This window comes from Hippopotamus amphibius, chromosome 3, assembly GCF_030028045.1.
Source record: "Hippopotamus amphibius kiboko isolate mHipAmp2 chromosome 3, mHipAmp2.hap2, whole genome shotgun sequence".
In the NCBI taxonomy this organism is placed as follows: domain Eukaryota; kingdom Metazoa; phylum Chordata; class Mammalia; order Artiodactyla; family Hippopotamidae; genus Hippopotamus; species Hippopotamus amphibius.
This window is the reverse complement of record NC_080188.1, coordinates 131211319-131772413: the sequence shown is the minus strand read 5'-3', so window position 1 is coordinate 131772413 and position 561095 is coordinate 131211319. Positions and strand designations below refer to the sequence as shown.

At 56.3% G+C, this 561095-nt stretch overlaps 7 protein-coding genes and 1 long non-coding RNA gene across 13 annotated transcripts in view; 5 read left to right on the top strand and 3 right to left on the bottom strand.

Moving 5' to 3' along the window:
• The window catches only part of TH (tyrosine hydroxylase), a 6939-nt gene extending 3193 nt beyond the window's left edge, over positions 1 to 3746 (bottom strand). The window contains exons 1-6 of one of the 2 annotated variants that reach the window (XM_057728002.1): positions 3645 to 3746; positions 2011 to 2226; positions 1080 to 1254; positions 715 to 803; positions 415 to 482; positions 46 to 96 (exon numbers count right to left, since the gene is read on the bottom strand). In XM_057728002.1, coding sequence (XP_057583985.1) covers positions 46 to 96; positions 415 to 482; positions 715 to 803; positions 1080 to 1254; positions 2011 to 2226; positions 3645 to 3746 — 701 coding nt within the window. The remainder of the gene's footprint in view (positions 1 to 45; positions 97 to 414; positions 483 to 714; positions 804 to 1079; positions 1255 to 2010; positions 2227 to 3644) is intronic. The other variant, XM_057728003.1, reaches the window with a different exon arrangement.
• Positions 3747 to 67716: 63970 nt separating this feature from the next.
• ASCL2 (achaete-scute family bHLH transcription factor 2) lies at positions 67717 to 69971 on the bottom strand. Its single transcript, XM_057727989.1, has 2 exons — positions 68719 to 69971; positions 67717 to 68109 (listed from the first exon to the last, which is right to left on the bottom strand). Exon 1 carries the CDS (start codon positions 69315 to 69317, stop codon positions 68736 to 68738), a length of 582 nt encoding a protein of 193 aa, XP_057583972.1. The 5' UTR covers positions 69318 to 69971; the 3' UTR covers positions 67717 to 68109; positions 68719 to 68735.
• A 1240-nt stretch (positions 69972 to 71211) lies between these two features.
• Positions 71212 to 93058, top strand: LOC130847913 (uncharacterized). 2 transcript variants are annotated; one of them, XR_009052501.1, is made up of 5 exons: positions 71212 to 71970; positions 72445 to 72775; positions 76036 to 76123; positions 76632 to 76745; positions 91725 to 93058. It is a non-coding gene; the product is annotated as an uncharacterized LOC130847913 (long non-coding RNA). The 2 variants fall into 2 exon arrangements; XR_009052502.1 differs by lacking the exon at positions 91725 to 93058 and adding an exon at positions 77189 to 77876.
• An 8257-nt stretch (positions 93059 to 101315) lies between these two features.
• TSPAN32 (tetraspanin 32) lies at positions 101316 to 115814 on the top strand. The gene is made up of 9 exons (XM_057728468.1): positions 101316 to 101381; positions 102061 to 102175; positions 102938 to 103035; positions 106597 to 106671; positions 112298 to 112402; positions 112852 to 112938; positions 114575 to 114658; positions 114893 to 114963; positions 115500 to 115814. The coding sequence occupies exons 1-9, from the start codon at positions 101316 to 101318 to the stop codon at positions 115681 to 115683; spliced, it is 885 nt and encodes a 294-aa protein (XP_057584451.1). The 3' UTR covers positions 115684 to 115814.
• A 32059-nt stretch (positions 115815 to 147873) lies between these two features.
• CD81 (CD81 molecule) lies at positions 147874 to 166011 on the top strand. Its single transcript, XM_057727792.1, has 8 exons — positions 147874 to 148159; positions 158915 to 159029; positions 162645 to 162742; positions 163533 to 163607; positions 163878 to 163982; positions 164695 to 164796; positions 165260 to 165346; positions 165427 to 166011. The coding sequence occupies exons 1-8, from the start codon at positions 148094 to 148096 to the stop codon at positions 165487 to 165489; spliced, it is 711 nt and encodes a 236-aa protein (XP_057583775.1). The 5' UTR covers positions 147874 to 148093; the 3' UTR covers positions 165490 to 166011.
• Positions 166012 to 167594: 1583 nt separating this feature from the next.
• Positions 167595 to 170912, top strand: TSSC4 (tumor suppressing subtransferable candidate 4). Of its 3 annotated transcripts, none has more exons than XM_057725534.1 (3): positions 167595 to 167675; positions 169419 to 169513; positions 169642 to 170912. In XM_057725534.1, the coding sequence occupies exon 3, from the start codon at positions 169692 to 169694 to the stop codon at positions 170667 to 170669; it is 978 nt and encodes a 325-aa protein (XP_057581517.1). In that variant the 5' UTR covers positions 167595 to 167675; positions 169419 to 169513; positions 169642 to 169691; the 3' UTR covers positions 170670 to 170912. The 3 variants fall into 3 exon arrangements, with proteins under 3 accessions (XP_057581517.1, XP_057581516.1, XP_057581518.1); XM_057725533.1 differs by having other exon boundaries at positions 167642 to 167686; positions 169640 to 170912; XM_057725535.1 differs by lacking the exon at positions 167595 to 167675 and adding an exon at positions 167696 to 167868 and having other exon boundaries at positions 169640 to 170912.
• Positions 170913 to 172200: 1288 nt separating this feature from the next.
• Positions 172201 to 191277, bottom strand: TRPM5 (transient receptor potential cation channel subfamily M member 5). Its single transcript, XM_057727186.1, has 27 exons — positions 190830 to 191277; positions 190295 to 190416; positions 189250 to 189375; positions 187501 to 187724; positions 187182 to 187275; positions 186549 to 186729; positions 185778 to 185944; positions 184801 to 184984; positions 183594 to 183658; positions 183295 to 183486; positions 182920 to 183022; positions 181671 to 181789; positions 180851 to 181381; positions 180646 to 180769; positions 180176 to 180321; positions 179632 to 179744; positions 179286 to 179378; positions 178913 to 179171; positions 178654 to 178772; positions 178337 to 178469; positions 178080 to 178254; positions 174756 to 174909; positions 174167 to 174348; positions 173848 to 173980; positions 173082 to 173154; positions 172687 to 172753; positions 172201 to 172307 (listed from the first exon to the last, which is right to left on the bottom strand). The coding sequence occupies exons 1-27, from the start codon at positions 191275 to 191277 to the stop codon at positions 172201 to 172203; spliced, it is 4434 nt and encodes a 1477-aa protein (XP_057583169.1).
• An 11381-nt stretch (positions 191278 to 202658) lies between these two features.
• Positions 202659 to 544897, top strand: KCNQ1 (potassium voltage-gated channel subfamily Q member 1). 2 transcript variants are annotated; one of them, XM_057726789.1, is made up of 16 exons: positions 202659 to 203038; positions 255857 to 255947; positions 293813 to 293939; positions 294430 to 294508; positions 294776 to 294872; positions 295381 to 295521; positions 304002 to 304112; positions 305068 to 305163; positions 307349 to 307471; positions 308434 to 308578; positions 361463 to 361583; positions 469498 to 469573; positions 474675 to 474769; positions 475491 to 475537; positions 476388 to 476449; positions 543590 to 543948. In XM_057726789.1, exons 1-16 carry the CDS (start codon positions 202659 to 202661, stop codon positions 543818 to 543820), a joined length of 2022 nt encoding a protein of 673 aa, XP_057582772.1. In that variant the 3' UTR covers positions 543821 to 543948. The 2 variants fall into 2 exon arrangements, with proteins under 2 accessions (XP_057582772.1, XP_057582773.1); XM_057726790.1 differs by lacking the exons at positions 293813 to 293939; positions 294430 to 294508; positions 294776 to 294872; ... (1 more) ...; positions 304002 to 304112; positions 475491 to 475537 and having other exon boundaries at positions 543590 to 544897.
• Positions 544898 to 561095: the final 16198 nt, after the last annotated feature.

Sequence of the window (561095 nt, the reverse complement as noted above, 5' to 3'; positions counted from 1 at the left end):
CTCATCCCCACCCGCCCCTCCCCAGCCGCCGCCTAGGGGCCTCACCAGGTGGCAGTCTCCTCGGCCGTGTATTCCACGTGGGGAATAGGGTCTCCTCTGGGGAGGGGGTCAGCAGTCAGTCCAGGCCCCCTTGGGGAGGACGTGTGGGATGTGGGTGGACAGGAGGTGCCTGAGCTGAGTGCCCTACAGGCTGTGTGGCCACAGCAAGTAGCTTAACTGCTCTGTGCCTCAGTTCCCTCAGATGTGACCTGGCGACCAAGACTCGGTGACCGTGGTGACAGTGAAGATGATGGCACTGGTGACAAAGACGTCCCTCCCCACCCCACCCCACCCCCCGCCCAGGTCTAGTGTGAGGCTAAGGATGGGGTCTGGGTCTCAGAGAATGAGGTCCCCAGGGTGGGGGGGGGTCCTTACTGCTTGTACTGGAAGGCGATCTCTGCAATCACCTTCCTGCGCTGGCGGTACACCTGGTCCGAGAAGCCCTGACGGCAGAGTGGACGCCGTCGGAGGCTGCCCCGCCCTGACCATCAGCCCTCCCCACCCGCAGCCCAGATGTGGCTCTGACACCGGCAGGCACCAGGCAGCTGCACCCAGCCAGGCCGCAGGATCCACCAGGACCCGGGCAGCAGACAGACACTCCGTCCGCACCCACCATCCCGACCATGAGTACGGGGACAGGTCAGGACCAGGGGGCCTGGGGAGGCACCAGCTCACCGGATGGTCCATGTCCAGGTCAGGATCAAACTTAGTGACCAGGTGGTGGCACTTGTCCAGCTCGGAAACTTTCCTTGGGAACCAGAGGACTTCACGGAGGACGGAAGGTAGAAGGACTGGAGTGAGTGTTGGGCCCGTGGGAGGAGGGTCCCCCCCCCGGAAGCGGCCTCCCAGCCAAGGTGGGGGGTCCAGAGGAGACCCAAGCCCAGACATAGATGAGGAGAAGGATGGAGGAGGGCCGGAGCCAGCAGGGAGGGAGCCCCCAGGCCATACACGTGGTCACTGGGGTTCTCCTGTGGGATCCCACGCACCCCAATATCTCAAGGTCATGTGGTCACACTCAAGGGCAGAGGGGCCAGCCTCACCCTTGTTCTCCCCGACGCCCCGCACGTCTTCGGCCACGCGGCGCAGGGAGCTGAGCAGGGCGGGCAGGGCGGCACTGGGCACCTCGCAGCGCACAAAGTACTCCAGGTGTGGGCCCCCTGCCCGCAGCTTCTGGGCCGGCCGGGTCTCCAGGTGGTGGATCTGGGCTTCAAATGTCTTAAGAGCAAAAGCAAGAAGAAGGAGGGTGGGAGAGAGAGAGAGACAGAGATGGAGACGGACAGAGAGGGAGGTGAGGGAGCTGGGAGCAGGTGCCGGGGTTCGGCCTGCCCTGCGCCGCCCTGGATGCCCGTCCCTAGCTAGCAGCACACCGACGGCTTTCCAGACTCAGGGCTGATGCTGGCAGGTTTTGGCTGGGAGACGGGGTTTTGCCTAGTTTGTCTAACAGGGGTTGTCTCAGGGTCCCCCCAACCCAGCGTTCTGGGCGGGGCCTTCTTTGTGTCCCTCGGCCACCCCCAGGCAGCCTGACTGCCATCCCTGGTGGCCCACAGCTGGGGGTGGGCCCTGACCCTGCCGTAGCCGGGTCAGGAGGCTCAGGCCCCCTCCAAGTGACACTGAGTGCGGGGTGCGGGCGGTGGCTGGCTGGAAGGCTCTGTTCCCCCAGCCCCCATCACCCAGCCACAGGGACCCTCGGTCTCCACGGCCCTCGGGCCACATGGCCAGCGCGGGAGCTGGAGCAGAGTGGCTGTAATGTCGTTTGGGTGCCTGAGCTGGGAGCCAGCAGGTATCGCCATCAGCTGTCACACAGAGCCCTGCCCCCCCCCCACCAGTGTGAGGCGGTGGGCACCAGGTGGGCACCAGGTGGGCACCAGGTGGGCTGGGGGCCAGGCTCAGCATGCTCCCTAGAGCAGGCAGGTGAGGTGAGGGGCTGTGGCCCCCTCCCCACATGGCGCCAGACCCCTGCTGCCCCCTCACCTCAAACGCCTTCACGGCCCGGGACAGCGCGGGGGGCTTGGCAGCCCGCAGGGTGAAGAGCAGGGCCAGCGCGGCCTTCCCGTCCCGCTCCTCCAGGGCCCCGGCCCCCAGGGCCTCCTCAGGCTCCGTGGCCGCGGCCGCGGCAGCCTCCGCCTTCTCCCGCTCCTTGCGTGCGTCCTGGATGAGGCTCTGCCGTCTCCCCACGAAACGCGGGGACTGTGGGGACAGACACGCCCGCTGCCCCCGCTCTCGGCCGGACCTACGGAACCTGGGGCCCTGCTCCAGCATCGCGCCTGCCAGTGGGTGTCAGGGGAGAGGCTGCAGCGGCAGCGGGGGTGGCCCGGGGCAGACGCTGCGTGGCCTGCGCCCCAGGCCCCATCTAACAGGGCCAGGGGACAGGAGGGGGTGACTCGGGAGCTGCCCCGCTTCTCCTGGGCTGGGCAGGGCCAGGGGACAAGGGGTCCGGCCACCTGGGAGGGAGCTGCCCACCTGGTCCCGGGGACCCCACTCCAGCCCCATGGAATGACCTCTCCTCACGGCCCCACCCCCAGCCCTGCCTCCCTGCACAGGGGCCGTGGCCACACGTTGTCCACAGACTGTCCCCGAGACCATGAGCCCCCAGGGGCAGTGTGTCGCACCTCCCTCCGCCGTCTGAGCAGAGGAGACGCCCCCTGCCTGGGGCTCATCACTGGCAGCTGAACTTCCAAGAAGGTTCTGGTGCTCTCGGGTCTTGGAACACGGTGGGGGGTAGGTGGGGAGCCCTCCCCGGATCTCCCACTTGACTGCCAGTGGGGTGTGGACAGAGCCAGGGGCCTCCATGGGGGCACCCCCCTGGGAGCCTGGGGGGCACTTTCTACCCCTCAGCCGGTCCCCTGAGATGCTGCCTGCAAAGTAAATTTCTAGAACCCAACCCATGTTTTCTTTAAATCTCCATAACAGGAGTGATTTTAAACGTGCAGGGAGCGGATTATTCCGGGCCATCCCTGAGGCGAACGGGAGACCCCTCCAGTTATCCAGTCTCACAGAGCGGGTGGCCCAGTGGGTCTTCCCAGCACAGCCTCCCTTGAACTCAGGGGCTCCCAAGTGGTGGGCCAGGACTTGGGGGCCACCCCTGGTAGTCAGGGAGGCCCAGGTTTGCTGGGCAGGGAAGCAGGGGAGCTGGGTTTCAAGACAGGAGATCCCACATGGGACACGGAATGCATGGCAGGGGGAAGGGTGAATGATGGATGGACAGGTCGTTGGCTGGCTGGCTGGCTGGCTGGATGGCTGGCTGGCTGGCTGGATGGATGGTGGATGGACAGGCAGATGGGTGGGTGATGGATGGGAATGGTCCCGGAGGTCCAACCTCCCGTCAGCACAGCAGAACTGAGGCCTGCACTACCTTTGCCCAGCACCCCCTTTGCCCAGCACCCCCCACCATGAGCTGCTGCAGGTCCTGGGACACTGTCGCACACACACTGGGTCCAGCAGGACCCACCCACAGACATTCAAACCCCCGGCACAGGGGTTGCCCGTGGAGTCCGGGCAGGGGAGTGCTCGCGGCCAGGCCAGGGTGCAGGGCATCCGTGTGGACCCTGAGCCTGGGGCCGCCCACCAGCCTTCAGAGGACACCCCTGGGCTTCGGGGGCACCAGCCTGCCCTCTTACCATGATGGCCTCGGCCTGCTTGGCGTCCAGCTCGGAGACGGCCCTGCGGAAGCCCTTGGCCTGCGGCGAGGCGGCGCTGGGGGTGGGCATGGTGCTGGCGGGGTCCGGGCTCCGTCTCCACAGCCCTCTTCCAGGCGGCCTCTTATAGGCCAAGCTGACGTCAAAGCCCCTCTGGGTCCCCCACCTCCCACCTCCCACCTCCTCCGCATGCCCCTCCTGCTGCCGCCGCCTGAGGGAGGCAGGCTGGGCGAGGAGCGCGGAGACGCGGGAGAAAGGGCTCTGTCCCATTAAATCTAATTGCATCCACTGTCGCAGGCACCCAGGCAGGCGTCTGGCCCTTCCTCTGAATCATCTGGGCTCCGGCAGGCGTGCTCTGCAGGGCTGGGCACAGCCGGGCCCCCCAGCCCACATCCGAGCGGGCTGACGGGTGGGCACGTGGGGAGGTGGTGTTCCAGACACCCCACGGCATCCGTTACACCAAACCCTGAGCTTTGGTGGCCACTGGTCCAGGAATCCAGGCTCAGACCTCCGATGGCGGGAGGCAATTTGCTTTTCCAGAAGGCTCTTCGTATCACCAAATTTCCCAACAGGGTCCCAAGGCGTGTTCCCATTAGAAGCCCTCAGCGGGAATGTCATCTGCCCTCCCCCAGCCCCCTGTGCCTGGAACCCCAGGCGTGTCCAGTGGGGCCCAGAATGTTCCAGAAGTTCCCATCCTTCAGTGTGGAAGAGGATGAGGGATGCCGGGGTCGGGGAAGCCTCTAACACGTGTCCCACTCGCTCCTGCAGCCCAACCCCAGCCCCCCAGCGTTCCCCCAAGACGCTCTCACCACTTCTCCCTGGGGTGTCACCACCTCGGGGACATGCCCATCCCTGAGCACCAAGGGCCAGTGCCCACCCCTTCTTTGGGGGTCCCCGGCACCACGGGGCTCCCGGGACAACCTCAGCTCAGAGTTCCTCCTGAGTTCTGTGCACAACATCCCTCGGGTGGCGCCTGCCACCCAACCCCGGAGACCAGGGGACCGGAGGGGACCCCTCCTCGGCGCCAGGCAGGCGTGAGTCCTGCCATGTCTAACCTGCCGCCTGACCCGCCCCCACGTTCGGGCACAGCTTTGGGAAAGGAATGAGGACACTGGCTGTGAGGCCCCCAGCAGCTCCGGGCCCCTTTGGGGAAGGGAACTCTTGGAAGAGGAGACTCCCTGTGCCTCCAGGCATCGTGGGGTCAGCAGGCTGACCTAGGCCAGGGCCCCCAGGAAACAGTGATGTGGAGAAAGGAAGTGTGCCTGACGTGGCAACCACTGGAGGTGGGCTTTCTTGTGTCCAACAGCCCAGGGCGACTTACTGGACACAGCAGGAGCCGGCAGCCCTGGCCTCCCCCTTCCCCACTTCCGCAGGTCCATCCCTGGCTGGTCAATGTGTTGTCTCAGTTCACCTCTCCGGCACCCCTCAGGCCCTAAAGAAGTACCCACACTTCATCACAGTGGCCAGCCGCACCCCTTTCCTCCCAGACCTTCCTCAAACGTGGTCTGACCGTGCCATCCCCTTGCTCCACAATCCTCTATGGCTCCCCATTGCCCTCTGAAAGCAGCCTGGGTGACCCCCCTCACCCATCCCTGTGGATCTCATCCCCCAATTATCCCCATTTCCTGCTCCAGGAGGGTTTGAGCTCCGTGACACGCAGTTTGAAATACCATTTCTTACCCTTTTCTTCTCCTGGTGAACTCCTATGCATCCCACAAAACCAGCTCAGCTACCATTCCCTCTGTAATGCCTACCCTTTCTTGCCCCTGATATTAACCTCCCCCTCCTCTGCTCTCTGAGGGCAGGAACCCTGCTGGCTTGGCCCAGAGCCCTTGTCCCCGTCCCTGGCGCAGGCCCTGGCCCATCTCATATCTTAGACTCTGGGCTCCCAGAGATCATGTCTCAGTGGCCCCAGTCCCCAGGGCCCAGCCCAGAGGAGGGTCCACAGGGCTGTGTGCCCCAAAGGATGCTAAAAGGTTCTGTTGAAGACCCCAGCGGGAAAGGTGGGGCTGGCTCTGCTTTCATGGGCCGACGTGGAGGGTGGTGGGCTTCCACTGCCCTAGGCCACCGTGCCTGAGTCCCTGATGGTCCCCAGGGGTGGTCCGGGCGCCACGCCCAGCATCAGGCCTGCCGCAGCTCTGGACAGACTCCCTGTTCCCCCAGAAGCCCCCCAGGGCTCTCATGTGTCCCCTCCTGGGAGGGCTCCTGGAGACCCCTCGGTGACCTGGGTTCAGCCCTGCAGTGGCAGCTCGTGTACTCAGAGGGGGCCCCGAGCAGGGAGTGACACATCCACTAAATACCGCACAGGAGGGGCCTCCACTGCCGGGTGTGGATTTAACCTTTTGGCAAATGTCTCTGCTGATACAAATAATATTTTTAATCCCTTTTCCTCCCTGAGCTGGTGCCTGCGTGGAAGCTGTGTGGACCTGGCTTCCTGAGTCTGCCCTGGGGCCAGGCGACCCCCAAGCGAGGCCAGTGCGGAGGGTGGGAAGCTGGTGGACTCGCTTCAGGGGCCAGCGTGGCCCCTCTGGTCCCCAGTCCACACCTGACCACGCGTCCATCTGCGCATCCGTCCTGGGAAGCCTTTCCCACACATCTGCCCCTCCAGGGCTGGCAGAACTGGGCCCGACTCTGGGGCCCCCAGAGCAGAGAAGTGCTCCCTTTTCCTTTAGCCCCGCCCTTACTGTGTGCTGCACCCTCCTCCTCCCAAATGGTGAGGGGACCCGGGGTCCCCCAGGCCTGCCCCCGCCAACATATTCTGTCCTGGTTCTGCACCCTGGTCTCCTTCCCACCAAGCATCCTCTCCAGCCTGGGCCACCCAGGTGATCACAGTGTTTGCCTTCAGATAGGCCTTCATAGACCCATTCTGCAGATGGGAAGACTGAGGTGAGTGATAAGCCCAGGTTTCCCATCTCCTCTTTCTTTTTTTTTTTAAGAACTTTTATTGAGATACAATTGACATACAATAAACTGCATGTATTTAAAGTGTACAATTTTGTACAATTTTTTCTTATTAGTAATGTATATATGGCAATCCCAATCTCCCATTTCATCCCATCACAACCCCCCTCCCTCTGCTTTCCTCACTTGGTGTCCATATGTTTGTTCTCTACATCTGTGTCTCTGTTTCTGGACATGGCTCTTTCAAGGACCCAGTGGTGTCCATCCCCGGGCGCTCAGGGGCCCAGGCCCCAAGGGGAGAAATCATAACGGACCCATGCTGGGCAGGCAGACACCCCCTGGAGGGTGGGGCTGGAAGGGGCTCCACGGGGGAAGGTCAGGCGCGAGAGAGCCTGCGGCCTGGACGCAATCCACGGGGGAGAAGGGGCCGCGCACTGCGGGCCGGGCTTGGGGGAGAATCAGGAGGCGGGGCCAGGCGTGGAGGTGAGAGAAGCAGGGATGCAGCACAAGGCCAGGGCTCTGACAGCCCCTGCCATCCTTCCACCTGCTCCGGGCCTCGGCCCTCACCACCCGCACCCCTCCCCCGGGCAGCCCCCTCCCCTACCGTCATGCTGAGTAATTACAGACGCCTTGCCAGGCAATTAGGAGGTGCTGAGCTGCAGTGTTTTCTCTCTCAACAAGCGAGGCCCCCAGAGGACGTAATCGCCCATAATGACAGGTGCCCGCTCCTGGCATGGGGCCGGGCCTGGCGTGGGGTGGGGCAGCATGTGCCACCTTCAACCCCCAGCTTCATGACCGCAGGGCCATTCCAAGGCCTTGGGCAGCTCCCCAGGTGCTGGCCTCGCCCGTCGTGGGACCCCCAGGCCCTGCCCTCTTCCTCAAACCCTCTGAAGAGGGTCGCTGAGCGGGGCCTGCGTCCCACCCCTCCTGCCCGGGGCAGCTACGCAGGCCCCACAGAGAACAATACACACCCAGGGGGTCAGGGACAGAGGCCCTGCCTGGGCCGCGGCCCCCAGCCTCCCGCGGCCTGGACCCCAGGCCTCTTCCCGTCAGACCCACGTCTGGGGACAGGCAGGGAGAAAACCGCCCACCTCCCCCCAGACTGGGAGAAGAAGATTCGTGATGTCCTGACACACGGGCCTGTCAGAGCTGAAATGTCAGAGCAATTAGCCCTGATGGGGACATTGAGGGAGGAGTGGGAAGAGCCGGGCGGGAGCCGGCCGCCACACCGGTCGATCCGAAGCGCTCAGGAATAATTGGGCGTTTGGAAGTCGGGAGAGAGCCCAGCCAAGCGGGCCACACGTCCCCTGCCCCCTCAGAGAGCGCTCAACCCACCCTCACCCCACCTGGGCCCTCCTGGCTCCCTTCCCCTGCCAGGCCCTCAGGCCTGGTGGCCGCCCCTCCTCCTCCAGGCAGACTTCTTTCTTGCCCCCTCTCTGAGCTCCCTTCCCGTCAGCCCTGTCTCCTCATGGGTGGAACCTGCCTTCGCAGGAGGCTGAGCCCTGGGCTCGGTGCTGGAGACACCTTTGGGGGACAGGCAGGGGTCCTGGCTTAGGCCCCTGTGCTCCAGACTCCACTTTCCCCTCCACACAGTGGGTGCGTGGGTGTCTCAGCACCAGGCGTTGGTGCTCTTGCCCTGCACCTTCCCGAGGGTCCCCATCCTAGGATCCTCGCACGTACAGATCTGTCCAGCGCCCGGCACTGCGGTGCAGAGACGGAAGATGGGGTGAGACCAGTAGCCGGGATGTTGCCGCCAGGTTCGGGACCTGCGATAGGGAGCTGTACCTGCAGCTGTACTGGTCTGCGCATTTGTGGACCTGTGCCTGAGAACGTGTATGTACGCAGGTGCTTGTGCAAGTGTGTGTGGGTGAGCGTGTGCACGTGGTGTGCAGCTCAGGCTTAGAAGGCCTCGCCAGCCATAGTCGGCAGTACACAGGGTGAGCCCTGGCTCCGTGTCCCTCCAGACCCTCACACGAGGTCACAGCCAAGGCCTCAGGTTCCTGCCAGGTGCTCTTGGCTCCTGGGGGTCCCTCTCCAGACCCCTCTGCCTCGCCCCCACGCCAGTGAGTCAGCCTGCCCACGGCCCCTACCCACCACCCCCTCCCCTGGCCCTTTCTGTCCTCTGACAAATTAGCTGGAGAAAAGCAATAAGAGCCACATTCAGTTCTCATTAGTCACTCCCGGGCAGCCCGCGGCAGCTGTGCTTTGACGGCAATCAGGTCTAATTGCAAGCCCAGTGTCCCTCCGGCCCTGGTGCCACGGGCCCGGGTCCCAGTCACCTGCCCCTGCGGCTGCTCGGGGCACCCAGGCCCTTGGTGGCGAGAGGCTGTCTCATCTCGTGTCTCCACTCACCCCCGAGCCTCCCTCACATCCTGGCGGGGAGCCTGGCTTTCGACACCTGCCTCTCCCCTCATTGTGGCCCTGGGCTGCGTTAGTAGAAGACTAGTGGCCAAAATACGGGAGGGGACAGCCTTCCTCTGCTTGATGTGGCCAGACCACACCAACTGAACCTCTCAGCTGAACATCTGGGCAGCCAGGGCCCCCGGCTCCACTCCACCCGGCTCTTCCAGGTGCCCCGTGTCGCTGGGCCCTCCCTGCCTCCTGGGAGCGCCAAGCAGGGCCACCCCCCATGCCCCCATGCCCCCATGCCCCCAGGCAGCCTCCGCAGAGCTTCCTGCAGCCAGGCTGGGATTGGGAGCTGCCTGGGCCCGAGGCCCTCTCCGTGTCTGATCCCATCCCGTCCTCCCCTCCCGTACAGCCTCACCTTCGTTCCTCCCAGGGTGGGGAGGGCAGAGCAGCCCCCTCCCAGTCATCCTGCTTCAGTGAGGCTCCGGGAGCCGCCCTGAGGTCCCACCTTGCCGCCCCCCACTGACATTCTCTGGGCACAACGGCCGTGGCGACGCCCACCACCTGGCAGAACAGGAAGTGCTCATCCCACAGGAGACGGGTAAGGAACGTGGCCGGACCCAGCATGGCCTAAACGTCTGTATTTTCCCTTTATCTGACCTCCCGAGACATGTTTTGCTCCCTCTGGCTCTGGGAGCCCAGAGCTGGTACCAGACACAGTGCAGACCTGCAGGCGGAGAAACTGAGGCAGAGGGGGTGTGGCCAGCTGGGTCTCCAAGCTGACAGCACCGCACTTGGCGCAGGGCAGGGCCTCGTGTACCAGTGGGGAGCCCAAGGCTCAGAGAGAAAGCCTGTGTACACACTGCCCAGGGAGAGGGGCTGGGGTGGGGGCCTCACTGGTTCCTCAATGCCTAGCCTCCCCGCTGGGGTCTTCAGCGGGCAGCTTTCTCCCTGGGGCTGCCTGCCACCCCCCACCCCACCCCAGGCTCCTGGTCTGGACCCAGATGTGTGTCCCCCACTCCGTCTAAGCTCCGCCTCTCCCGCAGCTGGCATCCTCTCCCAGGAACCAGCGGGGCTGAAAGAAGGGACCCGGCAATCCTCTGAGCCTCTGCGCAGGTGCCAGCCGGGGTCTCGGGTGGGAGGGGGCGACTGGCACAATCCTTCCAGGTGCCTTTAGCTAATCCCGGGCTCAGAGGAGCCCCCGCCCCCAGCTGACATTTCCAGGCCGCACGCCGCTGACCTGGCTGGCTGTGATATTTAGACAGGGCTTATTTGCAATTACTTATTTTTGATGACTTTGGGGCCCGGGATGAGCCTGGTTGAGACCGAGCTGGCCCACCTTGATCTCAAGCTTGTGTTTTATAACATAAACGTGTCCGGGCTGAGCCGGCTCCCTCCTGCATGGGCCAAGCACCCCCTCCACCCTGGCAGACAGAGCCCAAAGCCCATGTTTTCCAGGAACATCACATGGGCCCTGGGCCTCCACACCAGGGGCGGGTCCCATGGAGACTCCAAAAGCCAAGGCTGTCCCTGCATCCCCCCCTGGCACCCAGGGGAGGGCCAGCAAAGGGCGGGGGGGTGGGGGGCAGGAAGACCACTGCTCTCATTCATTCGTTCCCTCCATCATTCACTTGCCCGACAAGCCTTTGAACCAGGGCCCCTTCCCTTCAGGGGTCTCCTCGCTGGTCAGGGGAGTTCCATGGAGGGTCCGCAGAAGGCAGCTGCGAACCTTCCGGGGCCTCCAGACCCCCAGGCTGAGTCCTGAATGGGGAGTGGGGATCACTCGAGGGCCCTGGCCCCCACCCAGTGTGGCCGGGGGGTAGGAGGAGGGAGGGAGACCCCACCACTCTCCGGGGAGACCGTGGTCAGGGGTCGCACCGCTGGGGTGGGGTGGGGTGGGGGTGGGAGAGAGGAGGTCATGGTGCAGGGAAGAGCTACATCAGACTCCATGTTAGATGTGTTTATTTACATTAACCTTCTATTGCTTTTGCTACAAGTTTAGAATGTTGCTTTATAGCCTGAAATATACAGGATCGCCCATTCTCAAACCTCTGATCTTTAAAGGTATAACACTTTTCCATTCATTAAAGCTGCAGAACAAAGAATAACCTTTGCCTTGTTGGAGGTTTACAGGAACACGGTGACCTGATCTGCGTGGATAGCTGCCAGAACAAAGGATTCTGGCACCAGGAAATCGCAATAACCAACAACACCCCCTTCCTTTTTTAGTATGAAAGAAGCCCGAATTCTAACTCAGGCAAGATGGTTTTTTGACAGACATGAGTCTGCCATCTTCTCAGTCTGCCGTCTTTTCCGAATAATGTCGTAGTTCCTTGCCTCGACACCTCATCTCCAATTCATTGGCCAGTTGTGCGGGGAGCAGAGCCAGTTTGGACTCAGTAACAGCAGGACCTTGGGGGCACCCCCCTCACCCCAGGTTTCTGGGAGAGATTTCCAAATTCTTGAAAGTTCCCCAGATTTCAGAGCCTCGGAAAGTCCTGGAGGGGGGCAGGGTTCCTCTGGGCCCTTCTGTCTGGCTGGCTGCTTCCCTGGGCCATGAGGAGCCTCGGGAAACCGAGGCTGGGAGGGGCCCTGTCAACCCCCCAAGAGCCCCGAGAAGCCAGGTGAGCCCCTCATCTGCCCAGCCAGGCTCAAGCGGGCAGGGGCTGTGCAGATCCCGGTCCCTGGCGGCCTCTGCGGGCCGGGCGTCCCTGCTCTCTGCGTCGAGGGTCCCAGCCCCATCCAGACAAAGCCTCCCCCCGCCCCACCCCCAGAGACCAGACCTGTGCCGTGGACGACCATACTGGGCTGGGGGGCCTACGGCGGTGGGGGGCCCTCTGCACAGCTGCCCTTGGAGGGGGAACTGGAGAGGGCGGCCAGGCTGCAGGGGCAGGTTCGGAGGCCTCTGTCCTAGCACAGGGCACGCTACCCTCGGGCCCTCACCTTCCCCAGACGAAGGGATGCGCCTGGACCCCGCGGCCACTCCAGCTCTCACTGCAGCTGTGACTTCACTGTTTCTTCATGCGACAAATTAGCGTACGTCTGGGTCTTCCCACCTGGAGGGTGGTCTCGGGCGTCCCCAGCCCCTTGGTCTCCCCAGCGCCTGCACAGAGGGCCCCACACTTCTGTTAAATGGAGGAACAATGAGAGAATTCTGGGGGGCAATCAGGCTCCAGATGGCAGGGTGGGGGCTGGGGCCCCCACACCAGCTGGGGAACTGTTGGCCCGTGAACCCCCACCCTTCCTGCCTGTAGCAAGTTCCCCGCAGCTGCCCCGCGGGGGCCCCACCCGTCCCTGCCCTTTCTCGACACCCCACACCCATCCCCTCCTCCCCTGGGGCGGGGGTTCTCCTCAGGGCCCTCAGGATGTCTGCAGTGGCCACAGCGCCCCTCCCCGCCCCCCAGCCTCCATCCCAACTGCCCTTTATCTTCTTGTGGGTTTTTTCTTTTTTTCAAATAATTATTTATTTATTTAAAGTGTAAAATACACATACAATAAAAGGTACCATCTAAACCGTGTTTAGTGCACCGCTCAGTGGCTTTAAGTACATTCACACTGTCATACAACAATCACCTCCATCCACCTTCAGAGCTTTCTGTCTTCCCAAACGGACACTCTGTCCCCATTAAATACTCCCTCCCTCCCCGCCCCCAGCCCCCGGCCCCACCATCCTGCTTCCTGTCCTATGGTTGTGACACCTCCAGGGCCCTCCGGTGAGCGGAAGCAGACAGGATTTGTCCTTCTGTGTCTGGATGCGTGCACGGAGTGTAACGTCCTCCAGGGTCCTCCACGTTGTAACCGGTGTCAGGATTTCCTTCCTTTTGAAGGCTGAGTGACGTTCCACTGTGTGGATGGACTGCGTTCTGTGGACACGTCACGTGCTGATGGAGACGTGGGTGGCTTCCACCTTCGGCTGCTGTGATTACAGGTCGCAAGGGTCTCGTTGAGACCGGCCGTCACTTCTTTGGAGAACATACCCAGAGGCAGGAATGGCAGAATCACACACGATTCTCGGTTTAACATGCCGTGCAGCACCCTCCACCCTGCTCTCCACCGTGGCCGCACCGTCTCACATCCCCGCCAACAGTGCGCAAGCCTCCAACGTCCCCACGCCTGTGTCATCGTTTTTAATTTGAATGATACAAGCAACAGACTCTCCTTCAAACACACGCACACGTGCGCACATGCACACAGACACACGCAGAAATAAAAGGCCTCCTTCCGGTGGAGGCCCTCCCACTCCCCGAGCCGGGAGGCGAGCCTTGCTGGAGAAGCGACACCTGGGCCTGAGGTGCCTGTGCTTTAGGGCTTTATTAGGAAGTCCTGGTGCCTTCCAGAGGGGCGGCCCCAGGAAACCCCGCCCTCGTCACCTCTCCTCTGCTTCCCAAGTCTGCACCAACGCTTGCTAGAATCAAACGTTTGTGTTTCTTCTGTGTTTTGCCCATGGAGTGGGTGTGAGATGGACCTGCCCTGGCGCTTCACCCCAGGGCCCAGGGCGCCCCCTTTCCCGTGCTTCCTGCCACATCCTCTTCCTCTGAGAGTGGGCCCTTCTCCGGTTGCCCCCCACCCCCCGCCTACCCCTGGCTCCCCTTTGGCCCTTTGGCTGTTCACAAGGAGATGGAGGAGGGTTCACAGGCTCTGGACACGAATGCTTTTCTGCAGGAAATCTCTCCCCAGCCCCTGGCCTGCTCCGTACGTGGTTGATGTAGCCTCTTGGCACCAGAAGGGTTTGGCTTTGATGTGACCCCGGTGGGGTCAAGAGGGTCAACTTTTCCCTTCACGCTCTTCACAGTCTGGGTCTTGTCTGAAAACACCACCCCAAGCGGAGCAGGGACCCCTCAAGAGGGAGATGCAGCCCCTCCAGAGAATTTATCGCCTTCACGGTCAGGAGAACAACTCCAGGCACTCCGCTGCTTTTCTTTTACAAACCGCAGGTGGGATCTGCTGGTCTGGAGTGCGGTGGGGGCGACGGCACACGGGGGCATGACCTCCGGGGCAGATGCTGACCATCAAAAGGGTTAGGGGGTCACAAAAGGCAGAGTGACAAGTGTTGAGATACACCAGGTGCCCCTGAAGATGGAGCGGCAGGGCCTGTGCCCCACCTTCTGGGGGGGACAGCCATTCCACCCCCTCTGTAACGTGAGAAGCCCTCACACTGTCTGGGGGCTTGTTGAGGGAGGAGGCCGGGCAGGGGCTTGGACTGGCCGAGTAATGACTGCTTCCCCGAGCACATCAGAGCCGGTCCAGGAGAACAGGCCGCAGAAATTCAATCCACCTTCCAATCACCCTGGGAAGTGGGGGATTAGGGATGGAGCCTGGAAGGGGGCGTGGGGGGGCCGCGGAGAGCACAGGCAAGGTGGCCTGGGGTGTGCAGGATTGGATTTCGGGGTTCAGGTGGGGGGCGGCAGGAATGTGACTGATCCCCTCTGGAAGGAAGTCTTTCCCTCCGGCTTCAGCCCCGTGGGTGTCCCGAGAGAGCTGGAGCTCCCAAGCCTGCCCCGTCATCCGCCAAGCCGTGATGGGGGCGGGGGGGGGGGGGCCGGGTCCCCACCGCCTGGGTCTGCTCTTCCTCTGTGCCCAGATGGGGGGCCTCTCAGAGACAGCGCCCTGGCTCCCCCTTGCCTGGCCCCACCTCACGCCCAGGCGGGGTCCCAATGCTTGGAGCTCATGTCTCCCACCGAGTGGGCCCCCGTCCCCTGCTTCAGCACACTTGGCTTTGGGGTGTCTCTCCTTCTCCACATGCCCGTTACAAACAAAGGTCACGGTCTGGGCAGGCCATGTTCCGGGTCTGTGAGACCCCCGGGTGGGTCAGGACCCCCAAGACGCGTCTGGAGTCCTCTCAGCTCCCCCCAGCCACCCCCGTCTCTCTTCTGACACCCCCATCTCTCTTCGCTTCAGTGACTTCACCAAAATACGTCTCCTCAGTCACCCAGGCACCGTCGGTGGCTCCCAGTGCCTGCCCACGACAACGTGACCTCATCACCATGCCAACCTAGACCCCCCAGGCTGGCCCAGAGCCGCCCCCCATGCCTGCATCCCCCCACCCATCCTCAGAGCTCAGAGGAGGGGCCTCCCTTGACCCCCTAAACAAAATGTCCAGATGTTTTTGGACATCAGTAAGAATGGACATTGACTCTGACCTACTTCAGGTGCACCGAGGGGGGAGTGTGCGGGGGGGCTTGTTTTATAAGCAACCCCTCAGAAAGGCCTTCTCAGCCACCGCTGCTGGGGCTCGGGGGCGGGGGGGAGAGGCACTGCCTAGACTGGGACCACTTTGGCAGTATTTCTCCAAATTATCAATGACCCAGCAGTTCCACCCAGATTGGTCCTCTGGGAAAAGTCACTGCAACTCCAGCTAGAAAAGCAAAAGATTCCAGTCCCCTCAAGTCCCCTGCTAGAGGCTGCTTAAATGGGGGTGGCCTCTGAGGCTGCAGAGGAAGAGACGGTGTGGGCTGACCTGGCAACTGGCCTGCAGGTCAGCGCTGGAGGGGACGCTGGGGCCAGGCTGGGAGGGCCTGCTCTAGTGATAAGCTCCTGAGAAGATTAACACTGACGTACGGAAGAGGACATGCGCGTGTGCACACGGGCGCCTGAGGGTCCTTCTGCACGGACTGTGGGGGGAGGACCTGACAGGTGTTGTCCGGGGATGGGGAGGGGCCTCCTCCACTGGAACCCTGTTCTGGATTCTGTGAGGCGCCTGGATACCCTATTCCAACATAAAAAGGGGAAAGAGGGCTTTAGAAGAGGCCCGCAGCAAGCCCGTCTGCAGGGAGGAGCTGACTTCCCTTTCACTTTCCCTGGCTCATTTGGAGCATTCAAAGCAGCAGGAGGGCTGAGTCAGGGTCCCTCTCTCGGCCACACTCCCAGGAGGCCGGCCCTCCACGGGGCCACAGAGACGTGAGCCTGGGGGCCCTTCCTCCCTTCCTGCCAGGCCCAGATGTCATGGAGACGGGGCGGGGGGTGGGGGGTGGTGCTGTGGAGCCAGGGATGCCGGACCCCTGCAGCCCCATCTCCCTCTGCCAGGGAAATGCCCCATCTGGGAGCACAGGCCCCCCAGACCCGCCCTCCCGGATGGTGGAGTGGGGGCCCAGGGCAGGGGGCCCTAGTGACAGAGCCCCAGTCCGGCTCCCCAGGGGCAAGGTGACAGAGGCCCTCCCTGCCTCCTCTCGGGGACACTGTCTGGGGACACAGATGGAGGCAGGGAGGGAAGGGTGGACCCTTGCCCCAGTTCAGGGAGGCTGGCAGCCCAGCCTCCGGGGACCAAGTGCCATCTGATCTGATTAGGGCTTCAAACCCCTGCCAGGGCGGGCACAGCCCAGGGCTTGGTGAGCAGGGCAGAAAGCACTGTTGCCCCAGCCGGTCAGGCTCGGTTTCTATTTATTTCCTCTCCATTAAAAGTGTCGGGACCATTTATCGATTTTCTAAGCGCTGACGTGCTGTCTCCCGTTACACAGCAAAGTGAGCAAAATTAGAGCCAATAGCGGCCGGGGCTGAGCCCCCACGTAGTGGCCCTCGGACCTGGGCTCTGCGCCCGGCTCCGAGCATCTTCTCTGGAGAGTCTTCAGGGTAATCTGCCTGCAGGATGCACAGGGCATCACACCTGCCGTCATCCGGCTGCACGTTCGAATTGGTCCAGCGTCTCCACAAACCCCCCAAAGGACAGAGGGAGAGGCCCTCGCGACCGCTGCCTGGAAGGTGAGGGGCTGATTTCAGCAGATTTGGAAATCGTTCATTTGTCTCCCATGACGCACGGGAATCCAGTATCTACGGAAACAGCCGCATGAACAGTCAGGCCAGGCTCCCCTTTATCTGTCCAGAATCAGCGCTGGGGCCACATGGAGCCCAGTCTGCTGAGTTCTCCCACGCACTGCAGGGAATCATTGCAGAAACATAGAAATCCGGTCCCCCGGCCAGCGGTGCCCCCTCTGTGCCAAGAAAGCCCAGAGCACCTCACCTGGACTGCCTGGGTGGGACGGAGCTGTACGCACGGGGGCTGGGGTTGGGGTGGGGGGAGAGGAGGGTCCTGCCCGTGCTGCACTGTGGTCTCCAGAACTCTGGGAACCCACCCCCAGGCTGCTGTGGAGGGGCACCGGGGCCTGGGGGCTGCAGCAGAAGAGGGACCTGGTTCCCCACCTCCACCCCCACCCCACATCCCTTTAGCCTGTTGAAATTTTCACCAGGACACGATGACACCCCTTAGAAGTCCGGTGGATGGGGATGTTTGGGGCTCTATGTTTGTTTCCAAGAAACAGTTTTAACTGGATATATATATATAGTTTTATATATATAACTATAACTATAGATGTATAACTATATATACATATATAGTTTTTCCTGCTAGTAAACATAACCCGTGCTTATTAGAAACACTGAAAGGTACAGAAATGCATGAAAGAGAAAATAGCAGATGCCTCTAATACAGACAAATGTGTACGGCCCCCAGGGGTGTTTCATATTGATGCCTGTGTGCAGTGGGCAGGGACCCTTCCTGGTGGGAGAGACCGCAGTTCGGGACGTCACTGTTTCCCCGCGGAGAGGGGACGCTGGGCCTCAGATCCTCCCGTGCTTCTTATTCCTTATTCTTCAAGGCAGGAGGCTCAGCCGCAAGGCTCAGCGGATGCTGGTGTGGACTGTGTCTGTGAGCCGGGGGCTTGGCAATAACCCCCAGCGTGGAGGACCCTTGATGGGGGCAGTGTGATCTCTCAGAGCGAATGCCACCTGCGCCCCGGGCCGCCCCCTCCAGGCTGGGACCCGGCCCCCTCTCCACAGCCGGAGCAGCAAGAAGGCCCGCTGGAGGCCAGGGCTCCTCTCATCTGGGCCCCCATCCTCCACCCCAAGGAGGCAGTTTCCACTGCAGGGAGGAGGGAGCAGTGGCCGGAGCCCCGGGCATCTGTGGGGATGCAGTGAATGGCCCAGCCCACTCCTGTTGAAGGCCCCTGCTGGGTGGGGGTTCCTGCCCAGGCCTGTCCCTACCTCCCACTCTACCGGCCACTGCCCACAGGAGCAAGAAGGTCAGGCGCGTGCAAACGCACCCCTGCTTGAGGAGAGGAGGGGCATCCCGCCAAGCCCTCTGGGCAAGCCGGGTGCATGGGGAGTTGTTGCAGGCAGGCACTCCCCTCCCCCTCCCTCTCCACTTCCCGCAAGGCCAGCCACAGCCCTGCCCACTGAGGGTGAGCCGGGAGGCTCAGAAAGGCGGTCCTGAGCTCGCCTGCTGCTGGCATGGGGTGTGGGGCCATGTCCGATGCTGCCTGCTGTGGAGGGAGAGTCAGGGGGCCGTAGATGGTCCCGCTCCCAGGTATGGATGGGGTCGGCCTGATGCCACTCGGGAAAGGAGACCCCGTGCGGCTGCTCCCCGGTGGGCCTCGGGGTCCCCATCTGTACAGGGGTCCTGACACCAATGCTGAGGGCTGCAGTGGGAGTGGGCAGGGGACAGGGTGGCACCCTGAGCCTGCTCTTGGGGCCTGGTGGCCTTACCCACCCCCGCTGTCCTCTTGCTACAGGCACGTGGCACTCTAACCCGATCTGAGTCCTGACCTTGCCTGCGGGCACCTCGGAGCCGCTCTGCCCCTCCTGCCCCTCCACCCGCTGGCCCTGGTTTGTGTCATCCTGACAGGTGACACCGGCTCCTCCACCAGGAGTCGCAGGTGGGGGGAGCGGGGGAAATGGGAGGGCCCGTGGGGGTGGGGGTTAGGCGCGGTGAGGAGTAGGAATGGGGTGGGGGCGGACGGCAGCCGGGAGCTGGGGGCGCAGGGCAGGGGCACAAGCACACCCCCGCTGGCAGGCGCCCAGCTCCTGCCACAGACAGCCTCAGATTCCTTGAGCCCCACCCGGGGAAGCAGGGCGAGAGCCCACCCCGGAGGCCTCTCCCTCCAGCGCAGCCCCTGCCCAAGCCCGTCCAAGGCAAAGGACGTGCCCCAGGCCACATGGCTGGTGACCCTGGGGACCTCAGCCCAGTGCTCCTCCCCCTGACCAAACGGTGTGTCAGGAGCCTGGACCCTGCGCCCAAGCCCTGCCACACTCTTCGTGGACTGCGTGCGCGTGTGTGCGTGCGTGTGTGTGCGTGTGTGTGCCTGCTGAGAGTGACGACAGTGGCTGCAAGGGGGACAGAGCCTGCCCTGGGGAGGGGCAGGGACAGCAGATGGGGGGCCACCCAGGTCTGTCGCCCTCCAGTGAGGGGCTTGTCCATGGGGGGGGTGTCCGCGTGGAGGGCATGCGTGTGTGGGGGTGTCCGTGGGGGTGTGCGAGGGTGTGTGTGGTGGGCTGTGTCCGTGGGGGGCACATGTGGGTGGTCCTGGGGGATGACGTGTGTGCATTTGCGTCTGCAGGGCTGAGCCGGTGTGGGCGTGTTTCTGGGAGAGCGTGGGGGCACGTGCGTACACACACACTGGGTGAGGGCATGGAGGGGGTACTTGGCCCCTCCCAATGCCCCCCGGTCCATGCCCAGAGCTGGTCCTTGGACCCCAGAACCTTACACTCAGGGCCCACTGCCCCCTCCCTGGCAACTGAGCACTCCGGGGCCCAGGCTCCGGCCACATGTCCCACCCGTGTGCAAGCTTGGGGGGCGGCGCACGCCTGGCCACCTCTGCCGGGCCGTGGAGAGTCCCTGGGCTCCGTGCGCCAGCAGCCGCCCTGGAGGTCCAGCTCTTTCCAGGGGTTGCCTGTGGGCTGGTGCCCCCACGTGGCCATCTGTGGGTTTGCCTCCCTCTAGGCTCCCCCACTGGGTGGGGGGATGGTGTCTGGGCAGGAAGCAGGACGCAGCACCACCCCCTTGGGGTCCGGCAGGCAGCGGGGGTTCAGGTGAGCCCTGCAGGGCTGGCTGGCTGGCTATGGAGGAATGTCTGGGCTCCTCAGGGCTGCGGACATTGGGCTGAATTTTGGGCGGGGCAGACAATCCCCAGTTCCCAGATCCCAGGCCTGGAGGCAGGGTTTGTAGTCCTTCCGGGGTCCCGGACCCTCCCCCGACATTGAGGGTCCGTGGGTGGCACTTTCCAGGATGGGGTCAGCAGCACAGGTCAGAATGCCAAAGGTGTCCATACCAGCCCCAGATGCCCAGGAAGGGGCGAGGGACCACAGGGGCCTGCGAAGCCCCCCACCCCAGCTCTCACCCAAGGACCCACCCACAGCCCCACCAGCCAAGCAGCAGCTGTTCCAGACCCGACCAAAGGCAGGCCCTGGGAGGGCTGCCCACTTGCCCTCCCCCGACCCGGGCAGCTCCAGATGCATCTGTGGGTCCCTCCATCAGCTGGGGGCTCTGTTGTCATCACCCCCACTTGACAGATGAGAAAATGGGGGCCCAGAGGGGCAGTGAGTGAAGGTGGGACCCAGGCCTTCGGACCCCACTGGACAAGGGCTCCTCTGCCACCTCGGGGAGGGGACATCGAGGGAGAAGGTGTCCTGCCTCGGGGGGTGGGGGGCGTCCATCCTCATATCTAGGTGGGCGTCCATCCTCCTATCCAGGCGGGTGAGGCCACAGGGGGCATGTGCCCTCCCGGCTCACATGGGGCGGGGGCTGGGCTGGGGGCTGAGGCTGGTCCGGCAGAGGGGGGCCATCTGTGTCCTGCTGCTACAGCCCAGCCAGCTTGGGGTCCAGCCACCACCACTGTCCCCACCTGAAACCCTCAGGGTGGCAGAGGACCACTCACTCTGGACAGGAGGCTTCTATCTGTAGGAGGGGGGCTCCCAGGGCAGCAGGAATATGGCTGTGTGGGCTCCTCAGTCCCCCGTCTGTCTGTCTCTCACATTCACACACACACACACACACACACACACACACACAATTAGGGAGGGAGGGACCAGGGCTGCAGACAGGACCACGGGGACTGCCCTGCAGTGTGGTCAGGTGGCCACACGGTGGAGGCCTGGCCCCATTTTTGGAGCTGGTGTGGCCCAGAGCACAGGGATCAGGCTAGGCTTCCTGGGTGATGGGACAGGGATGGGAAGGGTCAGAGGTCAACAGGTGCTGTGGCGGGGGGAGTAGGACCTGGTGGGGGGAGGTGTGGGGCCCAGGCAAGGCCATGGTGCTCAGAGCCCCCTCCCTCCGTGTGCAGGACCAGCCACAGGCCAACAGCGCCAGGCAGGGCACACGGGGCCTGAGAGCCCTCCAGGGCTCCCACAGGTGGGGGCTCCCCAAACCCCCTCCCCAGTGCCCCACAGCTCTGCATCTCCACTGCTGCCACGAGGACACGGGGACTTCCAACCAGCACACACCCGCGTGCACACACCTGCAGGCGCACCTGCGCACACACGCACGCAGACACACGCACTGGCCCTTCACGCACCTGGAGGGGAGCATTGGGGGAGGGGCAGGTGTGGTGTTGGGGGGTGGCTGGTGACAAGGCCCCCTGTTCACCAGGCCCCAGCACTGGGGCGACACAGGCCAGGGCACTGGCTTCCCTGGCCACTCGGCGGGTTTCACGCCCTCTGCAGGCGGCAATGCCGGTTTCAGAGGCCCGATGTGGCCAGGCCACCCTCATGCCCCCCCGTCCCCCCCAGCAGTGTCTCCGTCACCTCACCCCACACACCCAGCCCCACGCAGGCCCCCCTCGGCTCTCCTTTGTCCCAGGGCAAAGCCGTGTTCAGGGGACACTGGGGGCCCCATAACTGCTCACAGCGGGGGTATTGGGAGAAAGCATACCCTGTCTTCCAAGGTGGCCTCGGGCCCAGGGTGCTTCCATGGGGGCCCAGAGGGCTGGCAGGTGGCACTTCCTGGGGGCGCCCACAGCCGACGGGGGGTGGTGGGCTCAGGCCTGGCCCGTCCCCATCTGGGAACAAGGAGGGGCCCTCCCTAGAGGCAGCTCCCCAATAGAAGCCACACTGCTCTTTACAACAGCTCCGGGGGGAAGGTGACCCGTGCTTCAGGGTCCTGGGGTCTGGGCCTGCCATGAAGCCATCCTCAGCCCAGTCCCACGCCATCCAGTCCTGGGTGGACAGAGGACAAAGCCATCCTGGTCCAGAACCTCTCGCCTCTAGCACCCACCCCGGGGGGGCAACATCCCCCTTGCATTCGGAGCTGGGTTCTGCCAGCCCCAAAGTCACCCGCCCCTGCAGGGTCCCCTCCTGATGTCCAGGGCTGACCCAGAGCTGTCTCCATAGACACACCCAGCCCAGGACCCCAGCCACACCTGGAGGCAGGACCTGGCCACCTCAGCCCGGCCTGTCTCCCTGGGGCAGCCGGACCGCCACAGACAGGCAGCCTGGGGGACCGTGGGCGTGAGTGGCCACTGCAGCTGGCCAAGGTACGGCCCTCAGGGCCTGCACAGCCAGACAGATGCCACTCAGGGCTGGGAGAATGGGACACAGCCCGGCCCTGGGGGCTCCCACCTGGGAGTGAGGGGAGACCTCTCAGGAGCTCAGATCTTTGCTCACAGGCCTGCAGGAGCCCGGGTGAGAGGGCAGGAGGGCCGGGCAGTTGGTGGAGCCCAGAGCAGCGAGGCCCAGGGAGACCCCAAGGGCCGTGCACAGCCCCTGCCCTGAACACCTGGTCCTTCCTGCAGGTGGCCCCCCTCCCCATGAGGCCTCACTGACCACACCCCCTGCCCCACGTCCACCCAGGGCTCGTGCGAAGGGAGGCCATGGGGGTTGTCCAGGACGGGCCAATGAACACACGCGTGGATGCCTGGGGGCTCCCCGCACCCTACAGTCAGGATCTCCAATGTCAGGGCCCCCTTCCCTCCTCAGCCCGGGCCCTCCTAAGACTGGGGCCTCTGGGTGGAGGCCCCGGCCAGCCAGGTCCCCTCGTGGCCATCACCACCTCCAGCGAAGAGACTGGCCCCTGGCCCTGGATGGCAGCAGGAGCTCCCACAGGGGAGGCTGCTGCCTGGGCCGAGGCGGGCCATCAGGCAGCTCCTCCAGGCCGGGGGCCCAACAGACCCCTGGGCCATTTCTGCATAGGCTGTGCAGCCAACTGGGGCGGACTGTCCACTCCTCCAGCCACTGCGGGGCCAGCCGGCAAGCTGGGGGGTGACTCCAGTCCCAGTCACCCCAGGGCTTCTCTGAGAGGCTCACACCCCGCACCCCGAGGCAGCCCCCACCCCGCCCGCCCCCTGCCCCGGTGCCCGGCTGGGGAGCGTCTGGCCTGGGGTCTGCCCCCTGCACCCACACTGCCTCCTGACGGCCTCTCCACACCCCTCTTCCTCCCATCCTCCCCACACATCTGACCACCCGTCCCGCACATGCTTGGCGCCCGCCTGTCCCCCCGCCTTGGTCACGCACGAGAAGCCCTCACACAATGGACAGGGACCACCCACGTGCAAAACAAAGGTGGCATCACGGCTGACCTACAACCCCGAACCAGCCAGTCCCCTGGGAAGCTTTCAAAGCAACTGGATTCATACAAGAGTCCAGTCGCTTTCCAATGCTTTCGTTCATCAGCAGAGGTTTCCTGGGAGCCGGCTCTGTACTGCGCCTCTTAGGGCTTCCAGAGACGTGTGGACTCTGCCCCCAAAGAGAAGACAGATCTAGTGAGGAGTAGGTTGTGTTTTAACTCATGTCCACTGGCTCAGTAAAAGGGGTGAGCTTTAATGGATAGGTGGATGGATAATAGATAAATGCACAGATAGATCCATGGATGTAAAGAGGGAGGGAGAGAGGGAGGGAGGGATGATGGATGGATGACGGATGGAGAGATGGACAGATGAGTGGGTGAGTGGATGGATGGGTGAATGAGTAGATGCGTGGACGGATGAGTTAATAGAAGGATGGATGGTGGATGGATGGATACGTGGATGAAGAAGCCTAGAAGACAGATCTGCATCATGTTCACCGCCCTCTAAATCTACATTCAGAGGCCCAACTCCAGCTTCCTACGCTCCAAGATAGACTCTTGCAAACTGGCCTAACAAGCCTCCAGTTCGCTAAAACTCAGTCCTTCCCAAAGTCAGACTTGCTGGAGACTCAGTGTAACCGTCAAAGCCCTGGTGACCTAGGTCCTCCCAGCCAGGGCATGGAGGCTGCACAGCGCTGACCCCTGTCACCCGCAGAGGCCTCAGCTGGCCTCCTGCACGCTGGGCTAAGGTTACATGGATAGACGGACGGGTCAGAGACGGTGCACACACCTGCACGGGTCCCCCTGAAGGGACTCTCAAGACCCCTGGAGGATGCCAGAAGCTGCCTGCTGGCCATGCCCCCTGTCTTCTAGGCCCGCTGAAAGCTCACCCCCTTCCAGGAAGCCTTCTCTGAACCAGGGACCTCCCCCATCCCATTCCCCCATGGGAGTCACTGAGAGCCGCCGGGTTCTGTCCTGCGCACCGAACAGACTCGGCCCTAAGCAGGGGGCGGGGTCTCTGGGCAGGTGGGAGGCTTGAGACCAGACTCCCCACCTCCCATAGACCTGCATCTGCCTGACAGCCCTGAGCAAAGGCCCCTCCAGACCCCTCCCTCCAGACCAGCCCGTCCAGAGCTCAGAGAGACTTGGAGAGAGTCGCCCTGGGAGCCACAGAGATGGCAGGGCAGATCCGCCCCACCCCGGCCCGTGCCTGCGAGTGCCTCCAGGGGAGGGGTCCTCCACTGGGGCCCCGGCACGCAGGCCCATGGCCACCCCACAGGGGTGAGGGCATGGGGAGGGGGGTGCTAGGGGGTCCAGCTCCCGGGGCTTTGACAGCTGGTCTCAGCCTCTCCCCAGCAGAGTTTAGCGCTCCCCCTCCCTCAGGGAGGTTTGTGATCCAGTGTCTTAACCTGCCGGTCCTGTTTAGAAGGAGGAGCCGGGGGCTCAGGCGTTGGTTGGGAGGGAGGTGAAGCGTGCAGGAAGTGTGGCGGTGGCGGCCCGTTTGCGTGTGCGGGAGCCGATACACGTGTCCAAACATGTGGCTGCACCTGAGGCCCGGACACGAACATGGGTGCACATGCATGTCCGTAGCGCCCAGGCGTGTGCTGTGCGTGTCAGTGGGCGGGTGCACACGTGCACGCGCCCCTCCCTGCGCCATCGGCACACGAACGTGTCCTACGGAGACCCCAGGCCTGCAGAGCAACCGCCTGGCTGCCCGAGGTTCCAGGACCCAGTGGGTCCGCCACCGACTGGCCCTCCCCGAGGGGACAGGGAAGACCCAAGGGCCTGGGAGAGGCTCCACTTGAGGGGAGAGGGCATCCAGGCGCCCTTGTGGCCTCCACCTTGAGCTTTGGGGTGCCCCCCCCAAGGGCAGGGTCTGTCCTGCTTCCCCAGAGGCCCCAACACAGCCCCTCCCTGTGCAGAGGCCCCACCCTCCTAGGGGGTCTCCTGAGGGTCTAGGAGCCCCAGGAAGTGAGGAAGGGGGTGGTGTTCTGCAGAGACCAAAAGGCACAGGCCCCAGGCCAGGAGACCCCGCCAGACATCAGCCCAGAGTAGGCGGGGTCACTGCGCTGTGGGGTCCAAGGTGGCCGTCGAGGCCTGTGATGGCCTTGCTGAGCCTGCTTCAGCATCACGGCATCTGGGAAGGCCCACGGGGAACTGCTCACCCCGTCCTGGTGGCCACGGGAGTCCCAGGAGGGAATCCGAGCCCGTGTGCATCCCTGTGGGGACGGCCTCCTGCACGCTCCCCTCAGCCGGCGGCTGGCCTCCCGCCTGGGCCCGGGCACCTGTGTGGGCAGCGGTGGCCTCCGCATGGCCAAACTCACCCGGAAATCTCTGCCATCCAAAACCATAAAGAGGCCGCTGCCTTTCTGATTCTGCGATTTTATAGCAAAATGCAAAGATAAGTCAGCTTTGATTCCGGCTGCATTTTATGATGTTATGTTCTTCCTCGCGCTCTCGTTCGGGGGAACAAACGGGTTTATGACCGGGCTCCCCATCTCTTTGGCAGCTGCAGGTGGGGTGGCGGGCGGCCGCTCTGATAAGACTGTTCCTGCCCCTCCTGCACGCCGTCGGGGCACTGGGGGGCGGGGGGGCCTGGAGCCTCTCCGGCTGGCTCCTCCTGCCTGCTGGCACCGGAAGCCCCAGGGCAGCCACCACCATCCTGTCCTCCCCCCGCCCCCTCAGTACCAGGATTGCTGTGGGGTGATGCTCGGGGGCTGAAGACAGACTCCGTCAAAAGTCAGCCTCGACCGAGGTTTCTCCAGCCCGGAGACCACCTAGGTGAGCAGGCTCTGACCCAGCCTGGAAGCCGCACGCCTCCCTAGAGACCTGGGTGAACTCCGTGCCTCCCAGGTTCTGCTGTGGGGGGGCCACAGGGCAGTGCCAGCTTCAAAGGGGCCGGAGGAAGCCTTGGGCCCTGCCCCTGCCAGTCTGGGGACATCAAAGGGCCCGGCAGAGGAGCAAGGAGCCACCTAGCACTCTGTCTCCAGAGGGAATGGCTGGCCGCTGAGCCTTACCTTGGGGCCAGAGGAAGGCCCCCACGGTGACCCCAGGGCACCTGGACCCCACCCTAAGGCACCGCCTCTGGGGCCTCTTGGAAGCACCTTCAGGGTGGGTGCACATTCCTCAAGACCAGGGCCTTCTCCCAACTTGAGGAGGTGGTGTGTAGCCTCCTGGGGGCTGGGATACAACCCCAGGCCGCCTCGTGACTACCCAAGTTTTTTTTCTTTTTCTCTTCAAGAACTTTTATTGAGATACAATTGACATACAATAAACTGCATATATTTAAAGTGTACAATTTGATTTTTTTTCTTATTAGTATTGTATATATGGCAATCCCAACCTGCCAGTTCATCCCCCCCGCCCCCCGACCACTTTCCCCACTTGGTGTCCACATGTTTGTTCTCTACATCTGTGTCTCTATTTCTGCCTTGCAAACCGGTTGATCCGCATCATTTTTCTATATTCCGCATATATGTGTTAATATACGATATTTGTTTTTCTCTTTCTGATTCACGTCACTCTGTATGACAGTCTCTAGGTCCATCCATGTCTCTACAAATGTCCCAGTTGCGTTCCTTTTTACGGCTGAGTAATATTCCATTGTATATATGTGCCACATCTTCTTTATCCGTTCATCTGTTGATGGACATTTAGGTTGCTTCCACGTCCTGGCTATTGTACATAGTGCTGCGATGAACGTTGGATGACCACCCAGTTTTGACCAGGACCAAGATGCTTCTGGAAATGAAGGGAGCTTCCATCCCCAGGATGATGGGCCGGGGACCGGGAAGCCCAGCTTGGGTGGTGGGGCCAGGCAGTGGGGCCGGAGCACTTGTGGCATCCCCACAGTGGGGGGCCAACCGCACCCACAGCTGAGCCCCGCACCCAGCCAAGGCCATCTGTCCTCCAGCCCCCAGGATGCTGCTTTCCTCCGGGCGGGGCTGAAGGCTGTGAGACTGGCCTGGCCATCACTCCATCTCTGCCGCCCACCCTCCTCCAGATCTGGAACTCCCCGGGCTGGGGGTGGGGGATGAAGCAATGAGTTGATGGGGGCAGGAGCTACTGTGCGGTGTGCAAACCCAGCCAGCCGGTGGCCCTGGGCGGGGGGCGGGGGGAGAGGCTGGAAAGAAGGGTGGGCTGGGTGCCTAAGAGCTCCCTCCCTGTGAGCCAACCAGGTCCTCACCTCCCACTGCCCTGGTGGCAGAGGGGTCAGAACAGGGTCCAACACTGTCCTCCTGGTTCCCCTCTCAATGCCCTTTGGACTCACGGGATCTGAGGACCAGAACATGGCCCATTCTCAGGGCCCCCCCATAAAGGGTGCAGGAGGCCCTCGAGCCTTCCCGACTCCATTCCTAAAATAGCTGATGGAATTCCAGGTGGGGGTGGGGCCCTTCAGCTTCAGAGATTCTAGAAGATTCCAGGGCAGGGCCAGTTGGGCCCGGGGCAGGGATCCCGATGTGGGGGCTCCCCTGGGTGGGTGTGTCTGCAGAGGGTTCCCCTCCTCCACAGGATGCCGGAGCCGGGGACAGTGAAGACCAATTGCTGTTGGCATCTGGGCAGTGCTGCCCAACATGGGCTGTCCTGGGGGCCAGCGCTCACTGTGAGTCTCCCGCCTCCTGCCTCCCCCGCAGCTGGCACCGAGGTGTCCAGCAACAGACCCCTCTGTCGTTCTGTGATCCCTGTCCCTGACCCAGGGGGCCAGGGCTGGACTGGAACAGGAACAGACCCGGGACCAGCATCGTAGGAAGAGTAAGCAAGGTGGGGTCTCCATCTCCACAGCCAGGGGCGCCAGCCCCTTTCCCCGTGGAGGAGACCCAGGCAGACACTGGCCAGGCTGTGCCACAAGGGGTCGGCAGGGGTCAGGCTCCACCTCTAGGGACATCTGAGGCCAAAGGAGCAGGCAGAGCACTGGGTGTGGGAGGGCCCGGGGCGGGGTGGCTGGGAGAAGGGTCTCACACGGGGCACCGCTCACTGCCCCTGCCGCTTTTGCCCGTTTACTCTCTGAGGTCAGGCCTCGTCAAGACACTGCCATTGGCCGGGCGGCAGTCACGGCATGGCAGCCACTCACCACCTAGCAGCTCAGCCATGTCTCCTGGTGGGTGAACCCTCCAAGAAACCGTCTGCTGGCACCTGCTGGCGAGGTCCAGAAAGCAGCAGAGCGGGCAAGACCCCAGGTCCTCCAGGGGAGCAGCGTCAGGCCAAGGGGCCCGAGGAGGACCAGCCCCGCCATTGGCACTTGGGGGCCAAAGGGAATCAGGAGATGTGGACCTCGATGCGGGAATGGCCACCAGCTTCCTTTGCTGGCGTTTTTCGTTCTCCGAGTGCGCACAAAAATGACGCAATCAACGAGCGTGAAGCAAAAGTCCGAGCAGCCAGGAAGCACCATCTCACAGCTCAGTTTTCATTTCTTTACTCATAGTGATGACAAAATCCCGCTGCAACTTGACCCGGGATTTGACCATGTGGTGCTGACCCCCGTCTGTCACGTGCACGCCACGGGCTATTTCATTTCCTCCTCACCACCTTGGAAGGTATCCCCACTTTCCAGAGGAGAGCACGGAGGCTGGGCAGGGTGACCTCCTGGGGGTCACGGGGCTGGTGTGGGGCAGAGATGGGCTGGGGGCTGCAGGCCTTCCTCCGTCACACGGGCAGGCAGGGCCCACATGTCAGATGCTCCATCTGACTTCTCTCTGCTGCCGGACCCCAGGGGCTTTGAACAGGAGCAGGCGCGGAGTTACTACCGCCCTCCGTGCAGGCCTCCGGGTTCAGCGGGGCTGCTCCCCCCGGGGTCCCTGTGTGCGGCGGGTGGTGGTGGAGCTCTCTCACCTCCAAGCCCTCCCCGCTTGGGGGTCTGGCGGGTGATGCGGGCTTTGGCTGGGACCTCAGCGCGGCTGTTGGCTGGCACACCTACATGTGGATCCCCTGTCGCCGGGGTTCCTCCCAGCATGGTGGCTGGTCCCCAAGGGCGTGTGGGCTCCCCCTGAACCAGGGATGCTGAGCACCTGCTGTGCGCTGGGCCTGCTCGAGGTGAGCAGACATGCAGCTACCTTCTGGTGCAGGAAACCAGCCAATGAATGAATGAATATCTTCTGGAGATGTCAAATGCTGGCCCTGGAGAAAACTCCATCTGGGCTGTGGGGACAGAGCTCCGAGCCTGTGAGGCACTGCCTTTAGGTGAGAGGCCCTCAGGAAGCCTCTCTGAGAAGCTGCGGGGATGAGTGTCTGCTCCAGGCATTTCCCTGCAGAGGAAGCATCACGTGCAAAAGGCCCTGAGGCCGGAGTGTGTGCTGTGTTAATGGAACAGGAGGAAGAGTGGTTGCTGGGGGCAAGGGGGTGGGGGAGGGGTGGGAGAGCAGAGGGGAGGGGAACTGGGCCAGACCACGGAGGGGAGAGCCATGAGGACCATGTCCACCGCCCCCAGGGAATGCAAGGGCCACACGGGGTCAGAGCCTCTCAGCACTGTTTGCAGAGCCTGTTAAAACGCAGATCCCGCCCCACTCTTGACCAAGGGGCTGTGGCAAGGCCTGGGGATGTGCATTTCACGCTCCCGGGACCGTCTCTGGAGCCCCCAGGTGGGCAGGCCCAATGAGCCCGAGGCCTGAGAATCTCGGAAGGCCCGGGGAGAGTGTGGGCAGGGCCCAGTGTGGGGCCCTTCCCACGGGAGCCCGTCATGAGCCGGGGGGCAAGCTGGTTGCCAAGCCGGAGACGGGGCCACTCCTCAGACCTGTGAGCGGTCCTGACAGGAGCAGGCGGCTGCGTGTCCACACGCCAAGCCTGGCCAGCCCCACATTCCAGAAATAACCTGTCCTGCTCCCAGCACCGCAGCTTGAGGCCAGGCCGCGGCGTGTCCCAACCTGTCCGTCTGGAGCGGCGTCAGGCCGCCTTCACTCCTGGCCTGGCACGGCCCGGCCCTTTCTCTTCCCGGGACAGAGGCCAGGAGCCCGCCCCACGGACGGCAAGGGGCCAGTAAGACAGCAGGAGGGACGGACAGGCGGCAGGTGGCCGGAGGCAGGGGCCAAGACCCGGGAGAGAAGGGGGGGGCTGGAAAGGCCAGGGACGGTGGGGACAGAAGCACCCACCAGGGACGGGAGAGGACAGCAGAGCCCAGAAAACTCTGGAAAAGTGAGCAAGACACAGGCAGGCCTGGGAGGGTCCAGGGAAAGACCAAGGGGGCGTCCGTGGGGTGGAGAGAACAGGGCAGAGCCTCCAGCCCCGAGGGACGGGGCCCCAGAGGGCAGCGGGTCAGACCCAGACAATTCAGGATGGTCAGAGGCACACGGTACCGCCCAGGGTTGGGACGCGGGCAGCCGGCCGCCAGCTCGGGGCCCGGCAGGGACGACAGGACTCAGGCGTCCGCAGAGGGAGGGGCAGGGGCAGCGCAGCTCAGCGGGGGCTCCCACCTCAAGGCGCAGGGCCCCACTCAGGAGATTAAGAGGAAGGGAGGGGCCGGGGGAGTTGGAGGGCATGGCCGTCCCTCTCCCCAGGGCTTGGCGGCACGTCTTCCCAACCCGGGCAGGGGCCACGGCCTGGCCAGGGCCTAGAGTGACGAGTGTGGCCAGTGGCCGTGGGTGAAGTGGGGCAGGGGCCCCACTGGGCCCTCTCTGATCTCCGGCCCCCCGTCCTCCCCTCCCCGGCCAACCTGCAGGCTTGGACCTGCCTCCCTCCCCTCCCATCCATGGCTCCTCCCAGGTGACCATTAAGTCCTGCCCTCCCCGGAAGGCGGGCTCCAGCCTCCGAGGTCACACGCTCCCAAGGACCAGGAGTCCACGACCTGGAGGCCACCCTGACCCACACAGTCCTGCTGACGGAGCCCAAACGTGGGACACCCTCCTAGAGTCCCCAGTGTGGCAGGCACGGCCCCGTGCAGCCTCAAGGACAGGGTCGCCTCTCTCTGTCTGACCCACTCCAGCCTGAGGGCCTCCCCTGTTCTGTCCCATCCCCAAGACCACGGGTGTCTGAGGGTCCCGAGCTTGGAACAAGGGGCTTCCTGCACCTGGAGAGAGGTTTCCTGGGGACAGAGGGGGTGGACATTGTGAGCAGAGGTGAGGGGTGTCAGGGCCTGGCCCCTCAAACCAACCCCTCCAGCGAGGGCACCAGACCCCAGCCCAGGCACCTGCCAAGGGGGACGTGGTCACGCCCGGCTCTCCCTGCGCCCGCCCTCTGCTCACACAGGTGCCTTGGAGACCCCATGGGCACAGCCCTGACCGATCCTACTTGCAGTGGTCAGTGCCCCCCCCCCGACTGGCTCCCGGGTCCCTGTCCTGGGACTTACTTCTAACCAATAGGATGCGGCAGAGGTGACCACGTGGCCTCCAAGATTAGGTCACAAAGGGCTCCGGCTCAGGCCGTCTCAGTCCTTTGCTCTCCCTAAGGAAAGCCAGGCAGGGGCTGCCCCCAGAGAGGCCCTCAGGGTGAGGACCTGAAGGCAGCCAGCAGCCTGCAGTGTGTGGGGGTCACGTCCGGAACGCCCGGGGCCATCAGAGAATGGAGGCAGCCCTGCCCCGGGGGTCCCAGCCAGGCAGACCCGCCACAGCCGAGCCCGCGCAGGAAAGCCCTGGTGGCAGAGAAGTCTTGACTCAGCCCACTTTATGAACAGGGGGTTGGGCTCAGAGAGGTGGGGATGTCCGACCCCCTTGCTAACGTGCACATACTTGCCTTCCATGCCCTGCCGTGTGGACCCAGGCCACCAGCACAGACTCAGGCCTCACGGTTTCCCCTACAGTCCATTCTGGAGGAGTTTGGGGCCGCCTGTTTCTGGGAGGTCAGGGAAGGCTTCCTGGAGGAAGGGGTCCCAGAGGTCCAGGTGGGAGGGGAGGTGAGAGGGTGTTCCAAGCGGGATGTGACCCCAAGGGCTCCCCAGTCCACCCAGCAAGGACCCTCCTGTGGTGGGAGGTCTCCACCTGCCTCCCAGGGAAGGGGACAGAGGGAGAGTCATCGGCCGGACAGCTGGGTCCCTTCTGCAAGTGCTGAGTTGTGACCCCAAGGAAGGGACCAATGGAGCACCTACAGCAGGGGCGCGGCTGCAGGAAACTGCTGACCTGGGCCTGGACACGGGTGCCCCCGGGTGTGGTGCGTCACAGGCTGAGGGACCCGTGGGGCCAGGATGGTGGGGAGCACGTACAGGGGAACAGGCGTGAGGGGGCCGCCCGCCCGCAGGGCTCCCCGGGCCCGAGCCACCGGCCTGCTGTGCTCACAGGGAGGGCGGGACCCTGACCCCAAGCCCACTTTCATTTCACAGCCCGGCCCCAGCCACTCTCCCAGCCTGCTCTCGAGGGCGTGGCTGGGCAGCGAGGGCCAGGCCCCATCTGTCCAGACTTGGGTCCCTGCAGGACGGTGGGTCCACCCTAGGAGGACAGGACGGCAGAGGGGCGGGCACATGGTCCGTCGTCTGCAGCAGCTCCACGTGGGGCAGAACTGGGCAGCACGGCAGTGCTGGAAGTAGACAGGCAGGGGTGCCCAGCAAAGACCCTGGGTGGCCCGCGGACCCCAGGCAACCTTGCCCACAGGCCCAGCACCTAGCACTGGTTTCCGGCAGAGTGTCAGCTAGGCCGCCTCCAAAGGTGCTGGCCCGGTTGCAGCACCCTGGCTGCGGCTGGGCTTCCCCTGACCCCTGTGCCCAGGGCCCTGCAGTGCAGGTCCAGGGCTCAGCTGTGGCTCAGCGTGGGGGCCAGGGGCCAGGACAAGGGCCCAGGCAGCCCTGTGAGAGGGTGACACTTGGGGACAGAGCCCCCAGCCTGCACACGCCTGACCGGGTGACGACTCGCTTCACCAAAGGCGTCCTTACTTAAAAAGGACCCGCTCAGAGGGGCTGTGTCCACACAGGCCAGCAGCCAGCCCTGCCCCAAGGGCCTGTCCAGCCACTGGCCAGCCAGCCTCCAGGCAGCCCTCGGGGATGGACACACTCCGGAGACGCCAGCGGCCCAGCCTGTGCGGACGGCAGACCTTGGCGGGCGGGCTGCCGGCCGGGAAGTTTGTGGCCGCCTTGGGGAGCCCCCAGCCCAGCAGCTGGCCCAGGCCCTGCACCTGTCTCTGTGTTTGCACAAATCCCTTCCCTAATAGACTTAATCACGGGGCTTTGATGACTGTGCCAGGGACCCGTGCGTGCAGGCCTCCCTGGCCGGGAGGAACAAACACACCATTGTCTCCAGCCCCACTGCCTCTGGCCTGTTAATGGGTAAACGGGGGGAAGAACGGCCCCTGCCTGAGGCCGGGGTGGGGAGCCTCCGGGTATGGCCAGGGCGCACCAGCCCCCATCCCACTGGGCGCTGCCCTCCTTCACTGGGGCCCCCAGCGGGCAAAGAGCGTTTGCTTCTCCCCTGTTCAGAACCCGCCTCCAGCACCCTGAAGCCGGGACACGGGCCCAGGGGACAACAAGGCAGCCACTCCGACACCCCCACAGTGGGGCCGGCAGACCCCACTCACCGCTCACCCCCAGGCTCAGGGGACAGAAGGAGACACGTGAGCAAACCTTACTCACTGCGGGCGGGAGTGGAAAATGGTGCAAAATGGGGCAGTTCCTTGAAAGTTAAACAGAGTCACCACATGACCCGGCAACTTCACTCGGAGGTGCAGACCCGTGAGAATCGAAAGCCAGGTCTCAAAGACACACTTGCTCACCCACATTCACAGCAGCCGAGGGGCATGCAATCCGGTCTCCACCTGGGGAGGAGCAGATAAAAACGTGGTCCAGCCGTGCAATGCAGTCTCATTCAGCCTCAAAGAGGAAGGAGACATACACGACATCGTAGATGAACCCGGACAACATCACGCAGAGGGAAGGAAACGGGCACAAAAGACCACAAGAGTGACTTGGTTTACATGAAACGTCTGGAACAGAAAACTCGTAGATAGGGTCTGGGGACCGGAATCGGGAGCAAGTGCTTATGGGTGTAGAGTTGCCTTTTGGGTGATAGAAACATCCCTGAGCAAGACACAGGTGACGGCTGCACACTGCTGAGAATGTACTAAATGCTGCTGAATCGTGCCCTTTCAAAGAGTTCTTTTTTTTTTTTTTAAGAGTTCATTTTTATGTTAGGTGAATTTCACCTCAATTTAAAAAAAAAAATGCTGAGATAGATGCACAGACAGCAGGTTCCAAAGCGTGGGAAACCCCGAGAGGCTCGTGGTGGGTGGCACAGACCCCGTGCCGGGCAGCCTGGCTCAGACCCAAGCTCTCCCTGTTATTGGCTGTGACCACGGACAGGGGACCTGGCCTCCCTGGTCCTGGGTCTCCCTGGCTGTGGATCTGGGCCTCCCCAGACGGTTGGGAGCATAAGTCAGCCGCGACTCCTGTTCCCTTATCCTTTTCCACCAAAGACCTACTGTGCTCCAGCCAGTCCCCAGGATGCAGGGGTGAACAGCTCTGAGGGCACAGCTGCCCCATCCCCGGGAGCCAGCCTGGCCCCACGCTCCCCTCCCTGGCCCCCAGCCCATCGATCCATCAACCCACCGAGCCGCGGGACTTAGCTTGGTGTTGGGGTGGTGCCCCTGCCCCACTCCAACCCCGCCTCCCGCTGACCTCACCGCCCACGGGAGCAAAGATGTTCCTGGCGGGGCTGCCTCACCCTCTGCAGCCTCCCCTGGCCTCCCGGCTCCCCTTCCCTGGGGGACCCCACCCCGGACAGGACCTCACATCCCTCCTGACTATTCAAATCCCCCTCAACTGGACCCCAGTCTGCAGGATTTTTTAAAAATTAATAAACTTTTTGTTTGTTTTTGTTTTTGTTAATAGCCTTTTCTTTAAGAGCCGTTTTAGGTTTACAGAAAATTGAGCAAAAAAGCGCAGAGTTCCCACATGCCGCCCTCATTCCCAAACAGTTCCCCTGTGATTGGCATTTTGCATGGGTGGATACGTCTATGACAGCTGATGAACCAACAGTGATACAGAAAACAATGTTTATTGCCGTAGAATATACCAAACATAGAATTTACCGTCTTAACCATTTTTACGTGTACAAGGGCTTTAAGGGCACTCACAGTGCTGTGCGACCATCCCCTCCATCTGCCTCCAGAAATTCTTCCTCTTCCCAAATGGATACTCTGTCCCCACTAAACGCCCCATCCCCTCCCCAAGCCCCCGGCCCTACCACCCACTTCCTGTCTCTATGGATGTGATGCCTCCAGGGACCTCCTGTGGGTGGCATCTTACAGGACTTGTCCTCCTATGTCTGGCTTATTCCACGGAGCATAGTGTCCCCAAGGTTCATCCACGGTGTGCCGTGTGTCAGAATTCCCCTCCTTTTTAAGGCCGAATAATATTCCACTGTATGACGGATCACAATTTTGTTTACTCACACTAGTCAATTACTAACGGAAGCCCACAGCTGGCGTCGGGGGATCACTCCCAGGTGGTACGTTCTATGGGTTTGGACAAACGTATAAGACCTGTATCCACATTTTCATATCACGTGCCGTGTTTCACTGCCCTAAAAGCCCTCTGCACTCCGCCTTTCTTCCCTGGTCTTTCACCGTCTGCCTAGCTCTGCGGATGTCACAGCGTTGGAAACAGTCTTTGCCTCCTCAGGTGGGCCGCTCTCACCAGTGGTGAGCATTTACATTTCCTGTGTGACTTTTTCTGAACCCGCAGCTCCTTTCTTTTGGACACGCTCAGTCCTCTCCCATCAGAAAGACCCCCTGCCCCGAAGCTTGCCCCTAAAACCCCCACCAACCTCTTCACCACCTGCTGTGGTCTCCCTCCCACCCACTCTCGGCCCCTCCAGGCTGGAGTCACCTCTGCAAACCTGCCAGGCCTCACGCACCTGCCTGTGCTTAGAGGCCCGCGGGGCCTGCCAGGCCGAATGGGTGGCACACGCCAATCCCAGCCCCTCTCCGTCCCCTGAAGGACGTGCCGCACCCTGGCCGAATCACCCTTCTCCAGCGCCACTCCCTTGGCCACCCAGCTAGGCCCTATGCCCCTGGTCCTCACTCGTAGTTCACACGCAGGCCTGGCACTGCTCGGGCATGGGGGGACGTCAGGGATGAAGCAGACCATGTCCCGGCCACAGTGAGGCCCCCATCCACCCCGTGGGGAGGAAGCAGAAGACACACAAGTGGGTAAATAATGTGGGTGTTCACGATTCCAAGCAAAAGTAGCAGACGGATTCCCACAACCACGGACGGCGCAGGAAGACCCCGAGGGCCCTTGACTGTGGGGGGAGGGGTGCCAGGAGTAGGTTCCCAACAGGTTCTTTTTTTAGGGGGGGTTTGTTTTTTATTTTGGCGGCGTTTGGTCTTTGTGGCTGCACGTGGGCTTTCTCTAGTTGCGGTGAGTAGGGGCTTCTCTTGTGTGGAGCACAGGCTCTAGGCATGCAGACTTCAGTAGTTGTGGCACATGAGCTCAACAGCTGTGGTTTGTGGGCTTAGTTGTGAGATCTTCCCAGACCGGGGATTGAACCCGTGTCTCCTGCATCACCAGGTGGATTTTTAACCACCGCACCACCAGGGAAGTCCCCCAACAGGTTAGTTTTGAGCAGCACATTGACCTGCAGGTGGACGGGCCGGGGAGCCATGGTGGGTGAACCCTGCTCGGGGAGAAGCTGGAGCTGGAGACAGACGGCGGGGGTGCTGCCTGTGAGGCGCTCGGAAGCCGCGGGACGGGACGTACACACCTGGGATGGGCGCCCACACAGGAGGCCCGGCCCCTCCACCCCAAGAGGCGGGCGCTGAAGCACGGCCTTCCACACAGTGCGGGGTGCGTTCACGATGTCCGCGTCCCGCTGTGGACCCCGAGCCCTGCTCACTGATCCCCGCCGTCCCAGCACAGAGAGCAGGTGCTCCATCAATGCCGCAAGGCCGCTGGATGTGGCTGGACTCAGTGCTCTCTGGATGCCTCCCTGGAGGAGGAAGGGGGGCAGGAGCCTCCCCACATGAAACACTTTGGGGTGGCAGCCACCGTGGTCCCATTCACCGACGACAACACCCGGCTGGGAGGGGCGGGACCTGGCCCGAGGGTAAGCTGACAGCCAGCTGGGGCTCAGGCCAGGTGTCTGTCTGAACCTGCACGGCACCTGGTTCAGCTTTGCCCGGACCCCGCCTGGTCAAGCCCAGGGTGGACGGCCTCTGGGGAACTCTGAGGGCGGAGGGCTTGGGCAGGCAGGGCCTCCTGGGACTGGGGGGCGGATTTTGAGCTGCCTCCTCTCTCCCCACTTCCCTCCAAGCCCCCAGTAAGCAGACAGGACACAGGCATGTGTGCGTGTGCATGTGTGTGGTTACAACCACCCTGGCACCCAGAGTGACCCACCGGGAGACGGAGGCTGGGCACGGTCGGCCCCCTTGCCAGGCTCCCCGCCCCCAGCTCCCGGGGGCACTGGCACCTGCTGGCACACACGGGCACACACAGCATGCAGAGACACGTGCCCAGCCCCGGCAGGGGCACACGCACACGCACCCACACCTGCGGCCGCACCCGCCAGGACCCACCCTCTGCCCCCGCCCGCCCGCCAGCAGCGACAACCACCCAGACGCCTGGGCACACGTCCTCAGCCGTGTCCACCCAGGCCGGCAGGTTCAGACAGACGCTGCGCACTTCAAAGCCCGAGGCAGCCGGCATGCTGGAGTCCGGCCTGCCGGGACAGGGAGTCCTCAGACAGACGTGCAGACTCACACGCCCCTGCCCGCCTCGCGCACTCAGGAGGGGCCCCAGAGCTCCAGGCTGCTGGGCCTCCGGGGTCCAGAGCAGCCTCCCTGACAGCCCGGCCCTCCTGTAGGCTCACCTTGACTCTGGCACCTGGAAACCCCCGCCCCGCACCCATCCCCTAGCCACCGAGGTTGGCAGCTAGCTCTTCCCAGCCTCCCCCTCCAGTGAACTGTCCCCAGGCACCGGGAGGCCATGCCCACCCCCCAGGGGCAGCCCAGCCAGGCAGGAACCCCCAGGGGTAGGAAGGACGTCAGCCTCAATTCCACTCTGGTGCACTTAAGTCCCAGGGCTCCTGTGGGAGACCCCTCTTTGCTTCTCTGTTTTCTCGGCCCTCCCCTTCTCACAGGGGCACCCCCTCCCACAAATCCCGAAGAGAATTGCAGCCTGTACCTCTGGGGGTGGGCCAGAGAGGCATTGGGAAGACAACTGTGAGCCAGGGGCTCAGCCGTGAGGTCCCCAACAGGCCGGACAAGGAGGGAGCCTGGCAGGTGGGCTGGAGGCCAAGCCCCCTGCAGGCTGGGTGCCTGTGCTACACCCCGCGCTGCACAGAGCTGGTGGGCGCCCCAAGCCGGGGCCCAGTCTGCAGCACCTGAGAGCCACAGGGAAAGCTGACCCAAAGACAGTGGAGCAGGTGGCTGGCTCATATCCACAGATCTGAAATTCACAGTCGAACGTGAGCTTCCCAGGGCCTCCCGGCAGCAGCTGCTGCCACCAGGCCACCACTTACGTGCTTAAACAGGAGAGGAAGGCCACATGACCCGGGGGAGAGGTCATCCTCCCCAGGGCAGTCATGACCTTGACCGGTTCCCAGACAGAGCCAGTTCTCCGACCCAGACATCAGCAGGGGAGAAGCTGAGTCCCCACGGGAGGACCTACAACACGACCAAGTGCATCCAGGGGTGGTTCCCTTGGTCCCCCCCGCCTGAGACCTACAACCGCTGGGTCAGATTGTCTCCACAGGGGCACAAGAGACCCGGTCTCTGCGGGGCTGCTGCATGCGGGGTCTGCGTTCCCGCTGATGCCAAGGCATCAGCCCCAAGAGAAGCAGCACATGGCGCAGGCAGCAACTGCCCCGCCCAGGTCTGTCTCCCATGGGCGTTCTGTGTCCACGGGCACTTCCTGCTGAATAATCACCATGGACCAGCTTGGCAGCCGCAGGCCCGCTCGTGACCTCCTGGCCTTTCATAGCAGGCAAGAGCCAGCGGAGTCCCCAGACTGTCCCTCCCCACCCCCCGCCCCAAATCCAAGAGGGCCTTCATCCACCTCTGGCCAAGATGGAGAAATGGAACTGGATTTCCCCATCACATGAAAAAATAAGCCAAAAACATGAGCAAAATTTATGAAACAATGGTTTTCAAGACACTGGACACCAAGCAACGAGAGACAGTGATCCCCAAGTCATGGGGAACAGACAAAGTGACCCTGCAACTCCCCACCCCCACCCCACTCACTGCCTTGAGAGAGCATCCAGGCCACAGCACAGGGGGGATCAGGCGGGGCCCTGAGTAGGGAAGATAGAACTGGGGGTCTGGGGAGACCAAGCCGGCTTGGGTTTGCAGGACAGAGGAGGGAGAGCTGTATCCACAGAGAGCCCCAGAGAGCTGCAGAGGGCCCCTCAAATATGCAGCAGAGAACTGACAGCATAGGCTGGAAGGAAACGGCCCAAGGCTGGGGCAAGAACCACCCAAGGGGATCCAGGCAACAGGCTCCACTGCCCACTCAGAGCAAGAACTGTGCCTGTGCCCACCAGCCGGGCCCGAGAGCCCCGCGATCCACGGGGCACCGGGCAGAGCACAGGGTCTGGCCTCCACGGTGGGGAAAAACCAGCCCCAGCGGGAGCATGGCCCACACCTTCCTAACACATAGTGGCAGCACGGCCTGGAGGGGACGAACCATTCCCGAGTAACAGAACTGCATCCAGGAGTCAAGCACGGCGGTCATAGACTCCAAAGACCCCCAGCATCCAACACGGCGAAACTCACACCAACCACAAGGATGAGCGGCTGGGAGGCGTCCCGGGCAGCAGGAGCAGAGGACCCGTAGGGAGGGGGTGGACGCAGCTGCCAGAGCCCTCCAGCGGCTGGAGTCAGCAGGCGGGGACCATGAAACGGCGATCGGTCATCACGAATGCGTCGCGCAAACAGCTGAAGACTCGGAAGCCACACACACAGGACCAGTGCAACCTTCAGACGTCCGCGCGACTGGGACGGAGGTGAAAACACACTGGCCGTGATCCCTGGAGATGGCCCAGGAGAAAACATTCCAAATGAGAGAGGGAAAAAAGAATTTGAGCCTAGGGAAAGCGTTCCAGTGGGACAACCTCAGGTGGCCTCGAATACATGTAGTCAGAACCCCCAGAGGAGGGATGGGAGGGAAAAATATTTGGAAAAACAATGGATTTCTGTTTTCAACTCTAGCACATAAAGCGCTCTTATCCTTCCACAAGAAAAAGCCAAACCAAGTGAAAAATCATTAACTGTTCCCGGATTCATCAAAGCCCTGAGGTCACCGGCCTCTCTCCTGAAGTCAGGGTGAGTCACAGCTGAGATCTGCTTCCCGGGGACAGAGGCCATGAGGCAGAAACACTCATGTGTTCGCGTTGACCAGCTGCCAGAGGCTGAGCATGGAAGATGGGGTGAGTGACAGTCTCCTGGGGACACAGTCTGAGGCCCCCGAACTTCTGTGGGATTCCACCAGGCTCCTTGGGAAGAGCTCAGAAAGATCCGCCTTTGGCTCTGATGGCGAGGTGGGGGTGGAGAGAAGAGTCATGGCTGAGAAATGCACGCAGAGCCTCCTTCACGACAGGCCAGGCCGGCTCTCCAGAGGAAGGTCTGAACCAGAGCCCATCCCATCTGGAAAGGGCATTTCCCCAACGCCACACAGGACGCCACACTGACAAAAAAGCTTTTGAGCTAAAGAAATGGAGAATCAGTGTGTACATGGGATTGAAGACTCCACCCCCGTTCTCCCCCACTTAATATTCAGATTGAATACGTCCTAACCAAAATCCAGCAAGATATTTTGTATCAACAAATTGATCCTAAGGTTCCTATGGGGAGGCAAAGGACCGAGAAAGCCAACACAATCCTGAAGAACAACGTCGAGGAGTTCATACTACCTGGTTTCAAAACTTCCTATAGACCAGGTGATCTAGACAGCACAGTATGGGTAAAAGAACAGACACAGAACAAGACCAGAAATAGACCAGCACATAGACAGTAACCGCTCTTCTCCAAAGAAACAAAGGCAACTCGTGGAGAAAGTATAGTCATTTCAACAATACCTACAGGAATACCTGAACAGGCATACGGAAAAAAAAAAAAAAAGGACCTAGACACAGATTTTACACCCTAAAACATTAACCCCAAACACATCATAGACCTAAATGTAAAAAGCAAAATTATAAAATTTCTTGAAGAAAACATGTGAAAAAATCTACGTGACTCGAGTTTGGTGCTGAGTTTTTAACCACGACATCCATAGCACAGTCTATGAAACAAAAAACTGGTAAGTCGGACTTTGTTACAATTTAAAAATTTTGCTCTGTGAAAGACACTGTCAAGAAAATGAAAAGCCAAGCCACAAATTGGGAGAAAATATTTTCAAAACACATATTTGATGAAAGACTTGTATCCAAACTTTACAAAGGAACTCTCAAGCGTCAACAACAGTAAAACAAACCACCCGATTAAAAAAATGAGAAAATATATAAACACTATTTTTCGTTTCATCAAAGTGATAGAGATGACAAGTAAGTGTATGAAAGGATACTTCATATCCTTTGTTACTAAGGAATTAAAAACTAGAACAACAACGAGATGCCACTATGCACCTATTAGAATGGCTGAAACAAAACAAAACTGAGAACACGGACACCAACGCAAGGACACAAAGCAACAGGAACTCTCATTTGTTGCTGGTGGGAATGCAAAATGGCACAACGACGTTGGAAGACAGCTTGGTGGTTTCTTATAAAACTAAACACGCTCCCATCATGTGATCCCGTGCTTATACTCCTAGGTACCCACAGAAAACCTGCAAATATTTATAGTGGCTTTATTCATAGCCACCGAAAAACTGGAGGTGACCAGGAAGTCCTTCACTAGGTGATGGATAAAGAAACTGTGGCTCACTCATACCATGGAATATTATTCAGTGATCAACAGAAATGATCTATCAAGCCTTGAAGAGACATGCATGTTGCTAAGGGAAAGAAGTCACTATGTACAGTATGATTACAATTCTGTGACATTCTGGAGAAGGCAAAGTTCTTGAGACTGTGGAAAGATCAGTGGTTGCCAGGGGTTAATGGGGAAGGAGGGATGAACAGGCAGAGCACAAAGGATTTTTTAGGGCAGCGAAACTGTTACTAAGGATATTGCAATGGTGAATACAAGACATTAAGCATTTATCCAAATTCCTAAACTTTTACAGCACGAAGAATAAACCATAACATATGCAAATTTTAAATAAATGATTTACGAGGTCAAGAGATAACAGAATGGAATGTAGAATGCAACAAGATGATTGAAATGTATTACAAATATAGGGCACAACTTCACTGAAGGGTACTGAAGAATAAAGGGCTGACCTCAGTGATCTGGGGAGTGAGTGGAATTTGTTAGACTGTACCTGAACACGGCAGTCTAGTTGATAAAGTTGTTTCTCCCAGGGGGGTGGGTTCCCAATTCTGATACCTCCACACATGTACAGTGTAATTGAACAGGTAAGGAAATGGAGGTGGATAGTGGGAGCCAGGTTTCTGATTGTTGGAGAAGAAACAGATAAGCAAGGAGAGGAGGCTGGAGTCATCTGTGTGGTCATAGAGTTGGATAAATCACCATGAATCCATATTCACCTTAACATATAGGTGGTTACATACAGAAACATTTATGGCTATGTGTGGACACCCCAGTTAGTACACACACATATATCTCCTTGCTCTGTCAGCAGACAGCCTACAGGTAATGATATCCCAGCAGCAATAAGCACACCCAGGACCCAGATCGTGGTTTCCAACATCATTCCCCAATAAAAGGAACCTTAGAAAGATGACTGATTCTAGGACAGAGCCAGGAAACATAAAAGATAATCCTGGAGCATCTCGTAGTGCCAGGAAGTAAGAAAGCGCCCAGAAGAAGAAATCCAGCAAAAAATTATATAAAGTAATATTGGATGATAGCCCAAATGATAAAATAATTTTCCATCAGTCCAAACTGATACAAGTAAATGACTGAATAAAACAAACAGGGGCGAATAGACAAATTTCCTTGCAGAAGAATTTCAAATAATTTATGTAGCTACTCCATCTTTAAGAAAGTGGGGAATAACCCCCCCCCCCCCCCCACTCCTCAGGGTGGGCTGCACAGTGACTTCCTTCAAAGAGTGTAATGTTGAAAGGGAGAAAAAAATAGTACCTCCACAGTGGCAGAATCTAACACTATCCCAAGCCAGGTGATCAAGGTTAATGTCAACTGTGATAAGTCATGTTGAGAGCATGTACCCCGGAGAGGGTGTGATGAGAAGGGCACCGTACCTCTGTGGTCTTTCCCCCCAAAACCCATAAACCCAAATCTCATAACCATGAGAAAACCATCAAACGAAACCCAAATTGAGGAACATTTTAAAGAATACCTGACCAATACTCCTCAAAACTGTCAAGGTCATCAAAAGAAAACAAGGTCTGAGAAACTCACAGCCGAAAGAATCCTGAGGAGACGTCATGACTACATGTGATATGGTGACCTGGCAGGGATCCTGGAAGAGGAAAAGGACATTAGGGGAAAACTAAAGCAATCTGAGACAAGTATAGGTTTTAGTTAACAATAATGTAACCAAACTGGTTCATTAATTGTGACAAATGTACCACACCAAATGTAAGATGCTAATCACCGGGTAAGCTGGATGTGGGGTGTACAAGAACTTTCTGACTTCTGTCTGAACTCTCAGTTCACAATAATTCTGTAAATCCAAATTGTTCTATAAGTCGAAAGTTTGTTAAAACTATAATAATGGCCCAAATTTTCCAAATTTGAGGAAACTCATGAATCCACAGATTCAAGAATCTTAATGAACCCCAGCACAAGAATGACTAAGAAAACTGCACCAAAGCAGATCACAGTCAAATTTCTCAAAATCAGTATTAAAGAAAAACCTTAAAATACGCCAGAGGCAAAAAGCACACATTTTGTAGAGTGGAAAGAAGATAAGTGTGACTGGGATTTCTTATCAGAAACAATGCAAGAGATAAAACAGTGCAACAGGATTGAAAGGAAAAGACACTATCACCTAGAATTCCATATTCAATGAAAATATCTTTCCAAAAACTTCCAGCAGACCTTCACTACAAAAAATGTTAAAGGACATTCTTCAGACAGAAGAAAAGTGATACCTAGTAAACACATGGATCTACTCAAAGTAACGAAGAACACAAAAGTGGTAATTATGTAAGTAAATACGTACTTTTTTCTTATTACTTAAATATCTTTAAGATATAACTGCAGCTGGGATAGATGTGTCATAATAATGTAAGATGTTAAGAACATAGGAATATATGGGAACTCTGTGCTGACTCTGAAAATTTTTTAAAAATCTAAAACTTCTCTAGAATAAAAATTCTGTTTACAATTTGACTACTTAAATGAAATTAACAACTGTAGCGTGTGGGAGTTATAGCATGTAAAAGTGAAATGTAGAACAATGGTAGTGTAAAGGTGAGGAGGGGGAGAAGGAAATATACAATTGTGAGGTTCTTATACTATGTGGGGTGTGATCTAATATCACTTGAAGGTGTCTGTAATGAGATAAACATATACACGAGACATCCTGAAACAATCACAAAAATAGCAAAACACATGACCACAGATAATACGCCAACAAAGAAAATAAATAACACCATGAAAAACACTCAAATCAAAGATGGAACAAATAAAAACAAATTGTAAGGGACTTCCCTGGTGGTCCAGTGGTTAGGACTCTGAGACTTCACTGCAGAGGGCATGAGTTTTATCCCTGGTCGGGGAACTAAGATCCCACATGCCACACAGCATGGCTGAAACAAAAAAAAAGAAAAAAGAAAAAAAGGAAACAAAATTGTAAGATAATGAATTTAACTCCAAGCATATCAATAATCACATTAAATATAAATGGTCTAAATACCCACATTAACAGGTAGCCATTATTGGATTGAATAAAAAAGCAAGACCCAACTACATGCTGCCTACCCCCAAAAATGCACTTTTTTATACATAAAGAAACAAAAAGGTTAAGAGTTACAGGATGAAAAAGTACAAGCCAAACTACCACTAATCAAAAGAAAACTGGGACAGCACTAGTAACATGAGGGAGGTAATAAGAGTATAGAATATTATCAGGGATAAAGAGGGTCATCTCATATCAATAAAAGGGTCAGTTCTCAAGAGGACGTAACAGTCCTAAAGGTTTGTGCACCTAATAATAGACCTTCGAACAGATGAAGGAAAACTGATCAAATTACAAGGAGAGACAGACAAATTCCTGTTGTGGTAGGAGATTCAATACCCTGCTTTCAACAGTAGGCAGAAGTATACAGAAAACTGATAAGGATACAGGGATTTGAACAAAATATTTGGCTGACTTGACTTGGTTGACACTAATAGAACACTCCACTTGAGGATAGCAGAATAGCATTCTTTTTTTCAATTTTTAAAATTAAAGTATAATTGATTAACAGGGTTGTGTTAGTTTCAGGTGTACTGCAAAGCGATTGTTATATATATATTTTATATATACGAGGGTAAGTCAAAAATTATCTGCACTCTGGCTATAGAATTTATAGAAGTCTTAATATAACTGGAGTGCAGAAAATTTTTGACTCACCCTCGTATATAATTATATATAATACAATTATATATATGTGATTCAGTTATATATATTACATATATAATATATTATATATGACATATATTAAAATATTTATATATGCTTTTTACAATCTTTTACATTATAGGATATTACAAGATATTGACTATAGTTCCCTGCCCTACACAGTTGGTCCTTGTTGTTTATTTTATATATAGTAGTGTATATCTATTAATCCCAAACTCCTAATTTATCCCTTAAGCATTCTTTTCAAGTGCACAGGACCCATTTACCAAGATAGACCATATTATGGTCATAAAATGAGTCCCAATAAATTGAAAAGCATTCAAGTCATACAAAGTATGTTTTCTGACCACAAAGAAAATTAAATTAGAAATTAAATTAAAACCAAAGGAAGCAGAAAGAAGGAAATGATGAAAAGCAGAGTAAATCAATGAAAGAAAAAAGTCAATAAAATCAAAAGCTGGTTGTTTGAGAAAAATGAAGAAAATTGATAAACCTGTAACCATATTCATCAGAGGAAAAAAGGAGAGAACACAAAAATTGACAATTTCAGGAAAGAAGAGACATTACAGATTCTACAGATATTCAAGGGTAAGGGACTGTTATGAACAACTTCATGACAATAAGTTCAACAGCTTAGAAGAACTCGACAAATTCCTTGAAAGACACAAACTACCAAAGCTTATACTAGAAAAACGGAATAGCCTGAATATCCCTATATGTATATTTTAAAATCCAATTTGCAGTAAAAATTCTATTCTACAAGAAAACTCCAGGCATAGATGATGAATTCTACCAAATATTTAAAGAAGAAATTATACCAGTTCCACACAAATTCTTCCCAAAAATCTAAGGGGAAGAAATATGTTCCAGTTCACACTATGAGATCAGCATTACCCTGGTTTAATATATTAAAAGGCAGGACTTCCCTGGTGGTGCAGTGGTTAAGAATCCACCTGCCAGTGCAGGGGACACTGGTTTAAGCTCCGTTCCACATACCACAGAGCAACTAAGCCCATGCGCCACAACTACTGAGCCCACGTGCTGCAACTACTGAGCCTGTGCTCTAGAGCCTGTGAGCTGCAACTGCTGAGCCCGGGGGCCTAGAGCCTGTGCTCCACAACAAGAGAAGCGACCACAGTGGGCAACTAGAGAAAGCCCACGCATGCACAGCAACAAAGACCCAATGCAGCTGAGTAATTAATTAATTAATTTTAAAAATAACAATGATAAAAAAGTTTTAAAGGCCAGTATGTCATGGTCACATGGGGCTCAGGAATGCAAGGTTGATTTAACATTTGAAAATCAATTAATGTATTTTTCCATATTAACTCACTAAAAAGAAAAAATATATTATCATCTCTATATATGCTGAAAAAGTATTTAATGACATATTAATAGCCATTCCTGATAAAAGCTCTCAGATTCAATGCAATCTCAACTACCAGCCTGCAACCTTTTGGTAGAAAATGACAAGCTGATTTTTTAAATTCATATGGAAATTTAAGGGACCTATAATAGCCAAAACATCTTCGAAAAAGAGCAACAAACTTGGAAGAGTAACACCGTCTGATTTCAAGACTGACTATAAAAGCTACAATAATCAACAAGGGGTGGTACTGGCATAGGATAGAGGGATAAATCCGTGGAACAGACCAGAGAATAAACACACAGACCCACACACACGAGGACACTATTTTTGACAAAGGGGTAAAGGTGATTAAAGGAGGAAGCATGGTCTTTTCAACAATGGCACCGGGACAACTGGCTAGCCACGTGCAGATATTTAAAAGAGAAAGAATTTTGGCCCATACCTCATACCATCTGCAAAAATTAACTCGAAATGAATTGGAGACTTAATATAAAACCTAAAACTATAAAACATCTAGAAGAACACAAAGGAGAAAATCTCTATGAACTTGGGTTAGGCACCAAAAGAATATGTTTTGGTGTTGAACACCAAAAGCAACTTCATAAAAGAAAAAAAATGGATAAATTGGATTTCATCAAAAATTTAAACTTCTGCTCTTTGAAAGGTGGTGTTAAGAGAGTTGGAACACAAACCACAGATTGACAGAAAATACTTGTAAATCATATTCTGACAAAGGACATGTATTCAGAATATACACGGAACTCTCAAAAATCAGTAATAAGAAAACAGACAACCCTGTAAAACAGAGCAAAAAAACTGAAAAACACACTTGGCTAAAAAGATGGTAAATAAGTCCATGAAAACATGCTCCACATCATTAAGCATTAGAAAAACACAAATTAAAATTATGAACTACCACTACACAGCTATTAGAAAGACTAACTTTTTTTAAATAAATTTATTTATTTATTGGCTACATTGCATTTTTTTAAACTAATTTATTTATTTATTGGCTGTGTTGGGTCTTCGTTGCTGCACACGGGCTTTCTCTAGTTGTGGTGAGTGGGGGCTATTCTTTGTTGTGGTGCGTGGGCTCCTCGTTGCCGTGGCTTCTCTTCTTGTGGGGCACCGGCTCTAGGTGCGTGGGCTTCAGTATTTGCGGTATGTGGGCTCAACAGTTGTGGCTCGGGGGCTCTAGAGCACAGGCTCAATACTTGTGGCGCAAGGGCTTAGTTGCTCCGTGGCATGTGGGATCTTCCTGGAGCAGGGATCAAACCCATGCTCCCTGCACTGGCAGGCAGATTCTTAACCACTGCACCACCTAGGAAGCCCTAGAATGGCTAAAATTTTTAAAAACTGAGTATACCAAGTTTTGGTGAGAATATGAGAAATTAGATTCTCACACTCTCCTGGTGGGAATGGAAAATGGTACAATCACTTTGGAAAACAGTTGGGCCATCTCTTAAAAGTTAAACAGACATCTACCATGGGATGCAGACATTCCACTCACAGGTATTTATTCAAGAGAAATGGAAGTATCCACACAAAGACATGTAGGTGAACCTTTATAGCACTGTTTGTAGCCCAAATTGAAACAACACAAATGATCTTTAACAGGAGAAAGTCTAAACAAAACAGCCGTTCATATTAATCATGGGTAAAGATGCACAACCTGTGGCTGCATGGAACAGCACTGAAGAATCTCAAAATAAGTACGCAGGGCGGGGGCGGGGGTTAGGGTGGGATGAACTGGGAGATTGAGATTGCCATATATACATTACGAATAAGAAAAAAATATCAAATTGTACACTTTAAATATATGCAGTTTATTGTATATCAATTGTATCTCAAAAAAAACTCTTTTAAAAAAAGATTAGGGACTTCCTAGGTGGTGCAGTGGTTAAGAATCCACCTGCCAATGCAGGGGACACAGGTTCAATCCCTGCCCCAGGAAGATACCACATGCCACCGAGCAACTAAGCCCGTGTGCCACGGCTATTGAGCCTGTGCTCTAGAGCCCGTGAGCCACAACTATTGAGCCCATGCGCCGCAACTACTGAAGCCCACACGCCTAGAGCCCGTGCTCCACAACAAGAGAAACCACCACAATGAGGAGCCCATGCACCACAACGAAGAGTAGCTCCCACTCACCGCAACTAGAGAAAGCCCGTGTGCAGCAACAAAGACCCAACACAGCCAATAAATAAATAAATTTATTTAAAAAAAAGATTAAACATAACCTTTAAAAAAATATGCAGGGTGAAGAAGCCTGACAAAAGAATACACGCTCCAGGGTTCCATGGACGTGAAGCTCTAGAGAATGAAAACTCACCTACAGCGACAGAAAGCAGGTCAGTGGTCACAAGGGTGTGGAGAAAAGGGAACCCTCACACGCTGTTGGTGGGCATGGAAACTGGTGCAGCAACGTTGGAGAGCAGTATCGAGGTTCTTCAAAAAATTAAAAATAGAACTACCATATGATCCTGCAATCCCGCTCCTGGGCATATATCTAAAAAGAAAACAAAACACAAAAAACCCATGGATTCGAAAAGATACATGCACCCCAGTGTTCCTAGCAGCACTATGTACAATAGTCACAAAATGGAAACAACCTAAGCGTCACATCTTCTTCAGCCATTCATCTGTTGAGATATATACATACACACATACGTACACAATAGACTACTACTCAGCCATCTAAAAAATGAAATTTTGCCATTTGCAGCAACATGGGTGGACTCGGAGGGCATCATGCTTAATGAAATAAGCAGGCAGAGAAAGACAAATACCGTAGAATATCACTTATGTGTGGAATCTAAAAAATAAAACAAACAGGTACATGCAACAAAAAAGAGGCAGACTCACATGTACAGAGAACAAGCTGGTGGTTACCAGTGGGGAGAGAGAGGGGGGAGGGAAAATACAGGGTAGGAGATTCAGAGGCACAAAGTATTATGTATAAAATAAGCTACAAGGATACAGTGTACAACACGGGAAAGAAAGCCAGTGTTTTATAAAAACTATAGATGGAATATGACCTTTAAAAATTGGGAATCACTGCACTGTACACCTGTAACTTATATAATGTTGTACATGAACTATGCTTCAGTTTTAAAAAGTTAGAAAAAAAAGGAAGCAAATGAGTGATTACCTAAGGTCTGGGGAGAGGGGCTAGAGAAAGGGGGTACAGAAGGCATAGAGAAACCTTAGAAGTGAGGAGTACACACACCCTTTTGAACATGGAAATGGTTTCACTGTTGTACACGTAGCTCAAGACTTACCAGACTGTACCCTTCAACTGTGCTCAGGCTATTATATGCCAATCATATTGCAATAAAGCTATGAAAGGTATAATTTCCCAGGGGAAATGGCAGAGACTAATGACACCTTCAAAGACGTAACGCCGGGTAGCACTCCCCATCCTATCTCTGCTCATGTCACCCCTCCGGCCTCTCCAGTGACTGGTTGAGCCATGGCGGGAGACTGTGGACACCTCACACTTAACCAAGTAGGGAGCAGCTCCAAGCCCAGGTGTGGGGGGCCCTCCCCATATTGGACTAACAGAGCCTCGGGTGTGTGGCATATAGATGTTGTTGAATTCTTTTCAATCCCCATCAGGAAAGAGTCTCAGAAGCAGTTTGCACTCACATGGGACAGACAGCAGCATATATTCCTGGTCTTACCCAGGAATGTGTTAATTCTGGGGCTTTCTGTCACAATACGGTCCAAAGGGGAAAGGGCCTCTGGACATTGCACAGGCAGTCAGTCTAGTTCACTATACGGAGGACGTCGTGTTAATCGGGTATAAGAAGGGGCAAGTACTCTGGATGCCCCGAGGAAGACACTGGAACCCTGCGAGATGGGAGATGCACTCTACAAAGATTTAGGGATCTAATTCGTTGCATCATCTTTGCCACAAAATCTGGCAAATTCCCCGGCATGAGGGGGGTCTGCAATGGAGAAAGACCCTGTACGTGCAGAACCCCTGTCTCCTATGAGAGACACAGCACAAACCCTCTGGTTCTGGAGCGAGCCTGAGCAGAGAACCAGTTAGAAGGGGGCCCCTGGCAGAGACACAGAATGCAGCCACAGATGTCGAGTGGCCACATGGTTATAAACACCCACGATGAGCTGGCTTCTGTTGGACCCACCAAGTTGTAAGATCAGGCCAGCTGGGCAGTAATCTACCAGGAAGTGAAGAGCTATGTCTGGGATTGGGTCCAAGCAGAGGACACAGGAAGGCCACATAAACAAGGAGCCCAACCCCCATGCCATCCACCAAAGTTGCATTCAGGTCACACCCCCGGTCCTCTAGGGTGGTGCCCTAAGATCCGGTGATAGGGGAGGGAAAACCTGAGCGTGATTCCTTGACAGCTTAGCAAGGTGTGTGAGTGGACGCCCAGGTGGGCTGTTCATGCACCGCTGCCCTCCCAGGGGCGCGACGGTTGTGGGCTAAAGGGCAGTTATGGGGGAAAACCTTCCTGGTGGGCAGAGCTTCGAGTGCTGTACCAGGTCGTCGGCTCTGAGTGGAGAGAGACGCAAACTTGTGATTCCGTATATAGCAGCTTTAGGCTGTTGGTCTAAAGGTCCCGTTTCCCAGAGGGGCAATGTCTCCACCAGGGGACATTATAAAACCTAAAGGAAGAGCTGCTTCCTGGTCACAGGGGCTCCTGGGCCAGCAGACCTGCAAGGGTGACGGCCCTGAGCGTCACAAGGAGGTAGGGTGCTGTTATCCCATGGGGGCGAGAGGGGGTGTGTTAGGAGCTCACGGGACCCATTGGGGGCATTCTTGGAGCCCCCACACCCACATTTTACTGCAAATGCACAAACCCGACAGGCTGGCATGATAAGTCATTATCCCAGGGGGCAGGCCGCCTAGAAGGGGTGGCGGAGGAGGGAAAGGATAGGATGGGTGGCATAAGGTACTCCCAGGAGACTCACAAACCTGACAGCTCCCCCCGCCACCGCTGGCCTGACTGACCCCTGGGCTGTCGGAAAGGCCCCATTTGTCAAACTAAACCTCCCAGTCTGCCTGCACTTCCAGGAATGGTCCCTGGGGACTACGGGCCCCAGATAGCATCGGATAGCCTCCCAGAAATAGGCATAAGAGGGAGGGGCCAGGCTGGGGGGCATCCAAGGAGCAGTAGAACTCCAGACCCCCAGACCACCCCAAGCTCCCCACTTAGGACGTGCCCCTGGCAGTTCCAGAGCCTCTAAGCTGAGAACACGTCCTGGACATGGCTTGACCGCAACGTAACAGAGTATCTGGGGCTAAGAGCCCACCCCTTGGGTCCCTGGTTGCCCACTTTGTGCAAAGGGCCAAGGATGGGTGTGTGCCCCTCAGGAGGGCGTGGCGAGGGGCTTGTGAGTCTCCTCAGAAGCAGAAGTAAGAGACTTCCAGCTTCCACCTGGGACGTAGAAGCTGGAAAGAGCACCCCTCCCTCCACAATGATGAAAGCAAGAAGCACCAAATAACCTGAAATTTACAGCGTCCCTGGAAACCGTTGGAGAGCTGGGGCCACAGGGTCCCTGTAGATGCACCTGTGAGGAGAGATGGGTGTCAGCACCTGCTGACCTGGGAGAAGCATCGGCTAAAAGTCTCCAGGAATTCGTGGGGGCTGAGCGAGGGCTCAGGAGCGGATACAGAAGCCTTAGAGCTGCAGATATAAGGGAAATGGACCCCTTTCGCAGGTCCCTGTGGACCTTGGGGACACTCACAGAGACGAGCAAGATTCCCACGAACGCACACCTTGTGTGCGGGCCTGGGGCAGTGGCACAGCAGACACCACACAGAAGGCACAAAAGCCCCCCAGGCTACACTCCCCCATCTCCCCTGTGGGGCACGAGTCTTGAGTTGCCAGGGCAAGTGCAAAACACAGTGTCACACTCAGAGCCCTGGTGAAAACCCACTGCAGCTAGGGAAAGAGTCATAGGGACCCTACACCCCCTGGCAGAGAGGTGAGACACATACGGCCCTGATTACAGCTGCGGGTGGGGTCAGAGCCCTGAGAAGGCTACACCCACAAGACATAGGGTTAATCAGAAAAACAAAGAACAGTCCCAGCCCCGCCACCAGGCTGACAAGTAATGGGTGATTTGGAATATCACTGGGGAAGTTCTGGGAGTGTAGAAGGGCACACCACCTGAGGCACAGCTCAACTTAATACTTGAGACTGGAGGTGGATCTGACACTGGGAAAAACTATTTCCACACTAAACACAAGGTGATACTAGAGGAATCTGATGTGGGTAGTGGTCTGAGGGTAACCATGGCAAAGAAAAAGCCAAACCCAGCTCCATTCTCACCTAAATTGACTGCAAACCCCACACTAAAAGAACAACAAAAAGAAGGACATCCTCATTTCCAGGCATAAAACTATTTACCCCAGTCTCTGCGATCCTCCACAAGATGTCTGGATTTTAAGAAGAATCACGAGACTATTAAAACAAAAAGGCAAGAAAAAACAACACACGTCAAGACAAAGCCATCAGAACAACTAGACTCAGATGTGGTTATGGACGTCAGGACTGTTAGGATGTTTTAAGTAACTGTGATAAATATATTAAAGATTCTAATGGGAAGGAGGGCAACGTGAAAGATCAGATCGATTTCAGCAAAGAGACGGGAAGGCGAAGGAAAAGTCAAATGAAAACTAGAATGAAAAACACCATGACAAAGATGGGTTCATCATCAGTAGAGCTGACACAACCAAGGAAAGAATCACTGAACCCGAAGACGGAGCCAGAGGAAATACCCTAACTGAAATGTAAGGAAGAAAAATAATGAAAGGAGGAAAAAAGCAGAACAAAGCATCCATACACTGCGGGGTAACGTCGAAGGATACAGCACAGGCATAGTTAGAATCTCAGAGAGAGAAGACAGGAAGAACAGTGCAGAAGAAATAACTGGAGACCTAACAGATGAGAATTTCACAGAATTATTGATAAACAACAAACCACACATCCAAGAACGTGGAGAACACCAAGTAAGGCAAATACCATAAAAAAGAACCCAAAGTATACAGTATTCAGATGCTGAAAACCCACGACAAAAAAGGAAATCTTGAAAGTAGCCAGAAAATGAAGGTAACTTCCATTCAGAGGAGAAAGACAGAACTCACAGCATACTTCTTATCAGAAACCAAGTACACTAGGGCTGAAATGGGAGGGAAAAAACCTCTCGACCCAGAATTCTACACCCATTGCAATTATCTTTCAGAAAATGAAGAGAAGTATAGTCTTTAAAGAAAAGTAAAAACTGGAGAATTGATTGCTGGAAAATCTTCATTGTAAGAAATGTTAAAGGACGTTCTTTGGGCAGAAGGAGCATCATGCCAGGTAGAAACTCAGAGCTACACAAATGAAGAGCACTGGAAATGGCAAAGAAAGGTAAAAATAAAATTCATTCTTCCTCAGTTTAATTGCTCTAAAAGATAACTGACCATCTAAAGAAAAAAAATAGTGGTAATGTAGTGTATGTTTATAGCATAGTGTAAGATATGTTTATGGCAACAATAGCAGAAATAAGGGAAGAATTGAGAATATACAGTTGTAAATTCTCACGGGTCACATAGAGCAATGTGATATTATTTGGTACATGTTGACTGGTGAAAGATGTGTATCATAAAACCTAGAACAATTGTTAATTTTTTAAAAAAGAAATTTAGACAATAAGGCAATAGTGCAGATAAAATAGAGTACTAACAAATAGTCAGTTAATCCAAAAGAGGGCAGAAAAAGGGGAAAATGAGGGAGGGAAAAGGGGGAAAGACAAATAACAGATGGAACAAATAGCAAAGCACTAATGAGATTGTAAAGTTTAATCCCAACATATAATTAATCCCATTCAATGTAAACAATTTCAACACACCAATTAAAAGAGACTGTCAAATTGAATAAACCAAGCAAGAGTCAACTAGATGCTGCCCATGAGAAATCTGCTTTGTGTAAAGACATGAGTAGGTTTAGAGTAGAAAGATGGGGGAAACGTGTCGTACAAACACTTGTCAAAATGAAGCTGGTGTGCCTATATCCATCTCAGACCAAGTAGACTTCAGACTTCAGAAGGAGAAACACTGCAAAGGATGACAGATATCACACAGTGATAAAGGGATCAGTTTTCCAAGAAGAGAGGACAATCCTGCACGTGCAGCCTCCAAACAACAGAGGCTCAAAATACAGGATTTGGACTTCCCTGGTTGCACAGTGGTTAAGAATCCGCCTGCCAATGCAGGGGACATGGGTTCAATCCCTGGCCCAGGAAGATCCCACATGCTGCGGAGCAGCTAAGCCCATGTGCCACAACTACTGAAGCCCACACGCCTAGAGCCCATGCTCCACAACAAGAGAAGCCACCGCACAACTAGACAAAGCCTGCATGCAGCAATGAAGACCCAACACAGCTAAATAAATAAATAAATAAATAAATAAATAAATAAATAAATAAAATTAAAATAAAGGATTCAAAAACTAACAAAACAAAACTCAATGTTCAATCACAATTTTTAAAAAGTTCTCAGAGAAGCAGGAATATATGAGAACTTCCTTAACCTAATAAAAGACATCTTCAAAAAAAGAAAGCAAATATACTAAATGGAAAAAGACTGAATGCTTTCCCCAAGATTGGGAAGAAGACCTGCCTATCCTCTCCCACTGCTCCCATCCAGTGTTTTACTGGAGGCCTAGCCAGTGTAACAAGACAAGAAAAAGAAACAAATGGCGCACAGATTGGAAAGGAAAAAACAAAACCATCTCTATTCACAATGACATGAATGTTTATATAGAAAATTCACCCCCAAAAAACTACAGAAAACTAGAACTCATAAGAGAGTTTAGCAATATCTCAGTATAAAGTCAACATACAAAACTAACTCTATTTCTGTATATTAGCAATGAACAATTCAAATTCTAAATTTTAAAAAGTAGCTCCACCTACAATAGCATCCCAAAAAGGAAACACTTGGGTATAAATATATAACTAAAACTGTGTAGATTCTGTGTGCTGAAGACTATAAAACACTAATGGAAGCACTCAAACACCTGAATAAATGGAAAGATATTCTACGTCCATGGATTGGATGATTCAATATTGTTAAGATGTCAACTCTCCCCAAATTGATCTAAAGATTCATACACCCAATCATTTCTCCAGGAGATTTTTTTGTAGATAGCAATAAGTTGATTCTAAAATTCACATGGAAATGCAAATAAACTAGGATAGTTAAAACAATTTATAAGAAGAAGAACAAAGTTGGAGGACTCTACCTGATTTCACTTCACTCTATATTTATTATTTGCTGATTTTACTAAAAGCTACAGTAATCAAGACAGTGTATTTCTAGGAATAGGGAAAGCTCATAGATCAATGGCCCGGAATAGAAAGCCCAGAAACAGACCCACACAAATGCAGTCAACTGAGTTTTGGCCAAGATGCAGAGGCAATTCAATGAAGTATAGTCTTTTCAACAAATGATACTGGATCAATTGCACATCCAGGTGCAAAAAATGAAACTTGGCACACACATCTCACACCTTATATGAAAGGTAACGCAAAATAAATCACATTCCTTTATGTAAATATAAAGTTATAAAACATCTAGAAGAAAACATGGGAGAAAATCCCATGGATAGCCAAGCACTACTGACATTTGGGGTCAGATAATTGTTTGTTGTGGGGGCTTGTCTTGTGGTCTCAGATATTTAGCCAAATATCTGACAATGTGACAACCAAAAAACCCCCCAAGGGGCAAAAGGGCCCCTAGTTGAGAACCACTGGGTTAGGCAAAGAGATCTCAGACATGACACCATAAAAGAAAAAGAAAAGAAAAAAAACAAAAAACTGATATATTGGATTTTGTTAAATTTAAAACTTATCCTCTGCAAAAGGCAATGTTAAGACATTAAAAGGCAAATGGCAGAAGTGGGAGAAAATACTTGCAAATCACACATCAGATACAGAACTTATACCCAGAATATACAAAGAATTCTCAAAGCTCAATGATAAGAAAACAAACCAATTTAAAAATCAGCAATGGGACTTCCCTGGTGGGGCAGTGGTTAAGAATCCGCCTGTCAATGCAGGGGACATGGGTTTGAACCCTGGTCCAGGAGGATCCCACATGCCATGGAGCAACTAAGTCTGTGCGCCACAACCACAGAGCCTGAGCTCTAGAGGCTGCGAGCCACAACTACTGAAGCCCACATGCCTAGAGCCCATGCACCACAACAAGAGAAGCCACCACAATGAGAAGCCCACGCACCACAGCGAAGAGAAGCCCCTGCTCACTGCAACTAGAGAAAGCTCGCGTGCAGCAACGAAGACCCAACACAGCCAATAAATAAGTAAACATTGTGCAGATATACAATGGCCAAAAATCACATGAAAAGGCCCTCAGCACCATCAGTCATTGGGGAAATGCAAATTAAAGTCAGGAGGACACCAGGATGTGCCTACTGCAAAGACTAAGAATAAAACAAAACAATAGAAGCAGACAGAAAGGACCCTCCCAGTGCTGGCGAGGGTGGGGCGGGTGGTGGGGCCCCACACGGCTGGAGGGGGCGAGGTAGGGCTGGGGCAGCACGTCTGTGCTCCTGGGCTTCTGCACGGCTGGAGGAAGGTTGAGTGGGGGGCACGGAGAGGGCAGAGGCAGCCTCGGGGTGCCAGGCTTCCTCGCCAAGCCCAAGGAGGGGGCCCCTGCCGGCACAGCCTGACAGCAGCCAGGCCACGCCTGCTCCAGGTACGCATCTCTTTGTGTCTGTGTGTGTATATGTGTGTGTCTCTGTCTGTGTGTGTCTCTGTCTGTGTGTCTCTGTGTATGTACGTATATGCCTGTGTCTGTGTTTGTGTGTACATGCGCATGTGTGTGTAATGTGTGTGTGTGTGTACACATCTGTCTGTGTCTGAGTGTGTGCCTGCGTGCATATGTGCATGATGTGCATGTCTTTGTGTGCTCCTCTGTGTGTGTGTGTGTGCGTGTGTGTGTGTGTGCAGGGGAGGGAGGGCAGGAGGGCTGAGGCTGGGTGGAGGCCGCAGTCTCGAGCCTTCAGATGAAGTGGCCCATGAAGAAAAAGCTGGAATCCACCCCCGGAGGAGGCAGCCCTGCCCAGAACAGGTTGGACCTGACGGAGCACCGCACGCCCGGCTGCCCTAGGGCGGGTGGGGGCTGGGGCAGGGAGGAGAGGCAGGGATGGAGGCCGTGGGGAGCCCCATCTGCCTGAAGCTCCCCTGTTCCCCCATCCCCACCTCCGGGAAGCCCTCGCTGCCCACCCCGCCCACAGGGCTGCCCCCTTGGCCGACCTTTGACTCTCATGTCAGGTCACCTCCCAGCACCCACAGAGCTTTGGAGAGGCTGGGAACCCAGGTATCCAAGAGGAGAGGGTCCCAGAGACCCTCGTCCACCCACCTCCCTTCCAGGTGCCCACAGCTGGAGACTGAGGACCGGGTGGTGGACCTGCCTAAGAAGGGAGGGTCCTCACCTCCCCCTCGACCCCCCAACCTGACCCAGCCCAGCCCAGGCCCAGCACCATGCAGGGGTTCAGACCTCAGGCAGTGGGCTGGTTTCTTTTTCATTTAAAATTGGTGCACCTATTAATTTTAATGACATGCTGCCGGCCCCCTTCCAGAAAGCATGTGAGGAGAGGAAGCAGAAAAGGGCCTCCCTGAACATCCTGCAGGACAGAGATGAGGATGCTGACCCCATGGGGCGCAGAGAGAAGCCCAGTGTCCTCCCAGCATACCTGCACACAGACCTCAGCCCCAGCCCCCAGCCCCAGCCCCACAGACGGAGGGCAAGGCCGGCGTCTCTCGGTCAGCACAGCCCACAGGCCCTTGGGCGGCCACACGACACAGATGCAGGTGATGCTGAGGGCTGGCCTGGCCCCTCCTGGCCGCGAGCACAGGACACACGTGAGCTCACACGCGCCAAGACACAGGCATGCCCCGTCCCTCTCCTTTCGGGCCACAGAGGCAGCCGGGAGGGTGCGGGCTGTGCTACAGGGAGGCCGGCAGAGCTGGGGCACCAGCGCCCTGGGCAGCCCGGCCCCGATGGGAGATGTGGGTCTGCGACCTGCCCCTCCGCATTCCCCTGCCGGGGGGCTCATCCCTCCCGTCCACCCCGCCCCCCTGCCGGACCCACCCAGCTTCTGCCCAGCCTCTTGGCCTCTCTCGCAGGGGTCCTCGGGCCTCATGGCCCCTTCACTCCCCTTCCTCAGTGAGGAGGCCTCAGGAGCCCCTGCAGGGCAGCCGCTCTGGGAGCAGAAGCCTGCTGGCCGCTTGGCTCGAAAGGTTGAAAGGCTGAGGTCCTAACTCCCAGCCCGCAGCTGCTGAACGCCCAACGCCCTTCCCTTCTCTGAAATCCCCCCACTTTTGCCCTCCTAAGGTTCTGGCTGAGCCCCAGGGCTCCCCACACCCCAAGGAGGGGGGGTCAGGAGCCAAACGGCGTGGCCCCGGGGGCAGGGAGCACACACAGGGCGCGGGATAAGTGGGGGCCCACTCAGCTCCCCCTGCAGGCTGCCTGCTCCCACCCCATCCACCTCTCTCCCTGACTCCCAGATGGAGCTGAGACGAGGCCCTTGCTGGCCCTGCCCACTGAGACAGGGCAAGGCAGCCCCGGAAGGCTTCCTGGAGGGCTCTGGAGGAGAGGTCCTGTCCCAGCTGAGGAGCAGTGGATGCTAAGGGGGTGACCACCGGGGCAGCCTGCTGTGGGAAGGACAAGCCACCCCGGCCAGCCCCACTCCCCCGAGCAGAGCCGCCCAGTATGTCCCCTCCTTGGTAACAGCTCTGGACCCAGACAGCCCTGGCTGGACTCTCAGCCCTGGAAACTCATCCCACATCCGAGTCTCAGTTTCCACGTCTGTAAAATGGGCACAACACGCCAGAATGAGCTGAGCAACGCGGGACACAGCCCAGGGCCGGGCTCCGCCACCAGGGGCAGTCAGAGGGCGCTGGAGGGGCAGGGCACATGCTAACCACACTAGCACACACACACTGTCATCCACCTTGGCCACGGGCTCCCACCTACCCCGAAAAAGATGCCCGCCCTCCGCTGAGGGACCACTCCACACCACCACCGGGTGGAGCTGGGCCCCACATGCCCAAGCTCCTGTGCATCCCAACCCCAGTGCCAACAGGGAAGTGACCCCCAGCCTGCCAGCTCTGCCCACAGAACCTGGGCTCTGGCCTGCGGCAGAAGGACCCCGGACCCCTCCCTCCCCTGGCCGCTGCAGGAGGGTGTGGGCAGCACAGAGACCCGCTGGGGGAGAGGCCTGTCAGGGCTGGGGGTGGGGAGGGGATGGTCAGGAAGAGGCCACGGCCCCCCCCCCCAACCCCCAGGAGGCCTTGCAGGGGGTGCGGGGCGGGGGGGAAGGGTTAAGGAGGGTGAACAGCTCAGATCTCCCCAAACCTACGGAGGGAGCCAGGCTGTGCCTGCTGCAGCCCCGCCCCCTTCCAATCCCACAAAAGGCATTCAAATGAGAGACAAATGTTTGAGCTGAAGATAAAGCCCAGCCCAGCCTCTTGGGGCAGGGGCAGCAGAGCTGCTCCCAGGCCCTCATTTGGGTATTAATTGGACTTCGTTTAGAGATTTGCATCCTTATGGATGCAGGCAATGGCTGGCCGCTGGGGGCCAGGCCTGAATGGGGCCCCAGGGCTTGTAGGCAAATACCAGGTGGGCGGTGGGGGGGGGGGGGAGGAGGACTCCGGAGCCCTAGATGGCGGCCAGCACCTCCTATCAGGTACCAGGTATCAGTAATATCAGGTACCAACCTAAACTGGGGGGAGGCCACTCAGGTGGGGCCTGGGCTGTGCCGCGCAACTCGGAACCTGGGGCTGGCCTGTACCTCACACGGAACCGTGGGGGGACAAGCCAGGGGAAGAAAGTGTCCTGATGACACCAGCTGGCCCCTGACACAGGCTACATCACCCCACCAAGGGGACAGCTGTCAGGACCCATGTCACAGGTCGTGGACACTCAGGGACCCTCCCTGGGAAGGCCTGGAGCCTGTCCCACCCTCCTCTGGGCTCGCTGGGGCCCCAGGAGGAGAGGCAGCTTGTCCAAGGTCACCCAGACCTCCCTGTCCTCAGCAGCACCCACTGTCCGGACTGGCCTGTGCCTCTCACCCAGCTGGCTCCACTCTGCAGCCGGGGCCCGGAGAGGACAGTGCTTAACCCGAGGGATGAGGCCGTGGCAGTGGAGAACGTGCAGGTGGGGTTCTGCGGGGAGGCAGAGGGCAGTGCCCCTGGGGGCTGGGGTTACTGGAAAGCTCTGTCTGTTACAGGCTGAACTCTGTCCCCTAAATCCCTATGCTGAAGCCCTGACCCCAGGACCTCAGAATGTGGCTGTATTTGGAGCTGGGCCTTTAAAGAGGTGATTAAAGTAAAATGCAGTCACTAGGATGGGCCCTCGTCCCGTAGGACTGGTGTCCTTATAAGAAGAAGAGGTCAGGACACAGACACACAGAGGGACAACTCTGTGAGGACACAGGGAGGAGACTGCCGTCTCCACGCCGAGGAGAGAGGCCTCAGGAGGACCCAGCCCTGCCCACACCTGGATCTCAGATTCCAGCCTCCAGGACTGGCGACAATGAATGTCTGGTGTTTGAGCCGCCTGGGCTGTGGTGTTGGTTACAGCAGCCCTGGCTGACGAGGGCACTGCCTCCCCAGCTGTGCCTTAGCTCTGGGGCCTGGTTTTCCCGATCACTGTGGAGAAGGGGTCTTGCTGCAGGCAGGTGGGCAGACAAGACCTGGCTTGCAGCCCCCACTCTCCCCGGGCTTGTGGCAGGGAGGCCCGTGGCCGGGCACGTGGCGGTCAGGGTGTGCAGAGCCGACACCACTCCGGCTTCTCCCTCACTTCGGTGTGTGGCCTTGGGCAGGGGCTGCTCTGGGGGTGCTGACGGGGTGACCCCCCCAGCAGGCTCCTCCCTGCCTCTGAGACGCTGGAGGTTCAGAGCTATGGTGACAAAGGCCCACTTCAACGTGTAAGAGGGGGCTGCGGTCCCAGGCTCAGCAGGGGGCACTGCTGGGGGCAAGGTGGCCGGGCTACGGGAGCTCCCTGTGGCATCTGAGACAAATGCCTCCCCTGGCCCCCACCCCACTCCAGCTGATAGATCTGCCCCATTAATCACAGCCAGCAGCTGGGGGTGGGGGTGGGGCCGGAGGGGTCCTGGGTGGCAGGAGGCAGGAGGCCACAGCTCACAGACGCACCCCTGTCCATCTGCACCAGCCCTGGCCGAGGGGAAGACAGAGGAGGGGGCAGAGCGCCTGGCCCCCAGTCCAGCTCCTCAAGAGCCCCCCAGAGCCCACCCAGGCCTCTGCCCCCGCCCCTTCATCACGCGCGCCTCCCAAGGTTCCCCCCAGTTGGAGGACGGGCGAGTCCAGAGGCCTGAGCTGGCATCCTGGCTCCTGTCTCTGTCCCCAGTTGCAGACAAGACCCACCATGGCAGTGTTCCCAGCAGAAGCACGGCAACCACGGTGCCCCTCCAGGCGGGTGTGGGGAGCCCAGGGGAGGCAGAAGCGGGGAGCTGTAGCAGCGGCTTCAGCTGCACTGCCAGCTCAGAACCCCGGCACCTCTGGGTTCCTGTGGGTCTCGGGCAGGTCACTGAGCCTCCCTGGGCCTATAAGTGGGGGCGAGACCCCTCGAGGGGGCTGGCAGGATGAGAACCTCCCGGGGGACCTGCCCGCACCGTCACCCCAAAGAGCTCAAGGCTGACTCACAGCCCTCCGGCTTGGGACAGCAGTGTACAGGCGCTGAGCAGGCACCCGGCCCACTCCCCATTTTTATGCAGCAAAGACTGAGGGTGTGACCTTGTCCTCTGGCCACCCGCCCAGTGCACCCCCCCCCCAGACAGCCACCCACCCCAACTGTCACACTGGGAAAGGATCCATGAGCCCTGCCGGACCCTTCCTTTAGAGACCTAGAGGGAACTAGGGCAGGGGAGGAAGGCAGGGCTGGCCCAGGAGATGAATGTGGGAGTAGACACAGCCCCTGCCCTCCCACCGGGAGCCAGCCACCTGCCTGTCCCCCTCCCAAGCCCCTTCGGCCATAAAGGACGGCTCCCTCACCTTCTGGTGAGGACTCAAGTGTCAGTGTCATTGAGGAAGGGCCTGCGTGGCCCCTGTCCTGCCCTCAAGGCCCATCTACCCCCGTCTCTGCAGGAAAGGAAGGTGAGCGCATGGACCCTGGGGCTGATGCCCTGTCCCTTCCGTGGTGAAGAGGGGCGGACTCGCTCCGCTCCCGCTCTGGGGATCCTTTTCGTGGAGCAGAATAAGGTGATGCGCTTCCTGATGGCCGCCTCCCCACATGACCCCCCCCCCACCCAAGCCAGGGTCGGGGGTCGGGCTGCACCAGGGCCGGCTTCCCAGGCATTGGAGCTCGGCAGACACACAGGCCCTGTGTTTGCCAGTGAAGGCTGATGCGCCCCTGGAGGAAGCGCGTGCGCAGAAGAGATGTGCGCCACGTGCGAGTCCGCCCAGCTGCAAACCAGCACGCGTGGACCCGCAACGTGGGAGCCCAGGGAGACGCAAGGCCTGCGTGTTGCACCCTCCACTCCGCCGGCGGGGCGCCCACAGGCCCCAGAGCCACGATCTCACTCCAACCAGAACTTCCTCAGCCGTAAGTTGAAGGTCAGCCGTAAGTTGAAGGGAACGGGCGCAGGTAGAATAAACATACCAAGGAGGGAAATAAAAACAGCATTGAAAAAAATAAAAATGAAAATCAATAAAATAAGATATAAAATAAAATAAGCTAGTTTTGTGCGGCATCTCTGCTATTCCAATAACAAATACATGCAAGTGCAAATTGCAAAATACCAAATGTCGTCGTTTTGGTGATTCTGCGTAGCAGTTAACGCTCTTATCTCTGCATTTAAGACTGGCATCACACAGTATAAAAATTCATGTTAATAGCTTAAAATGTTAATTTTTCTTTCCTTAGAATGGCATTAAAGAGAAAGTTTAAAACACCACACGTCAAGACATAGACCATGGAAAAAAAGGGAAAAGCTTTCTATTTCAGCACCTTTAAACATCACTTTTTCCCCATTTTTGAGCAAGGGTTCCTGGTTGTCTTCTGGCCCTGCAAGTGGCCCCGCAGATGAGGAGGCTGGCCCTGGGTGGGGAGGAGATGCCCTGTGGATTCATTTGCTTCCCGAGCGCCGTGCCAGGTGCCCAGGAGGCTTCAGAGACAGACTGACAGGCGAGCTGCAAGACCCCACCACCTCCCCACCCCACCCCCACTGCCCCCTGCAACCTCCATTTCAGGGACATGGCTTGGAGAGGCTGAGTGACCTGGACAACACCCCAGGACCCCTACTGTTTCCCCCAGAACTGGTGTGTCCACTAAGGGCCGGACAGCACCTGTGTCCCCCCTAAGGCACAAGCTTCTTGAAGGCAGGGTCCCCTTGGGCACTGATGCACCTGGAGTACAGAGAGGGTGCCCGATAAAGTGACCCCAGTGAGCGGGTGTGGGACTCAGGGACCAGATAAAGCAGGCCTAAACGTGGGGACCCGTGCTCGGCCCAGCCTCCAAGAGATCTGTCCCATGTCAGCAGGGCCCCCCATGTAGGGGGCCCCCGGGACACATCGTTCTCTGATTGGGTGAGTTTCAGCCACAGAGACACTCCTGGGACAGCAGGTTCCTTGGGGCACCTGCTACCATGAACAGACAAGACAACATACTTATCCCCAGTAGAAAAGCACCCCCAGAGTGTCCCCTGGGGCTCTGGACATCCAGACTGTGCTACCGCCCCCACCCACCCCAGCCCTGCCTGGTCCAGACTCGGTGTAAAGATTCCCCTGGCCCCACCCAGGTTTACCCCAAGGCTGAAGCACTATCCTCCCACCCCCACCACCGCACCACAGGTGAGGTTCCCAGGGGTCCCTGATCTAACTCCACCACCCAGCCCCTGGTCTCCTTCTGTCTGCAATTGGCTTCCAACCTCCAGGCGGGGGCAAGGCTGGATCACAGCCTCCCAGGAGAGCCTTGCTGCCCCACCACAGAGCTGAGGACGGGCTGGCCACCTGGCCGGTAGGGACCCATGCAGATGTGCTGACCTAGGACACTGGAATGGCTCAGATGTCCTCTCCAGGACAGCCCCAGGCAGCCCCACCCTCCTGGAAGGGGACCATTGCAAGGACTTAGGAATGAAGCCATCCCAGGTTTGAATCCCAAGTCCCATCACCTTCAAGCTCTGTGACCTCAGACACCTAATCTCTCAGAGCTGCCCTTTCCGATTCTGTAAAATTGCCCAGTGAATTTTACAGCAGCACCGGTAAACGATGACGGGTGGGGGGGGCACTTTCTAACTAGGGCGAGTGAGCAGCCAGTGTGCCCAGGTGACACACCTGTCAACCTGCCTGATCAAACACAGCCCTTTCTTCTCTCAAAAACGAACCCACTCAGACAGTCTGATCCGGTAACTGCATGTGCGTCCTCACGGGATGCAGTACCAGGGACACGGCACCACCTCTGAAGTGTAGGGACCAAAAACCAAACCAGAATGTGAGCACACATCTGCTTCTAACACACCCCCTTCCATTATGGAAGATACATGGACGGACACTCAACAATAATACCCAGGGTGGTGCCGTCAGCAACGCCCAGAACATGGGTGACCTTGCTTCCTCGGGCAGGGGACCGGGGAATGGATGCTCACAAGAGACTTCACCTCCAATGTGGACCTGCACTAGGTCCTCATTCTATAAAACCAGCTGTGAAACACGGAAGAATCAGAGGGCTGTGCCACTGGCTGGATGTTTGATGACATGGAAGAGCTGTTGTTCATTTTGGCGGGGAGTGTGGTATTGGGGTTTCCCTCGGAGGCTCACGTGGAGAATTTAGGGGTGAAACCACATGATGCCTGAAATCTGCTTCAGAACTGCGTGGGGGTGGGAGTGGTGGGCTGGATGGGCAGGCGAGGCCCCGTGTCAATAGTTTTTGGTGCTGGTGACGGGGGCGTCTCAGAGGCTTCGCCCAGGTCTGGCATGTCCATCCTTGACGCGGACGGGATGCTGTATGCCTGACTCAACGATGCCACTTGTGGGTTAGAGCCTGTGCGCCCTGCTGGAACATGGGCTCCCTGAGGGCACGGCGCATCCTCAGTGCCTGGTACAGAGAAGATGCCCAACAGAAGTTCTGGAACTTCTGCACGTGTTTAGAAGCTTCCATAATAAAAAACAGGAACACAAAAATGGCAGCTCTCATCCTTTGTGGAGCTTTCTCGCTGGCCCCAGCTCCCCTCGCCGCTCCTCCCACGCTTTCCTCCCCCACACCCAAGTGTGGTCCCACCCTGCTTGCCACCATTCTGTGTCCTGCAGGCCACAGGCCTTTTCCTGCGCTCAAGATAAGGAGTCCCGGGAAGCCCAGAGCCCGTGGCTCAGTGAGGTCACTGACCGTGGTGTGGATCCCTGGGAGAAGGCTGCAGGGTGGCCCTTGCCGGGTGGCCCTGTCACAGGCCTTCTTCTGTCTCTTGGATGAGGCTGGGTCACTGGGCCCTGCAGCCCCCAGCCACAGCTGCTCTGCTGACCCCAGCCCAAGCCTGAGCCTCATCAGACCCACCGACCCTGTTGCCATGGTTACCCAGGAGACATCTGCTCTGCCAGCACCAGCCGCCCCACCTCCCAGGGTTCCAACGGCTTTGACCCAACCACTCCCTGCCGGAGGAAGGGGTGCACTCAGCATCCTCAGGCCGCCTGGGGGTGGTCCCTGTAGCCCCACACCCATCCCTGCAATAAAAGGGAGCTTTGGGCACAGCGAGACTTCAAAGCTGCCGAGGCCCCGGTCAAAGGTAGAGCTGAGTAATCACCCGCGGGCCCTCTGGTCTTGGGGAGCCTGGGGGGGGGGGGCCCTCCTGTTCCTTTCAAGGGAGGCCCTCACAGCCCCCACCCACAAACAGGTGGGCAGGGCCCAGGCGTTTGCAGCCTGCAGGGCACACAGGGCCTGGGAGCCACAAGCGCGGCAGCTGGGGGCCGAGTGCGGGGTGCTGGACACTGCCAGACACCTCTCCTAACTCCTCTGCGACCGCAGGTCACCCCCACCTGCAGGCTGAGCGACGTGCCCAGGGTCACCCGGGGCATGGAGATCTGAACCCAGCAGCCTGGACCCTGAGACAGAGGGTAGCCTTGGTCAGACCACCTCAGGCCCAGCCCTACACTGGGCATTTGCCCCAGATGCCCGCGCCAGCCAGCAGCCTACAGACCTCAGCTTCCCAGCTGTGACACAGCCCTGCCTGGACCACCCGCAAGCCTGCTGCCACCTGCCAGGAACCCCCAGCCCCACACGGTGCCTGTGAATTGCTCTGGCATTGGTGACCAGGTTGGACTCCCAGACTGCACTCCTCCCCACCGGCCCTCCCTACAGGGGAGAGGGTGGAGTCCAGAAAGAAGCAAGCACAGAGGTGGGGGTCTAAGTCACCACCCTCACACCCATACCAGGCCCTCGCCTGGGAAATGGGGGGCCTTGGGGTGTGGAGTGGGCATCCCCGACACCACTGATATACAGCAGCGATTTACTTATAAAATCCACCTTCCTACAACAGGTTTTCTGACACAGGTCTCTCCCAAGCTGGCAGCGCTGCAAGGGGACACCCACCAGGGACCCTGCCCCTCAAGGGTTGTGGCATGTCCAGATCTCCATCAGGTTAAAAAATTCCAGGAAGAGGGAGTGGGCGGGAGTAGACAATCTTTATTGTGTTCCAAATCTAAGGATTCTTTGTACAAAAATAAGTGTTCACACTACCAGTGTCCCTGGGCAGTTCAAGTTCATGCGTAAAAAATAAATGATATGTGTCGTCATAAAATCCTGTCCCCTTCAAACCTCCAAGTGTTGGCGCCTCAGCCCCTTTCCAGTGGCAGGCCTCTGGGAGCAGGGGGTCCGAGGAAGCTGCCGCCCGGATGCGGTCTGGCTGGACCGCTTCCACACTGGCCCTTGGTCAGGCTGCACGGCCGGGGAGCGTCGGCGGGATCCCCGGCTCGTGGGTGGCTTGGCCCGCGGGACGACGGGGACGAAGGCGCGAGCCGTTCCAAGGCGCTGGCTCCCAAGTGGTGGGCGCGCTCGCAGCCGCTGGGAGAGAAGGGGGGACAGGCGCGCGCGTTAGTGGGGGATCTAGCCCAGGAGACCCCGCCCAGCCCGGCCCTGCCCCCACCTCCCACAAGCGGAGTCGGCAGTTTCGTTTGCTCGGTGAATTTTGGAGCTCGGGTCCGTGGGTGCCTCGGCTTCGGCGCGCGGCCCGAGCCAGGGCGCGGGGAGGGGCGGGGCGGGGCGGGGCTGGGCGGGCGCTCGGAGCCGCAGTGAGTCAGGGCTCCGCACCCTGCCGACTCATTTCTGCCACCAGGCCGGGCGCGCAATTTGCAATGCAAAGTCACTCCGCCTCCAAGCGCCCTAATCTGCCCCGGGATCCGCGAGCACTTGGGGCCTCACCCGCCCGAGGGCCTCCCCCCTCCGTCTCCGCGCTCCCCCTTCGGCGGCGGAGCAGCGAGAGGAAGTTTTGCAATCCCGGACAAACAAACGCCGGTCTTGCACAGGCTTGAAAAAGTTTGGGGGAAATGAAGAGTGAGCGAAATCCAGGCCATCGCCCGGGCCTGGCGCTGGGCTCCGCGGGCTCTCAGGGGCGCGCGCCGCGAGGCTATTCGCTCCACAGCGCCTCCCTCTTCCGGGCCTCTCCGCGCTTACCTCGCGGGGCCGGGTGCTCAGTAGCCCCCTAACCAGCTGGAGAAGTCGAGCAGCTCGCGCTCCGCGGGGCTCAGCGCGCCCTCACAGCCGCTGTCGTCCGACGAGTAAGCGGAGCGCGGGGAGCCGGGCTCCGAGCTGTGCCCGCGGCCCGGGGAAGACGAGGCGCAGGAGGGCGAGGCGGCGTCGACGGGGGTCCCGGGTGGCCCGCGGGGCAGGGGGTGGCGCGCGGCTGGCGCCAGCAGCCCCCCGGCCAGCGCGGCGCGCACGGCATCGTGCTCAGCCAGCAGGCGCTGCAGCGCGCGGATGTACTCCACCGCCGAGCGCAGCGTCTCCACCTTGCTCAGCTTCTTGCTGGCGCCGCCGTGAGGCACGTGCTGCCGCAGCGCCTGGAACCCCAAGTTCACCAGCTTCACGCGGTTGCGCTCGCGCTCATTGCGCCGCGCCACGGCCGCCGCTCCACTCCCGGTCTCCACCGAGCCTGGCCGCCGCCGGCGGCTGCAGCGCAGCAGCTCTGGGGACTCCGCTCGCCGCCGAGCGGGGCAGCAGCCCGAGACGCCAGGCGCAGGGGGCGCGGGCCGGGGGAGCGCGCCGCTGTCCATCGCGCCCGCATCCACTCGTCCCGCGCCTCCTCCGAGTCCCTGCGCGCCGCAGGACGGTGTGGGGCGAGTAGCCGAGGGCGGAGGAACGACGGTCAAGCCTCAACAACCATCCGGCACTGCGCTGCCCAGGGTACGTGGTCCCAGGTCGTCTGGGGTCCCGGGACAGCCAGGCGCAGGAGGCCGAGAGGTGGCGGGGAGTGCGCACCGGGGAGCGTGGGGCGCTCGTGACTCGCGCGTGCTGTCGGACGCTCCCCAGGTCTTCCCCGCGCGGCGCAGGCGGCTCGTTTTTAAATGTATAGATAACCCTCCTCCGCGCCGCCGCCGCCTCCTTTCTCACGCCCTCCTTCCCTTGCCTCGCCCTCCCGCCACGCTTCGCCCAACCCCTGGCGCACACAGCCTGCAGAGACCAAGTCGTGAGCGCGACCGCACCCCGTCCCCCGGGCGCGGTCCGCAGGTCCCCAGTGGGTCTTGGCTCCCAGCAGGTGCCCAGTGCGCCCCCCAAGATGCAGTACGCAGGTCCCGTGTGCGCACCGCCCCCCAAGCTGCTGTCCGCAGGTCCCTGTTGCGATCCCCGCCGCGCACGCCTTTAGGGGTAGGGCAGGTCTAAGGCCACTGCGCAGCCATCCGCGAGGCGCGTGAGACCCCCGGGGGCCGCACGCGCCGAGCAACCTGCACCGCGCTCCGCCCCCTGCGGCTGAGGGGTGGGGGGCGGGGTCTCAGTCAGAGGCGGGCCGCCCAGGCGGCCAATCGCGGCGGGCGCGGCCCACGGCCGGCCCCTGGGAGGAAGCGTGGCCGCCTGGCGCGTGGCTCCCGCAAGCGTCTCTAACAAAGCTCGGCGCCCGCCCCGCCAGGCCAGGCTCGGCCTGGCCCGGCCCGGCCCGGGCCCTCCTAGCGACCAGGGTGGGCGCGCACTCCCACGCGCACCTGCTCCTGGCCGGGCGCCCACCTGTTTATTACTCCACCGGGCATGCGAGAGGGCTTCGCAGCCCTCTGGGCAGGGCGAGGCTTGAGAGGTGGTGGGGACGAGGCGCGCTTGGGTGGGGGGGTTCAGGTTCCTGGGACGTTCTCCCGCGCACTCTGCCTGTGGTTGCTGTGTGCTCCGGGGCCTTCGGGAGCCTTGAAGCGGAGGGCCTGGAGGTTTGCACGGACCGCTTCGGTGGTGGTCGGCCTGCCTCTCCCTGTCCCCCGTCCCTGTAGCTTCCTCCGTTTTCCATATTTCCCCCCAGTCCTCCTTCCTTCCTTGAGCAGTTCCCTGCACCGCTCACCCGTGGATGTCCACCCGCCTTCGTGGCCCTTTTTCCTCAATCATCCCTACAGTCCCAGCCACCTACCCCCGCACTGAGATTGGCGGGCAGGGGAAGGTCGCTGCGGCCTCAGCCTTCCCAGAGCCTCCCAAGGGAGGTGAGGCATCGAGAGACTTCCTCCCTGATCGATGGGGGTACGTGCCGAGGTTTTAGGGGGCAGGGACTTTGGAAGGGTGCAGAATGCAGCGTTAATGGGAGAGGGCTGTCCTGCCCCTTGGCCTGGGAAGGCCAGCCAAGTGGCTGTGCTCTTAGGAGGCCATAGCCAGCAGGTTTTTCCCGAAAAGTGACCAGACCCTCCTGGGTCAGGACCTCTGGGGATGCAGGGGGGGTTGGGGAGGATGGGCCCAGCTGCCTGGAGCAGACTTACTGTTCTGGCTGCGGGAGACCCAGGGGCCCTCCCCAAGTAGTCCGCAGGGCACACAGGCAAGGATTTACTGCCCACCTCGTGGTGCCCATCGGCTCCTGTTACCCTGCAGGATCCTCCTGGTAAGTCTGCTTAGCTTTCCTGCTTTAGGAAGTGACCTGGAGGCCAGCACTTGCCAAGAGCCAGGTGGGTGTGGGCCCCCGTTTGTCTTAGGAGGAAGCTGACTCAGAAAGGACATGGAATGTGTTCACAGTCACACCTCTGGCCAATGGAGCAGTCCAGGTAGGAACTGGGTCCCTGACTGAGTCCTGGTGGCCTGACCTTCTTCAGAGGGGAAGGCCTGGCTCACCTCTGCAGCATCTCTCTGGTTGGAGCCCGCCCCCTCCATCCCTCAGGGCTATTTGGCAAACCCCAGCCAGACGCCTGTTCTTCCTTCCCTGCCTGTGCGGAGGGTGCCGGGAAAAATCCCGGATTCCTGCACACAGGGCCCTGCCTGAATGTCCACTGGACCTCCAGGCCCTGGACAGCATTGGGTGCCGCCTCTGCGTCATCCGCCATCTCCTGGCTTTGCCTCCTCCCATCTGTCCACTGCCCCGAAGCAGGAGGGACGTTACCGGGGCAGGTCGGATCATGCCTTGGCCCCGGGGATTAAGCCAGAGCCCCTCTGCACAACGGCTGCCCCGCTGGCCTCCTGCTCAGCTTTGACGATACACCACCTGGAGCCCTGCCCTGAGCCCTCCGCTCTGTGCTCCACACAGCATGTCACTCCTCACACCTGGGCATCTGCCGGAGGGCTCTGCACGGGCAGAAACGTGCCCTTCTCTGTGTCCACAGGACAGTACCCGTGCCCATGCCATGTGTGACGCTGCTTTACTGAGGAGACCTCATGTCCAGCACAGAGGATCAGAAGGAGGCGGCAGCGTCCAGGCCCAGCTCTGCCACTGACCCTGAGGGTTCCTGGCAGCCCCGTGGCCTGCTGCCCAAGGTGGGTGTGCCAGCCCCGCACCAGGGGTGACCAACTCTGAGCTGAGCACTCGCCAACTCTGAAATCACCTGGGCTCCACGGGACTGGGGTGAAGACCCCAGAAGCTTGGGACACCCTGGGGACACACAAGGTCCAGAACGTGCTCTTCAGAAAGGCTCTGGGACCCCCTTCTTGGAGAAACGGAGTTGTCTGGACCCTCTGGGGCCTCCCCCATGGCGGGAATGGACCAGGCAGGCGCCGGGCGAGCTCCATGCCCAGACGAGGGTAAGTGGGGCCAACTGCCATTTGGCTTGGACTGGCCTCCTCACTCTCTCTGCCCGCAGCCCAAGGCCTCTGCCCACCTCACTGTCCGCCCCCTCCAGGGCCTTCCTAATTGCATTCTCTGGGTCAGGTCATAGGTGGCAGGTGGGGAGCCCAGTTGGGCTGGGCCGCCACCTTCTCCAGGCCCACAGGGAGTCCCACCTGTGTGCCTAGGTCGTTCTGGAGCCTGGAGCCTTCTGGAATCCAGCTGTGGGAAATGAAGTGCTCGCGGACATCAATCTTCAGATGCACTGATGACTAGTCGGGGCTCTCCAGGGAAACAGACAAACAGAATGTGTAGAAAGAGACTCGTTATAGGAACCAGCTCACGTGACCGTGGAGGCTGGGAAGCCCCGTGTCTGCTGTCTGCAGGCTGCAGACCCAGGAAGCCTATTTGCTGGTGGAATCCAGTCCAAGTCTGGAGGCCTGAGAACCTGGGGAGCTGGTGGTGTAAATGCCGGTCCAGGGGTCGGAGATGATGAGGTGGACTGCCCGGCTCAAGCAGGTGAGTGGGAAGAGAAAAGGCAGATTCCTCCCCCCACATCTTTTGTTCTATTCAAGCTCTCGGCCAACTGGGTGATGCTCATCCACAGCGGGAGAGCATCTATTTTACTGAGTCCACCAATTCTAATGCTAACCTCATCCAGAAACACCCCCGACACACCCAGAAATCAAATTTAATCAGGACGCCCATGGCCTGATCCAGTTGATACACGTCCACCCCTTCCAACTCGGCACCAGTACCCACTTCCTCAAACCGTAGCTGATCTCCAAAAGAAAACAACACAAAGGCCATGATTCTGCCTCACATGGTACAACTATCCTGTCTACAACGGAAAACACACAAACCCCTTCCTCAGAAGAGGAGGTGAAGGCCCGCCCTCTCCTCAGGGCTGACGTCCCACAGCTTAAATGCTATGGCGTAAATTCCCAGGGTTAAGTGCTGTGATGCAAAGTCAGTTCATCTAATGTGACATGGCAAGGGGAGAAGAGAGGAAAGAAACAAAGACACACACACACTTATGTAACCAAGCAGGACCCAATGAGGCCTTCCCTCCATGTCCTCTGCCTGCCTTTTGTCTGTAGAAAAATTTTAGTCAAGGAATAGATTTAATCAGAGAAATGAGAAAATGCAGAAAGAAAACAGTTGAGCAAGACAAAATAATAATACTTTAGCCATTAGACAAAGTCAAGAACCTTTAGTTCCTCCTCAGGGTTATAGATCATAGAGCCACATCCTTGAGCTGTTTTGCAGATGTTGAAACCCCCACCAGATGGAGGAAGTCAACTGCCTGCTGACCGCCAGCACACAGACCCCAGACCAGTTGGAACCAGAGGGTTGACGATGTTGACTCCCAATTACCCCACCACCAGCCAATCAGAAGAATGTCTACCAGCTTATCACACACCCCACAACACTCCCTCCCTCACATTGTCTTTAAAAACCTTCCCCTGAAAGCCTTTGGGGAGTGTGGGCCTTTTAAGCACTAGCTGCCTGGACTCCTTGCTTGGTGCCTGCGATAAATGCTGCGCTTTCCTTCACCAGGACCTGGTGTCAGTAGATTGGCTTTACTGCACCCAGGTGAGCAGACCCAAGTTTGGTTCCATAACACTTATAGCATTAGGAGGAAGTAAATATGACAATGACCATCCTGGTTTCTGTAACTGGCCTTGAGGTTGTAGCTGGTATTTATAACTACCTTCTCCCACCACCTGCTCCGTATTCCCTGTCCCTTCAGCACGCTCCTCAGCTGGTGGCTGTTCTGTACCTGGCGGTCAACCCAAACCTTCATTCCTAAAGGGTCTGGGTCATCAGTGGTCCTGCCTGGATGGGGCCGTTGTCATTTTCCTTTGGCCTCAGTCCCAGGGCACAGTAACACTAAGAGATGCCCTAAGGGATCTCCTGCATCCCACGTGCACTTTCTCACCTCCAGTGTGGTGGGAGCAGCAGCCCGATTTCCCCTGGCGGGTCATGGTCAGTCACGCGGCCAATGCAAGCAAGTCTCTTCTTTGCCTGTTGATGTGGAGACACGAGGAGCCCAAGTGGCCAGTGAGTCTTTACTTCCAGTTCAGTGGAATCATTGCTGTGTCTCCTGGTAGAAGCATCCCTCCCTCTGGAACTAAGACCTCTAAGCCAAGAGCACAAGGTCTCAGGAACAGGAAGTAAAACTTCTGCTGGTGGGTCACTAGGGCAGTAGTCAGGGGTGCCACTGCCATTTCCACCCCTTGATTCCTGGACACAGGCGTCTTGGCTGTGAAACAGCGCCGTATAGTGGACACTGTCTCAGTGCATATACAGCTTCCTGGAGAACCCTGCCCAGCCCTGCAGGGTATGGCCACCTTGCTGGTGCTATAACTGAGGCTGTTCCACCGTTCTGCCAAGCCAGCTGCTTCAGGATAGTGGGAAACACAGTAAGACCAGTGAATTCCACAGGCAGAGGCCCCTTGCCACACTTCCTTTTCTGCAAAGAGAGTTCCCTGACCAGAAGCAGTGCCATGTGGAATACCATGAGGGTGCATAAGGCATTCTCTAAGTCCACGGATGGTGGATTTACAGTTTTGGCACAAGTATTGGATGCAAAGAAGGCAAATCCATATCCAGTGTAAGTGTCTATTCCAGTAAGGAAAAACACTGCCCCTTCCACGATGGAAGCAGTCCTGTTACTGAACCAAACTTGGGTCCACTGGCCTGTGCACAGTAAAGCCAATCTACTGACAGCGGGTCCTGGTGAAGGAAAGTGCAGTGTTTATCGCAGGTGTCAGGCAAGAAGTCCAGGTAGCTGGTGCTCAAAAGGCCCGAATGCCTCAGAGACTTTCAGGGAAAGGACTTTAAAGACAGGGTGAAGGAGGGGGTGTTAAGGGGAGTGTGGTCAGTTCATGGACATTCTTTTGATTGGTTGGTGCTTAGGTAATTAGGAGTCAATGTCGTCAGCCTCTGGTTCCAGCTGGTCTGGGATCTATGTGCTGGTGGGCAGCGTAAACTTCTTCCACCTGGTGGGGGTTCCAGTATTTGCAAAACAGCTCAAGGGACACGGCTCAGAATATTATCTGTAGCCCTTGAGGAGGAACTAAAGGTCCTTGACTTTCATGGCTAAACTATGATTATTTTGTCTTCTTTGATTGTTTTCCTTTCTTACTGCATTTTCTCCCTTCTCTGATTAAGTTTACTCTTTGGAACTCAGGGAAGGTCTAGGAGGCTAAAGTTTCTCTATTGACAAGAAGCAGGTGGAGGACAAGGTGGGGTGGGGGGGTCTGTTCTGGGAAGGCACCGTGGGGTCCTGCTTGGTTACGTGCTGGTGTAATTAACCAGCCACTGGGTAGCTGGCTGGTCACCCTGCTGGGTGGTGCCGTATCGGGGGTCCTGTGTTGGTCTCTGCTGCTGGCAGGTTGGGTGCTCAGCCTTGGCGAGTGGAGCCCATGTTGCTGGATGCACACATCACCTCAATCCCTGCCACCACAGCCACTTTGTTCATAAGCCCATTGGGCAATGACAGGGTGATGGGAAAGAGGCTGACCGGGGTCCACAGGACAGGTCTCCTATCCACTCAATTATAAAACCTTCTGCTTAGCTCACCCTTTGGTGAGTGTTCACATGGGACACAGATACTTTCAGGATTCTTGCCCATGCACATCCCTCTTCCCAAAATTTCCTTGTCACCAACTTTCTAATCATGTTGATTCCAATCTCTGACCACCTAGCCAAACCACTGGCCACAGCCCACGGATCCAGTTATAATCACTTATCTGGCCATTTTGCCTTCCAAGCAACGTACAGGACCAGGTGCACTGCCCGAAGCTCTGCCCACCAGGAGGATCGCCCTTCACCTTGTCCTTGAGGGATGTCCCACCACTGGTGAGTGGAGCCTGCTTATCATGCAGGACCATCTGTAAACCAGACCAAGTCACCTCTTCCTCTGTCAGTGGATCCTAGGAAACTCCCCCCAAGACCATAGGTTCAGGCCGGGAGAGAGAAGGCAGTGTAGCAGGGGTGGGGGCCGTGGGCACTTGGGCCACTTCTTCAAGCAACTTACTTGTGCCTTCAGGGCTTGCACAGGCAGGCTCACCTATATACCACTTCCATTGGATGGTGGAGTGTCTCTCTGCACACCCAGCTTTATGGCTCCGTGGGTCAGATAAAGATGACACCCAGTTCGTGATAGGCAGGTCACATGGTAACTTGGCGACCCATGATTAGTTGTTCAGTCTCTGCTGAGGCTAGCAGCAGGCCCAGAGCTGTTTCTCAGGAGGAGAGAAGTCATCTGGGGTGGATGGCAGGGTCTTGCTCCAAAATCCTAAGGGCCTGCCCTGTGATTCACCTCGAGGGGCTGCCAAAGACTCAAAGAGCATCCCTTTCTGCCCAGACACTTCAGGCACCGCTGGACCTGATGGATCACGTGGCCACAGGGCAGACCAGCCTGGACCCACTGCAGAGCCTTCTCCTGTGTGGGCCCAGCCCCAAACCAGCATTTGTCCAGGTCAGTCAGTCAACAGGCCGGAGTAACACACCCAAATGAGGACTGTGTTGTCTCCAGAATCCAAAAAGTCCCGCTAGCATTAGCCCAATTTTTTGGTTGCAGGAGGGGCCAGATGCAACAATCTATCCTTCACCTTAGAAGGGATATCTTGCCAGTTTACTGGACCCCCTAGAACTTTCGCTGAGATAGATGGCCCCTGAATTTTTGTTGGATTTTTTTTCCTACCCTCTGACATGCAAATATCATACCAATAAGTCTGGAGTAGTTGCTGCTTTTGCTCAGTAGGTCCAATCAGTATAATGTCATCAGTGAAGTGGCCCAGTGTGATGTCTTGTGGAAGGGAAAGGTGACCAAGGTCGTTGTGAATTCAACTGTGACTGAGGGCTGGAGAGCTGACTTACCCCTGGGGTAGGACAGTGAAGTGTACTGCTTGGCCTTGCCAGGTAAAAGCAAATGGCTTCTGCTGGGCCTCATGGACAGGGATGGAGAAGAAGGCATCTGTCAAATCAAGAGTTGCATGCTGAGTACCAGGGGATGTGTGACTTTGCTCAAGCAATGAAACTACATCCAGTACAGCAGCTACAGTTGGAGTCACCACCTCTTTAAGCTTATGAGAATCCACTGTCACTGTCCAAGACCCACCTGTCTTCTGCACAGGCCAAATAGAATGGGGATGTGGTGGAATTACCTCCCCTTCATCCTTCAAGTCCTAGATGGAGGCACTAATCTCTGCAATCCAATCAGAAATGCTGGTTGTTTTACCATCTTCCTTGCTAGAGGCAGTTCTAGTGGCTTCCACTTGGCCTTTCCCACCATTAATAGCCCTCCCTCTGTGGGTCAGGGAACCAGTGTGGGGACTCTGCCAACTGCTGAGGATTCTATTCCAGTTATGCCTTCTAGTGGGCCCGCTTGTGGGCGGGCCTGAGCTGGACCTGCCCCGACCCTCTGACCTCCAGGGCCCCTATCTGACTTGGGGGCCATGGGGAAGTTTGGGTTCTCCTGCAATTAGTGTCAGTTTAGAGCCCATGTCCAGGAGTCCCTGGAAAGTCTTTTTATTTCCCCTTCCCCAGACAGAGCGCTGTCACCTGTGAGTGGCTGCAGGTCCTCTGGGGAAGGCTGGGAGAAAGATTGGCGGCACCTATTTCCAGTGGTGTCCTGGTCCTTCCTCAAGGGGACCCAGCCTCCCCTTTCTTCAAGGGTTCTGGGTCTGAAAACCGGCTCAAGTCTGGGGACTGATTGAGCAGCCATGGCCCTCTGTTTTCACGATTCGGGTTAGACATTTGTTCACTGGACCTAGGACTTCTCCCTCGTCCTGATGGAGTAAGAGTCCAGCAGGCTTCCTGCCCAGCTCACATCTAGGAAAACGAGGGTCAACCAGCCGAGGCCATGGGTCAGCGTGATTCTGACTATTCTAACCACTACCTCAGCCCTGCCAACCATTCTCATCACCATGCCCACCTTGCCTTTGGCAGTGAGTGCCTCCACTTGGCCCCAGCCACCCCAGGATCCAGTGACCTCACTCACTTAGGTTTGCTAGTTCAGTGACTGCAGCTCCCACCAAGAGGTCTGGACAGCAGAGAAGGGGGCCCTCTGAGGATGCGGTCTGAAGGGATGCCGGCCCCGCCCCCCCCCCCAAGGATGTGCTCCCCACAGTCATGGTGAGAGGGTTTTCTGCACCCTCCTGGGAGGGTGAGCAGGTCTTACACAGCAAATGCACTTCGACATCCTGTATCCCTGAGCCTTTGACCAAGGGAGGTAGGCCATCTCCTTTTCACCCATGATGGGCCATCTTTTAGTCCCTGTTTCAGCCAAGCAGCCAACTGACTGTGAGAGCCCTCCCTCACCCCCAGAGCTGCAACATGAGATCCAGAATCCGTGCTCAGAGGGCTCATGTCAATAAATCTGGTCCGGCCAATCTCATCTTCCTTCCTCCCGTATCCCACACCTTCAGTTTCCATCTCGCACGTTCCCTCAGCTTCTGCCCGTATAAATTAGAAAACTCAACTCGTTTCTCTGGAATGCAGCACCCCTCATCATGAGTCGCACTTTGTACCTTATGTTTGAGGACCTGCTGGGACTTGAGTCTAGTTATGGGTCTAGAAGCAAAGAGGTGGTGAGGGTGGGTCCTGAGGAGAAGCAGCAGTGTTTTCCATGGCACTGCCTCTGGGGGCTGTAAGCATCTCCCCAGATGGAGGTGGAAAGGCTCCTACCTGTTAGAAGTGGGGAGACCTTTTCCACTGGCAGAGAGGACTCATCAGAATTTAAGGGCTCAGTTTGCCCCGCCTCCTTCGGAGTCTTCCCACACATCCTCACTGCAACACAGTCTCCCAGTCCTTCTGCTTTAACCACAGACACCCTGTGAGACTGGGAGTTCAATCTAGGTTGTGAGTCAGGATGAGATTCTGCATTTGGTTGTCAGTAACCTCAGCCTTGCAGTGGCAGGAGATGAGGCTTTCCTCGGGTCACACACAGAAGCTCTTAGGCTACTTATGGGGCACTTGAGCTGGGAATCTGAAACCCCGAACTCACTCTTTTCTTGAACCACTGTGTCCAGAAACACCAGGAACCACTAGCCAATGTCATCGTACTCTTCAGTTTCCCAAAGACGTCCAGAAGTATCCTATGCAGAGTACATCCTATACAGGGTAATGCAACTCCGTGCTTCATTTAAGTGGTTGATGGGGAGGCTGCAGATACTTGGGGTCTCTCTCTTGCCAGGTCCCGCCATGGACTGTCAGTGCTTCCTCTCTGGCTGAAAATAGAGTCCTTGGCATCTTAAAATCCCATCGAATTAGAAAGCTGATTCCAGAAACGTGGAACCAATTCAGAAAAGTCATTCTTAACATTCTTCACCCTCTGGAACCACATTCAGTACCAAAATCTGTATTAGTGGGGATTTTCCAGAGAAAGAGAGCCACTGAGAGATAGAGATTTATGTTGGTAACTTGGCTCACGCAATTATGGGGGCTAAGAAGTCCTTTCATCTGCTGTCTGCAAGAACGCGACCCAGGAAAGCTGCTGGTGTGATTCAGTCCAAGTCCAAAGGCCTTGGACCGCCAAGGGCAGAAGGTCAATGTCCAGCTCAGGCAACCAGGAAGGAAGCAGAGAATTCCTCCTTTCTCCCCCTTGTGTTCTATTCAGGCCTCGCTGGACGGGATGGTGCCCACCCACACCGGGAGGCCACTTGCTCTCCGGCATCCATGATTCAATGCTAATCTCACCTGGAAACCTCCTCCCAGATACCCCAGGATCGTGACCTGGTGGTCAGTCACTTTGACTGAAAGTTAACCATCCCAGCAGTGAGAACAAATTCAAAGCCTGCTCTGGAGAGAAGAGCATGGTGTTCCTGTCTGGAGGGGCGGTGTGTGTGTGTTGTGGGGGGGGGGGGGGGGGGGGTGCCAGGCCCTTCCCACCTCCAGGGCTGTGAGGTCCCCATGGAAACATGTGTTGGAGGAGCCCCAGGCCACCCAGGAGGAAGAGAATGTGTAACTTTGAATTATCTAATAGCCACATTAAGAAAAAGAAAGAAAGAGGAACATGAGAAATGCATTTTAATGATATATCCAAATTAATAGCATTTCAACATGTAATCATATAAAAATGATTAAGGAGATAGTTCACAATTTCTTTTCATACTAAGTTTTTAAAAGCAGGCTTGGTTTAAGTTTTTTAAATCAGCCCTTTTAGGGCTTCTGTGGCTGTGACCCTGGGGGCCGGTTGAGCCCCCTGGAAAGCAGCCACCCAGCCCACTGGTAGGGGAGAGCCTTCCCCTTCACCAAGTCTACCTCGTGCTCTCATGAACAGAAACAGGCAGGTATTAGACCTAGAGTAAAGTGCAATGCAGTCATGCCAGGACAAACCCTCCACACCACACTTTCTAACCACAATGCAATAACTAGGAAGAAAATATCCCAAGTGTGGTCACTAGCAGGGCAAAATGAAAACAGAAAGCCTCTAAATAAATCTCAGGATAAAGAAGAAATCTAAACAGCAGTATAGACTTTTTGAAGATAGTTATGAGAACAATTTCTATAAAAACCTTACTCCAGAACAATCGTATAGCTTTCCGTGGATTTCCTAGTAGTCAAGAGACGTTGGGTAAGAACGGACAAAGTGTTCAACTCAAGAATGTCAGGAAAAGAAAAATCCAAAAGAAATGTAAAAGAAGGAATGGGGTAATTAATGGTGGTAAGGGAAGAAATTAACAAGACAGAAAACAGTCAATGGCTTAGTCAATAAAATGAAAAAACTGATTTTTTAAAAGACCAACAAAGTAGGCAAATCTAATCAAAATAAATAGAAGACACATTTCTTAAAATAATGCAAATATGAAAGGTGACATAAACACATGTATGAAAAAGATTAAAAATTAAAGATTTCCATTTCTGACCAAAATGGAGTAAGAGAAACAGATTTTACCCTCACCCTCCCCTTAAACAATAAAAGAAGGACCAAATTCAAGACCGTGGACAGCAGACAACAAATAACAGTGGCCCTTGAGAGATGATACACATATTGGGGGAGGGGGGCTGCAGCTGCCCTGCTTCTGCCCTGGCAGAGCACCAGGCTGAGATGCAGAAGAGGTACTAGGCAGAGCCCAGTGGGGTTTCAGTTGAGGAGGCAGAGCATGGAGCCCAAGGAGGCTGAGGCAGCTGGAGTTCTCAGGTCAGAGAGCCAGAGAGGAGAGGGCTCCCCAGAGGTCTGCAGAAAGTCCCCCTCAAGCCAGCAGAGTACTGGCCAGAGCATACAGGTGAGGAAACTACCAGATGTGGGGCAAGAATTGCCCTAAAGGAGTAGAGGACAGTGCTGTTCTCCCTCAGGTTGGAATGAGGCTGCTCCGTCAGCCAGCATGGAAAACCTTGTAACTCATGGGGCAAGCGGTAGAGTTCAGAGTAGTCTCTTGCCTTACCAATGGGGGCAATTTTCCCTAGACTGAGCACTGCTTCAGGCCTGGCTGACCCGAAAGACTCAAGGTGTTTCCAACTACCTCAACTATATCCCAGTACAAAGCTAAAAAATAGGAAAACAGAAATATCTAGCAGTGAAAAAGATAAAAGTTTCAATATCTAATATCTAATCACAAACGCCATGCATGAAAAAAAATCAGGAAAATATGACACATAATGAAGAGATAAATAAATAAATACCCAGGACTGATAAAGATATTAACAAGGGCAAGGAAGTGAACAGATCAGGATATTAAAACAGTAATTATGACTGTATTTCATAAAGTTGAAAAGTTGAGACATGAAAGATATGAAGAAAAGACCAGATTGAACTCCCACAATGTCTGAAATGCACTGCATTGTATTAACAACACATTACATGTTACAAAAGAAAAAATTAATGAACTTGAAGACATAGACATATATGATACCTAAAATTAACCATAAAGGGAAAAGAGATTTGTTTAAGAATATAAAGTGCACCAAAGAGCACTGCACAACTCCAAGTGGTCTAATAAACACGTAACTGAAGTCTCTGAATAAAAGGAGATAAAGGAGGGGACAGAAAAGTGACTAAAAATTTTCTAAATTTCATGAAAGTTACAAACGCACAGATCCAAGAAGCTCAACAAACCCTAAAAACAAGGAACATGAAGAAAACAATACTAAGACACAGCATAATCTATGGTTCAAAGCTATAGTAAAGAAAAAGTAAAGTTTAAGCATTCAGAGGAAAAAGATACATAGGTACAGAGGAATATGGTACCTACAAACATGTTAAAATAAGGACAATACAGATTTCTCATTGGTAACAATGCAAGAAGATGATGAAGTATAATTTTTAAAGTACTGAGAGAAAAAAATCTGTCAATTTAGGATTGTATACCCAGTGAAAGTACCTTGCAAGAGTTAAGAGATTTAAAGATATTTTTCAGGCATTCAAAACCTGAAACAATTCATCACCAGCAGACTAGCACTACAAAATATTAAAAAACATCTTTCAGGCAAATGGAAAATTGTATGAGATAGAATTATAGATGTACACAAAAGAATACCAGAAGTGGTAACTGAATAAATATATTTAAATTGTTGTTATTACTTAAATATTTTAAAAAGATAAGTCATAATTTAAACAACATAATAACAACTTACTGTGGGGTTGTGAGCATGTAGAAGTAAATTACATAACAACAATAGTACAAAGGCCAGGAGAGAGGAATGAAAGTAACTTTTGTAAAGTTCTTATACTACTTGTAAGTCATATAATATCACTTGAAGGCAGACTATAAATTTAAGATGTAAAATATAAACCCCAAAGCAACTAACAAAATAAGAAAACCAAGAGTTATAGTTAATAAGCCAATAAAGGAACTAATGACATCATTAAAAATTACAATACTTAATTAATTTTTTAAATCCAGGGAAAAAAGGAACAAACAGAAGATGACTAAATAGGAAACAAAGAGTAAGATGACAGACCTAACCAAATCAATTATCACATTAAGTGTAAATGGTCTAAATACCCCAATTAAAAGGCAGATGTCATATTGGACAAACAAAAAAACAAAAAACCAAGATCTAACTCTACACTGCCTTTTAGAAGCACAATCAAATATAAAGACACAAATATGTTAAAAGTAAAACAATACTCAGACAGGAAGTGGTTAAAGAGGCCTCGATTATCCTGGTAGTCAAGTCCAAGGCTAAGTCTAAGGTGAAGTGACTGAGGCACTTGCTTCAGACAGTAAATTTAAGGATGTGCCCCCAAAAGACTCATCAATCAAGATAAATAATATCAATGCAGTATTTTTAAATACACATTTATGTAAAAATATTCCATGAAAACAAAAATATAAGTTTTAAATGAAGATGGGATTAATAATGGTATTGTGTCATGCCAAGCTTTACTGGGGCCTGAGGCAAAGGGAAAAAATTAGCCCTGTGGGAATCCTTGACCTGGAGGCATCCAGCTAAATCATGCCCAGTTTCCTGGCCCACAGACAACTGTAAGATAAAATACTTTTTTTTTATCATTTTAAGCCACTAAGTTTTGGGGTATTTGTTATGCAATAATAAATAATTAGTACAGATTTCAAAGGATATCTGTATCAAAACTAATCAAAAGAAACCTGGAGTCACAAACATTAAGAAAAAAGAAAAATCTCTAAAAAGCAAACAAACAAACAAACAAAAAACCAACATTACACCTCAAGGAACTAGAAAAAGAAAAACTAAGCCCAAAGTTAGCAAAAGGAATGAAATAGTAAAGATTAGAGCAGAAATAAATGGAATAGAGAACAGGAAAACAATAGAAAAGATTAACAAAACTAAGAGTTTGTTCTTTGAAAATATAAAGAAAATTAACAAATGTTTAGCTAGAGTAACCAAGAGAAAAAAAAAAAAAACAGGATTCAAATAAATAAAATTACAAATGAAAGGGGAGACATTATAGCTAACACCACAGAAACACAAAGGATTATAAGAGACTACTATAAATAGTTATTCACCAACAAATTGGACAACCTACAAGAAATGGATAAATTCCTAGAAGCATACAACTTACTGAGACAAAATCATGAAGAAATAGAAAATCTTAACAAATGAGTAAGGAGATTGAATCACTAATCAAAAACATCTCAATAAAGGATCAGATGAATTCAGACCATCAGAATTCACTGATGAATTCTACTAAACATTTAAAGAAAAATTAATGCCAGTCTTTCTCAAAATTTTCCAGAAATTGAAGAGAAGGGAATACTTCCAAACTCATTTTACAAGATCAACATTACCCTGATACCAAAGCCAGATAAGGACACTACAAGAAAAGAAAACTATAGACCAGTATCCCTGATGAATATACAGGCAAAAATTCTCAACAAAATACTAGCAAACCAAATTCAACAGCACATTAAAAGGATAATACACTATGATCAAATGGGATTCACCCCTGGGATGCAAGGATGGTTCAACATACACAAATCAATCAATGTGATACAATGCATTAATAGAATGAAAGATAAAACTCATATGTTCAGGCTTCCTATGTGGCACAGTGGTTGAGAATCCAAGTGCCAATGCAGGGGAGACAGGTTCGAGCCCTGCTCCAGGAAGATCCCACATGCCACAGAGCAACTAAGCCCGTGAGCCACAACTATTGAGCCCATGTGCCTCAACTACTGAAACCCATGTGCCTAGAGCCCATGCTCCTCAACAAGAGAAGCCACAGCAATGAGGAACCTGCACACCACAACAAAAGTAGCCCCCCACTCACCGCAATTAGAAAAAGCCTGTGTGCAGCAACAAATACCCAACATAGCCATCAATCAGTCGATCAATCAATCATATGTTCATCTCAATAGATGCAGAAAAAGCACTTGACAAAATTCAACATCCTTCCACGATAAAAACTCTTGACAAAGTGGGTATAGAAGGAACACACCTCAACATAATAAAGGCCATATATGACAATCCCATGGCTACCACCACACTCAATGATGGAAAGCTGAAAGCTTTTCCTCTAAGATGAGGAAAAAGACAAGGGTGCGCACTGTCACCACTCCTATTCAACAAAGTACTGAAAGTCCTAACCAGAACAATCAGACAAGAAAAAGAAATAAAAGACATCCAAATCAGAAAGGAAGAAGTAAAACTGTCTCTTTTTGAAGATGACATGATCTTATATGTAGAAAACCCTAAAGATTCCACACAAAAAAAAACCTGTTACTACTCATCAACGAATTCAGTAAAGTTGCAGGATACAAAATCAACAAGCAAAAATCAGTTCTGTTTCTATACACAAATAACAGACTATCTGAAAAAAGAAATGAAGCAAACAATCCCATTTACAATAGCATCAAATACAAGAAAATACTTAGGAATAAGTTTGGCCAAAGAGGTGAAAGATTTGTACACTGAAAACTATAAGACATTAATGAAAAAATGGAGGAAGACACAAATAAATGGAAAGATAGCCCATGTTCATGGATAGGAAAATTAATACTGTTAAAATGTCTATACTACCCAAAGCCATCTATATATTCTATGCAATCCCTATCAAAATTCCAATGGCATTTTTACAGAAGTAGAAAAATATTCTAAAATTCTTAGGGAACCACAGAAGACCCCAAATAGCCAAAGCAACATTGAGAAAGAAGAACAAAGCTGGAGGCATTACACTTCCTGATTTCAAACTATACTACAAAACTATAGTGATTAAAACTGTACAACATTGGCATAAAAACAGACTCACAGACCAATGGAGCAGAATCAAGAGTGCCATATAAATGCATGCATATAAATAATATTTGACAAAGGATCCAAGCATACTCAATGGAGAAAAGGTAATCTCTTCAATAAATGGTGTTGAGAAAACTGGACAGCCACATGCAAATGAATGAAACTGGAACCCTACCTCAGACCATTCACAAAAATTAACTCAAAATGGATTAAAGACTTAAATGTAATATTTGAAACCATAAAACTCCTAGAAGAAGATAAAGGTGGTAAGCTCCTTAACATTAGTCATGGAAATGATTTTTGGGGGAATGAAACCAAAATCATAAGCAACAAAAGGAAAAATAAGCAAATGGGACCGCATCTAACTAAAAGGCTTCTGCACAGTGAAAGAAACAATCAAGAAAATGAAAAGGCAACCTATAGAATGGGAGAAAATATTTGCAAACCATGTATCTGGTAAGGGGTTAATATACAAAAGATATAAAGAACTCATAAAACTCAATAGCAAACAAAACCCCAAAAAAATCCAATTGAAAAATGAGCAAAGGTCCTGCACAGACATCTTTCCAAGGAAGACATGCAGATGGACAACAGGCCCATGAAAAGATGCTCAGCACCGCTAATCATCAGGGAAATGCAAATCAAAACCACAATGAGAGGGACTTCCCTGGAGGTCCAGTGGTTAAGACTCTGCACTCCCAATGCAGGGGGCCTGGGTTCTATCCCTGGTTGGGGAACCAGATCCCACATGCACACCACATCTAAGATCCAGCACAGCCAAAACAAATACATAAATATTTTTAAAAAAGAAAAGATTAAAAAAAACCCACAATGAGCTATCACCTAGCACCTGTCAGAATGGCCATCATCAAAAAGACAACAGAGACATCATAGGTGGTGCAGTGGTTAAGAATCCGCCTGCCAATGCAGGAGACACAGGTTTGATCCCTGGTCCAGGAAGATCCCACATGCCGCAGAGCAGCTAAGCCCATGTGCCACAACTATTGAGCCTGTGCTGTAGAGCCCGTGAGCCACAACTACTGAAGCCCACGCACCTAGAGCCCATGCTCCGCAACGAGAGGCCACTGCAATGAGGAGCCCACACACCACAACAAAGAGTAGCCCCTGCTCACAAGTAGAGAAAGCCCGTGTGCAGCAATGAAGACCCAACACAGCCAATAAAATTAATTAATCAATTAATTAATTAATGTAAAAACAACAAGAGATAACAAGTGCTGGTGAGGATGTAGAGGAAAGGGAACCTTGTTCACTGTTGGTGGGAGTGTAAATTGGTGCAGCCACTATGGAAAACAGTATGGAGGGTCCTCAAAAAATTAAAAATAGATTTACTATATGATCTAGCAATCCCATTTCTGGGTATATATCTGAAGGATATAAAATCACTCTCTCTCTCTTTTTTTTTTATTAATTTATTATTTATTTTATATTTGGCTGCATTGAGACTTCACCGCTGTGCCCAGACTTTCTATAGTTGAGGAGAACTGGGGCTACTTTTCATTGTAGTGCATGGGCTTCTCAGTGCGGTAGCACCTCTTGTTGCAGAGCACGGGCTCTAGGAGTGTGGGTTTCAGTAGCTGCAGCATGTGGGCTCAGTAGTTGTGGCTTGCAGGCTCTAGAGCACAGGCTCAGTAGTTGTGGCACACAGGCTTAGTTGTCCCATAGCATGTGGGATCTTCCTGGACCAGGGCTCAAACCTGTGTCCCCTGCATTGGCAGGCGGATTCTTAACCACTGCAACAAAGCCCCAATGCAGCCATAAATAAATAAATAAATAAATAAATAAATAAACAAACAAACAAATCTTTTTTTTCTAAAAAAAAGAATATTACCATGGATAAAGAAGGTCATTTCACAATAATTAAGGGGTCAATTAAGGAGATGAGAATCCTAAATGTTAATGCATTAAGCAAAACCTAATTGATCCAGAGGAGACAGAGATAAATCTGCTATTATAGTTGGAGACTTCAACACTCCTCCCTTCATACCTGGTGGAGCATATAGACAGAAAATCCAAAAATACATAGAAAAGGTAAATAACACTATCAACCAACTTGACCTAATTGACATTGATAGAAAATTCCACGCAGTAGCAGAAAAATATACATTGTTTTTTAGATGCACATGAAATAGTTACCAAATTAAACTATCTTATGGGCCATCAAACAGGTCTTGATAAATGTAAAAGGATTCTAGTTATACAAAGTATACTGTCTACCCATAATGGAATTAAATTGGACAAATACTTAGACTAATAATACATCTTATTATATCTGGAAAGTCTCCAAACACTTGGAAGTAAAAAATAGATCTAAACAGTCCATGATTCAAAAATAATTCAGAATAGAAATTAGATGCTACTTTGAACTGAATAAACATGAAAACATAATACTTCAAAATCTGTGGAATGCGGTACTCAGAGGAAAATTTAAAGTGCCAACATGCATTAAAGCTGAATAAATCCCTGACTTCAGCTTCCTTAAGTAACTAGAAAAAGAAGAGCGAAGTACCCAACTCAAGTAAAAGAAATGTAAAAAACAAGAATCACAGCATAATCAGTGAAACTGAGAGCAGAAAACCATAGAGAAATCAATGAATCAAAAGCTGGTTCTTTGCAAAGGCCATTGAAATCAACAGAAGCCAAAATTATGAAGAAAAAAAGAAAAGACATGAATTACCAATGTCAGGAATGAGTTAAGGGACATCAATACAGATTGTATAGGTATTAAAAGAATAATAAGGGAATGTTGTGAACTTTATATTAACAAAGTCATCAGTGTAGGTCAAATAGGTGAAATTCCTTAAGAGACACAAACTACCAAAACTCATTCAAGAAGAAATAACCAGGACGTCCCTGGTGGTCCAGTGGTTACAGATCCGCCTTCCAATGCAGAGGACACGGGTTTGATCCCTGGTCAGGGAACTAAGATCCCACATGCCTCAGGGCAACAAAACCTGCGTGCTGCAACTAGAAAACCTTCATGCCACAACTACAGAGCCCATGCGCTTGGGAGCCTGTGTGCCATGACTAGAGAGAAGCCTGCACACTGCAACAAAGATTCCACGTGTTGCAACTAAGACCTGACACAGCCATAAGTAAATAAATATTGTTTTAAAAAAGAATAACCAAAATAGTGTCATATCTATTTAATAAATTAAATTTGTAGCAAAACAAACAAACAAAAACTTTCTATTTTTTCTTCTCCAGGCCTAGATAGAACAACTGGTGAATTTTTTCAAATATTTAAGGAAGAAATAAAACCAATTCTGCCTAAACTCATCAAGAACAATCAAAAAGGATGAAATACTTCCCAACTCTTTCTATGAAATCAGAGTTAGCTTGATACCAAAGCCAGACAAACACAACACAAGGAAAGAAAACTACAGATATTCCCCATAACATAGAGTCAAAAATTCTAAAGAAAAGCTTAGCAAGTCAAATCCAGCAACACAAGTGGGATTTATTCTAGAAATGCAAGTTGGTTCAACATTTTAAAAAATCAACTCAATTAATTGACCATATTAAGTTTTAAAATAAAGGGCATATCATTATTTCAATAGATGCAGGAAAAAAAAAACATTTGACAAAATCCAATTGCCATTTACAATTTTAAAAATCCCAGCAAACTAGGAATCATAGGAAACTTTCTCAGCCTAATAAAGGGCCTCAAACTTAATGGTAGAAACCCGGCTGATTTCTCTCTAAGATCGGAACAAGACAAGGATGTCTCTTTTCAAGACTTCTAGCTAGGGACTTCCCTGGTGGCACAGGGGTTAAGAATCCACCTGCCCAGAAATAGAGACACAGATGTAGAGAACAAACATGTGGACACCAAGTGGGGAAAATGGGGAGGGTTGGGGTGGGATGAATTGGGAGATTGGCATTGCCATATATACATTTCTAATAGGAAAAAAATCAAATTTTACACCTTAAATATATGCAGTTTATTGTATGTCAATTACACCTCAATAAAAGTTCTTTAAAAAAGAGAATCCGCCTGCCAATGCAGGGGACGTGGGTTCAAGCCCTGGTCTGGGAAGATCCCACATGCCACAGAGCAACTAAGCCCGTGCACCACAACTACTGAGCCCGCATGCTGCAACAACTGAAGCCCACGTGCCTAGAGCACGTGCCTAGAGCCCGTGCTCCGCCATAAGAGAAGCCGCTGCAATGAGAAGCCCGCGCACCACAACAAAGAGTAGCCCCCACTCACCATAACTAGAGAAAGCCCATGCCCAGCAACTAAGATCCAACATAGCCAAAAAATTTAGTTTTCTTAAAAAAAAAAAAAAAAAAAAAAGACCTCTAGCTAACATTGCTCTGGAAGTTTTAGCTAGTGCAATATGACAAGAAAAAGAAACCAAAGACATTCAGACTGGAAAGTAAGAGCAAAATATTCTTATTCCTAGAAAACACGATCATCTGTGAAGAAAATCTGACCAAATCTACAAAAACAATACTCTAATTAAAGTGTGTTTAGTGAGGTTGCAAAACACAAGACCAGTACAGAAAATCAATGGCATTTCTATGTACCAGCAAAGAACAACTGGAAAAAGAGCTTTAAATTGCCCTTTATAATAACATCAATAATATTACATAGTTAATTATAAACATGGTAAAAGATGTGCAAGACCTGTACGCTGAAAACTACAAAATGTTGGTGAGAGACATTGAAGAACTAACAGATGGAGAGGAACATGATATTCAGGAACTGAAAGATGCAATAGTAAAATATTAATCTCCCCCAAGTTGATCTATAGATTCAACACAATCTGAATCAAAATCCCAGCAGATTTTTTGTGGAAATTGGCAAACTGACTTTTAAAAATCCATGTGTTCTTTATGACTCATATAAATTTATTTTCATGCTTCAATTGATATATTTTTTTAATCTGTGAATGTTTGGAAGTTATCAGATTAGGATGGAACACATCGTAATTTTTACCATTAGAATTAGTGAAAATTTTTTCTTTTCATGGCTTTTCACATCCCAGAAGAGCTCTCACGAGCAAATTAATATTTTTTCAGCATGGAATAAATGCACACAAGAGTCCGTCTCCAAGTCCTCTCCTCTCTGTCTTTAGTCTAACTTTGTCCCGGTGACAATCCCATGTGGTTTGGGGTTTTCATATTAGGCTCCATCACGTGTCAACATCAGACAGGACAAGACCCTCTATCTTGTCCTTTTTATTCAAAACCGATCTACCTCCTCATGGACCTTTATACCTCAATATCAGCATCAGAGAAAGTGCATTGAGCATCCCAATGTGAATTGGGCTGAGATGTGAATGGGGTGGCACTGGATATCTCGGTTAATTTCGGGAGGTTGACATCTTTGTCGCATTGAGGCGTTCCTACATGAAACATCCGTCTGTGCATTCCCAGTGACCTCTACCAGGGTCCTTATTTGAGTCTGGAATGTACCACAGGGAGGCCTGGCATTTTTCTCTTCTGTTAATTTCTAGATGCTCTCAGTTTTGTTACAGGCATGGGTGGCGTCTTCATGTTGCTGTATTTTCTCACTGGGGATTACAGGGATGGAGAGCAGATACCTAGTCTCTCCCACTTTCATGTCTCTCGCAGCGTCTCCCAGGATTTCTCTTATTGTTTGAGAACTTTGTTGGCAAAGTGAATGTTACTTTGGGAAATGTGCTAAATATTCTGAAGCTTGGTGTCTCTGAAAGTGTTTTTGGTTTGCTTTCACATTTAAATAATAATGATACCCTAGAAAGTCCTCTGTGCAGCAAAGTTATGTATCCTCTGTTTTTCCCGAATACAGCCTTGTCTCCTGGTACCCAGCACAGCCCTTGAGAAGAACGACGTGACTCTCATCCTTTCAGGCAGTCTGTGGGTTACTCTGGAACATTCCGGAACTTTAGTCTTTGTGAGTGGTGCTGCGATGGGTCTGGTTTCTTGCTTTTCTCTCCTGTTCGGCCCCTGAGAGCTTTTTCTCATGTTTCTTTCCTTCTGAGGTACTTAATTAGGTTACTTTTTCAAATATCTCGTCCTGCTTCTCTTTCCCTCCGTGACTCCTCTTACCCGATCAACCTGTGTACGCGTTTCTCCCCAACGCTCAGCGTCCCCCTTCTGTTTTCTATCCATTATTCTTCCTGAATCGTCCTGAATTCCTCCACTTGGTACTCCATGTTGCAGCACCACAGTTACGATTTGTGTAGGTGCAAACCACCAATTGGCGCTAAAGCAGTGAGGAAACGTTTGAGGAGTAACAGGATATTTACACAGTTTCAAACTTCCTCCCCACAAAACATCCATTACAAAGGGCAAAATATTAATTTTACCCTGTACAGTAACTGGAAGCCTGCTTCGTACACCATCAAGCAAGTGCTCAAAGTCAGAATCTCCAGGTCGTCCTCTCTTAGCTGTGATGGAGTCACCAGGACCCTGTTCGCCACAGAGCAGGGCACAACCTGCGGCACTGTGGTGTTCCAACCCAGACCACAGGACTGAGGGATCTGCGAAGGAAAGGAAAGAGCCGGGGGACCCCATGACTCTCCAGCTGAGCCCAAGGGCTCACGAAGTTGGGGAGGCAGAGATCAGAGTTCAGGGAGCTTGAGGCAAGTAGAATTTGCAGGCACATCCGTAGAGGGAGGGAAAGGGGGAGACAGAGAGAGACACATCGCAAACACACGCATGCACGCACGAGCGCGCACACACACACACACACACTGGCTCGCCGCGGCCTGTAGTGCACCTGGAAGTCTATCACACTTGCTGAACTTTCCTCAGATCCGTTCATCTCTCCAGGTTCTAGGATTTCTCCAGGGTTGATTCTGCGGGTCCCCATGTAGCGACCAGTTCCTGCGTTGGGATGGTCACTCCGCCTCCCTCTGCAGGGGCAAGTGGACATGGGGGCAGGACCTGTGGGTCCCGCTGACGGACGTTGTGGTCAGACGAGCGAGGCTGTAGGCTGCCGGCCACGAAGGAGAGAAGAGCAGTCAGTCATATGAAGTATTCTGGACGTTCTGCAAAGAAGCCAGACACAAAAGGGCACATCCCGTATGAGTCATCAAACATGTCAAATACCGTATGAGAGGATCGAGTGCCGTCTGATTCCATCCACAGGAGGTCCCTGGAGGAGTCAGATTCAGAGAGACAGACAGTAGATGGTGGGGCTGGGGCTGGGGGAGGGGAGGGGAGGGGAGTGAGTGTTCCATGGGGACAGAGTGACCATTTGGGAAGGTGAGAAAAGTCCGAAGGCAGAGGGTGTGGTGGTTGCCCGACAGGGTGATTACACGTCATGCCGCGGAGCTGAGCACCCGGGGTTGTGACGGTGAATGTTATGTCCTCTGTGCCACACCACAGTCTTAAAAAGGCAGAAGCTCTCTGGAGAAGCCATGGCACATGATGCTCAGGGATGGGGATGGGGAAGTCACAGCTGATTCAGTTCTGCCCGGCGCAGGGCAGGAGGCTGGCCGCAGGGGGCGGGCAGGGGAGGACTCAGGGGAAGGCGCGGGCTCCCTCTTGGACACGTGGAGCTTGGGATATCTGAGAAACACCCACATAGAAGCAAAGTGGGGGTGGGGGAGGCAGGAGAGTTCCCTGCATCCAGTGACGCTGAATCCACAGGAACGGATGAAACCACCCAAGGAGCTGGAGCGAGAAGAGAAAGGATCCAGCCCCGAGGAGCCCCGAGAGTTCAGCAAGCGCGAGAGAGGAGAAGGGGCACTGACGTCAGTGCCACAGAAACTGAGGGAATGGAGCAGTGATGCCCAGTGACAACGCCCCCCTCCCAGGGTCCACAGTGGGGTGGGCTGGGCTGCCCTGCGAGGGCGGCGGCGAGGATGGAACCCTGTCTCTGGGTTTGGGAGCACAGAGGTCATGGGTGGGGGGAGGGGCGCAGCCCGACAGGAGGCTCCCAACTGCATCCTCGCACCAACAGGGCCCCCAGAACTGACCTGGAATCTGGATGCGACCCCCATGACCACGGTGCGGTAAATCAGGGCCCGAGCAGCCCTTGACTCTGCCTCCTGGAGCCTGGCCTAGAGCTGAAGGAGGGGACCGACCAGGCTGCCTCTTGCCTCCCCGGGAGCCAGTGCTCCCAGAGGACACCGGGGTTCGCTGAGCAAACTTCTGAGTGTACGGAGAAAATGGTCCCACGTCCTCTTCCACCTTCCATGGCTCACATGGGTCACACCACCCAGACCAACCTGGAACCCGGCAGGGAGGGTGGTTCTGGGAAATACACTTGCGGTTCTGCTCAAGTGGTGCCCTGCCAGTCCACCATGGTCCACCCTCCTCCCCTTGGCATCCCCAGGCAACTCTTCTCTTACAAAAACACAGTGTCACTGAGATGAACTCACACACCATGAAATTCACTCTCTTAGTTACCAGTCAGTGGCTGTCAGCATCTTCTCAGGGTCCTGCGACCACCAGTACCATCTAAGGGGTGGGGGGTGGGATGGGTAGATAACTTTGATAACTTTGTCATCCCCCGAAAAGGACCCCGGCACCCATTAGCCCCTCCCCAGCCCCTCCTGGCCACGACTTCACCTTCTGTCCCTGGATTTGCGTATTCTGGATTTTTCATACAAACGGAGTCATACAAAACCCCACACACCTTTCTTGATTGTTCTTAACTTCCAAATAAAGGCAAATAAAGACAAAGTAATGCTTCTGATGAGGTGCGACTACACCTGTACAACCAAAAGCACGCTCCCCTCCCCACCACAGGAAGGAGGTCCCTTTATCCACCACGGGGTGGTGTCCACTCCTCTTCTGGCCGAGTCACATTCCCACCCTGACATCCTGTGATTTGCCTGCTGAGACAGAGTGATGGGACATGAACTGGTCACGTCCCCCCACGCTCTGTGCCCAGCCACGTGGCTGCAGCTGGCCTCCATCACCACCATCCTCCACGCCCCCCCCCCACATCCTCTTCACCTCCACAGGCATCTCGGCCGATGGTGGCTCCTCGCCTCGTGGTGGGTCCAGGCCCCATTCCTGAGAGGTCTGGGCTAGTGGCTGTAACTCCCCGTTGATTTCCATCACAGGACCAGAGCCTCCCCATTCCAGGGCACCACCTGCCTTCCAGACGGGCCCCACCTCATCCCCACCGTGGAGTAACTGCCGGTTCCCACCGGATGGGACAGGTCACCCCAGCCTTATCGTCTCCCCTCTTTGCCTGTTGATTCTCCGGCACAAGGACCTCAAGGTGGCCCGGGTTTAAAGGATTCCCCGTGTGTCCCCGGTGGGAGCCCTCCTCCCTGGGGAACTCGAACTCCTAGACCACGAAAACCTAGAGCTGTGGGGACAGGAAGCAAAGACTGCACTGGGGAGCGTTTCATTAGGGTCAGACAGGTCATCCCCGTTTCTCCCTCGTGATTCCCAGAACCGCAAATCCGAGCCGAGAGAGGAACCGCTGATTCTGAGCGTCCCAGCCCCGCACCGCGTGCCCGCCAGCGGGCGCCACAGACGCATCTTCGAAAGGCCATCGTGCTGCCCCGTCAGGCCCGCTGCCGCAGGGTGACGGGGCACATGGTGAGGCCTGCGAGTCTGCGAGCCTGGGCCCACCGCCCCCAGACCCCGCTGCTGGGAAACGGGCTGCCTCCTGGAAGAACCGCTCCACCAGCCCCGTGACGGTGGGTCAGGCATCCCATCGGGCACAGACGCGCGTGGGCAGGAAAGCGCGTCCACGCTCGGAGCATCTATTCTAGTGGATCCAAGCGGTGCCCTTCCCATGGGGGAGGCAGCTGCCTTACCCACGCCCCCGTGACGCTGGTGCACCCTCTGGACCATATCTGGGTGTCAGTGTCCGTCTCTGCTGTCGCCGGGCAGGCTGTTCGCGGACGGACCTGGGGAGGGGAGCCGTGTGCTGAGCCCGCCCATCACCTCCACTGCCGCGGCCACGCGCCCTTTGGGCGGTGACAGAGCTGGGGGAGGCCAGCAGTCCGCCTGGTCACTGAGACCCTCTCAGGTTGCGGTGGCAGCTCAGCGTTCACACGGCCCCCAAACGCCTCCACGCTCCGTGCCCTGTGGGAAGACTAACCACACCCCTCTTCCCCAGACCTCCTGCCACCAACTTTCTAATTGTGCCCCTTCTGCGTCCCTGACCGTGTAGCCAAACTGTGAGCAGCTATGAGTAGTGTAGACCTGTAACTCCGACCTCTCCTTCCAGGCAAAGTCAAGTGAAGAGGCCCTGCTTGAATTCCTGGCCTGGCCCGGATGGGAGCACCTCCCCTCACCCCTGTCCTCAGCAGGGCTGGAGCTCCGGGGCTGTCCACCTTCAGGCACTGCCCCTACATGGCAGAGAACCACGGGCAAGCTAGACCCAGGCTTTTCCTTCCTTGATCACTGGGTCACAGGGAAGGTCCCACGACGCCAGAGGCGACCCTGCAGGGGGTGGGCACGATAGGCTTTCCAGCCACTTCTTCACGTGACCTACTTGTGCCGTCCGCACCTGCTCTGAGCCCACAGAGTATGCACCCCTTCTCCAGTGGTGGAACACAGCTGTGTATGCCCAACTTCATGGCGTAAAACTGTGTAAGCCCAGCTGCACGGCTGGTCTCCTTGGTGGGTCAGACGACACCCATTCTTGACGGACAATGCAGGTCCTGTGGTAACTTGGTGGCCCGTGGTCACACATGAGTCTCCACTACGGCCCAGCAGCAAGCCGAGATCTGTTTCTCCAAAGGAGAGTTCCCCTCAGCAGATGGCGGGGCTTTGCTCCCATCCTAAGGGCGCTGGGCTGTGATTTACCAGCAGGAGCTGCCAACGGCTCCAAACAGCATCTTCATCTGCCACAGGCCCCTTGGCTCCCCAGATCTGCTCATTATACATATAAGGCCCTGGGGGCACCGCAGCTGGCACGGCAGGCTGGACCTGTCGCGGAGGCGTCTCTCACTCTGGGCCACACTCAAAATGGACAGCTTTCCTGGTCACTCGATGAATGCGTCTCACGTCTGTGCTGCCTCCGGAATGTGAAGAGGCCGCTGGGCATCAGGCATCCTCTGAAGCAGCAGGAAGGGCTGGATGTGGATCTCAGCACGCCCCAGACACGCCCCGGACCACGGGACCCCAGAGGGTCACCAGGGCGGCAGGTGCCCGCTTCTCCCCTGGGGCATTGATTTGCCACCGCCGGCTCGGCCCGTGCGAACACGGGCTCTGAGTAATCACGGCTTCCTGCCCACCAGGCCCAGCCGGCACGAGGTCATCAAGGCAATGGACCAGCATGACGTCCTGTGGAGGGGAAAGCTGACCAAGAGCCCGGGGCTTGTACAGTTGACCAGACATACACGACCGGGAAGAGACACCTCCCCGCCCACCCAGGCTCAGGAGACGCTGCCCAGGGCGGATGTGTCTGGGCAGCTGGGACACTGTCAGAATCAGGGCAAAGGGCAAGGAGGAAGCCAGAGACTGAATTCGGGTCTCCTCCTGGCCCTCAGCCCCACCCGAGGAGGGTGACCCAGCCAGCAGAGCCCCACTCACAGGGCTGCGGGGAGGTGAGGTGCTCACAGGCGGCCCTGGGTGGGAGGGGCCGAGGGTCTCCACTGATGGGGGAGAAGGGGAACCTGTCCCCGGCCTCCCTCTGGGTGGCTGTTACGAAGCAGGGAGGAGGCTGCCACCTCCCGGCCCAGGGGAAGTAGCCTCGCTGTAGGAGGGGCCTGCTTCATGGCCAGCACCCCTCCCGGATTCCCAGAGGCCATGGCCCAGGTAGATGGAGGTGGAGGCAGCCAGCAGAGAGCAGGCGGGAGCAAGTGCACAGTGAGTGAATCAGCAGCTGCAGGAAAGGGTGTGGCGGGGGGGGGGGGGATGAAAGGTGGGGGGAACAGAGCAGGTAGGCAAGGGATAGGTGGGCAGGTGAGCAGGTGGGCAAGTGAGCAGGTAAGCAGGGGGACAGGTGAGCCGGTGGGCAGTGAGTAGATGGGTAGGTGGACAGGTGGGCAGGGGGACAGGTGGGTAAGTGAATAGGTGGGCAGGTGGGCAGGTAAGCAGGGAGACAGGTGAGTAGGTGGGCAGATGGAAAGGTGGTCAGGAAGACAGGTGTGTAAGTGAACAGGTGGGCAGGTGAGCACCTGGGTAGGTGAGCAAGTGGGCAGGGAGATAGGTGGGCTGGAGGACAGGTGGGCAGGAGGATAGGTGTGTAGGTGGACAGGTGGGCAGGAGGATAGGTGTGTAGGTGGACAGGTGGGCAGGGGGACAGGTGGGCAGGTGGGCAGGGGGACAGGTGGGCAGGTGGGCAGGGGGACAGGTGACATCACTAAGTAAGTGAACATCTCAGTGACACGCAGTTAATGGAGTGGGGCCTGGGAAAGCGCGGAGCCAAGGGTTCACGACCCAGCAAGTGGGCGGGCAGAGGCAGCTCCGTACTGCGTGCGCCCCTGTGTCTCCGCGCTGCATGCGCCCCTCTGTGTCTCCGCGCTGCGAGCGCCCCTCCGTGTCGCAAGGCTGGGGTGGCCGCTAAAACCATGTTTTTAAATAAAATGTATCTGAGAGCAGTTCTGGATTTACAGAAGAGGGTTGCAAAGACAGTGCAGTGAGTTCCCCTACACTACCCACCCCCGCTGTCCCTAATATCAGCATCTGACATTTGTCACAAAGATGCAGTCAATAGGGACCCATCATTATTGACGGAAGCTCACACTTTATTCCGGTTTCTTTCGTCTTTACCTGCTTCCCTTTTTCTGCCCTGGGACCCCCCCCAGGATCCCACACACATTTGGTCCTCACGTCTCCTTGGGCTGCTCTGGGCTGTGACAGTTTTGATGACCTTGACAGGGTTGAGGAGGACTGTCAGGTGCATAGCAGGACGCCCCTCTGTTGGGGTTTGTCTGGTGTTTGTGTCTCGATTAGACTAGGCTGTGGGTTTGGGCAGGAAGACCGCAGGCGTGAAGTGCCCGCCCATCTCATCCCGTCAGGGCACCTGCCCTCAACACAACTTACCCCCGTGATGCTGCCTGAGCTCACCTGGCCGAGGTGTGCTTGTCAGAACCAGAAGGGGGGCCGGAAGGAGGTCGCTATGTGCAGCCACATCTGACGGCTGGGAGTCCGGCTCCCCTCCCTGACGGGGAAGGACCCGCACACGTTATTTGGAATTCTCCTGCCTCGGCTATTTCCCTTCTCCCCCAGTGGTTTCTTCTGTCCTTTACTTGGACCAGCGTGCATTCGTGGGTGTTTGTTTAATATCGTGGGTTGCATCCAATGTGTTATTTATTCTGTTGCTCAAACCTTCCCAGCCTTGGCCACTGGCAGCTCTGTCGGTTGGTTCCCCTGACAAAATAGTTTTCTATTAACCAAGAAATTATTAGATGAGGGCGGAGAAGGGGCAGGAAAAAGGAGGTCGCTGGCCGGCAAAGAACATTACACAGACGCACGTGGGTGGGCACATATACACAGGCAGACATGCGCACGCCCTCGCAGACGTGCACACGCATCTTCCGTGGACACAGAGACAGGAGGCGGCTCACAGCGGGGCCTGTGCTGGGTGGGGGGTCTGTCCCCTGGCCCTCCTCCTCTGGACGGAAGCTACTGCTTTAGGCCCCCTTCTGGATCCCACAGGCAAGTGCTGCCCTCAGGGGTGGCAGAGCGGACGGGCGAGTGGTTGAGGGTCAGGCACCCGGGCAGGGCCAGCGGTTTTCCCTCCGGATGCCACTTCCTCCCGCAGACAGGCTGTTGAAGTGGGAGGGTGTGGCTCAGCCACGGAAAGGGGTGCCCTGGGGCAAGTGTGAAAGGCACCCAACACGGGCCAGGCTTCCTGCCTGGCCAGTAGGCACAGGGCAAGGGGGCCGAGTCAGAGACCTGGTCTTTAGGGTTTCTGACCCCAGCTCAGACCCCACCAGGCCGGTCATCAGGGAAGCCTCGTTTCCTGCCCACAGAGGGGTCTGGTGCCGCTTTGGCAAAACACAGCGAGGTTGCCTATGCCAAGTGCCTGGCACAGGTTAGGTGGGGGGGGGGGGGGGGTAGGTCAAGAAGCCAGGCCCAGCCCTGCTCCAAAAAATGTTCCCCAAAGTCAGAGAAAGACAGTTCCAGAAGTGAGGCAGGCACAGTGGCCAGCAGCTCCTCTCTGCCCGAGGGAGGGTCCAGGCGGCCAGCACCCCAGCCCACAGCCCTGACGCCCCCAGATCCAGGACTTTCCCTCTCACTGCCTCAACTCGGGCCACACCTGGGTTCCCCCTGGGAGCAGCCCACAGGCCAAGACATCGGGGATGCCCTCCTGCCCCTGCAGACCCAGGGTGGGGATTCCTGGGGGCTGTGGGGAACGCGGGGACACTGAGATGGATGAGGGATCCTGGCTGCCCCCTGCCCTCAGAGGGAGAGGAAGGAGGTGGCGGAGCTGCTGGCCAGCACACAGCCCCATTCTGCCAGCTTCTAGAAGGCCCCGGCATCACCACGCCCATGTCCATCTGGGGAACTCGTTCTCCCCGGCTGAGGTCCCGGGTGTCCAGAGGACCCCCATTATGAGACGTAGAAGGGGGGCAATTCCAGCATGCTAGGTGAGCCGTGCACAGGCAGCCCACCCTGGTCAGCCCTGGAGGACTGCAGCAGGGGCCGCAGCGGTTCTGGCTGGCCCAGACGGGGCCCAGACGGGGCCCAGACAGGACCCAGACGGGTGGCTTCGCTGCATGTCCCCTCCAGGCCCACACTGGGTCCAGCGGCCCACTTAGCACAGCCCCACATTCATTTGAGTTTGCAGCCCTGCCCTGTCCCCAGGTTCACATCGTTTGGTCTGATTACAGAATCGTGTTTTGACAAAGCCTCAGCGTGGGTACCAGTGAGGGCCCCTGCCCCCGCTTGCGTCCTCAAGACGGCTCTGCTCCAAATTACTCATTTGTACCGCTGAGGCATCAAAAATCAAGTTGCCTTTTCAAAAATTTTGATGTCACAGAACATTTCGAAAGATGTTTCGTAAGACAATGCTTCGATAAGAACATCCGGATCAGACCCTTTCTCCCAAAGTCCTCCAGGGACGATGGCCCCAGGCAGGACGCACAGGAGGTCCAGCCTCTGCTCGCACACTCCTGAGACAGAACGCCACCCAGGCGCCCTCTCCCACTCGCCCACCTCCTCCCAGGGTCCTCTGCAGCCACACCAGGAACAAGGCTTCAGGAGAGGCCTCATTCATCTGCAAGTGTCTGGGTGTCTTGGACCCAGGGTGGGGGCGGCAGTGGGGCAGAAGCTGGCCTCGCTACCCCTCTCCTTTCTGCCTGCCCTTCTTCTGGGACACCCAGAGGCTCAGCTCCCGGGTGTGCTGACCGACAGACGGACGGGGGACCAACGTAACCCAGCTCCTGGGCAGGCAGCTGCAGCCTGAGGTCCACGCCCAGCCGGAAACCACAGTGGGAGGGGAGGGCAGGGGAGGTGGGGAGGAGGAGGGGAGGGGAGAGCAGAGGAGAGGAGAGCAGAGGAGACCTCCATGGGGCCTTGGCGTCGAGTCAGGGTGGCCAAATGCCAGCTGCTGGTCACCAGCCTCTTTGTCTTGGTAACAGGCAGGCGGGCAGGAGGCCGGTGGGGTGGGGGGCTGGGCTGTGTTCCTGGACCTCCAGAACTGTGGTTGCCCCCCCGACCCACACACACACACCAGAGCCCTGCCGCCCCATGGACAGGCACTGGGGGTCCGGGTGGCGGACTCCTGGCAGCAGAAGGATGCCCCGTGAGCAGTGTCTGTCCTCCTGCCGGGCGGCACGGGGTCTAGAGAAGGCCCGAGGGCCTTGGGTGGCTGGGGAACTGGGGTGGGAGGGAGCGCTCTGCGGGGCAGTGGGGTGGGGCCTGGCCTCCTGCCCTGGAAGGTGCTCTCATAGGAGTAGGGGGGTGAGGGGGGCTGAGAGGGGCTGGGGTGGATCCATCCCCCGCACCACAAATGGGATGACCTGAGGTTCTGAGCCCGTGGACAAGCTGAACTGTGGGTGCGTGTGCTGAGGGGGGAGGGGGGATGTGAGTGTGTGTGTGTGTGTGTGTCTGTGTGAGTGTGTGGTGGGGTGTCTGTGTGTGTGTTGGGGGGCTGTCTGGGGCAAAGGCCTCCCTGAGACCGCCCCCAGAAACACCCAGGGGCCCCACAGCTGATGCGGTCTCGTGTGAGGCCCGGAAGCCGGAGGGAGGCTGGCTGGGGCCTGGGGGAGTGCCCAGCCCACCCCCACGTGCTGGGTCTGCCCTGCCCCCAGCTCCTGGGCCTCGCTATGGCCACCGTGGCAGCGCTCACCTATTTCGGGCCCCACTTTACTGTCATCGGCCACGCATCCTCCGAGAGGACCGCCTACGAGGCCTTGCACCTCTGGGGTAAGTGAGGCTGCGGGCGGGGGCTTCAGGTGCAGAGGTGGCTGGGGAGGAGCCCTGGGCTGGGGTGTGGTCCCCCAGGTGGAGCCGGTAGGGGCAGGTAGTGGGGTCCGAGGCAGAAAGGGCCACCCTGGAGTCCCAGCTCCCCTGGGCAGAGCCCGGGGTCTGACTAGGTCTCACGCCCTGGGACCCTGGGGACAGCGTGGGTGTGTTGGCTGGTATCTGGACCCTGTCCTCTGTGTCCAGGAAGGGGTGCTCACCCACGATGAGGCCTTGAGCAGCTCACAGAGGTGGCCTCCTGTCCCCTCACCCTGACCCTGGAGGCCTGGCAGTGGCGGCTAAGGAGGGTGGGCGTGGGGGAAGCCGAGGCTCGTGGGGTCGGGGTTGGTGGTCCCAACCTCAGGCCTCCTGGTGGCCCTAGGCCCCATGTTTTTACCCTGAGCCCCGAACCCCAGACTCCCTGGAGCAGGAAGCCTGGGGCCTGGCCTGGACTGATAAGATTACAGCCACCTGTCAGTAGGGTCTGGGGGCAGGGATGTGGCTTCTAAGATAGTCCGGGGGGCGGGGGGCAGGGGGGGCAGGAAGCAGAGGTGGTGGGACAGGGCCAGCGTGGAGGTGGGGTGGGTGGTGGGAGACCCTGTCAGAGCTCCCCGAAGTCCAGCACGCCACCCCCTGAGCTGACTCTCAGGATGGATTTCAGACCCTGGCCCTGGGCACACAGGACCCCTGCCCTGGGCACCCTGACCCTCCTCTCCCCACTCCCAGCCTTCTCTGCAGGAATCATCCTGGCCGGGCTCCTGACCCTGGGGGCTGTGCTGAGCGCTGCAGCCACTGTGAGAGAGGCCGGGGGCCTCATGGCTGGGGTGAGTTCCCTGTGTCCCCAGCTCCCTGAGATGGGATCTGGCAGGGCTGTGAGCCCAGGGAGGCTGCTTCTCCCCTATGTCCCAACAGAAACCGAGGCCCCAGGGATGTGGGCCAGCCAGGGCCCCACCACATGGGACAGCCAGGACCCCTCCACCCGGGACAGCCAGGGCCCCTCCGCACAGGACAGCCAGGACCTCTCCACCAGGGCCCTATCTCACCCCCGTCATCCATGGGGGTCTGGAAAGGCAGAGCTGGCCCTCCCAGGCCTAGGCGCTCTTTCAAAGGCCCAGGGAGGGTCTGGTTTTAGGACACTGGAGGGTCTGGTTCTAGGACCCTGGAGGCTCTGGGAACGAGATTTGGGTGAATCCCATCCCCTCCAAGGAGGCCAGGCCGGATCAATCACCTGTAGGTTGGGACTGGGCAGTGGCCCCTGGGCAGCCTGCAGCCCGGACTCCTCCTGAGCGGCACATCCTCCTTTGCAGCTACCAGCGGTGGGATCTCCCTGCCCACCAGGGCCCGTAAGCCCTGGTCTCACCCACAGCAGTGACCCTTTGTGGTCCCCGTACCTTCTCCTCCATGTGGCCCTATCTTACTCCCTGTGCCTTCCTGCTGCTCCACCTGCTGGCGCCGCCTCCCCAAGGACCATGGGCTCAAGCCCCTCCTCTCACCTGAACTGAAGCCTCATTCCTGGCCGGTGCCCTGTGCTGTCACCTGCACCCCCAGCCACCACCCGATGCACAGTGCCCCCCACCCAGAGCCTTCTCAGGCTCCCCGAGGCGCTTAGAACCAAGTCCAGCCTCCCTGTGCCTCCACGGGTCCCTCCGGCCTCCCACTTCCCTGCCTCCAGCCCTCTGCTCTTGTGACCCCACCCCTACCCTGAGAGTGGTTCCGGGGGCTGGCACCCCCTGGGAGCCCGTGCCTGGGGCCGTGTTTCCCCGGTGGCCTCTGAGGCCGCCAGCCCTGTGCTCCCTGAGGGCAGCCTTCTAGGTCCCCAGGGCCAGCGGGGTTCTCAGACCAGCCTGTGTCAGCAAACGTTCATTGAATGCCTCCTGGGTTGTAAACATCTCCAAGGGCAGGCACAGAGTCACCTCCTGGAGCCGGGCCCCGGGCCCTGGCTGTGCCTGGAGAGTAGAGGGGCATCTGGCAGCCCGAGCCCTAACCAGGACCCCGCAGGAGCGTGGGCAGAACGAAGAACCAGGCCCACGCCATCTGGCTGGGCACGGGAGGGCGGGCAGCCCCAGTGGTGGCTGACCAGGCAGGTGGACTGCCCCGCGCAGAGAGGAGCCCTAAGTCGTGGGGCCTTCCAGAGGGGCTCCCGGCTGGAGGTCAAGGCTGCCGGCAGGGCCAGACCCAGGGGTCCAGACTAGGGCCTCTGGAGAGGCCGGCGCGGAGGCTGCAGCACCCGCCACCAGGGGGTGCCACGGGGCCGGGCACAAGGCTGAGGCGGGAAGATGCCAAAGGCTCCCATTCCCAAGGTTCCTGGCTCCTCTGGCCAGCCCAGGCCTGTTCTTGGCCCAGTTGGTCACCGGGGCCTTTCTCAGCTCTGCGCCCTGATCTGGGAGCACCAGGGTCTCAGCTCTGCACCCCTGCCCATCACGCAGGTCGGGCCCCGGGGCCGGCCGCCTGCTGCACCCCAAGCTCCCGCCCTGGGCCCCCCGCCTGGACGGCAAGGCCAGCACGGCCCCGCGGGGGCTGGGAGACCTCACTCCCGTGCCCGCCCCACTGAGCAGCGGGCATGCGTGTGTCTGCATCTCCGTGTTCGTGTTGTGTCTGGCATGTGTCTGTGTGTGTCTGGCGTGTGTGAGCTCAGGTGGAGGACCAGGGAGCAAAGATCTCCCCCATCCTGACGCTCCCCTACCCACGCCTGCCCCCACCTCCCCGGCCTCCTCCTGAACCAGCCTCACACACAGGAAACGAGAGGCTCACAGGCTGAGAGCAGGGCTGGCAGCCGCGCCAGGGGAGCCATTTTGATTTGTCTGTATGTTTTTGTTTAGCATCAGGAGAGAGAAAGCAGCGGGGATGGGGCCTGGGCACAGCCAGCGCCTCAGCCCCGTGGAGGGCCCGGGGAGCCAGGCGGACCCATCCGCGGCCCAGGACCCTCCGTGCAGGGCGGACGGGCCGCGGGGTGGGGGCAGAGATGCTCACTCGCTCTCCCAAGGAATGAGACGGTTCCTGGAAAAGGCTGGTCCCCTGAGCTGGCTCCGGCCCCCGGCCTGGGAGGCAGTGCTGAGCAATGGCTTCCAGATGGGGAAGGTGGCCCTCAGCCAGCGGGGAGGGGAGGCTGGGGGGAGGCGGGGGGAGAGGAAGGAGGAGGCAGCTCAGGGCCGGCCTGAGACGGAGGCCTTGTGGACTCCTGGGCAGGCAGAAGGGAACATGGGGTGAAGGCCCTGGGCTGCCCGCCCCTGAGTAGGGCCGGAGGTCCCTGTGCCTGCACCGCGTCTGGGGGCTGGTGAGGGGCCCCCTCTTTCCCGGAGCCTGGTGGAACCCCTGCCCCCCAACCCCGGAGTGGACTGTTTCCTCAACGCCATCCAGCCCCAGCAGTGTCCGTGTGTCCATCTCCATTCTGTTGGTCATAGACTCCCCAGGTGTCACCCTGAGTGAGGCCCCTGGGTTGGGAGAGCCTGGCCACAGCCTGCCCCAGGCTGCAGGCAGCCAGGGCTGGTGGGGGGGGGGGGTGACACCAGGCCTCCGGAGCCACAGGCTGTGTGGCCAGCAGGTGGATTGACTGTGCAGAGCTCCAGGAGGAGCCTCAGCCCGAGCCCCATGTCAGCAAATCACCAGCACAAAGTGACAAGCTGCCTTCTCGGTGGGGGATGTCCCCAGGGCAGCACATGGGCCGGGGTTCCTAGTCTGGGGTGACCCTCTGAAACGACCCGCAAAAGAGCACTGGGGGTATGTGTGCATTTTCGGGGGACGGGCCATGATGTCCATCAGCTTCAGAACCCCCGTGAGAGAAAGACATGCCACCAGAGCCCTGGAGCCTGGGGGTGGCAGGAGGTGGGGACGGCTGGGCCACAGGGACCAAGCAGGGCAGGAACAAGGGGGAGCTTCTCTGATGGGAGTCACCCCATCGAGGGGTGTCCACCTGGCCACGGTCTCTCAGCCAGAACCCTGGCTCCCAAACCCCCGGAGGCATGTTTCAGAAAACAAAGCAAAACCCGCCGTCCCTTCTCGAAAATGCCCTCCCTGTCCACCGACACCCAGCACCCCCCGAGCCACCCCTCCTGCCCAGACCACCTAGAAAGGGGACGTTTCTTCTCCCAGATCTGAATCTCTGGCTCGGGGAAGGCCCTGCCCGGCCCTTCTGGGCTCAGTGCCCTTCCGGACAGCAGCCGCAGAGGGCAGGGTGGCCCTCACCCAAGGACTGCCTCCTGCCTCCCTGGGGCAGGGGGTGTGGCACTGCCACTGGGGCCCCTGGGAGCCAGCACCAGCGGCAGGGGACTCCCAAGCAGTGTGTGCCTGGGAACCAGGGCGCCCGCCGCCCAAGGTCTCCCCCTCGGGCACGGGGGAGCCGCCAAGCCACCACAGCACCTGGACTAACGGCCCCTCCTCTGCCCCAGGCCTTCGTGTGCTTTGCCCTGGTGTTCTGTGCCCTGGTGCAGGTGGCCTTCTGGAGATTCCACAACCCCACCCAGGTGAGCGCCCCTCCCCGCCTCCAGCCTCCATCCCCATCCCGTGCTCCTTCCACCTGCCAGTCACCAGGGGAGACAGGGCAGGTGTGAGGGGACCACTGCGGGGACATTCTCCGCCTAGAGGTTCTGTGGGAGAGCAGAGACCAGAGGGCCGGTCCTCTCCTGGCCTGAGGGCAGTGGCTCCCGGGGGAAGGAGGAGAAGCAAGTACAGGCCTCGGACTCCCCCTTCTCACTAAGGACGCCCTGGGCCCAGAAGGTGGCACCTGGTGAGTCGGGGGAGGGGAGCAAGAAGCAGGGGGAGGGCGGCTCTCCAGCTGGCCTGAGGGGTTGACTAGTGAGGGTTGGATCCAAAAAATGCACTGGGGGGCTGCTCTCCTGATGGGGCCCGGCCAGGCAGGGAGACAGGCCTTGTCCAGGGGTGGGGACCGCAGGACCGTGGATGGGGTGTCCAGGCCTCACCCACAGGACGACAGCATCCTTCAGTCCAGGACCTCACCTGCCTGGAGGTGGGGCTGCCCAGGGGATCCCACACCTTCCACGTTCACTGTGGGCTTTTCCCAGGGCCATTCATGTTGGTGGTGACCGTGGTTACAGTGGGTGTGGGTCCCCAGAGCCCAGGCTCCTTCGTTTCTTCCTTCCTTTGCCCGTCCATCCACGCCCCCATCCTCTGGGTTGCTGCTGGTTCAGCAAGGCTCTGGGGCAGCTCAGGGCTGGGAGGCAGGGAGGCCCCGGCTCTGGGATACCTCCGTCACCCAAGGCCCCAGGCCCCAGAGAGCAGGCCTCAAAGCCTGCAGGCCACGGGTCTAGGGTGGGTGCTGGCCTTTCCCAAGGGACACCGGGGGCGAGGGCAGCCTGGCCCTCCAGAAATTCTGTGTGAACTCTGAGTCCTGAGACAGAACTGAGAGCTGCCTGGGAAATGGCGCTGGCCAAGTTCCTGAGCAGAGCTGATCCCTTCCAGACCAGGGCTGGGGGTCAAGTCCAGACGCCTCTGGCCTGGCAGTGGAAATGTGTACCCAAGAGGTGCAGAGAGAGGGGGGCAGCGGCCCCAGACGGGCTCGCACGTAGGGGCCAGGGATTGGTGCGGGCCAGGAGGGGCCACAGTTGGCTGAGGAGGGGACCCCAGTGACTGCCGTTGGCCGGTACCAGGCCAGGGCACACAGCAAGGCTGGCCGACGCCCGTGTCCCCCAGTGCCCTGTGCCCATGGCTCCTGACAGGATCACACGTCTTTCCCCAGATGAGCTGTGAGCCTTCAGGGCAGCCCCCGGTGCCCTTCCCAAAGGGCCCTCTGGCCCCCGTCTGCTTCGCAGCGCCTGTCCCGGGCCTCAGGCCCCTGGCGCTCCCTGGCTGAGAGGCCACAGCCTGCAGACATGCAGGGGGCGGCCTCCCCCTGGTCCCCAGCAGTGGACACAACCCAGGCAGCAAAATAGCAGAACCAGGGCCCCAGCCTTCACCTGTGAGAGCCCAGCCCCAGGCGAGACCCCAAGGCAGCCCCAGAGAAGCTGCGGGGGCCAGCGGGTGGGGCCCCCGAGAGGGACGCGAGAGTCCAGCCCCACAGGCCCCAGCCGGCCAGACTCTCTGTGTCCTGAGCAATCCTTTCTCCTCTCACTGGGCCTCCGTTTTCCCATGCACTCTGTGAAGACCAGCCCAGGGAAACCAAGGCGGGTCCAGCTAGAGTCTACTCAGTTTCCGGGCCAAACCCTGTGCAAGCAGGTGGCCAGCGATGATTTTTTGCCTGTGTATCAGCAGTGCCAGTGGCCCCGGCCCCTGTGTTGCCCGGGCCCCCCCGAGATGTTCATGTTAGATGCAGAGAGCAGCCAGGTAGGAGGCCAAGCTCGTGCTGTGTGCTTTCAGGTGTGTGGTTACCCACTCTGGTCCTGTCCTTCTTTACCTGCCCGAATGAGCCTAGTTTCTGCTCCCTTCTGCCCCAGTGCTCCTTGGAGTTGATGAGGCCATTGCCAGACCTTCCAGGGTGGCCATCTCCTTGGTCTGCAGTTGGAGGGGCTCTGGCCCATGGGGGTGGGGGGAAGGTGAGGTCACCCTGGCAGGGCAGGACGGGTCCACCACCCAGGGCTCTTTGCCCTGAGTCAATGCCTCTTTTCCCTTCCCTGCCCAGGGGTCACCCCAACTGTCCACCACAACCCTGGCATCATCTAGGGTTCCCTACCTGTGACCAGATGGGAAACGGGCACTTCCTCCGGCTCTTGGAGGGATCGGAGCCTGGCAAGGTAGCCTCGGCTCCCAGGGACCAAGAAGTGCTGGGCCTCACGTTTCCCATCCACCGAGGAGCCCAGGCGAGGTCTGGGTCACCGCGTGGGTGGTCCCGGCCAAGACAGCTGCCAGGGTGCCCTGGGCCCCGTGCAGCTCTCCTGGGGGCGGCTGCAGCCCATCCCCTCTGTTCTGACACTGTGTGTTTACGGCTCTGAGCCCAGGATTTGCGGTTCTTCAGGGGAGGGGCCGTACAGGGGCAACAGGCACACTCCCAGTGGGGTCCCCGCTCCAGGAAGGGGAGGGGGCGGAAGCAGACGGCTCCCAGCTGGGCCTCTCCCCTGCCACCATCCCCGACAGAAATCATCCTGGTCTGGTCCACGCTGCTTCCGGCCTTCAGGGTCCAGTTCTCAGGGCTCTGCCTGACCCCACGTGAGGTGCCCTGGGTGGGGCAGCTCTGGCTTCGAAGTCTAGGGTGAGTTTGCCTTCCTGGGCCTATTTCCTCACCTGTAAAAGGAGAGTGAAGACCCCGATGAAGAGGCTGCTGAGAGGCAGGAATGAACCAGGGGGACCCAACTGCACCCCCTCAGCCCAGGTCTGTCCTCCATCACAGGGGCCAGTGCAGAGCTGGGCACAGGCTAGGGGGCGGGCCCCAAGCAGCAGGGCAGGCGGAGCTGCCCATCCTGTGCCCCCCACCCTGGGAACCTGGGCAGGTGCCTTGGTGTCAGGGCCAACCCCAGCCGGACAGATCCCAGCCGAGGCTCCTTCCTTCCAGGAGGTCCTCCTGGAGGCCCAGGCAGCAGAGAAGCACAAAGGGCCAAGCTGTTTGCTCCAGGGGGTCTCTTCACCCCCATTTCTCCCCCTGCACCTCCCCCGAGTGACCCCTGAGATATCCTGACACACGGGGTCAAGATGGCTAGTCTAGGACAACCCTACAGATGAGAGACCTAGGGTGGGAGGTGAACAGGAACTGGTCATGACTTCTGGTGGCCCAGAAGTGAGTGAGGCCCTGGGGGGCAGGAGAGGCACCCTCCCCACTGTCCCCACCGCCCATTCCCCCCACCCCGGGTGGGCGCTCACTCCCTCAGGCCCTGGTAGGCGCCCTGAAGCTGGGAGGGCCGGGATGCGGGGACAGGGCAGCCGTGCTGGGAATACAGAGCGTGAGCGCTATGAATTAGCTCCCATGGAGCCTGAAAGCCACTCTGCCACCGCGCCCTGTCCCAGACGGGCCTTCAAGGCAATGAATTGCCGGGCTCCACTTAATAATTCAGGCACGGATTAAATACAGCAGTGCCAGGAGCCCCAGAAAGGCTGCCTATCCTCCCGGTCCCCGCCCCTCACGACAACCCCCCTCCCCCAGTGTCCTGGCCACCAGAGCCAGCCCTCAGGCACAAGGGGCTGGTCTGCAGACCACCTGCAGTTCCCACGGCACCCCTCCCCCCAGGCAGGTTGAGCAGACACTGGGGAGGCGGAGGTCAATGGCAGGGCTGGGAGGGGTCCGGGTCGTGGGGAGCTGGTCTGGCAGGGACGCCCCAGGTATCTGGTTTATATCAGCAGCCCAGAAATCCCCGTCCTGAGGGGCACCCCCTAGAGCCCCAGAAGATGGGGTTTAAGATCGGGCCACCCTGGCAGGGAGCACCCAGGTATCAGGGCCCAAGGGCCTCGAGACCACCCAGCCCACCCCCAGTTTTCTCATGGAGAAGCACGGCCCCCAAACTTGGTGATGGGGAGCAGAGGTAGAGCACCCCCCACGCTCCCAGGCCTTGAGAGAATCAGCCTGCCCCCCCCCCCGCCCCCTCACACCAGGCCCAGGGGTCTTGGGCAGGGGCGTGGCTTTGCCGGGCATGCTTCTTCATCTGAAGGAGAAGCTTGCAGCCACGCTTCTGGGGTCCTGCGGCGGGTTTGTTCCTCCTGCTATTACAATAATGACACGTCCAGAGGGGCCAGGGTCTCCCCAGGCCCTAGTGGAGGGTGGGGGTAGAAACTTGCAGGTGGTCTGAGCTGGCCTCCTTGTCTCGGCTCCCTGCACCACTGACCCCAGGCCGCCTCCTCTAGCCCCCCAGTCCCCACCAGGAGCCCCTCCCACGAGGACGCAGGACAGCTGGGCAGGTCTCCACCCCCATGTCACTCGAGGAAATGAAGGCCAAGAGAGGGCCCCTGGCCAGGCCTCCTGCAGTGGTGGCCGGACTGGCGCCTGGCCCAGAGCCCAGGATGCTGCTCACCTCCCCCCGGGTCGGGGACAAAGCGGTTGACTGACTCTCAGAGTGAGGTCTCCCCCAGGAGGCTTATGAGCTCTGAGGGCCATGTGTGGGGTGGAGATCCGTGTGGTTCCTACTGGGGCACCGGGGCTCTGGACAGCACTGGGCGAGGCCACCCCCTGCCCTCCTGCCCCCCGGGGACAGGTCCCCCAGGCTGGGAGTGGGGAAGCTGCCCTTCCTTTCTGGAGGGTGGGGGTGAGTGGCCAGAGCAGGGCACCCCTGAGCGCCATCAGCCTGTCCTGGCTGTCAGCACAGCATGGGGGTGGGAATGGAAGGGAGGCAGGGCTCAGGGTCTCTGAGGTGGGAAAGGAGGCATCAGAGGGCAGGGGAGTTCAGAGGCCTTGCCTGTGCCGGGAGGCCAGCAACCCCAGTACAGTCACAGAAGCCTTCCTGGAGGAGGCAAGGTTCCAGTTTGTCTCTGATGAAATAACTTGGCAAAGGGAGGGCACTTCAGTCTGGGGACACCATGAGCAGAGGCACAGAACGGGATGCAGAGCTGGGCAGAAGGGATGAGGTCTGGGGGTGCTGGGGTGTGGCGTGAAGGCAGAGCCGGCCGGGCCCCTGCTGCTACCCTCCTTCTCCATCATCTGCCCCCAAGAAGTCTTGTTTGCCCCAGGTGCCTGCAGCCAGCTCTGGAACACAGGCACTGCCTGGAGCCCAGCTGCCTGGGCTTTCTGGAATGTACCAGATGGTTCTGGGGAAGGACCTGGAGCATCACTGGGGAGCTGAGCTCTAGGCAAGAGGCCCCTCCTGGCCGTGTCCCCTCAGGGCCCACCTTGGCTTTCCCTCCCCACTGCCCATTTCCAGATCAACAGAGCCAGGTGGACACTTCGGTCAGGCCCTCCCCACACTGTAAGACCACAGTTGGGGGCCGGTGGCCGAGCTCAGGCCTCTAGTTTATCCCACAGGACCCCCCCCCAGGGGCAAGAGTGGCATTAAAGGCCATTCTTGGCGGAGGTCCCCACTATTGAAGTATGGGGACCCCCGTGACCGGCTGCCAGGGGACCCAGTCTCTGCACCCAGGGAGCTCCGCCCAGAAGAAGGAGGAGGAGGGGGCCATTTGAACATGACTCAGTTCCCCGTGGGCCAGGCCCCGCCTTCGTGGGCTCTGTTCAGGGGAAGGACTTCACCAGCGCAGGGACCTTCCCGGGATGCTCTCGTGCAGGTGGAGGACTCCGTGTTGGACACCTACGACCAGGTGTACGAGCAGGCGGTGAGAAGCTCTTCCGGGGGAATCTGGCGGCAGGAGCTGGCGGCCATCCAGGACACCGTGAGTGTGGAGGGGGGCCCCTCCTGGGCAGCTCTGGGCTGGGCAGCCTCCCCACGTGGGCACAGGGAGCCCCCCAGAGCCAGCCGGCTGGGGGCTAGGTGCTGAGCACGAGGTCCCAGGGCACAGGTCATTGATGCCCATGGGTGGGGGCCGAACTCCTGTCCTCTGTCTGCCCCGGAAGGGCTGGCAGGGCCCAGAGCAAAATGCAAGACCCCTCGTCCAGACATGATGAAGCATTTCGGGATGGTGATGGCACAGCAGGGCCCCGGTGACTACTGGCCAGTCTGCCCGGAGCCTAGCGTCCCCCACAGAGCCAACAGCCTGGCCCTGAGCCCCAGTCCTGGCCTCTGGGCTGGGGGCGGTAGGGCTTCGTACCTCAGTTTCCCCATCTGTCCGACAGGGATCCTGGGGTTCTGAGATCAAACCGCCCCCCTCTTCTGTTCCTGCAGTTTCGGTGCTGCGGCAAGAGCTCCCCCCTTGGGCTCCCCGGGGGCGCGGAGGCTGACCTGTGTCAGGGGGAGGAGGCGGCCAGACAGGTGAGGGGGAGGGGCCTGCCGAGATGGGGTGGGGCTCAGCCCCAGAGCAAGGCCAGTCCCCCCCTTGGCCCCCCAGACCCTGGGGGGCTTCACGGGGCGCAGCCGGGAGGCTTGGGGTGCTGGGCTGGGCTGGGGGGCTTGACTAACGCAGTCCCTGGTCCTCTCCAGGCCCCAGTCATTCCTTCACTCCTTCACGAGGCTCCCAGCTTGGGGGCCCCCACAGCCAGGTGCAGTGCAGGCACTGAGACACCCCCCAGCCCGGCCACAGGAAGCCTCCATAAGGGCGGGGGGTGGGTGGGAGAAAACAGGGGTGAATGTGGTACGGAGGGCCCGCAGCGCAGGCGGGGTCCGCTCTGCCTGCATCCGGGTGGGGGGGGCAGGCGTTCCAAGGACCCCCGAAGGCCAGAAGGGCATTTCCTGGAGGGTCAGCCTGGGCCAGAGTCTGGCCACAAGGGCTTCAGCGACAGTGAGACAGAGGCAGGGACCCTCTTCTTCCCAATGACATTGGCCTTCCCCTCCCCCAACCCTGCCTCCCTGGCTCCCCTCCCCCACTGCCCAGGAAGCAAACTCACCCCTATCTCTGGCAAGAGGCTCCTGGCCACCCTCCAAGAAACAGACAGGAGGATGCAAATGGCTCAAGGCCCAGCCAGGGACGGAGCCAACACAGCGCCCTAGGCCCTCGTGCTGGGAGGGGCGAAGGCAGAGGAGGGCCCAGCATGCAGGGCACCCAGAGGTGTGGGGAGGCCTGTTCCCGCCACCCAGGGAGAGGCCTCAGGTCTGCGAAGTGGGCATGAAGGATGCTTCCTGTACCTTCTGGCGGGGCGGGGGCCACAGGGAAACTGTAAAGGCCTTGTTGGCAGGGCCACCTGGGGGAGGGGGCAGGGGGAGGGAGGGGGCTGGGGGAGGGGGTGGGACGGTGGGACGGTGTCCTGGCTGGTGGTCTGCCCAGGGCTGCCTTCCAAGTGGAAATGCGACCACGCTGGGGGCCAGACCCTGTCAGGAGAATTCATGGACAGATGGACAGACAGTCAGACACCAAGCCAGCCTCCTCTCCCAGCAATCCCGGCCTTCAGAACCGAACCCTGCATGTCCCACCACACATCCTCCCCCAGCCTGCCCCCAAACGCCAAGTCCTTCCCCAAAACGAAATGCCACCACCTGAGTGTTGCAGAGTCCGGACCGGCACCTCCCTTGCCCTTGGAGACAGACAGCATCTGTGAATGCCACGTCCTGTCGAGGCCGTTGGAGGTTCAGGGTGGAGCTGGGACAGCCCAAGCACCCCCATGCACCTCCCCTGTGCCCCACCCTGGGTGGGGTGCTGGGACCCAGAGTAGCTGAGACCCAGCCTGCCCCAGGGGGGCCAGACACGGGGCCCAACACAGGCAGCTGAGGGGACGTGGAGGAAGGGACCCACTGGATCCCCAGGGTCCCCGCAGAGGCAGGCTGCGCCCTGCTTGTTTTTGCCTGTTTGCGATGTCTGTCCCCAGAGCTGGGGGCAGCTGTGCCTGGGATGTGCCGCCCCCAATTTCCCATCTTCCTGGCATTCGCCCCAGGTGGGCGCTGCAGCTCCGCGCCCGGGCGGAGGCACCGTGCCCTGGGTGGGGGTGGTCGGGCCCACGTGCTGCCGTCTGTGCAGGACTGCCTGCAGGGGATCCGGAACTTCCTGGGGATGCACGGGAACATCGCCTCCACCCTGATCAGCCTGGGCCTCGCCTCCACGGTACCCTCTCACCCCGCACCCCCACACAGAAAGGAGGGCAGGCTGCTTAGCCCCAGGCCGAGCTCGGGTCCAGGGGGCCAGCAGGGCTCTCCCTGCGCGGGGAGCGGGATGGAGCAGGCCTGGGGGTGAGGGGCCCTCCCTGACACCCCGCCCTGCACAGCCCAGTGGCCTCCTCGGGGAGGGGATTTGAGCCCCTCCCTGGCGCTGCTGGTGCAGGTGCCTCCGCCTCCCCAGGTGTACTCGCTGCTGCTCAGCGCCTTCCTCTGGTTCTCCATCCGCTCAGGCAGATACACGCTAAGCCCACGGTAGGCCCGCCCGCCCTGCCCCATCTCCCCCAGGGGGCCCTACAGCCTTGCAGGTGGAGGCGGGCAGGCAGGGAGCGCCCCCCCCCGCCCTGCCCCCGTCCACACTCCCAAGACGTCCGCCCCTGCCCAGCGGGTGAGACCCCTGGATCAAGGCTGAGGCCGATTCTCTAGGGGAGGTGCTTGGAGGGAGGCTGGGCCCATGGAGAGAGGGGCAGCATGCACTCCACCTGGGGCCCCCATCCCGGCTGAGACCTGGCCTCACAGCTGCCGACTCCACCAACATGGAGAGATGGTGCTTCTGGGACCCCCAGTACAGCCCCCGGCCAGGGCCACTGACCTGGGGAACCCCAGGGCGCCCGTGAACAAGGAGCAGAGAGGACCCAGTCCCAGTGGCCGAGCAGCCCCCACACCACCCCCGCCGCTCGGTGCTCGCACCGTCCCTGCCTGCCATGCCCTCCACTCCCTGACTCAGCCACTCTGCCCTGGCCACCTGCCCAGGCATCCTCGAACGGCCTCACAGTCCCTCTGCCCCTCAGGGCCCGTGGCTGCCAGCCCCAGGAGCCCGGCTTCTTCAGACGCTGCCAGGAGGGGCCCGCACCTCATCCCCCGTCCGAAGCAGTTGCTCTTGGGGGCCGTCTGGGTCACGTTCCACTGCTCCAGGACACCCACCCACCTGCCCACAGGAGCAACAGAGATGCTCCAGCCTCAGCCCGCACGTGACCCTTCCCCGGAGGGGATGAGCTGTTTGCCTCCACGCAGTGGTGGGACGGGGCGGGAGGTGACCCAGCCAGACTAGCAGCCTCCATGTAAGCAGATGGGGGACCAGGGTTCACGCGCAGACTCCGGGGACAGGCTGGGAGGTGAATGAGGGCAGAGCAGGCGGAGGGCAGCTTGGCTGGGCCTGGCTGTGAGTCTCACAGGGTCAAATCCAGGGGTGGGCCGGGCTGGGCTCCCCCTGCAAACTCTGGGGAGGACCCACTCCAGGCTCGGTCAGGCTGTTGGCAGAGTTCGGTTCTGTGGGGCTGTAGGACTGAGGGCCCTTCCTTGCCATGTCCCCTCCTCCTCACCCACCCCTCCATCCTCACGTCAGCACGACAGGTGGGCTCCTGCTCCCGCTGAGAATTCCTCGGATCCTCCTGCCGGCTGGAGGACCGACCATCTGCTCTCACAGGCTCAGGTGGTTACACGAGGGCCACCCAGATAACCTCCGTGTCGTAGGAGAAGTCACTTTTGCGGTGACACTGTGTTCACGGGTTCTGATGGATGCATCTGAGAAAGCCCGCCTGCCGCAGCCTCTCCCATCGGCCACCCAACCGCCTGGCTCACGAGTTCTCTCTGACGAACTGTCCCTGACGATTTGCATCCTTCGCTCAAAACGCAAAGTCCTGGGTGGGACGCCAGACTGGCCCAGCCTTGGCCGAGGCCCCAGTGTAGCCGACAAAGGAGAAGGAAATGTCGGGCCCTCTGAGCTTCCAGAGGGTGCTCGGCCCTGCCCCCACCGAAACCAACAAAGCAAGTGCCTCCCCAGGAAGAAGCAGCCGTCTGTGATGGGCAGCTCAAAGGGACAAAGTGACCAAAGCCCACTAGAGTCCACCCCTGGTGTTTCCAATCACACCACTCTGTCTTCCCACACTCACACCTCCCCAAACAAGACGGCGCCCACCCAGGAAAGAGCAAATGGCCCTCCTACACCTGAAGGTGCACAGGCCTTGCCCCCACATCTCACAGGGCGGGAGTCGCACGGTTCTGCGTTAGGTAACGGTGCAGGGTGTCCAGGGGTGTGCACTTCTCTCCTGGTTCCTTTCTCATCTTACAAAATAAACTTCAAAGAAAGCACCAGCTAAATTCCTCTGTACAGCAGAGGTGGAAAGAAAGGGGAATGTAGTTAAATTCTATAGAAATGTACACGACACCGCAGGATAAGGGACTTGGCCGGAAGCTGTAGATGAGCGCTCCTTCCCGCGGTGGCCGCGAGGCTGTGACCGACCGCCAGGCTCGCCTGTCCCACCACCCCGTCCAAGTCCTCTCGTGGGTCCGAGTGCTTCCCCCGCTGGGTGAGCCCCACTCTCCGTGGGGGAGGGGCGGGAGCTGGGAAGGAGGGTCTCCATCCTGTGGTCACCTCTGCCACTGACTCCCATCACCAGATGTGCAGGGTGAGGAGAGACCCAGGGGACCCTCAGCCCACCCACACTCAGGAGCAGCGCCCAGTCTCCTCTTGACAGGACCACCTAGCCATCACCGTGGCCCCCTCTGTGGCCTCTTAACCCAGTGGCAGAGGAGCCCCGAGTGGGCCAGGTGGGACCCCTCCCACCCCAGCTTCCAACTCGAGGATACTATTGTTTCATTCAAAGCATTCCTTTTCTGGTTACTAAAATCGCCAAACCAGGAAAGCGGGGACCAACAGGACCGAGAGAAAAATGTTTGCAAATGGCTCAGAGGTTCTAATCACATGAAGTGTGGCCTCACCCCCACTCCCACCCTCCCCCCTGACTCCCGAGCATCCTGATTTGGGGGAAACAGCACCGTTGACTCGTGTCCTGCAGGACACAGCACCAGTGCCACCACACTGTCCCCGGCCGTGGTCCTAAACGATGCCCAAGGCTAAGCCACTGTCCCACAGGGTCAGCTCCTTTGAGGAGCACGTTCATGTGGCCCCAGGTAAGCCCACGGGCACCTCCCGTTGCCTTGTTCCCTTGGCTGTAAAGTCAGGTCCTCGGCCAGAAACAATGATACGTGAGGAACCAGGACAGCAAGTAAGGCTTTAAGTAAATAAATAAGGAGAGTGCTGGTGCAGGCAGGGGCGCAGAGCCAAACCCAGGACGAGGCTGTGTCCCGTGGGAGCAATCGCTACCCTCCCCACCGAGGGAGCGCCCGTGGTGTTTACCATTGTGTCACCATGACCGGCCGGGTGCCCGGATGGGACGGTACTTCTGGGGGAGTCTGGGGGGCGGGGCGTGTTTCCAGGTGAGATCAGCATTGAATCGTGGACGCAGGAGAGCATGTGGCCTCCCCACCCCCTACCATGTGGCAGGGCACCATCTGGTCCCCCGAGGCCTGAATCAAACATGGAGGGGGAGGGAGAACATGCCCTTTTCTGGCCCCACCCCTTCAGCTAGGACAGCTCCCGTCACCTCCTCCTTCCCTCTGACTGGGGTTTATACGATCTGCTCCCCTGGGTCTCAGGCCTCCAGACTCAGACTGGATGATGTCACCAAGCTGGCCTTCCGGGGCGGCCAGTGTGCGGACGGCAGGTCATTTCCCAGCCCCCATAACCACGAGAGCCAGTTCCTCATAACCATCTCCTTTTATAGAGAGGCAGATAGGTAGGTAAATAAACCAATGATGGATGGATGGGTGGATGGGTGGCTGGATGGATATAGAACCAGATCTCCCACTGGTGCAGTTTCTCTGGAGAATCCTGACCAATACAGGGTTCAAAGTCAGCAAACCTGCTACAGGTGGCAGATTGGTCTCCCGTGAAGACACTGCATTGCAGTGCAGAGTTGGACGCAGCTGTAACAAACTGGGCATCCGGCTGTAGGGGTGTCCAGGTGAGGCTCAGGGGATGACCCCGTAGGCGGCTCCCCTTCCTACCCTCTGTCTGCTTTTCACGAGGTCACCGGGCAGTGCAGGGGTGGCTGGGGAAGAGGTTACCTGCCTTCCTTGGGGTTCTAGGAACCTTACAAGAGTCCAGACACCCAACCTCACTGGGCGATGAGGAGGTGCTAGGCCTGCCCAGCTACGTGTGTGACCCAGTGGACAGATGACACCCACTCCAGGACGGCAGTTCAGGTCACCCTGCTGCCCCACAGACAGGGGTCAACCTCTCCTCCCAGCCCAGCTGAGTTGCAAAGGGAGGTGAGGTCCTTGCAAAGAGCGTGGCTGTGTCCCCATGTGGGACTAGCCCTGAGACTGAGGTTCTCCATCTCAGCTTCCACAGCCACCGTGGGGTCCCCGGGTCACAAGGACCAAGACGTATGGCCACCGGGGCACCTCCCCTGGCTCCACATGTCACTCAGAGCCCTCAACCCGACATGCCAGCTGGATGCAGGTGAAAGCAAAGCAGACGCCCAAAAGGTGGGCTTCCTCCACCTGTGCACAAGTGACTAAGGCTACAGGGGGGACACACCTGTGTCCACTGGACCCAAGGACTTGTGTTTTCACAGGGTTTACTCTCACTCTGCCATGCGTGGTTTTCACAGAAGCCACCTGCCATCCATCCTCCAGATCTCATCAGCACAGCGTCTGGGGGGCGGGGGTGGACACATGGTCAAGTTCCCTGTGGACTCAGCTGTGGCTGAGACTCCGAGTGTCCATGTGGTTCCTGCCTTTCCAGGTGAAAGCAAACGGCCTCTGGTTTTCTGCATCTCTGGACAGACCTGAAAATACAAAAACAAAACCAGGTATTCACGGGCCTACCAGTCGCGTCCGGGGGGAGTGGGGGTTGCATCCGTTTGCGTCCAGTAAGAACACCTGAAGCTAGGGCTGTGCTTATGTCACCTGACTTCAAGACCCACCCCCACCCTCAGCCGCATGGGGTGCTGCTGTCAAGCTGAGGACCTGATCCTGGGTTCCCTCCGGGGTGTGGGGTGGGGAGCTGGGGGTGCTGAGTCGCGCAGTCGCTGAATCACTGCACGGGCCCTGCCTCGGGGACATCGCCCAGCGATTCTCCAACTGCTTGGTCCAGTTTCAGCGCTCACAGCAGCGCACATGTGCTCTTACCCGCAAATTCAAAACTTCTGTCCATCTAGTAGGTGTTAAGTGGTATCACGTTATCACATTATGGCTCTAACTTCCTGTTTTTCTGATTATCGGCCATTTCTGTCTCCTATTCTGCCAAATATCTGTTCATGTCTTTTGCCCATTTTTTTATTGGATCCTATGTCTCTTTCTTCTGACGCACGGGGAAGTTTTTACGTCTTACTGGGTAGAAATCGTTTGTTACTTACATGTATTGTAAATATGGTTTCGTATTTGTGACTTGACTTTCACTTTCTTTGTAGTGACTTCTGTGAACAATTGTTCTTTGTTTTTTACCTTTCAATGAAAACTTTAATACAGAAAAGAAGTAGAAAGAGTAATACACTGAACATGCGTACATCCACTGGGACGCCTAATTTTACGTGTCAACTTGGCTGAGCCTTGGTGCCCAGCTGTTTGGTCAAACGAACAGCTAGATGTTGCCCTGAAGGCATTTTTAGACAAGATTAAGATTTAAATCAGTGGGATGAACTGGGAGATTGGGATTGCCATATATACATTACTAATAAGAAAAAAAAATCAAATTGCACACTTTATATGCAGTTTATTGTATGTCAATTATAGCTCACTAAAAGTTCTTAAAAATAAAAAAAAAGAAAACAAACAAACAAAAGATTTAAATCAGTAAATTTGGAATAAAGCAGGTCACCTGCCATCTGGTGGGTGGGCCTCACCCAATCAGTCGAAGGCCTTAAGAGCAAAGACTGAAGTTTCCCAGAAAAGAAGGATTTCAACCTCAAGACTGCAACACAGGGAGCCTGCCTGGGTTCCTGCCTGCTGACCTGCCCAAGGAGTTCAGATGTGCCCCCGCCCCAGCCACAACTGCGTGGACCAGTTCCTTAGAATAAATATCTCATTTTTTCTCTCTCTCTGTCTCTGTCTCTTTATATACAGATATACATACACACACATATATTTACTTTAAGATATATGTACACGTAAGATTCTTAAAGTCAATTCCATACCTCACGACACTTCAGGCAGACACTGAATAGATAAGTAGTTTAGCATTCATCTCCCAAAACGGAAGACATTCCCCAGCAGAGCCACAATCCCTTTGTCATGTAGCTAAGTTAACGATAATTCCCTAATAGCATTGAAAACAGAATCCATATTCCATTTCCACCATGTCCCCCAGTGCTTTTTTAAAAATTAATTATTTATTTTTATGTATTGGCTGTGCTGGGTCTTCATTGCTACATGTGTGCTTTCTCTAGTTGTGGTGAGAGAGGGCTACTCTTCATTGTGGTGCGTGGGCTTCTTGGTGTGGTGGCTTCTCTTGTTGTGGAGCGCTGGCTCTAGGCACGTGGGCTTCAGTAGTTGTGGCATGTGGCCTCAGTAGTTGTGGCTCACAGGCTTAGTTGCCCCATGGCATGTGGGATCTTCCCAGACCAGGGGTTGAACCCGTGTTCCCTGCATTGGCAGGCGGATTTTTAACTACTGCGCCACCAGGGAAGTCCCCCATTAGCTTTTATTGCTGGTTTGTTCAGGCCGAGCATCCCTGAAGCCCCCCGCTTGTCTCTTCAGTCTTTTCTAACTCACACCCACCCCCAGCATTTTTCCCCATGCCACTAACTCATTTCCAGAGCCCGGGTCAGGTGCCCAAAGGTCCCAGGTTCTGGAGGTGACATCTTCATGGAGCCATTTTAGGTGCTCCCCTCTCCCCTGTTTTTCAGTAACGGGAGGTCAGCACTAAAGGCCTGGTTGGATTGCAGCTCAAGTGCTTTGGCAGGAACCCTGCACCGGTGCAGCATGGTACTCCTTGCTGCCCATGCCCGGGAGCGTGGTGCCTGCTTGTCCCACATTAGCGAGGCTAAGTTTGATGACCAGGGACACCAGATATTTCCACTGGAACGTTATGGCTCTGGACGTCCTGGTGATATCGTCCCAGCAAGCATCTTCCTCCTGGTGGCAGTGTCTGTGGACCATCCTTGCCTGAGCTGGCTATTTCACCAGGTGTGGCGAGGTGGTAATTCACTGATTGTGAGAGGCAGCATCGAAATTAGCCCCAGACTATGTGGTATCCGTCCACCTACTCAAATCTGCTGCTGTTTGCAAAGAACCCATATATCCTAACACAGAGGAGCAGGTGTGGGTGCATCAATAAAACTTTATTTATATTTGACTAGTGGGTCCTGGTTTGCTGACCACTGACTTACACAGCACCATTTTCACATAAAATACAAATGTCGTAGTATAACATGTTAGTGTAAAACTTCATTACTTACTACTGACCAGTAAAAATTCAATAGTTAGAGCTTCACATGCATTCATTCTTTTCTATTAAATAAGAGATTACATTTGACTTAATGAACATTTATTGAAGTTTAAGTTTTAACACACACACATAGTAGCCCCAGAGACCCCTTCTTCCTGCTAGCCATGCCCCTCCCCCACTCCGTGCAACCCTGTTGTCTAGAGTGCGGGTTTGATTTAGCGAGTGACTTACTTCTGACACCTGAATGAGGTAAAAGTGATGAGGTGTCATCCGAGACCAGACCCAGCTTCTGTCCTCTTACCCTCTTTCGGTGGCTCTGCTGGGAGCGGCGGCCGTATCGAGGGCTGCCCTATAGAGAAGGGCGGCCTCCAGCCAGGAGCCTGCGAGGATGAATCCTGCCCACACCAGTGACTGAGCTTGGGTGCAGATGTGCCCTGTCGTGCCTTCAGATGAGACTGCAGCCCAGCCTCTGAGGGTCGCCTTGTGGGACACCATGCACTGGGTCCTGGGGCTTGTCCCGTGAGAGACCGTGGGCCAGGGGACTTAGCATTAAGCCACGCGTGGGCTCCCGACCCGCAGAAACTGAGAATTCTATTCTATTTGACTTTATTTTATTTTATTTCATTTTATTATTTCCAAGCTGCTCGGCTTGTGGGATCTTAGTTCCCCAACCAGGGACTGAACGTGGGCCCTCAGCAGTGAAAGTGCAGAGTCCTAACCACTGGACCACCAGGGAATTCCCATAAATGTTTGTTATTTTAAACGACTACATTTGGGGCTAATTGGTTACACAGCCACAGTAGCTAATGTGCTGATTTTGCCATTCCTTCTGGGTCCCTTGGATGGCCCTTCTTTGGAAAGGCACGCATTCCCTCATCAACTGAGACTTACCCGGGAACTTGGGAGATTCTTAACTTTATTTCTTCTTGAGTCAGTTTGGTCCATTCATAATTTTCTATCAGTGTTTTTGTTCCATCAAAATTTTCAAATTTCATGGCCTACAACTTTTTTGTGGCACTCTATTTTGAAATAATTATAGGTGGACTTCCCTAGTGGTGCAGTGGTTAAGAATCCGCCTGCCAATGCAGGGGACATGGGTTCAACCCCTGGTCCGGGAAGATCCCACATGCCACGGAGTAACTAAACCCATGTGCCACAACTACTGAGCCCACATGCTGCAACTACTGAAGCCTGTGTGCCTAGAGCCCGTGCTCCGCAACAAGAGAAGCCACCGCGCTGAGAATCCTGTGCACCTCAACTAAGAATAGCTCCAGCTCGCCACAACTAGAGGAAGCCCGCGCGCAGCAAAGACCCAACGCAGCCAAAAAAAAATGAATAAATAAATACATAATTATAGGTTTATAGGACGTTGCAAAGAAACATACAGGGCGATCCCATGCACCCATCACCCCTCCTCCAGGAAGCCTGATGGGAGAATCTGCTGTCTCAGCTTCCCCGCATGGGTTTTAATCAAAACATAACTAACTAACGAGAAAATGTGGAGAGGGACAGGCAGAGTCAAGGGACTCCTCCTAGCAGGACAGAAATCCTCAGATCCTTATTAAGAAATGGATTAATAAAAGGGACATTGATGGGGCAAAGCACAGGTCTTAATACAGCTCTCTCAAGGGTGGGTGGGCAGGCCAAAGGGGCCCCTGCTGGTCCCCCAACATTAACGGGCCCCCAACCAGTCTGGTCTGTTTCCCCCAGTTTGAAGGAACACAAGTAGCAGGAAGGCAGAGGTGGCGATGAGAAAGCATACGTGGACTCTCCCAGGGACATGACTCACATGAAAGTTGAGGGACTTCCCTGGTGGCGCAGTGGATAAGACTCCACGCTCCCAATGCAGGGGGCCTTGATCAGGGAAATAGATCCCACATGCATGCCACAACTGAGAGTTTGCATGCCACAACTAAGGAGCCCACCTGCTATAACTAAGGAGCCCGTGAGCCACAAGTAAGGAGCCCACCTGCCACAACTAAGACCTGGAGCAACCAAATCAGCAAATAAATATTTTTAAAAAAAGACAAAAGTTGACACTATTTACAATAGCCAGGACATGGAAGCAACCTAAATGCCCGTCAACAGAAGAATGGGTAAAGAAGACGTGGTACATTTATACAATGGAATATTACTCAGCCACAAAAGAAGAATGAAATAAAGCCATTTGCAGCAACACGGATGGACCTAGAGATGATCATACCAAGTGACGTGAGTCAGAATGAGAAAGACAAATCCCATATGACATCACTTATATGTGGAATCTAAAAAAAATGGTACAAATGAACTTATTTACAAAACAGAAACAGAGTCACAGATGTAGAAAACAAACTTATGGTTACCAGGGGGTAAGGGGGGGAGGGATAAACTGGGAGATTGGGGTTGACATATACACACTACTATATATACAATAGATAACTAATAAGGGCTTACCATATAGCACAGGGATGTCTACTCAATACTACGTAATGATCTATATGGGTAAAGAATCTAAAAAAGAGTGGATATGTGGAGATGTGTAACTGATTCACTTTGCTGTACAGCAGAAACTAACACAACATTGTAAAGCAACTATAATTTAAAAAAAAAGATAAAAGTCAGCAAAAGGGTCCCTGGGCTCCACCCCCAGATGGGGACTCAGAGTCCCGTGCACAGCGTGGGCGCCAGGGTCCGGGGTGGAGAGACACGGGCCAGGATTCCTGATGCAGAGCCCTGCGCAAGGTGGTACCAACACCGGCTGCTGAAGTCAACATTCGGAACGACAGGATGGGGAGGGTACAGGGGCACAGGAGACGGTGGGATGATGGCGGTGGGGACATTTGAACAGGCTTTCCATAAAGAAGTTGTGCCTCCTTTCCCGAATGTTTTATGACACGGATATTATGTCACAGTGGGGGATGTGTCCCCTGCCTAGTACTGTGAAACCAAATCCTGTAGACGGAATCCTGGTGGAGGCCACCGCGAGGAATGTCAGGGTCGATGGAATTAAGGTCAAAGTTTGGAGGAGCGATGGGATGTTTGAACAGGCTTTACTGGGCCTCCTCCACCTGATTGCACTGAGGGGATGGACGTGGTGTCTGATGGGGGGCATTTCTCCTGCCTGAGCTAGTAAAACGGGTGTGTGACTTCACCCTTCAAGCTGTGTTCACCAGACATGCTAAATGGAAGCCAGTAAGGTGGCCTGAGCCACGCAGTGGGGAGTAGAGGCTGGGGCGCTGGGCGGGCAGGTCTTTGTGCAATGGCCCTGCGTGGGTCCTGGACGGGGGCTCAGGGCAGAAGCCTGTGGGCACCTCCCAGCGATGACCACTGGCACTTCGGACAAGAGAACTTCCAGTTGGGTGGACTCATTACCTTGTTATCAGACACCCACTGGAGCTACGAGCCCCGCGGTCGAAGGACATAAAATAATTCTGAAACATGAAATACTCGTAACGTCCTGGATGATGCGGGGAAATGCTCTCACAGGGGTGGCAGCGCCCAGAAGAGCCCCACCATGACAGGAAGTGCTTTACACCAGGTCGTGCTGCCTGGGAAACACCAGGGGAGACCCACCTGGGCGGGCACCCTCTTCTCCGTCAGGACTGGCTCCCCCCAGGACCGACCTCGTGAGGAGCTGCTGGACTCTGCTGTCACCTGGACGAGGCCCGGCAAACAGCTCTCAACTTACCGACCAAGAGCTGCTGGGTGTGCGGACGGCAGCAGCATCCTGTTTGGAAGGCCCACCCTCTGGCCGAGGAGGGTACCCACAGCTCAGCCTGGCGTCGCGCAGGCGTGCGTGTGCTGTCCTAGCAGCAGGGGGAGGACTGAATGGTGGGAAAAGTCCCAATGTTTGGGTTTTTACTGATACGTGGGCATTGGCCAACGAGGTGGCCATGTAGTCAGGCGGGAGGGTGTGGAAACCTGGCCAACTGCAGGGATGCCCATGCAGGACGCGGCCCCATGGAAATCTCCACAGGAATCTGGGGGGTGCGTTCAGGTAGGCACATTGGTGCCCTTCAGGAGGGCCCCCTTGCAGGGTCAGAATAAGACTGGAATCGGCTAGCAGGTCCCCCGTGTGCTCACCTGACGTGCACCTGGGTCCATGAGGCAATGCAGGGGTGGGTGGGGCCCCCACCCTCAGAGGCACAACACGGCAGAAAGAGCGGTCCTGCCACCGCCAGAGGCCGAGGCGGCCGGTGACCGTGTGGCTGGTTCCCAGGGTGGGGATGGGGGGAGGCCTGATGGAGGTCGGCAGGCGAGACTGAGGCTGGGCGCCAGGGGTCTGCAAAGGGGCCCCGACAGGGACAGACGCTCGCCCTGGATGGGGCCTGGCTGACCCAGGTGCAGGCGCTCAGAGCCATAAGAAATCGGAACGGAAACATCCCATCCATGTGGGTGGCCAACTGCCACTTCTTCACAATGAGGAACTCACTTTGAGGCCCCGAATGCCCAGCATGGGCAGAGCTACCCTCCTCAGAGCACGGGATGGAGGGAGGAGGGGTCCTGCCAGCTGCTGAGAAACAAGGTCAAGGGTGTCCACTCTGCATGGGTGGGCGGGTGGGCGGGGTGACCCCACTGGACAGATGCTTCTGTTTTCCTGGTGGATCTGGGGCAGTGGGGGTGGGAAGGATGCTGGTGTGATTGTGTAATTCCTGCTGGGCCGGTGGGGGTGCACATTTTTCTTCCTTTCCCGTATCACCTCGATTTTTTTCCCTACATGATGCAAGCGTGACAAGACCGGGTCTGCAACTACCGGTGGCAGAGCAGGGGTGATCTTACGCAAGAAGCTGTAATTGTGGGGTTTGTTTGTTTTATTTATTTAACTTTATTTTTTTAATTGGCTGCATTGGGTCTTTGTTGCTGTGAGCAGGCATTCTCTAGCTGCGGCGAGTGGGGGCTACTCTTTGACGTGGTGCGCGGGCTTCTTATTGTGGTGGCTTCTCTTGTTGCAGAGCACGGGCCTAAAGGCATGTGGGCTCAGTAGTTGTGGCTCACAGGCTCTAGAGCGCAGGCTCAGTAGTTGTGGGTTTAGCTGCTCTGCCGCATGTGGGATCTTCCCTGACCAAGGCTTGGACCCACATCCCCTACCTTGGCAGGCGGATTCTTAACCACTGTGCCACCAGAGAAGCCCTGCGACTGTGTTTTTAAACCTGAGGTCAGAATTCCTGAAGAGGCCAGTAGAGCCAGCGCCCCATTCGGCACACCTGGGGCTGACCACGGGCGCCACTGTGTGGCCTGGGGGCCGGATAGCCCACCAGCTCTGCACCTGCGTGGAACGGGAGTGGACTGAGGGCAGGACCCGAGGGACCTGCATCCTGGCCTGAAATCTAGGCCAGCTCGTCTGGGTACCAGGGGAGAGAGGGGAAACAGCAGCTGAGGGTAAAGGGATCAATCATTGGTTATGTGACATCAGGAGGAATCTCGGTACTCCACCACACCTGAGAGAGGCCCGGAGCAAGACAGTGGTGGTCCTTAACGCGGGCTCCACACCAGAGGCTGAAAGGTGAGGCCGTGGGGCCAAGGCCGCTCCTGTTTTGGAAGCAGACCAGATTGGATGGAACCTGCAGTGCTGAGGGGCCTCACCCTGGGGGACAATCCCACCTGACGTGACAAAGGACCGGGCTGATTCTAGCAATGGGCCAATGTCTTTCAACTTTTATGATCGCTTTGCTGTAAGGGACGCAGTCAGAGACCAGACGGTGGCCTGTGATACAAGAAAAAATAAATATCTGGTCTTTGTCCTGGGTCCTGGCACAGTTTCTAAACCCTCGGCATCTCTGGAGTCACACGCGTCCTTTGTGAGCTGGTGAGATGACGGGTGTCTGGGGGCCCCTCCATCACTTCAGGATGGGCTCTCGTCTCCAAAAAGACCAGGTGTGATTAGAGGGCTGGAACAGTCAGCTCCACCCCTTGACCTCCGGGGAGAGGAGAGTGGCCGGAGGCTGAGTTAGTCACCATGACCTTGATTTAATCAGCCGGGCCGGTGACTGGAACCTCCGCAAAAGCCCCAAACTGACCAGGTTTGGTTGGTGGACAGCGGAGGTGCCGGGAAGGCAGAGCACCCAGGAGGGCACGGAAGATCCATGGGCCCTCCACACCCCTCCCCCTCCCCACCCTGGCCGGAGCATCACTTCCACCTGGCTTCCTGAGTTGTTTCTTTTATAATAAACAGGTGAGGGATTCCCTGGTGGCGCAGTGGTTAAGCCTCTGTGCTCCCAAGGCAGGGGGCTTGGGTTTGATCCCTGGTCAGGGACCTAGATCCCACATGCATGCCGCAACTAAGAGTTGTTCACATGCCACAGCTATGCAACCCGCCTGCCACAACTAAGACCCGGCGTAACCACATAGATACTTAAAAATAATAATAAAAATAAACAGGTGATAGTAAAATAAGTACTTTCCTGAGTTCTGTGAGCTGTTCTAGGAAATTATCAAACCTCAGGAGGGGTGGTGGGAACTCCGGAGTCACAGCTGGTCAGTCAGAAGTAGGGGTGGCGCTGGACTTGGGGTTGGCTGGGGGGCCGTCTTGTGAGCCCTTAACCTGGGGGTCTGATGCTAACTCCAGGCCGGTGGTGTCAGAATAGACTTGGAGCCCAGACGCGTGTCCAGAGACTCAGAGAATTGGATGTGGGTGTTGGGAAACACCCCAAGGGGCTAGGATAAAAAACGTTGCTACAGACATCTGCGTACAGTTTTTTGAGTGGACATAAATTTTCATTTCTTTTGGAGAAAGGCCCAAGTGTGTAATTGCTGGGTTGTATGGTAGTTGTATGCTTAGTTTTACTGAAGAAAAAAAAACAACCTACCAACGTAATTAAATACTCTATTTTTAACCTCCTGCTGAATCGATAGGTAGGTCCCTTTTTACTTTTTGCTCTCATCTTTGGCTGTTTTTGTCCTTTCGTGATCCAATCTGCCAGACTTTGTTCATTTCATGCATCTTTTCAGGGAAGCTTCTGGCTGTGGACCCTTTCTCCTGTATCCCCCTCCCGTCCCCATTTCATTATTTTCTGCTCTTCCTATGTAGGTATTTTTAACTTCCCACCACGATCTCCTCCTTTGGCCTCTCATCGTTTGGGGTAAATGTTTTAAATTGCCTTGTGCCTGACTTCTGGCCTTCTGAGTCCTCGGCATTCTTGGAGACGGTCTCGTGGCCGAGAGTGGAGGGACCGGCCCCACGTCCACTGTTCTCAGAGCGTCCCAGCGAGGCTGGCCCAGCTCTGCTTGGTCCTTGGCCTGTCCTGACCATGTGACCATGAGTGTCCCCTCCCCCCCTCCCCCAGAGTCAGCCGAGGACACTCACCCCACAGCAGGCTCCTGAGACGGGCCCTGGTGCCCCCGGCCACATTCCTGCCACATTATCTGGTCCCACGGCTGCCCTTCTAACGGTCGCAGGCCTCCCAGGCCTTCCTCGTGACTCTCCCCGCCACCCTCCCCCCGCAGAAGGGCTTCTTGCAGATTCTCCAGGGGTTGTGGCCAGACGGCGCCCAGCGCCTCTGCTTGGCACCCATCCCCGGAGCCTTCGTGGGGTGGCCAGGCCTCTTCCTTCCCCGTCTGGGTGTGTGCCGGCCACCAGCTCCCAGGGGCTCCCTGGCAGGTGACATGCCCTGTGCTGGCGGCAGCCCACTGCTTGGCCTGGGGCACTGCTGCTGTCCTGTCACCTGCATATTGACACACTTCTGTACGTGTGAAAACATTTCACAGTTTCACAAATATAGGACCCTACGGCGGAGGCCCGGCCGTGCCCCGGGGATGGTAGGGGTTCCCAAAGTCACACGGCAACCCCCACCCCAGCGGCACCCAGGCCATCCTTCCTGTCACACGGGGGCTGCCGTGCTCAACAGCAGGAGGGGGACCCCCCTCCCTCCCCGTCTGCAGCGCTCGCTCCCGGGGGGGCAGGGCAGTGGGGGGTGGAAAGGCTGACATCCACTGTCGGGGTGTGGCGCTGGGGGTCCTGGCCGGTGGCATTGACCCCACCAGGGGTTCTCCAGCCCCGCAGTCCTCATGGCTGACAGCCCTTGTTCCTGCAGGCACCGGCCCACAGAGTCCTGGGCGCCTCTCCAGATGGGTCAGGGTGACCGGGGAAGACAAACACTCTGACTCTCAGACCAGAAGGGACTGTAAGACCTCATCAGGCGGGAGGGTGAGATGTGGCCACCGGTGGTTTCTGTCCCCCTGGCCTGAGGAAACAGAAAGCCCCCAATCCAGGGGACAAACGTAGCAAGGGAGGCCCCCCAGGTCCTGGTCCCAGGCCGGAGGCTCTGCGAGGCCTCAGAAGCAGAAGTCACACAGCAGCCCTCGAGGCCAGACCCCGGGGGTCCATCTGTCCGCGTGGCTGGCAGTGTCTGCCTTACCTTTGCCGGGAGCTGGGAGACCCCACGGGAGGAACACGGGTGCTCACCCTCCCCCACTGGCTGTTGGGCACCTCTGGGCAGCTCTGGTGATGGCGAGGACGGGGCTCGGTAGGACCTTTGTCTGGGAGGACACATGTCCAGGGGGTCGAGAGCCTTGCTGGGCCAGATCTGCTGAGTCCCCAGGAGCGCGAGTCTGCTCGGCAGGCCCCCAGTCCCACAGCAAGCGTCCATGCAGGGACCCCGTGTCTCCCACCTGTAGCTTCAGGGCTCCCCCACCCCAACCTAGGGCCAAGGCCCTTCCAGGCTGCGAGGATCTGAATTCAAAGATGCCGGAGGCGGGTGGAAGGCTCCGGGCAGCACCAAAGAACAGCTACTGGGCTGCTTGGGATGAGAGCCCAGGATCTGCTGGCTGAGCCTTGGTCCCGGCCTCAGCCCCAGAGCCGGAGGCTCCCGCAAAGCCGGGGTTTGGGTCCCGCAAGGGCCCTCTGGTGTCCAAGTGTCGGTAGCCTCTGTCTGGGCTGCGAGCTCCCTCTAAGGTCCAACGCCCGGCCTGGGGGTCCCTTCACAGCCTCCCATTGAGGGGTGTCCCAGGGTTCCCCAGGGTCAGGCCTGACCCCCCACACCAGCTGCAGCACCAGCACTGGAGGCCACAGTCAGTCACTCCCCTGTGCCCTTGGCAGGGGCCTCATCTGTCCACTGGACCAAAACCCAATGACCCTGCCCCAGGGCCCAGGGCACAGCTCGGGGCTGGCAACACCGGTGGTGATGGGGGAAGACCCGCCATGACCCCTGATGGGGCCGGCCCTCCCTCCCCTGGCACTGCGACCCCAGGGGCCTCAGTCCCGCCAGCCTAGCTGGAGATGGAGGGGGGCCACCAGCCGGTGTCACACACACCGAGAGTCGCTAACACACCCGTGGCGCGCACACGGGGCAGCTGCCGTCACTCCGCTGCGCCCAGACGGCCCCTGCCAGGGCTCTTGGGCTCGGACACGCTGGACCCTCCCGCTGACCGTTTGCCTCCCTTGCCCCAGCTCAGGCGTTGTTCTGGGCCTGTGTCCCCAGCTCCGAACCAGCTGCAGCAGCAGCCGGCCTTGCAACTTTGCCAAGTTCTGAATTCCTGGACCTGTGAGTGTATTCACTTTCATTTCTGCTCACAGAGTGGGCCTTCCTCTCCACCTCACTTCCTCCTGGTACACCCAAGGCCAACGGCACCCAACACACGCACAGCACACTCGCACACACACAGTGCACACTTGCACACATGCACACACAGCACACTTGCACACACGCACAGCATTCTGGTTTCCACTTCTGCCCCAGCTGCGGGCTCTGGCCCCTCGCAGCCTACCTGCCAAGAGACCACAGGTGTCTTTATCAGCATCACGTGGGCCATCATTCCAGCTCTGCTATCAGCTCTCACAGCCTCTGGGACCGAGCAGGACCCTATTCTGAGAATAGGACTCCCCCCTCCATGTCCTCTGCCTGCCTTCTGTCTGTAGAAAAACTTCAGTCAAAGAACAAATTTAGGGGACTTCCCTGTGGCACAGTGGGTAAGAATCCACCTGCCAACACAGGGACACGGGTGTGAGCCCTGGTCCGGGAAGGTCCCACATGCCACGGAGCAACTAAGCCCATGTGCTACCGAGCCTGTGCTCTAGGGCCCGCGAGCCACAACTTCTGAGCCTGCGTGCCAAGAGCCCGTGCTCTGCAACAAGAGAAAGCACCACAATGAGAAGCCCGTGAACCACAATGAAGAGTAGCCCCTGCTCGCTGCAACTAGAGGAATCCTGTGCACAGCAACGAAGACCCAATGTAGCCAAAAAAAAAAAAAAAAAAAAAATGGATAAATTTAACTAGAGAAGTGAGAAAATGCAGAAAAAAAGAAAAAGTCAAACGAAATAAAATAATAGTAGTTTAGCCATTAAACAAAGTCAAGGACCTTTAGTTCCTCCTCAAGGGCTATAGATTACATTCTGAGCCCTGTTCCTTGAGCTGTTTGGCAGATACTGAAACCCCCACCAGGGGGAGGAAGTGGCCCAAGCACATAGACCCCAGACCAGTTGGAACCAGAAGGTTGATGATGTTGACTCCCGATTACCTCACCACCAACCAATCAGAAGAATTGCACCAGCTGATCACATACTCCATAACCCCCCTCCCTCACCCTGTCTTTAAAAACCTTTAAAATCCTTCCCCTGTAAGTCTCTGGGGGTGTTCGGGCACTAGCTGCCTGGACTCCTTGCTTGGCGCCTGCAATAAATGCCGTCCTTTCCTTCACCAGGACCCGGTGTCAGTAGGTTGGCTTTACTGCAGGGGCGAGCAGACCCAAGTGCAGAGTTCAGTTCGGTAACACCAGTAGCCTGTCTGCTAAGCCAATGCCACATCATTTCCGGTCTAGGGCTTATTTGTTACCACAGCATCACCTGGTCTATCCTGACTAATACAGAAAAAGGTTCTGTATGGAAGCAGGGTGCTTCCATAACAAAACATCTCAATCAACAAACACGTGCCTAAGTCACCGTGACGCTGGGCAGCACGCTTCACAGCACACAAGGTGGGGCTCAGTTTGCCTGGTCTCGCTGGCCTAGCTGCTGTGTCAGGGTGTTGGCTGCTGTCCCCAGACCTTGGCTGGCTCCACACCACCTGTGTCTCTTCCTCGAGGAGGCTGGCCAGGGTGTGCTGTCTTCACAAGAATCAACTGAGTCATATGACTAAGACCAGTGCCAAGGGGCAAAGCTCCCCAGCCATCGTGGCAGGGCACCTCCAAGTCCCATAGCAAAAGCGTGGGCACTGGAAAGGTGAGGCCTGGGGACATGGACACAACTTGTCAACTTTAAAGTCAAAAGCTGCAGGACCAGGAGGTGGCACACCCCGACCTGATGTGTCGCCTCCTGGAGATTCAGACCTGGAGGTGCACGCCGGAGCCAGAGGGCTTTGGGGAGGCAGAGGATGTGTTCTGTGTGTGAGGAGAAAAAGTTGTCTGGTGAGCAGAGGGGCCGTGGTGGAGGAGGTAATACTATGTGCTGGGCACACAGAAGGACTGCATTTCCCAGCCTCCCCTAGACCAGCGTGGTCACCCAGGGTCACGTGACTGCATTCTGCCCAGTGGGATTCGAGGGGAAGTGAAACAAGCTACTTCTCACCCTCCTTTCAAGGTGGCCTTGGAGGCCACAAGTTTCCAGAAACAGAAGATGGGGAAGAGGTACGCAACCCACATGAGACTGCATGTGGGTGGAAAGACAACCCCTGAGATTTCCGGGTGTGTTTGTTACTGCAACAGAGTCTAGTTTCAGACTGCGGTGGCTGGAACAGGGTAGACGTGCAGGTCCGCAGTCCCCACTGCAGGACTCCTGATTCAGGAACGCTGGGGTGTGGCCAGCCATCCTGTCCTAACAAGGCTCCCCAGGAGTGCAGTGTCCTTCCGACTGAAAGGAGTCACAGACTCTGAAACGGCAGGACCCTGTGGGGCTCCTTGGCAGGAAGCTTTGCAAACAGTTGCTAATCAGGGAAGGGAGGGGGATGCAGAGACAAGGGAGGAATAGCCAGGAAACAACAGTGCAGCCTTGGGGCAGGGTCCTGGTTCTCCCTCAAGGGATACACACAACATCTTTGAGCTCCTTACAGAACTAAGACCCCAAACAAATGGAAGACGTTAGCGGTTCTTCATTCCAGAGAAGCTTATCAGGAGACCACCTGAGGCCAGATTAAAGGAGTGCAGGCCTTGCACACACCCTGACTCTTATCAGCAACCCCCCCCCCCACCACCGCTCTTGAGCCATTGCTATAAAACTCCTCACCAAATCCACCAGGGTTGGGACACATGGTTTTTCAGGGCAGGAGACCACTGTGTCCCCCTTTGTCTGGCAAAGCAATAAAGCTATTCTTTTTTACTTCACCCAAAACTCTGTCTCAGACTTCCCTGGTGGTGCAGTGATTAAGAATCTGCCTGCCAATGCAGGGGACATGGGTTCGATCCCTGGTCTGGGAAGATCCCACATGCCCCAGAGCAACTAAGCCTGTGTGCCACAACTACTGAGCCCATGAGCCACAACTACTGAAGCCTGAGCACCTAGATAAGCCACCTCACTGAGAAGCCCATGCACTGCAACTTAGAGTAGCCCCCGCTTGCTGCAACTAAAGAAAGCCCGTGCGCAGCAACAAAGACCCAACACAGCCAAAATCATAATAATAATAAATAAATAAATAAATAAATTTTAAAAACTATTTTTAAAAAAGAAACTTTTATATTAAAAAAAAAAGGAAAACTCTGTCTCTGAGATTTGATTTGAATTCACTGCACAGAGGCCACGTTTTCGGCATCAACACAAGCAAGGGCGCGATTAGTGTGGAGGACGGGTGTTCTAGGCTGCTGGCTAAGACATGAAGACAGGAACGGCAGGAAAATAGGTGCGCGTGACAAAGCAGGTGTGAAATAAACACAGGGTGAGCTGGAAGGATGGACGTGGGGAGCCTGGGATCTTCAGACTCAGAGGTGAGGCAGTTCCCAGGCTGATGCTATCCGAGGGGTGACAATGGGCTCACAGGTGGAGTGATGGTCACCAGAGATGGGAGGTCAGGGGTGTTGAGTGCGTTGCCCCACCTGGGATGGACACAGGGCTGGGCTGGAGAGGAGGACCGTGAGCTGGTCCCTTCCAGGTCCAGCACACCTGTCTCCATAGATGGAGATGCTGTCCCCTGCTGATGTCAGGCTCTTGGAACAATTCCAAAGACACGAATATTCATCAGGGTCCCCAGAGAAACAGAACCAACAGACTCTGTGTGTACACAGAAGGAGAGTGATTACCAGGAACTGACATGCCAACAGGGAGGTGGCGAAGTCCCAGCACCTAGAGTCCAAGCAGGAGAACCGGGAGAGGTGACGGTGTCAGTTCTAGTCCAAAAGACAGCGGCTCGAGATCAGAGAAGGGCCCACATTTCAGTCTGGATCTGAAGGCAGGAAAAGGCTGTGTCCCAGCTCCTCCGTCAGACCCCTCCCTCTCACCGGGCCTTTCCTTCCATTCGGGCCTTCACCTGCTTGGACAAGGCCCACCGTGCCATGCTGGGGAGGGCCATCTGCTTTATCCAGCCTACACATTCCAACGCTAAGCTCCTCCAGAAACACGGACACACCCAGGATAAGGTCTGGCCAAACGTCTGCGGCCCCCCGTGGCCCAGTCAGGTTGACACACACGATGAAGCCCCTCATGTGGCTTCTGTCCTTGTAATGGTGTGGAATTCCACCCCACCTCCCCCTTTGGGACCACAGCTGTCACAAGCCCTGAGCTGGTTCAGATGTGACAGGGACAGGGAGCAGAGGGGGCTGGGAGAGGCCGTAGGAGTCGGGTCCTGAGCAGGGAAGGAAAACCAAGTTGAATAAGTGTGTGGATACTGAACACGCCCCTGTGACATGGGATTTAACCCCCCACAAGGCTCCTGGAAGACAGCACTACATCATGGCTAGATTGGCCCTTGGATGCCTGGGGGCAAAAAAGAACCAAATCTAAGTGTCCAGGGCTGTGTAACAAAACACCAGGGCCTGGGCGAAGTGGACAACAGAGGTTTATTCTCTCACAGCCTGGAGGCTGGAAGTCCAAGGTCAAGATGTGGGCTTGGCTGGTTCCTCCGAGGGCTGTGAGGGAGAATCTGGCCCAGGCCTCTCTCCAGCTCCTGGCGGTTTGTTGGCGATCAGTGGGGTTCCCTGGCTTGGAGAAGCATCAGCCCGGCCTCCGCCTTCATCTTCACGGGCCTTCTTCCTGTGTCTGTGTCCAGTCTCCCCGTGACCTTCCCTTATCAGAACACTCGTCCCTGGATTTAGGATGCACTCTGAATGCAGGGTGAGCTCTTCTTGAGCTCAGTGACTTAATTCCCTCTGCAAAGGCCCTATTTCCAAATACGGTCACACTCTGAGGTGCTGGGGATAGGATGTCAACATACAAATTTGTCAGGGACACAGTTCAGCCCATAACATCACCCTCCTATCGTGGAACCAGACAAGCAGGGGTGACGGTGGGGGGGAGGGGGGGCTAGCTGGAGGGGGAGTGGGTGGACGTGGCCCGTGGCTTGAGTTGATAGCTCGCGGAGGGTCAGCAGCATTAAGAAGTACAGGTGCGCCATCAAGAGGCCAGCCCCGGGCCGCCCAGCCCAGGGGCCCCTGCACAGCCTCTGGAGAAGCAGGACCAAGGCCCTTCCTTATGCATAGATGTCCTCGTCCTGTCCCTCTCAATCTTGGAGCCGGGGGCCCCCCGCAAAGGATCAGGGTCTGGCCAGCATTCTTTGACCTGGTCAAGGGCGAGAAGGATAACAGCCTATGAGCCATTGGGTGTTCGTCTCTGGCATCTGAGCAGGAAGCGTGGGGAAAGCTCAACGGTTAGAAGCAAAAGAACCGGAGACACTTTAAGGTGGGCGCCGGCTCTGCACGGGCTCCTGGGGCCGAGGGGCCATGCTCCCCCGGGAGAAGGAGGGGGCCACTGCGTCCTGGGCTTCTGGAGTCTGTCCTGGGTGCCGCCCGCCCTGTGCCTGAGATTGGAGGTCTGTCCCTGTAACCACGTGGTCCTCCCAGCTCCCTCACCACCAAAATCAGGTTTCCTGGTGATCTGCAGGAAACATTTGGGGAGACGTCCCTGGTGGCACAATGGATAAGACTCTGCACTCCCAATGCAGGGGGCCTGGGTTCAATCCCTGGTCAGGGAACTAGATCCCACATGCTGGCTGCAACCAGGAGTTTGCATGCCACAACTAAGGAGCCCGCCTGCCCTGCCACAACTAACACCCAGCGCAACCAAATAAATATTTTAAAAAATACAAAAACAAAACAAAATACCACTAAAAAACTGTCAGCAAAATAATCAGATGGATTGACTCCTACTTAAGTGCAAAATAATAGAAACATATTGAATTAAAAACATTTTGGAGATAATAAAATAAACATGGAGAGAGGGCTTGGGAACCCCGGGGGTGGGGTGCAGGCAGGACATCACCCGGGGAGGATGAAAACCTCCACAGAGGACCCGGAGCAGGAGCCGGGGGACAGGGGAGCCCCAGGGAGCCCCCCCACACCTGGCCTCCCCAGAGTGTCAGCCTTGGGGGCAGCATCTATGCCCGATCTGGGCCCTGCTGCATCCTGGGGCAGGAGGGCGTGACACTGGGTACCTGACCTCCTACAGCGCTGGGCACCCGCTTCCCTCAGACCCCGTCCCGGGCCACATGCCCCTCCTGCTCCCTCTGCCCCACAGAGCCCGCAGGCTCGGGGGGCGGGGGGGGGGTTGGGGGAGCCGTCTTCTCCCCCAGGCGTGGCCCATCTCCGGGCTGAGCCTGGGTGGCTCACTTCTGGGCACAGCGGGGAGGGGCACAGCCTCCGCTTCCCCCAGCCCTGAGCTCAAGGGTCCAGAGCCCTTCCCACCGCCCACCCCACCTGAGCGCTGGGTCAGCTGGGCTCCTCGCTCTGCCCGCCTGGGGCCAAGGCTCCAAGTCCCCATGGGAGCTGGCTGAGGGGGGTCCCTGTTCCAGCGGCCCCGAGACTTGGGAGTTCCTGCGATCGCTGTGACCGGGGCTTGTGCTGTGAGGGGGGCCGGTGGGGGGTGCGTGAGCTCAGAGGTTGGGAGGGGAGGAGGGGCAGCAAGAGCATGGGGGCCTGGAAGAGACGCGAGAGGCCCAGAAGGCGAGCGGGGCAGAGTCCGGAAGCCAGAGACCCACTGCCCGGGGCAGTTTCAGCGAGACCTGCAAAGCCGAGAGCTCAGCCTGCACTGGACCCACGTGCTGCCCAGACCCCCATGGCCAGCGGGAGCGGGGGCGCTGCTGACCAGGGCCCCAGTTCTAAGGGGGACTTACAGCAGCACGTGGCCCAAGTGGGTGGTGGGGACTGGGCCCCAGGAAGTCCCCAAGGAGAAGGGCTGCAGGACTCAGTGCTCCCATCTGCCCGCCTGGCCAGCTGAGCATGTTGTTTGAGGTCGAAGGTCACCTGGCTGCACCCAGACCCTGGGATCAGCTCAGGTACAGCACCTCAGGCTGGGCCAGTGCCCCCAGTCCCCTGCCTCTCCGCCCCCCGACCCCCACCCACCTTTCCAGAGCCTCTGGTGTATTCCGGGGAGAGGGATGGACAGAGGGGAGGGGGAGCCCCATCTCACCTCCCAGCTGAGGCCCCATCTGACCCCCATCCCCCCAGACTCAGCCGTCTCCCCGCTCCCCTGCACTTGTGCCCCCTCGGGAAATGGCCCCTCCACTCCCACAGGGCAGCCAAACCTGGTGCACCCGCGGCGCCCCCTCCAGCAAGCCCCCTGGCCTGTTCCCACATGGTCAGGCGGTCACTCCATCCTGCCTCCTCATCACCCACCTGGGCCCCTGGACGACCCCCCCCCCCCACACACACACCTTGAATCCATCCTCAGAGGGGCCACCAAAGGCGTCCAAACACCTAGAGAGCACTGCGCCTCCTCTAAGACCTCCCTGGAACCCCACTGCCAGAGGTCAGATAGCGGCTGCTTGGGGGGGCCTTCGAGACCCCAGAACCTTTCCCTGCCCTCCGCCCCTCATCCGCTGCTGCCCTCCCACCTCCATTTGCTGGTCTCGATTTTAAATTTTCTCTCCTGGTTATTTGATTATTTGGTATTGATTTGGAAACCAGCGCTGAGTCCTTTGGTGAAGCGGCGAGAGTAGGCAGTATTGATCGCTATTCATTTTCCTTAATCGTAAGAATGGAAACCTTATCACCCCCCATCACCACGGTTTGCATACAGAGGACCCTGCCCCCACCCCCCAGCCTCCGTCTCCATCAGCACGACCCCGCCTGGTCCACAGCCTCGGGACTCTGGGCCCCGCTCCGGAGAGACCCATCAGCTCCTCAACGGGAAGCACCAGTGGTTTAAATCTCCGACTCCACTCTCTGCTGTGTCCACCAAACAGGATTCTTGTAGCCTGGGTGCTCCCAGTCCCAGTGTTCAAAGATCCCCTTTTGACCAAACTGCCCATTCTCAGCAGACCCAAGCTGACCCCCACTCCAGACACAGCATCGTTGTGATGTGGGCCCTCCCCGCACACGTGGGAGCCATACTGGACAGTGAATTGTGAGTTTCTTTCCGGGCGCCGTCCGTTTCTCCCTCGGGTCTCAGCAGGGCAGCCGGGACTTGGGGTGCCTCTCTGTGGTCCTAACCATGTTGACATAAACAAGGCTATGGTATCAGAGCTTGTTTGGGGGAGAAAGACCTCTGGCTGGAGGCCTGGACCCCCAGGGGCAAGTTTAAGGGGGCCCCCTGACTCCCTCAGCCTGAGCCTCCCCCAGCCTGAGCCTCCCCCCGCAAGCCGGACAGGGACTGTCTCTGTTCTTCTCTCCAGGGGGGCCTCCTCCAGCTCCCCTGGGCTAAGATTTCCATCCTTCCCAGGGGTCCTGTGGCTAAGCGGTAACAGGATGCTGGGCCAGTGACCAGGAGGAGCCCCTGTAAATAGCGAGCTCACGTGGTAGTGCAGCTCTAGGGGTCCCACGGCCAGTGGGGGGTGGGGGTGGGGCGGCTCTGATGTCCATCGTGGTCCTCGGAGCCCCACCAGCCTCAGTGCGGCTGCGGTCACAGCCTCCAGGCCTCTTTCCCTGCTGGCACCTGGGCCCTCTCACCCTTCCTCACACCCAGAGCAAGACTGAAGGGAGGCCCATGGACCCCCGAAGTTCCTGGCCAGGCCCTGCACCATCAAACTGCCCCAGAGGGACACATTCCACACCTTGGGGATCTCCTAAGAGACATCTCACTGTGCCCTGAATCACGCCCGATCCCTCCCTGCACGAATCCCAAACCATCCCTCGCTCTCTGGTGGTGGATCTGTCCTCCCTCCTTGACCCCTAAGAGGCAGGGAGGGCCCCCCTGGCCTGCGACCCCTTGTCTATCTCTGCCCCTTATCCTGCATGGTCAGCACGGGCCTGGACTCCTGCAGTTACTGACCCCTTGGCCACCCCACCTTCCAAAACACAACTGCCGGCCCCCAGGATCCCCTGGCCTCCCACTGCCCCCAGAATACCCCAGACCCCAGCCCTCCCCTCCCCCAGCTCAGTCCCCTGTTGAACTGGGGTCTCTGCGCTTCCCCGGGCCAGGAGGCCCCCAGAGGGCTTGTCCTGTCCCAGCACCTCGGCCACTTCTGAGCTCCCATCACTACCCCCGATTCTCTAATATACGAAGTGGGAGCTTCATGAGGGCAGGGCCCCCGGGGGAGAGCCGACCGAGGAGGTCAGTGGAGATAACCCTACCCTGCGCTCTGGAGAGGGGGCGCCTCTCACACCCGCTGCCGTGCCTTCAGCATCCCCATTTTAGACCCAAGGACCGAGAGGCTGACTATGCGAAGGACGAGGACAGACCACACAGGACAGCAAATTCTGACCCACGTGAGACGTCCAGGAAGACCAACCACAATCTCTGGGGCAACTGGCCCAGAGGGTGAGGCCACGGCCGGGACCACCAGCTTCCCTATTCTTGCTGCCAACCCAGGAACACCCAGAGAAAGCCCAATATGCTCCCAAACCACTCCTGCACGCCGCTGGGCTGCTTAGCCGACGCCAGCTGCCCCAGGGCTGTGGCCGCCCATCAGAAAGCAGTGAAGCTTCCCTTCTCTCTCACCTTTATTGAGATGTGATTCACATACCATCGAATTCACTCATTTAAAAGGTACAGTTCAGGGGTTTTTATAGGCGCACAGGGCTGAGACACCATCAGCACTACCTAATTTAACACTGCAGCCCCCCAAGAAGAGACCCCACGGGAACCATCAGCAGTCACTCCCTCTGCGCCCCCAGCTCCAGGCAGCCACTCATCTGCGTTCTGTCGGTGGACTGACCTGTTCTGGACAGTTCCTGTAAGCGGAAGCATATAGCACGTGGCTTCTGGGACTGGTTTCGTTCACACAGCATCATGGTTTCAGGGTCGTCACCTCAGAGCCTGTGTCGGTGCTTCCTTCCTTTTTACGGCTGAATAATATTTCACAGTACGGCTACTCCATATTTTGCGTATCTATTAATTCGCCAATGGGCACGTGGGTTGTTTCTACCCATTAGCTGCTGCAAACAGTGCTGGACACATTTCTGGACGGATGTGTGGTTTCGTTTCTCTCAGGAAAGTACCCTGGAGGCATTGCCGAGTGATGTGGTAACTCCATTTAGCTTTTTGAGGAACTGCCGGCCTCTTCTCCAAAATGACTGCACTTTACATCCCCACCAGCCACGTCTGAGGGCTCCAGCCTCTCCACATCCTTACAAACACTTGTCATTTTCTGTCTTTTTTTGTGACAGCCATTCCAGTGGCTGTGAAGTGAACTCACGGTGGTTTGGATTTGCATTTCCCTTGATGATTAGTGATGTTGAGATCTTTCCATGTGCTTATTGGCCACTCTCTACTTTCTTTGGAAAATGTTTATTCAGGAAATTCCCTGGTAAACCAGTGGTTAGGACTCTGCACTTTCACTGCCGAGGGCATGGGTTCAATCCCTAGTCCAGGAACTAAGATCCTGGAAGCGGCGGCCAAAAAAAAGAAAAAAAAGTTTATTTAGAGCCTGTGTCCACTTTTAAGTTGGGTTGTTTGCCCTTCTGTTGTTGTTAAGAGCTCTTTACCTGTTCTGGATATTAGTCTCTTCTGGGATATCTGATTTGTAAATATCGTCTACAATTTGTAAATATCGTAACTGTTTCATGGGCTGTCTCTCCACTTTCTCCATATCTGTTTCATTTAGGGGGGTGGCAGATCTTCGTCTTTGCCAATAGTTTATTTAACACGGGTTCACTGTGGGAGTTATAATAACATCACAACCATACAATAAGCCAATAAAGAAATATCTTACTATAAACAAATGATAGATTAATTACTCCATTGTTCCAGCCAGGAGGAGCTAAAAGGAATAAAGTCCATGTTCAGTTGAGATGTACCTTTTGTACAAAGTTTTTTTTGGTTTTTGTTTAGCTTTTTTTTCTTATATGTATTTATTTGACTGCACCGGGTCTTAGTTGCAGCCCAGGGAATCTTCGTTGTGGCATGCGGGAACTTTTATCTGCAGCATGCATGAGGGATCTAGTTCCCTGAACCAGGTATTGAACCCGGGCCCCTGCATTGGGAGCGCGGAGTCTTGGCCACTGAACCACCAGGGAAGTCCCCTGTACAAAGTTTTGGTTTCTCCAGAGAGCAGATGTCCAGCTGCTAGCATAAAAATAAAAGTCCCTCATTGCTAGAGCACGTTGCTAGGGAACCATGATGCTGGTGTTGGCCGGCAGGCTGATCTCCTTGGAGAGAGGACTGCACATTTGTCACCACTGCTCAAAAAGGAGTCACCTTTACCACAGCGGCAGCTAATGCCCCAAGGGCTCCAGACAGCTGGGTCAGCAGTCTCGCCCAATCTTGGTATTTACAGCCCTAGTGTCCAGGCACCAGAGTTGCTTCTTCACACATTCTTATTGATAAGCCCTGGGAGCCCTGAGCATCTGAGCTCCGATAATACAATCACATCCCGATATAGCTCATTCTTATATCAAAACAACTTTACTTCTTTGTTTGCTATTTTTAATTTTTATTACATATTGGAGTATAGTTGACTAACAATGTTGTGTTCGTTTCAGGTGTACAGCACAGTGATTCAGTTATACGTCTACATCTATCTATTCTTTTTCAGATTCTTTTCCATTATAGCTTATTACAGGGTACTGAGTAGAGTTCCCTGTGCTGTACAGGAGGTCCTTGTTGGTTATCTATCTTACATATACTAGTGTGTGTATGTTAATCCCAGCCTCCTAATTTATCCCTCCTCCCCAAAACAACTTTACTTCTAAACACAACTTCTCTTCTTTTTTGTCTTTGCCATAATCAAGTGGATTAAAACAACTACACTTAAATCTTCAACAGGTGGATCTGAAATCATATCAAATCAATACACAATATCCTTTGACACAGGAGAGTTTAAAATTTTGACCAAGTTCAATTTACCTAGTTTTTTCTTTTTGGCCACGCTGTACGGCTTGTGGGGTCTTAGTTCTCCCATCAAGGATTGAAGCTGGGATACTGCAATGAAAGCACTGAGTACTGACCACTGCACCAGCAGGGAACTCCCTACCTATTTTTTCCTTACTACACTCGTGCTTTTGGGGTCGTATATAAGAAACCATTGTTGGGACTTCCCTGGCGATCGGGAGGACAGGTTTGATCCCTGGTCGGGGACCTAAGATACCGCATGCCATATGGCCGGAAAGGAAAGGAAAGGAAAGGAAAGGAAAGGAAAGGAAAGGAAAGGAAAGGAAAAGGAAAGGAAAGGAAAGGAAAGGAAAGGAAAGGAAAGGAAAGGAAAGGAAAGGAAAGGAAAGGAAAGAAAGGAAAAGGAAAGGAAAGGAAAGGAAAGGAAAGGAAAGGAAACCATTGTGTAACACAAGGTCACGGAGATTTATGCTTTTCTTGAAGAGTTTTATCGTTTCAGCTCTTATCCTGAGGTCTATGATCCATTTTGGGTTAATGTGTGTGTGTGGCGTGAGGTAGGGACCCAACTCCATTCTTTTGCCTGTGGATACCCTGCTGTCCCAGCACCGCTTGTTGAAAAGACTATTCTTTTCCTCAGGGAAGGGTCTCTGCATCCTTGTAGAAACCAATGGACCCTGAACGTGAGGGTTTATTTCTGGACTCCCAATTCGATTCCATTGATCTCTTTGTCCTTACACCAATGCCACACTGCCTTGATCTCTGCAGCTTTGCAGTAAGTTTGAATCAGGACGTGGGAATCCAACAACTTTCTTCTTATTTTTCAAGGCTGTTTTGGCTATTCTGGGGCCCTTGCATCCCCATATAAATTTTAGGATCAGAGAGTAAAAGGCCAGCTGGGATTTTGATAGGGATTTCACTGAAGCTGTAGATCAACTGGGGGATTATTGGCATCATAACCATATTAAGTCTTCTGATCCGTGAACACCACATATCACTTAGATCTCCTTTAATTCCTTTTGCCAACATTTTGTAGTTTTCAGTGTACAAGTCTTAGACTTCTTTTGCTCCATTTATTCCTAGGTATTTTGTTTGTTTGCTGCTGTTACACATGGGATCGTCTTCTTAATTCCACATCTGGATCGCTCATTGCTAGGGTATAGAAATGAAATTGATTCTTGTATATGGGTCTTGTGTTCTGCCAATTGCTGAACACATTTATTAGTTTTAATTTCATGTGTGTGGATTTCTCAGGATTTTCCATACACTACCTCATGCCATTTGCAGAGAGAGAGTTCATGCCTTCCCTTCCAATGTGGGTGCCTTTTTATTCCTTCCTCTTAAATGCTCTGGCCAGAATCTCCAGGCCAATGTTGAATAAAAGTGGCAGGAGTCTGCACCCACATGGATGGACCAAGAGACACTCATACTGAGCAAAGTAAGTCAGACGGAGAAAGACAAACACCGTATGAGATGACTTACATGTGGAATCTAAAATATGACACAGATGAACTCACCTTCGAAACAGAGACAGACTCACAGACACAGAGAACAGACTTGTGGTTGCCAAGGGGTAGGCCAAGTGGGGGAAGGATGAAGTGGGAGGTTGGGGTCAGCAGATGCAAACTAGTATATATAGAATGGATAAACAATAAGGTCCTACCGTACAGCCCAGGGAGCTATATTCAATATCCTGTGATAAATCATGGTGGAAAAGAATATGAAAAAGAATGTATACATGTAACTGACTCACTTTGCTGTACAGCTGAAATTAACACAAAGAAAGTTTGGGATCCCTGTCTTGTTCCTGATCTGGGGTGGGACGCTTTCAGACTTTTACCACTAGGTGTGGTGTCAGCTGTGGCCATTTGCAGATGCCCCTTATTGAATGGGGGACATTCCCTTCTATTTTGAGTCTGTCGAGTTGTTTTCACTGTGAAAGAATGTTGCATTTTGTCAAATGCTCTTCCTACGTCTATAGAGATGATCATCTAACTTCTGTCCTTTATTCTGTGAATATGGTGTAGTACATTTTTCAGATATTAAACTCTTCCCTTTTTTTCGTTTTTGTTTTTTTGGTTTTTGTGTTTTTAATATAAACCTGTCTGCCTCGGGGAAGGCCTCTGAGTCCCTGACAAATGCACTGAGGGTGGCTGACTGCACTGCACACAGCAGGCTCTGCAGATACAGTCTGTTTGTCTCATTTAGGTGGTCTTTGTTTATTTCCACAGGAAATGAAGGCAAAGAGGCGGGGTTCAGTGATTGCTCCCCTCCCCCCGGACAAAACGAGTGCCCCAGGAGAGCAGTGAGTCACCAGCTTCGGGCAGAGAAGCCTCTCCTTCTAACAAGCTTAAAGGAGGCCCTGGCCTCCTGCCTCCCACGGGCCAGGCCTTGCTGCGAGGGCCTGGGCCTGCGGTCGCCTTCCACTGCAGATGGGGACATGGAGGAACCAGCCCGAAGTCACCAGGAGGCGAAGACTCAGGCCAAACCCAGCTGGGCAGCAAAGACTGCTGGTCCTGCCAGCTGCCGGCTGTACCCCCATCAGCTCCCTTCCTAGGGCGGTCAGGGCTGCCGAGCAGGGGAAGCACAGGGAGGGGGGACTCCTATCCCAGACATGGCAAGCCCCACCCCACCCTCATTCTCTAATACAGCCCATCTGGGAGCTCGTCCATGTGTCCTGGAGCTAGGACCGGAGCTCTGCGATCCAGCCCACAACAGGAGCCTCCCCCCAGATGTGCTCCCGGCCCCCAGTTGCACAGGCAAACACGTCATGTCACCGTGTCACCGCTGCCTGTGATGGTCACTATTTTGTCAACATGACTGGCCCCGGGTGCCCAGATGAGACAGCACTTCTGGGGGAGTCTGGTGGGTGTTTCCAGGTGAGATCAGTATTGAACCCTGGATACAGGAGAGCAGGCAGCTCCCCTCCCCCCACTGTGTGGGAGGGCACCACCTGGTCCTGGGAGGCCTGAATAGAACAGGAGGGGGGAGAACATGCCATTTTCTGGCCCCACCCCTTCAGCTGGGACGCTCATGTCACCTCCTCCTGCCCTCAGACAGGGGTTTACACCATCCGCTCCCCAGGTCTCAGGCCTGCAGACTCAGACTGGATGATGTCACCAAGCTGGCCTTCGGGGGGCCGCCAGTGTGCGGACGACGGGTCATTCCCAGCCCCCATAACCAGAGGAGCCAGGCCTGAGGCTCCCCTGCAGAAACCCTCCAGTCACTCCCACCGCGGCCAGAATCCAGTGTGGCCCCACTCTAGCCTTTGGGCCCAAGAGCCAGCCCACCTGGCCCCTGACCTCAGACCTCACAGTCCAGCCCTCCTCCCACATCCCTCTGCTCTCACCCCCACCAGCTTCCTTTCCCTTCCTCCAACCTCCCCCCCCCCCCTCCGCTGCCTGGAATGCTCCCCCAGCACTCTGCAGGGAGGCTCCATCACTGACTCCTGCCAGGGCCCACGTGAGCAGTGCCCCCCCCAGACTCTGTCAAACATCCTCAGAACCCCCTCCCCTCTGGCACTGGCATGATCATCATGGGGTGACATCTGTCACCCTCACCAGGGCCTAAGGTCCGCAAGCGAAGGGGTCCTGGCCGTCCAGCGCCTCACTGCCAGAGCCTGGACTATCACTGGGCACACAGCTGGTGCTCACTAAATGCAGGACTTAAGAAGAGGACAGGACAAGCTGGCCGGCTTTGACGCACCAACCCCACATGTGCTCGTGGCTCTTACACAAGCATGACGCCAAAACAAACTTTAAAATAAGCCACCAAGAAAACTACAAAACTAGCCGAGTCCCCATGCGTACGACGGGGCTGCTCTGTCTCATACGGTAGCCACTGGCTACCCACGGCGGTTGAAATTTAAACCACTGTACAATGAACAAAATGAAAACTTCAGTCCCCAGCGGTGGCACTGGCCACGTTCCGAGTGGTCAGCAGTCACTCGTGCCACGGTTACTGCCGAAGCAGAGCTCCCATCTCTCCAGCTGCGTGTCACCCTGCCGTCCCCTGGGGAGAGAGCTTCACGAGTCACCTCTCTGCCTCCTCTTTAGCCCGGGTGGTGAGGGCAGTGTGGCCCTCAGGAGACTGCAAGAGGGTGGGGCTGGCCCCCTGGGGTCCTGGCACCACCAGGGTGTGCATGAAATACACAATGCCTGGAAGTTCTATAGGCGGCTTGGGCCTCTTGGACACAGCACTGGCCTAAGGGACACCCTCTCTGTGGCCTTTCCAGCACAGACTCCCCTAACAGGCTCAGGGATAACCGGTTCCATGGACAAGGGCCTGGCGGCCTACACTCGCCTTCCAGGGTCTTCAAGCCAGGGCCTCATCACCCTCCACCCCGGGTTCCTGTCCCAGGAGCGCTGTGAACAAAGCGCGCTGCTGTCTGGGCACAGCTGTCTTTAGTGCGTCACCTCCTCCAGGCGGCCTCCTAGGACAGTCCCAGGCGCCCTCCTAGGCCGGGGTGCTGACTGCACCAGGTCTGACACCCCGAAGTGTGTGCGCGAAGTAGGGGGAAGAGGCGCGCAACCCCTGCCCCGAGACCGGGCTGGGGGGCTGGGGCAGCGGCCGCGCCGCACTCCCGAGGCGGGGGCGGGGCTCGGGGCGGAGCCTGTGGGGGCGTGGCCTCGGCGCCCTATAAGCTATGGAGCGGGGCGCGCGCACCCGGCCACAGAGCGAGCGCGCAGCGGCGGCGGAAACCCAGGCGCGTCCCGGCCAGGCCTCCCGCGCCCTCAGTCCGCGCTCCTCCGCGCCCCGCGTCCGCGCGCCCCGGCCGCCCGCCAGACCCCCCGCCAGGCCCCCCGGCCCAGCGCCCGCCAGGTCCCCCGGCCCCCGGCCCCGCGCCCGCCGCCCAGCACCGGCCCGCGCCCCGCAGGCCGCCCGCCGCCCGCGCCGCCATGGGGGTGGAGGGCTGCACCAAGTGCATTAAGTACCTGCTCTTCGTCTTCAATTTCGTCTTCTGGGTGAGCCTGGGCCCGGGGGCGGCGGGTGGGGGGCGGGCGCTTCCGGAGCCCGGCAGGCCGCGCGCCCCGCTAGGCCCCGCCACGGGGGCGCATCCGGGCCGCCGAGTTGCGGGGCCACCTGTGTGCGCTGGGCGCGTGGGGCGGGGGGCGTTTCTAGGCCGGCCGGTCGCCACGGTGGGGGTCGTCCGGGGCCGCCCCGCCCCTCGACGGCGGGGCGGGGGGTGGGCCCCGGCACGTTTGGACCCAGAGCCCCGCGGCCGGGCCGGGCCGTTAGGGGACCTGAGGTCTCTTCCCGTTTGGTGATGGTGGTGGCGAGGGGGGTGCGCGCTCCGGACCCAGTGCCCGGCCGTCGCTCGGCCCTCCCGGCCAGTTTCTGGACCACCCTGCTCCGCCGGGACCGAGGGGCTCGAGGGCGGGGCTCCAGACGCCCCGCCCCCATGAGCTCATCGGGGCCACCGCCCCTAGATGGGCGGCCCAGTGCGGGGAGCGGCGCACACTCTGCTGGAGTCTTGGGGACCGTCCGCCGCACCGTGGGGCCAGCCCAGTTTACCCTCCTGCCTGTGGTCGCCACCCTGGGGGTCGTATGGGGGTCCGAGCCGGGGCAATGTGCAGACAGGAAGCGCTCTGGGCCCCGGTGGCCCGCGTGCTGGGGTGCCTGCACCGTGGTGCCCCCACCGCCCAGTTTGTGGGGCCCCATCCTCCTCCCCTCCTCACCCAGACTGAGATTCCAGCCCGTCCTCGCCCTGGGGCGCCCTGGAGGCTGCAAGGGGCGAGGGGCTGGGCGAGTGTTCTGAGTTGGCCCAGGCAGGGGGCCTGGAAAGCTAGGGTCTCTGGGCTCCGGGGGTGCTGGAGCTGGGTGGATGCGCAGATCTGGGCTTGGGCAGCCGCTTTGGAAAGAGCTGCCCACTGGTTGGACGTCTCGGGGTGCAGGAGGGTGTCCTGGGGTCTCTGGGCGGCTGGCCTGATTTGTGTTTCCTGATCAGTCTTAACTGCTGGCCAGTCACTGATGAAGCTTTGGCTTTTGTTTCCATTTCCTGTCAGTGTTGGGGTTAGGGGGGTGGAGATCTCCTTCTGGCCTGGAGGGACCAGGCATGGATGTGGGGAGCCCCTCTCACAGCTGTGCCCTGCCTCCCCCCGCGGTCCCCAGTGCAGGGACTCAGGCCCCCTCCCGCCCCTCTTTGCGTCTCCGACACCTTAGGCTGCTCACCGCTTGTCACGGAGGACCAGGACAACGGCTGGTGGATGCTTTATTTCTCAAGTTGACGCGGGAGGGTGAACTTTTAAAATGGCTCCTGGGAAAGTGTGTGGGCCTGGGGACATCTGTTTGCAATCTGGACGGCCAAGGGTCTCAGGGCGGACCTCGGGGCACTGAGGTGTTTGGCGTGGGGAGGGCAGAGACTGGACTTGGAGTGGGGGTGTCCCGTCCTACTTGCAGGGGCACCGGTGGGGGCTTGTAGCCAGCAGCCTCTGCCCAGGGGTCGGAGCAGTGAGGCTGTCAGGATGAACTGGGATGGGCCGGCCCCTGAGACTGTCCTAACCAGCAGAGTCTCGGAGGGCCCTGGGGGGAAGGGAACTCAGCAGGAGGGGATTCTTGACTGAGTGTTGGGGCTGGGTAAGTCCCTCCCACCTGCACAGCCTGGGAGGTCTCCAGGGCAGGCTCCCCCCACCCCCAGCTCAGCCTGGGTGCGTCTGGTAATTTCCCAGGCTGCCGTGGTGGAGGCCTGACACATCTCGCCTTGGGCCACTCTTTATTCAGGCTTAAGGAATTGTTTCCGAGGCCTCTCCCCTTCCCTCCCTCCCTGGGCGTGCCCAGCGGAGCTTTGAGACCCGCTTGCTTCCAGTGGCAGTGAGACCCCACCCACTCATGCTGGGCTACCCCCTGCGGTGGGATGCCGGGCAGAGCCAGGAGGGGGCGGGGCCTCCGCCCAGCTGGAGCCCTTCTCTGTGCACCCTGCCCCCACCCCCATCCCCCCCCCAGCATCCCTTGGCCGAGAGCATGGTGCCAGGGGCTTGGACCCGAGTGGAGTTCCCCTTCCTGGCTTGCTCCCCTCTGAAGTGGGGGTCCCATCTCCTGGGTTGTTGTCAGACTCGTTCAGGAAATGGGTGTTGGGTCTGGTGGCTGGCAGGGAAGACCACTCTCCTTGGCTGGTGTAGGCATGCTTGGGGAAGGGGCTTGGGTGCCTGGAAGGGCCCAGCGGTGGGGGGGGAGGGAGGGGGGGGTCCTGGTGCCCAGCCCCCCCCCCTGCACTGTGCACCTGGCCACAGCGCAGGAAGGGGGTGCTGGGAGTGGGCGCTGGGCCAAGAGCTAGAACACGGGTGTCTGGGTCTGGATCTGGGCACTTCGAAAAGTTTTGTTTCAGAGAGTAATGCCCTCCCCTGTGGGAGGCAGCATCAGAGGCGGCGGGGGCGGGGTGGGGGGGTTGCTGCCCAGAAAGGAGACTGTGTTGATGCTCTAGCAGGGGCCTGGGATTCCTGCCCCACGGGGCGGGACCAGAAGCTTCCTGGCGAGGTGCTGGGCCTCAAGGCCCTGCTGCTGGAGCAGGGCTTCCGCCCCTGCTTCCCTGCTCACCCCACTCGAGTGGGCAACCCGGAGGGAGCAAGTGCCCTTTGTGAGCCCTGCTTGCCTTATCTGTGAGATGGGTGGGAGCACAGCCTCTGCTGTGTGCCCTGGGACGGGCAGCTCCTGCAGCCAAGGGCAGTCAGGGCTTCCTTCCAGAGGCCGGGCTGGGAGCGGGGCTGATGAGAAGCCTCCTTAACTGACTTTTAATTCTGCTTCCAGACAGCACAGGACTGTCCATCACTTAGCGGTTCTGTCGCCTGCCCTCTAGGAGATGGGATGTGACCCAGGCGGGCTTGGGCCAGGGGCGGGTTTCAGTGGGAGGGCGAGTGGGCTCTCCAGTGCCCCTGGGCGTCTGGCTGCTGAGCTTTGGGGAAACGGCTATTGGGCTGGGCCAGGCGGAGAAGAGGAAGTCTGTGGTCTGTGCCCGGGACTGGCTGGCCCTAGGCAGAGTGTCTGGGCATCAAGGGGTGCATGGCTGGAGCCAGAGGTGGGGAGCCTGGGGCCCTGGCTGGCTCTGCTCCAGTGCCGACATGGTGTCCACCCCCATCCCCCGCCCAGCCCATGGAGCCTCCAGAAATTCCCATCTCACACTGCTTTGAAGTCCAGACAGGGAGACGGGGCCCCCTCCCAAATAATCTACCCCCACGCCTTCTTTTCAGCACCTGAAATCCCATGACAGGGAAGAGCCTGGGCCACGAAATCAATAAGGTTTAGAGTCCAGGCCCCTGTGGGAGGGGCGGACATCACCTTTGCACTGGGGCAGTGTTTTGGAGAGGGCCCCAGGTAGGGGTGGGGGAGAAGTGCGGGGGGCCTGGGCTGGGCCTGCAGCAGGGGCTGGGGGATTTTCCACCTTGGAGGCAGCGCTGCCCCATGGCCGGGACCCCTCACACTGCACGGAGCACCAAGCTGACTTCACATGGGCCCTTTCCATGCAGCCTGCAGGTGCAGTTTGACCCAGCACGCCTGCTTCCAGAGCCTCTGGACTTCAGTGCCCCCCAACCCCCACACACGCTTTGTACTGTGGGGCCTAAGCCCCTCCTCCTGATGACACAGCAGGGGCTGCTTCCCACAGGAGTACCTGGGGGCTCCTGGTGGGCCCCCAGATGCTGGGGGAGTCCATGCAGGCGGGCAGGGGCCTGGCCTCAGGAGCGGCCGATCCGCTGGCCATGGGTCTCGCTTCCCAGGCTGGCCGCCAGCACATGGCCGCAGCAGTGCCTGTTGGGGGCAGCTGCCCTCCCTGGGTGTGCTGGGCTCAGTGGGCAGGGAGGCATCTTAGAGCTGGGGCTCGGAGGGTGGTGCCTGGTCCCTTAAGTGCCTCAAATTGGTGGTGAGGATGCTGTGGGCAGGGGGGTCGAGCGCCTAGGCATAGAGTCTGAGTACCGCAGAGGCCCGGGGAGCAGGCAGCCCCCGGCACTCTTCCTTGAAGCTGTGCCCCTTCTAACTTTGGAAAGTTGGTGCTCCCTCGGCCCGCAGTTGCTTGGGTAATGGGATGATTGTGGAGAAGGTGAAGAGTGGGAAGCAGGACCTTGCAGAGCGGGTGAGTGGGGGGTGGCCCCCTGGCATCCAGAGCTGCCACATAGGAATCTTCTGTACCGAGTGCTGCACCCCGGTCGGCCTGGGTCATAACTCTTCCTCGGGGAAGGCTGACAGCGCCCTGTAAGCTGCCTTCCTCATCCGTCCCCTGCGGGTGGGTGTCGAGTGTGGTTCTGCGCTGCAGCCACCGCCTGCTCCTGGCAGCGGATGTGCAGGTTCAGGCCGTGCCCCCTGGGCTGCAGGGTGCCCTGGGCGCTGCAGGGGAGCAGGAAGGGGGACTCTGGGCCGTCCGCCTCTCCGTCTCCGGTCCCGGTGCTGGAGGCCTGAGCCCAGAGCCGGATGGCGTGGTCTCGGGTGCACGCCAGGTGGGGAAGCACCCCCTGCAGTCCTCCCCGCCCAGGGCTCACGGGAGCCTGCCCCTCACATGGCCGCGCGCACTCTGCTCCCCACCCCAGGGGCTCGGCTCCCACCCGCCTTCTGGACGGACCGCCTTCCGCTCTGTCCCCAAGGTGGCAGCTCCAGTGCACGTGAAGTCGCACTCCCCTGTGCCAGGCGGGCACTAGGCTGAGCTGCCCCCTTGGCCTCCAGCCGAGGCTCACGGGGCGATGAGGAAATGGAGGTTCCAAGTGCCCACGTGAGGAAGTGGTGGAGGCAGGCTGGAAACCAGGGCTGCTCCTTCAACCCCGTGGTTCCGGCCGGCGTGGCTCCAGGCGGCGGCCAGGGCATCCCCCAGGGCGGGTGGCCATGCCCATGGTTGCGGGGGTTGCGGGGAGCGGGTGCTGACCAGAGACATCCTGACCTGCCCGGGCCCCTCTGCTCACCTCTGGCCCCCTGCCTGGGCCCCCCCACCTCCCATCTCCCTCCCCAGTGGGTGCCCGGCCCACCCAGATCCTCCTTGTGTGCGACGCCCTGCAGCCCCACGAGTGCCCTTCTCTGGCAGGTCACTGGGACATCCGTGTCCCCCTGCCCCTCTCTGCAGGGGCCAAGGGGGCAGAGGAACATCCCACAGGAAGGGCCCTTTCAGCCAGTGGCGTGGGTTTGGGGCCGGGGAGCAGGCCACTTCCTGACTTCCCCACCTGCAGTGGGTGAAAGGCTCAGGGACTAGCCCCAGGGATTCCCCAGGCCCGCCCGTCTGTGCCCCAAGACGTGGCAGGGGGTTCTTGGTCAGCACCCGCCCCCCCCCCCCCCCCCCCGCCCCCAGCGGGAAGGGGCTCCTGCATCCCTCAGCTGGCGGGGCCCAGGAGGGCCAGTGTCCTCCCCCGCCCCCACGCCTATTTTTAGAGGCCAGTCCAGGCAGCTTCCTGAGGTCGAGGGACCTGGAGAGGGGTTTCCGTTTCCTGGCTGAGGCAAGGGTCCTTGCTCCTCTCTCCATACTTCCTTCCTGCATTGAGCTGGGTGGCTCTGTTCCCAGAGGGCATGACGGGGCCCTAGGGTCACTGCCCACCCCCCAGGAAGGCTGAATCGGGCCCCTTGTCACCCTGTTCTCGTGGTGGGTGGAGATGGAGGGTCAACCTGCAGAGACCCAGGTCCCCGCCCAGCCTGAGGGTGGTGCCCTCTGCCCCCACTGACCCTCCGCCTCCCATTCTCAAAGGGTCTTTGCTGTGCCTCTTCCCTCTGACTTATCTGTGTCTGCAAGGGCATTTCCTGCCTTACTTCCTGCCTGTGGCCTTCAGAGCCCTCCTGGGGAGGGTATCCAGGCCCCCAGGCCCTCCCAGTTGCCAAGCCACATGGGCACCCACGGCACATTTTCCCAACAAAAGTGTGCCCCCCTCCAGGTGGTGGATTAGGGAACAGAGCAGCTCAGAGCCAAGGCGCTTCCCGGTCAAGGCCATGGCGGAGCTGCCCTCTCTGACAGCGTCTGTCTCGGAGAGCATCGCCACTGCTAATTAAAGGAGCACGCGGGTGCACGTGTGCCCCTGTCACTCCTGGAATGTGTGGGCAGGACTTGGGGTGACCACTGAGCCAGCGCGTGGGGGTGGGGAGGGATGGAAGACGGATTCCTGCTCCACCACTGCCCAGGGCCTGGCAGAGGGTGGGGCAGTGGGAGGGGAGAGGGGGAGGGCCTGCCTGGGCAGTGCCCGCTCCTGCTCCCTTTCAGCTGCTTCTTGGAAACACAGACAGGCCGGGCAGGAACCCAGTGTCCTTGGCAGCCTCCCCTTTTTCGCTGACGCTGTTATTTATTAATTCTCAGAAGGGAGGAAGAAAGAAACAGAAACTGAATCTTTCATAGGATTACAAACAGTCCGTGCCGTCCCCTGGTGTGGAACCCTCTAGTAATCCCAACAGGCTGCTTTCTGAGCTGCTCCCCAGCCCCACCCTGGCAAGAGCATCTCAGGATGCTGGAGCCGCTCCGGAGGCAGGAGCTGCTCCGGAGGCAGGAGCAGGTGGCAGCGGGAGATGGGTGATTGAAGATGTGTCCACCTCTGCCACTGGGCAGCCTGCCTGGAGACTCCTGAGGGTGGGTGGTCACAGTGACCACCAGTGCAGTGGAGCGCTGATGTGTGTACAGTGGCCTCACCTGAGCCTCTCAGTACGTCAGCTTTTGTAGCTTTAGTTCCTCATCGCACACACGAGGTTATCGGAGGCATGGAGATGCCGAGGGGGGTCCCAGATGGCCCAGCAGCCAGAGGCCCTGGGGCATCCTTGGCCACCACACTCTGATTCCCACCCAATGCGAGGACTGTGTGCTTTCCATGAACTCTGGACTCCGCTTTATAGCAGGCGTAAGTGTTCCTTAGTCATCCAGTCCCTTTTTTGACCCTAAAACCTCAGTTTTGTGGACAAAACTTCAATGTTTCCAGACGCTTGCTGCTAGCTGCTGGAAGCTTGGGGGTCCTCACCTTGGTGGACAGTTGGCATGAAGACAGCAGGCTGGATCCTTTGAGACCAGGAGAAACGTGTACCCCTAAAGGCCTTGCTGCTTAGAAGATTAGTCGTGGGGGCGGTTTTTAAACAGCTTTGTCTGACGTGGCGTCAGCTGCACGTTTAAAACGTATGACTGGGTAGGTTTTCACATGAGGCGCCGATGAGACCATGACTGCTACCAGGAGAGTGGACGCGTCCATCACCCCAGAAGTGTCCCCAGGGCCTTGGGATCCCTGCTCCCCTGCTCCCCATCCCAGGACAGTGTTGGCCTGTCATGTGATCATCCCGTGATCGGCATTTCTTGTACTGTTTCGTTTTTTTTATTTTTTATAAATTTATTTATTTATTTAATTGGCTGTGTTGGGTCTTCGTTGCTGCACATGGGCTTTCTCTAGTTGCAGCGAGAGGGGGCTACTCTTCGTTGTGGCGTGTAGGCTTCTCATTGCGGTGGCCTTTCTTGTTGCAGAGCACGGGCTCTAGGCACGTGGGCTTCAGTAGTTGTGGCACGCAGGCTCTAGAGCACAGGCTCAATAGTTGTGGCGCACAGGCTTAGTTGCTCTGCAGCATGTGGTATCTTCCTGGGGCAGGGCTCAAACTCGTGTCCCCTGCCTTAGCAGGCAGATTCTTACCCACTGCGCCACCTAGGAAGTCCTCTTGTACTGTTTTACAAACAGAATCGGAAGGTGGTGGTTCTTCCTCTTGGTCTGGTTCTAACGGTCAGCAGAATTACCCGGAGATTCACCTGGGGGGTTATGTCCACGGTTCCTGTAGTTTCTTTCTTTGCTCTGCTGGTGGGTATCCACCCGCTCACCGCTTGAAGGTCATCGAGTTGTCCATGTTTTGGGGGTGTTACCAGGAAAGCTGCTGGCACGTTTGTGTGGGCACGCGCTTCCACCCCCCTGGGGCAGGACTGGGGTGGGGGGGCAGGGGCTGGGCACATGGGGGGTGGGGAACCTCCTGAGGACCCGAGCTCTGCCTTGTGGGTCCCCGCTGCTCCGCACCCTCGCCAGCACTAGGGCTGGCGGTCTTTCACTACAGCCGAGTGCATACGTGCGCGGTAGTTTAATTTGCATCTCCCAGTGGCCGATGACTTTGTGCGTCATTCCATGTGTTTATTTGCTGTGTGCATGTCTTCTTTGGTGAAGTGTCTGTTCAAATTTTTATTGTCGCCCATTTTTTAAAAATCAGGTTGTTTGTTTCCTTGTTGTTAAGAGTTTTGCAAGTTCTTTATGAGTTTTGGATGCAGGTCCTTTGTTGGCCGTTTGCAGGCTCCAGCCTGTGGCTTATCTTTTGAAGACAGGCTTCTTTCAGACTTCCCTGCCTCTGGGACCCCTGTCCTGCCATCCTCTGCAGGGCGCCCCTCCCTGCAGAGACACGGTCCCACCCCACCCTCTGCCCTTTCTCATGGCCTGGGGGGGAGTTGGGGGGGTTTCACAGTGCTGCCTTTGCCCTTCCTCTGTAGGTGACCTTAGGTGAATGTCCATCCCCCCCGCCCCCTTACACTGGGGGTGGTCACTGCCACCATTGCCTTCATCCAGGCCCACCCTAGCGGGTCTGTGGGAGCAGGTCAGCACCAGGCTCTTCCCTGCCTGTTGGTGGGACTGGCTTCCCTGTTCACCCTTCAGGAGGGTGGTCTGGGGCCACAGGGGAGACTGGAGGCCACTGCCCCCCCCTCTGCCCCCGCCCCCTGCACATCCTGGAGAGGTGGGCACATTCCTGCCACCCCACCATTAGCATCAGGGTGGTGAGCTAAGCATTGCCCTCACTGCGTTTCCGTCAGGACCAGGTGCCCCAGATGGGCTTGTCCCCTTGGCTCCTGGGGTGAGGGGCTGCACGGGGAAGATGGGGGTGGTCCCGGCCCAGCCAGGAGGGCGAGGGCGCCACTCCGTGCTCAGCTTTCCTTACCGATGGGGACACTGAGGCTGAGTCAGGGCGTGGGGCGTGGGGCCAGGCCTCTGTGACTACAAAGGGAGGCCTGGGACAGGGCTCCCCCTGCCCCGCCCCCTCCACCCTGGAACGTCTCACAAAGCGGTCTCTGGACCACAGTTTCAAAACAGAATAAGTGGCGGTTTGTAGCCAGAGTTACCACAGCAACCCTCAGCCTCACCACCACCTCCCCTGGAGCCGCAGATGGCAGCCAGCTCGGAGGAGCCAGGAGCGGGAGGACTCCCTCCGGATCCCGCCTGCCCCCCCCCCCCGCCCCGCCCTGCTCCGCGCACCTCCCTGGGCCTCACGCCTTCTCGTGGGTGTGACGGGCCACAGGACGCCAGGAGCTCGGCATTGCCCTTCCAGGGGTGCGCAGGGCCAGGTGCCCTGGGAGGGACCCTGCCGGTCCCTGCACGTGCGCGGGGAAGGGGGAGAGCAGGCGTCCTGCCCGGCGGGGGTGGGGGCGTGGGGTGGGGAAGTCCCTAGTTGAAAGTTTGGAAGAGGGGGGCGGAGAGGGTGCCGTCCCGCTCTGGCGGGCGGTGCCGACAGCATCCCCCCCGGGGGAGCCCACCTGCTGCCAGGCGCCAACGGTCCCCAACCGGCCCCACCAGCCTTATCGCTGTCTGCAGAGCTCCTGCCAGCGCCCTAGTGCCATCTGCCTGGAGATCCCTGGAGATGCTCAGGGCTTTCCTTGGGGCAGCCCGTGGTGCTGGGGCCTCGAGTCTCACACGCTCTACTGAGCGTGTCCCCCTGGCCCGCCAGTGTCTTGGGGCCCTGCTCCCTGGCCAGAGCCTTGGGGGCAGGCACAGGACCATCCAGGTGGTTTTCTTGGGGCCCGTATTTTGGTTTCTCTTTGCCATTGGACACGTAGCTGACAGTCTGTGTAGGAGCTGGTGTTTGTAGCTTTGGGGACAGTTACTGCCTCGGGGGGCAGCCCAGGCGCTTTCCTGGGTGGGTCAGATGCTTCAGGCCTGGGCCTGGTCTGGCTCACCCTTGGGGCAGACCCCACCCACCACTGCTCGCAGGAGATGAGTCAGCCAGAAGCCCCTGCCCCCCATGCCAGGCTCTGAGCGGAGCCCCCTTTCCCCGCCTGCTGCTCAGCGCAGCCTCCCCTCGCGGTTTCTCTGGTGAGCACAGCGAACTTCCTTCCTCTCCCGGCAGTTTCCCTTCTCCGCAGACAGCAGGGATTTATCCACAAACCGCCGGCCCTGTGGCTTCCTGGATGCCACCAGCCCCAGAAGCCTTTGCTCCGTAATTCCTCTGCCGGCCGCAGTGGCGTCCAATGGCCACCCCTCTCCTTGTCCTGGCAACAAAGACTTGGAGTCCCGGACGAGCCTGGAACTCTTGGGGCAGTGTCACCTCTCTTGCAGGAGGGCCCAGCGCTCCCTGGGGTGCTTGGGGTCTGGTGTGGCCTGCGGCCAGATTTAGCAAATAAAATACAGGATGTCAGACTTCTGCTTCAGGTCAACAGTGAATGCTTGTTTGGCACATGTGTTCCGTGCAGTGTTTGGGACACACTTACACTAAAGACGTATTTGCTTCTGTCTCAGTGCAGGTTATCCTGCATCTTACGTGACAGCCTGTCCTGGAGTCTCACTCCAGTGGTGCTGGTGGGGGTGTCGGGGACCAGCCACGTGGTCCTCCATACCCAGGCCCCCCTGGGGCATCTTGAAAACCAAGGCAGCAAAGCAGACATTTGGAGCCAAGGGGCGGCCCAGACCCCAGGGGCCAGGGAGCCCCATCTGGAGGGAAGCCCTTGACCTTGACCCAGTGGACGGGAGGGTCTGGCACCCACCTCTCTCTGCGTGTCTGGTGTGCTGGGTTCACGCGCACTGGGCCGCAAGTGACGCTGTGCCCTGTTCTCTCCCCAGCTGGCCGGAGGCGTGATCCTGGGCGTGGCCCTGTGGCTCCGCCATGACCCGCAGACCACCAACCTCCTCTATCTGGAGCTCGGAGACAGGCCCGCACCCAACACCTTCTACGTAGGTGAGTGACACGGCACAGGCTGGGGGCCGGCAACAGCGAGCCCCTGGGTTGTGTGGTCGTAATAAGCTCAGCGAGGCCGCAGACAGGCGGTCAGGGAGGGCTTCCAGGAGGAGGCAGGGGCTGAGCCGGCTCAGTGGGACCTGCTTCTCACTGAGGCAGGGAGGAGGCCAGCCAGGAAGGGCTCTCGGCACCAGAGAGCAGGTGGGGTTATGTCAGCCTGGGGGCCTCGCGGGCCCGGGTGAGGCTTCAGGGCCGGGGTCCCTCCGGAGTTGGTCCGGTGCCTGGCTGGGCTGGGGGTGCTCGCAGGGAACGTTGGAACCGGGAGGGGTGTGTGGCTTGCGGGGACCCCACCCGATCGCCTCTGGAGGGTAGGAGCAGGAGAGCGGCAGCTGGGCAGGGGCGGGGGCGCTGCATCATGTGGTGGGTATTTCAGGGGCAGCTTCCCGGGAGGGTGGGGCTGGATGCCCGGGCTGCACACTGGCAGCTGAGGCAGCTGGAGCCTGGAGCCCCAGGGATGGAGCCTCGGGAGGGGGGCCGGCGTGACTCAGCCCCACGGCCACACCCAGCCGCCTTATTAGGCTGTGCGTCTGCCTCCTGGGCACCAGCTGAGGCCCCTTCAGGGCGGCCGTCAGGCTGGGGGGCAGGTGGGGGGATTGGGCCAAGAGCAGGGGTGGGGCCAGGTGGGGTGCTGGTGGTGGGGGGTGGGGAGGAGAAGGAGGGAAGAAGAGGTGCCTCCTGCTTTGCACAGCAGCCCTCCTCCTTCCCGCAGGGACCCCACACCCCCAACCAGGGAAGGTGGGGCTTGGCCTTTGTGGAGCTCTGGGAGTGTTTGCCGAGATGCTTCTGTCCTTTAAAGGACTCACTCCTGGGCCAGCCCTCTCGCCCGCACAGGCCCAGCAGCAGGGCAGGGAGCCTCCAGGGCTCAGGGCTCACGGTGGGGCCGGCAGCCACCCCCTGGCCTGGTGCCTGTCCTCTGTCCTGTGTGGACCCTGGAAGGGGGCCACTCGGGGCCCGCCCACACTTGAGATACGTGCTCGGCTGCTGAAGTGGGGGCGGCTCCATACCCTCACCATCCCACCCGGGGCGCCCCGGGGCCGTGGGGGTGCCTGTCCCCTCCCTGCCGGTGGTCCTCTCAGGGCCGTATGCTGAGAGGGCTGGATTCCAGGGTGCATCGCCAGGCGGTGGAGAGGCGAGCCTGTGGCCCTGGCGGTGGGCTCCTGGGGCCAGCCGTCTCTGGGGAGGGTCCCCTAGGCCCCGCCCTGGGCTCTGGGGCCCCTCCCAGCCTTGAGTCTCAGGAGGAGAGGGTACGTCCGCCCGCCCCTAGAGTGCACCAAGGGACCTTGACCTGGGGCCCCCGCACACGTGCCAGGCACCCTCAGAACAAGGCAGTCAGCTTTGCCCACACGTCTGAGGACGCAGGAGTGTTCTCTGGGCCCTCACGGGGTGTTTTTCCCCTGGGGGGCTCCTCCCAGGCCTCTCCTTCCCCAAGGGTCTGAGCCAGCACGTTCCCAGGCCTTCTGTCCAAGTGTAGGAGGGGCTTCTGCTGCCTCTGCGTCCCCCTCTCCAGGCCTTGGGTGCTGTGGGTGTGGGCTCTGCCCCAGGGCGAGCGATTTGGGGAGGGGTCCCTCCCCTGGGGATGGGGCCACCAGCCTCATGGCTGGGGCGGCTCCTGTTCTCAGCCCAGCGTCTGGCCCTGCAGGTGGGAGAGGAGCTGAAGACTCCCCTGCTTCAGGCCAGGAAGGGACGACAGTGGCCACGGGCTGCAGACGTGGGAGGGCCCCACGCCGTCCCTCCGGGGACACCGTCGGGGGCAGGCACACTGAGGTCTGGGGGAGACCTTGGCAGAAGAATGGAGGCAGCGCAGCTCTGCCCGGGCTCCGGTGGAGAAGTGGGCCCACGGGAGAGGCTCGCGGGGGGCCAGGCTGGCGTTGGAGCAGGTGTCCCCGCAGTCTACTCACCGGGTGCCACACGTCGCCTGGGCCTGACACTGGCCTCCCCTGGCTCTGGAGGATCCTGCCCTTGGGGAGGCAGTGCCGGCTGCTGGACCACCCGGCAGGCTGGGGACCAGCCCCTGGACCTTCTGCTGTGTCCCCATGGGTGGGGGCCTCTCAGATCCCTCTGGCCCCAGAGGCCCTGTCCCCCCAGGGCCAGCCTCCTGGAGCCCCTTGCTGGGTCTGCTGCAGACTGGGCCTGCCAGGGAGGTGGGGGAGCAGGTGCCGGTCCCGAAGAGCTCTTTGTCCAATGCCAGGAAGCGGGGGCGGGTTAGCTGGGCTCTCTCAGCACCCTGGGCGACGCTGCAGGGCCCAGGAGGGTCCCGGACCTCCATGGCCAGAGCCAGGCCCACAGGCTCTAGGTGGAAGCCTGGCCCTGTCGGTGGGGGTGGGGTGGGGGTGGGCTGTGGGTCAGGCCCCCACCTCTGGGTCTCCCAGCCTCTCGCAGGACCCTCCAGAGCCCGGAACGCCAGGATGCCCCCCCTGGCTCCCTGTGCCATCTCGCTGAACCTCAGGTAGTGATGCAGGGACGGGGTCTCAGGACCTGAGCAGAGGACACCTGGCTGAAGGGTGCTGTGCCCAAGTGAGGCTTCCCCTTGGCCAGGCCCACCCAGTGCCGCCCAGAGGCTCCGTCTGGCCGTGGGGAGGCCCCGGGCCTTTCCTGAGCCCAGCAGTGGGTCCTGGCCCCCAGGCTCCTTCTCCAAGGCTGGCCAGACAGGGGCGACGGGCCCTTGGCACCAGAGCCCTGGGACCTGTTGTCCTAGCTCTGTGGAGGGGGCTTGGGCTGCCTGCCCACTGCGTAACCATGGCGACTGGGGGGTGGGCCGGGTCTGCTGGAAGGACTAGAGTTGTGGGAGGTCCTTGGAGAGACATGGTTGGTGTTTCAAGGAGTGCGGGCCCCATCTGGGTGGGTTGTGGACGCAGAGAAGGGCCGCATGGCCAGTAGTGGGTGCTGGGCTGGCCAGGGGGCAGATTGACCCTGTGTGCCATCCTCAAGCTGTCCTGGCCACCAGGCCGCCTCATCCAGCTGGCTCCAGCCCCCAGGGTCAGGGCCTCCAGCCAGTTAGAGCCCCCTCCAAGCAAAGTAGCCAGACTCAACCCCCCACCTAAGAGGGCACAAATGATGTGGGGTCCCAGACCCCTGGGCTCACCTCCACCCCACTCCCCGGGGCCAGTCTCTGGGCCTCTGCACCAAGACAGGGTGATCCTCCATGGCCCCTCCAAGTCCCAGAGGCTTGCGGGAACCAGAGTGGGTATGGGTTGTGGCATCGCGCTGAGTTCTCTGAACACGCACCATGGGCCAATCGGTCCTGGCCTCTCCGATGCCAGCCTCCCTCCACGTCACAGAAGGGAAACCGAGGCCTGGAGCGGTGCCCACATGGCCCCGCCGGACTGCCAAGACCTCGCGGCTCCTCTCCAAGCCACCGGGCATCTGACCTCTTCCCAGCAGCACTGGCGTCAGCACTTGGGGTTCCCTCAGAGTCCTGGGCAGTGGTGTGTGTGCAGCCAGGGAGGAGAGCTTCTGGGGGGAGCTGCAGCCTCTGGGACATGAGGGCACTGGGGTGTCTGTCCTGCCTCCCTGGGATGGCAGGGCAGTGAGCGTGTCCGTCTTTCTTCCCTGCAGGCATCTACATCCTCATTGCCGTGGGTGCCGTGATGATGTTTGTTGGGTTTCTGGGATGCTACGGGGCCATCCAGGAGTCCCAGTGCTTGCTGGGGACGGTAAGGTCCTGGGCCGGTGAGGGTGGACGTGGGGGCTGCAGGGCTGGCCAGCAGGCAGGGCCAGGAGCTCTGGTGGAGGCAGTACGTGTTTGGTCCCCGATGTGGAGCTGGTACCCTACCCCCCCCCCCACCAGTCTGGCCCTGTGGACCTCCCCCAGAATGCCACTTCCGGTTTCCCCAATCGGGTCTCAGATGCCACCGTGGTGGACTGCTGTTATGTCTAGTTTTTGGTCTAGTTCCTATGAAGTTCCAAAGTTGCTTTTTCTTTTCCCTTCTTATTAAAAAAGCCGCAGATGTAATAGGGAGTAAGTCCCAGGCTCAGCCCCAGGGCCAGCCTCAGGTGTCCCCGGGCACGTCACCTACCAACGGGAAGCAGAGGCCTGGCTGTGCTGCCTGGTACCTGGTGTCTGGGAGGCATGGGCTGCGGGAGTCAGTGCCGGTGTCTCTGGTGGGGGAAACCCAGGCACACCATGGTGACCCCTTCCCATGGGCTCTGCCTCGCTGCCCTTTCCGACCCACCCGGAATCAACCTTGTCCCCCCCATGCCCCATCCTGCAGAGCCTGCTCCCTCGGGGACGTTGAGGACAGACATTGACGTTTCGCTGTGGGCGCGTCCTAGACTCTGCTCCTCAGCTCGGGTCTCGGATGGGTGGATACCTCTGACCACTCCACACATGCCTGCTGGTCGCTGGGGCACACGAGCCCCGCGCTGCTCTGTGGCCTCAGGAAGTCCCGGGCCCTCTCTGGCCTGCTCTAACCTCCTCTCTCTGCCCTCCCCTCCTCTCTGCAGTTCTTCACCTGCCTGGTGATCCTCTTTGCCTGTGAAGTGGCTGCTGGCATCTGGGGTTTTGTCAACAAGGACCAGGTAAGCCAGTGTCTGTGGGGGAGGGGCTTCAGCTGTGGAGGGTGGGTCAGATTGCGGGGTGCTTTGGGAGGGCTCTTCCTGGTAGGAAGGCCACAGAGGGCTTTCTGGAAGAGGCAGCACAGTGGCTGAGTGGAAGGCAGGGTCATCTTCTCTAGGGCTCGGGGCAGGTAGGTCTGTCCTGGGAGAGAGACCTTCCAGGAGAGCCAAGTGAGGGCGTGTCCCAGGGTGGGGGGGACAGCCCTGCTGTGCTGTGACCGCCTCCCTCCCCAGATCGCCAAGGACGTGAAGCAGTTCTATGACCAGGCCTTGCAGCAGGCCATCATGGACGATGACGCCAACAATGCCAAGGCCGTGGTGAAGACCTTCCATGAGACGGTATGGGGGGGCCTGGGGGAGAGGCAGGGGCGGGGGGAGGGCATCCAGGAGGTCTGGGAGGACCAGGGGAGAGGTGAGGCAGGGGGATGGCATCCAAGGGGGCCTGTGGGGGACCAGGGGAGAGGCGGGGGCTGGGGAAGCCGTCCAAGGGAGAGGCGGGGGCCAGGGCATGGCGTCCAGGGGACCTGTGGGGACCAGGGGAGAGGCAGGGGCTGGGGAAGGCGTCTGGGGGCCTCGGTTATCAGGGGAGAGGTGGGGGCGGGGGGAGGGCATCCAGGGGAGCTGCAGGGACCAGGGGAGAGGCGGGGCTGGGGGATGGCATCCAAGGGGGCCTGTGGGGGACCAGGGGAGAGGTGGGGGCCGAAGGAGGGCGTCCGGGGGCTGGAGGGACCAGGGGAGAGGCAGGGGTCGGGGCTTTTGATCTCTCAGTGAGACCTCAGCCAGGAGCAGGGGTGGGAGGCACATGGGGACATTGAAGCCCCACTCCCTCTGGGACTTGGGGAGATTCTGCGGGACGTGGGGGTCCCCAATGGAACTAGATGGGCCAGGCCAGTGGGGTGCAGGGGTCTCTGAGCAGCACAGCTGAGTGGGAGAAGTGGGGCCTTGGAGGGGACTGTCCCAGCCCCCACACCCGGCCAGGCAGCTCCTGGGGCCTCTGTAGCCTGTGGGGTGAGTGCCCAGGGCTGACAGCGGGCGCCCTCCCTCTCTGCAGCTTCAGTGCTGTGGCTCCAGCGCGATGACCACGGTGACCACCTCTGTGTTCAAGAACAGCCTGTGTCCCTCGGGCAGCAACGTCGTCAGCAACTTGTTAAAGGTGTGTGGTGATGGGCGTGGCCTGCCTGCTCCCCCATGCTGCTGCCACCCCCCCACCCTACCCCTGTGGGTCCTGGGTGGTAGCCACAGCAAGGGCGCGGCCATCCTGGGCGGGGCTGGGGCTGGAGTTGGGGCTGCTCTGCCAGGGGCGGGGGAAGGGGGGGCTGGGCCCACAGGGAGGCGTAGCTCCGGCGCAGGTGCCTCGCCCTGGCCTCCTGGGTCCGCCCTGTCCTGGCGGAGCTTCGCGATCCCCTAGTGTGAGAGGGCGCGTGCGGCACTCTCGCCGCTTCCCTGCTTGTTCAAAACGGATGTGAGTTAAAACCCGGCAGAGACCGGGCCCTGTTCCCGCCTCCTCCGGGGGGTCCGGGGCTGTGCACCTGGGTGCGCCTCTGCGATGCCCCTGAGCCGCTGCCGGGCGGGGAGCTGCGGGCGGGCGCCTCTGACTGCCCCCGGCCGGCCCGCAGGAGGACTGCCACAGCAAGATCGACGAGCTCTTCTCGGGGAAGCTGTATCTCATCGGCATCGCCGCCATCGTGGTGGCCGTGATCATGGTGAGCCGGGCGGGCGGGCATCGGCTCGGGACCCCCCACGGTCTCTGGGTGCTGACCGACCCCGCGTCCCCCCCCCGCAGATCTTCGAGATGATCCTGAGCATGGTGCTGTGCTGCGGCATCCGGAACAGCTCGGTGTACTGAGGCCGAGGCCGTGGGGACCCCTGCGGGGCCCCGAGAGTGACCCGGACACTTCTGAGAAGGGGCCGTCACCACCTGTGTATATATGATAACCTCCTGGTATCACTGCTACACTTATCAGCCTTTTTACTTTTGAGGTTCTGTTCTTGTCCTGAAGTCTCCTGTTACTTTTGGGGCTGACGTCACCTGTAGGTGGCATGTGAGTGGGCCTTTGGGGACTGCAGGGCAGGGCCCCCCCTGCTTCTGGGGCTGCTTGGGGGCTCTGCTTGCTCAGCCGGGCCCTCTCCTGGGGGCCACGAAGGGCCCTCCGGCCGAGCTGCGCCCTCCCACCCACCCGTCCCCGTGGGCGCCGCACGTGCAACCTTTTTTAATCCTTGTTCCTTCCCGGCCACCTGTCTCTAGAGCCGGGTCTATGAGCAGCCTTACGCCTTCAGTGCACCTCTCCTTTCTAACGCGTCACCTTCAATTGTAATTACATCTTGAAAGTCATTCAATAAAGAAGGAAAAACCAGGCATGCTAACAAACGGGCCAGCAGCCCCTTCCTGTGCCCGCGGCATCCAAGACCAGGGGCAGCCCGAGGGGCCGGGGAGCCTGGCGCAGGCGGGATGTAGCTCCTGGACCTTGCTGGGCCCAGGGTGTGCTGCCAACCCTCCTGGTGGGTGTCTGTGGGGCCCCCGGGGAGGACTCCATGGAGGGAGTGCCCCCCCCTTGTTGGGACTTGTGCTGCCTGCAGGCGCCTCTGCCTAGCCCTCCTGCCCCCATTCCTTGTGCGCTGCTGTCCAGAGGGGCCGACACGGGGCAGGCGGGGAGGCCCGAGAACGTGGTGCAGGATGTTGTGGGGCCCCTGTAAGACTTCTCCTTTCTGAGGGCCAGCTCCCCCAGAGGACGCACACACTGCTCCCTCCCAAGGGTCTGAGGATCTCTTCCCTGACCTTCTAGTTGCTTGTAAGTGTCCCGGCAGGGGGCTGGGTGGCCACATGTTTCAGGGGCTGGAGGGGAAAGCCGCAGCCACTGTCTGGGGGAGCCCACCTGGCCCAGCACCGTGGACTGAGGCCTCCGCCACCCCTTGAGTGGGCTGTTGTCCCCACCGGGAATGCTGGGTGATGTCACCATGAGCTGCGTGCAGGCAGATATATTAAATCGACCTCTTGTGGCTGCAAGTCCCTGGCTGGGATGCGTGTGCCGAGGGCTCCCTGCGGAGGCTGGTTTTGGAAACCCCAGACGTGCACTGGCGGGGGAGGGGGGGGTCACAATGCAGGCTGGGTGGAAGAAGCGGGTGGCCCGAGAAGCCTGCTCCTTCTCACTTCTCCCTGTGCTGCGAGATCCTGGGGACACCCTGGCTGAGGCCGCGTGTCACCTCTACGAGCCGCAATGTGAACCGGCGCCCGGGGTGGCCTGGACCCCTGGTCCCTGCAGGGGGGCAACCTCAGGGGTGAGGCTGCGCGTGAGGACGGGCCCTGTGTCCTCTCTGGGTCCCCGGGGCTGGGCCGCAGCCTGGCCTGAGCCCTGGGTTGCCGGGGTGCAGCCCTAGGCGAGAGGCGAGGGGCGAGGGGCCGGCGGGGAAGGGGCGCCGCCGCCTGGGCCCCGGGGCCGAGGGCAGACCAGTATCTGCCCTGCGCTCCGGCTCAGAAATGACCGGCCCGGCCAGCGGCCAGCGGCAGGCGCGGCAAGGGCGCCTCACCCAGGCTGGCTGCCGCGCGGCGGGGCGGGCCCGGCCCGGCCGGAGCTTGGGATGAACGCGCAGCCTGGGACACGCCCCGCTGCCCGGCTCCCGAGACCCACGATGGCTTCGCCAACCCCTCCAGGCCAGGACCGGAAGTGCCCGGGTACGGCGCCGTGCACATCGATGCACTTCCGGTCCCCGCGGCTTCCGGCCAGGGGCGCTGAGGCCCCGGGAACGCGGCGCCGGCCGTTAGCCCTCGGGCATTCTGGGAGTCGTAGTCCTACCTCCCAGCCTTCCTCTTTTCCGAAGTCAATTTCGGTCTCTTCGCGAATGAGAGCCACCGTTTCCGGAAGCGTATGCGCAGAGACCACACTCCCGATAGGCCTCGGGAGTAGCGGCCCCGTGCCTTGTGGGAGATGTAGTTTGTCAGGCGCGGAGGCCGCGGCGGTCGGCCGACCGAGGACTCGCTCTCCCAGAAGGCCGAGCGCAGCGCCAAGATGGAGGTAGCCAGGCCGCGGTGGGCCGGTAGGTTTGTGGTGAGGAGGACGGCGCGGCGGGCTGGTTGGGCTTCGGGAGGCTGCTGTCCGCAGTCTGCTCCCCCGAGCAGGGAAACCTTCGTGAGGCCCGGAGCCTTGACCCCAGGACTCAAGCTCCCGACAGGGAGAGCCTGCCGGGCACGGGCCGCGGGCTTGGGCGCGTGGAGCGAAGAAAGTTGAAGGTCTGCTTCCCAGGGGAGAGACAAGCGGCCCGGACCTTAGTGCTCCCTGCCCAGGCCCTCGTCTCCCCGGGCCCGCGGTGCTCCCTGTCCGGACCCTCGGTGCTCCCTGCCCGGACCCCCACCTTCCCCGGAACCCGGTGCTCCCTGCCCAGACCCCGCCTCGCCGGACGCCGATGCTCCCTCCCAGGACCTTGGTGCTCACTCCCCGGATCGCGGTGCTCCCTGCCCCGACCTCGCCTCCCCGGACCTCGGTGCTCCCTGGGACTTCAGCCTCCCTGGACCCCAGTGCTCCCTGCCTAGATCCCTCCTCCCCGGACCACGGTGTTCCCTGGGACCCCGGCCTCCCCGGATCCCGGCGCTCCCTGCCGCAACCCCGGCCTCCCGGCTCTCGGTGCTCCCTGGAACCCCGGCCTCCCCAGACCCCGGTTCTCCCTGCCCAGACCCCGCCTCCCCGGCCCCTGGCCCTGAGAACACCCCGCCTCCGAGCTCCCAGGCGCAGCCTGGACTCAGCCATGCCCGGCACTGAGATCAGGAAGCTCTCGGGGAGCTCAGAGACGCAGACCCCACATCCCAATCTTGGGGTGCGATCCCCACCTCCTCCCGGCGTGTCCTGCTCATCACGGGCGTCCCCGCGACTCCAGGGGATGGGGGTGCAAATTTAGGAAGCTGGAGTCCGGTTGCAACTCCAGCTTTGCTGCAGTGTGCTGTATGATGGGCAGATGCTCTCCCCGCTCTGGTCCTGCCAGGTGTAAGACACTATTGGCGTTTGCTTTGTGTCCCTTTTCCCGGAGTTGTTCCTTCATTTTGGGAGTCATGCAAGGCCCAGAGGAATGGAGATCTCACCTGTGCTTGACCGGGTACAGGGCCCTCCGAGCCACTCCTGGTCCGCCTGGCTGGGTCCTTGGTGGGCACAGGAGCAAGGGGTCACCCTGGGCGAGGGAGGCTTGGTGGGAAGAGGGAGTGGTGGACAGGGGGCTGTGTGGAGGGTGAGGTTCAGCTCTCTGAGCCTGGAAACAGGCTTCGGGTGCTGTGACGCTGGAACACTGAACAGATGTTGGCTGCACTTCTGCTCACCTGGGGCGGGGAGGGGTGTGCAGGGCCTCTCAGGAGGAACGCCCTGGAGGCTACCCCGGGGGCCATGGGGCTGGCCTCTGCCGAGAGCTTGAGCCTCAGATGCCAAGGACTTGGCCGCAGCCTCCTCTGGAGCTGCCCGGTCCTCTCACAGCGGTCAGGAGCACACCTCGTCCTCTCGGAGCAGGCACTGCCACGTACCGAACTTGGCCGAGAGGGAGTGCAGAGCAGAGGTGCCCTGGGCCCTGGGTTCGCACCCTGGCTGGTGGCTCTCTATGCGACCACCCTCAGCAGGCCTCCTAGTGCTCCAGTCAGACGGGGCTGGAGAGGGTGGGATGAGGCAACGTGTCAGAAGGACTAGCCCCCGGGCCTGGCTGTGTCGGGGGCTCTGTAAGCGCAGGCCCACTCCCGGGGTGGTGGTCCTGCTCCTGTATGTCCTCCAGCCCGTCTCATGGCTGGCTCTCCCTCCCTGCCCTCAGCCAGCCGCTGAGCCACTGCGCAGAGCTGTGCCCGCCGGGGAAATTTGGCACTCGGAACCTCGCCCCTCCAGCACAGGTGCCCTGCCGACGGGGAGGTAAGAGGAGGGCTCTCGGGGTGGGGGTGCCTTGGCCTTCCTCCTGGGACACAGCTCTTCCGGCTGATCTGCCTGGGGGCGGTAGGTCTGCAGGAGGGACTCCTTCTGAGCTTGTGTTGTCCCCAGAGACAGACCCCCTGGGCTGTTTCGGTGCGGGTGTGACGTGGCTCGGGGACGCATGGCAGAGGCAGGGGACGGCCAGCACTCCCTGGGCTCGGAGGGCGACATTCTGCCTCCCGACACCGCCTCCATCAGCGACTCGGACTCTGACCCCAGCCTGCCTGATGGTGCTGAGGTGGAAGCCCTGTCCCCAGGGGGGCCACCTGGGGAGGCCTCCGGGGATTCGGGCCCCGATGAGCCCCCCCCGCCCCCCAGGAGCCTCCCCACAGCGGCAGTGCAGCCCTTCCACCTGAGAGGCGCGGGCCCCACCTTCTCTCAGCGCAGCCATGACATCTTCGACGGCCTGGAGGGGGCAGCCAGGCGGGCCCCACCCTCTGCAGCCCCACCCAGCCCTGGTGACCACGGGGGCCCTGGGCAGCTGCTGACCCTATCCAGCCAGCCTCCAGCTGGGGGCCCAAGCAGGGCCGCTCAGAATCCTGCTGCCCTGAGGGTGCCCCCCATCCCTGACTACGTGGCCCACCCCGAGCGCTGGACCAAGTACAGCCTGGAAGACGTGGCCGAGGCCAGCGAGCAGAGCAACCAGGCCGCTGCCCTGGCCTTCCTGGGCCCCCAGAGCCTGGCTGCCCCTGACCACTACGTGCCCTCCTTCAACCAGGACCCCTCCAGCAGCGGGGAGGGCCGGGTCATCTTCACGAAACCGGTCCGAGCTGGCGAGGCTCGGCCTGAGAGGAGGAGGGTCCTGAGGAAGGCAGGGGAGCTGGGTAGAGGCCCCCCCGGGACCCCAGGAGTGGTGGGGGGCGAGGGCCCTGTGGAGTTGGCCCACTTGGCCAGGCCTGGGAGCCCCGAGGCCGAGGAATGGAGCAGCCCCCGGAGGGGCCTGCAGGAGGCAGGTGTGCCCAAGGGGGAGGCCCATGCTGGGTCCCAGGCTGGCCCCCCGCCCGTGGAGACTGTGGGCTTCCACAGCAGCAAGAAGCGGAGCAGGGACCACTTCCGGAGCAAGGGCGGCAGCCCCGAGGCCCCAGGCGCAGAGGTCTGAGTGGGGAGGCCTCCTGGCCGCCTCCCTGCCCCGGCTGCACCGGAGGGACTGCCACCGCTGACCCCTGGGGTGGCTTCAGGGGTGGAGCAGGCTCTGGGAGGCACCAGCAGGGAAGGGAGCCTGCAGGCTGCCTGTAGGTGGCACCAGTGGCCAGGGCAGTGGTCTCAGAGCAGAGACCTTGCTGAGGGTGTGGACCAGGGGATGGTGGAAGCTGGGGATAATAAAGGCTCTGGTGTTCCTCAAGTCCGTGTCTCTGTGTCAGCCATCCCCCCCACCCAGGAACTCTGGCCAGGGTCCTCGCGCCTTTCCAGCCACCCCATCACCCTCTTCCCGCATTGGAGCCTCCCAGCTTAGGGCGGGTGGGGGAGGGCTCAGAAAGTTTAAAAATCAAGCCTGTGACCCTCAGTGGCAGGTCTTCCCACATGGGCTGAGGTGACGCCCCACCGTCCCCCAGTTCAGAGCAAGAGGTGGGGACCCCAGGCCAGTCTAGGGGTGGGCTCACAGCTGCTGGTGTGCAGCCCCTGCCTCCGACAGGCCTGCAGACCCCAGGGCTGGGGGCCAGGGGTTGATGTAACCGGTCTGAAGAGGCCAGAGCCCGAGCGGGAAAGTGGCCAGCTGGGCGGGCGCCCTCTCCAGCCGTGGCCAAGCTCACCCTCGACTCTGTCCTACCCAGGCTCTGTGTAAAGATGACCAGTGTCCCGGGACAGTGTCACCAGGACCACTGGGCTGCTGTGCAGGGCAATGAGAACGGTCCCCAGAGGGTGCTGGGGAGGCAGAGGGAGCCAGCACAGCCTGCCATGCGGCTGAGCCCCGGGCCTGGCCCTGCTCTGCTGCCCCTACCCCAGGTCTCGAGGTCCCCAAGGGAAAGAGAGACTGGCCTGCTGGCCACTCACCTTAGCTGGGGCAAGTGCAGGAGCCCAGACCCCATCCCACAAGGCAGGAAACGCCTCCCTCCCATGTGCTTTACTGAACGCCAGACACTTCCCAGCCACTCCTGGGGTCCACTCTGACTTGGGGCTGCAGCCTAAGGTGTGGGTGTGCTTTCCAGGCTCTATTTAAGATAAAGGAGCTTTGCGGGTGGGGGCAGGTCCTCTTGGGGAGGTGACCCGCAGCCACTGCCCAGGCTGGACAGCCCAGCACTCACTGTGCGAGCTGTCAGGGGCGTTGTGAGTTAGAGGACAGAAATTCCAAATGCGAGTGTTTCACAAAAAGACCAGTCTCTTGGCAGGTGGCACAGGTTGGGCGTGGACCCCAAGGCAGCTGTCCCCCAGTGGGAGGTGCCCCCCGCAGGGCGCTTAGCCAGTGTCTGCTCTCCTGTTCCTGGCTGGTTGGTTCTGGACGGGGTGCCGGGACTCTGCCTGTTAGGAAGGGCCCAGGACACCCCGGGAAGGGCAAGGAGTGGTTCCTTTTGATGAAGCCACCAGCCACATCCTGCTGGGGGGCTCTGCTGGAGGTGGGGGGAGGCTGGCATGTCCATGGGGCCTGGCGCTCTGCAAGAGGTGGGCCCCGCGTGCTGATGGTCCAAAGCAGCTCAGGCGTTGGAGGGCGGCTGGCCAGCCTCTGTGTGCTCCCGGCTGCACAGGCCCCCTCCGTGGTCAGCAGAGGCCTGTGGGTTCCCACCACCGAAGTTCTCGGAGTCTGGTGGGGAAGGGAGGCCCCTCAGCTGCTGGGCGCCCACTGGGGCAGCCCCAGGAAGGGAGAGATGGCTCCGGTCAGGTGCAGGGGGTGGGAGCAGCCCAGTGGGGCTAGGCCGAGGCTTGGGAGCCTGAGTGGCCACGCCCCCACACCCTGGCTGAGTTGGTGGGCTCCGTCAGAGGGCCCTACCCGCCCTAAAGACTCTGGCCAGCCAAGGGCCATCAGAGAGCTGGGCCTGTCCCCTCCCAGGACAGGTGGGAAGTGGAGGCCTAGGGTGAGCAGGGGACAGCACAGCCCGAGGCCCTCGCTCTGCCTCCAGGTCAGAGGGCTGGCCATGGGCTGCACGTGCCCACCCGGGACGCGTGGGGACGGTCACACTTACTCCAGTAGGTGCTGCTGTGGGCCAGCGTGTTAGCCACGGAGGAGAGGAGCACCGTGCAGTGGTTGACCTAGAGGAGGGGGCGTGTGCTGGGAGCTCCAGGGCCAGGCCCCGCGTCCACGTCCCTCCCTGCCGGATCCCCCGCTGCCCGGGGACCCCCTTCTGATGGCTGTCACTCGGTGGGGGGGGGAGAAGGGGAAGATTCTAGTGTGGTATGTGGGGAGTGGACAATGAGGGGTCTTAAATGCAGGACCCCCTGGGGAGAGTGGCAGGGTCTCCCCCTCAGGGTGGGGCGCATGCAAGTACCCAAGCCCCAGGCCCTCCCTGCCCTGCCCTGCCCGCTGAGCCCGTGTGCCAGGCCTCGCTGGGAGAGAAGGGCACCCAATGCGCCTGCCCACCTGAGACTCCAGACGCTTGACCCGCCTCTCCTGTTCTCTCAGGCCCCCAAGGTACTTGGCTACAAAGTCCACCCTGCGGCAGGAGGAGGGGGAAGCAGGCCGCTGATGGCAGGGGTGGCAGGGGGCTCCCAGATGGGGGAAACTTGCCGTCCTCCCTGTCCTGTTGCCCAGGCCCTTCGGGTGGGTTTGGGGGTCACTGAGCCTCTGGGGGTGCCTGAGGTCAGGGTGCTCTGGCCCCTCGGACCTGGGTGCAGAGCACGCTGCATCCTCCCTGTGGGCGCGGGGCGGGGCGGGGCCGTCCCCATCTGCAGGCAGGACCAGGCACGTGGGTCTGAGGGGGGGCTGGGGACCCCAGAGCAGAGGGGACATCATGAGTGTTGGCCCCACCCCCCCAAAGCGGGGCCGGCAAGGCCCCAGCAGAGGCCTGTCCAGGGTTGGGAGGCTGCATGCTGGACCCAGCCACGTCCCTGCCACTCTCAGCCTGTTTCCCCAGCTCAGACCCTGTGACGTGAGAGGCACCTCCAGCCTGAAGGCCGCCTGATGCCTAACAGTGGTCCTGGTGAAGATCTCACAGCCCCAGCCCCAGCGAGTGAGGTCTGGCCCTTCACAGGCTCCGCCGGCACCCCTCCTTTCCTGCAGCTGCAGGAACACGGCCAGCGCGCCAGGCAGGGGCCCTTGACCCTGTAGGCAGCCCTGTGGCCTCAGCGCCCCAGGCCCTGCCACGCCCGCCCAGGTGGGGGCCGGGGGAGGGGGGAGGTCCCCGCACCTGTGGGCCGTCCTCCGCAGCAGCTCCTCCCCGCTGTCCTTCCTCCGCTTCTCCAGCTGGCTCAGGAAGTTCTCCTTCTGCACCGCCTCCCAGGTGACCATCTTCTGGTCCAGGGGCTCTGGCAGGTCCCTCTCTGGGAAGGGCGGGCGGCCTCAGGGGCAGCGCCCAGGCCAGGAGGCCCAGAGCCAGGCAGGAGGAGCCCACCCCCAGGGTCACTGCAGACACGGCCAGGACCCGCTGCCCAGGTCCCCCCTGCCCCCCCGCCCTGCCCCGCCCCGCCCCTCGCGGTCCTGGGCAGCGGGTCCAGCCCGGGCCTCACCCAGGCGCGCCCGCTTCTGCGGGGCCTCCTTCTGGAAGAGCCTCTTGAGCACCAGGCTCAGGTGGCTGAGGAGGATGAAGGGCGGGGCCAGGGCGGGCCGCTCCTGGTACTCCACGATGAGGTGGTAGCGCTGGAACTTCCAGAAGGTGTCCGCGTTGCCCTGCACCACCTGGAACGTGTAGCTGCGGACGCACGAGGGCGGCAGTGGGCACACGGCCCAGCTCCCTGCCCCGTTCCTGGAACGCCGAGGGGCTCCCACCCTCTCTTCCCCTCCTCTGGAGTTTTCCACTGCCCCCTCTGCTGCAGCCTTCGCAGACCCAGGCCCTACTCGCTGGGGGGTGGGGGCTTGGGGAAGCAGCGTTCCCCTACCCACATACACACACCTGCCACGCCCTGTGCCACCTCCTAGGTGCCCCGACCCCAGGCCCAGCCCGAAGGGGAGCTACTGTTTCAGGGTGATACCCCATATCCAGGCGCCTCCTGAGGGCAGAGGTGACTGCAGCCTGAGGTCTGAAGGGCCGGGCAGGCCTGGCCCAGGGGTGCTGGGACTAAGGGCCCTCATGGGCAGCGCGAGGGGGCTGGCGGGCACCTGAACATGGCGATGAGAAGGTTCATGAGCAGCACGTTGGTGACCAGCAGGAAGGTGACTAGCAGGAGGATGACCAGCCAGTTGGCGTAGAGGTTGGGGCAGGAGGGCGCGTCCTCCAGCAGCAGGGGGTGCACGGAGCAGTTCACACGGGCTTCTGAAAGGGGGGCGGGCATGTGGGGTGGGGCGGGGTTGAGCCGCCAACGCCCTTGGGAATTGAGAGCATCCTCCCGCTGTCCAGGCCGCCCTGGGCTGGAGGGCCCTGGCTAGGCAGCCAGCTCTTGTGCTTTCCTGGGGATCACCTGGGCTGTAGGGCTCAGAGCCCCTGTCGTGGGTCACCCCAGTCCCAGGCGGTCGGCCTGGCGGTGCTGGCCCCACTTCCTCACCTCTGCTGGGCCGAGGTCACAGCCAGACCACAGGCGCTGGAGGCAGAGCCAAGGCCACGTGGAGGACCCCGGTTTCTGCTGGTTACTGCATGGGCCCCCACCCTGCTTCTCCCTGCACCGAAGGCTCTGCTCCAGGCCAGTCTGGGGAGAGCTGGCCTCAGCCAGCGGAGATGGAGTCTCTCCTGCAGGACTTCTCAGGGCCTTTATGGCTCTACTGCCTATCACGGGACTCTGAGCTGGGGGGCAGATCTGTGCCATTTCCAAAGCCTCTGGAGGCAGAACGCCCTTGACACTGACCACTGGGGGCACGGGGATGAGCCAACCTGAAGAGGGCTCTCTGCGTGGGGAAGCAAGTGCCCTGGGAGCGGGCTGAACGCCACGCCCTGGACTGGGATGCCCTGGGGGGGTCAGCATCCCTGAAGCGCCCGAGGAGCCTAGCTCCAGCCCCTGCCCTGCCTGCCTCTACCCCTGCAGGGCCAGCCTGGACCCCACCCCACCCCAGGAGGTGGGGGGAAGGTGCAGAGGAAGCTGGGGGGGAGTGTGCAGGTGCAGGGGCCCCGAGTGCTGGGGCGTCTCCCCATCAAGAGGGCTTGTAGCTCCAGGTGGTGACCTCCACAGGCCCTGTGTGTGTGTGTGTGTGTGCGTGTGTGTGTGTGTGTGTACCCGGGCACAGGCCTGCATGTAGGCCTGTGTTTCTGTGACTGCCCCTGCCAGTCTGTGCTGTGACTGAGTCGGGGGCCACTGGGGGTCCCTGTCTCTCTGTGTGTGCTCTGTCCCCACCTCCGTGCTTGCGTGTCGGGCTGGCAGGGCCTGTTTCCGTGTGTGCGTGTCCCCCTCATGGGGGTGAGTCCCCCATGAGCGAGTTACTGTGATGGGGGTTGGGGGGATCCCGCGTGAGTTCCCTCCCCAGCTGTCCCCTCCCACCTGGGGCTGATCACGGAGCCTCCTCTCTTCCCCGGCACCCTGAGAGGTGTGCCAGGGCCAGGTCTGGAAAGCATGTCCGTGAAGCTGTAAATCTGTCTGATGGAAGCGGCTCCGTGGTGATGAGACCCCTGTGTCTCCCCCTTGACTCAAAGGTGCCACCGACCAGGCTGGGACATGGGTTGTCCTTGTCTGTGGCCTCCAGAGCCCGGAGACAGGGCTCTACCCTGGACACTCAGCCCCCGGCCCCCTTGGGTACGTGTACGGTAGGGATGGCAGGGCGGCCACCCGGGACCCCACCCAGAACCGAGGCTGGGGGTGCCTTCCCTCTCGGCCCATAAGTGAGTGAATCACTCTTGGCCCGTACCGCCGTGGGCTCACGGGGAGGCCTGGGTGGGTGGGGGTTACCCTGAGAGACGGGGAGGGAAAGGGAGCTGCCAGGACCCTCGGTGCTGGCCCAGGCCCAGCCCTGATCGCGGACTTTCCACTGTGGGACTCGGCCTGGCAGCCATGGCGGCACTTTAGGCCGGACCCCCTGGGAATCTGCATCTCTCCGTCCTGCCCAGGTGGCCCTGGGCTCCTGGGACCCTGGACCCTAACAGAGTTCCCTTGTGCCAGTGTGCGGCCATCGGGGCAGGAGCGACCCCCACCCCTGCCCGTTCCTGGCAGCACCCACCACACTCCCCTCCTCCCGAGGGGCCCCTGGGACTGGAGCACTGTTTGGGGTCATGGCTGCATCCCCCAGCAGGGGCCATATGGTGAGGGTGGGAGGTCTGGAGGGCAGGCAGGGCCTCATTAAACGAATGGCCTGGAAACTAGTGCCCACAAATGAGCAAACACGAAACCCAGTGCCGGGGTGGGTAGGGGGCTAAGAAAACAGCCGAGGAAATGAGCCTGCGGGAACCTAATTAGGGGGCAGCTCCCATGACGGTGCAGCCCCCCCACCCTGGTGGCCTGTTTGCTTCAGTCACGTCCTCATCCCATTGAGAAATATTTACCAGGCCGTGGGCCGCTGACCTTGCCTCATTAACTGCAGTGACGCGCCCAGGCCTCAGGGACGGTGTCCCCGTGATCGCCCCATGAGCCCCAGTGGCCTCCCTCTGACGCCAGCCTGAGCAAACGATCCCTCCACCCCCACTCTTTGCACCAGGAGTGCCCGGCAGGGCTGGTACCCTGCGCCCTCACCCTGGCCCCCTGGCTGCTGCCCACACCCCCTCGTCCTGACTGAATCCCAGCCACCCCAGGGCCCGCACAGGCGTCCCCAACCGCAGCCCAGGGCTCCCCGAGCCCCCACGGCTGAGCCACTCTGCCCCCTACACTGTGCTGACTTGTCTTGGGAAGTTCTTGGAGCCTCCTGCTGCCCCAGTCCCCCGTACAGGGAGACAGGCCCCATGGAGACACCCCTCAGACAGACCACACACCCCCGGCAGGTCAGGCACACACGGGTGGGTCCCCAGAAGCGAGGATGCTGTCAGGAGCGGCTTCCTAGCCAAGGGCCTTTCCAGCAGGTGATCCCAGGCTGTGTGCGGGGTGGGGTGGATGGGGGCTGACAGGAGACCTACTGCCCAGTGGGGACATGTTGGGTGGTGGGGGGGGCAGCTGGAGGGCCCAGACCCCCGGTGACCTGCAGTGCCTACCCGTCCCCCCACCCCACAAGGCTCCCCCCACCCCGCCCAGGCTGCCCTCTCTGCCTGCAGCCCCCGCTCCGTCTCCAGCCTGAGGCCCGAGGTTGGGGCCTCCGCAGCTGACATGCATCAGCCTGGAGCTGTCCCTGCTGGACATGACCCTGTGCGGGTGTGCGAGGCCTGGGGGCCAGCCTCGGGGACCCCTGCTCTCAGCCACTCCAGGCCGGGGTCTCCTATGACCCCCAAATGCCCCTCTCAAGGGCCACATGTCCAGGGTCTAACCAAAGGAAAGTTCACAACTGGACTCGGTTACACCCCGGGGTGGAGTCCTACGCAGAGCTGGCTCAGAGGAGCCCCCACCCCACTCCAGTCCCACCCCCGGGCCGCTCACTGACCATCGATCTCGTCCAGCGGGATCTGCCCGAAGATCTGCAGGTACGGCCGGTAGAGCACGCGGCGGAAGATCCACTCCAGGCGGCCGTCGTGAGGGTGCAGCAGTGCCTGGGTGGTCACGCCGTAGGCCACGAGCCACACGCTCAGGAAGAAGAGGAAGAAAAAGACGTCCTTCATCTCCACGGGGAGGGGTGGGGGGAGAGGAGCGTCAGCACCCGCCTGGGGGCCATGGCCTCCCCGCCCCCCGGGCAGAGCCCACCATCCGCTCCACAATGATGATCTTGGGACCCAGCTGCCTGTGGACGGCGAAGATGTGGATAAGCCGCAGCGTGAACACCATGAAGTCGATGGCGAGGGTCGCGCGGCCGGCCTCAAACACCGAGGGCAGCATCCTGGGGGCAGCGGGAGGGCAGGCTGGGCGGCTGCCAGTGCCCAGAGAAAGCGGGGGCTTCCCTCGGGACACAGCGCGGGACACACACGCGCGGGCTTTCCGGGGCCTGAGCGGACCCTTCCTGAAGGAGCCCCGCCCACCAGCCCACCGGGACTGCCCCTGCCGGGCCTCTGGGCCCCGCAGACCTGCAGGTGACACCAACGAGAAACAGGAAGATGGCCACCATGTCACACTTGTTCCAGTTGTCCTCCACATAGAGCGTGAACTTCTTCACCAGGTGCGTGTCCTCGTCTGTGAAGAAGCCCTGGCAGGCGGCAGACAGCCCGGTGACAGCTGCCCCCGCCTGGCTGGGGGCAGCCCTGCCCGGGCCAGGATGTGGCCGGCGGGAACCGGGGCTCTGTCTGGGGCGGCGCCGGGGCTCAGAGGGCCGGGCCTACCACTGACCTGCCGGATCTCCTCCAGCACCAGCGTGAAGACCCAGAAGTACAGCGTGACCTCAGCCCCCGATGGCCCCTGCGGAGGGGGCCTGAAGTCCACCAGCAGGACGTAGGTGAACAGGAAGAGGAACGCAAAGTACATGACCACGTTCCCCAGAAACACGGTCACGGGCGCCCCCCAGAACTTCCGCCAGCGCGTGAGCAGGAAGGCGGCCCGTGGGCCTCGGCGGCTCTCAGTCCTCGACGCCACGGCCAGTTCCTCCGCCCTGCACCACAGAGGGGTCCACGGCCAGCAGTGAGACGGGTGGCTGAGGCCCGGAGCTCGCCTCTGCCCATGGAGGCCAGCCTCCCCGCCGCTGGCCCCCCTGCTGAGACCTCACCGGCCGCCTGGGCCACAGAGCAGGGTCTTCTCCGTGTCCAGGCTGTCCAGCTCCTGCAGGTCCTCCGGGCCTGTCCTCAGTGGGGCCTCCTCACTGGGAGCACAGAGGACCCTCAGGGACGTGGGAAGGGCACCCAGAGGCACCCGCTTGGCCCCGGGCTCCCAGCCAGCAAAGGAAGTGCTGGACACACTCAGACAGGACACGGGTAGGGGGCGCACACGCGGGGCCCACATGGATGCTGGATGCGGGGGGTGGGGGGTACTGAGGACATGCCACCACCCGCACCAGCAAAACCCAGGGACCCCCAGCCGCTCTGGCAAGCCGGCTGCTGCCTGTCCTGACGGACCTGAAGGTGATGAGGTTGGTGTAGACGAGGGCCGGGCAGAAGAAGGTGCCCAGCAGCCGCAGGATGGATGTGCCCAAGGCCATGTCCCCCCACCAGATCTTGGTCAGGAAGGCCTGAAGTAAAGGCACAGTTGCTGCCCCACCCCCGTGATGCCCGCAGCAGGCCTGCCTGTCACGGTTCAGCTGAAGCATCGCCCCTCCCAGCCCTGGCTCCCGGAGCCCCCTGGAGCCTCCATCCTATTGGGAGGGAAGACCCTTCAATGGGGGAGGCCAGGCTTGCAGGTCCGGGGGGACTGCGCTGAGGAAGTGGCATTTCTGCTGAGACCAGAGGTGGAGAAAGGGCTGGACAAAAGGGCTGGACGCGGGGCGAGGGGCCAGCAGAGGGAGCTGGGCGGGCAGCTTTCAGGAGGAAGCCCTCTCCCGTCCCCCCACCCCCATGGCCGGGACACAGGCTGGGGGAGGGGCGTGAGGGAGGTCAGCTGGGGCACCTCCCGCCTGCCCAGCCCCTGGCCGCACAGCCACCCCCTCCCCGGCCCGGGGCTCACCTGCACCCCGTCGTGGGCAAAGAAGGTCTTGGTGTCGGCCTCGGTGGCCAGGTGCAGACAGGTGGTCCTGCTCCAGCAGCGGTTCCGGCGCACCAGCAGGGCGAAGGCCCGCTCCTCGCTGTTGCGGTAGCACTCGGAGAAGAGGTCTGCCCGAGGGCACGGCCACTGCCGTGACGCCCAGGCCGGGTTGCCTGCCTCCCTCCTCTGGCCCGAGCTGGGCCCTGCAGGATGGGCCCTCTGCCCTGCGCCCACCTCCCCGGGGGCCGGTGAGGCCTGGGGTGGGGGGCACGTGGGTGCTGCCCGACCCCGCCTGGCCTCCCTCTACCTGAGTGTCCCTGCCCAGCCGGCCTGGGGTGTGGAGCTGCATCCTCCTCGCGTGTACCGGTCTGTCCCCTCCACTGGGATGTAGGGAGGAGCCCAGGGGCCCCAGGGGCACAGGCCACCCCGCCTCCACTGCCCCCGTCGCTCACCCAGGGCCAGCTGCTCATACTTGGCGTCGCGAAGGGCACGGCGCGCCTGGGCCTCCGTCTCCAGGTGGGACATCTCTTTGACGATCTTGCAGGCCGCCAGGGCTGCTGCCACCCCCTCCTGGCCCTGGGAGGCCAGGTCTGAGGATGTGGCCAGCTCCCCCGCCCCCTGGGAACCCCCCTAGGCGCCCCTCCCTGGAAGCCTCACCATGGCCCAGAAGTAGGTGGCCATCTCGTGGTGGTTCTGCAGCACCGCCCAGAGGAACAGGTCCCGCCAGGGCTTCTCGCTCCTCTGGTTCATGTCCAGCAGCGCCTTCTGGCCCGTGGGCCGCCGGGCCGGGCCCCGCTCCTGGAGGATGGGGGTGTCAGCCCACAGCCGTGACCCTGCCCAGCCCCGCCACCGCCCAGCGCTCACCGCCTGGTAGAGGCCGCGGCAGGCGTCGTGCAGGAAGTCCTTGAGCACCCGCGACACCTCATGCAGGGAGAAGGCGGGCGACCCCGTGGGCGGCTCCCGGGCCTGCTGGGTGCCCAGCCCAGCCAGTGTCAGGCGGCCCTCCTCGTGCTTGCGCTGCAGCAGGTCGAAGAGCAGGCTCTTGGGGGGCGCTGAGCGGTAGAGCTGTTGCAGCCGCCCGTAGGTTAGGAAGTCCGCCACGTCGGCGCCGTTGTCCACAAAGAGGCGCACAAACTCGGGCTTGTTGCTCACCAGTGCGTCCATCATCACCTCCTCCAGGTCGCGGGACTGGGTGGAGGGGAAGGGGGGCCGGTGGGGAGGGGCAGGGGACCCTCAGCAAGACCCCCAGCTCCTGGGCAGCCCGCCTGTCCTGCTGTGCCCAGGCAGCCCACACCCACCACAGTTCAGCCCATCTCGCCTGGGGGGCCGAAGAGTGAGGCGGCAACGGGAGATGCCCTGGCCACCACCACCCCCCCGGCCCCCAGGGCAACAGCTGGGCCAGAATGGACCCGGACACCCCCTGCCCCCAGCCCCTCAACAGGTCCCCGCCTGGTGCCGGCCAGAGGCAGGGCAGCACCTTCCACTCCACGTCCCCGTTGAAGATCTCACTCTTGGCGATGTCCACACGGTCCCAGGCCACGGCCAGCTTCAGCTCGTCCAGGTAGTCCTGTGCGTCCTGACTGTGGCTCTTGCAGGCTGCGGATGGAGTGGGTGGGGGGTGAGGGTGAACCTAGGCGCTGGCAGAGCCGGTGGGCACAAGGTCCCTCGAGGTGGGTCTCCTCAATGCACGGCCACAGGAACAGTGCCCTGCTTCACACCACACCCTCTAGATCCACAAGACATCGCAAGACCCCCAGGAGCCAATGCTGGGAGCGCCAGGACCCCGGGGGCCCAAGGGGTGAGTGGCATGGGGGCTGCCGGCGGCCTGTCTGGAGGAGCCTCCCCTCCCTCCAGGGTGTCCCCGGCCCCACCCCACACAGCCCCTCCCTGCCTGGGGCTGTGTCCCCCGCCAGTGGTCAGCCCCTCGACACGTGTGTATGTCCTATAAGAAGCACATGGAGTGACAGTCAGAAAATGGACACACCCTGAGTGTCTATCAACAGAGGACAGGGAAACAAAACGTGTCATGTTACTCCGCCCTGAAGAGGAGAGGAGCCCTGACACAGGCCACAACGTGGACGGCCCCCAAAACATCATACTCTGTGGAAGAGACACCAACGGCCATGCAGTGTGTGACCCCACTCATAGGAAATGCCCCAAATAAGCAAAGCTTCAGAGATGGCAGATTCGTGGTTGCAGGGGCTGGGGGAATGGGGTGACTAGCAGGGGTCTTCTGCATGGTGGAAATGTTCTGGAATTAGTAGTGACGGTGCACGACCTTGTGAAAACACTGAAACCTCCTGAATTCGCTGAACACTTCAGTTTTTTAAATTGTGATAAAATATAGCTAACAGAAAACTTGCCAAAGACAGAAGTTTTCATGGATTTCTGTGTCATCCTTGCACCCAGGCCTTGGCCGGCTCTGTGTTCCTCCGGTTTTGTTACATGTGCTGCCGCCGAAGTGAGCAGTGACTGGTACACATGCTCACATGCTAGCACACGACGCTTACATGTCCACACACACACACACGCAGCTGAGCGCAGCCGTCCCAGACGTCCTGGCCGTGGACAGCCCCTGGGCGGCAGCCCCGCCCTCGGCACAGGCCCCTGGAGGCCGAAACCCAGGAGGGTGCGGGGGTGGGAGTCACCCCTCTCCAGGCTGGTCGGCCATCTGCCTCTGTCCGGTGCCCTCCACGGGCCTCCCAGCGGGGGCAGCCAGGCCTCACCTTTCACCAGCGCCTTGAGGATGACCGTGTCCAGTTCCTCGGAGCCCTCCTGCTCGAAGTCATGCACGGTGAGCAGGTGCGGGTGGGAGGTGATGTTCTGCAGCTGGGGACACCCGGACAAAGGCTCCCAGGTGGTCCCTCGGGCAGGGCACGCTGTGTGTGACCCCACATCCCTCAGGGAGAATCCCAGTCCACTGCCCACTGGACCCGGGGCCACCCTACCCGCAGACTGAGGCGCCACCGCCAGGGTGAGCGTGGGACGGGGTGGAGGGCTTTGCAGCCAGAGGACCAGGCACAGACATGCACTGCAGGGGGCGGGGTCCAGGCAGGGACCCTCGCTCGGCCCTCCTGACGGCAACCTTGGGCGGCTCATACCAGTTCTGTCCAGTGCACGACGTCCTCCCAGGAGAAGTGCTCACCGGGGAACTTCTCTCTAAACTGCTTCTCGGCCACTTGGGGCACCAGGAGGTGGGGCTGGTTCACCAGGGCAGCGATCACATCGGCGATGCCCCCAGAGCCCGCCAGGATCAGCCACGGGGCAGCATGCTCCACGGCCCTGGATATCCTCTGAGTGGGGTGGGGAGGGACAGCGGGCCAGGTCAGCTCTGGGCGCCGCCCCTGCCCTGGCGGGGGGCTCTGCAGGAGCCCCCACCCCACCCCGACCCCCCGCCTACCTCCAGGGTGCTGGGGTCACCGTTGACCAGCAGACAGAGGACGGGGATCTCGATGCTGCTGGTGCCTGCGGACAGGGCACAAGGTCGACCCAGGTGCCCAGGCGAGCGGAGGGCCAGGGACCTGCCGCGTGGGGAGAACACCACGGCCTCCGACCATCCACCTGACACGTTTTCCGGGCAGGCTCCAGCCAAGAGGTTTTTCTAGAGAAGTGTGGGATCCAAGCTGCCCCGTCACCCGGGGACACGGATGCTAGGCCCACACCCCACTGTCCGAGGAGGCCGCTTCGGTGGCTATTTAAATCTCAAGTTGAACATTCAGTCCCTGGCTGCACCAGCCACATTCCAAGGGCCTGGCCTCTCTCCCCATCAGGGCAGAAAGCTCTGTTGACCACCTGCCAGGTCATCTAAGGCCCTTGGAGCACATTGAAGAGGTAAAGGAGGGGCGCTGGTCAGTTTCTCCCCCCAAAATCCAGAAATGAGACTTTTGAATGTGAAGCCCTGAGAAGCCTGGACTTGCTGGGTAGGCTATGTGGGAGGAGTCCAAACTGCCAGGAGGACGCAGGGCAGGCAGGATCGTCCGCTCCCCCGAGAAGGGTTCCCTCTAACTCCCAAGGAGCCAGTTGAATGAATGTGGAGGGTATCAGGGTGCGTGGGCTGCCAGGCTCCAGGAACCCAGGGCTCAGCACGGCACCCACATGGGATGGTGTAAACACAGCTTCAGTTGTGCTTTCGTTAAAGAGTGCTCCGTTCACAAATATTTCACATTTCTCATGAATACTGTAAGCACCTGCATATCTTGGTTATAAATATGAGCCGTGCACCAGTATTCGCAAATCCGCTTTTGAACCCGCTGCTGGCTGTGGCACCGCCCGTTGTCCAGGCAACACGGCCCCCTGGTGGCAGCTTACCTCTGGCTGCCGGTGGAGGGAAATCGGCCCCTTGAAACTTGCAAATCTCATTTTCTTTCCAAAGCCCCGAGTCCACAGCATGTCACCGCCTGGCAGGGCTACTCTCTGCAGCTGCATCCCCTGGTCACTCTGGCCAGCAGCTCCCCCTCCCAGCGCCCCCCCCACCAGGGGCCTGGGTCTCAACAGCCTGACGTGCTTGGTGCCCTCGGCCTGGAATGCCCTTCCCTGCCCACCCTGGTGGTCCTTCCAAGCCCTGCCTTGTCCCCTGGCAGCCTCCCTGGGTGGCAGGTGGGCCTCACCTCCGTAGCCGGTCCTCTGCTCCGAGATGTGCTTCTCTAGCCGCAGCCGCAGCTCCGTGGGCTCTTCACCCTTCCCGGGGGGCGCCGGCTCCACCAGGATGAAGTGTGAGTGGTTCTTGTCCAGGGAGCAGAGGGGGCCCTGGGTGCCACCGTTGTCCGTGGGGTAGTGGACAGGGCTGTTCTCCTGGGCCCCCCACGTGCACTGTGAGGCCTAGGCAAGCCTTCTGTCCAGGCCTCCCGCTGCCCAGAGGGAGGGAGGGCTGGCTGCTGTTTTGGGGGGCCCAGGGGGAGGCAAGGGAGGGAACCCTCTAGACAGAACCCAGTGCCACGGGGAGCTCTACTCACAGGGCTGCCAGGGCCTCCTCTGGACCAGCCTCAGACCCCTCCCCCAGGGTGGGAGCAGAGGCTGCTCGCCCAGGGTCACCCAAGCTGGTAGGGCGGTGGTCAAGTCGGGCATTTGGGCACCGATCTGGGCAGGGTCCTTGATCCCAGGCCCCCACCCCGAGTCTGTGCCTGCTGGGAGCCTGGCAGCCCCCTCCCCACGCTGTTCCCTGGGCGATGCTGCCACCTGCTGGCCGCATGCTGGGCGCGCAGCTCCCCCTCCTGCCTGTCTCCTTCATCCTCCCAGGTCCTGCCCTCCCCTGCCTGCCCTCCCCTGCCTGACCTTTCCCACTGCCCTCCTCCCTCCTGCCCTCCCCGCTCCCGGCTCTGAGTCCTGTCTTCCCACTGCCTCAGTGCTGCAGAGAAGCCTGGCTTCCCCCAGGGCCCGAGAGCCCCCGCGAGCAGGAGCTGGTCTGTCCACTGTTGGCCTGACACGTGGGGGGGACTCAGGCACAGATGGCGGCATGCGGTCAGCCTGCAAGGCTGCCTTGGTGGCCTCCATAGGGCATGCCCTCCTGCCCTGGGGTGGCTGCTGCTCAGGGCCCTCCCAGGCCCACCGTGTCCCGAGGCCACAGTGCCCCGAGCCGGACACTCACCTGGGCATCGTCCAGAAGCTGACGGTGCAGCACGCGGCCCAGTGAGGCGATGCCAATGGCCACCACACGGGCCTTGGTGGACGTGCTGGCCAGCGAGTGGTCGCGCACAGCCTGCCCGACGTGCCGGGCGAGGCCCACGCAAAGGGCGCTGGTCAGGATCCAGGCTCCTGCGGGCACGGGCATCACTGTGCCTGCCTGGCAGCCCCAGGGCCTCCCACCGCCTCCAGCCAGGCACCCTCCCACCTGCTGGGAGCCGCCCCCAGCCGCCGTCTGTGCAGAGCAGGCCCCGACACTGTCCCGCGGCCTGTGCGGGACTCGAATCAGGAAGCCTTTCCAGATGGCAAAGACCTCAGCCCAGGAGTGCACAGACAGGGCCTTTATCTTTTCCACAATCATCTCTGGGTTGAAGGAGACCAGAGGCCCCACAGTGGTGCCTGGGTTTTCTGAAGGCCCAGCCGGCCCCAAAACAGAGCCCGGTAGTTTGGCTCTGACCCCAGCGACTGGCCGGCCAGATAGCTGCCCCGAGGGAGGCGGAGGGGGCAGCGGAGTGTGGACATTGTCACCCCCCCACCGGGTGTCTCGCTGAGGCCTGTGGGCCCCACGTGTGGCCAGGCCCTCCTGAGGGAGGCTCTGGGCCTGGGGACCCTCAGCCCCTCTGCTGCGTCCCTGGGAGCTGCTCCCACCACCGCGGCGGCACCGGCACCGGCACCGTGGAGGGCGGGCGCCGGCGGGGGTCAGCAGGCTGCGCGGGGGGCCTGGCCGGGGCCTCACCTGTGCTCTGAGCCGCCTTCACCAGCCCCTTGCGAAGCACATCCCGCAGCCAGGGCTTCAGGGCGAAAGGCCGCTCCTCGCCCACCAGCGACACCACCAGGTTGGGGGCCGGCAGGTGCCACTCGGCCAGCAGGAGGTTGAAGAGCACAGACGGGGCCACGCCGCTGGGCACCTTCACGAACTGCAGGGCAGGGGGTGGGTGGTACTGGGCACAGGGAGCTGGTGACAGGGGTGCGGGGTAGGGGGCCCTGGGCACAAAGGCGGGCTGGGCTCCAGGGGACGCAGGGCAGGGCCGCAGCCGGGGGCAGGGCCGCAGCCGTAGCCAGGGCTCCCAGTCCCTGTCTCCACCTGCTGTGTGACCTGGGCGTCCCCAGCCCATCGGTGAGAGGCCGAGGCCAGAGAGAGGAGGGGCCTGGGCACGCTGTGCACGGGGGTAGGAGGCAGGGGCTGGAGAGCCCTGCCAGCCCGGGAACTGTCCCCGCCTGGGGGCTCCGGACAGCCCCCACCCCGCCAGTGGCGTGAGAGAGAAGCCCGGGAAAGGGTGGGCGCTGGGGCTCCGGGAGCAGGGGGGGATGTGGGGCGGAGGCGGCCAGTCCCCGGGGCGGGGGATGGGGGCGGCGGGCAGCCTCTCACCTTGCCTCGCTTCTTCCCACACCCTCCAAACTCGATCTCGCCCCGGCACAGGCCCGGGCCCTGTCTGTCGCCGGCACCCTGCATGGGGCCCTCTCTGCAGGGACAGAGCCCACTCCTGAGGGCGTGAGAGGCAAGCCCTGCCCCCTCCCGCCAGAGACCGGGGCTGCCTTCACCAGGGAAGAAGCCCCTCTCCCCAGCCCACCGTCTGCCCCGGTGCCCTTCCCACCGGCCGGCCCTCCTGAAGCCCCACCGTCTGACCCGTCTGCATCGCCCTCTTCGCCCTCCACTCCCGCCCCCCAACCCTGACGCTCCTACTCACCCCTCCCTGGGCGCCACGAGCTGGCCGCGCCCGTCCCTGCTTCTGCCGAGGCTTTGGCGGGGGGGGTCCTGGAAGCCCCAAAAGACAGCGGAGGTCTTGCAGCCCACCTGTCCCTCACCCCCGTCAGCCAGGGCACGGATGGGACCCTGGGTGTGCCTGGTGCCCGGGCAGGGGGTGGGGGCGCAGCAGGTGAGCAGGTGAGGCCTGTGTACATGGCTCAGGAGCTGGGGGTGGGGGGGAACCGAGGAGGGAGACACATCCCTCCTTGCCCAGGTGGGCCCAGGAGGCCCAGGGAGAGAAGGTTCTAGCCACATGCCCCCACCCTTCCCACCACCCAGGGACTTTCCCACCAAGCCCTCAGCCCTGGCCCAGCGCTGCCCACATGCCCGGTGGGGTCGGCACGTTAGCAGACACTCAGGGGCTGTGCCGGGGTCCCGGGAACGGCCAGAGTGATAGGGACCTGGGTCCCATCGGCCGGCCTGGCAGCAAGCACCCCCGTGCCTCCTGGACCCACTGCTGACGGCTACCAGCCAGGGCCCAGCGCGGCCCCCACCACCCGGCCACAGCCCCCCACAGCCCCCCACAGCCCCCCACAGCCTGTCTCCAGTGGTTTCCTCTGCAAACTCAGTGGGCGGAGCACGCCCGCCCTGCCCCCACCCTCTCAGAACCTGGGGCCGGAACACAAGAGGAGCAAAGGTCTTTTCAGAGCCAGTGGGACCCTAGGTCCCAGGAGACCCGAGAGGTCCACTCTGTGAAGCTCTGTCTCCCCGGCTGTCCTGCCCACCGTGAGTGTCGGCCGTGCCCCCTTCCGCAGGAGTGTTTTCCCAGCTCCTCCGGGGTCAGCTCCACCCGCCCTCTCCCCCAGGAGGTGCCCCGGGCAAGGCACAGCCGGGACCGTACCCTTTGTGAGAGGAGAATTAATCACTCGGTAAAATGCCCATTCTCAAGGCCAGGCCAGCCCTTTGTCCCTTAAAGAGGGGCCACCTGTGTACACAGCAGGGGGTGGCAAGGGGGCACCTGCAGGCACGACATGGTCCTCCCTCCACGTCCCCCAGATGGTGTGTCCAAGCCCTAGTGCCTGTGCTAGCGAAGATGCCTTTTGTGGAGACAAGCTCTTTGCAGATGTGATCAGTTAAGAGGCCATTAGGATGGGCCCTGGTCCAGTGACCGGAGGGTCCTTATACAAAGAGTGAAGAAACCAAGTGAAGACGGAGACAGAGACTGGGGGGAGGCGGCCACAGCCCAGGGGCGCCTGGACCCCCAGAAGCCGGAAGAGGCAGGAAGGGCCCTCCCCTGGAGCTGCTGGAGGGAGCGCGGCTGCGCAACCTTGATCAGGGATGCTGGCTCCAGAGCAGGGAATCGATCCCCTTGGGTCCAGGCTGCCCATCTGTGGGACTTTGTTACAGCTGCCCGGGGCACTGGTACAGCCTGTATCTTGTCCCGCCCCCGCCCTCCACACCCAGGCCTGGCCCCAGACACGAGCCTCCAGTATTGAAAACCAATGATCACCCGCTCAGAAAGGCCATATTCAAATCCCACCCCTCTGCGCACCCTGCCCTGGGGTGGGAAGCGGGAGGATTTGCATCTGACCGCACCCCCAGGGCTGGGCCTCGTGCTCCTGGTACCAAGCGCCTGTGAGGCCCTGCCCTGTCGAGGCACGGAGAGCGTGGGGGACCTGCACGCAACCGCACAGCCCCGGGGGGAGACTAGACCTGGCCTGGGCTTGGGCACGGGCCAACGTTCACCCACCTCGGCGCCGCCGCCCTCTGGGTTGTCACTGCAGGAGTGTCCCAGGGTGGCCATAACGAATGACCACCAACCGGGAATCTTGAAACAAGAGGGGTTGATCCTCCTGTGGTTCTGGAGGCCAGACATCTGCAATCCAGGTGTGGGCGCGCCACACTCCCTCCAGAGGCTCCAGGAGAGGGGCCTTACCGCCTCTTCCAGCTTCTGGGGCTCCAGGCGTCCCTGGGCTTGTGGCCGCCTCCCTCCAGCCTCTGCCTCCACCCTCACGTCCCTGTCCAAGTCTCTCTCTCCTTATAAGGACGCTGGTCATTGGATGAGGGCCCGCCCCCCTGCTCCACTATGATCTCATCGTAACTAATTGCTTCTGCAAAGCCCCTCTTTCCAAGTAAGGTCACATTCTGAGGTTCTGTGTGAATATGAATTTGGGGGGACACGCTTCAACCCCAAAGTACAGGCTGCGAAGTGGGGAGTATTTGTACCATGCAGGGAGGGTGGGGCTGAGCAGGGCTTGAGGGGGGTGGCCACGCTCCCGCCAGGGCCTGTCATCCCTCCCCACACAGTGGGATGCACCGCCACCCCAGGGTGTGTGGGGCCTGGGTGGCTCTGATGTGCTTATAGTCCGTGAGCCTCGGGCATCCCCACTGGGGGTGGGGGGACCTGGAGGGGACAGGAGGGGTGGTCCCTGCCTCGGGAGTGGGTGCTGGGGGGCCTTCCCTCCCCCGGCCCACATCGCCCTTTCCTCGGCGGGTGAGGGCAGGTGGTTCTCGACGTCCCTGGGGCCACAACCAGGACTCCTCACCCCTCGGAGGCCTGGGCCCGGCCCCTGGCTTCCCAGCCCTGGGGGTCAAGGGGGAGTTGGGGTCCTGTGCCAAGTGCCCGGGTGGCACCACGCCAGACACCAGGCAAATGGGGCCACCAAGTGGGAAGGACATGCAAACGGCACATTTGCATGAGCAGGTGTCCAGGTCTTTGACGCCCCTGTTCCTGGAGGGGGCAGGGGAGTCTGGGGGGCTGGGGGTCCTGTGTCACCCCTGCTGGAATCCCGCACCCCCATGGCCGACAGGGAGAATGGAGGCAAGACCTCCAGCCCCAGCAGCAGAGGCACCGGGGGCTCTTGCTTGGCAGGGGATGGGGCAGACGGCCACGCCTGGTCAGAGGCCACCAGGGGAACTGCCCCCGTGAGGGCAGAACTGGGCAGCCAGGCCCCGGGTGTCCCAGCCCAGCCCTTCGCCGGGCTGTGTCCCTGCACAAGCCCCTGGCCCACTCAGCCCCGCTCATCCTGCCTGAGATGGGAGGTCGGCAGTGAGGAGAAGGCACCCAGGGGCCCCACGCTCAGCCAGGCAGTGGTCAGCGCTGCGGGCCCTTGGCCCCCAGTGAGGACGCGGGTCTCCCTGGGCCGGGAGTGGAGGGCATGGCTTGGAGGGGGGGCAGTGAGGGGGTACAGCCGCCCATGTGCTACAAGCCCCCCACCTGGACAGGGGCTGGCTCGGAGCCCCAGCTCCCTGAGTCGAGCTCCCCAGGGCCGTGGGGCCGCCCCTTCTGCCCAGACCCACCCCAAGCCCCTTCCCAAGTGCCCCCCTCACCCGCAGAGGGACGGTCCCCCTGCAGCCCCAGGAAGGCGGGACTCTTCCCAGGGTCCAGAGGAGGACACGGAGGCGAGAGCCAGGCTGTGGCTGGGGAGGAGGGCGCCCCACTCCCGCTCCCACCTGGGGGCGGGCGGCCTGGGGCTCCTACCTGCCGGCTTTCTCCCTGGGGCCCAGACATGCAGCTGCTGTCCAGGAGCAGTGAAGGTGCCCACAGCCTGGCACCCGCAAGCCCGCACGCCCGGCTCTCCTCCTCCCCACCCACCACACCTGGCACCTGGGCAGCCAATGCTGTGACCAGGAATGGGTGCCACCCATTGGCCCCACCCAGCCCACAGTCCTGCTCCAGCCAAAGCCACCGGGTACGAGGGCCAGACTTCCCCGGCCTGATGGGCCCAGTGACCCCCTTGGGCAGGACCAGCCTCCCGGTGCCAAGGGGCGGCCTCATGTCGGGGTGGCGGCCCGCACTCCCACCGTGGGTTGTGCCACCTTGTCTCAGCTTCCCACCAGGCCTCAGTCTATCTCTCTGGTAAATGGGAGTGGCCAACCCCGGGGCTGTGGCCCAGCCGTCCGTGGAGGACCTGCGAGCGGAGACTGCCCCCCACCCCAGGGTCCCACAGAGCGGAGAGGCAACGGCACCCGGGTGCACTGTCCTGGAGGGCGGCACGGCTGGGCCAGGAGTCAGGCCGTCAGCACCACAGGCTCTGCACAGACACTGTCCCTCCAACCCTGGAGCCCCACACCCTGCAAATCCTTTGGGCTCCTTAACCCTGGGCCTCAGTTTCTGTAAAAAAAGGGGATCTAAGTTGCCCGGCTTCTGGGAGCTTGCGGGTAACACACGAGAACAGATGACAGTTCTGTGTGCCCCTTCCCCAGAGACCCCGGGACCCCCTCCCAGGGACCCCTCATCCTCTGAGCTCCAGGATGGGTGGGAGACCCCGTCCAGGCCCCGCGCGCTAAGACCCCTGGTGGCCTCTCCTGTCTGGCCCTTTGGCCACCAGGGGGTGCCCCAGGACCACAGGCTCAGCTGGGGCTGGTGGAGGTGGTCTGGCCTCTGGAGGCCGCTCTGCCCCTGGACACCAGGGCTCCGTCTTGGGCTGGGCACGACCCAGAGCTGGGCCTGGAGCCCACCCAGAGAGGAGAGGGGTTGTCTGAGGATTCCGCTGGAAAGACTGGATTCCAGGTAAGTGGGCTCCAAGGCAGGGACCCCACAAGTCTTCAGGGCCTGAGACCCTGTGGACCAGATTCCAAGGGGGAGACACCAATCTCAGGGTTCCTGGACAGAGCCAGACCCAGACCCAGGCCTGGCAAGGCGGTGGGACTCGGCCAGGCCCCAACTCCAAAAGACCAGCCTGGGGCCTGGCCCCGCCTTGGGTCCTGCCAATGTGAGGGGTATATGGAGAGTGAGGGGGTCTCCCCAGACCCTCTGAGCCTGGGGGGCAGGAGGCACACGGTCCTTGCCCTCCTTGCATCCTCTGTTCCAGTCCTGTTCTCTACCTCTGCCTCTTGGACACCTTCCTCTGGCCCCTGCCAGCCCAGCACCAGGCTGTGCTCCTTCCCTGCCCACAACCCTCCATGGCTCCCTATTACTCCAGCAATAACACCCAACCAGGAGCCCGCAGCCCTGTCCCATCCCGCCCACCTCTCCAGCCACCTGGCCTGCCCCTTGCTCCCTTGCCCAGCCTCAGAGCCTCCCCTTCTGCCCCCACCATCCCCTTCGTTCCCCCACCCCCACCCTCTCTGCCACATCAGCTCATGGGCCTCCCCAGGGCCTCTCTCTCCATGTTACCCGGCATCACTTTTCAGGGAGTCTGACCCTCTGAAGGGACCTTTCCTTCACTCGTGTGCTGTCCGCTTCCTGCCTGGGACTGTTGGCCACTGAGCCTCCTGGGCCCAGAACCGGAACTGGGGGGAGGATACACGGTGGGCGGGTGGGCAAGGGGGTGCAGACCTGCACCTTTGGGAGCCGCCGCGGGGGAGCCGCTGCGTGGGAGCCTTGGGACCAAGGGGCTGTAGCCAGCTGGGCACCACTCAGGAAGGGGCATCGCTGCAGAGAGGAGGCACCCAGGTGCCGTCTGCTCTCACTGATGCTGTCAGGATGCCCGAGGCCTGTGCTCCTGCCCTGTTTTCACCTGCCTCCGTCCCCTTTGCTACAACTGGCCCCGGGCGGCACCTCTCAGGACAGGATTGAGTTCACATGACACTTCCTTCGGGGGAGAGGCCACACCTGGCAGAGAGAGCACCAGCCCCCAGGCCTCTGTCCCTGGGACAGCGGGTCGCGCTCCGAAGCAGGCTGACCACAGAGACCCACCTGTCTTCTGCCCCCGGCTGAGGCCTGGGGAGGAGGGACACACACATACACCTGCCCCCCCCCACCCTGCCCCCGGACAGAGGGCCAGCTTCCCCACCCCCACCCCATGCAGGCTGAGTGCCACAAGGGGCTTAATTTGCAGGGAGAATCAGTGCCCTGAGCCACCTCTGGTCTTTGTCTGCCTGGGTTGGAAGCCACGACCCTGAGAGGGGCCCGACTGGCCCTGAGTCGCCCTGCTGGCCAGGGGGCCCACGCCAACCCAGTACCTCCCTCATGTCTTCATGAGGTCTGGACTCGAGCCCTCGGACAGGAAGGCCCTTGCCCTGGTCCTTGGGGGGGGCACCACCTCTGGTCACTCCTGGTTGGAGAGGGCAGGGCAGGCTCTGCAGGACAGGCCACTGTCCGCCGCCTTTGGGCTGACCTGAGCATCCACGGTGAAGGCTGAGAGCCTGGTGGGCCACCCCACTTAAGGGTCCTCCACACTAAGCAGCCCAGACTCGCCACCCACCTTGCTGACTCCCCCCCACTCCCAGGTCTTCTGTAGCCACCCCCACCTGCCCGGACTCAGCGGATCTGCAGGCCCTCCTTCCCGTGAGGATGCCCTGGCCTTGACGCTGCACCTCACAGCCCTCATCCGCCCTCAGCCGTGGCCAGCGCCCTCTCCCTGAAGTGGCCACCAGATCTTCTCAGCCCAGGGTCCTGAATCTGGCAGATGAATCCTTGTCTGTGGCCCCTAGCCCCAAGTGCAGGACTGGGAAGGGGAAGGACGGGGGCAGGGGAGGCCCCCAGCCCCACGGGCAGCGCCTGCAGCCGGCCACCTCCCTGCCGGGTGCCAGTCCTCCATCCGTCCTGGGAGGGGCATCCACCCATCACAGGCGCAGGGAGAGAGGCCAGAGCGGCCCAGCAGGGGCTGAGCCAGGACTCGGCACACACGGCCACCAGCCCAGGCTCACCCCGCTCCCGCCCCCCGTCCTGTGCCTGGAGTCTTCTGGAGCCCTAGGAAGGAGACACCGCCACCCGCTTCCCTCCTCCCCTTGGTGCTTGGCGGTACATGCAGACCTGCAAATACAGGAGAGCCTCCTGTCCCTCCCCCCAGCCCCCCACCCCGCCACCCCGTCACCCTAGGAGCAACAGTCCAATCCGGGCACCGAGAGCAGTTACTGCCGTGGAGTGCTGGGTGGGCTGGCGGCCTGTGTGAGGGGGGCAGGGCGGCCCACGCTGAGCCCCTGGACAGCTGTGTGGGTCCAGGTCCCTTGTGAATTCGGGACAATGACCACACCGCTTTGTGGGGCCTGTGGGGGAGGGAGAGCACTCAGAGCAGAGCAGGGCGTAGAGCTCTCGGCGAGCATCCCTTGCAAGGACCAGTGAGTGTGTGTATGTTCGTGTGTGAGTGTACACAGTGTGTGCGAGTGTGAGGATATCCCGTGTGTGTCTGTGTGTGAGTGTACACAGCGTGTGCGAGTGTGCGAATATCCCCTGTGTGTGTGTATGTTCGTGTGTGAGTGTACACAGTGTGTGCGAGTGTGAGGATATCCCGTGTGTGTCTGTGTGTGAGTGTACACAGCGTGTGCGAGTGTGCGAATATCCCCTGTGTGTGTGTATGTTCGTGTGTGAGTATATACAGCGTGTGCGAGTGTGAGGATATCCTGTGTGTGTCTGTGTGTGAGTGTACACAGCGTGTGCGAGTGTGCGGATGTCTCACGTGGTGTGTGTGTGCACTGTGTGTGTGTGCATGCATGCGTGCACACGTCTGTGTGGACACAGGCTCTTGCCTTGCAGGTGCAGCTGGAGCGCCAGCGTGGGGCATCAGGCCGGGGGACCACAGCCCCACCAGCCCTCAGCTGCCCCTCTGTCCCCTTCTTCCCATCCCCCAAGGAGGCCGAGAAAGCGATTCTCCCCTCCTGGGGGTCAGTTAAGGCCTCTGTGGACCCCCACCCCGTTCTCCCAAGCCCACTGTCCCTCCGCCTTGTCCTCAACTGTCCTGTCACTTGCCAGCTTGTCCAGTCACTCAGCACGGGTTTACTGAGCAACCCCCAGGCGCCAGCACTGTGCTGGGGGTCAGGCGACACGCACATAAGAAAGAAAGTAAGAAGCAAATTTAAAAAAACCAAACTATTAAAATGGCTGTGGAAACAAACATACGGACAGCAAGGCGGGGAAGTGGCAGGGGGAGGTTCTGGGGGCAATGAATTGGGAGACTGGAATTGCCATATATGCATTATGAATAAGAAAAAAAAAAGTCAAATTGTACACTTCAAATATATGCAGTTTATTGTATGTCAATTATATCTCAATAAAAGCCCTTAAAAGTAAAATAAAAGACAAACTTCTTTTTTTTAATGGAGAAAAATAAAGCAGGTGAGAACCTGCATGGAGGATGGATGGATGGATGGGGATTTATTTTTAAATGGTCAGGGGGTATCTCATTGGGAAGGTAACATTAGTGCAAATAATTGAAGGAAGGGTGGTTCATCTTCCCATCAACATTCACCTACCCACCCCCATCCCTCCACCCATCCATTCACCCGTCTGTCCATCCTTCCATCCACCCACCCATCCATTTGTTCATCCCTCCAACCTGTCCATCCCACCCTCCCTCCATCTGCCCGTCAGTCCATCCATCCATCCATCCATCCATCCATCCATCCATCCATCTCTCCATCCCTCTGTCCATCCATCCTGTCCATCCCACCCTCCCTCCATTCATCCATCCATCTTCCCTCCATCCATCTGTCCATCCATCCATCCATTCATTCATGCATCCATCCATCACTCCATCTATCCATCCATCCATCCATCTATCCATCCATCCATCCATCCATTCCTCCATCCATTCATCCTGTCCATCCATCTATCCCTCCATCAATCTATCCATCCGTCCATCCATCTATTCCTCCATTTGTCCATCGCTCCCTCCCTCCATCCCTCCATCAATCCATCCATCCTTCCATCCATCTGTCCATCTATCCACCCATCCTTCCTTCCATCCGCCCATCCCTCCGTCCATCCGCCCATCCCTCCACGCATCCACGCCTCACTCCAGTCACCCACTCACCCTTTGTTAATGTCTCCTGGGTACCTGCTCTCAGAGATGAGTGAGTCAGCTCGGCCCTCAGGGGCCCACATGTGGGGGTGGGGGCAGGGCAGTTATGGGGAGGGGAGGAGGTGGCGGCTGGGCGAGGCACTCCACCACACGGCATGTGGGGTCCTCATGTGGCTTCTCCCCTTGTCTGTGTGTCTCACAGGAAAGCTCACCATCCCCCGTGGGCAGGGCCCTGTCTTCTGCTCCTCTGGCCTCCCCCACACCATGCCCAAGCAAGGCTGGGAACTCAGTAGGCACCCCATAAATACTAGCAGGCTGACTGAGTCATGCCGGCCTCTTCCTCCTCCGCTCACCCCTGTTTTGCTCTTCGCCCTTCACCCTGGTCGCCCTGCCTCCCTCCCACCCTGGCCTGACCCGCTCACCTGCCGCCTCCAAGTCCACTCTCGGCTCAGGCTGTGCGTGGGCTCTGGTTCTGCGGGGTGAACGGGGTAGCTTCAGAGAGTCAACCCTGTCACCTGAAGAACCAGGTCAGCAGCACCAGCAAGGTGGACGAGGACCCTGGCCAGGAAATGGCTACCACAGCCTCAGTGGACCAAGGACAGGCCACCTGGCCCAGGTCTCACGCCTCTCTTCTCCCAGTGGCCGGGGACACCCACCTGACTCTCTAGCAAGGAAAGGCCTAATGGTTATCAGATGCCCCTGGGACCCTGGGGTGCACGGCAGACTGCTGACCCCAAGGGGTCAGCTGAGAGCTGTGGGCGGTGGGCAGGTGCCCTGGGAGGGTGGGGAGGTCTCAAGACTTGGTGACCAGAGTTGGGGCATGTCAGGCCCTGGCCCTCGCTGTCCATGCTACGTGGGGTGGGCACGTGTCCCTGAGGGTCCCACGAGGCTTGGAAGGTCCCTGACTTCACACCATCAGGTCACACAGGAAGCCAAAAGATCAGGGTGAGCGTCTAAGGGTGCACATTTTAGGGGTGATTTCACCAAAGAGGGCCCCAGACCGTGGCTGTGCATCCTTACAACAGTTGGACGGGCAGTCTACAATAAACTCAGGTCAGTTTATAAACTCAGGTCAGTTTCGTAAGTGGTCGGTCCAAATGCCCAGTAAAGGTATTACGAGGTGGCCTGGCCAGCTAGAAGCTGGCCCCAAACCCCAAACCTGACTTTTCTGCCCAGCGTGAGTGCTCCTCAGGGCTCCTGCGAGGGTGAGCCTGCCAGCCTCCAGCTGCCCTGGTCCCTGGTCACTGGGCTTTGGATTCTTGGACGGGTCCCTAAGATGTCCTCTTGGAAGGGAAGGGAGAGCCTCAGGGGCTGGTGGAAGGGGACCTCAGGGTGCTCGCAGCTCTGGCCACAATGCCCTTCACTGAAGCTGACCACCCCTGCCCTGCTGCCCCGGCACAAAGCACGAGCCAGGGGCCCCAAACTTTTGCGACTGTTTTGCTTAATTTGGCGGCCAGGCATTGAGCCCCGGAAAGCGTCCAGAAGGGCTTTCTGTCAGTTGGGCCAGCCCTGATGGCTATCTGGAAGTTTGTGAGAACAGGGGGCATGCGGCCAGCTCGGGTGATGTCAGATGACCTAACAGATTGAAGACAACATGCGGACAGTGCCCTGCTTCCCCGCCGGGCTGGCAGGACCTGGATCCTGGGCTGGGGGGTGGGGTGCGTGTGGGGGTGAGGCTCTGCGGGAAGGAGCTGGACAGCTGGGGCGGTGGCATGGCCCCTGGGGGGGTGGCTGCCTGCCCCCGACTCTGGCCCCCGCTGACCTCTCTTCTGAGAGCCCTGCTGCCAGCACCCCAGGTCCCTGCGCTCTAAGGCTGCCCTTAGGAGCGGGGATGGCGTGTCCCCTTTCCCTGTGTGGTCACAAAAGCGCTCGCGTGCCCACACACATGGACCATAAACTGCCACACACACGTGTGTACCGCACCCTCCGCAACGTGCCCACACACCATACGGTGCACACACGTGCACCTGCACACGTGCGCCCAGAGCGGTGCCCCACTGAGCGGACTCGGGGTCCTCAGCGTCCCCTGCCCGAGAGGGAGGGAGAGGAGGTCGCTAAGATGCAGTGTCCTGGGGGGTGGGCCCCGCCACAGCACACATTACCGCCTCCCCCCCAGTCCGCCCTGCCCTCCTCCCCCAGTTTCCTTCATTTCACTCGCCCCCCTGCTGACCCCGGGCCCCAGGAAGCCTGGCTTCGCGCGCACGGCTCTATGGCCAGGGCGGAGCGGTGCCCGGTACACGGCAGGCGCTCAGGAGACTCGCGTAGGGAACGGTGAGCGGGCGACTCAGCCGTGGAGCTGGAGGGGACGCCGGCCAGGCAGCCTCTGGAGACACAGCCCGTCCTGGATGCTGACGTCGCGGTGGCCACCTGCGCCTCCTCCGCCAGCCTCAGTTTCCCCGTGTTCACGACGACCTCTGGGCTCCTCCCACGGCTGGCCCGGCATGGGTCTGGGGGTGCTGAGGGGTCTTGGCAAAGTGCTGCTGAAGGGAAGGTGAGTGTGGTGTTTCCATAATGTTCTGAGGCCGGGAGACAGCCCACGGGCCTGAGAAGCGGGGAGGGGGCCTCCCTGAGCACGCATGGCCAGGTACGTCCATCCACCTGAGTGTCCAGGACCCGGGATGTGACAGGAGCTTCCAGAGTGACCAAGGAGCAGGTCCTGGGGAGGGAGGGGGCTTTCCTAGGTGGGGGGGGGGCACCCTGGAGGGCAGCTGGGGAGCTAGTGACTTGGTCAGGCCCACTGCCCATCTTTGAGCAGGCCCAGCTCGTGCTTCCCGCTCCTGTGGGCAGGCCCTGCCCTGCGCCCTGCCCAACCCCTCTATCCACCCCCTCCCCCGCTGCCAGCCCTCCGTACTCACCCTGGGCCCTTCCTCACCTGAGCCCCAGCCCCACTTTGCCACACCTGGCTTCACTACCCCCCACCCAGCCCTTCCGTCCTTCCCCAGCCCTTCCGTCCTCCCCAAGGCCCCACACCAGCTGCTCTGAGCTTTCAGGGAACTTGCAGAGACCCCTTGTTGTCCAGCCTCCCATTCACCCCAGCATCCCTATATCGTGGCCAGGACCCCCAGAGCCGGCTCCTGAACAGCTCAGCCCCCCAAACCCCAGTTGCTTGGGCAGGTACTTACTATAATTTTTAAAATACAGAAACTTACACAAAAGTAAAGCGCACAGTATCAAGACTGTATCCACCAGCCGGCTCAACAATGACCGACTCGGAGCAGGTGGGTTTAATCTCCACCCGGGTCACCGCCCCTCCCTCCTGATGACTTCCAAGCACTTAATTCCCCGACATCACATCGTCCACGTGGAGGCACTTCAGTACACACCTGCGGCACGTGTGCCCTCTCGTGACCCTGAAGTTCAGTGCCTTATAGGGAAGGCAGGACAAATGCCTGATCCTGTCCCTTTTTAATTTATTTTACCCCTTTTCATAATAATGAGCCCTAGCCTCCAACAAAGGGCCAGTGAAGATCTTTTAGTACCATTTTGAATGAATAGATATTTAAAATATTTGATATATTTTAATCCATACTTCTTTTGGATGTGCCAACTTTCCAGCAGACGGAGCTGGAAAGTAGTCTTGCTTTAAGGAAACAGCTGCGGAGTTTATGCTAATATTTCCAATTCAAATTTAAGGGTCGGTTTGCACGTCTTTGACTTTGTGTATCTCTTTTCTCTTGTCCTGAAAATCCTAGTTCCTAAGGAATTTAACATGAGACATGCACGACATATATTACACGTCGATATCATTTCAAAGCAGCAATACCGATATCAATACCAGTGATGTGACTCTTTGGGTTCCTTCTGTCCTCTGAGCGTTAGTGATAATATTGATAACATTGTGTACTGCACCGTCGCACGATTCAGCTAATTGAGGGACATTCTGGCTGGTACTAGTCTTTTGCTAATACAAACAATGTCGCAACAAATAGCCTATGTGTATATTGTTTTCTATTTTTCCCACGTCTCTCTGTGCCAGTTCCTAGAAGTGGAACTAACTAGCCGGGCTGAATGATACGAGCGCTTTTCCTCATGCCACCAGGATCCCCTTCCCACTGATGGCTGATGACAAGCCAAGGGCACCTGCTTTCCCTTGGCCCCGCCCACAGACCCTGTGGTCCAACGTCTGGATTTTCGCCAATCAGATAGGGGAGCAATGGTCTCTCAGTGTACTTTCAAGTTTGCATTTTTCTTCTTACGAGTGACGTTGAGCATGTTTCATAAGCGCAAAGCTCGTGAGCCCCTTTTCCTGTGAGCTGTTCACATCTTTCACCTGCTTGTCCCCGGGGCTGTCTATCATTTTCTTCTCAGTTTTAGATGTTCTTTATGTACCAGTGCTATTAATCCTTGGCCTGTGCTTCAAATTCCAAATTCTTGTTCCAGTTTGTCACTTGTCGGTTTTGCTTTTGTGTTTGTTTGCTTTTGGCTGCGTTGGGTCTTCATTGCTGTGTGTGGGCTTTCTCTAGCTGTGGCGAGCGGGGGCTGCTCTTTGTTGCAGTGCGCACGGCTCTCAGTGTCTTGGCTTCTCTTGCTGCAGAGCACGGGCTCTAGGCGCACGGGCTCAGACATTATGGTGCACGGGCTCAGTTACTCCACTGTATGTGGAATCTTCCAGGACCAGAGATCGAATCCATGTCCCCTGCATTGGCAGGCGGGTTCTTAACCACTGAGCCGTCAGGGAAGTCCTGATTTGCTTTGTTGACTTCAGTTATTGTCTCTGGATTTCAGCCACAGTTGGAGATGTTTTCCCTACTTAGAGTTTGTTGAGGAGCTCACCCACACATTCCCACAGAACCTACATGGCTTCATTTCAACTTTTACATCAAAGGCTCTGATCCATTCGAAACGTATTCTTGTGTGCTATGTGTAAGATGAATCAAGTCTATCTTTTTTTCTTTCTCTTTCACTCTCCAGTTGTGCCAACACTGCCTATTTAAGTTCATCTTCCTCCTGCTGATTGGGGTGTGGATGTGCCTTCATTCGGAAAGTGTCGACTGAATGCCTGCAGGTGTCCTGGCTGTCCCGGGCCCTGTGGAGGCAGACTCCTCGCCTTCTTCAGGCTCTCTGCCCATTTTGTATCCTAAGTGATGCAATTCCGAGCAAGGTTCCATTGCCTCAGCTGCCCTGAGTCTCCAAGGTGCCCGGCACAGGTTGGGACCCACTTCATTCATTCTTTCTGCAAACATAAACTGTGCCGGCTGTGTGCAGAGGTGTGGAGAGTCAGGGGCGAAGGGCCAAGCCGTACTCGGTTCAACAACAAGAGCTGACTTTCTGATGGGGGAGTACATGAAATAAATCAGCCCAGGGTGCTCAGTCAACACCTGGGACGTGTCTCCTAGGTTATGGGCCCCTGATGTTGTGGGTGCCATCCCTCTGCCCAGGGCGATGTTCTGAGAGAGGCCAGGTTTTTCCTGCTTGACACCCTTTCTCCACCCTGATGTCATGTCATTGTGCAGGGACCCAAATGCCAGCGCAGGGTAGGGGACCTGTGCAATCCTCCTGACCCTATCACCTACCTCTACATCACCCCCACCTGGAGAAACCTACAGAGAGCAGCAGCAGCCCTGTCCAGAGGGAAGAAGGACAAGAAATCCATTCTCTGAAGCCTCTCCCCTGACCTGCCCAGGCAGCCTCGCCTGCCCGGCCCCTGTCCAGACCCGAGAGGCGTGGCCTCCGGGGAGCCCCCGGCATCCTCCCCACGCACACGGCTCCCCACTGGGCTATTCCTGACCAGCGATGGCCCCCTCTGACCTCCAGAGTCGGACGGCCCGATGGGCACGGACCCGACCACATTCTCTGCCCAAAGCGGGCACTCCAGCGCTCGGGCACCCAGAGGGAGCTCAGAGTGTTCATGGCGCTAACTGCCACCCTCCTGGTGTGCCCCTCCTTCCCACTTCCCCCCACCCCCCCGGGGAGTGACTCAGAGCTGGTGAAGTGGGTGTCTGTGCCCCACTTCTTCGTCCTCCTGCTCTGGCAGTTCGTGGTCCCTGCACCTGCTGACCCCACGTCTTCCTTCCCGGCTCGGCTGGAGGCTTCTTGCAGGCCTAGCAGGTGGGCTTGGCAAGGGCGAGCACGGGGGCGCAGGTGGGACAGAGCGAGGAGCGCGGAATGGGGCGGGCCGAGCAGGTGGGGAGGGCGGGGCCGAGCAGGTGAATGCTAAAGGGGTGGACCCAACAGGTGGGCGCAGACGGGGAACGGGCCGATCGAGCCGCTGAGCGCAGTCGGGCGAGGGCTCCAGCACCCAGTGCGCCAAGGTTGCTTGGGGGCGGGGCGTCCGGCCCGGGGCGGGGCTCGCCAGCCCCCGGGGCCCGCCCGCGGCCACCGCCCCCTCCCGGCCCCGCCCCCACGGCCTGGCTGGGCGGGCAGCCGCCCCGCGGCGGGGCTGGCAGCAGCGGCCGCCCGCACTGCGCCAGGGCGCCCGCCTTCGCCGCAGCTCCTCGTGCCGCCGCCTGGCCGACCCCGCGGGCCCTGCCCGGCCATGGCAGCGGCCACCTCCCCTCCCAGGGCCGAGAGGAAGCGCTGGGGCGGGGGCCGCCTGCCGGGCGCCCGGCGGGGCAGCGCAGGCCTGGCCAAGAAGTGCCCCTTCTCGCTGGAGCTGGCCGAGGGCGGCCCGGCGGGCGGCGCGCTCTACGCGCCCATCGCCCCGCCCGGCGTCCCGGGGCCCGCGCCCCCCGCCGCGCCCGCCGCGCCCCCAGCCGCCGCCGACCTTGGCCCGCGGCCGCCGGTGAGCCTCGACCCGCGCGTCTCCATCTACAGCGCGCGCCGCCCGCTGCTGGCGCGCACCCACATCCAGGGCCGCGTCTACAACTTCCTCGAGCGCCCCACCGGCTGGAAGTGCTTCGTCTACCACTTCGCCGTGTGAGTATCGCCGCCGGCCGGCCCGGGGGGCTTTCCGCGGGGCTGGGGAGGGCGTGGGGAGGGAGTGCTGTCCCCGTGCCACCTGCTGCCGGCCGGACCTTATCGGAGCGGGGACTCAGATCCGCCAGGAGGGAAGGAGGGGGTTAATGGGAAAAACAGAAACAGCCGGGAGCTTGTCTGTTGAAGTTCAGGGACAAGTGGGTCTGACCCTGTGCGGATGGGAAGCTCCCCGCTGGCACTGCCCAGACGTGTGTGGGGGAACCAGCTGGGAGGAGTGCCCTGCCCAAAGCTGGTCTGCTCCTCCCTGGAGGGATGGTCTAGGTGTTAATCCTTCTGAGAGAGGACCTGGGCAGGGGAGAATTCCCCGGGGGGCCGGCTGGGAGGCAAGTGGGGGCAGGGCCCGTGCCCCTTCTGGCGCCACAGCATCTTAGACCCTTCCCATCCAGGCAGGCCGTGGGGGGGGTCTCCCCCAGGCCAGCAGAGCAGGGCTGCCCCACAGGGTGGCAGGCCTCTGTGGTGTGGCCTGGGGTGTCAGCATGGCCGTGAGGAGTGCCTATGGCCTCACATGAACCCAGCCAGGCTCCTGAAAACCTGGGTTGAAGCAGAACAACCTGGAGGGGACACTGGGGGGAGGGAGGAGGGAGCCACTGATTCCACCAGTCAATCAGAGGAAGCCATGTGCCAGGCAAAAGCGGGGCCCTGTCGGCGGCACCTGGCCCCACTGCTCCCCAGGTGGTTCTGATTCCCGCCTGCTGTGCCTGCGTGCCTGTGTGGGGCAGGGCAGCTTGCTCAGGGACAGGGCACGTGGAGCCCTCCCCCACCGCTCTGGCCCTACTTCCCGGCTGCCTAGCCGGTGGCCTCCTGGTGTGGTGCCCGCCTATGGCCTCTGAGCCTCTGCGTGGCCATCCCCAGGCTGACCGCGGAGGCTGCTCGGGGGGCTCCCTCTGGCTTCCCGTTGGAAGGGGCAGCTGCTCGTCCCTGCCACCCTGGCAGGCCGGGGGCTGGGAGAGACCTGGCTGGGAGGGGTGTCCAGGACTCTCTTTTGCCCCACTGGTAACCGCCCCCCAAGCCCAGGGAGCAGAGGTGCTGGCTTGGAGCACTGGCTCTGCAGGTGCAGCGAGGTGGGGCGGCACGGCCTCAGTTCCTCACCTTTGCTCCTCTGAGCGCAGGTAGTACTAGGGTTGCGGAGGGGCAGGCCTTCCACAGCAGGAGGACAGGTGTTGGGGACAGTGTCCTCAAGCCTCTTCCCCACTCCCCCAGGCCCCTGTTTCCCAAGGCGTCAGAGGGAAACTAGCCGTGGCCGTGGCCAGTCTGCAGGAGAGGACGGCCTTGTCTGTGGCTGCAGCAGCAGTGCTTGTCTTGGGGTTTGGGGGAATGTTTGAGTGCAGTGACCCCGAGGGATCCCGCCCTGGTCTGACCTGGCTACATGAGCACCCAGCCAACAGCAGGCTCATGGGTGCTGCTGTGCACCTAGGCTGCCTGCCCCCCAGCCCTCGCCTGCTGAACCCCAAGCTCCCTGAGGTGAGGGACGGACCCCACAGCTGGTCCTGGAGCAGACCCCACCCAGCCACTGTTCTGTCCTGGGACCCTGGGTGCCAGGTCCAGGAAGAGACGGGGAGGCACGGGCAAAGAATTGCCAGGAGGTGCGGCAGTGCCTCCGCACCCCCGGAGGGCCGCCAAGGCGAAGGGCCTGCAGACACCCCACTGTCCGCCTCCTGGGAATGCAGGCCCAAGGGTGCACGCATCGCCTGGGCTCCCTGGCTGCTGTGGTGGCTTGTGGAGGAAGAGGGCTCGCCGCACCCCAGAGGAAGTCTCTGCTTACACTTGTGTTTTCTTCCTGATTCTGATTGTTTAGCTCTCGGAAGTTTGCTCAGCAGGGTCTGCCTTTCCCAGCCTCCCCAGGAGCTGTAGGGCAGGGGTGGCTTCTGGGGACAGTGGCCGAGTGGCTTCCCCTTGCGGGGAGGAGCTGGGAAAGGGAGGCCCCTAAGTGTGGCTTGGTGGCCTTGGGTCAGTCTTTTCCCGCTCCTGTCCCTGTCTGTAAGAGGCGTGCCACAGTCCCCCGTGCAGGGCAGGGCTGCAGGTGGACACCGGCTAGGCAGGGCACGTGGCTTCCCTGGGGCCCGGGAAGGGAGCCCCTCCCCTCCAGGAGGTGGGCAGGGCCCCAGACACTCTCTGAATTGGCCAGTGTCTCGAGGGGACCTGGGGGCAAGCTGGGACTGCAGGGGCAGCCCGGGGCTGAGTGGCCGGAGTCTGGCTGCAGCCCCACGACAAGGGGTGGACGGTGCCCACTCCGGCCCCGGTGTTGCTCTGAGAAGTGTCCGAGATGGTAGCAGAGAGAGAGCTCTGTCCTTGGTGAGGCAGATTGTGAAACGTGCGGGAGGAGTGTTACGACCCAGGCCGAGCTTGGTTTCCGGCCTGGGCAGGACGAGCGTGGCCTTGAAGGGCTGGGGCCCGGGTGGGTGTCGGAGCCGTTGTCCCAGCGGGCCCTGCAAGGCTGGGCACACTCTCCCAGGCGCAGCTGGGGAAGCAGGCCAGGATATCCTGTCCCCTTCTGGTCGGGGAACCCCTGCTCCGGCCAAGAGGAGAGCAGCCCTTCCTGTGTGTGGCCAGCCTGCCCCGTCTGCTGGGGTCAGGGGGCAGGAGTCTGCCGCCCGGGCACTGCCCTGCCCGCCGGGCCTTCCTGCCCCCAGTCCTCATCTGAGGCTCTTCCTGTCCCCGCCGTGTGGCGGCTCCTGCTCTAGCTCTGGCCTCCCAGCTCCTGGGCCTTGGTCAGGGTTGTGTGGTTGGGGAGATGACTGGAGTGGGGCCTGGGGGCCTGGTAGCAGCTGCCCTGGCCGCTGGGCTGGGCCCTTACCTCTGTCTGAGGAGGGCAGGATGGAGGTTGCCCCCAGGTTCTGCATCCCTCCTGACAGGCAAGGGGCTTCCAGTCACGGCATCCTGCCCCCAGGAACCCCTCCTCCCTCATTCTCCCTCCCTCTTCTCTCCCCATCCTCCTGTCCCCCCACCTCTTGGGTGTAGACTCCTGTCTCTTCCCAGCTGCTCCCACCCACGCAGCCTGGGAGAAGCCCCCTGAGCCTCAGTTTCCTCGTTCGGGGACAGGCGCCCTACACCCCCTCCATCAGCATCCCACTGGTTGTGAGAAGCTTGGAAATTGGAGGAGGGGGCTGAGGGGAGGTTTGGGGACAGGGCCCAGGAGTGCGTCCTGTCCCTGCCCTCCCGCCACCCTGCCTTCCCAGGTTCCCAAGAACTTTCTGGTGGCAGCTTTGGCGGCACCTTCTCAGTGGGCGTTAATCATTGACGACGCTGGCAGTCTGCCCTGGCGGTTTGTTGGACCGAGCCTTCCTGGAAGTGGAGGCTGGTTCCCGGGCTGCATCCCCCCACCCTGGCCCCTGGTGTCCATCCCACCCCAGGGTCCTGCAGCCCTGCCTGGAAGGGGAGCCGGTCAGGGAGGGTGGAGAGGGATGGGCACGCTGGCCCCCTCCCCCATCACCCATGATTCCTCAGCCCCCAGGTCCCAGTAAAGCTGAGGACATTCCTTCTGGTGCTTCTCCCTGTGTCACCTTCTCCAGGGCCTGGTCCCCCCCACCGGCCCCGGCTGTCTGGAGACGCCTCGCTGCCGCCCCAGACCCAGTCCAATGTTTCTGGACTCACTGCCTTCTGTATGTTAAGCATCTTATCGTGGCCTGGCATTAGTTGGGGGACCACAGGCATCCTTTACGCTGGGGCCACCAGCTGGGGAGGAGGGGGCTCGGGACACTTTGAGGCTCTGAGGGAGGTGGTGGAAGAACCTGGGCTGGAAGGTGTGCCCAGCGAGTGCCAAGGTCTGGGGCCTGGAGGCCGTCTGGTGCAGGATGCAAGGGGGCTGGGCTGTGTGGGGAGCTCAGCCCCACGTGGGGCCCAGGCTTTGTGCCCCCGTGTTGCCCTGCGGCTGGGCTACCTCGCCAGGTTTCTGACTGCACATCCTCTCCTCTGTGGCAGGCTTGGTGGGTGCTGGCACCTTCCAGCAGGGTTGCTCAGGTGGGAGGGAACACCCCTTCTCTGTGCCTGGTGCTGAATCCTTGGATCCCCGTGATCTCGGTGCCCGTGGCCTCTGCCTGCGCCCACGAGGGTGCCCAGGACCAGAGGGGCCCGTCTGCACTCAGAGTCGCCATGCCCTAGGGCCTTCCCCCAGCAGGGTGTCTTGGGGCTGGGACTGGGGGCTTTGTCCCAGGGGAGACAGACACAGGAACAGCCCCTGAGCCCGGCCTGGAGCACTGTGTCCACCCGGGGGTCTGAGCTCCACCTGGGTGTCCGATTCCGATGCCCCTGCTTCTAAAGGTGTCGGGGGCTGGGGATCACCCTGCTCTTGCGAAAGCCGGTTCCCAGGTTCACTTTTCCAGTGTGAACGGGGCTTTGCAGGCCAGTGTGCCCTTTAGATGCTGCTAACAGGCAGGTGTGTCCAGCAGGTGAGGAGCCCTGGTCCTGGTTTCTCACCAGCTCCCGGTGCTGTGCACCAAGCGGGGCAGTGCTCCTGATGGGGGCCCTGGGCTGAGCCCTCCTTGCCTCCTGGTCTGGGCCATGGACCCAGGTAAGCTCTGCGGCCCTTCTCAGACCGATGTTCTAAACCAGTTTTCAGCTCATGTGGCATCTCTTGTGGCCCAAGACTCCGTGCACAGGTGAGATGGATGGGCTGGGACGCTGTCATGTGTGGCTCCTGTGAGATGGAGATGGTGTCCAGGGATGCCTGTGTGTGGGGAGAAGGTGCCGGGCCTGGAGGAGCTGGGGTGACAAGCCCGAGGCCGGATGAGGGGTGTGCTTGCTGTTGGGAGATGCCGCAGATGCTCACGTGTGCAGGGGCCTGGGCTCCGCTGCTGGGGGGCAGAGAGGAGGAGCTCCAACACCTGCACCCTTCACCTCGGCCCCTGAGGATCTGGGCCTGGATGGGGGTGTGGCGGGGCCAACTTCGCTTCACTCTCTGTGGAGAGGCACCCTGGAGCAAGGGCTGGAGCTTGGAGGAGGGCTGGGGTCCCCAGGGCAGGTCGGGTGACTCCTCACCCCCTCCTGGAGGGCAGAGGGAGCCATGGGTTTCCCTCCCGAGGTCCCCCGAGTGCTGGGACAACCCCAGATCCCACGGAAGGCAGGGCAGTGGTTGGCCTGGGGGTCAGCTCTGCTGTTGGGTGGGGTGACCACCTGTGACACATGTGACCTGAGCCCCAAAAGCATTTTCACATGTGGTTCTGACCACGTGATAGGACTTGTCTTCTGCTTCCTGGCCGGGTGTCCCCAGACCCCTTCTCTGAGCCGTGTGGGCACTGGTGGGGATGAGGGTGCCGGGGCACTGGGGCAGCCTGGCTCTCCCCCGGGCCCTGGTGGAAGACGAAGCGGGGTGGACCGGTGCTCTGCGCAGATACCAGGCCCAGAGAGGGGAGGTGACGTGCCCATGGCCACACAGCTGGCTGTGCCCAAGGCTGCCCTACTCCGAAGCCCATTGCTTCTTCCGACGGTGGGGCTGGAATCTGGGTAGTCCTGGCGAGGCCTTGTTCACATGACCCCCTCCCACCTTGGTCAGGGGCTGTAATGCTGCCCCTGGATGGTTTGGCCACGTGAGGAGTGGGTGCCGGGGAGGGGAGGGGAGGGCAGGAGAAAGCTGCCTCCTGAGAGTGGCAGGGAGTCTAGGCGGGGCCTCCCCAGACGCGCCAGCGTGGCTGGGGCACTGGCTCTCCCCTCCTGGGGCTGCCACGCTGTGCGGGGATGACTAGCCTTTGGAGGCCGTTGGTCTGATTGCTTTAGGCCTCTGCACTAAAGCCCTGCTGCCAAACCACAGGCTGAAGCTTAGCTCAGAGACCTCCTCCTCCAGGAAGCCTTCCCATGCTGCCCCAGGCAGAGCCACGCTAACCCCCTGACCTGGTGCTCGGAGCCCCCTGGTGGCTCAACCACTCTGGTGCTGTGCGGGGTATTAGTGTGTGCTGGTCTCAGCGCTCCTGGGCGTTAGGGGGTCTGAGTGGGTGGGCAGGGTCAGCCCGTACCCAGCAGGGATAGGTGCTCGGGAGAGGGTCACCTGGTATCTGGCCTCGGAAGCCCAGGCCCCCTCCAGCCTGGGCCGCGGCGGTCAGCCTGCTGCCCGGCAGCTCCAAGCGGCACAGGCAGGCCGGGCCTGATGACATTGTCTGTGGGTATTTTTATCCAGCGACATTCCTGAGCTTGGGAGGCGGGTGAGCTCAGACAGTGGTGGGCAGAGGCCGCCAGGACCCTCCTGTGGCCGCGGGAGAGTCCTGCAGGCCCCTGCGTGTTTGAGGGTGGGGGCTTTTCGGAGCCCTTCCCCCAGAACTGCTCCATTTTCACGGCAGCCCTGGCCAGGGTAGGGGCACATCCTCATTGCCCAGGAGAAAAGCCTGCAAAGGGAGCGTGTACCGAGGGGGTGCCTGAGCCCCTGTGCAGGGCACGGTGCCCACTGAAGGATGGACGCACGTCCCAGGGAGGTGGCCTCGTCGTCGCCTGTGGAGGGCTCCGAGCACAGGGAGACCCAGCCGTGGTCCCAAGCACTCCGGGGAGGGGGATGTTGTTTCCACCTGTCAGAGCAGGACTCTCCCAGCACCCCCTGATCTACACAGGCCAGGCCTGCCTTGCAGGGGCTGGGGCAGCCGACCCCAGGGTCTGCCCTGCCTACCTGGGGCTCTGGGCCTGGTCCCTGCTTCCCTTCTCTGCTCAGTGACTTGTGGATGGGGAAACGGATGGGGCCGCCCCCGGAAAGCTGCTCCACTTCTGCCTGGACGTCTCACGACAGTTCCCGGTGTCATGCTGCCGTGTGCCCGCTGGCCCTCACCCCCATCTGCAGAGGCTCCGTCGTCTGCCGCGTGCCTGAAGCGCACGACGGCCACCCCACCCCGCCCACTGGGAGCAGGGGCTGTGGGCTTCCCCTCTGTGTCTCTCCAGGGTGAGCTCCCTTTTCTGCTTCCTCTCAAAACCATGCCCTCGGGCGGTTCCTCCACCTCCTCCTGCCGGCTTTGCTGCTGAGTGCCCTGCAAAGATCTATAGAAAGTCAGAAAAGGGAACCGAGAGGCCCCACCGCCCCTGAGTCCGTTCAGCCCTGGCGCACGTCTCCGTAGGGAGATGCCCGGCCACACTGGGACCCCCACTTCACCCCACCCTGGTCTGGGCCAGGGGCTGCCTCCTTCACCACCTGGCTGATCCTAGCCCTTCCGTCTGCGAGGGGCCCGCACAAGGAGCCCTGACCCAGAGGGACAGACCCCTGCCTCCCAGAGGGGCCCCACCCGGCAGAGGGAGCAGCCGGAGGTCCCCGGGGCCCCCAGGAGAGCTTCAGGGGGTGCCTGAGCGGCCCTGGGACCACGTGCTTGGAACGTGTCCCCTTGGTGGGTCACGTGGTTTGGATTTTTGTTCCAAGACATCCCCAGCTGGTCTCTAGCAAAAGTCACACCCACGTTCTTGGCTGGGTTGGCTCAAAATATAAAACAAAGCTTGGGTAAAAGCGATGTGGTACTGGCTTGTGGACAAGCAATAGAACAGGATAAAAAATCCACGTAGAGACTCAACTGTGAATGAAAGTTTTGCCAAAAACATAGGCTGCCTCGCCAAACAATGGGGCAAAGCTTGGGTGGGGGGGGGGGTTTAATAGGTTATGCTCCAGGAGGAACAGGTGAGGCAGGACCTGCTCCTCACACTGCACACCGGGATGGATCCCACGTGGTCGGAAAACCACTCGAATACCACAAGGAGACTCAGGGACCCTCCACAGCCCGAGGGTGAAGGTGGGGAGGCCTCTCTGTGACTCAAAAGCCAGTGCATGAAGGAAAAGTTTGTATGGGCAAACTTTTGTGTGACACCAGCACCTTGCGAGCAGTAAGGAGACCTGTGAAAAACCGGGAGAGAGATTGCGACACATCCACAGGGTTAATATCTCTAAGATAGAAAGCGTTTCTAAAATCGAGAAGGAAAAGCCCAGCGACCCCATGGAAGATGAATGAGAGATGTGAGTGGAGAGTCCATGGGAAAAGTGGCCAGTGGGGCAGTCCTTGAATGTGACAGAAGATGATGACCCATGTGTGGTCAGAGATGTGCAGACGCGGGCTTCGCTGAGGTCCCACCAGGCTGGTAGGAACCCAGAAGCCTTTACAGACAGCAGCAGCTGGTGGCCGCTGAGGCTCTGGGGAAGCAGCGGTCATGTTGCCAGAGGGTCTACAAAATGGTAGAATCCGTGAGGAACAGAATCTGGCCACACCTGGCACAATTATGCATGCCTGTACCCTCAGACCCAGCAATCCTGCTTCCAGGAAACCTTCTTAAAGATATTGGCACCAAAAAAAAAAAAAAAAGAAGAGGAAAGTAAGTGTGTGCAAGGCTGATGGTTAAAGCATTCTTTGTAAAAGCGAAAGATGGGGAACTCAGATGCCCACCCGTAGGAGGCAGGTTGGATTCGCTGCGTGCAGAATATTGTACAGGTGTGGAAAAGGGACAGTCTCCACGTGCTTTTATGGAGTGACTACCAGGAAATATTTTCATGTGAAAACACACACCCACACACAGTGGATAAAAATGTAACAAGCTGCTGCTCCTATAATGAAAGTGGGTGCTGATACAAATACACTTACTTTATATTAAGAAACAAAAGCAGTGGAAGGATAAACTGAAACTTATAAAAGTTACCTCGGGGCTGGGGCGGGAGTGGGGGGCATGACAGAACCCAAATGTCTCTGAGGATAATTTGGTGCTTTTATCGGTTTGACTTTGGAGCCTTGTAAATAGTTCCCATAATTTAAAATATGAGAGCAACCCCTGATTTCATAAATCCCTAAATAAATCTAAACTAGGAAAAGAAGCCCCTCAAAACCTTAATGAAACAAATGACCCCAAGTTTGTGCTGAGGTGGACTAATCCCCAGAAAGGGCTTATTTCCAGGGACCTGTCGCCAGCGGGCTGTCCACTAAGGATGGACAGAGCTGGGTGTGTGCCCGTGCACTGTTTTTGTAATTGTGTCACACTCATGATGGTATTTGTTTTATTATTCTAAGGCCCTTACACAGCAATCGTGGGGGGAGGCCACGGAGGAATTGTGTGGCTGTCCCTGAGAGCCAGGATGTCGTGCACAGAACAGCGCTGATGGACGTTAGGTGACATTGAACAAAACTCTCCCTCCTGCATTGGATAAGAAGCATTAGCATGTGTTCACAATGATTTTGTTTAAAAACTGCTTCTCTGTTTACACAGAAAGGCTAGAAAGAAGGGCCGGCCCGTAGCTATAAGCATCCCTGGTCCCCAGGTTGTGGCCCCTAGGTGTCCTTTCCCCGGAGGGAAACCAGGGGTCCCGGAGAAATGTCCGCGTCCGGGTCTGGGGCAGAAAACCTACAAGCTGTGTGTGGACCATTGCGCCACCCGGGAAAGCAGGAGCCCGGTCAGGGCCCCTGGGACCATGTCTCAAGGACTTGGAGTCAACCGGAGGACGTGCCCACTGGCTGCATTGCGACAAGTTGGGAGTAAGGCCCACTTACTGGATCGCTGGCCTCACAAGGAGTCGAAGTCTCAGGCTGCATCCCGATGAACCCCAGCAAGTGAAGGGGAAGGATGCAGCCCGGGTCCTGCTTCCCCACGTGCAGCTGCACCTCGGGGAAGCCCCACAGCAGGTGAGGTCCTGCCTCTCTGCATCCCGGTCGAGGCCTGGCCCGGGCAGCTCTGAGGCTGAAGCATTACCCCGGGCTCCTGCTGGGGTCGTGGCTTCGGCTTTGAGCCTCACAGCTGCTGAGGTCTCCAAGGCAGAGTTGGCCGGACACCCTGTGCCTCTGGGATTTTTCTTGCCAGAATAAATGGGCAAGTGGATACGATCAAGTCCCTAGGTCTAAATGCAAGTTTATCGGATATACCAGGGCTAGAAGCACATGCTGAATGACACCACAGGGGCGCTGCCTGCAAAGTGCCAATGGTGGGACCCTCTACAGGACAAGGGGCCTGATTTCTTCAACAAATAGATAAGCAAAGAATTTTTTTTTAAAAGAAGAGGCGGGGGTGGGAACACATAGATTGAACGTGTCTGTAAGAAGCATTTAGGGACCAGTTGTGACATGACCTTGGGTCACGATTAAACACATTGAAAAGGCCTTGTTTGCAGCCACCTCGTTCAGGGACGTGTGCCTTTTGGCCATGAGTATCCCTGGCCGGGGGCTGTGCTGTCCTGTTGTCTCACCCACAGGGTCTGAGTGGTTCATCCCTTTCCAGACAGGGACAGGGACGTCAGGGACCCCAGGGGCCGTGGAGCGGCAGGCCTGGCCAGACCTAGCACCTGACTCACCGAGGCCCCTCGGCCGTAAGATGCGGCAGGAGGAGTTAGGAGGTCCTGCCTCTGCAGTTGGGGGGAGGGCATCTCTCTTGGAGGAGTACTTGTTCCTAAGCGTGGGGTGTCCTGGTTTCTTGTTTGCGGTCCTTGTCACCCGTGTACAGGGACCCTCACGTCCGTTGTCCACTGGCTGGGCTGAGGCCCTGAGCCCCTTCCTGTGCTCAGGGGCCCGGCTGTTGGAGGGCCCCGTTCCTCTGCGGTGCCTCCCGGACCTGCCCCTGAGCTTCCCGAGCCTCAGGAACATGAGGCCTATGGTTGCTGTGGAGTAACGGGGAAGGTCTGGGACCCCTGGGCCAGCGTAGCGCACAGTGTGGCGTGGGTGCCTCCAAGGGATGCGAGTGGATGGATGGACAGATGGATGTAGAGATGGATGGTGGATGGACAAGTGGAATGATGGATGGACAGACGGATGGATGGGTAGACAGGTGGCTGGTGGCTCCACGCTGGTCCCAGCACCCACCAGGTGTACCGGTCGGCCGTCTGCTGTCCTGAGAGGGGTGCTCTGTAGGCAGTGTGGCTTTGGCCAGGCTTGTCCGCGGCGTGGTTGGGTGGATAGGCCATCCTGGGCCAAATGAGCAGAGCCCAGGACCTGGAATGCGGCAGAGTGTTGGGGCCACTGGCTGCTGTGCGTGAGGTGGACATGAGTGTGCTGGCCGGCGGGGCCGGTGTCCGGGCTGCAGTCTCTGGTGCTGAGTCTGGCTCGCCTCTGCCCTCTGGCTCGCCTCTCCCCCTGACTCGCCTGTTCCTGGGCCTTGCATCTGCCCTGCAGGCTCCCAGTGAGGGCCTCAGTCTCTAGACTGTGCACGCGGGAGCCGTGCGCAGTGTTGGCTCCGGTTGGGATGGCAGCCCCCGTCACCACCACCGCGTCCCCAGAGACCAACGCCATCGCTGCACGTGGCCGTCCTGCGGGTGCTTCGCGCTCCCTTGCTGTGTGCCCTGGGGGTGCGGGGCTAGGGGTGACCCCACTGAGAATCAAACATCTGGGGGAGGCTGGGCGGGGGCGAGGAAACTGGTGGGGCGGCGGGAGGGCCAGAGTCCAGGTTTCTGCCCAGTGCACCCAGCAGCCGTGCGGGGTCCTAGGGGCGAGGATGCTGGCCTGGTTTGAGACCCTTGAGCTGCCTAGTGGGGGTGGGGGATGAGGGGATGGGGTGGATTCCAGGAGGCCCCAGTTTGCATGTGATCAGAGCAGGGAGTCCCAACACATGGCTCTGCTCCTGGCCTGTCCCTGACTGGCTGTGCACCCTGGGGTGACCAGGTGACCCCCTGTGTCCCTGGAGAGGCCCACACCTACCCTGCGGGGCCGAGGATAAAGCAGGAGATGGGGAGAGAAGCCCCCAGAGGTGGAGGCTGCTTTCTGCCCTCCCCTGCCTGGCCCCCTGGATTGGGGCCCAGGGTCCCACGTGCAGCTTGCCGGGGGCGCAGGCACCTCCTGGGCAGCGCAGGAATGTTCTGGCTGCCCTTGGCATGAGGGGACGGGCGGGGCTGGGGGCTCTGCAGGCCTGGCTGGCCTCGTCCCCAGGACAGGCCCCACCTCCGTGCTCTTATCAAGGTCTCTGGCCGACTGCCCGCCACCTCCAAGTCACGCCGCCCCGGGGTGTCCGCGGGCCTTTCCAGCCTCTTCGGGGTGGGGGTGGGGTGGCTGGCGGTCGTTTGGGGAGGGCTCTCTGTGCCCTGTGATGGGGTCACTCAGTGCTCACTCGGGGAGATCGGAGACCGTGGGGCCGAGGTCTGAGCCAGGTTTGGAGGACTCGAGGCTCTGAGCAGTAGCCTCACTGCTTCCCGACACCCCAGCATGTTGCCTGGGAGGGGGTCAGCCCCGTGATAGTTGGCCTGGATGCACCCAGTCACTCCAGGGTCCATCCCCACGAGGCCACCCCCCCAGGAATTGCTTGCAAACCCACCAGGAGAAGGTGGGAGCCAGCACCTAGGGGGCTTCTTGTTGGGCGTGGGGTTTGGTTTAATAAAAGGGGGACCGGGACAAAGGGCCTAGTCTCCACAGCAAAGCAGCGCCAGTGAAAGGACAGGGTCAGAACATGGGGATGCTGGATGGAGTGTGACTGCGAGAAGGCAGTGCCCCCGGCAGCAAAGGGCAAGGCTGTGTGCTGACCGGGGCCAAAATGCAGGGCCATGCAGGTGGGGGATGGTCTGAAAGTGGACGCCGAGGTGTTCCTGGTGGTCACCCCTGGGTGTGGGTTCTGGCTTGCAATTTTCAAACTTTTGCTTCTCTGAACTGTCTACCTTGAAAATACTGGTTGTTTAAAAAAGTAATAAAGGATCATTTTTATTAAAATAAGCAGCAAGCAGGCCCCAGGAGGGTCCTGGGGCCCCTGGTCCTTCCTGCGGCTGAGAATCCTGAGTGGGTTGAGCACGATATGGGCCCAGGAAGGAAACGGGGGGCACATGCCCGGTGGTGTCTGGGCACTGCCTCTACCTTGGGCTGGCACAGGCCTGGGGCCCTGGTCCTGCTCTTGGGGAGACAGTGGGGCAGGAATTGCACGGGGTGGGCAGGGCTGCTGTGTAGAGGACCCCAGCTTCTCTCTCGGAGTCATGATTACACAGCCTGTGTCCCACTTGGCCCAGGTCTGGGGTGACCTGGAGGGCAGACCTGGGGTCATCCTTCCCAGAGACAAGAGGAGCTGGCTGTCGGGGAGGAAGTCCCTTCAGAGGCCCCAGGCCTGGGGAAGGAAGGGCATCCCTGGGACCTGGACAGCACGCTCGCACACCACTGCGGCCCCGACCCACGTGCCCAGCCTGGGAGCTGCGTGTGTGTGCCGTTGGGCCCTGAGACTGGGCAGCTCCCAGGGGACGGCTCGTCCCCTCTGCCCACCAGCAGTGCCTCCCAGAGTGAGAAGGTCATCCTCGGCTTGGCAGGTCTTGGTGGGAGCAGAGCCTCCCCGGGTGGTTCTGGATTTGGGTGGTTCCTGGTGGCACCTGCCCGGCTGGTAACATGACCCGTCCTTTCTCGGGAGCTCAGTGACTGCCTTGGCGTTGCCTCCCGGGGTGGGGGCTGGGCATGCGGGCACCACTGCCTCTGGTCCTGGGCCGAGGCTGAGACCAGCGTGCGTGGGTCACCCCAGGGGACTCGGGAGCTACTTGGTGAGGCCTCAGTTCAGGACGTGTTGCCAGTGAGGCTGGGCCGTGACTTTGCTTGCTGAGGAGGTGCGGACACACCGCGGCCCTGCCGTCCCGTCCTATAGCCGGCGGACCAAGCCCTGGTAGGAGAAGGGGCCTCCGAAGGCTAGGGACACCTTGGCCAAGCTCCAGCCTGGACGGATATGTCTGGGTGGGGAGGTGCCCTGGGCCACCTCCCCAGGCCTGTCCCCTCTGTGTCTGTACTGTCCCTGGTGCGTCCCCCACTTTGCAGGAACAGAGTCGGGGCTCGCAGAGCGAGAGTCCTGGACAGAACAGGGTGCCAGGCTCCTCCCTCTGGTCCTGGGGCCGCTGTCCTCAGAGGGGCGAGGGGCTGGCAGTGTTGCTGTCCCCTGGGCTTGTCCCGGAGTGGGAGTCAGGGCGGCATCGTGGACATCTGCCCGGCCTCGCGGCTTGGTCTCCGGTGTCAGCCTCACCCAGGGAACGCGGTCCAGAGTCCGGAAAGCCCTTTGGGGAGCTCGCTGCTGGCAGGCCCTGCCCGTGGCCACGTTGTCGAGGGAGGCTGCCGTCAGGAGGGTGGGGGGGAGAGCATCCGTGTCTCCCGCGTGGCGTGGGAGTGGGGTGGGCTCTGTGCCGCGGCCCCGGACATGTCCGGCCTGGTGGTGGCCTAGCCTCGCAAGGCCGCCGCTGTCTTATCTGGGTCGGGGATCGTGATAGCGTTCGGTTGGCAGAGCAGGTCTCTCCGCCCCAGCACTCCTGTTTTAATCTGGATGCTTCCCCAGGGGCGGGGGCGGGGACAGGGGTGGGGGCGGGGTCCTGGGCTCTGCAGGAGTCACCAGCATCCCGGGCCTGGGTACCCACTGGATGCCCGTAGTGTCTGCCCCCGAGTTGTGACGATTAAAGCATCTGCAAACCTTGCCTGGTGTCCCTGGGGGGCAGAGTGCCAGGTTCAGAGCCCTTGCTTGCAGGGTAAAGTGTCGGGAGGATTGAAAAGGCCAGCGCACGCCGGGCTGGAGGATACCAGGCAGGTAGACGCCGCGGGCGGCCCTGCCGGGTGCGGGGGTGCCGTCGGGGCGGGGGAGGGCCATGGTCTGCGTGACGAGTGGGCCCAGTTCACAGGCAGCCGAGCCAGCTGGCCTGTTCCCCCGGCTCCGCCGGCCCCGTGGGGTCAGCGCCTTCTGGTGGGGGGAGCAGACCCAGGAGAGGCCCCTGGTGGTGAAAGAGAGCAGAGCTGGGAGGAGGCGGGGCTGCCTGGGAGCTCTCCGCCCCCGGGGACAGTGTGGTCTCAGCGTGGTGTCCAGCTCGGGACTCAGGGACACACGTCCAAGCCAGACCCTGGGACACCCTGAGATGACACCCGTGGTCCTCGGCCGGTGGGGGTGGGGTCTGCATCCTCACTGAGGCCCACGGGCCACCCCAGCCCTGGCTAGGACTCAGCCTTCTGCCCCTGCCTGCCCTCTGGGTGTCCTGTGTGGGCCTCCTAGCAGCCCCCAGCTCCCTCCCTCTTCGGTGGCCTGGGTCTGCTGTTCCGTGTGATCTGGGGCCCAACTCAGCGGAGGCCTCACCCCACAGGCCTGCCAGCCACTCCCCTGGGGGACTGGCCTGTGTCCCTGAGAACCCTCCCCGGCACCCTGTCCCTCCTGCCCGGCCACGCCCTTTGCATTTGACCAGCCTGGGCGCCACGGCCCACCTGCCCCCTCTGCAGCCAGCCTCCCAGAGGGCTGAGGGTCCCTGCTTGTCACTCTGGGCAGGTCAGGGGTCGTAGCCCCAGGTGTCTGCCGTCCCCACCCTGTCCCTGCACTGCTGAGCAGCCCGCGGGAGCCGCCCGCACCCTCCCAGGGCTGGTGGCACTGAGCAAGGCCCGGTGTAGCCGGGGCTCTTCCCAGGCCTCGGAGGCCCCTGTGTGCTGCAGGGGTCTGGGGCCTGAGGGAGGGGCTCCCAGAGGAGGCAGGAGGTGAGAGGGGTCAAGCTGTGGCTGGAGCGCTGGGCAGGGCGGCTCAGCCGGTCCGGAGCCGTAGGCAGTGAGTTTCTCCCTGGCCCCCCAGCCGCTGCTCCTGGGGTGAGGCTGAGCCGTGGACGCCCTCGCGTCTGGTGGGAGGTGGGTGCCGACTGCATCTGTCCCATCCCTTCATCCCTGGGTGGGTGGGGATGGGAGGGGGATGGGGCACAGCCCCCTGGCCTGGCCAGGCTCCACAGGGGATGTGGTGTGGTGGGAAGGTCAGCTGAGGAGTCCCGGGGGAGGGTGGACGCCGCGTCAGGAAGTGGCCTTGCAGAGGCCGTTGAGATGACCTCGGGGTGCAGCGGGGGAGGGGGTGGCGGTCTCGGAGCCCGGGACAGGCCCGCTTTTGCCAGGATTCCTACCGGTTTTGTGCCGTGGGCCCCATCTCAGAACCACTTTTTCCAGAACAGCTTTATTGGGACATAATTGACTTTGGATCAGCGGCTTTGCAGTGCATGGCTGGAGCAGTCTCAACACGTGCAGATACCGGTGAAGCCACCGAGGGCAGCGTGGACACATCCATCACCCCCCAAAGTGTCCTCATGCCCCTCTGTAAGCTCTCCTCCCTGCCCCCGCCCCACCCCCAGGCCCCAGGCTGCCACCCATCTGCTTCCTGCCTCCGCAGGTCGGTTGGTGGGATTCTCTGAGAGTGGGGTCCAGCAGCCAGCACGCCGCCCGCAGCGTCACTGAGCATCCTTGGAGCTGCATCCCGGTTGCTGCGTGACAGCATCTCACCCCTTACCTGCGGCGAGCATCCCATCCAATGGCTGGGCCCGTTTGTTCACCCACATGCCTGGCAGTGGACATTGGGTTGTTTCCAGATTTGGGCTGTTACAAATGAGGCTGCTTTTTTGAAAGGTGGGAAAGACTGGGCTGTTTGTTTCCTTTCTGGTGAATTTCAGGAGTTCTTTGTGACATCCTGGACACAAGTCCTTGATCCCCTACGTGCCCTGCAGAGACGCTCCCCGGTTTGTGGTGTCTTCCAGGGAGGAAAGGCTTTTAATTTTGGTGAAGTGTGACGCACCCATTTGTCCTTCTGTAGATTGTTGTTTTGGTACTTTGTCTAAGAAATCTCTGTCTAACCTGAGGCCTGAAGATTTTCTGTGTTTTCTTCTAAAAGTTGTGTAGTTGTTGGTTTTGCATTTAGACCTGTGTCCGTTTGGAGTTCGTTTCTCTGTCAGGCGGGAGCAGTGATGGAGGCTTCCTCCTGCCTGTGGGCTCCCCGCCACCTGAGTGCCATGGGAAGGGCCCACCCTCTGCATCCGCCGAGCCTGTCCCCAGGCATCCCTCCCACTGGTCCCTGACCCTGGAGCCTCTGGTACTCAGGAAGCTGGGCTCACACCTGTTCACCTGCTGGAGCCCGAAGCCCAGACCCACAGCCCCCATCTCACTCCACACACACACGCGCTCTGGGACGTGGAGGGCCCAGTGCCCCGACGGTCCCAGATCTGGGTGCTGAGCGTGGCAGCACCTTGGCCTCGTGTGGGTGTGGACACGTGTGTGGATGTGTATACATATGTGTGGGTTGTACATGTGTGTTTGCACATGTGCAGGTGTGTGAACATGTGTGGGTGTGTAGACACGTGTGTGCGTGGGGGGCATGGACATGTGTGTTTACACGTGTGTAGGTTGTACATGTGTGTCTACATGTGTGTGGGGGGGTGTGCAGTGTGGGAATGCACGTAGGGGCGGTGCTTGCCTTGCTCGCATGGGAGAGCAGGAAGAGACAGGAGCGCCCCAAGGCCAGCCTGTGCATCTCGGGGTGAGGGGCCAGCACCTGGGGGCAGGTGAGGGCTGGGGCAGAGCAGCGTGGGGAGGGAGTCATGCCGAGAGCTTCTGGGGCCCCTGTGACGTGAGCATGTGGGCGGGGGGCCGGCGGGTGGGGCGCTGGCTGCTGACTTGGGCTCCTGCTGGGTGACCTTGCCCCCTTCCTGTCGGGGGTGCAGGGGCTGTCCCTGCCTGCCAGTTCGAGGAGTGGACGTAGTAGCGCTGTGAGCGTGGTAGCACCGTGAGCGTGGCTGTGTTCTGTGCTGTCCGTGGGGGCTTTGGGAGGACACCCTGACCTTCCTGGTGGTGGTGGGTGGGGTGGCTCACAGCTCTGGGCCAAGACTGGACCTCAGGGCCCCCCGGCACCCCAGGTCCCAGGTGGGCATGAAAAGAGGGGCTCTCGGTGAGGGGGGAGCTGGGGTGGGGCTGCCACTGAAGGCATCTGAGTCATTTGGGGGAGGAGCTTGCTGTGCCCCACCTCCCCCCCAGTCTTGGCCCCTGGATGGGGAGCACCTTCCAGGCAGAGTGTGAGATCAAACCTCCAGAAGGTTCTGCTGAGGAGTGGCCAGTCTAGGACAGGACAGCAGGGGACGTGCGGGGGCCTGGCCAGGTGATCTCTTCTTGTTTCTGTCCTTTATATGCTGCTTCTGTATTTGTTCCACAAGAAGCCCACAAGCTGGGAGGGAAAGGGACTGGGGCTTTGGTTTGCTTGGGAGCCTGGGATGGGCGTCAGGGACTCAGAGGGCATTCCTGCTCTCAGGGGCTGCAGGAGGGAGGGCACGGGCTGGGGGGTGGCTGTGGGTCCTCGGAGATGCAGGGCGGGCGGTGAGGTTGCCGGCCCTTCCCTGGGGAGCAGGGATGGGGAAGGGGTCTGTGCTGGGAGGGCAGGGTCGGTGTCTGTCCAGGTCTGTCATTGTGTCCCCAGCAGTGGCACAGTGCCTCGTGTGAGACAGACAGTCAGTTATGCCGTGTGGTCAGAACCAGCAGGCGTGAGTGAGCTGGTGAGGCTCTGCTGGCCGAGGGCTTTCCTCCACCGCGGTCCAGAGCCTGGCGGCACCTCCCTGAGCACAGGGGGTGGGGGGCAAGGGAAGCTGGGCTCCAGCGGCCAGGGGATGGGTCCCAAAGTGCCAGCAGGTGTCGGGGCCGCCTGAGGCTCCCTGTTCACCCAGCGGTCGTGTCTCTTGTGCCTGTGGGGAGGGGAGGGGTGGGCAGCAGACTGGAGTCTGAAGCCTTCCTGATCTTGAGCATCCGCTGTGACCCTGTGGCCACCCTGACAAAGGCCAGCATCAGAGCGTCCCACAGGAGGTGGGGCTCCTGGGACAGAGGGCTTAGCGCGGCCACGCCTGCTGCTTTTTTGGGTCTTCGCGGGGGTGGGGTTCGGGTTAAGTGCGAGGAAGGGGGTGCTGATGTGGGGGGTGTTTGGGGCGGGGATGGATGGTGGTGGTCAGCCTGACGGGGGTGGGCCCTGGGCACGTGCCAGCTGTCCGTCCAGGCACTTGACATGGCCTCGCCCATTGGAACCTCTCCACAGCCCTGCATTAGCCTTGTTTATAGACAGGGAAACTGAGGCACAGGATGCCCAGCGGGGGCGGGGCAGAGTCAGCTGGAACCCGGGGTAGAACCCCAGGCTTCGACTTCAGGGAGGCCTCTTTGTGTCTGTGTGTGCATTTAAATATGCACTTTGTTTTGAGGTAAAATGCACGTAACTAAAACGTATCATTTTTTTTAAAGATTTTTTTTTTTTGATGTGGACCACATTTTTTTTTTAAGTCATTATTGAATTTGTTACAAAATTGCTTTTTGTTTTATGTTTTGGTTTCCTGGCCCAGGCATGTGGGATCTTAGCTTCCTGACCAGGGATTGAACCCACACCCCCTGCATTGGAAGGCAAAGTCTTAACCACTGGACTGCCAGGGACGTCCCTAAAATTGATCATTTGACCACTTCGAAGGGTACAGTTCCGTGGGGTTTGGTACATTCACAGTGATGTACAACCATCACCTCTTTTTGATTCTTGAATATTTCCATCACCTGGACAGGAAACCCCTTCCCCACGGCCAGTGATACCCACCCCTCCCCAAGCCCCAGACAACCATGCGGTGCTCTCTGTCTCTGAGGCGTTGCCTGTTCTGGGTATATCTGCTATAAATGGAACTGTACGATGTGTGGTCCTTTATGGCGGCTTTTACTGTAATGTTTCCGGCTTTCCCCATGTTGTAGCCTGTGTTAGAATGTCATTTTTTTTAGATTGGGGTATATTTGCTTCACAATGTTGTGTTAGTTTCTGCTGTACGGGGAAGTGAATCAGCTGTATGTGTACACATATCCCCTCCCTCTTAAACCGCCCCCCCATCCCACCCCTCTAGGCCATCACAGAGCACCGAGCTGAGCTCCCTGTGCTGTACTGCAGGTTCCCACTAGCTATCTGTTTTACACGTAGTAGTGTATTTCTGTCAATCCCAATCTCCCAACTCATCCCAACCCCTCTTCCCTGCCATGTCCACATGTCCGTTCTCTATGTCTGTGTCTCTATTCCTGCCCTTCAGATAGGTTCATCTGTCCCATTTTTTCTAGATTCCACACGTGTTAATATTTGGTATTTGTTTTCCTCTTTCTGACTCACTTCACTGTGTGTGACAACATGCCATTGCCTTCTAAGTGGAATCACATCTGTCGTGTGGGTGGACCGCATTTTGGGCGTCCATCATCCTTCAATGGACACTTGGGTGTTTCCGCCTTCGGGCTGTTGTGAGTAATGCTACTGTGAATGTGTGTACGAGTGTTTGTTTGAACACCTGTGTTTGATTCTTTGGCGTCTACACCCGCGAGTGGGAAGGCTGGGTCACGTGACCACTGACTGGCACTGCCCTTGGGCCCCTCGCCTGCAGCAGTGCCCTGGCGGGGGCCTCGCTGAGCAGTGCTTTCACCTGGGGGCTGTCTGCAGTGGATGGTGGCTTCTGGTCACATCAGCTTCCCATACTGCCTGCCCCCCTCCAATCCCCCCCACTCTGGCCCTGGATGAAGTCCCTTCTGCTCCCCCCCTCCTTCCCCACCTCACCCCCATCACACTGGGTGCCCAGGCCCTCCTGGGGCCAAGTCCCTCCCCCCACCTGGAGTGCCCCCCAGTTCTGTGGGATGAAACCCTGCTTCTGTACCCCTGTTTGAAGTGGCAGTGGAGTCTCAGTCCCCAGTTTCTACCTGTGATGAGAAAGAGCCACACTGACGGTAGCTCCCCTCCAGGCCTGTATCAGGGACAGGATGTGCTCCAGAGCTGACCCTGGGGAGGAGCTGTTCTCCTGAAGGATGGTGGGAGGCCCTCCTTCATCTCCCCACCCCGTCCCCTCCTCTCCCCCTCTCCTCCTCTCCTCATCTCCTCCTCTTCCTCTCCATCACTCCCTCCCCTCTGTCTCCCTCTCTCCCCATCCCTTCTCCTCCTTCCCCTGTCCTCCACCCCCCCTCCCTGAGAGCCTGGGAAGGGGGTAAGACCCACACTGAGATGGGGCAGCAGCCACCCCTCTGCTGAGCCCCAGACTCCGGCCTCTCTCTCCCACTGCTTTGGCCTTGCCTTCCACGTCCCTTCTCTTTCTTGCCACCAGACTTCAAAATCCCTCACCTGCAGTGCCGCATCCTTCCTCCCCTCTCCTCCCAGCAGGGCTGGGTGCTCCCTCCTGGTTCAGCTCCTGCTCTCTGTCAGCCCCTTCTCAGCATCATCACACATGCTTACCTCTGCCTTCCTGTCAACAAACCTGAAACCAGTCTACCCCTCAATTCTGCACCCCACCCCACCTTTGGCTGGCTTCTCTCTCCCACCCCGGAAGGCCAGACTTTTCTGTGCATGTAAACAGTGGTGAGAGCCCCCTTATTAACAGCCTCTGTCTTAGAACTGATTAACAAACAAACTCAAATATATGTTACCTATAAAAATCGCAAAATCAGGTATAGCACCATCAAAATAAAAGAGTGGCTAAAGATTTTCAAGCACACACATTAAGAGATAGCAGACGTTGGAGCCTTAATCTCAGGTAAAGAATTAGGGCAATGAGGGTAATTTTCTTTTTTAATTTAATTTAATTTAATTTTTTGGCTGCACCATGCAGCTTTTGGGATCTTTGTTCCCCAGTCAGAGATTAAACCTGCACCCTTGGCAGTGAAATCGATGAGTCCTAACCACTGGACCACCAGGAAATTTCCCCAAAGAGGGTAATTTTAAATTGCTAAAGATACAGTCACCACTGAATCAGTAACATTCATGAGGGCAATAAAATAAAAGCTGTTTAAAATGCAAAGAGAAATAACCAGAAACTTGAATCAGTTCATCTGGTGTTTGATACATCAAGAAAATGGAAAATCATTTGAATTGTTAATATAGTTAAATTGATAGATATACCAAACTTTGTACCCTGTAAGCAAAAGGTACATCTTTTACAATATTCCTGGAAAAGTCACAACAGTTGATTTTATGCTAGACTGCAAAAATCTCGGTACAATCTAAAATCAATAAACTATACTGGATTCCCACATAAACTGAAAGCTAACTATGAGTTTAATTAATAATAGGTTTTTAAAAAGTCTATTTAGAAATGAAAACAGCAGCAACACTTACTATATATAAGATAGTAAAATTAAAGTGATGTGTGCCTATCTGTACTCTGAGGCAAATTCATTGCTACAGGTACTTTCATTCTTTAAGAAGAATAAATACATAAACTAAGCATGTAAGTTTAAAAGTTCCCAATAAGAAAAGCATAAACAAAGAAATAAGAGATGACTAGAAAATAACACATTAAGAAGCAAAAAATCGGATTGACAGTCCTATTCAGGAACTGATTCTTGTTTCTTTGAGGAATAAAAAAAATGATACACCTTTCATAATTCCAGTCAGGAAAAACAGCAAGTGTATAATTTTAAATGAGACACAAGAGGGCTCTTTGGTAACATATTTAGAAAGCATTTTAAATTCGACAGTGACTTGTAAAAGTCTAACAAACTTGAAAAACTTTGTGAGATGGTTGCCTATTTGTGAAAAGATATTAAAGTTGTACTAGTAAGAAGTAGAACATCTCAGTAAGTATGGGGTAAGTTTGAAAATTCATGAAAGTGGGTTCTGCCAGCTCTGAACACATCAACGGTGTGGCGAGTGGAGCGACAATATGTAAGTGTGATCAGGATACCTGGGTGTCTAGGTGCTGCCTTGGGGGGTGTTCACAGTGTTTTCATTCTGTCTGTTTGGAAATTTCCAGATGTGGGATCAGGAATAATGAGAGAGAAAATGCTTTTTAAAAAAGTGACTGATGAGTTTTCTCCTGGAAGCCTCTGGCCAGGTGACCCCAACCCCACGGGTGCATTCAGGGAGGATGTCTGTGGCCGCAGAGAGTGCCCACCTGCGTGAGCCGCTTGACAAGTAGCTGCCCGCTTCAGCTTGTGAACACAGTGCTGTCAGGAAGGCCGGGCAAGGCTGGCCTGGGGGAAAGTGCAGGCCAGCCCTGTGTACCCGTGGAGGTAGGAAACCTGAAACAACACAACAGGGAACTAAACCCAAGAGTATGTTAAAAAATGACCACATGCACAAAATGGGGACAATGGGTGTAACTCGTAAAATAAGAGCATCCATGCTGACCCACCTGTGTGTGGACGTGAGTAAATAAGGGGGTTGGGACAGTGTCCCGAGGGGGGATGCTGACCGGGAAGGTGGGGGGAGTGGCGTGAGGAGTGGTTGGCGCATGCGCAGGGCAGTTACAGGGCCTCACAGCACCCCCACCCCCCCAACAGCACTGATTCATTGCCAGGGAAGATGGAACTTTCCAGGGACAAAGCCTGTGGTCCCCACCTTCCCCAGAGGGCAAAGTTAACACCCCCAGGAAGGGGACACACCTGCACGAGAAGCCCAAAACAGATGTCCTTGGTTAGCTGTATCCTCACCAAAGACGCAACCTGAATCTAACTGTGAAGAAACACCAGATAAATCCAAGTTGAAGGACATACTCCAAAGCCCGAACTCTTCCAAAATGTCAAGGTTAAAAAGTGCAAAGAAAGACTAAAGAACTGTTCCCACGAAAGGAGAACAAAGAGATACGGTCTCTGGATAGCATCTGTGATTCAGGAGGGAACCCTGAGAGGACAGGGTCGGGAGGTGGGGGTTGGAACAGCGCCAGATGAGGTAACGGTGTCTATGTCACGTTCCCTGTGTGTGACAACCATCCTGTGGTTACGGAAGAGAAAGTCCTCGTTCCCGAGAAATACACATGGAAGTGTTTAGCGGAAAACAGGCACGATGTCTCCAATCTATTCTCAGGTGGTTTAGGAAACCCTAGGGGCCAGGGGGGTGCTGGGGGACCAGGACGACATCCCATGAAGTGGCCGACTGACCGGTTGGGGCCTTGGGGCCCTGGGCACGCGGGAGGACCTTGTGCTACTCTTGCAGCTGTTCCGTGAGCTTGAAATGAAACGAGATAAAGAAAAAAGTACCCCCACATGACCACAGCTGCTCTGGGTTTCTCCCTTGGCCGTGCGAGGTGGCGGCTGGCTCTTCTGAAAGGTACCGATAGGCTGCGTTGCATCACGGATCCTAATCTAAAGCACATGGTTGTTTCACCAGCAGCTGGACTGGCTTCTGATTATCCGCTCGCCAAACATCGGGACATGTTTTTACAAGATTAGTTTTTCTGATTATAAAACTCCGAACTGTGGAGCATAGACCATTGGGAAATTTTTAACGAAGAAATTTAAAGTTACTCCTTGCACCACGACCCAGATGTGCTGCTGCTGGTTTCTTTTGTCGTGTGTGTGTGTGTGTGTGTGTGTGCGCGCGCGCGTGCGTGTGTGTGTGAACACACTCCGTGGTGAGCACTGGGTCCACAGCTAGACTGCAGTCCCCTGCGGGCACTGTGACCATCAGCTTAACACGTTTGTATCTCAGTTTCTTCACCTGAGAAGTGGGGATGGTCAGAGTGCCTGCCTGTGTGGCTTGGGAGGAATGAGTGAGCTCGGTGGGGCACACTCAAGTCAGCACAGCTTGGAGGGAGCATTCGGCACCTGTTACTCCACATGTATTTGCGAGTGTATGTTTGTGAGGATATTTGACAAAATTGAGATGATGCTAAACCACCCATTCGTACCTCTTTCTCACTGGACACGTGACCGTTCCTCCCGTGGTCGGCTCTTCTCTCACGTCTGCCTGGTGTGTCCACAGTGTTACAAGAGCACCACGCTCTTGACAGTCTCTCTGCTGCTGACATCTGGCTCATTTCCTATTTATTCTTATAAATAACGTTGTGATGCAAATCCTCATACGTTTATTTTTTTTTCCCGGAACCCAGATTATTTCCTTGGGTCACCGTTTGCGGGAGAACGCAGTTAGCATCAAAGGCTTCCCACATTTTTACGGCTCTGACACCTTCAGCCAAACTGCCTTCCGGGAAGATTTTCCTCATTTAACCTCCCACCGCAGTGCTGGACAAGACTCGTTATGTTACACCCTCTCCAAAGCTGGGTATAATCATAAAAACACTTTGCCATTCTGATGAGGCAAAAATAGCATCTCGTCGTTTGTAGTGGGGGGAATGCTCTCGTGTTTGTCGGCCTCTTTGTACGTTAGCCATGCGCTCACTCAGCTGCCCACCCTGCACCTGGGATGTGGGATGTTGTCTTCTGGGTTCTTGGGAAACCATAAATTAAAGGGATGGAGATTACATTTGTTAGAGTGAACACATGTGTAGAGCTTCAGGTGGCAGTAAGAGCCCAAAAAGCATAAAGCAGGGAAGGGGGCAGATACAGTGAGGGGGTGCCCTCTCTTGGAGGTAGCTGGGGACAGTCTCTCGGGCTGGGTGGTGTTTGAGCAGAAATGTGAAGGACGTGGGCTGTGCCTGCTTGTGAAGGAAGAGCATCTGACGGGAGCAGACGGCCGTGCAAAGACCCTGTGGTAGTGGGGTGCTTGGCACATGTGCAGAGTAGGGAGGGGCTGGGGGCTGGAGCAGAGCGTGTGGGTGGTGGGAATGAGGGCGGAAAGGTGGCCTGGTCACAAGGGTGGACCTGGGCTGTGACTCTGAGAACAATGGGGGCTTGAGGGAGAAGTAATGAGATCTGTCCTCTCTTAACTTCTGGGCTTTTCCTTTTTGTTTTGAAATAAAAGCCCCAAAACAGTACAGAGAGCTCCGGACCATTCACCCAGCTTCCCCTTGACAGCAACATCTTCATAGCCAGGTGCATTTATCAAAACCAGGAGGTTGACCTTGGTGCGTTTCTACTCCCTAAACCGTGCATCTTATTCGAATCCCACTGGCTTTGACACCAGTGTCCTTCCTCCGTCCCGAGACCCCCAGACTGCACCCACTTGTCCGCTTCGTCTCCCCCTGCCCTGGCGGCTCCTCCACGTCTCCCTGACTTTCCTGGACCTTTAGGACGAGACGAGTGCTGGTCAGCTGTCGTGTGGCATGCCCCTTGATTTGGGTTCTCCTGCTGGGTCTCGTGATTAGATCAAGATTATGCCTTTTTGGCAAGAACACCCAGGGAACAATGCTGGGTCCTGGGAAGTGCCTCCTATCGGGGTGCAGGACGTCTTACTTCTGGTGATTTTGACCTTGATCCCTTGGGCAGAGGCGTGTCTTTCATGCTTCTCTGCTGGGAGTGAACCGCTTCCCCCTTTGTCGTTAGTAAGTATCTGAGGGAGATACTTTGACACAATACACATACCTTCTCATCCTAAAGTGTTGCCTGCTGGTTTCAGCGTCTATCGGTGGGTGTCCGGTAGGGATTTTCTCTTCCCATATTCTGTCTCCATCTATTAGTTGGAATTTCCTTGTTTAGACCCATGTGGTTCTGTGGATATTGATTTTATTTATGGGCTGTGACCCAGTCCTTTATGGCTTCAACTGTCCTGACTTTGGTCTTGGGCATCAATCAGGTCGAAGCCTGTGGCCTTCCAACATTCCCCGTCTCCCTTGAAGCACTGCATCCCTTCCGGGCTCCCCGAGATGCTCCAGACTTGGCTTGCATTTTCCTTCCCCGGCTCTGAAATCTGCCTCATCCTCCAGGGAGCCCTGGGTCCTTTTACTGGTGAATGATGTTTAGAAACCGAGCCCAGGGTGCTGGCTGTGCTCCTGCCAGCCGTGTGGGCATCTCAGCTGCCGGATGGAGGGAATACGTGTGTGCACCAGCCTGTACGGATGCATACGTCTGTCGGCATTTCTCTACCTGCCTGCCTGTGTGTATGTATTTTAATATAAATACAGGTTCACCCCGATGTCTGCAGTTCCAGCACAGCCCCCCGGGGCCTCATCTGGCCTCTTCACTTCTTTTTCTCACCATCTTTATTGCAATGCCTTTCTTGACAGCAGGCAGTCTGCCCTGGCTGTTTGCTTGTCTGTTCAGCCCCAGTATGTATGTGGAGTGGCTGCACGTACGTACTGTATGTACCGATGGAGACCTGCCCTCGTGCACCCAGGAGAAACAGCCTCACCCACGGAGCACAGTGTGTGTGCCGTTCTTTTGTCTTCGATGCACAGGATTCTGTCCAATTGCTGTAGCCCGCAGTTACTGAGGACATTTCCTTTCTTCCCTGCCCCCATCCACGTGGTCCTGTCGTTCATGTCATGCAAGGAAATTCATTTATTAGGTTGACATCTATGTTGAGTTCCCCCACCTCCAGATCAGTTTTACTGCCTGCTTATTCGGGGGGCACGGGGAGGGGATGGCTTGAAGCGTCAGAGCTGTAGGACACGGTGTCCTCAGAGGAGCGCTGCTCCCCCCCGCACCCCTGCAGGCCGTGCCCCTCCCCTTCCTGTCACTCCTTTCCCACCCACCCCTGTAGGTAATCCATCTCTCTAGTCCCTGGTTCATCCTTCTTGTGGTTCTCTTGCAAGCTAATGTGTATTTTCTTGTATCACTTTCTTTTTTACGTGAAGGGAAGTGTACTATAAATACTCTTTTGTAAACTTTTTAATTTGGGTAAATTAATGGAAATTTATGTAATTTACCAAATAATGGTAAAAGATATATGACATGAAATTTACCATCTTAACTGTTCTAAGCGTACAGCTCAGTGGCATTAAGTACATTGTTGTACAACCATCACCATCTATCTCCAGAACTTTCTTTTCTTTTCTTTTCCCAAACTGAAGCTCTGTCCCCATTAAGTACTGACTCCCCCTCCCCCGCCCCTGCCCCAGCCCCTGGCCCCACCATCTACTTCCTGTCTCTGTGAATGACTTTTCTAGGGACCTCCCGTGAGTGGAATCACATAGGCTTTGTCCTTTTGCATCTGCCTTATTTCACTTAGTGTACTGTCCTCAAGGTTTGCTCGTGTTATAGCGTGTACCCAAAATTCCTTCCTTTTTACGGATGGATAATATCCCACTGTGTGGAGGGACCACCTTGTGTTCATCCCTCACCCATCAGTGGACACTTGGGTTGCTTCCACCTTTGTGGGAAGATGCTGCTACAACATGAATGTGTAAGTATCTCTTCAAGAACCTGCTTTCGGTTCTTTTGGGTAGAGAACCGGCCGGATCTTGTGGCAGTTTTATTTTTAATTTTGGGGGGGATTGCCACACCATTTTCCACAGTTACTGCTCCGTTTTACACTCCCACCAACAGTGCATGGGGGTTCCAATTTCTCCACATCCTTATCAGTGCTTGTGATTTTCTGCTGTTTTTTGATGGTAGTCGTCCAGATGGGTGTGAAGTGGTATCTCATTGTGGTTTTGACTGCATTTCCCTAATGATTAGTGATGTTGAACATCTTGTCATGTGCTTGTTGGCCAGTGTATGTCTTCTTTAGAGGAAAGATTTATTCAAGTCCTTTGCCCGTGTTTTTTCAACTTTACTGAGGTATAATTGACAAGTAAATGATAATATGTTTAAAGTGTACGATGTGATGATTTGATGTATTTATACATTGTGAGAAGATTCCCCCCACAGATTTAATGCACACACCCATCACTTCACATATTTACTTTTTTTTTTTCTTTTTTTGGTGAGAACATGTATGCTCTACTCTCTTAACAAATTTCAGTTATACAATACAAAGCTCTCAACTGTAATCACCGTATTATACATCAGCTCCTCCGGCCTTATTCACTTGATAAGGGAAAGTCTGTACCCTTTTGCCAGCCTCTCCCTATTTCCCTAGCCCCTGGCAACCACTTTTCTACCCTTTGTTTCTATGATTTTGACCTTCTTTTTCTTCCTTCCTTCTTTCTCTCTCTCTCCCCCTCCCTCCCTCTCTCTCCCTCCCTCCTTTCCTTTCCTTTCCTCCCTTCCAGATTCCATGTATAAATGAGATCGTGCAGTGTTTATCTTTCTCTGTCTCATTTCACTTATCGTAGTGACCTCAGGTTCACCGATATTGTTGCAAATGGCAGAATTTCTTTCCTTTTTAAGGCTAATATTCCACTCTGTGTGTGTGTGCATGTGTGTGTAAATATACAATCAATGTCAGGTTTTCTTTTTTCATTTTTCGATGGCCACTCAGAGCATTTCTATACCTTGGCTATTGTGAATAGTACTGATGTGAACATGCAAATGCCTCTATGAGACAGAGAGTTCATTTCCTTTGGATAAATACCTGGACATAGAATTGCTGGATCATGTAGTAATTCCATTATTAATTTCTTGAGGACCCTCCATACTGTTTTCCATAGTGGCTGCACCAATTTACACTCCCACCAACAGTGCACAAAGGTTCCCGTTCCTCTACATCCTCACCAGCACTTGTTATCTCTTGTCTTTTTGATGAGGGACATTCTGACAGGTGTGAGGTGACAGCTCACTGTGGTTTTGATGTGCATTTCCCTGATGATTAGTGATGTGGAGCATCTTTTCATATACCTGTTGGCCACTGGTATGCCTTCTTTGGAAAAATGCCTATTCAGGTCCTTTGCCAGTTTTTTAATTAGGTTACTTTTTGCTGTTGTGTTATATGAGTTCCTTGTATATTTTAGATATTAACCCCTTATTGGCTAGGTGGTTTGCAAATATTTTCTTCCATCCCCTAGATTGCCTTTTCGTTTTGTTGATGGTTTCTTTTGCTATAAAGAAAGGTGGTTTTTTTTTTTTTTATGTAGTCCCATTTGTTTGCTTTTGTTGCCGTTGCTTTTATCAAATCAAAAAAATTATTGCCAGGACCAATGTCAAGGAGTTTGCCTCCTATAGGTTCTTCTAGGAATTTTACAGTTTGGGGTCTTAATGTTCAAGCCTTCAATCCATTTTATGTTGATTTTTGTGTATGGTGTCAGATAGTGGTCATTTCATTATTTTGCATGTGGCTGTCCAGCTTTCCAACACCATTTATTGAAGAGGCTGTTCTTTTCCAAATATATATTCCTGGCTCCTTTGTAGTGAATTAAGTGACTGTATATGCATGGGTTTATTTCTGGGCTCTCTATTCTGTTCCATTAGTCTATGTGTCTTTTAATGCCCATACCACACTGTTTTGATTACTGTAGCTCGAAATCAGAGAGTGAGATGCCTACAGCTTTGTTCTTTATTAAGGTTGCTTTTGCTATTTGGGGTCTTTTGTGGTTCTGTAAGAATTTTAGAATTGTTTGTTCTATTTCCAGGGAAAATGCCATTGGAATTTTGGTAGGGGCTGCACTGAATCTGTAGATTGCTTTTGGTGCTATGGACATTTTAACAATATTAATTCTTGCAATCCATGAGCATAAAATATCTTTCCATTTATTGGTGTCTACTTTTTTCATCAATGTCTTATAGTTTTCAGTGTACAGATCTTTTATCTCCTTTGTTAAATTCACTCCTAAGTATTTTTTTTTATTTTTTAAGCTCTTTATTGGAATATAATTGCTTTACGTTGTTGTGTTAAGTATTTTACTTTTTTGTAAATGGGGTTTTCTTAATTTCTATTTCTAGTAGTTTGTTGTTGGTATACAGTAACACAACTGATTTTTATTAATTTTGAATCCTGCAACTTTACTGAGTTTGTTTATTCAGCAGTTTTTGGTGGGGCCTTTAGGGGTTTCTGTATATAATATAATGTTGTCCGCAAACAGGGACAATTTTACTTTTTTCCAAATTGGATGCCTTTTTTTTTCTTTCCTTTTCCTTGCCGAATTGCTCTGGCTAGGACTTCTAGTACTGTATTGAATAGAATTGGTGAGAGTGGGCATCCTTGTCTTGTCTCTGATCTTAGAGGAGATGCTTTCAGCTTTTCACCGTTGAGTAAGATGTTAGCTGTGTGTGTCCCATGTGTGGCCTTTATTATGTTGGGGTATGTTTTCTCTATACCTAGTTTGTTGAGAGTTTTTATCATGAAAGGATAGGAATTTTTTAAATAAATTTTATTTATTTGTATATTTATTGGCTGTGTGCAGGCTTTCTCTAGTTGCGGTGAGTGAGGGCTACTCTTTGTTGCTGTGCATGGGCTTCTTATTGTGGTGACTTCTCTTGTTGTAGAGCATGGGATCTAGGTGCAAGGGCTTCAGTAGTTGTGGCATGTGGGCTCAGTAGTTGTGGCTCGCAGGCTCAGTAGTTGTGGCACATGAACTTAGTTGCTCCGCGGCATGTGAGATCTTCCCAGACTAGGGCTTGAACCGATGTCCCCTGCATTGGCAGGTGGATTCTTAACCACCATGCCACCAGGGAAGTCCAAAAGGATATGAATTTTGTCACACTCTTTCTCTACATCTGTTGAGATGGTCGTGATGTTTGAACTCCATGTTGTTTGGTGGTGTATCACATTGATTGATGTGTGGGATATTGAACCATCTCTGCATCCCTGGAATAAATCCCACTTGATCATGGTGTAGGATCCCTTTCCTGTATTGTTAACTTTGGTTGGTTAGTATTTTGTTGAGGCTTTTTACATCTATGTGCATCAGGTATATTGGCCTGTAATTTTCTTTTCTTGTAGTGTCCTTGTCTAGCTTTGGTATCAGGGTAACGATGACTTCTAAAATGAGTTTTTAAGTGTTCCCTCCTCATCTGTATTTTGGAAGAGTTTGAGAAGGATTGGTCTAATTCTTTAAATGTTTGGTACAATTCACCCGTGAAGCCACATGATCCTGGACTTCTCTTTGCTGGGAGGTTTTTGATTACTGATTCAGTCTCCTTACTAGTAATTGGTCTGTTCACATTTTCTGTTTCTTCATCATTCAGTCTTGGCAGGGTGTATGTTTCTAGGAAGTTTGTCCACTTCTTCTAGGCAGTCCAATTTGTTGGCATATAGTTGTTCATGCATATAGGTCTCTTATGATCCTTTATATTTCTGTGGTATTAGTTGTAATGTCTTATCTTTCACTTATAATCTATTTTGAGTCCTCTCTTTTTTGCAGTGAGTCTAGCTAAAAGTGTGTCTATTTTGTTTATCTTTACAAAAGCCAGCTCTTAGTTTTATTGACCTTTTCTATTGTCTATTTAGTCTCTATTTCATTTATTTCCACTGTGATCTTCGTTATTTCCTTCCTTCTGCTAACTTTGGGCTTCATTTGTTCTTTTTTTTTTTTAAGTTCATTGAGGTCAGGGTTCAGTTATTTATTTGAGATTTTTCTTTTTTCTTAATGTAGATGTTTAGCACCATCCTCTTTCCCCTTAGAACTGTGTTTGGTATGTCACATTACCATCTTCATTTGTCTCAAGATATTTTTATTTCTCTTTTGATTTTTTTTTTGACCCAGTGGTTGTTAAGTTACATGTTGTTTAATCTCCATGTATTTGTGCATTTTCCATTTTTCCTCTTGTAATTGATCTCTAGTTTCATACCATTATTGTTAGGAAAGATGATAGATATGATTTCAATCATCTTAATGTATTAAGACTAGTTTTGTGGCCTGTCGTGTGATCTGTCCTGAAGAACCTTCTATGCATACGTATTCTGCTGCTGTTGAAGAGATTGTTGTGTATATATCTGTTGGTTTCTTCTGGCATAAGGTGTGGTTTCATTCCAGGGTTTCCTTATCGGCTTTCTGTCTGGGTGATTTGTTCACTATTTAAAGCAGGATATTGGATTCCCTGCTGTTATTGTACTGCTGTCTGTTTCCCCCTTTGGATCTGTATGTGCTTAATATATTTAGGTGCTCCTATGTTGGGAGCATAAATATTTATAAGCATTATAGCTTCTCGATGAATTGGCCCTTTATATAATGACCTCCTTTGTCTCTAGTTACAGTCTGTGGCTTAAAGTCTATTTTGTCTGGTAGAAGAATAGCTACCCTTGCTCTCTTTTGGTTTCCATTTGTGTGGAATATCTTTTTCCATCCCTTCACTTTGAGCCTATCTGTATCCTTTAAGCCAAAATGAGGCAGGATATATATGCAGGCAGCCCTCAGAGATGTTGCAGGTTTAGTTCTAGACCCCAACAACAAAGCAAATATCCCAATAAAGTGAGTCACATGAACGTTTTGGTTTCCCAGTGCATAGTAAAGTTATGTTTATGCTATACTGTAGTCTGTTACACATATACTATAGCATTATGTATAAAAAATGGGCATACCTTAAATTAAAAATGCTTTATTGCTTAAAAATGCTGACCGTCATCTGAACCTTTAGCAACTCATAATCTTTTTGCTGGTGGAGGTTTTGAAATATTGCAAGAATTACCAAAATGTGACACAGAGACACAAAGTGAGCACATGCTGAAAAAAAAATGGCACCAATAGACTCACTTGACACAGGGTTTCCACAATCCTTCAGTTTGTTTAAAAAACATAATATCTGCAAAGCATAAGGCAAAGTACAGTGAAACAAGGTCTGCCTGTAGTTGGGTCTTGCCCATTTAATTGGGATTTTGATGCTGTTGTTGGGTTGTAGTTCTTTATATATTCTGGATGTATGATTTGTAAATACTCTCTCCTGTTCTGTAATAAATACTCTCTCCCTTTCTCTGGGCTGCCTTTTCACTTTGCTGATTGTGTCCTTTGCTGTGTAGAAACTTTAATTTTCATGAACTCCAATTGATCTGTCTTTTACTTTGTTCCTGTACTTTTGGTGTCTTAGCTGAAAAAATCATTGCCAAACCCAATGTCATGAAGCTCTCCCCCTATGTCCTCTCCTAGGAGTTTTACAGTTTTAGGTCTTACATATAGGTCTGCAATCCACTGTGAGTTAATTTTTGTCTATGGTGTAAAGTAAGAGTCCAACTTCATTCTTTTGCATGTGGAGATCCAGTTTTCTCAGCACCATTTGTTGAAAAGATTACAGGTGCCGTTTCACATTTGCTTTTCTCACCTACCAGTGCCTCCTGGAATTCACTCCATATCAGTCCACCAATATCTTCCACTTTCTTTTTCACAGCTGCCTGGTACTTCACTGTGCAGGTGCACCATAGTTTACTTGTGGGCATTTAGGTTATTTCCAATACTTCGCCATTACAAACAGTGTTGCAATGACTGGCCTTGTACATTTGTATTTTCGTCTTGTCAGAGGCGTGTCTTTAGGGTAGATTCCAAGAAATGGCAGTGCTGGGTTGAAGGATAAGGATGCAGTCCTGTCAGGCACGCCCGAATTCCCTCCAGAAGGCTTTTGCCATGTGTGGCCCCAGCAATGTGAGCACACCACTTCCCTTGCAGCTTCTGCGGCTGTGTTATCACACGGTTTTATTTTTTGCCAGCCTGACAGCATTTCTGTAAGTGTGCATTTGGGCATTTTTCACATGTCTGAAGGTCACGTATGTGTGCCTGCACACGTGTATTTGTCAGTTGTCCATTCGTGTCTTTTCCACGTTATTCTATTGAGTTTTTGGCCCTTGATCCCTCAATTCTTAAGTGATTTATATTCAAGTAATATTAGTTCTTTGTCTGTGGTTTATGTTGTGAATATTTTCTCCGAGTTGGTGATTTGTCTTTTGACTTTACTTATGGTGCTTTTTGTTATGAAGGTAATTTCTATATTGAAGTAATCAAATTTGTCAACTTTTATTCTATTGCCTCTGGCTGTGAGTTGTGATTGAGAGGAATTGTTTTCCTCTAGAAGTTTAGGGCTTCGATTTTTGTGTCCACGTGGAGCCTCTCTGTGCATGTGATCTGAGGTCCTCTGTTTCCTGGTGGCTGCCCAGGGCCCCTTCCTTAGCAGTCCAGCCATCTCAGCAGTGCACTCTGACCTCTGGGTGGGGCAGGTCGGGGTGGGGCGGGCAGGGAGACCAGAGGCTGTTGCTGGGAGGGGCCGTGGGTGGGGGGAGGCTTGCCCCAGGGGGGCTGGAGTGAGGGTGAGAAGTGAGGGGCCTGTGGATAAGAGGGTTTGCGGGTGGAGTGGAAGGTGGGGGTGCAGGAAGGAAAGAGGGGGCAGGACCCTAAGGCATTTGCCTCGGCACCTGGGGAACATGGTTTCTGAGATGGGAGGGTGCTGGGGTCAGCGGGGATAAGCTGCCCTGACATGTTGCAGGGGGTTACCTGGGTTTGTCGTGAAGCCAGTGGGCGCTCAGGGGAGAGCCTGGGCTGGGGTCACAGGTCTGGGAGGCATCAGTGTACCGTGGACATGAGAGCAGGGGTGGGGTCTCCCAGGAGCGAGTGGGATGGAGAGGGGAAGAACATGAAGGTGGGGTGGGGAGGGGGCCAGATGACACCCCGGCAGGAGGCTGAGGGCGGGTGTCCTGGGGCCAAAGGGAGGGGGTGCAGGGGGACAGAGTGGAGTGTTCAGTGGTCCTGAAGTGTCTCAAGGGTCGCAGAACTGACCTTTCTGGAGGCCCTGGAAGCCTGGCTGCACTGCTGGGAGCCACCCTGATGCCACGTCCTTTCCAGAAGCACCAGGATGGTCGAGGGTCCTGACACGAGCATCCCAGGTGTCAGGTGGAGGTGGTGACACCCACAGGGGTTGGGGGCTCACCCAATGCCTGAGGACAGTCCTCAGGAGGCTGGTGGTGGGCTTCATGGAGCGTGGAAGGTGTGGGTGGTACAGCTCTTCTGTGGGAGGAGCCGGTGACCTTGTGACTCAGCCTCCTGAGCTCTGCCCCCACCCCTGCCTCCCCTGGGACCCCCAGGGAGCCTTCAGTGACTACAGTGACCACCTGGCTTGTGTGATAGACACTCCCTGGCCTGAGGGATGGGCGGGGGCTGTCAAATTAAGCTCATTAAGAAGAAAGGTGTCTTTTTCTTCTGGGTTCACGCAGGGCTGAATGGACTCATGCTGTTCCATCCAGGCTTCCTCCACACCAGTGTGCCCTGTGTATGTGGGCATTGTGCCAGCACTGCCCTAGTGGACCTTCAGTCACAGACTCATGCAAAGCCCCAGCTGGGGCAAGGTCTGCAGAGCGAGGTGCACAGCACTGGGAAAGCGTGTGGGGGGGCCTTGACCGAGCAATCCAGGAAGGCTTCCTGGAGGAGGTGTTCCTCATGGTGAAATAGACGTTTCCAAATCACTGTAACACCTGCCCGACACTGGGGAAGGGTTGTGTTTGTATGACAAGTGCAGTGCGTTGCACAGATTGTACACAGTTTGGAAGGCGAAGCATCTATGTAAAGGTTTGTGTTTTTTTAAAAAAATAAATAAATAAATTTATTTATTTATTTATTTATTTATTGGCTGTGTTGGGTCTTTGTTGCTGCACATGGGCTTCCTCTAGCTGTGGTGAGCGGGGGCTCCTCTTTATTGTGGTGCGCGGGTTTCTCATTGCAGTGGCTTCTCTTGTTGTGGAGCATGGGCTCTAGGCATGTGGGCTTCAGTAGTTGCAGCACATGGGCTCAATAGTTGTGGCTCATGGGCTTCAGAGCACAGGCTCAGTAGTTGTGGAGCACGGGCTTAGTTGCTCTGCGGCATGTGGGATCCTCCTGGAGCAGGGCTCGAACCCGTGTCCCCTGCATTGGCAGGTGGATTCTTAACCACTGTGCCACCAGGGAAGGTTTTTATCTGCTATTTCGTGAGACAGAATTTCAGTTTTTAATATCGTATGGTGCTATTTCATGAGGGGTGGCTTCAGGCTTTGGGGGAAGGCTGGTGGCATCCCAGAGCCTTTTCCCTTGGCTTCCCCTCATCTCCAAGTTCTGCATCTCTGCTCCCAGGACCCCAGTGCCTGGTGAACCCTGTTCCCCGCTTGAGACCTGCAAGGGCTCTTTGCTCTCATGAATGACTGGCTTCTAGAAAGCTGGTGCATGCCACGTGGGGGGTGTTCAGTGTCCAGGGGAGGGATCTCAGTCCCGGGGGAGCGAGGGGGGAGGCAGGGCGGGCTGTGGGGTGGGGGTCTGGGCGCGCTGCTCAGAGGATGTGCCGGCTATTCTGGGCGGCCGGCAGGAAGCGGCAGCTGTGGGCCGGGTCCTCGGGCGGCTCCCAGATGGCCGTGCGGAGGTGTCGGCCTGGTGTTGGCGTTTCCGGTCCCTGTGTCCGAGCTGCCGTGTCCTGGGCTGGTTCTCCCTTTCCTTTGCTTTGTTCCCTCCTTGGACGTGACCTCTGTGGGTCGGGGCCAGACTGAGGACAGAAGGAGGGGCTCTCAGGGCAGGCACTCACTGACCACTGGCTGGGCTGCAGGGGCCGGCAGGTGTGGGCAGGGGGCCCTCAGGGCTGGCGTGGGGCGACCGTGCCGGTGGTACCCTGGGTGTGACAAGCGAGGGCTGGGACGGACTTGCTGCTGATGCCTCCTTTCCGCTGGGACGCATCCCGACGCTGATGTCCGGGTGTTGGGAGGCTCCCGGCCCCTGTGGTGGGGCTGTGCGAACGGGGCGCATCTCTGACGTCCCTGCCCTTCCTCCCACTCGGGGTCTCTGAGGCCCAGGCCAGGCACTCGGATCCCAGCCCAGAGCCTGCATCTGCTGGTGCTGGGAGGCCTGGGGGCCCTAGATGCCTCTCCTGGCCCTGGTGGCGCTCCGGCCCTTCACCCTGCTCCTGCCGCCCTGGCCTCAGGGCCTTTGCACTTGTCTCTGCCTGGAGTACCCGTCCAAGCCCTCCCTCCGTGCCACCACCTAGAGCAGCCTCCCTCCCTGTCTCACTGTGACAACCCCAGGGCAGCGGTCACTGTCTGTTATTTCGTTTGTTCCCGCGTCTGCCTTGTTCCTGGAGCCCAGCACGGTGCCAGGCATGGAGTGGGTGCCTTCCATCTGCAGGCGGGCTGAGGGGCAGATCCCCAGGCCTCGCAGGCAGGCGGGGTGAGGAGTGTGCTTTTATCCCGAGCGCCTCGGGCACCACTGGAGGGCTTGCCGGAGGTGCCACGTGGCAGCCGCTGGTCCTCATTTCTAAGCCTCCCCCGGCCCTGAGTGGCCTTCCCAGGCCCAGGACCTTCTCAGTTGGCCTCCCAGTAGGTGGGGACCTGGTTTAGCTGAGTCCTGGTCCCTCCTCGGCCTGGGAAGCCTCCCTCCGTGCTTGGTGACCGAGTGCAGCTTTGCGCCTCACCTCGGCCGACTGTGCTGGGCGAGGCTCCGACTGGCCTCTGCAGCAGAGCCGGGCCGCCATCCGGGACGGAGGATGCTGAGACCAAAATAAACCCGCTCATTGCATCCGGCAGTGAGTAATCCACGTGAGGCCGTGACGGAGGCGCTCCCGGGACCCTGCCAGCCCTGCCGCACAATTAGCGACTTCCTCCCTCCGTACCCTAGTGCGGCCACTGGCCTTGGGAAAGGCTGGGCCTGGTTCCGGGCGGCCCAGGTGGAAGTCCAGCCTGAGAACCTGGATGCAGGAGGCAGGCTTGGTTGCATGGGGACACCTCAACCCTCCGGGACCCCTTCCTCACACACGTGTCAGAGCCCGGAGTGTGTTTTCACAGATCAGAGCCGGGCGCAGACACGGGGTGAGGAAGAAGCACAGAGGAAGTGGGGGTGTCTGTCTCAGGCCAGCTGGAGAAAGAGGAAATGGGCCATTTCCTGGAGGGGCAGACTCTTCAGAAGCCGCGGCTCGTGTGGGCAAGATGTGCGTCGTGTCCCAGGACTGCCATGCGTGGCCCAGCCTCAGGCACCTGCCACGTGCCAGCGGCCTCCCTCCGTCAGACCTACAACGGTGGCCCACGCCCTCCTCGTGTCCACATGCCCCCAGCAGGGCTGGCACAGGGTCCCTGCTCCTGGGACCCTACGGGTACATCTGGGGGCAGCTGGAGGCACTGCTGCCAGGCTGGGAGTCGGCCACAGGGCTGCCCACCCCCCACCCTCCACCCGCGCCAGGGGCTGGAGTGCTCGGTCCCCGGCTTCCTGGAGGCTGCGTCTGGGGATGTTGTCCTGAGCCTGGGCTGGAGGCCCCAGACCCCTGCTCAGGGCTCGTCGTCCCCCTCCTCCCCTTCTGCCCCAGCCGCTGCCTTGGCCTTTCCCTGTCCTCTACTCACCCCCGCTGCTGCCACCACGTGCCGTTGGTATAGCTCCTGATGGCCGAGCTGAGGCCAGCAGTGAGTGGGGACGGGCTTTCCGCAGATTGGCACTGTCTGAAGAGTAAGCTTGCAGCTCCCGGGCGGCGTCCTGGCAGTGGGCTGGGCTGGGGCTTCCGTACGGGGGTGGACAGGTTGGCTCACAGCAGTGGCCGCTGGTCAGGGGACCCTGTGGTCCGTGGGGACGGACCATGCCCGGGCCTAGCGTGGAGATACTGGACAGGCAGGTAGCAGTGACTCCGTGGTGCAGCCCGGCTGGCCCTTTGGAGGGCGCCAGCGGCACAACAGAGAGGGGTGGGGGCTGGATTTGGGGGTCAGGATCAGAGAGGTGGTGTCCCCGTTTGGACAGTCAGAGAAACCATGTTTATCTCCCCCGCCCGTGATGTCCTTGCCTTACCCCTCCAAGCCTGTTCCCCCAAATCTGCCTGCCTCCTGGGGGTGCTCTGTAGCGAGAGCTTGCGAGTAGCCCCGCCTGACTCTCTCTCTCGCAGGCTGGAGTGGGGCTGCTGCCTCTTTAGGCCTGAGGCCTGGCCGTGCAGGGGTCCGCCTGGGGCCGCCCTCTCCCATCCTACCCCCCTTTGCTGGGATGCCTCAGGCCTGCAGCAGGAGGCTGGCAGAGGCACCGGCCCCCGGCCCCGATCCCAAAACCTTCCCATGGAGAGCAAAGCCGACCACAGAGGCCAGGGTGAAGGGCCCCATGCAGGAGGCCTGCCTGGGGCTGTGTGGGCTGGCAGGTTCCGCTGCCTGCGGGCTGTCCCTGTTCCGCCCCGTCCCGAGCTCTTGTTTTGTCTGCAGAGGGCTTTCCTGGCCTGGGGTGACCGGGAAAGGACAGTGAGGCTTCCCTGCTCTGCGGGTGGAGGACAGGCCCCTTTGGCCCCTGCTCCCCGGTTCAGGGGCCTTGGGGGGAGGAGGGTGTCCTGTGGGGAAGGAGGCATGGCCCGGGTCACCCCCCTGCCGGGAGAGAGCCATGAAACCAAACCCCGTCCCAGTCTGGGCTGCCCAGGGGTCCTGAGAAGCTGGTGTCTATGTCCAGGGATCCTTGGCCTGGGGGCTGCAGGGACGCAGGGCAGCCCCTTCTTGACCTCATAGGACAGGTCGACTCTGGGGTGGGGGTACCTCCTGCCTGGGCCCTGTGCCCACGCTCGGGCCCTCCACAGAGCCAGGCCTGGCTGGGGGTGCGTGGCGTGTGGACCTGCCGTCTCTCCACCTCCCCCGAGCACGGACCCACTGGGCTTAGCAGTGCACGGACCGGTCGGGGGCCACCGAGGCCCTGGGCAGGAGGCCCTGCTGTGGCCCCGGCAGCCCCCCACGGGGCCGTACCTGCAGCTGCCCTGGCGGTGGGGGTGAGCTGAGGTCAGCCGGGGAGCCTCTGTCTGCTTGGTGGGCAGCCTTGGCAGGTCGGCCGGGGGGCGGGGGTGCAGCCAGCCCTCTCTGGCCAGGAGGGGGGGTTTATCTTTGGCTGGTCCCAGGGTGGGGGTCGGGTGGGGTCTGCCTCCAGCTGGGGCTGCCCCTGTGGGCTTTCTGGCTTCTCAGAAGGGCCTCCGCCTCCAAACTGTTGGGCCGGGGGCTTGGCGGCGGGGTCAGGAGAGCAGGAGCCAAGTCTCAGCCAGAGGACCTGCCTCTGGGTCTGGGCGGCGGTCTTGGCCTTGAGGACTGGCTGTATGGGGGGCCCCTGAGGCGTTGCCAGGGCTGACTCGAGCGTGAAGCCCCTCTGGGTGGTGAGCGGGCCCCTCCCCGACACACGGGCCCCCCCAGAGGCTGCGCGGTGGACCCGCCGAGGCGGCCCCAGGCTTTACCGCGAGGCGCCGTGCGCCGTTTCCCCACGAGGCGATGTTGCCCTGTGGTCTGGGCCGGCCCGCCTCTCTCTGGGCCTCCGTTTCCTCCTCTGCAGAAAAGCAGGGACGGCTGGGCTTCTAGCGCGAAGCCCATGCTGAGTGCTCTCAGTGCAGGACAGAGCCCAGGCCGGCGGGCACAGAGTGAGCGTGGGCACAGCCCTCCCAGGCTGCCCGCCCCCGACTGGCCTTCCTCCTCCTCTGGGGACATCCGAGGTGTTTACCCTCAGGCAGGACCCGAATGAGCTGGATTTGAGAGGGATTCTTGGCATTTCTGACCCTCCGTTTCCCTACTTGGGAAATGGGCATCTTAATACCTAACTCACTGTATTCTCCAAGAAACAGAACACCCCCCCCAGGGCCCCCCCCCCCACCACACACACACACACACACACACACACACACGGGGAGAGGGACAGAGAGAGTCCTTATTTTAAGGAATTGATTTTGGGAGCTGGCAAGTTCCAAATCCAAGGGCAGGTAGACGGCTGGAAACTCAGGCAGGGTCTCTGTGCTGGAGTCTTGAAGCAGAATTCCTTCTTCTCTTCGGGGAACCCCAGTCTCTGCTCCTGGGTCTCCCCCCGATGGATGAGGCCCCACATCAGGGAGGGACGCCGCCGTCACTCGGCCTGCTGCCGGTAGCTGTTCGTTTCGTCTGAAGCACACCTTTCTTGGCCTCCCCTGGTGTCTGAGTGTCAGGTGGGAAATCCCGGCCCAGAAAGGTTCCCAGACGTCGAGGCGCAGATGGGAGGCGAGGGTCCTCTAAGGTGGGGCGGGAGTTTCGGCGGTGGACAGGAATCGGCAGGGAGGGTGTCCCCCCACCGTCCCTTCGTGCTGGGTGGCCCCGCAGAGCCACAGAGCCCTGGGGGTCTGGGAACCCGCTCCCTGGGCGTGGCCCAGTGCCCACGGGCCAGAGGCCTCTCCCGGGACTGAGGTTTCCCTGCCGAGCTCTGGGCTCTGGAGACGGTGGTATCTGTGTTGGAAGAGACAGCGGACAAAGGGGGGCCTCCTCCGTCACCCTGAGTTGGGGGCTGCTGCTTCCATGCCTCTCTGTCCCACCTCCTCCCTGAACTCTTTGCAGCCTCTGTGTGGCCGTGTTCTCGCCTCTCCTCTGGGCTTTGCACATACTGTTCCCTCTGCCTGGATCAGGCCCCCACCTCTTAGAAGCCCTTCCTGACTGCCCCTTCCAAGGGGAGTGGGAGAGGGAGGAGGGCTTGGGAGAGAAAGGGGTGTCCAGCCGGAAGTCCCCAGCTGCCCATTTCGGGCCCGTGACGTCCCTGGGCCTGTGGGGGGCGTTCGTCGGGGTCAACCTCATGCCTCGGCCCCCTGATGAGAGGTGGCCGGCACCCAGGCCCCTCAGTAGCAGCTGGGGGGCCTCTTTCCCCTGCAGGCTCTCCCTGTGGTGTTTCTTAGCCGGCTCCATAGCGGGGCAGCATGACTGAAACACAGGCAGGCTGTCGGCATCCTTGATGCACCCCCACTTCCCAGTGGGGAAATCGAGGCTCGGGTCACACAGCTGCTCCGTTTCCAGGGACTCCTTGAGTCAGGCTGAAGCCTCCACCATGGGAGTTGGGAGGTTTCCTTAAGCTGGAGGTCAAGCCAAACTGCAGCAAGAAAGACTTAGGCTAGACAGGAGGGGAGACTTCCCCAGCAGGAATGAGCTTGAGACGCCTGTCCCCTCTGGCACTGATGGGGTTGTGTTGCCCCCGGGTACAGGCCACCTTGCTCCTCCTCGGGCCTGGGTTGAGGTGTCCCAGGAGCCCTGCTGGGGCCTCAAGTTTCGAGTCGCTTTGTGTGAAGGACGGCAGGGATCTGGACTCTGGGCAGGAAGCCCACTGGACCCCTCACATCCCCACTGTGCCCACATCCTCTGCTACCTGTTGCCCTGTCTCACCCCAGAGGGGAGGCTGCCCCATCCCATCCCATCCCATCCCATCCCATCCCATCCCGTCCCGTCCCATCCCATCCTATCTCATCCCATCCCATCCCATCCCATCCCATCCCATCCCATCCCATCCCATCCCATCCCATCCCATCCCATCCCATCCCATCCCATCCCATCCTATCTCATCCCATCCCATCCCATCCCATCCCATCCCATCCCATCCCATCCTATCTCATCCCATCCCATCCCATCCCATCCCATCCTGTCCCAGGTGAGGCCTGCAGGGGTTGGCCACGCTGAGGCTGGGGATCTCCCGAGATGCAGGCCATGTCTGGGGTAGAGCAAGTGGGCACAGGTGCGTCCAGCTGCCCACGATGCCCACTGGAAGGGCCTGCTGGGCCCCTCCCCTGCCCCGGATAGGCCCCTTGCACAGGGAAGACGACATGTGTCCCGGGACAGATAAGGCCCTGTCCGTGGGGTCACTTCAGTTTGTTCTCTGGCACCTTCTAAATATACCCTCCGAGGGGGTTCTTATCGCAGGCCGGCCGGACTGGGTGGCCAGGCTTAGCGTAGGCGACGCTGTGGGGGTTAGGGCCACCCCCCAGCCCTGGGCCTTAGACGGGCTCGCCAGCTCTGCCAGGCGGTCCTGCCTCAGGTGGGCCTGCCGTCCAGTGCCGGGGCCCCCAGGGGTGGGACATCCTCCAGCCCTCCTAGCTGAGCCCGCCTGGGGCCTGTCCTCCCACCGCGGGGCCAGGGCAGCCCCTTGAGGGTGAGCAGTGGGAGGCCCGGGGACCCTGCCGCTCGGGGTGGACCCTGTTTTCCTGGAGGCGTGAACACAGCCTGGTGGGAAGAGCGTGCCCTGGCGTCGGGCAGCCCTGGCGTCCTGTCCCCCCCGGCCGTGCGGGGCTGTGTGGCTCTGGGCAGTCACGTGCCCTCTTTCTCCTCTGATGGGGACAGGCCCGCTTCTGGGACTTCTCCTGAAGTCCAAGTGGACGGGAGAGGGTGGGCTTTTACACGGCTCATCCCCACCCTCCTACCACGCCAGTGCCCGTATGCCCTGGGCACTGGGGCTCCTAAGGGGGCTGTGTGGGGCCCGTTGGCAAAGAGGATGGGGGTCCCAGCTCTGTGGGTGGGTGCTCCTGCCGTCTGGTGGACGCTGAGAAAACCCCCGGGGGGGCCTGGCCCGTGGCAGGGGCTGGACGTTCCAAGTTCAGTCACCCACGGCCTGATGCTCAGATGTGGCTGTTGTGTGTCTGATTGTGTAACGGACCCCCGTGGAATCACGCATGTGTACACACACAGCGCCCCCACTCAGACCCCCACAGCTGCCCTGCTGGTGCCCTGAAGAGGCTTTGAAGTGACCACTCAGGGTGACGTGGTTAAGCCCTCAGCCAAGGCCTGTCCTTGCCTGCCCCCACCTGCCCCCAGGTGGCATGGCCCTCAGCAGAGGGGGACGTCCCCCTCCCCAGCACACGCAGGGGCGCTGTGCTGAGGTGCGCATGGAAAGTGAGAGGATGCTGGCGTCAGGATGAGACATGAGCACAGCCATCGACCCGTGTCCTCTGACAGAAGCCAGGCAGCTGGGCAGGCCGATGGCCTGTGTGATCCCTGAGCTCTGCTGGACCCTGGCCGTCCCACTGCCCACCCTGCAGGGCTGTCAAAACGGAACACGTGGCCCATGCCAAGGGTGCCGCTGCCCCCGCCCTGTCACCTCGGGGTGGGGGTGCAGTGGGGCTTTCGGGGACCGGCCAAGATGGCCTTGTAGTGCCCCCAACCAGGGAGCTCCCCAGACGCCCCGGGGGCCTCCAGGATGGAGCCGTGTTTCTGTCTGTGTGGAGCGGTCGGGCTCCCTGGGTGCGGCTGTCGGGGGATCGAGGAGGGTGGCCCCTCTATCCTTATGGTGCTTTACTGTTGGTGGAGCCATCACATCCGGGGAGCTCGACCCTGTACCTGTGCCCAAGCTGCCCCCTCACCTCTGTCGTCCTGGGTTTCAGGGAAACAGTGGGGGCTGAATATTAGCACGTCTCTGCCCAGCTGATGGGCTCCCTGCAGACGCCGGGCAGAGTGGACGTGAGAGCAGAGCCTTGCAGGCTCGGGAGGGGCCGGCGGTGTGGGTGGCCAGGCTGGGTGCAGTGACCCCCGTGGTCTCCCCCGACCAGCCTGGAGGTGGTCTTCTCCTGGGAGCAGCCCCTCCCTGCTGCCTCTGGGGGGGCCGACTTCGGGCCGCTGGACCACAGCCCTCGGAGTCCTCGCCCAGTGCGTCCCCGTGCCCTCCTGGCAGCTGGGGTGGCCTTACCTGCTCCCAGCTCACATCAGAGCCCCCCCACACCCCAGCTCCTTTCCGCTACTGGCATGCGGTTGTGGGTGTGTGTGTGAGAGCCGCTTTGCTGCCATGTCCTGGCCCATTGGAAACCCTGCAGGGCCCTGGCTGAGCCCGCGGGGGTGTGGCTGGCGAGGCGAGGAGGAAAAGAATGGCGCGAGAGGATCTCACATCTTGACAGACCCTGGAGGCCTCCGTGGAGGAGGTGGCACTGAGAATCCTGTCCACTGAGCTCCTGAGTCCAGCCTACAATGCTCATGCAGTCAGTCAGGAGACACTCACGTACTAGGCCCCATACGGGGCCTCCTGAGGGGACATCGGCAGACAGGCCTCTGCCTGGGGAGCCCGTGCTCTATCGGGGACACATCCGTGGGCAGCATGTGGTCAGTGGTCTGATGAGAGCAGGGCAGGGGCCACAGGGCCCAGCTGTGGCATCAGAAGGCCTGCCTGCAGGGAAGCCCAGGGACCTGGGTTTGGAGTTCAGACTTCATTGGAGAGTCTTTAGCCTGGGAAGGGGCTGGTGGTGTTTGCCTTTCCCCAGGAGGATTGCCCCAGCTGCCCAGTGTCCCTGAAAGACTGGGGCACAGAGACCAGTGGGATATGGGCTGCAGATTCTGGTGCAGTCCTGGTGGCCCTCTGGCGGTGGTGACCCCCCAGGCAGCGGAGGCCTGGCCTTTAGGGAGGTGCCATGTGCACAGGCACGACGCGAGGGCCCAGCCAGAGCATGGAGTGGGAGGGCCTATGTCTCTGGGGTCCGCAGCCCAGATCACTCTCAGAGAAGTGTCAGTAGAAACACCCCAAGGCTGAGGAAGGCCTCCGTCTAGCGGCAGGGACCAGGCTTGTTTTTTTTTTTTATAAATTTCTTTCTTTATTTATTTAATTGGCGGTGTTGGGTCTTCGTTGCTGCACACGGGCTTTCTCAAGTTTCAGTGAGCGGGAGCTACTCTTCATTGTGGTACACACAATGTGGTGGCCTCTCTTGTTGCAGAGCACAGACTCTAGGTGCGTGGGCTTCAGTAGCTGTGGCACATGGGCTCAATAGTTGTGGCTTGCAGGCTCTAGAGCACAGGCTCAATAGTTGTGGTGCATGGGCTTAGTTGTTCAGCAGCATGTGGGATCTTCCTGGGGCAGGGATTGAACCTGTGTCTCCTGCATTGGCAGGCGGATTCTTAAGCACTGTGCCACCTAAGAAGTCCCAGGAACCAGGGTTTTAAATCTCCTAGTAGCTCCTCGCAAGAACGAGACTCGGTGCCACTGAACAAACCTCATGGAAGGTTCAGAGTTGGGGGGGGGGGGAGGGCAGGCTGAGTGAGGGGCAGCCCCTGGGAGCCCTGGTCCCAGGAGGCCTGGTCTGGACCCTGCCCAGCACGTGGGTGGGGGAGGCTGCTGTGGTCACGGGTGAGAGATGGGGGTGCTTGGGGGGCTGCATCTCACGTCACTCCCCGCTCCTCTCTCTCCTTGATGCAATGCAGTTTGGCTGGTGCAGTGCCAAGTGGTGGCCTCGGAAAGACACGTCTGTGTCCTAATCCCTGGAGGCTGTAACCTTATTTGGAAAGAGGGTCTTTGCAGACGTAGTGAAGTAGTGAGAAGATGAGCAGGAGACTTTGTATCTTGGACTGTTTTAAAAAGTGTGACACAAACATGTGCTTTTACCAGAGACCTGATGCTGATTATTGAAAACTCACTAAAGATTTGCTAATAGTTACCAGCATCTTATGTAATTTATTCATGTATCAAAACCCTTTACATGTTATAGAGGCTGAATAATGGCTCCAAAGACATCAGGCTCCCTGGAACTTGCGACTGTGACCTTACATAGAAAAAGCATCTTTGCAGGGATGATAAGTTAAGGGTCTTGAGGGGGGATGCTCCTGGGTACCCGGGGAGGGGGGCATCCTCGTCAGAGACTCGCAGGAGAAACAGACACAGAGGGGATGGCCCCCGATGTTGGATGCAGAGACTGGAGAGATGTGGCCAAGAGCCCAGAACGCCTGGGCCCCCAGAAGCTAGAAGAGGTCCAGTCCCGCCACCCCCACCCCTCTCTGTCTGCCCTGACAGCCCCCCACCCTGTGGTTCAGCATTGTACGTGGTGTTCCTGCTTGGAGGACTGTGGCACCAAGTGCTGGACCTGGCCCTTGGCAATGGGGTCCCCTGCCCAAAGGGGAGGCTCAGTCCTTGCCTTGAAGCTGGGGCTGGGCGGGGGGCCGGCCTGGGCTCACTGTCCCTATGGCCCTGGGCATGTCCCTGCTGTCCCAGAGCTTTGGTGTCCCCTTGCCTCTTGTTCTACCATCCAGGGCCCTCTCAGGGCTGGGCAGTGTGGGCTGGAAGGGCAGCCCTGTAGCCTGGGTCCGGAACCCACTGTGCCTCGCCAGGGGCCTTGGTCTCCTTACGGCAGGTGATGTGATACCGTCCACCCGGGGTGGGGGGGAGGACCTGTGCTCGGCGCCTAGCACCTGGGCCCGAGGTGTGAGCCATGACACGCCCAGCCCGGCTACACTCAGAGCAGTGCTGGGCCAGACCAGCAGTGGCGAGGTGGGGGTGGGGGGGGCTTGGCATCCTGTTGGACAGTGTTGCCCCCAACACCAGGGACAGCCCTGAGGGGATCTGAGGCCGCCTCCCCCTGGGGGTCCAGTGCCGCAGAGGGGGTCCAGGTCCGGGCACTGGCTCACCAGCCCTGGGCGGGGGCAACTGTCCTGTTTGTTCAGGGGTGTTTGGAATCTTTCAGGGTGACTTTTGTACAAAGAGCCCCTCCGATATGGTTGGGGTTTGAACGTCAGCACCTAATCTATTAAATCACACGTTCCGAGTTCGGCCTTGAGCGTGGGGCTGGCGGACAAGCCCTTTGTCTGTTATCGGCCCGAAGGACCTGGCCAGGTGGGCAGGTCTTTGAACCTCACTGAGCCTCATTTATAGCCTTCCTCAAACCCGGCAGCCGTTCGGGGCTTGTGTATAAATGTCATTTATTTAGTTTCCTTTTATTTTTTTAATTTTAAAAAATTGTGGCAAGATACATGTAACATAAAATTTATTGTGTAACCATTTCTAAGTGCACAGCTCAGTGGCATTAAGCACACTCGCACTGCTGTGCAAGCATCAGTCCATCCATCCCCCAGACGTCTTCATCTTCCCAAATTGACACACTCTGTCCCCATTCAATACCCACTCCCAGCCCCTGGCCCCCACCATCCTATTCTCTGTGTCTGTGGATTTGATGACTCTAGGGACCCCCTAGGACTAACAAAACTTTTCAGAGTACGTAGTTTTTATACGTTGAATAAATTGGGCTCACAGATACGGCGCATCCGACGTTATCTGATCCGTCCCAGAGCTGCATGTCAGTGTCCTGGCTCTCAGCTTAGAGCCCAGGACCCCGAAGGCTGAGGTCTTTCACGTCTGGGTTCTGAGGGCACCTTGAACAGGCCACGTTCCCTTCGCACGTGACGTGCATGCTTTCAACGTCACAGGGAAACATCCCAGGGTTGAAAGAGGCTTCCCCATGGACTGGAGAGACCATCACCGTGGACTTACATAGGCTCCCCTAGGGCCCGGCCCGTCTCCCCTGCCTTCTCGGGGCACTGGCCTGCGCTGAACCCGCCGGTGGGGGTGGGGGGATGTCTGCAGCCCACCTCCCACTCCCTGGGGCGCCCTCCCTCCGAGTCTCGGACCACGGCCCTGGCACGGCTCCTGCATTCTCCTGTGTTCCCAGGGCACCTAATGCTGCAGATACTGAAACGATGTCCGATAACGTTCCGGACGTCCCTCGGTGCGGGAGCTGGCGGCCGCAGCACCTGGGCGGGTCAGCCGTCAGGGCACAAGCGGGCCATTGTCCTCTAGGCCTGGGGCTGCCTCGCCCCTGGCTGCGCTGCCTCCCGTGGGCAGGCATGTGCCCTCCTGGGAAGTCAGGTCCAGTAGCACCGGGGGCCCAGGGGGCCTCCCTCCCCCAGGTCCTGCTCCCCATGCCCCATCCAGAGAACAGGGCGGTCTCCTTCTTTCCCTGGACCTCGGTCTCCCAGCTCTTGGGAGTCTTTGGCTGCCGGATTTTGGAGCCTTGGGGCGTGAGCTGGGACGGGCGGGTGGTGACTAGCCCTTCAGGGGAAGGAGGGGCCGGGCACGCCAGGCTGCTGCAAGCCCCCCAAGGGCAGGGACCCTGTCTGGGCGTTGCTGAGGCTCCCGGGCCCAGGAAGGACAGGCCGGAGGGGACAAAAGAACCCTTTGTTAAATGATTCTTTCTGAAACTAGCACGACGCGTGTGACTATTTGGAGAGCTGTTTAGCCTCCAGGATACAGCCAGGTGAAACTAGCAAAGCGTGTGGAGCTGGTGAGCACTGAACCCTCTGAGCTCCTGTGAAACTAGCCTTCAGCCAGGTGCCCGGTGAGGAGCTGCGGGCGGGAGCCCCACGGTCTGGCCGAGAGCCTCAGCCGTGGTTCTGGGCGCACAGGGGGGTCTCCCTGCACCTCTTAGTGGGAGCTTGGGGTGAGGATACCTGCCCTGATGTACCCTCTGTGCAGGCCTGTCCTCAGCCACAGGTAGGGCTGCTCTGGTCAGACCCTTCCTCCTTGGAAGGCTCAGTCCACCCCCCACACCCCCTGAGCACAGCAGACACAGGACGGCACATGGAAGAGGCCTCCCGGCAGCTGCGGTGCCTGCGGCCCGTTCAGGATGCTCCCCAGGCGAGGCCCCTGCCTGGCACTTGGTTCTAACAAGCTCTCACTGCTTCCTGTCCGGTAGCCGAGGTTGTCCTAACAGTGACAATAAACGGTCAGTTGCCACCCCGGCAGCAAGAGTCGTAGGGGGACAGGCCTCGTAGGAGAGGGACAGCTGCCTCCCAGACTCCAGAGCGGCGGGACACGGAGCCCGCCACGATGCCCTGCGGAGGCAGAAGATGCCGCGTGGGTTCGGTCTGCTTCTTCTGCCTCGGGAGGCAGGAAACGGTAGAGCACATCCTGGCCGTGGAGGCTGGGGAGCTCTGGGCAGCGGGGCCCGCAGACCTGGGTTCAGACTTGGCCCGGTCAGGTCTCCTCCCCTCCCAGGCCACAGCTTCCTCACTGCAGGTCACTGCAGGCTTGGGAACAGTGGTGCAGGGTGCAGGGCACGTGACTCAGAGCTGCGGTTGGTTTTATTGACGTGGGGACTGTAGGTCAGTGGAGATGTCGGTGTTCTGACCTTTGAACCCAAGTATGACCATACGTGGCAAATGGGGCTTTGCAGATGTGACTGAGTGAAGGACCTGGATCCGGAGGGATTGTTCTAGATCACTTGGTGGACCCTCAGTGTCATCGCAAGTGTCCCCTGGAGGGAGGGGGCGGGTCAGAGAGAGAGACCATGGGTGTCACGCTCCCCGCCCCTCCCTGGGGCCTGGCCTTGTCACCTCCGGGGTTTGACCACGTGGAGTTTACCTTCAGAGAATGTGGAGCCCGAGCACGGTTCCCCCGGATGTAGTGTCTGCCGGCTGCTGATGCGGCCGTAGTCTCAGGACTCATCTTACTTGTCTTGCCGGTGGAGGTGGTGGTGGCATCTGTCCCTGGAGCACTTCCTGTGGCCCAAGGGCTGTGGGCAGGCAGGTTCTGCCCATCTTCTCAGGAGAGGGTTCGAGGCGTAACGCTGGTCCCAACCTCGGGCAGCCACGGGGCTGGCCCCGAGTCCCTGCCCGGACGTCCACTGCCCTGAGACGAGGTGGCTGTGGGCTCTGGCTCTGACTGTGTTGATGGGGAAACTGAGGCCGGGGAGTGGCCTGGACCATGTGGCAGGCACTGTGCCTTCTTTGTGTGGCTGTCTCTGCATCCAGGGGAACTGGGGGCGGGGCTGGGTGGGCACCTCCCTCCCTGGGGGGCTTCACCTGCCCTGGTTTCTCTCGGTGGAGCCAGGCGGCAAGGCCCCGGGACTCATGGGGCTCCAGGGCGTGGGCTGGGGGCATGTGGGCTCCGTCCCCGAGGGGTGGTGGGGCCAGCCGGGCACTTACGCTCCCAACCAGGGTTTGCTTGTGTCCCCCAAGGTCAATAACGCCCTGAGGTGGGAGCCCCGGGTCTCCGTCACCCCACAAAGGGATGCCCTTGGGTTCTGGCAGGGAGGCCCGGCTGATTTGTTAAAGGGCTTCACTGGGGGCTGGGTGAGCCTGGACACGCTTCCAAGCCAGCAGGGGGGATCGGCGGTCAGGCCACGCGGAGGGTGGGCGTGCAGAATCCTGGCGCGTGCGGCACTGCGTGTACAGATGCAGGAGGCTTGATGTGGCCTCGGGCCCTAGGGCGTTGGTGCCGGGAGTGGCGGCCCTGGGAGGGGGCTGGGCTGCAGCCACCCGGGGTCCTGCTGGGAGCGGCTGTGGAACTCAGAGATGCACTGAGACTGGGCCTCAGGTCCAGCATCCTGGTGGAGGTGTGGGTGCACGGCTGTTGTGAGCTGGGCTGTCCCCCCTGCACCCCGAGAAGAGGGTGGGCGCAGAGGAGGGGCCAGTGTGGGAGGGACGAAGGAGGGAGCTGGGGACTTGGTGGAGGCGCACCTGGGCGGGCGTGGGCTGAGCACCGGCTGTGCGCCAGGCCCTGTCCCCAGCGTGGGGCACAGAGGGGCAACACCCCTGGCCCTCCTCTGGTGGCTCAAGGCCTTCTGGGGGGGGCAAACAGGCCCAGGCCCAGCGTGATACGTGAGCACAAAGGACATGAGTGGGGGGACGTGGGGGTGCGTGTTGGATCCCCTGTGTGCAGACGAGGGGGCGGAGCTTGCAGGAGGGACAACGGCAGGTGCAAAGGCCCCGAGGCAGGTGTGGGGGAGGCATGCTGGGAAGGAGCTGGGGTCGGGGTCAGCGTGGTGTCATGCGGGGGGCGATGTTGAGGGCTCACTCAGGGGCCGGGCAGGGTGGGCTTTGGGGAGCCAGGGTGGAGGCAGGTGCCGTGGTCAGGGCGAAAGACAAGGCTGATGGATGGGCGGGGGGCAGCGGGGGCGGGCTGGGATCCGGCTTTGCAGGTCCAGCTGACCCAGCCTGAATGAGGAACCAGGAGAGGGAGGTGGAGGTGGCAGATTTTGGCAGAGCTGTAGGAGGGCGGGGTGTGACCAGAGGAAACCCCGAGACCTGGAGGAGAGTAGCAGGGTGTTGGGGGGGCCCCAGGCAGGGAGGGGTAGCCACACCCGCAGGAGCATCTGGGCGGCCGAGGTCCTGCCTCCCCCAGGAAACATGGGCGGGGGTCTTGGGCTTCTGCAGGAAGCCTGTTCTCAGCAGCCTCTGAGGGGCCGGGAGGGAAGGTGGGCTGGGGCGGTGGGGGGAGTCTGTGTAGTGGGGAGAGATGCAGGGGGCTTCCTAGTGGGTACAGGGCAGGCACGTGGGGATTGGGGGGTGGATTAAAAGCCACTGGGGGCAGCAGGACCTGGGAGGGGAGAGGGCCAGGGCTCCAGGGTGCTGGCAGGGGTCCGCGTAGTCGGCCCAGAGAGCTTTCTCCACATCTGCACAGCCTGGGGCCATGTCACGGCTTCCTTGCCATCCTGTCCCCAAGGACTCACCTAGGGAGTGTGCTTGGAGACCCCCGGAACCCCTGGATGATGCCCCCAGAGTTGTCCTCTCCCCAGGCGGGAGGAAGGCTGGGGCTTTGGCCTGGTGACATCCGGGGATGTGGAGGGAGGGGCCCTGGCGGGTCTGCCTTCAGGAAGCCTTCCTGGTTCAGGTGTGATCAGAGCAGTCGCGTCTGTGCGGGCATGGGCCACGGGGGGCTGTACCTGGGAGCTGGCCCAGGGGGCTCGGGCTGCCACCTTTCCTCTGTTCAGCTCTGTGGGCTCCACCTCTGGAGCCCCCCAGGGTGGGGAGGGGAAAGCAGACGCAGGGCCGGCGTCAGAGCAGCCTCCGGCCCAGGGGGAGTGCAGGCTCTGGTGATACCCCGTCAGTGGGTGCAGGAGACGGGCTCCCCCCGGCCCCTGTGGTGCAATCCCCGCGCCTCATGTCGACCGTGCTGCCCTGGTCCTCAGGTGGCCACAGAGCCCTGCGACCATCACCACGGCATCCAGGACGTTCACCTCCCTCAAAGGAGGCCTCTCCGGCCCCCGGTCACCAGGCTGCTCTCTGCCCCGTGGACTTCCGTTCTGGACACCTTGGAGACGTGTGGTGGGCAGTGCCTGGCTTCTGAGCGTGGGGTCCCAAGGCCTGTCCCCCTGTAGCCTCGGCCAGAGCTCATCCCTTTGTGGCCAGGGGATGACCCCCTGCCGCTGGCCGTGCCACACGTTGTGCCCTGTTCACGGCTGGTGGTCCAGGTTGGCGGCCCTTGGAGCCTTCAGGCCCAGGGAGGGAAGGGCCTGGTCCCGCGGGTGGCAGGCGAGCCCGCTGCTCCCCGGGCCTGGGCCATATCTGGGGCAGGGAGGGGTAGCAGCCTGGCCGTGGGCGCTGACCAAGTGTCCTCCTGTCCTGCAGCTTCCTCATCGTCCTGGTCTGCCTCATCTTCAGCGTGCTGTCCACCATCGAGCAGTACGTCGCCCTGGCCACGGGGACCCTCTTCTGGATGGTACGTAGCAGCACGCGGGGCCCTGCGCTCTCATCCCTCCACCTGTGTGGGCCGGAGGGTGGAACCAGCTGCTCCTGGCCTCTCCCACAGGCACGACACCCTGTGCTGGAGCCCCCCTGCTGGCTGGCTCTGCAGGCTCGCCCAGATACTGGGGGACTAGAGGGGTGGGGACCCCCCCCACCCTGACTCCCTCACTTGCTAGGAGGTGAGCATCGGGCTGAGAGGGCTGAAGAATGAGAAGACCCTTAGCCTTGTGGTCTGGGAGGGCTTCTTGGAGGAGGGGGCTTCTGCGCTGCGCTGGAAAGGAAAGACAGGAGGACATGGGTGCCAGGGATTGTGGCCTACTTGGCCTGCACTGTGGCCCCGGATCTGGCTGGTACGTGGACCCTGCAGTGTCCCAGGCCCTGGCCCCAGCCTCTGCCCAGTCCAGCTGACAGCTGCGAGCCTGGGTCCCCAAGTCCTTGTGACATGGCCTTGAGGCAGTGCTCGCTTTAGTGTGCAGTTGGCTCTACCTTTCCTTTGATGTTTCTGGATTTTGGTTCACAGGAGAGCTCCCCCCACTGAGGCTACAGAGAAATGCACCCACGATTTCCCCTGGCGCTTATCTGGGTGAATCTTGTGGGTTAAATTGTTGGTGGCAGTTGGGCGTGTCCTGGCTTGGGGCACAGATCTACTTGTGCTCTGTCCCTCTCGTCAGCCCCTTCTCAGCACCACTAACTCCAAAGTATGTCTTTCCTCCCCGACCCGAGGAGCCGATTTTACCGTGAACCCGACGTCCAGATGCCAATGGCTTTACCCTGGGATCTCCTGGTTCTGTCCACGGCTGTTTGTCTGTACATCTCCCGGGGCCATGCGGCGTGGCAGATATTCTCACTAAAATCTGTTTCACCATGTGGTTAGGATCTGTGTCCAGCTTTCAGGGGTCACCTGGCAATTCTTGCTGGTCTGTTCTCCCCAGTGACCTTGACAATCAGCTTGTCTGCCTCCCAGAAAAAATGCGAGGGTGTCTGATGAGTGACTCTGGGAAGATTGACATCTCTCTGGGGTGGGGTCTTCCTGTCCATAGTCAAGACGTGTCTGTTTATCAGGAGGGTTTTGTAACGTGGGTTTTAGACAGCTACTATTATTAATATAACAATAGCCATTATTGGTAATTGCATCACACATGGGATCTTCTCTCCCATCACGTTTCCTGGAGGGTTTCTGGGTGCTTTTTGGAAAGCCGTTGCTCTCGTCGCTTGTACTGCGTGTGACGTCCTCTGTTTTGTTATTGTTTGTGGTAGTTTTTCCTCTGGTCCTTCAGAGTTTTCTGGACTTGGAGTCCCTGCTGCTTGGTCTGGCTTAGCGCCCTGGGTAGGTGGGGAGACTAGCGTCTGTTGGAACTCCCGCTTCGCTGGGCAGGGGTGGGGCGCTCCCCGGGCTCCACTTGCTTCTCCTGAAGGACGGTGCCGGCCCAGGCGGGGAGGTGTGTGTTTTCTCCGTCGGGGTGTCCTTCAAGTCCCAGGAGAGGGCGTGGTTCTAAAGTGATGGTGCCGACGTCCACTGAGTGGCTTCCCTGCCTCCGGGAGGTGGTCTGTCGGTAGACGCCCTTGCTTCCCCGGAGTGGTTGGTTTTACTGTCCCGTGGGTTATTTTTCTCCTAGAAAGGTAGGGACATGCTGAAAAAGTAGGACAGCTGCCATCCCAGTGAGAGGGACGGCCTCTTGGGGTCAGGGAGCTCTCCTGTCTTCTCCCTGTTCCCCCGGTCCTCAGGACCCACAGAAGTAACCCTGGGTGCCAACCAGGTCCGTGCCAAGGCCCCAGAGGCCGCAGCTCCCTGGAGAAGTGCACTTGGGCAGTGTGGTGGCTGCCACTGGCCTGCAGAGAAATGTCCCCAGACCCCCGCTCTGGGCAGGCCCTGGGCGGGCTGGGGCCACCTCCATGTGGGTGAGTGGCAGGCCAGAGCGAAGCTTCTGTCTGCTGTGGGCATCCTGGGTTCCCTGACCGGCCCTGTGTCTGCGTCCCAGGCCAGGGACTGTCCTTCCCGCTGGCCGGGACCCTCCTTTCCAGACCTCAGGGAGGAGCCATGTGGGGGGAGAGTGGAGGACGTGGGGCATCTCTGGTGCTCTGGGTCTATCACAGGGAGATGTGAGCCTCTGCCCGGACCCCACAGAGCACGTCTGCTCTGCGAGTTGCTCCTGGAGTGTCCTCCTCGTGGCCAGGGTTGACAGAGCTCCTCATCTGGCTGGAAACTGAGGGTTCAGGAGGTAGCGGCTGGTAGGGGTCAGGAAGACCCCGCTGGGCTGGGCCCAGATTCCAAGACTGCCCTTCTACCAAATGTGGGTGCTGGTGGCGCTGGGCCCGGGGACTTGGTGGGCCTCTCACCCCCTGTGTGGGTCTCTGCAGAGTGACAAAGTCCACAGCGTGGGCGGCTTAAACAACAGGATCTATTGTCTCCCGTCCTGGAGGCTGGAGTCTGATATCCAGGTGTGGGCAGGGCTGGTCCCTCCCGAGGCCTCTCTCCTTGGTGTGTAAATGGCTGTCTCCTCCCTGTGTCCTTGCAGGGTCGTCCTTCTGTGTGTGTCTGTGTCCTGACCTCTTCTTATAAGGACACCAGTCCTGTGGGATTAAGGTCCATCCTAGTGACCTCATTTTACTTTAATCACCCCTTTAGAGGCCTAGCTCTAAATACAGCCACATTCTGAGGTCCTGGGGGTCAGGACTTCAACATAGGGATTGGGGGGCGGGGTGACGCAGCTCAGCCATAAGGCCCCTGAGTGGCTGGGGTCGGTTCCTCCTCTGCTGGGTGGTTCACTCTTGGGTTCTCAGTGGCTGTGACAACATCGAGTCCCCGGGTTGATGTAAAACGTCCCAGGGACCCCCGCCCCGGGCCCTGCATCAGCACCAAGGGTCCCGAGTTCGAGTTCAGCTTTGCCCCATCCTCGTGCAGCGCAGGCAGGGCCTCTGGGTGCGGCTGGGATGGGTCAGGTGAAGCCCACACAGAATCTCGGCCCGGGAATCACCACTGATGTGTCAGTGCCCCCAAGGCCCTGCGCTGGGGGTGGAAACCAGGCCAGTGGTTGGGGGGCGGTGTCACCCCAGGACAGCCCCGGGGTTGGGGGCAGACCCTGGCAGCCTCGGGCTCCTTTGGCCCGGCCTCCACTCTCCCCTTGGCCTGTCCGGGAGCACCTCCCTCCCCAGACAGGGCTCCCTGTGGCAGGTTTCATGGTGCGGTGCGGGCCAGGGCCAGGGGAGGTAGTGGAGGGGCCCTGTTGCATCCCGGCAGCCCCCTGCCCGGCAGCCCCTGGCCTCTGCCGCCCACCCTGCCTCCTTGGCACTGACGTCCACCTACAGTCCCGGCATCTCTGAGGCCTGCACGCCACCTGGTGGCCATTCTCTGAACTGCGGGCACTGTTCCCCTGTGAAGGACAGGGGGCAGTGCGTGAGCTGGGGGTGTGGGTCCTGCCCTCTCCCGCTCTAGGGCTCGGGGTGCGTGTGCCAGCGAGCAGCTCCCTAGCTCCAAGCAGAGGGCCCCTGCCGTGGTCGCATCTCCTGTTCCACCCCTTTGAGGGGGGAGACCCCGTGCCACCTCCCTCGCCCCCCTCCTCTCACATCAGCATCTCACGCACTGCCACCCCCATGTCCACCCAGGAGCCCCCTCCACACGGCCGCGTTGGTTGGTAAGGGGCTTTCCAAAACAAAGCTCTGATCATTCTAGAAGCTCCCGCTGGTATTTGGGATCGACTGGGGACTCTCGGTCCCCCAAATGCTGCTCCCCCAGCTCTGGCCACTGTTTGCTGACCCTTGGACACTCCCGCTGCCTCGGGGCCCTTGCACGTACTATGCTCCGGCCCGGCCGCCTCTCTGGCATGCCACAGGACCGGCTTCTCGTCTGGTCAGGCTTCGACTTAGCCGTCACTGCTTCAGTGCCCCCCGCCCCAACTGCCGTTTGTGGGGTCCCTGTCCCTCCTCCGTGCACCCCACTCTCCCCCCAGCGGTCTGGGTGTGACCGGGTCTGCAGGCGGGAGGGGGAGTCACAGGGTCTGTCTCCTTGCTCTGTTCCCCACCCCTGAGGGCAGGGGCCCAGTGGCTGTGCGTCCCCCCACCCGGCCCGGACGGTGCCTCTGCAGTTTGAACACCCCTCCCTTGGGGCCACATGCCCAAAGCTGCCCCCAAGGACACCCCAAGCTGCTGTGTGGGCCTCGGGCTCCTTGTCTGCAGGACAGCCTCAGACTTCGCCTTTTGATGGCCTCCCGGGCTTTCAGGGCCTTCTTAGCTTGCTGGCCTGTGGAAACAGGTCCTGTGAGGTGGGTTTGAACTGGTTCTGTCCAGCTGCCACTGCAGTCGTGGCCACGGGGGTTGTGGGGCTTTGGGGACACTGGGAAGAATGAGGCAGCCACGGGCCCAGCCTGGGGGGCAGCCGATGTGAGCTATGTCCGAGGATGGAACGGGAAGGAGGTAAGAGGTGAAGAGGGACTGGGGTGGGCGGGGTGTCTTCAGGGATGCTGAGGGCTTCCTGGAGGAGACACCCTGAGGGGAAGGAGGAGGTAACTGGGTGCCGGGGGTGGGGGGTGGCGGGGACAGGCAGGGACACCCCTGCAGCGGGCAGCCTCAGGTGGGCGCGGCAGGCGCAGGGCCCCGGGGCGCTCGGTGGTGGGGGCGGTGGTCTGCGGGGTGAGGACAGACGTCCACCCCTGGCCGAGGGAACCCCGGGGTTGCAGGGGCGGCGCGGGGCGCGGCCGCGGGACACCAGGTGGCGCTGCTGTCCGTGGCTCACTGGCGCCGCTGGCCCGGGCCCAGAGCTCGCGCCGAGCCAGACCGCAGCCGGAGCCCAGGAGGGGCTGAGTGTGGGCTCCGCACAGGATCCCAGAGCAGCTCGATGTTTAAATGGTGGAAAAAAGTCATTCAAAGCTGCCTTTTCCCAGAGAGCCCATATTTCTCTTTCTTTTCACGCGCTGGCTTTTGTGGGGCCAGAGAGCTGTTATCTCAGCTCTGTGCGAGGAAGCCCTGGGGCGGCCTCCGAGAGATTAGGCGTTCTGCTGAGCAGGGAGATTGGGGGCCTGAAAAAGCCATCTTGTGTGGAATCGCATCTCTGCTGCGGGTCCGTCCGGGGCTGTGCTCGGCCCGTGTGAGATCTGAGGCTTGTTTGTGGTTTCCCGGGGCAAAGGGCCACTGGCGGCTGCAGAGCCGGCTCCACCATGGCTTCTGAACTCAGGGGAGGCCGTGTGTGTGTGTGTGTGTGTGTGTGTGTGTGTGTGTGTGTGTGTGTGTGTGTGTGTGTGTGTGTGTGTGTGTGTGCATGCCTGCTGTGTGCACACGTGTCTGTATGTAAACGTGCAGTGGGCTTGTGCACATTTCTCTGTGCACGTGTGTGTGTGTGCCCGTGTGCGCGCTCTGTGCTGTGTTTCTGTGTGCACACACGTCTGTGGGTGAGTTCCAGAGCTGGGTGGCTCTTCCGTGTCTCCCCCTGTCCTGCTGCTGTGGCAGAAACGTGCCCCCCTCCCCGCTCTCTGGAATAAGAGACCCTGGCTGGGCCCAGGTAAGGGGCTGGTTTTTGTCTCTGAAATCGCACGAGCTTTTTTTTTTTTTCTCTTCCTTTTTCAAATCCCACACAAAGAGAGAGGCACTCAAAAGCACAACACAAACACCGCGTATTCCATGCCTTCTGGTGGGGAACATACCAGGGAATTGTCCTGCGATGCCTGCGGTTAAAAACCCCGTGAGCCGCGGCCCGGAGGCCTAGGGGATGAGGTCATCGCTGCAGCTTCTCCTCCCTGGCCGGGGCTCTGAGGCCCCTCCGCGGTGACCCAGCCCTCCCGCCACTGGATCACCCACCCCTGGATCACCCACCCCGGGGCTCTGGCTCCTCCAGCACAGAGGGAGACGCTCCTGTCCCCTGGGCCTCAGTTTCCCAGCTGCAAAACCAGGCCCCACAGGGATCTCTGGGCCCCTTTGGCTCTGGAACGCGGTCCGGGCTCTGTCCTCAGAACCCCGGCCCCAGGTCACACTCAGCCCGAGCCCCGGCAGGCCCGCGTGTTCCCAGCCTCTGCTCTCTTTACCCTTCATGTGCCAGTGAAGATGACCGTGCTAAGTCAGGGCCAGCGGCCCCCGCGGGGAGCCTGCTGCGTGCACGCCCTCTGCTCCGTCCTTCACTTGCGCGGAGGGGATGAGACTCACAGAGCTTAAGTCACTTCTACCCAAGGTCAGGGCACTAGCGGGTGCCCCAGGTTTTCCATTAACAAACCCCAAGGTCTTGTTTTCTTCACGGTTGCCTCCTCCTTGGAGTGCTGTTCTCCCAGCCGTCATCTCTGCTTGGTGAACTCCTACACATCTGACAAAGCCCTGCTTCTGTACATTTGTTTCTGGGACACCTTCCCGCTCACCCAGTGACATCACCAGCTTCATCCTCTGGACCTTGGGTGCTCTGGGAAGATGTCTTCTCCCCCACTGCGGGGCCTTGAGCTCCTTGGTCTCTGTCCCAGGCACAGGAGAGCTGCCCAGTGAGGACTGGTTCCCACTGCCTGGGCCTTCTCTTATGTTCTGCATCAGAATGTGATCCACGCCTCCCCTTCTCTCTGCGCGGGGTGTCCTAGCCTGCATTCGTTCAGCCAGCAAGCGTTTCCAGTGCACCCACTACGTGCCAGGGTCTGTGTGCAAGTAGGGGGTACTCTTGCGGGCAGGACACAGGCTTCATGTCCCCATGGGCTCTCCCTGTGGGGCCATGTAAGAGCGGCCAGTGCCGAAGTGTGGGGAGGGGCTGACCCCCCACCTCCGGCAGCCAGAAGGCAGTGGCGGCGCCCTTCTGCAAGCACACGTGTGTACCTGTGCACACGTGTGTCCCGCCAGGCCAGGGTCAGGCCGTTGCCTGGCTCCGGTGCCTGGCTTGTCCCTCTGCTGGGTGGGGGCTCTTAGCTGACCCTGGGCAGTGACTTCCCATGGGCAGAGCAGAGCCTCACGGGTGTGGGGTGGAAACACCGAAAGCTCCGGGACGGCCCCGCAGCCGTGGTCTGCGTTCGGAAGTTTGCACCAGCTCCTGGTTCTGGCAGAGGGACAGCGGCTACGGCTGAAGTGGCCTCGGGGGCTGACCGTGCAGCCCAGGGTGCAGAGTGGCCCAGGCTCCAGGATGCAGGGGCTCCCCTTGCTCCTGTACCCTGAGGCCCCACCCGGCGCCGACCCCGGGGACACGGGGGTGGGGGGGCGTGGGGGTCCAGGCGGCTCCTAGGGCAGATAGGAAGGGGCCCACCCTGGACACTGCATGTCTGGGGGGTGGGGGTAGGCTGCTGTGTTTGTCTGCTCTGTGCTGGGGTGGGGGTGGGGGGCGAGATCCAGGCGGCCCCTGCACGCCCCTGCGTCTAGGTCAGCCCTGGTGTCCCCGCGAGTCCGTGAACAGAGGCATTAGGGCCACCAAGCAGAGCTTGAAGCTGTGCTCTCAGGGATCTTGGCTAATTCATCAGAGCCCCTTTGCCACCTGGTGGGGACCCCTGAGAACAAGACCCCCCCCCCACCACCCGTGATTCTCTGGACATTGGCCTGAGCCACCTCTAAAGCCCCCTAAGCCAGGGCCCGGTGCCCTGCTGCCAGCGATGGGCCCCCCACTTCCTCTAACACCTCCAGGGCACTTCTGTCTGCCTTCTCCCCAACACCCCCGCACCCCATCTGCATTGGCATCTCACGGCTTCTCCCGGTGTCTGCGGCTTTTTTTCTCATTGGCTGTGGTTGTCACGGGGTTTTGGCCTCCTTGGCCTGGAGGGGCCTCTGTCCTCCCTTCGGGGTCTCCCTCCCGGGCTTCGAGGGGCGAGGGCTGCTGTCCCTCCTCTGTAAGGGGGGGCGGTCCCCCCGCCCCCGAGGATGTCCGAGCAGGAGGAGGCCGAGGGCTTGAGGGCCCAGGGCGGTGGCTCGCGCGCTCCCCACCCCCGAGGCCATCCTTTACACCCGCCAGGGTCCCCGTCCCCAGGGCTGGAGGCAGCTGCTCCTGAGGGGACAGCTGACATTCCTTCCTGCGGGGTCTGCTCTGGGCCAGGAGCCGTGAAAACGGGAACCCTCAGCTGTAACCGGAACCTTCGCGGGCGCGCGGGCCCTGTGGGTGGAGGGGTCCGAGGGCGACTCGCGCCGCTAACAAAGGCGCCCTCTGTGAAGCCCACGCTCGGTCGCGGGCCAGCACTGTCCTGTCCATCAAGCTGGTTCGGGGTGGGGGGGGGCCTGGGCGGGAGGTGGAGAAAACTGCAAAGTGTTTGAAACTTCCCTGAAAAACACGTAACCCGATGCCGTGTGAGTGGCCTGAGTCGGGTCGCGCCCCGGCTGGCTGGGCAGTTTTACACCCTGAGCCCATGCAGGGGAGGACAGGGCCTCACCTGGGGTCGAGGGATGGGGCGGGGGTGGGTGCAGGGGGATGTCCACCTGCAGCCCCCGGTGCCCTGGGAAGCAGGGCAGCTCCTCCAGTTCACCTCTCCCAAGGCCCCATGTGGGCCGCCCGGGCCCCCCGTTTCCTCCTGAAGGAAAGTTGGGTTGGGAGCCCTCCTCCTGCCTGGTGGTGGGTGCTCTCGGGCCCCAGGGAGACTCTGCAAGGCCCAGTGGAGGCCCCGGGGCCCGAGACCAGCCAGGGCCTGGCCCGCAGGGCTCCTGGCGGCTCCGTGGACCGCTGGATCTGGGTCTGTTAGTTTCCATCGAGTGTCCTGCTTTCAGGCTGCAAAGCTCTGTGATGCGAGGTGGGCGCCGGCCCCTTAGCCGCCTTCCAGGGGTCTTTCCCGGGTGCCTGCGGAGCACCCCTGGCCGGCACCCCATCTGCTTGGGGCTCTGGGAGCGTCTCCTAGGCCCTCCCCTCGGGGAAGCCCGTCCCGCCGAGTCCACAGCCCCCCCGGGCCCCCTGGAGGGAGAAACAGCGTCCTGGTGGTGGGGGCAGCCGGGGTGCCGGGCCGGCCTCGCCTCCCGCGGGCGGTAGACGGGTCACAGCCACCCCACGGCCCCTCCTGGCCGCTGCAGTGTGTGTGCGGGGTCTCCAGGGCGTTCTCTCCAAAGCAGCCAGGTGTCTGGTGGTCTCATTCTCCAGCTCTGCCCCCTGCACCCCTCTTTTTCCTTCACTCTTTTCAGAGGTTGTGGTGCCTCAGCTCCAGGTGGGTAACCAGAGTCACAGCCGCCCCAGGTTAGGGTGCAGATGGGTGGGGACCAGTGGGGGCGCCGGGGTCTGGTCAGACAGGGAGCTCGGCTTAGACCCTCGTGTCCGCAGGTGGGCCTTTGGGGCCAGGTGTCCCTCCTGCCCTTCTGGAAGGTGTCAACCGTACAAGAAGGGGGCCTTCACCTGCCCTCATGCAGCCCATCGGGGAGCCCATCGGCCGCCGCGGGGAGGAGGGTCCCACGCGGCGCTCTGCCCTCTGCCGTGTGGGTCTGGCGGGGGTTGGGGGGGCGCTGCTCCACGTTTTCCATCCCGACTTGCCTGCCGACCTGTGGGGGCCCCGGACAAAAGTCAGACGCTGGGGCGGGGGCGCCTGCTGTGGCCCGCGGGCCCCTCCACTGGGGATTTAGCAGGATTAGAGAGTGCCGTCCGTGGGACAGGTGTTTCCTTTATGCTCTGCCCGGGGGCTGGAAAGAAGCGCGTCATTAAGTGCTACATTCAGTGGGGTCTCAGGCTCGGGGTAGCTGGAGGGCCGGGTTTTGTTAGGGCTTGTTTTTACATCTGACCCTGGCCAGCTGGAGTGCCTTGTTTTAAGCGCGGGGTAACAGCTGACACAACATGACGGGGAGCGGGCGCGGGCGGGGGCCTGGCACCGGCGCTCCACGTGGGGGCTCCCAGGGGGCGACCCTGGGGAAGTCGTCAGGGATAATAGGATGAGCCCGGCGGGGCCTCGTGGCCGTGGGGTGCAGCGCGGTGGGGTCTGCCAGCTGTCGCCCCCGGACGAGTGGGCTGCCCACATCGCCGGTCGCCGGGTGGGGGCCGGGGGCCCGCAGGTGCCGGAATAATCTCTCCAGAGCCTGCGTTCAGATGGGCTGCAATCGCGCTCTCTGCCTCCCCGGCTCACGCAGAATGGAAACCAGAGGCCCCGGCTGTGCGCCCATTGAAGCGTGCCATTGTGTGACTTCATGGGCGGGGGGAAGGGGCTGGTGCGGCCCTGCGGGGTCGGGGGCCGCCGTCCGTGCACCTTGGGCCTCCCACCCCCCTGACCCCTGCCTCCCTAAACGACTGCTCTTTGCACGTGTTCTGTCTCCCACTTACATTGTGGTCGGGCTCACTGGGTGGGGTGAGTGGAAGGGAGAGCTGTGGGGGGCCCGGGGTGGGGGGCTGCTGGCAGCCCTCTTCTGTAACTGGGCGGGAGACACCCCTAAGCTGCCCGTCAGCTCCTTCTGGGCCCCTGGGCGGCCCCAGCTGGGTTCAGGAGGCCTTGAGAGTCCCACGACGCTGCAGAGGGGGCCCAGAGAGCCCTTCAAGCCTCTGCAGGGTCGTGGGACTTGGGGGCGACGGTCCCCTCCTCACACGTGGGTCTGCAGGCACCAGTCCCGCTGGGCCTCCGGCAGCCCCAGAAGGCGAGTTTGGGCATCAGGACGTCACACTTTCACTTCCCCTTGCCTGGCGGCTGTGAGACACACACCCCAGCCCAAAGTTCATGCCAGGGGTGTCCCATTTGCATTTCCAGGTGGACCCGACCACCCCTGGGCTGAGAAAGCTTTCCTGTGCTGAGCTGACACCCAAGCTGGGGCGGCTGCGAGCTGGTGGTACCGACTTCCCAGCTGGAAGGAACCGGACACGGACTGAGAGGCAGGCGTGCACGGGGGTGACACACACGTGCACACGTGTGGAGGCACTCACGTGGCGTGCACACTCACACGTGCACACAAGCACGCTTGGCCCGGAGCCTCTGCCGGCAGGGAGTGAGACCCCCTCGGGGCCGCGCTCCATTTGCAATTTAATCCAGAAACTGTCAGCACGGGAAGCCTGGACGGGAACAAAATGTCACGGGTGTGCTGAGAGGCGCGGCCTGCCCCCTTTCCTGGCGGGCGATGATCTGGTCAGTTTCCGAGTACAATGAGTTGCGGATAATCTGTGCTCAGAACACAGAGACGGGAGGGCGGGGGCAGCATCTTTATTTCATCTTCAGTTTCTAGAGTTGGACCTGTGTCTTCTCCCGGACCATTGTCTGAGCCCGGCCAGGAGGGTCGGGGATGGGGGCTGAGGTCCCTGGTAGTGGGGACCAGGCTGGGTCTCTGTATATTCATTTCTTAGCTTTGCTGACCCCATGAGGTCCCTGGACCCGTCTGCAAAGCCTGAACTTGAGCACAGAATCCCGGTGACCTCACTGTTTTCAGGGTGCTGGTGATCAGGGCACGGCACAGCCCCTGCTGATGGGGTCCCCAGACTGTCCCCAAACATCCCGTATTTGCTTAAGATCTCTGGAGCAAATGGGCAGCTGGAGGGGGTTGGGGGGCAGCTGGTGGCCTATAGAGGCTTCTGTACCCGATCTTGGGAACAGGTGGCAGTGAGGTGGCAGGCCGAGGGCTCCAGGCTTCCACCCCTTTCTGGTTTGGGGTAGGCCTGCCGTTGGCGGTGGCTCTCCAAGGCCTCGGAGCCAGGACCTGCACCCACAGGCCCCCGGGCCTCACCTCCAGGTGGTGGTGGGTCTAGATCGCCCCGAGACGGCCCAATGGGCCCTCACGTGTTCCCCACCCTCCCCAGACTGCAGCACAGAACTCCGGTGCTGTGGGTGGCTCAGGCGCGGACATCTACGGCGTGAAGGTTCTCAGTCCAGAGCTGATGGCCTTGAGGGCCAAAGGGACGGTGGCGGACAAGTGGCCTCATCCTCCTGGCAGTGTTGGGGTGCGGGTGCCGGGGAAGTAAGTGGGAAGGCCGTCAGCATCCACCAAAGTCGCCTTAGTTGAGAGCCAGGGACCTCAATTAGGAGTTTGTGTGCAGCACCAGGCCTTCTGTGCCTGAAATGCGAGGGGGAGAGACAGAGGGGCAGGCTCAGGTTTTCCATGGTGGCTGGGGGACCCAGATCTACACAGGTGCGGTAGCCTCTGGTTTATTTACTCTGTTCACGTAAGCCAAAGCCAGCTTTAAATTGCAGTATAATTGACATGTGATACACGGCCACGTGTAAAGCATACAGTTGGACACCATGAGACTGTGACCCCCAGAGGTGGCCTCAGGGTCCCTCCTGCTGCCCTGCCCCACTCAGGAGGTAGCCACGGCCCTGCCCGTTGGCAGGGGCTGGTCTGTCCTTTCCGGGTCCTCTCTCAGTGGACCACACGTGCGTGCTCCTGTCTGGTGCCACACGTTGTTCCGAGGTCCATCCAGGTGGCTGCGTGTGTCCAGTGGCCATTCTTTTTGTGGCTGACGTGTGTCCTGCTGCACGATGGAAATGTCTGTTTATCCCATCACATCGTGGTGGGCAGTTGGGTCGTTTCCTGCTTTGAGCGGTTGTGAATACATTTGTGTTCAAGTCTTTGTAAGGACTTGTATTTCTTCTTGTTTTAAAAATATATTTGATTGAAGTTTAGTTGATTTACAATGGTGTGTTAATTTCTGCTGTACAGCAAAGTAACTCAGTTATACGTATAGACATTCTTTCTCATATTCTTTTCCTTTTTGGTTTTATTCCAGGAGATTGAATACAGTTCCCTGTGCTGTACAGGAGGACCTTGTTGTTAGGACCTGTATTTCTTTCTTCTTGTAAAATTTCTTGGTAAATACCCAAGGGTAGGATGACTGGGTAACATGGTAGGTGTTTAACCATTTAAGAAATGGACAAACTGTTTTCCGCGGTGGTTGCACCGCTTGTCTGTCCTGCCAGCCACGTGCGAGTCCCAGTGCCCCCAGTCCTCACCCACACTGGTGTGGTTGGGCTCTTTCGTGCTAGCCAGGCTGCTAAGGCAGGAGTGCTCTCTCCTCGTGGTTTAATTTTCATTTTCAAATGACTAATGACGTGGAGAATCTTTCCATGTGGTTTGTTGGCCTCCATATAACTTCCTTGGTGAAATATCTTTCAGATCTTTCATCCATTTAAAAATTGAACTATTTGTCTTATTTACTGGATGGTGAAAGTTCTTTATATCAGGGGTCCCCAGGCCATGGACCAGCATCGTCTGAGGCCTGTTAGGGACTGGGCCACACAGCAGGAGGTGAGCGGCGGGCGAGCCAAGCTTCGTCTGCCGCCTCCATCACGCCCATCACTCTCGTTGCTGCTGGAACCATCCTTCTTCCTCCCCAGTCCGTGGAAAAATTTTCTTCCACGAAACCAGTCCCTGGTGCCAAAAAGGTTCAGGACCTCTGCTTTACATATTCTAGATACGTGGATATGTGTTTTACAAGTATTTCCCCCCAGTCTATGGCTTTCCTTTTCATTTATTTAGTAGCATCTTTGTTTTTGTTTTGTTTGTTTGTTTGTTTTGGACTGCGTTGGGTCTTTGTTGCTGCACGTGGGCTTTCTCTAGTTGCAGCAAGCGGGGGCTACTCTCCGTTGTGGCGCATGGGCTCCTCCTTGCAGTGGCTTCTCTTGTTGCAGAGCATGGGCTCTAGGCACACAGGCTTAAGTAGTTGCGGCATGTGGGCTCAGTAGTTGTGGCACACGGGCCTAGTTGCTCCGTGGCATGTGGGATCTTCCCAGACCAGAGATCGAACCCGTGTCCCCTGCCTTAGCAGATGGATTCTTAACCACTGTGCCACTGGGGAAGTCCAGTAGTGTCTTTTAAAAACTAAAAGATCTCAATTTTAATGAAGTCAAATTTATTGCTTTTTCATTTTTTATGTGTTTTGTGCTTTTAATGTCATATTTAAGAAATCAGTACCAAATACACAATTCCTAAGGTTTTCTTCTGTGTTTTCTTCTGGTAGTTATAGTTTCAGTGCTTGCATTTAGGTCCTTGAGCTAAATTTTGTTTACCATGTAAATTAGGGGTCAAAGTTCTTAATTTTTATAATTTTTAAATTGAAATTTAGTTGATTTACAATGTTGTGTTAATTTCTGCTGTACAGCAAAGTGACTCAGTTATACACATAGATCCTTTTTCATATGCTTTTCCATTATGCTTTATCACAGGATAGTGAACGTGGCTCCCTGTGCTGTACAGTAGGGCCTTGTTATTTATCCATCCTATATATACTAGTTTGCATCTGCGGACCCCAATCTCCCAATCCATCCCTCCCCCACCCCCCTTCCCCTTTGGCAACCACAAGTCTGTTCTCTACGTCTGTGAGTCTGTTTCTGTCTCACAGATAAGTTCATTTGTGCCATATTTTAGATTCCATATATAAGTGATATCATATGATACTTGTCTTTCCCTGTCTGACTTACTTCACTTTGTATGATCATCTCTAGGTCCATCCATGTTACTGCAAATGGCATTATTTCACTTGAAGTTCTTAATTTTTTATGTGAGTGTCCAATTGTTCCAGTGCCGTAGGTTGAAAAGAGTATTCTTTACCCAGGGAGTCACCTTGGCACCCTTTTAAAAATTCGATTTACCATAGAAATGTGGGCCTATTTTTGGTGACCCTGTTCTGATGCACTGACCTGGGTGACTTTACACGGATACCACACCACTTCGGTTACTGTGGCTTTGTAAGAGGTCTTAAAATAAGGCCAGTTGTCCACCTTTGCTCTTCTCCTTCAAGTTGTTTTGGTTATTCCAGGTCCTTTGCACACCTTCCACATTAATTTGAGAAGCTGCTTGTCAGTTTTTACGAAGAAGCCTGGTGAGCTTTTGCTTGGAATTGCATTGAACCCCAGGATCAACTGGGGGAGACTCAATCTCTTACCGATACCAGGTCTTCTGACCTATAAATGTTGTGTCTCTCTCCATTTATGTAGATCTTTAATTTCTGTCGGAGATGTTTTGTAGGTTTCAGTGAAAGGCCTGGTACCTCCTCTGTCAGATACGAAATATTTCATATTTTTTTATGCCATTGTGAACGGTAGAGCTGTAAGTCACTTTGGTATTTATGTATCTTATATTTTGGCATCTTTGTAACTCAGTTTTTAGTTCTAGTAGCTTTTTTTGTGGATTCCATTGATTTTTTCTTTTTTATGTTGATCACCATGTCTGCAAATAAAGACAATTTTACGTCTTCCTTTCTAATCTGGATGCCTATTTTTTTTTTCTTGCTAGCCCCTCCATTACTGTGTTTAATAGAGATGAGAAGATGCTCCCTTGTCTTCTTCCAAATCCCAGGAGAAATACGTTTAGTGTCTCACCATCAAGTGTAATGTTACTAGGTTTCTATACATGTCCTTTATCAGATTGAGGAATTTTCCTTCTAATACTAATGCTAAGAATTGTTTATTTTAACATGAATGGATGTTGAAATTTGTCGAGTGCTTTTTCTACACCTCTTGAGATAATCATGGTTTTTTCTTCTTTATGGTGAATTATACTGATTGATTTTTCAAAACACAAGCCTGTGTTTCTGTATAAACCCAGTTGGTCATGTTGTATTATTACCCTTTTTATATATAGTTGAACTTAATTTGCTAAATTTTTGCTAAGAGCTTTGGCATCTGAGTTCATGAGGGATATTGACTATAGTTTTCTTATGATGTCTTTGGTTTTGGTGTCAGAGTAATGCTGGCATGGTGAACTGCTCTGGGAAGTATTCACTCTCATGTAAGGAGAAGAATTGTGTAGAATTGGTCTTATTTCTTCCCTACGTGAGCGGTGAAATTCATCCATGAAGCCATCTAGGCCCGGACTTCTCTTTGTGAGAAGGTTGTTAACTGGATTTTAAATGCATTTAATAATTATATTCAGGTTATTGATTGTTTTCTTGAGTAGACTTTGGTATTTTGTGTGTTTGAAGGAATTTGTTCATTTCACCTAAGATGTTAAGTTTATTGTCACAAAGTTGTTCATAATGTCTCATTTTTTTAACATTTGTAGGATTGTGGTGCTGGTGATGTCTCTTCTCTCATCTCTGTATTGGTAATTAGTGCCTTTTATTTTTAATGATTGGGTCTGGCTAGAGTTTTAGTGATTTTGTTGATCTGAAACAATCAAACTTTAACTTGGGGTTTCACTGGATTTTTTTTTCTTGTTTTTTTATTGGCTTCTGCTCTGATTTTTATTCTTTTTTTTCCCCTCACTTAGTTTTAATGCGTTCAGCTTTTTCTAGCTTCTTAAGGTAGAAGCTGAGGTCATTGATTAAAGATCTCTCCTCTTATCTAATGTAGGTGTTTTGTGTTCTAAAGACCACGTTAGCTGCATCTCACAGATTTTGAGGTATTGTGTTATTTTCATTCCATTCAACCTATTTGCTAACTTCCTTTTTGAGTTCTTCTTTGATTCATGGGTTATTTAGAACTGTATTACTTTCCAGACATTTGGGGATTGTCAAGATACCTTTCTGTTATCAATTTCTACTTTAACTCATTTGTGGTAAGAGAAAACACTTAACATGATTTGATTCTTTCAAAATTCATCAAGACTTGTTTTGTGGCCCAGTGTAAGGTTTATCTCTGTAAAGATTCCGTGAGCTCTTGAAAAGAGCGTGCACTCTGCTGCTGTTGGGAGGACTGTCCTATAAATGCCAGTCGGGTCACCGTGGTTGCAGTGTTGTCCAGTCTCCCATAGCCTTACTGATTTTGTGTCCACTTGTCCTATCGATTACTGAGAGGCGGTAACTGTCAAAGTCTCCAACTATAATTGTGGATCGATCTTTTCATTCTTCCATTCCTAGTAGTTTTTGCCCAGTGTGTTTCCAGGCATTGTTATTGGGTGCATAAGTATTTAGAACTGTCATGTCCTCTGGATGAACTGACCCACCTTCTTCATCCTGGTGATCTTCTTTGCTCTGAAATCTGTGTTGTCCAGCTTTCTATTCATTTGCGTCAGTGTCGTATGTCTTTTTCATTTATTTTACTTTTAACCTCTTTGTGTCTTTATATTTAAAGTGTGTTTCTTTGTTTTTTAAATAAATTTATTTATTTATTTATTGGCTGTGTTGGGTCTTTGTTATTGCATGCAGGCTTTCTCTGGTTGTGGCGAATGGGGGCTATTCTTCATTGCGGGTGCGCAGGCTTCTTACTGCGGTGGCTTCTCTTGTTGCGGAGCTCGGGCTCTAGGTGTGCGGGCTTCAGTGGTTGTGGCTTGCGGGCTCTAGAGCACAGGCTCAGTAGTTGTGGTGCATGGGCTTAGTTGCTCTGCAGCATGTGCGGTCTTCCTGGCCCAGGGATTGAACCCATGTCCCCTGCATTGGCAGGCAGATTCTTAACCACTGCACCACCAGGGAAGCCCAAAAGTATGTTTCTTGTGTGAAGCATATAGTTGAGTCAAATTAAAATACTTTTCCCTTAAAGGGTGAGTTAAGCTTATTTGGTTGTATTGATGTGACTGATGTTCTTGGTCTCACGCTGTCACAGTCGTTTATAATTACGTGAATTTTGTCATAGTTGCTGGGGCAGTTTTCTGCATAAGGTGTGTTCTTTGCTCTTCAGAAGTATGCTGGTGTTTAGGATGGCTTGTGCTTTTGTTCTGAGAGTGACTTCTGTACGTGTACCTTTTACACTTTCCTCAGTCCTTGTTTCTGGCCCCCCTTTAGTAGCTGCCTTGTTGGTGTTACTGTTCTCCTTCAACCCCCACCTGTAGCCTGTACCACAAACAACAGGCTTCCTCCATCATCCCCTTTTATAAGTCCCAGGCCCCGCAAATCCAGGACCAAGAACCGAACACTCAAAGGATGAGAAAACTATGAGTGATATGAGAGATAGGGTCCTGGTGGTCTTGTTGAGCAGGTGTCTCTGAGTGAGGGTGAATAACTGAGTCATGCAGGCATTTGGGGGTCAGCGGTGCTCCCGGCTGAGGGAACGGCTCCCATCCAGACTCTGAGCAAGTGTGTGCCTGGCCCATGTGTGTTTGCAGAGGGTTCAGCCTGGTGGGCAAGGTTCGGGGCTTGCTCTGGGCACTTGGGCTTTTCCTCTTGGGAGCCGGAGCTCGATGTGGGGTGCCTCCGGCTGGCAGAGGAGGGGCAGGTGGGCTGCAGCAGGGAGCAGGGAGATGACGGATGCTGGCTCGACTGACTGGAGGTGCCACGGGTGTGTGGTTTTATTCTGATAGCATGTGTCGTGCGAACCTGGAAACGCGGGTAGCAAGCATTTACACCCCAAAGGTGATTCCTTCTGGGGAGAAGAGCGGGAGAAGGCTTTTACTGATTCTTTCAGGTTTCATTTCTCAAGAAAAAAAAAAAAAAAACCTGAACCAAGTGTGGCAAGATGGAGAAAAAGCAGGATACGGGGTGGGAACTTTTTCTTGTCATGTTATCTGCTATATTCTTAGGCCTATTTTTAAAATCTCATATTGAGCAAAGCAAGAAAAATCTGTTTAGCTGAAGAATTTCCACAGCAGTTCATATGGCCTTTCTCAGCCCTGTGGGTGCAGACGGGCACTCTGATATCCCGCGGGGGTCACGGGAACGTGTCTGCAAATGGCTAAATGCCACTGAGACATTCGCAGAGTTTACCCGTCCTTTGGGGGAAAGCGCTTCGGCAGAAGGTTTTGTAGGTCTGTGGGGAGGTGGGGTTGTCTTACTGCATCCCAGGTGTGTGCTTGTGTGTGTCTGTGGTGCGGCCAGGCCCCGAGACAGCAGACGCAGGGACCCTGCCACCTCCCCAGCCCTGGGCTGGGCCCTGAACTGATGCCGGAAGCCATGTGGGGTCTCTCCTCCCCGCTCCCTGTCTTGTCACCGCCTTCCCCACCCGTGTCACCCTCTTTGGTGTCCTCATTCTTCACCCACTGGCCAGTTGTCTTGGATGCTGCTGTGAGCTCCCAGGTCCCAGCCCGTATCCGGAGCCCCCGCACCTGGGGTGAGAGGATGTGCCAGCCACCAGCTCCCTGGTGGAGGTGGCTGTCCCCAAGGGGCTGCCAGGGGCTGTGGGGGCGGGCCGGCACCACCCTGTCCCCCATCCAAGCCGCAGCCAGGTGATGCCGGGGCCTCGCACGTGGTGGGCTGAGCGGGAGCCCAGTGCTGCCCGGTGCCCTGCCTGTGGCGGGTCCGTGTCTGGAGGTCTCCGTGCCTGTTTGCTGAGCGGTGCCACTCCCGGGGGCCCGCTGTCTGTCCTCTCAGCCGAGGGCGGGCTCTTCTGCCCCCAAGGGCCCAAGCGATGGGAACAAGAGGTGGTCTGTGTGCTGCGGCCCCTCCGTGGGCCCGGCCTGGGGACGCCTGGCGGGCAGCGGGTGTGAGTGGCAGCACGTGGCCAGCTCCCCAGGGCTGCCAGGTGCTTCTGCGCCACCGATCCGGGGCCTGGGCCCCTGCCCACCAGCCACCTGGTGTGAGCCTCTGTGTCCACTCTGCCGTCTGCTGTGGGGGAGACCCCAGGGCCACTGTGGGTAGGATGCTGGGGAGCTCACTTCCTGCCTCGGGAGAGGAAAGTGGTTAGGCCCGGGGAGGGACAGGCCTGCGTCGGCGAGCGGTTCCGTAGTGGCCCGAGGGTAGCCGTCGCAGGCGGCCCAGCCACATGCACCCCCAGCCCCGTCCATGCGGAGAGTGTGGCCAGAGATGGCAAGACACAGGTGGGCAGAGTGTGTGCTAGTACAACTTCCAACTTAAAATTAATTTTATGAAACTAATCGAGTTTTTTCATAGCATTTTAGGCTTACGGAAGAATGGAGCAGAAGGCGTAGAAAGCTCCCCCTTGCGTCCGCCGATGCGGCCCCATCATGAACGCGGCGCGTGTGACGCGGGCGTCTGTTACCATCGGTGGACTGACTCGATTAGCTGCTATTAACTTGAGTCCACAGTCATGTCTGGGGTCCTGCTTGGGTTGTTCTCTCTGTGGGATTTGACAAACGTGCGATGACGTGAGCTGCGGGGTCACCCCGCGCGGCCCGCTGCCCCCGGTGCCTCCCGCCCCTGCCACTCATCCTCGCTCCCCCAGAGCGCGGCCACCACTGCTCTTTTTACGTCTCTAGAATCTACAGAAGCAGACAGCGTGAGCTTGGCCGCCGCGAAGTGTGAGGCCCTGACTCAGGCCGCGTGCGGGCAGCCGGCTGGGGCCTCATGCCCTTCCCGGGGGTCTCCGCACACAGCTCTGGGGGTGTCCTGCCCCCAACCCTGCAGACTCTCACCCAACCTGCGGGAACGCCCATCTGACTCCCTGAGAGCCTGTCCAAAAGCAGGGGTGGGCCTGTCTGTGGGCTTCTGGTCCTGTCTGCGGGCTTCTGGTCCTGACTTCTCGTGATTTCTTCTTTTCCAGACGTGTCCATGATCTGTGACTGTGGACTGGGCCGAGCTCTGAGCATCCCTGGAGCGAGGGCGCCCCAAGTCCTCCTCGGGAAGGCCTGGGCTTGGCTGATACGGGTCCGAGGTCGGGCTCTCTGACCTGGGGTTGCTGGGCCCCGGGCGGCTGAGTGTCCGTGAGGACCTGGACCACACTTGCCCGTTGAGTCTGGGTGCGGCCTTCACTCCATCCCAGGTCCGAGCTCTGCTGTCCCTTGTCCTGCGTCCAGAGCCTGCTGGCCGCCCGCCAGCTCCTTTCCCCCAGCCAGGCCTCACCAACGCCCACGATGTGGAGGCCAGGACAGACCTCTTTAAGGAGCAATCAGATCTGGTCTTGCCTTGTTTAGAACCTCCGGAAGCTTCCCACGCTGTGAAGAGACACCTCCTGCCCCCGTGACCCACAAAGCCCCTTGAGGCGAGGTCCCTGCCCCGCCTCCCGACACAGCCTCCCGGGGGCCCAGCCTTCTTGTGTGTCCTCTAGGCTGGAGCCCAAATGTCACTTCCTCGGGAAGGCTGGCCTCCACTCGTCCCTGCGCCCTTGTACGTCATGCTGGGGTCACGGTGCTGGGGGCTTCGCAGGGGGAGGGCCTGAGATGCCGGGATGGACCTCTCTCGGGAGGGCACCCTCGCTCTGGGGAGCCAAGGCACCGTGTGGGTGCTCTGAGGTCTCGGGGGGCCCAGGACAGCAGAGCATCTCGGGGTGTGCGTGGGGGCGGGGACACACCTACCAGGGTCAGAGTGCCAGGCGGGGACCCAGCCAACACGTGAGCCTGGGTCCTCTGAGGGCAGATGGGGTGTGGCAGTGGGTCTGAGGGGTTTCTGGGAGTGGGAGATGGGTCAGGAGCTTCTGGAAGGAGCCCTTCCGGGGCCCCCTCGGCCTTGGGGTAGGTGGCGCAGGACTGGGTCGCGAATGGGGTTGGGGTCCCAGGGGTGAGGTTTGGACATCCTCTGGGCTTCGGGCTTCATCAGCGCCTATTTCCTGGGCATCTCCTGTGAGCTGGCCCGGGGCCTGGATGTGAACCAGTGCGAGCGTGAGCCGCCCTCGGGGGCCCCCAGTGTGAGAGGGAGACGGACACCGAGGAGGTCAGCAAGGTGGGGGCCGGCATGCCACCCATCCCCAGGAAGGACACGAGGGGGCAGACCTGGGATGGTGGGGGCGCGCAGGGGGAGAGCAGCGCGAGTCCTGCTGACGGGGCGTGTTTTGCGCCCTGGAGGCTGGGGACGGCGGTCCGCAGGGGTGGGGGAGGCCAGGGGAGCTCAGTGGGCCTGGTGAGGGTCAGGCCTCTACTCGGGTCGGACGGGGACCCGTTTCTCCCTCAGGGTGATTTTTTTTTTAATATTTTACTTATTTATTTATGTGGTTGTGCCGGGTCTTATTTGTGGCAGGCAGGCTCCTTAGTTGTGTCTGCACACTCTGAGCTGCAGCACGCATGTGGGATCTAGTTCCTTGACCACGGATAGAACCCGGGCCCCTGCATGGGGAGCGTGAAGTCTTAACGGCTGTGCCACCAGGAACGTCCCACTCAGGGTGATTTTAAAAAAAGAAAATCTCCCCAAACCAGATTTTTGATTCAGTGCATCTCTCCTCCTAATATGTGAATTTGTCTTTTAAAAAAGACAGTCGTTTTAAAAAACGATCCGTTTCCTCCTCCGTCTCTTAGGTTGGTTTGGTGATTTTTCTGACTCCGTCTCGTTTTTGCTGAAACGTCTCCACTTTAGGTGCACCGTTCAGCGCGTCCTGGCAGACCTTCACCGTCTTACAGTCGCCACTGCAATCAAGACCTAGAACATTCCCACCACCCCCGAAAGTCCCTCTGTGCCCTCGGCAGCCCCCCCACCGCCCCCGCGCCCCCAGCACCTGGTAATCACGGATGTTTCCTGTCCCCATGGTCCTGCCTTTTCCAGGACGTCATTTGAAAGGCATCCTGAGTTCTGTAGCCTTTGTGTCTGGCTTCTTTCACGGAGCAGAACACATTTGAGCTCCATCCATGTTGTGGCCTGCGTTCAGTAATTTGTTTCCTTTTAATTGGAAAGGATAAAATGTACCACAGTTTGTTTATCTGTTCGCGGGCTGATGGACATTTGAGCTGTTTCCAGTTTTCGGCTGTTATGATTAAAGCCGCCCTGATTACTGCCGTCAGGTTTTTGAGTGGTCATATGTCTTCATTTCTCTGGGGTAAATCCCTGGGCTGCTGGACCATGGGCTAGATGCATGCTGACCTTTCTAAGAAACTGCAAACTGTTTTCCATGCTCTGCTCCGTTTTTCCTTCCTTCCATCTAAGTCAGTTTCGATCGATCCGTGTTCCCCTCAGCACTTAATACCGCCCGAATTGTATGCCTTAGCCGTTCTGACGGGCGTGTGGCCCCTTCCCTGGCTTTAGTCACATTTCCCTGGTGACCGATGACGTGGGGCATCTCCCTGTGTGCCCGCTTGCTGTTCCTATGTCTTTTTGGACCCAGCGTCTGTTCAGTTTTTGCCCATCCGAGTAACTGGGTCGTTGGTCGAATTAGTGAGCTGCAAGGGCTACTTATCTATTCTACATATAAGTCTAGATATTAGATTTTGATGATGAGGTTTGTGTTTTGCAAGTATTTTCTCCCGATCTGTGGCTTCTCTTTGCTTTTCCTTAACAGCATCTCTCAAAAGAACAGAAGTTTTTAATTTTGATGAAGTCCAATTTTTCAGGGTTTTTTTTTTCTTCTTGTTTTGTTTTTTTTTCTTCCTCTCCAAGGTTCATGTTTTTTCTGTTCTATCTAAGAACTGTTTGCCGGATCCAAGGTTACCGAGAGTTTTCTCCTATGTTTTCTGTGGACATTTTATAGTTTTACATTTTATATTTAGATCTGTGATCCATTTCAAGTTTAATTTTATGTACAGTGACAGGTATGGACGGAGGTGAAATCTTTTGTGCATGTGGTTATTCAATTCTTCCAGCTCCTTGTTTCCATCGAATTAGTTTGACACCTTTGATGAAAATCAGTCGACCATCTGCGTGGCTCTGTTTCTAGACTTTCTAATCTGTTCTGCCACCATCACCCTGCCTTGATTCATGTGGCTTTTATTGTAAGCCTTGAAATCAGGCTGTGTTAATCCCTCAATTTCGGTCATTTTCAAAAGTATGTTGGCAATTCTAGCCCTCTGCATTTCCACGTACATCTTAGAATCGGTTTGTTAATTTATACGCCAAAATCCTGCTGGAATTTTGATTAGCACTGCGGTGAGTCGTGAGATGACTTCAGGTATCAAACACATCTTAATAAAGCTGAGTTTTCTGGACATGGTGTATCTCTGTGCTTACGTAGATATTTTTAAATACCACTCATCCGTGTTTTCTAGTTTTCGGGGCACAGATCTCACACATAATTTGGTACCCAGTATTTCTTGGTTTTGAAGCTACTGAGATGATATCATTTTCTCAATTTCACTTTTGGATTGTTTGTTGCTAGTATCTCGACCTCGTATCCTGGGGCTTTGCTAACCTTATTAGTTCTGGAAGCTTTTTTTTTTTTTTTTTTTTTGGTGTTGGGGGTGTAGATTCTTTAGGATTTTCTATGGAGATGAGCATGTTGTCCCCAAGAAAGTCAGCTTTATTTTTTCCCTTTTAAATCTCTGTGCTTTTTATTTCTTGTTTTTGCCTGATGTCTGGCTGGGACCTCCACGACAAGATTTGGTCACGAGGAGAGAGCAGTCATCCTTGTCCAGTTCCTGATCTTGGGGGGAGACATTCGGTCTCTCCCCCCTTAAGTACGATCATAGTTTGGGGGTCTTTTATGGGTCCTTTATTCATTGAGGAAGTTCTTCTCTTCCTAGTTTGCTAGGCATAGAGTGTATGTCGAGCATGGCTATTGGATTTCATTAGACGATATTTCTGTACCTAACGAGAGATTCTCTGTGTTTTCTTTCTGATTTTTAATACAGTGGACTATACTGACAGGTTTTCCAATGTAAACCAACCCTGATTTCTTAACATAAAGCCCAGTTGGTCATGATGCATTTTAAAAGAATATATTGTTGGGTTTGATTTGCTAAAATTTTGCATAGAATTTTGGCCTCTGTGTTCACAAGGGGTGTGTCTGTGGTTTGCTTGTAACATCACTGCTCTTGGCGTTAGGTACCGCCGGCCTCATAGGACGAGTTGGGGAGTGTCCCTGCTTTTTGGTTTAGGCAGAGCTAGTGTAGAATTGCTGTGTTTCTCTGTGAGTGTTTGATAGAACATGGGAAGCCATCTGGGTCTGGAGTTTTCTTTGCAGGAAAGTTTTCTGTTAGGAATTCAACGTGGGCCGTAGAGCCAGGGCTGTCCCCGTTCTCTGTTTCTTCTCAGGGAGCTTTAAACACATTGTCCTCAAGGAACCAGAGCCCCAGCTCAGACTGGAGACAAGTCCGTCATGTAACGGGTGTCACTCCCGGGCAGCTTAGGGGCTGTGGGGTCTGCAGTGTCTCCGCATGCAGCTGTCCACATACAGGGGGCCTCCTGGGTCCCCGAGAGCAGACACGGGCTGGCAGCCTTTGGCCCAGAGCTGCTCCAAGCCCCCTCCCCATCCCCTCTGCTGCCGGCCTCCCCAGCACTCTGGGGACAGGTCACCATCGGGGACGGGGGCACCTGGGGGGCTGAAGATCAGACTTCCGCTATTTCCTTCCAATTCTGCTCCCTGGGAAGGCAGCCCCTTCTCCGAGGGGTGAAACCCAAGTAGCCGGCCCTCGAGTCCACAGCGCAGTCCACAGTGTGAGTCCTTGTCTCACACTTTTACTCTGTAAACTTCAGCCCTAAAACAACACACGTCCTCTGAAGCTGCTCACATATTAGCTCTTGAAACAGCAAAACCCGTGCCCAATTTCCTCTCAATCCCTTAAAACATTCCTGAAAGGAAAAAAAAAAACTGTTTAAGTTCACGCCTGTCATTAAAATCTCTAGATGTGCAGAATCAGAGCAGGACCCCAGTAGTCAGGACACAGAGGAGCCAGCCCATGCACTGTGCACACACACTCCCACACACACACCAGCACACACACACGTGCTCTCACGCACGCCAGAGGGAGAGCAGCCTGAGCATGGCCCAGCACTTCGACCGGATCCTTAGGGTGGGTTTTCATCCCCGAGTCTCTGCTATGGTCAACTTCTAGTTCTGGATCAATTCTCTCTTATTTATTATTTTTTTAAAATTATTTTTGGCTGTGTCGGGTCTTCGTTGCTGCACACGGGCTTTCTTCAGTTGTGGCGAGCAGGGGCTACTCTTCATTGTGGTGCGTGGGCTCCTCATTGCGGTGGCTTCTCTTGTTGCGGAGCACGGGCTCTGTGCACACAGGCTTCAGTAGTTGTGGCACGTGGGCTCAATAGCTGTGGGGCACGGGCTTCGCTGCTGCGAGTCATGTGAGTTCAAACCCGGGTCCTCTGCACTGGCCGGCGGATTCTTAACCACTGCGCCACCAGGGAAGTCCCTGGCTCGGTTCTTAAATAAAACCCTTTGAGGAGCTTGGGCTCTTGGCAGAGAACCCCGCCACCCCCCACCAGAGCTCTCCTCCCCTCACTGGGTGGCCAGGGCAGCAATTGGAGCGGGAGGGGGGGAGGTTCTTTGGGGCTCATAGCCCTCAGTAGTGGGGTTCCTGGGCTGAAAGTCAGCCCACGTAGCTGGCCTGTGGGTGGAAACAGCCCTGCCTGGGGCAGACGAGGGATTTGCTTTAAACATGTGTAAAGCTGGCTGCCAGGCGGCTGACAGTGCTGCCGTGGGCTCGGGGCCCGCCTCCCGTCCCCGCCAGCCACTGCTGCCTGGAGCTCAGGACCTGCCCTCCCAGAGCCCCTACCCGCCTTTCCTCTGCTCAGAGCCCTGATGCCTCTCCCCCCACACCCTCTTTTCCCACCTGGGGCCTTGGCTTCTGCTGGCTGCCGACACCGTGAGTTTTTCCACTGAGTGCAGAAGGGGCGGCCGATGTTCTGGGACCCCTTCCTGGGAAGCACAAGGCTTCGAGGCCTGGATGTCCCCAGGGACCCTTGGCTTGGCCTTGGTGTCAAGCTGGAGCCCCAGGCACCATGGCTACCCCCTCAGACCAGGAGTCCACGATCAAAGTGGGAGGGGTTGGAATGTGAGGCTGGGAGGTGGCCTCTGGGGGCCCCTCCCCAGCTCTGGTGGTTCGGTGGTGACCAGGGCCTTCCTCGGCTTGTGGAAGCATCACACCGACCTCTGCTTCACGCACACGTGGGATCTCCTGTGTTTATCTGTGTCCTAACGTCCCCTGTTCAAAAGGACACCAGTTGTATTGGATTAGGGCCATCCTAGTGGCCTCATCTTAACTAATCACGTCTGCAATGACCATGTTTCCAAATACGGTCACATTCTGAGGGGTCAGGACATCAGCATACAAGTCTGGGGGGACACATGTCCACCCTAAGCAGTGCCCGAGTGGGGTGGGTTTGTTGAGTGCGGGAGGTTGAGGGTCATTCTGTCCTGCTCTGCTGGTGTGAGAGGCGAGTGGTCCTCAGGGACTATTGTCACCCATGGTTCTAACAGCCCAGCCGGGGTCCTGGGTTTGGAGCTGTGCTCAGAACCTGGGACTCAGCCAGAGCGAGGCGGGAGGGGTTCCCCTGCTCCGGCCCTGGTCCCACTACGACAGTAGTCTCGTGAGGGGCAAACAAGGGGGCTTCTAGGATGATGAGAGGACTAGGTGGTAGAGCAAGCTGATGGTGGGACAGGCTGGTAGACCCCTGTGAAGGTGGCACCAAGGGGAGAAGGGGGCTGAGGGGCAAAGGAGAAGCCACAAAGGTGAAGCCCAGGACAGGAAGGAGGTGGCCACTGGGGACAGAAAGAAGGCTGTGGGGACAGAGCTGCTGCCTTAGCCCTATGGGCTCTCCCCTGGGGCCACCAGGAGGAGGGTGGCGTGGGCTGGGCATCCAGGTGCCCAGTAGGTGTGTGTCGAGTGGCTCACAGAGATGTCGGGTGCTCTCGGGGGCAGGCCCATAAAATTGCACTAAGGGTGTGGTCTACACAGAGGACTTGACGCGCAGTAAGTGCAGCTGGACAGACAGAGGATCAGGCTCTGGTGTCCCCAGTGTTGAGAAGATGGCACGCTGGCCCAGCAGTTTTATGGGGCAGGGTTCACGGTGCTGGGACCAGCGTGAGTAAATGAAGGAAGGAAGGATGGGTCGTTTCCTCCTTTTTATCTACTTGGGAGGAAGATGGTCCCAGATACCTAAGGGCAGGCACGTGAAGAGTTTCACCTCTTGAAATGTGGAAACAAGACACAGATAACTTGACTTTGTTTGGTTTCCAGAGTTGTTGAGATTCTGAAGCCTGGTGGGTCCTCCATTCTTGTCATCACAGCAGGCAGTTGCCAGAGTGGCTGTAGGAAGGAGAGCAGAATCCTCACAGCATGCAGATGTCCTGTAATGAAGTCATTGCTTGTCCCTAGTCCTGTCCCAGAGACCCTGCCTGCCACACCTGCTCCCTGCCCTGTCCCCACCATCTGTGTCTGACCACAGGATGCTAGTTGACTGCAAGGTGAAGTTAGCATTCTTACAAACAGTGCAGGGTTTCATGGGGTCTATGAAAGCAACACTGGAGATGCTCTATTCAGCCACAGAGCCACACCAATTCCTGCCTCACTGGGGAGACAGCCGTAGGGGAGAGTCTACAGTGGAAACGGTTTCTAGGCCAGAGCAGGTTTGGTTACAAGTTAAAGAACTGAAGAGTCACAGTGATGGGATTGAAGGGTTCAGTGAAACTCCCAGATTAATGAATAAGAAGGGAATGGGTAACATGCTGATCAACTTGGCAACTACAAAGAGAATGAAAGAAAAAGCAAAGTGAAATAGCAAATAGAGAGTAAGGTGGAAAGAAGCCAGATGCATCCAATTTTACACTAAATGTGACTGGCTTAAATCCCTGTTAAAATGCAGAGATGGTGGGAAGGGTTTTTATTTTTAACAAATACATTGTTCAGAGGAATTCAGTCAAGCAAACTGGTAATGACAATTGAAATATGAAGGGATGGCCAAAGTGATGCCCAGCAAGTGCATATGAAAGGAAAAAGCACATCAGGGTGGAGAGCATCAGGGTCCATGCTGAGACCAGCCCAGACAAGGCACCATTTCCAGGGAAGACATGACCGTAAACTTCTGTGCATCAGAGAGCATAACAAAACAGGGAAAGCAAAAGCTATTGGAAATGTAGGGGTTGACTATGATACTCACAGGATATTTTAATGCATATCTCTCAGCACAGGATGATTCTAGCAGGTGAAAAATAAGTAAAGACATGGACAACTGGTTACATGTTGCAATTGTGAGCAATTTCAGATTCCAACAGTAAGCCCAAATGACTGTCCCTGTTACCTACAGCCGTGTAACAAGCATCCCCAAATTTGGCTCCTTCAAACAACCATCATGAAGAGCTCACCCTTTGCAGTATGGGCAAGGTCTGTGGGTTGACGCACCTCTGCTCTGCCTGGAGTCAGCTGGGGCTGTGGGCACCACTTCCATGATGGTGGGCCATGTGGTGGAAGGTCCTCTTCCCCAGGCCTCCCCGGGGCTGCATGTCTTCCTCACGGCTTGGTTCCCAGAGATGGGAGGTGAACAGGCCTGGGGACTGTCACTTTGCCCTCTTCTTCTGGTCTGGCATTCACAGAGCCTAGATGCAGCGGGAGGAGAGGCAGACTCAGGACCACATTTGAAAACTAGCACTATAGCCATGGATCCTAGTAATGGAGCGGTTTTATTTGTTTACACCCATGGAACACTTGTAAAAACTGATCATTTTACGTGGCCATAAAAAACACCTAACAGTTTGAAAAACTGAGGTATAGCTGTTTACATTTTCTGATCAAAGCCTAATACAATTAAATGTAAATGGTTAGAAGTTTACCAAAAAGGCTTAACCTTTGGGGATTAAGCAGCGTTCTCCTATGGCCATCAGGGAGAGAAGGCAGGTGTGGAGCATGCAGGCCACATTCGGTGGTGAAAGCAGCTCCTCTGTGTGCAGGAGGGTGCTTCCTGGGGCCCCTCTAGCCCCGACGCCAATGGGGGACCTTTGTTGTTTCCACGCTGCTGCCCACATCACTTGCCAGTGGCTTCGTTCTGTTTACAAGTATCTTCTCCCCGGGATGGTTGAAATCCACTCATGAAAAGCAAGTGATAATACGGTAAAATACATAGATTATATTTTGTGTAAAAGCACGCACATTTTTTTTTTTTTTTACCAAATGCCTCCTGGGTGCCCACCCTCCGCCAGGCGCCCTGGGGTTGGGGGACGAGCAGAGGGACTTTGCTTCATTGGAATCGGCCCAGACAGCCACTGGTGGCCTGTTTCCTGTCCGCACCTGCCTCACCCCACACCAGCCAGGTGTTGGGACACCGAGCCAAATCCACCTGCTAACCTGGGGACACCAGATGGGGAGGAAGTGGGTGGTGCTCGGGCACCCCCGCATCGCTGGTGTGTGTCTGGGGCAGTGAGCTGGGTCCAGGGCTGGAGGCACCTCATTAACCCACCTGCATCTCGTGTGACTCTAGTTGGGTTGGCACCGGCAGTCCACGTGAAGTTAAAATTACCGCGTGGCCGCTCTCCTCCCCTTTGTGGGCAGGCAGCCTTTTTCCAGAGGCTGAGTCTGGAAGCCTGCAATGCTGGGAAGGATTTGGCCCAATGATAACAGGCCTGAGAATGTGCCAGGGTGCAGTGTGCCCAGAGGCCCCCATCTTGCCGAAATCCCCACCACACACCCACTCCCGTGGGGCTCAGACCCGTTTGCAGTACCTGGAGTGACAGGCATTGGAGTTTGCAGTTACTGGCAGAACTTCAGACAGAGGAGGAGGAAAAGGGGGCTGGAGGGGCCTGGACTGACCCCCACCCCACTCTGGCTCTCCATGGAGTGGGTTCCTGAGCTGTTGGCTGCAGGAAGGGGTTGCTCCAGGGGCGCCCTTGTGCTTTACTTGCTCCCTGGAAGAGGGTTTCCCGGGAAGCTCGTGGTGAAGGAGTTGCCCTTCTGGGAGCTAGGCCGTCCTAGACCCTGCCCAGTGGCCGCTAGCCTGTAGAGTTGTAGTGAAGTGTCCAAACGTGGCTCCTGTGAGGCTGGGGGTGACCATACAAGGGGGAGCCCAGGGGACCCAACCCTCTCTGGGGAGTGGATGCAGGGAGACTCCCACGTGGAGTTTCCATGTGGTCCTTTGAACACCAGGTGGGTGCCCTACGGGCTCAAGGCTGAACTGGGCTTCCAGGGTAAAGACAGCCCGGCCTTAGAGAGACGGTCGAGGAGGTGGGATGGGGAGGGGTCCCCTGCGCTTGGCTGAGTGCTGCTACCTGGTGGGGGTGGAGGACACATGCTCAGGCCAGGACAGGCAGCAAATTGTTCAGTGTCTGTCAGACAGGGTCTGGGTGCCAGTCAGTAGGGGCCATCCGTGCTGTGAGACCCTCTGGGCTGGGCCCTCCTCCAGGCCTCCCTGCCTATGCTGGGGACCCCTCCCGCCTCCTCACTTAGCACCGCCGTCTTCTAGATCCTTCCATTGGCTCTTCTCATTTCACCCTCCCCATCCCGCCAGCACCCCCATTTCACAGAGGGGGTCACTGAGGTACCGAGGGGTCACCACCCCTGGGTGTTTGATGGCCCTGGACCTCACCATCCTGCAGGAGAGTGTGAGCTCTCGGGGGCCTTACCTGGCCCTCCGTCCTCGCCTGGATGCCCCTCAGGCCTCAGAGCCACCCCTCCCTTCTCCCAGGGTCTGGCCCACAGGCCGCGTGGAGCAGGGGCAGACCTTGTCAGGGCCGCCTCAGGCTGCTGGGACCATAGGCAGGTTGCACAGGGTCCCAGGGGCGAGGTGGTGGCTGTACATCCTGGGGGCTGTGGAACTGGGGGACGCAGCTGAGCACAGGGGCTCCCCGCGGGTCCAGGGGAGTTGGACGGGGAGGAGGGTGGTGGTCAGTCCCCCAGCGGGTCCTGGGAGGGCCTCTCTGCCTCCTGCCCCTCAGCAGGGCTGCAGCGTGCGCCTGCCCCGAGCTCGGCAGCTCTGGCGGGGGTGGGGGCCCAGCTGTGCCCAGCACATGTCTCCAGGAGGCCCACGGCCCTTGCCACGGGCGTGCGGCTGGGAGCAGCTGGCCACAGGCAGGCCCCCGAACAAAGAGTCTTTGAGCAGTGTGCGCGCCTGCCCCACGCTCTCTGGCCAGCTGACCCTCCAGGGAACACCGAGGCCGGCTCCCTCTGTGGCCTGTCGAGTCCCACGTGGAGGTGGAACAGCTGGCCCTGGAGCCCGCCGGTCGGGCTCTGTGCTGTGGACCCCAGGCCCCCATGAGGACGCCTCCTGGCCAGGGCTGGGTGGCCCACACATCTTCCAGAGACCTTGCCCCTGGTCGCCTGCGCCCCTGGCCCTAATGGCTGGCGTGGTCTTGTCCCCAGGCCTTTCTGTCTATCTGTTGAATTCCTGTTTCCCCCGGAAAGCACAAGCATCCTTCTCACCCAGGAAGCCGTCGAGGGGACCAGGAACTCCTGCAGAGTGTCCCCTGGGCCCCGTCCCTGAGCTGGTCATGTCTGGCGTCCACGGGGCTGCCTTGGGAGGGCACTTTGCCTTTTGTCCTCGACCCCAATTCCTGCTCTAGGTCAGCCTCCACCCCTCTACCCCTCCACCCCACAAAGCTCAGCGCTTAATTCCCGGCAGTTAACCTTCCAACTGTCTTGAAAATTGATTTTTCGTTATGAAGATAACAGGGCAGGGGCATCTGAGCACCGGCCCGATAACAGTGAGCATCGGCGAGGCTTCCTTTATTGTTTAGCGACAAAACTAAAACAAACCCTTTCATCTGAGAAGCCAGGCTCTGAGTCAGGCCATGCGAGGGGCCTGACCCCCGGGCGGGCGCGCTGTCTGTCACGTGGGGGCCGAGCTCCGCGGGGCTGTCCCCAGCGCTTCTGAACCGGGTGATGCGGATAGCACTGAGCCTCAAGACACATCGGGCTGTACACAAGCGTCCCGATGGATGAGGGGATTCAGGAGCTGATAAAGACGGAACCATAGATAAGACGGCCGCGTGGACCTTCACCCTTCTCCGGGGGGAGTGGTGGTGCCACAGGGGTTACGAAACGCCTCGGGAATCCGCGCCCTCTCCCCTTTGTGTACCGGGGCTGGAAAACCCAGATAAGCGCCTGCTTTTCTGAACCTTTATCTTGACTCTTGGGATTTGCGGATCTGCTGCCGACCACCGTTACCCCAGAACGCCGAAGGTGGGTGCAGGCTGTGCCCCTTCCTTGTAACTGGGTCGAGCTCGGGGGTCTCGGCGCCCATCTGCCCAGTGGCAGGGCCTCCCCGTGCAGAGCGAGTGGGGCCCCGGGCACCCCGTGCTCTGCCTGGGGGGCTGAGTGCCTGCCCGTGTCCAGCGCGGCCTGGCCTTTGCGCTTTGCTCCCGCCTTGCCCTCCGGTGGGGACGCGGCTGCACCCGCGGCCTTTGTAGGCAATCGCTGCACATTGTTTGCTCATGTAACACTGAGCTAACAGTGGACCGCGAAGATTAAGAGTCAGAGGCTCAAGGACAGCTGTTTCTGCCCCTCGGGGCCGGCCCGAAGTTCCTGGCAGAGGCCTGAGTGCAGAGCACCCGGCGGGGGGGGGGGGGGGGCAGGGGGTGTTTGTGTCGTGGAAAAACACACGCGCCACACAGGTCACCATTTTCAAGTGCATTTAACGCGGGAACAACCTTGTGCCACCACCCCCTCTGTCTGGTTTCAGAAGTTTGTCATCACCCCGAAAGGGACCCTGCACCCGTCAGCAGTGACCCCCACTCCTCCCTCCCCCAGCGCCTGGCAGCCACTGATAGGCTTTCTTTTTATTGAAAATGTAGTAAAATACATAGAACATACAGTTTACCACCTTCACCATTTTTAAGCTCACAGTTCGGTGGCATTAAGTACATTCACGCTTTTGAGGAAACGTCACACCACTGGCCTCCAGAAGTTTCTGTTTTTCCAAACAGAGACTCTGTCCCCCCTCCCCCAGCCCCCGGCCCCACCATCTACTTCCTGTCTCTGAGTCTGACTCCTCCAGGGACCTCCTGTGAGTGAAATCACGCAGGATTTGTCCTTCTGTGTCTGGCTTATTTCACTGAGGATACATCCCCAAGGTCCATCCCCGCTGTAGCCTGTGTCAGGATTTCCTTCCTTTTAAGGCTGAATAATATTCCATAGTGTGGTTGGATTGCCGTTTGGGCATCTGTCCATTCACCGATGGACACCTGCGTTGCTTCCACCTTTTGGCCGTTGCGAATAGAGCTGCTGTGAACACAAGTGTGCAAATATCTTTGAGGTCCTGCTCCTTCTTTTTTTTTTTTTTTTCCCCAAGGATACACCCAAAAGTGGAATGGCTGGATCCCAGGTGATTCTATTTTTAATATTGCAAGGACCCTCCATACTGTTTTCCATGGTGGCCGCACCATTTTCCATTCCCACCAACCGTGCACAAAACTGCAGTTTCTCCACATCTTCACCATCACTTGTCATTTCGTTTTCCTGATAGTGGCCGTCTGATGGGTGTGAGGTGGGGTCTCACTGTGCCTTCGATTTGCATTTCCCGATGACCAGTGGTGTTGAACACCTTGACATGTGCTTGTTGACCATTTGTGCGTCTTCTCTAAAGAAACATCTGTTCAACTTCTTCACCCATTTTTTAATTGAGTTGTTAGGAACGTTGTTTTTAAAAATAATTCTAAATGATAAAAATAAGACTGCCAAGAGCCACCCCCAAAACCCCCGCTTGTGAGACACACAGGGAGCCCAGGACCCACTGCTCTGAAACTCACAGAAGGAGGGACACGGCCTCCAGGTGGGGGGCATGGCCTCCGGGTGGGGGGCTTGGCCTCTGGGTGGGGGGCTCGCTGTCTACTCGAGCCCCAGTGCCTGTGTGACTGGCCTGCTTTGCACAGGTTGGAAATTCTCAGGTCTGTGCCCTGGTCTCAGCGCCCAGCCAGCTCAGAGGCCCCTAGTCCATGAGGCCCGTCGCAGCTGGGAGGCGACCTAGCCTTGTCTGAGGGACGGTGGCCGTGTGGGGGGGGCCTTCGTCCCTCTGATGACTTAGGTCCCTGACACGAGGACGGTCCCTCTCCTACGCCCACCCTCCCCCACCCCCACCCCCACCACCAGTATCTGTGGGGCAGAGCTCAGGGCCTTGCTCTGGCCTGCATCCTTGACCCCTGCTTACTGGCGGGCATGCAGGCACCACGTGGGGCTCGTGGACAGGGGCCTCCGGGCTGACTCTGTTATCAGTAAAGGGGTCAGGTGTGATGGGTGGGGGCTCCCCGGGGGGGGGTGCGGGTGCCTGAACTGGACTGAGAAGGGTGTCGGGAGGGGGTGGGGAGGAACTGGGAGAACAGTGTCCCAGATGCAGCGCTGGGGACCAGGGGCATGGAGTGGGGGGTGCCTTGGGCCAGTGGAAGACTCAGGTGGGCCAGGGGGAGCCCTGACCCTTTGTGTGGGCAATGGGGGGCCAGGGCAGTGGCTTGAGCAGAGGGTGTGGGGGAGGGGGCCATGGCTGGCAGGCTCAGGGGGAAACTTGAGGCCTCTGTGGTTCTCCTCCGGGGCTTGCTTAGGGCCTGGTCTGCAGAGACAGCTGAGCCACAGGCTTGCCCCTGCAAGATGGAGAAAACCCAGGGCAAGGAGGGCGGCCAGGGGTAGGGGGGTCATCCTTCTGGATCTGGACCCCTGAGGCTGGAGGCTGGCCTCTCTTTCCCCAGAGCTAAGAGGAGGCGGCCCTGCCATTCCGTGAGCCTGCTTTGGACCGGGGGTGTTGTCCCCTGAGTCGGGGTGGCCCCATGGGATGACTTAGGCATCAGCCCTCCTGCAGGCCCAGGCCCACCCACGCCTGGCCTGCACACATAGACAGTCAAGCCCAGTCAAAGCCCCCGCAGCAGCCCCTGGCCCAGGGTGGCCCAGGCCCCTCTGGTGAAAAAAATGCCAGAGTCCCTGCTGGTCTGGAACTTGGGGCCAGCCTGTCCAGCCTCCTGGCTCTCGGGTCAGTTGGGTGGGCAGCTCCAAGAGCTGGTGATGGACGAGGCCACAGGGCGCCCCCGGGGGTCCCGACTGTGGCCCCAGGGGTCAGCCCGCCTAGCGCGCGAGGCTGACCGTGTGGGGAGCATTCCGTCCGGGAGCAAACGTGGGTCCCCGCCATCCCGGGCCCTCACCCACCCCGCATGCTGGCGGCACCACATTAATGAACAGCCTGGCCGGGCCTTGGGCTCTCGGAGACACGGTGAGGGCCCTGCGCAGCCCGCCCAGCCTCGCGCTGCATTCCAGGCTCCAACAGGATGTGGGGATTAGCGTTGTTTTAAATGATTCCTGCACCTCACCCCCTGCAGAGGGGGAGCCCCCAGCCCCAGCCCCTCCCCCCCCCCCCGTCCCCAGCCCCAGGAGGGCAGGGGTAGCTCGGACCACGAGGCCAGGATCACTGGCGGGGAGGGGGCGACACGCACCATCAGCGGCCACCCCTGGGAGTTACTTATTTATCTGAAGGTCTGTTGCAAGACTGAACTGCAAGTAAGCTCTTACCGTACGGTTGTAGGACTTCTACCCCTTCAAATATGCTTAGAACGTGGCTGGAGAAGGTATTAAAGTAATAAAAAACATGCATCAAAATAAGAACAGAGCTGCTAAGTGATTGCTCAGCCTGATGGTGTTTGGATTTGCAGAGCTGGGGTGGAGGCTCTGGGGATTGCTCTTCTGGGGGACTCTGTCTGGTAGTCATGGGCGGTGTGGTGGTGACCCCTGCTCTGTGAAGATGCCAGCATTGATGTCTTAGCTTTGGGGACCCGGAGGTGGTGGCTCTGTGGCCCTTGTCATGATGGCCAAAGCCTGGAAGCCGGACCCTCTGCCCCTACGCCCCTCCCATCCCCTCCATTCACTGCTGAGGCCTCCTGTCTGTCATCTGCTTATCATACCCACTTAGGACCGGCCGGGGCAGAATCTCGGGAAACACATGTGTGAGACAAAGCCCTTGACCAAAGAGACCTCGGCCTCTCAGTCTCATGGTCTGTTTGTTCGTTCATTCAATCCTTCATTTACCCAACAGATCCACGTCCAGGGCCAGCTGGGGCCAGGGAGGGGGCGGTGGGCAGACAAATGTGGCCCCCACCCTGGTGGGCTCGGCCGCCCTCCCGCCGAGGACAGAGGTGACACCGGCACAACCCACTGGGGCCACAGAGCCTGCGAGCGTCCACGCCCCCTCGCTCTCCACCGTCCTCCACGCACCCCCATCCGTGCTCCCCCCACCCTGAAGAGCTCAGTGCTGCAAACCAAGAACTTTTTTGCAAAAGGACAGCAGTAAAATTTCTCAGCTTTTCTCCCATTATCCCCCAAGTTTGCCCCAAACACAAGCTGGATGATAAGTACTCCATCCTAATTATGGGTCCTTGGAAGCCAGTGTCCAGCCACCCCCCTCTTGGTGGGCTTCCTTTTGGGGGCAGGTGAGGCCAGGCATGGGAGCAGGGCCTGTCACTGTCACCCAGTGGAGCGGAAGTCCCCTGCCAGGGCTGGGCTCCCGGGGGTGGGGGGGTGGGGGGCGGACAGGGCAAGGCATGAGCTGGAAATGAGCTGACAACATCCTCAGGTCCATCTGTGCTGTAGCCTGCATCAGAATGTCCTTCCTTTATAAGGCTGAGGAATGTTCCGTTGTGTGCACGGACCACATCTTGTTTTGGCTATTCAGGGTCCCTTGAGATTTCATGTGAATTTAAGAGCGCTTTTTCTATTTCTGCAAAAATTGTCACCAGGGTTTCAAGAGGGATTGCATCAAACCTACAGATCTCTTTGAGTAGCATTGATGTCTTAAGTATATGAAGTCTTCCAATCCATGAACATGGGATGTGTTTCCATTTATTTGTTGTCTTTCATTTCTTTAAGCAATATTTTTTAGTTTTCATTGTACAAATCTCCCACCTCCTCAGTTCATTCGTAAGTACTTTATTCCTTTTGATGCTCGTGTAAATGGAATTGTTTTATAGTTTCCTTTCCGGCTCGCTCATGGTCTGTGTATAGAAATGCAGCTGATTTTTGCAAGCGATTTTGTATCCTACTTTGTTGAATTCATTTATTAGATCTAACAGGCTTTTTGCATGGAATCTTCAGGGTTTTCAACACAGAGGATCATATCGTCTGTAACAGAGATGATTTTACTTCTTCCTTTCCAATTTGGAACCCTTTTATTTCACTTTCTTGCATAGTTACTGTGTTGAATAGAAGTGGTGGGGGGGGCATCCTTGTCTTGGTCCTGATCTTAAAGGAAATGCTTTCAGCCTTTCTCTATTGATATGATGTTCACTGTGGGGTTTTCATATATGGCTTTTATTATATGAAGGTAACTTCCCTCTGTTCCTAGTTTGTTTACTGTTTTTATCGGGAAAGCGTGCTGAATTTTGTCAAATGCTTTTTCTGCATCCGCTGTGATCAGATCTCGTGATTTTTTCCTCCGTTCTGTTAACGTGATGTATTATATTGGTTGATCTTCATATGTTGAACTGTCCTTGCGTTCCAGGTATAAATCCCACTTGGTCGTAGTGTCTAATCTTTCTTCTATAGTACTGAATGTGGTGGTGGAGCTGGGCTTGGGCAGCCGGCCTGTCCAGGTGGGCAACGCGGCAGACCAGGGCCCAGGCCGCCTGCTCCTGCCGTGTGTCTCAGCAGAGGCTACTGGTGCGGTGCCTGCCCCTGGGTGCAGGCGTGAGGTGAGCTCACGCCCCTATGTCCCCGCAGGAGATTGTCCTGGTCGTGTTCTTTGGGACGGAGTATGTGGTCCGCCTCTGGTCGGCCGGCTGCCGCAGCAAGTATGTGGGCATCTGGGGCCGCCTGCGCTTTGCCCGGAAGCCCATTTCCATCATTGGTGAGTCATGCCTGCCCCCCTGGAATTTCCACCCCAAGGTTTCCAGACAAGGGCTGGGCACCCTCCCCTGGAATCTGGCAGGTGGACCCCTACCACGAGCACCCCAGCCAGAGTCCTCCTGGGGGCTGAGAGACCCTCAGGCTCCCCCGCCCGTGATGGGGCAGGACCCCAAGGCCAGCAGGGTGAGCTCCCAGGTCCTCCCCACAGGAGGCAGCCTCAGCTCCAGGTCCTCTGTCCCTAGATGCTGCTCATCGGGCAGGGGGTCCAGTCACGCACAGCACAACCTGGGTGTCCACTGCCCTCAGTGGCCTGCGCGCCAGGACTGGGGAGGCGGGCTCACGTGACCTCTGCACATGCCTGGGACGGACGGCCCAGTCTCCCCATCGAAGTATCTCCATGTCCCTGCTTTGGGGCCCTGTCCCGCCTGACCGCCAGGCTCCCTGCTGGTGTCCAGCTGCCTGGCTGGTGACGGTGGCGCTGTCCCCCCCAGACCTCATCGTGGTCGTTGCCTCCATGGTCGTCCTCTGCGTGGGCTCCAAAGGGCAGGTGTTTGCCACCTCGGCCATCAGGTAGGCGGGGCTGCGGCTCCCGGGTGGGGGTGAGCGCGGCGGGGCCGTGTGCCCAGCGGGGGCAGGCTCCGGGCCGGTGCTGAGCTGGACCCTAAAGGTCTGGGCTCCTCAGGCAGCTCGTCTCTACACTGGGGGCTCTGGGGGCCACAGGAACTGAGCAGTGTGCAGGTTTAGCTCCAGGCCGGGCGTGCTGCCCTGCCCTGACCCTGTGCCTCGCGGGGAGGGGCTTGGCGTCGCCCGGGTGGCACAGCAGCCTCTCGTCCGCAGGGGCATCCGCTTCCTCCAGATCCTGAGGATGCTGCACGTCGACCGCCAGGGGGGCACTTGGAGGCTGCTGGGCTCCGTGGTCTTCATCCACCGCCAGGTGGGTGGCCCGGCGGGGAGGACAGCGTCCCTGGCCTGCCAGGCCAGGCAGATGATGTGCCCATATTCCTTCAGGCTGGGACAAGGGACTGTCAGGCAGACGGGAAGACAGAAATGCAAGGTGGAAGCGGGTCCGCGGGGCCCGGACATCTGTAGCTGGGCAGGTCACGTGCAGCCCTGTACAGGCGGAGGCGGCGGGCCGCACCCCTTGGTGAGGCCCAGCCCCGCATCTCACCGGTGGTCTGCGGGAAGGAGAGCTGGGCGGGCGGTCCAGGGCCCTAGAGGGCGAGACCCAAGATCCCCTTGGGTCTGGAGCTGGGAAAAATAGGTTAATTTTGAAGTCCGATGTCTGCAGGTGAGACATGCCGGCATTTATGTCAACTTTCTGGTAAACATTGGAGCTTGTCTCCGGCAGGCCCCGCTGCCTGGGATGCCTGCCTGGAGCATGTCCACGGGGCCCTGGGGTGCCCACGGGTGCTGGCTGACCGCACGTCCCTACCATCTCCCAGGAGCTGATCACCACCCTGTACATTGGCTTCCTGGGCCTCATCTTCTCCTCCTACTTCGTGTACCTGGCCGAGAAGGACGCCGTGAACGAGTCGGGCCGGGTCGAGTTCGGCAGCTATGCAGACGCCCTGTGGTGGGGGGTGGTAAGTCGGGAACTTGGGGCCATTTGACCACCGACCCTGGGCCTGGGTGGAGCGGGGGGCAGGATATCATCCAAGGGCTCTGGTTTCTCAAGATCTTATTCCTCGAGAAACCACCCCCGCCCCAAAGCCTACCCAGGTGCTTGAAGCCCTGCCTGCACCCAGATTTGTAGCTGGCAGGACAGCTGGCACGGGGCTCCGCACACAGAAGGGCCCCATGCTGGACACTTAAAGCCCAACAGTTGCCATCATGAGGCCCTTAGATTTTTATCTTTGAACTTGCCTTTTGGAGGGGAACTCTGGTGAGACCAAGGGCGAGTGTGCGGGGGGCACATGCGGGGGACTTGGAACTGCAGCCACACGTGGTCCCAGCTCTCACCCACCCCTGGGCTGGGTTCTCCGCCGCCCACCTGCCCCCCAGCCTGGCCTCGAGGTCCCCAGCACCCCTGCCCCGCGTCTGAGGTTCTGTGCTGGCCCCTCGCGTATCCCTGCGCCAAGGAGCACAACATCGTATAGCACACAAAAACCAGCACAACAGGTAGGGGGACCCTGGGAGAAAGGAAGGCGCTCCCCTGTTTCGATGGACGTCTGGCCTGCAGGTTCTGTAGCCGCCTGGGCAGCAGTGGCTCAGAGGTGCCCCAGCTTCTGCCCTGAGGGCCAGGAGGTGGCCCTGTCTGTCAAGCTGGGCTCCTTGGGCGTGCCTGTCCCCCTCCTGCAAGCACCCAGCACTCTGGCCTCGGCCTGGAAGTAGCCAGCAGGGTGGGCTGGCTCCTTCCAGAGGTCAGGCTTGTGGTGGGGAAGGGAGACGTGGCAGGGGAGGGGGAGAGCTGGACGTGCTGTGGGTGGTCGCGGGGGCCTCAGCCAGCTGTAGGATGTCTGAGCCGTGCGCCCCCCCCCCCCCGGGTCCTGCTCACCACAGAAGCCCAGCATCGCTGGTGTGTGGGCCTCAGGGCACAGAGGACACCCCTCAACAAACCCTCCTCTTGGGCCTTGTAGGGAGTTAGGTCCTAGGCTCTGAGTCGCAGGGTGGCCAGTAGCTCACTAGCCTGGGAAGAGCACACGCGGGGCCCTGAGGCAGCCTGGACAGACCCTGGCTGTGCGGTGAGGCAGGGGTGCGGCCTGAATGCCCGCTCCGTGGGCCGTCTCTGGGCCGTGGGCCGGGCCCTGGCCCTCCCCCTTCCCTGTGGGGTGCACTTGGGTGCCAGGGGCTCGTGCGCGGGGGGGTCTGGAACAGCCTGAGCCTCAGAGCGGGTGACACTGGCCCTGGCTCTGAGCTGCCTGAGTCCAAGGGTGGCCAGTGGGAGTCCCTTTGAGCTGGGAGCTGAGTGGCTGACGTCCAGGCTCGCTCAGCCGGGGTGAGGAGAGGGTTGCAGGCTGTACGAGGCGCGACGGCAGCCTCGGGGCAGCCGTGGGTCCAAGGGGCCCCGGGTCCAGTCAGTGGCTGTTCCAGGCCCTGGCCGTGTCTGTCCCCGGCCTGTTTCATTCCAGAAAGGGGGGTGGGGGGCTCGCTCCCTCCCCAGGCTCCCCACCCCTCCAGGCCCATCCCAGCTGCTCCGTGTCTCCATCCCCACCCCAGTGAGGCTGGCAAGCCGTGGGGGCTCCTGATGTTGGCTGAGTCTGCATTTTTTCTGGTAGCTTCCAACATGCCAGGCTGCCCAGGGAAGCAAGGACGTGCTGACCCAGCTCTGCCACTCCCCTGCGGGCCTGTGCCCCCACGGGCCCGGGCGTGGCAGCCCCCCGACCCCCAGCAGATTTGGCGGGAGGGGCAGGGCTGCATCCCGGTGACAGGCAGGTCCTGTGGGGGGACAGGGTGCTCAGAGCTGGGAGGATCCCCAGGGCCGGACGGTGCAGTGGGACGTGCATGGGTGACGGCCCGCAGCGCGGCTGATACGCGGTGTCCAGGCTGGGCACAGGCCCCCCGCCTTCCCGGCCGCTCGAAGCTGCCCCCGACCCGGCCCCTGGGAGCACCGCTCCCGCTCGCACACCTGTGCAAACATCCGCCCGCCGGCCGGGAAAACGGCCCCTTTGTGCCCGGCTTGGCACCGGTGCCCTGGCCTCGCCGTCAGCTGCCATCTCGGCCTGGCCACTGCGGGCCCGGCCTGGCCATTGTTCCTGCGGGCCCAGTGCCCCCACCACCCGGCTGGGGGCAGACGCCCCCATTCCCAGCGGCAGCGCCCCTGCAGCTGCCCAAGCGGGCAGTGCTCCTGGCGTGTCCTGGACAAACAGCTCAGGAAACACGAGCCGGGGCAGCCCGGGTGGGGGCTTCAGAGCCAGTTGGCCACTGTGCCTGGTGGTGGCTCTCCCTCGCTGTCCTCTGCGGGGCTTCATGGGCCACCAGGGGAGCAAGCCCAGCCCCACTGCGCCCTGTGGCTCCCTTTCTGGGGCAGACAGACCAGGGTCTGACTACCAGGAGGTGTGCTGGGCACCTGGCAGGGAGAGGACTGCCAGCCAGGCCACTGCCCATCACCACGCTGTGTCCATGCCAGACCAGCGCCTTTGGCTGCCTCTGTGGGACAGACCCTAAAATAGGGCATCTGGGCCTCTGGGATGGGCCATCCCCTGTGTTTCCTCGGGGGAGCCTGGGCAGTCCTGGGGGGAGCTGCCACTGCCACATGAGGACCCTCTGGGTGGGCTGTAGGTACCACAGGAGTGGCCCCGTTGTTTTCAGCATCCAGGCTTGGCTGGTGTTTGCTGGGCGAGTGAACAAATGAGTTGATGTGCCTGTAAAGCAGCTCTGTCTGTGGCCCAGAGGACAGCGGGTGCATCAGTGTCTTGGGGTGGCCGCAACCAAGTCCCACGGACTGAGCGGCTTAAAACAACAGAATTGTGTTCTCGCACAGATCTGGAGACCGGAAGTCCGTGATGGAGGTGTTGCAGGGCCGGCTTCCTCCAAGAGCTCTGGGAGAGAGTCCTTCCTACCTCTTCCGGGGGCCCTAGGTGCTCCTGGGCTTGTGGCCGCACCTCTTGTCTCTTATCAGGATGCTGGTCAGTGGGTGTAGGGCCTACCCAGGGAGCCCAGGACCATCTCCTCTCAAGACCATTAACCCAATGGCATCAACAGAGACCCTCTTTCCAAGTTGGCTCGGGTCCTGAGGGCCCTGGTGGACGCTTCTCAGCCCAGCACAGTGCCGTCCCAGGTGGACGTCATGTGAAAGTCTCTCCCCTCACCGAGCCTCAGTTTCCAGGCTGAGGGTCCCCTCCTCTCCCCCCACCCCAGGCGGGGATGCCTGACTCCAGCGTGAGAGCGCCCCCTGCCCCCCGCCCCCCAAGCGTGGCGCCCCACGCCTGGCTGCCGAGGTGTTGAGACAGGTTTAAGACCATTTTCTTTGCCCTTGAAACAAAATGCGTTTGTTTGTGTTCGAGTTTGAGTGGAGGGGAAGGCAGTTTTTGCAAACACGGGCTTCTCTGTTTAGTGCCCGGGGGTCTCTCAAATCAGGAGGCTGCCGGGCTCTGTTTACCCCCTGCATCTAAATTTAGAATTTAGAGTGAAAGGGCTGGAAGCCGTCCTGCATTCAGCCACCATTTAAAACAGTCTGACTCCCATTCATTCTCCTTAGGTCTTGGCCCCAGAAGGTTCTGGCTTCCCAGGCCGGACTGCATCATGGCAGGGTGAGGCCAAAGGGGTCTGGGGGCTGAGTGGGGGTCCTGGGTGAGGACAGGGCCTCACAGATAGCCACGTGCAAGGCCTGTAAGCACCACCCAGTGGGTGGGGTCGGTGTCAGGACCTCGTCTGGAGCTGGGGAAACCAAGGCCCCCAGGGCTCTTCCTCTGCATGTGTTCTGTGCAAAGCCTGGGGTGCTCTGCAGTTAAGAACAGAGGGTCTCCAGGACCCTGGGCCACCATCCACCCCTATCCTGTCCTGCACCTGTTGACCGTTGTGTGCGGGGCTAAGACTTTGGGCTGTGGGAGCCCAGCCAGAGAAGGGCCTTTACAACCGGGTTTTGCAGGATGAGGAGGGGTCCGCGGGGCAGGTCCATCTCTCCGTACTTACTACCCACTGAGGGACCCCTGGGATGATTTCTTAGGTGGATTTGGCAGGCCCAGTGGGGTGGGGGGGCATTCAGCTCTTATCATCTGGGATAAGACTTTGCAGCTTCAGCACAAGGGAAAGAAGCACGGTCAGTGTGAGGAACACAGTGAAACGGGAAGCAGTGGGCAACACGGCCGGGAACGTGGGGTGGAGCCACCCCTGCTCCAGTGCTGACCTGCTGAGCAGCCCTGGGCAGGTGGCCCAGCCTCTTTGGGTGTGAGGTGGGTGCCTACTTCTGTGAGCTGGGGCAGGGTTATCAGTGAAGACACAGAGAGCCTGGGGTATCTGGCGCCCAGCGAGGATGCAATAAAGGCTGGTTGTGAGTTTTAGGGGCTGTTACTCACCACGGTTCCCTTGGCAGCCCCCCAGGCAGGACACCAGGCAGTGACCCCGGGCTAATTCACACTCGAGTGTTCATGCTTCCACATCCAATCACAACCCTTAGCCCTGCTGGTCCCAAGGGTCGCACTCTACCCCGGCTGGCTTCCTGCCTCCAGCACCTCACTCACAGAGCGGCCCCTCTTAGCGCACATGTGTGTGTGCACGTGCCTCTGTGTGTTGGCCTTTCCTGGCCCCCAGGGACCTGTGTTTCCTACAAGACTGGCAGTGGGGTGTGGACAGGCAGGCGCACCGTGCAGCCAGTGCTGGGGCTGGAGCAGAGCCTGTGACCACTCCGTGCCTCAGTTTCCCCATCTGTAAAATGGGGAGGCAGCAAGTCTACCTCCAGGGGCCAATGTGAGGCTCCCCAAGGGGGCTACGATCCCAGGAGGGCGGTGACTCTTTGCATTGCTTCCAAGACGTCCCTTGGATGACTGGGGCCTCTTGGCCGGGCTGGCCCTGGGCACCAGGCACGTCCCTGCAGTCCCGCGCGGCGCTGGGCACGGGGTGCAGCAGGGGGTCAGCTGCCCTGGTGTCTCGCTCTCCAAGTCATGGCCGTGGTTGGTCGTGGTCGGTGATGGTCCACACGCCGTAATTCCCTGGGAGTCAGGGAGGAGACATCTGAGCTGAGCCCTTGAGGTGGTGTCTCCTGCATGAGGGGCTGTGAACCTGGCCGTGCTGTGGGTGGACTTGGCCTGGGCCGGGGGTGTCCACGACATCCCGCCAGGCGCTGTGTGGGGCTCCCGAGGACCCCTCCCAAGGAGGGAGAGAGGTCCTGCCCCCACCCCAGCTGTACCCGCGGCCCCCGGGCTCCGGACCCTTCTCCGAGGTTTCTGGAGACGTGCTCACGTGATGCAGAGCCCTGGCCTGCGTGGGTTTCTGTTCGTTTATTTACTTTTTCCCTCTGAAAGGAAGAGGGCTTATTTGGCGGTGTGTGTTTGCTTTTGTTTTCACCCAGAGTTTGCAAGCCTGGCTAGGTCATCCCCCAGCCCTCACGTGCTGGCCTCTGTCCCCTTCATGGGTCCCCCCAAGCCTGGCTGGGGTCTCCTAGGGTAGCCCCACGATGGCTGGAGCTGGGCCCCGGGGACAACTGCTCCCACCCTTTGCTGCCCTGAGGGTGCAGCCTTGGTTTGGTGCCGGCTCAGTCACTCAGCAGTGGTCAGAGCCCCGGCCTCAGTCTCCCCCTCTGGCAGGTGGTCCTGAGCTCACAGCACGGGTGAGAGTTTGCCAAATGGAGGCTCCACCCTGTGCGAGCACCTAGCGTCCACATTGGCTCTGTCCTAGCTTCTGCTCCTGGCCGCCCCTTCCCTCTGGACCGATGGCCACGGCCTGTGGGGTGGCTGCAGGCTGACCGCGTCCCTGGTGGAGCTGGGCTCCTGGGCCAGCCCTCCCGCTTCCCCCGGAGGCTGGCATCCAGGAGGTGGCTTCGGAAAGGAGGAAATAAAATGACACTAGCGCCGGCTTCTCGCAGTGTGATGTGCGCTGGGGACTGGCGGGTCCTCTTGTGCCTCCTGTCCCCGGAGGAGAGACACGGGTGACGGAGGACACACCTGGGCTCAGCACCCCGGCTGTGTTCTCTCTCTGAGGCTGTGCCCAGCGACGTGCAGCTCTGCATTCCGGGTCGCCTGCCGTCGGGGGGTCGGGGCGCGTTCCGAGCACAGGGCTATAAAACTGCCCATTCCTGAGCTGCCTGTGTCTGTGAATTCAGGAAAAACAAACAGCTCTGCAGGGATGGGCCATTTCCTCAAAGAGCTGAAAGGATGTCGTTAACTTGACAAAGAAGGTCTGTGACAGGGTCTGAGAAGCCATGAGCATGCCCTGCACCGTGGTGTGGGGGACACCTGGCCAGGGGCTCCCCGGCTTCTTCCTGCCGCCCAGCCTTCAGCATCCCAGCACCTCCCAGCCAGGCGGGAGAGGACTGGGGTCTCGTCCCCCGCACTCCTGTCCTCGAAGGGAGGTGGCCTCGGGCGTCCCCACCCGCCGAGCCCCCAGGGCCTTCCAGGCGGGCCCCTTTCCTCCCCCCACCTATGTCCGTTTCCCAGTTGTCATGGATTTTTTTTTGCATTAATTTTGATATTTTAAAGGTTGCATTTTGCGTTGTCTTGAAGCCTAAGTTTTCTGTTATCCCTTAAATTTTGCCCCCCTGGCCTGAGGGCCACATTCACGTCCGTCTCAGAGGTCACCTGCGTCTTGCCCCCTGCATGGCCGCCATTCTGAACCTTGAGTTTCAGGACCCCTTGATGCTCTCATCAGTAACTGAAGACCCCAGAAAGCTTTTTTTAACATGGCTGCTGTCGACACTGCACTAGAAGATAAAATCTAAAAATTTAAAAATAGACCCATATATATGTTTATACATGAATAAATAATTTTATGAAAACTATTTTCCAGAAGACACTGGACGCCCCTTCCCGTCTGCAGCCCTGATCTGTCTTTGCCCCATGCGCCCAGGCCCGGGAGAGGCAGCTGCCACCCAGGCCTCACGCGTGGGGCGCAGACCCTCTGGGGGCTGCTGGTGAAGGGGCTCCGGGTTCCCCAGGTCCCCTTATCTGCCCGCCCGAGCCCCCAGGGTGGTCTGCTCCATCCCACAGGTACCTGGGCCGCGCTCCAGGTGTGCACCGCGTGTGCATGTGTGTGAGGCACTGGGCCTGGAGAGTGCTGGGCTCGACGTGGGCACCAGCCCCTCTTCATGTGACCTTTGCCGTGTGTGCCTTGTCACTGCCCTAGCGTGTCTCTGCCTGCGTGTGCACACATGCACAGGTAGCGTGTTGGAAGGCCCAGGCTCAGTGTGTGTGAACGTGTGGGGGACACTGACGTTGCAGGGAAATGCTCCGTGTGGCGGTCGCGGCAGACAGGACCACGGACATTTGCAAGGTGGGCGCTGGGCAGGCTCAGCGGTGGCGGCCGGGACGCTGGGTGCTGGAGGCTGGAGTGTGCACCCGCACTGCCCCGTGACTTGTGCTCTTCGGTGTCTCCTGCACCGCGGTTCTTCCCCCTGTCCAGACTCTTGGTCACTCCTGCTTCCCAAGGGCCTCTCGCCTCTGCCCCGGGCCTTCCGAGCCATCGTGTGTGCCTGTCTCTGTCTGCGTGGACACGTATGCAGGCCCCAAGTCCCTGCTGCAGAAGCTGCCGCCTCCTGTTTGGGCCTTGTTCAGTGGAATCTGTGAAATGGGCCTCCCCAGGCCCCGCTGGCCTCGGGGGCAGGGGTCTGTACAGAACTTCCCGAGTTGCCAGGGGCCATCCTCACTTGGCTGGACAGGGGCCCTGGAGGGCGGGTGGAAGCCGGGCTGGCCTGCGCAGGGCTGGCAAGACCACGGGTTGAGCGCGTGTGCTGACAGGACGAGCTGGGACTCTGGGAGCCCTGGGTCCCCTTGCCAGGCGCAGAGCTGGCTCCTCAAACGCCCAGACTCTGGCGTGGGCAAGCGTGGGCTGCGTGGGCGGGTGTGGGCTGCGTGGCCGACACAGCAGGGTGGGCTCTGAGTCCCTGCGGGATGTCATTGTTGGGCTCACGCTGGAGGCCCCAGGGAGCCAGCCCGCGATGGCAGTGGGAGGCAAGCCTGGGGTGGAGCGGAAGCCCCCCGCCCCGCCCACTGTCCCAGCACACATGCTGGACGGACGGACAGAGCCCGACGGAGAAGGCTTGAGCTGCGTCTGATTCTCTCAGCAAAAAGGGCAAACCAAGCATCTGGTGCCCGGGGTGCGTCAGGAAGTGGCGTGTCGTCCGTGGCCGGGCTCGCAGTGGAGGGTGGGCCGCTGTGGGAGCTTCCGACCTCCTGGGGGCCGAGCACAGCGATGTTGGTGGCCTGGTTGGCAGGAGGTGTGGGGCGGGGAGCCCGCTCTCCGTGGGCGCCGAGCTCTCGGGCGTTGCTGTGGACTTGCTTCCTCTGCCGTTAGGTTTGGGGACCGCGGGCTCGGGCACCGTCCTGTGAGCCGCCCGGCCTCTCAGTGCTGCGCTCTCGCGGTGGCCTCTGTTGCACGGTGGCTGGTCTCGGATGGAGGGCAGGGTTCAGGCTGGGCAGACGCCCATCCTGAGGCCCTGGGGCTTGACTGCCGACCCTGCCCCTCATCCTTGCAGGTCACGGTCACCACCATCGGCTACGGGGACAAGGTGCCCCAGACGTGGGTCGGGAAGACCATCGCTTCCTGCTTCTCCGTCTTCGCCATCTCCTTCTTTGCACTCCCAGCGGTAGGTGCTCCGTGCTGGGGTCGTCTCCACGGCTCCTCAGCCTCCTCTGGGCTCAGGGGCTGGCAGGGGAGCCGGGTGAGCAGACCACCCACAGGGGGGCACATTCAGACCCCAGCTCGCCCGCCAAGGGGACCCTGGAGGCCACCATCCTCCAGTTCCCATCCCCTGGTGGGTCCTGTGGAGCATGTGTGGGTGGTGCGGATAGTGGCGTGCAGGCCGGCTTCTCCGGCCCCTGAGGGTAGGGGTGAGGTCCCCACGGCGGCTGCCACGGAACCGCAGAGGTGCCACCGCGAGGGAGGGACGGTCCTGTACTGGGGCCTGGGGCGGCTTTCAGCCGTGTCCTTGCTAGGAACTGGGGACCATGGGCGTTAAAGTCTCCTAGCTCACTCTGTGTGAGTGTAGGTGCGTGTTAGGTGTGTGCATGTACCATGCGTGTGACTACACTGTATGTGCACGTGTTACACCTCGTGCAGTGTGCGCCTGTGTGTGCATACCATGTGTATGCGTCCCGCACACGTGCTGCGTATGTATTCATGTGTGTGTGTTGTCTATGCACGTGTCACATAGGTATATATACCGCACACTTCCGTATGTGCACACGCGTGTGTGTTACGTGCGTGTATTCTCTGTGTGTGGTACTCACTGATGTCTGTACACGCGTGTGTGTGTGTTACGTGGCTATGGTATAGCGTGTGTATGTGTGTATGACTTGATCCCCTCTGTGGACAGGGAGCTCCCCATGGGGAGCCGGCCCCTTCTATCTTTCCATCCTTTGAGTGATCCTGGGGACGGCGGTGGGGCCTGCGCGGGTGGGGGCTGCCTGCTGCCCCGACGGGTTGGGCTGGAGGTGCTGGCCTCCTCCATGGGGCCCGCAGGGCCGAGCAGCCCGGGGACCCCAGCCTGTGTCCCCGCTGCCGCGTCTGCAGGTGTGAGCCCTGGTTTCCATTCCTTCCAGGGAATCCTCGGCTCCGGCTTCGCCCTGAAGGTGCAGCAGAAGCAGAGGCAGAAGCACTTCAACCGGCAGATCCCGGCCGCAGCCTCTCTCATTCAGGTGACAGCGCCCGCCGCGCGGCCCTGTCACTGTCTGCCATGGGCCGGTCCCTGCGCCCCACCCATGTCGCCCCCAGGGAAATACGAGCCGTGTCTGGTCTGGGAACTGGGAGCAGCCCTCAGCTTTGAGCTGCCCCGGGTCCCAGAGCCTCTAAGACCCTCTCCTGTGCACCCTCCCGAACGCGGAAGGGCCACGATCCACACCAAGGACACGCCCACCCGTCATCACTCCTGTTCTGGGAACTGTCCGGTGACGCCAGCGGCGGGGTGGGGAGGGGCACAGGAGCAGGAGAGCCCCTCTCCCTCCATCCTGTGGGCTGGGCCAGGGGACGTGGAGGTGGCCTGGCCAGTCCTGGATTTGGTGTGGTCAGTCCTGTGGGCCCTTGACCTCCAGTTGCAGCAGCCGCCATGGTGTCTGCCTTCTCCCTCCTCTGCAGCCCCTCCGACTCTGCGTGGGGGCAGGTCTGGGAGGAAAGAGTAAGGGGTCCTCGGTGGCCATGCCCTCTGGGGTCAGGGGTCAGGGCCTGCTTGTGCAGCACTGATGCTCTGGGCTGCTCCCAGCACCCACGGGGCTCAGTCCTGCTGGCTGATAGGGGGTGAGGACCAGTGACCCAATGGCACAGGCCACGCTCTGGATGGATGCACCAGCTTCGCTTTCTGAAGGCCCAGCAGCTGCCCCTACAGGGCCCAGGGCTCACAGTGCCAGGCCTTTGGAGGTGGGGCAGGGGCTGCACCTGCCCTGAGGCACCTGGTCCCCATGCCCTCCTCTGCCCACCCGCCAGCTTCCGTGATGAGACCGTCCCAGAGGCTCTGAGCCCGAGAGCAGTGGGGAGAGGAAGGTTCCAGCAGCGGGGAAGGAGGCAGCAGCCCCGAGCCCCTGGACACTGGGCTCCGGGACCCCTGGCTCCCGGCACAACCTCGAGGACTGGGCGACCCTCTCTGTGCCAAGGAAGGCTTGGGCACAAGGACCACTGGAGACTCGTGTCCCAAGGGTGTCGGTCGGCGGTCGGGGTGGGGGGGGAGCTGAGGAGCAGGAGGAGTGGCCCCAAGGCCATGGGAAGAGTGGCCGGGCGGGGGCCTGGGGCAGGGCTGTCGTCGTGAGTCAGCGTGGACGTGGGGCCCTGCTCCCACTGGCGGGGGGAGGGGCTGTGTGCACAGCCTGGATGCCCTGGACACCCAGAGCTGAACAGCCCCGGGGACAGTCTGGGGTCAGGGCCTCTATCCTGTTCCTCGGAAGCCTGTCCGGAGCCACCGTCTGGGGCCGGATGCTAATCCTGGCCGGGAAGGAAGTGAAAGCAGTGGCCGTGAAGCCGGGGGCCTGCCCCCCCGCAGGCCTGGTTTCATGGCGCCAGGGCCTCCTCTCGGGAGACCGTAAATCAGGCTGCAAATGGCCTGCCCGCCGAGGGGGCACGGCTCCCCGGGCATGCGTGCGGTCTCGCTTGAGCCTCCCAGGAGAGGCCTGGAGTGGGGCCTGGAGGGAGGGGTGGGGATGAGGGACAGTGTGTGTGGGGGGGCAGGCATGTCTGCCTGGGTTCCCAGCACAAGGCTGGCATCCCTGCCTGGGGACCCTTCCCCACTGCATCTCTCTCTCTGGCTCCCACGGCCGGCAGTGCCGAGGCCCTCGGGTGCATCCTCCTACGAGGCTCCTGGAGCCCCTCCTGCCCGCCACAGACGTGGCCTCCCCTCAGGTCTCCTCCTCCATGGCACCCCTGGGTGGTAGCACCATGGGCGTCTATAGAGTGGAGGCCTGGGGCCTTCACCCGCAGGCCATCTGGAGGCCCCCGGAAACTGGGTCCCTGGGTGGGGGGGGCTCTGCCTCCTGGACACTCAGTGCCGCCTCCTGCTGGCCCCGGGGGCCCTGCCCCCTATTCCCCCAGTGACCTCTCCCCAGCAGCATCCCTGAGGAGGGGCCGGACCAGGGCCAGGGCGGGGGGACCAGCAGGCGGAGGTGGGCGCTGATGGACGGGACTTCACAGGCCTCTGTGGTGTCTGAGCCACGTGAGCCGGCCCGTGAGGCTGTGGGCTGCGGGGAGGAAACCGGCTCTGGGGGGTGGGGTCAGGCCTGGCGGGCAGGAGGCCCTGTGGTCCCGCCAGAGAGGGGCCCAGGAAAGAGGGGTGGGCCACAGTTCCCTGTGAGCCCCTGTCGGTGGCCCCACGTGACAGCTGCTCCCTTCTGCTGGTTTCAGACGGCGTGGCGGTGCTATGCGGCCGAGAACCCCGACTCCTCCACCTGGAAGATCTACATCCGGAAGCCGCCCCGCAGCCACGCTCTGCTCTCCCCCAGCCCCAAGCCCAAGAAGTCGGCCATGGTAACCAGGCCTCACCTGCCCCTGGGATGGGGTACTCGCTCACAGGCGGGGCGGCCATGTGCCACCGCTCGCAGCCAGGATGTGACCCTGGCACTTCAGCCCAGCGTGGCCACGTCACTGTGGGCCCTGGAGGTGTACGCCCCATGCTGGGCTTCCGGCATCCCAGTGTCCCCAGGCTCAGGGGCTTGCAGGACTGGCCACACCAGCACCAGGGCTGTGGGTGGTCCCGAGGAAGCTCCCCATGAACAGGACGGGCTGGATCTGGCCAGCCGCTGGGAGAAGAGTCTTGAGAGGGCCTTGCTGTTGGGCTTTCTGTGCTGGGCCTGGTAGGCGGCCGTGGGGGGAGGTGGCATCCTGGCTCAGAGAAGAGGGTCTTGTGGTCATGGGATAAGGGAGCTCGGGCAGGCTGGGGCAAGGGTCTCGTGAATGAGGGTGCGGCTGGCCCCTCGGCGCTCTCCTTCCTGGCCTGCACCAACACCATCCTCAGAGAGACAAGGTCTCCCAGGTTCTCACTGCCTCTGGAGCCCTTGCACCAGCCACTTCCTGTGCCAGAACATTCTCCCAGATCCCAGCGTGGCCTGCTCCCTCACCTCCTCCAGGTCACCTCCTCCAGGTCCCCTCCTCAGACAAGCCTCGGCTGGCCTCCTTCTGTCCACCCCGCCCTCCGGGCTCTAACCCCTCGCTGGCCACAGCCCTGTTGCCGCCTGCCCTGGGGTGTTCCTGTATATCGATCTGTTTGCTAGTTTTCTGTCCACCTGTCCCGCAAGCTGTGAGCTCCCAGGGTAGCCACTGGGCAGAGCCCCCCCGGGGACCCCTGGCAGCACCTCACACTGCAGCCCACCCTGCTTGTGTGTGAGGGTGCTGCAGCTGGGCCCTGGCAGGTGCCCCGGGGTGGTCTGGGGCCAGCAGAGGGCCTGGCGGAGGACACCCAGGAACTGACCATTTATCGTCTGGTTTCTCAGGTAAAGAAAAAAAAGTTCAAACTGGACAAGGACAACGGGGTGAGCCCGGGAGAGAAGACCCTGACGATCCCCCACATCACTTGTGACCCCGTGTCGGAGGAGCGGAGGCCCGACCACCTCTCGGTGGACGGCTACGACAGCTCTGGTGAGGAGCCTTCACACGGGCTGAGGGCTGGGGACAGGGCCACGCTCAGCCTCAACCCAGGGCTGCTGGGGCCTCCAGGGTGTCCGGACACCCCTCGTCCCCTGACCACTCGCTCTCGTCCTGTGCACAGCTGGTACTGTCATGTCTGCTCCCGTTGGCCCACTGTCAGCCACGGAAGTCCTCCTCCTCGGTTCTTTTGTGGGCTCTGGGCTTCTGGGAGCCAGGCTTCGCCTTGGTCCTGCTGTGTGGCTGGTGCCCAGGTCTGGCAGAGAGGAGGTGGGCTGTCATAGACACTGACCCCCATTCCAGGTGGAGTGGGGCTGGGGGTCCTGGGCCAGCAGCGTGTGTGCCTACAGCTGTCCCTTCCTCGATGCTGTGTGCCTTTGTTCTCTGCCACTTCTGTGTCCATCTGTCCCCTCTTGGACCTCTTCCCGGGACCCCCAGAATGTTCCGGCATCCGCCACAATGTTCCAGCTCATGGGTGCTATAAGGATGGTGTCACTGTCTCAAGCACGACGGAGGGCGACGGCTCACACTGTACTCGTGGGCGGCTGGCGCCCCGTCTGCCTGGTGCTGGGTTTGTGGGCGGCGGACCCGTGATGTGTCCTCCTGCGCCTGGCCACTGCTGGCAGAAAGGCAGACAATGTTCTGGAAAGGAGCTGTGGCCTCTGCCTGCTCCAGGGGAGCCAGGTGTGCAAGACGGAGCCTGGGTGCCCACCCCGCTGGGTGCGGGGCTGCCCGGGGCCTCCTCTCACACCGTCGGGATTCTGGCCCGGCCGCATCGCCGACGGGCCCCTGGGACGCGCTCCCCGCCTGCCCGCTGGAGTGGGCACAAAGGACAATTGTGCCAGCAGCTCCGGATTGGGGCAGGGCCATTGTCGCGACGCAGATGGGGGCTTTCTGCCAATGCTAATGCGCAGGTTGGGCGCGGGGAGGACCGTCGCCCGCTGTTGGCTGAATACGGGGCAGCCGAAACGATGCGTCCATTCAGCCCGCTTGGCGTGATGAAGTCCTCGGTGATGTCTGCGGAATGTTAATGAGGTACGAGTGCCGGAGAAGTCAGGCGCCTTTTGTGGAATGCTCCCGCTCGAGGAGCTTTTCTTTCCTGCCAGCGCGATAAGTCAGCCCAGCCCGGAGCCACTGGATTTCTGGAGCCTGGTCTGTCGGCCGGGGCCCCGTGGGTTACCTGACCCTCCCGGGGCCTCCTCGCCCAGAGGCTCTTGAGAGCCCTGGTGTGGGCCAGGGGCGCTAATCCCAGGCCAGATGCCGCCGCTGGGAAAGGCCCGCAGCCCCAGCTGCCACGCACTGGGCACGAACAGCTGTGCTGAGTTCCATCGCCAGGCCAGACCCAGGCCTTGAACCTGACCCTCATGCATGGAGCGTGTTGGACAGAATCATCTCCGCCCCAGCACGCGGCACCTCCACATGGCACCCTCCTGCCCGGGGCATCACCTGCCCAGAGCGGTGCCCACCCGCACAGCTCTCCCCCACCTCAGTGGCTCCTCTCTGTCTCGGGTCCACAGCTTCTCTGGGCTCCTGTCCTGTGGCCCTCAGGCCCTGCGTCCCAGGCAGAGCTGCTCCCCCTCTTTCATGGGTTCCAGAGCCTTGTTGAAGCTGCTCTGATTGCTGGGGGGATGCCCCGTTCTCAGGGGAGATCTCGTGAACGGTGATGGCGGCGGGGGCGGTGGCGTCCTGCCCGCACAGCCCCCGCTCCCCTGCAGGTTCTGGCCTCGGTTGCTCGCGCTGTCCTGACTCACCAGCGACTGTTTGTGCTGCTCACCATGCGGGGAGGAAGACAGGCGACAGCAAGAGGCACAGCGTGTGGGCCTCTGAAGGATGAGCACCCAGCTTGAGCCGGGCAGGTCTGGGCAAGCTTCTTGGAGGAGGTGATGTCAGGGCTGAGTGGAGCTGGCCGGGGAGGGCAAGGAAGGGCCAGTGAACGGCAGGAGCATTTTGGACAGAGGTGCCAAGGGAGCCAGCCGCACCTCTGCACCTCTCTGCCAGGTGATCTGGGTGTGGCATGTGGTTTCTGCATTGGGGTGTGGGGGGGTGGGGCTGACCTCCCCTGCCTCACCTAGACACCTGTGGGGCTCCTTTACCAGTCTGGCTTCTCGGGTGTGAGTTGTGACCCGGAGCCGGCAGGCAGAGTGTGGAAGCCATGGGACAGGAGTGGCCACAGATCAGCCTGTGCCCTGCGTGGTTCCCTGGGGTGGGGGGGTGGGGTCACCGATGGGGCGGCGGGCAGGACGTGGCGGGACTTGGCGGCAGGCCAGCCCAGGACCTGCAGCAGTGGTGTCGCTGGGGGAAGAGGAGACGGGAACCAACTGGAGGGGGGATCTGCAGCCTCGAGGGCCCCTGGGGTGATGGCAGAGCTGGGGGGCAGTGCGAACACCGGGAGAAAAGAGCCGTTTCCTCTCATCACAAAGACGTCAGACAGAGAATTTCAGAGATGACGGCCCTGAGCCCACACGCCCCGCCCTGTGGAGGGACCACGTGGGATGCACAGAGGCCCCGCCCGCTCTGGGGCTTGCGGCTGCCGCTCACATCTGATGGGCTTCGCGGGCTGGTCGGCGTGGCCCCCAACCCGGCCAAACCCAGCCTCTTGCCTCCCCGCACTTGGAGGCCGTGCAAGTGGTTCTGTCCCAACGGCCCCCCCACCTGCCCCATTGCATCAGAAGTTGCTCCCGCCTCCCGCACCCCCTCCCCTGGGCTGGGGGCTCTCACCCCGCTGTCCCCCCGTTTCCCAGGCCCTGCCGCCCCATGTTTGTAAACAGGCCGCTGCGTTAGGCGCTGTCCTGACGCTGGAGGCTCGTGTTTGCCGGCAGATTTGCCAGTTTGCTTTCCTCCTTCCTGAGGCCTGTGCTGTCTTCAGGGACGCTCTGTCGGTGGCCTACTCCGTTTCTGCTCACCTGAAATTTTTGTGTTTTGGCTTTGCTCTTGGACCGTGGTTTAGTTGGGGAGAACGTCACAGGTTGGGATCTGTATTTTTTTTTTTTTTAAGTAGAAAATTTTTTTTAATTGAAGTATAGTTAATTTACAGTGTTTCAGGTGTACAGCAAAGGGATTCAGTTACATACATGTATATGTTCTTTTTCAGATTATTTTCTATTGTAGGTTATTAGAGATCTGTATTTTTTCTGCACACACTGGGGACCCACCACTGTCTCCTGGCTGCTGTGCCCTGTCCAGCTGACAGTGCCTTGCAGGTGACCCTTCCTTCCCTCTGGTGTCCTTGAATACTTTCTCTTTGACTTTGGTGTTCTATCGTTTCACTGTAGTGAATCCAGCTGGTGGATTGTTTTTACTTGTCCTGCTCACAAGGTGTTGTGATTCCTGAATAAGTGTTTGTGTCTTGCATCGAGTAGAAAATCAGCCCCACCGTGTTATAGAACAGTACCTCCCCTAACCGCTCTGACCTCACCTGGAAACTTCCACTTGACTGTCCCGGTTGGTCCTCCGCATCTCTCATACCTCCCGTCTCTGTCTTCCATGCTGCACCCACAGTAACTTCTTGTGGTTTCCTTACTCTTCACATGTGTCGCCCAGGGAGGTGTTTATTTCAGTCACTGCCTATTTTTTTCATTTCCACAGGTCCTCGTGTGGGGGTCTCACCTACTTGGTCATAGCATCTTGTATCTTCCTCACGTTTGACATCACAGCTTTGTATTTTTCAGCCCCTTGAACGTGCTTTTCTCCTTGTGTTCATCCTGTTGCTTCATTACCTGCGGCTCTCGGAGAGGCTGATTCTGTTGGCGGTGGCCTCTCTGATGCTGTTTTCCTCGTGCGTCTGTTGGCTTAGGCTGTATTGGTGGAGGTTTTGTATCCGTGGGTTCCCCTGGACTCTGGAGAGGTGACCCCCTGAACCACACCGGGACACGTGTGGGGTTGGTTTACCAGTGTGAGGTTTTCTAGGCAACTGTAAGAGAGAGCCTGAGCACACACACCACTTACACTCCAGGCACACAGGCCGAGGCAGGTGGATTTCCCCTGGGACTGCCGTCCAGATGCTGCTGGGAGTCTCGTGATAACCTGGCCCTGACTCATCTTCCCAGCTCTGCCACCTATGCTTACTAAGCATCCCCATCTGCACCCATGGCCAGGCTTTTCCACCTGGATCCCTTGGCCTGAAGGTCACGCCACTGTGGCCCATCACTTCATGACCAAAAGATGTCCACTCCCAAATTTCAAAAGATTTTTTTTTCTGCTTAAAAACGTGGCATATGCTCATTATAGAGCCTATAAAACATACACACAAGACTAATGAAGAAAAATGAGCCGCTGTTGTCTCACCACCCAGGGTAGCTGTGATTAGGCTTTTGAAAAATGTCCTGTCTGCTTAGTTTTAAAGAGTAGACACACCTGGGTTGATTCCACCTACACGATCCAGTAGTGTTCCTGCGTTTATCAGTTGCTGTGATATGACTGTGACCACATATCATTTGAAATTCTTGTAAAATTGATTTTTTGTTGTGTCCAGTCAAACGTTTATGCCAGTGATTTCGTGCTCTGGACGTGCCGCCTTGGGAAGGGTCTGCAGGATAATCTGGAATGCAGTGGGTGGGCCAGGATTCCCTAACGTGCTTCTGATTTTGTCGGAATTGGATTCAGCATTTTACTGTTTTGATTGGTGGTGTTCCTGGTTTTTAAACTGTCAAAGAAGTAACAAAATCCCAAACTAGAGAATATTTAGAAAAATAATTAACACTCCATAGCAAATCTTGTAATATATAAAGTATTTAAATGACTGTTGATCTGTAAGTTGGTATATATAAATATGACTTCAGATCCAACAGCCAAAAGGGAAAAATAATGAATAGTGTATAAAAAGAGAAACAAGTCCAGGATTAGAATTGGGGATTTTAATACACCTATCTTAAAAATTGAGAGAACGAATAGACAGAAAAGCAGTAAGGATGTAGCTCTGAACAGTACTTTGAACCAAGTTGACCTAATGAACACTTGTAGAACATTCCTCCCAACAAGAGCAGAGTACACACTGTTTCCAAGTGCACAGAACATTGATCAAGAGAGAACCAGGTCCTGAACCATAAAACAAATCCCAATACGTTTAAAATGATTCAAGTGATATATAAAGTCTATCCTCTGACCACAATAGAATTCAATTGAAAATCAATAATAAACGATCTCTGGAAAATCCTCAAGTATTTGGAAACTAAATAACATGCTTCAGATAGCACAGGATCAAAGAAGAAACCCAAATGAAAACTAGATAATATTTTGAACTGAGTGAAAATGAAAACACAGCCTATCAACGTGTGTAGGTTCTGCTAGGAGCAGCACCCAGCAGGCAGTGCACTGGAAAAGGATGTGCTCCAGTCAGCCTCAGCTTCTACCATGAGAAACTAGAAAAAGAGTAACAAACTCAACCACAAAGAAATAAAAACAAGAAAATAATAAAGCTCGGGGGAAACAAATGAAATGGAACACACAAAAACAAAAGAAAAAATAATGAAACCAAAAGCTGATTTTTTTAAGAAGATCAATATACTTGATAAACCTTTACCCAGAAATATCAGGAGAAAGAGAGAAGACACAAATTATCAGCATCAGAAATGAGCGATATGGCAGAACAGATTCTACAGATATAAAAAGGATCATAGGGGCTATGCAAGTCTTTAAGTTCAGCAACTTGGATGAAATGGGCAAACGTCTTGAAAGACGTAAACCACACAAGAAATAGATACCTTGAGTATTTCTCTATCTGCTGATAAAATCAAAGCTATAGTTCAAGACATTCTGCCATATATTCTCCAGGACCACGTGGCTTTACTGGTGAATCCTGCCAAACGTTTAAGAAAAACTAAAATCAATTTTAGACAACTTTTTCTGGAAAATTGAAAAGGGAGGAATAGTTCTAGACTCATTATGAGGCCAGCATTGCCCTGATCTGAAAACCAGCCAAAAACATTATAGGAAAAGAAAGCTATAGCTAAGTATCCCCCATGAACATAGATGCAAAAATCTCTAAGCAAAATTTTAGCAAATCCAGTCCAATAACATATTAGAAGATAATAAACCGTGACCAACTGGGGTTCGAGAATAATGCAAAGCTAGTTTGACATTTTAGAAAATCAGTTAATTAACCATATTAACAAATGAAAAAACATATGATTATCTCAAGAGATGTAGAAAAAGAATTTGACAAAATCCAATGGCCATGTATTACAAAAGCTCTCAGGAAACAGAAAATAGGAAGGAGCTTCCTCAACCTGATAAAGGTCTCAACAACACAAAAAAACTACAGCTATAACTGCTTCATGAAGAAAGACTGAGCACTTTCCCCTTAAGGTCAGGAACACAGCAAGAATGTCTGCTCTTATCATTTCTATCAACAGTAAACTGAAGATTCTTGTCAGTGGAACAAGGCAAAAGAAAGAAATTGTAGACATACGCATTGGAAAAGAAGAAATAAAACTGTCTTTATTTGCAGGTGCCATGGTTATTTGTGTAGAAAATCTGGTGAATATATAAGATGACTACTAGAACTAATATGTGAATTCAGCAATGTGGCAGATACAAGGTCAACATGCAAAAATCAATTCCATCTATGTTCTAGTGGGGAAAAATCTGAAATTGAAATTTTTCAATACCGCTTACAGTAGCATGAACAATATGAAATATTTAGAGACTGATCCAACGAAAGATGTGAGAGCTGTATACTGGAAATTATAAAATATTGCTGAAAGAACCGATAGATTATCTAAATAAATGAAAAGGTATACCATGTACATGAATCACAAGATTCACTATTGATCTCTACACGCAATGTAATATTAGTCAAAATCCCAGCAGGCATTTTGTACAAATTAACAAACTGATTCTGAAATTCATATGGAAATGCCTATGACCCAGGATACCAAAACAACTTTGCAAATGAACAAAGTTGAGGGACAACACGCAGTGTGGTAGTAGCATCAAGATAAGCAAACAGAGCCACAGAACAGACTAGAGAGTCCAGAGAGAACTACACATTTATGGACAGCTGATTTTTGTTTTTTAAGTGGTGAAGATAATTTTTATTTTTTAAAACAACTATTGCAATAGTGGAAGAGAGGCCTCAGTATAGAAGTGAGCTCAGTTCTGAATGCAGGATGGGCATGTGGGGATTTGCAATCAAGGAGCAGGGCGGGGTGGGGGGGGCAGTGGATGGAAAATTACTAAGAGGAAACATCAGGGGTAGGGGGGATTCTGGCTCCCCTGACTTAACTGGATTCTTGCTAAAACTAGATTCTGTAGGAAGGACCCAGAGAAGCCCAAGTTTGAAGCTGAAAGATTGCTGAAAAGATTACTCACAGGAGCCTGAGCAAATATGGGTCAAGGAGAGAGTCTTTGTCAAGACCCAGGATCTGAGCTTAGGGAGGGAAGGGGAGTGTAGGGGTTGAATGGTGGTCCCAAAAGGATATGCCTACGCCCTAACCCCCAGAGCCTCTGACTATGAACTTATTTGGAAAAAAGGGTCTTTAGAGATGTAATTAAGAATCTTAAAATGAGATCATTCTGGATTACCTGAGGACAGCTGATTTTTGACCAAGGTACAAAGGCAATTTGGTAGAGAAAGGATAGTCTTTTCAGCAGTGTTGGAACAACGGGGTATCCATATGCCAAAAAATGAACTTGGGTCTACATCTTACATCATATATAAACATTAACTCAGGTTTACCATAGACCTAAATTCAAAGCCTACAAATATAGAAGAAAACACAGGAAAAAAATCTTTGTGACTTTGAGTTAAAGATTTCTTAGATATGACACCAAAAGCAAAAGCCATAATGAGAACAAATTAATTGAACTTAGGAAAAGGACACTAAGAGAATGAAAAGACAAACCAGAGACTGGGAGGAAATATTTTCAAATCATACACCTGATGAAAGACTTGTATCCAAAATATATGAAGGGTACTTATGACTGAATAATAAGACAACAAAAAATAAAGATGGGCAAAAGCTTTGATCGGAGACTTCATCTAAGAAGACGTATGGGCAAGCACATAACTCAACGTCGTTAGTTATTAGGGAAATGCAAATTAAAACCAGAGTGAGATACTACTACACATTATTACGTCGGCTGCAACTGAAACTGACCATACTAAGTGCTTGTAGAGAAAGGAGAGCTCTTATACTCTCCTAGTGGGAATGCAAAATGGTGCAGCTGCTTTGGAAAACAGTTGGGCCATTTCCCAAAATGTGAAATATACACCCGCCATATTATCCAGACATTCTATTCCTAGGTCTTTGTCCAGGAGAGATAAGAGCAGATGCACATACCGACACTTGGACATGGAATAGTCATAGCAGTTTTATGAAAACTGGAAACAACCCAAATGCCCATCTACATTTGGATAATGTTTTAAAGTTTGTAGAATATCCACACAGTGGAATACTACTCAGAAATAAAAAGTAACAGCCTAGATGAACCTCAAAATAATGGCGATGAAAGAAGCCAGACCAGAAAAGAGCACGTGCTGTCATATTCTCTTTATATAAAACTCTAGAAAGTGCAGACAAATCTAGAGTGACAGAAAGATCAGTGGCCACCTTGGGATGGGGGTGGGAGGGCATGGGGACAGTATTGGAGGAGGAGTACGGAAGGGCACAAGGAACTTTGGGAGGTGATGTATATGTTCAACACATTGATTGTGGCAATGGTTTCACGGTATGTCAAAAGTCACTAAGTTGCATACATTAAATGTGCAGTTTACTATATATCAGTTATGCCTTAATGAAAAAAATATAGAAAATAAAAATATTTTGCAGAGCAAAAAATACCAAAAATGGTTTTTAAAAATTATATCCTGGGGAAAATAATTACCACTCATATCATAGACATAGGGCTAATTTCATCAGCATATTAAGAAGCTCCTGTAAATCATAGAGACAAAAGGATAAAAGGTACAAAGACAGTTCTCAGAAAAGGAAATACTAGTGAGTCTTAAGGACAAAAAGATGCTGAGAACCTCGATTATGATCCAAGAAATGCAATTAAGGCAATGGGATTCTTTAACTTATCTAATTGTTAAATATTAAAGAGTTTGATAATACTTCATGGGTGAATGTACAGGGAAACCCTCCACCTCCTCATTGATGTTGGAAGATTAAGTTGATACATCCTCTATGGAGACAGATAAGATAATTTGAATGAAAATGAAGGATGCCTATGCCTTTCAAACCCTTCCAGAAATTTATTCTACACTGACATTGCACGTTTGCAAAATGATCCATCATCAGGACACTGATTTCTGCAATTGTTAAATAGCAAAAGATAGCAAACCACCAACATATCCATCAGTAGAGGTCTGCTTAAAGAAAATATCGTGTATCTGTTAAATAGCCATTAAAACTGTGAAACTGTACTCTCAGTGCTGATGAAAGACACCCCGGATATCTGATCCCAGAAATAATAGGGCCTCGGGTTCAGAAAAGCAGGAAATCTGCCATCATGTGTGTGCAGATACAATGTTTTACAAAAGGCAACTCTGTCTACCTTTCTCTGTGTCCTGGAACAGTTTGAATAAGGTTGGAATTATATTCTCTTTAAAGGTTACATATTAGAACTAAGTCGTAAAACTATCTGGGCCTGGCACATGTTTTAAAGGAGATCTTTAATCTCCTCTTAGACTGTTTTATGGTAATTTGTTCTAAATAAATCTACTGTACCTTGGAGGTAATTTATTCATTGCTACTTAACTCCTCAAGTGTTTCATTTATGTTGCCATTTGGCAGTGACTAATTTTCTCTTTCAGTGATTTTATGTCTTCCGTACCCCTCATCTTTTTTTTTTCCTTGCCAGAGCTTTTATAGATTTCCTCTTTTCCCTTAATCCAGTTCATGAGTTATCTGTTTTACTTATTATACTTTTATTATCTTATCAGAAAACTACCTTTTTGCTATTTTTGTTTATTTCACCAGTTTGGGCTTTTATGTCTATTAATTCCCTCTCCCTGGTTAACTTTATTAATTTTTAACTTAATTGAGAGTAACAGTATGATTATTTAAAGTCTTTCTTTTAAAAAGCATTTTAAAGGTTATAAATTTTCCTCTAATTACAGCATTAGCTATGACACATAGATCTTACTATGAAATATGTTCCTTTTCATGGCTTTCTTGGCAGTTTTTATTTTGTGTTTTGATTTTCTCTTTAGAGTTCTTTTAAGAAATGTTTTCTTAATTTTTAAGCAGTGCATTTTTAAAATCACTGTTATTTATTTCTAATTTAACGGACTTAGAGTGAGAGGATGTGGGCTGTGAAATCTCTATTTTTTTTAATGAAGATTTTCTTTGTGTCAAAGTACAAAAATAAAATTACTGCTTTTGTAAATGTTCCTGGCTGCTCCCAGGATTGCTGTGTTGACCAAGGGAGCTGAGAAATGCCAGTGCCCACCCAGGGTCTGTACATAGGCAGCACTCTGGTGTCTCTGGCTTCTGCTCTGACCCCCTTTCCCCTCCCCTGCCAAATAGTCCATATTCCACCTGGTTCCCTGTGCCGCAACTCTCACGGCCAGTCTTTCTTTTAAGCGTTCTTACTTTTATTACTTTATAATACATCTATAGCTCTACAGATGAGTACAATGTGTATGTTTCTGTGTGATCCTTTTTTTCCCCCACGTTTGCCTTACCTCTGTGACTTAGGTTAACAATCTGAGATTTATTCTCATGTTTTCCCAGTGCTCATAATATACAATGAACTAAGTATACATGATACTACAGGGCTTTGTCCTTGATTTCCAAAACACATGGGATCATATCATACATGCTTTTCTGCATCTTGTCTCTCATCCAGTAACATGTGATAAGACTCCCTCCAGAGATGCTGGAGCCATTCATTCTAAAATCCACACCTCTCCTCCATGTGCTATGCACGTGCCACAGTGCTCTCTGCTGCTGAGAATCTGTTTTGCCTCAGGTTTTGGCTGATTTTCTAAAAACCTCCCTCAAACCCTAATTCCATACATACAAGTGCAGCATTACCCCATCATCTGTGGTTTCACTTTCCACGGTTCCAGTTACCCGCAGTCTACCATGGTCCAAAAATATTGAATGGAAATTTCCAGAAATAAACACTCCATAAGTTTTAAATTGCATGGCAGTCTGAGTAGCATGATGAAATCTTATGTCATCTTGCTCTGTTACCCCAGGATGTGAATCACCTCTTTGTCCAATGCATCCTGCACTTTAGTGACTTGGTAGCTGTCCTGGTTATCAGATCGACTGTCATGTATTGCAGCGCCTGTGTTCAGGTGACCCTTGTTTTACCTAATAGTGGCCCTCAAAAGCAAGAGGGCTGATGCTTGTGATTTGGATATGACAAGGAGCTGTAAAGTACTTCTTCTAAGTGAAAAGGTGAAAGTTCTCAACTTTTTTAAGGTAAGAAGAAAAATTGTATGCTGAGACTAAGATCTGTGGTAAGAACAAATCATCTATCCGTGAAAGAGTGAAGGAGAAAGAATTTCGTGCTAGTTTTGCTGTCACATCTCAAACTGCAAAAGTTATAGCCACAGTGCACGACCTGAGCTTAAGAAGGAAAAGGCATTAAATTTGTACAATAAGATATTTTGAGAGAGACCACATTCACATAACTTTTATTACAGTACGTTGTTATAATTGTTCTATGTTATTGTTAGTATCTTACTGTGCCTAATTTATAAATTAAACCTTATCTAAAATACTATATAATCTAAATGTAAGATTTATTATATTTAGTATGGAGGTTCCTTAAGAAACTAAAAATAGAGTTACCACATGATCCAGCAATCCCACTCCTGGGCATTTATCTAGAAAAGATGAAAACTCTAATTCAAAAAGACACATGCACCCAATGTTCATAGCAGCACTATTTACAACAGCGAAGACATGAAAGCAACCTGTGTCCGTCAACATATGAATGGATGAAGAAGATGTGGTACATATACACAATGGAATATTACTGAGACATAAAAAAGAAGGAAATAATGCCATTTGCAGCAACATGGGTGAACCTAGAGATTATCATACTGAGTGAAGTAAGTCAGAGACAAATACTATATGATATCACTTATATGTGGAATCTAAAAATAATACAAATGAACTTATTTACAAAACAGTAACAGACTCACAGGCATAGAGAACAAACTCATGGTTAGCAAAGGGGATGGGGGAGAGGGATAAGTTAGTATGGGATTAACAGATACCCACTACTATATATAAAGTAGATATACAAGGACCTAGTGTGTAGCACAGGGAACTATACTCATTATTTTATAATAACCTATAATGGAAAAGAATCTGAAAAAGAAAGCAAGTAACTATATATAACTGAACCACTTTGCTGCACTCCTGAAACTAATACAATATTGTAAATCAACTATAGTTCTCTCTATATATACATATTTATTTTTATATATAAACTTTAGATATGTGTGTATAAGAAAAAACATAGTATAGTATACACAGGGCTTGGTGCTATCCACGGTTTCAGACATGCAGTGGGGGTCTTGGAAGGTGTTCCCCGTGGGTAAGGTCAGGGCTGCTGTACTTTTCTTTCTATAATTTCCAGGAAGCATGAGTTTGCTAGGGCTGCCATGACAAAATACTACAGACGGGGCGGCCACAGCCACAGAAGTTTGACGGTCGGAGGCTAGAAGCTTGAGATCAAGGTGTCAGCAGGGTTGATTTCTCTTGGGGACTCTCTCCTTGACCTGGAGATGGCTGCCTTCTCGCCATGTCCACACGTGGTCTTTTCTCTGTGTGTGTATCTCTGGCGTCTGCGTGTCCAAACTTCTTATAAGGATATCAGTCTCATTTAACTTACCTCTTGAAAGGCCTTGTCTCCAAATATGGTCACATTCTGAGGTACTGAAGTTTACTTCAACGTATGAAACCGGGAGGAGGGGGATGATGTTGCCCGTCACACAGGTATTAGGTGTGTTTCTCATTCCAGTGGCTGTTGCCAGGTTGCCCTCCTCAAGGGCGCTCTGACCCCTGCCAGCCACCATCAGCAGAGCAACTTCCCATCTTGTCAGCCGAGTTGGGCCAGGTTTCTCTGCGGCGACACTGTTGAAATTTGGGGCCAGATCATCCTTTGCTGAGGGGCTAGCGTTGTAGGATGTTTAGCAGAATCCCTGTGTGATGACAACCAAAATGCCTACATGTTGCTAAGTGTTCCCTGGAGGGCAAGATTGCACCCGATGGAGAACCACTGTGATGCCTCAGAGTTTTGGAGATCTTTTTCAACTGTTTATTTGGAAGTAATTATTTTGAAAAAGAACTTTATTATTTCCTGGCTGTGTTGAGTCTTTGTTGCTGAACACGGGCTTTCTCTAGTTGCAGCGAGCAGGGGCTATTCTTCATTGCGGTGTGCGGACTTCTCACTGTGGTGGCTTCTCGTTGCAGAGCACGGGCTCTAGGCATGCGGGCTTCAGTAGTTGTGGCGCACGGGCTTAGTTGCTCTGCGGCATGTGGGATCTTCCTGGACCAGGGCTCGAACCCATGTCCTCTGCATTGGCAGAGGCAGATTCTTAACCACTGCGCCTCAAGGGAAGTCCCTGGAAGTAATTTTTAATTACAGAAAAACTGTAAGAGTAAGAATGAGATAGAAAACACTCACAGGCCCGTCACTAAGATTTGATTCACTGGTTGACATTTTGCCCCATTTATTTGATCATGTGTACCCCCTTTCTACGTGTGTATTCTCATAACACTTCTTTCTGAACCATTTGAGAGTAAGTTGCCTGCTCTACAATGTGTCTGCCCCTAAGCATTTTGCTGTGGTGTTTCTGAAAAAATAAAGATGCTCCCTTTGAACGCTCTAGCACAGTTATCAGACTCTGCAGTGAGACGTTGATCCACTTCTTCACCCAGTCTACATCTCTTTCCCAGCTTTGCCCATTGACGTGACGATGTCCTTTGTCGCATCTGTTCCCTCCAAGGCAGGATCTAGCCTGGGGTCAGTACTGCCTTTGGTCGTCATGTCTCTTTAGCCTCGTTTAATGTGGACCTTTTCCAGTGTCTGTCTTTTATGACATGGACATTTTTGAAGGGTACAGTCCCGCTGCTTTGGGGGTGGAGAGCTGTCTGATGTTTCCTCGTGGTTGGATTCAGGTTATGTGTTCCCAACGTGCATGCTTCCAACGTGACGTGGTGTCCTTCTGGGGGGTGTCCCATTCTCGAGGCACGCGATGGCATCTGCCCCTGGCTTTTATCACCTGCTGGAAACACTGTCCAGTTGTTTCGCCACGCAGTTATACGCTTCTGCCTCGGAACCAGTAAACGATCTGGGGGACGTAGTTTGAAGCTACGCAAATAATCCGCCTCCTTATCAAAAAATGCCTCCCAGATTTAGAGGCTTTCCTGAACCAGACTTTATTATGGTGGTTGCAAAATGCTGTTTTGCCAAGCCCACCGCCCCTTCCACAGAAGTACTGAAAAAAAATACCTTCTCGCTAGAATGGTATTCCCAGAGCAAATATCTCAACTTTCTCCTGTAAGAAGGAACCTCTCTTTTCTTCCATGTATTTATTTCTATTGATTGATATATGGTCTTATGGAGTTTTTATTATAATTCCTTACTGTCCTTCATTATTTTGATATTCAAATTGTCCCAGATTTGGCAAGTAGAAGACCCTTCAAGCTGGCGTTTGTGTCCATGTGACATGTGTTTTGTTCTTTGTTTCTTTTTGGCAGTTCTTTATGTTTTGCTGTAACAAGATTCAAGCCCTGACCCAGCCCTAGAATCAGCCAGTTTCCCCAGCTCCTTTCAATGAAGAATGAAATCACTAGAAACCAAAATCTGGGCACCGCGTTCGCTCATTGCTATTAGGTATCTTTTCTTCTAGGCCCTTTCTGTGCACAGAGTTAAGGGAATGTATGCATATACATGCACATGTAAATACACGTTGTCCCTACATACATAGACATGTACACGGAGACATGCACACACAGAAGCCTTTGCACACTGTAGGAATCTTGAGTCCACGCCAATGTCTCTAATTCTCCTCGTTGGTCCTGGCTTCTTCCTGATTTGCAAGGCCCTCTGTCCACAGTGAGAAGCCCGGTTCCCAACCACACCAGCGCACAGGCTCGCTGCTCAGCCTACTGTGCATCTAAATCACTTTCTTAATTGCTTTGCCCTCAGCACTAATCAAACCTACTGAGAAGTGTCCAGGAACTGTTCCTAATTCTCTACATCCTCCCACTCAAGACTAAGGGTATACAGTCAAATACTGTAGTTTCAAATACCTTGGATTAGTGATTTCTCCTCTCTAACCTCCTCTCTCTTTTCAATATGGTTAAGTTATTCATTTGAAAATCATTTGGGTACATTTCTTTTTCTTTTTTTTTTAGCTTATTTTTTAAAACGCTTCATTGAGGTGCAATTTACCTACCATAAAATCCACCCATGTTTGGTGCAATTTTATTAATTTCCTGACTTGCACCATCGATCTCCGCAGTCTAGGGTTAGAAGGTCCCCCACCCCTCTGCAACATCCCGTCGGGCCCGTTTATGCTTAACCCCTGTTCCCGCCCCCAGCAACCACTACCCCGTTTCCCGGTGGTCTCCACAGATTTGCCTCTTCTAGACAGTTCATATAAATGGAATTACATAAAATGTAATCTTTTCTCTTCTGGCTTCTTCCAAGCATACTTGTTGAGGTTCGTGCAAGTCATGGCACATGAGAGTATTTCATCCCTTTTTATGCTGAAAGCTATTCCCTTGTACGGGCAGAGCATGTGTTGTGTATCTACCCACCAGTGGAGGGATGCTTGCGTTGTTTCCACCTTTGGGGTATTATACTGATAAATAACGCAGCCATGAACGTTCGTGTGCACATCTCTGTGTGGACATGTGCTTTCATTCGTGATGGACGGATGCCTAGGATTGGAATTGTGAGTCAAATGGTAACTGTATGTTTAACTCTTTTTTTTTTAATTTTTATTTATTTATTTATTTTTAGTTCTGGCTGTGTTGGGTCTCTGTTACTGCATGCGGGCTTTCTCTAGTTTTGGTGATTGGGGGCTACTCTTTGTTGCAGTGCGTGGGCTTCTCAGAGTGGTGGCTTCTCTTGTTGCAGAGCACAGACTCCAGGCGCATGGGCTTCAGTAGTTGTGGCACATGGGCTTACCTGCTTACCAGCATGTGGGATCTTCCTGCACCAGGGATTGAACCTGTGTCCCCTGCATTGGCAGGCGGATTCTTAACCATTACGCCACCAGGGAAGTCCCTCTATGTTTAACTTTTTGAAAATTGCACAACTATTTTCCAAATTGGATGTCACTTTCCATTCCCTCCAGCAAGCTGTGATGGTTCCTATTTCTCTACCTCCTTACCAGTGTTTGTCGTTGTCTACCCCCTTGACTATAGCCGTCCTCGCAGGGGTGAAGTGTTATCTCATTGTGGAATTTGATTTGACTTTCCCTAGTGACTGATGATGCTGAGAATTTTTTCATGTGCTTGTTGGCCAATTATGTACCTTCTTTGGTGAAATGTTTATTCAGATCTTTTTCCCATTAAAAAAGTAAAACTTTGTGTTTTCAGACGTTCACATGCAATCATAAGAAATAATATAGAGAGATCCCTCGTGCCCTGAACACCATTTCCCCCGGTGGTAACATCTCCTAAAACAGTTGACTCTTGAACAACACAGGTTTGAACTGCACAGGTTTACTTATATTTAGACTTTTTTTCAATAAATACGTGCTACTGTACTACACGATCCATGGTACATTAATCCCCAGATGCAGAACCGCGGATTTGGAAAGCCAACAACAAAGTCATAAGTGGATTTCTGACTGCCCAGCAGGTCAACGTCCCTAACTCCTCAATAGTTCGAGGGTCACAATCAGCACATTGACAATGAGACAATCAAGATACAGACATGTCCACCTCCACAAGGATCCCTGGTGGTGGTCCCTTTATAGCCACACCCTCTTCCCTCCCACTCGCATCCCTCCTTAATCCCTTGAAATCAGGAATCTGTTCTCCAGTCCTACAGTTTTGTAATTTCAAGGATGTTATTTAAGTGGAATCTCACAGCACGTGACATTTGGGATTGGCTCTTTTGCCTTAACGTAATTCTTTTAAGATTCAAGTTGTTTCATGTATCAATAGGTCATTTATTTTCTATTGCTGAGTGGAATCCCATGGTGTTGATGGACTGCAGTTGTTTAACCAGTCACCCATCGAAGGACATGTGGGTCGTTTGCAGTTTGGGGCTATGACAGGTGGTGGCGGGCTGAATATCCAAGTTCTAATTTCTAGAACCTGTGACTGTCATCTCACCTGGCAAAGGAGGCTCTGCAGATGTGCTTAAATTCAGTATCTTGAGATGGAGAGGTGACCCTGGCTTATGTGGAAGGACACCCAGTGTCATCACAAGTGTCCTTCTGCATAAGGAGGGAGAGGGGGTTGTGACTATAGCAGAGAAAGGTGATGAGATGTTGGAAGCAGGAGTGAAGATGCCGTGTGATGTGAGGAAGGGGTTGTAAGCTAAGGGATGGGATGCACTTGGCTCACAGAAGATAAGGCAAGGAAACATGCTCCCCGAAGGGCTCCACAAGGAAGCAACGCTGCCAGGGATTTTTTTTAGTACCATAAGATTACTTTCAGACTTTTGGCCTCAAGAACTGTAAAATAATAAATTTGTGTTGCTTTAAGCCACTGTTTGTGGTAATTTATTGCAGCGGAAATAGGAGACTGATACACAGATAAAGCTGGTATGAACACCCATGTATAGGTTCTCGTGTTGACATAAGTTTTCATTCCTCTGGGACAAAAGCCCAAGAGTATAATTGCTGAGTTGTGTGGTAGTTGCATGTTTCATTTTTGGTTTTGGGTTTGTTTGGTGGTAGTGTTTTTTTTTTTTGAGAAACTGCAAACTTTTCCCAAGCGGCTGTGCCATTTTACGTTCCCTCCAGCAATGTATGGTATGAGCACTGCAGTTTCTCTGCGTCCTTGTCAGCAACTGGTGTTGACACTGTTTTTCATTTGACCTATTCTCATAGGTGTGTGGCACTATCTCATTGTGGGTTTTTTTTAATTAATTAATTTATTTTTATTTATTGGCTGCGTTGGGTCTTCATTGCTGCACACGGGCTTTAGTTGCAGCGATCGGGGGCTACTCTTCGTTGTGGTGCACACGCTTCTCATTACAGTGGCTTCTCTTGCTGTGGAGCACGGGCTCTAGGCACGCAGGCATCAGTAGTTGTGGCACACGGGCTCAATAGTTGTGGCTCGCGGGCTCTAGAGCGCAGGCTCAGTAGTTGTGGCGCATGGGCTTCGTTGCTCCGCAGCATGTGGTATCTTCCTGGACCAAGGCTCGAACCCGTGTCCCCTGCCTTGGCAGGTGGATTCTTAACCACTGCGCCACCAGGGAAACCCCTCCTTATGGTTTTAATTTGCATTTTCCCAATGGCTAGTGATACTGAAAATCGTTTCATGTGCTTATTCACCATTTGTGTGTACGATTCAGTGAAATATTTGCTCCTATCATTTGCCCATTTTCCAACTGGATTATTTTTTAACCATGGACTCTTGAGAAGTCTTTATATATTCTGGATACCCGTCCTAAGTCAGAAATGTGGTTTGCAAATATTTTTGCCCAATCTGTATCTTTCCTTTTCACCCTTTTAACAGATTACTATTGATTTTGATGAAGTCCAATTTATCCTTTTTACAGATTGTACTTTTGATAGTAGGTCTAAAAACTCTTTTCCTAACTCTAGACCCTGAATGTTTTCTCCAATAGTTTTTCTGGTAACAGCTTTATCAATATGTAATTCATATATCATACAATTCATCCCTTCTAAAGTATACAATTCAACAGTTTTTAGTATATTCCCAGGGTTGTGCAACCATCACCGCAGTATGTTTTGGGGCAGTTTCATCACCCCCAAAAGAAACCCAGTACCTTTTTTAAAAAAAAAAATTATTTATTTATTTTATTTGTTGGCTGTGTTGGGTCTTCATTGCTGCACACGGGCTTTCTCTAGTTGCTGAGAGCGGGGGCTACTCTTCATTGTGGTGTGCGGCTTCTCGTTGCGGTGGCTTCTCTTGTTGCAGAGCACAGGCTCTAGGCGTGTGGGCTGCAATAGTTGTGGCGCATGGGCTTAGTTGCTCCGAGGCATGTGGAATCTTCCCAGAGCAGGGCTCGAACCAGTGTCCCCTGCATTGACAGGCAGATTCTTAACCACTGCGCCACCAGGGAAGTCCGAAACCCAGTACCTTTTAAATAGCACCTCCCAACCTCTCATTCCATCCTCTTAAGCCCTAGGCAACAAGTAATCTACTTTCTGTCTCAATGGATTTGCCTATTCCGGACATTTCAGAAAAATGAAATTATGTAATACATGGTCCTTTGTGACTGGCTTCTTTCACTTAGCATAATGTTTTCTTTTTATTAATTAATTAATTAATTGGCTGTGTTGGGTCTTCATTGCTGCATGTGGGCTTTCTCTATTTGCAGAGAGCAGGAGCTACTCTTCATTGTGGTGCACAGGCTTCTCATTGCGGTGGCTTCTCTTGTGGTGCATAGGCTCGAAGTGCACGGGCTTTAGTAGTTGTGGCACATGGGCTCAGTAGTTGTGGCACATGGGCTTAGCTGCTCCGTAGCATGTGGGATCTTCCCGGTCCAGGGATAGAACCCACGTCCCTTGCACTAGCAGCCGGATTCTTAACCACTGCACTACCAGGGAAGTCCCAGCATAATGTTTTCAATTCATCCATGGTATAGTATATAAAAGTACTTCATTTCCTTTTATAGCTGAATAATAGTCCATTGTATGGATAGACCACATTTCACTTATCCATCCATCAGTTAATAGGCATTTAGGTTGCTTCCATCTCTTGACTGTTAGGAATAACGCTTCTGTGAGTGTTTGCATTACTTCTATATGATTTCATTTCTCTTGGGTAAATATGTGGGAGAGGCATGCTGAGTCAAGTTAATGCTATGTTTCATTTTTTTTCCAAAGTGAGTGTGCCATTTTACATTCCACATCACACACCAGCAGCATAGGAACACTGCAGTTTCTCCATATCCTTGCTTGCTTATTTTCTTTAAAACTTACTCTTACAGCCATCATGGCATGCGGTGCATGGAGTCTCATGATGATTCTGACTAGCCCTTGCCTGTGCGTAACGATGCTAAGCATCCTTTCTTGTACTTATTGACCATCTGTGTATCTCTTTTTTGAGGAAATGTCTGTTCTTCACCCACTTTTAAAAATTGGGATATTTGTTTTTCGGTTTTGAGTTGTAGAGATTCTTCATATATTCTAGCCGCAAGTCCCTTATCAGATTTATGATTTGCAAATATTTTCTCCCATCTGTGACTTGTCTTCACTTTATGTCTTGTAAAGCACAAAAGCTTTTAATTTTGATGAAGTCCAATATAGCTTTTTTTTTCATTTGTTGCCTCTGCTTCTGGTATTATATCTTAGAAAGCATTGCCAAACCAAGGTCATGAAGTTTTATCTTTATATTTTTCCTCTAAGAAATTTATATAGCTTTATCTGTTGTATTTGGGTCGTTGATATATTTTGAGTTAATTTTTGTATATGGTGTGAGGGAGTGGTCCAACTTTATTTTTTTTCATATTGGTCCAGCACCATTTGTTCAAGAAGACTGTTCTTTCTCCATTGAATGATCTTGGCATCCTAGTCGAAAATCAATTGACCATAGATATAAAGCTTTACTTTTTTAAACTCTCATGCTATTCCATTCATCTATGTCTTACTTTATGCCAATACTATACTGTCTTGAACACTCTGTAGTAAGTTTTAAAATTGGGAAGTGTGAATCCACCAACTTCATTCTTTTTCAAGATCGTTTTGGCTATTCTGGGTCATTTGAATTTCCATATGAATTTTAGAACCCACTTGTCAGTTTCTATAAGGAAGCCAGCCAGTTTCTATAAGGGATTCTGGTAAGGATTATTTTCAATCTGTAGATCAATTTGGGGAGTACTGCCATCTTAACGATATTGTCTTCTAATCCATGAACATGGAATGCCTTTTGTTTATTTAGGTATTTGCTTTCAGTGATGTTTTGTGGTTTTCAGAGTATATGTTTTGCACTTCTTAAATTTATTCCTGAATATTTTTCTTTATTGTTGTAAAATACATATAAAATGTACCATTTTAACCATTTTTCATGTACATGTCTTTGACATTAAGTACATTCATATTGTTATGCCTTATTCTTTTTTGATGTCATGTTTTCTTAATTTCATTTTCTGATTTTTTTATTGAAAGTATCTAGAAATACAACTGATACTGATCTTGCAAGCTTGCTAAACTTATTTATTAGTTACAATCATTTTTTAGTGCATTCCTTGAGATTTTCTATATATAAAATCACGTCATCTGTGAATAGTTTTAGTTCTTTCTTTCTCAGCTGGATGCCTTTTATTTCTTTTTCTTGCCTAATTGTCATGGATGGAATCTCCAATACAATGCTAAATAGAAGGAGTGAGAGCATATATCTTTGTCTTATTCTTGATCTTAAAAAGAAAGCATTTTGTCTTTTACCATTAAGTATAAAGTTAGCTGTGGTTTTTAAATAGATGCCTTTTCTGAGGCTGAGGAAGTTCCTTTCTATTTCTAGTATATTGAATGCTTTTTTTTCCCATCATGTAAGTGTGTTGAATTTTATCAAATGCGTTTTCTGTGTCTTTTCTTCCATTGAAAATCATGTACAATATTTTTTGTCCTTTATTTTATTGACATGATGCATTAGATTTTCAGTTGTTAAGCCAACGTTACATTCCTGGAATAAATCCCACTTGGTCATAGTGTATAATCTTTCTCATATATTGCTGTCTTTTCTTTGTTAGTATTCTTTTGGCATTTTGCATCTATTTTCATAAGAGTTATTGGTCTGTAGTTCTCTCCTTGTGTTATATCTTTGTCTGGTTTTGGTAGCAGGGTAATACTAGTCTCAAGAATGTGTTGGGAAGTGATTCCCCCTCTTCTATGTTTGTTTCTGGTGGGGTAAGAGTTTGTAAAGAATTGGTATTAATTCTGTAAAGTTTCGGTAGAGTTTACCAGTGAAGCCATCTGGGTCTGCTGGGCTTTTCTTTGTGTGTAGAGTTTTGACTACTAATTAAATCTCTTTATTGGTTATAGGTCTATTCAAATTTTCTACTTACAAGTAGTAGCTTTTCCTTTCTAGAAATATATCCATTTTATCTAAGTTGTGTAATTTACACAAAATTGTTCATAAGCATTCATTATAATCCTTACTATTTCTGTGTGGTTAGCTATAAAGTTCTTTCATTCCTGATGTTAGTAATTTGAGTCTCCTTCTGTCATCAGTCCAGCCAAAGCTTTGTCAATTTTGTTCATCTTCTTGAATAACCAACTTTTGGTTCTGTTGACTTCATTATTTTTCTATCCTCTATTTCATGAATTGCCACTCTGATATTTAGTATTTCATTTCTTCTACTTGTTTTATGTTTAGTTTTTTCATCTTTTTTCTTCCAGCCTCCTAAAGTGGAAAGTTAGGTTATTGATTTGAGGTCTATTGTCTTTTTTAATGTGGACATTCACAGCCATACCATCCTCTTTTATCACTGCTTTAACTGTATCCTATGAATTCTGGTGTATTGTGCCTTCATTTTCATCCCTCTCAAAGGTATTTCCTAATTTTCCTTGTGACTTCTTCCTTGATTCATACTTATTTAAGAATGTGTTGTTTAATTCTACGTATTTATGTGTTCCCCAATTTCTTTCTGTTATTGATTTCTACTTTTATTCTATTGTGCTCGGAGAACATACTCTGTATTAATAGTATCCTTTAAAATTTACTGATGTGTGTTTAATGGGTTAGCATATGGTCCATCTTAGAGAGTGTACCATGTGCACTCGAAAAGACTGTATGTTCTGTGGTTGCTGTTTGTAGTGTTCTGTGGGGTTTAGTTGGTTGACAGTGTGGTACATATCTTCTGTTGCCTTATTGATCTTTTGCCTATTTGACCTATACATTATTGAAAATGGGTATTGAAGTCTCCAAGTATTGTTGCATTGGCTCTTTCTCTGTTCAAGTCTATGAGTTTTTGCTTCATGTGTTTTGGTGCTATATTGTTAGGTGCATATAAGTTTATAATGGTTATATCTTCTGATGACTTGACCTTTTATCATTGTAAAATGTCCCTCTTTAATACTAGTAACATTATTTTATTTGAAGTCTACTTTGTCTGATTTTAGCACAGCACTCAAAGTATCTTATGGTTGCTGTGTGCATGATGTATCTTTTTCCATCCTTTTACTTTCAATCTGTTTGTATCTTGGAATCTAAAGTACATTTCCAGGATATAGTTGGATAAGGCAGTATGATAAGCTCTGCCTTTTGATTGTTTAATCCATTCATATTTAATGTTATTAATATAGTTGGATTTGTTTGCAATTCTACTTTTAGTTTTCTCTGTCTCACGTAGTTTTTGTTTCTCTATTTCTCCTTTACTGCTTTCTTTTACATTTAATGAATATTTCCTAATATAAATTTTTAGTTTCTTTAGTTATTTTTGACTGAGTTATTTCCTTAGTAGTTGTTCTTATAGTTATAATATACATCTTGACTTATCATAATCTACTTCAGATTTTTACTAGCTTAATCCCAGTTAGATACAGATAAATTATTCCTATATTGCTTTATACTGTTTTACCCATTTCTGTGGTATTATTGTTAAACAGATTACATCTATGTATGTTATAAACCCAAGAATACACTGTAATAATGATTACTTCATATAACTTTATGTCTTTTAAAAAGGAAAGCAAGTATATATTTATAGTGTTTGTCTTATTAACCTCCTTAATTAACATATTTGATCCTATTCTTTTGTTACTTTGGATTCAAATTACCAACTGTTGGTATTTCTTTAGCACAGTTCAGCTTTCCAACAGCCAACCTACTTTGAGTTGGTATTGATAAATACTTTCTTCTCTTCATCAAGGATTATCATTTTTGTGTATGTTTTCACCATATTACACCCTATGCATGTTCACTAAACAATATGTAGTTTTTTGCATTATTCAAAAAATATAGGTAAATTGTACAATACTGTAAATATCCTTTTAATACTTTCTGTTTTCACTTTATATTATGTTTTTATAATTTAGTGAGGTTGGCACATATAACTCTAGTTGACTTTATTTCACTGCTCTGAATGTATATCACTTTCTTTTACACATTATCTTGTTTAAGGAGTTCGGGTTGTTTTAAATTCTTCTATTACAAACACTGGGTGTTGTTCCATTGTGTTGCTTCTGTTCTATTGTGTTGTGCTGTTTCCATTTTGATTGCTCTAAAATAAACTACTCTAAAACTTAAAAAAGAAAAAAATGTATACTACATTTCTGTATGGTTCAGGCCCAGCAATACAACTAAATTCCTGTTGTTTTATGCAATTGTTTTATAATTCAGTTAGAAGAAATAGGAAAAAAGATGCATTTATATTGTATAATTACATAATTGTCTTTAGGGATGCTTTTTGTTTTCTTATATGTGTGAATTCCATTTATTATCTGGGGTCACTTAAAATTTTCCTTCAGTAGTTCTTATAAAGTAGTTCTTATAAAGCAGGTATGCTAACAAGGAATTCTCTATTTTTGTCTATCTGGGAATGTCTTTATTTTGCCTTCTTTTGAAAACACTTTGATCATGTTATCCCCCTGCTTTTGGGTTTCATTATTTCTGATGAAAAGTCACCTGTTAGTTTTGTTGGGTTTCCCTTTTTCCTCTTGCTCCTTTCTAGATTTTCTCCTTGTCTTTGGCGTTTAGTGTTTTTGCTGTAATGTCATCTTCAGATAGTGATGGTTTTGTTTTTTCTTTTCCTATGTGTGTGCCTCATATTGATTTTTCCTGTGCTGTTGAAGTGGCTGTTACTTCCAGTGGTATGCTGAATAGGAGTGATGAGTGAACATCATGTCTTTCTTCTCAATCTTAAGGGGAAATCATTCAGTCTTTCACCATTCAGTATGGTGTTAGATATAGTTTCTTTTGGTAGATGGTGTTTATCAAAATGCAGAGGTGCCCTTTTGTTTCCATTGTTTCTGGGTTTCTGTCATGAAAAGACGTTGGATTTTTGTCAGATGAACTGTGTGTATCAATTGATGTGATCTTGTAGTCTTTATTATTTACCTATTAATATGGTACATGACACTGAATGATTTTGAATACTGAACCAATTTCACATTCCTAGGATAAATCTCACTGGTCATAGTGTATAATTCTTTTCATATATTGCTGAATTCTATTTGTTAATATTTTTATTTTTAAATTATTGGGGGGGTGCTAATTTTATTCTCATTCCTCTGTTGGTGACCTGCTTTCCCCACCTCTGGAAGCTTAGATTTTTTTTTCTTAATTTATGCTTAGCATTTTGAAATGTCACAATAATAAGCCCAGAAGTGAGGTGTTTTATCCCTCATCTGTTTTGCTAGGCAACTTGGTGAGTGAGCCTTTTTAATTGAAGACTCTCACATCCCTCTACTCTGAGAAATCAGTTTTTTTTAATTAATTTCCTCCCTTTTATTTTCTCTGCACTCTCTTTCTAGTACTCCTATTAGTTGGATATATCTCCTAGATGATTGTCTTTGTCTTTAAATATTATTTTTATTTTTTTTTAATTTTTTAAAAATAAATTTATTTATTTATTTATTAGCTGTGTTGGGTCTTCATTGCTGTGCACGGGCTTTCTCTGGTTGCAGCAAGCAAGGGCTACTCTTTGTTGCAGTGCACAAGTTTCTCATCGTGGTGCCTTCTCTTGTTGCGAAGCGTGGGTTCTAGGCACGCGAGATCTAGGCACATGGGCTCTAGGCACATGGACTTCAGCAGTTGCAGCACGTGGGCTCAATAGTTGTGGCTCTTGGGCTCTAGAGCACAGGTTCAGTAGCTGTGGCTCATGGGCTTAGTTGCTCTGCAGCATGAGGGATCTTCTGAGATCAGGGCTCAAACCCATATCCCCTGCATTGGCAGGCAGATTCTTAACCACTGTGCCACCAGGGAAACCCTATATATTATTTTTAAATTTAAATTTTTTTATGTTTTTCTTTTTACTTTTTGACCCCCCTTTCACTCATTTCTCCCACCCCTCCTCTGAAAACCACCAAACTGTTTTCTGTGTCTGTGAGCTTTGCCTTTGTTGTTTCATTTTGTGTTTGATTTCACACGTAAGAGAGATCATATGAAACATATTTGTCTTTCTCTGACTTATTTCACTTGGTAGAATGCCCTTCATCCATGTTGTTGTAAATGACAAGATTTCATTGCTTTCTATAGATCTTGTTGGCCATCTGTCAGTCTTCTTTGGGAAAATGTCTATTCAGATCTTCTGCCCATTTTTTGTTTGGTTGGTTGGTTAGTTTTGGCTGCACCATGTGGCTTGTGGGATCTTAGCTCCCTGACCAAGGACTGAACCCAGGCCCTCGGCAGTGAAAACACAGAGTCCTAACCACTGGACCACCAGTGAATTCCCCTACCCATTTTTAATAGGATTGGTTTTTGTTGTTGTTGAGTTGCATGAATTCTTTATATGTTTTGGATATTAGCCCCTTATCAGATATATAATTGGCAAATATTTTCTCCCATTCAGTAGGTTGCCTTTTCATTGTGTTGATGATTTCCTTTGCTGTGCAGAAGCTTTTTAATTTGGTGTAATCGCACTTGTTTATTTTTACTTTTGTTGCTTTTGCTTTTGCTTTTGGTGTCAGATTCAAAAAATTATTAACAAGACCTATATCAAAGAGCTTACTTCTTATGTTTTCTTCTAGGAGTTTTATGGTTTCAGGTTTACATTCAAGTCTTTCATGCATTTTGAGTTAATTTTTGTGTATGGTGTTAGATGGTGGCCAAGTTTCATTCTTCTGCTTGTGGTTGTCCGGTTTTCCCAGCACCAGTTATTGAAGAGACTGTCCTTTCCACAGTGTATATTCTTGGCTCCTCTGGCATAAATTAATTGACCATATATATGTGGGTTTATTTCTGGGCTCTCTATTCTGTCCCATAGATCTATATGTCTGTTTTTTATGCCAATGTCATACTGTTTTAATTGCTACAGCTTTGTAATATAGTTTGAAATCAGGAAACATGATGCCTTACTAATATTTTGCATCTGTATTAGTGAGGGGTATTGGTTTGTAGTTTTCTCTTTTTGCACTGTCTTTGTTTCGTTATCAGGGGAATTCTATCTACATGAAATGAATTGGAAAGTGGTCTCTCCTCTTCTGTTTTTTTGGAAGAGATTGTGTGGCATATTTATTAATTCTCCTCTAAAAGTTCGAGAGAAATCTCTAGTAAAACCATTTGGGGCTGAAGACTCCTTCTTGGGAATTTTTGAATTAAAAATTTAACCTCTTAATAGAGATAAAGCTATAAAAATTACCTATTTCATATTGGGTGAATTGTAGTTTGTGCTTTTTGAGAAATTAGTCCATTTCACCTAAGTTGCCAAACTTATGTATGTAGAATTGTTTGACATATTCCCTTATTATCCTTTTGATGTCTGCAGTGTTTTAGAGTAAGAAGTTTTGTATGGTTTTCTTAGTAATGGCCCTAGGTATTGAGTATAAATATGTAATTTATCATAATTTACTGATACTGGTGCTTTACTTCTTTGAGTGAAGTGTTGAAACGTTACTTCCATTTAGTTTTTTTATCCTCACCATTTAAAAAATGCAACTGTCTTTAAGTATTTCCTTCTCATTCACTGAGCACCACATTAGATGGTAAAGTTTCCTTTGCTGTTCTTCAAGGGTAGACTTGCTAGCAACAAATTCTGTTTCCCTTCTTCTGAGAATGTCTATTTCCCTTTCATTCCTAAAGTATATTTTACTGGTTATAGAATTCACAGTTGACAATTTTTTAATATTTGAAAAATGTTATGCCACTTCCTGCTGGTTTCCATGTTTTCTGATGAGAAATCCACTGCTTTCAAATCAGTGTTCCCTCTAAAAATATTGTGCCATGTCTTTTCTTACAAAAAAAAATTTTGTGTTTAGTTTTCAGCTATTTATAATGTGTGTTGGTATAGATTTTGTGGGTATATTTGAGTTTATACTTTGTATTCACTTAGCTTCTTAAATCTGTAAATTATCTTTCACTAAATTTGGGCATTTTCAGCCATTATTTCTTTGAATACAATTTTTATTTCACTCAGTCCTCTCCTTTGTAATTCCAGTGATAGAAATGTTAGCTCCTTTCCCGTGGTCAAACAGGTCATTGAGAGTATTCACTTTTTATTTTCAGTCTATTTTCTGTTGTTCAGCTTGAGTCAATTCTATTGACTAGCCTTAAGTTTACTGATTCTATCCTCTACGATTGCATCCATCCAGTGAGTTTATTTTCAGTTATTGTATTTTTCAGTTCTAAAATTTCCCTTTTTAAATGGAAATTGCTGATTCTTTGTTGAGATTTTCTATTTTTTCATTTGTGTCAAGAAAATTTGTAATTGCTTATTAAAACATTTTTAGGATGACTTCTTAAAGTCCTTGTCAAATAATTTCAACCTTTTATTTACTTTGGTTTTGGCATCTCTTGATTATCTTTTTTCATTTATATTGTGACTATCCTAATTCTTGTCATGACAAGAGATTTTCATTTGTACCCTGGACATTTTAGAGATGGTAACACTCTGGATCCAATTTAATATTTGACTCTGTCTTTTTGTTGTGGTGATGGTGGCTTTTTTTTTTTTTTTTTTGGTTGTTTGTTTCTTGTTTGTTTTAGCAGACAGTTCCCCTGTTGAGGTGTAGCCAGAGGGCTGGGTGAACATGCATATTCAGCTTTCCCCTGTGCGCCCCAGCAATCCCACTCCAGAAAATGTAGGGCAGTGCCTTACACTACCTCACTGTAGACAGGTGAGTGGAAGTTTAGTTTCCCTTTTGTCCCACTGACATCTTCCCAGTGAAAGTGAGGGCACCAACTCACACTGTCTTGCTGCTTCTGAATTGGGTGTAAGATCACCTCCCAGTGGACCCCACTGCTGGGTAGGGTACTCAGCTTCCCTTTGGGTCCCTGACACCAGAACAGACAAGGTCATTAAGCAGAGTTCCACATAGCCCATGTCCTGCCACCTCATTCAATAATAGTAGTTATGTAATAGTCCAGTGCTCCACTCTTAATAATTGATGAAACAAGATTGAAAATCAAAGGACATAAAAATCTTGAAATAAAAAACTTGAACTATACTATTATTTTACTGTTGAATTGTCTATTATTGTTGAATTGTTTGTTTCTCTCATTAGTTCTGTTTTTTGTTTCATGTATTTTAGGACTCTGTTGTTAGTTGCATGTATAATTTTTTATTTCTTTATAATTTTTAGTTTTTTCTTATAATTTTAATTTCTTCCTGATGAATTGACCCTTTTATCATTATAAATGTCCCTCATTGTCTCTAGGAATATAGTTATTTTACAGTCTATTCTGCATGATATTTAGTATAGCCACTCCAGCTTTCTTGTGTTTAATGTTTGCATGTCATCTTTTTACATCCTTTTTAAAAAAAAAATCTATTTGTGCCTTTGAATATATAATATATATATTATAGGCAACATATACTTGGTTCCTGTTCTAGACAGCCTTGCAATCTCTGCTTCTTTAGTGACTATTTAATTCACTTACAGTTAACATAATTATTGATATGGTAGGATTTACATCTGCCATTTGCTATTAATTTTGTATGTCTCATGTCTCTTCTCATTTTATTCTTTTCTTCCTCCTTTACTGTGTTCTGTTGTATTAATAAGTATGTTCTAGTGTGCCGTTCTTTGTTAGTTTCTTTTTCCTATTTATAAAGTTATTTTCTTCGTAGTATAATCTGGGGATTACAATAAGCATCTTAATTGAAAACAGTGTGCTTCAGGTTAATGCTAAATTATCTCTTCAAATATTTTTTTCCCTTTTATCTCCTTCCAGTAATTTTAATTGTGCATATGTTGTCACTCTTAATGGTCTCCAGCAAGCCTCAGAGGCTTTGTTTTGTTTTCTTCACTCCTTTATGTTCTTCAGAATGAATCATCTTATGGATCTATCTTCAAGTTCATTGACTCTTTCTTCTTCCATTTCGAATCTGCTGTTTAACCCCCTGAATTTTTCATCTAAGCTGTGCTTTCAACTCCAGAATCTCTACCTGGTTTATTTTATAATTCATGTCTCTTTACTAATGTTCTCCATTGATGAGTCACTCTCATCATACTTGCCCTTCATTCATTTACTGGTTTTTGTTTGTTTGTTTGTTTGTTTTAGTTCTTTGAACAGATTTATAAAACCTGCTTTGAAGTCTTGGCCTAAGAAGCCTTCTCAGGGATCCTTTCTATTGACTGCTCTTTATTTCTGTTTAAGAGTTACACTCCTTGCTTCTTTGCATGTCTCAAAATTTTTGGTTAAAAATTTATCATGTTTATATAATATAGGAATTCTGGGTTCCTCTTCTTCCCCCTAACCAGGGGTGATTGCTGTTGCTTGGTTTTTTGTTTGTTGATTTGTTTATACTTTGCCTGCACTGATTCAGTAGTCTGTGTGTCATGCAGTGTATGGCTTCTGATGTCTCTGTTCAGTTTGGTTTTTTTTCTTTTTTTTTTCGTTTTTAACCCTGGCTTCCTTGGTGTCACCCCTGGATCAGCATAGCCTAGAGGTGAGGCTGACTGGTCAGTTTCATTGAAACATCTTGAGCCTGTGAGGCTTCTACCATCTGTTGAGGTGACCTGTGTATGAGTTGAGGTATTCATTCAAATTCAGGTAGTTCACAAGTCTTCCTGGCTTTTACCTTCTGCTTGCACAGGGTCTCACAGTCAGCCAAGGATACATAGATAACAAGGGTTCTCTCTGGTCTCTCTTGAGAGGACATGCAGTCTTTCAGGTCTCAGGAATCCCTTAAAATTTTTTCACTGGTCTGTTGCTTGCCCCAACCAATACTGCAGGCTTCCGTAGCTGTGATGTTGGCTTTGCCCAGTTATCTTCCACTGAGGTCACTATTGCTTGACAGTAGTGCAGGGGTTTTTCCATGGAGCTCCAAAGCAGGTTATCCCTCTTTGCTGGCACTGAGACCAAAAGGTCTTAAGCTATTGTGCCACTGGGCTTGGGTTGGGGGATGGGAGTAGCCCCAAGTTAAACTGCCACAGACTCTGCTGTTCCTACCAAGGTTTAGTAGTTTTTTCTTGAATAAACACCTTTCAATTTGTTGTATGCCTTTGGTTGACTTCTGGAGTTCTTAAATGATTACTTTTTTTTAAAACAGTTTTGTCCAATTTTATCATGCTTTCTAAGGAGCAGTTTTGTCAAGGTCCTCATTCCAACATTCCAGAGGCATCCCACATCTTGCTGATTTAATTTTATTTTTTGTATACAGAGAACATTAATATACTTCCAAAGTCAAAACTATACTAAATGGTCTACTGAGAGAAATGTCCTTCCTTTCCATATCCCTCCCATCCTAATTCTTCCCACCCCTGTTGGTAACCAATTTCAGTGTTTTCTGGCTACTAGTAGTGTGTAATTGTGTGTATATTCTCACACATATGTGATGGACTTCTTATTTCTTCTTTATTACAAAAAAAATGTAGTATTCTGTATATGCTCTTTTGTATTTTGCTTTTGTCGCCTAGCAGTATCTCCTAGAAATCACTCAATCTCCATTCATAGAGAGCTTTCTTTTCCTTTCTTACAGTTGTGTGATATTCACTGATGTGTATGTGGTACAGTCTTTTCAACCATCTCTTGTACTCTGGTTAGCCTCTAATATTTTGTAATTGCAAATATTGCTGCACTGAATAATCTTCTGCATATTTTTTGCATATTATGGGAGGTGTATCCCTAAGGTAATTTCCTAGAAGTGGGATTGTTAGGGTGAAATATAAATACATATTTAGTTTTGTTAAATATTGCCAAATTCCTCTCTATAAGGTCAATGCCATTTTGAATTCCCACCAGCAGTGTGAGAGTATTCCCACACAGTCATGCCAAAGGAATATGTTATTAAGATTTTGAATTTTTGTTGACCTGATAGATAAAACCGTATCTTAATTTAGATTTAGCCTCCATTTATCTTTTTATGAGTGAGATTGCAATTTTTGCATACGTTTGAGGGCCTTTTTTATATACCGTTTCCTGAAATACTTGTTTATGTCTTTGGCTTATTTTTCTGTAGCGTCTTAGTCCTTTACTCCCTCCATTTTAAAAAACTTTGTGTATATCACAGCCATTCGCCTTCTGTTGCAAAGACTTCCTTCCATTTTTGACACTGTCTTTTTTTTTTTTAATTTATTGGCTGCGTTGGGTCTTTGTCGCTATGCATGAGCTTTCTCTAGTTGTGGCGAGCGGGGCCTACTCTTCATTGTGGTATGCAGGCTTCAGTAGCTGTAGCACATGGGCTCAATAGTTCTGGCTCACAGGCTCTAGAGAGCAGGTTCAGTAGCTGTGGCACACGGGCTTAGTTGCTCCACAGCATGTGGGATCTTCCAGGATGAGGGATCAAACCTGTGTCCCCTGCCTTGGCAGGAGGATTCTTAACCACTGCGCCACCAGGGAAGTCCCTCGTCATTGTCTTTTTCTAAAGTCTTTTTTCTGTAGTCAGATTTATTTATCTTCTCTAATTACGTCTAGATTTTTAGTCACGGTTGGGAAACCTTTTTCCTATGCTTAGTTCATAGAGGAATTCACTCCTGTTTTTCCTAGTATTTGTGTAGTTTTATCAAAAAAGTGTCCATGCATTTGTATTTTCACAAGAGTTTAGTTAGAAATGGGTGATGAATTCCTGGAGGTGATCATATGTTTCTTTCAAATCTATTAATAGGAGGAAATATTTAGGGTTTCTGCATCAGTATTCATAAATAATATTGGTCTTTTATGTTCTATTTTTATCAGGTTTATATATCAATATAACATTTGCTTATAAAGTACATTTGGAAGGTTTCCTTCATTTTCTGTGCTCTGAAACAATATATGGAAAATTAAGACCCTTTGTTCTCAAAAAGATTTTGATAGAATTCTGCCGTGAAATCTAATGGATATCACACTTTCTTTTAGGGTTGTTCCTTGATAAAATTTTCTGTTTATTTTTTTGAAAATTAGGTGTTCAAGCTTTCTATTTCTACTGAGATTTTAGATAAATTGTGTTTTGCAAGCAAATTATCCATTTCATCTGGGTTTTGCAAACATTTTCCATGAAAGTATACCAAGTAGTCTATTATGAATTTTAAAATGCCCTCCACAACAACAGTTGCTTTCTCTTTTTACTTCTTCTGCATATTTGTGCTTTCTCTCTTTTCTCCTTAATTACATTAAATAGTAGTTTGTCCACTTTATTTTTTTAACCAGGATTTTTATTTTATTAATTTGGTTTACTATTTTATTGTTTTCTACCTCATTAATTTCTGCTTTTGTCTTTGTCTTTGCTATTTTCTTCTTTGTTCTTTCTTTTGATTTACTATAGGGTTGTTTGTTGTTGTTGTTTTAGCTTTTTGAATAGGTGATTGTGTATTTTTATCTATTTATGTATTCAGACATAAATGTGTGCTCAAGAAGGAATATTCTCTAATATCATGGTATCATATTCCATATATATACAAGAGGCCTGGCTTATGAATTATGTTATTCAGATCTTTTGTGTCCTGGCTTTATTCATCTGTCCACCTGGTCTGTCGTATGAAAGTAGAATATTACTCTCATGTTATTAATGTATTTATATTTTCCCTGCATATCCAATACTTTCTGTTTTATGCAGGTGGTATTTACTGCACAGTTATTCATAATTGTTATAACTTCATTATGAAATGTGGCTTTTAGCATTATAAATTTTCCTTATTTGTCCCATTAATGTTTTTTTAACATTGGTTATAGTTCTTCAGTATATCAGAATCATGTTTTCCTGGTGTTTACATTTACCTGGTAAATCTCATCCATTCCTGTACTTTTCAGCATTTCAATCACTGAATTTTAGATTCTGATTTTTAAGAGTTGTGTGAAGTTGATTTTCCTTTATGAGCCAATTTGAATATATTTTTCTTTTGAAAAGCATGTTTTTAACTCACATTTATTAATATAACTGATAAATTTGACCTCAGTTCTTTTTATATTATCACATATTCCAATTATTGCCCATATTATGGCACTGATTTTGTTGCTCTGTTCTGTATCTGCCTTGCTTTTTCATAAATTATTTTGGTGTTTAAGAATGTTTATACATTTTTTTTTACTAGTGGTTTCCCCTGTATTACTAATCTTGGTTTAATCCCCCTTGTTCTTTCTTAACTGTATCCTGTTTGGTATACCACATGGATTCCTATCTATTAGATTTGTAAGTCAGTTTTCTATACTACATCTAATACATACTTACTGTATACAGTCTCATGGTCTCTTCCTTTTCCTCCCAGATTTCTATTCTTTCTATTTTGCTGGGACATATGATGTTCATATATTATTATTCAGCCATGACTCTATCCAGGTCTTCATCTAGTTCTATAACTAAATATATGAAATGTTTACCATCAGTTCTTTTGCCAGAGTTTTCCCAGTCTTCTCATGGTTGGATGAAGCTTATCTTCTAGTAACTTGCTTAGCAAGGCTCATGTGTACAATATTTTGTTCATGTGTAAAACTGTTTTGCTATCACCTTGATATATGAAGTTCAGCTTGACTGGATATAAAATCCTTGGTTTGTACTTCCTTAAGTTTCTTGAAAATTCTGCTCCACTTTACCTCACTTTGTATATTGTTTTTGGTAAGTCTGTTGCCAGTGTAATTCCCTTGCCTTTGTAGGTTATTTCATCTTGCACTTGAAGGCCGTAAGGATTTCTTCTCTATTTTTAAAGTCTAATAGTTTCACCAGGAAATTTCTCAGAGTTGATTGTTCCAGGTCAATTTCTGTGGTACCTACATGGGTCCTTTTAACATGTTAGATTTTATAGTATTTATAGAATTTTTAACATATGCCTTTAACATATGCCATTTCTGTTGTTTTTCTTCTTCAGAGACTTGAATTTTATGCACATTGGACCCCCTTTGCCTGTCTTTATCTTGTTTTAATGATCTTAGCTGTTTTCATGTTTTTCATCTATTTCTATATTTAGTTCAGTCACCTCTTGTCATTTCTTGTTTTTATTTTTCTCCGTTTCTTTTTTTAAGCAATTTTTATTACTGATTCAAAGCATGTTTTCATATCCCAAATGTTGAGAGTATTTAATCTGGTTGGGAATACTGTTTATAGTCTTCTTTAGTTCTATGACTAGACATTAGAGGAGACTTTTATAAGCATTGAAGTTTTTATTCTCATTTTCTGATTTTTTTTTCTCACAGTAGTATTATATGGAGTAGTCTGCTTATTTATATTCCCATGTAGTTAGTGGTCAGAGTTCCGAGTTCAAAAACGCCGTCTTCTTTCAGGTTTGTTCTCTTTGAGGCAGTTCCCTTTCTAGATCCTGCTGTCAACAGGGTATGCGTGTGAGGTAACTGGCATGTCTTGTTTTTCTTTAATTCCTGCAGGACTCTTTCACTTCCCCATCTTATTTCCTTCTTTACCTTCATGGCCATGCCACTTCTCTATATATCTGAGCCTTCCCCAAGACGTGATTCTCCAAGACTGCCACTTCTAACCAGTCACTTCAAAGCCCTTCCTTGTTGCTGTTCCTATGAGCAGCCTATTTCTGTCCTGCACTCTCCATTTTGACACCTAATACTGGACTGTGTTTTCCTGGGGGTAATTCTGTCTGTGCTTCTTTTAAGTCTTCTGTGGCCCCTATTTTTTTTAATGAGGTGAAATCTACATGACATAATTCATTGTGTTAAAGTCAAACAATTCAGTGGCATTTAGTGCATAATCCAAGGTCATAAAGATTTACTTCTATGTTTTCTTCTAAGAAATGTGTGGTTTTAGCTCTTCTCTTTAGGTGGCTGATCATTTTGAGATAATTTTTATATGGTATGGGGTATGTGTCCAACTTCATTCTTTTTCCTGTCCAGTTGTCCCAGCACCATTTATCGAAGAGCCTGTTCTTTTTCCATTGAATGGTCTTGGTACCCTTTATTGAAAATCAGTTGACTATATATGAGGGTTTATTTCTAGGTTCTCTATTTTATTCCATTGGGCCAAATGTCCACCCTTATGCCAGTACCACATTCTTTTGATTAATATAGCCCTGTGTATGTTTTGAATTTGGGAATTGTAAGTCTTCCAAGTTTGTTCTTTGTCTATATTTTTTAAACTACCCTAGGCCCCTTGCACTCCATAAACATTTTAGGATCAACTTTTCCATTTCTGCAAAAAAAGACCATTAGAATTTTGATAGGGATTGCATTCAGTCTGTGGCTCACTGGGTAACGTTGCCATCTTAACAGCAGTAAATCTTGCAATCCATGAACATAGGATGCTGTTCTATTTATTTAGGTCTTTAATTTCTATCAGTTTTGTAGTATTTAGCATAGAAGTCTTTCACCGCTTTGTTAAATTTATTCCTAGGTACTTTACTCTTCCTGATGCTATTGTAAATGGAATTGTTTAAAAATTTCCTTCTCAGACTTTTCATTGCTGGTATATAGAAACACCAATGATTTTTGTGTGTTGATCACATGTCCTGCAACTTTTCAGAATTTGTTTATTAGTTCTAATAGGTTGGGGTTTTGTTCTTTGTTTTTCTTTTTCTTTTTTTTTTTTTTTGCTTTTCTAGATTCTTTGGGATTTTCTATATAGCGTAATATCTGTGAATAAAATTAATTTTACTTCTTCCTTTCCAATTGGGATGCTTTCTTTTAAATATATATTTTTAGTTAATTTATTTTATTTTATTATTTATTTATTTATTGGCTGCATTGGGTCTTCGTTGCTGCACATGAGCTTTGTGTAGTTGTGAGAGCAGGGACTACTCTTCATTGCAGTGCGTGGGCCTCTTATTGCAGTGGCTTCTCTTGTTGAGGAACATGGGCTCTAGGTGCGCAGGCTTCAGTAGTCGTAGCATGTGAGCTCAATAGTTGTGGCTCGAGGGCTCTAGCACTCAGGCTCAGTAGTTGTGGTGCAAAGGCTTAGTTGCTTCGCAGCATGTGGGATCTTCCCAGACCAGGGATCAAACCCATGTCCCCTGCATTGGCAGGTGGATTATTAACCACTGTGCCACCAAGGAAGCCCTGGATGCTTTTTATTTATTTTTTTGGCTAATTGCTATAGCTAAAACTTTTAGTACATTGTTAAAAAGCAGTGATAAAATGGGCATCCTTGTCTTCTTCCTGGTTTTAGAGTAAAAGTTTTTAGTCTTTTCACCATTATGATGTTAGTTACAGGTTTTCGTAAATGCTCTTTAGCACGATGAGGAGGTTCCCTTCTTTTCCTAATTTTGTGAGAATTTTTTCTTGAAAGGTTGTTGGATTTTGTCAAATGCTTTTTCTGTGTCAATTGAGATAATTCTACTACTGAGATATATTACATTGATTTTTCTTATGTTGAACCACCCCTCCATTCCGGAGATAAATCGCACTTGCTCATGGTATATAATTCTTTTAATATGCTGCTGGATTTGGTTCTAGTATTTTCTTCCATTTTGTTTGTTTGTCTGTTTTTGCATCTATAAGGGATATTGGTATCTAACTTTTTTTCCTTGGGGTGTATTTGTCTGATTTTGATATCAGAGTAATACTCACCTCGTAGAATATGTTGCAGTGTTCCCTCCCTTCTGTTTTTTGTTAGAATTTGAGAGGGGCTGGTGTTAATTCTTCTTTACATGTTTGGTATCATTCGCCAGTGAAGCCATCAGGTCCTAGACTTCTCTTCACTATGAGAGCTTTGATTACAGATTGATACTTTTTACTTGTTATAAGTCTGTTTAGAATTTCTGTTTCTTCTTGAGTCAGTTTTGTAGTTTATGTGTTGCTAAGAATTTGTTCATTTCATCTTGGTTATCTAAGTTTTTGTAGTATAGTTGTTCACAGTATTCTCTTATAATTCTTTTTATTTCTGTAAGGTCAGTTGTAATGTCCCCACTTTCATTTATGTTTTTATTTACATCTTCTCTAGTTTTTTCTTAGTCATTCTAGCTAAGGGTTTGTCAACTTTGTTGAGCTTTTCAAAAATAATCAACTTTTCTTTAGTTGACTCTATTGTTTTTCTATTCATTTCTCCACTCTCATATTTATTATTTACTTCTTTCTGCTAACTTTGGATTTAGTTTACTTTTCTTTTTATAGTTCTTCCTTAGGCTGTAAAGTTAGGTTATTGAAATTCTTTCTTCTTTCTTTATGTAAGAATTTATAGCTATATTTTTATCTTTGAGCACTGTTTTCATTGCCTCCCATAGGCTTTGGTATGCTGTGTTTTCATTTTTGATCACCTCAAAATATTTTCTAATTTCCCTTGTGACGTCTTCTTTGACCCATTAGTTTTTAAAATGTGTGTTGTTTAATTTTCACATATTTGTTAATTTTCTAGTTTTCCTTCTATTATTGATTTCTAGCCTCATTCCATTTTGGTCAGAGAAGGTACTTGGTATGATTTTAAGTTTTAAAATTTTACTGAGACTGCTTTGTGGCCTAATGTGATCTATCCTGGAGAATGCTCCAGGTGCGCTTGAGAAGAACTGTATTCTGCTGTCACTGGGTGGAGTATTCTACATATATTTTTCAGGTGTAGTCAATTCATAGTGTTGTTCAAGTCTTCTGTTTCCTTACTGATCTTCTGTCTGGTTGCTCTATCCATTACTGAGTGTTAGGTGCTGAAGTCTCCAACTATCATTGTAGAACTGTCTATTTCTGCCTCCGGTTCTGTCAGTGTTTGCTTCATGTATTTGGGGGCTCTGTTGTTTGATGTGTACATGTTTTTAATTGTTACATCTCGATGAACTGACTTTCTTCCTCAGTACAAAAAGTCAACTCTTATACAGTTCCATCCCCCTTATGTTGTTGTCAGAAATTATATCTTTATACACTGTATTCCTAATAACATAGATGTATAGTTATTGTTTTATGCATTTGTCTTTTAAGTCATGTAGGAGAAAAAGAGGAATTATAAACTAAAGATATGATAATACTGGCTTTTATGTTTACCTATGTGGTTACCTTTTCCGGAATTCTTTATTTCTTCATTTGGTTTTGAATTACTTTCTAGTATCCTCTCATTTCATCCTAAAAGACTCTCTTTAGTGCCTTTTGTAGGGCAAGTCTGCTAGCAAGGAACTCCCTTAGCATTTGTTTATCTCAGAACATATTAATTTCTCCTTCACTGTCAAAAGATAATTTTGCTAGATATAAAATTCTTAACTCAGCTTTTGATTTTTGTTTTCCTCGTTAAGCACTTTCAAAATCTTATCCCACTCCCTTCTGGCCTCCACACTTTCTAATGAGAAATGTGATGTTAATCTTATTGACTCTTCCTGTATGTGATGAGTCACTTCTCATACTCCTTTCACAATTCTGCCTTTACCTTTCAATTTGATTATGATTTGTTTCTTGGAGTTCACTGAGCTTCTTGGGGTTTAGATTCATGTCTTCCATCAAATTTGAGAAGTCATTAGCTATTATTTCTTCAAATATTCTTCCTTTCCCTTCCTGTCTCACCTCTCCTTCTGGGATTCCCATTATGGGTATGTTGTTAGGCTTGATGATATGCCACAGGTCCCAGAGGGTCTGCTCATTTTTCCTTCCTTTTTTCTTTCTGCTCCTCAGACTGCATAATTTACATTGACCTATTTTCAAGTTCCCTGGTTTTCCTTCAGCTCAGGTATGCTAATGAAACCCTGTAGTGAGTGTTTCATATCAATTGTTAAACTTTTCAATTCCAGAGTTTGTTTAATTCCTTTTATAATTTCTCTATTTATTGATATTCTCTATTTATTGATACATCACTCTTATGGTTTCTTTCTGTTCTTTAAACATATTTAAGAAAGTTGATTTAAACTCTTTATCTAGTAAGTTCAATGTCTGTACTTCTCAGAGACAATTTCTGTTCATTTCTTTTGTGAATGAGCCATGCATTCTTTTTTCTTCACATACTTTATGTTTTTTTTATTGAAAACTGGCTGTCTTGGGTATGATATATAGTAACTCTAGATAGTAGATTCTTTCCCCTCTTGGGATTTTTTTTTTCTTGCTGTGAGCTGTAATGGTTAATGACGTCTAAACTATGTTTATGTTTTTGGTTTTTTTTTTTTTGACATCTGTATTCTTTGCCACATGTGGTCTCAAAAGTCACTGTTCCTCTTGTGTTCAACTGGTGTTTTTTTTTAATTAATTACTTTATTATTGGCTGCATTGGGTCTTCATTGCTGCATGGGCTTTCTCTAGTTGTGATGAGCGGGGGCTACTATTTGATGTGGTGTGTGGACTTCTCATTGTGGTGGCTTCTCTTGTTGCAGAGCATGGGCTCTAGGCGTGTGGGCTTCAGTAGTTGTGGCACATGAGCTCAGTAGGTGTGGCTCGTGGGCTCTAGAGTGCGGGCTTGGTAATTGTGGCACACAGGCTTAGTTGCTCCGTGGCACGTAGGATCTTCCCAGATCAGTGATTGAACCTGTGTCCCCTGCATTGGCAGGAGGATTCTTAACCACTGTGCCACCAGGGAAGTCCCCTCAGCTGGTGTTTTGACAGAGACTTCCTTGAGTGCCGGCAGTCAGAGAGAGGGAGAGGAAGGAAAACAGTAAAAGAACTCTCCCAACTTTTGCAGTTGCACTGTGTGCTGGAGCAATCCTTCAAGATTCAGCCAGGCTGTTTACAACTCTGCCTCAGCCTTCACTTCCTGTTTGAGGAGGGCACAGAGATCAGCCGGAAGTGAAAGCTTAGTGAGTTCTCAGGACTTTTCTGAGCATGCATCCTGCCCTGGGCATGCTCTTGGCTTTCTCCATTCTTCAGTATTATAGAGATGTCTTAGAATGGCCTGATTTCCTGAAGAAACTCTTTCCCCAGCTTTTCCTCCCAGGCTTTCAGTGCTCTTTTGTATGCCTTAACTGTGATCTTTTCCCCCAGTGGCTGTGATTGGTTTGACTCCCTGACAGTGGTTTCAAGGAATGTCCACCGTTTTTCATTTAAGAGTGTTCAGTCGTAGAGGAAACAGAGGCCATCACCTTCAGGCAGCCTCCAGACAATACAGAACAGACACTGCTTAAGCATAAGATCTGCTCTGCTCCCTCCAGAACCAGGGGTCAGGGTCCCACGCTGGGAACGTGGGCAGCCATCTTCAAGACTGCTCATGAGTCGGGGACGGGGTGTGGCAAAGACAAGGGAAAATGCCACAGAGCTTTCCTACCATTTTTAAATTGCCTGTTTCCTGGCCTGGTGTTCACTTGGGTGCTGTAAACCTTTGACTGCGTTCTAGAGTTCTGACAAAGTTGACTCTGACAGATTTTACTTGATTTCTCAATGTTTCTGTGAAGGGAAGTCTCCTCAGAGGTACCTACTCCTCCATGTTTGCTGAAGTCACTCACTTTCCTAATGTGTTTGGACCGGGCATGTTAAGCCTCATCTGACACTTCATCCAGAGGCTTGTGGTGGTGGGCAGGTGGCTACAGTGCTGTAGGACTTTGGTTCATTTCTCCACTCAGAGGTAATCTAAAGGCCACAGTACTCTGTCTCCTAGTGCAGCTAAAGGCATGGGTCATGGATGGGTTTATTTGCACTCCTTGTTGGTTTTATGCTTTGGGGGAGGACAAGTAGGGAGATTTGAAACCAGAGGGAAGGGGAGCGGCATGCCGTTGTTCCCCAAACTGACTGGAAACCTTTTAAAATGATGCCTTTTTCTTAGTGCCTGTGTCTAATCCATCGGCGGGCCTTGTCAACTTTCCAGACTTTGCCCGCTCCGTGCCTTCCTTCCAGCCACCTCCCTGGTCAGAGCTGCTTCCATTTCTCTGCCTGGGCTGATGCCCTGCCCTCACGGATCTGCTTCCGCTTCTGTCTCCTCTCCTCTATTCTCCACGCAGCAGCCCCGGGGAGTTCTTTAGAGTAGACCTCGCTGCTCTCCTGCTGAACGCGCGCAAGCACCTTCCCATTGCGCAGTCATGGGTCCGTTTCCCTGGGTCCTGAGCCCACCCTGGGAATCCTTGTGCAAGGCACTTGTTGACGGGGAGCTGGATGATGGGCAGCTGGGACGCTGCAGAGAACACTCCTCAGAGTTGTTCCACCAGCTGCTCAAGGAGCTTAGGGTGTTTATCTCTCACTGCTGAGAGCTGCCCCTCAGGGGGTTCGTTCTGCGTCACTTCTGGCCTGCCCTGTGTGTGGCTCCGCAGGCCCCTGAGGTCAGAGATAGCGCTCAGGAAAGCATCTGGCAGGATTGCATTAAAAAGCCTTTGGTGCTTATGGAACGTGAGTGCTGAGGGTACATGGAGGGGCCCCTGTGCTGGCTGTGTGTCCTTGAGAACAGGGATCATGTGTTCTTTACCTCTGTGTCCCTGATGTCTGCCATACGGCGGGGTCTCTGAGGTTTGCTACACTGTCTGACCCAGCTGGGGTCTCATGTCTCCCACAGCCAGTAAATACCAGCCCTGTGGCCCTCTGCTCTCTGGAATAGGCTATTTCCTCTGTAAGCACCGTCCTTGGTTCTCCAGTTTTTTTTTCTGATTATTGGAAATTTCCTCACGTTCAGCCAGTTTGACTCCTGGCCCCATTAAGAGGCCCACAGCATTGGAATGGGGATTCCGGGGCCATGGCAGACAGAGGCCGCCATGTCTTTCTGTGAAATGGTGTTTGTGCGGACCAGGTGGGGGTGGTGTCCACGCTCAGAGTTCACTGCGGGGCCCCTTGCCCTCTCCCTGCCTCGCGGTGCTCCTGCAGCCCGTGGGGACCGGGTGCGGGAGCCAGGCTGAGTTGATTATTTTTGACATCAGTTGTTAACATGATTTTGATGTTAAGCCTCCCCCCAGCTCTGGGGTGGCTCTGACTGTGTCCAGGCTCCGGCTTGGGGAGCCTCTCGGCCCTGGATCTGGCCCGGCTGGGAGGCGGCCTGGGAAGGGACCTGTGTTTCTCAAGCCCGCGCCCTCGGGGCCTGGGGGTGGGGCCCAAGCAGATGTCTGGATTTGGTAGCCAGGGCCTGGAGCCGGATGCTGAGAAGGAGGCCTGCAACTCATTTCCCCATTAAACATTCTGAGAACATCTGCACCAGTTTCCAAGGCTTCTCCCTCACTAATTGCTTTGATTATTGTGTGAAGTTAAGAACTGCCACATTTCCGCGATGCTGTGATGAAGGTGAAAAGATCGCTCTTAATTAGATTAAAAACATTTTTTTCTTCCTCTGTAATTTTGCCTTGAAAATCAAGGCCATTTTTTTTGTTTTCTTCATCCAAAGACCTCCAGAAACTTTCCTCCCCACCTCTCCAGAGGTTTCTTGGGAATGTCCTGTGAGCTCAACTCTTGGAGAAGACAGGGCTTAACCCAGATTCCATTGTATATTAACGTTTCCCAGGGCTGCTCTTGCTGCCGGGAACCTTCCCGTGGAACTGTGTCCTAGGAGACCTGGACGGTGACTTCCCAGAGTGTAGAGACCCTGGAGGGAGGACCTCCCGTGTTGTGTGGGTGGCTGTGTCGCGCCCCTTCCGGCTCCTGTGCTCGTGGAGGGACCCCGCCTGGCTCTGATGCTGCTGTCCCCCTCAGCACCCCCGCAGAGCCACTCCCCTTCCCTCTCAGATGTGTGTGTGCCTAGGAGCCCCGTGCACAGGGGCAGGCTGGGGGCAAGGGTCCCTGGTGCCCTCATCTTTGGGAGGGCAGAGAGCCCAGTGTCCTCCCCAGGGTTGGTCAGGATTCTCAAGGTCACCTGTGACTCTGTCCACATCACTGTCGTGCTCATGTCCAACCCATGCTGCATGCCCTTGACTGGATGTGAGATCCAGCACGTTCCACAGTTTGCTTGAGACAACACACCAGCATCACAGCAGTAGAAAGCTGGCCTCCAGCTTCTGGGAGCCACCTTCTGAGAGCTCCCTGGGCCATTACAGAAGTGGCTTCTTCCCACCAGCTTTTGTCTTCTCTGCCCTGCACCCCCCAAAGCACAGTGAGGGACGTGCGAGTAATTCAGCCCTTGTGTAACCTTGACTCCTCAGACCCTTCCCCTTGGGCTCATGCCTCACCCCCAAGTGTGTCACACACATTCCTGAAGATCCTCTTGGTAACAAATGATAGAACCCCAACTCAATCTAGCTGAAGCACAAAAGGGACATTTCTTGGCTCGCACAACTGGACCAGCTGTTTCAGACACAGCTGGACCCCGGAGCTTGGACGATCCCATTTGCTTACTCTCACTCTCCCCCCACCCGCCTTGTTCCCTCTTCTGCTCCCCCTCCCTCTCCCCATTGCCCCCGGGGAAGGCTGTGTCCTCAGGCAGCCACTTTCTGAAGGGGGCAAGATGGCCGCCAGCTCAGCAAACCCAGCATCCCTTTCCCCATAGTACCTGCCAGAGTCTAGGGCTCTCACTGGCCCTCAACCCGGGTACATACCATCCTCAGACCCGCCTCTGTGCCTCTGAAGGCCAAGGCCTGGGCCATAGGCCCTCTCTGCGGGCGGCCAGGGGGTGCCCGAACCCTGCAGCCTTGAGAGTAAGGAAGGAGCGGCCCCCCAGGGAAGATTCGAGTAGCTGTTCCCAGAAGCCAGGCCTAGCTGCCAGATGGGCAAAAACAACAGGTGTCCACTCAAGCAAGGTATTTTCCTAAGCGGAACTAGGTGCCAGCTGTGAATATACATTTTCACTCCACTCTTTGCCCCGTTCCTGGCAGCTGTTGTGGGAATGGCTTTTACACTTTCTGTCCGTGTCCCTTACTTCTCGCCTCTGAGTGGAGACACAGGTGGCGACGCGGCAGTGCTGGCTCGTGGTCTGTGAGCTGGGCATGGGCAGCTGGCACAGACCTGGGGCCGCAGCTCAGCAATGTCACGCAGGGTCTGGCTGCAGCTGTCCGGATGCCCTGGGGAGGGGGTTCTCGTTCACAGTGCAGGATCTGCAGGGCTTTGGCAAATCCACCAAGAGGGGGTGGATTTCGGGGGTGGGGGAAGACGGGCGGGTGGGAAGGGGCTCTGACTTGGGAAGGACAGGGGCAGCTTCTGTTTGTCCCTGTGGAGAGAGCTGGCTTGGGGAACACGCCTGTGCCAGGCCCTGCAGGGACACGGGGGAGGTGGAAGGCGAGGTCCCTGTGCCAAGGAGCTGGCACAGACCTGCGGTCCAGGCATGCATAAGCCCCGCACCCATCCAGAGGAGGGGCAGGCTCTAGAGCCTTGGGAAGCTTTGTGAAGGACTTGGGTTACACCTGGGAGATTAGGCAGGATTTTAATCAGTCACCAAGGGCAGGGCTAGATGAAGGTCCAGACACCAGAGCGCCTCTCCTGGGGGCAGAGGGCAGTGGGGATGGGCAGGGGCCTTACAGCAAGTTTGACTTGGTATTGGAGTCCTGACCTGGTCTATGTGACCCAGGGCATAGTTTTTTGCCTTTTTAACCTGCTCATCTAGAAATGGGACTCAAAGCTGCCATCCCATAGAGCTGCTGTGACAATGAAATGAGGTCATGATTGCAGCAGAAGATGGGGAAATGGGAATTCCCTTCCTGCATCTCATGGGAGCCAAGTGTGTCCCAGGGTTGGGGATAAGCTGCACTTGCTGTGAGAGTGAGGGACCGGAAAGGGCAGGGGGCAGGGGCTGGATGGAAATTCAAAGGAAGTGAGACAGGGGCTCCTGGGAACAGAAGGCTTTGGGGACGTTAGTGGCGGCAGAGGGCTCTGTTCAGGTGCACGAGCAGTTCCAGGCTAGGTGGAGGGACAAAGGATGCTCAGACATACTCTGATGTAACTCCAGGACGAGATGTGCAGGGCCGTGGGAGGGGGCAGGGCACAGATACGGAGGCTTCCACAAACTGTCATCTCCTGACTTGAGGAAGTATCACCCAAGAGAATATACGAACACAACAAGGACATGAAAACCATCCAGTCCCTTCACCTAAAGACAAACAGTTAACATTTTGATGAGTTTCCTTCCAGTCTTTTTTCTGTGCCCATATTTTTTTTAAAGAAAATTCAAATCACCCTATTATGCAGGGCCACTGGCTGGGAGGAAAGATGCTTGTGCTGTTTGGTTCCTGTTCTCTGGAGAGAGGGTGAGACTTGGCGGCCAGTGCCGCCAGCTGTGGTAGTCGCCACGCCAGAGGCTGCGTTCGCCATCCCAGACCTCCCACTTTCCTAGAAAACAAAATTGTTTTGTTCTGCCCTGAAAACTTAGGCCCAGATTCTGGCCTTGACAAGGCGGAGGGAGCCAAGGAATTAGAGAACTGAAAACTGGGGCTGTCTTATGAAAGTGTGACTTCACTGTCGCCAGGATGCAGTGCTCTTTTCCCCAAGGTCTGGCACTCCAGATGGCTCACCTGGTGTAGCTCCGATGTCCTCCTCCTTGGGGCCCAGGTGTCCAGATGAGTTCCAGCATGGGCTCAGCTTGCTCTGCAGTTGCAAGGCCAGGGCTGTGGGTTTTTCCACATCTTCGTAGAACACCAACCTCAGCCTCCTTGAAGTTGGGGATGACAAGTCAAGTCTCCCAGGACACAGCACTTACCCCAAACCTTTGCCTGAATGGGCAGTGTGCCACTGTGTCTGCCAAGGATCCACACCTACCCCCCACCCCCGCCACACTCCCCGTACCTTCTTGCAGGAGCCTGACCAGGCTGTGACTACAGGTAGGTAACGGGGAGGGGTTTGCTGCCCTGATTGCCGCCTGCCTGCGGAAGCTGGGCAAAGCAGTGCCAATTCCTGTTGGTTGGAAAAACCAACCTGTGGAGTCCCTCTCTTTGTGCCTTGCTGTGGGGGCCCCATGTGCTGTTCTCAGGAGTAAACCAAACATCACACAGTCTTTTCTGGCAGGTGCAGGCCCCAGCCACTCCGAGCAGCCAACTGATGTGCACATTTTAATTTCCTAAAACACCAGGGCTAGGCCTTTGTCAGGGGTCAGGTGGCTCACCCTTGGCCTTGGGGCTTTGGAGGTGGCACTTGTCATCTCGGGTGTTTGGAAAGCAATCCTACTTTCCAGCCACCGCTCTGCTGTTCCTTCCTTCTGTATACAAGTGATGCAGACGTAAAAATATGTATTTGTGCTCGTTTTTTCTTTCCTTTTTTTTTGAAAGAACATTTGAATCCTGGATGAAGTTCTAGCTCTGTCACTTGACAACTGAATAATATAACCCAGGGTACTTGAATCTCAGCCCTGAATCTCTAAAATGGGGGCCGTAAATGTTCCCGCCCGGTCCCAGACCTGAGAGCCTTTGAATGTGCATGCATTCTTCAAGACTTACCCGTCCCTTTCCTGCGCTCTCCGACAATGTCACGGGCAAAGAGCCCTTCTCCAGGGTGTGACTAAGTCATGTCTGTGCGGTTTCCTGCTGGAATTCTGTCCTCGCCCCCATGGGCTGTGAGCTCCCTGAGTTTATTTACATCTCTCTGATTGCTGGTCAGGCACAACACCTTTGCACATGTTCACTGGCCATTCCTCTTTTGTGATGTGCCTGTCTGTCGCCCCATTTTTCATTAGGTTGCTAACAGTTTTCTCATTGATATGTAGGAATTCTTTACATCTTGTGGATACTGTTCTTCTGTGGTTGTCTTTTTACTCTTAAATGTGTTATTTGATGATTAGGTCTCAATTTTAATGTAGTTGAATTAATCAGTCTTTTCCTTTATGGTTATTGCTTAAGTTTTAGAAAATCCTTCTGAACCCTGAGGTCTTGAAGCTATTCTTCTAGATTCAGTCAGAAAGTCTTTATAGTTTTGCTTCTCTTCATTAGTCTTCAATCGCCTGGAATGCCAAGTATGAAATGTTGATGTATGGTGTGAGGTAAGGGTCCAAGTCAACATTTTCCCCGTGTGGATGGCCAGCGGTCCCTGAACATCCTCTTCCCACCATGTGCAGGCCACCTCTGACACACGGCAAGCAGTCATATATGCGGGGCTATTGCTGGACAGTCAGCCCTGTCCCCTTGGGCTGTCTGTCTCTCTGCATCAGCACCACACAACCTGCATGGCTACTACTTTGTAAGAGGGACCGATGTCTGTAGAGCAAGTTCTCCTACATTGTTGTTGTTCAAGAATTTTGTTGATTCTTGGCTTTTTGCACTACCAGAGCAATTTTAGAATCAGCTTGCCAAGGTTCCAACACAGAAACTGTGGGATTTTTATTAAGATTTGGGGAGAATCTTTTCACGATTGAGTCTTCTAGTCAGTGGAACAAAAGCATCTTTCTCCATTATTTATGTCTTTTTGAATGTCTCTTGTTGAAGTTTTGTAATTTCTCCTTAGAGTTCTTGCATATTCTTAACTAGATACTAAAGATTTTTTGTACTACTGTATACAGGGTGGTGTTTTGTTTTGCTTTTTATTTTAATTCTTTTATTTACAGAAGAGACAAAAAGAGTCCCCATATACCTCTTATGAGCTTCCCTTAATGTTAGCATCTTATATAACCGTGTTACAGTTATTAAAACTAAGAAATTAACATTGCGACTACATTAGGAGTTAAACTATGGTTTACTTAACTTATCTGGGTTTTCCCAGTTTAACTACTAATGTCCTCTTTCTGTTCCAGGATCTGTCATCACATTTAGTCAGGTCTCCTAGTCTCCTCTGATCCATGACAGGTAATCTTGGTTCCTCCTTATTTTCCATGACCTTGACACTTTTGAGAAATGCTAGTCAGGTGTCAGTGTCCCTCAGTTTGAGTCTGTCACTATTTTCTCAGGATTAGACTGGGGTTATGGGTTTGGGGGAAGAATGCCACAGAAGTGGGGTGCTTTTCTCACTGCACCATATCAGGGTACATGACATCAACATGGTTTGTCACTGATAGTGTTAACCTTGACCCCAGTTAAGGTGGTGTCAGCCAGCCTTATTTAGTATTTTTCTCTTTTCACAGTCTAGCCATGAGAAGGGAGTCCAGCCCACATCCAAGGAGAGGGGAGTTACACTCCACCTCCTGCATGAGAGAATATCAAAGCATTGGTGAACATATGTTCAAACCACCACAAAAATGAATAAATATTTGAGGGGAGATACTTTGAAGTTTCTCCTTAAAGTTTCACCTGCTAATTTTAGCATTCATCCCTAGAACTTGCCTGTAGCAGATATCACTGTGGTGTTCTAATTGTGGTGTTTTTCCTCAGTGATTCCACATTTCTTACCTAGAATTCTTCTATAAGGAAATTTATCCCTCTCTTCCAATTATCTGTTAATTTATATCAGTACAGACTCAGGGAAATCTATTTTTTTGAGCTGTAATCTAATACTATTATTTTTATATATTATTTATTTTGTTGCTCACATTGTTCTAGCCTTGGCCATCGGATTGAGAATTCTTTTGGGTTAGCTCCTGTGTCCACCTGACATGCCCTCATCCTTTTCATTTATTTATTTTTGAACATTTCTTTCCTTTCTAGGACTAGATAATACTTCAGGCTCATCCCTGCCCTAGCCCTAGAATCACCATTCTATCAGAGAGCCCTGGTTCCTTTTACTGGAGAATGAATGGGATTTAGAAACCAGGATCTGGGCACTAGGTGTGCTCATTGCTCCAGAGTTGTCACTGCTTCTAGGGCCTCTCTGTGGACAGAGCTAGGCTCACATGTGCACGCATGCGCGCGCTCTCTCTCTCTCTCTCTTTCTCTCTCTCTCTCTCTATATATATTCATTCATTCATTCATTCTGACCACAGGGTTCATTCACCACCCCCCAAGCCTATTTGTTTTTTCCTGACATTGAGAACCCTGGCTCCCATTACCTATAAATTATTACTTATTCAACTCAAGTGTACCTGTAGTACCCCTATGAGAAAAAAGCTTACCAACTAGAATACCATGTTTATGACAGGTTTTTTTCCCTTTAACCATGTCCAATCAAAAGACTATGTGCCAGGGCTTCACAGGCTGGCTCCTTCTTCCCCTCTCCTTTCAGTGCTATGTTATATATTCATAATACAGAATTCACTGGTCACAGTCTGCTTTCCATCCTAGATCTTCCAACAGTCTTGTTTTGGCAGTGGGGGGTGGGGGGTTGCATAGAGTGAAATTTACTCTTGGAGATGTACAGTTCTATGGGTTTTGACAAATGCCTGGAGTCATGCATCCACCACCACAACATCATACAGAGACATTCCATATCCCTAAAAATTCCACTGTGCAACTCTTTTGAAGTCAAGTATCCCCCTCCCCTAAACACTAGAAGCCATTGATCTGTGTTATGTCCCTGTGGTCTTGCCTTTTCTAGGATGTCATATAAATGTAGTCACATAATATGTAGCCTTTTGCATCTGGCTTCTTTCCCTGCTTGGCAGAATGCATTTGCGATTCATCTGTGTTGTTCATGAATCATTAGTTCATTTCTTTTCATTTCCGGATGCTACTCCACTGTATGGATGTACCATAGTTTGTTTATCCTTTCACCTACTGAAGTGCATCTTAGATGTTCCCAGGTTTTGGCAATTGTAAGTGAAAATGCTATACATCTTTTTGTAAAGGTTTTTGTGAATGTAAATTTTCAGTTCACTTGGGTAAATAACTGGGACAGGGACCAATGGGTCACAAGATAAATGTATGTTTAACTTTATGAGAAACTGTCAAACCCTTTTCCAATGTGGCTGTACCATTTTGCATTCCCACCAGCAACATGTAAAAGTTCTAGTTGCTCTGCATCTTCACGAGCATATGGTATTGTCAGGCTTCAATTTCTTTTTTCTTTTCTTAATGTAAAGTGAAAAGTAAGGCTCTAACTTTATTCTGTTCTGAATATCCAAAATTGGCACCATTTTAAATTTTTAGTCATTCTAGTAAGGGTGTATTGGTAGCTCATTGTGGATTTAATTTGCATTTCCCTAACAACTACTGATATTGACTGAATTGAGCATCTTTTCATGAGCTTATTAGTAATCCATTTTTAAAATTGGGTTGTTAGCTTTCTTGTCAAGTTGCCAGAGTTCTTTATATATTCTGGACAAAAGTCCTTGACCAGAGAAGTGATGTGTAAACATTTTCTCCAAGTCTATGACTTGTCTTTTCATTCCCTTAGCAGTGTCTTTTACAGAGCAAATGCTTTTAATTTTGATAAAGTCCAGTTTTTCTTTCTTTTTCCGCTCACAGACTGAGCTTTTGGTATCGTACTTCAACACTCATTGCCAAATCCAAGGTCCAGAGATTTTTCTCCTATGTTTTCTTGAAGAAACTTTATAGTTTGCGTTTGACTTCAGTTTTTTCGGTAAGACTGCATACAGTGCCTTTTGTGTTTTCACTTCCTGAGTGTTGATGCTTCCCTACAATGTGAGTGCTAAATGTATTAAAATTTACACACACACACTCATACTTTTATATTACAAATAAATTTAGGAGATGGTTGTACTATTTCGGGATGGGGAAACCTTTCTTTTTCAAAAAGCAAAAGATAGGTATCACTTCAAAATCATAAAAAAATTTCTGTGACAAAACAACCATAATTAAGGTAAAAACAATGAAGATAGACTGGGGAAGATATTTGTGCTTCATATGACAAAGGGTTAATTATCTCTCACATATAAAAAAAAATTCCTACAAACTGATGAACAAAAATGAGCAAAGGATATGAACAGATAATCCCACAAAACGAAAACTAAGTAGCCTCTGAGCCACAAAAGGCATTCGTCACAGAAGGAGAAACAGCACGCTGGTCTTCATCTGCATTTGGCCAGCCCTGCACAGGCTGCTGAGGCTGGTGCGGGCGTGGATGTGGGGAAGCAGGCATGTTCACACACTCCTGGTGGAGCCTGACTGATGCCACTTCTGGGGAAAACAATCCAAGAACATCTATTAAATCACCAAGGAAGCACCCTCTCACCTGCCTCAATATGTCAGGTTTTCATAAAGGGAGGTGGTGCATCACTGTCTTAAAGCAGTGGCTTAAAGCTAATGGAACCGAATGCCCCTCAGACGTGGAGTGGATGCGCTAACTGTGGCAGATCTAAGCTACACACTGTTATGCAACTACTAAACTAAGACTTCGATCCATGTCTATATGCCTGTAGAAGAATGAGATGGGCATGTCACAGAGTGACAGGAACAAAGTGACAGGCACAGGGCTGTCACATGTGTATAGATGCAAGTCCCACCAGGTGTCAGCTGCTCTGCTGAGCAGAAAGGGATGAGTTAGGAATCTGGTTGGTGGTTAACACTAGTGACCTCGTGGGAGGAAGGCCTTTGTGAATCTTTTAGTTGTTTCACTTTTTACAACCACTTAGTTATTTTACAATAAAAACCTTAAATGGGGCGGGGGGCGGGCAGATTGAAAATCAGGGGACTGATGAGTATTCTTAGTCAGCCCTGAGCGCCAGCAGCAGATCACTGCGGGTGGGCCCGGGAATCTGAATGTTAACGCCAGCTGTTGGGGTGGTTCCTGCGCCTCCTCGGGGTGCGGGTGGTGGATGCAAGGGGCCAGGACCTCTGTGGCTGCCCCTTCCTCCCTGGCTTCCGACTCTTTGTGAGCAGATGTCCTACCGCCCTGGGTCTTCACTGATGCAATGAAAGCCATCCGTCCACATGACAGCGACAGCACGGTGATGGGAGCCGGCATCTTCCCAGACCTGTGCTTGTCACCTGTGTCTCATTCTTGACCTGAACATCTGGTGTGATCCTGGGAGAGGCCCAGACACCTGAGCTCAGCCCAGGCTTCACCCTGAGGAGGTGTCACTGGCTCTCAGTTGCTCCTTGAACACTGAGGCCTCAGGCCTGTGGGGGCCATCATGACCCCCCGCCAGTCCTCTGAGCTGAGGCTTCATACAGCCTCTCCACTCCTCACCCAGCCCTGTGAATAGGTATCTTACCTGTTTGTGGGAAGGCTCACGGGGCACGGTCCGCCCCACAGCCAGGGCTGTGGGCTGGGGAGGGCGTCTAAGCTCCGAGCAACCCTGGGCCCCTCTGCCGTCGGGCCTCCCTCGGGGGCCTAACAAGCTGTCCTGCATCTCTCCCCACAGTGAAAAAGAGCCCCACGCTACTGGAAGTGAGCACGGCCCATTTCATGAGAACCAACAGCTTCGCCGAGGACCTGGACCTGGAAGGGGAGACGCTGCTGGCTCCCATCACGCACGTGTCACAGTGAGTGCCCGCTCGCCCCCGGGTGACGAGCTGGAAGGGCGTGGGGCTCAAAGGGGCTGCCTCAGTGCTGGACCAGGGCTCAGGTCTACTCATCCAGTGCCCACCACTCGCCGCCTGCCCTCAGCAACCTGGGGCCACCAGGCGGGGAGGAGAGCAAGGGTATTTCCCCACGAGTCTGGGAACACGATCCTCTTGTTTTGACTTATGGAAAACCAGACTGATCATTTTCCACTTGTTTTCGTGCTCTGAGCGTCTGAGATTGTTTTTTCTCCCCTAGCCCCCTCTCCTGCCCCCCAAAAAAGAGACAACTTTGTTTTCTGTATTTCCCCGCGGAGTCCTGGCCAAAGCCACGGGCAGATGCCGAGCGCTGGCTGCCAGTTGCTGCTGCTGTCCTCAGGGGCTCCTTCAGGTGGAGGAAATGGCTGATTTTCCACGCCTTCCAGTTGGCCTGCCCCCGAGGCACAGCTGGCCTGGGACGCATGCCCGTCCTCCCCCGCCGTCACGGTATCGCCAGGCCAATCCCTGGGGCCTGGCCGTGGTGTGATTCCTCTGCGATGTGACTCAGTGCTCCCAGCTAGGGCACCCAGCAGTGGCAGCCTGTGGTGGGGTCAGCAGGACACTCGGGCCCATTCTGGCCACTGCCCCACTGGGGATTCCCCTGGAGAAGTCTTCTTGTGTCAGGATGTGTGCGCAGCACACTCAGCCCTCCTGAGAGTCACTTGCTGGCCTTCTTTCCTTCTCTCTGCGGAGACACTAAAGCGCGTTTTGGTTCTCCAGACTCTCCAAGGGTCTCAAGGTTGTCCTGAACTGTGTGCATCTCTCTCGAAGTGAGGCCCCAGGTTGGCTGCCTTTGCTGCCGGCCAGGTGTGGCCTTTGCCTTGCAGATGACTAAGGAAGTCAGGACCTGAATTGCAGGGCCTCCTGGCTGCTCTGTAACCAGAGGACCGGCAGAGTCAGGGAGCCAACTGAGGGGGACAGGACTGTCTTGAGGTGATGCCATGATCAGACAGGACTGCCTACCATCCTTCCAGGCCCGCAGGCTCACAGGGAGGTTGACAGTGCCCGTGGATAGCAGGGTGTGCACAGAAAGCGTTCTCAGGCTCAGTGGGATTCTCAGGCTTTGTCCCCATGGACTTAGCACTGGAGCAAGCTTCCAGGCCACCCCTGGGAATGGGGCTTTGAGAGCTGGGCCCATCCTGGAGATGACATGAAAGGCTCACTTGATACACGGGCACGGGCAGAGGTGGGAGCAGCGGTGAGAGCCAGGTGGGCTGGGCAGGTGCAGGTCGGCGTCCCCAGACAGAATGCCAGCTTCCAATGTGGCAGAGGTCCGTGCCGAATCTGGGACACAAGGGACCCCAGTGTGGTCAAGGTGGCAGTTTTGTGGCTGGTGTCGTGTGCAACATAGGCGGCAGTGCCTGCTCAGGGCAAGGACAGCAGATGGAGACCACCCAGCCCTGATGAAGCCACTCAGCCAGCCCCTTGCTGTCCTCCTCGCCGCTGTCCTGTCAGAGCTCATTCTCCTGCGTCCTCTCAGCTGCGGCCTGGCCCCCAGAATGCACACACAAGGAGTCACCCTGGCGTGGACAGGGCTGTCACCCACCATCCAGCCAGCTGGGCATTCAGTCTTCACCAGCTCCCCCGGCCCTGCAAGGCCCCTGCAGGGAGGCTCAGGTGAGGGTGGTGAAAGATGGGACCAAGGTGGCCCACAGCCAAGCTCACAGCTGCCCTGCAGAGTTGCCCCCTTTGAAGCGAGGTCCATGTGTGTTGGCATCTGCGCACACGAGGTTTCCTGGCCTGGAGGCTGCCCACCTGCCCAGGGAGCCCCAGAAGGCAACTCAGGCCAGTGTGGCTGTGTCATCCAAGGAGCCTGGCCACTTCTTGTCTCCCCTCTCCCAAGACAGAGGCCATCAGACCTGGACAGCCCCGAGCTCTCTGCTGGCCGTCGGCCTGGTGCATCACCAGCCACGGAGCCTGTTGAGGGCCTTCTCGGGCCAGCACTCCCACGGCATGGCCCTCTGTGGTGGGAGGAGGGGTCACCTCCAGCACTGGTTGGGGGCCTAGGCAGTTCTCACCCAGCAGGGTCCTCACCCTAGAACCTGTGAAGGCCTCTCACAGGACAGACCCTGGAGATGAGCTGGTGGGGAAGATGGGAAGGAGACCAGGCGTGGTGCTCGGATAAGGGTCTGCAGTGAAGGCTGGGAACGAAAAGACTGAGGGCACCTCAAGGCACTGTGGTCTGGTCAAGGCAGAGTCACGGTTGAGACAGCAGGGGATCTGCAGGCCCGCGTGCTCAGGAGTCGGGGTACTGCTTGAGGGAGCCCCGGTGGGGAAGGTGAGACGCAGGCACAGTGAAAGAGAGGGTGGGCCTCAGATCCTAGGCGCCCCCGGGGCTACAGTCGGGGCAGAGGCCCCACCCCACCATGGCTGGGGCAGGAGGTGGCACTGATGGGCACTATTTTCTCAGGGCTGTGACCGCTTGCAGGGCAGGGTGGGGAGGAGGGTGGCCAGGCCTTGGTGCCCATGCTGGGGCCACATTCCTTTGCCTCCCGCACAGCCCGCGTGGTGATTGATGCCCTTAATTAAACTCGGCTCCAGCCGCTCGGGGACCCGTCTCGGCTCCTGTGGGCAGCTCAGCCCCATGGACTCCACGCGGGGAAGAGAGGCGCATGCCCTGGTGTGTGTGCAAGGGACTGGGGATGTGCACGGGGGTCTCGCAGGGGGCAGAGTGGGTGGGAGGCAGTTACTGAAAAACATCCATTTTTCTTCAGCATTTTACTGATGTTAAATGTATTACCATGTTGGGCCAGTTCCAGGATTCAAATTAAAAGCATAAATAAAGACACATTTTGTTTCCATCTCAAGCTCTCCCCGCCCGCAGGGCCCCAGGGAGGTGAGGTCACTGCAGCCTTGATTACGGGAAGGTCCCTGGGGCTGGGCGAAGCTCCTCTTTCCGGGGCCTGCTGGCCATTGGTGGAGTGAGGGGTCAGGAGACCGGGGGTCAGCAAGCCAGCCTGGTGCAACCGAGGGAGCTGCCAGCGAGCAGGGGTCAGGGTGCAGCAGGCTGGGGAGACAGAGCCGCTCTGGCCATCCTGACCGCAGAGGCCAGTCCCTGGGCAGCTGCAGGGCCCTCACACAGTGCTCGGCGGCCAGGCCACAGTCTCACCCCCACCTTTCAGGTCCAACAGGACCAGAAGGCAGCTTGTCTGCACTTGTGTCCCCACCCAGAGTCCTGCCACAGGGCTTCCAAGGAGCACGTGTGAGGCAGAAGACAAGGCATCTAGGGCACAGGCTGGGGGTGCATTGGGGAGGAGCTGGGGTGAGTTCCTAGGCTCCTGCCCTCTGAGGGGAGGCCGCCCCCATGTGCATCCCTGTGCCTTGCACATGGTGTCCCATCTGGAATGTCTTGTCACTCATCTGCAGCTGTGAGATTCCTACTCATCCTTCCCCGGTCCTCTCAGTCATCTTCCTCTCAAGGAGGCCCAAGACATCCACAGACCAGGCAGCCATGTCCTCCTCCAGCCCCTAAGGCCCTCTGTACCAGTCCCCTGAGCCCTAGTATGGGGTCTGGGGTTCATTTTTGGGTACCTGTCTCCCAAGACCTTGGCTCCTGGGGAGCAGGGTGAGTGTGGCTCCCCTGGGCCTCTCTGTATCTGGCACCCCTCAAGCCACAGGCTGGAAGTGGCTCTAGGACGTGGTTGCCTCCCCATGGCAGCCAGGGCTTGGCCAGAGCCTCCTGAGGAGGTGAAGCGGGGGCTGTGGGTGCTTCAGAATGGGTGCTGGCGTGTAGGACCGGGGCGGCTGGGTCAGAACTGGCCTCGGCATCAGGAGCTGTGGCTCTGAGCTCCAGGGCTGTGTGCGGGCAGGGCCTGGGTACCCTTCTCTCAGCAGCCTTGGGAGACTGCGGCCATTTCTGTGAAGTCCTCCCCAGAGATGCCGAGTTAGCCAGGACTGGCCTGACAGCCACATCTGCCCCACTGGTTGCAATGTGGACACCCAAGACAGGGGGTTCTGTGAGCACAGCAGCCTGTGGTTTCCCTGAAGGGTCCCTCCAGGAGAGGTGGTCCCTGCCCCATGCCCCCATCTCTTTTGTCACAGCATCTCGTTGGGGCAAGACTCGGCTCTTTTTGACTCGCCACCACTCTGCCCTGCTTTGCAGGGGGAGTGTTTGTTTAGCACCCTGCACCCCAGGATAGGCACGAGGAAGGCCAGGGGCCTTCTAGGGGAGGAAGGCAGGGGGAAAGCAGGGCCAAGGCTGGGGCACTAAAGGACGCCCACTGGGTGACCGTGCGTGAGCATGCTCACACACACGCACACACACCCGGCAAGCATGTACTTGCAGGCCTCCTGCGACATGACAGCCTGGAGATCCTTGAGCAAAACCAGCCCTGTGTGCGTTAATTAGAATTTCCATGTCTTCAACTTTCTCCTGGACCCTGCAGAATCTCACGCCAAAACGTTCAAATTTCTCTTTTCCAGCAAGGCCGCTGTGGCCTGGCTTTCATCCACATCCCGACTAATGTCTCCTGAAATCTGCGTTTGTCAGCGAGGCCAGGGCCAGCCCCGTGCCTTCTGGAAATGGGGGCAAGTGTCACAAGGCTTGGTCCCGCACTCTACTCTGTGCACCAGGGATATTAGCTCTACTGATGGGGCTAGGTTTGTTTGGGACATTTCAGAGACACCCAGGGCCCACTGTGGCCCACACCCATGCACCCTGGAGGCGCAAGGCGCTGCACCTCTGCAAACGCCCAAGCCCCTCGCTCTGCTTCTCACCCTGCAAAGCTTGGTGGGAAAGGACAGAGAGGCCTTTCTGGGGCCAGTGTCCAGGGGGATAAAGGAGGGGGCTTGCCAGGAACAGATGAGGCTAGTTTGTCTTTCCAGACCAGTGTCCTGTCTTCTTCGGAGCTCCAGACCACCTCTGTCTGCACGAGGTGCCAAGGCAGCCCCGTGGGAGCCCGCCCGGGAGGGCCGTGCAAAGCTGCATGAGTCACAGGCTCCCGTCAGAGCCTCACAGCTCTGGCCAGGCGCAAACCCGTCTCTGAAAGGCACGGGGGGATTAAACGTTCTCCTAATTAAATTAAAAGCGAGGCCGAGTGGCTCAGTGGGAAAGAGATGGGACTGGGAATCGGATGCCCTCAATCTGGCTCCCAGCCTGCACCGGCCCAGCTGCGGGCCGGCCCCCAGAGGCCCCCTAACTTCTGGGAGCCTCACTTCCTCCATCTGAGCATGTGAGGAGGATGCAGCCTGTCTCCTGGGGCTGCTGCTCTGGGGAGTGGGCCCGCTGTCTGGGTGGGAGGCCCAGAGGAAAGTGGGGAGGCTCCTTACTTCCTCAGAAGCCATCAATACCCCTGGCTCAGCCGTCTCTGTGGTGCGGGGCCCCCGCAAGGCTAGCGTGGACCAGGTGGGCAGTGCTGGAGGATGTTAAGGAGAGAAGGTCCATACCCTAGAGGTGGCTGGAGGAAACGACTTCACAGATTGCACTGGTGTTGATATGGAGACATTTCTGGCCATCGGAGAGTCCCACACAGCTCCCTCCTGTGCTCTGCTTGAACCTGGAAGGGGAGACAGAGTCCCAGGGCAGCCTGATCAGACAGCCTCAGGCGTGTGTCCCCGGAGCTGGGGGTGGGCGGGGTTGTGGGCAGACCCAGTCCCTCTGCAGGCCTGGGTTGCCCATGTCTCAAGTTAGGGTTAGAAAGGATTGCCCTTGCATACAGGACACCATTTTCAACTTTTTAGTTGAAGGATGAAGCACACTCAGGTGAGCGCACAGGTCTCCCATGTGCTGCCTTATGCACGTTCACCCGTGGGGTTCACGGCACCAGACCACAGGTGAGGCAGCAGAACCTCCCAGGAAGCCCCTACGCTCCTGCTTCCTGTTCCTGATGCCCCAGGGTAACCACAGTCCTGGCTTCTAGCAACAGGACTCGGCTTTGCCGGTTCTTGAACTTTCTGTCCACGGCCTCACCCAACACACACACCCGTCTGGCTGAAGAGAGCAGTGCCTCCCTCTCTCCTTGCCGGCGGGCACCCCGCCAGGTGAGTGGCCTGCACTTTGTTTATCCACCCTCTTTCGATGGCCACCTGGGTAATTTCCACTGCAGGGCTGTGATCATTATTGCTAGGAATACTCTGTCTAGGCTCTTTGCTGAACATGTGGGCTGCTTTCTGGTGAGTACATGCCTAGGTGTGGAGTTGCCAGGTCGTTGGATGAGCTTGTTGAATTTTAGTAAACACTGCGTAACGGTTTCCCGCAGCAGGCGTACCATTTCCACTCCCACCAGTGGCATTGGGGCATTCACGTTTTCCATCATGTCCTTTTTCAGCCGTGCTGGTGGGTGTCTAGTGGCATCAGACTGTAATTTTAATTTGCAGTAAGCCCACAGCTAATACCGTTGAACCCCTTTCTAGGTTGTTATTAGTTACTTGGATACTGTCCTTTGTAAAATGCCCACACTGGCTGCCCATTTTCTTTTGGGTTGTCTTTTCTTTTGATTTGTAGGAGTTCTGTCTTTGTTCATCCTGGACGTGAGTCATTGGTCAGATATACATGCGTTCATTCCAGATAAACAACACCTTTCCCTCTGCAGGTTGCCCTTTTCCTCTCTTAAGGGTGTCTTTTGATGAACAGAAGGTCTTAATTGTAAGGTGACCCCGTTAATCAAACGTTTCCTTTCCGGAGAGTGCTATTTGTGTCCCGTTTAAGAAACTCTGACTACTCCAAGGTCATAAAGATATTCTGGTTTTTCCCAAAGCTTTGTTAGTTCACCTTTCACATGTGGATCTCAATCCATCTGGAATCAATTTCTGCATCCAGTATGAGGCCGAGGTCAAGGAACACTTTTCCTCCATGTGGATATCCAATTTGACTCAGCACCCTTTACCGAAAAGCCCATCCTTTCCCCATGGCCCGACCACGTCAGCGTCGTCGTAAACTGGCTCACTGTCTACACGTGGCTCTGTCTGTGGACCCGATTCGCTTCCATTAGTCAGATTTTAGTTTTTCTTTTTCGCCAGGGCCATGTTTCATCATCACTCTTGCTTTGATACCAGCTCTGGACAGCTGATCACACAGGCTCCAGCCACATCTCCTGCCATGTTTGCGGTCTCTATGTGGCACGTGTCTCTCCACACATGCAGGTTTCCACAGAAAACGTCTAATAGGTACTGCGGCTCTCTAGATGAACACGGGGAGAAGGAGCATCTTTACTGTGTTGAGTCTTTGGAACCGTGGTCTCGCCACATCCCTCGTGTACTGAGGTCACTTTGCATTTCTTCTGCCGTGTCCTGCAGCATTCAGGGCAGCAGTCACACACACCTTGTCTGAGATTTACTCCTTGTTGGCTGGTGTTTGTTATGGGTTCAGCAAGCCTGGGAACACTGCCCGCAGGGAACTCTGGGCAGCCTGGGTCGTTCCATCCTGCCCATGGGATGCTGGGTCAGGCCCCTCACCTCTCTGAGCCTCCGTGTCCTCTTGCAGACATGAGGGGTGTGTCTCACAGTGCTGGTGTTGGCCTCTGGGGAGGTGGGGGCAGGCATCCAGCTGGGTACCTGATTCGGGAAAGTGCCTGGTAAATGTCAGACAGTGGAGAATGTCACCTCGTGATGAGGGGCCTTGTGGGGACATCCCTTACTTGGCCTGAGAGCTTCTGAACCACCAGGTCACAAGTTTCTGTGGGACACAGATGAGGTCACAATGTGTCACCATTAGGTGTTGTCTTAGTTAACAAGATGTACCTAGAGGCCCAAAAGCCCCAGGCCTCAGGATGGGCCAGAGGCAGAAGCCAGCTGCAGATCCACAACCCACAGCCTCTCATCCTGGGAGAGGGGCTCACGAACTGGCCCCTGAGGAGGTACAGGGAGACGCCTGATGCCCACTGTGTTACTCCTGGGGGATGCAGAGACCACGCCCACAGTGGTCGCAGGTGCCCGACATGCCTCTGCCATCTGTTCTCATTGCAGTCGGGCTCACCTGCCAAAGGTGGCACCCATCATCAAGGAGAGCAAGCACCAGGGCGGCACAAACCGTGCCTTCCCTGGTGCTGCGCTTGGCAGGGGGGAGGCACCATGGTAGCTCTCGGCTTCCAAGTGACTCACAGGCTGCACAGCCCAGGTGTGGCAGCCGTGTTCACAGCCTGGGTAGCTCTCAGGTTATCAGGAGAGGGTGAGTTCTGGCAGTATCGCCTGAGCCCCCACCGTGTGTATGTCTTGTATCAGGGACAGAAGGGGATGCTGCTGGCCGAGGCGCACAGCCCGAGCACTCAGTGGGGCCCTCAGAGAGCACCTAGTAAGTCCATCCCCCACCAAATAGGAGGACCGGGTCCTGCCAGCGCCACCCGTGAGGTAGAGCCAGGGCTCCTTCCCAGACACACTGGCTTCAGGGGAGCCCCGTCTGTGATGGGGAGGCTGGACTGGCACCCCAGGGGCTGGTGAGCAGAGGTGGGGAGGTAACCAGCCAGCACAGGCAAGGCGGCCTGGCCTCTGATTTGGCTCTGTGCCCCCCAAAGTGTCTCTACAGCCCTTCAGGCGGGAGGGAACAGTCCACACAGAGACTGTGCGCTGTTGCATGGCTCTCTGTGGCCATCTTCTCCAGGGAGAATTCTGCGCGTTCAGTCTCTTCACACGCCATGGAGCTGGCACCACCCTGCGAGGAGGGCGAGGGGCACGCAGGCCTGGTTCCCGGGTGCAGTGGAGACCCAGCTCTGTGGCCTCTCACACTGCCCCAGAGCACCCCCTCTAGCGTTCATTCTTCACATGTCCTGGGCAGGGGTCACACCATAGGTGCACATCCTCAGCAAAGATTGGCTGGCAGTCAGAGGTCTGGCTAGAAGTCTGTCAGGTCCAGTTGGTCTGTGGTAGTGCCATCTTAGAGTCCTCGTGGAGGGAAGAGGAACGGGAAGAAAAGATGGAGGCAGAGGGAGATGGAAAGCCAGGCCCAGCCTCAGAGTCTGGCATGCACGTCGGCCCCAGCCTCCAGCCGTGACCCCCCTGCTGCTTGGATCTTCTCAATAAGTAATCTCTTCACATGGGCAGTGGCAGAGGCTCACTTTGAAGACGGCACTGGGAGTGTCCTGGAGAAGAGCAGGTACACCCCAAGGGTTCGCACACAAGTTCGCCTGTTTCAGCTGGCACAAGAGCAGCTTAGTAGGGGGGATACATAAAGCCCTGAGAAAGGAATCTTTTTTTAGGGGCAATTCAAGGAATTTTCAAAGGTAATTTTGACTCTACTTGATTGGTCTTCCAAGACCTCATAACTGAACCATCCCAGAAGATCAGACTACACTGCACCCGAAGTACAGTCCTTGCCATGGCCAAGCCCTGAGGTGCCTTGCTGGGAAGACTGAGGCAGAGAGCAGGGTGACTTCACAAAGCAGGAGGAGATATTTGGGAAATGGGGGGGTGGGGGGCGTGGTAAGGCTGTTCCGAGCACAGAGCCTCCCCCCACACAACCCAGTCAGCATCCTTCACCATGGCCTCCCTTGGGGCTGTTGGCCTAAGACTGCTGCCCGCAGAGAGCAGGCCTCGGAGAGGAGGCAGGCCAGCCAGCTGCTGGTCCTCAGCGGAGCTCCTCAGTCCGCTGACCTCTATTTCTGGGGTATAAAGATCAGGGTAAGGTCACACTAGGCCCTTTGGCTAAAAGTCCTTGAGCACGTTCTGGGCTTGTCCTCCTGGCCCGGCGTGGTCTGCACGGGGCCCAGTGTCCTCTTTTCCCTGGCCAAGATGGGGCAGCTGTCCTCGGGGACCTCTCTTTCCTACTTAATCTCCTCTCTCGGGCCTTTTATAGGTGGGCTTGTTTTTCAGTGTTTTCTTTAGGTTCATGTCCAGATTTGTTAAATTAAATGGAATCTCTTCCAGTTTGAAACACCTGGGTGCTTTTTTTCTGCTATTCTTTTGAACTGCTGCCTGAACCCCCCCAGCTGGGTGTGTGGGCTCCAGGTAGGAGATCGTGGGGACCTGGCTGCAAGGCCAGGGTCATAAGATGGAGCAGCCTTGGGTGGAGCAATGCTCAGGAAAACTGGCTCCCGCCTGACTGAGCTCGGCCCGGTGTGTGTGCAGCGGCAGCAGGTGGGACCGTCCCCAGGGGCTCCGAGGGCCTCCCTCAAGATGTTCTCCCAGTGACCCCACAGTCTGCGGCAGTGCCTGAGAGCTCTGTGCTCACGGGGCCCTCCACCTGCCTGTCTCATGCGCTGGGAAATAGACTTCTTCAGACCACATGGCCTGGGTTTAGGGTGGGAAAATATCCCTTTAGATGTCAGGAGATGGAGAGACTGGGAAACGGGAGCCCTGACACCAAAGACGAGAGGACCTTGCTCAGCTGCTGGCAGAGCCAGGGCTAGGCCCTTGGCTCTGAACTCTGAACCCTGTGCTCTTTTGCTGTCCCAGAGGAGCCTGTCTACTCTAGTGGGGCCTGTGCTCCACTCCACGCCAGACGCAGCCAGTCTCCTTCATCACCGGGGCCAAGTGACCCGAGTCCCAGGGGGTGGCTGGGGCACTTTCCTGAGCACCACGCCCCAGTCCCCCGACTGCTAGGAGGACAGCACATGGCCTTCAGCCCGGCCATGCCCTGCCCCTTAGCTTACTGCTCCTCCCACAGGCAGAGGATGGGAAATAGTGTCCCCCGGTTAATTCTGCAGCAGGCCATGCCTGGAAGGAGAGGCTGGTGGAGCTGAAGCCCTCCAAAAACACTGAAATGTGGGGGCAGCAAGGACAGGGAAGCTGGTCTCTTGAGCTAACTCTGGACCTCAGACTACTTATCCAGGAGACCCAAGTGGGCAAGACCAAGACAAGGGTGCCACCTTTCCTATCCCAGGCAGGAGTGTCAGAGTAGCCCTGAGCATGGCCAGAAGCCTGACTTGAGACCCCAGGCCCAGGCTGCGAAGCTGCAGCCTTCTCCCCAGGCAGAAATGCAGGCCACCAGGAGCCTGGGGCTTACAAAAACAGCCCCATGAGCAAACAAAGGGCACTGTCTGAGGAGAGCGGGGCTGGCCTTTGTTTAGCAATGGACACTCTGCCGGGGCACCAGGCCCTGGCGGACTCGTTCCATCTGGGTGCCAGGCCTCCCTCTGCGCTGAGCCCCTAAACTGCCACCAGTGCTCCTGCTCATCACAGACCTCACTGACTCTGATGACCTGAAGAAGCGTCACTCTCTGCCTGCAGCCATCTGGCCACACAGGTGCAAGGTCCCAATGACTCAGGCCCCCGAGAAGCCGAGCGTGGCCAGCCAGCCCGCCATGCAAGGCTGACCATGGACCTGTCTCGTTTCCTGGGGCTGGGGCTGGCGCTGGGCTCTGCCTGTAAATGTTTAATTTTGCCGACCTCAGGGCCTGGGAGGCTTGGGCTGCATGGGGGCGAGGGGTGCCTTCTTGCTGGTGTGTACACAGGGACCCTGTGGCAGGAAAGGGCAGCATCGGCCTTTGAAGCAGGCCCACCCGCTCCACAGCAGGCAGAGCTGAGGCTGGATAGGAAGAGGGCCTGCCCGCAGCACATGGGTGAGAGTGGCCGTGAGCGGGATACCCAGCCCCGAGGGCTCAGCCCCTCAGTGGTTCCTGCTGCTTTGGACTGGGGGTACACGGGCACCTCATTTGGAATCATTGGTTGCCCCACAAGGGCCTGGCCTAGATCTCCCCGCTGGTGGGGAGGAAGGTATGGAAGCTGGTTTGCTGGGGCCACCCAGTGTGGGCTCAGGAAGGGAAGGAATGTGACCAAGGCCGGGTGTGGCTGAGGAGAGTGCAGCCAGTTGTGGGTTTTTCTTGGGGCCGAGATAGACGTGAGCAGAGATGGAGGCCCCTCTCTCTCAGCCCCCACCACACACACTAGGACCTTTCTTCAGCATGCGGCTGTGGAGCTGGAGGCCAAGGACACCCTCTGGAAATCTGAATTCCATTTGCTCTTGGCAAAGAGCAGTTTCCTGCTTGGGGAAGGTGTGCGCGTGTGTGCGCGCGTGTGCACACACGGCCACGGAGGCTGGCAGAGGGAGAGGCATGTGGGTGGAGCGATGTTTGATGAGATGTGTAAGGTGACCCCAGTATTTCCCGGCACTGGATGGCACTTGCAAAGCTCGTCCGGAGGAGTGAAGGCGAATACCTAGAGTGAATGAATCAGAAACGTGCGGGCTGCACTGCCTTTGAAATAGGCTCTGGCTTAAAACAGTCACGGCAAAACATGCCTTTGAATTTGAAAGCCAGAACTTTTTGCAAAATAATTCAAAAAGTTTGTTGACCCTTAAACCTTTCCTGATGATTCCTTCCTTCTGAAGTTAACTCATTAAAGTTGCTCCAATCCCAGCCTAGTGCCAGACCAGCTTCCTGGAAACCCTCGCCAACTGCTGGCCTTTGGAAAGGCTTGTCACCCTAATAGCTGTTTAAAAAAAAAAAAAGCTCACTGGGCACCTTGGCTGCAGGGTCTGAAGAGTCCTTTGTGTTAGCTCCAGCTGCAGAGCTTTTCCAGGCCTCGCTTCTGGGGCTGACTGGAGCTGTCTCTCCTCGTTTCCTTCTACAGTGGCAGGCGCTGGGCTGGCTTCTTCCTGCCCAGTTGTCTGCCAACGGTGTATCCAGGCCTCCCCATGCCCAGGTGGGGACCAGGATGTCCAGGGCAGAGCCCTTGGAGAGAGGTGGGTGTGGGCAAGTCCCAAGACAGTCACCAGCCTCAACTTGCTCTCTGTTCCTTTTCCCCACAGGGAGAGATCAGGTCCCCTCCTAGGTCAACACTGTGTAACGTCCCCAGAACACCCAGGACCCTACTAGTTCCTAGGCAGTGCCATTTCAGAAGTGAAGACAACCTGCCCCTCCCCAGAGCAGAGTTTTGGCAATATAAAGCATGAATGTAAAACGGGGTCTAAGTTACAGTTTATAAAAAGAGTTTAAAACATGAATATGCTTTGGAACATATTTACAATTAACATAGACATTAGGCAAATCAACAGAAAAATGTATTGAATGTTGTCACTGCTGCATTAATCAAAATCAAAGATTACCTGAAAATGGAAAAAAATTACATAAAAACTTAAATATTTAATGAGACACAGCAGTCAGAACATGCCGTACACGTTCACTTCTTTAAAAATCACTCCTCTCGAAATTCTGTAATGACAAAACATATGTAACATTTCATTTCCTAGGAGAGGCTTGTTGATCTGCAGATGGGTGGAGGGCACCCCTTCCCATGGGGGGGCTCCCTGGGAGCCTGCCCAGGGCCTGCTCTTACTCCGGCTCTGCCTCTCCCTGTCAAAAACCTCTTTGTGCCCGAGCAGCCCCTGCTCCCCGGAGTGACATGAACCAGAGCCCACACCACGGTGCGATGGGAGCGGCCCCTCCCCAGCCACCCCAGCCCCGCAGTGGAGGGCCGCTCATTCACAGCCCGGCAGAACATCTGCACGAGCCGCAGGAACCGTTCCTTCCCAATGAAAATGTTGTGTTTAAACAACGATAATAATAAAGTAGTTTTACACGCACGTGAGAAAACAAATTCAGTACACAAAGGGAATACAGCAAAAAATCAGGCTGTCCCCACCCCAGCCCTGAATTCCTAAGTCTCCTTTCCTAAAGGTTACCACTGTTCAGTTTCCTATTGCAGTTTTTCAGAGTGTGTTATACGGGTAGATATGTCTATGTGTGTGTGTATAATATACCTCCCTTCCACACAAGTGGTGACACGTTTATTTATCTGCAGTTTGCCTTCTTGCCTTCATATATAGGTGTGCCAAACCTCCTTCTGGGCTGCACAGACAGGATTGGTCTACACAGGGCAGTACCCCGGAGGGGCGGGGGGATCTGTGTGCGCACACAAGCAGGCAGCAGCTCAGCGCACTGCAGCTGAAGTGTGGCTTTCTCACGGGTAGCTTCCAGGACCCTTGAGAGAACATGGCCTCCACTCTCAGGCCACTGAGCTGGGCTTTCCCCAAATGGGACTGTGCTCATGGTAGCACTAGTCTTTCTGGCATTGGTTCTGTTTCTGGTGAACACGAGGACCCAGCCACCTGAAAAAGGCACGAAGGTGGTGGGGCAGGAAGCCTGTAAGAAGGCTAGAGAGTATCACGCTAGGTGTTCATCAGAGAGCCTTCCATCAAAGGATGCAGAGATGGGCTGCTCATTAAGGCCTGATGAAGGTCCTGAGCATTTTCAAGGGCAACGCTGACTTGACTGAAGCTGGTGGGAGGTGGCCAACAGTTACTTGCTTGATGGTCTGGGCAGGAAGCAACCCCAGGGCATCCGAAGAGAATGGAGCCCTGGCCAGTGTACGGTGCAGGGACCTGTCTCCGCAGGCATCATGCTGTAAGGAAAGCTTTCAGCTCTCAGTAAGTGAGCCCTCTCATTTCTTGGTAAGCACGCGGCCCCAGTGTGCACTGTTCAAAGGGAAGATGCCTGTGTGTTCTGGAGATGAATCTATATTAAGACATCTAGTGCTTCTCCTTTTTATTAACAGCTGCAGAGCATTCCTTTGTGCCATAATGTATGGAACAAGTCCCCTATTGATGGATGTATAGGGCAGCTAGAGACAGCTATTAACCATTCAAATATTCACTAATGAACTGCCTGCCCGATTATGAAATTAGTCCCTCTGAAACATCCCTCCCCACTGAACACTATTGTTTCTCCCCACCCGTCTCACCCCTGCTCTGTCTGTTGACTGAGTTTCCTTCTGGGCTGTCTCTCATCAAATAAGGACAATATAAAGCAAATCACTTGTGAAAAAACTGTAAATCTTGGCAAGACATGAGATTTCATGAAGTTAAGGGAAGTGAAACTGAAGCATCTCTCTAACAGAGATTAGGAGATTAAGCACAGTTAAACTAGTTATCAACTGAAGAGAAAAATCAAGGCTGATACCTAGATAAGCATTTCAAAGGAGTGCAAATGAAATAATAAAAGATTTAGGGTGGCCCCTTTGTGAAGCCATGAAGCCCTACCTTCTACAAAAATGATCCTCTGTGTGGAAGTGCTGCCAAAGTCCATTCTAAAGTGAAAGATGCCCTACTGTGGTATCACATCATGTTTTACAAACATTACACCAGAACCTCTCTCAGTTCATTTTTTTCTAAAATGAGTAGGTATCTGCAATTATAACAGCTTATATTTATATAGGATAATCTCATTTTCAAAACTATTATTACTACCTCTCAAGGTAACTTCCCAATCAAATCTATTTTTCGTGACATCTTGGTCTCCATTTTAAGTGCATGCTTGTCAAGAGGCCAATTTTCCCCCCATTTCCAGCAAGGTTAGGATATCTGTACATGTTTCGATAGATACTACCAAATAAAGGATTGTACCATTTATGCTACTATGAAAATTGCACAAACATGCCCATTTCCCCACAACTTCACCAACAAGTGAGTAGTCACAGTTTTTATCTTCATTAATTTGATTGATAAGAAATGGTATACTGGAGTTTTAATTTCCAATTCTTTTATTGTAAATGAGGCTTTTATCTTTTCAAATAAATAAACATTTGTTTATACTTTTTTTGTGAATTCTCGCTCCATACCTTTATTTTTTTTTAATACCTCTTCTTACTGATTTATAGGAATTCCATTTTAATATGTTGAAAATATTTTATCCCCCCCCACTCCTTTTTTTTTTTTTTTTTTGGTCTTTTAGCTTCTTTATTTTTCTGCTGGCAGGATTTTTACATTTGAGTGTTTTGGGGGGGGTTTGGTTTTGGTTTTTTTGTTTTGTGTTTCTTATATTTTATTAAAAGTTGAGCTTGTTTCTGTGTTTCCGAAGCCAGTTGTATTTTCTTTTCATAAACTGTTCAAATTTTTGGTCCATTTTTTCCTGTTGGACCTCAGAATCTTTAAATTTTGACCTCAACTCTAGCAGGCTTTTGTGACTTGAGGTCCTCATCTTAAATTTTGGAAAAAACCCTGATTCTGAGATTGCTTTAATAAATTCTCCCGTGTTTTCGTCTGTCATCTTTATTTTTCACATTTAAAAAAAATTTTCAATTGAAGTATGGTTAATTTACAATATTGTGTTAGTTTCAACTGTACAGAAAAGTGATTCAGTTACACACACACACAAACACATATATTCTTTTTCAGATTCTTTTCCCCTCTAGGTTATTACAAGATATTGAGTATAGTTCCCTGTGCTATACAGTAGGTCCTTGTTGTTTACCTATTTTATATATAGTACTGTGTATATGTTAGTCCCAAACTTCTATTTATCTCCTGCCCCCGCACACTATCCCCTTTAGTAACTATAAGTTTGTTTTCTATGTCTGTGAGTCTATTTCTATTTAGTAAATAACTTCATTTGCGTCATTTTTTTAGATTCCATATATAAGTGATACCAATATATGTCTTTCTCTGACTTCCATCCATGTTGCTGCAAATGGCATTATTTCATTCTTTTTTTATGGCTGAGTAATATTCCAGTGTGTGTGTAATCCACACAACACACACACACACACACACACCATCTTCTTTATCCATTCATCTGTTGATGGACACAGGTTGCTTCCATGTCTTAGCTATTGTAAATAGTGCTGCTGTGAACACTGGGGCGCATGTGTCTTTTCTTCTCCAGATATATGCCCAGGAATGGGATTACAGGATCATATGGTAACTCTATTTTTTAGTTTTTTAAGGAACCGCCTTACTGTTCTCTATAGTGGTGGCACCAATTGACATTCCCACCAGTGGTGTAGGAGGGTTCCTTTTTCTCCACACCCTTATTATTTATAGACTTTTTAATGATGGCCATTCTGACTGGTGTGAGGTGATACCTCACTGTAGTTTTGATTTGCGTTTCTCTAATAATTAGCAATACTGAGCATCTTTTCATGTGCCTGTTGGCCATCTGTATGTCTTCTTTGGAGAAATGTCTATCTAGGCCTTCTACCCAATTTTTGATTGGGTTGTTTGTTTTCTTGATATTAAGCTGTAAGAGCTGTTTGTATATTTTGGAGATTAATCCCTTTTTGGTAGCATTGTTTGCAAATATTTTCTTCCAGTCTTTTCATTTTGTTTATGATTTCCTTTGTTGTGCAAAAGCTTTTAAGTCCCATTTGCTTATTTTTGTTTTTATTTTCATTACTCTAGGAGGCAGATCCAGAAAAATATTGCTATTATTTATGTCAAAGTGTGTTCCACGTATATTTTCCTCTAGGAGTTTTATAGTATCCAGTCTTACATTTAGGTCTTTAATCCACTTTGAGTTTATTTTTGTATATGGTGTTAGAGAATGTTCTAATTTCATTCTTTTACATGTAGCCATCTAGTTTTCCCAGCACAATTTACTAAAGAGGCTGTCTTTTCTCCATTGTATATTCTTGCTTCCTTTGTCGTAGATTAATTGACCATAGGTGCATGGGTTCATTTCTGGGATTTCTGTCTTGTTCTATTGATCTATATTTCTATTTTTGTGCCAGTACCATACTGTTTTGATTACTGTAGCTTTGTCGTATAGTCTGAAGTCAGGGAGTGTCATTCCTCCAGCTCCGTTCTTCTTTCTCAAGATTGTTTTGTCTATTCGGGGTCTTCTGTGTTTCCATACAAATTTAAAAATTTTTTGTTCTAGTTCTGTGAAAAATATCATTGATAATGTGATAGGGATTGCATTGAATCTGTAAAGTGTCCTGGGTAGCACAGTCATTTTTAAAAATATTGATTCTTCCCATCCAAGAACACAGTATATCTTTCCATCTGTTTGTGTCATCTTCAGTTTCTTTCATCAGCATCTTATAGTTTTCAGAGTAAAGGTCATTTGCCTCCTTTGGTAGGTTTATCCCTAAGTTTTTTATTCTTTTTGATGTGATGGTAAATGGGATTGTTTCCTTAATTTCTTTTTCTGATATTTTGTTGTTAGTGCATAGAAATGCGACAGATTTGTGTGTGTTAATTTTGTATCCAGCAACTTTACTGAATTCATTGATGAGCTCTAGTAGTATTCTGGCAGCATCTTTAGGATTTTCTATGTCTAGCATCATATCATCTGTGAACAGTGACAGTTTTACTTCTTTCCCAATTTGGATTCCTTTTATTTCTTTTTCTTCTCTGATTGCTGTGGCTAGGACTTCCAACTATGTTGAATAGAAGTGGCGAGAGTGAGCATCCTTCATTTTTTTTACACAGGGAGTCATTAAATTCAGTTTATTTTCTATTCGTCTAACTAGTTATCCCAACACTATTTACTTGAATACACTGTCTTCTCTCCACTGACTTAAGTTGTTACCTTTATCATATTTCAAACTCTCATTTAATCTGTGTCCATTTCTAGACTGTCTTATGGATGGCTGATGGGCCTGGTGATGGGCCAGACTCAGTTACTTGACTTTTGAACTTTATGATGTACTTATGAGTATGGCAGGGTTTCCCCACCTCTCTTATGCAAAAGAAGAAGCTGCATTTCACACAGTACAGTCAACCAGGGAATCCATGGCATGGCCTTGCACCAAAACACTCTAGACACAGGATTAGCTCTTGAGCTGGATGGGAAGACTGGAGTGTTTGGGACTGAGTCCTCATCTTGGCAGCTAACAACATCAGGGAACAGGAGTACTTGTTTCTTCAGGGCTCACTCACAGGCAAGGGATGCACTACGGTCATGGGTCTGACACCCGGGGACCATTTCCTACTCATGTATGATCACAGTTTCAAGGCATCTTATGAAAACTGAATTAAGTAACTCAAGAAAGTAAATAAGCCTAATTCAAATAGGAAAAGAATAGCAATAAGAAAAATCTATAACATGTAGCCAGCCCCTCCCCTCCCCAGGCCAACCATCAAAAAGGAAAATAACTGACATGATAGAGCATTATGGTTGGAGTCCTGTTATAACCAGCGCAGGTCAAAATGGTTTCATATCATGACTTGGACAGCAGTGACTCAGTTTCCTTATCTAATCTAGGCCACCTATACCAATGTGGTTTTTCCAGCCTCATCCACATGAAACTAGCCCAGAGGAACGCCGCTACTGTCCCCTGCCCTCCAGCTTTGTGCTCTCCTTTACTGACTTGTAAACAAAAAGTAGTGGTTATGAGCAGATTCTAGAGCCACAGCATAAGTTCAAATCCTAACTGCATCACTTCCTACCTGTTGGACCTTGAATGAGTCATTTAACCTCAGTTTCAGTTTCCCCATCTGTACAACGGGGATAATAAGAGTGCCTTCCACACAAGGTTACTGGAAGGATTAAATGAATGACTAATATGGAGCACACAGAATGGTGCTGACAGATGGTAGAATTATACAGTGTTGGTTAAGTGCATGTCCCTACCTCACGATGAGTCATTTAGTCCATCTTTATCATGGTAGGTGCCTGACAAGGTCAATGGGGAGGGCAGTCTGAATGAGCAGAATCACCTTCAGAAAAAACTGCAGTTGCACCCTCATTTAGACTATTTAGGACAATGGCTAATCTTTAAAACCCGGTCCTTTTCTGGAGCACAGGGGGCCAGGCTGCACCAAAGAGCTACAGATGCTGCTTTTTCAGAATTGTACAGGATTTGCATTACATGCTCTTTTTTTCACATAAATTTTAGAATTAGCTTGCCTGATTTAAAAAAAAAAAAAAAATGTGTGTGTGTGTGTGTGGCCATCTATATTCTGCCAGTAGTTTCTATTGAAACTGCAATCAATATAAACTTAGAATTATCTTTTTTACAAATATTTTTGACTTTCTAGCCAAAAATAGGAGATTTATCCATGTGTTCAAATCAGTTGTAATGTCCCTCAGTACTTTTCAGCCCTTTGTTAGCATGGATTTTGTACACTATAAAATTCATTATTGGGTAATTTTAGGAAGATTACTGGTTTTTTAAATTTGGCGATCAAGACTTTTTTCAACTGAATTTTTCATTTTGAGATGATTGTAGATTCACATGCAGCTAGCTGTGAGAAAGAATAGAGAGATCCCATGTAGCCTTTACCCAGTTTGCCCCAGTGGTAACATTCTGCAAACCGTAGGACAAGATCACTGCCAGGACACAGACACTGGTACAGGGGAGCTTCTGTCACCCCAGGGGTCCCTCATGTAGCCCCTTCATAGCCACACTCCCTTCCCCTCCCACTCCACCTCGTCCTTAGCCCCTGGCAACCACTCATCAGTTCTGCATTGCTTTAATTTTGTCATTACAAGAATGCTCTATAAATGGAACCGTAGAGTATGCACCTTTTGAAACTGGCTCTTTTCACTCAACACAGCTCCCTGGAGATGCGTCCAGGGCGTTGCATGTATCTCTACATTCTCGGTGTGACCCTATTTAGGTTTGTGTTTTTAAAGCTGATGGACCCTAGTTACTAACAGTTTCCCCTTTTGTGCACTATCATAGATGAAATCAGTATGTGTCCTTTTATTATGCCAGCCTTGTCAGATCAGTGGAATTTTGGCTCCACAAAGAGACTCTGGAAGATTTCATTAAGGATGTGATTATTTTTAAATGTATGCTCAAAAAAAAAGCCTGTGGAAAAAAATTTTGTTTTTCTCTTAATTTTATTTTTCTTAACCACTTTATTGAGGTATGACTGACATACCAAATCTGTACATAATTAATGTATACAATGTGATGAATTTGGAGATAAGTTCATACCTATAAGACCATCAACACAATGCAGGCCATGAACATACCCATCATCTCCAAAAGTTTCCTCACACCCTCTTTCTCATGTATATTATTATTTCCTAAGAACACTTAACACAAGATCTACCCTTTGAGCAAATTTTGAAGCACACAATGCGGTATTGTTGACCACAGGCACTGTGCTGGACAGTAGCTCTCTAGGACTCATTCATCCTGCAGAACTGGAACTTTGTGCCCTTTGACAAATTCCTCCAAGCTGCCTCCTCCCTCCGCCCCTGGCAACCACCATTCAGCTCTCTGCTGCTCTGAGTTTGACTATTTTGGATTCTTCATGTAAGTGGTATCACACAGCATTTGTCCTCCTGTGTCTGGCTTACTTCACTGTCCTCCACATTCATCCACGCTGTCACAAATGGCAGTGTTTCCTTCTTGTGAAAGAATTCTTGTACAACAATTCTATTTCTGAATGCTAACAGGATTCAGGGGGAAAAAGTCCTTTTTACATCATTTATGTTTGATAGAGAGTGGAATAGAAGGAAGCAAGTTTGCTCCCTATGGGACAGACGCAGGAGTTCAGGGAGCCCCCCCGGGGGGGAGGGGGGACTTGGGAGCCCAGGGGCCATCCTGGGGGGTATGGGGAGGGCATTCCTGTCTTGAATACTCCCCCTCAGAGAGGGCCTCGCTTTCTCCCAGTGTCTCCTTGTCTCCTCATCAGCCCACCCAGTTCCATCTCTCTGTCTCTGCCTCTGTTTCTGTCTCCCCGACTCTGTGACCGCCAGTCGTCTCGAAGCTCCCCACGCACCCCCACATACAGGCCTTTCTCGGGGCCTGGGGGAATGCAGACAAAGAATGGGGATCTTTGTGAGAGCTCTGGGGTAGGCTGGGATATGCTGACCTTCATGGCCTCAGGCTCCCTTGATGGGAAACGGGGTTTGGTAAAGCACCCCCCCACCCCCCAGTCTAGGCTGGGCCAGCCCATGAAGCCTGGAAGGAACTTGCCTTTCACTTCTCTGGAGCTGTGCCTGCCACCCCCTGCGCCCCCCCCCACACACACCCTGAGCTAAGAAGGGCAAAGGACAGCTCTGGTCTGAAACTCCCATGGGCTCCCCCAGGGCGGATGTGAGTGGGAGCTAGGCGCTAGGAGCTGAAGGACCCTGTAAGATTCAGTGCCGTCCCTGCAGGCAGGTGGAGGAAAGGGTGCCCCTTGCCCTGTGTGTCCACTCTTCCAGGCAGGAGGTATGAGTGGGCCCCCCGGGGGAGCAGCAGGAACTGGGCAGGGGCTGTCCCTGCTCTCAGAGGTCCCTCTCTTGTCGCCAGCACTCCCTGGATGCTGTGTTCCCAAGGAGGCCTCGCACTACCATTTTGGTCAGGAGAAAAACTGCTAGCCCTGCACACGTCTTTGGACTAAAGAACATCCCTAAAATAATAATAGTCCTTGCCCTTAGCCAGGCCCTGTGCTACTAAACATTACTTCCCTAATGCTCACATCACAGTGGCTTCTGACATAAGAGTATTATCGCTCCTGTTTTATATATAATCCATCTGAGGCCTGAGAGGTTAAGTCGGGCCCAGGGTCACGGAGCTAATATTGACCCCGAGCAGTGGATCCAGTGAAGTCACCGTGGCTCCTCGAATACTCCCTTGGTATCATTTTAAACACAGCAAGCTCTCTCCTGACCCTCTCCCCTTCCCCAGCCTGGGGCCGACTAACGTCCCTCTTTCCGAGTGGCCAATTTCTAAGCCTCAGACTGGCCCAGAGACCCATCTCCCCTGCTGTTCTGAATGTATAACTGGGTGTGTGTCTGTGGGGAAGGGTTACGCGTCGTCTCCTTCAACCGCAGGGCCAGCGAAGGCAGAAGCAGGTCTTTCTCTTCAGCATTGTCTTCGGTGCTTAATCCGCAGAGAGCCCATCTGGGCCACCCTGTGACTGTTTGACGAATAAATAAGTGATGAATGAACAAGGAGGGGGTCGCATGCAGGCCTGTCAGGTGCAGGACCCTGGCTGTGGTCCGTGTTCCTCACATGGGCCCACCCGCCTGTTGCTGGTCTCCAAGCAGCCAACGAGGCCTTAGTGCTCTTTCTGGAGCTCCTTTACCCCTGCCCTGCCCCCAGGGCTCCTATCCCTACTCGCACAGTCCATGGCAGTCAGAGTCCAGAATCTACCTACTAAAGGTCTCTAAGCACAAAATCTCCTCCCACCCCCAGCCCAGAGCCCACTCTCTTCTGTTGCTGTCCTAGAAATACAGGGAAATCAAATGCAGTCACTCTGCTGATCCTCCAAGGCCTTGTATATAGGACCATTTCAGTTTTCGCAGGTCAAGAGACTGAGGCGTGGGGATGGCAGGTGTTCTGGGTAGAAAGCGGTGGTACCTGGGAGGAGCTCCAGGCCACGCACGCTGAGACCAGGCGTCTCTCCACCACTGGCTGCGGTCACACGCCCTCCTTGCTTGGCCACCCTAGTTATGTCTTCCCCAGAGAGGAAGTCACTCCCTCTTCCAAACGGCAAGTCTCCTGGTAGCCTGAGAACCAGGGCCCTTGAGATCTTCTCGTTCCCAGGATAATTCTCACCAGCTCAGGAGGCATGCGGATGTTAGAAATGGGGCCAGCACCTGATTAAAGGTTCCAAATGAGGGCTCTTGCGTGGGGTGATGGAGCTGGATGTGAGGGAGACAGCGAAGGTCCTGGCCCTCTGCAGCCTGTTGGCCTGAGAACAGACAACGGTTTGCAAGACCAGTCATGTGGAGGCCAAGTTTTCTGTGCCAAGGGCTAGGCCACTCTGCCTGTCACTACTGCCTTCAAAGGCTGGTCCTGGGGCTCTGGCTGGTTGGGAAAAAGTAGGAATTGCATATGATTCCATCAAAGATGGTTTTCCTATTAAAACATGACTCGTGTTAAAACACAGGGCTTAGTTCAGAGTAAACATTTCGAACTGCTGAGGAGAAACAGATTTATAACACAGAGCAAGACTGAAAGAAGTGAAAGCCCCTGTGTACTGACTGAGGCCATGAATGCTGCCCTGAGATGCCAGCTCAGTTCAGACACAACCTGCTCCAACCTGCTCCATCTCTGCTCCCAGGAGCCCCTACTTCTCATCAGTACTCCCAGGTTGGCAGGTCTCACGGCCCAGCCTGGGCCTTCGGCCCTCCTCACTCCCTCCTGGCTTGAGCTCCGGGGCAGTCCAGATGACCTGGCCTCCAGGGCTGCCGCCCTCACTCTGTGCCCCCAAATCTTGGCCTCCTCCAGCTTTGTTAGAGTCCTCTCCCTGGCCCCATACTCCCTGCTGCCTCTCCCAAATCATAAACACAAAAGATAGCCAAAGGTACATGCTCCACGACATTTTTCCTAGTCGGACAAAACCTAATGACTGCCTTTTGTTTCTTTCCATTTAGAAGCATTTCCCTGGCAACCCTGTCTCTCCTTAGTCAACAGCAGCTAACTTCATCCTTCCCCTTTATCAAGATATTGTTTAGAGCAAATAACTCATTAACTGGTACAGCAACTTGGGAACCCTTTCACACTGGCTCTCAAGAGGACCTTTCCCCTGAGAACGGGGCACCCCACAGAGCTTAGGAAGAGAAGTGCCTCGGGGTCTTTGGTCGGGCTCTGCCGGCAGACAGGCAGCTGTCTGTTAACGACCGTGCCTGCTACCGCCTCTGATTGGATTCAGTGACTTAACAAAAGGGAAGCCACCGTGGCTAGAGAGACCTGCCACATTCCTCTCTCTGTGGCATCTCCTCCTAGGTGGCCCAGGGTGGGTACAAAGGCCCAAGGCCTGCTGCCAGCACCACACAAGCTCCGGGGGCCACATGGGCTCAGTCCCCACGGACTCCTCAGCTCCCCAACAGCATCCTTTTTCACCTGAAAACATGCTCATTTGGTAAATAGACTGTGTTCCAGAACTTTCTAGGTGACCTCCCTTCTCTTCCTCCTCATCCACTGTCAGGGGTTGGAAAAGCAATGGATTTGGCTTCTCACTGTCTCCGAGGTAACTTTCTGGCAGAGAAGAAGGCCCCCGGCTGTGGCACCAGAGTCGAGGCCAAGCTTTCCTAGGAGAAGAACGGGCTCATGGGCCTGGCTGAGCTGGTGGCCCCCTGAGAACTTGCGTTGGCGGAGGGACCCGGGAGAAGCCCCTCAGCTAGGCTTGCGAATCTAAGCGTGAGGGAAGCTTCTGCCTCCCCCTCTCCCTCAGAGACGGCTCCAGCCACTGGCAGGGGCTAGGAGTTGCCCCTACCAGGGCAAGCCAGGGACCAGCCTCCTTCAGAGAGCAGCCTGAGACATGTGTGAAGCTTTGCAAAGGTCCTGTCTGTATCAGAAATCAGGTCTGTGTTCCTCACCCACATGGTACACACGATGCGTGCTGGTGTGCCGTGTGCAGCAGGTGACTCATAAGACGTTAAATGGCTTCCACCTTTACAGTTCTGCTGCTTCGCGTGTACAACTTCCTCCCCACCCTTGCCTCACTCGTACTTCCTGGATTTGACACGTGTGCCTCTTGGGACAACCTGTGAGAATCTGTGAGAATCACATATTGCCAGGGGCGGGACGGGGTGTCCGATGGGCAGAGAGGGTCTAATGTTCAGACCTGAACAGACAGGGAAGGGTCCCCATCTGGACTCCCCTACATGGCAGCCAGCATAGCTCACAAGAGCACGTCTTCAGTCCTCAAATCCCACAGCACACATGCCATGACACGTCACACCCATCACCACGTGCCTCACACTTCAGGGGCACGGCCGTGTCACATAGAGGTCCACCCACATCACTGGTTCTGGACAGGTGTCGTCGGGTCCCCTTTCACATGGAACCACACCCTGAATGGGAAGCCCTCAGGGCCCCCAGAAGCCCGGCATGCCTTCCATGTGCTGGGCCCCACCAGAGGGCTGCTCGCACCTAGGCATGGGAGCCCAGCCCCACTGTGCAGTGGCAGCACTCACCCAGACATCAAGCCTGGCAGCTGCGAGATGGGAGGATGAGCCCACACAGGCAGTAGAGGCCACAGGCCCCCACAGCCTCCCTCAGGCACGGTACTTTCAGAGGCCCCGTGCAGGCTTCGGGCCTTTGGGCCTGGGGCTTACGGAGCAAGGCCAGTGCTCTGACTCTGTCTGCCCAAAGGCGCCTGCAATGTCAGCCAGCCTCTAGAATAGGACTCCGGGGCAGGGTGGGCCAGGCTGTCTCCTAGTCACCTCCTGACTCACCAGGGGCTAGGCCATCCCCTGGGCTAAGCCAGATGTTCTCTTTAGGGACATGCGTGCCCAAGTCCTGGCCCACTCACCACCAGCCTGCACACCGTGGGCCTCAGCCCAGTTCCAGGCGAATCATGGTGGGGCTTGCTCTAGCCCCTTCTGGCTCTCACCAGGAGATGGGAGAGCAGAAAGGGTGCTGGGCCGGCCTCTAGCAAGCCTGAGTCCTTGGTAAATCGTCGTCCTTCACGGCCTCGCTCCCTCACCTTGGGGGTTTTCTGTGCCTTCCTGAGAACACAGCAGTGCCCACCCCTCCTGCCCCCGAAGGCCAGCTCCAGCCTGGCTGTGTGACCGTCAGGCCCTGTGCTGCAGGGAACAAACACGCCTATCCCAATAATGACACTGGCCTGGGAGCCAGGCCCCAGACCGCCCCACGCAGTGCCTGGCCCGGGGAGGGGCACACCCATCAGCAGGGCATGGGCACCCCAGGCAGAGACCTGGACCTTCTGTGCAGAGCCCCTGCCTGCCAAGTTTCTGTGATTATTTTGAAACAATTCCCAGCACCAGACACCCCCACCTGCGCCCAGCACTGAGCCTCCCTCACAGCCCCGGAACAGCAGCTCCCAGCCCCAGGCAGCACGTTGCTGCGGGACAGCTGCAGTAACCGGGTCGCGAGCCCAGCTGCCAGCACTTTCCATACCAGCACGTCTGCTCTTAGGCTGAGCTCTGGGCTGTACAGAGCTGGACAGACATGGGTCCCCACGTGGATGGCAACCCCCTGCTCCAGGCTGGGATGTCCTACTCAGCCCCGTTTTCAGCCTGGGACCACTGGCTTCCAACTATAAGACTACTTACCCCCTGGAGCAAGTTCTCCTCTGCCCACCCCCACAGAACAAAGGGACTCCGGCGCAGTTCCCACTGGCCAGAGGGCCCTGGTGTGTGCCAGTCCAGTCACCAGCCTGGAGGCCCACCCAGGTCCACGAGGACCCTCATGACACAGAGCACGGCTAGTTCACCCTCCTGGTGAATGAGGGCGAGGACAGGGCCAGGCCTGGCTTGCTGAGGCAGGAGCAACAGCTTGGGGTGAAGACATGGCAGGCACAGCTCTACATGGACAGGATGCCAGGGAGTGACACAGACGCCCTGAATGGGGCACATCAAGTAGCCCGCAGCCCACAAACTGCAGTGGCGAGATCTGGGTCGGGGCTTGTCCACCAAGTACAGGGGCTACTGAGAGTGCTGGATCCCCAGGCCTGATGGCCTTGGGTTGAGGGCAGGGACAGCCTGGCCTGCTGGTGGCTGCCCTCAGTGCTACACTCTGCAGACAGCTCTGGTAGGTGGGTACATGCCCGTGAGCCCAGTTGTCCACACAGCACCCCTGCCTGCACCAGGGCTGCTGCCTAGTGTTCAAGAGGGCCATCCTGGGAACCTGGGACTTGGGATTGTTTGTTCGGTCCTCTCTCTGACGCAGCCTACTTGGTGGCTTTGACATCCTGACCCCTATCAAGTAGGTGTGGCTGGCAGGGGAGGGGCAGGTTCCCTTCTCTATTCTTCTCAGGCCCTCTGCTCAGTCTGCCGCCTTCCCTCCCCAGCTAGGTCCCAGAGCCCCGGGTACAGTGGGCCAGCACTTGGGCCAGCAGCCAGCAAGTCATGGAGAGCCTGAGGACAGGGGCCTCAGCCCTGGTTCCCAAGGAGCCTCAAAGGCCGCAGTCAGGGTGTCCTGCGGAAATCCTGGTGGGATGGAAAATCCCCAGCAGTTGGGCCCCAGGCTGAGCTGTGACACTGCACTTTTCCCCGCCTGCTGGGGGTCAGCTGGCTCGCTGCTTCCTGCTTCCCTTTGATGTCCTGTGTGAGGGAGGGGTCAGCGCCCCTCTGGGCTCAGCACACACGCTCGCTCGGCTGCAACAAGGAGGCTGTGGGAGGCTGTGCTTCTGGGGCCTGGGTATGCTGGGGTCAGGCAGGGGACCTGGTGAGGTGGGGAGGGAGGCCAGGTGGAAAAACCCCAGCCTCAGCAGTGAGTTCCTGGGAGAGAGGGAAGGAAGGGTCAGCCCTGAGCCCACCGAGGGCTCGTCTACTCTCCTGCCTGGCCTGTCTGATCTGGGAGGGAGACACCGTGATGAGCCTCTGTCTAGACAAGGAAACTGAGGCCTCTGGACAACCCAAGCACTGTCATCAAATGGCCTCCTTGGGGCCTTCCTCGCACGTTCAATAGTTGCCGCCGTTTGCCAGCCCTGGGCCCCAGCCTCTGCGTGCACCCACACCAATCACAGGATGACTACGGGCTTGGCCTCCAGCTCCCGGTGGCAGGGCAGAGCGCATGCAGCCAGGCCTGGTGGCCCTAGTGCCACCATTCCACATGTTCACTGCTGACAAGGCAGGTACTTTCCTGAACACTGGCACTGAGTTGGCCTTTTAACCAGCCCCATAACCCCAGGAGGTACTGCTGGTTTTAATTTTGGTTCACAGATAAGGGAAGTGAGGCATAGAACATTAGGTGACCTGCCCAATGACACATCCCTCATCTGTGCTAGAACTGGGATCCAAACTGAGTGGCCTGGAGCTGCTATTTGGTACTGCTGTGCTGTCCCGCCGTATCACACCTACGTATTCCACTGTCCCCCAAGAGCCCATGGGGCCCAGCCCTCCTGGCAAGGTGGCCGAGGGGGAGGGGGCAGGCTAAAGGTCACGCAGCAAAGTCTGGAGCTGAGCTGGGAGGGAAGGGGGCTCTGCTCTCTGTTTCTTCCCCATGTAGGGGTTGGGGAGCAGGTCAACTCTCAATTCTCAAGAAGAACCCTGAGAAAATGGCAGGGGAGGACTGCAAGAGCTGGGACTGCAGGGCCCAGGATGGGAACCCTGGAGGCACGGGTGCCTTCTGCAGGACTGAGGGGCAGTTAGCCCTCCCTTCAGTTGTGGCTCATCTGCCTGGGAGCAGGGTGGTCTGGCCCCTACCAGCCCTACAGGAAGGCCTCTGAGATCCTGAGGAGAGATGCTGTGGAGATGCAGGTGGCTGGGGAGGTGACTCCCCCCTCTTTTAATGTTCAAACAGCTCAGTGAGCTTTGATGCAGGGGGTCAGCAGAGTGGCTTTGAAGTCAGCCCCTGGGGGGCATTCCTATCAGCCCCTGCATAGATAATCTCCCACCTGACCCTGGGACTCAATGCCACTCTTGGGATGCCTCCCCTTACAGCTTGAGGCCTTTTTGGTGGCCTTGGGAAGAGGGGGCCTTAGTGGGGTAGAAGAAGCCTCTCCTTGGGAGATGGGGAGAGTCGGGGAGGGGGCACCCCAGGACACAGACCCCCAGGCGCTGATGTTCTTGGAGAGCGCTGCGGGTAGAAGGTGTCTGGAGACCACCCTCCCTCCTTGCTCAGGAGCCTCGCAGCAGCCAGCGTGTCCCCGGCCTGTCCCACCTCATAGTCCGTCATTTGCTGCCTCGCCTCGTCTGCCAGCCTGGGAGCTCACAGAGGGATGCCCCATCTGTGTCCCAGCACTGGGCCTGCACAGGAGGGACAAAATGAATGAGGAATCAATGAATGATGCAGAAATCTGTTAGCAGGGGTGTCTTCTGGGTTCTCAGACATCCAGACATTTCAGGTACAAAAGAAGCCAGCAAGCGGCCTGCAGCCCTGGCAGCAGGAGCAGGAGAGTCAGTGGGATAAGCGGCAGGCGAGGAGGCCAGGGCCAGGCAAGTGGCTGCTGGGGGCAGCCGCCCTTTGCACTGGGGCGGAGCACAGTCCCACTGGGAAGCTAGCTGAGGGGGTGGCATGTGGCTCCCGAGCAGCCCGTGCAGGGAGGGAAGTGATACTTCATCAGGGTGGCACTTGGCCCTCCCAGGTGCCCAGCCATGGCCTCAGCATCTCTCTGGGCTCCCAGCCCTGCATGTGCAGGGAAGGCTTGGACTCCAAGGCCGCCTTCCCCCACAACGACGGCAGTGGCGGGCCTCGGCTGCTTGGGAGACCTTTGCCCGAGCGCAGGCTAGAAGGGCTGTGAGCCTCTAAGGGCTGGCCCTGCCTCTCCTCCCCTCTCTCCTCCTGGTCTCCAGCGAGCTGAAGGTTCGAAAGTGACCCCTTCCAAGGTTAGGACAGGGAGCCTGACAGAGGCCTGCGGCCCTCCCCAGCCATGAGAGGACGGGGAGGGCTGGTCTCAGAGGCACTGCTGTGTCTGTGCCCGGTGGCCTCAGGCGAGTGGCTCCGCATGGCCACGCTGCTCTCTGCCGCGTCTGCACGTGCCTCCCGCCCTGCATGGCTGTTGTGAGGATGAAATAAAGTCGAGCATGGTGAAGTTAAGGCGCTGTGCTGTTAAAGAGGGCCGGTGCTGCCGGTGTGACTGCCACATGTGACCCGTGCCTGCACTGGGAGGCTGTCTCCCTCCCTGAAGAGAGCAGGGGTCTAGGGGCTGTGCATGAGGCAACGTGAGAGCAAAGGCCAGGTCCCGGGGCCTTGGGAACAGCCCCTGGGCCCAGCAGGGTCTCAGCTTCCATCACAAAGAAGGTGCCACAGGGGCCAGAGGTTGAGCAAGAAGCAACACGAAGAGGGGACAGAAGCCCAGGCCCCGTCAAGGAGCGGGGCACAGGCTAAGCACACGTGTTTCAGTGCATGAGCGAGTGGGTACGTGTGAGGGCAGATGGGTGAGAGAGGCATCTGTTAGAATTTCTGAGCGGTTTTCATCCCATTCCTAGAGCCTTCAGGAGGGTCAGGCTTGGTGGGGGAGTCAGAGGGAGACTGGACCCCAGGCTGTGGGAGCGCTCTCCACATAGCCCTGGATCCCAGGCTGCTGCTTTCCCACTGCTGGGAACTGGTCTCTGGGGACACAGGAGTCCAAGCCTCTACTCCCATCCAGGTTTTGCCTGGGTTTAGGTCCCAGGTCCTTTAAGCCAATCTCAAAGGTTCATCTGGAAACCATAGCTGTGTGTTAAAGTCCACCAGGCTTGGATAGAGGGCAGAGGCTTCGGGGTGAAGTCTTGTCTTAGGCATCAGAACAAGCTGGATGAGGGAGGGAATGGGGAGCCTTTGTTCTAGATGCATGCAGATTCCTGGCGACACCAGGGGGTGGGGGCTGTGCAGAGTCCCTCTTGGGGCCTTCTGGGAGGGGCACACAGAGCTCAGCTGCCTTTAAAAATTAGCAAGCGGAGGAGTTAGAGGCTCTGCAGTTAACCCCTTTTGAGCCTTTGAAGCCTGTCTGAACTGTTAATCAGGAAGGCTGAACTGAAGGGCCACCGCCACCCCCCTGAACGCCTGTCCCTGGCTGGGTATCTGAGTCTGGGCATTAAAGCCGAGGAACTGCTGTCTGCTACATGGGGTCTACTGAAGCCCCCTGCCCCCTCCAAGACTCTGATGTTGACAGCCTCTTTGTTTTCTCATCTTAGCCTATTCAAGGCCATTTTTCAGTTTGCTGGCTTTGCGTTAAGATTGGGGGGGTTTTCCACCCTTCTGAGGTTATGAAATAGCTCAGCAAGGACGAGGTCTCCCCACGGGAGTCAACCGAGCTTCCTCCAGCACGTGCTGTAGGGAGAGGCTCTTTATTGCCACAATTCCAAGGGCAAAATGAGAAAGGAGGAAGGACTGTGGGGAAGAGGGCTCCCCCATCTGTCCTGGAGAAAGGTGGCCAGCAGAGAGGCACACTGACTGGAGGCACATCCCAGTAGGGCCATTTTTAGGCCAGCGGTCATCTACTGCCGATGGTCAGAGGGCCAGGAACAGTGGTTTCAGTCTGGCCTCTGCAGGGGCCATGACCCTTAGGCAGGTGACTGTCCCTCCTTCCTGGGCTCCTGGCTTCCCTGGCACCTCTCTGGCTCTGTCCTCAGTTGTCTTTGCAGGCTGTCTCTCCTGGCCTGGCTGTTAACACCTGAGCTCCTCAGGACCTGCCCAGGGCTGGCTTCACTTTTCTCTCTGAACCGTTTCCCTGAGCTGCACCTGAAGTTTCCAGCACCATTTGTGGGTCCCTGATTCCCATATGTGTCTTCAGCCTGGCCCCCCACTCTTCAGACCCACATTCCAGTCTCCAGCCCCATGGCTTCCTCCTACGGTCTCTGTCATTCCATACTCCTTACTACCAAAGCACTTTTCCTCCAACAGTAAAGGTCCTGCCACCCACCCTTGCCATGCAAGCCAGAAACCCCAGAATCATTCCCAACACTCGCCCTTCCGAGCTGCCCGTGTCAGTCCAACACCACCCCCCTCCCCAAGGTTGACTTCGCCCTGAACTCTCTGGAAGATTTCTGCTTCCTTCTGTCCCCTTCATCACTGCCCAGGCAGGCCACTGTCTCTGGGCACTGCAGTGGCTTCTGTCCCCTTCCAGTACCTCCTCCACTCAGAGGAGGGGGATCATTTCAGAATGCGAATCCAACTGGGTCACTCCCTGTGGGGGACCCTTCAGTGGCTCTCAGAACTCTTAGAACAAGGCCAAACTCCTCAGCAGCGGTGTGGCCTGTCTGGCCTGGCCTCCACCTGGAGCTCTTTGCTTCATTTCAGGTGTCTGGCCTCTTTCGGACCCTTTGGTTCATGGGCTCCCTCCACCAGGGGGCCCTCTGCTGAGAGCTCTTGTCCTGCCTCCCCCCACTCTCCCCAAGGGAACTTCTAGGACCCCAGACTCACTCCCGGTACAGACCCTGTTCCAGGTGCTTCCTGTCATGAACCTCCTCTGTGTTCCCACCCACAGCGCACTCCCCTCGGGGGGCAGTAAGACACACACACACACACACACACACACACACACACACACACACACACACACACACACACACTGCTCAGTCTCACACACACACACACACACACACACACACACACACACACACTGCTCAGTCTCTCTCCCCTCTGGACCACAAGCCCCAGGAGGGCAGGAGCTGCTCAGTTCCTGCTCCTATCAAATCCCTGCTGCCTGGTGAGTTTTCAACAAAGATCTGTTCAGTGACCGAATCTGTAAAATGGCAATGGTCGCTGCCCCATGTCTCAGGCAGAATTCACTGCCTGGGCAAGTTCTGGGTAGACGGCAGACTGCTGCTTCCAAGCCCGCTGTGCGAGGTCCGTCTCACTAGAAGGCCTGGAGTGCGGGGCCTCTGTGAGCGCCTGCTACAAGCTCCCAGGAGAGCACAGGCACAAGAGTGGAGGAACAGGAGCCCCCTTGTTGGAGGGAGGGAGAGAAAGGATTCCACTGGGCCACACTGGGAAATGGCTCCCACTATATAAAAGTCATCTGCTCCAGGACTACTTCCTGTCACACATCAGATGCTCCTCACTTCTGCCCTCCTGGGCACACTCACACTCAGGCAGACACGATCTGGCTCTCTGCTCCGGTCAGGGCCTCTTCACAGCCCAGGGTCACCTCTGTGGCCACTGGACTGACTGCTCGGGTGCACACCTGCCACAACTCGCCTGGGCACCCGATGGCCCCGGCCCTCTCTCCCACCCCCATCTGCACCTTGAGGCCCAGCCAGAGCCTTGGTGGGGGCCCAATCTGCCTGGGCAGTGGCCTGAAGACTGGGGACAGGCTTGTGTGCTGGGCACTGACCCCCCAGGGAGTCTCTATTCTGTGACACTAATTGCTACAATTAGCGGGAGAAAGGGCTATTAGATCAGTTTCTTCTCCTGGCTGAAGCCTAGCTGCTTGGGGAGGGTGAGCCCAAGCCCAGAGCTTTTCGAAGCAGCAAGGATTCTTCCACAAATGAGGCCACATTTAAATTGCAAACAAGGGCCTCACCCAGCCCAAGGAAAGGCTCCCAGAGAAAGGCTTTAGTTTCACAGATGCAGCGCCTGAGGGAGCCAGTACAAGCTCTGGTTTCAGTTTCAGGGCCTTCCTGATCTGACCAGAACCTTGGGTCATTCAGGCTCCCGTCAGAGACCTGGTCCTGCTGGGGCCAGCCAGCAGGGAGGAACATGACAATGGCTGGGGAAGGAAAGACGGTGCTAGGCGCACCCCCATACACCAGGCCTGCTCTGAGGCCCCCTCTGGTGCCTCCTCCTCCCAGAGCCTATGGCAAACCTTCTGGCCCTGCTGCCCATCGAGAGCCACTCACTCATCAGTCTGCACTAACTGGAGAAGGTGAGAGGGCCCACTGGGCCTCTATCCAGGCCACCTCCAATTCAGACAAGCCATAGGCACCTATGCTGGAAACGGCTTAGGGACTGCAGCTGAAAGACAGTTCCAACTAAAGCCCCAGGTGGCAGCTCACCTGGGGATGGAGGCACCTGCCAACCTTGAGTTATACCACTAGCCAGGGAAGGGGGTGCTCCAATGGGTCAGGCCTGGGTCAGGGTCTCTCGCTGAGAGGGTGAGCCGTGGGTGCTGGGCGTGGCAGGATGCAGGTCAGGGTTTGCTTCACGTAAAGGGCCAGAGTAGAGACCATCCCAGTCCCAAGAGCTGGTCTCAGATAGTGGCCCTCACCTGGGGTGCCACCAGGGGATATGTGGGAAAGTCTGGAGACATCTTTGATTATTACAATTGTGGCAGTGCAACTGGTTATCTATTGAGTAGAGACCAGGCAAGCTGCTAAACATCCTAAGACACAAAGGACAACCCCCACAACAAAGAATGGTCCAGCCCCAAATGTCGCCAGCGTGGCAGTTGAGAACCCTCGGTCTGAGGGGCTAAGATCCTGACATGCTGTGTGCTTTCTCAGTGTGTTCTGAAAATGGATGTACACTTTCCTGGCCTGGCCTCTGCCTTCATTCAACACATCAATGAAGCCATTCAACAGAAATGCATGACGTACCCCACCGTGTGCAGACCCTGTAGAGAAGACAGACGCGCTCTCATGGGGCCTCCCTTCTGGTGGAGGAGACAGGCAGGCAACAAATAAGTAGATGCCTAAGGAAGTAGAAAATACCATGGCATAGTCTGTGCTTGTAGACGCTTGAAACACAGTGCTAACCTAGCAAGTGACTGAAGAGGCCAACTGAAATGGCAGGTCAGAGAAGGTGACACCCAAAGGATCCAAAGTAACTGTCATGGGACGATCCCAGGGAAGGGTGAGCCAGGCAGAAGTGACTGGTGCAAAGGCCCTGAGGCGCTTGGCTGGTTTGAGAAACAGGCAGAAGGCTGGCGTGCTGGGAGCTCGGTGAGGAAGAAGGACAGCGGGCAGGGCAGTTCTTATAAAACCTGATGGAATTTTATTTCTCAAAAATAGAAGCTACTAGAGGATGCCTGGCAGGGGAGAGATGGGACACTCATTCATTCGTGCATTCATTCATTCATTCTTGGCTTTGGGGACTCTATTTCATAGGGCATGGGGTCATTCACAGTCCTAAGTTCATGAAGCACAGTCACCCCATAAGGGTCTGTGGGAGGCATTGCTGTGTTCTTTCTGCTTTTCCATTTAATCCCTGTTCTCCACCCCTCCTCTCCTCCTGCCATAGACAGCTGCTCCAGTGTAATTTATTTATATCATTGTGTGCATGTGCCCTGGTAATGCATAGAGTATCTTCTAGCATGTCTGGGTGGTGTGTAATTTTAATTTAAATATAGAGCCGTGTATTGAGGCCCTCGTTCTATTTGGCATTTGTGTCACTCGGCGCTGTGTTTGCACATGTCTCCATTTTGTGAAGTGTACATCTAGTCCTTACTCCTAACCACAGTGCCAGGTTCCAACTCCCCACCCCCACAGGCAGGCTGCACTGAACGTGCACACACACAGCCCCTTGTTGTTCTGATGAGAGCTGCTCTAGCTGTTTACCCAGGAGGGAAGCTGCTAGGTTGCAGGTATTAAATATTTTATTTGAGGAAGAAGTACTGGATGGCTCTCCACAATGTCTGTGCCCATCTATCTACATTCCCACCTGCAGCACACAGGGAGTCTTGTTTCCCGCATTTCTGCCAACACTTGGCATTATCCTACTTTCTAATCCTTCTCAAATGAACACTATCTACTACCTTCATTTGCATTTCTCTGATTACTGGTGAGCTTGAGCATCTTTTCACATAGTTGTTAACCCTCCTGCAAACTGCCAATTACTATCTTTTGCCCACTTTTCTTTTGGGCGTCTTATCTTTTTCTTATTGATTTGCAAGACTTTCCAGTATATTTTAGCTATCATCCCCTTATCAGTTTTAGTCATCTCAAATATCTTGCAATTTGTCACCTGTAACCTTGGCAGAGTAACACAAGTAAGAGTGAAAAAAGGCAAGTCACTATTATGAAAATAGTTTTGACCTTTGCCATGATGGATTTATTTAACAGAGATACTTAATTAGCATGTATTCAAGTTCATAAATTTTAGTCTTGAGGTTTGTGCTTTCTGGGTCCTGAATAAGACTCAAGGCCACCATGGGCCATGACATTCTTCATAGTTGTCTCCTACTAAACAAACATCAAGTACTGTTTGCTTGTAAATCTATCCCTTTGGAGCTCTATTTTCTAGGGGGTCTCATAGGAATCAACACTCATATTTCTCCATATAGAGCTAATTTCCCCAATATCTTCTTCTAAACAGCCCCCTTAGATATGTGATGCCACCTTCCTCTAGATGCAGGACTGCCTTGGAAGTCTCTTCTAGGCCTCTGTTTCCCACCATTCCAATTACTGAGGCTTGGAGTATGCCCCAGGATCTGCTGGTACAAGGCTTTCTCTGTTCTCCTTTTCCAAAGTTCACTTGGTGGTTGTAGATCTTTTTCTTTCACATACACTTTAGAATATGTTTGTCAAGTTCCTCAAAAGCTCCAGTTGGAAGTTTAACTGGAGTTGTATTGAATTTACAGATTTGCAAAAACCTGACATCTCTCTAGTGCTAAGCTGCCCCACCTAAGAGAATACAATGTCTTGCCGTATCAAAAGATCTTCTTATACAACCTTCAATAAAATTTAAACATTTTCTTCATAAAAGTCTTCTTTGTTAATTCCAAGACCTGATATAAACTTTGCTGCTATACTGATTTCCACCTTAATTTCTATCATGCTTTTAAATTATTCACTACTGGCATAAAAAAAAAAAATACTTTGGGCAGGAGGTATATGATCTTATATCCAAAACCTTTGCTGAAGTCTGTTTTTAGTTCTAAAAGTTGAGCTTTTTTTTCATGGAGCTCGGTAGTTTTCAGAGTGTGGTCCCAGGAACCCCAAGAGCCCCTGAAACTCTTTCTCAGGGTCCAAACTGTTTTCATGATAATACTCAGACAACATGTGCTTCTTCTGTTTCCACTGTCATATAGCTAAAGAGTTTTCCAGAGGCAGCATGACCCCACTGGAATATGTGCTTGTACTGTCCTATGTACAAGCATTTTTAAGCATTTCTCAGTTTTAACTTCTAAGAAAGTAACTATCAACAGATATAACCCATATTAACAAAAGCTCTTTGGGGAATCTCAATAATTTTTAAGACAAAAACGTTTAAGTACCCTGATACAAACAATCTATCTTCCGGACCAGCAGTTTTTCCTTTCTCTTTGCCCTCTCCTTACACTCTGTTTCCTTTCCTTGTGTTGGGGGATGGCCAGGATGGCATCCTAAGTGGACTCCTTATCTTAAAGGGACGGATATGCTTTTGGTTTCTCTGCTAAGTTTGCTAAAAAGTAAAGTATCTGTATATGACTTGTATCAGTTTAGGGAAGTTCCCTTCTAGTCCTAGCTGGCTAAGTGGTGCCCTCTCCCAAATCATACAAAGGCATTAAACTTTATCATAGAGTTTTTTTGCCTCTATTGGGAGAAGCATATGGTTTTTCTCCTTTAGTCTCTTAATGTGGTGAATTACATGGATAGAATTTCTGATATCAGATCATCTTTGCATTCCTAGGAGAAATCCCACTTGTTTAAGAATTGTTTAACATACGGTTGGATTCAGTTAGCTAATGCTGTACATGGGACTTCTGCATCTATGTTCATAAGGGAAATAGTTCATAATTTTCTTTTTTTGTATTCTCCTTATTTGAATTTGGACATGCTCTGATTCACAATTTTAAAAGATCCCTCTAGCCAGAGCAAAAATCCTGAAACAGGCCCACTTTTCTCTTCAGCATGTTTGGAAACACATTAAAATACAACCGTAATCAAGCAACCCAATCCTTAAGTTTTTCTCCTAGTGAGTATCTGGAAAACAGGTGCAGAAATGGATCATTTGAGACACCATAGAAATCTGGTTAATCCTGCCTGCCTGCTTTCCTTCAACAAGTATTGCCTGAGCAAGGCTGTGTATCAGGCTCCCTGCTAGGTGCCCGGCAGGCGGCAGATCACAAACCAGAACCGTCCCTTCTGGGAGCTCCCCACCGGCACAGGCGCGGCAGCTAGAAAGGGGACTGGGAAACACACCTCAAATGTAGATTTACTGTCACAGCAACATTCTTTTTTTTTTTTTTTTTTTTTTTTTTTTTTTTATTATTATTTTATTTTTTTTTTTTTGGGGGGTACACCAGGTTCAATCAACTGTTTTTATACACATATCCCCATATTCCCTCCCTTCCTTGACGCCCCCCCCTCGATTCCCCCCCACCCTCCCTGCCCCAGTCCTCTAAGGCATCTTCCATCCTCGAGTTGGACTCCCTTTGTTATACAACAACTTCCCACTGACTATTTTACAGTTGGTAGTATATATATGTCTGTACTACTCTCCCGCTTCTTCTCAGTTTCCCCTTCACCCCCCGCCCCCTCCCATACCTCGAGTTCTCCAGTCCATTCCCTGTACACAGCAACATTCTTGTACTTTGTGACACTCAATCTAGGTTAGAACTGTCCTGTGCAGATGAATGAACCCCTCTCAGGCCCGGAACAGTCCTATAGGAAGGCACTCATCCCCATTTTGCAGAAAAAATGTTTGCAGAGGAACAGTGGGGGGTGGCGGTGCGGCTGCCCCCGGCTACTGCCCACACGTAGATCCCTGACTCCAATCATCCACTCCCAGCGCCTACCGTGACCCCGATTTCTAGTCCCTCCTCCCATCCCCCACCCGGACCCGCGATCCCGACCCCGACAGCGGACCGACCTTTGACTCAGAATTTCCTCTGCGACTAGAAACCTCGACTTCAATTCCTGGCTCTGATCCCCCGCTCGGACCTCTAACCGCAGCTCCAATCTCCAGCTCCCAAGCCCGATCGCTAACCGGGACCCCGACTCAGAACCGCCACTCGGGCTCCAATCCCCGGCTGGGACGCACGACCTGGAGCCCCCTCCTCGGAAATCTGATCACGACTTGGCCTCTAGACCCTCCACCGGCAGCCCCAACCCCGGACTCAGAACCACGGGGCGGACACCAGACCCCGACTCCCGCCTCCGACCCCGGACTCACAACGCGGGTCTCTCCCAGGACCTCTGACCCTCAGATCTCCGACTCGGACCCGGAGGCGGACTCCGACCCCGGACGCACAACCACCACGCGGACTCGCTCCCGACTCAGAACTGGGATCTTAACTCGGACAGACGCTGACTGGATCGCCGACTCTGAACCCCGACCCGCACTGGGACCTCGGACTCAGTCAGGGATCCCCGACGCAGAGCCGCGAGGTGGACTCCAGACGCGGATCCGACCCTCCGATCCTCGACCCCCCATCCCCGACTTGGAAGCGTGACGCGGACGCGGGCCCAACCCTGGGCGGGCTCCCACGAGGCACAGAGCGAGCGCCCCACAGGCCGGCCCGGGGCTGAGCAGCCAACCGCGGCGACCCCACCGCCTGCGAGACGCAGAGCTCACCTCGGCTCGCCGGCGATCCCCGTCCCCGCGCTGCCCGACGGACGGCGCCCAGAGCGCTGCGGTGAAGAGTGCGGCACTGCGGCGACTGCGGCCTTGCAGATGCTCTTCGGGAGAAGAGCGCGGCCCGAGGAGCATCTCCGTGAGGAGAGCGCGGCTTGAGGAGCATCTCGGTGAAGAGACCGTGGCCTGAGAAGACCGCGGCCTGAGAAGCGCGGCACTGAGGTGAGCGCGGCACTGAGGTGAGCGCGGCCTGAGGTGAGCGCGGCACTAAGGGGACTGCGGCCGCGAGGAGAGCGCAGCGGGAGCAGCTACCGCGTGCCAGGCGCAGCGACCGTCTGCCGAGTGGCCGCGGCAGCGCCGGACCCGGGTTTATGTGGTGGCCGCCCCGCCGCTGATTGGTTGGCCCACAGGGGTGGGCGTGCCACGCGCCGCCGCGCGGATTGGCCGGACGCGGAAAGTGGTGTGCTGCGCTCCGCCATTGGCTGAGAGGCCCCGGGCGGATGCCACCGGGGCTCGCATTGGTCGGGCGCGCCCAGCGCCCCGTCCTCCCCGGCTCAGGGGCTGTGCTGCCCCCACCCCCACCGCAGCGGGCAGAGCATGCACCCCCGCGAGCTGGTGTTGTCCCGCGTCCAGCGCGCGCTCCGCTCCTGGGTGGCCCCTGCGTACGACGCCGTGCACCCCAGGGGGCTCCCGCGGAACATCTGCGGCCCTTTCCACACGGGCGGCCCTCTGCACACCCTTCCCCGGGGTTCCATGCAGGCGAGTGGGGGGCACGGGCTCCCGCGTGGCTGGACGCGCGTTCCTCCCATAGGAGCTCCGCTGCTCCGTCTTCAGGAGACCCTGTGAGGAAGGTGCCACGACTCGCCCAGGTCACCCTGTGGGAGTTGGCAGGGCTGGGGTGACCCACACGGTCGGTCGTCCGCCTGGACGCTGACAACTCTGTGTGCGACCCCCTGGTCCTCCTCCTCCTATTCCCCCAGTGTCCGAGGTCGAGTGCTGTCTCTGTCTCTTGACCGTCTTCCCTACCAACCATCCATCCACCCACCCATCCATATATTCACCTACCCGTTCACCCCCTCCCTCCCTCCCTCCTTCCTTCCTTCCTTTCATCCATCCCTCCATCCCTCCCTCCATCCCTCACGTCTAAGGAGCTCCTCCAGCTCCTCTGGGTGCCAGGCATGGCCTCAACAGCAGGGAGGAACCCTGTCCTCATGGACCTCTTGCTCCACTGCGATTTTGCCAGCAAGCCTGGGGCAGGGTGGACCTCCCATTCAAAATGCAAAAACTGTCTGGGAAGATGGACCTCTCTAGGTGTGGTCAGAAGCTGTTACCCCTGGCCCTCCACCCAGGGTTGAGCTGGCTGCTGTCCTCAAACCCAATGCGCACAACAAGACCGTTCACCTCCACTGCTTTGCCTGGACTATACATCTACGAAAGGAGCCAGGAATCTCTCCAAGGGTGACTGAGTCCAATTTTATCTTGTGGTTCAGCCTAGAGGAGAAATGGAAAATGGCATTGTCTTTTCAGATGTCAACAGCTTGCCTTCTGACCTTCAGAAACTGCCCAGATCGGCTGTCGCCCTGGCCCATCAGAAGTCCAGGCAGCAAACCCGGGTTGGAGCACTTGATTCAGGGGGGTCATCCGCCCTTGTCCCCTGCTAGGCATGTTTTGGCATCTGCCTGTCCTGCAGGCAATTGTGACCAGTACCAGCCACGTGGGGCCCCGCACTAAGAGGGCCAGGTGCTTAGGGTTTAATGCTCTTTTGTCACCATCTTGAAGTTCTTAATAATTTTATCTTTGAACTTGTGTTTTATGAGTGAAGTTTGATGGGACAACAGAGCAGGTTCTGGGGGCTTGGAGCATAGACTCACAGGTGGTGCCACCCTCTTTCTGCCCTTGTAGGACAGGTTCTCATCTGCCTGCTCTCCTGCCTCCTCTGCCGGCCCAGCCGCCTTCTCCCCACTCCCACAGGGTGACCCTCTGTCCCTGGCCGAGAATGGCAGGGAGGGGCTGGCGTCCTGGCCCACAATCTGCCATGCTGAGGCCCCTACTTGAAAGATGGAGGTAATGCTGCTGCCAGCCTCAGGAAGCTGCTAAGACAAGAACAAGAGGGAACACATGGGAAAGCAGTGCGGGAAGGCAGGTCCAACATGGCCTCAGGCACTGCCCTGGCTCTTACTGCTTTGAGCAAGTGGGATCTGGTTCAGACCTCTGCCTCCCCTGGCCTCCCACATCTCTCTGTGGGAGGTGGGGCCCCTGCCCTGGACACCCTGGGGCACGTCCGTTCCCACCCCTCCCCAGGATGTCAGGGGAGCAGGAGCCTCAGGACTTCAGAGCAGTTTCAGAGATTTCAACAGCACAGAAATCCCTGCCTGTGTGGGGTTTACATTCCAGTAGGAAAGACAGAAGAGAAATTCTCCGAGTGTTCTGGACATTATCCTTCATCAGAACTGTGGGTCTCTAGGTTGCTGTCGTTGCTGCGTCGTAGGAAGCACCATGCTTGACCCCTCTAGTCGGCACTCATGAACGCCAGCTTCTTCCCAACCTTTTGATCTCAGTTTGGGGTTTGCTTTTAATCCAAGGATGTTGAGCATGGGATGTAAAGCAATCTAAAGCAAATCCACTTCAAATGGTGACCACCTCCTAGTAAAGAGTAACAAAGACTGTTGATTAGAATTTCTTCGTCTTGAGAACTGATTTTTTTAAAATTGAAGTATAGTTCATTTACACTGTTATGTTAGTTTCTGGTGTGCAGCAAAGTGGTTCCGATGTGTGTGTGTATACACGTATATGTATATATACTCTTTTTCAGATTCTTTTGTACTATAGGTTGTTACAAGATATTGAATGTAGTCCCCTGTGCTTGACAGTAGGTCCTCGTTGTTTATTTTATCTATAGTAGTTTTATCTGCTGATCCCAAATTCCTGATTTATATTCCCCTCTTCCCCCTTTGGTAACCATAAGTTTTGAAAGCTGATTTTTTAAAATCCTTAAAATCGAGTTGACTTGATCTAGCAGCTTAACAAAATTGGAGTTCTAGTTGTGTACCTGGATGGGGCACAGGGCAAGAGTGGCCAGTTTCACATGTGCATGGTTTCCCGTGATGGTGCTTGGTCCAGTGTGCCATCTAACCTCGGGCCCTGAGATCCCAGGCCCTGGGCTCTTCCCCTCACAGGCTGGCTCACAGTGGAACGTCTTTGTGTGCCTGTGTGACCGTCCCCCCAGGGCCGTGCTTTGAGCCAGGCCCTGGAGCCTGCTGCTGTCCGTTGTGACACAGTGCTAGGGAAGGGCGGTTCCGAGGCACACACGGGCCGAGTCCTCAGCCCTCACCCCCTCATCGCGCATGGGGCGCCGTCAATCAGCCAGCGTTGCCCGCCAGCCCCGCGCACCTGTCGTGCGCCCCCCAGCCCCGCCTCCTCCCTGGTCCTTTGGGGGAGACAGAGAGGAAAACAGCCCGAGACTGAGAGGGGTTTGTTGTCTCGTCGGGAGACAAGAGACACGTGGGAATTGGCTGAAGAAGCATGTGAGGCTGGGCGGACTCCAGGCCAGCCCGGGACAGACTGGGGGCTGCCAGGCGGGCACGGGGGAGGGGAGCCTGGAGCTGGCTTGGGTACATGGGCAGAATTCAGAGAGGGGGCAGCAGGCACGGCCAGCTCCTCTCTTGAGTTGTACTGGGGTCCCTCCTGAGCCCGGGCCGGCCTGAGGGCTCCCTGGTCCTGGAGGCTCTGGGGTGTGGCACCTGGCACTTGTCACCTCCTTGGGCTCAGGACTGCGGGGTGGGCATGCGGCAAAGAGCCCGGGCACCTGGCGGCCTTGGCTCCCCGTGTGACAGAGGGCATCTGGTTTATCTCATCTGTACGCAGTGGGGGCCGCTCCCTCCAGCCCTGATATTTGGGGTTCAAAAGGTTTCCTTGCAGGCCCCTGCACCCGAGTGCACACACGCACGCGCGCGCGCACACACACACACACACACACACACACACACACACACAGCTGAAGAGAATTAGCCTCAAAACGTCCACTCGGCTTTTCTCTTGATTCCGAGGTATTTAGAATGGGGGTGGGGGATTAAGGGAGGAAGTTGCTGAGCTAATTCTCCTGCCTTTGCCAGCACAGAAGTGCAGATGGGGCCCAGAGCCCCACCGGGTCCCAGAGGAAACACCAGCCCTCCTTCACACAGGCCCGGGCGGGAGGAAGGGACGGGGTGGGAGCCCCTCATCCAAGGGACTGGATGTGGCAGGACCTGGCCAAGGCTTCCCCACGCCGTGGTTTGCCCTCCCCCACTCCCCACCCTGAGAGGCTAAGGGTGGAGGCATCTTCACACTCAGCCAGGTTCCCAGAGAGCTGCTCTGTCCAAAGCAGAGAGGCCCAGAGCTCCATGGCTGCCTCAGCCCCATCTTCCCAGGAAGGGCCCTGGCCTCCGCCCCACCCCCCCGCTCTCTGAAGTGGACAAGAACGCAGAGGGGGGCGAGGAGCCTGGGGTCTCCCTGTGTGGCTGACACAGTTGCCAAGAAGCCTACTCTTGGGGTCACCCCTGGCTGTCAACACCCACCATCTTCACAACCCCAGTACCCGGTGGCCCCTCCTGGGTCCTTCTCAGTGCTGCACACACACTGCACGTGACACATGCCCCCGCAGCTGTCCCGGGTGACGGCTCTGTGACCCTCACAGCCCCACCCAAAGCTCTGTCCCCCTAGTTTTCCTTGCCTTGTGCTCTGCACTTTGGAGCTTCACACCCACAATGAGAGCAGACAGGCTCAGGTCGTGCCGGGCCTCGCAGGCCATGGTGGAGATGAAGTGTCGTGCGGGAGCATCTCCGGGAGGTCTGGGGGAGAGGTGGTGAGGATCCGGTCTCCCTTCTAGAAAGATCACTCTGGCTGCCCAATGGAGAGAGGACTGGAGGGGGCAGGGGAGGCAAGGGGCCCCGGAGGACTGTGGGGTGACTTGTCATAAACCAATGAGAGAGGCAGAAGCTTGGTAGCAGGTGGTGGCCACAGAGGCGAAAGAAATGGCCAGGCCGGGGCTCCCACCGGAGGCAGCTTTGGGAGGTATCCGTGGTGAGACCAAGGGCGAGTTTCAGGGACCCCTAGGATGGGTTTGGAGGGAAGGTTAAGGGTTCGCTGGACAATCTTAAGAACCTGTGTACGTGCATCAGTCCCCTGCACCCCAAGCTATGGAGAGATGCCACGGCCCCGGGGCATTGTCGCTCCACGGGCCTGGCTGTCTGTGGTACCTGTCCCCGTCTTAGCTACTCAGGGCCAGGGGCGAGGCACACGTGTGACTGGCGTGGGTCCTGCACCTCCCGATTCCAGGACATTCTTGGGCCCCCATAGCGCCCCTTCTCCAGGAAGGAAAGGGGAATGGAATCATGGGGGAGCGTCCTTAGACATTAATGCTGCATTTGGGTCAGTCCCGGCCTCCCCTCACAGGCAGATTTGCTTTCCTGAATTGGGGTCAGCAAGAGCGCGATGCCGGATGGGTGGGGGGGGTCTCGGGTCCAGGCGGTCCTGATGAGTGGCAGCGTGGGGTGTGGGCCACTTCCCATCAGGAGGGCAGCTGTGCTGTGTGTGTATATGTTTGGGCATTGCACAGCCAAGCCTTGATTAGCCAACCCCGATTCTCCCAGAGCCCCTGCTTCGATGCGGGTTAACTCAGCAGCTGTCTCCTGAGCACCTGCTTGGAGCCTGGTTGCGTGCCAGGCATGGGGGGTGGGAAAGCAAAGTGAGCCAGGCCCTGCCAGGCCTATCGCCTCCAGAGCCTTTTCTATCGCTACCTTCCAGAGGCGGTTTCTTCCCACGGTGCATCCCGTTTCCGAGTATGTCTGCCCCCACTTCCTGCCCAGGCCTGCCGTTTCCACAGCCATCATTCAACCCTAATCTCCAAGCCCTTCGGGTTGGGTGGGCCCAGGGCCTCTGAGGACATTGGCAGTGCCAGGGCCACCCCGGAAAGTGTCTTTAGTTATCTCTCAAGTTCTGGCAAACGTGCTTTCTAACAGGAAGTCACATCTCCATAGCTCTGGTGCTTATAGATTGTTTTTTAAACATTGCAGGGCCCTCAACTGATATCTGTGGTGAGGACAGATATTTGCAGAGAGGCCACTGTATCCTCAGCTCTGTGCTGGTGAAGGGCGAGGCGGCTGCAGGGAAGCCTACCAGGCCTCTGGTGAGCAGTGGGTACAGGTGATTGGCTGTGAGGGGGCAGTGGATGGAATTTGGACAAAAATGTCAGGCATGAGAAGAACGGGCCACCTGACTGGGGTACCACACAGCTGTGTGGTTTTAAGACCTGTCCATGAGGTCTTTGAGACTCCTCCCTTTGAGAGGTGGAGCTTATTTCCTTCCCCTTGATTTTGGTCTGGACTTAGCGGTCTGCTTCTGACAAATGGAATATGGTGCAAGGTGCACAGTATGACTTTCGAGGTCAGTCATGCAGCTTCCTCCTCGCTTTCTCTGGCTGGGATCGATGACTCTAAAAGAAACTGGCCCCCATGCTGTAAGGACACTCAAGCAGCCCTGTGGAGGGATCCACTCAGTGGGGAACTGAGGCCTCCAGCCAACAGCCTCATGAGTGCACCATCTTGGAAGTGGCTCCTCCAGTCCCAGTCAAGCCATCAGAGGACTGTAGCCCTGACCCACATCTTGCTTCCAGCCTCCCGAGAGACCCTAAGGCAGAACCACCCAGCTGCTCCTGGATTCCTGACCCTCAGGAATGTGTGAGATAATAAATATTCATTGCTTTGTGAACATTTGTGAAGCTGTGACATTGTAGGGTGATTTGTTACTCAGCAATAGCTAGCGAATACAGCCACCCTTGCCAGGTTCAGTCTGATCCTTGACAGGGGCAGCAAGGAGGGCTCAGCCTGCCTGCCAGCTTTGCCAGTGGTTGATGGCTTTCAGGAATGTGGTATATAAGCCCAAGGAGAAAGGATGCTGCAACCAGACAGCAATATCTGCCCCAGGCATGCAGGTCATATTTCTGCTCTCTCAGAATTTGAGTTCTGTCTCCAGGCTGGTGGTTCTTAAGCCCAGATGCCCGTGAGAACCACACCCTGTGCAGGCCCCACTCACAGAGATGAGCGATCCTTAACTCCATGGGTGGTGTCCGGGTGGCAGAAAGTTGTCAGGGTCTGAGCAGGAGGGTGACTTTGTGACACTGGGCTTGCGGTGGGGACAGCTGACAGCTGAAGTGCAATCCAGCAACTGTAACAGGTGACTTTTTCTCCCCCAGAGGACATCCAAGTCCAGGTCATTAGGACACAGGTAGGAAGAAGGGCAGTGCCAGCCTCTTCTGAGGCTGGCAACCAAGGACCCCACCTCTCCAGGCAGCCTCCAGGACAGCTGGGAATCAGGGACCCCACACTCTTGTGGTCATTCTCCCTTCCCTCCTCCTTTCCTGGTGCCCCTCCCTCAGGGGCTGACAGTGGACCTGCATGTCGGTCCTTTTGCTTCCCCTGGGTACAGCTTCCTGTTCCTCGGTTGTGGCCTGTGGGCAGAGGACGGACTGGAACCCCTTCACTTCTGTCCCACACTGATGGTTCTCATGGGACCAAGGGCTGGGAGAAGGCTTGGCAGCCAGCTCTGTCCCAATTGTGTTTTCTGTGCCCACGGACATTGATGGCCATCTCATCGGTCAGCCACAGAGAAAGGGGAGCAGGCACATGAGGGGGAAAGTGGGATGCCCTGTGTGGGTGGTCAGTGGCACCAAAGCCTCCTCTCATTTTTCTACTCTCCCTGGGTCTCTGGGAAAGGCCAGCACTTTCTGGCAGGATTTTTTCTGCTCTGTGATCATCCACTTGGAACAAAAAGCAGAAGTGGTGGGAATGGACCAGATTCCGTTAGACCCCCCTGGAGGCCAGGCATGTGCCTGCCTGACACGGACCCCACCTGGGGATCAAGCCTCCACCACACCGGGCAGCCCCTGCCTCCAAGGCCTTACCTGCTGGCTAGTGTTCTGGGCCATCCACCTGCTTGTCCAACTGGGCGCCCCCATGAGGCTCTCAGAGCAGCCTGGACCCAGGAGGGTGACGGTCGGGGCCCCTCCATGTAGGAAGGTCCGTTTTACCAAACTAACAGCTCGTGGTGGTCACTCTATCAGACCCAGTTCTGAAGGCTTTATGACCATAGCTCATTTAATCCTATCACAACCCACCGTGGAGATGGGGAAACTGAGGCACAGTGAGGTCAAGGGACTTGCCAGGTGTCACACAGGTAACAGGTGCTGGAGCCCAGCTTTGGGCCTGGCATCCTGGGCTCTGTCTGTCCTTCCCTCTCCACCACTCGGCCTCAGGACACGGCCCTGCTTGCACGGCAGCCACATGGCTCAGATGGGTAGTCCAGTCGTGAACACAGTGCTTATTGGACAAAAGGGCAGATGTGCCTTGGTCCACATTTGGCCTCCTGGGTGCTGAACCTGTGTATGCCCGAGGTGTGGGCAGTGGACCCCCAGAGGTGCCAGGCCCCTGGAGCCATGCACCTGTCCCCCACCCCCACCCCCCCCTCACAACCAGGTTTGGTGACCCCAGCACCCTTGCTCATTAACTGTTCCACTTGACTATGACATTCTTTTTTACATGGTTGGGGAAGCCTCAGAGGACTCCTCCTCGGCAGCGGAAGGACCCCCTGCCCCTTGGCCCAAACTGGCTTCAGAGCAGTCACTGAGCAGACTTGCTGTGGACACATTCTCAGCAGAATCCTTTCCTTTCTGGGGTCTGTGACCCGACAGTGACCACAGGGGCGGCCGAGCAGAAGCGGGCCAGGCAATGCTTCGGGGTCTCGTGTGGGTGACGGGTCTTTGCTGGCACTTCTGTCTTGCTCCATGCTCCTCTTTTTCCTCTATGACTTCCCTTCGGGGTACCCTGAATCTCCAGGGGGGGTGGGGGCTGGAAAATGGAGTCAGCCCAGGCGCAAGCGCATCCCCCAAGGGAGTCGGTGCAGGGGCCTCTGTGGGGCATGGAGTGGGCCACGGCCTCCTGCTTCAGCCCCGGACCCAGGTCTGAAGGCAGGAGGTGAAGCCTCGTACAGCTGCAGCTCCAAGGAGGCAGACGAGCCAGTGGGAGGTGGGGGCTCCGTCTCCTTCACCCCGTTCTCCCTCCCTGGGCCCACAGCCGGGGCCAGAGCCCTCCTCGGGACATGTCGATGGCAGCAAACACTTTACAGATGTGACATGCTCAGAGCCTGGCAACAGGGGCGGCTCCAGCTGCTGGAGAACATGGTTGGATTTACGTCCACGGCAAAGCACCCGGTCACCTTTCTCTGCTTGGAGTGTAATCTTTTTTTGGAAGCCTTGCTGGAAAATCTGAATCTTGTGAGCCATCAGCTGTTTATAATCAGAGAAGCATATGTTTAAAAGAGCTGAGGGGCCTTATAAACTCCGTGTGCAAATTACCTTTGGGGCTGCCTGCTCCCCGCCCCTCCCCACGGCTGCCATCGCTGGCGAGGGGCTCCGCGCGCTGCGTAGAATTACTGTAACCCCATTGTGGCATGGGGTCTGTTTAGCTTTAGTCACGTCAGCTTGGCCCTGGGGCGTGGGAGCCTCCGTCTCTGCTGCACGGCTTCCAGGCCCCCCCACCCCCCACCCCAGCTGCAGAGGACTTCTGGCTCCCTGTTCCTGGGCCTTCACCATGAGAAATATCCAACCTGGGAGCCGTGTAGCAAGACGTGGGCAGGAGCAGGGGGCCCCCAGGGCCTGTGGGGGCTTCCTGGGCCCCTCCACATCCAGGGGCAGCCTGGAGTTGGGGGGTGGGGCGCTCTCAGGGCCAGCTAAGGCGCTCGGGTCCTGCAGGGTTATTTGTTTGGTGTTTTTTTGGTTTTGATTTTTGTTTTTATAACAGGTTTATTGAGATAGAATTCACATACCAGACAGTTCACCCATTTAAAATGTACGATGCAGTAGCTTTTAGGGTGTTCTGAGGTGTGCAACCATCACCACTCGTTCCAGGACAGGTTCGGTACCCCTGAAAGAAACCCCGCCTCCTCTGGCCTCCATGCCCCGTTCCCGTTCCCCTTCCCCTCCCCAAGCCCTGGCGGCCACGGATCTACTTTCCATCTGTGTGGATTTGCCTACTGGGGATATTTTCTGGCAAGGGAGTCATACACTACATGGCCTTTCGTGACTGGCTTCTTTCACTGAGCGTCATGTTTTCAAGGTTCATCCATGTTATAGCTTGTGTCAGTGCTTTATTTATGTTTATGGCAAATAATATTCCATTTTGTGGCTGGACCACAGTTTTTATTTGTTCATGCAGTGACGGACATTCGGGCTGTTTCCACTTTTCAGCTGTTATGAATAATGTTGTCATGGACATTTGGGTACAAGCTTTTTCACGGACACATATTTTCATTTATCTCGGGTGTCTGTGGAGGAGTGGAATTGCTGGGTCATAAGGTTGCCCGACATTTAACCTTCTAAGACTGTTTCCCAAAGTAGCTGCATCATCTTATGTTGCCAGCAGCATCGTCCAAGGCTCTGATTTCTCCACGTCCTCCTCCACACTTGTTACTGCCTCTCATTTTTGTCTTATCCATCCTAGTGGGTGTGAAGTGGCGTCTCATCGTGGTCTTGATTTGTCTTTCCCTGTTGGCTAATGATATCAAGCATCTTTGTATGTGTTTATTGGCCATTTATGTGTCTTCTTTTATGAAACGCCTAGTTAGATCTTTTGCCCATTTTTTGGTTTGGTTTTTTTATCTTTTTATTATGGACTAATTAGAATTCTTGAAATATTCTAAATACAAGTCCCTTATCAGATATATTTTCTCTCATCTTTGGGTTGTCTTTTCACTTTCTTGATGGTGTCCTTTGGCTCTCAAAACTTTATATATATATAGATATATATTTTTTTAATTGGGGTATAGTCATTTTACAATGTTATGTTAGTTTCTACTGTATAGTGAAGTGAAGTGGAGTTCCCTGTGCTACACAGCAGATTCTCATTAGTTATCTATTTTATACGTAGTAGTGTATATGTGTCAATCCCAACCTCCCAATTCATCCCACCCCTCCTTCCCTCCTTGGTGTCCATACGTTTGTTCTCTACGTCTGTGTCTCTGTTAATTTTGATGAAGTCCAATTTATCTACTTTCTTCTTTTGTTGCTTGTGTTTTTAGTCTTGTATCTAAGTAACAGCATGCAAGTCCAAGGTCACAAAGATTTATCCCTGTGTTTTCATCCAAGAGTTTGATGGTGTTGGCTCTCACATATCGGTTTGGCATCCATTTGAGTTAATTTTTGTGTATGGTGTGAGGTAGGAGTCTAGCTTCGTTCTTTGGCATGTAGATGTCTAGTTAGCTCAGCACCGTTTGTGAAAAAGACTATTCTTTGCCCCATCGAATGGTCTTAGGTACCCTTAACAGAAATCAATTGACCATCAGCATATGGGTTTATTTCTGGACACTCAGTTCTGTTCCTTGATCTGCGTGCCTGTCCTTAGGCCAGTACCACAGTGCCTTGATCGCTGTAACTTTGTAGTCGGCTTTGAAATCGAGATGTGTGAGTCCTCCGACTTTGTCCTTCTTTTTCAGGATTGTTTAGCTGTTCGAGAGCCCTTGAATTTCCATGTGAATTTTAGGATCAGCCTGTAAATTTCTGCAAAGAAGCCAGCTGGGATTCTGAGAGGGGTTGCACTGAAGCTGTAGATGAATTTGAAGTAGTAGTGGCATCTCAACAATGTTAAGATTCCATGGACGGGAGATGGCTTTCCATTTGTTTATTTCTCTCATTTCTTTCAAGAATGTCTTACAGTTTTCCGAGTATAACTTTTGCACTTCTTTTGTTGATCCTGAGGGGTTTTGTGCAAACGTGACCAGCAGCCATGCTTCCTTTCCACCCACTGGTCCCGCCTAGCTTCCAGGTCCACCCTCCCCAGAGCCTCCCCACTGCTCCAGGAACAGATGCCGCCCCCTCCCCCCGCCCCCCAGGCTCGAGCAATGCTTCTCGGTGGTCTTATCTAGTGGCAGTGCCCAAAGTGTTGCCCCAACCCAAGTCTGCACATGCTGCATTCCTGCCTGGGGCCCACACTCTCCTCCCCTCTCTGGGCACTTTCTCGTGTCCCAGGCAGTTCCCTGTGTTACCCCTCACTTTAAGATGCTCTCGTGGCCCTTGTAGGGCCCCTCTACCTGCCTTGATATTCCTCCACCAAGTGTGAATGCCACCCCCAGACTGAGGCTCCTTGAGACCTGAGTGGCTCCACCGTCTCACCCACAAATGCACCCCAAGAGTGGGCACAGGGTGTGGAAATCCCAGGAAGGTCTGCAGGAATCACTGCACTGTTTCTCAGGCAAGTCGTCTTATCGCAAGTCCCCGCGACTGATAAATAGTCCTAAATACCAAGTGAGGCATCTTGGGGCCTCACCGCCAGGGAAACAGGACTTTGGCAGCTTATAAAAGGAGTTTAATTTTTCATATTTCCTTTCAACTCAAGGGTCTCAAATCCAGTCTGCAGCCCTGGAGGGGAGGGTCCTGGCACTGCTTCTGAGGAGGGTGCCTTTGAGGGAGGCAGAGTCAGCTCCCAGTGAGCCTGCCTGGAGCCGGTGGCAGGTGGCCGGGGCTGCTCACCTGCTCACCTGTGTCTGTCCCCTTGGACAGGGCTGGGCCAAGCTGTGTGGACCAAACTGGATTACTGCCAGCTGGGATGCCCAGCCTCTCTGGGTCTCTCTCTCCATCTGTAAAAGGGGGAAACCCTCCCTGGATTCCCTGACCCCCCGAAAATAAGAAAGGGGACCAGGTCCGCAGAGGTGTTGGTTTATGAGTCCTTTGGGAACTGGGGAGGGGCTTTGTGCCTGTACCTTATTTAAGCCATGAATATCACTCACCGCCCTCATGTGTCTGTTCATTCTGCATTTACTGAGCACCTGCTGTGTGCCTCACCCTCTGCTGAGCTTGGGGATCGCAGTGTGGCATGCACGGACACCCGTGTTCCTTGCCTGCTCCCAGCTGGGCTGCCCGGCCTCAAGGAGGTTGTTACAGGATCGCTGGGGCCGGGGTCAGGATGGGATGCTGTGCTTGCCTGCAGCCCCCCAAGGCTGTGGGGAAGCTCAGAGCAGGGCTCTCCGTAATCACAGTGAGGGGCTGCTGGGCAGAGACTGGGGCTCCCTTCCCACCTGCTCCCCCCAGCACACCAGGCCGGACAAAAGTGTGTGGAGGCCCGTGGACCAGACTCGGAGCCTCGTCCCCAACTCACGAGACAGGGGTGGGTTGAGGAGCTTTGGGAGCTTCCGTTCAAATGCATAGATAGGGTCAGGGGGCCTGCGGTGGGCGCCTCTCCCTGACCACTCCAGCCTGGGTCTGCCTTCCTCGCCCACAGCCATGCCCGCAGCAGAGCCGCTGGGCTCCTGCGCCTTTTCCGCACATGACTTTCTCGCAGGCTCCTGGCACAGGGCTCACACATGGTCTCCCCGAGCATCTTGGGCTGGACATGGGAAGATGGAGGGACTCCCACCCCTGCCTCTCTGCAAGGCTGTTGTCAGAGCAAGGCCAGCTCCCTGGACGACCCCTGGCTGTAAACAGGGTGGGGGTGGACAGTCCTGCGTGGATGAGGACATGGAGGCCTCGCCTTGTGGGCCTACCCCTTGGTGCTGGAGCACCTAGGAGGCGGCTGGCGGAAGACTGCCTGTGATACGAGCCACCGCACGAAGCATTTGGTGTTTGGGGATTTTACATTCGGGAGGGATTAACGAGCCTCTGAACGGGATCCCAGGGAGCAGCCTGGACCCTGCCTGCCATGTGGCTTCTGTGGACTGAGTGTGGGAGCCCCTACTCCTCCTGGCGCCCCGGGCCAGCCGGACCTGCATTCCACTCCTCCTCCTGCCTTCTGGATACGTTCCCTGAATCACATTGTTCGCTGCTCTCCATCGGCCCTTCTGGGCTCTTCTCTGCCGCTCGCCATAAAAACGCTCCAGTCATCTTTTCCGCTGTGGTTTTTATTGTTTTATTTTATTACTCCAGCTCTATTAAGTTGGGAAGAGCTAGAGAAATGGTTTCTTCTCCCCCAGACTCCAGAACAAGTCACAGCCATTGTAGATTTCAATTAATCACTCCTCCCCCGCCCATGTTTTACTTTCTTCAGTTTTACTTTCTTCAACTTTACTTTCCTCCCTGTAAACAGGGTTGGAAGCACAGGAACCCTTGTTGCTCCCAGAGCGGGTCTCCGTTCCCCCCACTCCCACCTGATGTGAGAAAAAAGTGAGCTCAGATCCTGGGTCAGCTCTGTTTCTGGAGGCCATGGCCACAGGCACTGCTGGCCCCTGGCTGGGCTGGGCTGCAGTGGAGCCAAGTGCAGGGTGAAGGCCCAGGGAGGAATCTGGGTTCTTTTGGCTGCTGGTAAGGTTAGCCATTAAATCCATATTCCTCACTGTAGAGTTCACGTATTCAGAGAATATCCCGTACTCTGGCCGTCTTACATTACTGCAATATTGCTTCCAGATGGGCAAACACCCACTCAGAGCCCGGCCCTGCAGACACGACGGCCTAGCATGTGGTCACCGCCATGCCTTTGTTCCCTGGGTCCCACTCGGTCCCCACTCACTTGGGGAGCTCTCAGAGTTGTAGCAGGGGTGCCCCTGGCCCCACAGGAGTCCCTGCACAGAGAGACCAGCCTGGGTGCTGGAGCGTCTCTGGGCCTGAGCCGCAGGCAGAGGCCTCCTTCCTGAGTTTTCCCTGTGGTCGGGGCTGTGGCAGGCCTGGCACTGTCCTGGCCCCACCGGTACCCCGGCTGGAGAAGTCCTGTTCATCCCACCCCACCCCCGGGGCTAAGTCAGACGGGAGCATTCTAGCATTCTGCATCTGACCAGAGCAGGACCACCCCCCTCACGCAGCCGATGCACCAAGGTCAGCACCCCTCCCGGCCCCTGCCTGGCCCCTGCCCGCCCTGCCTGGATCCCAAGAGGCAAGGCACATGTTCCGAGCTTGCTGCCTGCAGGGCCGTGGTTTTGAGCCTTCCTCACGTGGCTCCTCTGCTGGGCTCTGGTGGAGTCAGGGCAGCGGGACGGCCATTCTGTCATCAGTGGAGACAAAGCCCTGCTCTCTGCTCCCCGTCTCTGTGTCTCTGGGTCTGGGCGCAGGGCGTGACGTGGTGCAGGCTCCATGTGGATGGAGGAGCCTGTGGGAGCAGCAGGTGTCAGGCAGACAGATTGGGGGTGGAGGGCCAGTTGAAGCTTCACAGAGATGCTTCTCAAAGGAGGACACGGCAAAGCACAGGCCAAGGTGTGGCAGGTGAAGGGGCCCACCCAGCCGGTGTGCCTGGGATCTGGATGCCCCAGGGATCTTGAAGTGGGGGCCGTGCCAGGTGGGAGAGGGTCTTGAAGCCCAGCTGAGGCGTTCCGCCGTCAGCTTTCAAACAGCGGCATTTCCTCCTCAAGCAGGGCAGCGATGTGGACAGACGTGCCTGTCCCAAAGAGTCCCAGGCCTGGGACCTGGCGTCTGGTTCCCTCACGACACATGTCCTCCGGATCGTCAGCCTCTCGACACTCTGAGCAGGGAACCCAGGGCTGGGTCCCGGGGGTGGGGTGGGGGGGGGATAGGTGCCACATGGGCTGGGCCCTGGGTGCAGGTAGGAGCTGCAGGACAGGTGGGCCAGCAGTCACGACGCTGAGTGACACTTGGGCTGCTGGGCCCACGCATCCCAGGAAGCTCTCGGCAGGCCTGCTTCACGGCACCAGCCCTGACCATCCCCAGCACAGAGATGTTTGCCCACCCACCCCAAGCCCCACAGCTAAAGAGTGGCCAGTGGGGTTCGGTCCCACGCCTCTCCCAGGGGTCTCTGCTCTCTGGAGAGCTCAGGGGAGCCATACCTTAAAGGCCTCATCCTGGGGGAGCGGAGAGGTGGGGCAGGGCTGGCTTTGCAGGTTACCAGGCCCCTCTGGTGGCCAATGGGGGCTGGAGGGGAGACCAGGGAGGACCCTCCTGCAGACGCCCAGGCAGAAGGCCCTGCGACCAGGCCGAGGCAGGGCTTACAGGAGGGAAAAGAGGGCGGATGAGGCCGGGGCCGATAGGAGCTCTGGGACCTTCGAGCACCCGCTGTGTGTGAGGCCAGGGAGAGGAAGGCAGCTGGGGGCTGTGGTCCCAGCTGTGGAAGGGAATGGGGGCTGCTGCACCCTGAGAAAGACCAGGCCCAAGCCTGCCTCCTGTGTCCCATACCTCCCAGGGGCCTGCCAGCCTTCGGAGCTCTTGACCACCCCCAGCAGTCAGATCCAGAAGGACCTCTTTTGTGGGGAGCGAGTGCTGGCTTCAGCGTGGGGAGCCCTCCTGGGGCGCCCCCATATCACACTCCATCCCTCTGGCCACGATCCGTCTGGACAGACCTGCCCATGCGGGCTGACCAGCTCGGGTTGCCCCAAGCTTCCCTGAAGCCCCGTGTCCACCTGAAAGCCCCTGGCCTCCTGGGGTAGGGAGTCACCAGGGGGGCCCAAGCGCCAGTGATTGAGTGGGCAGGGGGCGGCCAGGTCAGAAACCAGGCTGATGCAAAGCATTAAGCAGTCCCCAGGTCTCCTCCAAACCCCTCCGGCTGTAATGCATGGTGGGGGAGAGGCCGACCTTTTACCTAAGGGACAAATTTGGGGCTTGAGTACCTGAGAAAAAACAGGGCCTCCCTGACAACCTCAGGCCTGCAGCTTTGGGTTTAATTCCCTCCCGTAAAAGCAAATTTCAGAGGGTCTAAGCCACCCGGGGGCCGCGCCCTACCTTTGACCTCTTAGATGCTGGGAGTGATAGGACCAGCTCTGTCATCAAGCGCCGACCCCGCCCGTGGAGGTCAGACCCCCTGTTTCTCACCCACCTCGTTTGTCTCGGTTGCTAGGCCCACATTAATTGCTATTTGTATCACTTACAATTTTTCACATTTGGGGTGGTCGTAAATAACTCCAGAGCGATCTGCGCCCCTCTCGGGGCCAGGCTCAGGCGGATCTCTTGCTGGGGAAGAAGCAGGAGATAGACGTGAAGCCGAGGACCCCCTCGGCTTCCTCAGACGCATCCTAGCTCGTGTGGGGTCCCCCCCAGGGGGATGGTTTTGGGTGGCGGAGCTACGTGGCTGGCTGGCCGAGCCACGGTGGCCAAAGACAGCCCAGGGCTCAGCAGTGCCACGCATGCAGTGGCGATCTAGGGACCTCTGAGTGTCCTGTCTCCCTGGACAGGCTTGTCTTTGGTCCCAGGGGCACACAGCTGCCCACCAGCTCCCAGGGTCAAGCAGCGTCGGCGCAAACAACCTCAGTTCCACGGGGCCTGCTGGCTTTCCACTCCTGCCTCCCATAACATCTTGGCTTGAGGGCTTCCCAGCGACCGCCGGGACCCGACTGGCCTGAGATGTGGGGCTCTCGCTAAGTGGGGGCGCTGGGGATGGCACGGGGGATGTGGCCCTTCTCCTGGACGGGGTGCAACCGGGCGGCCGGCGTTGAATGGGGCAGGGCACAGGTGTTCTGCCTCCGTGTTTACAGGGAGCTGCAGAGGGCAGCCCTGAGCCGGAGGTAACGAAGCCCTGGGTGGTGAGCAACTTGCAGGGATGATGCCCGGCCCAGGGCCAGGCGCACAGTAGGGGCTCAACATACAACTGCAGAATGAGCTCACAGGTCTTGATGTCAGGTGCAGAATAGGCAACGGGCCCTGGGATGGGCCGGGATGGTGCAAGGTGGGTTTCATGCCCTCTCTTGCTGTTTATTTAACACAGGGCGACTGGGGGGGCCTGCTCAGGGAGCCAGGCTGCTACCACAAGCAGCCCTGGTCACCATGCCAACAGGAAAGAGAGCCTGGAAGGATGGGGTGAGGCATTTGAGGCCCCTCCCCCATGAGGGAGGAAACCATCCGAGTTTGGTGATGAGGAGGCAACGGGTGTGGCCTTCTTCTTCATGACCCCTAGTTGGGACCTAGGCTGGCCTTCTGGAAGGCTCTGGCCTTGCTAATCAAGGTGGTGGCAGGAACCCTGTACAGGCAGCACACTGTGCAGAGCCCGAGCTCCCATCCTGCTCCACCGCCTACGAGGCACCTGTTCTCAGGCTTGACATTTACTTTTTCTAAGGGTCAACCAGGGGAGCGCAAGCCCTCCCTTGCAGGGCTCTGAATGAGCGTACATGAGATTCGTGCCTATGAAGCGCTAAGGCAGTTCCCAGCACAAAGCGGGCAGTCACCAGGGGGCTGCACTCTTATGGACGTGCCAGGCAGGCTGGGCCTTCACTGGGGCCTCCCACCGCCCGCAGGCCTGCAGTGTCCCGGGAGAGTTACTGATCAGCCAGAGCCCCCGCCCCTAGCCGCACAGAGGGTCCTGCTAGCCGGCGATCGGGGCCCCCCGGAAACCAAGCTGCCCTGGGTCTAGGAGAACGGACCACGGGTGGGAGAGAGAGGGGTGCCTGAGCAGGGCACCCCTTCTTCCTTCTCACTCCCAGCAGGGCACACAGACACAGCAACCCCTGCAGGGGCTCTTCCCAGTGCTGTGTCCCTCGGGCTGCGGGGCTCTGGGTCACCTCCCGATCGTCAAGGCTGTTCGGGGGGTGGGGGGGGCGGCAGGTATTGGACGTCAGCTCAGGGCTCACCCTAAAATGAGAGCGGTAACAGCAGCCCACCAGGCATGTTTGATTGCAGCCTGGCTTTCCGTTTGCAGGAAACTCAATTTCTCCAAAAAGCTCAATAGTAGAAAGTCAGCAGAAAGGAGTGCGAGGTGGCCACGGCGGAGTTCCTCGCTCCCTCCCCCGCTCCCTCCCTCCCTCCTGCCTTTTGGCCCTTTTCCCTTCCTTCTCCCAAAGCATTACCTGCCCCCACCCCACCCAGCCCCACCAGGCCCCACCAGGCCCCGGGCTAGGAGAAGCCCTGCTGTTGGGGGAGGGCAGTTCCCAGGAGCCACAGCCCCCATCCCCCACCTCCTATATTCAGGAAAGTTCCTAAGGCCCTACTGCTGGCTCGTTTTGTTCTGAACACAGGCTCTCAGAAGAGCAGAATGTGGGGATATGGGGGCTCCCTAGGGATGGGATGGGGGGGAGGGGAGACAGGAAAATTGCTCCAAGGATAAAGGATTGTGAGGTGCAGCCTGTCCATGGGCTGGGGCCGGAAGACCCCTTTCCACACCTGCTGGCCCAGGACTTCAAGGTCTGAGTACCCTGGAGAGTAACTTAGCGTCAGGGTACTTCTAGGGTCCCAGAGAGAGGACTAAACTTTGCTCCAGAAGGCTGGGAAGGGCGTGTCTGCTGCAGAAGTGCTTCTCCTGGCTTGGCTTTGCTAGAAGGGCGTAGCCTCGGTGCCCCTGGCAGAGCCTTGTCTGTGGGGTTGATCCCTTCTCAAGAGGAGCCCGGTTTGACAGGCCAACATGCCCGGCCCGGCTTAGAACCCTCGAGGAACCCCCAGCACCCAGGGGGGGCTCGGAGCAGGGCTTCAGCCCCAGCCCCTCCTGGCCCCCACCTCCTCTCCCTGCTGTCACCTGCCGTCACCCCCCACAGCCTCCTCCCGCTGGACACTGGTTGCCAGAGCTCCTAACAGGTCCCACACGTGGCCGGCCAGCCCAGCCTGGCCTCCCTGCTGTCTGGCTAAGTCCCCTCCTTGTCTCTGTTTCCGCACCCTCCCCTGGACTCACGGCAGCCTCCCCCACCTGTGATCGTCCCCTACAAGCAGCCCCCAGGACATGGGTGACCAGAAGGAGGAAGGGCAGGGGTCGGCCAGCTCCAGGAGATGTGTTCCAGTGACTCTTCATTGTCGAGGAAAGTGAGTACGTTCGGAGCCGCAGCTCTGGGAGCATGTGCTTGGCCTGGGCTGTCCGGGATCCCCAAGCAGCTTTGCATAGGTGTGTGACCCGGCCAGTGCCACCTGTGTGTCAGGGAAAGGGCAGCTGCTGTTAGGACAGCCTGAGTACTGGTGTCCACCTGGTGTTGACCAAGCCCAGCCCCCGGAGGTGTCATTGGCGCTGTCACCCCTCCGTGAGTGTACGTGGGGATGGGGGCCCCCGTGGCGCGGAGCCACACGTGCTCAGGAAACAGGACTGACCTCCGCCATCTGGACTTGCACGTCTCTCAGTAGGGGGTGCTAACAGGCCCATGCCTCTCGACTATGGACTTGAGGTTGTGAAATACACGTCTAGCCTTCGCAAGAGGTGGGTAATGCCATGGTCACACCCAGCACATTTATTCCCCAGAAGCTGGCGAACACAAACTGAAATCAGAAGTCAGGGAAACTGTGTCTGCCTGAGAACCCTCACGGTCTTGCCACCCCCAGTCAAGATGCTGCCTGCTGGGTGGCAATCTTGTCTGGTGGCCCCAGTGCCCGAAGCCCTTGGTAGTTACCAAAGCTGGAGCTGCCAGGGACAGAGCTTCGGGCCATAGGCTGCGTGGTTTCAGAGAAACAAACAGCCCCAGCTTGGCCGTGACCTCTGGAGGCATCCTGATTTTCCATAACCTTCAGTTATGGAAAAACGGCAATGAACCCAGGTCAAGCTCTTATCACAGATACATGACCAGGCCGTGTGCATTCTGCCCCGTCCTCATCATGTACCCCTTGTAGGTGCAAACACACTGAGCCTCAGTCTCCCAAAACTGGCTCCCAACGACCCATTTCCCTGAAGGCTGGGGCGGGCAAAAGAGTGGGGTTCAATCCCTGACCTCGCTGAGGCCTGCAAGGAGACACTCCTGCAGCAGGAGACGGCACGTGCACTGACCTTCCAAGCTGACGGGACACGCACGATGTAGACCCTCGAGACAGACGGAGTGTCCCCGTTGTGTATTGTCTGTAGGGAGCGGCGGTGGCTCTCCCGCCCAGCAGATTTGCACACGCAGGCATATGTTCCCTGGCTGGGCTGCCTTCCGGGGCCAGGCTGAGGTCAGGCCTCCTTCGGGCCAAGCCCACGCTGGCCTTGTGAGGGGACAGCTGAAGGCCAGGAGGAGGCCACTGACCTTGGGAGAGCCTCCCAAAGCAGAGGCAGCCCCTCGAAGGTCACCTGTCTGCTCTCTTCGAGGGGAGTGGGACCCAGGGCTGGCCAACATCAGCAGTGTGTCATTAACCCCTGCCTGCCGGGAGCTCCACGCTCCTGCCGGCCTCCTCCCAGAGCATCCTTCACGGGGGTCCTCTCCCTGGGTGCCCGGGGCCCAAGAGTGGCCACTGAAAATGGGAGCTAAAGCGTCAGCAGCCTCGGCTGCCCCCACCCTTTGACAGGCCCGGCTTCCAGAGCCCAAGACCCCCACGCCTTCTGGAGAGTTCTTAGTGTCTGTCTTGTAGCCTGTAGGAAGTTATACCCCTGGAGCATTTGGGGAGCTTGACCTGCACCTTTCTCACTAAGATAGGGAGCAGGCCTTGCTGGGAGTCGGAGACTGCCATAGACCCCAAGGCCACTGGGGCTTGGCACCGAGGGATTTGGGGTGCTTCCCCTGTCTCCCCCTCCTGGAGGCCAAGCCAACACCCACCACACCCCACCACCCTGGCCCACCTCCACTGCTTTCCAGAGACAAGGGCAGTATGGGCTGGCACAGCTCTCCAGCTCGGAGCCACAGACGGTCCTGGCATCTGCAGAGGCCAGGCTCAGATGCGAGAAAGGGGCTTTGCCTTTCGAAGCTTGTAAAGAGTTAAAAAGGCGGGGAGGGGGCCCGGCGGGGGCCTGTTTCAGGTTATCCGTTCTGAATGTCAAGGGGACTAGCTGCCGGAGCCAGACCAGCTCCAGGGAGACAACAGGACACGTTACAAAACATCCAGCAGCGTCCACGACTAATTTCTTCCCCTGTTTGTCCTGCCGAGGAGGCTGAGTTAAAAGGCAGCGCTTTGGGGGTTGAAAGCCTCCCCGCAGGGTCTGTGCGCAAGGGGACCCCCCAGCCTTCAGGGCCTTTGTTCAAGGCCGTTAATAAGCCGGGTCCCGCTGGGCGCTTTGAGGGCCAGGCTGCGACTCCAGCCCCAGCCCCGCCTCGGAGCACGACAGCACCCCTCCTCTGTCTCCGTCCCTGCTGCCCGAGGGTGTGCCGGGAGCTTCCCGGCCACAGTGTGAGTGGAATTAGCAGATTGTGTCAAGAAATATTTCTAGGGATTTACATTCCGGTGGTTAAGAGTCCTCTCGAGGCCTTTCTCCTGCGCGTCGGGGTGGGAGCCGCCCTGCAGAGTGGACCGGGGGCGGGGCAGGCCTTGGGGGTCACCGTCCCCATCGCTACAGGGCCTTTAAGAGGACCCCGGCCACTCTGCTACGTGAGAGGTGACAGACAGTGCGGGGTGATGGTTCTCCAGGGCCATCTGTCACCCCCACATCTGCCTGGCCGGCTGCCCCAGCCTGGCCAGATTCTGGCCGAGCCTCTGAGGAGGCACCGGGCTCACCCAGACTCATCATCTGTCTGTCTTTCTGTCTGTCCCCCAGTCCCTCCTGAGGCCTTTGTCCCCTCCTCCAGCTAAGGGATGCCCCGGGGGGGGCCTGTCCTCTTGTGTGAATGGCCCCTGCATGCAGAGAGCACACAGAGAGCCTCCCGGGGTCCTGACGGCACTGGGCGTGGGAAGCCCCACGCCCCCTGAGAGCAGGGCTGGGTGCTGAGGTCCCGGCGAGGCAAGTCTGGGCACGGGGGCAGGGCAGCACAGAGCCAGCACGCCTGTACCTCGGCGCTCACAGGTGACGTGACACCCCATCAGCTTGACGGGTGAAGAAGAGCAGGTGCGGTGAGGGCCAGAAAGGACAGCAGGAGGTGGAGGTGGGGCTGGACGTGACTCCTCATCCACGGGGACAGCCTCTCCATGGAGGTGACAGTTGGTCAGCCTTGGGGAGGCCGTCCATCCTGGGGGGGCGGTGAATGTGGACGGTAGGCTGTCAGCCCAGGGCGCTGAGAGATGGCTGGAACAGGCTGGGAGGCTGAGTCTGGGTCCTGTGGGTGACGGGGACCTTGGAGGGTGGTGAGGGAGGGGGTGATCACAGGCAGAGCAGCTCTGGGTGCCCCCTCCTCCCATCCTGCCAGGGTGCGTGTGGCCGCTGACCAAGCCTGCATCCCTCTGTGGAGCGCCACGTGCCCAGCCTCCCCGCTGCCCCTGGGCAATGGTGCTGACAGCGCTGTCCCCACTTACTGTTGGGACAAGTGAGGGGTCATAGAGTCTCCGGAGGCTCCCAGGGGACACTGGGCATGTGGACCTCTTGGGGGGGGACACAAGAGGTGTGTGAACCCCCCCAGGCCAGGCTTGATCCCGGCTCTGGCCCTCAAGCTCCCTCCTGAGCCTCGGTGTCCTGTGTATCCTGTCTGTCCTGAGCAATGCACTGCCACCTTCCTTACTGCATGGGGGATGGAGGCACAGGCGAGACCAGGTGGCACCTTCTCTGTGCCTGCCACATCTGGAAGCCCCTTGAAGACAGCCCCAGGCCTGGTCCAGCTCACGGTCCTGTCCCTGCTGCGCTAGTGGTGCCTGGAAGCAGTGACATGTAGTTAAAGCCTGGAAGCAGTAGTAAAAAGATGATGCTGAGTTTCAGAGACACAATGTGTCAGTTAGCTTTGATGCCAAACAAACTATCCCCAAGTCACAGGGTCCAGCCCAATTCCAGAGAGTGAAGACACTTCCTCCCCTGGATAAGAATGGTGACGTCACACGGCAGAGAGGAGCTGACTGGGAGCGGGGGTGGCAGCCTTCGTGACCTGCCGCAGGTGTGAAGGAATTCACTCTTTTCAGCGGGTGGGGCAGAAATTTAAACCCTGCTCACTCTGACCCCAAGCCCTCCATCCACACCCCCCCCCCACCCCCGGCCCATCACCACCTCCACACACAACCTCTGGGCTCTGCCCAGGGGCCCCAGCCTTCTGATAGAAAACCACATCTGGACCTGGACCCTCCAAAAAAGTCATTGGGGAGCCACGGACAGGGAGTCCAGGAAGCAAAGACAGAAAGAAAAACACGCACACATGCAGGCTCAGATAATATACGGCCCTCCCTGCAGGCTCAGTATCGCTTTACGGTGTCACCTTTCGGCTTGTAGCCACTTATTCTGTCAGGGTGGAGAGCCCTCCCGCTCCACCAGGTGACAGTCCTAAATCCTCGGGAGCGACAGCCGTCCTCCCACCCGGATTGGGTTTCTGCAAGAGGGAACGGGGCTGGCGGCCAGGGTCCCCATGGCGCCCATGTAGGGCTGCCTCTGAGCTGCCGGGTGTGTGTGTGTTGAAGGCCAGGGGCCAGGGCCGAACGTCTCCCTGGCAAGCTGGTGCTGCCCACGGAGTGGAGAAGGTGGAACTTTGTCCCCCAGGCAGGCCCCCAGCAGGAGCCCTCAACACAAAGTGCACCCCCTTTGTGGTCCTTCAAGGAGAAGGGCAGGAGAAGTCTGGGGGCCCCCTGCCCACGTTCTTCCCCTCTCGTCACACCTTCCCCCACCCTGAGGCGATGCCGTGATTATCCTGGGCTCACAGATGAGGACGGGGGACCTGCCCGAGGAGAGAGAGGAGTCAGAATAGGAGTGGGGGTCACTGGCCCCCCGCACGTAGCAGCACCTCTAGGATCAAGCTTTTGGCCTCAACACAGAACTGGCATCATCCTGCCCTGCTGCTCGCCAGCTGTGTGACCATGAACAAGGTACTGAGAGGCCCAGGTCTCAGTGTTCTCAGCTATGAACGGGAGCACAGTGGTCTCTGTCACAGGGAGCAGGCAACTTGATCCAGTGGCCTGGTCCAGGTTCCGAAGGCAGCGCCTGGCACAGCCAGGGCTCAGAAACAGACGGCATGTCAGAGCCATCACGCTGGAGTCCGTTGTGTCACCAGGGCACCCAGTCCATTTAGGGACAGTCAGCGAGCCCGACGGTCACGCACGTGATGTGCTGAAGATTGTGGACGTGTTTGCTAAATGCAGGTCTAGAACCAGGGCTTGACCTGTTCCTGCCTGGTTTCAGCCCCGAGAGCGTGGGCCCTGTAGGGACTAATCTGTGACATGGAGGCAGGAGCGCCGTGCACTTGGCGGGGCCTTCCCTAGAGGGGCCGGGGGCGAGCGAGGGGGAGCTCTGCGGCCATCTGCCCCACCCAGACCCATGGCCACGGCCAACTTGTGACAGTCAGAGGTGGGGGCACAGCTGCAGGGCCAGTGCTGGGAGAAGTACTCCTGGCGTCTGCAAGTTGCTTTGGCTCTTTGGTGGCTTAACTTACAGCACACACACCACCAACCCAGCCCTCAGAACCTGGAGAGGCCTTTTCACCATCTTTTGCCTCGAAAGAATAGTTTTCATAGCAGAGTCACCCCGCCATTTGTCTCTTTGGGGCCCTGAGTGTCTCTCTGAGTCTCTAAACTAGAGGCCTGTGTTCAGCTGTGGTGGAGAGAGCAACTTTGCAAGAGGGTCCCAGGTTCAAAGGCCCCCAGAACCTGAGGCCCGTGTGCCTCTGCCTTTTCCCAGACATCCCCGACCAGGCCAGGTCCCCCACCCGCACTGGCTCCAGACTCCACGGCTGGATTCCCACATCCAGCTGAGGGGGACCTGGGGGAGGTGGGGGTTGCTGGCCTAAAACCGGTCAGCTTGCGCAAACGCTGTCTCCCCTGCCCCGAGTGCCGGTCACCTGCCCAGTTAATCATCCCAGGGCCCTGCGGGTCAAGGAGAGGCGGGAGGCCAACTCCCTGCTTCTCAGATTCTGCTGAACTAACTGAAACCCTAACCTTCGGGCTTCCCCACTAATTTGTGATAAGGCCTCGCCAAGAAAAACAGCAGGCGAAAGACCCCTGATTTCTCCACGAATTCCAGAGCGCTTGGTTCATTCCAGCAGGGAAGGGGCCCCGAGGCGGCCGTGCGTGCAGAGCCATCGCTGTGTGGGTGCAGGGCTGGGGACGGCCTCGCGGGAGCAGCTAAGGAGGACCACCTGCCCACTCCGAGGAGATTGCTTCCAGCTGGCGGGGCAGGAGGCCGAGGGTGGGTCCCGCGGTGGCTCAGGCCGAGCTGCCCTTGCTCACGTGGTGTGTGTGCAGCCCACGAGGGCGGGGGTGCACGCGGAGGCTCGTCTACCCAGGCTCCTGGCCTGAGGACCCCAGGGATTCGGGGGACCTGCCAGCGCCCTGAGAATGGGAGGCAGCTGCGCATCTGAGTGAGGGGGAGGGTGCTCCTGCAGGTGACAGCGGGCTCTCAAGGGGCCCAGACACCCCACAAGAGACAGCCACTGCCCCTCAGAGCTGGGGAAACTGAGCCCCAGGGCGGAGAAGGGACCGGCTGCAGGTCAAGCACCCCCCTCCCCCAGCCCACTGTGGCCCACGTGGCAGGGCGGTGGCCAGGAGCCCAGAGGGGCTCTGGGTGGGACCACGGTGACGAGCAGGTGGACTGAGGCCAGAGAGATGGGCAAGGCCCACTCCCAGCAGGGAGGGACATTATTTGGTGTTTTTTCCCCAAATCACATTGTTTCTGTGTTGGCCTGCATAGAGCTGACTTCAACAGGAGATGTGGGGGTGTCAGGGCACCAGCCTGTCTTCCTTACCCTGGAATGTGCCCCTCCCTTCACGAAGAGGGCAGCTGCCCCACGCTGGGCAGAGGGGCACTCTCTCCCTACCCCACCCCAGCCCCAGGGCCAGACCTGCCTTCCAGAGGCTCGGGAAGGGCACCCCAGCCCTTGCCAGCAGCTCCCAGCAGACATCCGTGCTCCTTAAAGAGAGACATATCACGTTCACCCTGGGCACCGGGCTCCCCTAGATCTGCCCCCCCGAGGTGGAGGGCTGACCCTGGGCGCAGAGGTCAGCGGGGCAGAGGACATTGCAGCCACTTGGTTGGGGACTCAGGCTCTGTGGTCCCAGCTCCCCATCCCCAAGGGGGCCCTAACAATCCCTATGTTGTCTTTAAAGCACCCTGGCGGAAAAGCCTGTGCCTGCCTTCTGCTCTGTCCAGTTCGTTTCAAATTCTGAAGTCCCGTAACCCTTCCGCCCAAGTCAGAGCCAGGCAGCATCGTACACCAGGCTCCGGAAGGACACCCCCCAAGAAGGTGGGGTTCTGGAGCAATGGAGGCCTCAAGATCTCAGTGTCTGCAGATGTTAGGGGGCGAGCAGGCAGCTTAGGGGATGCGAGGGGCTCTGGGACCGACACCCTGGATTCAGATCCCCGCTGGCCAAGACGTGGGGCGGCTCATGGCCTCTCTGAGGTTCCGTTTCCTTATCTGTGAAGTGGAGATAATAGAGGCTAACTATGTGTGCGGCAGGACTCCACAGAAAGCAGACACACTTTGGGATTATCCTGTGTGGGCGGGGTGTTGGGAAGCGTGGGGCCTCCGGCAGGAATCCGGGGCTAACGTCCTTGCAGCAGAGGGTGGGGGAAGGGCGAGGGCACCAGAGCCATGGAGAGCAAAGGTCAAGTGAACAGTTTACCTTGAGGAGAGGAGCAGGGACCCAAGATCGGGGGTGGGGTGTGGGGGTGGTGTCACAGCCAGCAGGGAGACCCCGGGCCCAAACTGGAAGGTGCTGGAAAGCGGCCTGGGGTGTACACGCAGAGATCAGGCTCTAGGACAGAGCGAGCCCGTGGAGAGGGCTGTGTGGTGTGGGAGGGCAAACAGACAGCGTCTGGGATTCAAGGACACATCAGTGGGAAGCAGGCACGGCTGAGCCCAGCCTGCGCTCTGCTCGCTGCGTGACGGGGTGGAGGTGTGGGCAGGCGTTCCTTCCTCCACGGACCTGCGGGGTGTCGAAGTGGAGGCAGAGGGGCACCCGATGTCCCCCGAGACCCTGCCCTCATCACGTCCCGTGCCCGGGTACTCTGCCCTCCTCCTTGTCCCTCTGTCCCTTCCAGTTCGTTCCTGCCCAGGGCCTCTGCACGTGCCTCCTTCCAGGACTTACCACAGCCCTGCACGCCACACCTCCCCCCCCACCCCGGCCTCTCCCCTTCTGTCCCCTCCGCCCCTCCCTTCCGCTCTGACTCTGACTGTGGCTCCTCATGGCCCTTCCCGTGCCCCCAGGGTCTGTTGTCTCCTCTGCTCCAGACAGAAGCACTCTGAGGTCAGGGGGATCTCTTGTTCCTGCGCATCAGGGGCCAGGCCACTTCCTCCTGGAGATTCTCAAACCACCCTGACGGAGCCCATCAACAGAGCCAGGCCTTGGGGAGGACAAGGGCGGGGGCCCAGGTCCAGGCAGAGCCCACTGTGTCCTTGCAGAAGCTGGCCCCAGGGAGACCGAGATGACCCATCTGGTCCCCGAGGGCTCGGGCTGGGGGGTCGGGTGTCCTGGGAGGGCCCCACCAGGTCAGGCGGCCGGCCGGCTCGGGGCTCAGAGCCTTAGCAGCCCCCCACCACTCACCCCCCAGAAGACTGGGACGCTGTTGGACCGCCAGAAACCTAATCTATTATTACACAGAAACTTCTGTGAAGTCAGGGGTTTGAACTCCCCAGAAGTGTTTGCCTGATTTGGGGCCGATAGCGGGTGATAAATGCTGGCGATAAGGTGTTGATTGGTTCTGGGAGCTGCTGTAGACACAGGGGCTGTTGTGCACGCCGGGCGGGCAACTGTGCTTACCGGGACAATAGCCCGTTTATCCACCGCTCCGCCTGCTGCCCACCCGCCCCGGACAGGCACAAAGGACATGCGGGCCAGGGACCCCTGAGCCCAGCTCTCCTTGGGGGCAGACCCCAGGGCAAGCACTGTCCCGGCCCAGAATCTGCCCCTTGCGCTCCTCCTCCCCCAGAGCATCCCAGCAGCAGGGAGACACACGGCAGGTGACAAAAATATTCTGCCTCAGCAGCCACACCTGTAAAATGGGATCTTGAAGTCCCAGTGCTGTAGGGCTGCCGGCAATTAAATTAGATCAAATACACAAGTCCTTAAGGGCAGACATGCGAGCGAGCATTTGACAAATATGGACACCTGCCCCAGGTGCAGGGCTGGAGGTAGAAAAGTGGCACAGATCGATAAAATGTTGGCACAAAATTGACACAAATCAACATGAATGGATACGAATTTGGTGTAATCAACACTTACTGCAGGAGCCAGTATTCCAAAGGGGGAACCACGGACAGTCACGAGGTACAGATGGAAAAGTATTGAGCTCTTCATTACTTATTGATAAGTGCTTGGGAGGAAAAGAGAAGGTAGGCGGGGCTGGTGCATAGAAGGGGCCTGTCTCACACTGAGTCAGGGGGCATCTCACGGGAAGGGTGACTAGACCAAAGTCTGGGGAAGGCGAGCTTCGTGGCATCAGGGTGGAGCATGGTCTGGAGGGGGCCGATGTTGCCAGGGCTCTGGAAGTCACATGAGGACACTGGTGTTCGTTCTGGTTGGGGCCTGACCCAGCCCAGATGGTAGCAGGGTCACCAGCTGCAGAGCCGAGGATGGACGGTGGAGGGACGGGGCAGAGCTGGGAGACCAGGGTGGAGGCTACTGCAGCAGTGCAGAGGAGCCGGCTGGACCAGGCAGGCAGGAGGGAAGTGGCGGATTCCGGGGCTATTTAAAAATGGACTGTTTCAGGCTCCTGTGGCTGCTATAACGAATTCCCACAGACTTAGTGGCTTTAAACAACACAAATTTGTTACCTCACAGTTCGGGAAATCAGAAGTCCAAAATGGGGCTCACTGAACTAACATGAAGGTGCAGGCAGGGCTCTTTGCTCCAAGAGGCTGTACGGAAAATCTGTTCCTGGCTTTTTCCGGCTCCAGGAGGCTGCCCACGTTTCTGAGCTCGCAGCCCCTTCGTTACAGCACTCTGACCTGCGCTGCTACTGTTTCTTCCTCCTACTTTCCCTTCTAAGGAGTGTGTGGGTCACTGCAGGAGCTGGCAGGGCAACCGTGTGGCTGGCGGGGGCGGTGGGGCCGACCACGTGGGGCCGAGGAGGCCTCTGGAGAGAGGTCGGCTTTGTCCCCAGGCAACAAGTGGTGGCATCAGGCTGTGTGGCCACGGTTGCTCCCATCTCATCCTGCCCAGTCACAGTGGGAGCAGATTTGGTGGTGGCGGAGGGGGATGCGTTGTGCAGCCATGGTGGCTTGAACGGGGAGAGGGAAAAAGGGAAAGAGGGGCGGGAGCCAGGCCTAGGAGGCTGCAGACAGGAACTGGGCTGATGGGCCAGGGATTGTCCTGGCAGGATTGGCCGTGGGGTCCAGAGCCCCAGCCCAGGTGCTTTGCAGTCCTGGGAGCTCAGCTTTGTTAAAGGAAAAGAAAAGAGTCCTTATCACCATATGTTGCGAGCAAACACCTACTTCTGGCTGCCAGGTGGGCGCAGACTCTGCAGGCCCTGGGCCTGGAGGGGAGGAGGCAGGCCTGGCTGAGTGTCCCCCCAGGGGCAGCTCACAGCTCCCCGCCTGGGCACAGCTGAGCTCCCCGCGGCCTGGATGGGTCTGCAGGGCAGCCCCGCCTGTGCTCCTGGTTGTCTCATGGAGAAACCATGCCGGATGCCCCGTCCCACGGTCAGAATGCCGGGCCCTGGGGAATTCAGGCCCTGGTGAGTTGGCACATTCCAGCTGGGTGTCAGTGGGAGAGTCCCAGGAAAGGGAGCCAAGGCCACAGGCCGCCCACCTAGCACAGGGCCCGGGCACGAGTGAGGCTTGCCCGGCGGACGTGCGGCTCCACACGCTCACCAGCGGGTGGACTGCCTTCCATGTCCCGTGTTCCCTTCCCAGCTCCAGGCAAACCCCTCTGGTGTCACCCTGTGTTCTCAAATAAGACATCCCTGTGGCCACATGCAGCCCGTCATCCCCAGGGACCCTGCAGCCCAACGGGTCAGGGCCATAGAATGCCCGCTGTGCACAGAGGAGGGACGGAGAGCAGTCCAGGTGAAGGCGTGTGAGGGGCAGGCCAGGGCTGGGCCGGGGCCTGACCCTCTCCTGTCCAGCCACCCTGACACTCTCTGTCCAGGAGGCCTCTGGTGGCACTGAAGCTTCAGAAGCTCTTAGAAGCTCTTCCCTCAAGCCACCTTTGTCCATCTCTCATCCTCGGGTCTTCTGGTTGCAAAGTGGTTTGGCGGGGGATTCATTCAACCAAAGTAGGTCACTGGGCCACCGCGGCAGCCTTTCATAGGCATTGTCCTTAAGACAGCAAGTCCACTGGACCTCTGGGCGCCGGAGCTGGGAGGTCGGCCGCCAGCCCCATCCTCAGCCACCCCAGTAGCCCCACGTGTGTGTGTGGGGGGGGGTGGCATGTGGCAGCTGTGGAAATGAGCATGTCCCCTCTTCCTCTCCCCCAAAGCCAGTGCCCGAGGCACCGTCCCCAGCACATCCCGTCTCTAGAGCTTTCTCCCCATAAGGTCAGGAAGGGCAACAGTGGTGACACCACAAGGAGGCCAAGTTGGGGGTGACCAGGGGCTCCACCCTGAGGCCGGCATGTGGAGGTTCTGAGAGCAGGGAGGACTGGGAGGGCCCGAGACAAGCCCCCGTCAGATGCATTCTCTTCACAGGGGTTTGGCGAGTGCCTGCAGTGTGCCAGGCACCGTTCAGGAAGCCGGGCTGCAGCTGAGAGTGAGTGGCCCAGGCAGGGCCCTGGGCCCTCTCCACTCCTGGGAGGGCGTGGCCGGCTGGGGCACTGGCTGCCCTGCCGGGTCTCTGCGCAGCTCTCACCCTGGCGTCCAGGCTCCAGGGTTAGCATTTCTCCGTTCGACCAGTGGGCAAGCTGTGCCCCGGTGAAGCCCCTCGTGCCCAGAGACGCTGCCCCCAACCCTGGCTCCCTCCCTCCCGGGCACTGGGGCCGCAGGGCCTCCTGTCCCGACGTCTGCCCCGGCCAGGCAGGGAGTTCCGGCTCCCTTCTCCCCTTGCCTTTGCCGGGACCGCCATTCAGACCTTGCCTGGCACCTTCCCGCCCGGTGCCGAGGCCCAGAGGGGCCGCGGGCGACAGGCGCTACAGCTGGGGGCGAGCAGAGGGGCCTGAGGCACCGGTCGCTTCCGACGGGGCCCGAGGGGCGTCTGACCTTTCCGGCCACGGGCAGCAGTTGCGTGAGCACGAACAATCAGGCCAGTGTGTGCGGCACAAGCGGCCTTTTCTTCCCCCCCGGCCAGCGCGCACAGCTCCCGGCCTGGCTTCCCTTGAACAAACATATTTATTGTGGCCGCCACCGAGGGCCTCGCCTCACAGCCGGAGCCCGGGGGCCTCCGTCCCACCCACCAGGGCCCGGGGAGGGGACCCCTGCCCTGACGGGCTCCCCCCAGACCCCCTGCCCTGCAGGCCCCAGCTCCGCCGTGCCTGAGGCAGGGTGGCTCCAGGTCCCCCCTTCGAAACGGCTGCTGGCGCTCCTGCTGGGAGCCCGTGACCACCCACAGGCAGCAAGCCAGCCCCAGGCACGTGGTCGCGGTGGGGGGGACACCTGAGCCCGCCCTCCCCTCCCAGGCCTCAGTTTCCTCTTCAGTGAGACAGTAGCATCACCCAGCCTCGCCTGCCTCCAAAACCACCCAGCACAGCCCTGCCTGGCAGCCAGGGGCTGGGGAGCACACCCCCCGCCAGACCCCCGCCCACTCCATTAGCTGGAGTCCTCACTGGCCAATTCCTGTTTAGTTCTCAGCCCTCAAGGGCCACCTCCCATGAGGATCCTCCGTGGACCGGCCCACGTTCTGAATCAGGACCTCGTGGTTCTCCCCCCAGCGCTGGCCTCACCTTGTAGAGCTTCTGGTCTCCGATCGCACATGTCGGGGAGCTTGTCTGCTCTTGAGAGCTGCAAGAGTGGGTCCCCCAGGGGTGAGTGGGGCACCACTGTGGCCCTGGGGGCTGCGGACATGTGCATGAGAGGCTGCTTGATAAATCTTAGAAGAACGAGTGAATGAACAGACTGGTAAATGAAAACTGCACAGGTGGGCAGAAGTGAGAGCTGCGAGTGTCCTTGGCCCGGCCAGAGCCCAGGCTGCACTGTGGGGCAGGGCAGCCAACAAGGGTCCCGTGAGCCCCTCTGGACGTGTGGACTTTGCTCCAGGCAGTGGGCAGCATGGAGGCCGGAAGGGGTGGCGGGGGGAGTGCTGGGTCGGACGCGTGAGCTTTCCAAGTCCCCCGGCCACTGTAGACACAGAAGGTGGGCTTGACGTGCAGAAGCTGCTTCGCTGAGTCAAGGGGAGAAGGGGCTGGGGGGTCGGTGAGACTGAGGGAGGAAGTTGGAGGCAGGCTTGGCGGTGGGCTCATCGGGGGTGGGGCCATCAAGGCCAGCGTGAGGCTGCTTGGTCAGGGGGGACAGCAGGGACACCCCAGTGTGAGAACCCCAAGGAAAGAGCGGCCCTCAGGGTGGGGGCCTCTTGAGGCGTCCGTCCAACCAGGTCCCAGGCCTGCGTGGTCAAGGGTAGGGAGCTGGCAGTTCCGGGTGCGACTGTGTGGGCAGGGCGAGAGCTCCACTTCTCCGCCAGAAACTGTGTGTTGTTGGATGAGCCACCTGCCTCTTCTGGCCTCAGTTTCCCCTCCTGGGAAACAGACATGGTGCCCCTGCTTGGGGCTGCCCACGGGACCGCCTGTGAATAGAGCTGTGGTCCCAGCTCCAGGAGGGGCCACGGACAGAGCTGCGGCTTCCCTGGCCCTGGGCTGGGTCACCAAAAAGTGAAGTCCCCGTGGAGGCCTCTGGGGTGGCAGTGCCTCCCAGTGCGTGGCCCTGGCTGGGGGCGCCTGACTTACACAGGACTCCCCAGTAAAGGTGTTCAATCTGACAGCCATGTTGCCAAGGACACAGGAGGCCTTGCAGGTGAAAATGGGAAGAGGGGTGCTGAATTGACCTCCTTAAGGTGGTCACCTCCAGAGAAGCCATGCGAGAGGGCCTGGCCCCCGGGGAGCAGGAGGGCACCGGGAGTCAAGGATGGGGACAGGCTTACACGGGCGGGAGGGGTAGAGGTGGCCACCCCTCCTGCACTCCTCACCCACCCCTGACCCTCAGCCCCTTGGGCCAGGGACATTCAACGCCACACCTCCCTGGGGTTCTCCTCCTTCTAAGGCCATGCCTTCACGCCCACCCATCCACATCCTACCAAGGCCTAGACCGCCCTCCCCTCCCTCCTTGCAATTTTCCATCAAGCACGCGTGTGCGTGTCCGGCACCTTGGAGAGCTGGACTAGGAGTCAGCTGGAGCAGCCGGAGCAAAGGCCCACGGCCTGGGTGGCTTAGACAACAGATGTTTACTGTCTCCTGTCCTGGAGGCTGGAATCCGAGCCCCAGGGGTGGGTGGGGCTGAGTCCTCCCAAGGCCTCTCTCCTCGGCGTGTGGACGGCCGTCTTCCCCTCCGTGTCCTCACGGGCTCGTCCCTCTGTGTGTGTCTGTGTCCTGACCTCCTCTTCTTATAAGGACACCAGTTTCATAGGATTAGGGCCCCATCCTAGGGACCTCATTTTACCTTAATCGCCTCTTCAAAGGCCCCACCTTCAAACACAGCCACATCTGAGACAGGATAAACATACTCATCTCTTCGGTGTCTGGAAGGGGGGCAGAGGCAAGGAGGTGGCCCCTTGAGTTCCCGCATCCCTGGGCGTCTGGGGCCTGGAAAGCCCAGATCCAGGGCCTCTGGGTTTGAGGAGCCTGGAGAGCCTTGGGGTGTCAAAGGGCAGCTGCCACACTCAGAGAGTAGGGACAGGGTGGGCTCCCGGTTCGGGGGCCCTGGGCGCCAGTCGTCTAGGGAGGAAGCCACTGGCCTGATGTCTTCACCGTGGCGGGCTTGCTCGGATTCACCCCGGTCCCCAGGCCCGCAGACTGCACCCCGGGCCCTTCCGGGCGGCCTTTTGTGATCTCCTGCGGGGACGAACCCAGCCGGGCAGGGGCTGCGACGGACACCGGCGTGGCCAGGGCAAAGGGCAGCCTCCTGCCACTCGCGCTTCTGCCGCCTGCACGTGGCTGCGCTGGTGGGCTCCTGGGGCCGGCCCCGGGTGCTGTGCGCGGGCCCCGGGCCGGGTGGGGCTGTGCGGTGGGAACTGGGTCAGCGCGAGATGCTCAAGGCTCAGGGCCCCCCCCACCCCCCCCCCCCCCCAGCAACGGTGGGGAGCCGAGTCAACCTCAGGTCACCTCTGAGGTGCTGGCTGAGGGGGGAGGAAGTACTGTGCTGCTTGCCCTTTGCAGGGGGTGCTGAGTGCCCCAGGCCAGAGCTCCACACCCTGGGACCCCGGCACCCGAGGAGGAGGAGCTGGGGTCCCCACATCCCAGTGGGGTCCGGGAGAGCTCCTGGCAGGAAGGTGTTTGGGCCGAGGCTTTCGAATTAGGCAGGACTCCCTGGGGCCCGGGGGCCGGGAAGGGCAAGTCCAGAGGGGGACGCAGGGGAGTGAAGGATGGATCCGGCCTCTCGGGTGACCCGGGCGGGGGCCGAGGGCTGTGAACGCAGTGAGGCATGAAGGGAGGAGCTGGTCACCTCTGCCGGTCACTGTGCAGCCGGAGGTGGGAAAGAGGCCGGCAGTGCCTGCTCTCCTAGGCGTGTCGACCTCTCGGTGGGGGCAGCAGGGGGACGCCGGGGGGCCTCTGGATGCCCGAGCCCTGGAAGGAGTTCACTCCCGGCCTCGTGGGCTGGCAAACTCTGACTCACAGGGCTGTAAAAGTCTTGTGTTTTTAAAAAAATCAGTCTATTAGCTTAATTTTATAGATTTCAGAAGTGCTGCTTGAAAATAAAAATCTCCTCATCACGTTTATGATCCCAGCGTGGATCCACGTGACTCCACCCGTGGCGAAGAACCTTTGCGTCACGTGCCGGGAAGCAAGCCCTGGTCCTCGCTGGCCGTAAAGCGCCGCTGGGGGGTCTGAGGTGGGTGGGAAGGCACTGCGGCTCCGCATCCACCTCACGGCCGGCGGGTGGGTGGTTGGGCCTCGGGGAGCCCAGGGTGTCAGAGGTGACGACCGTCGGAGCCCCGTCGCAGGGCTCACGTGGGGGGCCCGCTGTTGCCACTGTAACACTCTGGGGCCAGTCGGGGGAACGCACAGAGGGCGGGCAAAGGGCTTGGCACCCCCGGCCCAGGGGAGGGAGCTTCTGGGACATAGAGTGGATTCTGTACCCTCTTAGGGGTCAGGGGAAGACCATGCCACCCTCCAAAGTCAGCGTAACGTCTCAGCCTGAACTTCACTTGTTGTCTGGGAAACAGAACTGGAAAGAGAGGTGAGCAAGGACGCTTCCAACAACGAGGAGGGAAGAGAGACGCGAGGAAGAGGGGCAGGAGTGAGCCCGCACGCAGCAGAGGCTGGGGACTGTGGTGGAGGCCCTCCCAGCAGGCTCCCTGGCCAACGGGGTAGGCAGCCGCGTTGTCACGAGGCCAGTGCGATCAGGGAGGGCTCCCTGAGGAGGTGATGTTTGTACCAAACGTGACAGAGAGGCAGAAAGTCCTCCCCTTCCAGGCTAAGGACCAGAGTGAGAAAACAAAGGCAGCAGGGCCACCAGCATGTCTGCCCAGGTGTTCCCTGGGCCTCTGCTCCCCCCGGCCCCCCAGGAGGCAGAGACCCCAGCCAGAGCTGTGCGATGGGCCTGAAGCCCAGGGTCCTTGGAGGCCAGATGAGGCTGACCTGTGCCCGCCCTGTCCCAGCAGGGACCCCGGGTCACTGGGAGGACATGGGGCTTGGCCTGGAAAGGGCTTGTGTGGCCTCCAGGTGTGGGGATCGTCTGATTTTCCCCGGGGCCCCCGACCGGGCCAGGCTGTCCTCTCAGCAGACCACGTGCTGGGCGCCAACCTCACGGACGCTGGGGGGATGGTCCTCCCCCGGCCCCGGCCTCTGCACGCGGCCTTCCTCCTGCAGGAATTCAGAGCAGGCCACCGAGTGGGCTGTAACTGGACGCCAGGCTGGGCTGCTCCTGTTGTCGCAGGTGCTGTGTGGGTGCCTGCGGCCTGGAGGGGACGGGGGCACTGGCTGTCACTCAGTAGCCAGGGCGGGTGCGGTCCCCTGATAGGAGCAGAGGCGGGAGCCATGGAGGACGTTCTGAGCCCTGCTCCCCACGTGCGACATTCAGCAAGGAGTTCCCTGGGGTCTCATCTCCCTGGGATGACACTGGCCTGGCCTCCTGGGGTGACCATGAGGAGGGATGATAACTGGCACCCTGCGCATGCCCAGTGTGTAGGGACAGGCCCTGGATGTGCAGGCCACCACCCGCCAGGCTGGACGGGTGGACCCAGTGCCCATGGTGTGAGGCGCTGTGAGTCCATCCCACAGACATAGCCACTGAGGCTGTGGCTCCGGAAGGTGGGTGCAAGTCCAAGGTCACCCAGGATTGCGTGGTGACGCGAGGACTTAAACCCAGGAGCTCTGGCTCCCTGAAGGGGGCAGTTTGCACCTTCTCGTTGGTCCTCAGCTCCTTGGATTTCAAGACCCCATCAAATATCTATTATCCACCCCCACACCCCCCAAAAGAAATGGGGTGACATAAAATGGCCAACGTTTTAATTGTGTGGCAAAAGGACTTTTTAAAACACAGCTTTGCCGTAATTAAATACCACCATTGGATTCTAGAAAGTCTGAGGACATCATCTCTGACCAGAGGAAGGAGTCCTGCGTTTTCTGGTAGGATCTTGGTCGTCCCCCGGGCCGTCTGCCAGCCCGGCCCCCCGAGCCCCTAGAAGGCAGCGAGTCCCAGAAAGGTGCAGGGAGCACAGGCTCTGAGAGCCTCTGACTCCATCAGTGCTACTTCCTCACTTGGTTAATATTGGCCCAGTTGACTGTGTACAGGGGGATGGGGTGGGGGGACAGGGCTGTCGGCAGCCCTCCCCAGGATGTGACTTGGAGGAGGGTCTGAGGGAGGTCAGCCTCTGTGGGACAGGACCAGAGGCCTCCCCGTGGTGGGATCTGGCCACTGAGCCTAACAGGCAGGCCATGCAAAGCCACCCAGGCGTCCAGGGCCCGCCCCCCGTGCCCACCTCTACCTCGGCCCTAAGGAGCTGGGAAGGAGGCCAGGAATGGTGCCCAGCAGGGCTGGCGGGGCTCTGGTTTGCTGTCAAACCATGAGAAGCCACAGGACTTGTTTCTCTCTCCTTCTGTGAGAGGGGCCCCCTCTCTGGGGTGGGGGTACACCTGGGAGAGCCCCCAAGGATGGCCAGAGTGAGGTGGGGGTGCCAGCGGGAACGTGGCTGGGGACTGGGGAGCTTTAACAGATCCAGTGCAATTGCCTCTTTATTGCGTGTGGTTTGACAACTGCTATCTACCTACAGTCACTTAGTCTGGTTTCAGATACACTTAGATAAGGAAACAATCTATTTAAAGGAGGAACATTAGGTAAACAGTGGTACAGGTGTTCAAAGATACACAAGAGGGGCAGATGTGCTGAGGAACCATGGTGTGGCCCCACCCAGGAGACAGCACAGGTGGCTTTGAAGGCCTCCCCAGCAGGCCCTGAACCTGAGTGGGCAGCCCCTGGGGGCTGGATGCCACACAGTAGGTACCATATTTGTGTCCTATGCCTGCTGTGACAAATGACCAAAATGCAGTGGCTTGCAACAACGTGCATTTGCTGTCTTGTGGTCCTGGAGGTCTGAACAGCGTCACTGGACAAGGCATGGGCAGGCTGGGTTCCTTTCTGGAGGCTCTGGGAAAATCCACTCCCGGCCTTTTCCGGTTTCTGGAGATGCCTGCATGCCCAGGCTCCTGGCCCCATCCTGCATCTTCACAGGCAGCCGGGCCAGTGGGTCCTCCTCGTGTCCCCTTTCTCTGACCGTCTGCAGGGGTCCCATCTCCTTCTCTGCCTCTGCCTCTGCCTCTCCAGCCTCTTTCCCTGTAAGGACGCTTGTGATCACACTGGGTCCACTGGGATAATCCCGAGATGTCCCTGCTTGGCAACTTTCATTCCGTCTGCAACCTTTGTTGCCCTTTGCTGGGTAACCAAATACATTCCTGGATTCCAGGGACCAGGATGTGGACATCTTTAGGGGCCTTGGGTGGGGTTCATCCCTTGTGTCTCCCTGCATCCCTCACAAGCTAACTTGGGCTGCACTACCTTTGATGGGAATTGAAGGGTCCCTCAGGTGGCTGCAGACCAGGGCATAGGAGGGTGGGTCTCAGAGGCGCGATAGGCCCCTGTGAGCTTGGGAGGGATGGGGATGGCCCTCCCGTGGCCAGGTCCCAACCTTCCCAGCTTGCCCTCCTCCAGCCCCAGGCTTGACCTCCCTCAGGGTCTCTATCCTCCCCCATTTAGCCGCCCTGTTACTGCTGGGACGTTCCAGAACATTCCATCACCAATTGCCTGTGACTGAGAGTGGAGGCACCAAGCCGTAGAACATGGTGGCCTTCTCAAAGGGACAGCTGGCTGTGGGCACACGGGTAGCTGGGGCTGGGGGCCTCTTCCAGGACCCTGGAGCTTCTCAAGAGGACCATCCCTTCTCCCAGCTGAGGCCCTCTCTGGCCCCTCAGGTGGGGCTAGGGCAGTTGCTTCCTGCAGCATCCCCCGAGACCCCCAGGAGCCCCTGTCCTACCCCAGCCCAGGGCTGCTGCTCCTGACCATTTATAACCTCCCAGAACTCTGGGCTCTAGAGTTTGTCAGTCAGTGTTGACCGCTGCAGGACCCCCCACTGGGCACTGTGACATCATTAGATTTTTCTACATTAAAAGGTAAAAAAAGAAGATAAATACATTCTGAAAACAAAACAGATTTTCCCACCATGGCCCGCTCTCGAGGCCGGCAGAGGTTTTGCACAGAGTGGCCGGCTGTCTTGCGCGCCTGCCGTGGGTGGCTTGGCCACCCGCAAGCTGGGGAGAAGGGACCAGGGCAGGGGATGCCTGGTGCCCTGAGCTCAGACATCACGGGAGGTGGCCACTGGTGCCTTGGGCTCTGACAGGCCCAGCGAGGAGCTGAGTCCAAGTGCCCGTTTCCAGGCACTCTGGGGACCCCCGGCCATCTGGCCACTGTACCCCATGCTGCAGCAGGGCCCTCTCTCCCCCGGGTCATCTGCCTGCCCAGCTGCACCACCTCACATGAGGGATTTGTTTGAATACTGGTCCAGGGGGCCCCGGCCCCCCGCTGCCCTTTCTTGGGGGCAGTTTGCACTTTGCAGCTGAATCAATCAGAGGCTGAAATGCCACGGTGGGGGCTGTTTACTGATTTGGCTTTTCTGGGACTGAGGATGCTCCGTGTTTGTCCAGGCTCTGTCCTGCCTGGTCCTCCAGGAGCTTTGCAAACAAAAGCCCCGGGAGGAAAGGAGGCCTCCCCTCCCCCGAACGCTTTGCGTTCCGAGGGCGCCCAGTCACAGTGCTGAGGGACCGGCAGAGGCCTCCTCCCCTGGCTGCTGAGGAAATGCAGGCCAAGCCAAGCAAAGCGATGGCCAAGGAGCCCCGAGTGAGGCAGGCAGAGGAAACCCAGTGCCTCCAGGCCTCCAGGTTCGGGTGCAGAGATGACCAGTGAGACGGGACAGTGGCTACCGACGGTCCATGAGCATGGACGGCAGCAGGATTTCAGGGGTGGTTGGTTCTCAGATCCAGGAGGGTGCCCTCTGCCCACACCCGAGGTGGGCTTCTCAGATTTTCAGTGAGCTCTTTATTGAGGCCGTGGACCATGTAGGCATCAATACGCGTTGGCCAGAGTCAGGCCCCCATCTGCGGTGGGTCTCCAAGCTCTGACATTCTCAACGGTCACTTGGGGACAACCGGTGTGACCGGGACACCCCCGCCAACGGGATGAGAGGCACCCTAGCGATTGCCTCTGCTTCCACTAGAGCTGCGTCCCCCTCGGCCTCCCTCCCAACGTGGGGACTGATTTTTGTTGGCGGGGGGGGGGGGTCTCCTAGCCCCAGGACTCCATGCTACCCAAGTGGGGGAGGCCTGGGGTCTGACAGGGCATCTTTCTTCACTCCTTTTGAGGCATTACCCAGACCCCTCCTCCTCCAGGACCTGGCACAGGCTACAGAGAAGGGCCTCCCACCCTCTGCCCAGCTGACTTCAGGGTATCCCAGGTCCTCACCCAGCACTCCGGGCTGAGCTGTCAGAGGCCCAGGCCAGCTGTCGCTCTGCCCTGACCTCCCCCTGCTCCCCGATCTTGACTCCCAAAGGAAGAGCGTGAGCCAGGAGTGTCCCCTGGAGGAGCGCAGCCCTGCCCGGCCCCCTTTAGCCCTTCTCCTCAGTCTACACAGCTGGGCCACAGGGCTCTGCCGATGGTGCCCAAGGCGGTAGAGTGGAGCGCTCCTAACCGACATCCCACTGCCCGCCGTGCCCACCTGAAGGCCCTTTCCCTGCTGCCCACTGGGGATGCCTGGCGCACTCAGGCCACAGCCCAGATGCAATGCTCATCCTCCCGGTGGCCTAGGTGCACACACGCACATTACACATACATACATGTGTGTGCTCACACCCAGTGTTCTGTGATGGCCTCCGTTCTAATGGACTCTGTTCTGTTTTAAATTATTTTATTAATTTTTTATTGGTAATCATTTATTAATGAAATAATTGTCATTTTTATAATTTATAACAAATGTATAAAATATATCGTGAATAAAATATATGATTATTATTATTATTTTAACTACTTTTAAAAGCCACGATGACCCGTGGTTCAGACACCCCGCTCGGGCCCACCCGTCCCCCATCAGTGCTCCCGTTCCCTGGGACCCCGCTGGTTCAGCCGGGTGGGAACATGGCTGTGAACAGTTCATTGAAGTTCATGTACCAGATGGGTGCACACAGACATGGATTTCAGATTTCCATGACCACTTAATTGGCAACTTCGGGAAGATTCAGTTGAGGTGTGTTGAGGTCAAACAGCTAATAAGACGGAGAAGAGTGTCGTGAGGGGTTATGTGACTTCTGTTCTCAGGTGGCCCTGTGACTGCCTTGAGCTCTCAGTCTACCTCAAAAGAAAAGCCTAGAGGTTCTCGAGACTCTCAGGGTGCTGAGGTGCACGCAGGTCTGCGTAGCAGGGAGACCCAGCAGATGCACAGCGGTGCTTTCTAGGTGAAAACAGCGTGTCTGGGTGCCCGGGATCAAATTCGTGACGTCTGCTCCGTGGCCAGCCCTCCTGCTAACTGGTCTGCGGCCGCCCAAGTGCACCGTTCCGCAGGCCGGTTGCCCCAGCGATGGGTCGGTGCCTATTCTGTCCACAAATTGCCTCGGGAAAGGAATGTCACACACGGCCGGTCCTTCCGGTGGGGCAGGATGTCTCAGGGGAAATTACACAGGTGTCCTCACAGGATATCAGCTGCGGGCCTGCCCTGGTGGGCCTGGGGGGCAGGCATGCGGCCTGAGGGCCGGCTCCTGCAGGTTCTCACCTGACCCAGCCTCCCCTGACCCCTGGCCTGAGCTCTGAGCCCCGGGTGCCCCCCGCCCCATGTGGCTCGGGACACCAGCCGCCCCATTGCTGGTACCCACATACCTTCACCTCCCCTGGCCGCGTTGAATGTCAGCTGTTTATTCCCTCCTTGGATACACTCCCATTCCCCCAGACCGTGTGCCCTGGGGCCCAGGCCCAGCAGGGGCTTGAGAAGTGTGGCCGGTGTTTGGTCGGCACTTCTGGGGCCCTGTGGGGTCACCACCCTCCCCAGCCCTCCCCCGGCCCGCCAGGGAGCCCATGCTGTTGAGCGTGACCACCTGCCCTCCCCTCCCCCACCCCGCTCACTGAAAGGCTTCTCTTTGGGGCCTGGGGGAGGGGGGACTAGGAATGGGAGGTGAGGGTCCCAAGATCCAGGTTCTTCGCTCAAAGAACTGTAGGGGAGACGCCTGTCCCTCGCCCGTTTCCATAGTGCTTCACACAGCCCTTCCAGGCTGCCTCCAGGGATTCAGCCGAAAGCCGTGGCCTGCATCCTGCCTGCTTATGGTGCCCTGCGCCCACTCTGGTGTTTCCTCTGCGACAGGAGGCGACACCCTGCTGTGAACATGAATGTGAGACTGGGAGGATAGAATGTTCTGGGTGGGGCTGACACCAGATGGGCTGGTCAGCAGGGGAGTTTCTTGGGGTGTCCAGGTTCCCTGAGATGCTTCTGGGCCCTGGTGAGCAGAGGGATGCATTTCCAGCCCCCTCCAGTCCCAGTGAGCCTCTGACACCTGCAGGGATGCAAGATGCACCTGTTTAGGAGCCCTCATCTGAGGCCGGCAGAGCTGAGACTTGTCTGAGGTCACTCCCGGTGGCAGGTGTGCCCATGTGCATCTATTCCTTCTTTCACTGCTTCGTTCATTCGCCACGGATTCCCAAGCCCCCTACATGCCAGGCCCCGTCCTGGGACCTGAAAATACAAAAGTCAACAAAAGAGACAAAATCCCCTTCCACAGAGTTCAGGATTGTGCAGGGAAGGAGGAATTTCCATAAGGAGAAGTGAGGTTCCTGCTGGACAGTCTGATGGTGGGTGAGGGTAAGGCCTCGGAGAAGAAAGGAACAGCCCGGCCAGTCGTCGTGTCCCACCTTGAAAGGAAATCCTAAATCATGACATACCAAATGCCCCCACTTGGGGCTTATCCTGTGTGCTGTTGGGAGATATTTTAGTGCATTTTCTCCCATCACTGTTATCTTTCGCCTGTTGTCATGTAGGTCTTTAATCACTTCCAGGTATACCTTTGTGTGCTAGGTGAGAACTCAGCTGCATCTTCCTCCATGGAGGGACTGCATTTTCCCACCCCACCTCTCAACTTCTCCAGCCTGTCCCGGTGGTTGGCGGTGTCATCTTAGTGTTCGGCTACAAGGTACAAGGGGTGTGATCCCGCACCCGTGGTCTGCTGTCCAGAGGACATGCCAGCACATGCAGATAAGTTGTAATGCCAGCAGAGGATCTACCCTCCGTCCCACATCACTCCCTTTTAAAGTTTCAGAGCCTTTATTCCTCCATGCTCGCTTTAGAGTACATTTATGGTGTTTCTTAATTTCAATGGCAAGTTTGCTTGGGACTGCATTGACTTTACAGATTAAATTTGGGGAAAATTGAATTCTCTATCATATTATACCATCTCATCCAAAAGCAAGGAATCTCTCTGCATTGACTTAGGACATCTTCTCGGTCTTCCTCTGGAGTCTGAAAGTGTTTTTGGAGGGAGCCTGTCTTGAGGTTTTCTTCTGTTATTTCCAGATAAGACATCCTCTCTAGTGCTAACTGGGGACTCATTTTTCCTAGGACTTTATTACTGGAGTAAAGAAATGCCGTTGATTTGAGCAAGTTCATCTTCTCTCTGGCAATTGTGCTAGACATTTTTATCAATTCTAATAATTGGTCTTTTGATCATGCTGATTTCTAAGTAGATGACCTAATCAGCTACAAACAGTGACAGTTTTATCTTTTCTCTCTCAATCCTCTCACCTAATCCTTTCTTTTCTTTTGCATTAAGTGAGATCTCTAGGGCCACCTTAAATAGTGTGGGGTCAAGGACATGCTTGTCTTGTTCCAGATCTTGGTGGAAACACATTTAAAGTTTCTCCGTAAAAAAATAAAATAAAATAGAAAAGTTTCTCCATTAATCGGATGGTTTGTTCTAGGTTTTGATCTATAAACTGCCAAATTAAGGGAGTTCCTTTCTATTTTTATTCTTTAGAGATTTAGTTTTTTACTGTGGTTTTGAACCTTATCCAATGCTTTCTGTACTAAAAGGGATGATCATGTAATTTTTCCCTCGAGGTGGGAATCACATTGATAGATTTCAGGTGTTGAACCATCCTTGCATTCCTGGCATAAATCCTAGTTTGTATTTCTTTTTTAATATAATGTCATGTTTGGTTATCTAATATTTTGTTTAGGATTTTTGCCTCTCTGTTCATAAGTGAAATGGGCCTATAATTCTATTTTCTTATATTTTCCTTTCATGGATTCAGAATCAAATTCACTAGCCTGTTAAAATGAACTTAAAAAAAATGTTATTCTTTTTTCCACTTTCTGGAACAGCTTTTAGAAGGTAGGAATTTCTGCATCAGATGTTTTATAAAATGTTGGCAGAGGTCACCTACAAAGCCGTCTAGGCATGAGTTTTGGGGGGAGGTCTTTGGTTACATCCTAATTTTTTAACTACATATTTGTTCACATCCTCTATTTCTTCCGGCACCAATTTTGACATTTTATCTAGTTCTAGGAATTTATCCATTTCATCTGGGTTTTCAAGTTGACTGACTCATGGATGTCCCTAATACTCTTTGTAAAAATTATTTTTCCAGTTTCCATTACATCTTTTATCACTTTATCAATACATACATTGATATCTTTGGTCAATCTCTACACCTTCATCAAAGGTGTTCTGTGTCGCAGCTTTTTAAAAAAGCAATATTGCAGAGGTCTGTCTGCCTTATTCATCTTTACCAAGTATGAACCACCTCCTATTTTTGGATGTCCCATGAGCTAAGAATGGTCCTTAAATTTTTTAATGGTTGAAAAAACTCAAAAGAAGCATAATCATTCTGATGCATGAAACTTACATGAAATCCAAATTTTAATGTCCAGAAGGTAAGTTTTGTCAGCACACGTTTACACTCAGCCGTTGACTCACTGTCTACAGCTGCTTCAAAGCACAGCAGCAGAGTGGAATGAACGCACACTCTCGTTCAAGTTCCTCATCCTGGCCTCCAAGGGTCAGTCTACTGTAGCCTCCTCATTGTCATCTCTTGCCCCACAGAACACACCCACATCGGCTGGCTGCCTCCCAGTCCTCCCCACCTCAGGCATGCCCTGTGCACCCCAGGGACTTGGCCAAGGTGCTAACCTTGCTTGCGCTCCCCAAGCTCTCACCCGGTGCTCAGTCACCCAAGGTGATTTGGTGGCTCTCGCCCTCTCTCCAGGCACTGAATCTGCCCAGCCTTGCACCGTCATGGTGTTGTGTGAGTTTGTGATGGTTCTGGGGTAGAAGCCAGGCCTGGGTGATGGTGCCCATCACACAGTGGGGCAGTGGGAAGACTGGAGGAAACTTTAAAGTGGTTTTAGGATCCCAGAGTCATTACAAATGTCCTACAGGGAGCTCCCACCTCACCCCTCACCCAGTCTCCCCTATGGGTAACATTCTTACATCAGGGTGATGATTCGTCACAACTCACAAGCCAGCAGTGGTGCATTAGGGTGAACTGAAGTCCGCACTGCACTCAGATTTCCGGTTTTCACCCAATGTCCCAGGACCCCTCTCCTCAGGCTCCACTTGGCTATGACAGTTGCTCAGACCTCCCTGGCTTTTGATGCCCTTGACAGTTTTGAGGACTGTCAGCTGTTTTGTGGGGCACCCCTCTACTGGGATTTGTCTGCTCTTTCTCTCATGGGTGGACCAGGGTTGTGTGCTTCTGGGAGGAAGCCCCCAGAGGTGAAGTGCCTCCTTCCCCCGTCATGAGGGCACACTTATCACGGTGATGTTGACTTTGATCGCCTGGCTGAGGCAGCCCTCGCCAGGTTTCTCCACTATCCACTTGTTCTTCTTCCGCCTTCCCATACTATCTCCTTGGACCTGCCAGGGGCTGTCGCTGGGGTGGACCCCTGAGAGCCCCAGGGTGGGCAGATTCAGGAAGGGACCCTCTGGAGAATGAGGTCTGGCCTCCGCCCGGATCAGAGCCATGCCCCTGGTTGCGGGGGCGGGGAAGCCGGGCGGGCAGACAGAGTGTCAGGCCAGACGTGGGAATCCACACATGGCCCCTTCTCAAAGGCGGGTGCTGTCCCTGGGGCCCCTGCGGGGTCCTTGGGCCTCTTTCATTGGGCACATGCGAGCCTAGCCTGGCCCATGGTGGAAATGCAAATCTAATTAGTCTGGCATTGAGCCCGTCTTAAAAGTATTAACAGAGCCTTAAACTGTGCTGTTGGATGGGGATGAAGAAACGCCTTAGAAAGAAATTACCGGATGGTGACAAAGCTTCAATTTATTAGTCCTCTCCAATGGGGGCTGTGCAAAGGACGTTAATTACTTTAATGGGACTTATTTTGCTTCGTTGCCCAAAGTAATTGGTTTATTAACCTCTCCTTTCCTTTGGGGGGAGGGGAAGGCGGAGGGCCGAGTGGTGGCCCCGGCAACCCTTGCCCGGCGCTCTGCCCCTCAGCCCAGCATGCCCGCCCGCGGCAGCCCAGCCCCCACTCCCCACAAGGGCAGCCGGCGCCCTCTCCCTGTCGGCCTGGCCTGGAGCAGCCCAGCACCCGTCGATGTGTCCTTGTTTGCCAGGCACTCGCGGTGGGTCGAGCCCTGGGAATGTGGCCGTGAGAGTCAGGGCCTTCCAGAAATGTGCTGCAGCCCCATCCGCAGCAGGACACGGCTTCGGGGAGGCGTGGGTACCTCGGGCAGGTGTCTGCAGAAGGGCCTGAGGCTGGAGAAGGCAGGATGGGCAGAGGATGTCTGTAGCTGGCGGAGTAGAGAGCAGAGGGGCAGGATGTCCAGGGCCAAGGTGCGGAACAGGGGGATCAGGGTGTGCAGGCTGGGAAGGCCTGGGGAGCCGGCTTCCTCAGACATCAGAAGATACAGTGAAAATGTTAGCATTTCAAAACATCCCTCCAGCTGGAGCGAGCCATCTCAGAAACAGACCAGGAATCAGCTGCTCCCTCACCACCCACAGGGGGATTCTCCGGAGGACCGCTCCAGCCTGGGGCCCTGAGAGCAGTATCTGATCTGCAGAAGTCCGCTCAGCCCCTGCTTGGCCCTCAGGGCTGGGTGAGAGGCTAGTGCTGTCCTCGTGGACACCTGGCGCTGTCCTCGGCCGGGCCCAGAAGTGGCCCGGACCGACGGGAAGGACCCCCACCGCCCCCAGCTCCCCAAGTGAGGCAGGGGAGGGGCAGAGTCTCCTTATGACCCTGGACCGTGGGTAGGGGGAGAAGTAAGTGCCCCTCGGGAGCGCTGGCCAAGCCAGAGCGCCCCCGTCCCCACGGCTCACCCTGCCAGGGCTCACACACCCTGTTCTCCCGTGGACCCCAGGGCTGCGCCGGCGCCGCTTGTCCAGGGAGAGTAGTTGTGTGTGTTGGGGCCCAGGGGATGTGGTAGGAGCTGGGGACAGTCATGGGACTGCATGGCTTTGGTCCCCCCCACCAGGCGCCTCTCCCCTGCGAGCTCTCAGCCTGGAGCGATGCCCTATGAGACCCTCCCTCCAGTTCATTTGGGTCCCAGACTGGGATCCGGGCCCAGTGCTGACCCAGAGGGGTGGGAGCCCCCAGGCAGCCAAGAATGTGGGGTCTCTAATGCCCTCCCTACTCACAGGTAGGACACGGAGGCCCAGAGAGTGCCCATGAGGCCTCAGTGGCTGCCTGGGGCCTACTGTGGGGCCCCCACTGTGGGGTCACAGTGCACAGGGCCTGGCTGGTTCCTGCCGCTTCTCGGCTCCACCCGGGGCCCCAGGCCATCCCTCCCTCTCGGGGCCTCAGGGTCATCTGTCATGTGAGAGAGACCTGCTGGGCCTTTCTCGCCTTTGCTGTGAGCTTTACGGTTGCTCTGGTCAGGTGAGCAGTGGCCTGGTCATGGCTGGGTGTGGGGGCCACCCCCGCCCCCACCCGGAGCACCCACCTCCCCACTCTGCAGCTGTCACCTTGTCCTTGAGTGTAACCGTGTACTGAGGGGCCAGCTCTCACCCTCTGTGCTGGTCGGACATGAGTGGTTAGGGTGGAGAGAAAGGGTCGAGGCCTCTAGAGCAAGGGGAGGGGTTGCAGGCCGAGCCCAGCAAGCCCCTGCAGCCGTTCTTGGTGTCCAAAGCAGCCTGGTGGCCCCTCAATTCGTGTGAAAGGGCCTTTGGGAGGAGGGAAGCGCAGGGCCTGGCTGCTTCACCCCGATCTGGAGGCCAGTCCCCCCAGCACCCCTCCAGGAAGAATCAGTGGATGCCATGATTTCCAGGGGTGCAGTCTCTGCAAGGGCAGAATGGCCCCCAAACTCAGCCTGAAGCCCTGGAGCTGGGGGTCCAAGATGGGAGAGACCTGGGGGGTGAGGCCTCAGCTGGGGACAGGCAAGGACAGGTGCCCCCAGGTCAGCTACCTCTGCACGTCTGGGAGGGGATGGGGGTGTGCAGGCGGGGCTCTGCCTCTCCCGAGCTGTGTGGTGTGGGAGGGCAGGTGGCTCCGCCCCCTTGGCCTCCAGCATCCTCATCTGTCCTGTGGGGATAACGTGTATGCAGAGCCTGCGTTTACAAGCACAGGGCCTGGTGCACAGTAGGTGCTTGTCAATGGATGAGAGCAGGGTGGGAGAAGAAGAGGAGAACGGTGGTGAGGCTGGACCCCCACCTGACGTCTGCAGGGGTCCCAAGTCCAGGTCTGTGCTGAGAACAGCCAGAGGCGAGACCTCTGGGGAGGTTGAGGCACGCCATGTATTCTGGGGAAGGCAGGGTCCTCGGTCCAGGGGCCGTGGTCACAGGAGATTGTGGTGTGGACTTGTGGGTGGCCTGGCTGTTGGGGAATCTGTGGGGGGCAGCGGGGGAGACAGTGGGACCCTTAACACGGGGTTTGCCCCCAGATGCTGATGCAGGGATCCCACCATCTGTGCCCCAGGGCAAAACCCACATCAATTTTCTATCATGGGGGAAGCGGGCTAGAAAGAGCATCCGTTTTTGTAAGTCCCATACAACCTCGGGGGTGACTCGCCCGTTGCCACTCCTGAGAACAGGAAAGCAGGGCCCCCGGGGGCAGGGCGGGGCCGCATACAGGACCCCCTCCCCCACAGCATGCCCCCTGAGCCCCTCCTAAGGTGCCCCGGAAGCCCGGCAGAAACCTCTGGCTTCTGACCCCCATGCTCACCCATCTGGAGACCCCCTGTTCCCCAGGTCTACATGGAATAGCCCCGGTTTCAACTCTGAGTCTTTCCCTTTCCTGCCCGGAACCAGAGTGGCCGCAGAGACTCTGTCAGGCACGGGGTTGGTACGAAATTTACGAGGCTTTGGGAAGGAAATGCACACAGAACACTTTCCTAGACGAAAATCAGTAAGAAGCCCGTGTAATTCTTCCTCGATGTTAGGGGTTTTCTCTCCATTGCTTTAATCAACAAATTCCCAGTAAGTCATTTCGGCGAGGCCGCTACCAACGGCTCATAATCTCCCAGGGCTGCGAGCGAGAGGGGACCCCTGGCTCCTTCCCTGAAAACACTTTTCTTGTTTTCTTTCTCCAGCGCTGGAAGCAGGCCAGCTCGCCAGTTCCATTAACTTAATGAGGGCTGACAGCCTGCAACAACGTCCTCATAATCCCCCCAGGACTTAAATGGGGTTCTCCCCAGCCGCCTACTCACACCCCACCTCCCCGGCTCTCTCCCTCCGTCTGCCTGCCCACCCCCTTCCAGGGACAAAGCCGGCACAAAGATGCGTTTCTTCGCTGGATCCTTCCCAGCGACTCTTCCCTGGGCAGCCTCAGACGTTCAGGCTGCCCACCCAATTTAGGGCACCCCACTGGGGCCCGGGGACCGCTCTCCCCACACCCCAGGAAGGACTGGAGCCCGGTCCTGGTGATTTCTCAATAGCCCCTAATCTCCAGAGCTCGGAGCTGCACAGCTGTGACAGCTTTCCTGGGCTCCACATCGCTCCGAGGCCGCGTCCTTGTTATGATGAAACCTTGGTCCTGGTCTTCACTGTCCTTTTTGGTCCCTCCAGCTCCTAAGGCCTCCAAAGCTCAAGGAATTTGCTGGAACCGGCTGAAAGCCAGCATGGGAATCCATGTGGGGCTCTCACGCCCTCCCGTAACCCCCCTCTTCCACCCCCACCCTTTCCGAAGAGAGCTTCAGTCTCTTAGGCAGAAACCGACGCTGACATTTGCGAGAGGACCTGGGTTACGGGGCGGGGGTCTCCAGCAGCCACGGAACGGGGGCATTGAGCCAAGTGTCCAGAGTGGGACAGTAGCACGTCCCAGTGCCAAGAAACCTTTTCCTGATGTAAGGACTCACCTGTTGTCTTGGGGCGCCATGGTGGAGGTCCCAGACCTGGTCGCCCAGGGTCACAGCCAAGTCAGCCCCTCCCGGCCATGTTCATATTCTCCGTGGGCTCTTCCACACCTCACAGGTCATCCCAGGCAGCCCTTGGCCAGTGCCAGCGGCAGTCTTTAAATGTGAACTGTCCACCTCTGGGTGCTGTGCCCTTACCCACATGACAGCACCAGTGGCGAACGCGAGCATGGATATGGGCCAGACAGGGGTGATGGGGCATCGGGAAAGGTCAAGGCTGCTGTTTCTGCCCCCAAAACAAGGGCCCTGAGTGCGTCGGGCCGGCGTGGCAGTGGAGTGACCCTCGGGAAGCATTCCACTCGGTGCCACCCAGTTGCTGCAACCACTGTGGCCAGTGTTTCTGTCCTTACTGTTGCAGTTTGATGGCACCGTTTTCCAGTGGGGACCGGGCACAGCGCTGCCCACTCTCCCGGCCTCCCTCTGCGCCCCCCTCCTGCCCTCACTTGGGCCACCAGCCACGTGGACCTTCTTTCTGTGGCTCCTCCCTTCCCCAGGCCTCGCTCGAGCCGTCCTCCCTGCTGACCATCTCCCGCCTCCTTCCTGTCTCCCATGCTCCCCAAGATGCTGTCAGGCTCCTGGGATGGGCACTATCCCCACACGCTGGCATCCGCAACGTTCCCCCCAAACTGTCACCTCTCTGGCCAGACCACCAGCCTGTCCAGGATTAGGGCTGGGGGTGGTGCTTTCTGGAACCTGGGCCACCCCTGACTCTCTTGATGTCTCTGTATTTTGGCTTTTCCATTCTCAAGGCTGGCCTGGCCCCGATGTCCTCAGCGGTAGTCACTCTCCTGCCCGGTTGGTTTCACCTCTCGGGGCTGTTGACTTGGGTTGACTTGATCTGCACTGAGTTGAACGGAGTTGAGCTGCGTGAGTCAGGGTTAGCCTCACCGAGGTCGTCCAAGCCAAGCCGAGTGAGTTCAGTGGAGGTGACGTACACCAAAGCCGAACTCAGTTGAACCGAGCTGCTGGGTGGTCTGATCTGTGCTGGGTGGTCTCTGGAGGGGCCCAGTCGGCTGCCCTGATCTTAGAGAAACAGAGAATTTGCTCCTTTCCCTGGGTTCTGGGGTGTGTTGAAATAAGTTAAACCATTTCAAATCCATTGTCAAATCCATTTCGGTCACCTGCCTGAGGTCCTCGAAGAATTTCACTGCCAGCTGGAGGGGGGCGGGGTGGGTGGAGTCTGCTCTGGCTGGCCGGTGCTGGGGGGCCAGCGTGGGATTGCTCCGCCTTTTGGATCATTGATATGAAAACACTCTCACAAAAAATTAAGAACCCTATGTGTTTAGTGTTACGTGTGTGAAAAAATTTAGGGCAGGAGAGAGAAGGTGCATTGCCCCGGAACCTGCCCAGAGAGCCACACGTTTTGTTCTGTTTGGGCCCGGTTGCAAGGGTCCAGCAGGCCACCCTCGGAGTGTGCATGTCATTGGCAGGCAGTTGGGAGCTGTGGGGAGGCGGGGGCGGGGGGGCGGTAACAAGGTCTGTGATTTACCCCTTGGATTAAAAAGCGCCCTGTGGCAGCCAAACGGTGGGGGATGGATTGCAAGTGGGGAGGCTGAGCCAGAATGGGGGGCCAGGGGCCTCCACAGCGTCCGGAGAGGGAGTGAGGCCAAGCCCAGCTGCACTCCCGAGGCAGCCAACCCGTGTCCATGAAGCACCCCCGAGGTAAGCTCCCTCCCCAAGCATGCTTGTGCCCAGGACGGGCCGGGAGGGCTGGGGGCGTCCCAAAGGCGCCCCATCCCCCCCCATCCCCTTGTCCCCAGGGAAGCACCAGCACCTTCCCTCCCAGCTCCTGTCAGGAGCAATCTGGAAAGATCAGCCGCACCTCTGAGAGCGGTATTTAGTGTCTTCACAGAGTTGCACAACCACCGTCACTGCCTAGTCTTAGAGCACATCCATCACCCCCAAAAGCAGCTCTGCACCCGCCAGCCGTCACTCCCCACCACCCCCAGCCCCAGGCAAACACTCTTCTCCTTTCCATCTCCGTGGAGTTGCCTCTTCAGAACATTTCACGTAATGGAATCCTGTGAAACGTGGTCTTTTGTGCTGGCTTCCTTCCCTCAGTGCACCGTCTTCAGGTTTCACCCGTTTCGCAGCAAGTGTCAGGGCTTCATTCCTTTTCCTGGCTGAGTAAGATTCTATCGAGTGGACATGCTGTGTCTTGTTTATCCACGTGTCACTTGACGGACACTTGGGTTACTGCCACCTCTGGATGATGAGGAGCAAGGCTGCTACAAACATTCTCGTACAAGTGCTTGTGGGAATGTGGGTTTCCATTTCTCTCAGGCGTTTCACTGCAAGTGGAATTGCTGGGTCACGTGGTAATTCCAGGCCTCACACTGTAAGGAAGCTCCAGGCTGTGTTCCACAGCGACGTCCCCATCGTACACTCCCACCAGCCGTGTGCGCCCCTGACGACACCTGTTCTCATCTTTTCGTGGTGGCTGTCCTGGCACCTGGCTGTCCTGTGTGAAGTGGCTTTGACTTGTGTGTGCTTCATGGTGGATGACATTGAGCGTCTGTTTAGCTACTGGTTTGCCATCCATGTCTGGTCTTTGGAGAAGTGCCTGTCCAAGTCCTTTGCCCACTTTTACTGGGGACTAGTTGATTTACACTGTGTTCGTTTCAGGTGTACAGCAAAGTGAGTCAGTTGTGCACGCACATATCTCTACTCGTTTTCAGATTCTTTTCCCCTATAGGCCATCAGAGGATTGAGTAGAGTTCCTTGTGCTTTACAGCAGGTCCTTATTCATTGTCCATTTTATGTATTGTGGTGTGCGTGTGTTCATCCCAGTCTCCCAGTGTATTCCTCCCCTCCCCCCTTACCCCTGGTAACCATAAGTTTATTTTCTACATCTGTAACTCTCTTTCCGTTTCGTACATAAGTTCATTTGTAGCCTTTTTTTCTTAGATTCCACAAGATTTAGCACCTATATGATTTGCAAAAACAACAAACAAACAAACAAAAGCAGAGCCAGCAGCAGACACCTCACTTCCGTGTGTCGTAGTGGAGCAAGCCTCAGACAGAGGGGCAGAGAAGTTTCTCGAATGAGTGTGCCCCGGCCAAAGGAATAAACTGATGGATGAAAGAAGGAGTGGAATTAAGTGAAACGAGGTCCCAAGGGATTTCCCACTGCGGTGAGCTGTCCCCCCCATGAGACGTGTGCTTTGTCCTAAGGCGTGTCCCAGCCCAGTGGTGTGATTTCCATGGTCACCTTGCCTGTGTGGGGGGCAGGTCCTAACCACTTTCAGTCCCCGCTCCTGATGTGGCTTGAGTTTTGAAGGGCTGCATGCCCAACTCAGGCCGGAGCCCTGCGTCCTCACAGATGAGCAGACTCTTCTAGCCTTTCCACCCTGGAACATGGGGGCCTGTGGGCTTGGGGGCTTTCAGTCCAGGGCTCATTGTCTGCTCCTGCCTCCAAGCTCCGAGGTGGATGTGGGGAATATCTGGGCCACATGCCTCAGCCCCAGTGCTGACCGTGAATCACATGGCGATCATTTGACTACAGTCGGTGTTTGGGGCTCCCAGATGTCGGGTGACAGCAGGGAAGCAGGGCCACCCAAGACCCCCTGGGGAAGGGGTGTGGCTGCATGTGAACGAGGGTGGCCTGTGGCCAGAAAGGAGGTGAGAGAGGGCTGAAGCCTGCCTGGGGGCCCCACGTGTGGGCATGAGTGTGGCCCTCGATGTGGTAGGGGTTTGTGGACGTGGGAGCCGTGGCGGGACGGCAGGCCCCCATCGTGCCTGTGCTCTGGCCTTGACCTCTGTTGGAGGCAGCCGTGGCTGGTCGGCTATGGAGCCAGCCTACATTTGGCTCTGGGTCAGCAGAAGACAGGCACGATGGCCTCTTGTTCCACCCGTCCTTGCATTGCTTCACGGCCTGTCCTGAGCTGTTTTTTCCAGAAGCCAGTGGACTGTGTGGGCTGGGCGGGCTGGTTTGAAGTCTCAGGATTGCACAACCCTCACCCCACAGGGTGCTATCTCTAAAGAAGTCGCCTGACTCAACCACAGACTCCCCCACCCCTCAGGCATGCGTCCAGAGCCGGAAGCCAGAGCTGCCCTGGGAGGATGGGTCAAGGACGGGAAGGGAAGACAGCAGGGCCACAAGCTCCCAGCCAGCCCAGGTGGGCAGGACTCGGACACAGAGCCCAGCCTGGGCTGGGTGGGGAAGAGGGGGCCTAGGCTCACCCCCCAGCCCGCGGAACTTGAGCTGGGGCAGGAGGGTGACTAGGCTGTTACAGGGACAGAGCTCACACTGCAGCCTTGCCCTCAGCACCACTGCCAGCGGGGAGGCTGAGTCATGAGTCATAACACTCTGCTTCCCCTGGCCTGAGAGGGGACACCCTGCCTTCCTGCCAGAGCCGGCACCAAGCAACAAACACACACCAGGACTCCGAGGGAAAGGTGACAGCAGCCTTTGCACACCCTCCCCCAACCACTTCCTTTGGAAAGACCTAAGAGGGAAAGTCCCCAGTGTCAGCCACTTTCAGGGGCAAAAGAGCAAGGGTTCTGGGAGACCAGAAGGCCAGTTCATGGAACCGTTCCTGGGTGTGGACCTTCAGGGACAAAGTCAGCAAGGGGCTGGTTCTCTGTGGCTTTAACTAGGCCTCAGGCTGTGCTGAGCAGAGCAGCCCATATCTCTGACAAGGGCAACACCCTGCTCTCTTCAATCATTTCTGCGTATATTGTTATTATTTCCTCCCTTCTGCTTACTCTGGGTTTAATTTGCTCTTCTTTTTCTAGTTTCTTAAGGTAGAAACTTAGATCATTGATTTGAGAATTTTCTTTTACTATGTCATTGAATGCTATAAATTTCCCTCTGAGAACTGCTTTAGCTGCATCCCTCAAATTTTGATATGTTTTCATTTTTCATTCAGTTTAAGATGTTTGTATAAATTGTGATGATCCATCCCTTGAAAGTTTGGTAGGATTTGGGATAATGCCATCTGGGCCTGGTTTTTTTCTTGTGAGAAGATATTTAACTACCACTTTAAAACCTTCAGTAGTTGTAGGCTTATTCAAATGTTTTATTCCATCCTGAGTCACTTCTATTGAGTTAGACTTTTTTCCCCTAAGAATATACCTGCTCCTATGTAGGTTTTCCAGTTTTGGGCATATAGTTGTTGAGAATATTCTTTTATTATCTTTTAAATCCCTACTTATAGTTTTTTCTTATTTTCTTTTATATTTTTATTTCTATCTTCTCTCACTCTTACCAGAGCTTTATCTATTTTGTTAGTCTTTTTTTTTTTTAGTTATTTATTTATTTGGTTGTGCTGGGTCTTAGTTGCAGTAGGGGTACTCCTTAGTTGTGGCTCACAGGCTCCTTAGTTGCAGAATGTGGGCTCCTTAGTTGTGGCATGCAAACTCTTAGTTGCAGCATGCATGTGGGATCTAGTTCCCTGACCAGAGATCGAACCCAGGCCCCCTGCATTGGGAGCTTGGAGTCTTAACCACTGTACCACCAGGGAAGTCCTTGTTAGTTTTTAAACCAAATTTTTGCTTTATTTAGAGATTTTAAAGACTTACATAAAGGGAAAGATATACCGTATCCATAAATAAGAGACAATGTTATAAAGATCTCAGTTCATTTCTTCTTCCTTCATCTATAAGTTCACTGTAATTACCATAAAAACTCTAATAGGTTTTTTTTTCATGAAACTTAATATGATGATCCTAAAACTTCTGTGGAAGAATAAAGAGCCAAGAATACCAAGATTTTTTTGAGAAGATCAAGGAAAGGCCTTTCCTTCCAGATATCAGGACATGATATGACACGTAGTAATTAAAATGCTGCAATGTGGGTGCAGGAATCAGCAGTTAGCCCCGTAGAATAGGGAGTCCAGAAAAGACCTGCAGAAGTGTGAGGTTTTCAAGTGTGATCAAGAAGCATTGCCGATCACTGGAATAGGTGATTCTTCATAATGAAAAAGCGAACTTGGGCCCCCATCTCACACTATATTCAAAAATTCACTCCAGATGGGCCTAAGAAATAAATGTCAAATAAAAAGCTTATAATGATTAGAAAATATGTTAGTTTGTATCTTTCAAAACAGCCTAAGGAAATAATTCTCACACAAAACACAAAAGCATTGACTATGAAAGAAAAATATTAATAAATGTGTTTATGTAAAATAAGAGCTCCTGCTTATTAAAAGACACCTTAAAGAAAGTGAAAAGATAATTTGCAAACTGGGATTTGCATTAGTTTTCTATCGTTGCCGTAACAAACTCCCTCAAACCTAGTGGCTTCAAGTAACACACATGTATCATCTTTCGGTTCTGTAGGTCAGATGTCCCACACAGCCTGAGGGTCTGAAAGGTATCACAGGGCTGGCTTCTTCCAGAGGCCCCAGGAGAGAATCCATGCCTGAACTTCTTCAGCTTCTAAAGGGTCCTCGGCCCTTTCTTCTATCTTCAAAGCCATCACCTTGCTGCTCTCTGGCCTTTTTTCCTTAGTCACGACTTCCTCCGACCACAGCTGGGAAATGTTCTCCATTTTCAAGGACTCAGGCATCTAATTGGGCCCACCTGGGTAGTCCAGAACAGTCTTCCCATCTCAAGGTGCAGAACCAAATTGCAGCTATGAAGTCCCTTGTGCCACGTAAGGTGACATACTCGCAGGTTCTGGGGATTAAAACATCTCTGGGGAGCACTTTTCTGCCTAATACATGAATGGGTATTCCCAATATATGAACTGACAAAGAATTGATTGGTTAGTTGGTAGGTAGATAGGTAGACAGCTAGGGAGGGAGGGAGGGGGAGAGAGAGGGAGAAAGAAAGAAGAGAAGGAACGAAGGAAAGGAGGGAGGGAAGGAGGAAGGAAGGAAGGAAAGAGGGGAGAGAGAGAGAGAGGAAGGAAGGAGGGAAGAAAGGGAGAAAAAAAGGAAGAAAGAAAAAAGAAAGCGAGAGAAAGAGAGAGAGAAAAGAAGAGAGAATGAAAAAAAGAAAGAGAAAGGAAGGAAGGAAGGAAGAAAGAAAGAGAGGAAAAAAAGATAATTTACACTAACTAATCAATAAGTGCACAAATAACTGAAGAGAAAAATGGCCCAGGGCTGTGCCTGTCGCAGGGGTGGAAGCACACGTGGCCAGCCGGTGTGTGACAGCATTGCTGACACTGGTTTCATTTGGTGTCAATCGCGAAGGCTGATCACTGGGGCTGCCAACAGGGATGTGGGGCCTGGGGTCTCTCCTGCACTGCTGGTGAGATGCCTAGTAGGACCAACACTTTGAAGGACAGTGTGGCATCACCTGAAAGGTTGGATTTCACGTATCGAAGACCCAGCTGTGGCACTCCTGGGTACTTGCCCAGGGGAAACTCTAGTCCATGCCCAGCCTGAGAAGGTGGCCAGGAGTAGGTGTCGTCCTGCTCTCACCAGGCCGCGTGACCGTCCAGGAGAGACAGTGAGATGTGCTCGGAATGTCCACACTGAGGGGTCCTTTCCACCGGTCGAAATGAAAAACTCAGAGTGACACACAACCGTGTGGGTGGGTCTTGACAACATAAACCCAGGGAAAAGCATAATGCCTTTCTGTAAAGTTTAAATCAATCAAATAGAAAAGATATGCCCTTTTTTGGATACACATACATGTGATAAAGTTATATAATCAGAAAAGCAGGGACGGAGGGATGCAGATTCCCTTGCAAGATCAATGGTTCCCAGGGTAGAAAAGGCAGAGGGATGGTTGAATTGGGAGCTGTCAGGGTCTAGCTTTTATTTTGAGCAGTGGGTCCCTGGGGGTTTTCTACATTATTAAGAAAGAACACCCAATTATACAACAATGTATTAAAAAATGAAACACCACAGCCAAGTGAGATTTATTCCAGGTAAACCTGCCAGTTCAGTGTTCAAAACTCAGTTAACATAACCATCACCTCAGCAGGCTGAAGAGAAAGCTCGTATGATCCCATCAAGTGATGGGGAAAAAGGCTGATAAAATCTAATATCCATCCGGTCCTTCTCTTGGTCGAGGGAGGGGCGTGGAGGGTGTCTCCTTTCTCAGGTGGAGGGGAGGGGACGTGCCCTCTCCTGTGGGGCTCAGTGTGCCCAATGCGAGTCCTGTCGCCTGTCCCACCTGCCTGGTGTTGGAGCCACCAGAAACAGCAGCCGCCCCTGCCCCGGGCCAAGCCCAGCCTGGAGCGGGGAGGAGGCCCTCCAAGAGAGCGTCCAGCCAGGCCCTTTCCCACAGACCGCAGAGTCATCTGTGTCCAGCAGGGAGGCCAGCCGTGGGGCTGTCATCGGAGCCGAGGCCAGGCCACAGCAGGCCTGAGCGGAGCTGGTCGGCCCCGGTGTCCCCTGCCCTGGCTTCCCGTCGGCCTAGGGGACTGCTTGGTTACACAGGCCACGGCTTTGTTCCGTGGACCTGGCAGAGGCGAGGGGGGCAGCAGCCTCTGGAGGCCACTGAAGCGATCGCTGGGTGTGGTCCTTTGTTCAGACAAAGTGGGATCTGAGAAGCTCAGAGCTTTCTCACTGGACCTCGGGCCGCATCGAGGCCTTGGCAGTCACAGCCAGGGGGGCCCTTCCTGATGGGGACCCCGTCCTCTGCCTGCTCCCACACCACCTGGGGGGGCTGCAAGGGGAGGGGGGACATGAGGCCAGGAGACGTCCCCTCCTATGGCTCAGGCCTGGGGTGAGGAGCTCATGGGGCCAGTGGTCTTGACCCCAGAGGGGGAATCTCAGGGCCTCCCAGGGCCTGCTTTGGCTCCACCTCCAAGCCTGTGTGTGCGCACGTGCGTGTGTGTGTCCTGACGTGTGTAAGTTGCCACCCCCTGCCATGTAGAAGTGTCACCAGGCCTGGGTGCTGCATGCAGGGGCCCCAGGGGCCCCGAAAAGTGCATGTGCTCAGGTGAGCCCAGGTTGGAACAGATGTGGGGACACAGACCTGAGTGCCTTTTGCACCATCCAGGAGTGTGGGGGGCCTTGGTCTCGCTGGAGAGCATCTCATACATTCTGGACTCAAAAGCAGCCAACTCTAGGCTAAGTAGAAACCACCTGTCCCTGAGAACTTTAAAAGCTGCTTATCTTGAAAGCCTTTTTAAAAACTGTGGTATGATTTATTTCTTGTAAAATGCACAAATCCTAAGTGAACAGATCAGCTTATTTTTACATACAAATACTCTACATAAAACACGCATGAGGTCAAGACATAGAACACTTCTGTCCCACCAGAAGTTTCCTCCCTCCCTCCCCAGGGACTGTGCCCCCCTCCCCGCCAGGAAACCACTATCCTGGCTTCTCTCGCCATAAAACAGTCCTGCCTGTTCTTGGGCCTGCAGGGAATCGTGTTTGCGTACAGCTTTGTCTTCCTATGAGAAAAGCTGCTGTAAATATTCTGGTAGATGTACCTGGGGGACGTGAGCACCTGTTTCTTTGGAGTAAGTGTCTGGACGTGAAAATGCTGGGTTGTGATGTGGGCCCGAGGCTACAGCCAAACAGCTTTCCAAAGTGAACCAACACACGTTCCCACCAGCAGCACTCGGGAGCCTATCACACCACATCATCTCCAGCACTGGAGGTTGTCAGTCTTTTTCATTTTGGCCATTTTAGCAAGTGCGTATGGGTACCTCATTTGGGTTTTTGACCACCTTCTGATGGGCTTATTGACATTTGGACACTCTCCATGAAAAGCACCTGTTCAATCATCTTTTTAAATCGTGTGGCCTTTTCCTTATTGATTTGTAGGTGTTCTTGATGTATTCTGGCTACACGTCCTTTATCCAAAAAATATCCTCTACCAGCCTGTAGAGTGTCTATTCACTCCTTTAATGATGTCTTTTGATGTCTAGAAGGTCTTAATTTTAAGGAAGGGCAACTTGTCAGGTTTTTTCTTTGTTTGTTTGTTTTTTTGTAGTTGCTTGTGTTTTGGGAAATCTTCCAGGGTCATAAAGATATGCCCCTGCTCTCTTCTGAAGGCCTGATGGTCTCTGCCCTCATGCTTTGATCTAAAGCCTAACTTGAATTAATTTTGTGACTGATGAGTGGCAGGGATCATGGTTCCTATCTTTTCATACAGCTTTCCAAATTGTTCTGGTACCAGTGATTGCAAAGAACATTCTTTCCCACACTGGATTGCAATAGCGCCCTGGTTATACACGCAGTGACCACAGATATGTGTTTGTGCTTCCGGAGGTTTTATTCTGCCCCACTGATCTATCCTGTGTCTAATACGGCTGTGTTTACAGAGTATTCTAATATCGCATCACGGTAGCTTCACAGTACATTTTGAACTCTGGTAGTGTGCGTCCTCAACTTTGTTGTTCTTCGAAATTGTGTTGTCTCCCTTAGCCCTCTGCTTTTTCACAAATATTTTAGAATCAGCTTGAAAATTGAGCCCCCAAAAATGAAGACATAAAAGCACTCTGCTAGATTCCATATATATGTGTGACACCGGGGAGAGGGGAAGCTAGGACGTAGTGAGAGAGTAACATCGACATATATACACACTGCCAAATGTAAAAGCGATGGCTAGCGGGAAGCTGCTACAGAGCACAGGGAGATCAGCTCGATGCTTTGTGAAGACCTAAAGGGGTGGGATAGAGAGGGTGGGAGGGAGGCTCAAGAGGGAGGGGATATGGGGGTATATGTATACATGTGGCGGATTCACTTTGCTGTACAGCAGAAACTGACACAATACTGTAAAGCAATTATACTCCAATAAAGATGGGGAAAAAAAAAAAGAAAGCACTGTGCTATGCACTGGAATTACATCTGATCCCTACCTGAAAATTCACATCTTACACATACAGAGTCTTCCAATTTATGAACATGTTATAACCCCCAGTTGATTCAGGGCTTCTTTAGTTTCTCTCACTAACGTCTAGCACGTTTCTGCGTAGAGGTCTTGTTCATCTCCACGAGGTTTTTTCTTAGGTATTTAACAGTTTTGATGCTGTTATAACCGGTATCTTTTTATTTCCCTTTCTAGTTGCTTGTTACTAACAGAGAGAAACACAGTTGCTTTTTCGTATAGTCTTTAAAACCATTGTTCTTGCTAAATTCATTTAGCCATAGAACAGTTTGAAGATTCTGAAGGTTTTTTAACATATATGATTATTTCACTTGCAAACAGTGACAAAATAGTTTTATTTTGTCCTGTCCAATTATTCTGTCTTTCATTTCCTCTTTCTTACCTCAGTGCACTGGCTGAGACTTTTGGGATTATATTAAGCAGAAACGGTAATGGTAGAAATCCTTGTCCTACTCCTCATCTCAGGAGGAAAGTGTGTGATATTTCACCACAAAGTATGATGTTTGCTTAGATTTTGTTTGTTTGTGTAATAAATGTATTTAATTATTTATTTATTTACTTATTTATTTTTGACTCTGTTGGGTCTTCATTGATGCACGTGGGCTTTCTCTAGTTGTGGTGAGCAGGGGCTACTCTATTGCGGTGCGTGGGCCTCTCATTGCGGTGGCTTCTCTTGTTGCAAAGCATGGGCTCTAGGCGTGCGGGCTTCAGTAGTTGTGGCACACAGGCTCAGTAGTTGTGGCACACGGGCTTAGTTGCTCCTTGGCATGTGGGATCTTCCTGGACCAGGGCTCAAACCCGTGCCCTCTGCATTGGAAGGTGGATTCTTTTTTTTTTTTTTTTTTTTTTTATTTTATTGGCTGTGTTGGGTCTTTTATGCTGTGTGCAGGCTTTCTTTTGTTGCACTGAGTAGGGGCTACTCTTCACTGTGGTGCGCGGGCTTCTCATTGCTGTGGCTTCTCTTGTTGCGGAGCATGGGCCCTAGGTGTGTGGGCTTCAGTAGATGCAGCACGTGGGCTCAATAGTTGTGGCTCACGGGCTCTAAAGTGCAGGCTCAATAGTTGTGGTGCACGGGCTTAGTTGCTCCACGGCATGTGGGATCTTCCTGGACCAGAGATCAAACCCATGTCCCCTGCATTGACAGGCGGATTCTTAACCACTGCACCACCTAGGAAGCCTAGCAGGTGGATTCTTAATCACTGAACCACCAGGGAAGTCCTGTTTGTTTGTTTTTGTGTTTGTTTTTTTACATCGTGGAGTGTCCTTCTATTCCTAGTTCTCCAAGAGTTGTGTTTTTAACTATGAATGGGTCTTGAGTTTTATCAAATGTTTTTCTGCATCTTTTGAGTTGCTTATATGTTTTTTTCTTACTTGTTCTGTTGATGTGGTGAATCACGTTGATTGGTTTTCAGATGCTAAACCAACCTTGCCTAATTGGATGCAACTACACTTGGTCATCTGTCTTTACATATGGCATTGGGCTCAATTTGTTGGTACTGAGGGTAGGACATTTGCATCTATGATTACGAGAGAGATTGGCCTGTGACTTTTCTTTCTTGAAACATCCTTGTTGGGTTTTGATATCAAGGTTATACTGACTCATAAAAATCCTCTAAAAAGATTTGTGTAAAACTGATATTATTTCTTCCCATTTAAGGAAGAATCTACTGGTGAAGTCATCTAGACTTAAAGTTTTATTGTGTGTAAATTCCAAATTTAATTTATTTCATTAAAATTGGGCAATGTGGATTTTTAAATTTCTTCTTATGTCTGATTTTATGCATTGTGGTGTTTTTAGGAATTTATTTTATCTAAGCTATCAAAATTATTTTTGTACATAATATCCTCTAAATAGATTTTTTAAATATCTCTAGTTAGTCTCTTCAGAAAATCAAATTTTGGCTTTGTTGATTTTCCTTAATGAAATGTGTGTTTTTTATTTCATTGAATTGCACTCTTATCTTTGTTAGCTCTTCCCATCTACCTTCTTTGGGTTTAATTTACTAATTTTTAAACTTCTTGAGACAGACTTCACCCTCTCCTCTTCTCTTAACATGTGATTTAAGGTCATAAAATTCCCTCTAAGCACTTATTTCATGGTACCTCAAGTACTTATTTAGCTATAAATTGTGATACGTGACGTTTTTATTATTATTCAATTAAAAATATTTTCCAATTTTTATTAGATTTCCTCTTTGATCCTTGAGATATTTAATTTCCAAAACACTTGAGAATTTTCCAGTTATCTTTTTCTTATTGATTTCCAGCTTAATTTCTCTGTGGTCAGAGAACATACCTATATGACTTAATTTCTTTGAAATTTGTTGGCACTTGCTCTGCAAGCCCCGCACGTGGTCCCTTCTAGTAGATGTTCCGTGGGTACTTGGGAAGCTTAGACACTCTTCGGGCACAGAGCAGTGTTCTGTAAGCATTGATCACATCAAGTTCCTACTTGGTTTGTTCAGACGTGTCTCTCTTTAGATGTTTTCACAGCTCCTCTGTCTCTGTAGGTATAGCTACTGTGTACCCACAGAGGTGTATTCTAATCTCCCACCACGGTTGTGGATTTTCTCTCTTACTTTTAGTGCTGCCAGCTTTTGCTTTATATATTCGAAGCCTAGGTTGTTAAGTACGTACAGATTTAGAATTGATCTCTTCCTACCAAACTTTGACCCCTTTTTTTTCTTTTACCACCCCCAGCACAGCATGCAGGATCTTAGTTCCCCAACCAGGGATGGAACCCATGCCCCCTACAGTGAAAGCATGGCATCCTAACCACTAGACCGCCAGAGGATTCCCCTGACCACTTTTTAAATGATGAAATATCCCTCTTTATCTCTGGTAATACTTAAAGTCTACTTTGTCTGATATTAGTTTACTTGCACTAGCTTTCTTTTGGCTACGCCATGATGTATCTTTTTCTATCGTTTCGTTGTCAACATTTCTATGCCTTTCTAATTTCCTGATTTTATGAGCCCAACCCTTGCATCTCCTCATATCTAGAAAAGCACTAAATCCCTACGTGGTGACGTCTCTTCCTTGTGAGTAGCAGAAACCCCCTACAAAAATATGTGTTTCTATGCCTTTCTAATTCAATATATTTATAGGCAACATCAAATTGTTTTTTTAAATTCCCACCTGAGAATCTGGCTTTTTAATTGGAATATTTAGTCCCTCTGCAATGCACACAGTCTGCTATCTCACTTTTTTTTATTTTCATTTGTTCCGTCAGTTCCTTTTGATCTCCCTCCTGCTTCTTTGGATTAATCAAAAATTGTTATTAGTTTTTACCCCCTATTAACTTGTTACTTCTACAGCCCTTTATTATTCCATCAGTGGTTGCCTAGAGACTATCACACACATCCTTGACTCACTGGAGTGGACCTCAGATGAGCGCTTTTACCGTTTCCCTGACAACGCATGTGCTCGCCACTGTTTAACTCCACCGATGCCTCCTCCCTTTTACGCTGTTTTTATCGTATGTTTTTAGCGATAGCTATTACCTTAAACCTCAGGAAATATTATCATGATTATTTCAGTCAATTCACTTTACTAATTTAAACTTTCTCACGTATTTGCCCTTTTCTGCATTCCTAATTCCTTCTTGTATTTCTCTGCATCCTTCTGGGATGGGATCACTGCTCTCTACCTGGGGACCCCACTGGGTCATTCTGTGAGTGCAGGTCTCCCAGCAGTGAATTCTCTTAGTGTAGTTTTTAACCTTCTTTTTTTATTATTACTATAGAAAAATATGCTTAACATAAAATGCACCATTTTAACCATTTTGAAGCTATCATTCAGGAGCATTAAGCACATTCATGTTGTCATGTAACCATCACCATCACCCCCAGAACTTTTTCATCTTCGCAAACAGAAACCCTGTCCCCAGTGAACACTCACTCCCCCTCCCCCAGCGCCTCCCTGGCCCAGCGCGCACCATCCTACTTCCTGTCTCTATAGACTTGACGACTCTAGGTCCTCTTATAAGCGGAACTGTACAGTGGTCATCCTTCTGTGACTGGATTCTTTCACTTGCACTTTCATTTTTCAGGATGTATTTGATGGGTACAGAATGCTACGTTGGTAGGAATTTCCCTTGAGCCCTCTAAGGATGCCATTCTGGCTTTTATCCTTCAGCCGTCAGGATAACGTGTCATCATCCCCCCTACCGGGCCCCCCTGACTTTAGTGCTTCTGCAATGTTCCCTGTGCCTTTGGCCTTCAGCAGGGTGACTCGGATGGGCCTGGGTCTCTTGTACCTTGTCTCTCTCTCCAACTGGATTCAGAGAGCTGCTGGAATCTGTGGCCTGATGTCTTCCATCATTTGGGGAAAATTCTGAGCTACTGGGTCTTCAAAATTATTTGCTCTCCATTTTGTCTCCTCCCCTTCTGAGATGTCACATGTGTTAGAACTTCTAACCGTATCTCATATGTCTTGCATTTTTTCCTCTGTGTTTAATTCTGCATTCCCTCCATACTCCAACCTGGCTATTTTCTCCAGTTCACAAGCATTCCCTTCTTCTGCGTCTCCTCTGCTATCAAATCCATCTATTGCATTCTTTTTTTTTTTTAAGAACTTTTATTGAGATGCACTTTCCATACACTAAACTGCATATATTTAAAGTGTACAATTTGACTTTTTTTTCTTAGTAGTAATGTATATATGGCAATCCCAATCTCCCAGTTCATTCCTCCCCAACCCGCCCCCCACCCTGCTTTCCCCGCTTGGTGTCCATATGTTTGTTCTCTACATCTGTGTCTCTATTTCTGCCTTGCAACCCGGTTGATCTGCACCAGTTTTCTATATTCCGCATATATGTGTTAATATACGATATTTGTTTTTCTCTTTCTGACTCACTTCACTCTGTATGACAGTCTCTAAGTCCATCCATGTCTCTACAAATGTCCCAGTTGTGTTCCTTTTTACAGCTGAGCATCTATTGCGTTCTTAATTTCCATGATTGTCCTTTTTGTTCTGGAATTTCCTTTTTTTCTTTTTTAACATAGATTCTACTTCTCTGGTGAAATTCTCCACCTTGTCATCTATTTTCTTGAACCTACTTGTCACAGTTATTATCTAAAAACTCTGCAGCAAAGCATCTCATCTACTGCTACTGAGTCTGTAGGTCAGCACTCTGGCTCCTCATCTGGGTGGTCTCACCTGACTTGTGCGAGTGCCAGCGTGGCGGTGACTGGGTGGTCTCAGCTACCCTCCGGAGCCTGGAGCTGTCGGGCTGTCGGCCAGGGTGCCTCAGCTCTCCTCCAAGTGTCTTTTCTAACAGCCCAGGTCAGACATGTCCACGTGGCAGCAGCATTCCCCGATGATAGAAATAGCGGAAGGGGTGGGGGGGAATCTCTGATTGGGGGGGACTGCAAAGCATTTTCACCCATTTCTAACCTCCCCCTGTCTGCCTTCTGGCCATAACATTTTACGTTCCCCTCAAAGCAAAATTCAGTCACCCCCTCCAGGAGACCCCAATGTGTCACGCAGTTAGAAACAGCACCCTGTCCAAAGCACAGCATCTTATGATCAGCCTTTTGTTTTTGTTTTTCAGCCTCTGCCCAGTGCCTGGTCCCCAAACCAGCAGTATGTGTTTTTAGGATGTTGCTATGACCTACCCCACTCTGGGGTCCTAATTTCTCTTAATCTACTGCGGCATGGAAGACCATGCCTATATTTAGTGGCTTCATGCCACAACTCTTTCCTTATACATGAGTCTGTGAGTCAGCTCAGCTTGGGCTCAGCTCAGCTGGGAGGCTGTCCTGCTGGCCCTGTGTGGGGTGACCAGCTGGCTGGCTGGTCCAAGATGGCCTCAATCACGTGTCTGTTGCTTGGCGCTGGCTCTCGGCCAGGGCACCTCGATTCTGCACATGGCCTCTCCAGCCAGCCAGCTCAGGGGGTTCACACAACCACTTTCCAAGAGCACACGAGTTATACATGATGGGACTTCCCCAGCATTCTCTTCATCACTATAAGGGTCAAGGTCAGCCCAAATTCAAGTAGTGGGAAAAACCAACTCTATCTCTTGATGGAAGAGCTACAAGTCTTTGAGGCATTGAATCTACCACATCTTTAGATCTGTTTCCTTGGTCTGTTTTGTCCCTTGGTTTCCAGTATGTTGAGTATTTAAAAAAAAAAAAAAAATAGAGGCTCCACGATCTTATCTCCCTACAGATAACAGCTTTCTCTGGCATGAAAGGGTGCCGTGCAGAGCACCTTGCTCCGGGTGGAGCCTGGGGTGATCTGAGGCCATGGCAGGGTTGGGGGGTCTCATCGGGGTGTTTACTCGGCCCCCATTTCCTTGGTGACCCTGGACTCGATTCTCCTCTCGCCTGGGACATGAGTCTGTGGAGGCCTCTGCTTAGCTTTCTCTCCTCTGGCGGCTGCTTTTTGCTCCGTTCCTGAGACTCTCACCCCCTGCTGTGCAGCTTAGTACACACATGCTTCACGTGGCGGGTGGGGGATGCTTCTCTGTGGTCCCCATTCTCCAGGATCTCAGCCCACCACGTCCCGGATGTCTTTGCAACTCTGGACTCACGTTTGTCTCGCCAGACCAGGAGCCCCTGCCTCACATGTGGCCCATGTGCCCCACACCACACACGCGCGCGCACACATGGGCTCACCCAGTGTGTCTCTCTTCTGGAATCTCAGCCCTGGGGGTCTTCCTTGCTCTCAAAGCCATCACACAGCTGTGGTGGTGGGTGTTTTCAACAGAAGGTTTTGTCAGATGCAAGCTTCCAAGCCAGAAGCAGAATCCCCACTGGTTCCACGTGGGTGTATTTCCTTCCAGTCTGTTTTCTACGCATATATGTATCAGCAATTGTCTCTCCCTCTTTGATGATGTTTCTGGAAGGAACTTCAGAGCGGAGACAATGCAGTCCCCTTAACAGAGTGGCTCAGGTGGTAACTGTCCCTGGCTGATGTGTCCTGAAGCCCTGTATTTTCCAAGTGGGTACCAGTGGGTGGGCCATAGAACCTTCCAGCTCAAAGGGGCCCAGGTGTCATCTGTTTGTACCCCTCCACGCTCTACTGGTGGGAAGGCCCAGGGTAGAAAGAAGCTTCTGTGGCTCTACCGTGAGTGAGGGCCATAGCTACTGCCAACTCAGCACCCTGACTCCCACCCTGCTTCCGAGCGACAAGAAAGGCGGGGGTCCCTTTGGGGTCATCCCACTACTGAAAAGCCTCTTGGCCTCAGCCTCTCCTCCTGCTACCAGGATGCGGGCTTCCAGATCCCCTTCCTAGGCAGTTGAACATTCTCCTTGTTTCTGGAAGGGCCCAGCCCGCATGCAGGGGGCGGCACGTGGGAAGCCTCCGAGCCTCTGACAGTGGCGGGTGCGGGGTGACCGTCACAGCGGCCACTCACGCCCTCCTTTCCGTTCTCTGCCGCAGGCTGCGGGAGCACCACCGGGCCACCATCAAGGTCATCCGGCGCATGCAGTACTTTGTGGCCAAGAAGAAATTCCAGGTGAGTCCTGCACTCAGCCCCTGGCCCACCCCGGAAGCCCCTCGCCCACCCACAGCGCAGGCTGCGGGGTCTCCATACCCTGCCGCATCTGAGACCTGACCCTCACCCATCAGACACCCTACCACGGCTTCAGGATCCATCCCCAAGACAGCAGACCCTGGAGGGACACTTCTCTGATTGACCCTGGACCCTGGGGCCCAGCCCAGAGCCCGGACACACGCAGAGCCCGGGGGGCTCACTCACGCCCCTCCCCATAGGCAGGATGGGAAGTGACTCAGGGAGGGTGCGGAGCCTGCCCCGCATCGCCTGGGCAGGAAGTGCCACGTCCCAGGCCGGCTCAGGACCCTGGTCCCCCTCGCCAACCCTGTGAGTCAGAACAGAGGGCAGAGCGGCCCTGCTCTGTGCCCCGGGGTGACCCGCCTTTCCAGGGAGAGGGGCTGGAGGCTGCGGGCTTCCCCGTCAGCACTCCTTCCAGGGGTGGGTCTCCTGCCATGGCCCCTGGGAGCCCCCAGAGGATGCCAGCTAATGGCCAGCTTGGTGCCCTCCTCCCTCATGGACTGCCCCCCATCTGAGGAGCAGGGCCCAGCCCGGCCCTGACTCTGAGACCAGGGAGCCTTAGGAAGCAGGGACCCTTGCGGGAGGCCATTCTCTTTCACCTGGAAGGCTTGGCCACCAGTTCCTTTCAAAAGTGAGTCCTCAGCGGAGCCAGGGCTGGGGGTCCCCGAGGCCAGCAGCAACACCAGACCCCCTGGGCCTGCTTCACCAAGCTGGGGGAGGTTGGGGGTGACTTGTTGCCACCCCCTGAGGGGGCTCAGCAAGGCTGGGACAAGAACCAGACCCCACGGGCCCTTCTGGGCGGCACCTCCCACCCCAGGCTGCCCTGGCTCCTTCCAGACCCCTCAGCAGAGCCCCCACCCATCCAGGCCACGGGGCCAGACTCAGTGGGGGGTTCCAGACAGTCCCAACCCCCGGCAGCCCTGGGGAGGAACTCTTCCCCCGCCGGTAGTGGAACAAGAGCCGAAGGGGCTGACCCAGGGCTGCATCCACGGGTGCCCAGCCCTTACACAGCCTCTGCCCCGATACAGCAGCCCCTGGTCCCGGCCCCAAGGACAGCCCTGATGGGGCCCTGTGCCAGCCACCATGCTCCCCCGACTCCCCGGCAGCGCACATGGCCACCTTGGGGGGAGAGAGGTGCACAGAGTCCCCAGTGGCATTCTGCTGCCTGCCTGTCTGTCTGCCCGCAGCCTGGTGGGGAGGCCTTTCCCCCCCAAACTGGGGCAAGTTGTGCTGACACCCATCAGGGGCTGGGACTCCTCATCGTTGAAACAAAAGAATCACAGTGAATGCTATTCCCCGCCGGCACCAGGAGGTCTACCCAGCAATGTTCTGGACGAGGTCCGACGGCCCCGGATGGAGGGCTTCTGGGTTCTGTGGCCACTCCTTCCAGGAGGGCCCAGCTGCCCTGGCGGTGCCAGCCGAGGGGAGGCTTGGTGAAGCAGGGAGTTCAGGGGTCACTGGGCGAGGGCGGGCTGGCCTCCCAGGTGGGGAAGCAATGGCAGGAACCCCCTCAGGGGTCAGGTCTGGATGGGACTGTCCCCAAGAGCAGAGGAGGCCCCCGGAAGGGCCAAGATGTGTTGCCCTTGCTGGAGAGCATCTGGCAGTAATGGCTAAAACCACAAAGGCCAACCTGGGGAGCAGCGGGGTCCGTGGGGACTCTTCCAGGATGGGGACGGTCCCCAGCCTGAGCAGCTGGGCCACCACCGTTCCGGAGCAGAGCCCTGCAGGGCAGAGGCCACAGCCCGCTGCCTGGGGCACCGTTGGGCCATGCAGGGCTATGCCGGGGTGGACACCAGTCTTCCTACAGGCTGCTCCCAGGGTCTGGGGCACCCCGCAGGGAAGGCGGAACCTTGGGGCTCATGGCAGGCCCAGCTCAGGGGTGATGTGGGCAGCTTCCAGCTCAGAACCACAGACCACCCTGAGCAGACAGGCCCCCAAGAGGCTGGAGCAAATGTGGGTGCTGGTGAGCGCCTGTCACAGAAATGCAGGCCAGAGACCTGGCTGCTGGCCTCCTTTCCAGGCCACGGGTCTCCTTTTCTGCCTCAGGACATGAGCCAGGGTCCTGCAAGGGACCCAGGAGCCTTCTGGAAGGAGGCCGGGCAGCCCCAGCTCCCCTTCTCCCTGCTCCTCCCTTGCATGCAGGACCCCTGGGGGGCCTTGAATAAAGCAGGTGGGTCCCTTTGAGTGGGGGTGCTCCTAGGAGCCTCCCGGTTTGCCCTCGGGTGCAGAGGCTGTCGAGCACTGCTAGAAGCGGGGCAGCGGGAGGGGCCGGCAGCAGGAGGCCTCCAGGGAGGAGGGACCCACCGAGGTAGAAGCAGTGGACACAGTCCCTGGCGACGAGGAGCTCTGTGGGGCTCCAGGGGTGGCCCCCCACCCAGGCCCAGCTGTCAGGGATGCTGTCCCCTCCCCCATAGCAGCCCGTCTGTCTGTCTGCTGCATGCCCACCCCCATCTGGCCTCAGGGGCTGCAGATGTGGCGGGTGGCCCCCCTGCCCGCCTCGCTGGCCGATAAGTACCCAGCTGGCCGCCCCTGTGTCTGGCCAGAGGAGCCAGAGCCTCTTAGCCCTTCAAGTTTGCCTTGAACTCTGTGTCCACCGTCGGTCGGTCTGGACAGCCGGCATTATCTCTGCTCACCTCAGCCTCTGCCGCTGCCGCCAGAGGAAATTAGCTCTGGAGAGAATGCTGAGGTGATGTCTCCCGCTGGGCCCCAGGCAGCCACTTGACGGAGGCCTCCAGAAGCGCTGGGCAGACCCTGGTGGAGGCACGGGGGGCGGGGTGGGGGCCTACGAATTCCCAGATGAGTCTCAGGGGCCTGGGTGTCAGCTGGGCATCGGTTACCCTGTTGCGGTCCACACCCTAGACAAGGTGAGGCCGGGGGCCCTGGCCACAGGCCCCACCCCACCCTCGCTCCTGCAGACATGCACGTGCATGTACGTGTACACACACCTGTCACCTGTGCTCGCACACCTTCCCACAGGGACACTTGTATACACTGGTGCACGCAGAGGCTCTTTACACACGCGGGTGCCCACATGTACCTGCACGCAGTGGCCCATGATCTCCCAGGGTGTGTGGGAGACCAGGACAAGGCCCTGCTCCATTTCCAGGCCAGGCCTGCCCCGCTTTGACCTCTGAACCCAGCCTTCCCCTCTTGCGAGCCCGCCCCAGACCGCACTGGCAGGCCTGGAGGAGCCCGGGCCTCACAAAGTCCTCTGGCCCACAGGAGGCCAAACATCATGACTCGGGACCCCTCCAGCACGCGCTAAATAACAGCACAGACCCCTGGCTCTGCCCCCTCCCCCGGCCCCCTCTGGCCTGAGCCAGCTCAGGACCCCCTGGCCTTTCTCACCTCCCATCCTACTCCACCCCCACGCCCTCCCTGTCACCCCGAGGGCTCAGCATCCCCATCTTACAGAAGGACAAGCTGAGCTCTGGGGGTGTTATCACTAGCCTGCAGCTAAGCGCCGCTGTCACGCGTGTCACGAAGCTGAGTGTGCAGCGAGCCAGAGAGCCTGCGAGTCCCCTCCCACGCCTGGCCCTGAGCTCCCACGACGGGCCTTGACACATAGGCCATAAAGGGACGCAGGGTGGTCCCGGGGCCCAGAGCGGGGCTGGGTGTTACCCATGAGGTCCCCGCCTGGCAGGTCCTGTGGGGCAGGAACCCCCTGGACTTCTTGTGCCCAGTCCCTGAGCTGCCTCGGGGTTCCTGGGGTCCAGGACGATGCAGGGAGTTGCAAGAACTTAGCTAAGCTGCCAGCACAGATGGCAGAGCCCCGGGCATGTCCGAATGGTGCCCAGATCGAGGTAGGACCCCGCCCTCAAGGGAGCCCCATCTTTCTGGGAAGGCAGAGGTGGCCCTGCCCTTAGCCTGGGGTGGCCCCAGTCTCTGGGGTAGCACCCCAAGGAGAGATAGGCCTCAGGTGGGCAGGGAGGACAGGTGCCCTGGGACTCCCAGGGCTGAAACCTGGCCCTGACCCTCAACGGGACGGACACCTGCACCTTATTCCTTCTCATCCTCTGACCGGCCGCCCCCCACCCCCTGCACCGCCCCACCCCCCGCCGCCCAGCTGTCCGGCGTGTGTCCCAGGCCGCTACACTCCCCAGCAAGAGGCAGTGACCCCCACCCCATTGCTAGTGTGGGCTCTTCAGGGTTAACGAGACCACCTGTGGCCCCCAACCCTGTCTCCCCGCCCTCCCCCCAGTAGAAGTGGTCTGTGTCCCCACACAGCTCTGGCTCGCTTGTATGGGCGAACGGCCTCCCAGGCCATCCAGCCCCCATGCGGCCAGCCCACTGCTCCCTGGGTGACACCCTCGGCCTGTGGGCTCCCGCGATCAAGGTCTTGCAGACACTGTGAGAAGCCGCATTCTCTCTGTTGTGGTTTCACCTGAGCCCCAGATGCATTTATGGGCTCAGGGCTGGCGCCGTGCCTGGAGCTCCAGGGTCATCTGCCCTCCCGCTGCGGCCCAGGCAGGCCACGGGACCATCCTCTCTTCCCAGGCAGCCTCGGAGCCCCAGAAGGAGGTCTGTCACCCGGGGCCACCTCTGTTGCACTCAGGGGACTGCCTGGGAAGGGGGTGGGGTGGGCCACCTCCCCTTCCCGAGAACAGCAGGCGTGCCTGTCAACCAGCGAGCATGTGGAGGGCCAGCTTGGGGCTCAAGTAGGCGGCGGCTGCACAAAGCTGTGCCCTCCGGCCAGTGACCGGCAGCCACGCTGGCCCCCCACCCCAGACCCTCAGCTGGGCCAGCTCTCCCAAGGCAGTTTGACCACAGGGACTGGTAGCCTGGAAAGGGAGAGTGGGCAGGGCCCTGCGGGTGAGCAGGCAGGAAGCTGAGGCCCAGAGAGGCCGCGCCACTGGCCCGGGGTCACCCAGCTCCCGGGCAGATGCGCCTGGCTGCTGCATGTGCGCTGATCCAGGCCGGCCCATGGTGCCATGCATGTGGCTCCTTAAATCCTGGAAGCCCACGGGAGGCGGGCCCTGTCACCGCGTTGGAGCTCACCGCACGGGGCACAGGCGGGGGCATGACTCCATCCTTCCCTCCGCAGCAAGCGCGGAAGCCCTACGATGTGCGGGACGTCATCGAGCAGTACTCCCAGGGCCACCTCAACCTCATGGTGCGCATAAAGGAGCTGCAGAGGAGGTGGGCGCCCGGGGCCAGGGCGGGGCGGGCACTGGGGGCATCTGAGGGGCGGGGGGGGGACGCGGAGCGGGGGCCAGGGCCTTGCTCCACACACGCGCACGTCTCAGGGCTGCCGGAGATGGCACAGCCCAATCCACCCCCATGAGCAGGGGCCACACCTAGCCCCACCCCCCAGGGAGACCTGCCCTTCGGGAGCTGAGCACCTCAACTCTCGGGAGCTGGTGTGTTCTGGCTTCTGGCTCGGGGCCTGCAGACCCATCCACACGGAAGCAGCGTGGCCCTTGGGGGCCTCGTGGGCTCAGAGCCACTGCCCCTCCACGGTGGACTGGCCTGGGAATCGAGCTCTGTGAGGTGCAGGGTGTGGCCAGGAGACTTGCCCATCCCAGCCACAGGCCAGGCCCAGGATCGCCCTGGAAGGGCCCGCTTGCAGGCCTGCCTCTCTGGGCACGTTCAGGACGCCAGGTGAACCTGGGAGCATGTGGTGCCCCGGAAGGGTGACAGAAGAGCAGCTCAACCACTGCCCTTCACTCCTTCACCCCTCCAGGCCCCTGGGGAGCACAGGCCTCTGAAACCTGGGAGGCACCTGGCAGGTTTTGGAGGGCAGGGCGCAAGCTTGTCTTGCTGGGCACCTGGGCCCATCTGCCCACTGAGAGGCCGGATGTCCGTGCGGGGCCCCGGCCAAGCATGAGCTGGTGTCTGTCTCCCTCCCTCTCCCCACCAGGCTGGACCAGTCCATCGGGAAGCCCTCCCTCTTCATCTCCGTCCCAGGTGGGTTTCTGCATCGAGGCGCCCCGGGGCATGGCAGCCCAGGCCAGAACCTCCTACCAACTCCCCCACGCCTGCCTCTTCCCACCATCAGAAAGTAACAGGCCTCCCAAGGAAACCCAGAGAGAGGGGGGCAGGTGGACCTGCCCTAAGCAAAGCAGCTTCGAACGTGATTTACAAGCAATTTTCAATTAGTGCAAGAACCTGCATGGGTCCCTGTAAATGGCAGGCTTTTCTAGGCCATTGATGATCTGGGCATGCAAATGTGACCGGGACTCTGGCACAGTGGGGTTCAGGGGCTGAGCAGCCAGCCAGAACATCAGGGAGCAAGGTGGGTGCCACTCTCCAGCTCTGAGGCACGTGCCTCGTGTCCTCTGGAGCAGAGCTGGCGGTCACACCGCCGAGGGGAGAGCCAGGTCAGTTCCTTGGGGGTTCCCTAGCCCAAGTTCAACTGGGAGGTGCAGCTCACTTCGGGACAGGATGGCAGGGCCCGTGGGGGCAACGGGCATCCCTGGCCAGAGCGAGTGCCCCCAGGGGCGGAATGTCACGTTTGTACAGCAGACACCATCTCAGGCAGTCCCCGGGCAGGGTGGGTGCCTGTTCGAGGCTCTCAGAGGTCACAGAACCAGAAACAGTTGGAACCGTGACAAGCCAGCCAGCACCCGGCCCCACCACCACCTCCTGAAGTTCTCACCGCTGAAGAGCTTTTAAGAGATGTCCTCATAGGTTCAGGCCCGTGACCCTCGGCTCCCTCCCCCCTGCACCTTCTCCCCGAGCCCAGCCAGGGTGACCTGGCCACCCCTCCCCGTCTGCCAGCACAGGCGTCCCTGACTTGGGTGCTTTAACCCCACAGAGAAGACCAAGGACAGAGGCAGCAACACGATCGGCGCCCGCCTGAATCGCGTGGAGGACAAGGTAGGCTCCTGAGCCCGCGCAGCTCCCGCAGGCTGCACAGCATCACTCCTGGAGTGTCCTCGGGGCCTGGACAGCACTGTCCACTGCGGCATCTCACTCTCCGGCTCTGTCCTGACTGTGCAGGGCTTGGATGGGGCCCTAGGTGTGTGGGGTCTCCCTCCCTCCCTCTCTCCCTCCCTCCCTCTCTCCCTCTTTCTTTCCTTCCCTCCTTCCTTCCATCTGTGCTCAGTGTGGCCTCCCTGATGAAGGGCTCCAGCTCCTACCCCATGTGCACTGGGCATCAGTCCCCACACAAGGAGGATGCTGAAGGCCAGGCTGGTCTTAGACCTCTGACAAGTGGCACTGTTGTTGGCAAGTGGTACCGAGTGCCCGCAGGCACCTCCTTGGTGTAGCTGAGGACTGCCCAGCGCATGCTGCCTGCGGCTCCCTCGGTCCCTGGCCCGCGTGCACTCATGGACTCAGAGGCACCAACAGCAGCACAAGGATGCGTCAAGTGGGGAGGAGGGGCTGCGGGCTCCAGGACCCTCCACTGCAGGGTCCTAATGGCCTTGGGAGGTGGGGTGCATCGGCCTGGGTGTCCGGGTGGGACGGGACTCCGCCCTCCCTCGGCCCCAGGGCCCCAGCAGCCTCAGTGGCTGGGACGCCCCATCCCCGCTGGGCTCTGTGCCCACAGCCCCGCCTCTGAGCTCCAGAGCCCCTTCCCAGGGCATCCTGGGAGCCTCGGAGGATCTATGGAATGGGAGGGGCTGGCTGCTGCCCTTTGAAGTCTCCGTGGTTTGGAGCAGGCTGTTATCTTGCCGAATGGCTCGTTCATCTCCATGGACTTTATCTGAAAGCAGCCGGGGGGCTAAAAATAGAGGAATTTTGGTTGGGCAGGGATTGCGTCCACCGCTCGGTTTCCTGGGCAACGCCTGGCTCTGGCCCATGTCCATCTCTGCTGCAGCTGGGCAGGCGGGCAGGGCCAGCTCCCAGTCCCCGCCCCACCCACCCTGTCCTGGCAGGTCCACCCTCTGCCCACCTGCAGTCTTCCCGGCCTGGGCGGGTGTGGGGCCACCCTCCAGTATGTGGGGTCAGAGAGGGAGGGCCACTGTCCCAGTGCCCACAGGGGCCCTCACTTTGGGCCCGGCCCTCTGGGGCTGTGTGACACCAACATCCTAACCCCGCCGGCGGGCTGGCCCATCTCAGTCAGCCCAGGCCTAAGAGGGCAGGTGGCTTGCCGTTGCCCTGTCCAGTGGCCGACAGTCCAGTGGCAGATGCCCGGTCTGGAAGGCTGGGAACAGAAACCGAGACTGGTCAGCTCCCCAGGCCAGGCAGCATCAGAGGCTCGGGGCCTGGACTCTGTCTCTCTGGGGAACAGGACCCGTCCTTGGCTTTCACTCTCCTTCCTGTGTGGGACTCTGGCACGTTCCGTGAGATGCAGCAGGTGGCCACGCCCAGTACAGCAGACCAGGCACCCTGTGGGGGGGCGGGGGGGGGGCACTTCCAGCCATCAAGGGAAGCAGAGGTAGAGCAGGGAAAGGACCCAGGCCCCCCACCCTGGCCTCCTTGCCCAGCCCTGGAACATGCCTGGCCAAGGCAGCTTTTGCTGACTGGCCCCCAGTGCTGGCAGGGGTCGTGGGGGCCCCAGGCACACTCAGAAGCCCTGGGAGCATCCCCGCTGTCCCATCGCCCAGAGGGGCTCACCCCTCCCAAGTCCATGTCCTGGTCTGTCCCCGGTCCTACTGTCCTGGGCCTTTCTCACGGCTCTGCCCACTGCTCCTCAGGACAGGCCACCCCTTTAAACCTAGACCGGAGCCTGGTGTCCTCTAGGGGTGACAATGGGTAGGAGACAGGGTCCCCTGGAGCCATCTGGCAGCCTGCGGGGGTCTGAGAACCAGGGCACAGCCCCTCTCCAGACAAGGTCGGTGTGGTGGGCCGAGGTGGGGCCCGTGCTGGCCTTGGGGGTACAGAATTATGGGCCCACATTTCTTCAGATCTGAACAACAAAGGGAAGGGCTTTCTGGAGTCCCCGACCCCTCAGGGGCAAGGTTGGGAGCAAAGACCCTGGTGGCCAGGCTCTGAGCCCAGGAGAGGGGCTGTTTCTGGGCAGCGAGGATTCTGGACGTTCCCCACACTCTCAGGGAGACGGGTTCCTCGTCCCCCTCGTCCCCCTCCTGCCTCCGCGTCCCCCTCGTCCCCCTCCTGCCTCCCCCTCCTAGGGCAGCCTGAGAGGCACAGTCTCGCCCCAGGGTCTCGAGGCAGGAAGCAGGGTGTGCTCCACGCTACATCCCTGCCCAGTGGACATGGGCTGGACCAGGGCAGAGGCCGCCGTGGGCCGGCGTCCAGCTCAGCCTGCCCAGCCCCTCCCCCACTGGCCGATGGCCCCTCGGGGACAGACCCTGGGAAAGGGCCGCGCCGGGCCCAGAGGGCACAGTGGCGTATCCCAGGCCGCACGTTATCGCAGTATCGCTGCAGCCGTCAGGACCGTAAACAACCCCCTCGCAATCCTGCTGACGGAGGGAAGTTGGTGGCAGGAAATCCAGCAGCCGTCCGGCCCTCGGAAGCCCAGCAGGCCTGCAGCGGTGGCAGTGCCAGCCCGCCCACCAGCCCCAGCCGGAGCCCCTGGCCTTCCCCAACCCCACTGGGCTGGCCTCAAGCCAGAAGGGAGCCTGGCCCCCAACGGCTTCCTCATCTTAGCTCAGGCCCTCGGCAGGGATGCAGCCTCATCCCCAGCGGGCTCGCTCAGCTGCAGGACGAGGGGCTTGGGGAGGAGGGGGAGGGGCCTCTGGGATGCACAGCGGCCGCCCCCTCCCACCCCCCCCAACCCCCAGCTTGGGAGCAGATCAATCTCAGGGTCAGTGGCCTGGGCGTCTACGTGCGGGGAGTCACCCAGGGAGGCCAGCTCAGCTTGCTTGGGGGTACCTCCGTTTGCCAGCAAGGAGCCCCCTTCCCACGTGTGGTCCAGGGGCCACACGGGCCGGAGGAACCCACACGCCTTCTCTCCGGGGCTCCTGCTCCACCTCAGAGGCCCCCACCCCGCCTCAGGACACCGCCTCTTCCTGAGGCACCCTGCACCCCTGTCCCCGGCCTGGGCTGGCTGTGCAGGCCTGCCTCGCGCAAGGAGAGGGCGTGATCTGCTCTTTCACGACGTGTTCTCTCTTCTGGGGAGGACTCGTTTGCCCCAACAGATTCTCTTTTACGAGCGGGGAAACTGAGGTCCAGAGAGGTTGAGTGGTTGCCCAGTCAGCTAGTTAGGTAAAGAGCTGGTCCTGGCGGAAGCCACAGACGGAGGGGGAGAGGGCACAGAGAGAGACAGAAGAAAGCAGAAAAGTATTTCACAAACACAAGTGGTCGGTTGCAGGGAGGCTGGGTATGAACCCTGAGGGCCAGGCTGGGGGCTGGAGGGGGCAGGCAGCAAGGTCCACGGGTGGGGGGGGGGGGGGGTGGTCAGATTCCAACATGCCAGGCCCTGCGAGGGGTCCTGAGAACGCAGCCCCCGGCCCCTCCCTGTCAGGGCTGCTCCGGGGCAGGGACCCCATGGCTCTCTGGGGACCCGATGGAGACGTCTGCTCCCACCTTCCTCCCCCAGTGTATATTCTTAGCTCCGTCCCCAGGACCTGCTGCCGTGTTTACATTGAGCCCTGTTTATTTTGCAAGCTCAGCTCACACTGCTTTTGCTGATATGAGGAACACACTGGGCTGGGAGAATTTCTTTCTTCTCTGTTTTTGCCGGAAATGTTCATGGCTCAGAGCCGGACACAGGGAGTCCTGAGTTTCCAGGCCTCAGTTCAGAGAGCGTGGGTGGGAAGGGCCCCCCCACCCCAAATTGGCATTCCTTCTACTGCCCCCCATCCTAGAACCCTGGCCAGGCACACCTTTCTCCTGGCCAGGAATGCCCCTCAGCCTGAGCCCCCCACCACCTCACCTCCCCAGCCCCTGCTCTGGACCAGGTAGGCCCAGTCACCCAGGACCTGGCATCTGTCCCAACCCCCCTCCTCCTACTCTGTCCCCCTCCCAGACTTCTCTGTCCGCCAGGCCTAAAAGCAGGACCCAGAAGCCTAGTCATCCCAGCAGCAGCCCCTGCTCCCCACCTCACCCCGCCCCGAGAGCCCCTCAAAGCCGCTCACACTTGCACACCAGATGCACACCCTCCCTGCTGAGTCCAGGCCTTTATTATCTTGGGCTTAGATTATTTTTCCAGACATCTATGTGGTCTCTGGCCTCTCCCCACCACACACCACTCCTTCATATTGTATAATCTTTCTTAAACACTGCTCCGAAACCCTCCTGCGAACATTTTCTCCAGAATTTTTGTGTACACATTTGCGGGTGAGATATGCGCTTATATGGTCCTCACGATGTTTTGGTATCCAATTTACGTGAGCCGCGCGGAACAAGTTGAGAAGTGTTCCCTCTTCTTCCATATTCTAGAATATTTTGTATAGGATTAGGATTCTCTTCCCTTGAACGTTTGGGGAAACTTGAAGGTAAAGTCACCTAGGCCTGGTGTGTTCTCCGTGGGCAGGTTTTCAATTGAGTCAATGACTCGGATGGTTATGGGACAGTTGGGGTTTTCTATCTCTTCTTGTGTCAGCTTTGATAAGTTGCATAGTCTAAGAATTTGTACATTCCATGCTAGTTTTCGCATTTATTGGCATTTATTGTCATTTTACCATCTGTGTCATCAGTGGTTAGGCCCCTTTTTTAATCGCCAATATTGTTTGTTTATGCCTTTGCTTTTTTCCATTGGTCAAGCTTGCAGCTATTTGGCTATTTTATTCGGGTTTTCAGCACACTTTTGACCTAGCTGATCCTCTCTTTTGTCAGTTTAGCTTCGTTTCACTCACTTCCCTTTATTTTCTTCCTTCTCTTTACTCAGGCTTAATGTATTTTTCTTTCTTGAATTTCTTAGGCTGGATAATTACTAATTTTAAGACTTTCTAGATTACTAAGGTGTGCATGTAAGGCTATACTTTTATTTTTCTCTAAATACCACTCAAACATCATCCCTCCAGGTTTTGATGTACAGCATTTCATTTTTTTTTTTATCTTACTAGATTATTTTTTAAGCTCTTTATTGGAATATAATTACTTTACACTCTTGTAAAGTTTGAGGTACACCAAAGTGAATCAGCTGTATTTATACATATATCCCCATATCCCCTCCCTCCCGCGACTCCCTCCCACCCTCCCTGTCCTGGCCCTCTAAGGCATCACCCATTATCGAGTTGATCTCCCTGTGTTATACAGCAACTTCCCACTAGCTATCTATTTTACATTTGATAGTGTATCTGTGTCTATGCTACTCTCTGACTTTAATTTTAATGCTCGTTCACTGGGACAGATGTTTCTAGTCTCCCCTATGACCTCTTGTTTATCCTAGGAGGTATGTTGTTTGTCCGATGATGTTTGTCCTCGTTACAAATGTTACTGCTCTATCATCAAAGAAAGTGGTCTGTAGGGTATCAGTCTTTTGAAACATTTTGAAATATGTTTGACAGGCACAGCATGCCATCATGTCAGCTTTGTAAACGTACCTTCCGTGTTTGAACACCGAGCGTATTCTGAAGCTTTCGGGTGTGGTGTTTCCCGTGTGCTCGTTAGAACAAGCTTGTTAATTGTTTTGTTGAGATCTATATCCTCCCTGCAATGTTTCTATCTACTCGATCTACCATTCCTAAGACACATATTGAAGTGCCAACTATTGTGGAGCACTTTTCTAGTTTTCTTTGTATTTCTGTCAATTTTTGCTTCGTATGTTTTCAGATCTTATGATCAGGTACATATAATATTCAAATTTGTACATATTCGCTGCTGGATTCAATGTTTTCTAATTCCATAGCACCTTCGTTCTCTCAAGTAGTGTTTGTTTTTTTCCCTTAACGTCTGTTATCATGGTTATGCAAACCTACTTTTGTTTGTCATCTTTCTTTTTTTTTTTAAGCTTTCTTGAGGTATCACTTACATGCCATAAAATTCACCCAGTGTGAAGGTAGGCAACACATTTCAGTAAAGTTCTAGTTTGATGCACAACCATCGTCAAAACTAAGCTTTAGAACATTTTCAACAGCCCCCAAGTTCCCTTGATTCCATTTGTGACGACTGCCAGCTGCCCTGCCAGCCACACTCAATCACCGACCTGCTTTCTGTCTCCGTATCCTTCAATTCCTGTAAGGCTAGAAATTTGCCCTTTCTGGGTGTTTCCTATACATGGAGTCGGACAACTCGTGTTGTTTTGTGTTTGGCTTTTCTCACATAATGTAGCATTCTTGAGGGTCATCTGTGCTGCCTCGTGTATTTCTTTTCTTTTTCACGCTGAATGGTATTCTGTTGTAGAGATCAACCACGTTTTGTTTATCCATTTGCCAGTTGATAGACGTTTGGATTGTTTCCAGTTTGGGGCTATTATGGTCAGTGCTGCTGTGAACTTTTATCTACAAGTCTGTGTGTGGACATATGTTTTCATTTCTCTTGGTCAGGTTCCTAAGAGGGGAATTGGTGGGTCATATGGTAAGTTTCTATTTAACTTTCTAAAAAACGTCTAAACGATGTTCCAAAGGGTCTGTACCATTTTGATTTCCCACCAGAAACGTACAAAGGTTCCACTTTCTCTATATCCTTGCAAATACGTGGTATGGTTGGTCTTTTTTCTTTTCACTATTCTAGTTGTGGGTTTGATTTGCATTTCCTTAATCACTAATGATGTTGAGCAACTTTTCATGTGCTTATTAGCCATTCATAGTCTTCTTTGCGGAAATGTTTATTCAACTCTCTTGCCTATTTTCTAATTAAGGAGTTCAGTTATTGAGTTGTAAGAGTTGTTTATATGTTCTGGATACAAGTCTTTTATCAGATATATGACTTGGGAGTATTTTCTGCCTTTCTGTGGCTGTCTTTTCATGTGCTTAATCATGTCTTTTAAAACACAAAACTTTTACATTGTAAAGAAGTCCAACTTATCTTTTCTTGTGTGACTCATGCTTTTGATGTTGTATCTAAGATTTCTTTGCCTAATTCAGGGACATGAACATTTTCTTCTATTTTTTTCTTGTGAGAGTTTTTTAGATTCAACTCTTACATTTAGCTCTATGATTTATTTTGAGTTAATTTTGGGGTATGGCATGAGGAAAAGTTTTGGGTTTTTTTTGTTTGGGGTTTTTTGGGGGGTTTTGTGGGGGTTTGTGTTTTTTTGTTTGTTTTGTGGTTGTTTGTTTGTTTTTGGATATCCAATTGCCTCAGCACCACTTGCTGAAAAGGCTACTTTTCCCCCATTGCATTTTCATGGAGCCTTTGTCAAAAATCAACTGAACATAAGTATATGGGTTTATTTCTGGATTCTCAGTTCTGTTCTATCAGTCTATATCCCTATCCTTAAACGCACATCACACTGTCTTAATTATTGTAGCTTTGTAGTAAGTTTTGAAATCAGGTAATGTAAGTCCTCCAATTTTCTTCTTTCTCAAATTCTTTTGCCCATTTTAATTCCTATGAATTTACATATGAATTTTAGAATCAGCTTGCCAATTTCTACCAAAAAAGAAAAAAGAGAAAGAGAGAGGTAGAGAGAAGAAGTCTGCTGGGATTTTGGTAGAGATTATGTTGAACCTATAGACCCATTTGGGAAAACTTGACATCTTAACAATATTGAGTCTTCTAATTCATGAACATGGTATATCCTTCCATTTATTTGATCTATTTTCTTTTCTTCTGGTGATAATTTATAGTTTTCAGTGTACAAATCTTACATATCTTTGGTTCACTTTCCTCCTAAATATTTTATTATTTTCAATGCTGTTAATGGAATTGTTTTCTTAATTTCATTTTGAATTGTTACTAGTATATAGAAATACAATTCAATTTTTATATTGAGCTGATAAACTGTGACTTCGTTGTTATTAATTTTAGTAAATTTTGTTGTTGTTGTTGATTCCTTAGGATTTTCTACATATATGATCATGTCATGTGTGAATAAAGGCAGTTTTATGTCTTCCTTCCAATCTGGATGCTCTTAATTTCTTTTTTTGCCTAGTTACAATGGCTTGATTGTCCAGTAAAATGTTGAGTGAAAGTAGCTAAAGAAAGTCTTACAGGGAAAAGTATTCAGTCATTCACCATTAAATATGATGTAGGTTTTCATTAGATCCCCTTTATTGGGTTGAGGATGTTTCCTTCTATTCCTGGTGTGTGTTCAGAGCTCTTATCATGAATGGATGTTGTATTTTCTGTTACCCATTCTGCATCTTTTGAGATGGTCACATGCTTTTTAGCCCTTATTCTGTTAATATGATGTGCTACATTAATGGATTTGGGGGTGTTAAACTAATCTTGCACTCCCCACTTGATCACAGTGTATAATCTCTTTTATTTGTTGTTGGATTTGGTTTGCTAAGATTTTGTTAGGAATGTTTGTATCTATATTCATAAAAGATATTGTTCTGTAGTCTTCTTGTGATTTTTTTTTCTGATTTTGGTGTTGGGTTTTTAGATTCTTTTTAACCCTGTATACACATTTTATGTGTCTGTTGTAAATACTGTGTGGCTAGATTTTTAAAAATCATTTAATACATTTATACTTAATGTAATTTCCACTATATTTTGATTAATTTCTAGCAATGTATTCTGTGCTTTTCATTTGTACTAAGTTCTTTAATGTTTACTTTGCTCCTCTTTCTTGCCTCTTATTGGATTAATGATTATTTCTCATTCCATTTTTTTCATACTGGTTTTGAAGTGATATAGCCATTCTTGTAGAGGTTAATCTAGGACATTGTAAATGGCTGTATAAGAGATCCATTTGTTATCTTTACCCACATCTAGAATAAATGAAGGACCTTAGAACATTTTAGTTTCAATCTCTCCTGCTGACTTACATGTTTTGTTGTATACTTTAGTTCAAGCATATTAGTAGTGTTTTATACAGTCAATATGTATTTAAATTTACCCACCTATTTGCCTCTTTTGTCACTCATTTATTTTTCATCTCAAATCTTATGTCTGGGGTCACTTTTTTCTGACTGAAGTAGTCATTAGAATTTCCTCCCGTGAGAAGCAAAATCCCTCTGATTATATTTGTTTTAAAATGACTGTTTGACTGTTGTTCCTAAAAAATATTTCCACTGGCTATAAAATTCTAGGCCCAAGGTTACCAAGATGATTTCCTCTTAACACATTGAAAATATTACCCACCTATTCTTTGGCTTCCGTTGTTTCCATTGAAAACAAAGATGACAGTGAGTCCTTGTTCTTTGGAAGGCAATGTATCTTTTCTCTCTGACTGCTTCTAAGCTCTTACCTTTGACTCTAGTGTTCTGCATTTCCACTATGTTGTATTATTAGAGCATTTCTTTTGTTCATTCTGCTTGGAATTAGTGAGTTTCACTAATCCGTGGTTGGTGTATTGCATCAGCTCTGGACTACATTCAGCCACTCTCTCTTCATATTTTGCTTTCGTTCATTATCTCCTGTGGAACTTTCATTAGACATTTGGTAGACTATTTCAATCCCTCCACATCTCTTAGCTTCTCTCTCTCTTTTTAAAAAATCACTTTGTTTGGGGACTTCCCTGGTGGTGCAGTGGTTAAGAATCTGCCTGCCAACGCAGGGGACACGGGTTTGATCCCTGGTCCAGAAAGATCCTACCTGCCATGGAGCACTAAGCCCATGTGCCACAACTACTGAGCCTGCGCTCTAGAGCCCTTGTGCCACAGCTACTGAAGCCCACATGCCTAGAGCCTGTGGCTCTGCAACAAAGTGTAGCCCCCTCTCACTGCAACTAGAGAAAGCCCACATGCAGCAACCAAAACCCAACACAGTCAATAAATTAATTAATTTTTAAAAATTGCTTTGTTTCTCATTACTGTATTCTGGATGTCTTCTGATCCATCATCCAATTTACTAAGTATTTCTTCAACTGTGTCTAATCTGCTGTTAAACCTATCCAAGGAATTTTAAATTTCAATGATCATTTTTCTATTTATGGAAATTCTACTTGGTTCTCAGGCATACTTGATAGATCATTTTATAGTACCTTTCTTTATGCTTGTATATTCAAACTTTTAAAAAATTTTTCTTGAGGTACATTGAGTATGGCTATTTCATATTTAGTTTCTGTTAATTCTGATATCTAAAGTCTTTGTGAGTCTGCATCTCTGTTTTTGCTTTTTTCTTCTGGCTCTCATTCACAGTATTTTGTTCCCTTTAAGGATTTCCTTTTTTTAATCATGAGTTCATATATCTTAAAATGTATCTGTGGGGATTTTTGAGGTCTAATGTGAAGTTGAGGTTCTCAGGGAGGATCCACATTTACCTCTTCCTTTGCTATACACGTGGGAGGACTACCAGCCTGGACGGTAACTTCTAGGTGGTTTTACAGACCACCCAGGTGGTGTGCATTTGGGCTTCCAAGCTGAGCATGAACCAGCTTGTGGATGTGACTTCTCAGGGCAAATATTTTTCCACTCCTGTTAGCAGCAAGGCAATTTTCTATGTAGTGTTTTCGGGAAGTGGGTTATTTCTCATTGACCTTCACACTGAACATAGAGCCCTGTGAAGGTTCCAGCTTTACACAGGGCTCCACTGTGACACATCCCACCTGGGGCAGGTCTAGGCTTGGATACCTAGCCATCCATCACCTGTGAGACTGAAAACCAAAGCTCAAGTGTACTCATTTCATCAAATGCCTTCGGGACGCCTCTTACCTCTGTGTGCACTTTCACTGCATGTTCAGCCTCTAACCTCTCTTAATTCCTGGCTAGCTCATCAAGGCCAGTGAGTCTCATGGTCAGACAAACTCGTGTTCACTTGCAGGGGACAGAATCAGGAAGGGGGGATTTTTCTGGGCAGCCTGAGTCTGCTGACTGCTGTCCCAACTCCCTATCGTGATTCCTGACCTTCCTATGCTCCATCTCCCCATGAAACTGGGAGCTACTGGATGGTAGTAACATGTCTGGTTCATGCTGGTCCCTGGGGATCTTAGTGATAAGTAGGCCTCATGCTGCCACTTCAGGGGGACTGGGTTGGGCCACCAGCCATTGGCAGGCTGGACTGAGAGGATGCTCTTCTCTGGCCCTCAGAGAGGAAGGACTCCCCCACTAACTTGTACTGAGGCCAGCTGGTCTAGAGCTAGGAGCCTCTGGGCCAGGGGCCAGCTAACTGGAGCCCACCAAATCTGGGCCTTTACCTAAAGAATGTGACAGAGACTGTATGTGACCCATAATCCCTATGAGATTTACTACCTGGCCATTTACAGGAAAGTTTGCTGACCCCCAACTCAGACCAATGCTGTCCAATAGAAATACATTGGGGGAAGAAAAGAAACATAACAGGAGCCACAGATACAATTTCAACCTCTCTAATAGCCTCATCAGAAAAAAAAAGTGAAAAGAAACAGGTTAAATTCATGGTAATATATTTTATTTAACCCCGGAGAGTAAAACATTATCATGTCAATATAAAATCTACAACAAAAAAATGGTTACGAGGGTCAACATCCTGTCTTCAGAGCCAGTGTGTGTTTTAGACTTGGAGCACACCTCATTTGTGGTGCTGAGTTTTCAAAAGAACTGCTCGGTCTGCATCTAGATATCGTAAAATGTACAGTTAAGAAGGGGAATTCTCATGCCTAAGTCATTCCAAACAAGCACACTTAACATTTTCCAATAACTGAATTGGGGATCTGTATTTAAAGTTAAATTTGAATGTGTTAAAATTAAATTAATATCCAGTTCCTTGGTCTCAAAAGCCACATTTCCAGTGCTCTTAGCCAAGCGGGGCTGGTGACCAAGCTAACAAACAGGCAGCCTCAGACTGTCATTTGCTCACGGGCAGAGGTGAGAGTGGTCCCCGAGCATCTGACCAGGCCGGGCCTAGGGAGGTGCTGGGTGAACCCCGAAAGGATGAGTGGGTGCTGCTGTGGGGCAGACAGGGGTGGGGGTGGGATGGGGCTGGGCAGGAGGGAGCATCTTCTAGCCTTAGCATCCCCTCTGTGCATCCTTGCACCCTCCTGGGCTCCGGTTCCTCAGACTCCTCCTTGAATTCCTCCCTTGAACCCCCCTGGGTCCATGACCCAGGCCTCCCCAAGGGGCCTGAGGACTGTCCGCCTGGGATTCTGGCTCTTATAACTACATCTGTCTCGCGCCAGCCTTGGCTGCTGGGGGGCTGTCAGAAACAGTGTGCCTTACACGAGGCTGTGTTTCCAGGCTGCCTTGGACTCTGCGGAACACGTCATCACCAGCAGGGGCTGGTTGCGTTGGAAAGTGGGGCGGCCTCAATCAGGCACCAGTGGCCCTGCTCCCCTGCCCCCCACTCCGTGCCCAGCACCTACCCCCCGACTTTCCTCTACCGCCCCCAACACTTCTATCTTTGCTGGTGAGCTGCTCTTGAGTGGCACGGCCGTAAATAGGCGAAGGCGTGGGGCCCGCCTGATCAAAGGGTCCCCTTCAGAAGCCGTCATTAGCTGCTATTCTGGGAACTGGTTATTTTAAGGTTAGTGTATTTTTTCTTTCCTGAGGAGCCGTCTTAGTGGATGGCGAGGTCCCGAGGTGCTGGCCCTTCAGTCAAACCACACAAGCCCTGTTTTGTCTAGGGTTTCAAAGATAAACCTATAATGAAAGCGTCAGTTGACGCTAAGCGCTGCCACCCCCATTCCTGGGCAGAGGTGGGCGGGCCTGCCAGGGAGTCCCCGCACCCCTCGAGCCACAGGGAGACTTGATGGGCCTCCAGGACGGGGCTGCCGTGCTCCTGGAGGGAGCCCAAGGTCAGAGCGCAGCGTTCTCACGGCCAGGGCAGCCCCCACAGGCCTTTCCTAGAGCCTGGCTCGGGGGTGTCTTTCAACACACGGCCCAGCTTTGGCCAAAAATCTGTGGGAAGATGCCCACCCCCGCCAGTGGCCAGGGGAATGCACAGTGATGTCATGGTTTAAGAAAATGATAATACCCAGTGCTGGTACCCATGTAGGGAAACAAGCATTCTTACACATTGCTGGTGGGGATGCAAATTACTGTCATAACAGAACTTCTAGGAAGGAATCTGGCAGTGTCTGGGGTTTTTTGTTTGTTTGTTTTTCATTTTTTAATGAGAAGGATTTTTTTAAATTATTTTATTTATCCATTAATTTTTGGCTGTGTTGGGTCCATGTTGCTGTGTGCAGGCTTTCTCTAGTTGCAGCGAGCAGGGACTACTCTTCATTGTGGTGTGCGGGCTTCTCAATGCAGTGGCTTCTCTCGTTTTGTAGCACTGGGCTCTAAGGGTGCAGGCTTCAGTAGTTGCAGCACACGGGCTCAATAGTTGTGGCTCTAGAGCGCAGGCTCAGTAGTTGTGGCACGTGGGCTTCGTTGCTCCACTGCATGTGGGATCCACCTGGACCGGAGATCAAACCCGTGTCCCCTGCATTGGCAGGCGGATTCTTAACCACTGTGCCACCAGGGAAGTCCCTAGCCGTGTCTGTTAACATTAAAAATACTTGTACCTTTTGATCTAAGATCTCTGCTCCCAGGAAAGGAAACCCCAGGGTCAGAGATGTACGTCTCAGGACGCTTGTCATGCTCTAATTTGTGACTGAGAGAAGTGGGAAGCCACCTGGTTGCGGTGGGGGAAGAGCTGAGTAGAGAGGGGCGCAGCCCAGCCTGATGTCGTCCGAGGCTCTGGAGCTGCGTCTCTGATGAGTGGCTGAGTCAGAAAGCTAAGACTCCAGGAATCAGGGTCCCAGAAACCACGCCACCCAGCACAGCGATGGGACGGCCCAAGAGGGTTGTCAGGGCAGGGACAGCCCAAGTGCGGCTATGAGATGCTCCATCCTCGTTTGTCCGAGGTCAAGGTGCCCCTTGTAGTCAGTGGGCATGTTCCGTGGTCGTTCAGTGGAGATGTCGTGTCCCATCCAGCTTCCTCCTCTGGCCTCGGTCCTCTGTCAGCTGGCGCTACTCTCCCAGCAGAAGGACTAGCCCCCAAACTCTATATCCTGTAAGCCCTATACCCAAGCCTCCTCCCCAGGGCTCTAGGTTCACTCAGCACCCAAGTCTCGGTCACTGGTCTGAGCCTCCTTCCCCGCAGGCCCTCTCTGTGCCAAGATGGGGGTCACGGTCCATCGGGTCCAGGCCCCTTCCAGGCCTGAGGACCAGCCCCAAGCTCTTAACTGCTCCAGTCCGGAAGTGACACACACTTCACTTCTGCTCATGTGGCCCACCCAGAGGAATGTGGGGAATGTAGTCCCCGCAGGACCCTCTGGAGTCATCTGTGTGATGGGACGTCCATCTGTCCACCCACATTCATCCAGAGGCAGCAGATGCCTCCCGTGACTGGGGCCTGCCCACCTGCCCCTACCCACACACAGCTCACCTCAACAGCCCTCCCCAAGGCGCCACGTCGGCCGCTAGCCATGGACGCGAACAAAAGCACGGACCGTGGTTCAGCCCTCGGCCCCCAGCAGGACCCTGAGGACAGCCCAGCACCCAAGGGGCCACACGCGAGGCTTGGCTTTGTGGGTCGAGCCCCTGCCAGGGTTAGAGGGCACCCAGGGAGAGAGGCCTGGGAGGCAGACTCATGTCCGACCCACCCCACAGGTTGGCACCCGGCCGTCAGCAGCAGCCGCGCTTGCACAGAAGGGACGAACGGGGTGATGGGCAGGGAGTGTGGTCAGCTGCAGGGTCTGAGCCGCCGTTCAAGCCTCCTCCCTCCACCCTGGTCCCCAAGGTCCAGGTGACAGGGCTGGAGCAGGAGTCCCCCTCGGAGGGGCTGAGCCACATCTATAGGAGCCCCTCACTGAGGTCAGAGGACTGGGCCGCCCATCACATCCATGAGTCCGAGTTTCCACAGGAGATGCTAAAATCACACCCCTGCATTTCAGAGGCTCGGTTTCCCTGTCATGAGGGAGGGCATTGGTCAGGCAGACTTTGAGGGACCTTCAGGCATCCCAGGCCTTTCCATCCCATCAAGGGTGAGACCTTTAGGCCCCTGTGGGGTCCAGGAGGTTTGCTGCCAAGATGCCATGGTCGTGGGAGGGAGGTCAGAGCTCAGAGTGGCCTGGAGCTGAACCGGGAGCTGGCATCCAGGCTGATGCTCAGGGCACCGTGCCCGGTCAGCCTGTGGTCCTGGGCCTCTTCTGACCTAGAGGCAGGAAGGCTGGCCTCACGGCTCACCCCCTCTCTGCGCACCCCCGGTCCGCCTCCTCCTGGCCAGCTGGAGCCAATTCCCCTGTGGTGTTCGCCTCACCCATTGGTGGCATCAGAGGCTTGGCTTCCCAGGAAGGAACGTGTGTGCTGGCTTCTGAAGTCTGTTCTGGCTCAGAGACTAGGCGTGGGGCCTGGCGTGGGGGGCGTTCAGCAGGAAGAGTAATCCTGAAGGCTGCACCGCACATGGCAGTAGGTGGGGTACCTCCCAGGGATGCCCTCCCCGGGGGGACAGGCACTGCTCACCAGCCTCTCTAAGCCTGAGTTTCCTGCTTGTCCAAGACAGGGAGGAGGAAAGAGGGGAGGGAGTGTGAGCTCAGGGCCCCCCGGTCTCCTGTGGCCGCTGCACCCGCACTGACGTCCAGGGACCCAGAGCCCGCCTGAGAGTTGCCCACAGCAAGGCCAGCCGGGTGCCTCTGGAGCCTCTCTTCCCATCTCTTTCTGGACCCTGGGATCGCACCTGTCCCTGCAGCCCTGACTCAGAGGGGCAGAGCCAGGACCAGGCCGGCAGCCCGGCTCCCACGCCCACGTGTTCTCAGAGACACACGTCCTCCTCCGGCCGAAAGGACAAGGCCGCCCACGTGCATGGGGGTCCCAGGGGCCTTCTCATCCTCCTCTCGTTTCACAGAGTGCAAAACCCGGGCCTTCCCTCTGCACGTTGGCAGCCAGTGGCTGGAGTTCAAGCCCTGCCCCCTAAGCTCGCTGACCGTGGACCCGGGAAATCGTAGCAGCTCTCATGCCTCCGGCTTCTTACTGGTCAGCGGAGAGGGTCATGTTGATACTACGAAGCCAAGTGCTGTTGGGAGGGTCCCTGAGTCGATCCGTGTCCAGGCAGCAGAACCTCATGTGCAAAGGCCCTGTGGCGCAGGGAAATACGGCAAGGCCAGAGCCGCAGGGCCCGCCATCCAATTACAGAGCTCAGAGACAATGAGCGTGAGGGTGGGCCAGCCGTCCGGCAGGAAGTGGGTCAGGGGCCAGTCTGGGGGCCCAAGCTCTGCTCTGACCCGACCGTGTAGCATCCTGAGTCTGAGCCTCTGTCCTCCAGTTGTGCCGTGGCCTCCTGCTCCCCACACGGGTGGCAGCACCCCCTCCCCACCCCGAACTGTCCTCTCCCTCCTCTTTCCTGGGTGTTTCTCTCCCGGTCTGGCCAGGGGACGAAAACCACGCCCCCAACGAGGCCTTTCCTGAATGACTCTATTTATAGGTCTCAAATATTGGCCAGAAAGGAAATTTACATTTTTTAAAAATTTAGCTCCAGTCTGTGTCAGCTTCTGTGGGCTGACTGCTTCTGAGGGAGGCGGGGGCAGGGAACGGGCAGGCAGAGACCGCGCATTGGGCCGCGGGCAGCGCTCGGCGGCCAGGAGCCCTTCTCCAGCCTGTTCGGTGATCTATAGTCAAGAGCCTCGAGTAGGGGCATCGGGCCGGGCAGACCGTGGAGGGGGCGGGGGGGGCCCCGCGTCTTGTCTGTGTGGCGAACCCTGCCCCGCCGCCTTGGCCGACCTCAGAAAAATATGTATTTTGATCAAAATAGGCCCTTTTTTAAACTTGTCACCCTGCGGGTCAGGGCACAGCCTGCCCCCGGCTGGTCCTGCATATTAAGCAGTGGCTTAGTCACCACCAAAAATAGATGTCCCAGCCCAGAGGCAGGGCTGTCCCGCCCACTCCGGGAGGGGACCGGCCCGGAAAGGGGCAGCTGGCCCAGGCCTGGGCCCTGGAGACCGCAGAGGCAGGCAGCAGCGGGACCACCTCCCCGTCAGGTCTACAGAGCCAGGCAGGGACGTCCGGGAACCTCCAGGGGTGGGGTCGGGGTGGCACCCGCAACGGGTCCGGGGCCAGTGGGGTCAGCATGTGGCCCACCCCCGCCCGGGGCCGGGTGGCAGGTGGATGCCAGCAGGTCCCCGGCCGCAGGGGCACAGCGAGCAAGCGGGTGGCCCCCTGCCCGCCCAGGGCCCCGCGGGCCTGGCCCTCGCCCCGCCTTGGCCGCCAGGATGCACAAAATGGCTGATGCAGCCGTTTGTACCCGGGACGCGCACAGTGGCCGTGGGGAGCTGTGTTGATTTTGCCAAGCGGATGGCCTCTGGTTGCCCGGGTTCCGAGCACTCCAGAGGCAGATGGAAACTTTTGTGGATTAAACACGGGCTGAGGCGCTGGGCTGTTTGGGTTGGCAGTGCTCCCTCCCCACCCCGGTCCTCATCCGCTCCGCCTCCTCACCAGGGCATCCATTCATGCCTCCATCCCGGGCCCCCTCCTCCACTCCCAGCTCGGGGGGGCCTCCCTTGCTCCTGCTGGCCCACAGCAGGGCAGCCCTGACCCCCTCCCCAAGTCTGGAAGGGGCTGCAGCGTGAGGGAGGGCTCACCGGGAAGGCCTGCTCCTCCGGGGCCCTTGTCAAACCGGGGGCCCCTCTGACCTCTGGATCCTCATCTATGAGACAGGAGCAGCATGTGGGGCGTGCCTATGGGTCCGGCACCCCAAAAATGCCCAGTACACGGACTCCATCACGGGTCCTGCTCTCAGGAAGGCGAGAGCCACTAGGGAAGCCTGCAGGGCAAGGTCTGTACCTCTCGGGAGAAATTCTGCGTCCAGACAGGATCCAGACCTTTCTGAAAGGACTGGAGGGTGTGCCAGTCTGCAGGAAAGATCTTTGGGGGACAGGGAACAAGGCATGTGGACATCAGGGAGCATGCCCTGTGGTGTGACCCCACCTGGTCTGTTTTAGCAACACCTGGGCAGCAGTGTGGCCACGGGTTAGGGAGGATCCTGGTGGTGGGAACAGACAGACCTGTGGGCCCTGTGGGCCACTGGGAGGACTTAGGGCTTCACTTGGAGGGAGGGGGCTCTGGGGCGGGGAGGGCATGTTGAGGATGGACTGAAGAGAGGCAGGTACGGCTGTAGGGGGAGCTGCGGGGCCAGCACACGTCTCTCCCACCCCCTCCTGCCCCGCCAGCCCTGCCACGCCCGCCCAAGAGACAGGTTGGTCAGTGTGCCCAGCACCCTCTGTGCCTGCCGGCTGGGAGCCACAGGTCAGGTCTTACACATAAAGAACCATCTGTGTGGGCAGCAAGGTGGCCTGCCTGCCTGCCACCGCACAGGGACGCTCGACCCAGCAGGGTCCGCCCACCCCCTTCCCGACGGGGCCTGGAGACACCCTGTCAGACCACTGGCACCCACCCCTGGGCAGGGGCTTCTCGGGGTGGTGTAAGGCCCTGGCCCGAGGTGCCGACCCCAGGGTGACTTGTGTCACCCGGCCACTCTCAGAGCAGTGCTGGAGAGGGGGTGTTGGGTGAGGCCCAGGCAGAGCGTGAGGGAGGTGGGTACACAGCTGCAAATGGGATCTAGTATCACAGGCCCACCTGGGAGCACCCAGGAAACACAGGGTCTTGGTTTTAGGGCTTTACGATGTCCCCTTTTGATAAGGGGCCACATCCAATAACCAGGGTGGAAATTCTGAACGCTGCACCTTCTCCAGAGCCTTCCAGTGTCCCCAGACAAGAGCTCTCTGGTCTGGGCGCAGGGACCAGAAGTCCTGGCTGCAGAGTCAAGGAGCCAAGGAAGGGTCACCTGTGTCCACTGGGTACCAGCAACATGGAGAGTTGCCGCTGTAAAAGGGGCGGGCAGGCTCCTGCCCCTTAGAGCACACGGTGCGGCAGGTAGAGGAGGGGGGCACAGAATGGCCCGTGAGACCTATTCCCAGCTGCAAGAGGGGCTGTACCAGACAGGAAGGGCCTCCTCTGGTCGGGGCTTAGGGGCCTGGAGATGACCGAGGGTGAACGAGGTGGCAGTGACAACTCTTCCCTGCCCTTTTGTAAGGAAAACTAACTTAGTTTTCAACTCCATAAACCTGGCAGGAGCCTGTCTTTTCCAGACCAGTGGGGGACCTCCAAGGGCAGGTGCCTCCTGGCAGGGGCAGGTGTGGCCACCCCCACCTTACAGGTGAGGAGGTGGAGGGTCCTGCAGGGGTCCCTTTCCACCCGTGGGCTCCAATACTGTCTCACACAACACCCTCGTCAGGCCACCCCCCTCTGTAGGCACGAGTCCTTCCATGTGACAGCGTCACCCTAAGACATTACCATCCGCCTCACCTACTGGGGAACTGGGAGAATTTAATTAAAAACAAACATGAATGCATTTGAGAAATGAAATGAAGGGAGTCAGTCATCTGTCTCCTGCCAGAAGCCAGCACAGCCCCGTCCCGCCCACCCGGGACACTGCCCATGGTGGCCGCAGTCCTGATAGGGCTTCATTTGAGGTTGACGCCAAGGCCAAGGTGGCTGTGTCCATCCTCTCCGCGCCCAGGTGCGTGGAGAGCCGCTCAGCCAGTCCGGTGGGTCACTTTGACCTTTCATGATGATGTAGTGAGAAACGCCCGCCCCTCCTCTCCGGTGCCCGCACCTCCCACCTCTGGGCAGCCTCACCCCCGAGCTGGGCCAGGCCTCCGACTTGAGGGGCCCGCACCAGGCCTGAGACACGGTGCTTCTGTCCAGTGTTCTCACGGGTGTGGTCAGCCTCACAGCCCTCTCCCCCATGAGGGCACTGTCCCGAGGGGGCCAGTGTCCGGGTCATGGGTCCGCCTTGGTCCCTGCTCCCCCCCTGCAGCTCCGTGGGGCCTCACAATCCCCCAGCCGCGGAGCCAGGCCCCCACGTAAAGGGGCGGCTGAGGCCCAGGGCAGTGGGAGGGCCTTGGGGTTCCCAGGAAGCGGACACTGTGGGCCGTTCTTCCCTGCTGCGCCCGTCCCGTCCCCACACAAGCCCCATTGCTGCTCCGTCCCCGCCCACGCCACCTGACAGATGTGACGGTGACAGGACGATGGGGCAGGGAAACGCTCGCCTTTCGGTGCCGACACAAGCGGCCTTTATCCCGGCCGTAAATGGTTTCTGTGTCGAGGGAGCCGGTGCCCGGCCCGGGCCTAACCCCCCGGCGGCCACCGGGGCGAAACTGGATCCATGGGGACAGACTCCACAGCGGACGGCTGGTGGCATGTGGGGGCAGAGCAGCCCCGCGGGGCCACAATGGGACATTGTTCCAGCCTCACCTGGGCTGGCTCCAGAGCCCGGGACCCTCGAGGGCTCTACCCACAGCCTCGAGGCCCCGGGGGGAGGCCCTGGGAGGACAAGGCCAGCGCCGGAGGCCGGGTGCAGGGAGAGGCTGGGCAGCTGCTGGCCTCCGCGCTGCCCCCAGCGCCAGCCGGCCAGCCGGGCACAGGCAGCAATGTGCCTGCTGGCCATGGCGGGTCACACCGTGCCTCAGGCCTCCCTCCCGTGTCCCCCGCCAGGTGTGCAGGGGCCAGAGCTCCCTGGTCAGGGCTGTGGCCGGGAGGGCTGGCCCGCAGGAGGCCGAGCCAGCTGGGGGACGGTCTCCCCTCGGCTGTTAGTGATGCGGTACCAGCTCCTGCACAATCCAGGCCCCCAAAGCCCGCCTAGAGCACCCGTGGCCGTGCCAGCCCTGCGTTGGCTGCCCACGCAGGCAACGCCCTCTCTCTGGCCGCCTGGCCGCCCTCAGCCCTCACCCTGGGGCCCGAGGGTCCTGCCCCCGTGCTCCTCTGACGGCCCCCACATATGTCTCGCAGGCTCCTTCCTTCTCTGCGTGGTAGGGTACTTGTGGCCCTGCCTCCATGCGTCCTCTGCGCGTGCCTCTGCCGAGCATGGGGCTTTGTCACAGACGTTGTCTGTGCCGAGCCCCTGCGGATGCCCTGGGAATATGCACAGCTCAGGGCTGAGGAATGTCCGGGAGCTGCGGCATCTAAGCCCCGACCAGCCTCCATCTTCCATCTCACCATCAGAAGGGGTCTTAGAGAGCGTTCTGCAGTCCTACCTACCTGTAGGCCCTGGGGACAGGCCGGTCCCCAGAGCTCCTCCAGCCCCCACCCCCTGAGCCGTTCCCGCAAACGCCTTCCCTGGGGTACGCGGTCACCCTGCAGGGGCCCCCTCACCAGCCAGGGTCACCTTTAAAACAGCCATGGAGGAGCTTACGGCGGCAGCAGACCCTTTTAGACGAACTCATTGGTAACAGCAAAATGATGCTGAGTTCCCCCCCCCAAAAAAACCTCTATTTCCTCATTAACATAATTGCAAACAGAACAAATCTATCTTGATTTCGTGTAAACAACAGCTTGAAATAGTTTATAATCCTTGCAGGTATCAAATTAAGTTTTTACTTATGGTCTGGAAATTAATTACCCTTACAGCGAGACAAATGTGAAAACTGTGTATTTTTGACAAGAAAATTAAGCAGCTATTGGGGAAATGTAACTTAATCGTCGCAGAGAAAATTGTTTATAAATTGGTCGCGTTGTTTGAACTCTCGCCTCCTGGACCCCGGGCTGGGTTAGTTGGTGTGTGTGCGTTTGCCTAATTTGGGGTATTCTTGGGGTAGCAGCAGAGGAAGGGACCAGAGGGGCCGAGAACAGGGCAGGGAGGAGAGGAGGAAGGAGACAGGAGGAATCCCTCCCCGTGAAGGAACTCATGGCGGGGGAGGGACATGGGACCAGGATGCCTTGGCTGGGGACAGCACCTCCTGGCCAATGAAACCTAAACAGAGCCCTGGACTGGATGGGGCGGAAGCGGCTGCCTAGGGAGCTGGGAGGATGGCTGCAGGCAGAGGGGAGAGCAGAAGCAAAGGTCCTGGGGCAGGAATGAGCCTGGAGCAGGAAGGAGGCAATGGGTGCAGGAGACGAGCTCTCCGAGCAGGCAGGGCCACACTCCGAGGGCAGTGGCTCTCGGGTTCTGGGTGGCAGACACCCAGTCTTCAGGGCACTGAACTTGAGCTGTTTACAGTCTTACATCATTATCTGTCCTGTTATGGCAAACCTCCTCCTACACGTTTCCCTCTCATATTGTGTTTTATTTTCTGGGAGTGAAACTTCTCGGTCAACATCAGGAGGATTAACAAGCATTTCTCATTAGTCGGAGTTGTGCAGGGTGGGAGTGAGTTCCCCATCACGGGAGGTGGCCAAGCAGAGCCAGCTGGCCACTTGGCAGGCTGTGTGCAGGGTTCCAGAGGCTGCATGGAGGCGAGTGGCCAGAGAATGGTGTGCCTTCCACATCTGCCCTCCGGAGCTCCTGGGTCCCACATCCCCCCCTCCCCCCCCCCGCCAACATGCACCCCTGCAGAGCCAGCAATGGCCTCCCTCTGCTTTGGCCCCTCTGATGTTAAGCACGGCCCAGGGAGGTGGTGAGGAGCGGCCAGAGTTGGGTATGATGTTGAGACAGTGCTCCCAGGACCCACAGCCAGAGTGGCCAGGGCCCAGGGCGGAAGGCTGCCAGGGCTGGTGGGGGTGGGGCGAGGGCTTAGCACCTGCGTGATGACTTTGGGTGTGTTACACAGCCTCTCTGGGCCTCAGTTCCCTCAGCCCTAGAGCAGGAGCATCTGCAGGGATGCTTGAGACCTAGGGATCTCCACGCTGCACACCCAGAGCTGGCACGTGGCATCTACCAGTGACAACGGGCTACCACGATTTTCCAAGTGATGGAATCACCCAGCCGAGGCCGGCAGCAGGGGACGGACGGGGTGGAGCCGGGGAGGGTCTGGCTTGGCGAGGGCTCACAAGGCTCGGACCGTGGAACTGGGTGCAAGGGGTGGAGGAGGACAGGATCGCAAAACCCACTCTGGCTGCCCACTCTGCAGAAGGTTCTAGAAGGGACGGGGGATGCAGGAGTCAGCGAGGCTCCCAGAGTGGGTACCGGCAGTGGAGCGTGAGGGTGACACCAGAGCTTAGGGCCACATCCGCTGGCCAAGTCAGGGAAGCACCCCGTGGAGAAGGACCTGGGTCCGAGCAGCTCCACCACCTCCCCAGCATCACACCAACCTCAGACGCCGGAGCCCCAGGCGGGCAGACGGATCCAGGGCGTGGATGGAGGCTGCGGCAGGGTTAGGGTCTGGGCCTTTGTTTTGCACCAGTGGTCAGGGACGCTGAGTAGGTCTTTGTGTTCTCACGGCTGGAGGCAAACTTGTCCATGTGGCCTGTACTTGTCATCTGGGTCCCCTCTTCCCCTCCCCCTTGGCTGGCGGGGACGGTGAGGCGCCGGTCCTCCCAGCCTGAGCCACACCTGTGTGGTCCTCACAGGATATTCAAGGTGGCCTCCCACCCAGCTGCTCTGGGGTGGACAGAGAGGGCCTGAGCCCAAGCTGGCGCCTCGTAGGCACCCGGGAGCAGGGCTCCTGACCCCAGGCAAGCAGACCCACGGGCCGGAGCCTGCAGCTCTGGGTACTGACCATCCACTGACCAGGATGTCCGCTGGGAAAGTGCTGGACACGCAAAGCCTACCTCACAGCCCAGACGTAGGGCCCGATCTCGCCCCACAAAGTGCAGCATAAACTCAGAAGTGAAGGTGTGTGCAGCCTGCCTGCCCCTCTCCAGGCCCTCCGCCGGCCGGAGCTTCCCACCCGCCTGGAACCCTGAAGACGCTCTGCTGACCTCCCTCCCTGCTGCCCTCCTGCCCTCAGAGAAGTCTGTCCTCAACGTGTCCCTCCAGAGTCCTTCCTTTAGATGAGGAAGCTCAGACTTTGCTGGCGGAGAGAGGATGCCAGGCGAGGCCTCCCCACATGACCACAGGTGCCCCACATCCTATGACAGCACATGGGCCTGGCCTCACCCCTCTCGGTGGGGGTCGGACCCCTGGGAAGCTGGGTCTGGTAGGGAGGCCCTTCCAGAACCGGGGGTCCAGGGGCCAGGGATTGGTCATGGCTCTCAACCCCTCCTTCCTGAGGCACCCAGCTCTCCAGACAGGTGCAGTTACCCCCATTAACGAGCCTCGCGACCTGGGTAGCTCACATCTTCCCTCTGAGCCTCCATTTTCCCATCTATAAAATGGGATGAGAGGCCCAGCTCAGAAGGGGCAGGGGGTTCAGTGAGACGGTACCCATTCAACTCACTCAGGGGAGGGACTGCTGCTGTTATTGCTACAAAGGGGGTTCAGCTGGGGCGGGGAGATAGCCCTAGGACCAGGGATCCAAGGGGTCAGCTGATGCTCTCTGGCCCTGGAGAGGGAAGTGTGGAACGTTCTAGACTACCTAGTCTGCTGGTGGGGAGGACAACAGGACAGTGGACTCGGCCCCTGGCCTAGGCCCTGTCCCTCTCCCTGCTTCTGGCTGGCAGGGGCTGGGGCAGCGGTCAGCCTCCCTGGCTGGTCAACATTAGCCGGCATCCCTGGTGCCGTTCTTGGGCACAGGCGGCCAGGCACCGCCATGCCACATTGGGGTACGCTTACCCCCAGCCGAGCCACCCCTCTAGCCTCAGGCCTCGGCCTAGCACCCTCTCATGATGGTCTGCTCTCTGGGGATGGTGGCTTTGGCAGCCACCCTGCCTCCCAATGCCAGCCCAGTGCCCCCAGGGTCCTCGAGAAGCGGGGACAGACACCAAGGCACGAATGGTGACAGACCCACGAGAAGGTAATTTCCCTAGGCACCCCCCAGGGTGACCCTCGCCAGGGGACAGAGGGCCACCAGGGGCCTCCTCCATGGCCATATCAGAGACCCCAGTTCCAGAATGTAGGGAATCACGGGCAGGGGGAGCCAGGGGAGGGGCGTCTCCCCAGGACCACAGGCTGGGAGGGGTGAGGCCACTGCTGGCTCCCCACCCCGTTGCCCTGCAGGCCGGGGAGCCGCTATCCACCCCAAGCCACCTTGTCAGGACCCCAGCAGCAGGGCCCAGGAAGTCCATGGCCCCCTCAGCGAACCCTCAGCTATGCCTGTGTCAGCCAGGCTGCCTGTGCCCCTGGACGGAGGGCAGCCTGGACAACAAGCTGCCTCGACTGTCCAGGGAGGGGCCACCCCTAGGTCCCCGCCTGGCCTCATAGCATTTAGGGGGCCCCCCAGACCAGCTTGCCCTGGCCACTCCTTACAGGGGGCAGGCAGGCAGCACTGGTCCCAGTGCGAGCTGGGCGTCAGTGTGCCTGCCCACGTGGCACCTGAGACGGGGCACAGCAGTGGGGCCTGAGCAGCCCTGGACCCCAGCAGGGGTCCACACCAGGCACACCAGGGCCAGCGTGGCCATTCAGAATGCTGGGATTGTCCGAATGTGCTCCCGGGATGCTCCCTGAGTCAGCCCAGAGAATAAACAGTGTCTGCGAGTCTGCAGGGCCTCCGAGGGGCCGCGCTAGCCTGCGCTGTGCTGGGGCTTGGCTGGGGAAGGATGTTCCTGGCCGCGGGTCAGCCTGAGCCCAGGCGGGGATGAGCAGGGGTGGGGGCCCGGCCTGGAAGCCCTGAAGGCAGAGCCAGCGAAGAGGAGCCCACTGCGTGTTTGGGGGGCTGTTCGCAGAGGTTTCGTGGTGTGCATGGAAGGACATCCTCAGGCCAGATGGTGTTGCCCTGTCCCCCGAAACCCTGGAGAATCCCCCTCCATCCCCGGGAACTCTTAAGGTGCCCCTGTGCTCTGGGGGGGGGGGTGGCTGGAGCTGGTGTACCCCCCCACCCCTGCAGGCAGGGCTGAGGAGGGGGGCGCTGTTGGGGGAGGGTCTGTGTGCTGGGGCTGGGGAGGGGGATTCAGAGAACCTGCGGGGCCTGGGGCACACAAGCCTGGGCCCGCGCCCTCTGCAGCTCTGCCGCCTGCCCCGGCCTGCCCGCCTGCCCTGGCCTGCCTGCTGCACAGCTCGGGGGCCGGTGCCCGCCGCAGCCTGCCCCCCACGTGCCCAGGGCTGTCGCCTGCCCAGACGTGCCCAGGGAGCTCCTGGGGCCCTTCTTTCTCCTGTCCTCTGGGCCGTGGCCACCACTCCTCTCTCGGCCTCTCTCCTCCTCTCTCCCCCCCAGTTTGGCCTCACCAGCTCCCACCCTGCTGCCCCGATAGACTCATGCACACAGGTGCTCAGGGCACCCCACGCAGCCACTGGCTTTGGCCACCGATTCCACAGCCCCAAGGTTCATGGAGTTTGGCCCAGCCTGGGTGGGGGGCGGGCCACCTGTGTCACCTGCTCCAGCCACTGGCAGGTCCCGTTCATGCCAGCGTGCGGTAGAAGCCCCTAATGGAAGGCAGGACCGTGAGGAGATGCAGGCCAAGGGGGAGGAGGAAGGGAGCTGCTGTGAATGCCACTGTGGTCAGGTGTGTGCCCTGGGCGGTGGGCAGGAGCGGGAGCGGCTTCTGCATCTCACATTTGGAGTTTACCGGGGTCACTCGGTTCTCCTTGGCAGCCAGCAGATGATGTAGGGGGGAGGGTATCCCGTTCCCATGGAAACCCCAACTCACATGTGCTGAGCGCTGGACCGCTACCTGCCGTACAGGCGCTCAGCCCTGCACGCAGGCCTCCCATGAGGTCACGTCACAGGAGGGGCCGAGGCTGCAGCCTCCGGTCATGGCACTCCCGGTGGTGGTGGTGGAGCTGAGGTTTGCACCCAGGCCATCTGGTCAAGCCCGTCTGTTTAGCAGGACCCCGAAGCCCAGAGCAGAAAGGACGGTTGCTCCTGGGGTGCTGGCGAGAGGGAGGCCGCAGAGGAGGGGGCACCACTGACCCGAGGGCTGAGCGTCAGGGAGGCGCACACTCACCCCAGGGGCCTTCGTAGGTTTATGGAAACCCTTGACCCAGGCGTCCGGGTGTTTTTAACTTGACAAAGTGGTTCCAGAGCTCATCCACAAGAACAGGGATGAAAATAGCTGTGACGTTTCGGGGAAAAAAGAACTGACGAATGGGTGGTCCTGCCCCATGCTGAGGACAGGCCACGACCTCTGACGGTTCACAGCTTTGGACCAGGGAAGACCAGCCCCGCAGACTGAGGCCCTGATGTTCACCTGCGCCAGGTGAGAGCAGCTGAGTGCACGGACTTGGCACCTTTGTTCTGCCCGTTCTGTGTTCGTGGAGACTGAGGCCCACAGTCACGCAGCTGCTGAGCGGCAAGAATGGCCTTGGTCCCCAGGCCACCTGGCTCCACCAGGAACACAGGGTAACAGCTTCAGATAGAGGAGAGGCAGTGGTGTCACAAACCAGGTGGGTCACTTACAACACCGGCCATTTAGGGGAAGAAACTAAGATAGCGTGTCACTGCCAGCAGACAGCAAAGTGTTGTAGTGATGAGGTCGTCGACGTGAAATTGAAACCATTCATCAAAAGCAATACTGGGAAGAGTGTGTGAATAGCCAGCTGTCCTTGGGCACTGAGTTCCTGCCCTTGGGCAGCAGGCTGAGGTGCCCTCTGGCCTCACTGGTTCAGGCTGAGAGCTGGAATTGGGGAGCAAAGTCTGCAGCCCCCGGGGCCCTCCAGACAACAGGCTGGGGGGAAACTGCAGCTAGCAGTGGAAAGCGGCGGGTTTTGGTATTAAAAACTCTAAATCTATGAGAAAAGCACTCAGAGAGGCCAAAAAAACAAAAGCAAAAACTGGAAAGACAGTCCACAAAAGGAGGGCCTCAAAGACTGAAAAGACTCTTCACTTCGTCCGTCATCTAAGACAGGGCCAGTCAACCATAGCCTGAAGGTCTGATCCGGCCCTCGGCCTGTTTTTGTCAATAAAGTTTTATTAGAACACAGCCACGGCCCCTGGCGTGTGCACTCTCTCTGGCAGCTCTCACACTGCCAGGTGGAGTCGAGGAGTCATGGCAGAGACCATGTGGCCCTGGACCTGAAATCCTTCCCACGTGGCCTTCCACGGAACATTGACAGCCTGACTGTCAGACCTTAACTGGAAAGATGCAAGATGGGCCAAAATGGACACAAACATGGGACACCCGTGCTGGGGGAGCAGAGGTGAAAGGACTGTTAACCGGCTGGCCCTTCCCCTTCCAGAAAGCACTCTGCTGAGACCCGTCAAGAGGGTTGCAAGCTCTTCTTCTCCCGCGACCCTGGACTCCTCCTACCAGGACCCCGTCCCTCGAGAGCAAATCAGCATCCCCACGGAGTCCTGCGCAAGCAAGTTAATCACAGCCTTCTTCATGGTGGTGAGAGATCGGAAACAGACCGCATAGCGGGCGTTCGCAGGATGCTTGGTCCTGCTCACGCGCCTCAGGGGCAGTAGGCAGCTTACAGCAACCCCGGAAGGTGTCCAGGGTCCCCGGTGGCTCGGGGCCAGACAGGGCCCGGCGTGATCCCAGCCCGGGTGGGGAATGTATGAGTAACAGAGCACCTCACGGACAACGCACCAAAACGTTACCTCTGTCGTCTCTGGCGGGGGGCGGGGTGGGGGGGGTGGGCTTAGAGATGCGGTTTTTAAAAAGGTTTTTCTATATTTTCCAGAATTTTCTGTCACGAGCACTTCTTGCTTTTGTGATTAGGAAGAATGAACATGAACGTGAAGGGAGGGAGAGAGGGAGACGTGGATGGGCTCCCAGCAAAAGGCCCTGACCCGTCTGGCCTCGCCTAAATGTGGGCTCACCTCTGCTCGTCCCACACTGTGGCCACGGCGGGTCGCCATGCACAGCAAAGTCTGGCTGCCCTGGCCAGGAAGGGCAAGTGACTCCACCCTGGGCCAGGGGGCCCCAGAACCCACCCAGCCCCAGCTGGACGGAGCAGCCGGGCACCGGGTGACACGTCTGCTCTGCCCATCCAGCAGTGTCTGCTCTGTGTCTGCTCGCCGCCCACCGTCAGGGCCACCTGGGGCTTGCTGTGGGGGCTGCAGCCCCCTGGCTGGGGCGGGATGAGGGCCTCAGACCACCCGGCGCCTTCCAGGCTCCCCCTGCCCTGACGTCTCACCCCCGCCCCGCCCACCGCACCCCAGCGCCCCCTCACTCCTGCGTTGGGCCTCCTCGGGGCGCTGCCCCAGTACATCCAGGCTCAGGGTCTGCCGGTGGGTAGGACCCACCTTCCCACAAGGAGGCTGATGTCCTCCCAGAAACGGGGCCAGGACCCAGCCCAGAGCCCCTCCAAGGCCTCCTGCACCAGGCCGCCGCCACCGGGAGATGGGCTGGAGGTGGCGGACGTGGCCGTGGCGGCCAGGAGGGTGACAGAGGCTGCAGGCCCGAGGCCGGAGCAGCTGTGACCATGGGGAAGGTCTGGGCTCTCGCGAAGGCGCCGTTTCCCTGTCGCAGGGTGAAGTAAATGGGACAATTAAGGGGGGCAGTTTTTAAATTGCTGCTTTAACCCATTTGGAAGTCTGCTAATTATTCTCTTGGGGAAAGAAATGCAGGTTCATTATTATAATGAGCTTTGGGCAAACTATTTCATGGAGTCTGACAAGCTGAAGCGACTTCTTAGGAAAGTGCTTTGCCATCACTCGGAGCCCCCCCACCCCCCCAGCTAATTGCCGTCCAGTCCCTGTGCTGTGGGTGTGCTGTTTTAATTCGCTTATGAAAAGCCCCGCTTTGATGTCGCGGACCAGATAAGGACCACGGGCCGCAAGCTGACGGCCGAGCGGGTCTGCGGCCTCCGGGCCCCCGGCCAAGCCGCTGCCATGAGGTAACTGCACAAACAGTCCTGCCTGAAAAAATATGCTTTTGTTTCACTAATAAATCTCTTCTTGGAACGCTCCCCGCCAGCTCTCGGCTGTCCTCGGCCGTGCTGCCTCGGGCCTTCCTGCTGGGCGCGGTGCGGCCACTCAGGACGGACGGGGACCAGGACACGCGGCCAGGGCAGGCACGGGGGGGGGGGGGGGGGCAGGGGGGGCAGGGGGGAGGGCGCCCCCAGAGCTCGGCCTCTCCCTGCCCCTCCCCCCTTCCGCCTCCCCGCCTCCCCTCCCCCACCCCACCCCTCCGCCCTCCACTCCCGCCCGCTCCTCCCTCACTTCCGGGCGCTGGCCTCCAGACTGCTCCCTGCCCCTTTCCCTCCTGCGATCTCAGTCCTGGGGGGGCGCCTGGCCTGGGGCGGGGCAGACCAGGATGGCAGCCAATCGGCCCCGGGACAGCTCTGTCTGTGCCACCCCCGGCTGTCCCCAGGCCTGGGGGACAGTGGGTGGCCCTGCGGGCCAGAGCCCGGAAGGCAGCTCTGCCCGGTCTGCCCAGGGCAACGGGTCCCGCTTTGTGCAGAAGTAGCCGGCACAGCTCCTGAGCCATCTCGGCCATGAGGAGCCCGAGACAGGGCCCCCGCCCACCCCAGGAGACCCCGGAGCCAGCAGCCAGGGGGCTACAGGGCCCAGCGTGGTCCCCGTGCAGTGGCGGGCAGTGGCGGCAGCACCTCTGGGCCTGGCTCCTCCCCCACCCGCTCATCACCCCCTCTGGGCCCCCTGTCCCAACCTCAGGGGCGTTCCTCAGCCCCGACTCTGCCTGGCCACCGCCCACGGCTCTTCTCTGTCCGGACACACCTTCACCTCCCCCACGCTCACTTTTGCCCCAGGCCACGTGGCCCCTGGTGCCTCACCCCCTTCACCTGTCCCACCAGGCACCCCACAGCCCCTGTAATCTCTCCTAGCAGTGACGTGAGAGAGGTTAGAGCAGAGGAAGCCTTCCACCCATTGCCCTCCTGGCTGTGCGGCCCTGGCACCCCACGGGGCCCCCCTAAGCCTCGGATTCCGCATCCTTAAGGAGGAGACAGGGATGCTGGCTCTGGGACCGCGGCCAGCATCACCTGGAGCCCTGTCTGTTGAGCACCTGGCCTGGCGCCCGGCACGTGGCGAGGTGGAAGCTCTCGCTTCCCACCCCCTCTTGTGGGCATCGATGTGGGCACCGCTGTGGGTTCGTCTTCCCCGCCTGCTGCCAAGTGCCAGACCAAGATTTAACGCCATCTGCTCAGGGCATCAAAAGTCTGGTGGGTGCAGCTCAGAGTGAAGGCAACCAGGCTGACCCAGCGCCCACCCCCTACGTCACCCACCTGAGCCCCTACCGTGTCCCAGATGGTGGACGGGTGCTGGAGGTGCTGCAGGGACGAGACGGCGCTCCTGGCATCACGGAGCTGCCCCCGGTCAAAAATACACCACGTAATTACAGACTTGGATAATTACCGGGCAGGAACAGAGCAGGGCACTGTGGCGGAGGGGAGCCAGGGTGGTCAGGGAAGACCTCCGTGGGAGGGGCATCTGAAAATAGCACTCAGAGTTGCTATTAATAGGCTTCAGTGCAAAGCCATCCAGAGGAGAAAACAAAAAAAGGACCCTAGTGTCTCCATAGATGACTGTCGTTCATTTTTTTTCAATGGAAGTGTTTAGCCTGATTGATAGCTATTTTAGTTCTATTTGAATTTCTAGAAAATTCGAACAGTACAGCAAGGTTGGGAAAGTGAAAACCTCCAGGACCTCCCCCATTCCTCCTACGGGTATCCCTCGTTATCCCAGAAATACCCATCATCAGTGTGAGGGGAGCAGCATTCCAGACGCTGCTCTGCATGTTGCGAAGGGAAAAGGGTGGATGAGTGAACAGACAGATGGATGTGTGGTTGTGGGATGAGGAGGGCGATGGATGGATGGATGATGGATAAATGGAGGAAGGGAGGGAGGGAGGGTGGATGGAAAAATAGACATCCCATCGGACTGTTATGAATATGGTAATGCTAATTTTGATTTATTCATTTTTCTCAACAAAGTGAAATAGAAAAATTGCTAAATTCAGATAAATGTTTCTTTGCCAAAGGAGGTGTTCATTTCTAAATGTCACTTTTCATGTCAAAGGAAAAAATATTATACAATGCGGGAAGTTGGAGTCATTGTGGGGTTTTGCGGTCCTCTTTCGGCTTCAAGTGGTATTGAACGATGCTGCAGTCCTGCCCACCCTCCTTCCTGCCTCCCAGGACGTGTTAGTCATATTGTTATTGTGACGTTGGGCCAGGTCTCTAACATCTTGGTTCTATGTTAAGGTGGAGCTGGGGCTGACCATAATCTTTCCACTGAGTGCCCGTTCCTCAGTTCTTTATTTTGATTTTGATTAATCTCCTGACTGGTTGGATTTCTTCCTCAAGTAACTGATTCAAGAAGGTCCCGCAGTCCCTGCCTGGGTCATTGACATCCTCCTTGCCTTGTGTCATCTGCCTTCATTATCTCCTCCAAGTGGTGTCCCATCTCTCAACCCCCCTGCGTCCTGGTCACTTTCCCCAGGTACCTTCCCTCCCCCTGCTCCAACCTGGATTTTTTCCCCAAGGCCTCCTGCCTAGCTTCCTTCTGGAACATACCTGTAGCACTACCCTAGGTCAGATTTACTGCTCCCCAGATCGCGTGTCTTCTTTGTTATTTACTTCCTCAGTTTCTTGGGAAAACTTCCAGTGCCTTCCTAAAAAGAAGTGTGTAGAAGGGAAACGTTCTGAGTGCTCACATATCTGAAAACTTCTTTCTTCAACCATTATGCCCTGTGGGTAGTTTAACTGGGTATAGAATTTCCAGTTTTCCTTCAGTAAGTAATTTCCCTTCAGAATTTTGAAGACTTTGTCTTGTGATATTCTAGCATCCAGACTTGCTCTTGAGCAGCCCATGCCTGCTTTATCCTCATGCCTTTGTAGGTGGTCTTTCCTTTCTTTATTTTTCCTAGAAGTTTTCAGTCTCTACACGCTAGCCTCAGGGTCTGAGTTTCCGGCAAGTTTACTGTGTGGGTGACCTTGACCATTGACTGTGCTGAGCACAGGCTGGGCCCTGTGGAGATGTGAGTCCTTGAGCTCCAGAAAGTTCTCTTTATTATTTCTAATTGTTTCCTTCATGCTATCATCTCTGTTGTCTCTAGAATTCCTTTTAATCAGATTGAAGACATTTTTGATGAAACTGGAGGGTCTCTTAACTTTTCTTTCTTTTCTAGATTATGTCCTCAACTTTACCCCTTCAGAGTTCTATGACACTTTATTGGTGACCCTAGTTTGAGTGTCCTCTGGCATTTTCTTGTTCTCTAACGTGTGTGGTGGCATCCTGCACTTCCTCAATGGGTATAATGGCCCCTGGAATCTTTCTGGAGATTCCAGATACATCTTTATATCTTGAGATCTGTTTCATTCCTTATCTGCAGAATGGGGGTAGGATGGTTCTGAGTCTCTGCCTGATGGTAATTCTGAGAAATAAATAGGTCCACTCAGGAAGGGCCTAGCAGGTGTGTGTACAGCTGTGGGGGCCCTCCTGCTGTGGATTTGAATGGCTCCTCAAAGCCCTCACTGCTCAGCACCCAGTAGTGGCTCAAACCTCAAGCCCAGCAAACCAGCCTAGAGCCTCTGCGCCAACACCATGTGTGCCCATCCCATGCTCCTTCCCACCCCCACCCCTGCACTGCCTTCCCTGCCCCTCTAAGTGATTCCCTCCTCAGGAAGCCCTCTCGGGCAACCATGTCCCTGTACCCCCACCTTTGCCCAACATGCAAAGAAACCCAGAAACCTGATCCTGGCACCGACTTTCCATTTTAAGGGATAGAAATTCCCCTAAAACTTGCCTGAGCAACGTAGGAAGTGTGTTGACTCATTTAAAAAAAAAGAGTCTCATCAAAAATCTAAGAGTGGAGGCTGCAGGTATGGCTAGATTCAGGGAAGGACGCTACAGCAGTGGTGGCAGCGGCCTACTTTGGGTGCTGTCCACCAGGTGGCAAGTGGCTCTCAATAGCCCCAGACTTCCATCCCCAAAGGTCACAGCTTTATGCTTGCCAATACTTGCAGCCAGAGTCCCATTGCCTGACTCTCACTGACCAGCATGAGTTGCAGACCCCTCCGGGTGGGCTGCTTTCTGACCTTGGTTGTGCATGATTTCCAGGATTGGAGATAGAAGGGGATGTCACCCCCAAGGTGCAGGGAGAAACCCTCCCTGGGGCTCTCCTGTCCAAGGAGGAATAGCATGCCCACCTCGGCCGGCCAACAGTAGGGCTGAGAGGCCGACAGTTTCTGACTCTGTGGGCTCCATGGGGCAGAGGGAAGCCTGGTGGACAGTGGCCCCGCCTGGACCAGTCTCCCCAGGACAGGCTGCAGAGCAGGCACCCTGAGGGCTGTGCCGACCTGGAAGCCTGAAGGCTGGACGGTTCCCACCAGCAGGGATGCAGGACTTCATATCCCAGGGAGAGGTGGGGGGTCCCGAGTCAGGAAGCCCCTCCCAAGCCGCAGTCTCTGGAAAGTGGCCAGATTTTGCAAATAAAAATGCAGCATGCTTGGAAATTCCCTGGCTGTCCGGTGGTTAGGACTCCGAGCTTTCGCTGCTGTGGACCCAGGTTCGATCCCTGGTCAGGCAACTAAGATCCCACAAGCGGCTCAACACAGCCAATAAACAAACAAACAAATAAAAAATGCAGGACACCTAAGATGTGTAATTTTTTTAAGCGTAGGTCTATCCCAAATATTTCACACACTATATTTATACTATTAAAAAAAGTCGTTGTTTATGTGTAATTCAGATTCTCAGATTTAGCTGGGCCTCCTGTAGTTCATCTAGCACTCTTACACTGGAGGATCTCAAATCCCCCTGTGCCTTGGCCCCCTGCCTCTGGTGTAGGACCCCGCCTCCTGGGACTAGAGTGGAGAGGAATGGACAAGATGCTGAAACAGGAGCCGTCTGCCAGGGCCCAGCATGAAAGTGCCAGAGTGAACATGAACCCCCCTTTCCTGCCTCCCTCCCTCCCCCCTCCCTCCCTCTGTCCCCTCCTTTCTCCCTTCCTTCCTTCCTTCCTTCTCCCTCTCCTTCCTTCCTTCCCTCCTTCTCTCCCTCTCTCCCAGTGACCTGGAACTAGGCAGACAGCTCTGCTCCAAGCCACACCCTGAGAGCAGGACCAGGCCCTGCTTCTTGCTCCCTGCCCACCCGGCTGGGCACCACACCAGCACACGCACTGCCGCCCTGTCTGCAGGAGCAGGCCCTGCTCGCTCATGGGGTCTGGCCCGTCAGAGCTAAGACCCCACACATACTCAGAAGTGTCCTAAGTCCCTGACCACAGAATCCAGGTCACTGGGGGACTGTGTCCCGGGCCACAGGGATGGACTCGGCACTGTTTATGTGACGGGTGGCTGCCCTCAGGCATCTGGTCCTCAGCTTGGCTTGGGGGCAAGACAAGAGCCAAGGCTCAGTCCCCCGCGCAGGGGGACTCCTTGCTTGGTGGGCAAGCTGGCCGCACAGGTGAGGGGCTGCAGTGTGCCCACTGTCCCAGGAGGGGAAGCCACCTGAGCCATGGGCACTCGGGAGGGCTGCTGGAGGAGGTGGCCCTGAGACCGGTCAGAGGCACCAGGCCAGGCAGTGGGGTTACTGAGGTCTCTTGCAGCTGAGGGAACTGCAGCCTGGAGGGAGGGAAGCAGGTGCCCAGGGGCCCGAGTCATGGTGATGGGGGAGACGGATGTGGATCCCAGCCGCCCTCCCCTGTAGCCTTTGCCCACGTGGAAGGGCATACCCGGCAGATGGGAGCAGCCTGCGTTCCTTCCCGAAGAAGAGGGCAATCCCATCCCAAGGGGCGCCCTGCTTTCACTCTTCCCCCACATTCCTGACTCGGTGCCGCAGCCAGAGGGACGTGTGGAACATAAACCAGACAACCGCCCCCGCCCCCCCCAGGCCTCCCTTCCCCGCCGGAACATGATGCAGGCACCCCCACCACCACCCCCACCCCCCTGACGGCCCACGCCCACCTCCCACCCAACCTCACCTGCCTTCGCGGGGTTCCCTCCTCCAGGCCCCTCGCCCACCTGTGTGCAGGGCGCCCTGGAGCCAGCAGGCTTGCCACCCCTGGGGATGCCACCTGCACTAGCTCGTTCCTGCCCGACCCGCCGTCCCCTCACTGCCTGCGGGTCTTGGCCGCCAGTGCCATTTGACCCTGAAGCTGGGCTGGGTGTCATGGTCTGGCTTCCCCACCAGAAGGGAAGGTCCGCCAGGGCAGGGCTGGGCTGGTGCCGTCCCCACAGCAGCCCTGCACCCAGGACAGAGCCCACACGGAGTAAGCGCCCAACGAACTCTGTGCAGCAGCCTCGCTGCCCAGGTGAATGAGCCGTGAACACAGCCCAGGCCGAGACGCCTGCAGTCCTGTGTCACTGCAAGGGAGCAGGCAGGAGTCGGAGGGTGTCCATGCCTGGGGCAGCTCGATGGGGACTCTGATGGCCCCGTCATTGCCCTGGGCCCATTTCAAGGCCGTGTGGTCCCAGGAACCTGACCCCTGCCCAGCCCGCACCCACGTGTCCCGGTGCATCGCCACTCGGGAAACCCAGGCGCCCCACTCTCACTGGGGCCAAGCCCAGGTGCTGCTTCTTCCTCCCCCAAACCTGCCACCCTTGGGTATTCGCTCTCTCAGCCAATGGCCGCAGTCCACAACATCCGCCAAAACCCTCAGGGTCAAACAGACTCACCATGTTCCTCAACCTTGCACCTGGTCACCCAGCCCCACGCCTGCCCCACAATCCCCTTTGATCTGGGACCTTTCAGCCACATGGAGTGTGTCCCCTGTCGAGGGAGGCAAGGGCCCGAGAGATGAGAGAAGGGACAGAGAGCCAGCCGGCATCTTGATCCTGGGCTATTTTTAGCTGGTGGCAGGCTGTCACTCCAGAGGCCACTGGCTGCGTCACAAATGCCTTTTGATCTTCTTGTTGCCATTGCCGCGAGATACACACGGGAGGCAGCTGCTAACCGCTTGTGGAAAGAATGAAGGCAGGCCCACAGGGCAGGGAGCGGGGCAGCGGGGAGTGAGAATAAAGCAGGTGGGCAGGGGATGAATGGATGGATGGGTGGGTGGGGAGTTGGAGGGAGAGAGGGCTGGGTGGGTTGGATGGGTGGAAGGAAGGAAGGGAGGATGAATGATGGGTGGGTGGATGGATGGGTGGGTGATGTTTAGGTGGATAGATGGATGGAGGATAGATGGGTGGGTGGATGGATGGATGGATATTGGTAGGGATGGATGCATGTTGGCTGGGTGGTGGGTGGCTGGGTGGAATGGTAGTTGGGTAGATGGAAGGGAAGGAGGAAACAGGCAGACTTGGATGAGTAGATAAAGGACCTCAAGCAAGGATTCATCAGTTAGGAGGAGTCAAGGCTGGTGGCCCTTCCTGTGCTGCCTGCCTCTGGCTGCTGAGCAGACCCCTCAGCCATCCTGCTAAGGCCCAGGTCTCCAGCCGTTTTCCTTTGGGACTCTCCCTGCTCACGAGCAGGGGCTCCCTCTCTGCTTCCTGGCCCCGCTGCCTCTGGGGCCGGCCTGGAGCCGGTGAGAACGTGTGTGCAGGTCCATCCACATACAGGCCTCCCTTGTGGACACCCACACAGGGGCCTGCCACACCCTGGGCTCAGGGAGGGGGCTCTGTGGCCTCTCTGGGTTCTGAAGAGACACATTGAGGTCCCTTGGGTGGTTCCGAGTCCAGGCTGTGGAGTCAGAGGGGGTCTGGGAGCCGTCCCCTCTCTGTGGATCCAAACACTGGGCCCCGGCCAGAGCCTTTGGGAGTGGGGGCTGGAACCCCAAGAAAGGGCCTACCAGACCCCCTGCTTGAAAGCAGAGTCAGTGCCCCAGAGGGACCCCCGCCCCGCACCGCTCCCCGGCTCAGGCTGGCAGAGACAAGCAGAAAGAGACCCGCCGGGAGGGTCGCTTGCCCCTAAGCCAACAGAAGGGGCGGTGGGAGGTGCAGGAGCCCCTGCTCGGGGGAGGGGAGGGGGAGAGAGGGGGCCCCAGAGGCACTGGGCTGAGCTGCCCCCCTTGCTGCCAGACTCCCCTGAGCTCCTGGCTCTGAAACCCCACCCTCAGCCTGGGGCGGGCTCAGGGGTCTCCCGGCAGGCTGTCACCAACAGCTGCCTGTGCCGAGAAATTAACCGCCACTGAGTCACCACACACCTGTCGGGGCGGGAGGGCGGGGGGCCAGGCCAGTTGGACACGCTCCCTGGCAGGCGGGCCTGGGCGCTGGGGGCCCAAGTGTGCACACAGCCCTGGGCGAGGGCCGCCCGCCTGAGATGAACACAGACAGCTGGCAGCCTGGGCTCGGGAGGCGACGGCCCCCGAGGAAGTGGATGGCAGTTGGAGGCAAAGCCTTCAGCCTGTCCTCTCTCAGCTCGGCCCCTTGTTCCTCTCTCTGTGAGCGAGGCTCGAGGGCCCTGTTCTGGGGCAAGCAGCCGTCCTGGGAGTTGCGCTGGAAGGTTAGCCGCGCTGTGTCCAGCGAGCTCCCGCGCAGGGTGGTGGACGGCGGTGGTCAGGCAGCGGAGGACCCGGGCGCTGGGAGGCAGGCTGACGGCAGACTGGCAAAGATGCAAAAAGAGAGTAACGCTCAGTGCTGGGGACGCGCGGGGAGGTGGGCTCCCCCACACATCTGGGGACGGCTTCTACGGCCTTCGGTGAGGAAGGTGGGCCGTTCGCACGGAGATGGTGCTCACTTTTTGGCCGTACTCGCCCCTCGGAGAATCTATCCACGAGCATTGGTGCCTTGGTGTCGGGCTGGGCCTCCAGGCTGTGCACTGTGGTGGTCCTCCTAGCCGGCGAAAGCTGGACCCCCCCGCTGTGGTCGAGGGGACGGTCGAGGCGGGACTCCCTGGCGTGCGCCTCCCCGTGTACTATGTAGCCTGCACCTCCCAGTTTTACTTCTCTGTTTATCCATCTCTCCCCTAACTCCAAGATACCAGCTGAGTGTGGACGGGGTCTGCTTCACACATGCCCCCAGCCCTTGACCACACGACCGCCCACTCGGGGTCCCTTGAATGAATGAACAATTGTCTGTGAGCCACAGTCCCATCCCGGGCAGCAGGCTGCCCTCGACCTCTGGAGGCCCACCCCCCCAAAACTTTGATGTCCCCAGCCCACGAGGACGTCCAGGCCCAAGGCCAACAGAGCCCAGGAGCACCTCTGATGGCCCTTCACTTGCCTCCCGAGACTGTGCCCTGGGCTGTGTCCCTGCTGGTGGCTGCACGCTTCCTTCCAAGGGTTAACGCACAAGCTCCTCACTGCACCAGCGCGTTTGCATTTCACATGAAAATGTTTTCGCAGCAGGCCCGAGGCCAGCATTTTTGTGGTCGCAGTCAGATGTTTTTAACTACATTGGACAGAACCCACGACGGCTCTTTCCGAGGCTTCAGCCAGTTTCTGAGCGCTACCTCGAACCCCTGTCGTACGGGTGCCCTCGACTCCCCAGCTTTGTGCAGCTGCGATGACCCCCGGATGAAGCTGCCCCTCAGAGCCAGCCAGCTCGGCAGGCGGGGCCCTTCCAGGAGGCGCAGATGCAGTTCAGACCGAGCTGAGCCGGGGCCACCCTACGGTCCAGCTGCCTGCCCCGTGGAAGGACAGGTCCCCAATTTCAGTTCCTGCTGCCTCCCGAGGGCTCAGCCAGGAGTCCGTGGCCAGGAGGGCTCAGAGGATGGGTGTAGATCAGAGCCTGGGGCGTTAGGTCCTGGCTGACCCAGCTCTGCAGAGCCTGGGTAGGGGGCAGGTGGCACAGGGCACCCAGCCTCTCCCCCACGGCCAGGGCAGAACACAGGACTGAAGGAAGCCTCGAATCTTTAGAATGCTGCTCAGAATTCAGGCCGTGGATTCTGGACCCAGGGCCAGAGGCGCTTCAGAAGGCTCCCACAGAATCTCCCCCTTCCCGCTCAGCACCCCTCCCCGGGCTTTGTGCAGACAATGCTCATTTACATTTTAAAGGCCCTGAGAAGGCCTCCAGGCAAAGAACCCAATTTGGTTTAACCCAGCAGTGCCCAAACTACTGTCTGCAAAACCGTGTTTCTTTCCTTCTGGCAGAATATGTATTAACATCTAAACTCACTATCTTGGCAGGGAGGCTGCAGGACCGTCCAAAGAAACACACAGTCACCCCCTCCACCCCGGGTCCCACGCTGTGGGAACCCAGCCACTCGGGGCCCCCCAGGCAGGAGAGGCTTGTCCTCCACCCGTTCTTCCACCCAACATCCACTCTCTGCATCCCCCTCAGGGTGCACACCCCAGGGCCGCCAGAGTCCTCAGAAAAGCAAAAAGAGGCCTTTCTCAGGCAGAAAAGCCTGGGGCAGATCAGAGCCAAATGCTGGGGGCTGTTACAGGACATTGCTGCTCTGGGCGAGGGGCCCAGAAAATGCCCCCATTGTCCCCTGTCCTACGCCAGACCCCCTGTACCCACCCCCCCCCACACACACATGCACACACAGCTCAGGGGCCGGATCTGTTCCCCACCCCCCCGCCCGGGATGCACCCACCCCGCCTCCAGTTGTTGCCAGCCCAGCTGCTGACCCTCCGGCCCACCTGTCGGGCCCACAGGTCCCGGGCACCAGCTGCCCAGAGCCCCCAGCCCCCGTCTTATGACCCGGGAGGCCCTCCCCCAGCCCGGGCCAGGCTCAGCCCTCAGCTGCCAGCGCAGCCCCCACCACACCCTCCCCAACAGGTGTTCCCACAACTGCTGGGGAGACAGCCTGGCTTTGCTGCACCCCCCCCCCCCGCCCTGGCAGAATTGCGAGGGGGCGGGGGCGGTGGGGGGAACACTTGCCACACGGGAAGGCAGGTGGCCTGAGAGGTCTGGCCCAGCCTCCAGCACAGTCGCCAGCCCCTGCCCCAGCCCCACTAGACTCCCATCTCCTTAGGCCACCAGTTCCAGCCTGGACGGGGCCAGGCCACTCCCACCCATTTGAAAAGTCCATCCAGAATTTCTCCAGGGAGAATTCCCCCAGGGGCGGTGGGGGGGGGGGGTGTCCCCTCCAGGGCCCTCACTCCCTCCCTCATGCATTCAGCAAGCGTTCGCTGTGCACTCCGCCCCCCCCGCCCCCACCTCCACCCCGTGCCCCAGGGTCAGTGGCGGACTGGATCACAGAGGTCCCGGCTTCCAAGGGGAAGGACAGACAGTAATCGGGAAACAAACAAACAAAAACAAGATAAGTTTGTGGGAATAATAAGTGTGAAATAAAGAACATGGGGCCTCAAGGGGGCCAGGAGGGCATCTCTGAGGAGCTGAGACCCAGCAGTGAGAAGGAACCAACCTCGAAAAGACCAGGCAGAGCAAACTCAGGTGCAAAGCCAGGGGTAGGAAAGAGGCTGTCTCAGAGAGGCCCCAGACGCTGTCCTCCGGGCTTCTCTCTCCAGCCTGAGTCTGCCCATTTTTCCTGAGTGCCCGCCTGGCGGCCACGTGGGCTGCTGCTGTGCAGCGTGGGGTGCACAGCCCAGAGGTGCTCGGGGTGTGAGTCGCGGGAGACCAGCAGAGGCTCAGGACACAGCATGTAGTGAAGGCGTTTGGCGGGACTCCCAGTGAAGGATCCCAGCCTTCTCTTGCCTGAACCCTGGTGCTCTGTCCCCTGAAAGACCCAAGAGCTCGTCTGAATGCCCATCTATATCCATGGGTTGGTTCCACTCGGGAACACGTGAGCCCACGTACCTCCTGATCCTGGGGATCCCCAGCTATCATCAGCCTTAGCACTGTGGCTGCCTCTTGTCCCTCTGCCTGCACTCTGTGCACCTGGCTCTCCATCCCTTCCAACTTTCCACCCCAAGGTCACCTCCCATTGGTGCAGGAAACATGGTCGAGTCAGAAAGGATCTGCCTGAGTGTGAGTTACAGTAAAAATCAGATCCATTCCACAGGGATCCCCTGAGAGCCTGCTGTGCGCCTGGCGTTGAGCTGGAGACAACACAGAACAAACCAGAGTACAAGTGAGGGCAGGCAAGGCTGGCATGAGCCCCACCCAATCCTGCCCCTGGGCAGGCTGGGAACTTGGGAATGGGAGACACAAGCCAGCAGCCAGCAGCCCACAAATGGGAGTATAAGTCCAGGTGGAAACACACCAAGGGACTTCCCTGGTGGTCTAGTGGTTAAGACTCTGTGCTTCCACTGCAGGCGCACGGGTTCGATTCCTGGTCAGGGAACTAGGATCCCCCAAGTCATGTGGTGTGGCCAAAAAAAGAGAAAACACACCAAAAAACAGAGGCCAAAATACCAGATCACGTGAGCTAGAGTGTTGCTCAACTTCCTAAAGTCAAACTGTCCTTGTATTCCTGGGATGTACATGATCTTGACTTTCTTAGGCTGCTGAATTCCATCTGCTACTTTACAGTTTAGAATTTGGGCATCTGTGTTTATAACTGGCTTTGGCCTAGAATTTCCTTATATTTCTTTACCCAGTTTTGGTGCCAGGTTTTATCTAATGAGATAAGTTGGGCAATGTCCCATCTTTGCCTGTAACTGGAGCACTTTGTATGGGATCAATGTTATCTGCTTCTTGAAAATATTGTAGAAATAGCTCAAAAAACTAGGCTTAGAACCTTTGGGAGGAGGGTAGGTGACTATAATTCCAATTTCCCCAATGGGTTTTTGTTTATTAGGATTTTCTATTTCATAAGCCACTTTGGATAATTTTTGCCTTGAAAATTATTCATTATGTTGGGTTTTTAGTTTTATGGACATAAGATACTGTATCATAATAGCATAATTATTCAATTCACTCTGCATGTCTAGTTATTACTCCCTTTTCATTCCTAATTCTTTGTTACTTTACTTGCTTAATGTTTGTCTATCTTATTAACTCTTCAAAAAACCAGTAGTTGGTTTTACTGATCAATTCTACTTTCAAAAAAGTTTTCTTTGTTTTGTTAATGTCCTCCTTTATCCTTTCTTATTCTTTCTGGTATTTATTTTGGTGTTCTTTTTCTAGCCTCTTGAGTTGAAAGCTTAGCCCATTTATTTTCAAACTTCCTGATTTTTAAAAACTGCTATAAATATTCCTCTGAATACCCTTTTGGCAGCATCCCACAGATTTTGATATGTTACACTTTCTTTGTGAATCTGTTCTAAGTAAATTTAATTTCCATTTTACTTTCTCTTTCATCAAAGAGTTATTTAGAAATATATATATATATTTAACATCCAGGTGTATCAACTCTGTTGCTCTCTTTTTGTTACTAATTTCCAATTTTATTTTAAGGTATAAATTTTTTCAAATTTATTGACTTTTCCTTTAGGGCCTAATAAGGTCATTTTTGTGAACTTTCCTTGTGTGTATGGAGGCAGCAGAACCTTTTCTGTTAGTTGAGTCATTCACTTCCTCTATGTCCTTATTTGTTTGTTCATTTTTCCACTGTGATATGTCAGCTTCTGAGAGATGGGTTCATAATTGCCAATGATATTGTGGATTTCTTGATTTCTTGGTTTTGTTTGATTCTTTTTTCTTCTGTTCTTCACTCTGGGCCCTTAAAGTCCAGGCACACGTGTGCCATTTCCTCAGATGTGTGCAGTGGTCTCTACTCCCCTCCCTCCCTCTCCTCCTTCTCTCCCTGTGGAATGCCTCTCCGTCAGTTCTGGAACCTCCAGCCTCCATATTCCCTCACCTTTCCTTCACCCCCTACTTTTCTCTCTCCAACTGCACTGTGTCATGCATGATCCCATTGGCTCAGCCTCCATTCACTGCTCCCCCCATCCACTGGCCTATCCTGCTCCTCGGCCTGTCTCTGCCGTCACAGTGTCAGGTCTTTGATCTCCATTCCTTTTGCAGGTGCCCCTTTGTATCTCCCTAAGGACATTGGGTCTAATCTAAAGCCCCCTGAAGCTGCCTCTTCGAGCGTGAGTTCACCCCATCATGAGGCTCCTGTCCACGGGGGTGGGATCAGGCTCCTCAAGTGTTTGGTGACTCCTCATCTCAGAAGTGAGACCTTGTAGTTCAGGGAGTGGTTACCAGATGAGCGTTGGAGCCCAACGCTTCCTCCACCTCCCAGCTGTATGATTCTAGGTGCAGAGGACACGGCATGTGCAGGGCAGGAGTGTGGCAAGTGAGGACAGAAAGGAGACTGAGGGCCTGGTGGGGCAAGGCAGGGGAAGTGTGGTGAGAACCCTGCACCTTGGGTCTTCACACCAGCCTAGGAGAAGCTCTGGCCAGGGTTGGGGGTGGGTGGGGGTGCTATGTGATCTGAATTATTGCTCTGGCTGTGGAGGGCAGGGAGCCCCTGGGGGCTGGCCAGGTGGGCTCAGGTGGGATGGGGGGTCATTAGCCCTGAGGCAGAGCAAAGGAGGGCAGGTGGAGAGCACGGGGGACACTGAGGAGGAGTGGCCTGTGGAAGAGCCCCTCAAGGGCAGAATCACACAGACTGCCCCCCCACCCCAGTCACCAACAGTGTCCTCCACCCTTGTTGTTGTTCTAGACTATTCATGGTGGCTCCCGGAGATTTGAGGTGGGTCCTGGTATCGTCACCCTGGAAGTCCTCATGGCTGCTCAGAGGCACTGCCCTCTTGCTCCCCTTAATCTCTTCCTGCTTACCTGCCTGGTCCTTAAGGTATCCCCTTAAAGGACACTTCCCCCAGGAAACCTCAAGTATCCTGCTCTAGAACCATGTCCCTGCTCTGCAAGCACATAGGAACATGGCAGTCACATAACAGCCCCAAAGATGTCCCTTTCCTCGTCCCTGGTGCCTGTGAACATGTGACCTCCCATAGCAAAGGGGACTTTGTAGCCACAATTAAGTAAAGGCTCTTGATGTGGGGAAATCACCTTGGATTATCCAGGTGGACGCAATGTCATGGCAAGTGTCCTTATAAGAGGGAGACAAGAGGGTCAGAGGCAGAGGTCAGAGAGGAGAAAATATGTCACATGCTGCTTTGAAAGTAGAGGCAGGAGTCACGACCCAAGGATGCAGGAGCCTCTAGAAGCTGCAAAAGGCAAGGAAACAGCTTCTCTCCTAGATCCTCTGCAAGGAACGCAGGCCTCATGTCACATTGATGTTTACCCAGTAAGGTTCCTGACCTCCAGAATTGTAAGAGAATAAATGTGTGCACCATTAGGTTGGTGGCAACTTGTTACAGTAGCAGTGGGACACTGACACAAGCCCCAATTCCATGCTGGGCCCTGGGGTACAGCAGTGGACAAGAAGGACCAGGGGGTTACCTTCTAGGAGGCAGGGGAGGGGACTTTTACAGCACAGTATGTCAGTTATATCTCAACAAAACTGGGAAAAGAAAAGAAAAGGCATGCCAAGTGCTGTGAACAGAGCTGAAGGGACACAGAACCGAGGTTGTGACCCCACCTAGGAAGTTAGCAAAGGCATCTGAGGAAGCGCCCTGTGATCCGCACACGTAGCATGAGTGGAAACTAGCTCAGCTAAGCAGAGGGATGGAGAGAGCCTTCCTGACAGGGGCCTGCATGTGCAAAGGCCCCAGGGCAGGAAGGAAAAAGCCTGCCTTGTGCATCTGAGAGGTCGTAGAGGGCCGAGCACAGGCCAAGGGAGAGAGGGGGTGAGGGAGGGCAAAAAGTTGGACAGAGCTAGACCAAGGAGGGGACACTGAGGTTGAGGACAGTGGGGCACCCCAAAGGACATTAGACAATGGAGGCATATGAAAAATGCTTCATTTGTAAGATCACTCTGAAATCCAAGAGGACAATGCAATCATTAAGCCAGAACAGAATGCTATGAAAAAGAAACAAGTAAAGAAAGAGCTCTTGGAAATGTAAAATATGATGCTGAATTAAAAAAAAAAAAGAAAGTAAAAGATTGAAGTAAATCTCCCAGAAAGTAGGAGAAAGACAGAGAAATGGAAAATAGGAGAGAACAGCCAAGAAGCATGGAGGCCCGGTCCAAGGAGACTCAACATCCAACTGCTGGATATTCCAGGAAGGGAGATGAGAGACGCTGAGGAGAGGAAACATCAATGGAAGGGAGAGCCCACTGAGAATCTGGACTAAGAGGGCAGCTGCCGTGTCCACATGTCCTTCCAGAAACTTCCCAAAGAACTAACAGGTGACCTATCAAACCACAGGCCTCAGAACAGGTTGGTTTTTGGTAGAGTAGATTTACAAAGATGGCTTCAAAATTCCAAAGGAAAGTACAATTCTATACCCAGCCAAAGTATCTATCAAGGGCGAGGAGGCCATAGAGGCATGTCTGAAAATACGCGAGAGTTTGCGAGATTTACCTTCTACAAGTTTTCTTAGAAAGTTATGGAGAAGATGCTCCAGAAAAACATGGAAGCGGGTGAGGGGCAGAGGAAGGCGTGGAAGGCAGGAAGCATGGAGCCTGTGCAGGGGGCACATGGGGGAACAGGCAGAGGACAGGCAGCTCCAGGGAGGTCTCCTAGGAAGATGAATAGGGTGGGCTCAGAGGCAAACCTTGTACAAAGGGGCTTGTGAAACAGCAGAGGTTCACCCAGAGGTGGGCAATGCTAGACAACAGGGTGGAAAATCACAGACCCCACAGCTCTAAAGGGATAAATGCTGGGCATAGAATTCATTGTGGGCTGAATGACAGTAATGACAAAGTGATCCTGGGAAATGAGAGGGAGGGAACGCATAGGATGGTATGTGACCCCAATCCTTACCCTTCATGGGAGGAATTATATAAAAGATCCTGAAGTTGATAAATGAAGAAATAAAATGGCAAGCATGTTCCTTAAGGCTGATAAGGGAATCGCCAAAGAGAAGCCGTAAAAGTAGCTGCCCCATGAATGGGACAGGGGTGTGAACTGAGATCTGAATGGTTCTTTTTCCTTATAAGCTATACAGTGAGTGCATTGGTTTGGGTTACACTCACGTACATCCAACCAGCCACTCTCTCATACACGCGCGCGCACACACACACACACACACACGTAATGAACTCTTCCCTCAAGAGCTGCTCTCTGGCTGGAATGTGAGATGATTAAGGGGGACCAGAGGAGATGGGGAGACAGGTGAGGGGCTGTGGCCAAAGTCCTGGGAGAAAAGGGGAGAAGAGGACCACGGGGTGCGAAGAAAGGTGATACAGGAGATGTTCAGGGGTGAAATCCTCAGACTTGGGACAGGTTGGATATGGGGGTGGGGGTGGGGCGTCATCAGGAAAGACCTCCCCCAGCCTCTGTTTTGGCCACTCAGTGGGGGAAGGGAGGCCAAGGTGACTCCCAGGAGGGAAGAGGGCAGAGTTCAAGGTGCCATATCTCTGAGGCATCTGCATGGGGGTGCCCTCTTGCAGTTAGAGTGTGAGGCTCAGAGAGAAGGTTGGCAAAGTTGAGAGTGGACGGCGGGGTGATGGCACCTAAAGAAGGGGTGTGGGTGAGGTCACCCAGCAAGAGATTCTGGGGGAGCAGTCTCTGGCATTCCATCGTCTTAGGGGAGGGGACTTCAGGAAGGGGTGCACTGTGCCATCGGGAGGACTGGAAACGTGGCCTGGGGCGTCCCGTTGGGTGTGGCCACCCAGGACCACAGGTTCCTTACCTGGTCTGACTTGGTGCGACCGCCATGTCCACTCTGACCCCAGTAGACACTGTGCTGACCTGACCAGGGGCGCGGATCCGCCGCCTGGGTCACCAGGACCCCCACACTGGCGCGAAGTAGGTGCCCTGTAAATCCCAGTGGCCTGAGTGACGGGACAAGGAGGTGGGTGTTTGGGGCAGGGACCACTGGGTGTTTGCTGGTGGACAGAGGCTGCTCTGCCCAGCGAGGGGCCCAGCCGGGAGCCGCACGTCTGCTCCACCATCCACACTTTATCTGCGCATGGGGACCGTGCAGGAGGAGGGACATGCTTGACCTCAGACTGGGGCCTGAGGCCAAGGTCGGATGGACCTGGAGAGGGATGGCCTTGCGCCCAGTGATGGTCATGGAGGAAAAGGGCCCCAAGAGGGTGGGCGGTGCCCCTTCCCCAAGCTGTGGCTGAGACCGCGCCTGAGCTGGAGCGTCCCTCCTGCTGCCGCCCCGGACACCAGGCGCCCTGGGTGTGGATGGGCTGCCGGCCTGTCGGGTGCAGACCCAGACTGACTGGGGAGGCCGGGGGAGGGCCCTCCCTGAGGGCCCTCCCCTCCCAACCCACATGTTCTGAGTCCTCCACCCACCTCAGTTCAGCGACCTTCCAGGGAAATGGGCGTTTCCTGCGAGAGGCTCCAGGGGCCCAGGGTTTGAGAGCGCGGCACGGGGAGGGGAGCGGAACCGTCCGCAGCTGTCCTCTTGCCAGCGTCCCTTTGGCACTGGCTGCCGGGGGCCCCGCCCCGCATGCCCGAAGTTACACTATTGACGCTTCCTTCTTTGGGGTAGATGCCGTCTCCAAGAAATATTTTCTGAATGTCTGCTATGTACGCGGCGCTGGGAACACGGGGGAAAGTATGTGGACCTGCCCTTGAGGGAGTCGTGTTCAATGGGGCCCCGGACAGTAAACAGACAATTCATTATCTTCTGCAGAGGAGGGAGTGCTCCCAATGCAGTTAGTCATTCACACTTCAGTATGAATGAGTGTCTCCCATGCCTCGCTCAGTCACAGACCGGACCTGGGAGGCCTCACCCCCCAGGGACTAGGGCAAGGGTGGGAGTCAGAGCAGAGAGGGGGGCAGAGAACTACTTCCCACACACGCTTCCCTGGCTCCCAAGCTCCCAGGCTGCATCACTGGGGCCCCCGGGAGGCCCTCCCTCGGACCCATCCCCACCCGGCCTGGTCTCAGCCCCTCTGGCCCTGTACCCCCGCCCCGAGGCCTCACCCTCCCCACCATCCTGGAAACGATTTTGTTGTCTGCAGAGATCATGTGTAGCTGCCTGTGAGTTATAGGTCTCCGGAGCAGAGCCTGTTACCTAACCAGGCCCGGCTCATGCCAATGTCTTGAGTAATTATTGGGGGGCGGGGGGCCGTCCAGCCCACAGCAGAACCTCTCCGAGGGAGTGCTATTGTTTTTCATGTCAGCTGCATTTTAAGGCTACATTTCACGTCAGCTGTGACTTGGAAGGAAAGAGGGCCCGGCCTTTGAGCAAGGAGACAGGGTGGTGGAAGGCAGCTTAACCCTTTGTACCCCCGTGTGCCCCAGCTTCCCGGGGTTGCCTGACAGAGAGCAGGCTTGTCGGGGATCAGACCCCGAGGCCAGGCCCAGCAGCCGCCACTTGGCAGCCCTGATGGAAACCGCCGTGCAGTTACGCACAGACAGTCACGGAAACTCAGAGGACGGCGGTGTTGGAGGGTGCGCGCCAGGCCAGGCTCTGAGCTCTTCCCCCACTCCTGCTGCCGCCCTCCCGCAGGTCTCCCCCTCATCCGGCAGATCTGCAGCTGGTGGGGAAAGGGCTCTGGGGCACAAGGCGGGTGGTGGTGGGCCTGCCCAGCCCATCTCAGCCCCACTCGTGGGCCTGGGGGAGAGCAGAGAGGGATGCAGGGGAAACAGGACTCCTCAGGCATCCCTCGTCTCAGGCCCCAGCCCTGCCTCCAGGGCTTGACTCAGTGACTCAAGCACTGACTGCAGGCCAGGGGTGACCCCAAGTGCTGGGGAGGCCACACAGACCCCTTTGTCAAGGTGCTCAGTCCAGGGAGTGATGAACAAGAGACTCGAAAGCCGAGGGGGTGGGGCGTGGAGTCACAGAGCAGCAGGACCAGGAGGAAGAAGCTGGCAGGTGGTGAGTGAGCAGTGAGGGAGGTGGGCAGGGGGGTCTCCCAGGATGTGACATCAAAGCAGCAACTGAACAAGGGTGGGGTGTGAGCTGGACAGACATCCAGGAGCAGAGGAAGGGCTGCCTGAGCCACCCTCGGTCCCTCCTGACACCTTGTGTTGCTGACAACCAGGCTCCGGTCCCCCCACCCTCTGGGCCTTACACGGTTCCTGTGCTTCTGGTTAAGGCAGAGGTGGACGCACTCACTCACCTGTTCACTAAGCCATTCAACAAACCTTTAATAAGTGCTGCTGTGGGCCAGGAGCATCAGGCCTGAGGTCCTGGGATGAGAGAGCCTGGAATATCAGGGGATAGCAGCTCCCGGGCAAGTGGGACTTGGGTGAGTGGTATGAGGTGATGTAGGGGGCTGGTAGGGGCCAGATTGGAGCCTGGCAGCCCCCATAAGGAGTTTGGATTTATTTTCGCTCAACCAGAAGTCGTGGGTGGGTGTTGAGCCCAGAGGTGACATGCTCTAATTGACGTGTTTCTGAGCTATGTGTAGAATAGAGGGTTTGGGGGTGGGTGTGGGGAGGCAAGGAAAGCAGCTAGCAAGGAGGTGATGGACTACATCAGAGCAAGGGGCTTGGTCCCAGCTGTTGCTGAGACAATGTAAGTGATGGTAGCCTAATCAAGAGAGAATTTGGCCACCCACAGGGTCCCAACTGAGCTGGAGCAGCCAGGGCTGAAGCATGTACAGCACTGCAACAGGACCCAGGGGCCTTCTTTTTGTTTACCTCACTGTCTGCAACACCAAAACAACAAAAAAATAAACTTATTTTCAATCTGGGATTCTATACCCAGTCAAACTCTCAAGTCTGAGAGTAAATTAACAACATTTTCAGACACGCACAGTCAAAAGTTTTACCTACCACGTACCTTTTCTCAGAAAGTTATTTGAGGATATGCTCCAGCAAAAGGAGGGGGAAACCAAGAATGGAAAAGCACAGCATCCAAGACCCAGGGGAATCCAACACCCACCCTCACACCTCCCCCCCAAAAAGAGGCCAAGGACACTCCCAACATGATGGGGGAAAGGAAGTCTAGGATTACAACTCTTCAGCATGCCTAGAGAGCAACTAACCCTTCTAGGGCCCTAGAAACTTTCAGAAGAAAAAAAGAATAAGGCTGATAGATTGCTGGTGTTCTCAGCAGAAAGAATGGAAGCTTTACCACCTGGCAGAGAGTTCAAGAGTGAACTAGTGACAGATGCATTGAAATCTAAGCAAAACATAAAGGCAACTTTTAACCCCAGGGGAAAAAAAAAAGTTATAATCATAGAAGAGCACATGACTTGGCTGAAAATGGCATTTACAAAGTGATATAAAGTTGCATAATGTTGGCATCAAATGCAAACAGTAAATATTTACTTAGCCTAGAACTGCGGTGTAACTGTATTGGGAGGGTAGGGGAGTGGCGGGGGCAGGAATTGCGAGAGTGAAATCATCTCTCGTCTTATGTGCTACGTGGTCACTAGATAATGTCTAAAACTTCAAAGCAAGGTATAGCCATATAAGCGTGTGGCTTAGAAATACCAAGGGAAAGCCAAGAGGCAGCAGAGAGGGTTGAGGTGTTGCCCCTCGGTCAGGAATTGGGGATAAACAGTATAGCACCCATGGGAGCTCTTCGGGTGGGTTTTCCTGCTGATGGTGAGAAAACTCCAGAATGGAGGAAGGAAGTGAGGAGATCTGACAGTACCCAGGTGAGGAGGAGGTGGAGAGGGTCCGCCGAAGGTGGGGGTGTGCCCCCGGCTCTGGGAAGAGCAGGAGAGTGGTGTGGAGGCAGGCCAGGGTGTCCTCATGTCACGGGTGCAGACTTAAGGCTGGCTGGTCCCCAGACAGGAGCCCTCTGGGAAGCCAGGGGGCCGGGGCTGTGTGGGATGGGGCAGCGGTGAGAGGGGAGGGCTCACTGGTGGGCACCCCCTTCCCACCTTTAACTGGGACATGGTCAGACAGAGGGACCTGGCCTCCTGCCTCGGTGGGCTCCCAGAGCTGTGACCCAAGTGGTACCGAGGATGGTCTTCAAGGTGCCCAGATCCAGGCACTAAGGGGGAACCCTCAGGCTGTGACAGCAGGTGACCCAGGTCCTCCCAGAAGCCTGCAGACCACAGCCGGTCTGGTCAGCCTGGGTCCTCCCTACCCAGGCCCGGTGTCCCAGGGAGCTCTTCCTCTCAGCCCCAGGAACAGGAAGGGTGGGCACGAAGCCACAGGAGGCCTGAATCTTTCATCAGCCTTCAGGTCAGCCCAGGTCAGGTGGGCCCCAGGCCAACCCAGGGCCTCCTTCTGGGGTGGAGGCCTCCCCACACTTCCACTCACCTTCCGAGCATTGTGCGCCATCCTGGGGGCCCCCACCACTCAGCGGCCCTCAGGTCTCTGATGCACCCCCAAGGTCACCCCACCCTGTCCCCTCGGGCGCCCTGGCCACTTGGTCACACACTTAGGGATCAGGGCTGAGGACCCCTAAGGTCCCTTGCCTCAGTGTGGTGGCTGGACTGAGGCGGGCACAAGAGTGCAGACGTGGGGACAGCGAGGGACCGTCCTGTCACCTGCACAGGAGCCGCGGTGGCCTGGCCGGGGGCCTGGGGGTTTGGAGATGGAATGGGGTGGGGAGGCAGATACCCTCCATCGCCTTGTGGAGCATCCCTTCGCATCTCTGTCTTACAGAGGCAGAGACAAAAGCTCAGGGGGTGACCAGGAATGCCAGGTCCCACATCTACACGTGGCTGGGCCCAGCCTGGGGACCAGGCAGGATGGGGACCCTGCGAACCACGTGGGTGAATGCGGCGTGGGGGTGGGGGGCACCCACCAGCAACAGTAGGGAAGGCGAGCCTGGGAGCTGGGAGGGGGCTGGGAGCAGAGGGGAGTGGGACGGCCACACATGTCCGGATGGGGCCAGAACACCCGGGCCTGGCCTGGAGCCCCAGCGGCTTCTCGCACCACCTGCTCCCCACCTCCTCACCGGCGTCCCAGACAGTGGCTCTCAGGGTTGGGGCGGAGGTACGGCAGCGCCCCCTTAGCCACAAGGTCCCCACACACGCTGGGCACCTGCGTAGCCAGGTGACAGCGCAGGGCCACGAGCCCATGTGGGTGGGTCATGGTGCAGTGATGTGAGGGGCTTCATGGGGGAGGTGGGCAAAGCACAGGCCCGGGGGCGTGGGGGGTGCTGGCACTCGGACTGCTGTGAAGCAAAGCACCAAGGAGGGGGCTGGGGGCAAAGAGAACGGGGGATCCCAGGGCCTGTCTTCCGGGTCTGCTGGGGCTGCCCCTCCACTGAGAGTGTGGGGGACGGAGCTCCCTGTCTCAAAGACTGTGCAAGCAGAGGCGGGGAGGGAGCCCAGCATTGGGCAGAGAAAGGATGGGGTTGAGGGACTTCTGGCTCATGGGTTGTGGGCCCTACGAGCTGGGAGGGGACTGGCTTGGGAGGGTGTTGTCACGTCCATAAGGTGGGGACGGCCCACCCAAGCCCCCAGCCGGGCCTCCAACGCCAGGCGGGGTGCGGGGCTTGGTCCTGGACGGGCGGAAATCCCTGCGGCTTCCCCAGGAAGGCAGGTTCCAGGAAGGGCGCTCCAGCCTTCCCCATGGGGCTCTTCCAGGTGCCAGGAAAGGAGCTCAATTCCAGATTCCAGGGTCTGGGACCCTAGCCCAGAGCCCCCGGCCCAGCCTCCAACCTGGTTCCAGCCTCGGGGGACCTAATTCGGGGAATCCTGTCCTAGCAGCAGGAGCCAGAAGTGGAGGTGGGGACGGGGGCGGGGGCGGCCCTATCCTGGGTGTGGGCCCGGGGGCCCGGGGCTGCCCGCCCGTCTGGGTCAGCCGCAGCTGCGGCCCGGCCCCGGCCGGCTGAGTCATGGGGCCGCTGCTTCCAGGGCAAGACCAAGGCAGGAAAGGCAGGGAGACTGGACACCTCGGCACCTGGAGGGCAGGCAGGCACGGCCCCCCTGTGCTGGGGGCGGTCAGCCTGTACCCCAGCTCTTCCCGACCCCTGACCCCATCCCTGGATTCTGCTCCGTGTAGTAGTTCCCAGGTTTTACCCTTTCCCCAGTGTGGGGCCCAGCCCAGCTCTGGTGGAGCTCTGCCCATGTGCGTGCGCACGCACACACACACTTGAACCCACACACACTTGAACACACACACGCAGGCCAAGTCCCTCGGCCCCTGTGCCGGTGGCCCTCCCTGGGGCTGACCTGGGCAGTCTGGCCTCTGGTGGCGATTACCTGCTCAGCCTGCAGGTCTTTTCTGAGCACCTACTGTGTGCCAGGCACTGGGCTGGCAGCTGTGACACAGCAAGGCAGAAGCCCCGCCTTCCAGGAGCCGCGCGTCCCTGGGGTGCCAGGGAAGGGGTGTCTTTGCAGATAAAGGACCTGGGTAGCCCTGAGACGGGGCATTGAAGTGAATACTTAGAGGAGGGCAGGGGCAGCTTGAAGCTCAAGGGGTAAGAGCCTGCTTCACAGAGGCAGCAGGTGCAAAGAGCCTGCGGCAGTTTGGGGCCTGGACAGAAGGCCCACGGGGCTGAGGCAGTGGGAAGGACCCAGCCAGATCGCGACTGCCTTGGGGACACTGCAGTGACCCTGGCCTTGACTCTGAGGGCATGGGGAGCCCCCATTTTAACATCCCCCTCCTGGGGCCTAATAGTGGCTGTAGGAGAGTAGGTCGGGGGCCGTGGCAGGATTTGGGGGAAGCTGGTGACTTGGCCCAGGGTGGGAGGAGCCTCAGATTCTGGTTGGATTTGCTGGGCCCTGAAGGTCTCCAACCTTGACCATGTTGGGTGCCTTTGTGGCTGGAGAGATGTGAGAGGAAGAGGAGTTGGGGACCCCAGAGTTTCTGGCCTGACCTCTTAGCTGAGCGGGGAATCGTGAGAGGAGCACGTTGTGGGGAGACATAAGGCCCAGGAAGGACACACTGCCCTCCAGATGCCTTGAGACACCGGGAGAGGCAGCACGGAGGGCAACTCAACGTGATTCTGCGTCCGGGCTGGAGATGTGGGGTCGCCAGAATGTGGCTGGATGTGAGCCCATGAGCTGGACGAGGTCACCAATGGGCATCTAGCAGAGAGAAGGACCAAGAACCAAGCCAGGGCGGCCCAATCACCGGCCCGCGAGGGGAGGGGGACCCCAGCGATGACCGAGGTGGTGGAGGGAGGCAGGCAGTGTTTGCTGCTGGCAGCGGGTCGCAGCCCAGGGGAGGCGCGCGCAGAGGGGGTGTGCTGCCGGGGATGGGAGAACCAGTGTGTGTCTGCAGGGAGAGCGACCAGAGGGAGGAGCACGGTGACTTGGGGAGAGGGGAGAAGGCTGAGCTGCCTGGGTGCGCTTGAGGACAGGAGGACAGACCCGGTGGGGGCTCCTGCCCTCCAGATCAGGGAGGAGTGGAGTGGGGGAGGGGCGCAGGGCTGGCTGGGGTGTGGGGAAGCTTGTCGGGAAGGCTTGTAGAAGGGCTCCTGCAGGGCCAGCCTCAAGGCCAACACCAAGAAGACTGTTCCTGGATAGCAGTGCCCTCCCCCCCGGGGTGTTGCCTGGGGTGCCCTCAGCCTCCCCATCCATGGACAGTCACTGACAACGTGGCGTTTCCAGAGCCCCGTGGAAAGGCGCTCTGCACCATGGCCGCAGGAGCAAGCTCCATGGACATGTTTCAACACAGGCAGCCTCCAAACCCGTGTTGAGTGACAGGAAGCAAGCCAAGAGCCCAGCATCTCACGGTACCCCTCACGCTAAGCCCACTGCAGACGGATACCGTATCGCGTACATGAGCTCATGTTTTCAAATGGAAGGATAAACACCAGATCTCTAAGACGGTTACCTGGGAGGGGGAACCAAAGCCGGACGGGCAGGGTCAAAGGGGATATTTCTTTCAAATGTTTTTACTTTTTAGAGAAAATGTTTTTGAAGAGCACTTATATCTATTTACATCATGCAAACCCTTGTAAAGGGGCTAATTTAACAGCAAGACATCCAGCTGGGCAGAGCACGTTGCCGGGGCAGGGGGCATGCAGGCGCTGCCCTGGCAGCCGGATTGCTTGGGGTGAGCAGGCCCCAGCCGTCCAGGGAAGGGGCTCCAGGGGCCTGGGCAGTCGGGGAGCAGCTGGGAAGCTGTGCAGGTGTCTGGAGAGAGGCCACGGTCCAGGACTGAGCGGGAACAGCCAAGGATAGCCAGCAAGAGGTGAGGAGAGAAGCCACGCGAGGCTGTGAGTGCAGGGGAATGGTCAGAGGCACTAGGAGGTGCTGGGATCCTGGCACACCCTGGGGCCTCCTTCTTCCCCGAGGCCCCCACAGGCCCAGAGAGCTGTCCAGGGGAACTGGACCTGCCCCCAGGACACCCCAGCCACGTCTACGTCCATCTCCATTCTGAGCTGCAGCACAGACCCGCTGTCCCCTCCCTACCAGGGAGGTGATGGAGGCCCAGAGTTCCCCAGCCAGTCAGGGGTCATAGATGGCCTGGCAGTGTCCCCACTTTCAGGGAGGTGGACATTTAGGAAGCAAATGGTGCAAGCAGTACCCGGGCAGACTGAAGTGTCTGGAAGGGGCAGAGCACGGTGGGGGGGGATGGCAGGCAAACCGGAGGGGGTGGGGGGTCTAAGGAGGAGACCCTCACCTTTGGGGCCTGAAGAATGAGACCGTCTGCTGGCTCAGAAGATGGGTGGAATGTTCTAGAAAGCAGGCCGGCTGGTGCAAAGGTCCTGAGGCAGAGAGGGGTACAGCACATCCAAGGAACTGATAGAAGCCAGCGCAGGGCAGGAAGCAGCAGTGGCGGAGGTGGGACACAGAGCCCAGACCTGAGGGACCCTCTGGCCGAGGTGGGACTATGTCTCTGTCCTGAGAGCAGTAGGGCGGCCTGCAGGGGTCACAGCAAGGACGGGGTGTGAGGGCGGAGGGAGGCCTTCCGGTTGTGGAACTCGTGCAGGGCGAGCTGACCTCGAGGGGCCCTGCCGGGCAGCCCGGGGAATGGTGGGCCCCGGGGTCCTAAACTGCCTACACCCTGGCCGATGACCCCGGGAAGGGGGTCAGGGGGGTCCGGAGGCAGCCAGGCCAGGCTAGAGGCAGCCAGAGGCCAATGGGACGATGGGGACAGAGCTGCAGGGCGGCCCCTGCCCACCTGCCCGCCGCCGCTGGGCCGCCTGGCGCCCACCCGGGCCTGGGGTTCGGCCTGGGCAGCCGCGCACTCACGGGCTCGTGGTACAAAGTGTTCTGCCCGGGACTTCGAGGCTCGTCAGAGGGGCAGGCGGGGCCTCCGCACGCCGCCAACACAAACACGCCTCTCGGCTCCCAGCGCCTTTTTCCAGGCTGCCCTACATTCCCGCTCGCTCACTCGCCAGCCCTGGGGCTGCCGGGGTGGGCAGGGCGGGCATCCCCCACTCGGCCTCTACCGGCAGGACCCCCTGAGGCCCCAGCAAGGGGCTGGCCGGCTTGTAGGGAGACCCAAGCCCCGCCCCCCCAGAGCCAGCCCCCCCCCCACACACACACACACCAGCCCACCCACCAGATGGCCGTGGGCAGCTTCCTGGCCTCTGTGCATCCTGGTCCCCACGGCCCAGGCCCCCTTCCAGCGGGGGGTGGGGGGGGCGGGTGGCTCCCGTGCAGCCCAGGAAGCTGTGTGCCTCCTGGGGCCCCCGACTCTGCCACTGCCCCCTCCCTGAACGGTCCCACGAGCCTTCCTCCCTGAAGTCCAGGCCAGGCGGCCTCTGTGGGGCACAGTCAGGCGGTGGTTGTGAAGGACTCTGGGCACGAACGTGGCCCCAGCAGAGATGTGGGGAGGGAGGAGGAGGCTCGGTGTCCAGGAGTGTGGATTGAGCACCTTGGTAAACATAGCACACGCGGAGCCCCCCACGGGGCTTTCGTCCTTGGGGTGGGGGTGGGGGCAGCAAGAGACAAAAAATGTAATAAATAAACCAGTGACATCGGTGTGAGTCCTGGAACAAAAGAAAGTAGATGGAGGACAGGGGGCAGATCGCTGCATTTAGCTCAGAGCCCAGGAAGGCCTCGTGGGGACGTGAGACCTGAGCAGAAATGTGGACCAGGTGAGGGTGGGAGCCACGCGAGGATCCAGGAAGACTTCCTGGCGGAGGTGGCAGAGAAAAGGGGTGGGAGCAGGGCAGAGAGGCCTTATACTGGAGTTGCCTGGGGGAGGGGTGGCAGCCTTGTGCCTCAGCCAGGCCTGCCTTTTTTGTTCAGAGCTCAGAGGGGAGTTTCTCAGTTCTGTGCAGAGAAGTGAGACCCTCAGACTGTGGGGCTTAGGGCAGACATCACTGAAATTGCCCAGGTGAACTGGTCCACGGTCCCCTGTCCACCCCCCCAGCTAGACCCCCTGGACAGAGCCACCAATGTCCTCTACCTCCAGAAAGAACAGCCCTGTCACACACTAGCAAAGCATGTCGTAAGGCCGCCCTAAGTAAGACGGTTCACTGTAGGCTGCAAAGCACATACAAAAAGAATGTTCCAGCTCCGTGGGGAAAAGGCAGATTCTCAGTGAAGTGTGATATATCTACAGGCTGACTGCTGAAAACAGGGATGCAGCTCAAAATCAGTCCCACACCATTCAAAGATTTAAGGGTAAAATACAAATCTAAAAAGTCCTAGAAAAAAAAATGTTTCAGGGTTGGAGTGGGGACGGCCACTCCAAGTATGCACAAAATCTAGAAGCCACAAAGGGAAAGAAATAACTCTGCCTACATGAAAAAGTGAAACAATAAATAAAACTTCTGTATGGCAAGACCAACAATAATCATCACCATTGCCATAAACCAGTTCACGAGACCAATAGCACACTAGAAGCAATCATTTGTGATATCCATGTCAAAGGACAAACTTTCTTAATATACAAAGAGCCCTTACAGATCAATGACAATGGAAAGGCCTGGCCAGTACCTGCTCTGGGGAGGGAACGAACAGTAGGCTTGGAGGACCTCTGCCCCCTACCCTGGTACTGGGACCCCAGGAGATGACAGAGGCTTCATTTACTCATCCAGCAATATTTGTGAAGCTCCAACTCTATTTATCCCGTGTGTATTTACTGAGCACCTACTACGTGCCAGGCTCTGGGAGACCCTGTGGGAACAGGACAGTGACGGTGTGGTCGGAGGCCTGGCTGCAGGAGCTTTCAGCTGGTGGAAGGGAAGCCCGCTCTCAACATTTGAGCCGAGGTTATATGTTGTGGTGGAGGACGGTTTTCCAGGCAGCGGGAATGGCAAGTGCAAAGGCCCTGGGGCAGGATTGATAGGGCTGTGCTCAGGTTCTGAGAGAAGGGGGTCAGGCAGGACTGTGTGGGGGCCGCAGAGCTCAGGGGCTGTGGAATGAGGTTAGATTTTACTCTGCGTTCACTGGGAATTCTGCAGATGGAGACAGCTCAGCCTGGCTGCCACCTAATGTGAATGGGAGGGGGATGGGCAAGTCAAGTGGAGGCTGTTGCAATGGTGCCAGCCAGGGATGCCACTGGCCTGGGCAGGGGGTGTCGGGGGGGGGAAGGGTGGATTCAGAGCGTGTGCTCTAGAGAGCAGGTGGAACGTGAGTGAGTGCCAGGAGAATCCAGTGCTCTGCTGTGTGGGTGTCGGCACCACTTTCTGAGATGGGAGGATGGGGTTGGGAGCAGGCCCAGGGCAAGTCTGGGTTCTCTTTGGGAGCTGCTGCACCAAGATGCTATTAGACCAGCTCACCAGTGGAGACCAGGTTCTGGAGCCCCCGGGAGAGTGCTGGACTGGGCATGGCATTGAGGGTGTCTGTGTAGAGATGGTGCCATCAGATGGGGGTCCTTGGGCTGGGTGTGGAGGGCCAGGGGTGGATGAACCCAGGAGAGGTGGGTGTGGTTTACAATAATGGTCCTGAGACCCGCCCCCTCAGCAGTCAGCCTGGATCAGGGCGCTGCTGGGGGTCCCTGGCAGACCCCAGGCGCCCGTGGGGCTGCTCCTGGGCAAGCGTGTGTCTGTGGGGCAGGTAGAAGGGTCTTCTCCTCATCGTGATGCTCTCTCAGAGGGAAGCAACCTGCGCTCCTAAGGAGTGGTCAGCAAGGGCCAGCCACAAACTGGCCGGCTCCTGGAAGGGTCTGGGGGCATGCTGTGCCGAGGACCCCGCTGAGGCATGGCTGGCTGTAGGGTGGCTCAGATCACCCACCACCCAGTAGCCAGAAGAGTGAGAGATTTGGGGGACAGTGGCTAGGACAGAGGCTTTGGTCTGCAGCCTCTGAAACGCCCACTCGGCTGACTCACGGTGCTATGCACCAGTCCCAGGGGCCAGGGCACGAGTGGCTGCCACATCGCCCACCTCTTCTAGCCAAGGCTCAGCCCCTGCCCGGACTCCATCTGGGCAGAGGACGCCGGGAAACAGGCAGAACAGCTGATGTGTTGGTGACCACGGGTCCCAGAGATGGTGTCATCTGTCTCCCAGTTAGGAGAGCACGCTTGGCACCCGACAGAGCCCCCACACTGAGTGGAGCTCCCACTGTTCACCCTCTGAGCTACCCCAGCCCAGCAGCATCACTGCCTGGTGGAAGGGAGCTCACCTCCATGGCACATGCAAAGGCCCAGGGGCCCAGAGGTCCAGGCAGATACGCTGGCATCCTTTGGCGGCTCAGGGAATGATTTGGTGGAAGGTGCAGGGAATTGTGCAAAACCACCCCTGGGGCGGCTCATGCCTTCTTGCACACGCAGTCTCCCTGCCCTTATAAAGCCTGCGTACTCGTGCACACACATCTACTCACACGCATGCCGAGTGGCCCTCAGGCCATGTTGCATGCATGCAAATTACTAACAGTAATCTCAGTAGTGGTCAACAGGAGCCTTCATCAGCGTTTGCCAGAGGCCAAGCACTCTTTGCAGTGGTTTCCTGCATTAATTCATTCAGTGCTTACAGCATCCTACTGAGGAAGATGCTATCTGTATCCCCATTATGCAGGTGGGGAAACTGAGGTTCACGGAGGCCAAGTGATTCGCCTAAGGTCACCCAAACAGGAAGTGGCAGAGGCAGGACACGAGCCCAGGCAGCCTGTCCGTTTGCCCAGGCCCTCCCCGCGGACCCTGACCCGCTGCCGTGCTGCTCACACACCCAAACCGCGTCCTCCCCCAGGGCCTCCCGCAGACCGGGATGCGCACATCCCACCCCAGCCCGCGTGCCCAGCGAACGCCCGGCCCTGTGGCCGCCGGCCAGGCTCCAAGGCCGTCTCCTTGGCCGGCTGGGTGCGCCATGCGCCACAGCACAGAGAGCTCGGCAGGCCGGCCACCCTGGGGACTGGCAGTAAAACCTCAGCAGCTAGAAACACGGTTGATTTTTCTCCAAGAGCTAAAGCACTAAAACAAAGTCATAAACACAATTACACCGTCTCCTGCCATAAATTACGACGTTATGAAGCGCTGTGATCTATTTCCACGCATACCCGGCTCTGTGAGACCCGCCAGCCCCAAAGGCTCTAAGGAAAGGGTGATTTATGGGCGCTGTTCCCGCGTGCTGGTCGTGGGGGAGGGGCGTTCCCAAACCCCGAGGAGTCAGGGAGGCCCAGCACCAGGGGCAGTGCCTAGGGGCCGGGGCCAGGCTGCCCACGGGGCCGGGACCTCCCAGGACAGCCTGCCCCAGGCAGGCGGGTACCCCGCACCACCTCCCCCTTCACACTTGGCAGGAGGGTTCCCCTGGGGGCTCTGGAATGGAGGTGCTGGGCTGTGTGGCACCCACTATACCCATCCCGCAAATGTTAACTGGGCCCTCTGTGTGCCCGCCAGCGAGGACAGGCAGAGGAGCAGGCTCCTGGCACCTAACTCTAGTGGGAGAGCCAGCTAAGGAGCGAACGGATACAGCCGCAGGCCAGGGGCCTTGGAGAAAGGAAGGGCTGGTGGGGAGATGGGGAGGGCCATGGCAGAAGGAGGGAGGTGGCCTAGATCAGTGCTTTTGGTGAGATCTGGGAGGGCGGGGTGGCTGATGCAGGCAGGGGAGCAGCAGGGGAAAGGGCCTGAGGCGGGCATGTGCCGCCCTGTTTGAGGACCTGCAGAGTGGCCCGGAGTAAACGAGGAGGGAGGAAGGTGGGGTGAGGCCAGAGGGCAAAGAGGGACAGGTCTGGGGCCACAAGCGGGACTCAGGCCTCTCCTGGGAGTGAGATGGGAGCACAGGAGGGTATGCGTAGGGCAGTAATGTGACCTGGTTTGTGTTTTGAAAGGACTATATTGTAGGGGAAAGGTGGCTGGCTATTGCAACAGTCCTAGCATACAAAATTGGCGGTCTGGCCTGGGCTGGGAACCATCGCAAGATGGGCAGGGGTCTCTCGGGTTCTGACGACAGAGAGGATGTGGAGCACAATACTGAGATTTGGAGTCTTTTTCTGAGATGAAAGTGTGGAAGGAAGAGGGTGGGTGCTGAGAGAGAGGGGCCTCCACGTAGGTGCAGGAAAACCATGGTTCTGTGGTCTGAGTTCAGGCCTGAGGCCACTCTGGGTCAAGTGTGCCGGCCTTGGGTGTGTCCCTGGCCTGAGCCTGGGTGCTCAGGGTCAGAGGACAGCAGACCACAGCTGGGCAGCCCTCCTCCTGCCACGGTCAGTGGAGAAGGGCTGGCAGACACCAGGATGCAGCCAGCGCTCCTCCCCTTGGTGCTCCCTCTCGATGACATCCACTGCCCTAGACGCGGGTACTCAGCCACACCTGCATGTGCTGCAGGGCCGAGGGGACAAAGGTCATAGGTCATCATGCCCCCCCCACTCCCCTCCCTCACCAGGCAGCAGCTTGCGAAATGAGCACCAGGGCCGGGGAGGAGGGGCAAGAATGCCTTTCTCTGGAGATGGAGACCCCAGAAGTCCCAGGGGCAGGGCAGGGTCAGCGCAGGACCACCACCTGAAACCCACTCAGCAGCCACCAGACCAGGCAGTCAATGTCACCTCCCAGACTAAGTCCTCCCCGTGTCTAGCAGGCCCAACATCCAAGGCTGCGGCCAGGCTTTTAAATAGGAGCGGGCACGCCTTCCTCCAATCAGAATTCACTCATCATACCCTCTGTCCTGCCCTGTGCTGGGGGCTTCTCACAAACTGTATGTTTGGGAGGGGGGCAGGGTGGACCGCCCACCCAGGGGACTGTGAGGTGCGGCTGGGGCCCCGGACAGAGAAGGTAGCTTTCTGCCCTGAGCTGCCCAGCACAGACAGGATGGGGGAGCAGGGGGGATGGGGGCTTGGCAGGCTCAGCACCCCTGCCATGGGCCACTGAACGTGCCCCGGCTGTGTGCGGGCCCCACCTGGTCCCTCCTAGCCGCACCCAGGGACTCAAGGCCCACTGGGGCCCCCGGGCCTCTGCTGTGTCCCCTGTCTGATGGGCTCAGGGGCAGCGGGGAGCAGGGCTTGTGACCTGGGCAGCACTGGGCCATGCAGGTGCCGCAGGCCTGTGGCCAGGGCAGAAGAGGAGACAGGCCAGCAGCGGCCCCTCGGAAGCCCCTGCTCCCGGCCTCTTCGCTCCCATCCTCCCTGCTGGGTGTGAAGGGGGTGGGGAGTGGAGAGGTTAGAGCTGTGTCATGCGGCACACTGGGGACGGAGTGGGCCTGTGCGCCGACACGTGGAGCCGTCACAGCTGAGTCCCTGCGCCTGTCCCTGGTACGTGTGCTTGGGTGGGGCTCCCTGGGGCCCAGGCTCCCACGCAGCCCATCAGCCAGCTTGGCACCGGGGCTGGCATCCAGCTCAGTACCTGGCGCTGAGAATCTTCAGTGTCGCCCCTGAGAACGGCACAGGGTCTCGTGGTCCAGGACAGTCTACAAACAAGAGGAGGGCCCAGAGGACCACCGCCCTGTGACCCTGCAGAGCGCCCTGGGCTGTCCCTAGAGGACCCCTGCACCCCCGTTTAGATGTTGACCCACAAAGACCCTGGGGCACCACGAGCTGCCCCTCAGGGCAGGGGGCTCCCTCCCCACAAGCCCCGGGCCTTGGCATCCCCCCTCCTGCCCATCTTTGGCCAGTGTGGCCAAGACAGCCCAAGGCCCACACATGACCCGGGCCGTCAGCGGGTCCAGAGCTGGGATCAAGGCCGAGCAGGTTCTGCAAAAATTTCCCTTGAAAGACTCTTTTTCAAGATTTTCTTTTGAAAACAAATTCATAACCACATCAAACAGGAATCCCGTCGCCTTGGGTTTGATCGCCAGCCGCCGGGGGCTCTCTAACTGGCTGTTATTCTAATTGCTTTTTTTCTCTTCCGAGGGCCGCGAGTCGTCTTATGGTCATTAATTTGGTGAGTCGAGGCAGGGAACAAGGGAGCTTTTGTTGGCCTTGCCCTTTTAGTCACCTATCAAATTGCAAATAATGACGAGATCCAAGATCCCCAAAACTGATGTGCTCCAGCAGCTCCTGGGGAACGCCATCCCGGTCCCCGGAGCAGGCACGGCCTTCCCCCAAGGGTGGCGGGTGACGGCACCTCCCCTGGGCACCTGCCCAGATGGACGCATGGATGCACTTCTCTGCGGCTGGGGTTTGGCTCAGGCAGCCCCCTCCGGCCCAGCGAAGTGCTCACTGGGCATCACCACCAAATATGAAGCAAGATAAAGACACTCTGCTCAGGGTGGGGGAGGAGGCAGACCCACAACTGTCTCTCTGGGACAGGCTCAGCCCCAGAGAAGCTGGCAGGCGTGAGCCACCCTCACAGAACCCGCGTGCATGGGCTCCTACACGACCATCCTGCTCCATCCTAGAGAAAACCCAGGGGAGGGGCAGGATCCCCCCCACTTCCCAGCTGAGAAACCGAGGCGCAGGGAGGACAGCACAGCAGCCGGGTCTCAGTGTGGGATCTGACTTGGCCTCTCAGACCAGCCTGGCCGGGCTCACCCCACACTGTGGTTCACAGGATCAGCCCCTGGGAAGGATGGAAGCCCACGTGCACTGGGCTGAGACCCCCACCGGGCCCTGGGGGCTGGGCAGTGCAGGGAAAGCTCAGGGAGCCCAGAGCCAGAGGGGAGCGGCAGGCAGCCCTGGGAGGTGTGTGGCACCGAGGTCAGCCACCAAGCTCCAGAGGCCCAGGGTGGGGATGGGGGGGTGGGGGGGGGGGGGCATGGAGGGGGTCATGGCTCGGGGTTGGGAGCTGGGAGGGTGCCACAGGGCTTGGTTTACCCACCGCTCACCACGCCCTGAAGCTGGACTAGGCAAGTGATGGAGAGGGTCCCTGCCCATCAGGCGTGGGGCTGGGCAGGCGGGAGGACCCTGCAGAGGGCCAGGAAGACCCTGGGGGACCCTGAGGGCAGTCGGAGGACCAGGAGGACTCGGCGAGCTTCCCCACTTGCTCTCTCTCCCGTCCCATCCTGGCCCTGGGCAGCATGTAATGCTCCTCCCCAGACCGGCTCCTCTCCTGCGCGAGGAGGAGGGGGAGGTGTGAGGCCCAGGCTCTGGGCCAGTTCTGGGATTCTGTCCCAGATCCGAGCTGCCCCCCAGTCCCCCCACCACCTCCAGCAGCCTGGCTAATGGAGCCTGTGCCCTGGGACCAGGGCGAGCCCTCAAAGCCGCATCTGCCACGAGCAGTAGCCCGGGGGCCGAGGTGGACTTGGAACCGGGCAAGGTCAAGGGCAGCGTGGGAAACGCCCAGGTGGCCCTGAGGGCGAGCTCAGCCTGGGCCCAGCCTCCCGCCTGCTCCTGGCATGGGGGGTGGGGGGGGAGCTGCACTGTCGGGCCCCTGGGATGAGCCCCCCTGCAGCCGTGCCCGCAGCCCCACCCCTTCCTGAATCCCAGCCATTCTTCCATTTCCTTTTTTCCCAAGAACACCCTATAAAGGCTTCCATGCCCGCTTGCCCTTCTGGGGCTTCAACAGATGTTCAAGTCCCGTAAAGTGAAAATTTATGAAACCACAGATTTTCTTCTGTAACGTATTTGGTGCTTTAATGGATGCCAAACCAATCAATACCCAGGCCTGGCCTGCACGACGGAGAAACACGAAGCCTCGACCGGACCAGCTTCGTCGTGAGAGCCTTGCTCAAGACTACCGGGCACCGGGGTCCCCCACCCCTGTCTCCCAGGGCGTAGGTGGCCAGTGGCACTGAGGGGCCAGTCCTGCCGGCAGCCGGCGCCCCAGCGGTCTCGGGCCGAGGACAGGGACGGGGTTTAGATGTGATGGGGGGCCTGTGCCCTCCACACGTCCCCTCCAGCCCCGCTCTCCCTGGAGCACTTGCCCTTCCGTCTTAAGCTCAGCTTGGACCCCCTGCTTGCGCCTGCGCCCCCTCCCAGGAGCATCTGCTTCAGCCCTCGTGGGCCACCCTCCCACCCCACTCACGTCTTCTCAGCATGGAACCTGGGGATGGGGGTTGCAGGGGTCCCAGCCAGAGACCCCACACGAGACCCTTCTGCCGGGGCCTCAGGGCCTGCGTCTGTGGGTGGCCTCAGTGGCTGGTGGGACTGGGGTGTCTGGCAGGCACCTGGGGGAGTGCAGGTGCAGGGGGAGGTAAGTGAGGGGCCCAGGGCCCACCCCAGCCAAACCAGAGAAGCTCTACACCCCTTCCCTTGATAGCCTGGGCTCCTGTATCAGATGTGTCTGGGAAAATAGTTTAGGCTGCCCTGGCCTGGGTGATAGGGCCTCAGCCATGCAGCTGTCCCTGACCCCAGGCGGGGGAGGGGCGTGGTCTCAGACCCCCGCACAATCTGAGGAGGCAGAGGCAGGCAGAGGGGAGCCTGGGAGACAGCACCGGCCCCCGTGCTGGGCAAAGCTGGGGAGGGGGGTCACCAGGGCCGCCCCCTCTGGGGAAGGGCACAGGCCCCACCTCACAGGCCGCCGTCCTGATGGGGGGCTGCTGCTCCACGTCCCAGCCCCCATCCTGCCCTACCTGCCACTGGGTCTCAAGGGAGCCCCATGGCCCCAACTCAGGAGGGACCCCTCCTCTCATCCCCACCCAGCCAGCCCCACCCCTCCCCCTGACTCAGTGTCCACCTTGGGAGGGAGGCTGTGGACCGCCCCATCCCCCACTGCAGCCCGCCCTGGGCCCACCCGGGGACCCAGCTACACAGCATGTCCACCCCACAGCATCTTCGCCAGGGCCAGCCCGCTGGGCCAGCACCCAGCTCCGTCTGCAGCCAGCGGTGGGACCCAGATGGGTCCCGGGGCAGCCTGGCCCCGGGCAGCTCCGAGCGCACACATCATGAACCGTGTGCGTGTCCAGGTGGGTGGCCGCGCCCAGCCAGCTTGGCCTGCCGCCGTCCTCAGGCCTGGCGTTGACCCTTGGCTGAGCCATCCCTGGGCTTTGGCCCCAAGCCACTGTCCCCTGAAGCAGCTCCGTGCTCTTGTAGTTTGGCCCTTATCGGTGACCATCTGGCTACCTCCTCTCCCTCCCCCATCATTTCTAGTCTTTCCAGTGTCCCAGGTACCCAAGGTGGGTATTATCTTCTGACAGAGACCCTGGGGGAACCACCCCCCAGGGCACCGCAGGTCCCAGGGTGAGCTAGCTGTGCCTCCTCCCAGACCCCAGTTCGTGCCAGGATGTCTGCTTCACCCCGCCCCTGCTCCAAGGGCTCTGGAGTCCTCTTCCCACCCCCGGGCTCACTCCAGCCCCATCCCCTCTTGGCCATCCAGCAGCCCCTGCTAAATGCCTGCCGCCCCAGGTCCGTCCTGCCTCCACCTCCCCTGCAGCTTCGTGCGGTGGCAACCCCAGTGCTCAGTGCGGGAAAGGCCTTTGGGAAAAGCCTCGTGGGCACATGGCCCTGGCTGACCGCTGGGGGTTGGTACAGATGGGGTCCAGGTTTCCAGGCTCAGCTGGGAAGATGGTGGTGCCCCTGCTGAGATGAGGACCGTGCGGGGGATGACGAGAGCGCCCTAAGGCACTAGCCCTGTTGTGGTGGGGAGAGGGCAGAGGAGGGACCCCACCCTGCTGCCTGCTCGACCTCTGGGTCCAGTGAGGGCTGCAGAGTGAGGCTCCCTCCACACATGTGTGTGCACACATGCAGCCACGCGCAGCAGCCACGGACAGCCACAGACACACACATGCACGTTCCACACACACGGGCGTGACCGAGGCCAGGCCCCATCCCTCCCCGGCCCTCCCGGAGCCCAGGCCCTGAGGCCACCCGCACACCTGGGCCGTCCCCGCTGCCCAGCTCACCTCTGCTCCTGTCCCCGCAGGTGACGCAGCTGGACCAGAGGCTGGTGCTCATCACAGACATGCTACAGCAGCTGCTCGCCCTGCACCACGGAGGCCCCCCCGGCAGCCAGCCCCCCAGTGGGGGCGGGGCCCAGGTGGTCCAGCCCCACCCCGGCGGCTCCATCAACCCCGAGCTCTTCCTGCCCAGCAACGCGCTGCCCACCTACGAACAGCTGACTGTGCCCCACGGGGACCCCGACGAGGGCTCCTGATGGGGGCTCGGGGCCCAGGCCTGAGAGGGGAGGCCTGGAGGAGCCCTGCCCGGCCCACCCCACCTCCTACTCGGCACGGGCACCACCAGGCCTCAGCCACCTCTCGAAGGTCCGAGAGAACAGTTCCTCTCTCCAAGGCCCCAGGTACCCGGTGGGCCACTCAGCCCTCTGGCCTGGGCTGGGGGCTCTCCAAGACCGCCTCTTCCCAGCCAGCGGGTACTATAATTTGGCTGGGTATCAGGGGAAGGGGGCCTCTCGGCTCTGAGACCAGGGCCCCCAACGTCGCTTGCAAGATACTGGGACACAGTGGTGGGAGGTCAGGCCGGGCATCCCAGGCACTTGGTCTCTCCCATGTACATCCAGGAAGCAGTGCAGCTGTGTGCAGACCCCAGGGGGTTCCCGCGGGGACACAGAGGGACAGCCTGGGTCTGTGGGACACAGAGGGTCTGTGAGGACCCCACCCCCAGCCTCAAATCCAAGACCCAGGGGGACCCAGGGAGGAGGCAGGCAGGGCAGGGCAGGCCCAGCTCATGCTGAATAAAGGATGCCCATGGTCAAGGCTCGATCAAGGCCCTAGAGCCTGTCAGAGGCCCCCGGGCCTGGGCCTGACTCCCTCACACTCCAAAGAAGCTGACTCAGGCCAGGAGCTGCTGCTGAGGTCACAGCTTCCAACGGGAGGGACAGGCCCACCTCTGTGCCCAGAGCTCTTCAGTGGGCATGGACCGTCCACCAGTGGAATATGGGTGCTCAGGTCCCCTACTTTGGACTGGCAGCTTCTCCTATCCATTCCGGAGAAAAGAGGAGGGTCCCCAAACCCAGCTCTACATGCGGGCCCTGCCTCCAGCTCCCTGCCTGGGCCAAGCAGCTGGACAGACGCACAGACAGTCATCTCCTCGGACCAGCTGCTGAGCCTCAGGGGAGCAGATGGGTGTCACCATCTCTAACAAGACCCATCTCCTCCTGGGTGCTCCATCTCACTGAAATCAGAATAATTTGTGGTGATTTGGAATCTGTGCTTTAATGAATTTCACGGTGTGATTTTGATTCTTAATCATTCAGGTTTTTCCTAATAAACATGGAATCACAAAATTGATCTTGCCGTGCTCTTGCCTCTATTCCTGGGGGAGAAAGCGACCCGTCTTTGGGACAACCTGTCCTCCCGTGGAGCTGCTGCCCACCCCTCGACACTCCAGCACCCCTTACCCTGTCTGCGCCCACCCCGGTAAGGGGAGGGGGCCCAGAAGCCCCAGCCCACTGGCCTGGGGGTTTTGGAAGCAGGGGTGGCCCCCAAGACCCAGGAGCACCTTGAGGCCGTGTTATTCCTGTCTCCCCACCCAAGGTCGGGTTCCAGCCCACCCTCTGAGCCTTTGCTCTTGCTGGTGCCTTTGCCAGGAGGTTCTCCTGTCCCCTCTCCATCCGTTGAAACCACTTCCTTGGTCTCTGGCAGGGCTCAAAGCGCCCTCCTGCAGGAAGCCCTCCCTGATAGCCCCTCCTGAGACCAGCACCACCCCCACCCGAGGTCGTGGGACCCTTCAAGTGGGGGAGGGGTAAGCAGGTGGGGCCTTTGCCCCCCAGACAAGCAGCTTGGGGGACCCTGTCCTCAGGGCTCACATGCCACACACACGTCGCAGGCCTCGGGGCTTCTTAATCCTAGGACAGCACCTGCCCCCACCCTGCCCACCTGCCTCCCACTGCTGCGCACCGTCCTCTGGGCCCCTGCCTCCTCCTGGAGGGAGGTCCTGCCTGGAGCCATCCCCGACCTCCCTCATGGACGGGACCCCTGCAGTCCCCTCAGAGGCAGGCGCCCACGTGGGCGCCAAGCAGGACCTCCTGGTCTGGCAGGAATGGCAGCTTGGCCCCTGGAGGAGGGGAGGGGCCTGGGTCCCTGGCTCCCACCCGAGGGGACATCCGGCCCTCGGGCACTGGCCAGTGGGGGGAGGGGAGGAGGGGCATCGAGGGCCGAGGCCTCCCCCCCCCGGGGGGGGGGGGGGGGGCGCGCCGAGAGCAACAATTACTGGAAAGGCAAAAGCTGTTGTTTCCTTGTTGAGTAAATATTTGTGGAAACCCCAGGAGGCGGCTGGCTGGAGAGCGGGCCCTCCACGGAGCACCCGCCCCGCCCGCCACCGGGCATGGCCCCCCACCCGCTGGGCGCGCGCGGGGCCGCCCATCTGGGCCGGCGCAGCCCCTGCACCCAGCGCGGCGGTGTTGGGCGTATTATCAACTGCACACAACGTGCCCGAGTGCTTCGCCCCTGGACGGGCCATTGCAGCCCTCTCGGGTGTGAAATGCAATTTACCTGAAATAAAGCCCAATTATGGAATTAGCTAATTAAAGCCGCAGCGGAGGCTGGGCCGGCCGGCCGGGCGCTCAATGCCCGCCGGTGCCCGCGGTCTGCGGGAACAGATGGCGCCCCAGCCCGCCGCGCGGCCGCATTCCTTCACTCTGCCCCCGATAACTGACTTACACAGCACACGGCCATCTGGTGTATGACACGTCCTGTGTGCCCCGGACAATGGCCCGGCAGACCCCTCCGGGAGAGGGCCGTCGCCCGGGCAACGGTGGCATGTGCAGCCCAGGCCCGTCCCCGGCCCCGCCCCCGGCCCCTTTGTGGGCCTCGCCCGGCTGCCTGGCCGCTCGGCCGACAGTGTCCCTGAGCATTTGTCCCCAGCGTCCGGCCTTTGTCTCCCAATCGGCCTTCTTTGCTGGGGTCCTCGGCGTCCAATGGGTGCCGAGAGCATCTGCTGGGGGGACAGGGTGGGGCTGGGGGGGGCTGCCCAGCTCGCTTCCTGGGGCACCCACCTCCTCTGCCCCTGCCCCCTCCCACATCGGCGCCCTCTGGAGCCGGGCAGAAGGATGGCATCTGGAGGGCTCGGGGCTGGGCCACGGGGGCCAGTCTCTGAGGCCAGTGTCCACCCAAGCTAAGGTTCTCCCAGTGCTGGGCGGGGGGTCGGCCTGCACCTCCTGCCCCCTCCCCTGTCCATGCAACCGGAACAGAGTGCCTCTAGAGGGGTGTGGGGGAGGGGACAGGGACCACAACACATGTAAGGTCTAGCACCAGGTCAGGCACACAGTAGGTGCTTTATAAAGGCAATCAGACAAATGGTCCAGGAGGTGCCTGGTTCTGGGGTCTATCACCTCATCACACCCCCACTGCCTGGCCCGAGTGACCCTTCAGAGCTACTTCCCGGTCCCTCCTGCATCCGGCCTCACCCCCCAGCGCCCCCTCGGAGCCAGAGCAAGCTGCCCACAACCTGCTGTCCTGCGCCCTCGCCGGGCTCTGGCCCCCACTGTCCCACCCTGCCTGCGTCCCCAGGTGTCTCCAGCCAGGCCTACCCCCGCCACACACACACACACACACACACACACACACACACACACACCCCACACACCGCTTCTCCCTGCACCTTAGTGGGGCCCCAAGCTGCCTGAAGCTACAGCCCCCTCCCCACTCAGGACCATTCTGACAGGCACCCCCCCATATCGGACAGGGGTCAGGAGCCGTGCGCTCCAGCCCAGCCCTGGAGAAGGGGCTGTGCTAGGACTTGGAGGCCCCAAAGGGAGCCAGAGCTCAGGAGTGCCGGGCACAGGGCCTAGCCCCACAACGTGCTCAGGAAGTGCCAGTCAAAGTAAGGGATAAATTTGAGTCTGGAAAGAGGCTACCGGCGCTGCCGGGGCTGCAGACACGCCTGGACCCAGGCAGGGCAACACCACGCGGGGCTGAGTTAGATGCCCAGGGGAGGAGGACTGGCCCCCCTGGGCCCTGGGAGAGGGGCTCAGGTGTGCGTTCTGACTGAGGTGGCCAAACGGCTGGGGGAGGGGGTGCAAAAGGCAAGGGTAGGCCAGCTCTCTGGGACGGCCCCACACAGCCCCGAGCCAGCGTCCACCTGGTGAGGACCTGCGGGGTCACCTGCGGAGACGCACAGCCCCTTCCTGACATGCAGGCAGTCCCTGGCATGGGAGGCCCTTCCCAGCTCCCCAGAAGCCCACCTTCCCCTGCCTTCATCCTGGGACCGCCCTCAGGGTCTTGGACCCCAGTGACCCACTGGGGGTCTGCAAGAGTGTCTGCCTCACCGTTCTCGGCCCCCAGAGGCACCCCCCTCTTGGCTCTGGCCCTATTATTGTGGCCCCAGGGGGCTGGGGAGCTGGGAAGTTTGGGCCTGCACAGGTCAGCCAGGCAGCCAGGCCCAGAGCTGGACAAATAGACTTCAGCTTCCACTGACCTCTGAGTGCCGGGAGCCAGGGCCCAGGCCCTCCGGAAGCTGGCCGCCCCCACCTAGGCCCCTTCCAACCTCCCCGTGCAGCAGAACCTTGGCGGGTAGGCAGAGGGCCTCATGGCCGGGCGGCACCAGAGCCCAGGAGCAGGCGACCTCTGACCTCACCGGCCAGCTGCTGTATTTTTACCTGCTCAAGGGGGTGTTGCCTCCAGCTCCAGCAGACCAGGCCTGGGCCCGGGGGCAGCGGGTGGGGGTAGAGGCTCTTGACGCTGGCCAGAGATACTGGCCTGAGGAAGGGTCTTCTCTGAGGATGGGGGTCCTGTCCAGGTATACCCCGTCCCAAGGCCTCTGAGGCCAGGACACCAGCCCCTCTCTGCCCAGATCTCAGGTGCTAGCTGTGTGGCAGGAAGTAGAGGGTCCACTCTGAGCCCCAGATCCTTTTCTCTCAACAGGTCCCTCTGTGGCCTGCTGGGCCTGATTCTGTCACAGGGCCCTCGCCTTAGCACCCCGTGAGGCACCAGGATGCCAGGCAATGCATGGGGCCTCCCTGCACCCTCATCCTCTCCTCCTCCCCCAACCCCCAGCCCCCCGGGCACCTTAGCGAGGCTGAAGGTGGAGGAGGGGGAAAGCTCTGCTCATGGCAGACAGAGCAGACAGCATAGAATGCTCAGGCCCCCTCCCCCACTCACCATTCAGACCTCCACCCCAAGCCTTCATCCCTGCGCCCACCTCTGTGGCACCCAGAGGGAGCAGGCCTGCCCTCAATTCCCAGGGCCGCACCTCTCCCGCCCCCTCACCTGACCCCAGGCTCTGGTCTCACCCACGGGTGGGCAGTGACCCCTCAGCTTGAGCCAGAATGGGTGCCCAACTCGTCCTGCCTCCTGCGTGTGGACCCAGCTCGCACAGATGCAGAGTATTGAGACTGAGTGGAAAATTTGTCATTTGGGCGCTGCAGTGACTCCCACCTGCCCACGACTCTGGAAGACCCCCTCCCCGCTCCTCCTCTCCCACCAGCCCCCCACACACACCCTGCTCGGCAAAACTCTCTCCGGGTTTCCGGCCTGTAGGAAGCGTGCGATCTTTTGAGCAACATCAGAGCTGGGGGGCGTGGGCTGCTTGGCTCCATCACTCCAGCAGCCTGCGGCCCCAGGAAGCTGGTGGCGGGGGCAGAACACACGGTGACAGGGTGACAGGGTGACGGGGTGCTCCTGGGGTTCACAGACTGTGCTGACGGGAGGGAGATGCTTAGAGCAGAGAGGCCTCAGAGCGCATGGGTCCTCTCCCCGGTACAGATGGGGAAACTGAGGCCCAGAACAGGGGCAAGCCACGGCAGCACCTGTTCGTGAGGCATTGGAAAAAGCCTCAGACAAGAACCAGGACTTCCAGGGACAGGAAGCCAGAGGGCAGGCAAGAACGGACTGGCTAAAACAAAGAGCTGGCCTTCTCAGATCGGATCGTGGGGCTGGAGAGGCCAGATCTGAGGAAAAGACACAGAAGATTCCCAGGTGATATGAACAGAGCTCCTCTGCTGGCTCACGTGGGCCAAAGAGCCAGGAAGCACTATGCCTGTCCCATGCAGCTGAGTGCAGGGGCTCCATGGGGACATGCCCGCTGGCTCCAATGAGGCTGCCATTGCACCTGCAACGCAGGAAAATTCCAAACTCCCTGTTGGATCTTCAAGAAGCTCTGTTACAAGCCTAACTATTGACTGAATCTACCAACACACACACACACACACACACACACACACACACACACACATGGTGCAAGAATGTTCCCATGGTTTTTTTTAAGGTTTTTTTTTTTTAATTTCTTTTTTTATTTTATTTATTTTGGCTGCACCAGGTCTTAGTTGCAGCTCATGGGATCTTCATTGCAGCATGCAGGTTTCTTAGTTGTGCCATGTGGACTCTTAGTTGTGGCATGCATGTGGGATCTAGTTCCCCAACCAGGGATCAAACTCCAGCCCCCTGCATTGGGAACGTGGAGTCTTAACCCACTGGACCACCAGGGAAGTCCCAAGCATGTCTCCATTCTGACTCAGCCACTCTCTAGCTGTGTGTCTTTGGGCAGGGTCCCTAACCTCTCTGAGCCTCAGATGGTCTTTGCAGCCCGTTTCACAGAGCTGCCGGCAGGGTGCTAAGCCTAAGAGAAGACAAGACGAAAGCCACAGCAGCCTCACAACCAGGTGCCGACGACAGAGCTCACTGAGGTCAGGGAGAGACGTGCACACAAACCATTCTCTCTGGCCTAGCAATACAACTTTATATACGTAACTAACAACTGTCCCTGACGTAGACGTCTCCATAGCAAACCCGCGCTGAGTGGGACCCTGCTGGGCCTTCCACTTGACTGGCCAGCTCAGGTCACTCGACGGGGCAAGGGCCTCATTATCCCCGTCCAGCTCTCCCGCAACGACTGAGGGAGGCCAACAGTGGCCCAGGGTCCATGGGGACGGGCAGCCCCTGCTGCAAGCCCGCAACACACTGCTGTCAGAAGCCTCACACGGCCAATCACAGGACACCCCCTGAGCAGCCTTAGCCCCATCTCAGCGCACCCCCGGGGCCCAGAGAATCTGCCGGAGAGGCCCGGGGGCAGGCACACAGGGAGCGCTCATGCCCTCCCGTGCCCTTAGCCCACTCCCGAGAAGGCCGGGCCCGCAGCCCCTCCGCCAAGGACAATGGAAGTGACAGGTCAGAGATGGATCAGCTGGGCTCGGGAGTCGAGGCTCGTGCTGGGAGAGGCCCAGGTGCTCGGGGGTGGAGGTGTGGAGGCCCTGACCGTGGATGGGCTGGTGGCTGGAAGGCCCAGAGCATCACCTGGGAGAAGGGCCCATTGGGCAAGGAGGGGGAGCCCCTTGGAAGAGACGCTTTCTAAAGAGACAGTGCGGGACGGTGGGTGACGTCACTAATTTCAAAGGGTCTTAATCGAATCCGCTCTCCCGTCTGCAAGGCCGCGTCAAAAGGCCTTTGGAGAGGAAAGATAATCAGCGCCCTTCCCCTCGACTGGTCGGCCTACGGGACAAGGCCTGGGGGACTCCTGCCCCGCCTGCAGCTCCATTTTTGACCCTGAGCCTCCGGTCTCCTCCCTGGGCCTCCGTTCCATCCTCGGAGGGCCCGGAGTGATCCCGCGCTGCGCTGTTCAGGAACTGGTCGGCAGAGGGGAAGGTTCCCTCCCCACCCCTCCAGGGGACGTCCCTTCCGAAGCCTCAGCAACGCAGCTGCTGAGAACCACCACCTACAGGAGGGGAAACTGAGGCACAGCAGGGGACGTGATGGGGGGACCTGTAAACTCAGGCCGGGTAACCAACCCCCTGCACCTGGCCCCCCATGCAACAGACTCGCCATGAGTGAGGCAGTGAGGCGCATGCAGTAGGCGCCTGCTGAATGCTCCACCCCAGCGCCTCAGGCCCATCATCCCCAGCGGTCCCCTTTGTACCCCCCACACTTCCTCTGTTGACTTTTTTCCCAGGTATAGATGTGAACACATCCTCACATGTGCTTCCAAACACCCCACATCCACACACTGGAGAAGGGCAGGCCCCTCCTGGGAGGTGAAGAAGCCGGTGCTCACCTTTGCAGCCTGGGCTCCGCGGGCACACGGGCAGTGTCCCGCATCCAAGCTCTTCTGCTGCTGGTTCTTCTCTCCTCCTGTCCGTAGGGGCCTTTCCGTTCTCCTGAGCTTCTGCGCAGTTTCTCCGTCCATTTGTTATATCCACGCTCAGCACCCGCTACACGTGGACATTCACTTCTTCTAGAGTGTGAACACTGAGGGCCGAACTGCGGACACGCAGAGCCCCACAGCCCAGGAGCCCAGATCCCCCTCCCAGAGCTGTGTCCGGCGGCCTTGACTGCTCCTCACCACCCCGTGGAGCAGAGCGGCCCCAACGCTCCAGAAAGATCCTTCAGACTTGCAGGGAGAGGCTACAGCTCAAAGGGCCCCTCCTCTCGGGGCCCCAAGGCCTGGCCACCCCCCTCTGACTCAGTGTCTGGCCCCTGGCAGCCAGGCGGGCGCACCCAGGAGAGTGGCCGTGGGTGGAACACACACACACGTGAAGGAATGATTCAGCTGGAAACACTCCCTAAAGTGTGCCCCGTGTCAAGGGATGGAAGTGAGGGCCCTGGAGGTTGGGCACACAGTGAGCTGGCACTCCTGACTCCAAACTCCCTGCTCTTAACCACCAGGAAGCCCCCAAGCCCCCTCGACACCCCGAGCATCTCTGTCCCCCCAGAGGGAGCAAGGAGGGCCGGCCCTGCCCTCACTTCCTGTAGGACCCAAGCTGTGTGGGAGAGAAGAGGCCAGCGGGTGGTCGGTCCCAGCCCCCTGGCACTCATCTCCTCCCTGCCTGCCCACCTCTATCCTGCCACCAGCCCCAAGGTGAGGCAGGCAGAGCCGTGGCCTGAAAGTGCTCCACAAAACCCCGCGTGTGTCCAAGCGGCTTCGGTTACCCGGCGCTCGGCTGGCCCAGCCTCCTGCACACCCTGCCAAGGCCTGGCACTGCTGCCCCCCAGCAGCCCCTCTCCCTGCCAGCAAGCCTGCGAGGCCCGAGGGTGCGGGCAGATTGCTTTCCCGCTGCCAGCTCAGTCCTGCTCCCCCGGGAGAAGGCCTCATTGTTCCCCACTGCGGCCCCCGCCTGGCTCAGAGACACCCGGGCTCCGGGCTGCGAGGTCACCGGGCCGCACAGAATCCACCTGCAGCCACACCAGCTTCCAGGAAACTGAATCCCAGCGGCAGATGACAGCCGCGGGCTGCAGGACAGAGCGCCCATTCAGCCTCTGCTGGAGCCGGCCTGGCCCGACCTGGCGGCCGCCTCCCCCACCTGGGCCCTCCCACGCCTGGGTACCGGGCGCCCAGAGCCAGCACTGCCCAGACCACCTGCCCGGGGCCACGGTGGGGGGACAGAGGGCTGGGACATGCCCCACCCTGGGTGCCCGGGACAGGCATGAGTGGAGAAAGGGTCCGAGGCCATGCCCCACCTCCAGAGCCTTGCTGACAGCAGGCAGCCTGTATGGGCACAGGGGACCCTCCAAGCCGAGTGTTAAGGAAGGCAGTCCCCCCATGGGGCACACCACATGTCAGGCAAGTCTTACCGCACCCATTTTATGGATGAGGCCCTAGAGGCTGGAGTGCTTGACTTGACTGCAGAGTTTCCAAACTGGCAAGGGGCAGAGTTGGGTGGAGCAGGTGGTTGGGACTCCCCCAGCCTACCCTTGCCCCGCCCACGGGTCCCCTCTGGGTGAGCAGGACGAGAGCTGGGTTGAGCAGTAGCCTTTGGGGGAGCGAGGAGGTTGGAGGCAGCAGTCAAGAGGCCCAAGGTCTTTGAGGTCAGCCGGGCCAGTCTTCCCACACCACGATGTTTTCTTGGACCCATTTCACAGATGGGCCAGCTGCAGGGCAGTCTGGGAAGCAAGTGGATTCACAGGTTGCATTGAGGACAGAAGGCCCCCACTCCCCTCCCCACCTTAACACCCTGCGGGGGGAGACCCAGAATGACTTGGGGTCCTGAAACCACTGGCCTCAGATGATCTCTCTGGCCCGCTGCCCCCACCTACCCTCCAGCCCTGGCCTCTGCATTTGGGCACAGACTGCAGCCTCGTGGACCTTGTGGAGGCAATAGGGGACAGGTCCCAGTCCCGCCAGGCAGAAGGAGGCTATTTCTCTTCCAGCGGGGTCTCCCGCAGCCAAGTCTCCTGTGGCCCAGACAGGAAGAGGGATGGAGCGGGCCTGGAAGTGGAGGCGGGCTCAGCCACGGGGCATCAGTGCAGTCCTGTCCCACCTCGGCAGCCAGGCCCAAGGCCGGGTGAGGAATGCCCAGGTTCCAGAGCCAGGACCCGGGTTCGAGGGCTCCTTCTAGGCTGCCCCATGCTCCTTCTTGAGCATCAAGTCCCAGCTAGGACTCGGCCTCGGGACTCAGAGGCAGTCCTGCTCTCCAAAGTCTGGGCCACGAGTTGCCTGTCACTCAGTTCTTCTGCCCAGTTGGTCACATTGAAAAGAGCGTCCTGTAGCCTGGAGGGAGGAATATAGGCTCCGACCCAGCAAGGACTGGAAACTGAAGGAGGAAGCCTCGGTCTCTGGACCCAGCCCCCCAACCACCACCCCTCCCCCCCCAACCAGCAGAAGCCATCCCAGCCCCTCCCAGTCACCACCTCTGGCGTTGCAGCCACCACCTCCACCACCCACCAGATTGGTCCTTCCTCCCCACCTCCATTTAGCAAACTCCTACTCATTCGCCAAAGCCAAGGCCAAGGGGCCCTTCCTCCTTGAAGACTTCCCAAAGAGCCAGCCTAATGTGGCCCAGGCTCTCCCCCCACAGCACTTGGCACCCACCGCAGACACTGACCGTGTCCTCTGCAGCTGGTCTCCCCTACAGGCAGGCAGGCAATGCCCCTGCAGTGAGCTATGGAGGGACGCACAGCATGGAGAACCCTTGGGCATTTGTCTAGGAAATGCCCACCTGCAGGAAGCCAGCTTGTGCTGGACCTGTGAACCCCTGGGGAGGAGAGCGGGGAGCTGCGGTCATTCACAACACTGGGTGCTGGGTTCCACTGTTTGCTGGTGGCTTGGTCCTAACCCTGGAGAATGGGAGATGTCCACCAAGAACCACAGGGCGGGGAGGGGGGTACACCCTCCACCTGCTCTCCAGCTGTACCTGCCTACAGCACCCCATCCCCACGGACTGGCTGTACTGCAGTCCCTCGGGAGCCCGGGGTTCCATCCCACCCCACCCACTCTCCAAGTGCTACTCTGCCCCATTTACACAGCGAAAATGCAAAGCCCAGGTAGAGAAACACTACAGCTCCCAGGCCAGAAACCTTTCCCCCACCACACAGGCATGACCCACATATGAGGCTAAGGGTCACTCAGCCACATCACAGATGGACAAGCCCCTGCCCCTTCTGGGTGGCTGGTAGCCAAAGCCCCCACACCCGCAGTCCAACACCAGGATGTACAAGGAGCTTCTGCATGTCCACACCCTCCCAGTCTGAGTGCACCTGCCCAAGAGACTTGATGTTAAACACTGGTCTCTGGACTCCCAATTTCCAAGAAAATTAGTTAGACTAATTTTCACTAGAGTGTTATTGACTACTCAACTTTCAGCTTTCTCTATCTGGTAGTATTAGCCCCCCCGCCCCCGCAAAGGAGCAGCTAAGGAAGACATCATCTAAGCCCTAAGGTATATATTTCTGGGGAGATTTTAGAATTCTGGCCCCTGCTAAGGGGAAAGATTTGAAGACCCCCACAAATCATAACTCAGTTTAGCACTCATGGCCTTAGAACCCAGCATCTACCTGCATCCCCAGCACACACCTGCCCCCCCCCCACCCCCATATACCCTGGACCGAATTCCAGGCCTCAGCCCCACCCAGCTGACCTGGGGATGGGCAATGATCCCTACCCCCTCCCTCTGCCTCCCTCCTCCAGGAAGCTTCATCACCCTCAGGCTGGGTCAGGGGAACTTCACCCCACAGCCCCTTCAGATATGCTGTGAGCTAGTACAGAAGGGGCAGGAGGTCCAGTGACCACAGATGGACAACACCCTGAACAGGATCAACAAGACACCCCTTTGTCCACCTGGGGAAACCGAGGCCCAGAGACAGCCACACACTGTCCTTCAGGGGTGTCCAGAGTCTGAGCAATGTTATTGAAAGTCCACGACTTAAAGGGGCACCAAGTGACCAGAGAATGTATCTCCGGGGCTGCCAGTCCTGCCTCCTGCTTCCAGGACCCTGGGCCCTTCCTGCAGCTCCAGCTGTACCCACCAAGCAGTCATGCAGTTGGTCTAATGCCACCCCCTCCCACACTTCAGATTCTCAGAGGACTTGGTCCTGAGCAAGGAAGGTGTGAATGCTGGCATGTCACTGAGCCCGGGTCACCACGCTGGAAAGCCATGTGCCCATTGCCAAGATTTCCCCTGACTTCTAAGGCCCACAGAACACTTCGAAGTCACAGTTTTCAAAGATTTAGGGCATTACAGACCATTGGGGGGGGGGGGGAGGCGGGGTTGTCCAGGTGACCAGTAGGTCAGTTTTTAGTATCTCCCCAACATAAAATTTCCCCCACTGGCCCCCCCATCCATGCTGCCTCCCCCCACCAGGGATTCTAGGCAGGACCCCACATCTCCAGAAAGCCCTGCCCAGGAGGTAGAGCAATCACAGGCCCAAAGGGGCCAGGCTGGGGGCTGGGGCTGGGGGCCCACACCCTCGGCCATAGGACATGCAGGAGGGGAGGGGGCCTCCAAAGCTCCCCTGCCGGCCTCCTGAACAGGCCCTGGGAGAGCCAGGCCAGCCCCAGGCCTCCCGGTGCCGGCCCCGGCCTAGGCCGCGAGGGGCCGCAGGCCGGGCAGGCGGGGGCGGGGGCCGGGGTCGGGGGTCCGGCCAGCTTTAATGCGCGGACAAAGCCTCATTTGCAGGTCAATGCCGCGGCACACTCGCCTCTCCCCTCGCCCGGCGCCCTTTGTCCGGCCGCGCCCGCTCCTCGCGCCAGATGGCCGCGGAAATGCTAATTTCGGGCGCCCCCCGCCCCCCGCGTTTAATTGCGCCTTTACAGATGGGCCGCGAGTGTGCGTTTCATGCAGATGAGTGCGGCCTGGCCGCTGCCCGGCCCGCGGGCCGCCGCCCTCGGACCCGAGGCCGGCCGGGTCGGGCCCCCCCCGCCCCCGCCAGCGGGCCGCCGGGCACGAGCGGGCATCCAGCGGGCCGGGCGCGGGGAGCGCGCGTTTCTCTTTTCATTTCTCCAAAATGGGATCTTAAGTGACTCTGAATGGAAACAAATTGGCCCGCTTTCTTCTCCAAACAGACGCGCGGCGCGGTGGGGGCGGCGGGCGGGGAAGGGGCGGCCGGGCTGGAGGTCGGGGGCGGGGGGCGGGGGGGGGGAGGGGGGAGGGGGGAGGTGGTGGCCGCGGGACCCCTGCCCAGGCCGGGCCCTCGCACCCCGATGGCACTTGGGGCGGCCTGGTAAGTCCTGGCAGGCGGTAGGGCCTCCTTTAACTGGAAACGTGGCTCCTGGGACTCAAGCAACCGGAATGCGGACAGACGCCCCTACTCCCGCCACACCCCCACCCCCCCAACCCCGTTTCCATTGGGAAACAGATGCGCAGGGCACGCTGGACAGAGAAATGGGACAGGCCACGGGGAGCACAACCTCTGGGGGTCAGCCGGCCTCCTGCAGGCTCTATCTCCAGCCCAAGCAGGACCCCCCATGAGGGGAGGAAGATCGCTCAGATGCCGGGGTCCCCGCACCCACAGCTCTGCGCAGAGGGGTCTCAGATCAGACTGCACAGTGGGGGCAGGGTGTGCAGCCGTCCTGGGGCTGGGGGCACTTGGGAGAATGGATCTGGGGAATGAATGAGGGAGAGAATGATGGGGAAGGTCCTTTGTGACCTTGTAGTATTTTTTTTATTGGAGTGTAATTGCTTTACAATGCTGTGTTAGTTTCTGCTGTCCGGGGAAGTGAATCAGCTATATGTGTACATATATCCCCTTGCTCTCAGACCTCCCTCCCACCCACCCCTCCATCCCACCCCTCTAGGCCGTCACAGAGCACCGAGTGGAGCTCCCTGTGCTGTGCAGCAGGTTCCCAGAAGCTATCTATTTTACACCTGCTGTTGTATTTATGTCAAACCTAATCTCCCAGTTCATCCCACCCTCCCCTTCCCCCACCCGTGGCCTTGTAGTATTTTAACCATGAACTTACAAACCCTATGCTCTGCTGGGTGACAACTTACTCCATCGCAAGCTGTGAAGCAGGGAGAGGGCCATTTTCTGGGACAGCAACTACACATCACTGACACATCACTCAGGCCACAGAAAAGGAGCCCATTATGTTCCTCTGGTTTTCTGTTCTATTTTGCAGTGTGATCAGGCAAAGGGCTGACGGGCCGCAGTACCGGATGGTCCATCAGCCAGGTCCCAAGTCGGCCGGCATGGCAAACTGGTCCAGCTGCCACCCACCCAGTGCTGACTCCAGGCCGCTGATCCCTCTGCCCGGAGTGCCCTCCCTGCCGGTCCCCTTCACCTGCCCCTGCTCCCAGACCTGTCCGGGCTTCCGGCACCATCCCCAGGCACCTTCCTCACCCGGTCCTCAGGGGACCCCTCGGCCACCTTCGCCTGTGGGTGCCCAGCACCTAGCACAGAAGCTGGCTCAGTGGACGCTGTGGGGAACATCACGGGGGCTCCAGCTGACACTCCGGCCTGGGCCAGAGGGCTCAGCCGACCCCTGATGCCCACTCTGCCGGCCAGGACCTGTGCCAACACACTGACAAGCGGCGGGCAGGGGGCGGCTCGTGGGAAATACACAGCCAGGATGCAGCATGGAAGTTTCCATGGTCACGGGATGGAAACCATTTCCTATCAACGTGGAAATAACAGGTGCCCCCCTCAGGCCTCCCCCTTTCATTTCTTTCCAGGAAACAGTTCAAACGAGATTTGTACACCGATTTGAGACAAACATGGTTTAGCCTAACCCCTGCCATCACTTCATTAACCAGAGACTTCCATCGTCCGCCTGGGAACAGTGCTGGGGGCTTGTCAGTGGGGCACTCCTCCACCCCTGCAAGGTGTCCCAGGACGGCAGCCTTGCCCGGGCCTCGCCAGCCACACTGGACCTCGGGTCCGGTGACTGCATCTGCACCGCTGAGCAGTCTCTTTAGAGCATCTCAGCTTTCCTCCTGTTCACAGTCACTATTTTCAGCAGCGGCGTCCCCTCAAACCTGTAACCTGGGGAGAGTCTGGCCTTTTGCTAACACATTTAGTAAGATGCAGGCCATCTTCCAGTTTTGATACAGTCACCAGCTGCTGCTTGTACTGAAATCTTTCTTCCAAACCACGTGTCTGTCACTTTGTTTACCACACTCATATTATGGGTCTTAACCCTCTCATCATGGTTAAATATTTTGAAATTAAGACAGTATATATGTATACGTGTGTGTGTATGTATTGACTCTAAAGCTTTAAAACATGTACTGAAATATGCACTTTGAACCTGAAGAGTAAATGCGGGTCCCAAAATTGTATAGAGCCTCAACCTGCCATCTCTGGTGATCTTCTGGTAGGAGAATCTATCTGCGGGAATTTTACTTTCTTTTCTGATACACTTCTGTATTGTTTGCATTTTTTTTACAATGAGTGTATAATACTTCTACGATCCGGGGGAAGTATAAGGCTATTTTCATTTTGAGAATTAAAAAAAAAAAATTAAAAGCACCACTGGTTTGCCAACCATGTGACCTAAGCCTTGTGGCAGCAGCTCCGTGAGCTGGCCCTGGGCCGGCGGGGGAGCAGGAGTCCGTGCGAGGACCACCTCACAAGAAGGGCCGCCTAAGAGCGGAGTCCTGGGGACGCCTCAGTAACTAAAGCCCCTTGGACAGAGGCCAGGGCAGGCCCCCTCCGTGCCAAATTCCACTTGGGCCCACTCTCGGTTCCAGCAAAATTCCAAAGTATATTATTGTTATCTTTATTATTTTGCAATTACGTGACATTTTTTAAATGCTTGGAGTGTTTTTCAACCATTCTCATTAGCTCCTTCTCACTCTGCCCACGAGACAGGTCAGCATTTCGCTTGCCATGAAACAGGCCTGCCAAGGCTCAGAGAGGTCAAAAACCCTGCATGGGTCACACAGCAACCAGGGGCGGGGGTAGCTAGACCAGATGTCTTGCTCCAGCCCCAGGTCATCCTGCAGAATGTGGAGTATATCTCACATTTCAGCCCCTACTGGGCTTTTCTTTTAATTTAGGAATTGGGGGAGGGGGGACATTGGGAAAGAGAAGAAAAATCAGGAACATGATAAGAGAGAGAAAAGGAAAGGAAAGCCAGTCAGGCACAAGAGGCAGAAATAAGAAGCCCTGATTCCCCGGGGCGGGGGGAGGGGGGGTTGGTGCCGGCAGAGTGGCTACCCAGAGCCCAGGCGGAGGACTCAGGCCGTCCAGGAGGCCCTACCGGCCCATTCGCCCTGCACCTCTGGACCAGGGCCAGGTTCTAAAGGAGCTGGGCCTGAGACAGCATCCCTTTCTGGTCTCTGAGAAGAATATTCAGTCCAGAAGGGAGGGGGGTTGGGCCTAGAAGGATGGGTGTCTCCAGATGCCCCTCCAGGCCTCTCTGAAAGGTGTGAGGCCCTAGAGCCTGCATCATTCATGAACCTCAGTCACCAAGCCCACCCCCAGCTTCGGGAGCAGGTGCCACAGCCCAGCCCCCACTCTCACACTGACCCAGCCTGCTGGAGGCCAGGACAGGGTAGCTCACTACGGGGCATCCCAGGTCCCAGGGCAAGAGGTCCAACCTGGAAGCCCAGTAGTATGGGCTGAGTTGTGTTGTGTTGAGTCCTGACCCCCAGTGTCTCAGAATGTGACCTTATTTGGAGCTGGGCTTTTAAAGAGATGATTAAGGTAAAATGAGGTCACTAGGGTGGGCCCTAATCCCGTATGACTGGTGTCTCTATAAGAAGAGGAGGTCGGGACACAGACACGCACAGAGGGATGACCCTGCGAGGAACAGGGAGGAGACGGCCATCTAACACTGAGGAGAGAGGCCTCGGGAGGAATCAACCCTACTGATACCTTGATCTTGGATTTCCAGCCCCCAGGACTGAAGACAATGAATGTCTGTGGGACTTTGTTACAGCAGCCGTAGGAGACTAATACCCCCCGCATCAGACCCACCCCAGCTCGACAGTGGTAAAGACACCTCTGCAGACCCATGCAACCAGGGCAGACACAGATGCCACGGCCCAGACCTCCAGACCCACAGACAACCTCCCCCCATGCCAGGCTTTGAGACCTTTTCTAATTCACTGTATCAGGCTCTCCCCAGGCAGCTTCCTTTACAAGCAGTGTTCCAACACCCAGGGACTCATTGTGAAAGTGGAGAGTCCTCCAAAATGCCATTTTCCAAGGCCAAGATTAAAAAGCCATGAGTGGGACTTCCCTGCTGGCACAGCGGCCAAGAATCCACCTGCCAATGCAGGGGACACGGGTTCAATCCCTGGGCCAGGAAGATCCCACATGCCGTGGAGCAACTAAGCCCGTGAGCCACAACTACTGAGCCCACGTGCCGCAACTATTAAAGCC

Excerpts from the sequence above, each read along its gene's own strand:
- ASCL2 (XM_057727989.1), bottom strand. The coding sequence starts at position 69,317 with ATGGACAGCGGCGCGCTCCCCCGGCCCGCGCCCCCTGCGCCTGGCGTC.
- TSPAN32 (XM_057728468.1), top strand. The coding sequence starts at position 101,316 with ATGGGGCCTTGGCGTCGAGTCAGGGTGGCCAAATGCCAGCTGCTGGTC. Across the intron at positions 106,672-112,297 it reads GATTCCACAACCCCACCCAG|GTGGAGGACTCCGTGTTGGA; the intron begins GTGAGCGCCCCT and ends GCTCTCGTGCAG. Across the intron at positions 114,964-115,499 it reads AGATACACGCTAAGCCCACG|GGCCCGTGGCTGCCAGCCCC; the intron begins GTAGGCCCGCCC and ends TCTGCCCCTCAG.
- CD81 (XM_057727792.1), top strand. The coding sequence starts at position 148,094 with ATGGGGGTGGAGGGCTGCACCAAGTGCATTAAGTACCTGCTCTTCGTC. Across the intron at positions 148,160-158,914 it reads TCTTCAATTTCGTCTTCTGG|CTGGCCGGAGGCGTGATCCT; the intron begins GTGAGCCTGGGC and ends TTCTCTCCCCAG. Across the intron at positions 163,983-164,694 it reads TGAAGACCTTCCATGAGACG|CTTCAGTGCTGTGGCTCCAG; the intron begins GTATGGGGGGGC and ends CCCTCTCTGCAG.
- TSSC4 (XM_057725533.1), top strand. The coding sequence starts at position 167,648 with ATGGAGGTAGCCAGGCCGCGGTGGGCCGGTAGGTTTGTG. Across the intron at positions 167,687-169,418 it reads GGTGGGCCGGTAGGTTTGTG|CCAGCCGCTGAGCCACTGCG; the intron begins GTGAGGAGGACG and ends CCCTGCCCTCAG. Across the intron at positions 169,514-169,639 it reads GGTGCCCTGCCGACGGGGAG|AGACAGACCCCCTGGGCTGT; the intron begins GTAAGAGGAGGG and ends TGTTGTCCCCAG.
- TRPM5 (XM_057727186.1), bottom strand. The coding sequence starts at position 191,277 with ATGAGGCCGCCCCTTGGCACCGGGAGGCTGGTCCTGCCCAAGGGGGTC. Across the intron at positions 181,382-181,670 it reads ACGGGGACGTGGAGTGGAAG|TCCCGCGACCTGGAGGAGGT; the intron begins GTGCTGCCCTGC and ends CCCTCCACCCAG. Across the intron at positions 179,745-180,175 it reads TTGCCCACGACGGGGTGCAG|GCCTTCCTGACCAAGATCTG; the intron begins GTGAGCCCCGGG and ends CCTTTACTTCAG.
- KCNQ1 (XM_057726789.1), top strand. The coding sequence starts at position 202,659 with ATGGCAGCGGCCACCTCCCCTCCCAGGGCCGAGAGGAAGCGCTGGGGC. Across the intron at positions 469,574-474,674 it reads TGGCCAAGAAGAAATTCCAG|CAAGCGCGGAAGCCCTACGA; the intron begins GTGAGTCCTGCA and ends TTCCCTCCGCAG. Across the intron at positions 474,770-475,490 it reads ATAAAGGAGCTGCAGAGGAG|GCTGGACCAGTCCATCGGGA; the intron begins GTGGGCGCCCGG and ends TCTCCCCACCAG.